Source organism: Agelaius tricolor, unplaced genomic scaffold, assembly GCF_023055355.1.
Source record: "Agelaius tricolor isolate 1412-34295 unplaced genomic scaffold, bAgeTri1.0.p SCAF_8, whole genome shotgun sequence".
NCBI classification, from domain to species: domain Eukaryota; kingdom Metazoa; phylum Chordata; class Aves; order Passeriformes; family Icteridae; genus Agelaius; species Agelaius tricolor.
In genome coordinates, this window is record NW_027269268.1 from 16,948,018 (window position 1) to 17,498,462 (window position 550,445).

Below are 550,445 nucleotides of genomic sequence, written 5' to 3' on the forward strand. Positions count from 1 at the left end.
CATTGCTGTAATAGAAGGAATCTTAGCAGGGGTTACACAAACATTTTGAGAATCTGACTGTCAACCAGCAAGTGACCTCCTGAAGTCCTTTCAGGGCTGTACTGGTCTGACAGGGTTAACAAATTCTGTGGTTAAAGTTGTTCTTCCTTCGTTGTTACCCATGTTTTCCCTTCCTTGTAACCCATACTCTGTCCTACACAAAGTACTTCTGAGAAATGATTGCATGACAGCAAAATATTTCAGATATCTGGACAAGCAGTTGATTTGTCTTTTCATTCTCAGTGCTCTTTGAGAGGGTGTGTAACTGCTTTCTTGTACTACAACTATATTTTGTGACAGCATGCAGCACATATGAATCTGTGTTTTGACAAAGGTTTTTCCTTTCCAAAGTCTCATTTCTCTAACCCCTAGTACTGTGAAACCATAAATATATCCTATATCACAATCTTTGAAAATTACACATCAATTTAGGATCAAGCAGAAGTAGTTAGAGATCATTGTGCTAAAAGCAAGAGGAGGCAACTGGGAATTTTCCCATTTTTTGAATGCTTTTACAAAACCTTTTACACGGCTTGATCAATTCTTTTCTACAAACAACAATGACACTGTGGTTAAACCATTATTTCCTAGGAAATCCAGATGAGTTGGCAGCCAGAGCACAATCCCCTAATGGAAATTCACCATAAAATCAAACCCATTAATTTTGTTTTCCTCATTCATAATGAATCTGAAAGCATTAGCAAGAAATGAGTATTCATGTCTGCTTTTTATGCTACCATGCAACAAATAACTGTGGAGCTGTGTCACTAGGCCATTGCTTCCACCTAGTCTAGCAACAAGCTTATTATAGGAGTAATAAATTCTTTGGCCAGTCGATGAGACTTGATTACTAACAGAGATATTTTGACCTTTGTTGGACACAAAAAAGTCCCTCTGCCATTTGGGTTTGCAGAACAAATGTGAAAGTGCATCTTGTTACCCCTAACCTGGTAAATGAGGCATTAAATTTCCAAACCTAGAAAAAAAAGGTAATTTTTATGTGGAGGAAAACCTAGGAAAATCATTATAAACTGAGTGAGAAATAATTTTGAACTTTAGCATAACTAAGCCAAGTTTCTTCTGCTTTGTCACACGCTTCAGAAGGAGAACGACAAAATTAGGTGCTTTTATAACCTCGATCAACAAAATATAGCTGTGGGTCACTCTGTCTTACTAATAAATTTTAAATTATTGTCTTGTATTTCTAACAGGAACTGGACCACTAGGGTAGAAAGTAATAAGGCTTCACATTTCCACAATAAGAGTCTCCAATTGTGTTAATATCATTTTGTTTGTGTAGGTTGCCTCTAGTCACTGCAGTGTGATTGCCTTCCAGAATGAGAGCGGCAAATCCAGACTCTTGATGTCACTGTGAAGTGTGCCTCTGCTTGGGTGACCTCTGCATCTGGCTGACAGATAAATCCCTGCATCCACTGGGTGAGAGCTATGCTATACTTCATTTGCAGCTGGCTAATTAGCAGAAGAGGCCCCAGGGTAGTCATGCTCTGCTTAAAATAAAAATCTTTCAAACTTCTAAAACATACTGGAGTACAAGATATCAGATGTGATGCTGCTCAGTTTTCTTACACATGTACAGATTTACTTTCCATGCAGTTTATTTTATTAATTATCCAGATAACTCCAGAGGAGCTTTGTATCTCAGCAGTGAGAATGTTTGTCTGCCTGAAGCAGTTGGCATGCATTCTGGCTAGGTACACGAGACTGAACTGTGCTTAATTTTTGTGAGGGTTTTTTTTTTCTTTTTCTTTTTTTTTTTTTTCCCCTGGAATATTTATATCTGGAATGAAAAAGGTTCAAAAAAGCAGCAGGATCTACCTGGCTGTGGTTTCACCAGCTCTAACTAAATCTTACATATGCATACTCTTTTTGGACATCGTGTTTCCCAATCACTATACAACTTATAGGATAAAGGGGTCTGTGATTATCAACACAACAGTGGTGACCCAGCTATTTTTGACTACATTGGCATCAACAACAGCCTAATTGTCATCATCTTAGGGTGGCTGTAAATGATGTGAAATAATTATTTATCTCTTTGCTGGACCAAGGCAATGAGCTCTGCTAACTGCTACAGCTGATAGTTGCTGGTGATGGGTGTTGTCTCTGCTCATACTCTAGTCCATAATTTCCACGATACCTTTTCATATCTGGATATATGACATAAGTTCTCACTTAAATTGGTACTCCTGATTGGCAATTGTGCCTGGTAAGCCTCTTGAGTATAGAGTGTAAACAAACATATACGTCTGTATCTAGGCTTGTAATATTCCTGGGTGGTTTCATCAGCAGCAAACTTCAGTCTATGGCAACAGTACTTAGAAATCACCAGGCAAGCTACCACCAGGCAAGCTGCCTCAACTCTATCCTGAGATCTAAATATTTTCATGAAATTATGTTCCAAGGGAAACTCTAGCTGCAAGCTTTCATGTGACCTTGGAGCACAGCTAAACAAAAGCAAGACCGTCTGGGAAATTTCTGCAGCTGATGTGCCACATCCCAGCTGTACAGGCATAGTGATGCTGTGATCCAAACGGGCTGAGTTTAAGCTCATGAAGCCCTTTCAGTTTTCAGCTATCAAAGTTTTATGATTTTCCAGTAATTTTTATAAGGCCTGTAAAACTAATAAACTCCTGAAAGATTTTACTCTCTGGCAGTTTCATATTTTATAGTTTTCCATTAAGAGGGAACAGTGACTCATCTAAACCACTGGAGCTGCCTTCTTCTTCCTGTGGCTCCAGATGTAATACTTGCGCCTAAAGCAAATCTTGCCTTTACTTCTACGAGAGAATTGTGCTCCATATATGGGAACTTGTGTCCAAAAATAGTTTTCCTGGATGTGTACATGTGATCCCCCATGTATCTTTTTTTAATATAATCAGTAAGAAACCAACAGACCCAACTAGAAGACTTAGTTCCTCCTCTGCATTATCTGACTGCACAGGCTTCACTGTTTATGTCCATCACAGGTCCTGAGGAGCTCACATGGTAACAACCTTGGCTTCAAAGGAATTCTCACATGAACGATGGCAATGAGATAGGCTCATGTGAATTGTGGATCAAACCATCCAAAACTAAACTAGAAGATAAATAAATGATTGAAGCACACTTAAAAGTCCCATGCTGAGGATTAGCAGCTTAATGCTGTAAACCTCAAGGACTTTGCAGTAGCACTTCATAAACTCTGGGGTTTTGTGTACATTTGAAACAACATAAAAAGCTGGAATTGTATCTGTCCTTATCTGAAGAGACTGCTGCCCTCTGAAACGAATTGAAAAATTCCTCTCACAATATTTGGCAGTATTTGGGAAGTTCGTCATCCAATTAAATATCATGGACAGAGGCCGACCAAGGCTAGATTCTGCACTGACTGCCTTTGCCCTCTCGTGAGCCCAGCTGGAGGAGGCACATGAAGCTCTGCACTGGTAGCAAAAAACATTGCTCAAAGGCATTACATGAAGTGACATAGTTTTCCTCTACACCACTACCCCATCAAGTACCACTTATTTAAGGTCAGGCTATTTTCATGAGTAGCAGTGCATTGTCTTCAGCCAAGGGAACCTGGAGAGTGATTTTAAAAGTGCAGAAGAATAAATAAATATAATTAATGAAAAACTTACTGATTGAGCCATATAACATTGTATGCATGAAAAAAAACAGCGATGATTAGTTTCATTTTCAAGCACAAGCTAAGTAATAGCATTCATGGAGAAAGACATGTTTACCTATAAACTTTTCAGATGTGTAAACTGCTCATCTGAAAAAATGCTTCTGGGCTTATAGGTGCTCTCTCTGCCTTACCACTTAGTCTTACTTTGAGCTTTTTTGAATGCTGGCTTTTTACTGTTTGTAGCTTGTTCCCAGCTGTCGCCTCCTAATTTAATTTCATTTTTCATAGTGGGTGAAATTCACATTTTATTTTTGTGAAATGACTTCCATTGAAATAAGTGTTGGCATTCTAATTTCAAATCCTCTGAAACAGAGGGAAGTGGGTGAGCACTTCTGTTTAGCACATCTTTTACTAAGACTGCAATATTTTTGACCTCATAACATGAAATTATAAAAGTACCAATAAAAGTCAATTACTTGCTTTCAGTAATAAAGTACTTACACCTAAATATTTTTTCTAACATAGAATGTAAATTTTCATGCAAAAAGATCAACTTACTTTTGGTGTGATGCTTTTGCTTTAAAAAGAAGTGAAAGTAGGTCTCTGCTACCTTATCTTTTTAGAGCAGCTGGTGCTGTGTGGTTTCACTTTGTACGAGAAATACTGCAGATTCAAATCACACCTGCAGGAACCATTTTGTTTACAAAAGAACAAGTAGCACAATTTTTGTGCATTATTTTGTAAGGCAAACTATTTTTCTGTGGATGGTTGCTAGGACTTTTAACAACAAGACATTGCTGCTTCTTAGTCCATGGTGACAAACATGTCCATTTTTCTCCTTCTCTGTCCTCTATCAAGTTGCTCTCATTGTAACTGAGGTCCCAGTTTGGGACTGGCTCTACAAGTAGATGAAAATTTGCTGACAAATTATTTACTTAGCTGCAAACAAGACAGGTCTGGCCTGACAGCACTTAGAAATGTGACTGAATATTTTCAGTTCCAAAAGCACTTTCTTTAGCATTGTGCCTGCTGTGTAATGCAGTATAAGGAAAGGTGATGAAAGGAATGGTAGCATATGAAATGCAACTCAATGGTTCATACTGAGTTCAGATCCCCTCACCTTTTTCTCCCTGATGTCAAAAAACCTTTTTTTGTCATATCAATGTGACTCAAAAGATCTGTTTGTTTCTTTGCATTTTGGCCAAATTATCAGACCAGCCATTTTCTTGAATCCCTTTTAGTATTTAAACAAGTCTGCTTCAGAAATATGTGTCCAATGTTAACCATGTGTCTAAGTGCCCTCTAAATTAAGGATGTTAAGCAAATGTCTGAATATGTACCTGTGTAGTTTCTGAGGACAGAAACCAGAAAATTTTTCTGCCAGAAAAATCAACTGGACAGGCCCCATTCCCTGAGTTTGCTTGTTCCTAAGACTGGAGGATTATGTTTTTAGGAGATAAATTAACCCGGTATGTTCTGAGGTCTGTGAAAGTGGGAGTAATCGCATTTGCCCCTGAGAGTCTGGAGCTGTTCAGGAAGCAGCAAAAAAGAGGGTTTTTTTCTTTCCAGCTCTAGGATAGACTTGAACAGGGCAACTGGGGTTAAACTTAGCTTTCCTGTTCAAAATTTCATGCTGTTAACTTCCAATAGCTTTGACAACTTCTGTTGCTCTTGTAGCACAGTGTTTAGTTTTACACACCAGTGTTGTGTCACAAGAACAAAACCTCTATGTTCATAGGGGTGAAGAAAGCAGAGAAATTGAGGGATATCTTTACCCTACTCCTTAGAGACCCATCAGCAGCTGAGAAACTGTGCTCAAAGATTTTATTTTACTATTCCTGAAGTAAACACATTCATGAAGAGATCTGGTCAAGCTCTGTGTGGACCATAAATAAACTGCCCTCTGAGAATAGTTTTTTCATTTCCCAGATGCAGGAGCTGTTACCAACATGGATTTTGGTAGCTCTGGACATGAATCTATCCCCAGGATTTGCATTTAATGTGCTGAGGTCATTAGTTCTTAAGGATTTAAATTACAAAATGTATTGATTTTCAACAAATGGCAGAGAATAATACTAAAATTAGGAAAAAAAATAAAGCTGATAGTTTGTTTTCAGAATTTAAAAGAGAATATGTGGTTTACTGATTTTTTTTCCCTTTCAATTAGCATATAGAATGTCAGAAGTAGTGTACAATATGGCAGGATTACTGACAATCATAAAAGAGGAGAACTGGTAGGATGTCCCAAATTTGAAATAACATTTGAACTGAAGCAACATCACCAGTGAAACTGCTTACTAATTGTATATAAGGGTTTTTATTTGCCTAGTTTGACAGGTTGCACAATACTTCAGAAAAAAAGGATTGCCCTGCAATCTCTGCAGCCACCTCCTTCCACTTCATAAAGACTCCTTGAAGTGGAAGGAGAGAGAAGGAAGAGAGATAATCCTGCTCCCATTTTCCTGCACTGCATTCTTTGGGCTTTAAGGAAAAACAAGAGAACCATTTCAGATTTAGGTTTAGATGGAATTTACTTACCTAGAAGAATACAGTACAGGTGGGGAGACAGGCAGAGAGGATAAAGAGCTTTTGTCACTTTAACATATCAACATTTAACGTTTCTAATTCTTACTTCAGACTGAGGAGACAGTTATTTTCAGGACTTTTTCATTTTTGAATTCTACTTTTTAAGGAGCACCGACAGCCAGTGCTTTTGAAGATTTCATCCCCTTGTTCTTCAAGAGTGCTTAGTCTTTCTGGATGCAATGGAAAAAGCATTTTAGCTGCCTTTTCTACTTTACAGTGAAATCAGTTTACATTTTTCCCCCAACACCCTTCATCTTCTATGTCTTTTTATATCGATCAGTAAAAAAACACCAACAAACCAAACAAACCAAACAAACAAGCAAACTAACTTTTAAATGTAAATGGAGAATGTTTTGAGGTTCACATATTTGGCTCCAATTGTCTGGCCAATGACTTTAAGCTGTGTTGTTCTTCCAGGCTGCAAGACTCTTGAGACAAAGCCTGTGTCTCCCCCCAGGTACTGTAAATGTCAATCACACAGAGAGTGCTCAATAAATGAATAATTATAGTTTTCTTACTGCTGTATGATGTTTCCCTTGCCAGAGATATTACAGTGGAGCCAAGATCAAAACCCATATGGAAAAAAGTACTCTGATTTATCTGTGCAGGAAACCGTGCAAGACTGCACTCCTGCACAATTTCAATGTTACTTCTTTGCTTCTTTTTTGACCTCTGGAGATTGAATGCTTAGTCTGTTTTAATGTTCTTCAGCAGGCTTCAGAGAAAACAATACCAAAGCTCTAAACATTTGCAGATTGGGGTATTGCAAGCATGGATATAATGACCAGGATTAGCAATTACTTCAGTGGGCAAGTATCTTTCCAAATAATTGACTTTGCTTGACTCTGGAAAGTCCCGAAACATGTGCCTGACATTTAATCTTGACTTCAACAGGAGCTAAGAGGGCGTTTAAGCTGCTCTGTATAGTAACTGTCTCTTGAATATGGACTTTTTGGGCTGTGCCCAGCAGTGGCCACAGGGAACGCATGGGTGTCCAGTGGCTCAGAGGATTCCCCCCATCTTGTGAGTGTTGGACACACCGTGCTTGGTTCTGCACTCACTGATGGACCCAGCTCCAGCCTGCTAGCTACAGATTAGAGCTGCAATGTTAACAGCATCTCTAATCTCTCTGCCACTTCTTGTGTACTGAAACCCTATGCATCTCTCTGTCCCATCTACAGAAAGTACCAAAGTATTCCCCCAATCCCTTGTAAATTGTTTACTGTCTGGAAACTACCCTCAGTACTTCTTTAACTTCATGCAGCACTTTTCCCAGATAAAGTGGCAGTACACTCTTCATTATTAACTGCTCAGAAAGCAAGCAGACACCTTTGTCATTTAATCTGTTAAAAGTCAAGAATTCGGTAGTGTTGCACTGGTATAAGTTAGCACAAAATTAGATGAGATAGCAGATTCAAGCCTTGAAGAAACTCTTCCTACAGAGGACCCTTGGACAGGGCTGTTCAGTAAAGCCCACCCTGCCTCTTCCAGCAGAAAGGATTATAACGCTCTCATTGTCAGGTCCTGTAACTCCGGGGAAGCCCACACTTCCACCAAGGTAAATACTGCATTTTATTATGAACACCTGGTTCCAGCTGATTCCTTTTATTGCATAAGCACCCGGAAATGCAGTGAAACGGTGGGAAACAAATTTCCCTCCCTGCTGCCTTTCCCACGCAGCAAAGGCAGGATGGCCACTAGGAGATGCTGCTGCACACAGAATGGGAATGCACCCGGCACCGCGGGAGACAAAAAACCAGGGAAAGAAATACTTCAGTCCAGACTAAGCCACAGCACATTTTTTTTTCCTTTCTTTTTCTTTTTTTTTCTTTTCTTTTTTTTTTTTCTTTTTTTCTTTAAGGCATCTAGAGGGGAAATCTGAGACAGAAATATGTACAAGATTTGTTGTGTTGAATGAAACAGTAGCTCACAGTTTGCAGTAATTTGTGAGGACTACTTTAGCACTTAAAAAAGGTATTGCCTCTTGGTTTGATATAAATTACTAACCCAGGAATTTGCCTCTCTGATCTAGAGTAATGACTGCTGGGATTTGGGTAACAAAAATGTCTGTGTCTCTGTATGTGGAAGACTTTAGCCCACTCGATAATATGACTTCAACATATATTGACAAAAACCTTCCAGGATAAAATGAAATTAAAATTCAGGGATGTAATTAAACAGAGAAATTAGAAATGCACCTGGGATTCAAGTAAGGGGATTTTCTATGTCTAGGAAGAAACCTGATAAGTTTAATGGTAATTCCAGTTCAAAACTAAGGTGTTAGAAAAGCTTTTTACTGAAGCTCTGCTGAAGGTCTTCCAAAATATGAAGAGTAACTGAAAACTCCATTTCTGTGTTTATATTTGCTTGTCACTGTAGCAGAACTCCAGCTGGCATGTGGCTTTATCACCCTGCACAGTGACTGGGGATGCTGTGAATGCTTATGTTGGTCATTTGCCATCAGATAGTATTGTTTTCTGCTGGCTTGTGATGATTGCTGCCATAAAATGAAGAATGTGAAAATTAGTAAAACAAAGTCAAATTTGTATTGTCTTCTGGCAACATAAATGGTTATTCATCTGCAGGGAGCCCACATATCACTAATGATCTTTCTCTGTGCCTTTCTTGACATATTCACTCAACTTTGGGAATTTTTGTGAAGATTTTTTAATCTTTTTTAGTTTTGCTCATGGGTGTTTGAGGGATGGGTGGGAGAAGGGATTTTTTTAGGAGTATTTTGGACATCTAAGTTGCTCTGATTTTCTTGACCCTATTTTATAAAATAAGATTAATGTCTTCATACTTGTGTGTTTATTTTTAGATACCCTGTTTCCATATTTAGTAAATGCAGTTCTCAGTATTGCAGAAAAAGAGGCCGTTTATTTGTGTATCTAAATATATAGAATTATAAGTCCAGAATAGTGTATAAATAAGTATCTCAATTCCCAGGCAGGCTCAACTCTCTGTGCAGTTAGCTCCCCCCTCACCCTCCCTGTGGGTATTCCACATTGTGCTCCTAGACCAAATGTATACAGTGCCATTTTAGGGGACATTCTCCAGTGACTTCCTCCACACAGCTTCCATCACTGCTGCTGCCAGCTCCCACTTGTTGCCTCTGCTGAAGGCAGGCCTGGCAGCTGCATCTGTGGGAAACAGGGCATTGGTCCATGACAAAACTGGCAGCACGAGAGGCAGGGGTGAGATGTGGGGAGTTGGGGTCTGAAGTTCCAGGGAAGATGGAAATCAATTTGGTAAAATCTCATGCTGTGTGACACATTTGGTATTTTTTGCGTGGGTCAGCAGTAATCAGGTGTTACAGCACAACTCCAGGTCAGCTTGTCAATAAGCCAACTGTAATTCTGGGAGGCTTTGCAGGGAGAAGACAGGGAGGTAAATATATACTGAAAGGATAAAGTAACTTTGAATTTAAATGACTAAGCTGAAAAACTTTTTCTTGAGCAGAAAGCTTATGCTGATAAGTCCTAAGCTTCCAGGAAAAGTAGGCCTTGTAGAACAGGGAGCATAATGAAGAATAGTTTATTTTTTGCTATTTCCATTTTATAAGGTTTGCAGATATTCCTTGTGTGAGAATGTACTTGTGAGGCTTCAAAGTGTTCTTATGTGCAATATAAATATTTCCCTTTTTGTTTTTGCCTTAAAAACTGGTTGGAAGCTTGTGCTGTTTTCTTCAGCTGTTCCACTGGCATGACCCTGCTGAAAGGTCTGCCATCAAAATTTCATCCTGGATTATATCAGTTCCTGGTTGCTTTTTGGGAGAAAGGAAAAGGGCTGATCTTAAGATACATATAGACTTTGCAAACAGACTGGGTCCTTCTACAGGCAGCACAAAGTCTACTTTAGGCTCAAGTTGCTGATATTACTTTACCATAAAGTGCAGATGTTATTGGTGAGCAGGAACATTGGAAGCCTTTCAAAGGAAATGTACTTAAGGAGGGATTTGAAGGAGGAAGTGGTGGGAGCTTTTCACGTGAGAGGTTATGATGAAATGTTTATACTTCATCCATAAATGACAGGATGACATTCAGAACTGTGTCACCAAACAAATCACAGGATATTTGATCTGCAAGTGTCAAACCTGAAAAGTCCCCTGGCTGCTTGTGAGAATTTCACAGAGAATTCTTATAGAAGTTAATCTTAAATGTTTGGTCTCTTTTGGAAGAAGGATTAACAGTGCTCCTAGGAGCATCAAAGTAGAAGACCTACTCAGTTGGACAGGAATCTTGATAAACCAGTCTACAGTCACAGAGAGTGAGAAAGAAACTAAAGATGGTGGTTGATGCCAATGCTGATCTTCTTGCAGAGAGGTCATGTATGTTAGATGACCATGTTATATGAAGCCTTTTGTTTGAAATTAATTTCAAAGATACCACTAGGGAGATGAGGACCCCTTTAATGTGAAGATGATAGTATTTCCAATGCTCATCAGAGCAATCAGGAACTTCTTGGAGCTGAGTTTGGACAATTTTCCTTTTCCTTATAGAAGTATGAAAGCACCACTTTAAACTTTCTTAAAAGTGCATGTTTCCCTAGGGATTAATTAGCAAAATAAAAATACACAGCCTGATTGAAGGAATAAAATAAAATGTAAGAGGAAGTAAGGAATTGGAACAGTTAACTGAAGACTCTGGTCAAATCCGTTCTTCCCTACTTTCCCATGTTCCACTGTTTACTTTAACTGTACCCCACCACAATGTTCAGTTCAGTGTGCATAAATTTATAGGGAGTCTCTTCTCTATTTTTAATACACAGATGTATCTAAACAAATTTTCACAGAAGGAGGAATTTGTTCTTACAAACACTTTTAACATTAATAGAAGCCGTACTTCCTTGTCCTTTGATTGTCCTGAGACTCTCCAGATGGGGTCAGATCCTTGTCTCCTATCAGTTTTCTACTGACCACTCAGCCAAGTGAGTTAGTGCAGACTCATGCAAACAACTTTGGGACTGGGCCTTTTGGTTCTCTGCATGTACCCTGCTGTGTTGATGATTAGTCTTTTTAAAATCAGGAGAGATAAGTGCAGTAAGTTCTACTAGCACAGCCAAGTTTTGTATAGACATTGGGTGATCCACTCGTCTTAAATCACTGCCTGATTTTTTCAATTGCTCAGAAGCCAAACCCAGAAATTAACTATCTATAGTTAATTGGCCAAAATATTTTTCTTTCTAAAAAAGTCAAACATATGCAGATTTGTGGCACTTTGTGCTGTTATGATTTTAAGGTGATGTCTTCTGAGCAGCTGCCATTTCTCATTGCTGTCAGAGCAGACCAGTACTTCAGACTGTTGCTGCTGGCACTGTGCCTTGTTGCAGAAATAGTTTATTTGTATAGGTTTTTGATTCTTCATGTGTTGGAGACCTAATGCATTTTATTCATTCTTCTTCTGTCTGAAGGTAGCCAGTTCTCATTCTCCTTTTATAGACTGCATGTAGATAACAGCTACCAACTGCTCTCGTGGAATGAGGACGAGGGTTTGTAGTAATTCTCTGCTCTGTTACTGCAAAGAGCTCTCTGGGTCTGTGCCAGCTTCTTCAGTGCTATCCCACTGTGATCATCCCATCACTTGTGTTTCAGATCCCTCACTTGTCTCTCCTTCGCTGAATAATTCTATGCACTTGCTTTCCAGTGAGCTCTCTCAACAACATGACACCAAGGAGTGAAGCTAACACCCTCCATGCTGGGGATTTTTAGAAAGACTTGAAAGAGCCTCTCCTGCTTTGGCAGACTGGCATCTGAAAAGAGAGAATGTTGGCAGCTTGCTCTTGCTCTGCAGAAAGTAGCTTAATCTCTTAATTTTTATGCCTTTTACAGTCTCACGTGTACGGAGTTTAACTTCCTTTCTTGGTGGAATAGATTAAGAGCTGTTGATTAGGCAGAGACTGCATCACAGCTGGTTGAAAATCCAAGGTCAAGATTTTCAAAACGTTGAGGAAGATGAATAAGCAGTGTACTTCCTTTGTAATTGTCTGAGCTGCTGGAGCACAGAATGTGTGTAATTTGGGCCATTTATTCGCATTCCCAAATATGACCTTTTGAGCTAACTTTAGGTATTTCTGAAAAAAAATCTTGGCCAACTGTCAACAACATAATCAACAAGCAGAGAAGCTACTTCTAAGTAGACCACCCTGAAATAGTTCTGCTTTTGCTGGCAATTTATATTATTCCCCCCTGGATCTCTCCCTTGAGCAGAATATCCGGTTGGATTTATTGTGGCTTCACCACAAATATGGTAGCAAAGTTCCCTCTAAATTTTCTTATGAGGAAGAAATCAGATACAAATGAGAAAATAAGGTGTTAGAGATAGCATACAGCTTGTTTATAACCTTTTTCTTGAAAGAAAACACCTTCCACCATATTTAAGCCTTACTTTTTGGATTCTTTATCCTGCAGGATCAGTAAATCTCTGCTAGGCAAAGCTATTAATAAAGAATCAATAACGTATATTCTGGCCCTGCACAGAGAATTTGGAAAGCGGTGTATCTCAGTTGCAGTGGACAGAAAAAATATTTTTAGAGGATATTTAGACTTCTGTGTTACAGCTGGAAGCTGCTTACCTTCTTATATGAAAGACAGAGGAGCACTGAATTCCTAGCAAACCCACAGGAAACAGTAGAGATGTTTCTGATGCTTTAGAGCAGAGGTGCTCCAATGGGCACTCTGGCATGGGTCAGGATTTTAAGCACAGCTTGCCCAGACCTCACTGAGTCTCAAACTGACACGTGGGAAACTTTTTGGTATTATTGGTATTTATTGCCAGACCTTACAGGTCTCCCAGGGGGCAGCTGCAGTTCACTGGCTCAGCCCCCAGCTGCGGAGGTGACATGTGGTACTTTTTCAGGAACCAATCCTCAGTAAAAGTAACAACTGGCCTTGAGCCTCCCCTGTTTGGGGACCCTTCCTGTGGGTCACAGTTGGGAATGTACCATTATTAGTTTCTCAAGGGTCACGAAGAATTGTACCATTTTGTTAAATGGTGATAGGTTTTGTAGATCAGATCCTAAAATTAAATTTAAACTTTATCTTCCAAAGGTTTAAACCAGCAGTGGACTATTCGCTTTTGGATGAGTATCATGCAGAGGCATTAGTATTAAGTGTTGAGGGGCATTACACAACCTTTTCTTTGCTGCTGGATGGGGAGTCTATATTAAATAAAGCCTGTGATGGAAAAGTTGAGAGTTAAATGGTATTTGGTGCTGACACTGAAGAAATAATTAATGAAAGCAAGCAGGTATGCAAAGAAAACTTTAATAAATCTCATGATAATGAAGTTTAGTATCAACAACATTCATATTCATACATATATACTCTATGAGCCTCTAGTGTTAACCCCCCACAGACAGAAAAGAAATTAACTAATAGAATGTGAGGAATCAGTTTCAGTACTAATCACAATTGCACCTCAGGTGCAAAATACCTTAAAAATAGACATATGTGGGAAAAACAGTGTTATTTGCACTAAATATTTTACAGTAGTGCATGTGAAAAAAATAATTACTTTGTGCTGTAAAGATAGGTGAGTTTAACGAGAAAATCACATAAAATATTGCCTTCAATTAAACTGGTATTCCACATCCATGTACAACTTATTTTGTCAACTGCTTTTTACCTTTCGTCTAGCCTCTGATTAAATAAGAATCCATTTTGGTGTCTTTTGCATCCACAAAGCATCAAATCTGAATTTACTTCACAATTTTGTACTTGTTTATTTTGTACTGATTTACAGCTTAGTTATAAATAGCAGGCCCTTTTTTGTCCCTATTTATTTCAGTTCAAATATTGCGGTGGGTGTTGCAGGTTCCCACCACTCTTGGCACTCTACATGCAGAAAACAGAGAAGGATCTTTGCAGGAATGCATATCCCATGTAGGACACTTCTGCTAATGTGATTCAGGTGCAGGTATCCATAAGACAGAAGTGTAAGAGAAGGGAAGACATTCTCTTGGCTGATGGGCTTTATCAGCTTGGTAGGACCGTGGTGGTTTCCCACCTTGTTAAATTGTTAGCTGGTCTTTGAAAGGAATGCATACTCATCATTCCAGAGGTTGTAGGAGAAAAAGAGGGACCTGGATTGTCTCATAATGAGGAGCAGTGCAGGGATCAGGGTGAACTATTGAGGCACAACTTTGTGTCAAGTCAGCAGACACATTTGGCTGAGGCAGTATTCTAAATTCACAGTTGGCTACAGATTATTTGTGAGCCTTGCTCCAAAGACTGAAAATACCAAAAGGCTCCTGAATAAAACATATCTGGAGAAGAACTGTTCAGGATACTTGTTGCTGTTTGGTTCAAGGACACATTATTAATAGGTCATTGCTTCATTTTCTGGTATAGGCAATGGCTTTCTTGGAGGCATTTCTATTTGCATCCCCTCTAGGACCACAATTTTTCCTTAGAGAATGTTTGCTTAGTTTTAAATCTAAGCAAGAACAAAATACATTGAAATTGTAGACCTGCTAGAAGGAGTCATCTATTTCTTATTTTCAGGGAGTTGGGCTCACTTAGGGCAGGTCTGAATTGGTTTTGTGAATCTAGGAATCAGATGGATTTAGAGATACTTTATTTTGCTTAAGTTCTCCCTACAAGACAGTTTTTACCATCTTTAGATAAGATCTTTGTATGGAATAAATTTCATTCCTACCTAAATTAATTTAGATTTCAATTTGTTAGCATTTTCTTGTATTGAGTATAAATCAGAGAAATTAATTAATCAGTATTAATTTTCTGTTTCCCAGCACCATAGGTAGCTGTAACACAACAGTGGGACAATGAATGGCTAATTCCCTGCAGTTTCTTGAGATGCCAGGGCTACGTTGTAATCTCCTCAAGGTTTAACATGCATTTACTAACAGCCTAAGTTCTAGCCACAGAGGATATGATTAAAAAGTGCTGAAAGAAATGTTGATATTTAATTTCCTTTACATTAGCAGTGGCATTCCAAAAAGAAATAAGAGTTCAGAAATTGAACAAGTGAAAGGGAGAGTTGGGGAAAAGCTTCAGTTTTCTACTGTGAATTTGATTTTACTTAAGAGAACATGATTTACTTATGCATGAGGAGTGAGAAGGCAGTGGTACCTCTCTGCAGGATCCTGGAGGAATTGTGCCCTGTTCCTGGGTATGTCATTGCCAGAAGAGTCAGTGGCAAACTCATTGTATTGTTTTTCTCTGAGATGTCTCCAGTTGTGGTCCGAAGAAAGCTTGGCTAAGCAGTAGGCAACATGATATCCACATATGTTAGCCGAAGCAGTAAAAGCTGATAGGAATGAGTTAATACAGCAGGGGTGGATAATGTAGGTGAAATTGAGGTCTCTGGTTTGTGACCCCTGTCAGAGTTGAGAGTGGCAGCTAAATCCTAGCTGCCCCAGCTGGCTGACCTACCTTTTTTTTTTTAAGGTTGCTGCTCCTGTGGCAGAAGTGATGGAGCTGCTGTACCTGCTCCTCAGAAGCAGTTCACTGCTCAGTATTTTACCATCAACTAAAACCAGTAGTACTTTACATTGATATATTGTGCACTGTGACATCAGTGGAGCTGATGTGTTGCCTGCTATGCTATCTCTGCCATTGGAGTAGCCAGTTTTTGACAAAGGGACAGAGAAGATTTAAGGAGTAGCAAACTTTCTGGATGTTATTGTTATACATGCTGGGAACTGTGTACCATAGTACTAAACTAGGAAAATGTAAACTCTAGGAAGAGGGGAAATATAAATTCCTTATTACTGCCACATTAGAATATTACAGCAGTCTTATATTTTCACAAGGTTGCCTACTGTCTTTGACTTGGAACTGTAGCTTCACAGACTGAAATTTTATAGTGGAATTCCACCTGAATCTTGGTTTCCAAAGGCAACTGGCAAGGCTCTTAATTTATCAGACTCTGCCATTTGCTTGACTTCATCACAGAGTTCACAGTATTTTGCAAGGATACCAAATGCAGGTCCTCGCTCCAAAGGGAGCAATAAACAATCAGACCATGACACACAATTAAATCAAGGGATGGATGCAAGTCTTTTTCAACAGCATGGTAGATAGCTTGCCACAACCGTATTACCAGAATGAGAAATTCTGTGGCTGGAGAGGAGATCAAGCAAGCTCAGGAGGGAATGACCTGACCCTTCCAAACTAGAGATTAACCATTTCAAGAAGACCGTCTGAAGACACGTTGTCTGAGAGATGCAATAAAAAGATGGGACCCCAGGTCAGAGCAGGACAAAAGATCACAGAAAAAATATGACTTGCATTTCTTGTACCTATGTTTCATAAAGCTCTAGGGATCCCAGAAGCTGAAGACTCCACAAGAGAATGAACACTGTTTTCCCTTCACCCTCAGGAAGTAGGACAGAAAGTACCTCCTTGTAATCCTTCCTATGAGAGTGATTCTCCACTTTTGGTCAGTGGAGACCCAGAAGAAAAAGCAAATAAGGTTAGGTAGCAGAGAGGGGATGAGACCCACAGCAGTCACAATGCTCTGAACTGCTGCCTAAGCATGGAAGTTATTTTACATTCCTTGGAGGTGTACAGAGATTTTACCAGTGCTGTTTGCTGCCTTTGAACTTGAGCAAGACTAAACTAAAAGCAGAATATGTGAAATCAGGTCCAATATGCAGAACGACTGGGGTTAGTGTGGGAAAGCTAAATATAGACAGTGCCTCTAATCAGAGTTGGAAGGCCAGGAATGGAGCAGTATGGCACACAAGATGCAGAAAGACATTCAATTAACCTTAATCCAAATGCAAGGTTTCAGTCTGTGCTGCTGTGCTGGCTGAGCGTGTGCGTCAAAGTACCCATGATATTTTGGCGAGGGCATTGCAATCTGTTGAGATTTTCACAGCCCACATCTAAAATCTATTTTTAGACTTCAGCTCTTAAAGGAGAAAAAAATAAGGGCAAGCTAGGATAATTTTCTAAGAAAGTCTTAGAAAAATACTTATTTCAATGCTGACAACCTTAATGGCCAGTAACGGATGAGCTACAAACCCCGGAAAATGGGGCTTGTAATGGAAACTGCAATTCAACCATGTAATGATAGCATTGCAGATGGGATACAGCAACACACAGCCATCCCCTGCCTGACTGAACTGGCTGTCTCAGAGTTCTGAGGAACTTACCCACTCTGTACCCATCCACTCTGAGCTGGAAGGGGATCAGCAAACATCTCCTTACATGATAAGCTTAAAAAATAGCAGCATATTGAGTAATATCATGGCTGCTTTCAGGCCTGGAAATAGGAGAAGGACATTTGGAATAGACTGTAGATAGCTGGCAAACTGAGGAATAGCTTGCTAGGAGAGAGGAGAAAGGAAAGAGTAAAGAAGCATCACTTCAGTGGCTTAAACCATGCCCATAAAAAAAGGGACAGATGTTTCCTATTGGAGCATCCCCTTATAAAACAGCTTCATCCCTGCAAAGCAGCATACTGCAGCTTCTATATATAACTGCAGAGTAACACAGCATGGCTGAGGGTTTACAGAAGCTTGTTTACTTGAAAAACATTAGGGACAAAATCAGATAGCTAGGAGCAGGTGGGATGTCTCCTGATAAGCACCCAATATTTCCATGTACAGCAGCACACTGGTTTTGTCTGCCTTCACAGAAGTGCTGTTACATTCCTGCAGCCAGTGGTGGTTGTCAGTTTGGATTGCTACTTTTTGCATTTCTGTAAAAGCATCCAGAAGGTTGAGCTTTAGGCCATCCAAGGCCAGATAATTGAGGGCTAATGTAGTCTCCATATCCTTAAGTCTGTTTCCATGCACAAGTGCATTATGGTGTTTCATTACCAGATCATATAACAGTGTGATGTGACAATGTGACATACTATTCAGCAAAACAGGAAATGTTGAGAAACCTTTCTGTGTTATTCACATCAGCAGCTTTCAATAAAAAAAGTGGCATGCCCTCCATGATGGAATGAGTACAGATGCATTAGTATTCCTCATAGAGCATCACTCTTGTCATTATGGTAATGACAGATTTTGCATGCTTAACCTATCACTCATAAAAAGAGTATGTTTGTTTCCATAGATCCAGATTGTTCTCCCCCCACATGTACTCAAGTAAGTGAGACAATTCCAGGATTAAGGGTCTCAGTAATGTCAGTAGGATTAAAGCGAACATTTTTCAGAAGTGACTGGGATTTGTTAAAAGCCTCTTTCTTTAAAGTGTTATTTTTGATGCATTCCAACAAGCCCATGTTTTCACCAGGTTCATTACATACTGCAGTGCCTCAGCTGCAGAATCTGGATTCAGATTCATAGCTGGACCAAAATCTCAGGTCTTCTGCCCTTCACAGAAACAAGATAATTTGTTTTATGACAGCCAGACTCCCTAGGAGCAGGACTTAATGTCAGGAGATAAGGACTCCTTTTCCAGATATACTCTCAGGTACATCATTTCACTTGTATTTCAGTTTCACCATTTCTGACAAAGAGGTTAAATAAGCTTTTTTATGTGGTGAAAGAGAATCATATCTGTAGGATACATAAAGCATATTAGCATATAAAGCATATTAGCATATGAAGCATATTAGCATATAAATTCAAAGTGTTATTTGATAATATAAAATATTACAGTTCAGAAAAAAAATTCCTTGAGGACACTCTCCCAACCTTATAAAAAAGTCCGGACTTACTTGTTTCACAAGCATTCCCATTCAACCCTTGTTAACAATTTCTGCCCACGAGGTCGCACAGGCAGCCCAGTCCCAATAGGGCACCAGCATTTGGAAAAGCTTTCCCTGACTGTAGTTGGCTGGAAGTGCCCCTTGCTGGAAAAGCACGGCTGTGCACTCAGCAGGGGCAGGGGATGGTGCTTGCCAGGGTGTGAATTTGCAGCACATTATCTGCTCTCCATTAACTCCCCGAGTAGCAAATGTGTCATTGTGCTCACAGGAGTGTTCTTAGCACAGATTAAGACTATCCACACAGGAGGCTAGTGTGGAGTAACTAGGGCTGTATAAATTCACATCTTAGCTTAGCTGGTACTGTAGACAACCTGCTGTCTACCCACCTACTTATCTTGTGTTCTTGCAATACTACTTTTCTTCAATTGCCTAACTTCTGAATATGATTGTGGACCTATCTTCCTTTTTGTCCTTGAGAGTCATTTGTTGCATGCTGCCCACCAGGCAAACCTTCAGTTCCTGCAGCTGCCCTCACGTGTAGTACCAATGGTCTCTGAGCCCTCAGCGCTAGGATGCCGTAGGCTGAAAGCTCAGCTTAAACCCACTGCCATATTTCCAGCTGCAGCTGGTATTCTCTCTGTGGCCTTCCTCCTCCATCCTCCACAACCAGCTTCATCTTTGTCCTCCTCCTCTGCAGCCCTTTGTAGCTGGCTTGTTTAGAGCTGTTTGAGAAACACAAAGTCTTAATGCAATCTAAGCGTGAACTCACTGATCCCATATTCCTAAAGCAGCATGCTCAGGGGACCACATGGAACTGTGCCTGATCAGAACTGTTATGATTTAGTTGCTCATTTTATAATAAACTCAACAATTCTAAATTGTCCACACTCCTTTGGCTGGATATAAAGCTAATAATTGCAGCCCAGAAATGCTGTAAACTTCCCTTTAGCACCTGCTCTGCCTCACTGCTGGCTTTGATGCTGTTGCTCAGGCTGGTTGCCTGGTGGTTGCATGGTAAGCTGCTTGGGACAGGATTGATGTCCTTTATACTTCATCAGGGGCTGGGAGAATGGGGGACCCCTATCCTGTTACACGGGGCATAGCCGCAGCACAAGTGATGGTGATGGTGATTACAGCTGACAACTGAAATAAACGGTGCTCTGCAGACCTTGTCCACTTCAGCTGCATTACATTGAAGGGCAGAGAACACAGCCAATGCTGAAAGCTAGGATGAAACTGGTAGTGTTACAGTTGTGTTTTCCCCCCCCTTTTCACAACCAGATTACACACTTTATTAAGAACATTTTCCTGCATGCTTCGTGTTATTCCTTTGCCCTCAATGGTGAAGGAATGCAAGTGCAAGCCTTTTCTACACTTTTCTACAGCTTTTCTACACTTTCTGTCTTTCTCTCTTGCTAAAGTGTGTGGGACTCAATGCCTAATCCATACAATTTCTAGGGCATGCTACTTGAAGAGAATACACCATTATTAATAGAGGACATCACCAAAATGCTTGAACAATGCCCCATTGTGAGGGTGGAGAGAGGTTGTTGATGGTTCAGCTCCAAGCCTTGAATTCCCTCTGCTAACCCTGCAACTGACCCTTGGGAACCTTTTCGCCTTTCCTGATTCCCCTGTCTTTTCCTGAAGAGTCTTTGTTGCCTTTCTGTTAATAAAGTTCCTTGGTGCACTCATTTGCATGGTGATTTGCACTTCCAGCTCACAGATAATCAATAGTCAGGAAATTGCTTGAGTTCCAGAAATAATAAATAATAGCCAGGAGACCTTAAATATTGTATTTAAGGATGTGCTTTGCAGAAGAGAAAGAAGACTGTTCCCATCTGCTCCCAGCTTCTGCACTGAACCTCTTTCAAATACAGAGTTATTAATTCAGTAAGTGGGAAATTCTCCTCAAAATCCTCTCTGAAAGCTTGATGAGGTGTATGCCCACTTCCCTGTAACTCAGGCAGGATTCTAACCTTTTATCACAAGGCCATCATAAATAATGGATTTTAGGGTAAGTTGGAATCATTGCTAGGAAGTCTTACTGCTCCCCAACCACAGATGGAAAGCTCTTTCAGATGGACACCTTGTACTGATTTCCTTGCTGAAAACATTCATAAATGTGGATTTTGGCTTCCTACCCAGGGCTTTGAATAAATTGCCCTTATAAAATCTCTCCTCCCCTCACTGAGAGGTTTTTTCCTCTTCCAAAGCTACCAGTGTCTCAATGCAAGTAAGTTTAGCCAGGATGTTCCTCAGAGCATATATTTTGAAGAGGGTGTAGCTACTTCTCACTTTTGACCCTGCAAGCCTGCACTCAGGCACTAAGATTACAAGCTTACTCAAATGCAGCTTTTAAATATCCAAGTGAAAAGTGTGTGTGTGATGATGGTTCCGAGTTTCTGGTTAGGTCGAGTAGGTAAGATTTATGATGGTCTTCAGTTTTCATTTCCATGTTTCAAGTAAACACTTATTACTAGTTTTGTAAACAGTGTGATGAATAAATGTATTTCTGAGCTTCAGCAACTTTAATTTCTTTGATAATATTGGCTTTTAATTTATTTATTTATTTTAAAAATAAGTATAAGCACATTAACTACTGCCAGTGTGAATGTTTGGATTTATTGATTTGACAGTTTAACATTGACCTCCTGTCTTGGTCAATATTTGCCTAGGAGGTTATTAAATCTTAGTATCTTTTAAAAATTTCAGTATATATATGGTAACTAGAACAGAAGAAAATTGCAATGCTAGAAGTTTTATTAACCAATAATAAAAGTTTGGTAAAACTAATTATTTTCAGGTTAAAGTCAAATTAATCAAACCACTGGGCTGCTTTTTTAAGAGTGGTCAAGCATCTTGACCTGCAATTTAGAGATGCTTAGTTTCAATTTATCTGAGTTTAATAAAGGAAAGCATGAGTTGGGGGAAGAAGAAACAACCAAGACATTTGATTTATAGTGGAATAAAACATTTTGTTTAACCACAGATTAATATATTTGTTTGGATGTGGAAGAAAAGCCAACTGAAGGAACAAAAAGAAAACTACAACTCTTTTCCTCTCACTTCAGCTAACAAACAGAAAAAGTAATGCTCTGAGCAGTGCTTGTTATTGCATTTGCTATATTTCACTGGACATATCAGGAAATTTCTTTTCATTATGGCAGTCTAATTTAGATTTTAGGAAAACAGGGGTGAAAAAAGACAGACAAACATTTATCTCCAGGGAGGAAACAACTGATTCAGCTGCAGCCAGCTGTTTCCATACATTTAGCAGAGTACATTCCTCCAGGGCTCCCACTCTGCTGACCTATTAAAGGTGAGTGCAAGTAGCTTCTCAAGGTGTTATCTTTCCAGGCTAGACACAAGACTGTTAACAACATGAAAAAGGGAAATAGTTTCCCTTTTTCTCATTGCTGGAGGACTTGTTTTCCTCCTTCTAACAGGTTTCTCGCAGCTCTGTCACTTAATAATAAAAGGAGATGGCACTGGTCCCCATCAAACATTCTTCCCATTTCTCTGGGCATAGGTATTTAACAAAAAGGAATGTTCCTCTAAAGTTTTGCCCAGCTCTTCTCTGAATTACTGCAGGATGGCTCATGCCATTCCACAGCTGTTGTCTTGTTTACATAGCATGGTTTAAATGGACATTCCCATCATGGGACATATGGAGCATGGATGTTACATACTGCATTCTAGAATAAGGCTAGTTAAATCCCATTTTTATGGCTTGAGTTTTCAAGTCCCTGGGAGACTTTGCGGCAGGAGACTGACAGGAGGGACAGGTGTATCGTGGCTTCAGCCTGGTGACAAGTTTTCACATTCAGCTGCATTCTTCCAGCAGCAAAGGGCCGAGCAGCTGGCAGCCCCCAGGCCTCCTTGCCTCTGCAGGAATGCCTGTGGCAGGGAGAAGAATGTGCTGCTCCCTGCCCCATCATGCAGCCGCATTGCAGGCGGGCACGGCTGCTGATCCTGCTCCTCAGGTGAGGCCTCCCTGGGATGCAGCCTCTGTTACCCTCATTTACCCTGGATGGGGGCCTGGGCTCCTTACCTGGAGAGACGCTGAGCATTTTTAGGCAGTGAGCAGGTCTCATAACAAAGAATATGCAAAAAATAGGGCTTGCTGAAATCAGATCTCTTTTTGCAAACATTTTCAAGTTTGGAAATTGACTGAAAACTAGACATAGTTTATCATGTTTCCTTGTTTGCTTAAATGGAGATTTTATTAGGAATATTAATTAAATTGCACAAGTTTTTGCAGGATACAGTGTGAAAAGGGTTCTTCTGAAGCCCATTCTGCCTGTGAGCAAGGTAAGTCCAGTGGGATTCCTAGATCCTTCCTACCTTAGGAAGCTCTTTTGAGGAACAGGTGTATAACACAAATGAAAAAGCCCAAAAACAAATAAAGAGAGGGCTTCTTTGGTTGCATGGCATCTAAGGGCAACTAGATATGAAACAAAGGGCTAAATTATACTTTGTACTACATGGGTGTGCTATGGAGGAAAGTACATCCTCTCCACTCCCTCTCTCTCCCCCATGTTGCATCCCTCATGGTCTGCAGAAATGTTTCTGAAATGTTCTGAAATTCTGAAATGTTTCAGAAATGTAGCTGGCACTGCTGGCCAGGTTGAGAAGTTTCTGTAGAAGCATAAAGCTGGGGTCAGCAGGCTGGGCATACGTACTGGCTACCCTGGCAGAGGGGGCATGGGGAAGGCTCCCTGCAAGGCTCTTCCCCCATTTTTCACCCAGGCTGTCCCTCCTCCTTCTCTTGTGCACATTTGTGGTGCTATGGCAGTGGGCAGGATGAAGTACTGTTAGGATCCCTATCCTAACTGTTCAGGCTATGAACCCAGCCATTGGAAAAATAGCCCAGAAAAGCAGGAAGCAGTCAGCGTCTTTGGTTGTAAAAGAGGAATGGTGTGAGAATCAGGGTGAAGTTCCAGCCCCACACCCCATCACATCAGCTATAGCCGGCAGGCAAGCACTCTGTGGAGCCTTTCCTTGCAAGATGTGTTACAGGTATTTCTGCATCCAAGCTATTTCCTCTTTTTTGTTTTCGCCTTTGAAGGTCACTGTAAGGGTGAGCTGCGTCATTGCACAGCTCAGGAAAGGCAGGTGCTACAATTGCCTAGTCTAAAAAACCAGGCAAGAGCATTAGCTCTTTTGCAAGGAGAGCAAGCATCTGGAATCTTTCTCCTTTCACAGTAATCCCATTTGCTGTGAAATGATTGAACTCAGATCCCTGACTTTTCCTTGAAGACTATCTACAAGTACCAGCCAGCTGATCTGCAGCAATCTAGGGGGTAGGGGATATAAAAAATCCCTTTCATTTATGGCCACCTTCCTCCTACCCTCCTCCAAAATCATATTCTCTCCCTCCCAGTAGCAGCAGCAGCATCGAGGGATGCATCCAGGCCGTGGCAGGGAGGACAAGGCGGGTGTGGAGCTGCGGTGTTGCCTGGTAACCACCTGCAGGGAGCACGGAGAGCACGGACAGGCGCTGGGGCCGTGGTGCCGCATCTCTCACACAAATGGGTGCCCGTGGTGCCGCATCTCTCACACAAATGGGTGCCCGTGGTGCCGCATCTCTCACACAAATGGGTGCTGCATCTCTCACACAAATGGTGCCTCACAGCTGGCCTGAGCACCAGCAGCGCTCGACGCTCGACGTGGGCCCCTCCTGCGCAGCAGCTTCGCGCTGGTCGCAGCGTTTGAGAAGTTTGGCTCCTTTTCTCGTCTCTGCAATTGATGTTGTGCCCTTCGAGCATGGCTTCAAGTACATAAGCGTGATGCAAGCCTATTCTGCACAGATGGATAAGGATCTGACCCTCAACACCATGGCAGAAGGGCTCAATGGCACAAGAACTCATTTATTTATGAAAACATTCCTATTTGGTTATATTTATAATATAACTTTTTATGATGTTCTGAGAGCCTGTTATGTGATATACTTAAAATACATTTTGGGATTCTGACATATTTGGATTTGGTCAGATGTGGAGCTTGGCTCCAGATCAGAATCTCACTTACATTAAATCTAGTTGTGGTATGAAACCCTAGAACTAGGATTTGTATTCAAACTAAACAATACTAGAATCCTACAAGCAGTTCCTGTAAGAGCTCAGCTATATTTGGTGGCTACCTGAGCAGCTGAGGGTTTAAATAAAGCCTGTACTGCTTCTCAACTTTTACCAGCATGATCAGCAGTCTTGTTAAAAAGAAAAAATAAATGAGGCTTATTTTTGAAACCTAAATGAAGTATAGACTTCTCAAAAAAAAAAAAAAGGAAAATGTTAATTATTCTTTCTCTAATTATTTGTAATTATTCTTTCTAAGACTTTCATTTCCCTATAATTTTCTTAGCAATGTATGAGCCAACAACTTAAGGGGAAGAGAAAAGATGACCAAAGCAACGTGAAATATCATGTATTTGATGGTGTTGAACGCTGATACTAAATTTGTAACTTTGCACATTACTGGCTTAAAACTCAGAAGGAAAATCCAAACCAAAATCAGAATGTAGCAGAACATTTATTTTGGCACACTGAACATGGAGGCACATATTTCAAACAGCTTGCAGAGGAAGAGTCACACCTTTAAAAAACAAAGCCTGTGTTCACACCTCACTTGTGAAAACTGGACCTAAAAGTAATATAATGGTTTCACTACATTAAGCATTCTACAGCACATGGAGCCATCAAGAACTTCCTTAGTTCCTGGAAACTCCTACCTATTTAAGACCTGTTCCTTGCCATGATCCCTGCAAAGATGCAGGTCAGGATCATGGGTGCTCCTGACACAGCACTGGCACTGTACAGGCTTCAGGGGCTTTCTCCCCGGTTTCATACCCAGCCACATCATCCCATTTTGTTCCAGCAAGGAGGCATTCAGCCTTGTGCACCCAGATTGTCACTGGAACATGGTAATGGAAGGTAATCAGGCAATTCACTTGAAAAGCACACTCCTGGTCTGGGCTAGACCATTAATGTCTGCCCAGCCTGGTGGGGCAGCAGCTGCTGAGCACCTCTTATTGTCACTTCTTATTGTAGGCAGGGGTACAGCCCAAAGGTGCCCCTTTCTGTCTGTGCCTCTCTGCTGGTGATCCGCTAACACAGTAAAACCTTAATTGGTTCCTGCCTTCCTGCCTTCCCTCTCTGTGCTCAGTGCCACTGTACATACTGACATGTTGGCAAAGCTCTGCATGTGCCTATGAAGCACAGCAGGCAGCATGGAAATGCTCCGTGCTCTTTTTGACAATTATGTCATTTTATTTAATAGTGCATTGACCAAAGGCTCCCCTGGATGTTGGAGATAATCCCCCAATATTCCAGCCTGGTGAATGAGGAGTCATTTTGTTTTCTCCTGGTGCTGCACCCCACGAGTGTCTTCTTCCCAGTCTGAGCTCCTCACAATGGCCAGTAGGTCAGGCATGACAAGGCTCTGCATAATGTTCAGGCAAACCCAACCCCTCTGCCTCCTGATGTGCAAGAGGTGCCTGCCTGCCTTAGTAAATGTGTTTGTGGTATCAGCAGCAGTGAGAACAGAAGGTAAATCACCTGTTTAGCCAATGGAAAGAATTCAAAAAGCACAAATGTGGCAGGTCTTCATTAAAAAGGGATGAGACTGTCTCTAAATCTTCAAAACACATAAAACTAATTTATTTTCAAATTCACTAATGGTCTGAGACTTCAGTACTCACATTTTCAAACTCTTCTGAGATCTTGACGACAAGAATTCTTTCCCCTCTCTGAAGGAGCTGCCACCCATGGTGCTGTCTTGCAGAAAAGGACCAGAGGAAAGGGTTTCACTCTGAGACATTCCCAGATTTCTGGCTACACAGTCCTGCTCAATAGTGAAGAAAGCACACCCAGAAGAAAAATAAAGACATGAACAAAAGCCTAAAGAGGAAGCCCATGGCATGAGTGATTGTGTATTTTGACTTGAGGAGGAGTAGCAGAGGCCAGGGACAAGTCAGCATGTTGGCATGAGGTGATGGCTCAGAAAGCTGCTTCCAAGGTCAGTTTTTGGTGGGCTGCCACGCTGCGTGGCTGCAGTGCTTGGGTGCTGCTGGGCCCTGCTTGCTGCAGAGGAGCTGCCTGCAGCAGAGAGCCCAGGCAGGGGCAGCCCTGCAGCACAGCCCTGCAGCTGCACAATGTCAGCCAAAGCTCTTACTTTGTTGAGCCACTGCTAACCGGAGAGAGGAAAAATATAAAAAATTAGTAAAAAGCAAACAGTAATGTCGTGATTTTCCTCTCAGCACTGGGACTATTACTGGTGTCCCTGTGTATGGCTCACGCAGCCCCTTTATTTTGTACACCTTTGAAGTGCTGTCTTCAAAGATAGGGTCCATGTTCTCTCTCACCCTCCAGTGTGTAACTTTTCCAGATGGAATGATACTTTATTAAGCAGTCCTTCATTACCCTATCTGCTACTTCTCTCACCTGGGAAATAAAGGTTAATTGGCCATGTGCAATTACTGATTCATATCACAGACACATGAGATAGCTGGGATTAACTAACAATCATTGCAAAAAATGGCAATGACTATGCTAGAAATGCCTTGTAATCCTCACACAAAACTAGAAATTGTGACCAGCATACTACCCAGGTAACTGCAAACTGTTCAGCTATTCAGACATTTCTGGAAGCTAGCTACATGCAACTAAACAAGTCATATATGATAAATTGCAACATCCTCAAAATCTCAAGTGTTAAGTGCCTTCTTTCCAAGATTTCTAAGCTACGTTTCATATATGCCCAGATTGTTTTCCTTTAAAACTAAATTTCATGCAGGTGACCTATCCTCCTCCTCCTCCTGGGTATTCTGTTCCTCTTTGTTAGCAATTAGTACTAGAAAAAAGACATTTTTAGTCCAGAGCAGATTTCCAATTCATTTAACAGTTCATTGTTGGATAATGGAAAAACAATTTAATCAAAGGCTGGAGCTAAATGGTTCATCTGAGTACAGAAATGCTGTTTATTATTTTGGAGCTATGTAGAAATGGCACTTGATGGCTCATGCTACCATTTCAAGAAGGAAACAGAACATGAAACTGGGTATTAACCCCTCATTCTGCCTGCCACAAGCAGCATCCCTGCCCATGGACTGAGACTGAACTTCACAGGAAAACACTTCCTTTCCCAAAAGGACCCACATGAAGCCATCTACTCCAGCAGGGCTGCCCAACCCTACAGCCCACAGCACTTTTCCGTCAATGCTAGAGCTGTAACTTGTGAAGTACTTAAGGATTAAAGACACTGTGGGGAAAAAAAAGGGTTGTATTTTTCAAGCTCAAAGAAGGCTAATAAATAAATGAATCTTTATAGGAGTCTTAGAACATCATATGGCTTCAGGCAAGTACATGTTCCTTTTCAGATCAAAACAGAGGGGAAGCATTTTTGGTCTCTGAATGAAAATGGGTTTGGAGAGGAAGCAAACAGCATCTCTTAAATGAAGTGAAAAAGAAAACAGCACAAAGAGCCATATGCCTGGCATCCTTGAGGGTCCTCAAGAGGAGAGGGAGTGAGTCATGGTAGAAGAGTGAGATGTGGTCTACCCTTGTGTAGACAGGGAAATAAGCAAACAGCTTTAAGATGTAAAAAATGCCAAAGAAATAAAATAGGTATATTAAAACAGGTGTTAAAGAAGATTATCTTCCCTCAACACATTCCCTGAAATCCTATTTAATATTAATGGGACTTGAATATGCAGCTCACGGGGAAAGAACAGTGACCTTTGTGGCCTTAAATAGGATCCTACAAAATTCACATCAGCACAAGAGGTAGACAAGACAAGTTGCTTAAATGCTAAAAAAATGCAGACTTCAGATGCACAGAATAAGCCATTGGGAAAACAAAATGAGATCAATGAAACAGAGGAAATAAAGAGTTGATGTGAGAGTCATACCCTAAATTCAGGTCACTTCTTTGCCTTTGGCAGATCTCATTGGCCTGTGGCAATGCCATTTAGGTATGTGGCCCACAAGGAGCTCCTGCCAACAGATAGCTGTGAACACATCCCTTTGCATCAGCACATCACTGTTTCATACAGCCACTATCACAACAGGTCAAGAGACAGCACTGCAAACGTTTGTACAATCCTTCTCAAAGTGTTCAGGAAGATGTAACAGGTCTGTCTTCAATGGGGGTTTGGCAGTAGAGCTCTGCATAGACCTACAGAGCTTGGATAGGGTGGCATTGCAGCTGCAGCTGGAAAGGGGACAAACTGCTGGGAAGAAGGATGGTGTCTCTGAGCTAAGGGGAAGATGAGACAAGCCTTTCATTGGGGGAGGATCACAGGAGCCACAAGAGAAAACAGTGAAGTTGTGACATAAACACAGAGGGTGATTTTGATGGGTCCCAGCTCCTGACTGTAATAAATCAGTACATGCTAGCATCAAATCTGGAAGAAGCAACATTCGGGCAGACTCCTTTGAAGAGCTGATTGCACCAACGTGCTGTGATTCAAAAGGGTATGAATGGCAGCAGCAGTAGGCCTGCCCACAGCTTATCTGCAAATATGCATTTCTTTGTCAATATATCTTTTCAAATGAGCTTCTAGTGAAAAAAAAACAAGAACAAAAAACAAAACTCAAACAAACCAGCCTTCAGATGAAGGCACTAGGGCAGCATGCAGCTCCCCTGAGAAGCAGAGCAGGAGTTTGATTATGGTTGAGTGTTGAGGAGCAACTAGACTGCAGCACAGCTGCAGCCTAACCCTAACCCTAACCCCAACCCTAACCCTAAGCAAGAAGCTGAAAAGGCCCTTGTACTCTCATATTGGTCCAAGAAACTTTACATCACAGTTGTAGCTCATGAAGTTTTACTGCTGATTTATGGTATGGTTTCAGAACTCTTCACTCTTTTATAAATGCATGGGAATTTCCTAAAAATATGGATTGAGAAGAAGGCTTTGGAGTGCTTTTTACACATTGTAATCACATAGAAGCATGCTATCACTTGCAAAAAACCCAAAAAAAAGTTCCCTCTTTCTATGTGTGTATATATATTTATATATATCCCCCATTTTATTTTAAGCATATGGGCTGGTATTCCTGTGGGTAAACCACCTAAAAATTAGTTCCAGAACAGACACATTAATGGAGACTCAAATAACTAAAATGTAAAGTACAGCTGAGGAAACCTTGGCAGCAAAATATTCGAGCATCGCCAGAAAAAGTAGATTCCTACCTTACAGCCAAATTTCATTACCTTTTGATGACCAATACTACCAGTTTGCTTTGGTCTTAGAAACTTTAATGTTCTGGAGATTAAGGTATCATTGCTTCCAGTTGTAACACGCTGAAGTGTGATGCTGTGAGACTTCACTGGTAGAGCTGGGGTCAGCTGAGCCTGATGCCCGGCTGGGGCATTTCCCAGATGCTCCTGGGTGGTTGCAATGGGTCTGTCAGGAGCAGCACAGCCTGCCAGCACTGCTCCTGTGGGCACTGCTGACATTATGCTGCTTCCAGTCTCCCCATGTGGCACAGGGCTGACAGGTGCTTGCTCACAGCCATTAAAGATTCCAGGAGGCATTTTATAGGTGAGTGAGCTGTGGATGCCTCTTTGCTGGTTTCCTGCAGGAAGCTGCTCTGATGCTGGATTTTATATTCATCACAAAGTTCATTGGAAAAGGTATCTTCACTTCCTTTCTGATCTTTTTGCAAAGCATCTGCTATGTTTCATGCAGGCTACAGCTGATTTCTTTGGAAGGGAGTGATTCCTACATAGGATTTACACATGACAGCAGCAGGCAGAGAGAGCATTGAGAGGCAGGCTTAATCCTCAGCTGTGCTCCAGCTGATATCAAAGAGCTTTTATATTTAATAAGTCTCAAGCACTTAAAATCACAGAGGACAGACAAGTACAGAAAAATACAGCAGAACCAAAGTATCCTCAAGGGCAAGATGAAACAGAAAATTAAGAGTCCACGATTTCTTAAATGAGTCCACATTCAATAAAAATGAAGAATTATATACAGATCATCCTGCTGTTTCAGGAGGATAGTTTATCTAAATATGATGTCAGGCAAAACCCACTGGAGCACTGATGTTGAGTAGGTATGTGTCAGAAAGCAGACATACAAGTAAATACCCTGGGAGAAGACTTCTCCCCAAACCTTTTTTCCCTCTCTTTGATTCAGGAGGCTGAACCCCAAAAATAATAGATATTTCTCCAGAGAGCCTTTCTGTGCTCTGCTACTCTGCTCACCCACCTGGCCTTCCACATCAAGCAGAAAATAGTTCAGTTGCAGTGATCAAAACATTCCCTTTCCTGCCTCACTGGGGGAATGCTACTCCTGAAGCCCACTGGGGTTGTTTCTGTCCCTCTAACACAAGGATGGTTTTCATTTTGGACTTATGCTGTTATTAACCAGAAACATCAGAAAGACATGTTTTTAGAGGTTTTAACCAACTCAGAACAAAGCTCTCAGCTGGAAGACACTCTTTCTTAAGTCCATATAACACTTTCTTGCTACAAGACAATCACAGCCCTGTGTGCAGTGAAATCTCTGCCCACATGTGAGAGGCACCATCTTCATCTTAAGATCTGCTGAGCCCAATCAAGATGTCTTCATCATGTCCTCCAGTTAGCTGGTAAAACACAAGCTTTAAAGTTACTATATCTGCTCACAGTCCCTGTATATATGAATATCAAGTCTTTTATGCCCCTCTGCTTTTTCATCCATCTATCCCCCCCCATCAAAGCCTGTCCATTCTCTTCTCTCGGTCCTACTTCTGCTCCATCACGAAACAGCCTTTAGGAGCATTGTCCTTAACACTAAAAGGTTGTAGTAAATTTTGTTTCTTCATATTTTCCTCATTGTTGCTTTCTACAATGCTAATGTAGGGTTACCACTCTCCCCCAGCTTTCTCCTCTATCAGCCCTCACCAATACTCACATTTGCTGTTGATCTCATATGAGCAGTTGCCAATATATTCCTGCTCACCTATGAAGGCAGGGTCTCAGAACTCCCTGAGAGACTGAGACAGAGAGAGAATTTAACTTACATGTAACTTTCAGTTGACTGCTTTTGACAGTGCAATCTTGGAAAGTTAGAGGAGCAGGAAAGTTGGTGTGACATCTAAACAGACATCTATAATGCAGCAGTGCAACATTCTGGAAAGTGTACATGTGGAGGGCTCTGGGTGAGAAAGAAGTATAGCAGGGCTGTGGAAAATGGGAGCCCTGCAGAAGAGCTCCAGGACTGAGGAGCATGAGTTATACCTAGGATGGTAAATTGAGACATTACCTAATAGTCCCTCTCTCCCTTATGACTAGGTTAGACCTCCATAGCCAGAATTATCATCAAAGACTTAAATTTTCTTACAGGCACAGAAAATAGGGAAGACAAAGTAGTTTTACTTTACCTTTGGCATAAAAATAATACAAGTAGTGTAAAGAATATGACAGCTACAAGAAGTCTATGACAGCAATTTGAGGAATCTATGCCCCTGAACGATTCAGTAAAGGCTCTGGCAGCTGGGGGCCTGATGGAGCTGAGATGATGCAGACACAAGGCTGGGACCTGTAATCCCAAGCAGCCGGGCGATTTTATTGTGCTTATTCTTGTGAAATCTACAGGAGATCTATGGATTCTTTAGCTGATAGTATCTCCTGACTGGCCTCCTTTATCTCTCTACTCACAGCAAGGAAAAATGTCCTAAATGTTTGTGATAAGACACTTTCAGACACTTTTCTAACCATCAGCTTAATTGTTTAGCTCTGCAGCTCTCAGAGGCTGTGCTCAGATATCCCAGATCTGTAATTTTCATAATAACTTAAATTTTGTCTAGGTATTGCAGCTATCTTATCCCAACCTCCTTCTCTGATCATTTCACATGGAAGAGATCACAGTGCTGTTGATAGATGGAAAGACATGACAAAGAGACCTCTAACACTGATTTTTGGAATCAGCCTCAATGGTTGACCATCCTGTTCCCTACAAAACACCCTTTAAAGTCTTTTACCATTTTGTAGCCTTCAAGGAATTGAGATTTTTCCCCCCCTCCTTTCTCTCTGTAGAGAGGAAGAGAAGCCTAGAGAGTCACCAAGCCAGGAGCTCTGGAAAGCCTGCTGACCATCTCCTTGTGCTCCCACTCTGCAGAGTGGCAGATTGAAGCTCATTGCAAGGAGAGGGAAAGTGGGTGATCTGGCAGCTGGCAGTTTGGAGGTGATAAAAGGTGTGAAAAAACCAGGATGTCACCTCAAAACCTCTGAAAAAGAAGTGAAATCCATGATAGACACTTCTTTTACACCTCATAGTAGTAACCCTGTTGTGTAGGTTTTGTCATGCATTTCCAGGCATCTTTAGATTTATTTCGTTCTGATCCAGAGAAGATAAGCAGTTATTTTGCAGATGTTAATAAGCCTTTAAGATAAGGATTTTCTGTTTGTTTGTTTGTTTGCTTGTTTGCTTGTTGGTTTTGTGTTTGGGTTTTTTCCCCCCATGATGCAGTTGGGCTTTTTTTTCTTACCAGGAAAGGAGATACTATATACAAATGATCTCAGCATGATCAGGAAAGAAAGGTTTTTTGTTTGGCCATTTTGCATGGGTAAGCAACAATTTCCCAGCAAACTTTATGTCCTTCAAAAGTGCATTAAAATTTTCAGCAGATAATGGCAGAGCATTTTGAAAATGTACTTGGATAACTGTGGAGGGGACCACCACTGTTGAATTTGTCGAATTAGGGATTAGCTCTGAAAAAAGTAACAAAATTGTGATTTATGTTGATCCAAGTTTGATCTGTTTGAATTTTTTGTATTTTGTCCAGAATCTATCTTCTGACTGAATTCTGTTTGTCCTCAGAAGAGCAGGATAAATTTGCCTAAGTCATCCTTTATTTAAAAAGTTATATCAACATTGAATTCTGTAACACATGAAACCAAATCTCAAATTAAAATTAGTTTTCAGACTTCCCTTTTATCATACAACAGCTCTGAGAGTTATGACAGAGAATTTGTGCTTAGAGCACTGACTTTTTCACAATTTGCTGAATGATATGGTGCTTTTTTCCTGTGACGTGACTGTCTGGGGAGGTAATAGTGAGCATGTAGACATCTGTTCCCAGATCTCACTGAAATAATGAGAGATTCAACAACCAATTAGAAAAGACAAATCTTCTGAGCCCACCACTGCCTTCTTCAGGTCTAGCAACATAAAACAGAAACCTCCAGAAGTGTCATGGACATCCTAGTAGGGATTTTCATTTGATAGCATCATAGTAATTTGGTTAAAGAGAAAGAAACACACAGCCCTGAGCAGAATTGTGAATGACAATGTAAAATGATGCACTGATCGTCAGATATGCAGTTCTTATAAGAAGGAATTTTATTCCAGGTAAATTATTCATAATATACTAATTCCAAATTGTATGGGGAGGGGAGGGGGAAATCACCAGACTTTATCTGTCTTTAAGTCACTTGGAAGACACCATTCACTGAACAAAGGAAGATTTCCTGCTGCAACAACCTCCTTCACCCTCTTAAAATTCCTTTAGAGATTTTAATTCTGTTTGCTTCCTGACACCTTCCTTTTAATTTGGCAATCAGACCTTCCTCTTTCTGTTTTCTGCCTTTTCTTATTCCTACTTGCTTGTTCCACAAGAATCTTGTCCATCTTTGACCCAAGTCTGTAGATTTTAGAAGCTGTCTGTAGAAGCTTCCACCTGTTTCAAGCATATAAATCATTGACAGGACTTATAGAAATGTTAGTTTATCTGCATTATAATGGTTCTATCTTTGCCAGTATCCTGCAGGAACTTTACATTTCTTGTAGCTGTGTTGGGACATAAAAATATGCTCAGAGTTACTGCTGCCTTATTCAGAGGTGGCTTCCACTGGGATCTCTCAGCAGTTTACTCATTATTGTAATGATTTCTTGGAGAAAAAAACCTCAACAAGCTCTTCTTAAATGTAACTGCTTCTGCAGACAAGAAATTTGGAATTAACAAGGTGAAGAGAATTTCTCTGCTGCATAATTCGCTTTTTGTGTTGGATTCATCTTGTCCCTTGTGTTGGCATTTTTACACCCTCCAAATACTCCAGCACATGTGAAAGTTTACTTCCATGACTAATCCTATTGATTTGGATCAGACTACAGACATGAGTGAAGTTATGTGTTAATATAGGACTTTGCAGGCTCAGAAACTCTTAGTACAAACTTTGTCCTCCCAGCCTTTCACCACAACCCAGGAATTCCAGTGGTGTTCATTCATACACAAACAGATCGGGGAACCAAGGGATATTAATTGGCCTGGAGCCAGGGCAAGGAGGTTTTTTTTTTTTTTTTTTTTGTCTGTCTGAGGTTCTCAGGTCTGGTCTCCTTGTCCCAGTTTCTGATGATGGCTCTCCATTCAGTAAAATTCTTGCCAGAGCTTCCCAAGAATCAGCTGCATTTTAAAGCAAGTTTTTGAATCTATGAAAAATGTAAGACAGTTGATTTATCTGTTATGAAGTGTTTTCTAACACATTCACGTTAATTTTAGTAAAGAATGACATACAGGGTTTGAATTTTGTCTTGAATCAGTTTGTAGGTCTAGGAGAGCTGGTTTCATCATGTTGAAAAAGGAAATGCTGTGAAATATATTAAAATCCAGATGTAAGGTTTTGGGGGTTTTTTCTTATTTTTTTATTTTTAATATCAGGTTTGCCAAAATACCATTAAGGTTATGAAACTAATAAACTAAATCCTATGCTCATGTGACTCAATTGCCTCTAGTCAGAAGATAAGTCAGACTTAAAAATCCAAATATATGAAGTGTTTGTACAGTAGATGTGAAATGAGTATATCTAAGTATTAAATCACGAGCAAGTGTTATCCATCTGCTAAGTATATTAATGTACTGCATCATGTATACTGTAATGTGCTTATATTAAATTTAAAGTGACAGAAGACAATCAATTTGGATATTTGAAAGCAAAAGGCTTTTCCAACTTTCTTCCCAAAACAGTGAAGTAAGTTGTTTTTCTGGTGATTCTGAGCTATCTTGGCAGATATTATGAGCAGGTCGATGAGAAATACCATACTACCTAACCTTACAGAGAGCTAAGAAGTGTTGGATTCTGCCTCCACCTTGCATTTTCCTTATATAAGTATACAAAAGTTGAGTTAAATCTCATTTAGGGTGCAAGATGCGCTCCAATTTGAAGGCAGGAGAGAGCAGGAGAGAGATGAATGGAGGAAGAAGCAGAATGCAGATACAATTTGGCTCCACATAGAATGAATAATATATAAGCTCTGTTTGAAAGTGGGAACCTTTGCAGAAGAAGGGTTTGCATAACCATTATTAACCATTTGAGTGTTTATCTTTGTGTGTGTTGCCTCAGCTCTAACTCCAGGTCCTAGACTCCAGTCCCTATTCCTATTTACTCCCTGCCTTCTGCCTTTCCTGATCATATGTGCAATATATATCACAAATTGAACATGGCTTGTTGTTTCAGCAGATGAATGCTTGTTTTTCACACATCTGTTTTAGTCACAAGTTTATGTTGTATCTGGTAAAGAAATCCAGTAATGGACTGTGGATTGGTCAGCCAGAAGACATCATGCTGTAGACATAAAAATATGGAAAGAACTCCAGACACTAGTCCTGCCTGGTGGAAAACTGTTATCTGCAAACACCATCCACATCTTCAAACACGGACCCATGAAATGCAAACAGTAGCATCTCGTGTCAATACCTTTGGCCTGGTCATATACAAGATCTGCTGAAATGTGGCCTTTAGAGATTTGAATCTTCAAAGCCAGAGCACTTCTCTCTTGATGGGAAATGTGGCTGCCTTAGGTCTTTGTGCATGAGCTCTTCAAGCAGACCTTACTTAAAATTCTCCTCCTTTTGCTACTGTTTGAGTTGGAGTGCTGCAGATTTGCCATTTCTTACACTCCACCTGTATGTGTCAATGGCCAGCTCAAAATACCTGGTGTACAGGTAATATTTCAAGCTGCTGTATTCTGGCTGTCAGATACAAAATAGGTTTTTAAAGCATTTAAAGTTTTTTGTAACCTAAACTTGCATGTTATGTCTTAAATGTGACCAGCAACATCTGAGATAAGGTTCCTGGCAGCAAGCAGTTAAATTACTGCTTGTCCATATGAAGCACTGTCTGATTTACTCCTGAAATAGAAGTTTAACTCGTTAAACCAAGTTACTCCCTCTAATTCAAGACCTATAAATCTTCACCAATAAAAAAGCTTAAAAATATAGTGGCTTTTTTTAAGATAGAGAGGGAAAAAAAAAAGAAACCCTGTTCTTTCATTGCATGGATAGCATTCTCAAAAGTGCTACAGCAATCTGGTTTTAATCTTAGTTATGATCCTAAGTAGATGCCTTCTTGACTCTGGCATCATCATGGCTGCAAAATAAGAAGCAGGCTCACTGGCACTGAGCATATGCATGTCCTGGATTTGCTCTGCCTCCCGCTTGTGGAAAGCTGGCAAAAGCAGCAAACGCTGTGCCTTAACACTTTTTTCCTCTGGTTGATTGTGTTTAGATGGGACAAGCATACTGCAAAGCTGCTGCTTGTCCACTTGATGGTATCAAGTAACTGAGCATGGGAGGGTATGGCTGCTTTAATGCTCTCAACTCAGGCAGACGTGATCAGAGATTTTTATAACAGGTAAAACATCTGTGTTATGTTCTTCGCCTACACAAACAACTCCTGTGCTAGATTTAATCAGACTGTGCATAATATAGCTTGCTGCTTGGATTCTGCAGTCCAGTCCAGTCTGTTCTGGACCAACCTTGCCGTGAAGTGGATAAATAATGACTCTGTCGGGAAAATCACCATGGTTTTGCTGCAAGCAGATGACACTGCTAATTTGCATTTTCAAAAACTCTTTTCTCTATTTCTAGGTGAAAACACATCAGGGAAAAAGCTATGGGAAATAATTTGTTCTCTAACTCTCCCATTATCAAGTAATTTCTAAGCATTTAAACAAACTTTTAGCTGACATCTTTCCGAGAACCAAGCTTTAGCAAAAAGAAAAATGTAACTTTAAGCTGGGGCAAGGAGGAAGACCTGACACTGGTCTTTCTCCTCTTGCTCTTCTTCATCATTTTTCCCCTTGTCTCAGGATATGTTTGAGCAGACCCATGTACACATGAGCATGAGCCTCATCTCTTTTCAGAGCTGAGACCAGGCAGGGCTAGCTTTTCTCCCACTTGTATAGAACTATAGCTAGCCATTGTGAGAAAATGCATGGAAACAATTTCTTGGATATTTTTGAGTTCTGCTTTCCCATCTTGGACTTTGATTCTAGTTTGGCAGATTTTTCTATTTGTCCCTGACAGAAAAAAGACAGGTTTCCCATCATACCCTTTCAGAATAAAAAACATCTAGCATGGGATTGCTATTCAGTAGGAAAATGGCTTTGCACTGTGACCCGTAGAATCATGGTGATCTGGCTCATTTGGCAACCTTTTTGATGGCAAGTACGTGCAAATCTAATGTAACAAGGGGACTTTCTGTGTCAGGCTATTAAATTTCAGATGTAGAATATGCCTTGCCTGAAAAGAACGGATGGCATGATGCTGGGACAGAAAGATGCTTGGGCAGAAAGATTGCATCATTTGGCCAAGCAAAACACTGAGCCACGTCACACTGACCTATGGGTACGTGGTTGTCTGTGCCCCATGTGGAGGATATCTGTACCTGCCCTGAAATAAGAATAGCTGATGCCAGGAGGAGATGTCACCCTGGCCCCGATGATCAGCACCCAGTTGCACACCACAAGTGAGGCAGCGCAGCTGTGAGGCAGCAGCGGGCTGCGGGCAGCCATCCTGCTCCCCGCGGTGCCTCGCTAACCCCCTGCAGAAAATGGCAATCATATCCTGAGGGTTTGCAGGGTTACTTTGCTGGATGTCACCACGAGCAGGGGTGAGTAATGGTGCTGGCTACTAACAACAGGGGGTAATGTGAAGCGCTGGAGCTGGCGCCAATGGCTCCCAGCACCTCGTGTGCTGCCAGCCACTCTGGTATGAGCCTGGGCACTGCTCAGACCATACTCGGGGAGCCCATGCTGAGCGCCAAATAAGAGCATGTCGCTATTACTTATTTTCTGCTGTCAGTTTATTAATTCCAAATACTATTTCAACTTCTTATTGCTGACAGATAGTCTGTGAGCAAGTCCTTGTTTTGAAAAGTGCAGTTGTTATTCCCAAGTCTTGACCATAAGGTATGTGCTGCTTGGTGGAATTTGTTTGTAAACTCTCCCTTGCAACCCTCAACTGCTTATTGTGAAGAAACTATCACCTAGGGCTATGTAATCATGGTTTCTTCTCTCTCACTAGAGTACACAAAACTTTTTGTTTAGAAAGAAGAGAAAAATGATGAAGAATAAATGACTAGCTATGAACTTCTGGTACACTTCATTAAAAGTCTAAGTAATTAGACTGAAACCCACAGAGCTTTTTGGATACATGTTTTCATGGCAGTTGTGACTGCTTGAATACTTGGGAAACAATAGGTAATAAAACTGCACAAATATGATTCCATAAGGAAATTTGATCCACAGTGTAAACCAACACTTGGTCGTGTCTGAGAAGTGCCATAGTTGGACAAATCTCTTTTTCATCACATATCTTGTAAGTAGTCAGTATTCACATAAATAAACGCCAAACTGGGTGAGCTATGTGTTCTTTCAACATCTGGTCCCGCTTTAAGAAGTTTCTCTGGTTCAAAAAGTGCACCCAATACAAGAAATGTCAGACAAAAGTGCCTTATAGGAGATGTACTGCAGTAATGCCAAGGTGAGAACCAAACTACAGCAGGTCAATGCAGCATTTGGGCAGTAAGAGGCAGAGAGGAAAGGACCAGAAACCACCAAGCTTCCCATCAGTTCTTTGGATGTTGATGCTCCTTTTCTAGTCTACCAAAGCAGGCACAATGAAAACTTCACAGTGTGCATGGAATAGTGAAGAAGTAACTTGATAAATAAACAAGCAGAAAGAAAACTGGCTAAAATTAAACCTTCATACAATAGGAAGTTAGTGCAGGCTGCTTCTTTGGAAGTGAGCCCTCACGTCGCCTGCCTGCGACGGTGAGTTACACACGTTTATCCTCCGCACTCTAAAAAAAGCACGGGACAACGGAGCGCTCCCGTGCTTTATGCCCGCACCGTGGGCATGACAGCCCAGCCATAAACCGCCGTAAATTCACTCGGTGTTCCGGAGCTGCCCCGGCGCGGCCAGCCGCCCCTTGCAGCCCCCTCCTCGGTACCATCCGGCGTGGGAGCCCGTCCTGAGGCCCCTGCGACCCTCGCCCTCCTAATTTGTGAGTCTGATGTCCAGCACGCCGTGCATGCATTATTCAAAGAGAGCCCCCGCGGCCCGCAGGCCGCCCCTCCGCCTAGGTGAATAAATTATGCCGATGAGGGCGGGGATGCGGGGCGGCGGCTCCGCGGCTGACAGCGGGGCAGTGCGGGCTGCCTGCCGCCTGCGGGCTTCCCCGCCTGGCGCGGCGCGGCTGCTGGGCGCCGGCAGGCAGGTGGAGCGGGAGCAACAAGTCCTCCGGCAGCGGGGAGGGGAGCGGGAGGCGGAGGGGGGGGCGCTTCCCGCCCCGCGCCTGAAAATCTCTCTGACAAGTGGCAAAGCGCTCGCAGAGCACGCTGCTCCCTCCGAAGGGCGGCTGGAAGCCGCGGGGGCACGCCTCGCACCCAGCCCTGCTGCCGGCTTGTGGCTCGCCGCCCCCGCCTCCCGCCGCCGCCTCTGCCGCGGGGTGGGTCGCGACCCGCTGCCGGCGGTGCGCGGTGCGGTGCGGGCTGCGGAGCGCCGCCGCTTCGCCTTCAAAGTGTGTCAGCCGGCTGCGGGCTTTGCTTCTACTTGCCGCGGTTTTTTTTTTCTTCTTCTTTTAAATAACTGTTTTGCCGTTTCGTTATTTATTTTTCCCCTACTTCGTTGCTGTTATTTTTGTTATCGTTGTTTGTAAACTAATTGCCTCCATGGGGGGCGGAGGAAAGGAAATCAAAGCTGCCGCAGCTGAAGGGTGTGCGAGCACGCTGGGGAAGAGCCGAGGAGCCGCAGGACAGGATGGCAGCGGGAAGCCCGGCCTCGGGAAGCCCGGCTGCGGCGGGGACCGCTGCCCGCGGCGGGCCGGGCCGGTCGGCTCCGCGCTGGCCGCGCTCCTCTCGGCGCTGGCCGCGGCCTCCTGCGTCTACCTGGGGGTGCGGACCAGCGACCTCCAGGCCAGGGTCGCGGCTATCGAAGGCGCCCGAGGGGGCTTCTCTGCCGCCGCCCCGCTCCCGCCGCTGCCCGGCTTTTCCTTGGAGCAGCTGAACGCGATGATGCAGGAGAAAGTGGAGCGACTTCTCGCCCAGGTGTGCGGGACGGGGGTGGCCGCTGCGTGCGGTGTGCGTGTGGGGGGCATGGGGGATGCTTGGGGCGGGGAGCGGCCGAGGCCATAGAAGGGTGCCCGGGGCGAGCTGCTCGGGTGGGAGGGTGAAGCGGGAAAGTGAGCCCGGAACCCCGGGGGGCGGCGGGGCCGGAGGGGGAGCGGGCCGGGGGCGCCCCGGGCTGCTGGAGCGGCGGGCTGGGGATCGGGGGGAGCCCTGCTGAGGCGCTTTGCTCATGGGTGACTTGCGGCCGTCCCTGCGCCTCTGCACCGCGCGTGTGGAGCCGGCGGAAAGAGCGGGGTCACTTGGGCGGCCGTGCGAGAGCCCCCAGGTGTCGGGCTTGGCGTTGTCCCTGTGGGGTGCTGAGGTCACTGAGACACCTTAGGCCGGGTCCAAGCCCAGGAGCCGCCGCTGGTTGCGCAGCCCCTGGCATAGCGGTAAATTCCAGAGTGCGGCCGCGGTCGGGAACGCTGCCTGTGGCGGGCGAGCTCCTTGCCAAGTGCCCGCCCTCACGTTGCTTCTCTCGCCCCCAGAAATCCTACGAGCACTTGGCAAAAATACGAGTAGCGAGAGAAGCGGCTCCAGAGTGCAACTGCCCACCAGGTAACAGACACAGCTCGGGAATCTCCTCTCGGAGGCTTGTAACTCTGGGCTGTTTGGTATCCCACGTTTTTGAAATACACCTAAATCAGGTCCAGGGATGCCTCTTCAATCAACAGCTGTTCCTTGGGTGCAAAAGATGTAATTGCAGTGAAACCAGAAAATGACTGGTTGTCGCTGTGGCCCTAGATTGGAATTAATGCTAATGAAAACCACTCATTAGGCTGGATGTTGCCAAACAAGAACACTTATGAAGACGTTAATGATCCACTCTAACAGCTGAAATATATTCTGTCTTAAATGGGCTAGTACTGAATCAAGGCACTGTGTACTCAACTTGAGAGGTGGAGCAAAAGCCCCCAGCAAAAATATTGAACGATTTATAACATGGATTGAAATAGGTGAAGGGTCTGTTGCAAGTTAGCAGTAATATATACATGAGCCTTTTACAGTGTTGTTTTTCTGTAGTCTTAGTGGAAAGCAGTTTCCCTAGGAAGGAATTGCAGGTTTTTCCTACTGAAGGTTCAAAACTATGTGTGTTTGTGCAGGGATATCACTTGACTTTGGAAATGGGCCCTTCTAATACTGCACAGTTGTTTGTACATTCACACTGCAATATTTCTGTGGTTTTTGTGCTCCTTTGTGGTAGTCTGATAACTGTCAGTGTTGTTTCAGCTTTATGAACTTCTTCTAAACTTATATCCAAGTTCATCTAGCATCTTAGAAGTTAAGAAAATAATGCCAATAATGTGTTTCACAAGGGAATGTAGGAGTTTGAGCATCCTCTGTGATGAGGTACACTAGATGCAGCGGATGCTTTGCATGTCCTCTCACTCTGTTTGAAAACCCATCTCCTTTACAGGTGGAATAGCGACTGTCAACAGGACTTAAGCTGATAATGCTTGCCAGCAGGATGTGTGATAGTACTGGTATATAAGGAAGGAGCTTTCCTAGTTTAGGATTCAATTTCTGCCAAACTGATCAGTCTGAAGGGACTGCTGAATCTCAGTGTTAAAGCTGCCTACAGTGGTTGGTACTCTATTTTTGTGATGATACAGCTGAGAACAGATTACTTGCTTGCTGGTATTGGAGTTGCCACAGCTATCATGGGAAGGGCAATATATGTGACCAGGACTGTTTTAAAAGAGTGCATAGAATTACTCAACTCCCAGTTAGTTTTGGTAAGGAACACTGGTTTCCTGCTGTAGTATATATGTACATATATATATTTCTCTAAGGCTAACATAAGCAAACTGATCTTATTTTTTCTGTTGCTTAACTGCAGTGAATTACAAGATGCAAGTTTGTGTGCAGAAAAGAGAGTTACTCATCATGTTTGCAGTGGTGCATTCTGTGAGCCTGAAATTATGTTTAATTTGATGCTAAGCTCTTTCCCTCTTTCTTCTTCCTTGTTTAAATCCATCTGTTATCATATTTTCACTTACTGTTTTCCTACTAAAGGTCAATATCTACTTTTCATGATTGGTGTTACATGCTGCTTTACTTGTTCACTACCACTAGAGCTCCACATTATACCAATTTTTATCTGACCTTTTTTTTCTTAAGTACGTGTTTTCAAATAGATAATGAGCAACAGAATATTTCTCACATGCATTGTAAAAATCCTTGCTACATGAGAGTCAAAGCGATTTGGGGAACTTATACAAGGGAGCAAGTTTTATAAGACCAAGAAAACTTACATGAATCATTACAAAGTAAAAAAAAAAAAAAAAGTTGCAGAGAGGAGGGATTAGAAATGTGATATGGAGCTTTTCACCTCTTGGTAGCTGTTTCAATTTGGAAGCAAGTTTTGTAGTGACTGAAACATGTTGCCATGTGGTAGCCTCATTTTGCAGTTGATGCTCTCATACTTGTTGCCAGTGGACAGGTGTCTACCTCAAAATGGAATCATCTTGGGAGCCTTGTCTGAGAGAGCAGGGGCTGAGTGGCACCACCACCTGAGGACACTGCCTTCCTAACTGCAGGCATTAGGCAGAGCAGGAGGGGATAGAGGAAATAAATTGTTGCTTCTTCATTTGGTTCCCTCTGTGAGAACTCCTTTTTGGCTGCACAGAATGGGCTTTTGTTTTAATCCTTAATGTTGCTGTTACAAACAGTTATGTTCAAAAAGGTATTTGGTTTAATAGGAAAAGTGTCATGGTACATCAGTGGTTTTTCTGTTGCCTGTTATTTGCAAAGCCAAAGAGTCCATTGCTTCTTTCTCACATGGTTCCCTTTTGCTTCTGTATTTTGCTCAACTTCTTTGTTTCTTTCTTGTGTATCTGTAATAATAGAATACATGTCTGTTAGAGATGACTTTGGAAGGCCTTCATGGTAGAGAGGTGATTTTTTAAATGTCTCTGTGCTGTTGGAGAAGGTCACCACTGAATGGCCACCAGGACAGTTTCCCTCATCCTTCTCTTCAAAGAGGAATAAAGATTATTTAAAAGTAGGTTACATTGTTCTCTGCCAAAAGAAGAGAAGGAAGCTCAATCTGCAGACAGGAGGGTGAGAATGTGGCCTCTGGTTCAGGATTAAAGTTATGCAACTGGCATAGATGTGATTAGCTTGAGATTTTCATCCCCTTTTGCCTCTCTGTGGTTGGAACCTGCACATTCAAAGTGGGTTTGAATGGCTCAGTTACCTATTGGAAGCCAGATTCACAAGTTCACAGCTTGCAGGGCAGTCTACATGTGGCTCTTTTTAATTCAGTGGTAGCCTTCAATTTCATCTAGTGTGAAGAGTGATCACATTTCTCTTTGAAAACTTTATTTTCACTAAATGTGATGTTCCTTGTTCTTTAGTTCTATTTTCTTATGAAAGAAACAAGATGTGGGGTGATGTTAGAGTTTTGGTTTTAACTCTGTGCGACTAAAACCAGATACCAAAGATTTTGTAAATATTTTAAGAATTACAATAGCAAGCATTCTTTCTCTTCTTAAAGCAGAGTAATAAAGTTTGAAAAGTAAATTTGTGCTGACATTCCTCTTAAATTACCTCAGCTCTAATAAGAGTGCCAGTGTAAATCTTGTGCTTTTAGCTGGTGCTGCAGTCACTGCTGGTAGTTGGCCTTTTGCACATAGGACTGGGAGGCAGATTGAGTGGCTGAAATAATTTTAAGCATAATAAATTAATTCTCATTTGCCAGGTGTATTTTTTATTTTAAGTTGATGTTTTTCTACTTTAAAAGATGAAGAGAAAATGTAGGTGTGTAGATATTTATTTCATACTTCTAAATCTTCCTCTAAGTGGCTGTGGGAGCATAATCAGCTCTTATGAGGAACAGTCCAGCACCATGCTGGGTACTTCTTACTAAGTGCCAAGAATTACACAGTTGTGGGAAGAGTAACACATACAGAAAGCACAGGGATACTCCTCATTCAACAGAATTTAAAGAATTTTTTTTTTTGCAGATTCTTTCAGATTTTCCTCATCCCAATGTCATTCACATGTGAATGTACCTGTAGACTTTAACAGAAATGGACATATGCTTATATGTTTTAATGATCTGATCCTTTATATATTGGAAGTGTCAAGTTCTGACACTTGCAGTTCTGTGCCATGATGTCTCATTGTGTAAGTGGTCCTCAGAGCCTGCTCTGGAGCCACATAAAATTGACAGGAGTAGGAATCAAATCTGGTAGTACAAGAAGTTCAAACTTTCTCAACAGGAAGGCTGGCAGGTGATTATATATGTCCCTTTTGACCAGGGACCAGTTTTAGGAAGCAATTACCTTTTTTTTTTTCCATCTTCTATTTTTAGGTAGACCTTTATAGTGAATTTATTCCTTAAAAGAACACGTTTCTTTAGTTCTGCATTGACAAAGTATAAGCTACATAGGAGATGTATTTGACTGTATAGCTATACAACACAGGATGTATGAATGTTCACTATAACGTGCATATAAAGTTACGGGGTCTGTAGGTTTTGAGATTTGTTTTGGGGTTTTTTTTCCTTCCCCAGAACATTAGCTGAACTTCAGTGTTGGATACTTGCCAAAGTTGACTGGAAATTTGCTTTTGTTTTTCTTCAGTTCCACAGGTAATGTTTCTTTGTTCTTTCTCTTGTATATTTCCCATCAGGAAACATACAATTTTCTTCCTCTTGTGACTTCAGGGCCTTCATGGACTCTTTCCCTTTCTGTAGCTTCAAACTCTTTCCACAGATGCTCTGGTCATTCTTTCTTAGCCAGTCATTCTTTCTTCTATTTTGTGCTGTTTTTGTGATCATGCCATCTTGGTTCTCTGTTCCAGTCCTAGAGAGCTTTATGGTTTGGCATGTGAAGTACCTCCAATTTCCCAATGCAATTATTTGCTGCCATCAGGTTTGTTTCAGTGTAGTTGCATGTGTATAAGCCTGTTCATTCAGGATGAAATGCCGTAAGCAAGGGTGGTTTTTTTGAGGGAATATAGAATACCAGTTGGTCTTTTTCTTGATTATGGTAGTTCCAGTGCAAAAACTGTGTCCTACAGCTACAGTTCTTCAGTGGATGATGAATCTGCTATATATATATTTTGATAGCAGCATGGATAGCAAAAATCAGTGTATTTTCTTAGAGTCCCAGTGCTATTTTTGTTGTCTTAAGCATCTAATCTTTGTTTTGACATGCAATGCAAGTACAATTTAGGTGCTCTTTCTTATTTCCACAAGGACTGTTCCCTGGAGCATTTCAATTAGTGAGACTGAAAGAATGGAGGAGAAAGCAATTTTCAGGATTAAAAGAATCACGAAATAGGTATCAGCAGGATATTACTCTTTTAAATTTTTTTTTTATTATGCTTACAGTGAAGCAGTCCTGGAAAGAAAGACTGAAGAGGTAAAGAAAGAAAAGAGGAGCTGACTTATGTGTTTACCAGTAGCGAGACCCAAGAGAAAATGTAGATATATATAAAAAGTATCCAAAGTGATTTTTTTCCTGTTACTGAAAATTTCAGAGTGTGCTGTCTTAACCTAGCTCCCAGCACTACTTACTTCTGCCATCTCTGTATCATCTATTTGCTGAATGCAGTGCTCAGCTCTAATTTTGTAATTTTTCTGACAGGTCTCTGAGTCTCCCTTTCATACCTTCAGTGGTTTGATATTTTTCATTTCAGTTTCTAGATCAAGATGCTTATTGATGTGCAGCAGCATGCGACCTTCTGGGTAGTCTATCTTCTTTGGATGACTGCTTAAAGAGAGTTTCCTCCCCACAAAATAGCTAAATATATATTTTATTGGCTAAGGGGTGACCTTTTAATTCCCTTCCCTCTGGGCAAGGAAGTAGGGTGTGCAGCATGATGAATGAAACACAGTGTGGCTCAGAAGGGAACTGATTGACAGCAGACTGCACCAGATTTCTCTCCTTTGTAATATTATTGATCTCAGGATCTCAGCAGTGCTGTAGCAAAGGTTGGTTTGATTGCAAAAGTGTTATTAACAAAAGGTTTTTCTATGACTTGAGTTGAATAAATTCAGACTTGTAGAGTTATGTCAAACTAGGCACATTAGTGCAGATAAACAAGCCTTCCTTCTAACTGTTCTTACAATGTATGAAGTTAATATTATATATTAATATATATAATATTAATATATATTCTTATATGTGTTATATAAAATATATATTAATATATATTATATATAACACATATAAGAATATATAATATATATTATATATATAATATTAATATATATATTCTTATATGTGTTCTTATGCTTCCTTATTTGTGGCACTGGTCCATCTCAAACTGCTGAGGTGTCAAAACACTTGAAGTACTGTGAGTGTTGTAGTGGGAGAAGTGGCTGTTAAGCCCATTTCTGGAATAACGCTTGTATAGTGTATAGCTTTAATAGTGTCTGTGGTAATTAGGTTTTGGTTTTTCTTGTTGTCTTTCTTAAATTGGGAAATATATGCATCTGTTTCCTTAAAGGGTCTCTAAAGCTTGTATAACTGAGTTCTGTTTAGCTATACCTACCCCCTGTCCTTTTCCTTAAAGGTTAGTGGGTTCTTGGAAGTGTACTTTCAGAACAGCACTGATAAACCTGCATTCCAGCACTCATCTTCCTTCTCACTCCCTTCTAAATTTACTGGCTGCAGCTTACCTGCCTGTTTGTCTATTCTTAGCACAGGAAAAAAACAGCTAAATCTGAAAACAGCATGACTGACAGAAGCTGTTTTTATAGGGCCTTTTAGGTTACCAAATAAAATCATGTAACTAATGTGTTCAAGTTAGCCACCTGGTGAAATCATCCATCACACTTTAATGCACACCGACCTTGAGTCATGTTGCTAACTGCAGCCTCTTCAGGGAAGGCTGGTCGACAAAGAGCACCTTTCCCCTTCATCATTTCAGTTGATTTCCTAAGTCAACCACAAAAAAGGAAATCTGTCTGCTTACTTAAACTACAAATAGGAAGTAAGAAGGCATAGAATAACAGGCTGAGAGAAACACTTCTCTCTCAATGCAACTAAAGCTGCAGCTAGAAGATACACACACACAGAGCAGTGAACATGATGCTGAAGGCTCGTTGTTTGGAAACTTGTGGACTCTCATGTTTTTACAGGTTAGACTTACAGTAGAACAGGGCCTGCTTAAATTTGTCTGCTTGGGACTTTTAATGAGATTAAGTTAAGCAGAACCAGCTGTTTGTAAGAGCTTAATCAAAATAAATGTCAGGACAAATTTTCAGAACAGAGTGTCCAACTTGAACGTGCAAGTTTTTTTATATCCCTTTCATGTAAATACTGGCTTTTTTTGCCCCTGTAGATTTGAGCAGCTTCAGAAGTGCTGGTCAGGTTGATACTCCAGGAGATCATCTGATGCACGCTACTGGTCTCTGAAGGAGATGTATCTAGGCCATCATTGTCAAGTGTTTCCTTCCAGGTGGTTCACAACTCAAGTGTGTAGTCATTCATGACTCAACAAGTTGTTTGATCTGCCTTAATTTTGTAAATAAGTGCTGCAGCCTCATGTAAACAGTCTCCTTAGCTAAAAATAAGTTCTGCTCTGTAAATAGGTGAACATAGAGTGCAAGGAATTGCTAGTGCATAGGTGTGCCTTAGCTAAAATAATCTAGTATTGAAATATTTCCATAGATTACCTAGTTTTTAGCAGGCAGACTACAATTTCCTTGTTTGTGAAGCAAACCACTTGTTCCATCTGTTGTGCTGATGAAGAAAACCTGATCATTGTGCTCTCCTTAGAACAGCTATCAAAATATGTTAGAAGACAGTCTTGTCTGTGATGTACCCTGTAAAGCTTACTGTGTCTGATCCTCCCCTGCTCTTTTTTTAGTGGGGTTGGAGTTGTACTAAAACTGTTTCTTGTTTATCTGTGCAGATGTATGTTTATAGAAGGAGGCATTTACATGTAGTTGTGAGTTTTGCATGCATGTTTGCATGTAACTGTTTCTTCTTGTGCTGTGAAAGCTTTGAAACAGATGATGATGGTAATGCCTTTTAACTTCTTTGAAGAATTAGGAAGTTACTACACAGCTATCTAAATTTTTTTGCTAGACAGAAATATATGTTCTTATAATTACCAAAGATAGCAAGACAGCCATTTGTAAGGCAAAGAAACAATAAATGGAATGAAGAAAGAGTGTAATAACAGAGGTGATAAAACTGGGATATTAGTTTCTATTTTAGAATCTTTGAAAATTAGTTCAGTTTTTTCAGTGACTTCTGCTTAGACATGCTCAACCAAGAAGCAATGCAAATTTTAAGTAATAATATTTTAATCTGCACTGTCTTAAAATTTGTCAGGCAGTTGACAAATATGAAGCAAGTATAGATTTTGTTTTGTAAGGTCATAGATGAAGTGCATTTAGTTCAGTTTAGGTTAGTTAGCCATTAGAATTATTTTAGTTTGGTTACGCATGAATATAATCTTGTAATTAATATATTGGGTAAGTATATTAGAAAACTTTGAATGATTTGTGTATTTTAGGTGCTTAGGAATTAAAGTTGGGGTTTCGGGAATATGACTTGCAATTTTTTTTCATAGATGTTTACCTTTGGTGATGTATTTTGGTTGGGGTTATAGAGGAGGGTGGATCACAGATTAACAGGTTCTTGGGAGGCTGTAAAGAAGACTGTACATGAAATAATGATGGACTCTTAATGAGTCTCTCTAAGTAGCTTCCCCTCCCCTTCTGTGGCTCTTCTACAAGCTCAGCTGAGGAAGTATTGAGGAGAAGGATGTCAAATGATCTTTCTCTTTGAACCCTGGTCCTCCTTTTAATGCAGTACACAGGACTGTATACCAGTGCATATATTTAGCAGTATGATGGTTTTGGTAGTTTGTCACGCTCTGTCCTATCTTGGACACACAGCGGGCTGCCTGCTAAGTCACGGTGCCACAGTGTACAGCACAGCTCGCCTCAGCAAGGAAAACCTGCATAAAACCAGGTGGTTGATCCACTGCTTTCTGCTGGCTGAAGTAACAGACTCGTGCCAGGTACGGCTTCAGTCTCTCGGTACCTGGGATGTGCTTCCCTGATCAGCAAAGATTTGTGAGAGCCGAGTGTTTTCCTTGTCTCCTTTTCTTTGTGTTTTTGTTTTGTTCTTAAACAAGAAGTTCATGAACTTGGCCCTCTCTACCCTTTTAAATAGTTTTAGTACTCTTAGGAGTAAAAGCTGTAAAGTAAAAGCTGTAAATATAATGGAAGAAAGACTGCAGAAAATAAGACTTAAAACTTTGTTATTCTACTATTTGCAGTTTATGCAAGAATAAGAATACCCCCCCCCATTTATTTTCCTCCCATTGGAGTATTTTTAATATTCCTTCTCCGAATATAAAAGCACAGAAAAAAATCATACAACAAGTATATGTTAAAGATTTAGGTTATGAATTAGGTTTCTTAGATGAGTGTAGTCTCTTTCTCAGCACACTGTGCTTAAGATTGTGCTGGAAAACTGCTATTTAAAAAATCTTTATAAAATTGGGTGTGGGGAGAAGTGAGGCCTGTGTTTGAGGAACACAGAAGAAATTTTGAAAGCAGGAAATTATATTGAAAATTGGAGACCAAAATACCTTATCAGAGGTGTGGCTGCCATTGCAGCGGTGACAGATTTGTGTATCTGAAAGCAGAACAGCGTCCTGTAACTTGGAGGACACTAACTGAACACTCTAAAAAGATATTTATGGTTAAGGTCATAGCGGGCTACAAAGGTCCTGCTTGTGCTGGTAGTACTAGTTTTGTTGCTAGGAAATCATGTGGGGTTTCTTATGTATTGGTGCCTCAGCTGGATGATGGTAGGGTCCTTGCAGAGGACTGCAGTGCTGAGAGTCAAAGTGTATGCCTCTTAAGTTGAGGAGGTATTTCCTTCAGCTGGAACCTCCAATAATCTCTTAAGAATATGAGAACCAGCTGCTTGAAGGCACTTCTCCTCTTCCTCCCCACCCTGTGCCCTTAGTCTCTGAGTAAGCTCCTGTTCAGATTCCCTTGATCTTAGAGGAAGCCTTGATACCTGAGCATAGGGGTATGGCCACAAGGGATTAAAAGGATAAACTCCATAGCCTGTGTATTAATATTTTCTTCTCCAGTCACAGAGCTTACATCCAGATGGTGCCCACTGGCATTGCTGTGACAAATACTGTTCAGTGTTGGCTGGAGAGTCTCTGTACTGTCAGCTCTTCTGGTGCTTTTTATCTAATGCTCCTTCAGTGTTTTCAGTGCCACTGCTGATCTGCAGGTTACTGCCAATTGAGGGGAGACACGTGTTGAGAGCTATCACTTCAGCTTGACATAGAGGTGATTAATGTACTATTTCTTTAATTCCCTTCACCTTTCAGACAGGATAGCCTTCTCAGTAAAAATACTTTCTGGGTACTAATTTGGTCCTTGTAGCAGGAAATGTGCTGTGTGCACACAGACTCAAGTGTAGACCGAAGTGGGGTCATTGTTAAGGTGATCTTTATGGCAGTGGTGAGCTTGAACTCAGGTTTTATTTGTTCTCTGTCCTGGTGGATGCTTGGTAGTTGTTTGTGTCAGCTAATAATAAGCTGCTCAGGAAATGACTTTAGTTGGCAGTGTTAAAAATGGCTGCTCAGGAAATGGCTTTAGTTGGCACTTAAAAATGCAGTGTTATCACAGAAATGGATCATGGCGTGTGCTGTAGCTATCTATGTGTGTTTATGAAGACATTTCTGTTCAGTGAGGATCATCTTGAATATGTTTCCCAAGTGGTTCCTAGGAGTAGACACACTGAATACTGATGAATCAGAGAGAGTGAAAAATGCAGTGGTATGGCATCAGTTTCAAAGGAACCGGTGCTTGGACAGGCATTGTCAATACTTACTTAGAGTTGGTGTCTTTGTAATGATGACAGCCATGTTTGTTGAAGGCTGGAAAGGTTTCTCTGTGTGAAGATGAAGTGTTTTTCCAATGCAGCAAGGATGTAAGTGCACTGTATTTCTTTAATGTAGGGAGACTAATCTTAAGGGAGATTAATATTTAAGTCTGACCGTTGTCGATTTCACTTTAGGACAGGTCTGTGTAATTCCTTAGTTTGAATTCTATACTGAGCCATATCCTAATGTGTGGTAGAAAGACTTTTTTATCACATTCAATTAAGAGGCTGCACATAAGCCATTACAGTGGCCAATTAAAAGAAGTGTGAGCCTTGAAAACTGAACCACCAACAATAACAGAAATAGAGCAAGACTGAAATCCTCACCTTTTTTATCTCTTAAAATTGGTTTGCTGCTACAAGGTGGTATTTTTATGTATTTCAAGCAATTAAAGTCCACTTTAGGATAAAAAGGAGAAATTAATCTGTTTTCAATGTGTAGTGTAAGAACTGAAACATTCTGGAAAAAAGCTCTCACACAACAAGTTTAAAGCAATGCACCTTAGAGGAAATAGTGTGCTTAGTGAATTAGAGCAGGGAAAACGAAGTAGTTGTTCTGTATTATGACTATATTCCTGTACAGGACTGTTAGGGTGGGATAGAAGTCTTCATATTTGAGAGTTCTTGCATCTGTAAAGTATGATGGATGTAAATACAATAACAAAAGTGTGCAAATGACATAGTATTCATAATTTTGAATAAAGTTACTGTCTACAGGAGTAGAGGTTTGGTTCCAATACATTGCTTGCCTCTGCTTTCTGATTTTTGTAACCAGCTACTCTGCTCCATTTTGATCCATATGACAGGACATAATCTGGAGTCATCAAATGAACATAGTTGTAAAAACAAACTTGTGACTATAGAAACCTTCTAGGGACTTTCTTAGAGAATGTCTACCTGTTCAATTAAAGAGAATCTGCAGGGATGGGTTAGTTTGAAATAAAAACAATGTCAGCTCAAATCACCTATATATAGAAGTAACTGCTTCTGCTACCACAATTTCTGATATCCAAACAGCATTTTACTTTTATCTGAAGGTTGGTGAAAAGAGGCTTTTAACTAATACTCTGACAGTAATCAGACCTGATATGGACATGTACATTGCTTCAGGCACATTAATAATCCCAAAGATTTTAACTGTAATCATTAATTACTCTGGAATCTGAGAGCAAAGTGTGGCCTCAGTGTTGTTTTTTGGTTGGGTTTTTTTTTTTTTTGGGTGTTATTTTTTTGTTTGGTTTGTTTGTTTGTGTTTTTGTTTTGTTTTTGTTTTTTAATTTTTTTTTTTTTGCCTTTGGTTTTTTGGGAATGCCTGTTTATGTATGCAGCCATTGCCATCGACTTTAGCTTTGATATATAGTTATTTTCCATGATACAAATAGTATTTTTTATTCATTTGCCATTCAGTTTATTGTTTAGTCTTTTCAGTCTCTGAGCAAGAACATTATGTCTGTATCTATTTCTAGGAATACTGAACTAGTTTTGTAATACTGTAAGAATTCTGGCTGCACTTGGAGACAATCTGAATAGCAAAATTTATTAAACTTAGTTATTTGCATGGAGAAATTACATATTCTTGCATCTTAATTCATAGTTCACAGACCAAGGAGTGTTGTTCTGAAGATTGTTTATTGCTTGAAGTGATTAGATAAAACCACTAAAAATTGTACAGAAGTGTTCAGAATTTCAGTTCTGAGGGATAGGAAAGAAAGACCACTATATACAGCTGGACCTTCATTTTAGTTTCTTTACCAACATGACTGAAGTCTGCATATGCATATGTGTTTCTACTCAAATAGATTTTCATACTTGGGTGAGGGGTGGTTCAAGGCAGTCTGTTCTTTTAACTCAGTGAGCTAGATCTCCCATTCTCCACTTTACTGATGCTATGCTTGAAAAATCATTATTTGCTTAACGCAAATGTTCCCTTTTTTTTAAGCTGAACAATCTAAGTGGCACCAGCATCTCCTTATAAAGCTTACCCTTGAGACTTCTCACTATTCTGTCCTCTGGACACTCAGATAGTCTGATGTCCTGTTGAGGTGCCCCAGGCTGCAGACATCCCTGTGGTGAGGCCACAGCAGTGCAGTGTTGAGTGAGGCAGTTGGTAGTGAGGTACCTGGTTTGTTTATAGAGATAATGAAGAAGAATTAAGAACCGACACAATCAAAAGAGAAGAAATAGTAAAAAAATCATCTAATGTTTTTTCTGTGTAATTTTTCTCTGTAGCATCTGGGAGGGGTTAACTTAGGGTGCGTTTTGGTGTTCTAGAGGTCATCTCGGTCTCATCCCAGGTCACCGCTCACTCAGTCTGAGCAGTGGATAACAGCTGGGTATGTTGGAGTGTAATCTGCTAAAAGGGCTCCTCAAAACTGAGCAAATGCAAGTTCTGTCAAGAAGGAATAAAAAGGGACATATCTGTGGGGTGTCTTGTCCAAATCACATCTAAGATGTGTACTTCTCTATGATGTCCAGATGTAGTGGCTTAAGGGACAGATCACCTGGGGACTTAAACAGTGGCATGAGATGGGTAAATGTCCTTTATTTATGGGTTACTCCTAGATGATGCATCTAGTCATGGCATATTGTCAGCTTCTGGGAAGTGGTGAGCAGGCAGAGGGCATAGCCTGGATGTTGCCCTGAGAGAGGGTGCTGACAGGCTGTGTGGTGCTGACAAGGGATTTGCAGGAAGATGAAGGCTGGTGGGAACTAGCAGTAAGGTATTCTCTAAGCAAGGCACTGCTTGTAACTCCAATTCTGCATCACTCTCTTATGGTCTGGCAGCAGGACTACAGGGGCAGGAGCATGGAAATAGTGCATGTGCTGGTTTCCTCTGTGGTGAGAGCAGTGTTCCCTGAAACCCATAGGAACTATCACACTCTGTGTTACCTCTGTTGAAACATGTTAGGTTGTCAAGACCTATGCTCTGTAGTAGAAGTTAATGTTGAGGTCCTAAAGGTTCACAGATGGACTTGAATAATTTCAAAAGCTGTTAATCACCCCTCCTTGCTTGATCATGTCACTGTGAGTGCTTTCTCTCTTTAATTTCCTGCTTGGTGTAGAGCAGGAAGGACAGCAACAAGGGCTTGAGCTCTGATGCCTCCTATGGATTGCTCTTTAGCTAGAAGCAAAATTTAATTATAGTCCCAGTTTTTTCTTTCCCAGACATGTAGTTTGTGTTTGTCTTAGTAACCTGGTGGCCAGATATTGACATGAGTAATTTTCCTAAAAATGCTGCGAAGTACAACTAATTACTGATGTACTGACCAGCAGCAGGCAGTTCATGTTAATTTGCATTCATTAAATATGCTTCATCTTCTGTGTTTGTCTTGTAAAATGTGGGACTTGACAGAAACAGAGGGGTGGGTATGATATTATTATGTTGCTATTAATCATGCTTGGACATGAACTGTAATTGTTTAACTTGGGCAGTTATCAATAATAGCACTTGGACAGGGACTAATGCAGCCAAAATTTTTCTGACCCTTTCTGAAAATTCCTGCAGGTTCTAAAGAACCTTTACCTTTCAAGAGAAGACAGCTGTCCCCTCAAATAGGCATCTCCAGCAATATGGTTTAAGGGCCATTGAAGGCAGGAAAAGAGAGATTCCTTGGGCATCTGGAAAAGATGGCACAGAGGGGATACAGCTCTGTATTGCACTGTGTTCAGACACACTAATCTTTTTGTTAGTTTGTGGTTTGTCAGCTCAGTCTAAACCCTATGAAACTGCTGAGTAAAAAGTAGAACTTTTACTTTTAGAACTTTTACTTTTAGAACTTTTACTTTTTAGAACTTTTACCTAGAACTTTTTTAGGCTCAAGTAGAACTTTGGTGACAGGGAGCCATTGGTTTGAAGTTTACAAGGAATCTGTCATGACCTGTGAGGAGAGGTTCATGGGGGCGCTTTTATGAATGATGAATTTTCAAAATATTTCCAGCCTTAGCTGTATCGGTCTCCCTTTCTCTCAATGTGTACTACAAAACAGTCACAATTTAGGATTTGGAAAGATTAGGCCAAATTAAAATTTAGTGCCAAGTTTCTTTTTCCTTTTGTCTTGTGTCAGGGGAGCTATAACAAATAGCAGCTACCAACTGTAAAGACCCAGATATTGCACCCAGCAAAGCTACAAGGGCTGTAGCAAAGCTGCAGGTTTTCTCCACCCATTGAGGTCGTGCAGATTGTACCAGAGCAGCAGCAGCGCTTGCGTGCACACTGAGTGGGGTGGCAGGGCTGCTTCATGATGGGAGCATACGCTTTCCATAGGCACTAGGAAGGGGGCATTTACGTGTTGCTACTTTGCTTTCAGCTGCTTTGCTGAGAGAATGACTGCTCTTTTGTGAAGTGAAATAGGGTTCTTGATGAAACAATGATTTCATGAAGAATGATGTTGTATGAATATATACCTTCTAAATAACTGGCCCCCATTTTCTTTCTGAAACGCAACCAGAAGGAAAACTAGAACCAGTAGTCCCAGATTCCAGATCTTTGTCTTTTGGTAAAATACAATTTTTAAAAAAATTCTGCTGTCAAATGATTGAACGGAATAAAATGGAATATTTTTTTTTCCACAGAGAAAGTTATTTACATACTCTTTGATTAGCACAGAAGGGATATAAATTCATTTTCCTAAACATGCTGCAAAATACAACTACTAATGGACTGACCAGCAGCAGGCAGCTCATATTTATTTGCATTCATTATATATGCTGCATTTTACCTTTCAATTATTTTTCAGTTGTGTACAAAATATGACCTTATGACATTGGTCTTTCCAGAGTCTAAAAATGCTTCTTGACTAACTGTAGGGAGACAGAATTGATTACTTATTCTACTGTCAGTTGAGAGCAGTTTCAAAACAATGAGATGGGAGTCAGTAGTATTTATGCCAACAGGACATACAAGGTAGTATGAATTTTTTCTTTAGCACAAGTGGAACATCTGTTATGGGGGTCAATGACAATATTTTTTACTAATAACGCATTAATATCACTTCTTATTTTCCCATTTAATATGTGCATCAGGAGTAAGTGTAAATAAAAATCTTACTGGTTTATTTGGTTTTCAACAGCTGAACACATTTAATAAAATTAATATTAAAAAAGTCGTCCCAAGGGATTAACTATATACTTGAAAGTGTTTATAGATAAAATCTCTTTCTAACCTGTATTCCTATTTTCTGTATTTTTTCATTGATTATTTTTAAAAAACTTGGAATTTGGGTAAGGGTATATGATTGTATATTATGGATAAACCAATTGTTTTTCTTAAAAAAATATCACTGAACAGACTATCAGTGGTAATTTTTTAAACAGAAGAAGAACTAGGAAAATTCTTATCTTTGGAAGTTACAGAACTCATAAAAACTTTGGACCCTGAAAAATCTTAGAACCTTACTTGCCAAGTGAGGTGATTGAAAACCACAGAAAATTTGTCTGTGAGCAAATACCTCTCCTGACATGAAACTTTAAGAAAAGCTTAAACAACCCAAAACCAAAAAAGCCTCCATTTTTACTAGAAAGCTTTTCATTAAAAATTTGATAAATGGCTGAGTGAAACAGGAGATTTGCTATAGGCAAAAAAGCATCCCCCAGTGCTGTACAGCATTCCTAGATGCTTGTGGTCTTACAGGATATCAAGGGAGTGGAGGCATGGGGTGCTCAGAGTTTTATTACTGTTTTCTTCTAGCCTTTTTACAGGAGCTGTTGACCTTCTTACCCAAGTGTGTCCTCTTATGTTGCAAGGAAAACCAGTTCCTTGCAGCTAATTTTGTGAAATTTTATCTTATTTATGGAATCAAAAGTGATTTTTCTCTGGAGGCTTGATCTCTTATTCCTTGATTTGGTAGAAATATTTTAATTTTATTGAATGAGAACTCGATAAAGTTTCAGTACTTCATATGGTGAAGTAATTTACAGGGTTCTTGGAATATACTGCGGTCTTTGAAAAGTACTGGCCTTTATTTATTGGTGTCTTTTGCTTTTTGTTGTTGGGCTGATGAATCCAGCGTTAAGGCATTGCAGATTTAGTGGTTGGTGATGGAGTACTACACATACTGAAATACTTAATTTTCAAGGGTTACAAATCTGCTTTGCACAGTGTACAAGTTCAGGGTTGTTACTGGGTTGGATTTACAGTACACTGCACTCACTCTAAACCCTTTCTACTACTACTGCATTTAACAAATAGCTCTGTGCCTTGTTCTTCCTGATAGACCTGTGGTACTGCGGGTTCCATGGCACTACTTAATTGACTGATCTTAATTTTGAATTAGAAAGTGTGTTTGCTTAAGGCAATGTAGTTAAGATATATGGGAAAAAGGCGACTTTGAGAAAGTGAATTCTCTGTCTTCCATACATGTGTTTTGTTTGCAGGTGAGAGAGGTTCTTTTCCCTCTACTTGGCAGTGTTGCAGCTCATGCTAACAAGTGGAAAACAAATCTGTATTCAATGTAGTTCCCTTCTCCCTGTCTCCCACCAGGAATCACTTTCAGTAATAACACTTCTGAGGTAGTTCTGATGAACCAGGAGGCGGAACAAGCCATTTGCACTTCTGCTGTTTATTTGGTTTCTAGGGGGATTCTTCTTTGCATGTAGAGATGGCTGTTGAGATGTAAGGATATGTAGACAGGAGAGAAAGCCTTGGTTAATAAAGTGAGACATTTCTAAGTTACTTTCTTGTTTTCCATTAAAATAATGACTGGGCTGCAGTTTCTAAGATGAAGGTGCAAGTTCCCCAAAGAGATGCGTATTGCTGTTGGCTGGATGTGTTAATAGGGTAGGTATTACATATATATGAGGTGTTAGATGCTTAGCTACTTACTTGCCTGTGCAGCCATACAAATATACTGGCACACTCCTGTCCATGCATATATCATATATGCTTATAGCCCTTTTTTTTCCATTTTGGGTTCAAGAATTTAGATTAGCACTTAAATCTCCAGTTGTTGCATGCAAATTTCTGGGGTTTATAGTCAACCCCAAGGTAAGCATAAGTTAAGTGTTCTCCTATTCTGAGAAATGACAGACAGCATGCATGTATATTAAGACAGGCTATCTGTGTGAAATGGTTCTTTCTCTCAGTGATGTATCATTTGTAGAATTTTGTCCCATTCTGGGAAGCATTTAAATGCAAACATGGCTCCAATGAAGACAGTCCAAGCACAGCTACGCCAGCCATCAGAAGAAAGCTTGTAGGTAGAAAGGGACCTTCTGGAGTGGTTTAGATTAGAATGGATACAAGTGTACGAGTGTGGGGAGGAGTAAGGTTTCAAACACTTAAAAAGGAACTAAAAAAAAAAAAAAAAAAAAGGGGGAAGCTAAGTGGTGTGCTTATTTCTTGTTCCCTCTGCTGAAGGCGGTTCCACTGTAAGCACTGGAACTGATTTTATTTGATGGATATAGCATCTCTATCACAAGATGTCTTCAAGACTTGTAAAGATCTGTCAGGAGTGGTGTCAGTAACTTTTGCCCTTACTTTATGGTGACAGTCTAGTTGATCTTTGGAAACTACTTCCAGTTTCGCTTCTCAGTTTTTCAGCTCTAGAGCACTCTGTAATTTAACTATGGTTTCATTGTTTCTGGTAGATAACATTGCTTCACTGGTTCTTTTTCATAGATGCTGATTTTTAGATCCCCAGGATTTTTTCACTACCATCTTTGCACTTGAATTCAGTTTAAAAGACAGGCTGCCTGTTGATGTAGATGATATAACAAATATATATTCCCCCCCACCCCCATTCAGAAAGGAGAGAGAAAACTCAAAAGCCAGAGCCAAGTACGGCTTGTCTGTGAGAGGAAGGTTCCAAGGAGGCAAGAGATTGGCAACACTTTCATTTCCAGTTCTCTCTTGTTCCATAGAATGGTAATATTGAAACATTTCAGTCAGATGATTTTATTTCAAGAAATTCACAGCCTTTAAAGTTGAGGGGTAATTTTCTAAATCACCAAGATAAAAAAAAACTCTGCTGCTAACTCAGTTTGGGGGAGAGAGGAGTGCTTTTCGAGCATATATTTGTTTCAGTAGCATTGAAATTAAAGTTTTATATACCTGCTTGCCAGTGTTGGGTTTCTTTCTATTTGGCCTGTATGTGGGATTTTTTGGGTAAGAATTTTTACTTTGGTTTCAGTGGAGCTATGTGGCTCTTCAGTGATATTTTTACATGTAAGTCGAGCAAGTAAGTACTTGGTTGGTGGACAGTCGAGTTAGAAAAACAAGCATGCCACAGGAGATAGGACAGCAAGTTAATTTTCATCGTGTTTCCTCTACTGTGCTCTTGCTGACTCAATATGCCACAGTGGTGTTTAGAGCAGTTGCATAAAGTTTTGGGGATTTTTTGTTTTTGTTTTTGTTTTTTGTGAGATGCATGTTGAAATCGTGGTCACTGATACAGCAGATGAAGTTCGGCTTCTAAAATAACCTGTGAAGTATATTAATGAGAGTTAGGATGGAAAATACCTCTCTAAACTCTCTCTAAACTCTCAGTACTTCTGAAAACATTAGGGGAGCACTTGGGTGAGCCATCCTTTTTACATATATATAGAACCTGGAATGGTTGTGCTTCCTGTATTCCTTTAGTCTTCTTTCCACACAAACCTTCACCTGTTTCCTTCTTCACAAATTATTTTACTTCAGTGGGAAGTTTCCTGCAAGATTTAACAGGCTCTGAGTCTGATGTGTTTTTCCTCATTTCCCCCCATGTCTTCCTTACACCTTTAAAAAGTTGGCATGGCTAGCAAGCTACCAGAGTGGTGGATGAATGCTCCTTAGGTTCAGCAAAACCAAGGGCCTCACAGCAAGGGGAGCCTCTATTTAGTTTGAGTCACAGTTTGATCAAACTTGGTGCTTTCAGTGCTTTTTAAGAAAAAAAGCTTGCAGTCAAAAACATGGTACTGTTGGCACCATTTCTGTATATATGAGGTGGCAGCAGTGATTAAACAAACATGACTTTAAAGCGTGGCTGGATTCTGAAAACCTACTTGTAAATTAACGCCTTCACTGACTGTTTGCTCCGTATGTGCACAAAGACATGAAGTATAATAGACAGAAGAGACAAAAACGCGATTATTCCTGGTCCTGTCAGCAGTAGAGTAAACTGGCTACTATTTCTCCCTTAGCCTCATCAGAATTGTTGACTTACAAGGCTAATGATTCTTACCCGTGCTAACCCTCATGAACTCGTGTAGCAGAAGGCTCTGCTAATTAAAGGACTGATATGTTTGGACTTACACAAGCTTTGTGACAGCAGTGTGCATGGAAATGAGAATGATCTTCTCTGGTGTTGTGGATTTTCATTTCAAATAGGCTATAGACTATTTTTTTACTTCTTAATAACATCTGTACATTTACTGCCATATCTTTTAGACAGTAGCAGATCTGCAGAAAGACAGAGAGTGGATACAAATATGTTTATGTGTAAATCAGAAACATGAAATGGAAAACATCCCTGTTGGCTGTATACACACAGTAAATTTTCCACAAAACAAACTTGCAACCTCCAATAATTTTATTTTTGGAGCGAGGTAGAGGTGATTTCTTTTGGGGCAGGCACTTACATTTTAGCATCTAAACTAGTATCTAAAATCATGTTTTAAAAAACTTTCACCTGAAATAAGCAGTTTAGAGGTGGTTGCTGACTGCTAAAACTTATTTTTCAATCAGCCAGCACACAGGAGAAATTGTACTTATATTGCTGCTGCAAATTCTAGGGATCAGGATATCTACTATGTGCATATATGAAATACAGCATCAAGACCAGTGTCTTAACAGTTGTTTTGTTTCAGACCTGGGAAATATGTTTAGGGATTTCATTAAAAATCTGGAATTTTAAAGCTAGATGCCAGTGTGTAAACTGGCCTTTCTAGTTTGAGAGACTGGTAAGAATGATAGCAATTCTTGCTGAAGTTTGATTCTTTGCTGTTGCTAATGATTATGCCATTGTTATTTATGCCTGTTTTAAAGATGAAAAGAGATGAAGCTTCGAGGCAGCTTCTGGGACTCCATCCTCAGTGGAGTAAATCCAAGACTGGGGGCGGGTCCATGCAGGACCCTGCTGTTCCTCTCACGAGTTTCTCTCTCAATTGGTTTGCTTTTCAAAGGAGACAACTGTATATATTACACTAATTAATATATTTTAACAAGAGGAACAGTATTCCCACTAGTTCCTCTGAATTAAAGCCCTTCATGGTAACCTTGGACAAAAGAAGTGCTGTAGATGTTTTTATTACAAGTGATTTTGTACAGATTTTGTGTGATTCTCTTTACCTCCCTTTCTCTTAAAAGTGAGATTAACATTTCTGCAAGAGAAGGCCTCCATTTGGCCTCATTAAGTTTGCTTTTTGCCCTTGGTAGCCCTGTGGTGATGGGAAACTTGTCTGTAGTCTTTGGGGGATTTGTTAGTGTGAAGGGGGAAAGAGGAAATGCCTTTGTGATCTAGATTCATTCAAATGGGAGGGTCTTCTATGAAAGTGCAAAGGCGCATAAAAATTGCTTGAATGTGTCAGTTAGGGGGCTGATTTTTGTAACCAGTGGATTATAGCCTACGTTAAGATTTAAGCAATTTAACTTCTTAAACACATTCTATGAAGGCATATCTTAGAGCAGCACTTGTTATTTTATATGGTCTTAGACATGTGAGTCTAAAATAAGAAAATTCTTAATTATGTTTTGAAAAAGTAATTATTTTCATTAAATTGCTTTGAGAGAGTTTTGTAAGTGTCAGCAGTTTTCGTGTGGTTTCAGTGTTGGTTTTGTTTTTCTTTTAATATAGAGAGCAGAATGTTGATGATATTTAATGAATTCTAAAGAATTCAGCAGTTGCTTATCACTGAAAAGCGAAACAGCTTCTCACATCATAGCTGTGCACTGCATAGGAAACTTCCATATATCATCAGTAAATTTTTGGGTTTAGGAGAGCTTGGTGGGTGTCTCTAAACCATCTCCTAATCCCAGTGAGTATAATTGGCACCAAGCTGCTGCTCAGAGAAGTTTTGAAGGTACAGTCCTAACTGCTTGGAAAGGTAGGAATGCCTTAGTAGAGAGGTGGTGTATTTCCAAACACAATACTGAATTCTGTTACCATTTCAAATTCAGTTGAGGTTGCTAGGCAGTTCTTAGGTGCTATTTCCTATGTAGGAGAGACCACAACAGTGATTCATAAATGATACATTGCTATAGTCCAATGTAAAGTGTATTTATTCCTTTGAGTAGTATCACAGTGCTTAGGAACCCTGCTAAAGATCAAGATTTTGCTGCCCCGAGTATTGCACAAAGAAAATGGAAAGGTGGGTGAAAGGAAAGGCAGTTTCTGTTCCTGACAGTTTACAGTCTGTGTGAAGAGAAAAAAGTTATGTTCAGTGCAAGCTCGTAGGGACATCAAGAAAGATAATGAGGAAGCTTTGCTGTTCTTTGTAAATGTCCTACAAAATGGCAAGGACAGGATGAAGGAAGCTCTTTTAAGAGGTACTGTTTTGAAAACTAGAAATAGTAAAAGCAGGCAGACACTGCTGTTTGCTGTTTTGGCATCAAGACTGATGTTTTGGAGATGAGATTATTTGGAATGTAGAACTTCATTGGTAAGCATTGATCTGTTAGAGAAAGGAGCCCCAACAGAGATATGGAAAGACAGGACACTTAGGGATAGAATTCCATACAGGTCCTCACATCTGCCTTGAATCCAAGATGATGTCCAGCCTATGTTCCTGAGTCACCAAGAATTTATACACTGCTTATGGATTGAGAGACATAGAGAGAAGTCTTGTGAGAGAAGGATCATTCTCCTGTGAGAGAATGTCACAGCATTATCTGCCTATTTATATTCTGAGTTGAGAAATAAGAGATATCTAGGCATATGCTGCATATTATCCCTGGACACTGGTATGACTTCACTATGGAATTCTCCATCTTAGTCATACTATTGAACTGGAAAAGTTGGAGACAACTTAGAGAATATTCATGGGCTAGAAATAGTAAGAACTGAAGAAAGGAAACAGAGGCTTCCTCAGCTAGCATGATTTAAGGTGATAAAAATCTTTGAGCATCCTTTGAAGTGAACCTTGTTCTTGGAAATTGTCTGTCTGTAATAGATGGGTGCTTTACCCAATTTCGTGGGTTTGGTTTTACAAGCTCTTGTGTTTTCCTATAGGTATTTTAACTGGTTTTGATAAAATTACTACTTTCTGTATAGTTTCTCATTCTTCTGAAATGTTGCTTGGCCAAGCATTCTAATGAAAGTAGGAGAACTGAAATTTTAAGTACCAAGAGAAGGTTGGATTTCTGAAGCTGTTTTGTAGCCTGCTTCTCACTGACTTAATTGAAAAGGGCAGTAGGTACTGAAATCAAAGGCAGAAATCAACGTAAGTGCAAGTCCCTGCTATGATTATATGTGTCAAACATTTGCCTTATGAATACACACACTTCAAAAGTTTGTAAATCCGGGGCCAATATGTAAGAGACAATTATCTATTTTTTTCGCCAAATACATGAAAAACACACTCACAGTTACCCTTAACAGTCTCATGCATGGCTGAAAATTGCTGTTCCATTGGCAATGATACTTTGCCTGTAGCACAGCCCAGTCGTACCAGACTTAATGACAGAATCATCAAGCCAAGAGCATCTAGTCTAGACTCTTGAGTACTTTGGACTCTTTCACTTCCAAAATATTAGATTGGTCAGTGGTCTGTGAAGACAAACGAAAAATAGCTGCACAGATACAACATGTTAGGAATTAAAATTCTGGCTGTTTCAATCAGGTACTATCATGTAAGCAAGCTCTGCTGAAATGAGTAAATCTCAGACCTGTCCATCCTGGTGATGTTGTTCAAATTGAAAATGTCACAGCTGTCACCATCTGAGCATAATGCATGAACATAGTGCTTTAATTACATTTCTTAAAAAATGAGTTTACAAATTATCAGATATGCTTGGAATTGCAATGAAGTCCTATTGCTGTTCAAGACCAAAATGTAACATCAGTTTCTTTGCTGAGTATTCACACATCCTTTATGCAACAAACAGCATGATTTGCTCTGAAGCAACAGAAGACATTTATAATTTGAAGATAGAATGCACTTTAGAGTCTGAGACACAGGCATAGGCACATGACTTTGAACTAGTATTTTAAGGCTGGATTCTGTAGAGCAGTTGCAGAAGGAGAAAGATTTGAGTTTGGGGCTTTTTCTGTTTTTTTTTAGGGGGTACAAATATAGCTGAGCTTTGCCATGGAACTGCAGTACACTTACTTTTTGAATTTGAGCTGTAGAGTTCTCAGAGTGGGTGGAACAAGAGGAATTGAGAAAACACCCCCTGCAGACCTCAGATCCTGCATTTATCGCATGCAGTATTAGAAGCTTCTAAAAAGCACTTTTTGTATGAGAATGAAGTTGCTGTAAGACCTTTTGTGAAGATGCATGTCAGCATGTTGGGTTTTTTTTCCTGTCTAGAAACTCTCTGACAGTTTAAACTTACAAACCTTATCTAAATCTAAGTTTAGCAAACATTCTTTGGTGAAGAATACGATTTGATTTCTGAGGTGAGTTTGTGAGAATTTGAGCCAGTGTGTATTTGCAGCATAATATGGTATTTGCAGCTGAGCTTTTTTGTTTTTTTCAAGCTGAAGTTTCAATCCAGACTCTGTGATTGGACCCTGGCAAATTAACAATTAACTCACCCCAGTCTGAAACAAATGAGCACAATTACATTATTAAAAACAAAACCACCCAAAATGAACACAGAGTTTCTAGAAAGTGCTACTGGCATTTCATTACACCTAAAGTATGTGGTAGCTTCTGATATTACTTTAGGATAATTTTTTTTCTGAATTTGCTTTACAAGAATGTTTTCATCTTCCTCAGAAAAGTCTGTCTAAGAGTTATTTTCATTCTGTGAGGTGAGAAGTTGATGTTAGCAGTAGGGGTAGTAGGAGATGCTGTTGTAAATACAGTCTAACAAATGGAGAGAAGCTAAAGGAGGAAGGATTGTGACAATGACTTGTCTCATGATTTGTGAATGTTCAAGTTCATTCTGCTTCTTCACATTCAGAATCAATCCTGATAGCAAGCAAGTTTATGATGCTTTTATATTTCTGAATTTTTACTTGTTTTCCTACGTGTAGTGGTAATTCCAGTGAAAGGGTCATCATGTATTTCTCGTCTCTTGAAATGTCTCAGCAAATCAGGTGTCTTTGAACAGATTCCTCCACATGTTCCTCCAACTTGTGTGTTTGCTTTAAAACGTATAAAACGTATCGTAGGAAAAGCCTTTTTATTTCTCTCTGGTGAAAGTGAAGGAAGGTGCTGTGGAAGTACCCAACTACAAGCAGCCAAAACCTCCCTCAGCCAAGGCAGTTACCTTAAAACTCAATGATGCACTTGCAGCAGTGTTGCAGTGATCCAGGCATATTCCATGGAGCACAATTTCACTGGTCCCAGTTCTGGAGCTGCTCTTTTTCAAAAGTAAGACGAGTTAATGAGAAATCAGGGTATGTGTGTGTTTTCTCTGATACGGTTGCTAAACTTGAAACTGTTCATAGATAAGTGTGCTGCTTGTGAATAGAAAGGAAAACTTGTATTCCTATCTGTAGTTCCAGATTAAACTCACCGGCTGTAAAGCATACCAACAAGCAGGGATTCTGCACACCTGACCTGCTGTCATCGCTGCCTGATGCACTAGTTTGTGCCTCATGGAATATTAATTCCAGTGTTAACTCAGGGACATGGATTTCACAGGCATATATTGCTTTTTCCAGTCTGAGGGTTGTTTTTCTGAGAGATGATGAAAAGTGGGTAAGTGTGCCTCTGTTCAGCCAAATTTATCCATAGTCTGTTGGCTGGAATGGAAAATAAAATCAAATCTTGTACACAATGGGTGTGATTGGGTATTAAAATGAGGACACTTAAAATTAAGAAGGGGGAGGATGCAATGATACTACTTGCACCAAAGGGAAAATAATCTAAACTAAATCTGTTTTTTTTTCCATCTGCACATAACTGCTCCTTACCCTTGGCCCTAGTGCTGCTGCTGAATGAAATGATTGCAGAAGGTCACTAAGTGATCTGATTTTTCAGAAATGCCCAAAAATCAAGACATATACCTTTTCTGTCTGTGTATGCTAGCAAAGAATAGTTTGTTATTCCTCCAAAATTTATTCCTCCAAAATTATGTGAACTTTGGAGGGGAAAAGAAGTCCATTATTGGCACTATTTTTGTGGAGCAGCCTGTCTGTACTGTAAGTGGATTTGCTGTGATTCTTATTGCCCACACTAATGTGATAGCTTTTCTACTGGTTCCAGATGTCTAAAACACAATATGGGGTGGGAGGAGGAAAAACTATAATGAAAAACTTCTGGATTTCCATATCATAGACAATTGCTGTAATTTTGCAGAGAAAGCTTGTGGAAGTTCATATGATATTTAATGGAAATGCAGTTATTTGATTAGATCTCCTCAAGGAATACAGGGGGGAAAAAAGATAATTCTGGATCCTCCAGATGGCCCATATAAGTGCTACTAGATAGTCTGCCCATAAAAGCAACTTGCTTCATATATGGGAAGGAAGAGATTGTAGGCCAGAAATTTTAATGCAGGTGGAAATGTGTCTGAAAGAATTCCTGAACTATGAAACCATAGAGAAAGCTGGTGGCAGGTGTCTTCCTTCCCTCCATGCCCCATTCTCCTTGTGAAACCAGAGCTCTCTGGACTCTGCTCTAATACATTGATAAATTAATAATTATCTTAGTTCTTATCTGATTGCAGGTAACAGCTAATTGTCCTTGCTGCACAGAAAGGTGCAGCCATTTCTGCTGTTGTCTCTGTATCTCTAACTTTGTGTTATTGCCATGTGTGTCACAGCATTCATCTGATAATTTACTAGAGTCTAAAGATTTAGCCAGATACACACACTTCAGGAATACTGTTGGTCAGTAGTTTAAATATTTAGATTAATCTGTGCCTCCTTGTAAAACAAGACAAACTCATCAGTTTCCACACAGGTCAGGTTAATGTCAAGAAAATTCAAAGGTACATTTCCCTAAATAAAAGCTGACCTGAATAGAAGCAGCTGTAACACTCCATCAGCCACGTGGAGAGCTAGAAAAAAAAAAAGTTTTTTCAAAATCTTATGATCCCTGAGATCCATGTGCTTCCTTTCCTAGTCTTTGAAGAGAGATCTATGTTGGTTTTAGGTTAAGTTTTAATAAAAGATGTAGATACACAAAATATCTTTATGAACCTCAACTTGTTTATTCCTGTAAAATCATAACAATATAGTCAAGTTAGCCACTGCTTGTATGTTTTATTTTGTGGATTAACATTTCATATTAATTGAGGAATGGGGTTGAAAGTGCCTTTTTGATCTGTATAACTGCAGGTGCATGTTAATAGCTTTAAAATGCTAAACTTGGACTTGAAAGTGTTCTTAATGATAAGTTGATTTCCTTTTTAATTGCTTTTCAGACAGAGGGCAAAAGTTTGTCTTTGAATTTAATTGTGAGACAGCTTTCAAATTTAGTTTAAAAAAAAGGTCACTCTTGAAATGACAGATGACAGGACCCTTTCTCATCATTTAGGCAAATGAGACTGACTTAGTGACTCAAATCTTTATATTGTAGAGGGGTATAGTGCATAAAGCTTTTCCTAATATTTTTATATATAAAAAGGATGTAGAGGGGATAGTGCATAAAAAACCCCAAACGCAAGTGGTGCTATGAAAAAAATTATGGTAAGGGGTACAAAGCTACAAAAGTTACTTACTTAGAAAATAATTTGCCTATAAATGAGATGCTTTTTTATCTTGAAATATGTGTGTCCTCAGATGCCTCAATGATCAAACAGAATTTCAAAATACTTTATCCTGGCAAATGAAGGAGGTGGATAGAGAATGCCTCTCAGATCAGTTTTGGTAACATGGTTCCTACCTTTACTTTGACAAATAAGAGGGGCTTTTCAGAGGTAATCTTTCATCACTTTAGGCACATTATTATTCTAACCATCTCAGATAGTTTGTGTGCTCCTAAAACTGAGTCTTTGGAAATAATACGTCGTTTTAATAAATTTTTAATGATGTAACATAGAGTAAAACAACCATAGTTTGTCTTCATTAGCATTCTGTGTGTTAAGCATGAATTTTCACTGTATTGACTAACATGACTCCAGGGAATTTCCTTTATGCTTGTTGGTTTTACACTTCAAAAGTGATGGGAATCCCAAAACTGTTTCAGAAAGCAAGTTGACTGTCAGCATCCTCTCCACAGTGGAGAAATTAGACTCCTTCTTGTAAGAGATGTGAGGATGCAGAGGATAGGGGAGACAAAACAAAACAAAAAAAGAAATTATGTCTTAATGGTTTAATGGTTTTTCTCTGAGTTTTTGTAGAAAAAAACTTTAGGTATGCGGTTAAAGAAGATTATGTTGGTATGGTTGGGTCCTTTATTTTGCAAATGTGAAATTTTAACTCTTAAAATGAAAAAAAAAATCCACCTACAAAAAAAGACACCTACTGTAGTAATTAACAAACATATGCTTACTTTTTCAAAAATTTAAGTTCACTTTATTAACTCTCTTTCGCTTTCTTTCTGTAAGCTTTGTGGGAGACGGGAAAGAAGGGTTACTGCTGTAGCTTGTTGCATAAGCTTTTCATGAAAAACCATTTTTAGATCAGGTTCCTGGCCCTTACAGAAAAATCTGCTACTGAGAAAAACAGAGACTTCAAATGTTGAAAGGAAATGGGAAGCCTGTACCATGAAGGAATGAAGCTGTTCAAGTCCTCAAAGGACATGCTCTAAATCACCAGCAAAACAAAGTCATTCTTTGGATCTTGTGGCTTGTGGGATTCTGAATTTCAGGTATAACTGCTCAGGGTCTCAAGTGGGAAACTGACTGCTTCTAAGAAATGAGAAAAAATTCAAATTTATTCTGTTATTAGACATCAAGGATTGAATGAATCCCTTTAATAAAAGGGATTCCATGAAAAAACAGTAGCTAGTGATTGTGTATATTTGGTGATTCCAGAAGCCCAAAGTATGCTTTATACCACATTATTAATAAATCAATTTGCATCAGGTTAAAGAGCACCAAACAGAGCAATGTAGACAGTAGTATATTTATTCTGACATTGTTTAAGAGCACCACCTCGTAATTTTTTTTCATAGGAAGGAGGATTGAGGAGAAAATAGTTAACTGGGACTGTCATTCTCAAAGCTATCCTCTGATTTATGCTGATTTATCAAACATGTCAATATTTGAGGTCACATCTCCCCTTTCAGAGAGTAAAAGCATCCAAAAGTCCAGTAAATTTTGGAAAGATAAATGAGTAGAAGTAGTTTATTTTAGATGTTTAATTGGAAATTTTTTAATTGGGGTAATTGATCAAAAAATATAAAAAATATTAGGAAAAGCTGGACTGAAGACTAAATAATGTTTTTCATGCAAATGCATGCAAGGGAGTAGTTTGTTGCTGAGCTTTGCAAGACAGTTACTGAGATGGAGAGACTAAAGAACTCCTGTGGTACTGGGTAATGGCTGCCAGTATGTTTATTTCCATGCTCCAGAAGTGCCATAAATTTATTGCAGGCTTAATGGAGTTTTGTGTGGCCGTTTCTTGACTTCTGTAGCAGGAAGGACTTGGAGGTTTTTCTTAAATGTATGGATGTGGGTTCTCCTTTTCTTCAGCCTTTTCTCTTTCACCTTTTTCTCTCTAATCTTCTCTTTGCACACCCATTTTTATGTAATTGAATTGTAGAAACAATTGCTACAGAAGCATATTACTTGATGTACTTTTTTTAAGTGATTCTCAAAAAAATACTGATAAATATAAAAATATTTATCAAATTTTTATTTTTATCAAATCTCAGAATACTGATGCTCTGCTCTTTTGGGTGAAGCAGAATTACAGAGCAGGAGAATGAGTTAGGAGAGGAAAGTTTAAGTGAGAGTGTGAGAATGCATATACAGGTTTGTGTATTGTGTATTGGTATTTTTCATTCAAGTCCTTTTGATGGAGTTTTTTCCAGTTCTTTCCAAGAATCCAGGCAAAGCAGCTGTTCTATGGTTTGTATTTAGGATAGGTTATTAAACCAGTCAAGCTGGTTCCTTGTTTCATGCACAGCCAGACATCTGCCATGTCTCCCTTGAGAGTGTATTATGGAAAGCATTTTCCAAGGGGACCTAGCTCTTTGGGCTCCCTGAAGCAACTCAATAGTCTTTTTGGTAACAATGAGCAAACCTGTGGTCATCTTTGGTGAGGATGTGAGGATTTCCCTGTGGATGTATGCAAACCTGCCTTTCATGTTAACACGTCGCTTTAATAATAATTGGAGTGAGTGATTGTGTGTATAGGCATCAGAGAAACCTCCATTGTTGCAAAAAATTCTTGGTTTTGGCTTTGGTCATAAGCTATTAATAGATTGGTGGCTGTTGTTGTGCAAAAGTCAAGCACCTGCTGGTAAAAATACTGGCTAGAAATGAAGGTGAAGACCAGCATAGAGCCCTAGAGGGCTTATGGGTTGATTGTGCTTTATGTTAGTGAGCTGTACACATGGCACTCCTCTTTGGCTGTTGTCTTACAGGCAAAGCAGACTGATGGGGTGCATGAGAAGTGTGTTGCAAAGACATATGGTATCCCACCTAGGTGCACTGGAGCAGTGATGTTGTTTTCACAAAATGTGATATGCTTCAGAGAAAAAGCAGGACTGTGTTAGTAACACTCAAGAGGAAGCTTGTTGCCTGTGTTTGTTACTCTGTTTGCAGAACTGGAACAGCTCAAAGGAGGGCGGTGCAAGGATTGGAAGGAATAAATGCTACTTTGTGATGATGCATTTTATGTAAAAATCTGTTTTGGGGGGATGTAAAGGTACTGTGGAAGCAAAGTAGAATTGTTACAGTAAAGAAGACTTAGGAGCCCACCAGGAGCTTAAGAAGATAAATTACTGATACGGATGTACCTGTGTGGAGGTGAGATCTGAGTTCTTGGGGTTTCACTTGCACTACTTCAACAACAGTTGCAAAATATCTCCTTTACTGTAAATTAGACAAGAATTGACTTGAATTATGACTGTCTGGGAACATAAAGGGGACTGAAATTTTGGGACCACATCAAGGTGCAAGCTATATTTTGGTAAATTCATATATTTATAGCAGTTTGTTTTCAAGGAAGGAACTGTCTCCAAAGCAGCATGATAAACAGAATGAAATAATTACATTTTATTTTGCAATCAGGTTTTTGCTCTTTGTGGTTTTTTTTTTTTCATTTTATAGTATTAGAAAAGGTGAATTAGAGAGAATTTAGAAAAGGCAATTTGACTGTATTTGGGGAGAGTATTGCTTAAATGTGAATATTTCCTTTACATGGTGAGTAATTGAAATTTAGATTTTGTCTTGAGCAGTCTACTATACTAAGTAGTATCAATGCCTGCACTTCAAAGCCCATAAGATTACAAAATTAATTTTGGTTAATTTTGGTAATTAATGTTGAACCAAAGGTAGTGATCAATTTTTGTGTGCTTCTAGATGGCAAGATAAAAGTGATGCTTCACTTGACATGGAATGGTTTGTCTGACTAGAAGCCAAATACTTCATTTTGGACCCTCTGTGTCCAAGTGAATAAAAATGGAGATTTGAACTGCTGAGAAGGCATCTCCTTTCACCTGATAGCTTGGGCTTTGTTTTAACTGCCCTGGAAGTGCTAGGTGGAGCCCAGGTTTCCCACGTATCCACAGTACTCTGACTGAGGTATTGGGTAAGGAGGGAACAATTCCAGCCTCTGATGGGGGTTTTGTGACACTAGCTCTTAGTTTATTTTTTCCCAGATGAAGTTAGTCAGTGAAATTGACCTGGATTCTTTAATCCTTTCAAGCTGGCTGAAACCACATTTATTGAAGCAAAGCCTGCCTGCTTGAGCCAAATGCCCTTGTCTTGATTGCAAATGGAGAAAAAGTAAGAATGGCTCTGTAAAATATTCAGATTTGTAAGATCAGCTTCAGCACTGCTGCCATCCTGTTAGGAGGGGGAATAGAATTGAACAGCCTTTTACCTAAATTTCCCACAGTGATTCTCTGGTGTAGCACATGGTATATCTAACGCTGAAAGCACTGTACTGTTGAGAGCTAATTTTCTTTATTTAGATTTAATAGTTTGCTTATCCTGCTACAGCTGATAAAGTTATATACAGAGACTTGAGGTTTGATAAGCAGAACAAGGAAGTATTTTAAATCCTGTGGATATGGGAATGACAGTATTGCTCTGTTTTGTGTTAGTTGAGTAACAGAATTTACTGTGTTTTTGGAGTAAGTACACACTGACTTTGCAGTTGTAATCCGTGGAGTTGTGTCAGTGTGCACAGGTGCCTGTGTGTATGGCATAAACATTATTCCCCTTTTTCACATACTGTATGCTAGGATCAGATTTTCAGCTAAGAACAACTGAGATGTGTCCCACTTCAGTAATACTGTAATGATTGCAGTCAGCTGAACTCTCTCCTAAATCACTGGCTATTTAGCTCATGTTCCCCTAATATGTAGTTGAAGGTTATTTTTTGATTAATGCTGCCAGAAGATTGTCAGTGGCACCTGGATGTTTTTAGGTGTCAGTACCATGGGTAGGCACTTACAGGAGCTGCTGTGCAGATGTTTGTTTTCTGTGAATGCCTGCAGCAGGGGTGTGTGTGCCCCTGGAGCCATATAGAAATGCGAGTCTTTCCGTGGTAAGGAGAGAGGCTGACCTCCTCATTGCATCACAGAGCCAGACACATTGGTGATGTAATGCCTTATTCCTTTCAGTGCTGTGAAGATCATATGTGTTTCTGTTCTTCTACCTTCATCTGAAATTAATTTACAGACTTTCCAAGCCTTTTATCTATAGTGTAGTGCATATTCTCTTCTGCTAGTTCAGTGTGAATCCAGGCTAACTTCAGGGAATTCTGTGGCAGAGCTAGGAGCAGATGACTGTTTTTTCTCTGGAACTGCAGTATATCATCACCTCACCTAAGAATGGGGACAGATGTTGCAATTATGAGAGAGAGTCCTACAAGAAAGAAAGATGGAGCACCAGAAAAATCCCATAACTGTCAGTAGACAGAATTCCCACTGTCTTTCAGTAGGAACAGAATGGCTTTACTCTTGTGACAGTGCCTGGCTGTATTTTTAGGTGGAAAATTCTGTAATGTTTACACCTTGTCACAGACCACTTCTGTGGCTCTATTACAAGAGTAAGGATGTAGATAAACTTTTCACCTTGAGCACCTAACACGAAGCAGCCACTCTGTATTTGGACACTTGCGTAAGCAGTGAATTTCAAAGTGTTCCTACTGACTTCAAAGGAAAAATGTGTCTTTTGATGTGTATTTAGATGCCTAAGCGTAAAAGCTTTGGCATCCAAAGTTTTTAAAGAACTACATTGTCAATGTCAGTGTAGCATATATATTTATAATGTGTTTATATGTATATAGAAACAAATAAGTCCTACCTTCCAGAACATACCTAAACAGATTGAAGGTTGAAGTCAGAGTAGTTGAGTGTGGGAAGATAAAGCCCTAGATTCTTTTATGAGCATTGTAATCTCTTACAGGGACATGAGAAAGTTCCTTTTCATGGGAGGAGTGAAAAGAAAAGGCAGGCATTTTTGATGTTGAAAGCCTGCTTGTGTGTTTCATGTTGACCTCTTTCAAGAACAGTGTATCCATACATAAAGGAATGCAGTGCTGACAAGTTTTAGTAAAGTTTGTCTGAAGTGGTTGGAGAGGAAAAAGTTAAGATGCAGGATCTACATTTTCCTTCACAAACGCCTTTCTGAAATTTTCTTTTCTGTCTGCCATTGGATATCAGTGAATGTGATTCCCCACCCCCCTCTTATTTAATTTGACTGCATGACACTTGTGCAGTAAATTCTGTTGCAGTGAATTCCATTTGACCCAGCCCTGGGAAATGCTTGTATTAGGTGTTCTCTGGATGCTACCCTGATTAAATTTAATAAATCAGTTCCTCTGCTGTAGCTAAAAACTGAGACATCTATGGAGGATGATGTCTGAAAGGTCCTTTTATTTTTCAATCCTATTCAATGTGGCAGTACAGTGTTGTTGTAGCTTTTTTCATCTGTTATACAGAATGTATTTTTATCTGATATCTCTCAACTGTTCAAAAATTGAATTGAATAGAAAATGTAGATGTTAGGTAAAGACATGCAATTGCAGCATAGAAGTGTATCACAAAATGCATGTTCCATAAAACCACATGGAGAAAGTTGAATTCTTCTGTTTTAATCTTTTTAAAAAAGCTTTTAATGCTTATTTATGGTGGAAGGGTTCAGTACTAGTAATAGTTCAAGATTACTGCTACACTCTGCAATCTGAAACTCCTTTGGAAAAAATATTCTGATACATTATATATATATATGTGCTTTTGCACTTGTATTCGTTCCTGATATGAAATGGAAAATGGACTTCAATTCACACGTGAAAAACATCTAGATTTGATATAGCAATATGTGCAGAAGATATTTTATTCTTAAACAAATGATTTCATTTGGAAGAGACCTCCTATGACCATCTAATTTAACTGCCTGACCACTTCAGGGCTCCTGACAGGAGATGCCTTCCAGCCCTTTCACCAGCTTTGGTGCCCTTCTCTGGATGCATTTGAATATCTTCACATATTTCTTAAATTGTGGGTCCCAGAAATGCACACAGTGCTGATGTTTAGTGGGATGCTCACCTCTCCTGGCTGGCTGGTGGTGCTGTGTTTGATGCACACAGGATGGGGTTTGCTCTCTGGGCTTTCAGGGCACATTGTTGACTCCTGTTGGCCCTGCTGTCAGCCAGCACCCCCAAGATCCCTTTCCACAGGACTGTTCTCCAGTCACTCCTCTCCCAGTTTATACTTGTGCCTGGCATTACTCTGTCCTAGCTGCAGAATCAGGCTTTTTTTTTTCTTTTTCAATTTTATGCCATTTATGCCATTTAATTCTACAATTTTAGGTCCCTCTGCAAGGGATCTAAGGGATCTCTCCCTCAAAAGAGCCAAGAGCAGATCCCAGTGTGGTATGATTAGCAAACTAACTAATGGTGCCTTTAACTCCCATGTCCAGATCTTTGATAAAAATATTGAACAGAACTGGTCCTTGGAATTTTTCCCTTTTGAGTACTGCTGGTGACTGGTCACCAGCCAGATGTTAGCTCCAAATATCAGGTGTTGATATAACTACATGTTTAATGAGAAACTATTTGTCAAACTATTTTTGATCCATGCAGCCCAGTACCTCTGCTCGTCTGTTCAGTCATATACTCTGTATTGATTGCTAAGGAAGTCTTTTGCAGTGGACTTTCTCATTTGCACTTTTTACAAGGGCTGGCATTGGCCAAAAGCATGATGGAAAGGCATCATTTAGCTCATGTTCCCCTAAAGATTGTCTGAAAGTCCTTTTCCTACCGTGCTCTGTTTCCTCTCCTATTCCAGAAACTATTATCTCCTGACGGAGGCTAGCTGTTCAAAAGAAGTGATCCTTCTGGGGTTGGTAGGAAGGGCACTTGCCTCATATTGTGCTTAATGGAGCATAGGAAAAAAGTCAGGAAAGATGAGGGGGAGCAGTTGGCCTGAGTTTGCTTTTAGAGAAGGGTGGAAGTATTTTTCCTGATATTTAACCAAAATCGAATTTGTTCAGTATGTATAGCCATGGTGACAGCAGCAGCAGTGCTGATAATGGTAATTGTAAATATGCAAAGCCTGAATCACTGTGTGTTTCAGAATGCTTTATAAAATATATGCATTTCTTTACTTAAATGAGCCAACCTTTTTCTGTGTTTTTACATGTATGTATAAGGAGAAAGAGAGAGAGAGAGATAAGCTCAATGTACCAGAATTAATTAAAAGCATTTCTGTGATGAGGGTATCTTCTCATGGTAGTGCAGACTGGGCTGTGGGTGAGGTGCAGTGCCTCTCTTGAGGAATTGGGTGAATCCCTGGTGGGTGAGGTGACCTGGGAAAGGCAAGGGAATTTTGGAGTGGGGAGGAGTAGGAAACCAGGCTTTCTGGAGGTATGCTTTAAGGAGTTTTGGGTATGAGTATGGGGATTTGGCACAGTGTATCCACCTCTCCTCTTGGATTCACTGGGTCATGGAGCTGCTTTGCACTTTTCAAGCCATGGAATCACAGGTTCTTTGCTCTGCCCATAGACACTGGCCTGCCTCCCCCCTGAAGTCCTCACAGAAAGCATCATGCACTCAACCTACCTCTTGGGCTGCTGGCAAGGAAAAGGGATGGGGGAAGAAGAGGCCAGAGCCATAGCTGAGTTCTCCTTTCACGGGAACAGGAGGGAATCAGGTAGAAAGGGAGGGTCTGGTGCAGGGAGCTAGTAAGCTGTGTCCAGAGAAGGGAGTTTCTGTTCCTGAGATTGCTTGGAGGAGAGTAAAGATGGCAGTCCTGCTGTGGGGAAAAAAAAAATAAATGAAAGAAAATAACATTGAAGTTTAAAAAAAAAAATGTCTTCAAATCTGGAGCTGTGGATATTTTCAATTGCACCTAAATTCCTACATGACAAATGGCAACCTTACCATCTGTACAATTTGTCTAGAGGCCATGCTGCAGAATAGTAGTAAGAACTGTGAATTATCAGTATTAGCACTTGTAGCTCTCTGGCTACTTTGAGTAAGTAATAACCCAGAGGAACTGTATGTGAGGTTTCAGGAAATCCTAGCATCTCAGTCTGCAGCCTAGGTCTTTCATGTAAGGAAAGATCTTGTTCTTTTTCTTTTATTTTTTTTTTTTAACTCCTACACTGGTAAGAAGATGCATTTTCTTTTCTAAGATAATGGGAGCCTTTGAAATAAAGAACACAATACAAATTTTTCAATGGCTTGTTTTCCTAATGTACTGGCAGAAGTGCTTTGATGTATGGTTCATCCTTAATTCAGAAATTATTTGTTGCAATGTGTCCATCTAGTTTTTATGTTGTAGTGACGCTTGTCCAAATAGTCACCTTCAGTAAACCGGAATTCTTATCTCTCCAAGAACTTAATAATATTTTAAGTATTTTTTTAATATGTACAACCATCTGGTTATCAATTCAAGGAACAGAGGTATTTTTTACATAAAACAGAACACAATCTAAGTTGTTCTCTTTTTGTGACTGGCATAGATCATACCGATTGAAGTTTTTTAAGGCAGATGTGTTTTCCAGAATGATGAGGGTGCATGGGTCCTATGGTAAAGAAACTTCACAGTTTCTTTTTTCTGGCCCTCAATTTGCAAGGACCTGAAACAACGTCAAGTTTCTTTTCCCCATAGTGAAAATGCGTAACTGTAAGAGCTTGCAACACTCTTAGCATTCATTCACCTCGGTGCTGTCTGATAGTTGAATTGGGAATGACAGGAGCGAACTAAATGCTTTTTAATTCTTTCCTGGGACTGAGGATGTTGAACAGGAAGAATATTAAATGTCAGATTATCACTTCACACAAATTGGAGTGATATCACTGAAATCAAAGCACCGATTTCCGCCTGCTGAGTGTATTTCCATAGTGTCTGTACTTTGAATAAGGGCACCAGTTTCTCCACTACCTGCTACTAGTTCTTACAATAAATTTGGATCTGCAGTTCTCAGGAAGGAAAGTTCCTGCCTGACAATAAACTAATTCTCATAAGCTGTAACTTACTTTAAACAGTCTTTCCATTGTCAAGAAAATTGTGATAATTTGGGAGTAATCTCTGGAGCCTTTGATTAATCGAGTTTTAATGCAATTTAAGTGAAGAGTTTCATAGGATGTGTACTAGTTATTAGTAACCTTTAACTTTCTGAATATATGAAATATACAGGTCCAGTGGGCAGTGATGACTGTTGGCAGAGGCTTTTAAAAACATCTGAGAAATTACAGCTCTACTGGGAGTCTTAAATCTCAGTTAAAAGTGCCCTTCCAGCCTCAATTTTTTGGCAGTTAGAGGAATACAGATCTCTTCTTGAAAGAAAATTGGTTTTATATGTCTCTTATGTAACATATTTGAGCACTGCACTAAACCATTTTTTTGTCAATAGCAAAAAATTTTTCCAGTTACATATATGCATCAGGTATCACTCTGACAAGATGAAAAGCGGGTGCCATGCCAAGAGTTCTGAGTCTTTGAAAAGACTAATCCCATTTTGAGTGTGCATTCATAGCACATACAGGCAATTTTAACTTATTATTCTACAATGACACCCTTTCTTTTGAAATGTAAACTGTTCAAGAACTTAAACGGAGAGTAGAGTAATAGCTTTTAGATGACTGAAAAATAGCAGGTTGGTAGCGTTATTAGCTCATGTCAAATGGAAAACCTTGACTTTTTATTTAGACTTTAAACTATGACTGCAGCTGGAGTGTGCTTTTTGCCACGTGCCTGTGGTGAGAGGGCAGCGCACAGGGGAAGGTCCAGAGGCACAGCAATGTCCCAGAGGCACAGCCTGTCCTTGGTGCCGCTACTGCTCCGAGTCACGTCGTAAAAATGTGCGGGGGACTTCGTGTTGATGTGGGTTTCTGTGCTGCAACTATGCAAAGCAGTGCACTCTTTCTCCAAGCAGACACACACACATCATTTTATGGGAGCCAGGTCTCGAGGGAGGCCCTGCTACAAAATTCTGGTGTTCAGGTGAATCAGCAAGGTTGACAAGGCATGCAGAAAAGGGCTGAAGCGATATTCTGCTTTCATAGAACAGCCAGAAGACCATATCAGGAATATGCCGTACTTTCTGACATGTTGCCAAACACAAGGCTAATTCAGGTTCTGGTTTCTGTTGTCTACCCTCTGTGTTTAAAATCTTTTATCTCTTGGAAGATCCCAGTGTTTTAGTTTGTTCTTATGTAGCTGTCATGGTCTAACCTTGGATGGTGACTCAGCCTCACACAGCTGCTCGTTCTCTCCCCTGATGGGATGGGGCAGGACTCTGAAAGGAAAGTTGAGGAAACTTGTGGGTTGAGATGAAGACAGTTTATTTCAAAAAGAGGTAAAACTAAAACCACGCAGACAAGCAAAGCCAAACAAGGAATTCAATCACCACTTTCTACGGGCAGGCAGCTGTTCGGCCATGTCCAGGAAAGCAGGACCCCATCATGCCTGGTGGTTATTTGGGAAGACAAACACCATCATTCCAAATATCCTTCCCTTCCTTCTCTTCTGAGCTCTATATTCTGAGCACAATGACTTGGGTATGGAATATCCCTTGGGTTAATTGTGCAGATCTCCTGGCTTTGTCCTCTCACAACGTCCTGTATACCCCCAGCCCTCTCCTTGGTGGGATGGTGTGAGAGGCAGGAAAAGCCCTGACACCGTAAGCCCTGCTCAGCAGGAATGAGAACATCCCTGTTTTATTGACGTTTTTTCCAGCACAAATACAAAATATAGCCCATGCCAGCTGATGTGAAGAAAATTTAACCCTATCCCAGCCAAAAGCAGCACAGCAGCATGTACACTCAATCCCACCCTCATACTGGTGTAATTAATGAAGGATGGATCTACAGTGTACTTGGAAATGGGAATTGCAGTTGTATGAAACACCCTGGCTATCTGGGGGGTAACAGTGAAGTGGGGAACAAAGCTAGGTGATGTCTGTGTACCTTGGGAAGATTCTGCTGCTGATTGTTGTGGTTCCTGTTATTATCAGTCTAGCCTGTTTCAAAATAGGTTATGGACATGAGACAGCTGCATCAGAGAGTGGAGTTAGTGGTGTCATTAGTTGTCAGATAGATGCTGCAGTGTCCAGAGTCGAGAAGAATGTAAGGCTCTACTTGAGAGGCATTTCTTAGCCAACCTGACAGCTAATATGGCCTGAGGAGTTGACATTAGTAACTTCTGTTTTTCTGCATTACGGAAGTCATAAATTTTTTCTGCAATACGGAAGTCAAAATCCATATGCTTAATAAGCCTTAGAAACCCCTTAAAAATTGTTTTTTACATTGATACTGAACAGTCTGTTGTACATACCTGATGCATGAACGTGTTCTGTTCAGACTTCATAAAGTTCTGGGCATAGTGTGTGTTAGATACTTCTTACCCCACAAGAAAGCAGGAAGTTATGCGAGGCCTGAGAAACCAGTGCCCAAAGTCTGCTGTATATTTGGAGAGAGCTGGAAGACAAGTAATGGTGTGCTGAGACAAGAAAAAGCTGTCATTTAGAGATGAAAACAACTGTTTCCTGCTTTAGCACATCAAGATAATTAGTTACCTGAAGCTAGAAGCATAAATGCAAAGATGCAAATATCTCCCTGTTGTGCATCCTATTTTCACCCTTTTCACTTTTGTGCTGAACTTTTCAATCCAAGTGTGTTCTGGAGTACACCCAAAAGAGATGGTAGTTGGGGACTGGGCTTTGGGAAGCTACAACTACAAAAGTTCTGCATCTGGAGGTTCTGTTAAAGCCTGTAGAATTGTGAGCCTTCAGGTTCTTTTTGTCTGGACCTCTGTTAAGTGTTAGCAAGTCTGTGACATTGGCAGTGTCCAGGAAGCAGAGGCATGTCTGTCTGCAGTTGGACGGAGCCATATCCTCTCTCACTCCAGCAGTCTATTACTTCCTCTTTCTCACTTAAGACTGCAATTAGCACTTTCTTATGTCTTTGAAATATTAGAGGGGGAAACTGTGATGGATAGCAATGCAGATGCTTGAACTTTTGAGGAACATTCTTTTCACGTGATGGTGGTGTCAGCTGCTTCCTTGGCTCTGTCTGGTTAACATTTCTTCTCTTGGTGGATTTTAAAAATGAGTGCACTCTGAAACTAAGACATCAAGGTTATTTTAGGGCTAACCTCAGTAGAATAACTGGGTGACTTAAAGTGCTTAAAATGCTTTGTTCTTCAGCAATGGATAGCAGTTTCAAGGCTTACCTCTCAGTAATCATTACCCAACAAGATAACTAAATACCCTATCGAATATAATATGTAGCAGTAGTACATATGCTGTGGCCATGAACTCTTGAATCAAAACCCATTCTAACTGTGAGCAATTAAGAGAATCTTCTCTGTGGTGTTTTCATGAAGAATGTGGTTCCCTCAGCTCTAGCTTTGTCAAGTTAGCAGTTCTTGATGATCTTTTTAATTGAGTGTCTGCCACCTTGGTTCACAGTGCATAATATGCCATCTATACATGTTCTAATAAAAGCATGAGACTTACTGAAATTTTTTTTTCAGTCGCATAAAATTGTAAATTTCTTTCCAGTATGTTAAATAATACTGACTTTTAAAAAGATAAATTTTTTTAAAATAAAATGAAAAATTTTGGATTTTAAAATCAGACTTGCAGGTAACAGAAACTAGCTCAATGTGCGGGCGAGATGGTCAACTACTGTAGGCTTCTAATAAGGTGCTTAGGGCTGTGATTATGTATTTTTTTTGAAAATTATGTATTTTGAAAATTGCACTATGGGAACTTGTACTGCAGAGATGTTTTTAATGTTTGGGGAACAAAACTTGGATAAGGTGGTATAGAAATAATAAAACTTTCATGAGGAGCAGGGCAGAGGTGTTTCAAAGGCTCAGGGTGAGGGGGTGATGAGAAAACTAGCTAGCAGTGTCTTTAATCGGCTGTTCTGGATGCTAATAATATTAAAAGACATGAAAAAGCATCAGATTATTTTGTATTTAAAAAAAGCTGAATAACAGTCACCTTTTGTTGATTTAATTGTGAAAGCCATATCTAATTTTCAAACAAGCCCTGTTAAAGTGACTTAGAATGTGAAAATGTTGTTTTGACATGGGAGGTGTGAAAATAAGTTTTTGCAGGGGATCTGCTCTCCCTAATGTCAATGCAGCATTGTCAAGGGCACTGACATTGTAGCATAGTCCTGCACTGGTGCTGGGTGAAGGTTGAGTCAGGTTCATTCTACTGATCTGTGAAAGCAGCAGCCATAGCTGCAGAAAAATGCACTCCTTCAGTTCAGTCCTATCCACATTAACTGTGTGGAAATATTCCTACAGAATATCGAAGCTTAGATTGACACTGGGCTATTTCACATGCAGAAAAAGGAGCTCCTGTAAATTTTACTGGGCTTGGATATCAATGAGATCTCATTACTGTCCCTAACAGCAGTGCATGTTAGTCTGATGGTTAAAGAAAGAGGATCCCAAGCTACCAGGACAGTAAATCATCATAGCTTAATATTGAAGATGTCAGTGAAGATCCAAGTTTAGGAAGAGTAAAAAAATCATGTCCTAATAGTCTGTCTATGTGGAATTGAATCATTTTGCTACATCACTGCTTTTGGAAAATCTACATTATTTGAAAAGTGCCAGACTGGTAAATATTAATAATAATGATAAAGATACATTTTTGTCTGAAGGGAATAAATGTGTTGGAGAAAGCTTTGTTGATGTGGAATCAATCTAAGTACTGGTTTTGGTTGGGTGGTGGGTTTTTTGGTTTTGGGTGGTTTTTTTTTTGGTTATTTTTTTTTTTTATTTATTATAAAGCTCAGTAAGATTAGCTGTCACATAAGGTTGGTTTCTTTTTAAATATAGCCTCTGCTGCACTTGTTTTCATGGTAACTTCTGTTACTGTTCTAACATGGATGAATCATGTGGAAAGTAAGAGAAAACACATTTGTAGTGTCATGGTATCATTCCTTGGTGCATGTGTAGTCCGGGTCCCCTGTCTCAAAAAGGATGAGGTAGAACTAGAAAGGTCACAGGAAGGGGTGAAAGGCTGGCCAAAGCTGTGGAGCTGGTTCTGTGCAGGGAAAGGCAAAGCCTGGGTTGAATAAGGAGTGTGCAGCATCTCTATTGATCCAGAGAACATAAATAGGTAGTGACAGTGCACTTGTTTCCCTCATGCAAGGTCAGAAGTGCCTGGCTCACAGGAAGCAGAGGTGAATGACTTCTGTGCAGTGCAGGCTCAGCTGTGGAAGTCCTTGCTGCAGATGATGGATGCTGATGGTATGCATGGATTCAGAAAGGATCTTTATGAATTCATAAAATAAATGTTTATGCCTGTTAGGCATAAACCCTTGCCTCAGAAAATGCCTGAGCTGCAGTGTTGCTGAGATGGTTTTCTGAGAAAACATCATTATGTGCTACTGTCCTGTAACAACTATCCCCAAACATCCTTCTGAGGTCTGATAAACAAATTCTCTAATGGCTTGAAAGTAGTGAAGAATCTTCAGAATTGCATGGCACATATAAACTTCTCCAAAAGTTTAGAAAATACATCTGTACCACCAAAAAAGGTACACAGTCAAATTTAGAAAGCTGCATTCTACAAATTAGTTGATTAATTTCCACTTTATATGGTGCTTTTCTTGCCTGGGCTTTCAAGAGCACTGCAAAAATTGGTGAGCAGTGTTAACTCTGGCTGCACATGGAGTTTCCAAAGAGCAAAGGATCAAATTATATTTCTTCCTTTCCCATGTATTGGCACAGATCACATAAAGTTTACTCTATAATACAGAGGTTGAACATGTCTTCATTTTCTGTTTTTTACACCAGTTGTGTAGGTGTCTGTCTTTGCTAGGGCCTGGTTTGGTCAGAAACAATGCATTAACAAAGCTGTTGAAGGAAACAAAAATTATAATTTCTAGTTATGCCTCTGATTTTTTTTTATTTCTAGAAGTGGTTGTCATTTAAGAATAGGACAGCAGTCCCACTTGTCTTCCATGCAGACAAACTAAGTACCTGCATTAGTTCTGCTTGAGTTGTGTCTCTGAATAATTTTGTACATCTTGAGATAAGTGTTGTGACAGAATCCACACAGAAAAATTCTCTGTGGTGAATTAGAGAAATGTTGAATTTGTAAGTTTCCTGTTTGAACTTAATGTTGGAAAATGTGTGAGCCTGTGTTAAGCAGCAGGTTTCTCTAGACACAGTGGTTCCAACTCTGAGAATATGAATTGATCTCCGTAAATTAAATTCTAGATGATGGACTTCTATTTTCTGAATATAAATGGTTTTGGTGCTTAGTGAGGTGCAGCAATTAGAAGATTAAAACTTTAGTACTAGGCAGTTCTTTAACACTCAAAAATTCAGTGCTTGTTCTCAGTGTGTAAATTAAATTCGAATTTTGCTTTCAGAAGCACTGTCTTCTAGGGCTGTACAAAAAAAAATACTTTTTAAAAAAAATAATGCCATTTACAATGTACAGAACTACAGAATAAGGGTTAGGTGATCTTTTATGAAAAAAAATCTATTAGATACCCTAATAGGCAAATAATGATTTTATATAATATTTTTATTCAGGTGTACTGCTCCTCTATTGCAACAGTATATATTTTTTTTCTATATTTGAGTGAGGGAATGAACCTAAAATCCATCGAAGTCCCCAAAACCTACTCCCAACCTCTCACCTCTCCTACACTTTTAGGCTTTTGCAAATAACTCTACTAACTGGTTATTCCCTCTAATTTAAACGAACAGTTAAAAAAAATTATAAATTAAAAGCAAGGCTGTCCTTAGGTATCACCAAAATAATTTGAAGAATCTTGATCTTTGAGGTCTTAACACAGTATGGGAAGTGAGATACGATTGTATTTAAGTAAGAATTGCCAATGATCCAAAGCCAGAAAGCATTAAATCTGCAAATGTTTCTTTTATTTTTGTGTGACTGGGGTACTGTTGAGGAGTTACACGACTCTAGAGTTTCTAATTTTTAATTCAGTCATGCTAGGTAGTAAATAGGAAAACTACATGGTGGATAAATGTGTCATTACTACCATCAGAATGTCATTGAGGAAAATTGTTTAGGTTTTTTTTCCACCCTCATCTAAGCATTAGTAGATTTTAAAATCTTGATTAGATGTTTTGGATTCTTTTTAGGAAGGAAAACCCAATCTGAGCTGTTACATCACTTTGATTCTTTTCTTCCTTAGAAATTACACCATATGTTGAGGATTTTTTTTATTCTTTTAATTTTCTTCTGTTAAAGGAGAGATTTAAAACAGAATAGTATCAATTAAAAACTGGAATGTATCTTTTGATTCAGTGGATTTTCCAGCACTTGATACAAAATAAGTATCTTGATTGAAGATCAAATGACTTTCTGAAAGATGTGCTTTATCTCCACTAGAAATTATGGAGCTGTTCAAAGCATCAGCTGGTGAAATTCAAGAGGTCTAATTAGATGGTTAATCATAACACTTTCTTCTAGGTTTCAGTATCTGAATTTGTTGAAGTTACTGGGCTCTTTGTCAGCCAGTTCCATCAGATTTCTTGAGAAAGTTCATAGAACAGACAAGAAGCCATCGTAATATCCACAGAAGCATAGTGCTGGGACAGAGCTCCTCCCTGGCAGGCCCCGATTACAGCCTGAATAAGGATTTGCTTTCTGGAGTAAGGCCTAACAAAGTGTGAATTGTGCGGCATAAATGCATTTCCAGTGCAGGGTTCGGCAGGAGGTCAAAGGATGAGTGCCATTCACATAAATATGAGTGTGAAGTAAAGGAATTAATTTCGGGTAACTGTGCACAGAGGAATCAATGGAATTGTTAATCCCAGCAAGCTATTCATTGCTATTTGCTCTGGCAAGAGCTATACATTTTTTTTTTAATTGAAAGGAGAAATAATTCCAACTAATTAAAATCTGGAGGATTTTTTTTCAGAGCATTTCTTGAGTCATACCTTTGGAAGTGTTGGACTTCAGTTTGCTAAAAAGATAAGGCTTCTGGTATGCCATGTTCAGAAAGTAAATGGGAGAGATCTTGAAAGTAGAGTTTATTTACTTGAATAGGTGAACTGGTGTTGTTCTAGGAACCTGCTTCACTCTCAACCCCAGCTGCGAAGTTGATGCATGATTTAAATTTACATCACTGATTCTTTTCATAGCAGGCTATTGTACACTAAACGAGTCCTGAAGGACAGTTCTGTGTCATACCTGTGTGAGATCCCTCTGCTTCTCTGTCACATTTTGGTAGATCTGCTTCTATAGCTGACCTTTGTGCAGCTCTCTGAAGCACTGGTCTACCCTTTAGTAGGCTGTTAAGGTGAATTTAAAATGTGGGGGTTTTTGTCTTTAGAATGGTGCCTGGATTTAGGAATGGCTCCCTTGATTTAACCCTGAGTGAGCTGGGGCATCTGAATGAGAGAGTACATCAGGACTTTGTACATGCACGTCTTGCCTGGCAGTAATCAACTGCATAAAGAGTTTGGCATTTCAGCTGACCTATAGCTGAAAAAAAAGTACTTGGCAATGTGTAGCAGTTTGCTGAATTAGCTGGGGCAGCTCAGTCCACAAGGAACTGAATTCAGGTGTGTAATTTTACCTTGAAGGTACCATGATTTCATTATGTGTAGCTTACTGGACTTTACTGCAGATCATGATGATGCCTTGTTATAACTGGCCATACTGTAACCTGATGTAATTAGGCCAACAAAGTGTTGAAAAAACTCAGAGTTAAATAATGCTGCATGCTTGCCCTACAAAAGGGAAAATTAGTTCCATCTGCTCAAATTAAATGTTGATTTAGACCTCATTTTCTGAAATGGAAACCGTGCTTTTGAAAGGATTACTTGGTAAATACTTTTGGTTTTATTATATGGATTTAGAAATAAATTGAAGAGAACTTCAGGTCTGCTTGTCTTCCTCTGGAAAAGGTTTCATTCAATTGAGCAATGTATTTCGATGTAAGTAAATACAAAACAGCCCCTTTTGTCAGCTCAGCACTTTGTATACCTGATTAAGGGCTATTAAACTCAAATTTGATGCACTGGCAGAGTTAGGCGAGTCTTGTTTAACGTAATTAAAATTCTGTGGTCAACTTTTTTCCCCCTGCATTCCACAGCCAAAAAAAAGCCAATGTGTGCTGCATGAATGGCCTTTGTAGACAATCTGTTTGTCTCTACTGAACTGCTTTGTTTTTAGTAGATGTCTTCTGTATGGTCATTTTTGAATGCCTCTTCAGTGTGAGTTAAACTGCTAATACAAGTACCTAGAATGATCTGGAGGTCTGTTCAATCTCAAGGAGCCTTAAGGTTCAAACAAGGGTCTACTGAAGAGCAAATCAGTTAATGGTTACGACAAAATATAGTGAGCCAAATAAAGAAACCAGAGTTCACATAGCTGACATCATCCTATAATATCTCCCAGACAACACTGGGCTTTCTAATGTGTTCGATCCATTTTTTTCCTTTGGTAGACACAAAGATTTCAATTGACTTGAGTACTCCAGAGTCCACCAAATTCTCAAAGGTATTTGAGTACTTAAAGATATGCATAGAAATTTCTTGGGTTTAAAAAATAATGCATAAGCACTTAATGCCTATTTGGGATTTTAGGGGCACTAAAATTTGCATTTCTAGATACTGTAATACTTTAGAAGCCCAGTAGACAAGAAGGTTTTCCATTTTTCTGTATGGTCTCTCATGCACCCATTTGCCTGCTACACAAAACATCAGTGTGGAAAGAGGTGAGAAGAGAGTGGAAGCTGAAGAGGTGATGTTACTGAGCTGATGTTACTGTTACCACACTCATCAATCCATTTGACACGTTTGGGGCTTGTTTATGGAGATGTGATGTGCGGGTGGAGAAGCTGTGACTGTCTGATGTTTAAAACATGACTGAACGCTTGATCTTTGACATTCTTAGTGTTTATGTTGACAGCCAGCATATAGACACAAGTCTCAGACATTGCCTTGTAGCACAGCCTCCTCTTGGATACTGAAATTACTTATGAGGCTTTTATGAGCTCTTTTCTTGGGCAGCATAGATGGGCTGTCATTTTTTGCAGAACTACTCTGTTCTCCTGAATGGTGGTGACATACTTTTCAGTCAGTGTGCTCCTGCTGGTATTTTTTTTTTTTTTTTTTTTTTTTTGGTAGGATGGATTGCACTCCTTGAAGAGAAAATGCTCTGAAAAGGCAGTGTGGCAGAGTTTATTTCCCAGTAGCCTGAATATACTTAACTCAGAAACGCCTTTTTTTTTTTTTTTAAGGTAGGAAAACTCACTGTTTGTCTAGCTGCTTCCTCTGTGTTTCCCAGACTGGGTGTTCATGTTTGTACTGACAGTGGCTGATTTTCCATCACTGGAGAAGTTGTGCTGCACAGAAGTGTTAGCCTTGGAGAGACCTGCTGATTGAGCAGAGTCCTGCCAGTGTGTCTGAAGAGTTCTTGTGTCCCCACAAATCACCTTATTTTGTATAAGGCAGGAGTCCTGATATATGTAGTGCTATAGGTACCAAAAATGTGATCAGCTTTTACATTAGCTTTGTTGTGATCTATCATGATGTAGCCTGTCATTTTACCTCCATCATCGTTATAAATGGAATGTGATTTTTAAGCTGGTTACTTTGGCTAATAATGCATCATTATGATTGTAATGGTTAAGTCCATGTCTGTGCAGTGCAGGATGAAGTCCTAGAGCAGTGGTGAGTTATACTGCATACAGCTATCTGGAAAATAGCTTAGGTATCTGCTCTAAATGTTGTAATGGTATGAATATATTTAGAACTGAATTGATATTGATAGCTATTGTTCAGCAATCCATTATGTTTCAGGCTCCTTATTACATGGGTCATATTCTGTGTTATGAGTGCATTTTTAGAGTCCTATAAACTTTTTTCTTGCTTATGTCATTAATAACTGTGATGTAAATGAACATGTAAGGTTTCTGGGTATAATAGAACCTCTGTCAGAAAGTACAGAGTTTCAACGAGACAGGAAAAAGCATCCAGTGGGAGCCTATTTTCAGAATTGTCTTGCTTCTCTAAAAATGAGTAGTTTGCTGGTTTGAAATTGCAGTTGGTGTTGAAGAGAAAGTGCATTTAGGGAAATATGTTTTTTATTACAAGTGGCTTTGCATATGGGAAATTGGAAAATATTGTTTTCACTGATTTCTCACAATAAATCTACATGCTGTGGGGAAAAAACCAGATGAGCTATCAGTTTGGCATTCCTGTAGCAAATCTGAACGGAAAGTTCAAGTCACCAACACAACTGTGGAGCTTACCAAAACCCAAAGGGTGATGAAAGCATTTCAGTAGTATTTTACTCTTAGTCCTATTGTGCTTAGGTGTGGGGAATAATATCTAGGGAGAAGAGAAAGAATATACCAGGATATGTGGTCAACTTCAGTGACTTGTATAGGAATGCTTGAATAATAAACACAATGAAGTTAATTAATTCAGTCTTTGTGTCCCCTGAGGTAGTGCTATAATAGTAGATTGTAAGGACTGCCTCCTGCTATGGTCAATGCAGAGATTTTATGGTTTTGCTTGGAAAGGCATCAGTAAGGATTGAGATTCTGTAGCGTTAAGTCCTGTCCAGCAAGAGAGAAGTTGCTGCTGCTTTAAATATAAATGAATGAATGTGCTGTACATTGCCACTTTTGTTGCTCTGCTGGCTAAACTTGGTCTGTTTCTTACCTCATGATCATTACAGACAGTCAAGTCTCTCTTCATCTATGGGTGAAGATAAAAAATACAAGGTGTGGATGAATGTAGAAATTGTCTTCTAAAGATCAGTTCATGTCCACAGCTATTGCTAGCTCAGATAAAATGCTGTTGCTTCTGCAACAGCATTTTATCTGAGCTAGCAATACTCTACTATAACTTGCTAAAAACTGCTAGCTTTTATCTGAGCTAGCAATACTCTACTAAAACTGGTATTATGGACCTCAGTCATTGGGGTGTGCATATTGCATTCTTCAAATGGAAATTACGCATCTAGAATTTATTTATTTATTTATTCTGAGGACAGAATTTATTCACATATTCAAATATAGCTTAGACTCACCAGTAGATGGGATAGTGTATGGACATCAGCATAGGTATTCCTACCCTGAGAATTTGTTGATGTGTTCCGTCTGTTGGAGGATAATGCCATTGGATGTAGTTTTGAGCAGTTTAAAAGTATTGTTCTCTTTACTTCAATGGCAGTTTTAAATTTAGGATGGAGACATTGAGATTCCTGAGCTTCCTGAAACTTAGCTTTTGTGTATTCCCTGTGGGTCTGGAGAGTGTTGCAGGGGAAGCAGTATGGGAATGTCTGCTCTTTGCTTCATTAGCTGTATTCGAACTGTAGCAGCTGTTTGTAGAAATGAGAAGGGTAGGTAGGATTCTGGTTGGTTGAACAGCCTTGATTTCTTCCCTGAATGGTACTGAAAGCTGTGTGACATATGCATAATGTGATGATCAGATCCTATCAGCCTCGTGGAAAAACCAGACATCAGAACTGCAGGCCACTTCCTGAGGAGAGCATGTTAAATAGGGAACTTATCCCATGATGCACTTTGTAAGGCCTTCATTAGCTAGAAAATCCCAGCATATCCTAAACATGACAAGCAGAAACATGAGTGTAGCCTGTGCATACAGACTTGGACTTGGGAGAATTCCTGAGTAAATGGTTCTGTGTGTACCTTCACCTGAGTTATGCCAGGATGCTGCTTTTTCAATTTTGTTCCCCTTATGAAATTTTTCTGCTATTTCCTAATCTATTTACCAGTCAGAAGCAAAAATAACAACAACAACAAGAAGAATAAGGATGTTTAATTTTGACTAACCATGGGAAAGAACACAATAATAATAGTTTTACCATTGCAGTTAGAATACCCTGATGGTTACAGTTTGGCTTTGTACATATAATGATGCCTTTACTGTAAAAGTCAGCCTTTTCTCATATGGACATAAATTTCAGTTTTCATTTCTTATTTGAGCTTAGTTATCTTTCACACTTTCTTTCCTTGTGAAGGGAGACAGAATCAGAATTCAGAAATGAAATTTTAAGGCATGTTAATTTGTAACACCACAGTCCTTGGAAGGAGGCATATGGTAACTTCACATTAAAATGGGAAATGAATGGAAGGATGTATCGGAAATGGAGAGGGAGACACTGTATACTTGGCAGAGACTTGGAAGCATCTTGCAGATGCTGTAGCAGAGCTCAAACATGAGCATGTGTAAGAAAGGGAGTGGCGACTGTTTAATAGTAAGACCTTGAATGTCCCTTCTGCTATTCATGAAGGCATTGATATTATTTACATCTCTATGACCATGCTTTAGGGCTGTGCCAAGATTTTAAGTCTCCCCCCTGCAGCTAATTGATTATCTGATGTGAGCTCCTTTGACTTGGCAGTATCACATATACACAGGGTGAGGTACAGGGGCAGCTGGCATGCTCATTTCTAATTTCAATGTTTGGCAGCTTCCGATATCAGCACGGGGCACACTGAAACACTTGGCACTTCCCCCAAAAGTAATGAAGTCTTTCACTTAACCCAGTGTGAGGGTAAACAGGATGTTAGCCAGAGTTGCTTTGGTGTCAGATATCAGATAAGGGTAAAACATGCAATAATTTATGGACTAAACTAAAAGTTCCTCTTTTACTGTTTCATTTTCTGTTCACATTATTATTAATCCATTTGTGTGTTTTCTTTGTGGTGAAATTTTAAATTATTATCTTTATAGGACTACAAAAATAATTGAAGCATTTCTTTAATATAAAGCTCATTTCTTTCTCCACTTGACAAGTTGAGGAGAGGATACACGTTTTCCCTCATAGAACACATGCTGTAGCTTCAGAATTTTTGCCTAACCTTGTGTTCCTCAACTTTTTACTTCTGTAGACCCATGCCAGATTTATCTTAGATGAAATGGCAATTTAAAATGAAATTATCAGAGGAACTATGGATGCATGTAATGGCACAGAACAGAATATGGGTTTATCAATTAATGAAGTATTTGCCAGTACTAATAAAAATGATTAAGAAAGTACTGGCAGAGATGATACTTAAAATTGCTCTGTAATAGAATTGTCTTGTCGAAGACAGAAGGTATAATTGGTCTAATGTGGACTTCCAAGAATTTGGTAAGGACCTGAAATATTGCTAATTTAGCTGTAGATGATGCAGTTAGTTCAGGAAGTGTATTTAACAAAGTACACAGGAAGATAACAAGATTTTGCAAAGATGTATACTGTAAATGGGATTTTACTGTTTTCATTCTGTCCTCGATGAAATTTTATTTGATACTTTCATGAATAAAATTAACTCAGAAATACAGCTTTCTGCCTATAGGGAGTTAAAATATAAATATCAATCCAATCAGAAAACTGTAAATAAATTCAGAACTGAATGACCATCAGCACTAGAATAATAAGAGAGATAAAGCAGTGTATTTCAACATGAGAGGTCATGCATTTGGGGACTAACAGTCATCATAATTACAACTGTAAGATGGGGGACCAGCAGGTGGAATCCCTGAGAAAGCAAAAAAACTTGGGTTTTTTTTCAGTGAAGGGCTAAGCTTTCAATGTGGCATCTCTCTATTTAAAAAGTCAAAAAAATTCACTCACTCCCCAAACAAACAAACACAAAAAGCCCCCCAAAATAAGAAAAATCTTGAATACTAGTTCTACTGTGCAGGGTGTTGCCAAAGCCTTATCTGGAGTATTGTACCACCATTTTCAAAAAGGTGAACTCATGCTGGAGCAGGGGCATACAAATCACTGTAGGGAAGAGAGCTTGGCTTATGAGAGGCTATAGAAACTGATTTCTTTGGCCTTGCAAAGTGAATATGAAGAAAAATGCTTCCTGCCTGTAAATGAATTGAACAGGGCTATTCACCAGGGAAGAAAAAGATATTTAAGCTTGGGGATAATGTTGGCACAGGAACAAGGAGGTATAAACTGTTTACAAATGAACTGAAGCAAGAAACCAGGAATCTGTCGGTTCAGAGTTTCTGCATGTTCCTTCACTAGAAACGGGACTAGGAAAATTAGACTAACTGGACTAGGTAGGTAGATCTCATTATGGCAAGGTTCTTGGGAGCCCAGAGAAATTGTAAGTGCTTGACAAAAAGTCATACTGAGCTTACTGAGCTGGATGAGTTCTTTTAAGTGCCATGTTTTTACTGTGAAAGTTCAGGTATCTGTGATCAAGCATAGCTGGATTTCTGTAAGTCTAAACAGATAAATCCCACTCCTCCTGTGTCTGGGATAATTGCTGATAAACAAAACAAATAAACAAAGACTTCTTAGGTTTCCATCTCCTTTCAGTGACAAATGCTTTCTCTGTCTCTGGCCTTTGTACAGTGTCTACTTTTACATGGCCTGCAGCCAGATCTCCTTAGTCTGTGATTTTGTGACCTTGCAAAGTTAGCTTGGTACGATACAGCTGGGAAGTTTCCAGGAAAAACCTAGGTTTTGGTGGGGTATATTGGCACTTCAGTAGGTGGCACTCTTCACTTTGGGTCTTGCCCTAAATCTGATTTTTCCTCAGGGATGAGGAGTTTGCAGTTTTGCCTGTGGCCTTAGATGACTTCTGTTTTGTCAAGTGTTGTTTGATCTCCTGAAATTCCTCTCACTGTATTGTTTCTATGCTCTGAATTTTTTAAAGTGAAATATTAGGAGTAAAGTCATCCTAACACTGGAATTAGACCAGAAAAGGACCCAATAAGTGGGACATAATCAACTTCGTCTTGCACAAAGGTTCATCCTGCAATAGCACAATGGTTTCAGTTAAATTGTTCCAGATGGATTTGGGTAGAGGTGAACTGTAGTTGTCATTACTCCTTGAAAGTATTTTGTATGCTGTCCAGGCTACTGTGAGTGGTGCCACAGTGTTCAACCCATGGTATACCTAAATCTTTGTGTTGGTGGTCTGTAAAGGAGCCAGCCCTGTTTATCTGACATTCCCCTTACACATGGGGTCTTGGTCTAATGTAACTTAACAGGAAGGAAAGTTTGTAGTTAAGCTGCCTTTAGAGCTCCCCAAACACACTGGCTCGACTACACCACTTCCTCAAGCTCTAATGTTCTGGACCATGGTTTCGCAGTTCACCTTTTCAGGAAATGTAGTAAGTAAGAAATATGACTTTGAAAAAACCCCAGAGGAGTTCCAGAGAAGTTTGCTGAAATCTGTACAAATCTTGTCCTATCAAAAGCAAACGGATGCACACCTTCTTCACTCTGTATTTCCTGAGGTTTGGCCTTAATTGAAGTGACTGATCCCTTTGCTTGATTTTCACTTGCCCAAATAATTTCATTTATCTCTCTTAATCATTGGAGATCTCCCTCTGTATTTGGTTCTTTATTAAAGGTGCTTTCCCCTGAAATAGGAGAGGAGGGGTAAAAAAAAGGAAAATATAAAAAAACAGGGCTTCTGTTGACTCTCTTCTTACCTTTGACTTTAAAAAAAAATTAAGATCTTAACTATGTTTCCTCTCTTATGTTTGGAGGATATTCTAAATCTCATTGGCTGCCAATATATAATAATAATAATAAAATCAGATTTCAGTTTGTGATAACACTTAGTCCCTTTTCTGTTTTTAGCACTGTACAATTAATAAGTTAAAGTGTCTCTTCTGTTTGTCTAAACTGTTCTTCTGGTTACAGTCAATGATAAGATCTCCTTAAGCCTTGCACTGTGTATTCAATCCTGAGGCATACAGTAAATAGTGTTATGAGCTGGTGTTGATGAAATAGTCATGTTTTCCAAACATGATCAGTTCTACATGGCTGCCCTGTGTTATGTGTGTATTCCCAAGCAGTTTTTCTAAAGATGAGAGTATGAACTGAGCTGCATTGTGTGAAAGAGAAGACTCAATACTGATGACAGCTGCTGCTAAAGTAGCATTTCCATTACTCTGTAAGCTCTCAAGAACGATATTTATCTTGTTTAGAAGATCTTTCTTCAGAGAGTGTATGACTTGAAATAACTGCACCTTCTGATGTGGTTCTAATGATTTTTGGAGTTCTGTGTCATGTTCTTTCTTGATGGCTTTGCCTGTGTCTGGTCAGTTATGCTGTAACTTCTTTCATCTTCATATCATTCATTTTATGATAGGATTAGGTTAATGACATGAGAGGTCAAAATTGTTTAATCTTCTCCCTCCCTCCCTCAAGTTTTGCCTTTATTTTTAGAAAAGTTTCTCAGACATCTATGCACTCTCACCATTGATTAAAGCAACACAAAACGTGTTGCTTGGTGTGGGGTACAAATTTTGCCATAGCAGTGGAAGTTTCTCCTTGATGTGCCTTTTACTGTAGCACAGTGACAGTGGAATTTAAACTGTATCCTTGTAGCCATCAACTTCCAAACAGAGATTTGTATTGCAGCTCTCTTGTGACTGATAGCTATTGTAGCATGCACTGAAAACACGCTGACCTTTAGCAATTCCCCCTCCGACAAAACAAAGGGGATGTCTGTTAGCTCCAGTCTGCTTAAATTCTGCATCTGTTTTTAAGCTGCTTCTGTGTATAAGTGTAGATTTAAAAGCCTAGAACATGTTTTTAAGAATTGACAAAAAAGAACTGAGTTGCTAGGACAAGAATATCTACGGAACATCTGCATTTTTTAATTCTTCTATGGCAGTGTTCATGTAATAACATGGTTGTGTGAGAGCTCCTTTAATGGTGTCAAAACATTTTGACTCTCATCACTCTTGAACATGTGACTTGTGCACAACAAAGATATGCTTGCTGGAAAAGTTTAGGTATAGTGCCCTTTGTAAATGCTTGCCCAGATCTTTTAGCAGTAAGCAGGCAGCTCCCCAAAAGTACAGTGTCAACACTGTGACATTCGTATCCTCCTTAAATGACAATTTTGTAATTCTTGCCTTTCTAAACCCGTTCTGTGCTTTACAGAAGTTGCTTCTGTCTTTAGTGGTGTATCTTTCTTTAGGTTTTGTATCTTCTCTCTGTGTGTAACCTTCTTGGAGAACTGAATTATAGCTAGCATTTCCTTCAAATCCTGCAGAATCTCACTGGAATCTCTCTTGCTGGACTGTGCTTTTCAGTGGGTTGACGTATAATCAGGTAGGTTTGAGGTTAATTTTGGGTTATAGATATCTGAAGGAGTATGAGTTGCTTCTAGATTGTCTTTAAATGGACACAATTAGGCTGCAAATTAGAAAAAAATTTTTCATCATTAAATCAAAGGTCGGCAGTGGTCTTCTCATTAGAGTGTTTGCATAAGAAATCCCAAAGAATTTTGAAATGGAGTTTGTTAGGTATTAGTGGTAATGGTTCAGCACTGAACTTGATGACCTGAGAGTGCTCCCGTATTTTTGTGTTCCTAAATACATCCTGTTGTGGCCTGAAAGTACAACTTGACCTAGTTATAAAAGTAAACTGTTAACTGGAAGGGATGGAGTAATTCCATTTCCCAAGTTTTAATTGTGTGTCTGAACTGTGGGGAGCTGTGCTGGCTTACTCACTGAAGAGCTTTTCTGGTGCTTTGTAAATGACCAGGAAATTGTGCACATCTTCACAGCTGCAATAAAACAACTGGAAGCAAACTTAGAAAAGTAGAACACGATGTATGGAAATACAAAATATTCTTTTAAAAAGCCTAAATACTTCAAGTAGCAAAATGTTCTTGCATTGATTTTGTATGGAAACAAAATGCAATTTGAGATAATAAGTAAATGCTGTTGAATATAGCTCTCTATATATTGCATTAATAAATAGCTGTTCCCCTGAGGATTTTGACTAGGCAGGGAAATCCGACAGTGGTGCTTTATGATTTTGTCAGATTCAGCGGTGGGAGGAGGTGGAGGTTGCCTTTGCCAAGGGCTGTATATCTACATTGTAACCATGCAGGCTTGTTAGTTCCCTGGAGATAAAGTGACTCTTTTGGCACTTTCTATATCACGTTTTTTGGGTAGAAAGAGAGTTTTCCCAAAATTTCATCACAAGGCTGGATGTGTGCCCTTAGAAGATTTAGCTGTCTTGCAGTGATGTCCTGGAATACTGGCCAGAAACGCGCTTTCAGTAGGTATCAAGTTCCAGTTGTATGTTCCCAAATGTGGATCCGCTCCTGCACAGCTGAAGATTTTTTTTAGATAAATCAGAAATAGTTTCTAGAAGTAACTTATATATGTACAGATGTACACACAGTTGTGTTGACATATTCACTTAGTCTGCTTTTGCACTCATAGAAACTTCATAGTTAATAAACTTTAATACTATGTGAATAATGAATACAAATTTGCTAGGGAATAATTGCATGTCGGCAATTGTCAGCAATTAGATTTTGTAGCACAATGCACAAATGTTTGCTAGACAGGGATGTGAATAATCAGGTGGCATTTAATGAAGGAATTAGATGAATGATTCATCGTGCTAACAACACAGAAATAGACTGGCAATTTTTGTGTTTTAATAACTTGTTGATATTTTAAGTAGTAGTTCATATTACTGGACAAAGAAATCAAATCTAGTATTAAAATCTCTGTTCAGACTTTGACATTAGAGTGCAGATTTTGAAAGGTGACTCAGATTAATCATATTTGTGCCTAAACTGTGCTTAGTTTAGTACCAAAAAATAAAAACCTCACAGTTTTATTAATCTGCTTTGTTTATACCATTATTTTGACTATGCTTAGATATACTGTTTGGTGGGAGGAATGTGCTGCACAGAAAAAATTAATTTCACATCCTCTTTCTTCCTTAACCTTTCTGTGCTGAGCATGGGAGAGCTGTCTAAACAGTTTTGTTTTATACACATGCTTCTCAGACACAAGGTGCATGCATCAACTTCCCCATTTGTGCAAGTGGAATGCTCTGAGACAGTAAATTGTATAAAGGCTTCCCTTTACTCACTGAGGGAAGCTTAACTTGCTGGAGTTGGTGGCACTTCAGTCAGCTGCTAATAAATAAATAAGTGTGGGTGTGTATTCTTCCAGAAGGTATGTATTTACTGTACATACGGTATCTATACAGCATATGATTTTGAGTAAATCAGATTTCTCCCTTCAGAGTAAACTTTTGGGTGACAGCCAAGATGTACAGTCATCTTTATGTTGCTGATTTAACCTCGTTAAGGGGAAAGGGAAAGCTGCCTGCCTGTGCTGCTGTCAGTTTTCCTCTGCTGTTGTGTATGCATGCCAGGGTCTCCAAGTCCAGCTTCATGTCTTGTTGATCCAATATGTGTACAGCATGTGTTCTGTCTACTGTACACATTAATTTATCTGCCCATGGGTACATCACTGTCAGAGTAGCACCCTCAACTGGCTTTGAATGGGTGACTCTTCTGTACCATCTGCTTTGAGTGGGAGTGAGCGTACACCAAGAAGGAAGACGGACTGGCTACAAAGATGGGCACTAGTCCCCCTGCCCCCCCCAAGCTTAATAATAAAAAGAATATGGACTGAATCCAAGTATATTTTGCACCAAATTCACTTCCTCTCCAGAATACAGTTAAATGAAAAACATCTGGAGTAGCTTGTTGAGTTGATTTTGTTCTGTGCTTTGTCCTGGTAATGGATTTGTATTCAGAACTGAGCATTCTGCATATTTCTTGGTGGATGCTAGTAGGCTTGGAAATATTGCAGCATGTGGAGCCCAGTAAAACATGAATTCCATTTGTTTGCCTTGGCTTCTGTGTGTCGTGATGTGTTCAAGATGATAGGGCCTGGAAAACTGTAAATTTTTGTTCGGTCTCAAGTATGAATCCTCAGCCTTTTCTTTGTGTTGCAGAGGAAGTCTGATCGTTGGAGGCAGGCTGTTCACTCTGTTCCTGAGGGTGTGCTGTGCAGCCTATGGTTTGTTTACATTAGAGGTATGCTGACAAAGCTGCTGGCTCTAATACTGGACTTAATAGTTTTGTTTGGGTTCCCAGCTGTGTCTCACTGGCCTTTCACTCTCTCTGCCTGCAACTCTTCACAGAATTATATACTGCAGCAGCAAATCCCACTCCAGTAGTGCTGCTGAGGCCAGGATTCTGGTGAATTTCTGTGTTGTCCACAGAGTTTGCCAGGCAGGTTGAAAAGATGGAGATAAGTGGATGGGCATCTGTGTGCTCTCATTGTTTTGTGACCATTTAAGGAGCTGTGAGCTGAAATGAGCCTTGTGACTGTTTTTCCTTCAGCCTTGTTCTTGAGAAATTAGGGCTGGAGGGGTGAAGATGGGGTTCCTTTACCTTGTTCAGCTCAGATATACAGTTCAGGAAAACAAAAAACAAGAAGAAAAAATAAAATTTAAGATCTTGGGAGGTGAAGTTTTCCTAATGGGTATGTAATATAAACCCCTGAAATATGTGACCTCATGTCTTAAAAGATATGTTAAAAATTCAAACACTAGTTACTAGTATTCTAAGACTTGTATTCTAAGAAAGGCTGCAGTAGAAAGGGATTGAGGGATTGTGTTCCTATTGCTGCCATGGAACCAAATCTGTGGCCTGTGCAGTGTAGAGTGCTGCTCTTTAGGATCTTGCTTGTGCAAAGCATGGCATCTGTGGGGACTTTTTGAAAGGCAAGGTTTTAAAAAGATAGGCTAATGTCAGAGGGATAAGAAAAATTGCTAGAGAGAGAGGACTACTGGCTTTTAAGATACTGATGCACATATCTTTGAAGGAAGTCATCCTTCAAATTTTATTTGAATGAAGAGCAATTAATGGAGGATTTCTGTGTCACTTCTCTCTTTAGTAGCCTCTTATTTAGCTAAGTAAGTGCTGTTAAGTAGGGTAAAAATGTTGGTCCATCAGCCTTTTCTGTGAGTCATTTGATACTACTCGAATATGAAAATTTAGTGGTCTAGCCAGCAGGTCAGATAAAAGCACAGATATTTCCAATCTATTCACAAGGACCTTAGTGAAACTCTGACTGAGGTTACAGGTGAGGTATGGAAGTCTGTATCCTTAACTGGTGGTCACAAGTCACTACTTAGAGTTCCCTATTTTGGAGTGTATAGGATTTCCCAACATCCAAGTACATAGGAATTTGATATTACAGGGAATAGGGCATTGGTGTTGCCAGTGAAACTACACTATGAGGAGCTTTCACTTAACCAGCTCTTGGTTTCCTTCTACTGCTCTAATTCCTGGAACTTTGAGTAAGGTATTTTATCCAGCTCATCCTGATTGATTGGCTGCTTGGGGTGGTCTTTCTACACTGATCACAAAGGAAAAACAGATTTAAAAGTTTGGGCACTGGAGGAACTTCAGAGCCTGCTTGTTAATTGGTGAGAATTTGGTCTCTTCAGAACAGCAGCTTAAGTTCATCTCACTTCTCTCTGTTTCTTTTTGGGTGATAAATGAAATCTTTTTGGGGGGACAGAGACAGAGAGAATGAAGAGATATTGGGGTTCACAACCTCTGCTGTTGAAATTTAGCACCTAAATCTGATAACTGGGATTCTCTTCTGAGTTTCCCATGGGGTGTTCTTCTGCCAGCCTACAAGGTCATATGTATAACTGGCTATTGCAGTTAACTGTGGTCTAAATCTGCTCTGGTCATGTGAAGCGTAATCTGAAACATGACTTCTACTCAGTCTGGCAAGTCTGTCAACCTCCATTGAGACTGAGCTCTTCAACACTTCTCCAGGTTTCATTGCCTCACTTCTACACAGCACAGGCAGGGTAGTTGAAGGTTGGCTTTCCCGTGTGATGGCTGCTGTCTCTGCAGGCAGCTAAAAGGCCCAGAACCACAGTTCTTCAGCTGGATGTTGCAACCAGAATGGTTTGGCTGGCTGATTATAATGGTAGATGGTAGGACAATGGCACAGGTCCTTCTTGCTTCCTGGCACAAATGACATTGGTTCTGATCTTCTGTATCATGAGGAGTCTACCTGTCCTCAATACTGTCCCCTTCTCCACCCCTGCCTGGGTACAGCCCTCATTCTTCATTGCCCACCCCACAGGCTCTACTAAAGCATACCTGAATGCAGGCTGTACAAAAGCCCTGTGAGGCCTGAGGTCTGCAGTCTGCAATGCCTTCTAGGTTTACTTTTCTATCCTGCTATGACTGCATTAGCTGCAGTTACCACTTAAAGATGATTGTAGTGCAAAGATGTCACTACATTTTAATGGCCACTCAGCTGGCATTCCTTGGAAAAACCCCAGTGCTGAAGTGAGATGGCACCAATTTGCACCAAGTGTGGATTTGGCCACTATGCTTACCCTGGCTTTGATCTGGAAGTGGTATGAAGTGTGTTTTCTGCAGATGGCAAAGTGTGGCATTTCTCTGTATCATTAAGCTTAGTAGGACTAGTGGGTAGAGCTCTGTTTACAGTAGCTGGAAATTCATGTGGAGAAGATGGGTTCAAAAGGTCTGCAAATATCATAGTAGAGCTTGAGTAATGGCCCCTTGTGGTTTTCCTCTGTAATGGCACTATGTTTTTCCAGGCATTTAACTTATGGGGAAAAACAGAAGTCAGGCTTCCCTTCAGATAACATTTTAAAATTTCTATCAAGCATAAATGTTGAGTTTGTTCAGCAAAAATCCAGTTATTTTTCAGAAGCTTAGGTTTTGGAAAATGCTTGCATAATATATGCTGTAGAAATACAATTTCAAAATGTAATGGTAATAAAGTATGCCTTATTTCTTGGACTTCAATAGACATTTATCTACTTCCTTGAATTTTATATGCCAACTTTTTGCTCCACAAGGAGCCTCTCTTAATGTGACTAAGGGTTAATATTGGTTAATACTGTCTTATCAAGCTTCAGTAATTACCTGCTTTGACAACTAATGCAGCAGCTTTGGATGGGTGCTTAATCACACTGCTAACCATAAGTCCATAGTAAATCCCACTGCTGTTACTGAGGTTTGTACCACCTGTGAACATCACCTTGTATTATTTGCAGTTATGAAGTTCTTGTACTTCTGCATATGCTTTTCGGAGACTGGGTGTTGCCTCTTCAGACTGCACATTACTGTTTTGACATGAGGAATTTTGTAAAAGCACAAGATATTAAGCACAAGATGAATACTCTGAAGGAGGAAGATTTTTTTTTCTCCCTTGTAGTTCAATAATGTTTCCTGTAATGAATCTGTTTACCTGGCTGTTAAAGAAATGATATGTGCTGCGACTCACGACTTATTTTTGGCACATGTACAGAATGGTTATGGGCCCTGGCCACACACTGACATGTGAATTGGCATTCTGGCACCCTTTGGCTGTTTTTGCAGCTGCAGTGAGACCTAAATTTTATCCCAGAAGGGGCAGTTAGACTGACTGGATTTGTAAGGGAGCCCTGTTGCATGCTTCCAGACAGATTGAAGTCTCCTTCCTCCATGTAGCTTCAAGGTAGGAGTAACAGACAGGAGGGCAAGCCATCAGCAGTATCATAGAACATGCTGAGTTGGAAGGGACCCATCAGGACCATCAAGTCCCACTCCTGGTCCAGCATGGGATGGCCCAAGAATCACACCCTGTGCCTGAGAACATTGTTCAAACACTTCTTGAACTCAGGCAGGCTTGGTGCTTTGGCCACTTCCCTGTGGAGCCTGTTCTGGTGCCCAACCACCCTCTGGATGACAAAAACCTTTTCCTAATATCTGACCTAAACTTTCCCTGACTTATCTTCAAGCTGTTTCATTGAGTCCTGTCGCTGGTCACCACAGAGGAGGGGTCAATCCCTGCCCCTCCTCCTTCCCCTCACGAGGAAGTTGTAAGTGCAATGAGGTGTTCCCTCAGTCTCCTCCAGGCTCAACAGACCAAGTGACCTCAGCCACTCCTCACACAGCTTCCCCTCAAGGCTCTTCACCATCCTCGTAGCTCTTCTTTGGACACTTGCAGCCAGACACAGTTTAGTATCTTTTTCAGACTCTGGTGCCCAAAACTGCGCACAGGATTTGAGGTTCCCAGTCTGTACACATCTATACATCCAGAGTTGCCTCGTCCCAGGTTGCAGAGTCCAGGACCTGCCCTTGTTAAACTTCAAGCTGTTGGTGATTTCCCATCTCTCTAATTTGTTGCAGGTTTCTCTGCCCTTGAGTTGTGCCTGTTTAAAGTTTGCAACAGCATGCTATTCTAACCTACCCTAACTCTGTCTTTAGTGTTTTGGGCATGCTGGTGCAACAGAGTGTTTTCAAGAATTCAGAGGCCTAACTGGCTATTGCACCCCTTGATGCGATCTAGATAAGGCAGACAACTTTAAGCACTTAAAGTACTTGCTCCCAAGAGTATACAGATTTCAGTATTAAAGGAGGGTAGAAACTTGCCTTTTTGCTTGTGGCTTCGTGGTAACATCTAATTCTGGTAAGCAAACAAAAAAAAAAAGCCCAATGTTTTACAGGAGCGTGAGAATGCTGGTTCTGTTGATCTTTCTTGGTATCTTTGTATCAGCAACCTTCTCTTCCTTTGTTTTCCCTTAGTACAAAAATCATCTGGCTTGGTATTAGCATAAAATTCTTAATTTATGAACACTCACTAATTAGTCAAAAAGTTTGACAGCTTTTTTTATTTCGTTTTAAATAGACCATGCATTTCCTTATCTCTGTAATAGAATTCTCATGCTGAAATAACCAGACACATAAAATGAGTCAGAAAATGAAGTGAAGCCTACTTCTGCCTTTCTTTCATAAAAAGGAAGTTATTTTAATGAAGAATGTGACAAACTCCATCCAAGCATAGGAAGGGCAAGGGAGGCTATAGGTCCTGTAATTAGCTCAGAACTGTTGGTAGGCTCCCCAAAGGTGGTTGGTGGAGCAGAGGCTAGCACCCAACATGCAAGATAAGATTTTGAAATCTTGAAATGCTTGCAAAAGCAGCAATCCAACATTCTGTCTTAAATGTGACCCTTGCCCTTCTATACTTGCACCTTTGCTAAGGAGGTGGAAGCAAAGCAGAAGAAATAGATGTAATCATTAGGATTTTTTTAAAGTTGTTTTTAGATTTTCAGTAGATAGGACACCTAAATAGCAGGTCAGTTCTTACGTAATAGAGCACCAGAGACTGATACTAAAAGGGGTTCTAGTATGAAGGTGTACATGGAATTTTTAAACAGGATTTAGCTTCTGAAGTCCCAAGAAGATGTAGAAAATTTTTGGGGATTGTGGCTATCTCTCACTGGTTTTGGATGCCCATAGTACAACCAGGACAAGACCAGCATGTGTGGTTTAACAGAACAGGGCTTTGAAATCTGCAGTGCTGGCTGGAGCTGTCCAAACAGTCGTGGTGTCAGGTGCAGCTGGGGCCAGTCATGGCAGTGGAAGGCAGTCTGTGAGGTGCTGCAAGATGTACTTTTGCCATTTTGGAGGAATTTCCAAATAGCTGTCCAACCCATGAAGCTGGGAGGGTGCAGATGGTGGTCACAGCCTGACAAATGCTGACTTGGAGCCCACAGAAAGTGCTAACAAGGTATGGGGAGTGACAAGCATGTGCTTGTAGGAGGGTGGCAGAACACGTTCCTAGTTTGTAAAAGAAGAAATTTTCTCTTGTGAATTAAATAAATCTCTAATGGTGGAACAAGTTAATCATGCTGCAGCATATTTAAGAAAAAGTCCAAACAGTTATCAAAATTAAGACATAGGAACAAAGGCCAGTTCATAATTTGTGGAGCTCTGAACACACAGCCAGTTGTCAAAGCACAGCATGGAGTGGAAGAGACAAAACAGACCCCAAACACTTGAATGTGTGTATTTTCTTCTTTTAATAGAATGGTCACTCAGTGACCATTTTTGCTGTTCCAACTGAACTTTTATTACACTACCTATTCTGTATACTGTGCCAGTCTTCTGTGGTATATGGAAAGATGGGAGTAGTTACAAAAGTGAACAATTATCTGTCCGTCTCTATTAAATTGTCTAATAAATTGCAAGGCTTTCTATGCCTGAGTTACAGTCGTTAATGGAGGTGTGTCAGACTGATGCTATTTTAAAAAAAATTAGTATAAAGATGCCAAGAGTGTACCTACATCCCTAACTTAGTGTTTTACCAGGGATTTGCATCAGCTCTGAAGCACCTAAATACAGTTTTCTGCTCTTCAGAGCTGCTGTTTAATCTGTTTTTTAACTTAGCAATTCTTCTGTAAGTGCCAGCTGTTGTGAAGAATAAGGCTGGTTTTATTCAAGCCTGGCAAAGTCTCTTTCATTACAAATTGTATAAGTTCAGTGTATTAAATATTAAAGATAAAAAGAAATAAACCACAAAGCACACACACAAAACCACATTAAAAAAATACAATCCCAAACTTGCTCTTAGGTTAAAAACTCATTTTAAACTGAAAAAAATGTGATATCATGATTGGATTTTCAGCAGATTTTGGGATCAAGAGACTTCAGCTCTTGCAGTTAAGAATGGATTTATCAAAAATACTCATTTGTAGAAAGGTAGCTAATGGCAGTATTTTCCAAGTTAACTAGTCTAACTAGTGTTAAGGACTTGCAGTAAAGGCAGAGTGTGGCATGATGGGACCTATCACCAAAGACAGTGTCCTAAATATTTATTTCTTTGTTTCGAAGCACCTCTTTGATTCACTTTTGTCTTGCTGAATGGATGGTGTTGGTGATACACTTCCACAGGCAAGCTAAAAGGAAAATAAGGATAAGTATTTTCTTTGAAAAATTTCAGGGCATAAATTTAGTCAGCAGTGCCCTTTATCTTTGAAAGAAAGCAAAGCATTCACACAAATACGTGAAGCCTCAAAATCAAGAATATGGGAAATGTATATAGCTTGTGTCATCAGCCTTGCTGATGCCGTTGAAAGCAAAGTTTTAAGTTGGCTTTGCTTCTTTTTCCTTTTGCATTATTTATAAAGTTAGGTCTGATGATGCTTTTGCAGTCTGTGTTTGTAGTAGATGCCTGTACATTCTGCTGGCACCGTCATTAAACAATGAATTGTATTATCTGGCACACCAAGCTCTGAAGTTTTAAATTATTCAAAAATGTTTTTGTTGTGAGCTGGCACATTCTCATTAGCATGTATCTGGTCAGCCAGGCTGAATCAGTCATGCAGGGAAAATTTGCGAACTGGCAGGCTTGTCACCTTCTGTTAACTCAGGAAAGAAGCTTGGCCTGAAACAAGTCTTGACTGGGAATTGTGGGGACAGTATTGACAGCAGATGGTACCCACTTCCTTATCTCTGAAGGAACTCAGCTGCACATTGATGGGCCAGGCTGAAGGGCAGGGACGTGCACAGGACATGATTTGGTTACTCATTTGAATATGCAGAGGTAGAGAAGGAAGAACTTACTGCCTTGAATTGCTGAAGAATAACTGTCCAAACTTCAGTGATGTAGGCACTGTCACCGACTGGTTGAGTGCAGTACTACTGTGGAGAAGTTATGGGCACTGCTGGGACCCATGCACCTCCTTAAAATAATTTCCTGGAATTTAAGGGAATATTGCCTAGTGTTTTTATTGCTTTAAATATGAAAAAAAAATCACTTTTATTCCCATAACTTCTATCTAAAGCAAGTATTACCATGTTTGTTTTTGGCAAGGAAACAAGAGCTCAGTAGCCAAGTCTAACTTTAATTTGCATGAAAATTGAAGGCATCACAAATAGGAAACAAACAGCAAAGCTCTTCTTCTTTGGTGCTGGCTTTCATGATGTATAGGGATACTGATATATTTGGTATACAGGATGAAATTTTGGTTATTTTGAAATGAAAGAGTTTTTTTACAATGATTTAGAGATAGGAGGAAATCAGAATTTCATCCCAGAGATTACTGTCCCAAAGACTTCCAGGATTTTCAACTAAAATGTGTTGTAATGATGATAGAGAATGGTGTTTGTGTAAGACATGTAATAATAATAGGACAGAATTGTGCTTTTGCATGGTATTTTGGTCTGCTCTGAGGGAAATGGTGAAGATGAGATTTTTTTTTTTTTGTATACCACATCCTTTTTTTTCCTGTTTCAGACTTTACTTGGTAAGGCTACACCTGCAAATAACTGATACTTAATGCAAGTTTGATGGCTGGCTCTGACAGAGCTTGATGTTTTATCAGCAAATTGAAGCATGAAATATAATCTGTATTTTCCTTCAGCAAATAATATTTCTGCATTGCAGAGTTGTGGCAGCTGCCCACAAATGAATCTTTGGTCTGTTGTCTAGACTTTGCTTAAGCTTTCTTTCAGGTTACATGGGGAGCAGTTAAATGCCTTTTTTCTACAGCAGTATCAGGGGCTGTAGTAATTTTTTTCAGGACCCTGATTAGTATCACAGGAGACTGAAAGCTATTTCAAATAAGCCAAGAAATTTTTTAGGGGTGGTCTCTGTGGGTAGGAGGTCAGGTCAGTGGTTCAGAGGTGATGGAAAATCCATGGAAGGCAAAGTGGAAGGACTAAGGACTGTATATGCATGAGAGGGAATGGCTTTGCAATTGGCAAAGAATGGAAACCCAGCTTGAATTTCTCACCCAAGATACTTGCTTCTGCTGCTTATTCATTGAGTGTACTACTGTAAATGAACTGAACAGTACCAAATAAACAGCCAACCTAATAGTTATGCACTTTTCTGTACATTTGGTATGACCCTGTGGTATTTCAGGCTTTGACTAATTTCGTGGCTCAACTAGCAGTTTTGTGTATATTAGTAAACATATTACTTTTAAAAAAGAATTTCTTTTAAAAAAGAATTCATGTTATTTTGCTGATCAACCTTAGGTGCTTTTCTTTTTCTGTACCCGGAATAGAGAAGTCATGGCTTCCCAGACACTGCAAATGATTGCTAGAGAGTATTTCAGATGGCAATCTTCCTGAATCAAAAGAAGAATAAAATTCCATAATGGTGATTTGGCAGTCTGAGGTAGCCTCAAGTCTCAGCTGCCAAACTGAAATGGGTTTTTAATAGGAAGAGAAAAATTGAAGGCAGAAAACTTGTATTGTTAGGTGTCCACACCAAAAAATGTGACCTTGATGATTGTAACTGGATTTGAAAGTAAGCAATTATTGCTACCCTGACAGACAATACTCATAAATGGGATAATATCAATATTGTTTCAGTCACTCCAGCCACTCATTAATGTAATGGTGCACTTATTTAAAGCCATGGATCTGTGTTGTATGCCACTGTTAAATATCTGACCAACATTGTCTGTCTGTCTTGTAGTGATTTTACAGAATCCTGAGAAACTGATCACCTGTACAGCTCCATTGCCTTTAAATTAAATCAATGCTGCCAGATGAACTAGCAAAGGATGTAAAAAAAAATCACACAGGTCCTTTCATTTTTATCGTCCTGCTTTCTGCCTTGCTCCAAAGCTCTAGGAGCAGAATCATGAACTGTCTCAAGGCTGCATGCAAGTGGCTGCTCAGCTGGTGGGTGGAGAGAGTGCTGTTCCCAGTCTGTCTCAGGATACAATTCATTAGTGTTTTTCTAGAGCAGAATGAGATGTTTTTCTGGAACATGTCAGTAACTTCACATGCAGTAAACACTGTCAGGCTTTCTGCAGCTCTGCAGAATGCTTCCATAGCATCTGGACATTGAGGAAAGTTTCTGAGAGCTAAAAAGCCATGTTCAGGATTGATTCCAAGGGGTTTTAAGTCATAATCTGTAAGAAGTTTTGGGTGCATTTGTTTTATTGTACATATGATTACTGGTAACATCTAGTGCTGATTCTTTCAGAGAAGCATGAAATTTGTAAAATAGGTGTATGAGTACTAATACCGGGGTAAGGATTAGGCTAAAAATCAATATTGTGGTTGAACTAAGTAGTTCAAGTACTTAAAAAATGAGGCATGTTACCATTATGAAAATGTCATGGATAGCTAAATCTTTATTGGATATGGGAGTACATAAATCAGAAGGCTCCTTTGACCTTTAGTTTGGTTTTAGACCTTTTTGTTATATTAAGAATAAATATATTAATGATATGGAGAGTGTAAAGAAGAGAGAACACATTTTGGTACATAAAATAACATGACTTTTTCATTTAAACATCAGTCATTCTCAGTGCATTAACTAGATTTTATCAGATTGTTTGACCTTTGCTGTCAAGGGAGTAAATGTAATTTTACTTCTCCGTAATGAAAATAACATCAGGAAATATATGCAAGAATGCTTGTTTAATTTCCTTCTCCCTGCATTCTTTCTCTGGAAAACTATGAACTGTTGTCTCAGTCCTATCAAGCATATTTTGCTTGGTCTTGACTTTAAAATATGAACACATTTGGTTTTACTTCAGGATAAAAAAAATAAGTTGGTTTAAATGGGGTAAACAAATTTGTGACTTTCACTGTTCAGGGAGTGGAGCTAAACCACTGGTTAGTCTTATGATTAGTATTTATAGATTTATGTGTATGTCTGCTGTCTGTATATGCATTTTATCTTTAAAATATTAACATGAGCAAGAGAAACTAATTTACATCATGGTAAATTTAACTAAATGATGAATCTGTGTTCTAGAACTAAGTTACTGTTCCTGCAGAGGAATAGATCTAAGAGAACCTGAGAGCAGTCTGAGAAAAGGTGATAGTATTTGTCTTGGAGCAATTGAGTGAATCCTAAAATAAAGCTATAATTAAAACAAAAGAGGAGAATCCTGGAACAGTTTCAAGCTCTTCAGAGAAGTGAAACAGGAAATCTGGAAGAGGAGAAACTTTTGAAGCAGACATACAGTTAATACTAAACCTAGCTGATGATAGTGAGAAGCAAACGTGTTACCAAGTCCTGATGGTGTATGGCCCATCAAGAGTGGAAGCAGTGAGGATGATCTACTACCCCTTTCCACCCAAATGCCTTCTTGGAGAGTGGCACATGCCACATAGGCCCAGTACCACCCAATTACCAGGGAAGGCAAAATGTCTGTTCATTAAACACGTTGCAGATGTATACTGGTGTTATCAGCTAAATGAAAAGTACAGAGAGAACAATTCAGATGTTGAGAGAATGTTTTGCTCTGAAGTAAAATGAGCATGTTGTAAATAGATGTTTGACATGGTGATTTAGTATTAGTTGGCAAATACATGGTGCAGAGAAGACTTAACAGCTGCTTAATGGGCAAATGTAATGTATCCAACAGATAGTATGACTAAGGAAAACATAGGAAAATGAAAAATGTTGAATGAACAATTAATATTCTCTCAAATGCATTAAGAGATCAAATAATCCCAGTAAAACCATAGAAGTTGTATAATTAATTGTGGTGAGTTGTGAAATTCCCACATAGCCACACTCTCCACGCCTCAGTTGGATGGGAAAACCAGGAAAAAAACAGAAATCAGAAAACTTGTGATTCAAGATAAAGGCTGGAGGGGTTTCTTACTGATTACCTTTGCGGGCAAAAAAGGACTTGCCTTGGGGATAATTACTGGATGCTAATTAAATTTGATTGGGGTAGTAAGACCCAAACAAATATTAACCATTTCCTCCTGTTCCCCTATTCAAACAACTTCAATCCTTCACTCCACACTCCTGTGCCTGCCCAAGTGGCAGAAGTGGGATTTAGGAGGGGAAACAATCACGACAAAACAGTTCTTTCTCTCTTGTACCTTCCCTCTCACCTTTCAACAGTTCCAGCATGGGTCCTCTAAAGAGGCTGTTTCCTTCAGGACATTTCCATGTGCTCTGGGCATGGGGCTCTTTTATGGACTGCTGTGTAGACATCTTCTCTGATGCCTGGAGCACCTCCTCCTCTTACCTCTGGCCTATGCTCAATTCTGTGTAATTGCCTTAGTCCATTGTGTTTGGACTCGGTGATCTCAGAGGTCTTTTCCAACCTAATAAGTTCTGTGAAATTGTCTCTTGGAAAACTGGAAGGAAATAGGCAGTAGGGAATAGAGTTGTCTTCAGTGCTTTTTTTGGTATTGTTAATGTACACCTATTATGTGGGCAAGTCATAGAGGGTAAAGGAAGAGGGTTTTGTGTCAGTTTTGTTATTGTACATGTATTATAAAGTAAGTGGTTTTGGCACTCCTAGCTTTACTGTTTTACTGATGACAGAAGGATTCATAACTCAAGAAAAGCATTTCACCTTAAGAAAGTTATGTGGTCTTACAGACCCTCATGCATGAACAGACAAGAGTGAAAACACTGACTTGCAGGCACTCACTATTTCATTCTGCTTGGCACTCAAGATTCAAATGCTCCACACACTCCACAAAACTTTAAGAAATATTATTGTCATTTTGAGGATCACGCCACTTGTCTTCTAAGCTGCCCTTTGCAGACAAATTTGCTGTGCAGAATGATTGCTCGTGTGGCAGCATGTTTCTGAAAAAGCTCTGATTTATGGACTTTGTTTTTACTTTTCTGTAGATGCCAAGCTGGAGGCAACATGTAGCTGGTCTGACTTTGGAAGATGCAGGAAGTGTTTATTGTTGTCCTGATCTCTCTTACCCCAGTAGGGTACAACCTTTATAGACGAGGAACCTGCCAGGTAGAAAGATCCCCAGGCAGGGTGCTGAACTTTCCAGGGCTCATTCTTGCTTCTTCATGTCCACAAACTAAAAGGTTATAACACACTATGATCTCAGCCAGCTTTCCTGAGCCTCATTATTCTATAGGCATGCATGTCCTCTCTACATCTGTACACTTTAATGGCTCCAAGAGAAGAGAGAATGAGAAGGATTGCATAGTGAGACACAAAAAGCTGTTCAACAAGAGCTTCAGAGAGAGTATTTAGTTGTATATAATTTGTTGTAGTTGAATTCACAATGGAATAATTACATTTGTAGTTCTGGATGAGTGTCTGTTAAGCCTCTATATGATGTAATGGAATTATATGTGTTTAATAGATGTTACAAAACCTCCCAGCATTTCCTGGATATTTTTTGATACTCTGAAGATGGGAATAGGACTGTTTTTTGGCTATAATTTATAAATTAATTGAAGAAATGGCACAGAAATCTTTACATAGTTCTCTGGACTAAAGGTTCCTCAGGACTTGAGACTCTTGGTGTTTCTATACAGATTAAAATCCTGGACAGTTTATGGTCCATGAACAGTGACCCATGTCTCAAGAAGCTACAGATTGTAACCAACCTCTCTTCTGCTGTGGAGATAGATTTTTTTTTTTTTTCAGACAGAGAAAACACTGTTTTCCTTATAATCCTGCAGAAGTAGTTAATGTAGACTCTTTTTTTTGTGAAATGTGGATATAGCAAAGGACAGTGTTCTGCCAGGAGAGTATTTGTGGCTGGAGCTTTATCATCCCTGTTTTCAGGATTAATTTAGACCTAAAAGTTTTTCCAACAGAAGTAGAATATGTTCAGTAAATTGAGTCTTTGATGTTTGTCTCTGCCTGGAAGATGGTTTGTATTCCTTAGTCAGCATGAGGTTGGTAACTCCAGGGGCCAAGGAGTAAACTGATAATAAATCAGTGCAGTCTGTTGTCTGGTGTACATTGAGAAGAAATTACTGAATGTGAAAGATCACTGTACCAATTTCCCCTCCCCTTTGCTCACAAGTTCTGCTCTGAACTGTGAGCAGAACTTGTGAGCAAAGGGGAGGGGAAATTAGATAGCTGCTTTTGTCCCTGCTGTGGTACAACCAAAAAAAGCTCAAATAAGTTTAAGAGGACAAGCATATTGGTAATCTAGATCTTAGTAAGTCAGTTGAGAGAAAGAAACAGAAAGGATAACAGAATTACCGTGAGCATACTTATGATGCTCTAATTTTACTGGCTTTAGAGTAAAAGACCAAGACACAAAAATTGTCTATCGTTCACTGAGAAAGCTGTGTCTGTGTAGGAACTAAAGAAATACATTGCAACAAGACTGGTAAAAAGAAGCTAATGAGTAACAGCTGTATCCAAAAGAAAATCTTTCAGGTTTTGAAAATCAGCTAGTGATGGATGGATGGAGGCTGTGGCAATTGACATGGGGTGGTGCCAAGTGAAACACATTTGTTACCAACAGGGAATAAAATATATGCTACTGAAACTCTTTAGCACAGCTTGGTACTTAATATAAATAAAGTGTATTTTAGAATTATGCCAGCAGTCACTCCCAAGAAACAATTTCCCTCTCTTTGATTATTTTTCGCCTCTTCCTTCTGCATCAATTTGTGCATACATACGTTTTTGTACTGTATTTTAATGAAGAATTATGGTCAGATTTACTATACTGCATCCAGGGATATGTCAGACACACAGGCTCTCTTGAAGTGTAAAAAGTCTCCATCCAGTTGGTTCTGAATAATCATTAGTAGTCAAAAATTTTTTTATTTGGTGGTGCAGAAGTGCCTAGAACCTGTAGTTATAGGTGGCAGAATTCTTGTCAGTCGTGGTATGAACATGTCACAAGAAAATGGTAGTTGTCCTATCCTAGGGAGTTCACCTGTTGTATTCTTCTTGTTAGATTTTACTTTTATTTATTATATTTTGCAGAGTTCTTCTCCCCCCTGCCCCTCACAGTTAGAACAGGATTAAAATAGTGCTGTCAGACATTATATTTCATCACTGTTTCACCCAAATTTGAATTTTGCTCCTCGTTGGTGCACTGTGATTTGAAAAGATGGGTATAGCAGGCTTAAATCAATAAGGTAACATGCACAGTCTCCAGGGTTTTGGAGGGGGAGAATAGTAGACAGAAAGGAAGAAAAATTCTTTTTTTCCCTCCTGTATTACTTTATTGCTCTTTTTAGAGAAAAAAAATATATGTAATTGAAGGAGTAAAATAGCTGAAATCTGACTTCAACTCTTTAATAATACATTGAATTTTTAAAATGCTGTTAAAATTCAGGTTGTGTCCAGTATTTGCAGTGAAAATGTAAAAATCAGGACCAGAAGCAGAGCAGTGATTATGGCAGTTTCAGAAGCTTTTAAAATTTTATTCCATGGTTGGACTCCATGTGCCCAGCAGCTGAGACTGCTCTCTGTTGGTAAACATGTCAAATTTGAATGGATTGATAAAACTCATGATTAATTGCTGCTCTGCCATCCAGCAAGTAAAGTTTCATGTGGAATGCTGTCAAAACTGTTTACTGAAGGCTGTTAAAATAGTACCAATGTATTTTCTCCAACAAATCCCTTAGCATTATGAATGGGTCTTATGCTCAATACACATTAAAGCAAATCTCTAATAGATAGATTGAAACCTTTGAAGAGATATGACTGAGCCTATTCTGCAATGAATCTTTATATTACTTAGGCTTTACTTTTGCTTTCAAGAGGCTTATTTACTGATTAGAGCTTTGGATTGCTCATTTGCATCTGTGAAAGTACTGCATAGAATATTGATTGCTGTAATAATACAAATGATCTCATTTTTTTCTAGAATTTATTTTATCAGGCAAATATAAAGTGATATCCTCTTTTAAACAAACATATCAGATAACTATGTGAACATAGAACTGGATAATGTGTTGGTTCTAGATTGCTGCAGGCCTAACACATTCAGCCTATTGGAGCTGTCTAATGGAAATGAGCTTGAAGTAATTACAGTATTAAAAATGAGATCTCAGTGCTTGGAAGAGATGCAGAGAATGATGGTGAGTGTCAGTAGTGTGATTAAACAAATACATCTTTCATAAGCTTTATATGAAGTTATGGAGCCGCAATAATTTGTATTGCTGTGACTGTGAACACTCTTGGAAGATTGGAAGTATTTAAGAACTTGAAGAATTCTGATTTAAGATGCTATTTCTACTATTCTAAAAGTAAAAATGTAAAAGGGTGAAGGTGCTTTTAGCCAGATGCCAGCTTAGATGGGTGAAAGCTCTTAGCAGTGTCTGCATATCAGCAGTTCATGGAATGCTTTGTACCTAAAACTTGGTGGGGGTTGGGAAGGAAGTTTGTGATACAGGGAAGAACAAAGGATTTACAGCCATACTCTGCCAGTGTTTGTCCTTCATAGCAATAGTTAAATGTATCTGCTGCCATATTTATTGAACTAAGCTGATGGACAAGATGAGCCATAAATGCTCCAACTCAGAAGAATTAGAGGGGGAAGAAGAATAAACATCATGTAATGCAATGTTTTATGAAAAATGAGGACTAGCTGATGGTGCTAGTGAAAGTAGAGCAAGATGTGTTTTCTGCTACCTCCAGTCCTTCTGTTGTGGCCCGAGGAGAAAAATTTAGAAGTCTTTAGGACTTTGAAACAGGGAGCAGAAACTCAATCCACCAAAACAAAGCAACCAGGTGACTGAAAAATGATACTGAGTAATGACTCATAGCAGTTGAAAACAATTCTGACATTCTTTTTCACTCAGAAGCCAGTTTTTATGGATAAATTTCAACCCAAAATGCAGGCCAATTCATATAGATAGGTTTGGAACTGCACATGCAGAAAAGAAGCAGAAAATGTCAGGAGTTTAAACTTTTATAAAGGCTGACAAGATAGAGAAGAGAGAGCAGTTGATAAAGGCAGCAATTTTAAAGAGGAACCTTATAAGAAAAGATTGCCTGAAGACAGTGCAGAGATAAAAAGCTGATTTTTAAGAAAAAATCATATAATGAATAAATCTTTCTAAAAGGAAAGAAATGGCTATTTTAAACTGCATGTAAGAGCAAGTAAACATTTGCATTTTAATATTTTCATTTTCAGTTTGAGTGACTATGCATAAAGATTCTACAATTGCATTAGCATTTTATGGGTTCAGTTTTCTAAATGTCACTTTCTTTTCCAAAGAACTTCTTTGTTATTACTTACTTTTAGTTAGAAGACTGTAAGATGTGTCTCCTGACATTACCTCTAAGTACCACTCAAGATTAAATAAAACTATAAAAAGAATATGGATAAACTATTTTTTATAGTACATAGCCTTGTCAACCTTTGTCCCAGCCAGGTCAGTCCTAACTGAGTGATCAGTTAACCTTTTCTTTTGTAGACTGCTTAGCATTTTTCTGTGAGACTTTAATCACTGGCCTCATAGGAAATGAAGTACTGAATTCCTGGACTGAATGCAATATTTTGCGATTCCATGTTCTCACTTTTGCAGTGTATGGATTCTCCATTAAACCCTCCTGGTAACCTTTTTTAAATTAAGTTGTGCAATTGCTAACTCAGTTATCTCCATGGATATATGCAGAAGGGTATTACTTGTGGCCTCTCTGGCTTAAAAAAAAAAAAAAAGGTGGAAAAAAAATTTGACTGTTAGGTAAGTGAATAGCAGATGCCCAATCATAGTAATTTCTCCAGCAGTTCCTGAGATTTTCTGCCTAGTACTTCTAGAATTCTTAACAGATTTTTTTGTTGTTGTTCTCTGCAGGTATATTCCCGAGATAGTTGCATATGGTCATTAAGTTGACTGTGGGACTCTTTTTTTATAGGATATGCTTTATGACAACAGTTACATTGTTCCATAAATGGCAGAATCCCTGACCTTATCCTAGGTTAATATGCAATCATCCTGCGAGCCAGTGTTTCCCCTGAAGGCTGACAGGTGCTCTGCTCACCCTCCTTGCTGAAAAAGATGCTGAAGTAACTGAACAGAAATGTATCAGACGTGATTCTGATGTCAGTTGCACTGAGATGCAGCAGATGAGAAGTACAGCCCCACATGCAAATTTAATACCCCATGGTTTTGGATTTAGGAGTTGAGTGTCTTCTAGTCCCTATCAAATTACATCACTTCTACAATTAATTGCAGTTATCTGTGATGTTAACTTTTGGTGACCAGGAAAAACAGATGCTTTACTGGGATATTTGGGTCTTTATCTCTTTTTAAGTTTGCCATCCCTTTGCAGACTAGAGGAGTTATGAAAGGGAATAGGGTGGTTTTCCCAGCGAATTGTCACATAATGGTGACATCTGCAACGTCCTGTTAAGAAGTTAGCGACTTGGGTTGTAAACTTGTGAACAACAATATATATAAACTCTGCCTGTGTTGTCCTAGAATAAAGGTTGATAATTCATAATGCTGAATTGCTCAATTTTTGGCACGGCATACATTTTGGGCTGACAGAACAGATTGCTAATGACTTCAAAACAATAAGAGGCAATTGTCTCACTTGACAACAACTTGAGAAAGCATGCTTAATTTTCTAAGGATTACAGCTTGGTAATTATCTCTTTTTCTGAATCATCTTCCCTGGAATTCAAGGTTTTGGAAGCAATACTGGGATGCTACAAGCAAAGCTCACTAGCTGAAACCCAAAGTTCAGAATAACAGAGAGTTGTGAAAGTCACCTTTGCTTTGCAAGTGGATTGTATTTTAATTAAGTATTTTAATTATGTATACTTTCATCCAAAAAGTTTAATTTGAATTCCTAAAATACAATGAGAAATTTTTCCATGTAATTCCCTGTTAGAACAAAGAGGATTAGAAGTTGAAAAGATATCTCATATCTACCGGTAATAAAGCTAAGTATTTGGGGCCTGAGGGCCTTTTGATCGAGCAGTTACTCGTTTGGCCTTCCCTGAGAAAACCATTAATCATAATGACCATTTTACAGTGTCCCCTTTTCTTTTTGGGCTGGACTGCAGAGGTCATCACCTTGTCATTCAGGTCAGTGGAAAGGTCACATGTCTCCTCTTGGTTCACTACTGGCCCAGAGTGCAAGCTGACACTGGGTTAACAAATGACCACTCTTCTCCTAATTATAGGAAATGTGGCCAGATTGTGCCAATGGACGGGGTTCAGACTTATGGGAACATAGAGATCGTGGCAGGACCTGTGGTTAAAAGCTCAAACAGCAGTGTAAGCTGAATGAGTTTCACTCTCACCTGATCCAACCTAGAGTTTCTTAAATTATTCTGAAATATTCTCCGGCAGTTGCTTCATGTTTGGTATTAATATGGTGTGGAGAGAAAGTACCCATAATTCAAACTGCTTATAATTTTGGTTTTTAATTTTTTTTTAGGACTCTGACTCCTTGAAGGTTTAAATATAATTATAAATAAACTTTGCTAAATCATGCTGTTAACAACACTTGGTTTTACACGTTTATACTATCTGTGTAATCAAATGTGGTCTATTCATCCTTATATCTCTATGGCAATGTTTGGTTCCAGTAATCGACTTTAAAAGAGAATATTAGCCACACAATATTGTTGAACATTCAAAGACTAAATAGTATATTGTAAGTGTAATTTGAAAGAAAGAAGTGTGAGTACCACTTGTTTATGCGCTTGTATCTGAGATGTGTAAGTTCATATTGGTTTTGTTTAAGCTTCTGACTGATGGAAACATATGGTGGGAGGAAAAAGAAGCTCAAGATTTTGGGTCATCTTCCCGAGGTTGATTAGATGATCCCTAATCCCTAATTCCCTGTATCATATGTGCGCCTATCATCATGATTTAGGAACGTAGCTTTCCAACAAATATTCATCGTTTGAAAGGTCAAATTGTGAGCACACTAATGTGGGAGCTCTCAACAGCAGTGTTAGAAATGTGTTTGTAAAGCTGTATGGGACTGGCCCGTGTGAAGTGTGCAGAGGTGGCCGTGCAGGGGCAGCAGGAGCTGGCGCACAGGTGGGTGGCAGTGCTGTCAGCGTGGGTGGGAGCACAAATCCTGTCTCTGATTGCCAGTGCACAGTCATATGGCCAACCCCCGACAGGACTCGCTTTGGACCTGGAGTGAGAGCTGGCTGTGTGCTCCCAGTGCTGGTGCACCATATGCTGCTGGGTCTGATCCTGCAATTCCCCTCTTGTGTGCAGTTTTACTTTTACTTGGCTTGTCCTTTTATTCCCTTTGCAGCACTTGGCTGATAGTTAAACTGAATTGCAGTTTAACTTATTATGCTCTTTGGGGAGCTAATACAGTATGCTGTCACCTGTAAATTGCCTCAGCGTGATGCAGGTTGTCATTTCAAATGGGAATTTTCCTATCTGAAAGGAGCTGTGTGGATTAAGATTTCTTTCATTACCTTGAGAAATTTACAAAGTCTTTTTTCCGTAGTCTCCTTGCCAGGCTCTGCAAGGAGGAAATACATGTGCAGGAAAACAGGCTGCAGACAATGTGTGGTATCAGGTGCTTTGGCAAATCTATTTTTATGCCTCAGGGTGTATCTATGTGTACGTATATCAGTGTGTCTGTGTGTTTATGTGCCTGTGATTCAATCAGTGTATTTTCATATTTAATAATCCTGCAGTCTTACTTTTGAATTAAAATCTGTCTCTTACCTCTAATTTTTAGAGATACTCATATAATTCAGTGAGTTTACAAGCTGGCCTGGCGGGCTTTCACCTCACATCTGTTTGTGGCTCTGACAAGACCAAATCAGTACTATTTTTACTTCAGTGAAGCCAGCAGAAGGACAGTGTAATGAGAGTGATTTTTTGCAAAGACTTATCATGCAAGCTTTATGGAGATAGCTTAGACCCAGGCTCCCCTGCAATAGCTAGCAATTTTTAATCTGTGCTTTACAGAAAAGATAACAATTTTGCACAATGAATATGCAAGTTTCTCCCACTGTGTCTGCCTCAAGTTACAGAGAATCTCTGGAGTTATGCTTAAATGGGTCAGAATACACATCAATTGTTTGGGGTTTTTTTTAGTCCAAGTAAAATCCCTGTGATTTAGAGTAGTTGTTAACATTCATGGGTCACTATAAATGTAAAGGATATTTAAAGAATCAAGGAGGTGAGCCTACAGTTTTTTACACAGACTAATTCATTGCTTTGTGGTTAATGTCTAACTGAAAACTTTTCCTCTGAGCAATCCCATAACTTCCTTTTGCAGGTGGTGTGCCTCATTGAAATCTCCAAGTCTTAGACTCAAGTTGCTGCTGTTTTAATGTCTTCCATAAGAAGTAGTTCTGATAGTAATTTTCTATCCCCAGCATATCCAAATTCAATGGCTGCTGCTTTTTTTCTTCTGTACATTGTGTATTATGTATGGTGTTGAAGAATATTGAGAGCAAATGAATCCTCAAACACTGGGATGCATGAGTTGCTCTCTGCATGCAGGAAGTCTGTGTGGGTTTGGGGATTTTTTTGTGGGGGCTTTGTTTTGTGATCTTTGGTTTTATTGCTCTCCCATCTGCTGCTGTCTGCTGCATATTGCTTCTCCTCTGCTGCTGTTTTTCTTGTAGATTGTTCTTAGGCCTGCCTCACCACATTCACTTTTTGGTCAACTCAGAACACTTCCAAAGACCCGTATGTTCATGCAATTCTGCCATCTAAATTGTAGTTTTCTGTATTTACCATAATGGTTTTGCTTCTGTTCTCTTCTAGACTTAAAATCAGACTTGAAGTCTCCTCTTTTCCTTTGTTCCAGAGCTACCCAAGTTAGAGTGCAGCCAGAACACTTTGCACAAGGCTTAGGTTTTATCTAGGCTTCACAAAAGATGATCAAGCTAACTTAAAATCTAGCAAGCTGAATAGAGTGGTCTGTGCTGTGCCTGTATGAAACTTAAGTCATAAATAGATAGATAGATAGATAGATAGATAAATAAATATACCCTAAACATTTAGACCTTCACTACTAGTGCAAAGTTGCTTGTATTTCCCAGTATTCTCTTCTGGTTTTCCTTTTCCACCCTTCTACAGTAAACAGTCATCCTACAGAGTGCAGCTGCCATGTTTCTTTTACTGCAGAAATCATGGGAACAGGGCTATCACTCCAGGCTTGTTAAATGTTACAGCTTCTTTCAGTTCCTGTGTTTCTTAAGCCATGTCTTTGCTCTCCTGGTCAACTTTTTCCTAGCTTTTACAGGTAGTTAGTCTTTTGGTTCTGCATATTTAATGAAAATCATCTGCTAATACTTATTAGTCAATCCCATTTCCTCCAAGAGCTCAGAACTGCTGAATTTACCTCCATTCTACTTAAATACCTTCTTCTGTAGTGGTACTCATATATGCAAAGGAATTGTAAATACCATTCTGTTCTAGGAAGAGATTTTAAAGACTTACACATTATTATTACATATATGGTGAGCCAGCTAGCTAGTCAAGAAATACCCTCTTTCATTATAATGCAAACAAATACAATTAAATCCACAATTAGAAAGAGCAAAGTTCCTAGATACACCTGCATCTCGCTGAAATGAGGCCATTTGTTAAAACTGAGATATTTGAGATTAGAATGCAATTAAAAAGGTTGAGTTTTTTAAATGTGGATTCGTAATTGGATATACAGTCTTCCACTCCTGGGTCACCAGTTCAAATCTATCCCAGGTCAGTAGTCACTGAATCCTGGTACCATCTAACAGCTGGTGGTTTATGTGAAATGAGTAGCCTGTCTTACTTCAGTTTGTACTGAACAGGTGTCCACATTGCAAAAAAGTTACTACAATTGTTAGCTTAGCTAGCAGTCTTTGTATGGGAGCAAAAATCTGTGTTGTAGACTAAAATTGCAGCCCTTAAAAATGATTTATCCAAACTGGCATTGAAATCTATTGGGCAAAATTATACAGTTTATAAGTCTCATATTCTTTTCTTAAAATATAAATTATGGGAGCTAGAACACTTTCTGTGGTTATCAAGATGTCTCTGTCAGAAACTGTAGTTTTCTAAGAAGAGAACAGCCTCATCTAAGTATCTAAAGATCAGAACTCATCTATTACCAATAAAAATGGGTTTTTTTATGCTCTGCAGCATTACTTTTAAAACTTTAAAAAAAACAATGAATTAAAATTCAAGGGGTTTTCTTGAAACTGTGTCCTGTTCTGTGTTGTAGTTATCGTCTGATATTGTCTTCCTAATCCTTTTTGACAATCCCAGTCTTCTATTAGAACAAAGCTACAGTGATATTTGAGCTTACCGAAAAGCAGAAAACATTAAAGCATGATATTTTCAAGATATACACACTGCCTGTAGGTGAGAGAGACTTTGACAGATGAGAATCTGAAAAAAATACCAACTAAGAGAGTCACAGAGCTGAATAATGTAATAGTTTTGTCTTGATCACTCAACTTAAGAACGTGAAACATGGACTGTGAATCTTTTTACAATCTTCTTTTCCAGTAAAGTCCCTGTGAGAGTCAGGAGCCTTTTTCTGCCCCTATCATTTTGTCCCATTGGAGCAGAGAGGAGATCCAGCACTGGGGGTTGGCAGGACCTGTGCGTGCCCTGGCTGAGTGAGGCAATGTGCTGCTTGAGCCAAGGCCACTGCAGGGTGCCAGCAAACATCACCCAGCTCTGCCCAGCCCTGAGCACACGCCATGGTGAGTCACACACCAGGGCTGCTGTGCTGGGGAACAGCAAAAATGTCAGGAGGACATGCAGTGAAAGGTGGCCTCACAAGGGTACAATGTTACTCAGTTTTTCTTCAGCCTAACAGGTGGCTTGTCAACATAACTGTAATTTTATATAGAGGTATTCAGAAGCTTTAGAGACATAGACTATGGCATTTCAGTTATGTCCATGCCTTTGATACTGGCGCTGCAGCGTTGGGAATGGTATGGCACTATTTAAACTCGGTGTGTGTCAGTGTTGGCTACATGGTTGTGTGCCTGGTGCCAGCTCAATTCTTTCTTGTGTCAATGACTGCTCATGCTGTGCATGTAAGAGGCAGCTGGAGTAGTAAAGCTTGGGTTTCGCAGATTTGTTGATAATATGGATGAACACCGTGTTACAAACATCACAGTAAAAAAAGCCCCTTGCTAATGCATGACGTTCCATCAGCTGAACAGAGGAGTTTAATAAGTGGAGAGATAATCACACATGGTTTAAAGTATCACCTTTGTTAATGGTTCTGGTCCCTGTGGGCTCTGAGTGTGTGTGTGTTCTATTTTTGTTGTCTCTCAAGAGGATCAATATTGCATTCTCTGAAATCTTTAGGAAGAAATAACACTTTTTTGATTTGACAAGTGGGTTAAGGAGTAGTTTAAATCCCCGGACTATAACAAGCCAAGTAACTTGAAATCTATTAGATTTTTTTCAAATTTGTAAATGGTATTATGTTTCTTCAATTTTTATTCTGACAGAATTTCTTTCTCATCTTATTTAGATTGAGTATCTCTACTGACTTTGTTAATTCCTATCAAAATGCATGAAGGGAGAACATGATCACAAGAACTTTTACTTCTGCCACATTTTTGTTCCTGTGAACAAGCACCAAGGATCCTTAATGTGTTTAAAGTCTGATTTCATCTCTGTAAAAGGAATTGATTAGCAGTGAGCCTGATGCTGTTTCCTTTACAGTGAAGAGAGGACTTTTTTTTTGCTGGTGATATTAGAGATACTTGGTGCAGGCTATCCTGCTGTGCCTTTTTTGTGAAGAGATACTGTGAGATTTATATTCATGACACTCTGCCCATCAGCCTGAAATAAAATCATGTCCATTTCTGATTTCTGTCAGTAGATGTAAATGGAAGTGGAAAAAAGCTCTTCTAACTGCTCATCAGGATTTCTGTGGCAAAAATGGTTACTTGTCTGCTTTAGCCTGAAATTTTTCATTTTGATCTGAACTGTGAATTTCCTTGTTAAGGTGAAGGTCCCCCAATAGCATTAATTAAACTTACTTTTTTCCCACTTTATGGCTGTTATGGCCTTAAAATCACACGACAGAGGAGATACCCTTCTACAGTAACATCTAACTGTAATTACATTAGATTGCTAATTTGTAGCCACTGAAATAAAAAGTAATCAGTTCTAATGCTTAATTTTTTAATTCATTTGCTCTCAAATTTTGCTTGGTGGGTTGCTGGTCGTCTTCTGTGTATTCTGGAGTTGTTTCTCCCTTTTCACTTGCAGCTTCTTTGTTTGATGCCTTGGAAGCTGTAAATTAAAGAAAGAGGAGTGGTTGCTTAAATCTACCCTAGTAGTGCTTGCAGGTCTTAGAGCAGGGAAGTGGCATGAGAAACACCACCCCTTTGAAATGGAATAAAACCCAAACACCTACTTGTTACCAGGTTTAGAGCTTCAGAGAGGAAAAGACTGAGCTTTCTTTGGATACACTAAAATCAGAACAGATGAAGGAAAAAGAGCAGTGTGAGGGTACATGAATATAGAGAGAAAAGTCAATCATCCTCACTGATCAGGACGACATCATGTTTCTTCTTGCCTGTTTAAAGCACCCTATTAAGGAGCAGGAATGCCAAGAGGGAAGATAAATGAGCACTCTAAGCCTGTGTAGAGGTGCAGTGCTCAGTGCTGTCTTCTTACTCTCTTTGCCATGCTGCAACTCAGCACTGTGAAGAGGAGGATGCTGAAGTTGTGCCCCTGCCAGTGGATATTCCCTTCCCACTGTGTGGAGTGGCCTGAGTGCCCAAAGATGAGAATCAAAACTGTTGAGCAGGAGACAGGATAAAAGACAGTCACTCCTTTTGACCCTTATGATACATGCCAGGGTGCTGACAAGTCCTAGGTAACCCTTTTTCTTTCACACTGAGGGGTTGGACACTTTGTCCAGTGTTTGCAGTACAATGTGCAGGATTGCTCATTGCAGTGCCAGTCAGACTTCTTTTTATCCAAAGTCTAGGCCTGTTGTTTCTCACCATAGCTACTGGATCCTGAACCTTTAAGTCAGCAGAGACCAATGTTAATTTAAGAGATAAAATAGTATGTCATTTAACTAATTTGGGTGTTACTGGAACAGAATCATAATTTCTTATTTTGGTGCATATTATAGCAGCCCTTAAAATGGAATAGATATGATTTCATAGGTGGTCACATCTGAGATTACTGATAATGTTAAGGAATAAAAAGCTGGAGAAGTATGAGTTTTTCAGGTAAGAGTGGAGAATGAATGATCTATTGAAGCTTTTGTTCCTAACTGATCAAACTATTACTTTCCTTCATAAAAGAGAAAGTTGTCTCTGCATGTTTGCCTTGTGCTTGCCCAGGGTATAATATTTGAAGGCCACTTCAGCTTTAGTGAAAGAAAACATCTGCCATAGCAAAGAGCTGGAACTTTAGGATTCAAACCCCCTGAATTATTGACATTCTGGTACAGCAGCTTCTAGAGAAAAAGAGACTGGTCAGGAGCTAAGAACAGATAGAGGATTCAGATAGATGATTTATCTGGGAATTGGCAAAATATTGATTTCTTTGTACAACTGTAGTGTGTAGCACTAATGCAGCAAATAATTTATTATTATTAGAGCAATCAGGAAAGTTGGAAAAAGGAAAAAGTGCAGTCCATAAGATCAGTCATTGAGTTCTTCAGAATTTCAGTGATTGCCTAAGATGTTGATGTAATAGGCTTGTTTTCAAACCTAGCCTGTTCACTGCACTGTTCACCTAAAAAGGTAAACATGGTTAAAGGAAGTATTTTATATATTTTATTGATAGGTTGGTTTTTTTTGTTTGGTTGGTTGTTGTTGTTGTAAGGACAAGAAGCAATATGGACAAGTCTTGATTATTGTCTGTTTAAAGGAATAAAGACAGTTACCTATCTAATCTCAGACCCTTTAGAAAAACCTTTAGGGACTGTTTGTCTGAGGTGCTAGATTTCTGAAGATGCCTTCAGAAAGAATGTCTCAGTCTGCTTACAAGTCCCACCTGAACATGTGAAGAACCTTTTTACTGTGCAGGTGGCCAAGCACTGGAACACAGTGCCCAGAGAGGCTGTAGAGTCTCTGTAAAAGGAGATACTCAAGAGCCATCTGGATGCAATCCTGTGCCATGTGCTCTGGGATGACCCTGCTTGAACAGGGAGGTTGGATCCGATGAGCCACTGTGGGCCATTCCAGCCTGGCTGATTGTGGGATTCTGTAGTGCCCTTTATTCAGTCAAAAGCAGCTCCCTGTATGCACCAAATCTATTCAGTCAAAAGCAGCTCCCTGTGTGCACCAAATCTATCGTGTGAAGGGTTATCACAGAAAGAGCTTGATTCCTGGGATAGTAAAATAATAAACAGCAAGCTAAGGAGTGAGTCTGTATTCCCACTGGTTTTCTGCCCAACAGATAGTGATAAACCCTTACGTAACTCTTTGGTAATGGTTAAAAGGATGGTAATACCCAATGTTTGTGGGTGCCATCCAGCTCCTCCACCTTCAACAGTCCTTTCAGCTTAGCATCTTCTTAGTGAAGGCAGGAAAGGGGATTGGCACTTATTTATCCATTTTATGTATTGGGCACATTATCGCCTTTTTTGTGAATTCAGCATTCATATAGACTGCCTTATTTAGGACTGTACCTCAATCTGTATTAATCACATGCACAGTTCTCCATTGGGTTTGTTAGAGGATTACTCTGCCATAAATCTCCTGTAGCAAGTGTTTCATGCATAATCACTGGTAGCAAGTACATCCTGTACAACTGTTGAAATAAAAATAGGTCTTGTCATAATCCATTCAGCAGAAAAGGGATACTATTAAGATTCTTTCATTTTAGTATTTTGAAAGAAGACAAAAGTCTACATTAAAAACTTTGAAAATTATTTATATGTTATTTTAAAGGTAAAGGAAATATTAGGGAAATGTGTAATGTAAATGTGTGTGAATGTTTTGTTTACCCTAAATGAAAACAAAGGTTCACAATTCCTTGTGCAATTATTAGTATGCACTACTACCATACATTGAATATTATATGGGTGAAAAGTGATGGTGTGGAGGGACAGAAGAGACAATGGCTGTCATCACAGCTCTTGGCATCTGATGAATTCACCTTTTAATGCATTGTCTACAAATCCATGCGTTTTAGTGAGAATGGAGAGAACATGGGTGGGTGGCTAACTTTCACTTCACCTCAGGAGGCTATTGAAATTTAATTTATTTTCTCATATTGGTGACCTAATTAATAAAATTTTCGTTGTGTGTGACTATATAGTTTTCACAGACTTCTTGGTATTGCTTGCTTCTGAAAAACTAGGAGTTTTTGATGTTGGATTTATCAGTGTTAGCCTTTGACAAAGAGGATTTTGTAAACAAAGCTGTACTTAAATCCCTGCGGCAAACATAAATGAATGCTTGAAGTGGGGGTTTGGCTGGAAGGTCATGAAGACATTTTTTGACTGCTGAACTGCATCAAGTAATCTGTGTAGGTTTTTGAAAGATGTCATTTGTACAATTCTTTCATCTGGTAATCATATTAATAGTAATAATATTGCTGGAAATAATTCAAAACCAGAAACAGAAAATATTTTGAAAAAAGGAAAATTAGGACTAAGAATAATGATGAAAACTTCTTTAAGATGTTTTTTACTGTGTGTCTGCCAGGTGTGTATCAATTCTTGCTTCAAGAGCTGTGTCCAGGTGAGACCATAGTGAATTACTTTTCCTTTAGTTAAGAAACAGAATAACCAGTTTCATCTTCCTTTTACCTGCTACCTTCCTGTTACCTGAAAATTGATGTAGTAATGCTCATGTCAATTGGAACTGGGATATTGCCTTAGCTGATAATCTAAGATCTCTGATTTTCTGGTAATGTCATGTCAAACTACTCTCATTGGAACAGTTTGTCTGTCATGGCTCAGATAAAAAGGTGTATAACTGAAATTTTATACACTTCTTTTTCTCTTTTACCTCTTTATAGTCTGGAGTCTACAGTTCAGTCATTTGGATACTGTGCAAAATCCTGTCTTGTCTTTCATGGGCCAACTTTGTACGTCTGTATGAATTGATTATTGGTGTGGCATTGCTGGGGAGATGCTGTTTCAGAAAAAGGAGTTGAACCAATGCTTATGTCTAAAGCTGTCTGTGCTGCTGTAATACTTCACATTAGAATATGAATGTGATAAAAAATACAGCTTCAAGGTGCTTGGAGATGGATCACAGATGCATCAAGATGCCTAACTGCATTGTTCCTCAGTTACTTGATCTTTAAATACTTACAGGTCAGAGGAAATGAAGATATGTTTTAGTCTTGTCTGTGTTTGAGTCCTGGGAAGCCCACTTCAAAAGCTGGGTCTTAAAAGGTCTTTGCTTTTATCTGGAACACACAAACCCCTTTAGAAACTTTCTTTATCTTTTTGTTTCACTTGACACCTACACATCAGCAGAGATGTTTAAATCTTTCCTTTTATGTGTTTCTAATTGTACTTTTTTTTTCAGAAGGGTCAAATTAGAACTGGTACACTGAGCTGTGACAGTGACAGCTGACAGGAGTGGTGCAGTTCTGCCTCTTCAGGTGGATAGTTGGAAAAACATCTTGTTACCCTTACCAAATTTCTGACTCTGAAAGTGAATCTGCTTGACAAATTTATGTTTACTTTCCCATGGACTGTTTTCTTCCCTCAAATATAAGGGATTTTGTCCATTTGGTGGGATCATATAAAGTTAGTGCCTTTTAAATAAAATTTGTGTGGGTGAATATGGGCGTGTCTATGTATGAGAGAACCAAACAGAGAATGAAAGGAGTGGAAAATGGATAGCTCCCTGAAATTTGTAAATGGTTTATTTTAACCTCATATAGAAGAATACTTTCTTATTTTACCTATTTTCCTACTCTACTATTCCTATTCAAAGCAGAATTGCTTCAGAGTATTATGAATGCATTCAAAAGCAATAGCATACTGTGAAATTAGACTAATGTATCTCAGTTGAACAGATCTGCATTTTCAGAGTTTGGATTTTCATTATTATGAAGTTTTAGGATCACTTAGTCAAAAACTAGTGGAGTTGCTCTGAGTGTGGAAAGGGAGAACTAAGAATAGAACTTAAATCTGGAATTCATATCTATATAGTGTTTTTGTACTTCATCATTAGTTTGAAAATACCTTCATGAAACTAGAGTGACTCAAAAAGGGCAGGCAGGGTCAATGAAATGCTTTGTTTAGGCATATTTTGTTCGTCCATACAATGCTATTTATGTAGGGTCAAACTTTGCTACCAAATACTGCTTCACTTTTTTTTGCAGCCAGGGCACTTCACTTATGAATTACAGCTGTTGAAACCAACTCTTATAATAACCAAATTTGGTGGGGTGGTGGATGTTTAAAATTGATAGCTAAGCCTGAATAAACTTTCTGGAGCTCTAAAATTTTTACTGGATTATAACCTGTTGTTTTATAGCATGAAAAGTAATTTATGGTGGTTAAAATAAGTGATAAATGGGAGTTTGGAATGTGGTGCTCCTGGTAGGCTAAGGGTTAGATGTGGAGGTCAGACAAGCTGTACAGGCAACGTTGCCATTTCTGTAGAATGCCTCAGTGCTTCCAGTTTGAAACAAGCCAAAAATCCAAATAGGCCAGTTGACTCAGAACAATTTAAGAAATTGCTTCAAGGTTCTTCTATTTTTTTTCCTAGTGTAAATTTTAATTTTACAACCATTACTGCCTTCTGTTGTGAATTTCCCAGCCTGTTGCCTGTGGTACCATCATCAAAACAAATTATGGGCTTAGGTTTTATTAAATGCCGTCCTAGTACATTAGTTACTGTTTGGGAATGGTAGGGAAAAAAGGCTGTAAGAGCAAGTTCATCCTGTGTGCTGCCTTTCACAGGTGGGATGGTGCTTTACATATGTGCTGTCCAGTCTTGTTTGAATCAATTTAAGTGCTACTAAGCTTTTTCCCTTTTCATTAGTTATGAAAATCCATTCTGTCGCTTTTTCCTTGTTTGCCTGTATCCAGCAGTCTTTGTGGATTCAGCCCTTAGTGATAGGTGTTAGAGAAGAGCCTCAGACAGACAGACTGGAGCAGTCCCTTGTACTGACAGAGGATGGCTAGATGAGCTTGCAGTGGAGGATGGGTAGCCAGCCTTGCATCCTGCCTTTCCATGATGGAACTCATCATGAAGTAGCTGGTGCAGGCTACAGGCTCTTGAGTTAAGGTCTGTACATGGCAGAGTGTCACATCCAGTGGTACCATCACCAAACTGCTGAAAGATCATTTCAAGTCTGTTCTCATTTTACTCTAGAAGAAGTGGCAATTAGTCAGTTTTCAGTCTGTAATAAAGCGTGCTGATTATTTCTTCAAATACAAGTATTTCTGCTTCAAAAAAACCCTTGATGGATGCTGCATTTTTCTGGGTGATCTTTCATTTTTTGTAAGCCAGATGGGCATTAAGTACCCAGGCACCATTGTTCTCAGTGCATAGATTCTTCAGAAAGAAGATGTTGATAAATATCTAGATAAATATATTTATACTTATTAGGGCATTAAAATAATATTTCAGGTGATGTAGTTGACTCAGTTTTATTTGTATTCATTTTTGAAGCAGTCATGTAATTTAATTCCTTTATTGTGATTAAATGTTTAAATTCTGGAATTTGTGTTCTTTAAAATACTGATACTGGGAGATACAGTATGAGGTGAAAATACTCTATTTGAGAATTAAATGATTCACTAAATTACAGAGTTTAACTATTGAAACTAGTAGTTTCAATATTTTAAAAGAAGCATTCATTGGTGGGGTAGCAATTATTTCAAAATGGTATTTGGTCTGCTCTCCTATGTATTTTTTACATTATTAATTCCTGTACTACTGAAGCTAGTGGAACTCTTTGTTCTGCTCTTAAGTGCATAGTGTGAAGTCCAAGGAGTCCTAACTAATTTAACTTTTATCCCAGTGGAACATCATCTCTAGGATATTAACAAAATAAACATTGATGCTAATGAATTTTCTCCTAAGTTCATTATTAAAACAATTTCTTAATTGCAAGTAATCGTTATGCAGCCAGTTTTACCTATATAGTAATTATGCTTTTTAATGAACTTTTTATAGATTATGAAACAAACATGCTTCAAAGCATGGACATTATCTCTAAATGCTAAGTGGAGACAAGCGCCATACATGGAAAAAAGTAGCTTACCCTATAAAATATTTTAAATTAAATGCTGAATAACTTAATTGCTTAACAAATGTGAGCTGAATATGACTTAGTTCTGAGTTAAGACTGTTCTCCAAATACAGTATTGACCATCAGCAATATCTGGTCTTGAGTCATAGATCCTCTAATACTGTATCTGCCAATATTTCTATTAGGGGGCTTGCAGTCACAGCAAAACATCATCTCTTTCCATGGCTCCTAAAATAAAGATCCTGAAGACCCTATTCATCAGCTTGTCACTGTCTTTGTTTTAAAAAAAGTGAATTAATGAAGGTGTGGGACCTGCACATAGCATTAGGAGCCAGTGGCAGTTCTAGGTTTGCTGTCCAAAATGGTCCTGACAGTGAAAGTTAACAGGCTGTGGGTTTTCTGAGCAGATGTGACTATTACTAAGGTGGGTGCCCTCTGAGAACATTTCCCTCTAGCTGTTCATACCCCATGTCTTTGGCTTTACTGGAATTGAGTTAAGAAGAGATATGATAGGACCTGGACACCTGTCCTGAAGTCAACAGTTGTTTGCCTTCTGTTTGTGTGGTTCCTTGAGCAAAGCTGCCTTCATGGGGTTTTTTTAATCACCTCTACTGAATAGGAATGTTCATTGGCAGGACAGGTTTAGTGCAGGCAGCTTCTGCCAATGTGCCTCAGCTGCATTGCAGAATGACAGGTTTCCAGGATTCTGAGGGCAATTCATTCCTCATGCTGGTCATTGGCCTCCCTGCTCAGACTGCCAATAAACTCCAAATTATGATGGTGGTTTTTGTGTGGCTGACAGATGTTCCTGAGGAATTAGACCACCAAACCATTTTACACAGTAAGGGACAGAAAAGAGTGAGTATTGCTGTATGTGCAAATGTATTGCTAAGCATATTTAGTGTTTATACACCATATTATGAGTTTGCAGAGAATGTTTTAACTTGACACAATAAAAACATTGCAGTTGGTTCTATATTACGTGTGGAAAACTATAAGGCTGAAGTTGTGTGACAGGTACTTCCTATGAAACTTATTACTACAGTGTATTAAATGGGTATCTCCCCATTTAATACACTGTAGGAATAAGTTTCATACCAGGAATGCACAATTGTCATGAAAGGCCATTTTGTAGCAACCTACCTGTTTCCTCTTGTGGATTTCCCTGGTGCATACCATCCCTAGAAATGAAGGCCAGTGCATGTGGACCACCCAAAGAGATGTTTCTGTGAGGTTTTGGCAAAGGGAGAGGCAGTGCAGTGCTGGCTGCCTTCTTCCCTCAGATTCCTCCATCTTGCCCAAGCATGGGATGGGGGACGGACTGTCTTGTGGTTTAGGACAGACTCAGAGAATACATGGCCTTGGCCCTTGGTGGTGTAAACCAGTTCACATCTGATAGCACAGTGTTCTAGTGTTTGTTTAATTTTATCACTTCATTGCTGTGGCATTTTGAATGTGTTCCTAATTGCTCTTGCAGCCCTCTCGTGGGCTAAGGTTATCACTGTGTGTTTACATCAGCCAAATGAACTGCAGGCATGAGTCAGAAAAAGTGCCTTGAATATTCTTGTCACACTTGCAGTAATAAAGGTAGAGGGAGCTGGAGGAGTCCTGGTTTGGGCTTCAGAGATTTGTGCAGTTTATGTCTAAGTCAAGGTTGGCCATATGAAGCATGTTGTAGGAATGAAGGATTGAAATGCTTGCTTTCGTAAAACCTTCCCTGAACTTCTAGGCAGAAAGATTTCACAGCCTGACAGAATTTCATTTAAAATCTCAGTTAATTGATGAGTAAGTTGCTATGAACCGCTTTGGGTCCCATTATTTCATAGCTGTCTGATAGGAAAATGGCAAAGTATTTTGAATGATGCTGGATTATGTGACAGTGAAGTCATTTAAATGTGAAACTGATGATACCTGTTTAGAAGTTGTGCAATGTGTGGCATAGAAAATAGCAATTATTAGTTCTTTTTTTGGCCTTTCCAAATCTACTCATTTGGTTCAAGGGAGTTTGCCCACTGCTGTCCTTAACGTGGCAAACACTTGTTTTCAGAATGTGAGACCATAGTGAATTACTTTTCCTTAGTTAAGAAATAGAAAAACCAGTTTCATCTTCCTTTTACCTACACTGAAATTGGTGTAGTAATGCTCATGTCATATGGAACTGGGATATTGCCTTAGCTGATAATGTTCTTCGAGATCTCTGGGTTTAATATCTAGTGCATTCATGGGATATGGTTTCTAGTGAATATTAATATAAGGATTTATATATTGTCTGTGACTTCAGCATGCTGTGAAGTTTGTTCCTTGGAGGTTCAGAGTAGACTTAGAGAAGTTATTTCCTTTTTTAGCATGTAATTACATTTCCCCTGCTCATTCTCTTTTTGAACTGAACTATTTCTGATGCATGCTGTTAAAATAAATTAGAAAGTTGCAAAGATGTTTCTTCAAGTAGATATATTTATCTTTTTGCCAAACAAAGTGCTGTTTCATAGATTCACTCCTGAGTCCTATCCCATGCATAAGGTCTGAGTCATAATTCCTTGAGTACATCAAAAATGGGATTTTTAGATGTCTCAGAAGAACTCTTAGGAGGTATTAGTTGATTAACTGAGTTGAAAAGGCCTGCCAGACTTTTGAAATTCAAGAAGCCTATTATTTTAAATTATTTTTAGAACTGCACTGAGGTTAGCCGATTTTCAAAGTGTTTGCAACAAGGCTGATCTTGAATTATGTAGTTATATTATCTTGATGGTCTATGAATGAACTTTTGTTTTTTCCAAGCTTTATGTATTAGACTCTATTTTTTTAGATGACCAGGGGTTATATTTCATCTTTCCCATCAGAATTCATCTGTAAATGAGGTTGCAATTTATAATCTGGTATAATATATATTTAAGTGGAGGTGATTTAATGATACCTTTATCACCTTGTAGACCAGTTAAATGTTTTTGGTCATGCTTTACTTTTTTTTTCCCTCCCCTTCCTTTTTCTGGTTGTGCGTCTTGCCAGGAGGCTGAATGTAGAATTTGACTGAAAGAGATGCAATTTAAGTGTTGTAGTGCAAACCTTTAGTCTCATGTCTCAGAGTACATTTCAGATTTCTTTATATATAGCACAGCTTTATGTGTTAGGTATGATTGCTAGGCAGTGGTTTGTTATCCACATGCCTCTGTGAGGTTTAATAAGGGAAGGAATGTTTTGACTGGACTATGCAGCAAGAGTGCTTAATTTTATGCTCTGTGTTACAAATCAGAAAATCTCTTTGGTCACACAAGCTGCATGTGCTAGAAAACAGCAGGTTCCCTTGCTGGAGAAGACTTCAGTGGGGAAATGATCTAGGCCTAGTGCTGTTGAGGTACCTTTTTTTGACTTTTAAGTCCATGCCAATTTAGCTGTGTGAAGTTTAATGGTACATGGAGGTGATTAGGAAACATAGCACTCATGTGTGGGTCCTGGTATTCCTTTTTCTGCACCATCTACCACCAGAAATGCCATTTCTTACTATCTCTCTCAAACCCAGTTCAGCTACCCAAGCTGTACAGTGTAAGTTAGACTATGTTAGACTGAATTTCCCTCTATTGCAGCCTTCCTCAAATGTTGTCTTCTATTTACACCACAAAATAGTTGCACAGACAGCATGAAGCCCAAAAATAGACCTGTTCAGGGCAATCTATCCCATATTATTCACACAGTATTTGTCAGGGAAGTATCTCCTTGTGGGGCTTTTTAATAGATTTTGAATTTTTTTTCCCCAAAACTAGAGACTTTAGCCAGAAATGACTGAGCAAGAGAAGAAGCTGTTTAAATAGTCAATATAATGGACATGGCAGTTGCAGGAGAAATTTAAGGGCTAACAGTTAAGTTAAAAATCACAAATGCACAACGTTTTAAATTTTTATGTCTTTCAAAATAATACACTTTTTCTTTCCCTTGGGGTCCATTGTGGCAATGTGATGTTCTGACCTCAGGGCCCTGATACCTCAAAAGGCAGTTTGATCTGTGTGCTATTAGATCCTTCTCTTCATTATTCTCACATAATGAACTGTTGCAGGAAGTACTGGACTCTCTTTAGATTAAACTGCTGATCTGAAAGGTGACGGGAAAATCTTCTGTAAATCAGTAAAAGGAGAAAAAGAAATACCTTCCTTTAAGCAAATAATTGTGTTGGCTTTTGTTAAAAGAGTATATGCATAGAGACAAAAATATTTTAAAAAACATTTTTTCAGTATTTAGCATTTATTTTATCATAAGTTTATAAAAACTGCAGAGACATCTTAACTCTAGCTTTATTGTACCTTGTTTTAGTATTTACATATCTTCTTAAAAACCAAATATATGGCAGACTTTCATAACAATACAATACCTTGTTACCTAAGAAAATGCCTTTTGTTTTTTTGATTGTTTCAGATAGTTTTTAAATAGTCCATGATATGAGCATCACTCTTACACATTGCTGTTCATCTCTGTATCTGTACTTGGCCTTGCATGCACACATTTCAAATGAACTTCTGAAAAGTGAAACAGTTTTCATTTTTTTTGGTCAGCGTTCTAATTCTCAGGACAGCATGTAGCACAGTTCACACATGGTCTTGTTTTTGAAGCTGTAAATCTCTCTGGAGTGATCTGGTCTCTGTGGCTTTCACTGGCTGAATGGAACCTTGTTTCTTTTGAGCACTCTTTTGTGTTGGTTGTATCATTATGTGCCTCTTACTTGTTACAGGCTTCTAGAACACAAAAGATGAATTTTGTCTGTGGGACTGTTCCATATGTCAGAAATCATTGATGAGAAATCTTAAGGTTTGGAAAAGCGTGCATATATTTTAAGGGAAGCAAAATGAAGGAAATGGTTAAGGGAAACCTGAGGCAGAGCAAGCACATGGAGAACTCTCTGTGTATTTAAGGGCATCTGTTGTGTCGGGCCATGGTATGCATCACTGCTGCCTCTTGACAGGTTCACCGTGGAGAGACACAAATTAAATTCTTTCAGTTGCAGTTTTGAAGCTAAAAGTGTTTGACTGGTTCAGCCCCTGAATGGTGTTTAAGGAATAAAGGGAAAAAGAGCAGGAAGTTCTAATTGGCAAATTACTTCTTGTCATTTAGTTTGGCTTCCAAATTGGAAATTACGATAATGAGGAGCTTTGTAGGCCTTGCCCTTGAAGAGGACCAGGCAGCTTTTTGTTCAATTCCCATTTAATGTGAAGATATTCAAGGAACATATTGTAGCATTTAAGCCATCACTTTCTATTAAACAAGTATTGTAAAGTAATGATTTTTAAATCCCTCTCTGTGGATGGTTTTTGTGATTTTAAGATGTCTAAGTGACGTGTAGATTGCAAACAAGATCTAAAAGGATTTTCTTGTTATGTAATATTTAGCAAAGTGACTTTCCATATATTTCTCAAGATGTAATAGAGAATGCAGTGTCATATGCAACGACAGGAGGACTTTGCATGAACATTAATCCTCAGTAACTTGAATATATAAATTATATATGTAACTTTCTGTAATTCTAATTTTTATTTTGTTTACAATTTCTTAACAACAAGTGCTATAGTTGAGTTAGGTCAAGGTCACTGAGAAAGATCTGATCCTGGAAATACATTAAATGTTAAATTGCCATTAATATGTGAATTTTACCTTGCAGATCAAGGTTTGAAATGTGAACTGTTTGGTGTTACATATATTCATTAACACAAGGAAAAAAGTCTGAAAATAACAAAAAAGGAGATGTGAAAACTTAGATCTCTGAGAGAATAAAGTGAGAGTTATTTTTTTAAACATGCTAATACTAATAGGTTTGTGGATATTTCTCTGTTTGAGGAACAGTCAAAATCCAGTTTATGGGTCCACAGACACTGGACTGGGATTGTATTCTGTGACATTCTTTCATTCTTCCTCTTTGGTGCTTTCTTAGTGCAAATGACTAATTTCATTTTTTATCTTTGAAATCTTGTCTACTTTTTTTGGTCTATGGACCAGGCAGCATACCTACTTGGTAAAAATATCAAGATTTGTACCTGCTGAGCAAGGAAATGTTGTAGACAAATCCATTACCAAGTTCTGTTCGAAATCTAAAGGCAGAAAGTATTTAGTGATGATGCTTTTAATGGACCACTAAATAATTTTATGCTATCAAGAACTATTTCACACATGCACATATTTTCTTGCTTATGGTTCTGTAATTGACCTTCTTGTTAAGTTGCAAGCTCAGAATAAACAATCTTAACTAGCTGACTTTTCACTTTTCAATGTTCACATTAATTAAAATGGTTAAGTAGAATACTGGAAGGGAGTTAATTTGTTCAGCATGTTTCCCTCTGAATTGGTTCCTTTCAACCCCAAATTTAGCCTAAAGCAAGTGCACTTACTGCCATTTTTAAAAACCTCTTAAAACAGAGGCATGGGATAGGAACACAATTCCTGAACTCTGCAATGATGCTGGATGCAATTCTCGCACTGTCTGTTATTGTTTTGGTCTGAGTAGATGATCAGTGGATGATTCACAGTCTTACCCTCCTGTCCAGCACAGAGAGCTGCTTGAGAGCAAACCCACAGGCAATTTACTCCATGGTTTTTCTTTGGTTTAAGCTGCTTCAGGAACAAGAAAGCCAATTCATTAAAAAAAAAAAAAGTTTGTTGTGTATGCTGTTTAATTACACTTCTATGTTAATTCATGTGAGCGTACAACTGTGGATCAATGTATATACAAATTCATATGTACATTCATATATTCAAGGAAACAACAGCAGCTTACAGAAGGAAATTATTTAATTTTCTGCTATGTGGACAAAAATACTATTTGGAATTAGGCCTTTTAGAAAAATATGATAGTTAATATCCCCCCTTAAAAAATATGGTAGTTAAAATCAAAGTTTCATAGTCAGGCCACGAAGAGGCTTCTTGATAACCTATGCTGACCTCTTCCTGTATATCATAGGCAGTACCAGAGAGCATAATGAAAATATATTATTCTGTTGGAAACTGTATGGTGTGAGCAGTAAGCAAGAGCAGCAAATGCATTGGTAAACATCTGAGCTTTCTGTATTGTTCAGGTTGAAAAGAATATATCCCAGTGCCCCAAGGAAAGCCTTTATTCTGTTCTGGAGGAGGGAATAAGGAAATAAGCCAAAGGCCTTGCTCTTCTCAAACAGGGGGAGGCTTTTCATATTGGAATGGTCTGACAATCAGCAATGCCTTGGACGTGTGAACTGGTCCCACACCAGCCAGGTATCTCAAAGGCGGATTCCTGCTGCAGTTTTTGAACAGTGGGGCACTTCATCTTGTCTGCTTTGAACCTGTGCCGGGACTCTGATGGTCCTTGGGAAGGCCTGCCCAAGTAGAGGGAACTGACCTCACCAACATCTGGCTGAAGCCCTGGAGCATGAGATTCGGCCACACTGAATGTCACAAAGTGTTACAAGCATGTGGAGGTCAAAACGGCCAGTTTTATTCTCCCCTTTTGGCACTTGCTAGATGGAGATAGGCAGGGAGTGTCATAGATCATGAAGTATCAAAGCTAAAAGGACATGCAGCAGGGCCCCTCACAAATAGGCCATTGTTTGGGTTTGGTATTTTTTTTTCCTCCCAGGAAGTAGAGGATAAAAATGTCTTAGATATTATAGTTTTTCTCAGAAGATTCCTTTTAAGGTCTTACCGAGTTTAAGATACACGCAGATAAAAGTAAGGACGAGTTTAAGTCAACCTTGTTTTAACATACATAAGATACTTGAGAGACATTGTGTGGGGAATTGCCAATTTAGTTTATCTTGGCAATTCTCACTACCAGATCTTAGTACAGCCTTGAGTATGAATGTGTCCTGCTGTGGAGCACAGCCATGATTAATTAATGACACTGAGGATAGAACATAAAAGTACTGCTCGATTCATCCATCTCAGACATTACTGGATCAACTTCCTGGTGATATGGCCTTTCTAATTTTTTTTTCTAATTGATAAGAATAGTTTCTATTTCAACAAAAAGCAGCCTCAAAATAACAGGGGTATGCATGTGTGGGTTTCTAAGCATAATGGGTTTAGACATTTTGGATGGTGTCTGGAAGACCATACAATCAGTGACTATATTGAAATATCTTTCTGTGCTCTCAGATATCCTTGTGACTTTTGCTAAAGGAAGAAGATGGAGCTTATTAAAACAAAAATAATAATTCTTAGTTTTTGAAGAAAGTATATTATGCACCAGCTGCCTTTTTTTGTAGACATGAATGGAAGAACAAAGACTTAATATCAAAGAAAGCTAGAAGCATAAAAAAAGAGGCTTAAATATTGGAGCTTAAGTCTTTAAAGAGAAGTGGTGTCTCTCTATTTCAATTGACATCTTTTCATGACTGAATGCCTGTCAGGAAAATGCCTTACAGTGAAACTTGGGCCCAGTACACCGGAAGTTCATGCCAAAGTTGTCCAAATATGAGTAATACAAAACAACTCCCTAGCTTTAGCACTTTAGAAACACAGTATGCAGAGTTATTTGTACTGTGCTGTTTTCCATTGTAACCCAAGACATGATTATAATATATCTTGACAGTATAATAGAAACGATAGAAAGTTGTTATTTTAATCCTCTGTTTAAGAGTCACTTATGCTACATGTAACTTTGGTTCTTGGTCTTTCTTCAGAAGTAATGCATGAAGAAGGTGGAATATTTCATGTTTCTGCTGAAACAAAGGTGAAGCAGTTAGATAATTGTCATCCTGGTAGAAGATTTCATGTCTCTTTTGCATAATTCTGAGATCCGAATGCAAAATAGAGTAAGCAAATGATCAGCTGTCATTATGGTATCTTTGAGAGGCTAAAAAAAGTTAGTACCCTTGATTCATTTATATATCTTTGTCCTATGACTCTTATAAATGAAGATGGTTAATTCTTCTGTCAGTAATCCTACTGCAACTCCAAAAGCAGAAGCACTGCAAACACTGTAAATGGAATTTCACAGGGGCAGCGAGGCAACAGCACAATGTCTCACACAACAAGCCTCTTGGTAAAGTGAAAGAGCTGTCACTTGTAATTTATTGCGTGAAGCACACCACAGTTTTGGAGCCAAGAGGATATTTTTTTAATATAGTTTAAATGATGCTGTATCATCCTTCATAAAACCCTGTCATTTACAGTGTGCCACGTAAGCTTCTGGCAGGGAGGGAAGGTGCAGAGGAAAGGTAACACAATTTGTGCCTCCTATACTGCGTAGTGTATTTCTTGTATTACTTATTTTACTGTTGTTTTTCATTATCTGTATTATTTTTATTTGCTGTGCCACTGAGAGTAAATTCCCCTTTCCTTTTGTCGTGCATCTTTATTGATTTTATTTGTCTAGTAATGACACATGAATACAGCCATAAATTATGGAGAAACAAGGTTTTAAATAATGAAGTCACTAAAGATTAAAGTCTGTCTACCTATGGTTCTTACACTCTGAATATATATTTCAAATGAAAATATATGCTAACCACATTCCAAAAAAGCAACACTCAGGTTTTCTATCTTAAGTCCTAAAAAGTTGTGTGGCTTAGTCAGATAGCTTGGTAGATGGAAGAAAGAGAAAGGAGTATTGTCATCCAGGAAAAGCTCAATGAATCACCTCCTCTCTATCTTTTGGGGAGATTATTATATATCTATGTAAAAGAGGAAGAGAAGAGCACAGAGAACTGCAAAAATTGTAAATCCCCTTGGGAATGGGCTTATCCATATTTCCATATTTATTCATATTTCCTGGAGGCATGTGGGAACAAAAGACAGTCATGAAACTGAAGCAGATGCAGGAGCCAAGCACAATACAAAGCCCAAAATAACGTGGTATATACCCTGTGGAAGGGTTTAATTACAGGCACATTCCACCCAAAAAATACGTCACAGATGTAGAATGCCTCCGTGTTATCACCAGGTGAATTTTCATCAGCTTCTGCTGGCCTTTATGTCACCAGCATTGCCCAGTTCCTCATGAACACCAAAATCCTCCTCCTCATTATACTTTTCTCATGAACCATAATTAGTTGAGTAAATTCCTTACAGTAGGATAGTCCTTTAGCTCTTCTCAGTCCTGATGGTCCTAACTCAACCCTGCATTGTCTGTATCTATAAACCTAAAGACACAATACAATGTTATTTCTCCTGTGCGTTTTTTAACTTCTTGCTCTTAAAGACATGTACATTGTGTTGTAGTTATTCCTTGGATTGAATTGTTGAAGAGCACAGCATTTCTATTCCATCATTTTTTGTCTCTTAAGCCTGCCATCTGACTCTCTTCCTCACTTTCAGGTTCAACAGACTTATCAGGAAAACTCAGTTTTAACCTTTCAGTTGCAGTGTAATGCTCTGTGGAATTTTCATTGTTTGAAAATAAAAGTAAAGGAAATACTGACTGCCATACACAAATACAAAAATGATATTTTATCAGACATGATTAAGAATATTCTATGCATTAAATTATCATCATTTTTACAGTATCCTCAATGTTGATGATGGTGATTATTATAATTATTAACAACAATAATAATAATAATAATATCATAATAATAAAAAACATGTATTCTAAAGAGACGAACAAGGCCATGCAGGATAACACGGTTCAGAACATCTCTCCTGAACTGTTTTTTTTCCATAGGAATTAGATCAAAAGCAATTACATTGTTTTTTAAATGCATTATGCTATTTTTTGCATTCTGATATCCTCTTTGGCAGTTGTTCTGAGTAGGGATTGAGAGTTCAAAGCAAGACAGAGCTATTTTGTCAAAGCAGATATTAGTGATGCAGAAGAATTTAAGAGTGAAATAGTTTTTCTTGCTGCTGTGCTAGTAAAGGTATACAACGAAACTGTAGCATGAAGCAGTCACACAGCTTTATGTTACCCTGTGATCTTTGTGTTAAACTAATACTGGCAAGGGAAAGAAGAGGTGCCACAGCTATTTAATGTTATGGATTTTACTGCTCTCATTTTATATCTTGGTTAAATTGTTCTTCAGGACAGACTTTTATAGTGAGCAAAGTTTGTAAACTCTGCAAAACTGTTTAAGACTGCTGAGGGTGTATGTGTGCGTGTACAGACAGGTTTGCTTATTTACGTTTGTGTGTCAGTACTTCAAAGTGGAATTGATTTTAGGCAGAATATAAATGAGATAATGGAGTTGCCTTCTTTTTCTGACATCTCCTTACTGGTGTGTAATTGCCCAATACTTTGTGTTGATCAATTTGCAGCCTGAAGTGAAAATTCCACTCTAATGTGAAGGCTGTGTAAGTTCTCAGGTGGTAAGGACAGTTCTTTTTGTCTGATAACAAGCCATATAATTTCATCTGGTAAATATATATTTAGACAATGCTTGATGGATAACTGCACCAGTGTACCAAAAAAAAAAAGTCTTAGCCATAACGGTTAATTCATCTCACTTAAACATTTATACTTTCACCTTTTTCCCAGCCCTTGGTTCTTTCCATGCATTTATCTGCTGGGGTAAATGGCTCTCTAATCTGAGGAGTCTGTTCATGTGTAGCTACTTATAAACCATAATCAGGTCACATCTTAACCTTCTCTTTGATAAAATAAATAGATTAAGTGCTTAAGCTTTTCATTCTGAGGCACATTTCCAAGCCTTGACTAATACTATTTAGCTGTTCTCTGAACTGTTTCCAAATAGTCAGGTTCACATTATAAAATTGATACTGCTACTGACCTCTTAATTTCAGTAAGAATCTAACTAATATTGTGTGAAGTACAAGCATTACCTCAGTATATGTGTAAGCTAGAATGGCTTCAGCTGCAGCATCTGCAGATGCTCCTCTTGTTTGGGTAATTAACCACAATCATGGCAGCCTCTTCCAATTCATAGCTGTCTCTGATAAGGTTACCCTGCCATAACTCTGCCCCTCATGCTTTGCCTGTGAAGATGTGGCTTTGCATTTGGCAGTGGTCCAGATTTTTCTCAGAAAAAAATGTCTGTATACAGTAGTTGATTTCAATCCATATTCTCTTAGTACCTGGGAGCTAAAACCATGCCATAACAGTAGAGGCACTCTAGTGGCTGGGTAGTATTAGCAAATTGATTCCTTTAACTCTGAAGTGCTGGAAAGTTCTGTGTGTGATCTAAGCAAGTAGGGTCCAAGAGAAGCCCTGCTAATGATCAGGTTTGGGAGATAGCTGAAGCCTTTTTAATATTTAAAGCAAACTGGAATACACAGCTAATCTCCACAATGCAAAGTTCTCATTCCTAACTGAAATGGTTTTGTAGCTTGCTAAGTAGCAATTCTTCTTGAAGTTCAGCAACAGCAGCAGAAGTTTGCAGATACCTGAATATTCAGAAGCTGAATTGACCTGATTCATTGACCTCATTCTGCTCCCAGTGAGTTTGTGCTCAGCTTTAGAGAAGCTCGTGGTGGTCAATGGCAAAGGCAGTTCATCAGGCTCACATGGAACACCCACACCTGATGATTTACCCTGCTGAGAAGCACATCTTCAGTCTTACACCTTCAGTAGATTCACTCTGAGCCAGCTCCTGTATCTCTGCCATGCACATTGGACCCTTGGGCTCTTCTGAAGATCCAACCTGAGCTGTAATTGGAGAATAAGAAGTTTCACCTGATATCTATGCAGTGTCAAGTCCTTTAAAACCTATTTTAAAATGTTCAGTGATTATTAAAAGTAGTATTTTTGAATATTTAATCTTGATGCAGGGTGGGAAAATAGGCATCTATATGTATGTTCACAGGCAAATATTTCCATGTATAAATACACCTGTGCATGCAGTGCAACTTCTGCAAAAGTAACTGCTTTTATATCAGGCTTCACTGATCCATCATAATGCCAGTGAGTTGCATGGACAGCCTTTTGTGGGGCTGTTGTTGTCATAGCACTGTGATTATGCTGTATTTGATATTCTTGGTGTGGGCAGAGGTGACAATGACTTTGAAGTAAACAGTTAATGGTGTTTAGTCAGCTGTGTGTTAAATGTTATGTATCATCATACCTTACTGCTTGGAGATTTACATTCTTGCCAGTACTAACATGCAGTGGCTTGGCTTTAAATGAAGATACACGTAAACAAAGCATGTTTTGGACCAAAGGTGGAATGTGTATGTGAAATGTTTGATTTTCATTTGTGGGAGTAGGAGAAAGTTTAGCAATTACAGTAGACTCTCATTAATAGGTAACAACATGAATCTGTTGATATGTGACTGGGATGGAGCTAAATTTATTCATTTGTTCAAAATGAATCAGCTTGCAGAATTGAGGTATAGGACTTTCTCTCCTTGTTTATAGGGTTCAAACTAGAGCCAGCAGAGTTCCTCATCATCTTTATTGAAGGATTTGTTTGTGTTGTAGTGGAATTCCCCTAGTTTTTCCTCAACTAGAATGAAGCATCAACAAGAGTATCAACAAAATTTAAATACAGAAAGAGTGATCTATGCATCATCTCAATTTGGATGGAAGACATGATATTTTAAAAAAATTAATAATGACTGTACTAAATGTGTGTGAAAGACTGATTTTCTGAACTATAATGTGACTGTCTTTTTTAGTCTCTTACTGAAAACTTAATCCCCTCTCAGGGAATCTAGCATGATGTGGCTAAGTCAAACGCTGAAATTTTGATTAAAAAGATCTATTTTCTGTGTTGATTAGCTGAAAGCATAAGATTTTACGAATTTCTGCCAGTTAGCCCTGGAGCCAGGCTGTGGCTTCCTTTGTGTGTGGCTTTTGAAAGTGGGTGATTGCTGCATTTAGACCCAGATTTTGGACCAGACCAAACTGCATGTGGATAGAGAAGGGCCAGATGAATCTGCAAGTAACATTTTCTGCAGTGTTTTGAAAGAGGATATGTTTTATATGCAATTTTTTTGAGCTGTAGTAACTTTGGGTTTAATTTTGCCAGACCGGTAAGAATTTGGATTTAAAAATATGTATTTGTTGCTTCTGGATGAGTTGATCTGTCTCTGCAGAAGAGATACACCCCCTTTATGACACCAGCTTCTATAATTTTTTGAGTTTTGTGCCCTTGAAGTGATACTAGTGAGGGGAGAACTGCTGGAAAGTTCACAAATACAAGGAGTGTTTGAAGCTGTAGGCTCGGCTTCATTTGTATTTCTGTTTTGGCTGATGAACTGAGTCTCCTCAAGAAAATTTGGCATCTTTCACTTCTGAGGTGTGTTGGCTTTTGGAGTAAAGACTAAGATGGCCAAAGACACTCTGTCCTCGTCCCTCTCTCACAAAATTATGTTGTATGTGAGTGAAAAAGGAAATACTGCCTTTCAAACACAGCAAAATTGACAGAAACGGAAAATAAAACCCCAAACTGTTTCTACTTGGGAAACTAAGCTATAATGCAAGTATATATAGTCAAGGATAAGCTTCTGAATAATATGTCTAAGACAGACATGCTTTCAAAACTATTGTACAGTCCTGCAAACCCCCTTTTCCATGGCAGCATAGGAATACACGTCCAGGAAAATGTGTACCAGGTATTAACACTTTGTTTTGATCCTCAGCTCTGTACCACATTTCTTCTGACAGAGGTTTCTGTTGCAGTATTGCATCCTCAAGGAATGTGCTCTCTTCCACTGAGGATAAGGTAGGTGTTAAATAGATGATAAAGTACACAGGAGTAGATTTTTATCACTGTGTTCATTATCCATGCAGACACATCAAAGTCTTTCCCCAATGGACAGCAGTCTGGTTTCTTTAGGTTTACAAAACTCTTGGATATACCTTATGGAAAAAAACCAACTATTTTCATCAACTGTACTTACGCTCTTCTCAGAAAGTATGATCAGTTTTTTTTCCATCACTTCCTTGTTCTTAGCACGACACCTTTTGCTTACTTTATCCTAAATATAGACTGAACTGTAATCATTGAACTATTTGTTCTGAGCAGCAGTACTGGAGAGAATAATAAGGCTGATTTGCACACAGATTTCTTGCTCTTTTTCTACAGTTCTGACAATTTACTTCATGGACTGCCTTTGAAATGTAAGCTTTCATAGGGTCCTTTATGAACCTCCTGAACCTCTGGATTTGCTAAAAAAGAATTCCACTCTTCCACAGCAAATTTTCTTCCTATGCTTAGTGGTAGACAAGTGTATATGAAATACTTGAATAATACCCTGTTATGCAAATTATAAACAACAATCTCTTACATAAATACCTTTTCTAGAAGAGAAAGGGCATTTTGAAATTTAAAAATGTGTGAAGTAAAAGAATCATCCACTAAGTCTACCAGCTTTTGGTTAAGTGTTGCTTGCTTTACATAGGTTTCTCTGTTAAGTACCCTAGTACCCTTCCCTTTTGGTAGTCATGCTCATAATAGTGATATTTTATAATTTTACTGATAAAAACGATAGGGCTTTTTTTTTTTTTTTTTTTTTTTTAATATGGAATCCAAGGCTAGTGTCCTTGGACTACTACATGCCCATAATAGTAGCAGTAGTACTTTGCATGATGATGGCAGCTCTGAAGGTTATCAGGTGCTTCAGTAATATAGAGAAGAAATGGTGAACTATCTCTTTTCCTTTGTGCTATGACATATTGCTGCCAAGTTTTAGCACACTGTTCCTGAATACTGTTTTCATTCTTATTTTGAAACATTAAGATCTGTAGAACCAAGTAAGTGTAGTAACAGTAAGAATATTTAGAAAATTTTATTCAGATTTTATTTGGCTTTTGGCACAAGACAAAACATGCTTTGGCGTGAAAGGTGTTCGTATGTACTCTTAATTATTATAAATTTTTTTTCATCATTCAAGGGGATTCATAGCACATGATGTTTAACCATAGAGGTCTTACTCTAGAACTTTATTCTCTATTGAATTACTTAGGCCTTTTCCACATGCTCTCTTCTAGAAATCAGGGAGCTGAGTAGTGCACTGTCCTGAGAATAATCCCTTATCCAAACCACAAATGCTGTTCTGCTTCTCTCACTAAAAGGAGAGGAGGCAGTGGACAGGTTGTAGAGATCTGCAGGTGAGACTGCCTTGTGTTTGCTTGATGCTGTTGGGTGTTCCTGCAGAGAAGTGGAGCCATGGTGGTACCACGGTTTGCCTGGCCATACCAACTGGCACACAGGGCAGGTAGGACCACGTCAGGCTCACCTGCTTCTGCTCACACTGCAAAGAGCCAAGGCAGAACCATTTCATGGCACCTTGAGTTACAGCTGTGGCTCTGCCTCATCCTTTCCCCCTTCTCTTTTCCCCTATCTTTTCTCACTGAGCAATTTTGATTGTTCTTAAGTAAGTCTAACACTACAGCTGAAGACTTAAATATCACTAGTTTTATTTGCTATTATCCCAGCATATCTTTATTGGAATTGAGAGTTATGTTTTCATAGTCTCTGCTGTCTGTAGTTGCATGGTGGCAAGGATCCAGGATGATAATCATCATTTTCCCGGGTACACAGTAGGGTTTGTTAGTGAGTGGTGCTGTTATGGTGTGGTGAAAGTTGAGAAACACTGAAAAATCATTGCTTTCTGAAGGATAAAGTATCACTTCTTAAGTTGACAGGAGTTCATTGATAGTCATCTACTTATTTATTAACCAGAAGATCAGCAGTTACATGATCCACCTAAGAACAGACATAGAAGAAAGGAGGTTTGAATTTGAATTTGTCAATATCCAGGGCTCCAGGCTGTGGCTTAATATGAATTATGTTCTCATTGTGATGTGCTAGAACCAAATACTGCAGAAGTACAAAAGTCATTATCAGAATCTGTTTTTCTGCAATGCTTCAATAAAATGTGTCAATCCATGCAACCTGTGAGTATCTTTCTGAGGACAGAATATGGTCCTGAGACTAAGTATGCATCTTGGGTTTAGATGTCACAAACTATTTGAGTTTCTGATTACACTGGGTGTAATCATATCCTCTTGATGTGTGTGCATGTTGACATACAGTTTACCTGTACTGGGGAGCAGAGTATGCTCTCCTTGCTGCACACATTTGATTGTTGGTATGTTAATGGAAGCCTTTGTATAAATTGAGTGGAAATTATGAGTCATAGTTTCCTTTCTTTCCCTCTATATACCTTTTACAATAGTAAGGAAGACATGTTACTTTAGTATAGAGTGCTCTTCAGAATCGACATTCACTAGCATATAGCTTCTTCCTGTCCTTGCTGCAGTGTAAAACAAAAGGGTGAAGGAAAGCTCTCTGCCCTTGTAAAATGCTTTATTATTTAGTTTCAGCTGACTTCTATACCACACGTGTATATATATATATATATATATATATATATATATATATATATATATATATATCTTGTAGGTTTCAAAGTGTATTTCAGACATGTATTAGCATTTGTACTCATGACCTAGGGACTCTTCTTTCTTTATCAGCTGACAGGTGGTAATAGAGCACATACAAATTACCTTAATATGGCTCCCAATGAGTATGTAAAGAAGCAAAGAACAAAAAATATCCTTGAAAAAACATTATTCAAATTACTCCTTTTATGACTAAACCAAATCCTTCTTCCAGCTCTGTGCATCAGGATGAATTCCAATCTGTATGGAAAACCATGGCAGGAGTTGAGCAGAGCCTGAAGCACCTGTAGCTCAGACTCACTGTCTTTGATGCTCAACTTCTGGCAGAACAAATCAGTCAAAAATACTGCTTTCTATGCTAATGAAAAATATTTTACAATGCATCTGGAGAAGATCTGCTAGAGACTTTCTCCTCAGCCTGTTACTTAGAATTGAAATCATCATTAACATCTTAGGAAACATAATATATTTTTCCTGAGGAAGGCATAACTTGAGGTAGAACAAATATGGTTTCTGAGGCAGTCTCATCTTCCAGTTCTCACAGGCAAGAAGTTTGAAGATAGGGCCAAAGCCAAAGTGATCTTTTTCTACTACAAACTTTACATGAATGAAGAGGCTTCCTGTGTATCTGTGGTTTCATTCCTCATTTTCATTTAGAAAACTACTATCTATTAAATCACAAAAGAATGTAACTGATACATTGATACTTCCATCTGAATCAATCAGCTGGACAGAGGTGTCTGTGATGGAGTTTTCTGCATACAGAGAATCTTTTTTTGGTGATGACAAGGCCATAGAAAGAGCAAAAACCACAAAGGAACTTATTTTTCCACCTTCTGTGCTTTGCTTGTCACTGGGATAAGTGCAGCTTTCATCTGCTGTTGGCATTCTGGTGAATGCTAAAGTTGTTCTTATTCTCCCTCTCATTTCTGTCTTGAAACTTGCTTACTGAAGGGGAAACAAGAACCAACCCAAAAAAGCCTGTACAAATGCATACAGAATGCAGACATAAAAAATATGTAATGTAAGTAAACAAAACGTGATTGAGGGGGGGTTGATGATGTAGCAGTTGGGCTACAATTATTCTTTCACTATTTTTACTGTTCATACATAAACTTTATTATTAATTGGAAATGCTTTTTAGACATAATTAATTTTAAACCAGATTGTAAGCTCTTTATTCTTAGTGTTGAATAGGAAGTCATTCAGTTGAGTGATTTTATTGAATGTGCTTTTGAGAAGTAGAGGCTTAGAAACAGACTTGAGAAAACAGTAACAGACATAAAATAAATAATAATTTTCATCGTGTAATATTGATGGTTTTCAAAGAAGTTTATTTAGAAACTGAACATGTGTTCTTTTAAATCAGCATCTCTGCACTTTTTGTTTCTTTTTCTATTCTTTTTTTATGGCTAAAGAATTCTACTGAAAACCAGATAGGCAATGTTTAGAGGTTGGGTAGGGAGTTTTGCCAACAGTAAAGGACACTTCAAGGTATAGATGCTTCCCATAAAAGAAAAAACCTTTGTATCACCAAGGAACATGCCAAGGAGAAATAAACCTGTGATGGTAGAAACTGCTGTGCTGTAGTTCTGTGTAGTATCTAGCAGGAGAGATCTGTTTTGCACATTCATGGCAAATCCCCCCTAAGAGCTACAAAAAAACTTGGTTCTTTCATCAGGGGGTTAAAGTAGGACTTGCCTTCCTGTTCTGGTAAGAAAAGTTTTATCCACCCTTCGTTGTTCAGGGAAATACATCACAGGAAAGAGATTATTCACAGTTGTCCAATACTTCTATTACATTTCCTTTTAAAAATGTGTCTTTTTATTTTCTCTGTTCATCCAGTGTTAAGAAAATATGGAACTTCAAGTGTCATCTTGTGGACTCCTTTATTTTTCCTGTCTTTCTGAGCCATTTTTTATTCATAAGTAAACTTGTGAAATCATTTGACTGAAAGAAATGGAGCATTTTTCAATTAATGTGGTCATCAGACAGGAAACAAAGTTCATTGTGTGTCATGACTAAATGCTGTAATCTCTAGAGTTCTGACTTATTTTAGATGTATGGTTATCTTAATGCATAGCCTGACTAAAGGATGTTTGTGGAAAGTGCTGTCTGACATTTTGGGTATGCCTTCAGTAATTGATGATTCAACATAGAGAAGATTGTTCTCCACAAGAGTGTTTGACAGTTGATAAAGCAGAAATTTAGGAGAAGAAATTTTTAGTAATTTATGGATGTCCTTTACTGCATTGATTGCCATTTCCTTTAAAAAAAAAAAGAAAAAAAAAGGTGGAAAATTATAATTTATTTTCAGGTATGGTGCTCCACACTTTCAGAGGTAAATTCTTACAGGGAGCAGGAGTAATTCCTTACAGAAATTAAGATTGAAGGCAATAATACTTACCTAACAATTCAGAGAAACTGTTTACTGTTGCAGTGAGCTGAGAAATGAACTGTATTTCTTTTTGTTAAAAAAGTGCTGGTTCTCTTTTCAGACTAGGATCAAGTAAGACAAGGGAAGTAGGAAAGGTGAGAGTGGATACTGGTAGTTGAATGGGGCCAGCAGTTGCTCAAATGGAAGTGTGAATGAATCCTTTTTGCCACCAGTATTTTATTTTAGAAAAATGCTTCTGGCCTAGCAGTTACCATGAGAGCTGTACAGCTTTATGTATGCATAGCCTTTGATGGAATTGAGAAAATGAGCACTCATACCTTTGGAGAGATTTTATAATCACTATGAATGATTGTTATTTAAAAGATTCTATATTACGAGAATTTTTATTGCTGTCTGTTTCTTCTCACAGAACCTGAAGTGAATCTAAGTATATTTTATTCTAATATACATTGTGAATTTTAATAGATGATATTTGATTTTTCCACCCTTTTATTTTTATTTAGAAATATTAAACACACAACTATTAAGAAACCAGAAAAGTAGGTAAATTAAAAGCTTGAAGTGATGGTTGATTTGAGAACTTAAATAATTCTTTGTTCCACTTTGTTTTGGCTTTTTTTCTCTGACTGACATGATATATGGATTCAAGTGAACTTTTCTTGCTTTGATAGCTTGAGTATGGTTTTACTGATCCAGTGCAACAGTGATAAAGCCCCCTCTACAAAAAACAAAAAAAACCAAAAAAAAAACCAAAAAACCCCAAGACACACATATACACAAGACCCCAACACCCCCCACCCCCAAAATCAATCAATCCAACAGAATCCCTACAACACAGAAATCATCAGGAGAAAACCCCAAACCCCGAGCTGTCTGCAGTGGCCCTCTGTATAGCACTGTCTTTCCTGGTGTAAGAGGTGGGGTCTGGTGAAGGGGGTGGCTTGGCACTGGAAGAGCAGCACAGAGATCCTCCTGGGCTGTCACTTGGCATTCAGCTGAGCTCTCCTGCGCTGCACGGATCTGCTGGGAGTGGGCAGGATGCCTGCCTTTCCACTGGCTGCCAGGCCTGTGTTATAGTAGCAGGAGAGCCCTCCTGCCTGGGGCTGCTCTCACCAGTGGTGGGAGGGTCGGTCTCTGCCATCCCTGCCCTGGGCTGGCAGTTTTTGGTGTCCAAAAGAGAAAGAGGAAAGTACAATTCATGTTCTGCTGAAGGTGATGGTGATCATTGTTGCTTCTCTCTTTAGCCTGCTGTTTGCCAAGCTGCCTGGACCCAATCCAGTGTTTAATGAGCTGTAATGGGATGGAGCTTCTTAGTCTGGGCTTTTCCTTTTGTAGCTTTTTGAAGTGTTTACCTGGCAAACTATCTGCTCAGACAAAGTCTTTAGATCAGCAAGGGTCAACAGGCAACTGTTGAGGCCAGCTCTAGAGCCTTGTGGGGTGCTACTCTCAAGCTGTCTAGCTTCCCTTGACCATAAAATTCGAGAGATGAAGAGCTTGTTCAAAGAGAAACACATATCACTGCTCAGTGGCAATTGTATCTGAAGGTCTGTGCTTTTCTGCAGTGGCTCAGGCTTGCACAGTGTCAAAAAATCTGTGCAATGAAACATAGAGCTATTGAAGCAACAGGTTAATTATTTCCAGCAGCCAGATGACAAATTATCTCAGCTGCATACTCTTTTTGACTGCATTCCCTTTGCAGTGGATGAACGTACAAAAAGGAATTGCAATAATCACTAAACCACCCATTCTCTCTGAAGAGAATGGTTAGAGGGATGGTATTTGGGAAGAGTACGGGGAAATAAAAGGTGATAGGAGATTATGACCAAGAAATGTGGAACAAAGTTTTGTTAATACCTGGCTATCCAGGCCTTTTGGTGTGGTTGGAAGGTTATGAAGCTACAGGTACTTCCCTCCAGTTCACCTTGTGACAAAGCTGGAAAATAATTGGGAATCTGCAGCTAGTTCCCTGTATTAGTTTTGAAGGTGTACTTAACAGCCATAGCCAGTGTTGTGACAACTTAAGATATTGGAGTAGCACATCTGACAAAAGATTGGTGTTGAATGACAGTCTTTGATGCCCAGATATGAATGTAAGTAAGGACTGGAATGAAAGAGCTGTCTCTTTTTGCCAGAGAAGTATTCTGTGCATCTTGAAAAATTGCATTTGTAGCATATTCACAGCATTTGCTCCTTAAAAATCTTATTTTTAAATTAATCTCTTTTAACCTATAATTTGATGTTCCAGTTAGTCTTTAAGTAACCTTTCAGTTCCTGGTTATTGTAATCTACAGGAAAACATAAAATAAACTGAAATCTTGTAGATAACACTGTCTGGAAAACAGAAAACTGTCTCATACAGCATCTGGAATGATCCGTTCCCTCAAATTTATATGTGGAACAGAGTATAAATCAAAGCTATACAGAATTTTTCAGCAGAGCCAAACCAAAAAGCCTGTGACAGAAAAGCTACCTGAATTCATCATGGGGTGCTAAAATTAAAGAAAGGTTTTATGGAAGAATTCTTTGTGAAAAAATCGAGAGTTAAGTATCAAAACTCTGCAAAACTTGAGTGTTTTCTTCAGCCTAATTAGGTTGCAGTTTCAGTGACTGAGCTATAATTTCTTGTTTAATGGAATGGCATAAGAAAGGAAGAGGATCATGAATACAAGTTGAAAATCTCTTTTCAGTAACGTTATTGCCCTGTCAAGCAGCAAGACTGTATTTATAACACTTTCTCCTTAGAAATATTATCTGGGTGCTGAAAGGTACTGACTTAAAATTTTGCAGAAACAGACTTGACTAGCATTCTAATTAGGATGAATTGTGGCAATTCTTGTGAATAGGGAGAATTACTAAAAAAAATTTCCAACTGGAAATTAATTTTCTAAAGAATATAATTATTTCTTTGATGCTTGTTTTTATTTTGTAGAGGAGAAGCTTTTTGATACATTTGCTAGTTCATTTTGTTGACTTATATTGTTAGCAACTCTACCATCTGAGTGTGGCGTGGTATTTGTGGCTTTTCTTTGTTTTTCAAAAAGTAAGCAAGGAAAGGAATGCAGATAGATAGGTTTTGCTTTTTTTACTCTTTGTTGCAGGAGCAAGTTTTTATTAGCTAATGGAAACATTTTGAGCATTTTTTTTTTGGCAATTTAGTAAACATTTAGAGTTCTCATCCCACTAGAAATTGAAAGACATTAATGAAATGTAATGTGACAGCTTAATGAGGCAATATCTACTTCACCTGCTAGTCATTTCTTTCCCCATAAAAAAACATTGGTAAGTCTCAGACTCGATTCAGTTTTTGACAGCAAGCTTTATTCACATGTTTATTCCATTGGCAGTATTTGCTTCAAAATATCAGAGAAAAGAAAGAATTGAGTATTATTTATGCTATGTACTAGCAAAGATTTTAAGGAAAAATACTTGGCATAAGGCTTTGCTTTTTAAAAAAGTTTTGAAGCTCTTCACTAACAGAGTTTGAGCATCTGAAGGACAAGATTTTTTTGTGTCTTTCACATGAAGTCTGGAACAGGAATTAATTCCTGACTTTTATTACCTTTGAGGTGGACCTGTGTTGATATAAATTCTGGATTATTTCCTTTTTTTTTTTGATGGGTAATGTAATCAAAAGTCTGTAAAGTAGAGTTTATGGTTTCTAAATTACATGATTATTTCTTCACTCTGCAGCAAAAAAAAACATTAGTTCTCAAGCATGTTCCATAATGTTATCAGTTGTGGGACTCTCTGTCTGTTGATAAAGCCTGAGGTTTTGTTTGGTTTCCAGATACATAATGCTTAGTTGGAATGTAGCACACTGTAGGCAGCAAACAAAGCATATGTTCCTGTACCTTTCCTGCACAATATGACTTCTGCAATGTCTGGAGGTGATTAAGAATATGGAAAACAAGTTTTCATGGATATGACCACATCTGTCTTTTTAACGAAGTTCTCCTATGGGGTTTGAAATTCCAGCATTCTGAGCTCCTTTGAAACCCTTTCAGTAACTGAAGGATTTTTCAGAGCAATATTTAATGGGTTGTATTTAAAGAAAACATCATGTATTGTGGCCAAACAGAAGGGAAATAGTGTCTCAGTCATCAACTACAGGAGCAATTTGTGGTTCCTTCCTCAATAAAATCATTGGTGATTTTAACTGCAATTTTCCTTTAAGCAGATAAAACCAATTGCTTGATATTTTATTTCATTTTATTTTATTTTGATATTTTATTTTGATATTTTTTGCTTAATTTTTTTTCCCAAAGGCCTAAGATTAAATATTTTTAAGTCCAAGTTATCTTCATTTGTCTAGTGTATCTTAATCTGTGACACTTGGGTCAAGTGGAAGGTTAGCTTCTTTCAGGGAATTAATTAGACTATGATTAAATACTGCTGTAGGTTCCTTCTCTTCCTGCTCTGGAGTATGTGTGCAAAATAAAGCTCTGCTTTACTTTAGTATTTTTATTTTCTTGTAGTCATAAGAGCTCCTAAATGGATGGATGTGCTGCAAATACAAGGAGTTTACATGATGTCAGTCCTGAGTGGCCAGATACTCTCTTGATGCTGCTCACAGAGGAAAACAACAGCTTGTTTGTCATGGGTTATGTACTCTGGTAGCTCTGACTTGGAAGGCCAGTTCTGCAGTGCCACAAAACTGGCAGTCAAGTTCCAACAGGGAATTCTGCTGTTTTCTACCAGTTTTCTGCTCTTAATGTTACCTATGTTTCTGAGTTTTCAGTGAAAATTAGCTAGTCAACCTTATATTAGATTGGAAATGGAAACAAAAACCAGCCCCTTGAGATATTGTGGGTTTTCTCTGTGAATCCAGCTCAAGCATTTCACTGAGTGACAGAACACATTGTCCCACAAGGAACCCCTTACAGTGGGGAAGAGATTAAGGTACAATTTCTGTGATTCTTCTGAATACCAAGATCTTGGTATAAATGCAAGACCAAGCTACATTCTTCTTGTGGTAGAATTTAATGCTAGTAACATTAAATGGATTATTTTGAATTTATTTTCTTAGACTGGGATGTAAAGGAGACCTATGTGAGACTGCATATCTGTCAGACTTTTTCACAAGGGCGTGGATGTGGCCTGATTCTTCTTAAATATAAGTGAGATTGGAGCTTCTGAGACTATTATTGGCCTTCACTGGTATTTGATAACAGTACTTCCTAAGAGTTTGTTGAAGGAAACAATACATATTTTATACTATTTAATAGTACAAAAGGTTAAGTTTCATGACATTTATTTGAAAAAATGGTAGCAACTTCAGCATACATTTCCAATAAGGTGAGACACAAAGAACTCCTGCCTATAAATTTTTCACTAGGGAGAGAAAAGAAAACTCTATCGGTAGCTCAGTCAGCCTGGTGTGTATCCAGGGAAGGCCCAGGAGATGCAGAAAGAGACAGCCAGATGTCAGCTTGGTGGGGAAATTTTTATCCATTTCTCTTTAGGTTATGGGCTGTTTCATGAGAGAATGAATGGTAAACATATGGAATAAGTTACAGGGAAGTTATTTTGAAGTAAAAAGCATAAATGAAGTCAAATGACACCTAGACTTCTTTCTAGAGAAAGGCAGTATTGAGGGATGTTGTGAGAACACAGGATGGATGAATTAAGCGCCATCCCAAAGTAAGGAGATATTGAGGGCCAGGTGGCATTTTAATCCTAATGTTTCTGTGTCTTTTTATTTTTTTCTTAATTCCTTGAATACTTGTGTTCTGAAGTATCCATCTCCAGCCTGGTTCCAGGGAAGTGAAGTTAAAAGATGGGTCTTGTAGTGTTGTTGGTTTGGTAACAACTGTATTGCTATGGACAATAGAGTAGAGAACATTTTGCCCCTAGTTCACGTTTTTATGGTCTGTTGAGATGTCATGAGCTGTGATATTACTTTCAAAATATGATAAAACTGACAAGTTAACTGAGATTAAGGTTATTGTCCTTAGGCAACTGGAAGGAATTGCCCTTCACAAGTAGAGTACCATTCCACATTAGGCACAGTGTTACAGGGAAGACTCTGCTGTATGGCATGGTTAACAAGAATGCTCAGTCGGGTGATCAATTTATTACTCAAGGCAACAGTAGGGAACCATTTAAAAAAGCTGTTCCGTGTGTTATTTTGGTCCATTTGGAAGACTACCTGTTTACATATTCCATCTCTTTCTTTGTCATCTTCACATAAATTGCTATTTTGTTCTGATCTTACTTCGTTGAATATAACTAAAAATAAACTCTCCTATCAATGTAATTTGCTCCTGTCTGAGATCATCTAGGACTTATGTCTTAAGTGTGCTGTGTTGTAAATGTGATACGGTACAAATGAGGCAAAATGAAATATTCTCCTTTCCTGATTGGGGACCATCTCTCCATGGTGCTATAAGTTTCATGACTTAATTTTCAATAAAATTTTAGGGGGCTTAGTTTGGAATTGATACCCTCACAGTCCTGTGCTTACTGCAGAATCAAAGAATTGATTTAGGTGTAGCTAAGTAAAAGAAGCTTCTTCATGTTAACTGTGTTACAGTTTTACAGTGTTCTGTATCATGGATCTCACATAAAAATTGTAGAAAAAAAATGTTGTTTTGAATTAGTGCAAGGGTTATTGAAATCTGAACAGTTCATTATTGCTCCAATGTCTCTGGTTTTATTTTGTTTTCTACCAGAAGCCTTTCTTGAACTGTAGTATTTATGTTCAGAGCCTTTGCTCACAAAGGAAGACTCCCCGTAGTAGTTGATCCTATCCTTGTGTGATTGTGCTTTTATACTGAAAAGTATGAACTAAAAGCCTTAGTACAAACAGTACAAATAAATACACTTGTGTGCATTGTAAAATTGGGAAATTTATGTTTATACTTAAGTGCTAAAAGATCTCACTGTATAATTGTTTTGAAACAGAGTGAAGAAAACTTTTGTTCATGTGGACTACTGTATCTAGCCTCTTCTCCCATCTGGCCTTCCCTCCTTCAGCCTCATGCCCTCCAAGGGCCTTGCACGGTTGCTTTCCTTGCATGTAATCTGGCCCTTGAGCTTTGTTGTTCTAAATTTTTCTTCACTTACATAAGTCAAAATCTGGAATTCCACTTCCAGATGTTTTAGATCAAGAACGAGAGAGAGGAATAACTTCCTAAAATTTAAGGGTGATTTTGTGAGATCTGAAAAGAGAGATCAGTGTTAGTGGAAAAAAGCCAGCATCACACTGCTTTGTGAGCTGAAGCATCTAATTGTAACTGGAGGGAAAAAGTGAGTTAGGTGTCAAAATGTGTTTAGTATTTCTTTTTGTTGGTACTAAGGCAGCAATAAAAGATGTAGTATTACATGATGGTGGGAGTCAGGAGTAGTATTTGGTGTTTGTTGACTAAAGAAAACAGGATTTTAATGTAAATATCTCCCCAGAAGGAGATACTAATTATATGGCTCTTTGGAAGAGGAGTTTGGAAAAGCTTTGTTAATTGTTTCAATGCTGTTCGTGGCAGAATCTACCATTTAAGCCATTATTACCTTTCCCTCAATGGTAAGGCACTCCAAAACTCCTGATGAAATTACTCATTTACTGAAGATGCTTAGAGGCTTCCTGTAGCCTGCTGAGGTCATTTATGCAGCTGATGGTGGCATCATGTTTAGGGACGCTGAAGGCACATAATGTTATCATAGACAGTGGGAGGATCAGATTCCCTCTCTTTCCCCGGAGGAGTTGGCCAAAGGTCCGGCTGATTGGCTTCTCAACCCACGGCAATAAAGTGTGCCGGCGGGAAGGTGAGTCTGTAGGAGAGAGTGAATGGAGGGCAGGAACAGCTGGTTCCTGCCAAGCCTGCTCAGCCAGTGGACCTGGGATCTGCTGCTCCAAGGCCATGGGGCTTCAGAGTGTGAGCACGAGGCAGCTGCTGAGGAGAGCACGGGCACAGCAGTGCTGACAGTGGCACTGAGGCACGGCTCTGTCCAGCAGAGCTTGGACACTGCTCAACTGCACCGCCTCCAAAATGGCAAGTTAGCCACCCTCCAGGGGAACTTCCTCTTAGCTTCATGATGGTTTAAGTTCAAAATATCCTCCCTCTGCAGGTTTGGCCTTGGGAGAAGGAAGAGGTTGAGGTTGCATATAGTTATTGCGGTTCCTGTGAACTGAGCTCTTATTCTGTTCAGCACCAGAGCAAGTAACAGTCCCAACCTCAATCAATTAATTCACTTTATATTTGTTTTCCTGTAAAATAAACCAGGTGGCTTGATTCCCAGTTGCTTGGCTTTGATCATTAAACTATATGCCTTCTTAGACATATGAGTCTGAGTACCCTGTGATAGGCAAGCCAAGTGGATCAATGGAGCTGTGTGTTTTCTTGAAGTTTTTGTTAAGTTGTGGAATAAAACACAGCTTATTTTGAATTGAGACAAAAATTACATTTCTCCTTCACAGTGATGTGGAGAATTGGTTGAGCATGGGTTTTCCTTCCAAAAGCACTCCTGCAGTACTTCATACTTTCACCAGTTTCACGTGGAACTTCCTGAATTTCTCTCTCACTACATGTATAATGTAATATATGTGTGGTATTGAAATGTGGCTAGAGTATTATCTTTACTAAAGACTAGTATGTCTGCTTCCACAAAATGTTTGTAATACACTTGCTTTGCATGAAAAGCTTTTTCTTGTTCCATTAATGGTTATGTAAGCAGCACTAAAATATTGCCTCTCCCTGTTTAGACATCAAAATATTGGATTTGGAAAGCTCATGCTAACACAGTTTTAGAACAAGCTCAACACTTGCTACCCAATAAGTTGGTAGCCTCTTTTTTTTGATAGATTTACCTCTCCCAGCCAGGGAGTAAGATCCTTTGAGCTCAAAGTGAAACTGCTTTCCTACTGCCTGTCTGCCTTCCCCTAGAAAGGGAAAGTATTGCCAGTAGAGCAGCCCTTACATAATACCCTGTAGACAAAATAGTGGAGGCGGCACATTGTTCAGTAATCTGATGTGTTCCTTTGCCAAACAGTGATTTCCATGAAAAAACTTGTTGGCATAAGGAACTTGATGCATCGTGCCACTTTATCCTTGTCTCTCCTTCCCCGTAGGTATTAAATTTCTTACAAACAGGTGAAGTGATCTGAGTGAGATTAGCCAGTGTTCCAAGTTGGCTAAACAAAGAACTGGAAACAGCAGGAGTGCTTTCAAATGATGGTGATGACGGCTGGTGTAAATTTGGGATCAAAGCTAGTCTCATATGAAAAAAAAAAAAGTTTAATTATTATTCTGAAAGAAAGAGAAATGGAAAAGGATACCTATTCTGGCATGCCCAAGATAATTAAATTAGATTCAAGAATACTTGCTTGCACATTAGGAAATATTTCCCTAGCTTAGAGCACAGCAGGTGGGTCCTCGTGTCTTCTAAGTCACTTCCTTTGTATGTGTGGGCTTTGACAATGTATTTTTAGAGACAAAAGGTAATACAATTCAGCAGCAGCTAGGTCTCTGAAAATTGCAGGCATTCCAATGCCCCTTTTATTTCCTATGGTCTTCTGTGTTCAACCAGCCCACTGCACTTCAGCTACCAAGTGCCACTTTCTCTGTGGACAGACATACTCAGCTGCTTGTGTCTTCCGAAGCAAGTGCCAGCTTTGAGCAATGTAACAGCACTGCATCTGCTTTAATAAAAGCAGCATGCTGTAAGTCCAGGATTTTTTTCAGGAAGCATGTGATCTTGATGGAAGACTATAAATTATTGCCCAAAGCAAAGAAGGCCTTAGTGAGCACTCCTGATAGAGTGATACACAAGGACTGCATGGAGGAGGTCTTTGGAAAGTCGATAAAACCTCTGTCCCTCTGCGGATGTTGTTTCCTCATTGTTTCAAATGAATTTCATTCGCTGCTCTAAGAATGGCCTTTCTTATTTACTTAGGATAATGCCATATCTATTTAGGAGGCTTGCATGCCAGCAGCAGCCCTGTGATCAGAAACAGCTCCTTGCTGTGAAGTATTGCTGCAGTGGTGGTAAACTCCTGTGCAGACCCGCCAATAAAAGGAATAGAAGTGAATATCTTATGTAAAGCCTTAGAACACCTAGGAATGAGGTGACAGCATAACTCATCAGTAAGGCATTTTCCCTAGATACTGTTTGAAGTCAAATGATAGAATTTCTGTTTCAAGTAATGAGATCAGGAAAACAAGTGCTTGTCCTCAGGAAAGAAATCAGTTGAGAGACTCCTGAAGAGAAATGCAAATCTTGTTTGCACCTTGGCCTTTTGTCTTACCACACAACAACCCCTGTGTCCATTAGATTTACCCATCAGTCGCTCTAAACTTTTTGATGTCAAAATCTGATGCAGTTTTTTGTATTTTCCTTTTAGGTGTTGAGCCCTTACCAGTCAAGTGTTCTTAGGTAGTACTTTGGCTTCCTTCATTAGGGAGTCATTCTCCATGAGGAGCTGGATGACCTTTCTCAGGCTTCAGCTGTGTGAAGACTGCAGGTCCCACCTTTCCACCTTGGTCTCTTCATTGCTTTGCTATGCTCAAAAACCCATGTGTCATATGATATTTACCTTGAGCCCAGGGTCTGTTCTTAACCAGGTCAAAGGATTTTATTACGGTTAACTTAAAAAAGTAGTACATACAAGATTCCTCTTTCTAGAGATCATTTTGTGGGAGTTACTTCTTTTCATGAGCCCTTGCCTAAAGTAAAGTTGCCTCAGAAATTCTCCAAGTTATGAGTAGACAAAAGCTGCAGAGACTAGAATTAAAATATTGTTAAATTTTTTTTATTGTTTTATGTGATTATCTATATGTGGCCAATACAAAATCAAGCTAAGTGGTATTTATTTATCTTTTCCTCCAAAGTTCTTGAACTGTAAACAGTATCTCATAGTTTTAAGTTAGCTCTTGGTTTTGTCTAGTTTGCTCACCTGAGCTTACAGATGATCCACCAAATAATTTTGGTTTATTTTTTGTTGTAAGTTGAATTAATACTTCAAAGCTTGCTTTCCCTTGTGGCTTATTGGGAAATGAAGTATCACAATATGCATTCAAAGTAAGAATTAGTAATTCTGTTTGACTAATCTCTGAGCTCTCAAAACTTTCCAAACAGATGGCATGAAATGCATTGCCAAAGCCCCTGCATTACTGCTGAGTGATGTAAATTATTTAATTGAACTCTGACAGCTTCCTAACCAAACCATAAACCTTATGTTGTGCACTAGGTACACATATGGATTAAGATAAACTCTTCTGTAAGTAAAAATAAATGAAGAAGGATTCCCACATATGTTGCAGGAAGAGTGGTAAAAACATGCTGCTAATATTGTTTATAAACAAGACAATCAGTTGCTATTAGAGTACCATACTGAATATAAGTGGACAGCCTCAGGCAACCTGCTTAGTGCATGAGGGAAAGACTGGACTTTGGCACTGTTTCTCACAGCATTCCCCTGAAGAAGCTGGCAGCCCACGGCTTGGACACAGGAGCACTCTTCACTGCACCAAGAAATGCTTAGGAAGGCCAGGCACAGAGAGTGGTGGTGAATGGCACTGCATCCAGCTGGCAGCCAGACACCAGTGGTGTCTCCCAGGAATCTGTGTTGGGCCCAGTCCTCTTTGACACCTTTATTGATGATGTGGATGAGGGGATTGAATTCGCCATTAGCCAATCTACAGATGACACAACGTTGGGGGAGAGCAGTCATCTGAGAGGAGCTGGAGGATAGGAGGGCTCTGCAGAGGGACCTGGATGGGCTGGATCCATGGGCCAAATCCAACAGTATGAGATTTAACAAGACCAAGTGCCAGGTTCTGCACTTGGTCCTCAGAAAGCCCCTGCAGCGCTGCAGGCTGGGGACGGAGTGGCTGGACAGCAGCCAGGCAGAAAGGGACCCGGGGGGTGCTGACTGATGGCAGCTGAACATCAGCCAGGGTGTGCCCAGGTGGCCAAGGAGGCCAATGGCACCCTGGCCTGTGTCAGGGATAGTGTGTCCAGCAGGACAAGGGAGGTCATTCTTCCCTGTACTTGGGACACCTTGAGTGCTGTGTCCAGTTCTGGGGCCCCCAAATTAGGAGGGATGTTGAGATGCTGGATAGTGTCCAGAAAGAGGCAATAAAGGCTGGCAAAGGTCTGGAACACATGAGTAGCAGCTGAGGGAGCCAGGGGGGGTTTATCCTGGAGAAAGGAGGCTCAGGGGAGACTTTTTCACTCTCTACAATTCCCTGGAAGGAGGTTGTAGCCTGGTGGGGGTCAGTCTCTTCTCCCAGGCAACCAGCAACAGGACAAGAAGACACAGCTTTAAGCTGTGCCAGGGGAGGTTTAGGTTGGACATTAGGAAGAAATTCCTCACAGAAGGGATGACTGGTCATTGGAATGGGCTGCCCAGGGAGGTGGTGGAGTCACTGTCCCTGGAGGTGTTTAGTGAAAGACTGGATGTGGCACTCAGTGCCATGGTCTGGTTGACATGGTGGTGTTCAGTCATAGGCTGGACTCTGCGATCTCAAAAGTCTTTTCCAACCTAGTTCTTAGGTCTTGTGATTCTGATGAGGAATGGCTGAGGGAGCTGAAGGTGTTTAGCCTGGAGCAAAGGAGGCTCAGGGGTGACCTTACTGATCTCTACAGCTACCTCACAGGAGGTTGTAGCAAGGTTGGGGTCAGGCTCCTTTCAGAGAATCACAGAATGGTTGGAGTTGGAAGGGACTTCTTATGATCATCTAATCCAAGCCTGCTGCTAAAGGAGGTTCACCTAGAGCAGGCTGCACAGGATTGTGTCCAGGTGGATTTTGAATATTAATGAAGAAGGAGAGTCTAAAACCCCTCTTCTTTGATCTCTTAATTCTACTTTTCCCAAGCAACAAGAAGTAGGATGAGAGGAAGTGGACTGAAGCCACACAGAGAGGGTTAGATTAGATACTAGAAAAAACATATTCTCTAAAAAGGTTGTCAGGCATTGGAGCAGGCTGCCCAGGGAGGTGGTTCAGTTGCCACCTGTGAAGGTGTAAACGTGGCATTTAGGGACATGATTTAGTGGTGGACTTGGCAGTGCTGGGTTAATGGCTAGACTTGATCTCAAAGGTTTTTTCCAACCTAAATGGCTCTATTATTCTAAGTTCATGTTATTTCAGTAGTGACCTCTTTTTTTTCCTAAGGTCTTTAAGTGAGATATAATAATGTCCCTCACTTATGTAACCTGGTTTGTATTTATGTATTAAATAGATAAAAGTACAATAAGAATCTGTTCCTGTAGGGGAGAAGATAGCTGTGCTGGCTTGTTACATAACTGAGCCTATAGTAACTACAATGACCAGTTCAGAAAAGGTGGTGAATATAAGTTATAGAAAGGTGGTGAATATAAGTTATAGGGTGCCTCTGTTACGGCAAGGCACAGGTTTTGTGCATTGAGTGAGCAGTTGCTGAACATACAGACTTAAGCTTGGCTGCTGAGCAGTTTGGTAGAAATAGCTGTTTCTTTGCTTCTTAACAGGTAAGGAAATAAAACCTGAGAACAATATATATGAATCCTGCTATGAGGTATAATAAATGGAGAATTGGAGCTGGACTTTTTGTAACCTTTGGATAATTGCTTTCAAAACCAGAAAAATTTTTAATTCATACTACTTAGTGAAGACTAATGTTGCAAACGTCTATCCTTTATTGGAGTTTGGTATTAGATACTGTGGATTACCTTTACACAGAGGTGTTATTTGTTCAGAACATTCTTCTCTTTCTATAGCTACAGTGCTTTGTTTCTAAATGTGCTGTTCTGCCTTCTTTTCCAACAGTGCAACCTCATAATGTTTTCAGCTCAATACCTGACTTCAGCTATCCTAGCAGATAACTAGAAGGCTGCATTTGATAAAGGAGAAATAGCAATCACAGTCCTGACACAAAGTAAACGAAGGACACAGTTTTCTAGAAAATGGAGTAATGCAATAGCAAGAGAATTAGAAAACAATGGGATATCCAGTCTGCAGAGCTCCCCGGAGACTTTCTCCTAAAACTACTTGGAGAAATGTGCACTTGCTTCCAAGCATATTCAAGAAGATTTTGCTTAAAATGCAAATATGGAGGGAATTAATCTGAAAACATAAACAGTTTGTGAAATATAAAATAGAAGAATAAAATGCAGATTCAAAAAAGAACCTGCTAGAATCACTCAGATACAGGTCAGGCTATCTCTAAAGCATTTCTTTAAGGTCAGATTTGACTTATATTTTCTCTTTTTGTCCTTGACTGAAGGATATTTATATCTCACAAAGCATTTAAAAGATAAACAGAACAAATGCACGAAAATAGTTTTTTAAATCCATCCGTAATGTGTTCTCACGCTTTCGGATGAAAGAGGATAAAATTTAGATTCTACCAGGCTTTTTGACTGTGCAGCTTTGTTCCAACAAAATAGTCTTAGAGAAAGATATTTCAAAGCATAAAATAGGCATATGCTCCCTAGTCTTTTTATTGAAACTCTTCTTTAGTTAGTGGATCAAAAAGCCTGTTACAGATTTTCTGAAGATTGAGCATTAAAATGCAAATTGTTTTTTAAAACTATTTTTAATTGCTTGATATTTCTCTGTAATGTTGTTTTTAAGGAACAACAAACGTTGTATACAGTTCCAGAATTGGCACCTCAGAGAATCTGATGTATACAGTGCTGAAGCTAAACTAGGTTTAGTGGAGAAATGATTCTGATGCCTTAGTAAGTCTCCAAATCAATAACATATGCATGGCTACCACTGGATGCTGTCACAGGACAGTCAGGAAGGGCTGTTGTCTCTGAACAAGAAGTCACCCAAAATAGAGAGTGCCTTTGGTTGCTGACCTTCTTCCCAAGCTTTTTTGGTGGGTTTTTGGATTTTTTTTTTCTCTTTTATTTAGCTTCTGTTGCTGTGTCACTATAAGTAAATCATTCCTTACAGAGGAAGACAGAGAGAGCCTTGTAACAGAGGCCAGAGTCAATTCCTCTTAAATGCAGTATAAAGTATATTCTGAAGAATTTTTTTGTGTTATTGTGAAGCTTCTAGAACTCATAAAATAGCTCTAATAGCTCTGGGTTCCCAAAATAGCTCTACTGTGAGACTGCAAGGTATTTGTTTGTTTTGTGGGCTAGGTGCCAGATTATTTCTGCATAGAAATGCGTTTGGAGAACAACTTCACAGGCTTTCTTAGCCCTGACAGGACATTCTGTGCATGACTGCAATCTGCTCTCTCTCCAAATTTGTTAAAATGCTTTTTATTGACAGCGAATTTACCTGCTGAATTTAGCAGAAATAATTTGCTTTTGGTAAAAAGAAATGATCCTGTGTGTCTCAAAAGACAAGCCCATCCATGTGCCTAGAGAGCCGTCACTTTCCACCACTTGAAATGCCATCTTTTCCCAATAATGGCACTTGAGGAGTTCTGCCCCCCTGTTCCAGGGAGACATGTTAATCCAGTGTTGTACAGACGCCTGACTGCCCCTCCTTGAAGCTTTGGTTTGGCTCTTTGGCTCGAAGGTTGTAGGTAGCCTGTTGGCTGAGTTATTTGCGAATTGTGTAAAACCAGGATCACATTCACTTGTGGTGTTGGTTGACACTGGTCTGTGGGACTGCCCAAGCACCAGGAAGCACAGATGTCACTCACCAGCAAAGAGTTGGGTGGCACTTAGGTTTTATTGTGGGGAAGGGGGGGAGAAGCTTGCCAAGGCTTTAGTTTTGAGGGGATACTTCTGAGTAACATATGGAAAGTTGTGTGTCATGAAGGCTTTGATTTAATCTGTAATGTAATGCCGATTGCAGTTCTTCCCATTTTTCAGTGCTAGTCATCTCTGGCCCACCTCTAGAGATTGGCACTTTTTAAATGCAAATTATCTCTCAGGAAAGATAAAATTGCCTATATTAAAAACCTTTTTTCAGAATCAGTGTTTTCCTGTTCTGGTAGAAGTCCACTTTGTCAGGTTTTGGAGCTTTTTATCAGATGGGGAAATCTTGTTAATGCTGAAGAAATGTTTGTAATAAAGAGAAAAATCTGAAAAGAGTGAAAACTTTTCTCAGGAGGGCATAGCCTTTATCACCAGAAAGCCAGTGTTTGGTGGATCCTTTGCTGGCTGTAGAGCTGTTTCTGAAAGCTTCCCTCCTTCTGGGGACTGACTGTCAGGTGCAGCAAAGCGTTGAAAAGGAAACCTCTCAAAGTGAGGAGGCAGCATAAGTAGTGGATTAAGTGGTGTTTAATTGCCCTAATGCAAGTAAGGAGGGTATTTGGTATTTTATGAGGTCTCTGTACCTTCACATTTGCATCAGAAGTACCTTTTCCTGCAGTGGCCTTTGTCCATGCTGTGCATATGATAGTGACTGGTACTTAATGCAGTTATAGAAAGATTGATGTAGTTGAAGAGAATACAGAGTCAGGAGTTGCTGAGGGTGAGTTGAGTTGTGAAATGGAGGTTTTTTATCAAAAAACCATCATGTGCTGTGTTTTTGTGCTTCATGGAAAGACTCTAGTACTTCAGTACTTTGTGTCTTTGTTTTCATCTATTCAGCAGGCTGATAGATAAATCACATATTTTATATGATTAGTTTCTGGGAGATGTATCAGCTGTGACTGTAAAAAGTTTTCTGTAATGATATTGTGAAAGAAAAAATTGGTGAAAGGATGGGATGATATCAAAACAGGGTTTTTTAAAGTAGTAGAAGAAATAATGAGATGCAAAGATGTGATGAAGGGGATTCAGTGAAAGTTGACCAGCTGAATTGGGAAAGTCCAATCCTGCTTTTATAAATTTGACTAGTTGCCCTAAATGGCCAAGTTCACCTCTCCATAAGTGTTTGTGTTGAACTATAATGAAGTATATAATTGACCTTATTTCATGCAGTCATCAAATTCTCCATTCCATCAAATTCGGTGAAAAACAGTGTTGTGGAAATTGCACTGTACATTTTCTAAAGAAGTGTTTTTCATAAACTGAAAATATCTGGAACCAATTTGGGTATCTGGATTATCTTATTACTAAAAAAAACCCCAAAACTTAAGAACTTCGCATATAATGATATGCAATATGAGATTTGAAACATAAAATGAAAAAGCCTCTTTTCATAAAATGTAGTACTTTGTTCTGTGTATTTAAAAAATTCTCTAGGTATGGTAGTTTTGAGTTTTTGTGCTTTCATCCTAGTATAAGCCTAAGCCACCCTCTGATCAAGTAGTTTGCCAAATATAGTTATGTTTCCATAATATTCTGGATGTGTGCCTAATCTCTTCTTCACATATGATTCCTGATTTTTACAGAGCTTGACATCAAGAGGTGTTTCTGAAGTACAGAAATGTAACTGATACCCAGATTGCCCCTTCACATGCTGTTGACATCCAGGTGAAGGGTCTATTTCAGTAATATACCAAGACATTAGGTTCTTCTGCCTGTATTTGGACATCTAGATAAATACCATGGAACTCAGTACCATCAGGTGTTCATTAACTTTCAGTGTTTCTGTTAGCAGGGGTTCAGATTTCAGGCTCATTTCTGATCTAAGTATTCAACAGCAGACTGTTGTCCTTGGAAAATCTTCTACTCAGCTTGCTACGTGCAAGTCTGGTGACAGACCACTCATATATGTTGAAATGCATCAGCCTGTTTGAGATGGTAACTAATTAAACTTAATCAATTTCTAAAGTGTGAAATTGGTTAAATGACTGGTTTAGCTACAGAACTGTCATTTGTTGCAAAAGGTGAATGGAGTATTTTGCTACCCATTATACTTAGGCTGTGAAAAGCTGACCCAGCTGACCCTACAGTAATTTGGTGACCTCAGAAATTAAAAGAAAGTTCTTCATGTCTTTCTAAAGCTCTTACAGATACATGCTGCAATTTAGTACGTTTCCCCCCCCCAACACTAAAAAATTAGGAAATTATTCTACATACTGGCCACTGCAGTTATAAAAGGTATTTTTAGTCTTTAGAGGTTTTTTTTGGCTAATATGTGTGTTTAACCTTACAAAGGATTCTTCAGGAATACCATAAGCATTGTTTTCCTGATCTTGGAAAGTCCTCTTCTGTGTCTGTCTGCTTCCTTTTGCCTTCATCACCCAGTGCCTCATTCTCAACCCAAAATAATCAGTCATTTGAGTGATGTTAGTTTTAAAAGCTCAGATGATGTTGATTGAGAAAATAAACTTTCAAGTATAATTTCAATCTAGCATATTATTCTAGAAATTCAAACTGAAGTGTTTGTATTTCAATTGAAAGTGACAGGGAAAGTATTCTTTGTACCACTTATGAATAAATTACCACAATGGTAACACAAAAAACTAGAGATGAAGGAAAGTGTTCATTTACATTTCAGTAGTTAGAAGGGCAGTATTTTCGTGGTTGCCTCATGTGCCAGAAATGTTCCTTTTAATTTACTCTTAAGTAAACACAGATGAGTGGGATTTTTTTTCACCACTAGTTTTCACAAATTTCTGAGGAGCATGGTTAAGTTTGAATGATGGACTTGTTACTTGCTGGGCTAATCAGTGCACAAAATCACTTCCAAAACGAAAGAGTAATTATGTGGGGTAGGATATGGAAGGGAAATAAAGTAGTAAAATAAAGTTAGGAAGCTCTTTGAAGATTAAAGCTGCAGATTAAACATTCATGAATAAATTATCAAAGACTTTATCTAATGGCTAAACCTTGGAAAAAGCTTGACAACACTCCTATGTCTGTTTTTCTTGTTTGTCTAAAATGCTTACTTTATATAACTGTAGAAAGACTTTTTTGTTCAAGAGAAATCATTTAGTTTAAAAACATTCTGACTTTCTCCACAAGTGATTTCTGTCATTTAAAGGAAAATTTTGTTTGTAAGAGCATACATCTGGCAAGTTTTCAAATGTGAGGCACAGGGCTCTGCATTTTTTTTCTGAGATTTTTTGTTGTTAGCTTTTCCAAAAGAGAACATGAAGTTTGTATGTTACACTGCAGAGTTCATCTGCCTGAGTTTTTATGTGATAATTTAAATACCATTTTTTTTTCTCCTGGTTTCTTGGTTCTTCTAAGAACAGTTATGGAGGGGTTCTGAGTCCTTATGTTATTATATGTAATTCACTGAGTTGCTAGACATTGAAGTAGTCATGGGAGGTCAGTGAGGTACCCGCTGGGAGGGAATCTCACCCAGTGTTGACATATAAGCTATAATATACTTATTTGGCAGGGCAGATCCAGTAGGTGCAGCGATTCCTATTCTACAGAAAGGTCTGTATCACAAATTAGAGCTTCAGTCGTACACCTCAGACCTGTGCTGTGGCAGGGGAATGGGATACTCACTCAGCAGTGTGCGGATCACAGCTCAGTACCACACGTAGCAGTTGTTCTCCTCAGACTGCAGATCCTACAAGGTATCTGAATTCCAGGCATTGCATTTCTCCCCTCTGACCACTCGGTGGGCCCTGGGACTATTGTCTTAATTTTTTATTGCTCTCTACATTAGATCATTGATACAGTCATGTAGCCCCGGGCCAATCTCTCTGACTTCCTCCTTCCTTGGGCTAATTAGTAGTTGCTGCTGTGGTTTCTGTCACCCTCTGGCTGCCTGCCTGTATGTGACATAAGAAACATTGCCTTTGTTATCCAGCACAGGCTGCGTTCATCTAGTCAGTTTGAGCCACACAGGTTTGGTTAAGTCTCATTTATTTAGGTGGTGCCTTGGGTACATTAACATCAGCTGTTGTGTATTGTGTAAATCAGAATTCTGGGCAGAATATTAACTAGAGAGGCTAATGGTAGCACCACAGGAAAGTTGTGCAGGTGCCTGCTGGTTTGAATATTGTAATAAAGGGAGTATTCTGCACTACCCACCTGTGGTTCTGCTCTCCCCATCCTATCCATGCCAACTTCTGTGTTCTCATGTGGAACGGAGCCACAGAGCTTAAGTAGTTGAGTGGTTAAAAATTGGATTTTCAAAGGTATTTTGTAGAAGCTTTTTTCTTCTCAAATGTCTTTGCCTGAAATACAGTACTTCCTCAGTAACTGAGTTTTGGCAAGATGGAAGGGTGCCTAAACCAATATTCTTTTATTTTAAGACTGACACTGAAAGGTGGTTTTGTGTTTTTTATTGAGGGATATTTTTTTTAGTGATTTTTAATTTATTCTTTTTAGGTAGGCAGCGACTGTAAATTGGCTGAAGAACCTGCAGAACATCAGAGAAGTAGCTACTAATTCAGTGGCACTTGGCTGAAATCCTTTTCTAGAAAGCAAGACAGTATCTTTCAGTGCTGAGTATGTCTGTACTTCCAGCTTATAAAGTCACTTTCTCAGGGACCTTCTTGCTTGTAGGCTGATACTTAATTCATTCTAAGTGTGTAATAATGATCTGAACACCACAGTATGCCTATCTTTTTCCTAACCTCTAAAGGTAGCATATATAATTCCTCAATACATATGGAACTATATGATTCTGTGGTAAAGAATCCTTTGGACATATTTCTACTAATCCTCAGGTTTTTGAGATTTAAGATGGTTTAGGAAAGAGGTGTAGAGTTGTTAGACCTTTTTTGAAGAATGTACCAATGCAGTAAGTACCAGAAATCTTGCAGATCATATTCAAGGAAACATATCTTCAAATTGATGGAAACTTTCCTAGAATAGAGCTGACTTTTTTTTGAGACAGAAATGCTGATTCAGATTCAGAGGGGAACTCTCAAAATCATTATTAGAAATATTTTTTCCTCCTGTACAGTAATATCTTAAGGAAAGAGAGAAAATTCAGACTTTTGATTTTAGTGGGGCTCTGTATCCAGCTCCTGTAATCCTTGTCTGTAGGCCTGTATAAATGTTTTCCTTTGCTTGCTTTGAGATGCTGAGAAAGCAAAGTGCAGAAGAGGGCCTCCAGGTCCTGACCATACATCCTGTACATGACAAATGAGCACTTGGGTTATTTCCATTTTGTCAGGAGGTCTGTCCTGCACCTGTGCAAATGATGGCTCGGGAGGTGGATCTGGAGTAATGCACTGGGTCAGCATGTGGCAGTGGATCAGGCTGGTATTAACTGAGGCAGCATGCCTGGATGTTTTGCAACACTTTTGTCCGCACTGATGGTTCCATTTAGAGATATCAGTTCAAATTCTTTTCGGTGCTGAAAAGCTTTAAAAGTGATGAAAGTTTTGAGTAGTCCTGAGGGACCATATTGACTCCATGTATGGGACTCACACACCGAAAGGTTTCACAGAATTCAGGAATAATACCCACAGCATGAATCACTAATGCCATTGCTGAGTTGCTGGGATCCAGCCATGATTCCTGCATTTCTTGAATGTCGCCACTGCATCAGCTTCTCGGGACATTTTGTCCAAACACCAGGAGGTTGACAGGCAGGTCCATGTTTGGCCTGCATCATTACTTACACTCTGGTGCTGTCAGTGATGAAACTGTATAGCATGGACTCAGAGCTGACTGTAGGTGACAGCAGGTGTTCCATTACTCACTGTCTGATAACCCTTTTCTTGCCTCAACCCCTGCTGACCAGCACAATGCAGCATACCATTCCACTGGACCTCTGACTGAATCTGTTTGTGGCACTCAGATAATGCTCTCTAGGTGCCGGAAGAATGCTGGTGGGGCTTTTTACTGGCTCCTTGAAAGATCCATGAAGGTACTGTGATTTCTGTTTTACTAAAACTGGATTCCCAAGCATGGAGCAGCAGCTGATGATGAACTAGCCCTAGTTTGCTCTTTGGCAGTATGTTGATCAAATATCTCAAGCTGCTTTGCTCACATCATATTTACCAGCATGATCCAGAGTCTGCGATGATTGTGCCTGGGGCCTGGAAAGATTTAACAAGCAGCCTATAATCACAAAGAAAAAATCAATTAAGAATCTGGAATTGTCTCCTTCCATGATATTCTGGCCTCAGTGTGTGCTAACAGCACATCACATGGATGGTCTGCAATGAAGACTTCATAAAGGTAGTCCAGTTCGAAATTTTTAGGGCTTGTTGGTGCTGCACTCTGCAGACCTTTACAAAGACAGAGGAAGCAGCTTCTTGTCTCATTGTGAGCATCTCTCAGGTGATTTTTAGTGCTTGATAGTGTGACCCCTCTGAGCAGGATCTGTAGTGGAAATTTATCCCTTTATGGTATTTAAAATATTTGCAGCTTATATGTGTGCTTACCTTTGGGATAGGTGTCTGTAGTTGGTTCTATTTGTAGAAACATATATATTTATTTCTAAAAAGATGTTAATATAATTTTCGTGGGTTTTTTTATATGGCTGCACATATTTTTTTCCTATGAAATGTGCATCTGGTATGGTCTCAATATTTATGATCTTTTCTATAGTGAATCATGTTTAAATAGTGGATTTTGGTTGGAGTGGGAGGCATAGAGTGAATTATTTCTTATTCTTTATCCAGGACTGTTTTCTAAACTACTCCATATTGGTTATTTTTCTCATTTTGTGAACCAGACAATGCTGAATGAAGATGCTGTATGTTTCATGGAATAGTAGAATCATTTTGGCTGAAAGAGAACTCCTAAGGCCATCTGGTTGAACACCCCTGCCATGTGCAGGGGTATCTTGCAAGAGCAAGGGACCTTGCACTTTGGCCCTTTGGAACCTCATGAGGTTCCCAAGAACCAGCTTCACAAGTTGGTCCAGGTTCCTCTGAGTGGCATCCAGTCCCTCAGGCATCTCAGTTCCACTGTCTGTGTTTGTGATGAAGACATTGCAACCAGCTGCTTAATGTTCACAGTCCTTTTGTCCATTGTACAGAGCATTACAAACCTTATTCAGAGGCTGTAGGTTCAAGTATGTAAATGGGCAGTTGTATTTTATTTGTGGTACCACAGATACTGTATTTTATTTGTTGCATTAATAAGAGTAAGCCTTGGGAAAACATCTTAGACCACACTGCATTCTGTGGTAGCTGAGTAATAAAAAGATATTTGGAAGCCAAAAGACTTACTTCTAGTTGTGAATACAACCGGGAGCTATTGCTGTGAATGACTTTCGTTTACTGTTTCAAATTTTGAAGATCTTTTGCCCTAGTGGATGTAATGTGTGATCTTTGATCTAATAAATGAAGTGGGATCCTATTGAGGGCCTGTTAAATGTAATGTGCCATTCTACTTGCATGCTCCTATTGCTGTTTTGTTAAGAGGGTTGGCTGTTCATATCTTGATTTTCTCAAATATATTGCACCGTAATAGTCTGTAAGTTTGTTTAGCACCTGTTCAGGATAAAGAGCTGGCAGGGTGCACAATAGAAATTGCTTTATAATGTGACCTATGAAAAGTGCTTTGAAATTGGCACAGTCTTGTGCCATTCCCGCTTGCTTCCAAGAAAAAAATACCATTAACTCTGGCAAGATAATGTGCCCAGATATGAAATCCATCACCTTAAACAATGAGAAGCTGACATAGCATTGTAATTGTACCAGTGTGGGCATTGTGCCCAGCTGCAGATGTCTTTAGAGTTCATTGCTTTAGACAGGAATAAAATCCCAGTCTGCACGTTTGCATGTGGCTGTTGTGGAGTTGGCATGAGCTCCTGAAGAACAGAGCTGGCTAATGAGAAAATAGTTATGCCTCCTATAGTGAAAATGTTAAGTCACTGATGTGAAAACATGCTTATCTATCTGGGCTGATGCAAACTATTACTCTGGAGCAGGTGATGTGTAGATGTGGCCTTTTAAAGTTCTTGCAGTGCTTGGTAAATGATCCCTCTTATTAGCACTAGTGAATTTTGAGAAGTAGATCTTGACATTGAAATATCTGAACAATTTATTTTTAAAAAGATTTTAATGTTGAAAAAAGAAAGCCTGCACATACTGGTTGGTTTTTTTTGTTTGTTTGATTGGCTGGTTTTTGTTAACTTTGAGGGTTTTGTTTCGATTCATTAAATACCAGTACATATTTCTTAATCCTGTTGCTGTAAGGTTTGAATTGAAACACATACTAAAGACTGTTGTGATGAGGTAGAAACTTTACATTTTAATTTCAGAAATACCCACAATATGGTGAGAAGATTAAATATTTTCAGGCTTGAAATGTGGAGTAGTGTATTAATACTATGAGCATTCTAGATAATAGGTGTTGACCTTGCACTGACAGAAACAGTAATAAACAGTGTAATGTAATATTATTCTCATACATAATAATCCTATTAAATAAACCTTCCAGATTCAGCTCATTATGATTTGTGAATATGAACCACTTAATCTCTTCCCTAATGTAGTAGTTTGGATAGTGGGGGAAGTAGGGACAATCCACAGTGGAAAACAGAAGGTAGGTTAGATGCTTTTAATGTTCTTGACTATGATTTTGCAGTAGGTGGCTGATCTAAGAACTGGTAGTAAATCTCCTATCTCCACGTGAAAAGCATAGGAATTGTAAATACTGAGTGATGCATGTTCTAATTTGAGCTTTTAGCTTCTATATTTTTCCAATTCATATGTTGATGACATGATCCTGAGAGCCAAAATGAGTGACTCCTGATAGAAGGAAAATAAAAAATTACTGCAAAGATGTTAGGGGTACTGAAAAGTTTCATAATATTCACATATGCAGCAGGATTCTAATTTAGATACCATTTTCAGTCTCAGTTTCTTTAGGCTGTGAAACTGAGTTTTTGTCTTGACTAAGAAGGTAGTTTGAACTCTTGTAAGAATTTTTGGTATAGTCCTCAGAATGCTTTTTTGCTGTGCTGATGTGAAGATAACAAAGTAACAGTTGTGTGCTTGTCAGATTTTCATTACTTTAATTAAAAAACCTCAACAAGGAGCTACTAATTTCAAACACTACATATTGTATCCTTTAATCAAAAATTGTCATTCTTCTGTACTGAAGGAAGTTTTCAACATATGGTTTGGCAATTGGGAAGACAAATTGACAGTTGCTTGTGATGCTGTACAAAATGTGAACATGGTTTAAGAAGGATTGCAACCTTCAATCTGACTTTTTTTGGTAATTTACTTATGTGACAGCATCTTGAGTTTGAAAAATTAATTATCTAGAAAAGGTGTGATGTCTATGCACTTCACTGGTATGGGATGTCTTGACAATCTCATGCAAGGGAAAAATATTGAGATAACTTTGGTCAACTGGCTAGCATTTTCATTGTGCAAGTGTGCTGTGAAGACTGCCCAGATGCCCTTAGGTCTCATGGGAAGCAAAGAAGTATCTGGAAGATGATTCTATACCGACTAGCAAGCAAATATGAGGTAGTCCAGAAAAATGAGATTGATCCTTACTTATGAGTGGGTGCTGGCTGCAGGAGGCTGTGATGACTCTTTGGATTTCAGGCAGAGGGTGGAACAGAAACATCCTTGCACCTTTACTGTAATGAAAGAGCACTTTGCCCTCCTGTATGCTATTTTCTACCCTGTTTTGTCTATATGGTGCAAATCTTCTTAGTGGAGGAATGATACTTTTGTAGTCATGGCTGAAGTTTTCAGCTCTCTATGATGTTTTAAAAACATAGTGATAAGATTTTGCATTGCATGCTGAGCATATTACTTGGGTACCAGTGCTAATTCAGTGCATCTTGATTTTCTGTATGATAAATTCACTGTGTGGGAGAACTGCACAACAGCATTGAACAGACTCTTTGAGTTGTTTATGCAATTTAGAAAACTCTGGAAGGTAATTTCATTAATCCCCTACTGATCCTGCTCCAAAAAATCTGTAATAGCCAGAGGATATAAATACATGAAGATTTACACAAGCTCCACATACCTGCAATTTTACTGGTGCTAAGACACTGTTTTCCATATTCAATCTGTTTCTTCAAGCAGAATTAATGACCTTGTTTTCCTCAAGTATTTACATAGATTGCATACTTTAGCATAAAAAAATTGGAATGCACACTTCCTGATTATGAAGAAGAAATAATGACTTAATAACCTTAACATCTATAGCAAAATGCTTCAGAGGAAATAAGTTTTTGCTATGCATGGCAGTCTGATAAATGAGGCAGCTACTTATGAATTTGTTGTCTCAGTGGTTTTTTTTTTTTAGATCAAAGGTATCTATTTTTACCTTATCTCTTTTTTTTCATCTTTTGAATGCTGAAAAATTATGTTACTGTGCTTCTGTGCTTCAGAACATGAAATCAGTCTTATTTAAAATGGACAGTGTACCAGTGACACTGCTAGCAATGGTGCCAACAGCAACTGGGTTTTACTTAAGCATTTTGTTCTCTACATCTCTAGTGCTTTATAGAGGAAATTGTAATAGCCTGTGTGCTAAACACATATTTTTGTCTTTGTTGGGTTTTATCTTTAGAGGAAAGTTTGCTTACATCTTGCTATGCTTCAGAAGAAAGGTACTAAGAAACTACATATTGCAAGCCTGAATAATCAGAATCAGGGTTTGATCATAGAGTGCTAGTTGCATTTACTGATTGTTCCATAAGTGAAGAAACAATCTGTTTCATTGGCTATTGTGATAATGGGATCCCAAAAGACATAAAGCTTCTCTCCCTCCTACCTTTCCTGACCAAATGCTTGATTTTAATAGGTAACAGCCTATTAAACACCCAGACTCAGTATCTGGGTGTCAAAGTACTCTTCGTGGGGAATTCAGCAAGAGTTTCAAGAGCTTTAGAATAATAGGCCACCCCTATTGAACTCTGATTGAGCTTCTGAGTGACCCTGTTTCAGACTTCTGTCTTCTCATCTCTCCTCATCCAAAAGCAATTTTAATGGTACTTGTCTGATATCACACCAGTAGCTGAGTGGATGTTCTTTTCCACAGGAACTAATACAATTAATACAATCTTTCAAAAGGATAGATGAATAGTTAAAGGTCTGCTTTTAAATTGTTCATACATTTGTTGCCTTTAAGATTTCTCATGACAGTTTCTGAATCTGTCATCTAATTCAATTAAGCTTGTTTGGACTAGAGACTCATATTCACTAATCATTAAATTTGTGGGGGATTTTATTGTGTGGACCACAGGAAGGGGCTGCCTCCCCTGGCTCTGCCAAACCTTGCTTCCTTTGCCATGTGTGTGTGCTTATGCACTGTGGCACTGTCTGCTTTGTGGCTGTATTTGAAAGGCCACAGCAAACAGGTGGCTTCCCAGTGCCTTTTCACATGGGTAGGCTTTTGCTGATTGCATTCACTATCACTTTAACTAGGGTAGATATTTTAGTCTTAATTCGGCACTGATGTTTGGGCTTTGATATTCAGCAGATGGTCATGACCTTGTAGTAACGTCTGAGAAATATTGCCAGACCCCCTAGCATGCTTGCTCGTGAGTGGCATCGAGGAGTTAGTCTGTCTCTTTATCCAAGAGAAATTATTCAAATTGCTGTCTGGCTTGCCAAGTAGGTTTATATGCAAACTATAACATGTTCCAAACATCATGGCCAAGTTAGTGTTTTGTTCAGGAACATATGAGTTCATGTCACTGATTCTGGGATCTAAGTAAAACTGCAGCCTATTTTTTCTTTCCCTGCCTGAGAGCTCTGCTCAGATGTTTTCCCAAGAGGAAGACTGGACACTTTTAGCAGGTCTGTGGCCTTTGCTAGGACATAGCTGTGCCTGTAAGGGGGTATGAGGATGACTCACTTCCCGACTCAGTCCTAAAGTTTAAACTTTGAAAAGAAGATTCTTTGATTACTGCTTAACCTTGACAGGGGTTACAAGTACAACTTCCCATTATATGATGAATATAGCATTTTCCTGCCTCTAGTAAAATGCAACACTTAGTCATAGCAAAGTGCTAATGTTTAACTTCTAAGTTCTACTCTCAGGACGTTTAGGTACAGCACCATATAAATTTATTAACTCTGGACAGCATTTAAGATGTAATGCAGAGAGCCTAGTGCTTTTCAACATCCCCTTCTTTTAAGACTGTGTTAAGTCATGCTGTCCATTTCACTAAGAAAGATGTTTGTAAAAAGTAGTTTATTCCTTTTGTGACACATTGCATATGTCACATCTGGGCAGGTTAAGACTGTAACTCTTGCTCAAACATCTGTACAAGGAACAGCCTTCCATTATGATCATCTCCCTGAAGGTTCAGTTGTGATGCTGAGAGCCAGATTTTCAATAGTTTTGCACATGTCAGACTTGTTGCAGCTTGACTTGTAGGTAAAAAGCCATGATCTCATTGTTTCCAAGCTTGCTATGTGTTATTGTCATTTCACTCCCAATGTTACTGCAACTAGCTGCTGGTGGAAAGCTGCAGTTGTGTTTTGTAGATAGAAGACCAAGAGCAGATTGCCCCGTTTTACAGTGAGAGATGTTTCCAACTGGCTTATGCTCATCCCCACTGATGCATGGATGCAATTTAGAAAAGTATGCTGCTATCTATAATTTGATTAACTTTATTGGCTTCAGTTCCAACTGATACTCCATGCTAGTAGTAGGTACGTAAAAACTTTGTTAATGTCTTTCTTTTACTTTCTGAAAATACTGTGAGTAAATTTTGCACCTAATCTTCCTGCATAAATAGTGAGTTATGTGTAACTGGTGTGTTATTTATCATCTTATTTGCAGAGCAGCATATGTAAACTATTACATGTTAGAGGACAGTTAGTTTTTCAATATATTATGAAGAATATCCATGACATACTTTTTGCTTGAAACTCTGCCAAATCTCAAGATGCTTCTTTCAAATTCAGCACTTGTCCAAGTAAAAGCCCCACAGCTTCAGGGGAAGATTTGCCTCAGTCAAAGCTGATAAGGCCCTCTGGAATTGCCTATAAAGTAGAAAGCTCCTCTGTGTGTGTGCTAGACTCTGAGTGTATATTTGTGTGTCTGGCAGTCTAAAATGATAGCTCAACTCCATTTGCTTTGCTTGAGATGGAATTTTTTTGCTTATTTCTGCTGCTAGTTCATTTTCTTTGTATGGGTAAAGGATGAGCAATATAAATTAATATGGACAGTCATTCGATTTTTGGTGTTTCTTATTATGTCACGGGAAGGATCTTGGTAAAAGAAAGGGCACAGGTTCCACCTGTGAAAAGGCAATAATAGAGTGGATTAAGTTCTTTAAGTTCAACATGGGGTTACAGTTGGCTGACAAAGTTACAGCATTGGATGGTTTCCAAGCTACCGTAGATACAGCTGGTCACAGAGAAGCAGCTGAGAGCATCCATTCTCTTGTGCTCCTTTCTGCAAGTTCTCCATATGTGGGATGTGTACTAAGATTTACATTTGTATCAGAACATCTTTGAAACTTAAAAACCATTGGAAGAATGTAATGAAATAAGTCACTGCAGTGGTATGAAAGACTTTTATGCATTAATTCTTTAATCTTTACTCTGAGCCGGACGTAGTACAACTTCCCTTGGTTATTCTCTTAAATTATGAAAGAGACCTGCACAGCAAGAATAATCCAAGTTCTGGTTGTTTTGGCATCTGCTGGAGTCTTCTTTTATTGTCATTATGCACTGCACTCACATCTCAACCTGAAGTAATGTCCAGTGGATGAAAGACAAGCTGCTATATTTCATGAATGCTGTCTCATGAGAGTGTTTAAAGCATGGGATATTGCCCTTTCTCAGAAGGTTTTTTTGGGGGTAAGTTTGCTATTGGAAATAATCAAGACTAAGAAGCAGGATGTAGCCCAGGATAATAAAAATATTATACTGGTGTCTGTCAGGTTGAATAATCTCCTTGGAAACCAAAGCCTGTATCACTGCTAAAGTTCACAGGCAGCTGTAAGATGTAGACCAAAGTAAATATATTGCTTCCTCTTTATAATTTTTCGTCTTTTTCAATTGTGTACCTCCTGTATTAATTCAGGCAAAATATTTGGAAGCATTTGTCTGCAGTTTGTTATTTTCCCTTTCCATAGGTGAATGGTGCATCAAAAAAGGGAATTTTTTTAGATTATACCGGAGAAACTGACATTTGTAGCTTAGGAGTAAGGCAATCCTAGCACAATTTTTATTTATGTCTTTACTTTTGCTTGTAAGCAATAATTGTGCTGCTTTGCTGCTGTTATGCAATAGAGACTTATTGAACCTTTTAAAACCACTTATTATTTTTTGTAATTAGAACTAACTTGTGCAGCTGTCACTAAGCTCCTCGTCAGATGATATATTTATTATGTTAGAAACAGGAGGAGGCACGTGAGTAAGACTTTGAAAGGAATATGCAGTGCTCAGGATAGGGTTTTATGTTTAAATGGGTGATCAGCATGTGTGTGAGACCAAGATGATTGCAGTACCAGTGCCTGGCTAGTTATGTGCTGCCTTTAATCCTGTGATATTGTGTTTCATTGTCTCCCAGTACACTACTGTCACAACTGAAATAAAAACCCTCTGAATTCAATGAACACTTTAATCTGTCATCATAATCACGAACTCTTGTCAATCATGGCTTAAAAGTTAAGCATGCGGATCAAATCTGCAGTAAGAGGAGACACCTGGACTCCACATTGCAAGTGGAGATAGTCCAGGATGCTAAAAATTGGTTTCATTTGTGTTGTACAGTTTTAACTGAATACAGTGTTGATGTTGTTGTTCTTAATTTTTAAAAAACCTGGAAAGGTTACTCAGTGACTTTGCAGGAGAAACTTTTTAGAATAATATGAAACTGATATGGCAAATTATGTGATGGGAATTTTACTTGTTTGTGGTAATACTTTGGATTTTAGGTGTGCTCTTGAGCTGAGAAGAAAAATCAGAATACATAGAAAAGTTGGATACCTTATAAAAATATCCTGAGTTTTACAAATGCACTAAAACTGAAAGAGACCTCAGTCGCTTCAAAGCACTTTTATTAATTAAAATCTGTACTTGTTGAAAACTCCTGTTCTATGGTGAGCATTCAGAGTAATCTGAATTGTGATGCTTAGATAATTTTATTCTCATTACTGCCAGTGAAAGTAACATCAGCAATTGTGATCAGGGTTGTGAGGACCTGACATGTTGCTAGCATTGCCTCTTCCCTGTCGTTGTGAGACTGGGTTTTCAGTGGCTTACTTTTTTGCCAAAAAGCAACTGCAGTCTGTTGTTTTTTCTTTGCAAGCAGGACCAGATGTTTAAGAATGAAAGCTAAAGGAAACATATTCTGGCTTTACCTCTTCTTTGTCAATTAAGTCTCACATAGCTGTAATTTGGAGTGAAAGACTGGGATTTAACCTTGGCTGATATCAGGTCTGTGTGACCTTCTTCTGTTGCCACGTGTGGTTAAAAGATGGCAACTCAACTTCCACAAAGTTAGAAGCCTTGGAAAAATCATTCTTTTCATATGCTAAACATATCCCATGTTTGCACTGAGGTGAGCTATCCCAACTGTTCCAAAGCAAAACTAGCAGCCTGTGTTTCATCTACCAAGAGTACCAAGAGTGTTTCTAATCCTGGTGTGGGTGCTTAAGCAGCACTTTTGTCCAGCTGTTGCACCTAGCTTGCTGCTGTACTGGGCCTGGCAGCTGAGATCCACATGGCCAGCAAGGACAAAGAATGCAAAAAAAAGAGCAAAACAAGCAAACAAAATCAGATGGATGAAATGTGAAGGGAAAAGGACATGAGGAATGTGGTGGGAAGTTACAGCAGAAGGAATAAATTTGTGTAAGACTTGTGAGGAAATAGGAAAAGCCTTTTTAAGTCTACCATGGTGTGGGGGCTTCAAGTCTTGTGTGGTCCACACATCTAAGCCTATGACCATACTGCTGGATGTGGGAGAGGTGTTCTTTTTCCATGAGGAGAGAAGAGATGTGCACATTTAGTTGGTTGGGGAAGCTTTGAGGCCATGGATTTCCTCAGGTTAGAATGTGCCTTCAGAGAAGGGAATGACCAAAGTCTCCCATGCACTTGCAAGGCCATGAAAGGCTTAGATGAAAAATCACTCAGGCACACAAGTAGCATTGAAGCCACAGCCAGGATGGATGGCTGCTCCCTGCTACTGCATGGAAAGGTATGTGCCATTCACTGGGGTTGAGGGACGTACTGACTACCATGGAGAAGTCCTCATTTCACAGCTACACGACCTGGAATGCTGCAGTCCTTCTCTGTCCTTACCTGCAGCTGGTGTCACTCTGGAAATAGTAGGGAAAGAATGACTTGGGGATAATAATTTGACTCTCTACTTGAGCCCTATTGCTTCCAAAGCACTGCATTTGAGAAGGATAATATACTTTGCATCATTGTTTTGTTCTAATTATTTGTTATTATTTGTTCTAGTTATTTTCCTGATGGCAGAACTTTGACACTGAGATATAACATGACTTCCTGAAAGGTGGATGGAAGATTAGCTTTTAAAGACTTCTCATTCTGAGGATTTTGCTTTTATATGACTGCAATTGTACCGTGTAGTTACTTTACCATCTGGCTGGCTGTGTGTCTTCAAAAAGCGTCTGAATTTCTTTCTAAAGTTAATTCAAATTCTGTTGAGGCTGAAGAGTAATTTAATTCTGACACTTGATTTCTTATTTCATCCATGTTATTATCTGAAAAATTTAAATGAAGCTTAAATAGTTTTTCTCAATATGACATATGCTTTTTGCATCATAGGGCCAACTATTGATATGGCATGATAATAATACAATGGAATGGCCAGTTGAAATGATAATACTGTCATGCCTTGCTAGTATAGAATAGCTATCCCTACACGGTTCAGCTGTCCCTCAGCAATATTTGTCAGCCAGGTGATAGCAGCTATTTCTGTGTTTGCAAGATGACCATGTGTGCTTGGAGTGTTACATGTTCATTAAAATAGTTTAACAGCCTTACCAATAAAATTTAGTCTGAACCATCAAACTGTTCCAGCTCAGGCTACTACTGGGATCTATTTCAGACTACTTAGGCAAAATAGATCATAATTATATCTGGACACAATTGCTGGGATCTGACATGCATAATTTCATTGGTTGCCTTATAAATGTGAATCTTCACTTCTGACAGTATTTTAATTATCATTAGTTACTTGTGTTCTGCCACAGCTCTGTGGTGATGCAGTAACCTGTAAAAAATGCAAAGTTCAAGAACCTATTCTTTCTGCATTGTTAATTCTTCCTAAAATGAGCTTATGAAAGCAGCAGTGTTTCTTACCCCACTCCTTCTACTATTGAACAAAAAAGAAAGAGAGAAAATGTCATTATGATTGAATTTTGTGACTGTAACACACTGTGAGACTTCTCTGATTCAGAAAGTTTTGATGTATGTATGATTAAGTCAGTGAAGGCATTCCTAAAACTACAGGGGTCGCCAAGGACATGGCCAAAGTGTTGGCATACATAAGGATAAAGTTAAATGCAAAATATGCTGTAACTCTGTTAGGGAAACCAGTGGCTCCACTTTTGCTGTCCCTATAGAACATGAAAATCACAATAACATAAAAATGCAGAGAAAAAATGGTAGGGGGAGGATCTGTAGAAAGAACAACTTGCTCTCACACCTCTTACCTGTGTTAATAAGGTCACGTGTGGTATCTGTATAAAGCAGATAACCCGCCTTATAATATGGCTTTAAGAGAGGGTACATGCACCTGATATTTTATGTAGTGTTTAATGAACTCAGGCTTCAGGTTGGGATGGGAACTGGTAGCCAGCAGAGCATCTAAAGGGGAATATCCATTAAAACTCAAGCATCTAGCCCCAAGGAGCAGTACCAGAAGCATTCACAAAGTTTCCAGGCAGCTTCAACCCAAAGAATCATCTGAGGGGTTGGCAGGGAAATCATTACTTCAGACACTCCAGAGCCTGAATATGAAAAAAAACAATCAGGTGTAATACATTCATGCCAGAAAACTGTAGCTGTGAGGAGTGCAGCTGGAGGGAGAGAGAAGTGGAAGTTGTGTGGTGTTTAGGGAGTGCTCAAAACCCAGGATTACTGTGAACCATCGACTGTAGCTGTTATAGAGGGAAAGCATCCTTGGATTTACAGGTGGGATGGAAAACAGCTGGTGACAAGTGGTGTCCCTCACAGCTCCTTCTTGGAACTGGTGCTCTTTAATATCTCTGTCAGTGAGATATGACAGAGATATTAAGCAAGATGGAGAGCAAGATGGAGAGCACCCTCAGGGAGTTTGTAGATGACACGAACTGAGCAGTGCAGCAGACACAACAGAAGGACAGGATGCCATCCAGGGGGACATGGACAAGCTGTAGAAGGGGGCCCATGAGAACCACATGGGGTTCAACAAGTCCAAGGGCAGAATGCTGTACCTGGGCCAGGGCAATCCCAGACATAAGCTGAGACCAGGAGAAGAACTCATTGAAAGTAGCCCTGTGGAGAAGGACTTGGGGATTCTGGTGGATGACAAGCTGGACATGAACTAACACTGTGCACTCACAGCCCAGAAAGCCAACTGCATCCTAGGCTGCATCATGAGAAGCAAGGCCAGCAGAGTATGCTGTGGCCAGCACAGAGCTCCTTAGCATAAGGATATGGATCTCTTGGGGTGAGTCCAGAAGAGGCCACCAAGATGGTCAGAGGGCTGGAAACCCTCTCCTGAGAGGACAGGCTGAGAAAAGTGGGATTATCCAGCCTGGAGAAGACTCTGGGTGGAACAGATTACCCAGAGAAGCTGCAGATGCTACTTCTCTTACAGTGTTCAAGACCAGGTTGGATGAGGCCCTGAGCACCTGATTTAGAGGGTGGCATTCCTGCCCATGCCAGTAGTGTTGAAACCAGATGATCTTTAAGGTTCCTTTCAAGCCCAACCTTTCTATGATTCTGTGAAAATATATGTATATATGTGTGTGTGTGTGTGTGTGTGTGGGCAGGCAGGTCTGGCTATTTTGCAGGTGACAATAATGGGATTCTTCCTCAGTGGCATCTGGTACTGGTGAAATTATGTTATGCTAGATGTCTCTAATCAGGTGGTATTTAGCATGTACAGAAATGGTACAAATCTGACTTAGGACAGTCAGATTGCTTTGCTGTGAGGATCAGACAGACTCAGTTTTGACATTTCCTCTGCCAAGTTGCATAGTAGTTTCTGACATGTATCCAAGCCATGCAATGCAGTGATACTTCACGGTGAGCCAAATAGATGATGTACTGTGTGTGAAACAATGGATGTTATTTATCCAGCCAGGACTCCAAATGGGGTAGGTAATTTTATGAGGTAGGAAGTTCAGGCAGGCTGTTACAGAGAGTCTGAGGTACAAAGAAGACTGACATGTCAGGTGGAGTGGTTATGCAGAGTGTGAGGAAAGAGGAGTCCCAAGTTTTACATGAGTTAAAAAAGCTGAGAAAAGAAGGGAGAGCAGAAAAGGCTGATAAAGTAGCCTGGAATAGATGCATGCAGAGTTTATATGAAAATGCTCAGCCTTGGAGATAGAAATCTTCCCATTGATGGCAATGGTGTGAGAAGGGACCACAGGTGTGTCTGTTGAATCTCAGGTTGCCCAGACAGACATCCACTGGGTGTGTGCTCAGCCCACTGAGATGTTTCAGTGCTGCTTGCTGGAGGTGGTGACCATCCAGGCAGGTGGAGGCTGGCAGGATGGGGCACTCAGACAGTGTTACCTGGAGCCACCACACTGCTCGTGGCATGTGTATTTCACAGGGGGAGGTGTCAGGCTCAGCAGCTGCCACTCTGCTCCCCACCTGCAGAGCTGGTGCTCCCACAGCTCTGAGGCAGGGGTGCCAGTTTGCTGGGGAGACTCTCTCCCAATGAGCAGTGAGGGGTTGGCTCCCTTCAGTGCCCTGCTCCTTCCTGAGTCACTTTGACAGGCAGAAACGTGAAGTGGGATAAAATGATGACAGCTGGGTTGTACTTTGGAAGCGGAAAGAGTTGGATCCATTTACAGCTTGGAGTGATGGAGCTTGAAATGCAACTGGTAGCAGTTATTTTACCAGTGTTAGAGTTGAGTCAGAAAGGATGGTTTGGTTGGTATAGTTCAGTTGATTGCTGGATATTTTAATCCAGATGATTTCAGCATGGCTGACAGTTTCATGACTGACGATACTGAAGTAATTCTACTACTTTCAGCAAAGTTGCTCAGGATTTATTCTGAGAATGTAGTTGTATTAATTCATTTTTCTGACTTGACAGGCAAAAATCCGGTGTTGCTGTGATCTTCATTTGAAGTGGGATGTCCTTTGAAATAGCCAGGAAAATATTATTCTTCTCATGTGCACGTGGAATACTTGTTACCTTTAACAGTAGCTGTGTGTGTGTGTGGAACCACATATGAATGATGGGCATCAGTAAAAGAGGGAACAGGGCTCTGAACTCTTGTGTTATTCTTAGGCTGGTTTGGTGTAGCTCTTACTTGCAGTGACAATGCAAGTAGGAGCTTAATTAAGCTTCTGGAGATTGTAATAACCAAAGATGTTTCTTTTGATTTGATAATGCCACTATAATTCTTTCCAAAATTAGGAGAAACTTGACATTCTAGATCAGCTGGTGACCAAATGGCCAAGCATTTGATGTTCCTGGTAGGTGCTGATAGAGGAACTCTTATGTTTCACCCACCAAATGTGGTGGGTTTTCAGTTGTTTTATTTTTTTTTTCTGTCTGCTGTTTCTGAAATCTGGAAATTTTTTGCTGTAGTTATATCAATAAATTTAAAGAGTACAGGTGGTTTTGTCCATTTTGTGCAGTGTGGGAGGGTTTTTTTATTTGTGGTGTTTTTTTGGATTTTTGACAGAGTCTTGTGATAGGTAAAAGCTACTTTTTGAGTGGCTGACTCAAAAAGTGTTTGGCTTGAGAAGATAAATTTAGACAAAAAATTGACTTTTAGTTTCAATTAGCTTTTAGTTTCTTTCAATTCCAAAATTTTCATCATAAATATGGAATAGCAGTGGCATTTTTTTTTTATTTAATAGAAAAAAATTCTTTCTAAATTTTCTGTTGATAAGAATTAGTTTCATAAATTATTTTGGAAGAATAAAATAATTTCAGATTTTTTTCAGATAGAATAATATAATTTCAGATATAATTCAACTAAATTAGGGTGAAAATAAAAACCAGGTGGTCTGGCCTTTTATTCTAACTCCCTACAGGTAAGTAAATGTAGTGATCCTGGAAAAACAGTGTTTAGCCAAAGTTGGCTACTATAAACAAGCTTTTGCTTATTGCTCAGTATCATTAGTATTTAGTAACCCAACTCACTCCACTGAGATTCAAATTACAATTTTTCTTCCTAATACTTACATTTTTAATATGAAAATATATTTTAAGACAAAATACCCTTAAAGTAATCTGGAATAAATTCAGTTCAGCATAGACATTTCTGATAGTCTCGAAAAGACTTTTTTACCCCAGGCAGGAAAGTTCAGAGTAGTTATGTCATGTTGAGTGTTTTGTGCAAGTTGTAAAAATCTGTGGACTTGATGTAAGCTGACATTGTCCATAATACAGCTTTATTCACTTCTCCTTCTGCTGTGATGAGTCTCCATCAAATCCTCCAATTAGTACAAAGTTATAAAATTATAGACAGATGGAAAATTAGTATTTATAGAAAAATGCCCACGGTTTTGATAGCTTGAAACTCTTGCAGCTACAGATGATGTGTTAGCAGTTGAGATTTAGAGAAAGCAGCCTGTTCAGGAAAACATGAAAGCTTGTGTACTTTCTGAAGCAGTAGGTCATCTAGCGATGACCATAAATTTCAGAGTTAGTTTTCTGTGAATTGAAACCATCTGTGGTAAACAGTTTAAAATTAGTTCGTTTGTATTGGTAAAAAGTAAGTAAATAGATAAATATACAGCAATTATTTTCTCAAATGATCATCAAAATCAAAAAAAGTTTCAAGATCCATTTCTCGTCTCACAATAAATTAAAGTTTTGCAAATGCCACCACCTTGACAGACTTGAATAGTGCACAGATCAAAAAAGTTTTAATGTGAGAAGAGATACCTGTCACTCAGTGGCCCAGAAATACTGCTGGTCTGATGGTCAGGGGCAGTAGTATGGTTTCATTAATATTGGTCTAAGTCCAGGGTAAGTTTCCTAACCTCAGCAGTGTGGTTACTTTGGAAACATAATAATAGTAACAGTAATTTTTCTGATGATTCACACATTTAAATCTAATAATCTTAGAATAACATCTTAGAATGGATCAGCGTTTGATGACAAAGGAAAGAGCTGAACTGGAGCTGGTTTTTTGCTGTCCCTGTATACAGCTGAACTAGCAACAGAGTGCTCTATGAAATTCTGGTTTCCTGGACAGATTTCATTCCTTCCTAAAATTCATAGCTTGAAGTGACCTTCAGGATTTTCTCTTAGTGACTTTAATGTGTTTTGCTGGTGTGTAGCCAACATTTTTAGTTTCCAAGTTCTGTTCCTTTCTCAAAAGCAAACCTGGTAGTAGACTTGTTTGTGTGTGTGTGCACACTTATAGCACAGTTGAATTTTAATAAAAAGAAATATCACCACCCTGTTTAGGAGAATATTATTGCTATATGCACAATGACATGTCATTACCTGGAGAAGAACATTCTAAGTTTCTCCTGCACATCCATGTTTGTGTTGAGTCCAAGTTGCTCTACATCTGTGTTGTGAGCTTGGGTACAACCCAGGAAATCTCCACAGCGGGCCTCTGCAGGGCTATGTGCATGCAGGGGGAATCTGAGAAGTTTTGGTGTTTGTGGGGGGAGGAAAAAGGAGGTGCAATATAGAAACTTACAGTGTCTGTAACATTCTATTCCCTGTGTAAGAAGTTTCTCTAGGTATCCCTTGCAGGAGAAGTTGCAAGATTCTCCCATACTTAAATGACACTTTTACTGTTTTTCATGAAGCCAAAATATTCATGCTACTGATTCTGAATATCCCATGCTATTCTTGCCTTGTATGATATTGTCTTAAACTTCTATTGCATGATGCCACTACTTTAATTATTGGAACAGGCAAGAAGGATTTTAGTCAAATTTGTGATGCTCTGATAGGAGTAAACCTCTCTGCATTCAAGACTAGAGCTACTTTTCTATTTTCTCGCTCCTCCTTTCTCCTCCTTCTTTTCCTCCCTTCTCCCTTCTCTTCTCTTCTCCCCTCTTCCTCTTTAAAGAAAGCAATAGTATTTTATTCACCTGGAGAACTAAGGCTGTTTCATATGTGTCTTGAAATTGTTTCACTAATGCTGCTTTTCAGCATCTTAGTCTGCTAAGCCAGACTGCTGCAAATATATAATTCAAAGCTATTTAAAAGCTATGGCATGATGCTTCAGATGTTTTGTAAAGTTTAAAGTAGCAGGCCATTTGCACAAAGCCACCTGTGCATCTCATATCCATTACAAACGGTGAGATCCAGCCCCAGCAGAGGTACTTGTGCTCCTGCACGCCTCGCTGCTTCTGGAATTCCACCCGTGCACTCGCCTCTCTTCTGCAGCTCTGAGAGTCCCACCTGTGGCTCTCTGTTCAGAGCAGCCCAGTTTCAGGACTTGTGTCACCAGCACAGCTGCTGCTTCTCCTCCAAGCTGTACATGGAGAAGTGCAAGTGTGCTTTCCTGGCACCTTCAGGAACAGTATGTCAGGGTTACCAAGTAGAGGGGGGAAAGTGTCTGCAGTCTGACATCTGAGATCTGCAGGAAAAAGATATTGAAGGCAGAAATGAAGGACAAAAAGGATTTTTCCTTTTTTTAATTTTTTTTCTTTTTTTTTTTATTTTTTTTATTTCAGAGGTGTCAGCAGAAGCAGGTTATATTATGTATTTGTGGAGAAAGGACAATGAGAAGTAAAAACTTCTCAGCAAAAAAGCATGCAGTGACTAAGCCATTGTCTTGTCTGATAAATAAGCAAATATAACCTGGAGGCAAAGCACCGTACACTGGGTCTGGCAACACATACATTGTTGTAAAATGTTTGGGGGATGGCAAGCCAGGTGTTGATTTCTTCATTTATTGCATGTTTTCAGATAGAGGCTGAAAGCAAATTCCTGAGGATTTACTCTTACAAATAAATACTAATCTTTTAGCTTAATACAGGAATAATTTAATAAAACTTAATGTTCCACAATCTATTTGGTTTAGGATGACTGAAGGAAGGGTGCAGCAATTCTGAGGAATACAAAGACATTTTTGAGAGAAGAAAAGCAACAATTTCTTCTATGGGGTTCATGGTGGAAAGCACAAGAATTGATGGGCTTCAGTGCAGCGAGTTGGTCATAAAGAAAAATATTCCATTCATCAGAACAGTGATATATTGGGGGATAAAAAAAGCCTGTGGAAGTTGCAAAAAAAAATTTAGATGTGGTTAACTTTTTCCTTGAAAAAGAAGGATGAACAGGATGACCTTTAAAGTTTCTCCCAGCCTTTTTTCAGGGAGCCTGTAGTGAGTACCGTAGCTGCCAATTTATTCCAAACTTCCTAAATCTTGTTTGGATTATCTTTTACCCCTGCTCAGCCAAAGTCTCTGAACATCATGTAGTAGATCAGTCTAATGCCCTTACATCCAAACAAATTATATTCTACATGTAATTTCAAGGGAAAAGTTACTATCCACCATCTTCTTTTTAGGTCCTCCAGGGAAAAGAGGTAAGCGGGGAAGAAGAGGAGAGACTGGTAAGTTTTTAATTTCATAAGATCTGTTGTCATTTGATGTCTGTTTTTGTGAGGATGCATACCCAGCATGCCTTGATTTTTAGTTGTACTGCATGTGTGTTCTGAAAAAGAAGTCTGAAACTTCTCTGGTAAAAATGTTGTGACCCTTGGCATGTATCTGGTGGCCTTCCAGATATTTCTCTGGTCTTGGGCACCCCTAATTTGCAGGCACACTTCATAATGCTCAACACGGTGCCTATGGTAACAGGTCTGTAAGTGTCAAACCCTTCAGGGGTGTTCTCACACATGCACAAGTTAGAATAACTCCACATAAGTCAGTAGTTGGAATACTGTGTTAGTGTTACATCAGGCCCCTTTGGCTGCAGGAGAACAATTTTATAAGGAAATAAAATTTCTTGTGTCGAGAATGTTGATAATCAGGGACATAATGTGATAAGTAGACTACTCTGTATGAGAGAAGTTGTTTTATAGAAATGAGCAGTTAAGTTCTAACAGAAATAAGAAAAAACATTTGTTGGTTCGTTACCCTGTACCAGGGAGGTTGCTGTTGATAGAAACCTGCTGCTGGTGTGTTGCCTGAAATTTAATTTGAGGCAAAGTTATGAGATGCTGAGCACCTCTTGCTGTTGACATTCAGAGGAATTGAATCAATTACCTTGTGGGATTGAGTTTTTCATCAAGGTGAACTTTCTGGAGGCAATGCAGTAGAAAATGAGCATTTCTATTCTCCTTGGCTGTCTTGTCTAATCTGCCAGCTAGATTAGACAAGATCTTTCCAACCAACTTGATCTCTGTAAATCTTCTGTAGCCTTTCTTATTTATGTAAATGATAATTTATCTGGCTCTTAAAAAACTAGTTGCATATCTTCCTGAATCACAAAACTAAAACCAAGCCTTGCCAAAAGTTGATACAAATCACCTTCGTGTTTCCATTCAGTGCTGTCTTGGTACCTACTTCAGAGAAAGAGGCTATGATACAGAGGGAAATTCTGTGGTTGGAGATTGAATTACAAATGATCCTGGAAATTACTTTGCGGGATGCTCATTGATTCATTTTAAATCTCAAATAAACACATGGTAAACTATTAATAAAGGAAACGGATCTCTCATTTAAAAACAGACCTGCACCTTAAAATGCTGTTTAAGAATGTTTGCCAGAATAAAGAAATTACCTTAGTTGCTGGACAATAAAAGTTGCATTGTTAAAACCAAAAGGCTGTCAGTATTAAAAGCAATCTCAAAGTACAGCTGCTGCTGTTTTATACTCCTTTTGCACTTCACTTTATTCAGAAATTAGAGAGAGGCATAAAAGCTTAATGAAATGCCATTGATTTGGGAGCTGCAGCTGCTCACCTTATATAAGACTGAAATAGTAGATTTGATTTGTGGCCCTTTGATAATGTTTCCAAGAACTGCTACACAAAAGTCTTTGAGGTCTAAATAATTGAAAAAATGTGCAAATATCACTTCACAAAGTGTGACATTTTAATGGGGAGCATTTTATATGTGTGCCTTGAGAGAGGAAGGTGATGAAAATAAAGTTCAGCACTGTCAGGTGGCCACTGAAACCTCTCCTCACAGGCAAAGTTGGAAGTCTGGAAGATGCTGGTACATGTATTCTTGACAAGATGCCCAGGTTAAATGCCAAGGGTACTTTGTGCAATTCTGCAGCCAAGCTCTGATCCAGTGCTCACTGTGTGGTTAGCTGAAACTGGTGGTGTGGTTACATGTGCTTTATGTGGAGCCTGACAAAATTAATTGTATCCATGGCTGGTATTTTTGGACTGGCATGAAATTGCATGGAAATAAATGGAGAAGCAACTTTCATAAGCTTGCATGACTGTAATTGAAGATTTGTTAAGGTAAGTGCATGCATTTAGACAGTAGTCATATTTACAAATTTCAGAGCACTACCAAAGCACAAGATTACTTAAGTGGGAGAATGTGTGCCCTGTATTACCAGTGCTGCTCACTCACAATCCCAAGGCCTTGTGCTTGACTGTGTGTGTCTTTCTTCAGTAACTTCGAAAGCTTACGTGTTCTTTTTTCTCTTTTTTTTACCCTTTTTCCCCCTCTCCCCCACCCCACAGGACCTCCTGTAAGTACAGTGATACATTATTGGTTCTTCCAGAATCAGGCAGAAGTCTGTTAGATCCTTTTAAGTTATCAGCGTGATAAAATGATCATGTATACTCAAGAGGGAATTTTGATATTTATACACACACAGTATCTTGGAGCTGAATAATTTAATCAGAAAGTTCGTTAAGAAAAGAGTCTCTAAACCAATAAAGCTTTATGTTCAGCGCTCCAGATTGCCATTTGGATTCACAACTCCATGTAAGTATGTTATGTTCATTTTGCCTGTGACTTCATAACAGATATTTTACTGAAGTATAAAAATGTGTGAGTATCCTATCTTAAGCCCAGACCTGGCCAGTTTTGCTGGGTAGTAACTTCCTCTGCATTTATCACAAAGTTTTGGGGTACAAGCTCCCTGTTCTTTAGAGGCATGGAGGCTTTCCAGCTCATTTCACTGTAATTGCTACTGAAGCAAATAAATGCTTGTGTAAAATTATTATTAAATAGTGCCATTCCATTTAGTAAGTCGATTGAATCTTGTGCTAATTCTTGCTGTGAGAAAGCACTTTCTCTCTTCTGAGGATTTGAGGTTGTTTTGGTTTTGCTTGGGATTTTTTGGATGTCTTTTGTTTACTTATTTATATATTCCCAGAGTAAGTGAAAAGTCTGTCTTGAAGGACAGGACTAAACATATGTGTCTCAAACCTTTGTATTTGTTATGCCATCCATGTGCATCATAGGATGTAGGAATGTGACTGTTAAAATAGTATTTCTTTTACAGTTAGAAGGCTTCTATGTTTTTTTCCTTAATAGATGTAATATTTCTACAATATTTTCAAGTCCCTATCATCTGTCTATTCCAGGATACATGCATGTTTAAGAATATTTAATTAATGTGTTGAATTCCTGCTATGACCTAAAGATTTTACTGTAAAATGCATATATTGAATCATGATATTACTTCCTTTTTAAGACTTTGACCATATGCTCAGCAATTTATAGTGACAAATTCATTTAACAAGCCATTAATGAAAAGCCAGGCTTAAACCATAAAGGTGCTGTTTATTTGAAAGAAACACTGTTTTCCCCGATTTCTTTTGCAGTACTCCTGTGAAACACAAAGAGCAAATATAAATAATGATACAAGCTATTTTCCTGTACCAAGGCAATGTGGCAAGAGTTCACTATATGCCTCATTAAGAATGTCTCTGACTTTAGCTCCCCACTGTTTCAGTATAGGTACATTAAAAAAACCCAAACAAGCAAACAATCCCCCCAAAATAAGTTGTAATCTTGGCAATATTAGCACAAACCTGAAATAAGTTCCAAAATGGAATAATTTTGAGATGTAGTGACTTCAAATTCCAAGTTTCATACTTGAAACCTACCAAACTCCATCTTGCTGACAGGCAGCAATGGTTTAGGTTGTTACAAGGCATAAAAAAGTGTAGTTTCCCTTCCTAATTAATTTATATTTGCATAGACACTGGCTAGGGGAAATTGTTATGAACTTAAGTATTGTTTTCATCTGGGAGACTGTGGTAGTAGTTTTCATTTAAAATATCTAATATTTGCATATCCCTCATTAAACTGGAGAATTAGGTGTATGTTGTACTTTCAAAGGCTGCCACAGCTGCTCTGTTTATTTTCCTTGTACATGACTACTGAGTGGCGCATGTAATAGCAGTCAGAGGCTGGGGATTTTGAATATTTTTATTATCTTTTACAGCAATCTCAGATTTCTTCTTTGCCATCTATGTTCTAGTGGAAAGTGGAATCTAATACGTTATTGCCTAAGCACTAAACCTTTTTTTTTTTTAATTAACTACATATTGCCCATCAGTTTACATGGATAATTCTCTTCAAAAAAAAACCAGAATTTCACTGGGCATCAGAAGTAGCCAGTAGCTTTTTAATCAGAGGGTTTATATAAGTTGAAACACATAATTTCCATTGCCAAAGCCTCGTTTCTTCACTGTGTAGTACCCAACTCATATTTCTTGGTTTGAAATATCATCACATGCAAAAAAGTCAAGCAATACACAAATTATACTCTCCTGGTAATGTACTCTGCATGTTTGTTATGTCATATGTCATGACTGTGTTGTTAATGTGTCATACCATTTCATCTCATTCAACCAGGGTCCACCAGGGCGAAATGGCTATCCGGTAACTCATCATATTATTATGATAGCAATTTATGGTTACTCTGAAATCCTGTTGGTATATTTTGGTTTCTCTTTATTACTGTCAAAAGGACCCTTATTTATTTTTTTTTTGTTTGTTTCTCAGATGTATGGAAAATGCAGGATTTCCCTTTAAAAACAAAGCAAAAGAGACTGTGACAAGTTTCCAAAAAGAACCAGACTATTTACAATGCATAAATGAGATGCACTGATTGTTTGATGTTGTACATATTTTGTATTGAGTTTCTTTGTTCTTGCATACAAAATTCATAATTAATTAATTAAAAAACTTGCTAAGATACTGCATCTCAATTTTCTGTATTAGAAAGCTGTAGTGTTGCCATATGGAATCTCTGAGTCCTTATGGAACCTCTGAGTCCTTTCTTTTAATTCTCTCCTGTTTCACTTGACTGCGTTGTTCAATGCATTTTGAGCAAGGTAAAGTGTTATGACAGGGGTCCTAGCAATTGGCTGCAGTGCCTATCACAGAGTAATTTTTGATAATGGGTACAATTCATTTTTCTGTCAGTTTCATTCATATCTTTAGGATTTATTACCTGAAATATATATATATATATATATATGAAATAATGCATCTTTCTAAAATCTATTAATAATACATTTTGTTTGAGTAGTCAGGCAAACTGTTTGCAGTGTCCCATTCATTGAAAGAAGTATATGCCTGCTGTCATGTGGGTATTAGAAACCAAGTGAGGAAATGTGATAATATATGTGCACAGCATAGTGACTGTTGAAGTATAGTAATGATCTTTTTTATCGTACTTGATAGTGTATCTTAAAGGGCCCTCCCAGATTGATTTGCCTATGTTTTTCAGACAAAATACACGTAATTTTTCAGTGTGTTTTAAAAATTTTTCCATAGGTAAAATATAAATTGTATGCCTTGAGCACATGCAATTAGAGGAGAATTCTGTAGAATCACAGACTCTCAAAATGGTTTGGGTGAGAAAGGAAATTATTGGATCATTTCGCTCCAGTCGCTCTGCCATGGGCAGGGACACCTTCCACTAGACCAGATTGCTCAAACCCATCCAGCCTGGCCTTGAACACTTAGAGGGATTGGGAACACCTATAGGGATGAGTCATCCATAGCTTCTCTGGACAATCTGTTCCAGTATTCCACCACTTTCATAATTTAAAAGTTTATTCTTATATCCAATATAAACTTTCTTTTAGTTTAAAGTCATTACCCCTTGTTCTGTCACTACAGACCTTGGTAAAAAAAAGTATATTTCTCCACACCTTTTTTCAGGGCTCCTTTCAGTATTGAAAGGCTGCAGTAAAATCTTTCTGGAGCCTTTTCTGAGCAACCCCAACTTTCTCAGCCTGTCTATGTAGAAGAGCTGCTCCATCCCTTTCATCATCTCTGTGGTCCCCTGGACTTGCTTCAATAGGTCCATGTGTTTTCTGACACTGTAGGCCCCAGAGGTGGACACAGTAGTCCAGATGGGGTCTCACAAAAGTGGAGCAGAGAGGGAAAATCACCTCCCTTGACCTGCTGACAACACTTCATTTGATGCCATCTATTCCAATGCTTTTACCTGGACAGACTCTGGAATTCCAGAGTGGTGTCACCCATGGATCATCATCCAGTGTCCATCTTTACAATTACAAGTAGTTGGAAGTCAGCTGGTGAGGAACTGATCATCAGTATCAAGAAACCTGCTTGGATGTACTAAAACCATTATCAGGTTTCCGAGTTCACATTCCAATTTCTCTTAGAGTGATTGATCTGTCTAGATGAGTAGAAGTTGTTTTCTTGAAGAGATTTGTTGTGGGATCTGAAAACAATGAAGGTACTTCAGAGCCACGGTATTGAAATTGCTGTGTCTAATGGTGTTGTTATGGGCAAACTTAGTCTGAATGCATTTCTCCTCATGTGTGATGTGAGCTGTCAGTAGTGCTTAGCACTTCACTGAGTGCTGCTTCTTCCTGCTTGAAAATGACTGGGTATAAAATTTGGCTTTGCTTTCTGAAAGTTGTTGTGTGGCTGAATGTTTCAATCTTTTCAGTCACAGTCATACCCTCCTGTTTTGAATGGGAAATATGTAACTGCAAGTGCCATGTACTTTAGGAGTACTTTTACAGCCCTGTAGAGGTCTATTAGAAGGCTATTAGTGTTCTAAGTTATTTCTCCAGAGTCTTATTTAGCTCCTGTAGAAGCCTTTTTGCTTAAATCTGTATTGGATTTTATGGGATAGTCTGTGAGGATAGTGAGGTGTATCTGCCACGTGTAACCTAAACCTGGTATGGCTCTCACAAAAGCAAGTGGCTGCTTTCTCCAAGGCTTACATTTTCTTTGAATGTGTTCATTCTAGTTCTTAAAGCTATTTCAGAATAGTTAAAACAGTGAAAGGAATTGCGGTCAGAAATCCAAGTTCCCAGGAAGATACAGCATCAAAAATCAATAAAATAAGGGGTTTACTGCTAATGAGTAACACAGTTATTAAGGGGTTTATAAAACCACAATTAACTGGTTATTATTTAAGGCACTAGTAATACTAAAGAAGTGTACACTGGTACAACTCCTTTTTTTTCCTCATAACAAGTTCTGTATAACAGACAGTGACCAAATTCAGAGTTGTGACTCTTCCAGCTTGAGTTTAAAATTAAAATAGCCTATCACATCTACTCAAATAAAAGAGGAAAAGGAGTGCACAATCATTGGAGAATGAGACGACAGGCAGCTTTTGCAGGCATTTTGTATGACAATGTTGCTTTGTAAATAGTGCTAGAACTTGGAAAAAAGTACACACACACACACACACATCCCCTAAAGAAAACCCACACCAAACCCTCTACCCCAAAATTACCAAGCCACTAAAAAAAATCATCTTGTGAATGCAGTGAGGAGGCCAAATAAACTGTGGGGTTTTGTACATTTCTAGGTTGAATAGGTAGCAGATTTTTACTGTTTTCCATTGAAAAATTGAAGCAAACAGAATTTTTTTCCCTACCATTTTTCCCAAGCTGGGCAAGATCAAGCTCAATATCCAAGCAAACCATCCTGGAAGTTGCCATGTGTGTGGTGGTAAAGCTTCACTTCTTCAGAATTAAGTTTTAGAATATGGAAATACCCACAGAGCATTTCTCCATAAACAGAGAAATGTGGAAATTTCTTCTTCATTTCTCTATGACAGTCAGTCTGTAGAGCACTCTATGCATTTACAAAACTTTCAGGAGCCATGGAGGGTCATGACTGCTCCAGGTGACCATGTGCCTTGATTACATCCCATTTCTTCTAACATCCTTGTTTCATCTACAAGAAATATAGACAGATTCCTCTCCTGAAGGAAAAAAAGTGTCTAAATTGGAGATTATTCTTCTGTAAGTGTCAAATATCATCACTTGATAAAACCTGAAATGTACATCTTTGAAATTTCACCTGTCAATTAATTTTAAATTTTCCTAGCTCTCAAAAGACTTGCCTCAAGATAACAAAGGGGCAAAGCTTAGGACTGCAGGTAGAAAATTTCAATTATTCCTTAGTCTGATATAATTCCTTCTAGATTACAAAATGTCTTTGTCATCACACTTCTGATTTTTGCACCCATAAAAGCTTTCACCAGTATACCATAAGAAAAGCTGTTATCCTGATCTGTAAGGAATTTCAGGTTGCTGTTATGTCTCTCATTTTTCCTCACCTCATTTTCTGTTCCTATATCACAAAAGGCAAAGAGAATTCCAGGTAGAGCAGTGAAGGGAATTTTAGTTGAAGAAATAGGCCTGGTAGGGCCTATTGGAAACCACCCTTGTGAGAAATTGGTAAAAGACTATTTTTATCCTGCTGTGTTGCTTTGTCTTTGATGGTGCGCCATATTTTGTTTTCTTCTGTGTCTCCAGTTAGAGATTGAGGCTTCCTAGGCAAATGTGTAATAAGTAGCAATGTCTCTGGATATACATAAAATTAATCTCATGCAAGTGCAAGTTTTTCAACCTCAGATAAAATGGCAACTCAGTTGCTATAAAACAAATGGAATTGGAATAATCAAAAGAGAAGAAATGAGCAAAGATTGTGCATTTTTCATCTGTGATTAAACATAGCCTGTGGCAATATTAAGCATTTTTGCAACAGTTGTTGTATTCTAATAGCTGGTCAGATCTCCTCTTTTTCAGAATTGTTCAAAAATATAAATGTCTAAGCTCAAGGAGCAGCTATCTCAATTCCTGACCTTACCCTGAGCATTTGGCTTGGTGATCCTGTAGAAATTTTCCACTTCAGAGCAGTTTTTTTCTTTCTCAACAGGTGTCTTCACAGACCACCTTTCATTTCTGGCATTTGCCCAAAGTAACTCTTAGGCGTATGGCAACAAAACTTTTGCAATAAATTTCAGGTTTGGTAGTGAAACACTGATAGCTATTTCAGGTTTTACTTTTTTTTTTTCCCTTTCAAATGAACAGAAAACTTAAAACATACAGATTCTCAACAGCTTCTTTGTACTGTGATTTTAGTATGTGTTTTCTCAGTTTATATGCTTTATCCTTGCACTCAGTCACAACAGAGGCGATTGCCTTAGGAGACATGAGGTTTTCAGTTGATCCATTTGCCTGACTCCTTGCTTCCTTGCTTGTTCTTAGGGAGTGGAAAGAAACATGAGTGGTCAGCTGTCCATCTTAAAAGATACCTGGGTTTACAGATTTCTTTGTTTGGAACCACATAGAATAACAATATCCTCAACAAACCTCAACACTGTTCCCAAATTGATGCTTCAGGCTAAACAAGTGCAGTGTTAAACTTGCTGCTGTGCAGGTTAACTTTGTAATATTTCTGTGCCATGAGAAGCAGAGGAAGGTCATAAAAATGTGGTAAGTTTTGTAAGCATAGTGTAGCTGAGGACACATGATACTATTCAGAAAATAAACTTCCAGTTCTTCCTAGAAATTGTGGGAGGGTCTCTAAATCTGCATGGCTAAGTGCTAACTGTGGTCTTTGTAATCACATCAGTCACATTCATACAGTAATGGGGTTTTATGACCTTTGGTTCTATAAATAATATATATTGCAACTTGTGAGTTTAATTTTTCTGTATGCCAATATTTTCACAGTGATTGAAGGTAATTATAAAAGATGATTCTAACAGAAAATTTTGAGACCTCTTAAAATGACAGTTGCTGTTAATTCTGTGTCACGGAATTGAAGCTACACATCAGACCACATTTATTAGCCACTTACAAGGCAGTTTCCATTTTGAAAGAACTGTGGGCTAAATCCTCTCATTCGTTACATTTGTGTAATGCTGACTGCAGAAATAAGAGCAGGCAGTGTTTATTTCTGCAACTCCCTGGAGAAAACTCAGAGAACCCCAAGCTATTTCTTTTCTGTGACTATGATAGCGAAGGAACAACGTCTCATCTGCAAAAGTCAGCAATATAAAAAGATATCTCTACCCATTTCTTCACTGAAAATTATAAAAATAAATTTCCAGAGATAAGCTAAAGGAGAAAGTCCACATGGAGATATAAGAAAATTTTTTGTGCTGCAGTAAATGCCTGCCTACATAGTGTGTCCTGCTTTTAATGCATTAAACTTCCTAAATGATTCGACTCCATTTCATTCATAGCACTACAAATAAAGGTGTAGAAAACCAATAGAAAAATGAAACAACATTATAATAAATAACCTCAGTGAATGAATAGTAATACAGACAATTGTTGCCATATGCTGGATCCACCAAGACCCTCTTTGAACTGGCAAGTTCCATCTCAGATGCACGGACTCTGGTACTATAAAAATCCACATCTCTGCATGGGACTTTCTAGATGTCAGTGTGTGATTAAAAACTGAGCACAAACTGCTAGGATACTGAAGGCTAGTGTGAGTCAGTACAGTTTTGATTCACAGCTGACGTCAATTCTAAATGACACAAACCCATATATCTATCAGATAAATAAAGATTTATAGCTGATGGTAGATAGATAGGGGGTAGGTGTAATTTAAGAATTAAATGTGTTTTTTCAGTGCTTTCCTCTGCAGACTTAGAAATTTCCCTCTTTTACAATAAAGCATGTGTAGGTAGAGAAAGAAATTAAGCTGGTTTGTCATTTTTTTGACAGCATACATACATTTCTGGTCTCTCTGGCCTACTCCACTGAGTTCAGCTTGGCAGCTTAGCAGGTGCCATGCAGAAGGCTGTGGTTAACATCTTCACATTTATGCTTTGATAGGCTTAATTAGTGCTTGAACTGTACCTGTGATCATTCATACTTGCTTTTCGTCAGGCCTGCCACTTGAAATTTTCCAGTCATTTCCTCCCAGTGCACGATGTAGCTCTCTGGTATAACAGAACAAGCTTTTTTTATGAGATAAACTACCATGTAGCAAAATTTTGTGTTCCAAATGATTTTTAATTCTATGTCTCATTTTTCTATTTGTGTTTGACAGTTGCATGTGGATGTAGAGTGATTAACCAGTGGTGGTTAAAAATGCCTCTTGGAATTGTCTGAACTGTCACTTTCTCACAAGAAATTCAAAGACAAGGTTAAATCAATTACAGTAGTAATCCTGTATTTAATTACTTAATGGTTGGGCTTGATGATCTTAAAGGTCTTTTCCAACCTAAATCATGCTATGATTCAGATTACATCTGTTATAAATGTGAAGGAAAATCCAAACTACCCTTTAAGAATTCTTAAGTCATCAGTTCCTTCCCTGGAAGGGGAGGTTACACAGATGATTCTGCGATTTTCTTTCATTCTGGATTTTTAATTTTGATTTATGATACTCTGAATGATGTGTAAAACTGTATTACCCATACAGCTCCCAGGTGACTAATCCTATGTGGGAGTTTAAGTGCATTGTTAATCCTAGCTGAGGTCAAGAGGTGTAAAATTTCATTGTAGAAACTTGTTCCTGAATTACTAGAGTAGGTGGTTGGAGTCTGTGATTTCCAGAAAGTGCAGGGGAAATTTTTCCTTGAAGCACTTCTGCTTCCCTCTGCAGTCAGTGTTCAGATTCCATTTAAGAGAGAGGTGATCTGAGGAGAGGAACATCTGGAGCAGGCAGTCACCTGAACTGGCTCTTCTTTACAAAGCTGAGTGAGGAACTACTTCCCTACTGGGAATCAAATCATTCTCTGATACACCTCTACTGGGCCCCACAGTGGACAGCATCATTCAGTAATCACACAAAAATTATTTGGCTAGTGTTTGTCAAGTTTTAATAGGGGTCTCAGCTCTGTGGATTCCTTTTTCAAGGCCAGGAGTTAGCTAGTAGATCAATGCCTTTAAGTACTTTTTCCTCCATTGGAGATGGGCATATTTAGGGTGTAACTTTGCTTCTTGAACCACAGGGAAAATTCTAGGCTGTTTCTTGGACTATTCTTACTTTCATTTTTTCATCTTTCTAGCTGTACCTATTGAAATCAAGATTAGTTAAAGACATTTCTAAAAGCAAACGTAGTTGTTTGGAAGGAAGGATGTGCAAGCAGTATGGAATGTCAGTTGGAAGGTTTTTCCATGACTGTATAGGATACAGATCATAAATCACCCTCAGAAAATGGTTTTGAGATATTTTTTGTTGTTGTTTTTATTTTGTTGGTTCCCTCTCCCTGCCCACCCAGTTTACCTTTAGGTAAAGCAGTTAAGATTCATTATTTTTGCTAGTATTGAGAAAGTACTATAAAGTACTGTCAATCTAACAGAGAACTATTGAGTTAAAAATTCTTTTTGGATTATTTTGTACATTTTCATGATGGCTGCTCCCAGTGTAAATGAGAGGAATTTAGCTCTTTGCTGCTTTGACTCATGAAAAACTGTCATGTGCATGAGCACTCATGAGTTTGATGTAGAAATCAGTTTCTTTCTGCAGCATGATATTCTAATGAAAATAAACTGCTGTTGGAAGACTGAAATTCTAGCAAGTGAATAAGTCTAGGGAAAATTTGGAAATTTTCAGAAGTTACATTATTTATCTGTAACAATTGCAGTGCTTTCCTGTATAGATCAATTACAGCTAAGAAAAGCCAAATTTTAAGGGTAGATTCTTCTCAGTACACAGACTTCTGTGAAACAGGAGTTGTATCACTATACTGGACTTAAGTTTACATTCAATTTAATGTTTTACTTCAGCAGTATTAGGTATGTACACTGAGATTGTGGATTCCAGCAACTGGAATGATCTTAGTTTGCTACCTTAGTTTCACAGGTTCATATTAATAATGGTACAGTTTTTTTATGGGTGAGAGGGAACATTGAAAGAAAGTACTCCAAAAGAACGAAGAGTAGCATACAGCAGTTCAGTAACTTTTGTTATGCACAATGTAGTACTTGCATTCCTAGTCATTGAGAAAGTGCAACTGTAGCTTCCTTTTTTAATAGGAAAAAGGCAGGAGTTGGGCCTGTGGTTTTCATTCAGGTACTCTGACTGATTAGCCAGTCTCCAAAGAGAAAATTACCTCAACATTTCCACTTCCAGCTGTGTGGATCAATTATCCTGATTTTTTCTAATCCACTCTGAATACTAGGTCTCTGCCCTTAGGGCATGTTGAGTATAATCTGGTATTGCCATCACATCCAAATTTTTTAATTTTTTTCTCCCTAGATGGGAATGTGAAGAACCTTTTTTTTTTTTTTTTTTTAAACGCTGTCACCAGCTTCTTCCAAAATCCTTTTATAGTCTTGAAAACCAGTTATGTCAGAAGAAAATAAGGAATTTAAATGAACTAATGAGTTTGGTAAATGCTTGGAGATTTTAAGGTGTTACACTGAGCTACATTCTGCCTTTGGATTCACCTGTTCAGCTCTGGTGGGCTTCATTTTAACTTGCATAATTTGACTGAAACTAGGAAATAGCTGAGAGGAGTGTATGGTTTGCTGGAGTATGTCTCAGAAAGGCACAGGTATAACACACTTGGATTTTAAAGTTTTCTTGGCTGGGGGGTAGCCCATGTTCTATCGTAGGTCAGATTCCCGGAACTTTTGCTTCCCTAGTGAAATGTTTTGTTGGTTGAATTTGCTTGTTTCTGTGCAGCACTTGTCAAGGAAGGAAGAGAGATTTCTCTTTGTGCAATGAGGCTGTACTTGGAGTTTAAAGGGAGTTTAGAATCCAAGTAGTCCAGTGTTTTGTGTGACAGGCCATTAGGACTGAGGTCTTAGATTGATGGCACAGAGTATTAAGATGGTGAGGTACTGTGCAGCTCCCCAGTTAATATATCTAATAAAAGCACAGACTTGGAAATAAAGCTGCTGTATGCCTGTCTGAGCACTTCACAGGCTTAATGATTTTCTTTCAAAGTCACAGTAACAGAAGTTCCTTATGGAAACTGATGGTGATTTGTGTGAAATTTCTTTTTACAAGAACCAGACATAATCTTTTCTTGCAACACAAATTCTTTTCTTTGCTACATCCCTCTTTCCTTGTTAAACCGGGGAAATAGAACAGGTGGTGCATCATTAAAAAATATATAGGGAATTGTTTCGGAAGAAAGAGTGAAAAAAATCTGTATTGCATCCCTGAATTCTGCTTTATTTCTGTGATTGGAATAATCTTTATAAGTTTGCTTCCTATGTTTTTTTCCATGATGCTTTATGCTTTTTGAGAATTTACTGATTCCAAGTAATTTTGGAGGTGGCATAGTTGTATACAGCACCAACCATTAACAAGTGATTTAGGAATAATGTAATTAGAACAACTGGAGTGTCTTTACATTAGCTGCATGAATATTTGTGCTTTTTAAATCTCATAGGCAAATGCCAGAAGTATCTGAACAGACTTGTATGTAGGGAATTTTGTTTTCCAGTATTTGACCACATACGGTCAAATGAAAGCTGAAAGCACCTGCTTTGCAGTTTTAAGTTTTATTGTAGTGTGTCTGCACAAGCTTTTTTTCCTTATCCTGGAATTCTTCAAACAAATCTTTCTTCAGCCTCATGATAGTTGAAAGAGATTGGGGTTTTATCTTTGGTGAATTTATTTCAATTTCACATGCTTCAGTACCTTGGCTATTATTTTTGTTCTCTTTTAAACCCTTTGTTGTAACTGCTCTCTTTTATGGAGATGTATCCACTCGAGTTGATGTTCTTCATTGCAACTCAAATGACAAGTATCTATAGCAGCTGTATTTTTTCTTAATTCCCTGGGGGACTAATTCAGAATATTTGCCTCTATAGGCAGATAAAAGGAGCGTGATGGTAGGATTCTTTGGTCCTAATGGAGCAAAAATTGTTTTATGTTCCTGCTCCTGAGTTTGTCAGTCTTCAAAAGCTGATATTTCCACTGAGGCAAGGTGAAAAAATTGGTCTCTGAAGGTTACATCCATATGATGCTGTGTTATGTACCCACTATATTTTTATTTTTCCTTAATGGACCTTATTTCCCCTAAAAAAAAATATATGTAGGAGCCAAAAAACAGGTTGACTGAAAGAAGTGAAAGGGATTTTTTTCCCCACATTCTCTAAAGCCATCAAAACACAGGTAATAAGAAAGATTGTTATTTAAGAGGGTCTCAGTAAGCAAGTGAATTTGCTTCCATGGTGGTGTGAGGAGACACATTCTTCAGAATTATTCCAGAAGAGCAAAAATCTAATTCATCAAAGTCATCATGCCACAGCTGTTACAACAATCTATCTCCTACTGAAGGCTAGCCAGCTAATTTTTGAGAAGTGACATTTTTCACAGTTTGTTGTTTTCTCATCAACATGGCACCAGCCACATCAAATACAATCCCCCCGTGATGTTGGCATTGATGAATTAGCCATGTGCTTTCTATTTACAATACAGGAGTTTCAATTTCTTTGGGTGAAAAGAGAAGTTTTAGGTAGAATGTAGGAGTTTTCTCTCCGGTCTGTGTGAATGTTTTCCACGTTCAAGTACTTGTTAAGATGTGCTGGAATTCAGTAGCATAACAGTATTTTTTACAGAAACACATAGTTCTGCAAAACTTCACTAGACTGTTGCAATGGATTATGGATGGGTGAAGCATTTTGGCTCCATTCTTTACCATGACTTGAACTATGTCACTCTTTCTGGGGTCAACAGTAGTTTCCCTCTGCAGTAATTTGTCATACAGATCTGACTGTACAAATGTAGTAGATGCTGGTAAGAGGCTTATGCTACAAGGAGGAAAACTGTCTGGAAATAATCTTCTTGCTAGTCTGATGTATGAAGACAACAGAGGTACTCCACCGTTGGGATTCACACTCAAATAGGGCCCCTTCTTTAATATATATTTCCAACAGATACAGTGTTGGCCATGATAAACAGAAGCATGTCCACCCACAGTGTTTGAGGAGAGAAAGTTCCTTCCAGCTTGGATCTGTCCAGCTCTTTCTCATGATTCTTTTACATACGAATTTCAGCAGCAAGAGCAGCCATAGTGCTGAGATACTCAAAAAATGCATCTGCACCATAAGAAACTGCCTTTCAGATCTCCTGCATAAACTATAAAAATAAAAAGTATCTTGGCAATTATTTTTCATCTGTGAAACATGCTTTTGTAAAGCTGTGGCTATAATTTTTCTTGCACAGAACTCTTTGTGCTCCCTTATTATTACCATATGCGGAGCGTTTTTGCAGTTCAGCCACTCCCTGAATAGCCAAACTCTGAACAATTTCTTTTGTTCTTTAACTTGCTTACTTCTAGACATAGACAGTCTATCTTATAATTGCCAAGGAGCTAATAAGAGTATTCAGACTGCAGGTAGGGCTCTCAGCTGAGAGTCTTGCAATGTAGAGTTATGTTGCCTCAAGAAGTTTTGGAAATGGTACCTGGCACTTCTGGTTTACTTTGGAATATTTAAAACCATTCCTCATCTTTCATCTTACTCCATTATTGATAATTTTCATCACCTAATTTAGGCTAATATGGACACTAGAACCACTTAATGAAATTCATGGCTTCAGGTCACATGTTCATTTGTTTCTTTAAATTCAAAGTACCTAAAAAATATGGAAAAAGCAAACATTTTCTTTCACATCACAAGATCAGCAAAATATGTGTTAGCTGCCACTTTTCCTCAGCAGGTAACTATTAACATTGGCATATTGCTTTCCATGTGCATGCTGCACATTTCTCTGCACTAAAGGCCCTGGACTTAACAGGTGGATTAAAATGTAAATTTGAATAACTTCTGTTTATGTTCAGGAATTGAAGTCTAATACTTAGAACCTAGTTTCAGCATGGTGTAACTTTCCTGGTTAATGAAGCCTTAGTCGTGGTGCTGCAATTCATCACTCTCCCAGTTTTATCAGGATGTGGCTTCCAGGACTCTTCTGTGCTTCCATGGTATGCTTAGAGAAACTTCTTGGTTTGATAAAGGTGATCTTGCAGAAGTTTTTTACATGAGAGAGTTGATACATGGCTTGCAAACAAGTGAGAGATGGGTGGGATTGCAGGATAATTCTATCAAGGTATTAAGAAAGCCTTTCCATGAGAATGAAATCAGTGAGGTGTTTTCAGGAGGGTTTGTAGTTCAGATCTTGGATGATTAATTTTGCACCAGTGTTTTGAATGAGTCTAGGAAAAACAAGGTGTTTCTGAAGGCTGAAGGTGATCAAGCCTCTAGTAGTTAAGATGGAGATACATAAATTTCTGGTCAAGAAAATCAAGCAGCACTGTTGATTTTGTTTTTAAAGAAACTCACTTCATTTAGACCTCTACATCTCTACCTCAGAACACAGTTATACTTTGCAATCTCCAGGTGATGATCCATCTAGCTGAATTTTATGTCTCAGGTAATAACTGATACAAACTGCTTGAGGGAAGAATTCTGGAAACTCTGAAATTGGCTTTGTTGAAAGAGCCTTGTAGTGCTTCATTTGTCATTGTCAGTATTTTTTCTTTTTGCAGTAAAGGGGTTTTAGAGAGGTTCAGCTCATCTTTCTTGTACTCTTTTAGTCTGTTCTTTTTACACTAAATTTTTCTCCTGCCCAAATTATCTGGATTTTTTTTTTTTTGTTTGGGTTGGAATTTTTTTCAGTAATTACCTGACTGCTGGGCAGAGAGACTTGTTGCAGGATGATTTAGTGCACTTTTCTTTTCCCACACGTGGAGCAAGTGACTTCTGTACTTGGGCTGTTGTGTCCCACTGATCTTAACAGTAATTATTTTCAGTCATTGAAAAAGAAGCAATAATGTTTCATCAATAGAAGAGATTTAGCTTGTTGATGATCTTAACTGTGCTCATTGTTCACATAGCTCTAAAGCAAAATTTCACTAAAGAGGAGTTTCATCAGATTTGCTAGGAATTATATATATCCTTCCTAGGAATACTGTATTAAATCTAGTAAAGTCATCCTTGGTAAGCTTGTAATTAAACAAAGGGGAAAAAACAAAGAAATACATCCTTTAAAGAAAGAAAGAAATGAATCATTTTAATAGTATCCCATGATGAGGAAACCTGACAGTTGTGGGGTTTTTTTGACTTCTATCTAAAACTGAAATGGGTGTTTTGAAAAGGCAATGAGTCATATTTCACCTCCACAGAGCTTAGATGGGATGATGTGCAAACCTGCAGCCTGGGACAGATTCTCTTTTTTTTTCCCTGCCACACAGGTATTTTTAAGCTCAGTCTGACATAGTAACTGGCATGCAGTTCATAAAGCTGCTGTGAAGCTGATGTGTGCTTTCTCCTGAATCTCCATTTGTGTGCATACTAACATGTGAGATTTTCAGGCACCTGCAAGTAACAATCTAACAATTGCATTTATACTAGATAATTTAAAAATGTGAAAAAATTTAGTCTCATAATTTTGTCAGGATATGAGTTTCTGATATCTGAATAAACCAAATCAAAACAAACAAAAGATCAAACAAAAATACGCCTGTATATAGGGTGTGGTTTTTTAGCTTATAAAGAAGGAATCATATCTGTTTTCTGCATATTATTTGTCCTGACTCACAAATCAGTGTTCTGATGAGTATTCCTTAATTGAAAAAGATCACTGAAGTATGAGTGGAGAAGTTAAGAGTAAGAAGATAATCCATACCTTCTTCTTTTTCTTTGCTTGGAGGATTCTTTTATTGCACAGTAAATTTCAACATCTGATATATTTTCTTACCTTTTCAGTGAGAAATTTCTGAAGAAATTATTATCACATTAAATCTGCTTTAAGTAATAACATTTGCCATCTATTTGACAGAAACTCTCCAAAGGTTTCTGATGCCCTTTCTTATAGTCACTTTCTAACAAAAACCCCAAAATCCTTAAAATTTTTACCTGCAGAGTAACAAAAAGGCAAAAAGATATTGCTTAAATGGAAAACAGCTGATGTAGTGAAGCACTAAACATATTTTTCTTTGAGAGACATCCTATTTTCAGTATTCTTGAGGAGTGGAAGCTACTTTGTGCAAAAGCAGCCTGAAATGCCACTCATATTCTCCTACCTCTCATGTGTTGTCTTTGTCCATAATTGGGTTACTAGACAGGTAGTTGAGTGCTGAGTAAATACTTGGGTACTACTTGGAAAAAAAGAAATCTACTGTACAAACAACTTTTGAGGGTTCTGGGGGGAAAAAAAGATGCATGTAAGAGTGTAAGTAAATAGTGCCATGGTTTAAACCCTGGCTGGCAACTCAGCACCCACACAGCCACTCAAACTCCCCTGGTGGGATGGGGGAGAGATTTGGAAGAATAAAAGTGAGAAAACCTGTAGGTTGAGGCAAGGACAATTTAACAGTTAAAGCAAAAGGTGTGCACACAAGCCAAGCAAAACAAGGAGTTAACTCACTGCTTCCCATGGGCAGCAGGCATTCTGTTATCTCTGGGACAGCACAGGTCCATCACACCTAGTGGTTATCTGGGGAGACAAAGGCCATCACTGTGAGTGTAAGCTTTCTTCCTTTTTGTGCCTCCTTCTCTACCTTCTGCCTCCAGCTTCATACTCTGAGCATGATGCACTATGGTGTGGAATATCCCTTGGATCAGTTGGGATCAGCTGTCCCAGCTGTGTCTCCTCTCAACTCCTTGTGCACCCCCAGTCCCCTCTCTGCTGGGGTGGGCTGAGAGGCTGAAAAGGCCTTGATGCTGCATGAGCACTGCTCAGCACTCACTGACACATCTCTGGATTATCAACGCCATTTTCAGCAGAAGTACAAAACACAGCCCCACATGAGCTGCTGCAAAGAAATTTAACTCTGTTCCAGCAAAACCTGCTGCATCCAGCCCTAGCATACATTTAAAAGTGGTAGTGGAAAGCTAGAGGGGAAGTGCACAGTCCAGAAGAAACACTTTTAGTACCATCTGTACTATCTGCAGTAAGTGAAAAAATATTTAGTGTACATGTGTTGTCTAAACCTACTCATCCAGTTCTTCACGATTCATTGTCTTGTCTAATTTTTTAAACTGCACTACAGGGATTGTGTTAGGGAAGACCATGTATTTGGTACTTCTTGACAAAAATTACTTGCTAATCTGTAGTGGCAGTTATGTAATAGAAAGTAGTTTGATCTACATAGCATGGCTCTGAAGACATTCAGGTTTAAGTCAAAGACAGACTTTGACTTGAATTCTTTCTCTAAAAATTAATGAAAAAATTAAATTTTCCTTATCTCAAGAAAATTACTTGGAATTCCAGTGCAATCTTGTAATGAATTTCAATAAATATTGTCATATATAGGGTTTTTCTCAGTGCAATCCTGAAGCAACATCATGTACTATTTCAGCTCATCTTTGTCATCGAGCCTGTATTTTTTGTGTATTCTAATCTTTTATATTTTTTAAAAAATGCTTTCTCTCTCTTTCTAACACTAGAAAGAAGTAATTGAGGAAAGAAGGAAATTGTTAAAGAGTCAGTATTTTTATAATGAAGGAATAGTATTCTGTTTCACAGTATTTTTTTCTTCTGGAAGGCAGTGTGTCTCAAGACAGTTTTGCTTTCTTCCTGTATTCTACAAAGCAAATCCCAGAAGACATTTTGAGATGTCAGACCAAATAGCCCTGGTAAAAATGGAGTCATGGGAGAAATACCTATTATTTTCCATTCCTGTAGAGAAGCAGATGCTTCTCTGCAGTCTGCTGGGAATTTCTGAATCTTCTTTCAGAGACTCTTCGAGATACTACATACAGTCCTTTAATTCAAATACAGGAGCTGTGTAGCATGGATGAAGAGCAGGCAAAAATCCAGTAGTACTTTTAAAATACCTGTCATTGTAAAGAAGCCCAAATAATATTTTTTTTCCTATGATAAAGAAACATTGCCTAAAAACAGTGCTTATATTGACAATGCAAGCACTAATACAGGTGCAAGAATGGTCCCTGTAAGCCAGTTTAACCCACTAATCTTCTTCTACAAATACTTGCATAATCATTTTTCTGCATTCATTCATCATAAGAATAATTACATCTTTTGGGCTAAGCTTGCAGTGGACCTAAGAGTTAAACTTACCTGCTATCCCACAAAGCCCTGAGAGGAGCTTTGTATGCTTACCACAACCTTGCTGTTGTGTGTTTTATCTGGCAATATCTCTAGCTTGTTTTCGAGAAGTTAAGTTATTCTTAGCCAGAGTTTACCTCACTCTTTGTTTCTGTACCTGCAGCAGACTGTGTGTGTAAATATTACTAGGTAAATATCTTGTAGTACTCAGTGCTAGAAAAAATCTGGGATAACTAATAACTTGGAAATGCGTTAATTTTTGGGGTGTGTAGAACCATATTTAGAAATTTGCTAAATAATTACGAGAAAATTAGTAAGTGTTACATGTGTGCTGCATGTGTGGAATCAAGAGGCACAGAGGAAACATAATAATAAAAGCTCTACCATTTTAATCCACTGGATAGTGTTGCTTTCTTCTTCCTTGCTACCAGGGAAGGACTGTTCAGAGATAACATCTGAAAGATAGCGTAGGTTGTCCCAGCAGTCGCGAACTTCCCTGGGATGTCAGCACATACATAAGGCAGTGGTCATGCAGACAGCCAGGAGAGTGATGACCTGTTTTACACTCTCAGCATGTCACCCACTCATGATGTGACAGGAAACCACAGCGAGGGCTGGCGGGAAAGTGAGGTAGGGCATTTTGTTCCCACAGGGCTTCCCAGACCCAGTAACTTATTATTGGATCTGACAGGTAGGTTGGTGCATGGCCTTCTTACAAAGCCAATACTGTACCAAAAATAATGAGCTTGAAAATGTGTGCATCCAGCTGATGGCCCTGTTCTTGTTAAGTATGTCTGGAATTTTTGGCATAGTCCAGGATCTAGGGTGGGAGAAGACAGATACTTAGGGAATTCACTAGATGATATGGCAGCAGTTTTTCATAGTGGTTATTGTTTTCTTGATAGCTCGTGGAACTAGCTCTATATATGCCTACCTACATGTAGTACACATCATTATTTATTAGTCATAGTGCAGAAGGTATGAATATGCACTCCTGGATGAAGTAGTCACCAGAACCCCTGCAGACCTGATTTAGACTAAACTTTTACACTGGTTGTTAGCTCACAAGCCAAAGTAGTGCTTAGGAAGGGGGCTAAATGCATCAAGGATAAAATAGATCAACATAAACCCAGCAAATATGTTATGTGCTCTTCTCAGCAGCAGTGATCCAAATCTGGCAGTGTGAGCAGTCAGCCCTGAGGGGCTGTATGTTTAGGGGGGGCAGACTGGAGAGGGGTGCCTGTGAAGCTCCGGGGGGAAAGTCTGAATGCATTTAAGAGAAAGTTTCTCTTCAGCAGACACAAAGTATTGTCCCATTTGCATAGGGCAAACACCTAAGAGCTCATGATTTCAGCTTAAAACATTAATTTAAGGGCAGAAAAAACTGCCATTCTTTGCCTGCTCTTATTCCATTGCCAGTGAAAGTTAACCTGACTGCTCATTGTCAGAAGACACAGCAAATAAACATCACATTTAAAATGAATCCAAGTTTCTTTAGTCCTCTATCTTCTGATCACCTAAACAGGCAGTTGATACAAGACCAATTACTCAGTTATAGCAGTATACATCTACTTTAAATCCTTTGTATAATTTGCATTCATAGAACTGCAACCAACTTCTGACTCTTAAAAAAATAAGTAACTTGTGAATTCCTACTCATTCCATGTTTCCCAAGGGAAAAGAAGAGAAAGTGGGGTAAGGTACAGGACTTCTCAGAGAAGGTGTATGTGGAAATCTTTAGTATCCCTGCAGATGGTGTGAGCTAAAGTTTCTTATTAACAATAATTTCTATAATATTAATTTAAATACAGAGTAGTTATGAGATTTAATGTTGCAACCACATAAATAAATAGGCAAAGTAAGTAGCTGTTTTCTGTTATTTAAAGAAATAACAGAAATAAAATAATAAAGCAAGATGCATTATTTCATATGTTTGGTTATATTGGACCACTGTGATTTGCCAGACTAACAATTCCTTCATTGCATGTTGAACCTGTCTTTTGTTAAACATCAGCTATTGCCTCCTACTTCCCACCATGCTGTTTTTATTAATCCTGTCTTAGATCTGCTTCTTTTGTTGTTTCTTTTCTGTGCCTTCATTCTCAAAATGTATTGCATTTAGCTGCTGACACAGTTACTCATCTTCTAAAGTCCACAGTATTCCCCAAGTCTGTTTTTTTTCCCCCTCAACTTCAGTGTTACTCTGATTTAACTGTTCCATTTTGTTTTGACTTTTGATTATCCCAGGGTCCGATTGGTATGGATGGAAAGCTGGTAGGTGATTTGTTCAAAACCAGTGTAATTTAGGTCTCTCACATATTCCCCTCTTTGCTTTTTATAATTTCTTATGCTGAAATGTATATTAGTCAAATACTGGCTTCCTTCAGCATAACTTAGCATAGCAGTAGCAATCCAGTAGCATGGATTTTTAACAGGCTGCTGAAAAGCCACTTCAGTCTTTTATGCCTATGCAAGGAAATGGAGGTCAGCCCTGCTTCTCCTCTTCACTGACCCTTTTCTGTCTGAATTAGATTGGAAGGCAGATGTTCCTCCTTGGGTGCTCTGTCCAAGGGTAGTTTGGTGGTACCTTTCAAACAGCAGGACATCACTTCTGACTACATTTCTGTGACTCCTCCTTCTTTCACAAATTCTTATGTTTTAATTTCTGTGCCTGGATTATGTTGGCTGATTCAATCCAAACAGCCTCATGTACCATAATAAATGCATTTGTATGATATTCCAGATATTCATTAGGGGTGTGCTGCTTGAATTAAGTTAGAAATAACATTTAATTTTATACAGTGCATTTGTTAATGCATTCGTACTTGTATGTATATTTGTATAGCTCTATGTTTAGATGTACAAGCCTGAAGTTTATGTTCCCAGCTCTTTAAAGATTAGCACCATGGCAAAGGTGTGAAAATCCAATTTTGGCACTTTCTCTTGCTGTTCTTTCACTCCCTCTTTTTTCTCCCTTCCCAGGGCACCCCTTTTCACTGATACCCTGGATACCTATTTTCTTTTCTATCCTTTTACTTACTACAAGCTCCATTTCCTTTGCAAGCTCAAATTGTTAACTTGCAGTATCAGCTTTCATTTTCTCCTCTTTCTTTACTCTTTGAGGTTTCTTTCTCCTTTAAGTAACTTGTCTGTAAAAGTAACTTATTTGCAAATGCTGTCAATAATCTTTTTCTTTAATCTCTTTTAGGGGAGTGATAATTTGCCTGTTGACTTTAGTTACACCATGGATTTTTTTCTTTTTGCTTTAATATAATTTATATATCAGCAGCTAATATTGGTTTCAATTTCTAGGAAGGGATTAACTGACAACAGTAGAAGACTTTCCATCATGGCAATTAGAATAGGTTACCAAATCCCTTTTTTTGCCTCCAAGTAGTGTATTAAGCCAGTAAATAGGAATACAGAAGGGAAAATGGTTCTGGAGATTTTACTGAAACCATGAGATATTATGCAGCTATACCCACTGCAGTAATTTAGATTAAAATTAAAAAATAAAAAGCATTCAGTTGGGATAATCAAGTATATGAGCAAGAGTCTGGGGTTCAAAGCAGCAGCCACCAAAATGCACCCAACCAGTCAGTGGTGGTGGGACTGATCCCTAAATGCCTGCAAAGACTGCAATTAGTTGGTAGCTAGAATCAATGAATCAATTTTAGAGTATGTAACAGATTTGAATAAAGAGATATTCATTAGACAAAAATCAGAGTAATGCTGACTTTTCAATCTTGAACAGTGTTTTCTCTCCATTGTTTATCTAAAAGTTAGAGAAAGACTTACAGCTAAAACATTTTAGTCCACAAGGGACGTGAACTGGGGGTGATTTATGCAGCAGTGAACCAGACTGATATCATTCAACAGTTCTGAGGCCATTTTGGGAACACAAGCAGATAAATTGAGATTGAGCTTGCTCCAATGAGTTATGATATCAGATTGAATTCATGTTAGAGGGTTCTTTAATGAACACCAAAGTAACTCAAGGAGCTTTATTCCTGACCCTTTCACAACATACAAAAAGGAGAGATGGCAAAATTAGCAGCCTTTTTTTTGTGTCCCGCTTTTTGAATTGCTGTTGTGTGACAATAACCCTTTACTATTAAAAATGTCAGCGTTGTGATGCTTTTCTACCCATACCTTTGTAAGAAGAGCTGATGAGTTCCATAATTCAGTGCTTGTTGCACCCTCTGGGTAGTGTCATTTACTGGATCACTTTTGAGAAGGGAAAATTCTACTGTAACTGCAGTGGATAGTAGGGCAAGGAGTAGATAAGACTACTCAAAAATATTGAAGGGTTAGGAACCATTGTAAAAAGCAGAAAATAATTACCTTCACTAGTGCAAATTTCCTTCCATGCTGAAGGAGCTAATAGCCAGGGGGTTAAAATCATCCTGCTTTTGAGTACTTTTGTATTCAGCATCTGCATTTATAGCTAAATGCAGGATAATTGTAATATTGGCAGCATATATAAACTAAGAGTAATGCAGTGATTTTAGTCCCCAATATCTCATAGAGTTTTCTGTCTGCTTGAAAAAATGTTGTCCTATAAAAATTCATTTTCCAGCTTTTTCTGTATTGGAGACTTGAAATAAGATAATTAGAAATGCTCAGTACCAGGAAGGCAAAGTAGTGATTCTGTTGAAAGTAGAAAACACTTTTGTGGCAGCATGACTGCAACCCTCACCTCATATTCAATTCAGGATATGTTTGTGTTATGTGTGTATGTGTCTTGTATCATACATATAGCATGTACCATGTGGACCCTTAGCAGCCTCTATGTCTTAGATGAAGGAAAAAAAGTAAATTTTCATATCTCATTGTTGAAATAAATATGCATATATTTGGTTTATTTGCTTTCTACGGCTTTAAATCAACTCTTTGTTGAAACATTTTGGTAATTTCAGACCTTCATTTAAGTTTGGGCTTTTTTAATATATATATATGTTGGGACAGCCTTTAATGATTTGGTCAAAATATATTGCAACTTTAGATACTGTTGTGAGCAAATGTGTTCTGAATTCTATGTATAAAGTTTGCAGGCACAGACCTCAGTTTAGGTAATTTATACGATTTTATTGTACTGGCTGCCCAGTACTGATATATAAGCAATTCCTGATGATTTTAAGATCAGGTATAACATAGAATAGCTTAAAACCTGCTGTGAGGGGAAGATTGAGGTAATATATGAGTGCTGAGGAGTCTCAATCATATTCATTAACCCAGCATGATGTGTAATTTCATCGAGCTCACCAACTCAGAAAGTTTTAGCTAATACTTGAACTGCCAACCTCAGCCAGTAAGTTTGGGTTTTTTATATTCTCTATGGTGCAGTTTTGTTCTAAAGAATGAATAGAAAACTGCAGCATCCCCAACAAGGAATACTTTATGCTGCATTCAGTGTAAAGATTAGATAGCCACAATAATTCTGTATTTTACCATTATTTCTCTGTAATGTGACTCCATATATTTAAAAAAATATTTTAAAACCTTGGTGTGAATTTAAATACCATTTTATTGTGTGGCACAAGAAGTTTCATTAGTTACTATAAAAAGCATTTCTTCATTTGCTTTTTGTGTTGATAATGGTTCCCATTTGAAATGCTTCTCCCTCCCACCCCATCTAAAATTGCCCAGAATCACAGGATGGTTGAAGTTGAGTTGGAAGGGACCTCTGGAGGTCATCTGGTGTAACCTCTCTGCTCAAGTAGAGCTGTCTTGAGCAGTTTGCCCAGGATCATGTCTAGATGGTTTTTGAGTGTCTTCACGAATGGAAACTCCACAATCTCCCATGGTCCCATGCTTGGTTAACAGTAAAAAAGTATTTCCTGAGGTTCAGGCAGAAAAGTTTCAGCTCTCTGTAAAAGTACCTTCCAGCTGAAGTGCTTTTATATGATTTAAAAGAAGTCTCCACGCTCAGTTTCTGTCAACAAAAGGAAACATAGTCTCAGTTTAACTGAAGTATTATTTTAGTTGTCATAAAACACCAGAGGCTAAGGTAGCCCTAGGCGTTTAAAGGAATTCTCTAAGGAGAAATATGTAATTATTTTTCTCTGTCTTACATTCTCTGGGTCATGTTGTTTATAGTCCCAGCTACTGTACTGTTTGCTAAAATAATTCTGCTTCATGCAAGTAATTTCTGTTAAGGGCACTAAAATAATTCATGAATTTCATTGGCTTTTCATATTTAGGGAAATGAGGGATAGGAATTCTGGTTTGTATGGGCTTGCAGCAAGAAGAAATACTCAGTGGGCAAAGGGTGCCTCTCCACTTGTCCAGGAGTGATCTAAAGGGGATGTTGATAAATAAGGGAGAGGAAATGTATCAGCTGTCTTCTTGGATTGACTGACAAAAGCTCATCTCAGAACTTCCACAGTTGCTGGTTTAAATACTGATTTATACTTGCTTAAAATGATGGTGCCTGTAGCAACGGCAAAAAGATTGCTGTTTGTCCAGCAGTGTGTTCCTCCAGTTTTGAGACTTTGTTCATTCAACAAGCAGTAATATTAAATAATTAGCATCTCCTTGAAGTATGGAGGGGAGTCATAATAAAGAAATGAAAGAGCAAAAAACCCATATTACCTGCTCTGAATCAACTCAGCACCTCTGACTTCTTTCTCACTTAAGAACTGCTAATTAAGTCCTCCTATCATTTCCAAATTGTTAATGATATCTAAAATAAGAAGTTTCTCAAATGCAGTTTTGATATGTTATTGTAATTTATTTCTAGAATCAGTTAGTTGCAAGAAAGTTCATCAGTTTGAATTAAAACACTCAAATTCCATATCAGCTTAAGAGTCCAAAATCTGACTTCAATGCAGTCACTGTATATTTCGTTAGCTCCTTATTAGAAAGAACTGTAACTATTTTCTACTATTTAAAGAGTTCATCTTTGTCATAACTTTCCATAATCTTATGTTTTTCTTGTTTTTTTTCAGGGTCAGCCTGGTCCTCAAGTAAGTGCCATCTTATTTTCTTACATAAGTAACAGTTAAATACAAGGCCCACTGAGCTCAGGTTGTCTACAAAGTATTTTACTTTATTTTTTGATCCTACTGTAGTAAGATAGAAACTGATAACCATTGCATAATTCTGTAAGAAAAATATTTCCCAAGAGAGAAATATGCCCCCCACATATGGTTAAGTTCCCTCAGCTGTCTGACCAGATGGTGGGGTTAACAACATAATACTGAATAGAGCAAATCTCCTAACTATGGCTTGAAACTTTGCCACCAAACTTTAAAGCAAGATAAAATAACTTAGCAAATGTGTAGCAAATGTAATACTTCAACTGCTTATTAATCACATGCTAATAATGTTGCTATAATCCAGGCAGCCCTCAGTTATTTTAAATATTGCACTGCTAGCTGTTTTGATTAATTAGATACACTGCTTTGAATTAGTTCTGCTTTATTTAAGAATAGTAGAACTTTGTCTTGTGAGCTGTAATTGAAGACGTGGAAATCTAGGGACCTAACTTCAGTTCTAAGGAAGAAATAGACCAGCAGAAAGGAAACATTACATATCGCAAAAATGAAATGTGAATTATTTGAGTGCTATAAAAATATGGAAGAGCAAGGAAATATGAAAAACAAATAAATTACCAAGCCAGTACCAATGCCATACTTAGTGAAATCAGTTGAGAAACTCAGGCTTTTTGTATGCTCCATATGCTTTGTGGGAAGTAAGCTTTGGTCTGTGGAACTGTCTTAGCACAATTTAGTTGCCCAAACCAGGATTTCTATGAGGGTCTTTTATTTTTCAGCATCATAATTGAAAGTTAGAGCTTTACCACCATATTGACTGGCAATTTTTTTAAGATTTTCCTTATGAGACGCAAGCATTTATTTTAGATTTTTTAGTTTCTAAACATCATTTTCTTTTGAAAGACATATTGATTTACAAGCCCTTAAACCACTTGGCCTGAATGCACAGTATCCTTGCAGTGCCAGGCTCCATTTAACAGAACTGTGTAAGAAATCCATATGATACTGGAGATGACCACTGCCCATGGCACTTATATTTCACAATAGGCTCTTGATGTATGAACTATACAGAGAGGTATCTTCAGGCTCTGTGCTGATGAAGAGAGAGACTGTAATTCTGTGTGGCACTGCAGCTCTGAACAAGCTCTGTTGAGGACCTGAGGCTGATTCTTGAGCCTGTGGGCTGCCCTCCAGTTGATGTTAACTTGTGCTGCCACCCGTGTCCTTTCCTTCTGGGTTTGGACTCTCACCTCCCACATTTCAGTTGCTTAGAGAGTGTCTCTTGCCTAATGCTTGTAAACAGCTGCTCAGTCTTTGGAGCTCACATCTCTACATGAAATGCCCTGGGATAGCTGTAGGCAAGGAACCACATGGAGATGGCAGCGTTCAGCACTGTTTCAAGGGCAGAAAGGCAGAGAAATCTCATCAGGGTGTAAGAGAAGTGAGGTGCAAACCAAAGCCCTCTAAAAAGAAAAAACCCTCTAAAAATATTCCCCATATTTTGAGAGAGAATTCTTACATATGAAGTTCAGTAATTCCTTCCAGTGGAAATGCTCACCTCTGGGTCATCGCCATTGTTCTCAGTAATAAATATCATTATTCTTAATAATGCCTTTTCCTCCTTTTCAGCTGAAGATACTCTTACTGTGTCAGGAGGATATGTGTGTACTCAGCCATTTCAACTGGCTGATTGAGTCCAGGAATAATTCTTTTGGGAGCAGTGGTAGGGAAGACATAAGGGCATGAAACAGAGTCGTGTTCAGCTTTACATTAAGATGCCTAAACTCAGAAGCTTGTGTTGTGTAGGTGTAGACCTAGGAGGTGTCTGAGCCCTCCTGGCAGTCAGTGAAGGTTAAATCAATACTCAGTGCACCTAGAAACCTGTTCAGCTCATGGCAGACTCCTTGGGCTCAGTTACATTGTCTGCATTCAGGCATTTGCTGCTGTGTGAATTGATCCAGTGTCTCTGGCCTCAGCCACTGGCTGTTTTATGGACGGGCTGGAGTCTGTGCTGGGCTGTGGTTGTAGCTGTCAGTCACAGGCAGCTGTCTTGGATACCTAGGCAATCTCTCACATGACACTAGCTGTGCACATTTGTACCTCCTAATTCCAGATTCTGACTGTAGGCAGCTACTGAACCAGATAACCCTGCTGCTGAATTGCTTTCTAGCCAGTGTTGACATCTGCGAGTCTCGGGCAATTACTGGCAGGCTGTAGATTTAGAAGTTTATCTCCTTAAATTGAAACTCAGATCCAGATAACTTGGTGAAACAGCATTTTTAAAATATTAAAAGTGGAGTTTTTAAAATATTGGAAGCTGTGGTTGAAAATCTCGAGACTTAAAAATCAAAAGTAAACAGAAAACAGAATTCGTTCCCATACAGATAAAATAAATCAAAACCCCTTGGCATGTCATTAAGTAATGCAGAAATTCCAGCTTATTATGATTGTCTGCAATTTCCCTGGTCTTAACTGCGTTCCTGAGAAACTCAAAATTTAAAGTATTGATCAGCTCGGTTACTAAGTAAAGTCTTCATGGCTTCAAAGAACAAAATTGTCATGCTGATTGGAGAAGCACTTAGGAAGTTTCTGGTGTCCTAGCCATGCAAGTCTATGCTAAGGTCAGGGATAAATTCTAATCATTTCTATACTCACTGTTTTATTAACCCCTATTCTTTTTTACTATGGTTTTATAAAGTACACACTATATTCACCTAACATGCACCTAATTATTTGGCACATCCTCCTATCATTTTAATTTTTTTACTGCTTATTTTCTTCAAGATAAAGATAATTTTTCAGAATATAATTTTGCTTCACATTTTCCCATTTTAAGTAACAACAAGCTTTATTACAAGTTACAGGCAGCTTTTTTGTTTTTCCTTCCTTATGGTTATGGTTTTGTTGCATCTCTGAAAAGTAAAGACCATGATAAAAAACTAAAGAATTCCTAGCCTAATCTTTAAAAAAATAAAGTCTCTTCTTACAATTTTAGTTTTCTGTTAAAAAGAAAGCTACTTTAAATACAATGTAAGCTGTGTTTTTCTTTAGAAGAGCAAGTAATAAAATCTTTAATATTTTTGCTGAAATTAAATTCTGACTCTTGAGTGACCCAAAAAAACTCTGCCTTTTCTTATCTGGAATATAAATATGTATTTAGATTAGCTTGAACCATAAAGGGTTCTTCTCACAGTAAATCTATACAACCAAATTCTGCCCATACTTGCTCTTTTTTAAATAATAGAAGTATTCCTGTTTGTCAGAGAACAAAGTTTAGCTTCTAGTCTAATGTTAATTCTGTAAGACATGTGCTATCTGGGTAAAGAGAGAAGGCTGGCTATTTTAAACTTTTTTTTGTTGTTTAGAGGTAAGATTCATGTAAATACTAGAAGCCATGCTTTAAATATCATGGTGAAGGAAGACAAAACAATCCTTTAAAAAAATTTTGCTGAACTAAAACTATTAAAGACTGTAAGTGTGGGGTAGGGTGGTGTTTTGCTTGACTTGGCCTCAGCCAGCCAACTGTTTCCTTCTTTGGGGCAGTATCCTCTCCCTGGCCCATCTCTAGCCCAACATACTTTGTCTCTCATGTCAGCACACATGAGCACTCTCTGTGTGGGACTTTGACACACAGCAGCCTCACAGATGCTTCTCCTTTCTCTTTGGCAGCTGTCCAAGTCTGCATTAAAAATGGACAAAGTGTTAATGATTGATACTCGTTTTCATGAGATTCTTGTTTTCCTTTGTGTGGCACGTCCATGGACGTGATGTAGTAACAGCCTGAAATTTCCCAGTGCCTGGTACATGATAAAGGTTTCCATAGCAATTCCAGTGACAAATGTATGTGTGTCTTGTTTTTCACCATCAAGCATCAGGGTATGTGACTGCAGTATTTTTAATTTCTGATGACAGAGATTCTGATTCATGGTTAAACTGGCTGTTACTGGCTTGTGCTGTCAACAGTGTTGGTGGGAACCATTTTAACTTTTAGTTTTCTGGGTTTTGTCAAGGGCAGAGAATCACAGCAGGCCACAGACCCTAGTTTTGAGTGGATTTGGAAGGCAGCAGTCTAGGGAAGATATTTATCACTTCCTAGAGAGCACTGTGATGGTAAGAACACTCCTAGATCTTAGAAAAGAGTATCTGACAGTAGGAAGGATGGGAAAGGGGGTGTATACACAAAATGTGTTTTAATTCCTGTTGAGCTTCCTTTTCAGTTTTGGTAGTTTTGGATAGCCATCTTCATTCCACAACCTGTCCAATATTGCTCTCAGTGCTTTCCATTCAGTAGTGGGGCAGTTGATAACATCAAGTGATCATGTGTGTTTTTATAGCTTTTTAAGCTATGGGCAAGGTACATAATGGCCTATTGACCATTGCTGTAGAGTGGCCTCTGCCTGTCAGATTGTTAGAGTTGGACATGTTTATTTTGTTCTGATCACCATAAATTGAGGTGTTAACTCCACATTCCTTTTTTTCTAGCAGTTTCCTCTCATGAATGTCTCAAGACTCTTTACTTGCATGGAGAGTAGGGGAAGGAGGCAGGAAATACACTTATGAAAGATAAAATCAGCCAAAGACTGAAAAATAGTTCACTTTCAGGTACACAGTGCAGAGAAGTTACTGCTCCTGGGAGAATCCCAGGTGAAACATGCTGTTTCACCAACAGGCCATCAGCTGTTCTCACTGTGGAGAATGATCTTGTGGGGTATTTCTCCTAGAAACTCATACCCTGTGCTCCTTTTTAAACCTCTGATCCAGCTGAAGAATTTTATGATTCAGTTTGATTATACAAATGCTGATCTGCTTTTGAGTTACAAGTTGCAGGTCAGATTTTGCTGTCAAACTTAAAGAATTAGTTTATTAATATTAAGTAGCTTGTAAAAGTCTTTTTCTTACTTTTTTTGTACAAATAATAAAGATAAATCTTTGATGCCTTTCCTGCTAATAACAATTTACTGTAAATTATGAGATCAAAAATCTGAGGGCATCACATAAATAAACCGTTTCATATGTGTTTAAGCAGGCAGAGCTTGAGTTTAGTTGGCATTCTCCTTTCTTAAATGGTAATAGCATTTGTGAGCACCATTGTAATTGTGAGACCTTTTTAGGAAACAGCCCATATTGATTTGTGAACAAGAAGAAACAAATGCCATTTTCATGGCTTTTCATTTTATGTTAGTTGCTAAAAGCAACCACATCAGAGAATGTTAAGAGGAGAAATCATGCTCAAAACTTCATTTACTGTATACATAAGTGTTTATGACACAAAAGAAGCCAGAAATGTGTCTTCTCAGAAGGAGATTGTGCATTTAATTGTTTTTAAGTGTGATGCTTTCTCAGCTTCATATGTCATAAAATAGAAGTTAATTTTGTTAAAAGGCATTTACAACAACAATGAGCACTTTCAAATATAAAACACTTCAGTTTGCCTTGGTAGACTAGGGGCACATGTGTAAACCAGAAGAGCAGTGAATATTAAATGGTTTTCTTGGCTATGCAGACAGTACTAGTGCAAGTAAGAGGATTCTTTGGTTAGTAAAGAAGAGAGCACAGAATTGGAGATTTAGGGGAAAATTGTTCTGAACTGTCTGTTGTACCAACACTAAAGAAGCACTACACATAATTTAAAAAGGCAGAGGAGAGTAAAACTTCCAATCCTCAACAAAAACCTTCTTTTAAAATTTGATACTATGCTCTGCTTTCAACATATTTTTTTATTTGTCTTTTCCCACCCTTTTGTCAGGAATTGCAAAGGAGCCTCTAATGGCAGATTGATGACTTCCCTACAGTCCCCTGCTAAGTGAACTAAGTTGGAGATAATTTGACTTTTTAGAGCTCTGCTCATCAGGCTCTGTCAGACACCAGGAGGAGGCCAGACTCCTACCCCAACCGTGCTACTGTGTTCTTTCACTTGCTCTTTTTGAGTTACAATTTCAGTAACTATCTGGTGCTGAAATGGCAAGATATTCAGATGTTCCACAGCATTTTCTGAAACAGATAATTTATTTCTTATTTTCTTGGTTGATTCAGAAAGTATCAGACTTGAATTTTGTTAATTTTACAATTACAATTCAGTCTAGGTTTTGATTTTCTACAAACAGAAAAAATAAGGATATTAATTCTACAAAATTCTGTGAAAAGGGCTCCTCATGCAACATAATTATCAGCTCTGGATGAGCTTGTAAAATAAATTCTGCTCCTTTGAAGGTGGCTTCTTTTTCTGAATCTGCAGATCTCCTTTGGCAGTAGCTGTATGCAAAAGATAAAGAAAGCTTGGAAGATGGGCTTAGAAAACAGTTTGATGCAAAACTTTTAGAAGTTGATCTCCTTATTTCATAGTTCACATAGCAACAATTTATGATACTATTAGTCTGAAAAAACAAGCCCTAAAATTAGACGATACATAAAACTAATATTTAAAACTCTAAAAGAAAATATGCATGAGAGCTTTCTATTTTTAGGATGTTACCAACTTTTCTTCATCGTAGTGTCATTAATTTTTTAAAAGAATTGGGTTTGTTTTCATAAAATAATCATGAAGATCTGATTCACTGGTTACATATGCCAGTATAAATGTGATGGGGAATCACACATTAGCATTCCATCTATTCATCTAGAAGTTCCAGCTGTCACCAGGGCATAGTAGATCTTCTAACAGAAAGTGAGAAACTGTGAAGCAAAAATTACTTGCAAGCCTTAATTTGGTAAACCTTTGCTTAGCTTAACAGAGTACATATGAGTACAAAAAAGCAATTACAAACTTAGTATTGTGGTTCCATTATGACATTACAAAGGGTTGTCAAAATATAATTAAGGACTCTGAAATATTTCTTGTATTCCTAAATAATTTCTTTATCAAATGACATTCATATTTTCTTCCTTATTCTACATATGGCAGAAATACACTCATGTGTTCTGTGTTCTATTAGGGAGCATGTCAAAGCAACATATTGAACTGTGTTCAGGAATATTATATAGTATTTTACTATCCTGCTGCACATGTTTTTAATTTGATATTAAACTCATGCTGGCTTATTATTTTTAGTGATCTTCATGCTGTATTTTAGCTTTGAAATCCAGCTCAATTTGTTGCAGATCCCAGTAGTTTCACTAGCTTTAATAAAAAAAATTAGGAGGTATAAAAACGTGTATTTCATCAAGTTTATTGTGACTTGAAGATAATGCTGTGATGTCTAAGACATGAGTCTTCTGCAAGGTTTTCAAAATATCAGAGTCCTTTGAAAGCCATTATAATTTCAGAGGCTGTTGAGGCTTTGTGCTAGATGCTTGAAAGTCCTGTAAACTTCAGCAGACCTGGGAGATTTGGATCTCAGGCTGGTAGAGGAAACCTTCAAAATTTATATTTCCTTTTTAAAGTGACACTCCTGTGAGCTGAAATTTTACTTGAAGCAAATTGATGGGTTAGTAGAAATGCTTTAGGTTTTTTTATATTGAATTGATGCTGGCAATAAGAGCTGTGCTGATATGTTACTCTTTCCTATAAGTATGGGTCAAGTTTCAAGAAGGAAGAAAAAGGCAGAAAATGCAGAAGTTACTTTCATTGGAGTATTTTGTGTATTGCCAGTAGTGTTACTATTGAGCACGGCATGGAAGTGTCCATTCTGTTTGTGGGCTTAGATCCAGATTGCCAATTTCAAAAATGCTTTGTCTGTCCCTACAACACTGTAGGATTTCCTAATATAGTTTTTTACTGAGATCCATGAGTAATATTGAAGAGCTGTGAGCTGCTGAGAAATATGTAAGGGAATCACGTATTTTCAGTATTACAATCCAGCTATATTGCCCAATATGTCTGCCAGTGATCATTTGCCAAAAAGAATGAATATCCATTTAAGTATAAATATACATATGTGTTTAATTTCCCCTGAAGATGTTCTGAATTTTGTAGTCCATACTCTTAGTCTTCAGGAGAAAACAGTTTTGTTTTTAATAAACTTTATGTTGTCTTAAATTCCTTCCTGTATAAAGATGTTTCCAGCCTTATAGGTTACAAAAATATATTCAGTCATCTCACTTTTACATATGTCTGCATATAAAAGTATGTGTATGTTTGGAGTTGATTAAAAATTCATCTGCATTTATCTGGTGTTCCATCTCGAACTTCACAAATCTGAACAGTTCTCAAAATAGCTCTATGAAATACATCATTGTAGTTTTCCCCTTTGCAGATAAGGGAATTGGTGACAATAGATGAAAGATTTGGTTATTGTGTTTATCTTTAGTTCTGGTGTTTATCTTACTGTAACATAAATATACTGTTTTATATGCTTTTTTTGTGCTTTTCTTTCTGTACACTATTTGACATTAAATAAGTTAATTTGACTAAGGATTGACACATCCCCGTCAAGATTAGAGTTATGACTTAGAGTGTCAAGCTTTGCCTCTTTCAGCAATGCCTTGTACCTGGAATAGTTCAGAAACATTTTTGGTAACCTAATACTTGGAGGTCGCTTCAGGTGGGTTTGTGCAATGTAGTTTTTATCATTACATTTGTCAGACAGTTCTTGTGAAATGGAGCCCAGGCACCATTCTTGTGAAATGGAGCCCGTGCACAGGAACAATTTAAGGGACTACAGAACTTGGAAGGGGTCATAGGAAAGAAAGAAGAATAAGATTCTCAGAGGAATGTGTAGTATTTTTCTAAAATAGATTCTTCCCAAGCATTAGCATACCCTGAAGTTTAAAAAGTTACCTGGTTTCTGAAATAATCCCATTGTTCTTAATCTGTGGATGCCTCAGAAGCCTTTCTACCCCTGGTGCTATTTTTTACATGGCTGTGGCTATATACTACTATTTTACTGCCATTTTCTTTTAACCATTCATGATTTAAGTAATCTAACACACATCTTTCACAGTAGCATTTTACAGTAGCATTTGCAGACAACACCAAAGGAATATCTAAATCTTTCTTTGACATTCTACTACCCTGAATGATAAAATAGCTCCTGTACTGAATAACAACATTTGGAAAGGAAAAAAACAGTGTATAGACAGTATGCCTTGCCTTTGAAATACTGAGTGAAACTCAAAGCATTGCTACTGCAACTGGTGTGGAGTCATCATAGTAAATGGACAAATGGAATTGGCCTTCCCTATTTCAAAGTCTGTGTTAGAATCCTCTGGCTGAAAATAGGTTTAGTGTTAAAAATACAGCAAATACATGTTATCTGTAAAACCTTGTTCATATGTGAGCTGTTCACATGTGAGCTGTTAACATAATTTCAACCTTTATTACTTTATAAATTTGCCTTGATATGATAGCAGGTACAGGCCAAAATTCTTCAAAAACCCACCTGGTTTTAAACTAGCCCTGATTTCAGATAGGTGAACAGAGAGGGTTTTTTTTTTTTATTTCAATCATCTGTTTCTGTGTAGTTACTACTTTTTGTAGAGCTGGACCGTGTGCAGCATCTGTTAATGAAGTACATAAATCTCCTAGGCTCAGCTGCTGGTCAAAGAAGGATCTGCCTGGTAAATTCTTGGATGCTATTTCATCACAGAGTAGTAATGCAGACAGCAAAGTTGAAATATCCAAAAGGCTAGGGAGCTTGGAAGATGTATTTTGATGAGCATGGGTACTTCTCCTGTAGGTAGTGAGTGGCAGTGGTGAATCTCCATTGCTCTGGAACTCCCCCCTTCACTTGCTTTCGTCCTTTGTCTGTTTCCTTCAAAATAGCTGAAGTTCAGCCTGCCATTCTCATCAAAGAGGTTCTTTTAAGTAAAAAAGAAAAAAAATATATATATATATATTAAATGAGCAAAGGGCACTGTCATTTCACCTGAATGATCTACCAGGCTAGTAAAAAATCAGGGAAACACCAGAGGTGATTGAATTACAAAAGCCACCATCCAAGTTTTAGGGTAAAAATAGCTGAAACACTGGAATATGAACTACTGTTTCTGGAAATAAAAGAAATTGTTAACTCCCAGTGAGGAGCTTTTTCTTACTAAACTTTTAGGAATAAATGAGAGAACTGGCCTGTCAATAAAAATCTACTAAAGGAAGTGTAAAAAGTACTTATTTAATGGTCAAGTTGGAGTGGCTCCTGCTCATTGCAGTGGGGATGGACTAAATGACCTTGAAACCCTTCCAACCCAAACTGTTTGCTGATTCTAAGACAGCATATGATGCTTCTTCAAGTCTTAGGTGGACATTCTAATGAGACAGGGATCTGCTGGAGGATGGGTGGAAGAGTAGGAAGCCTCAACCAATCTGTATCAAAAATGTCTCATTTTTGAAATGTTTTATAAACAAAATATTGAACACTGAAGCTGATACTATGTTGTAATTAAAAATATTGTTAAAAATCATAGATTGAACTTCAAAACATCCTGAGACTGCAGCGGAAATAGCAAATATAATAGTAGTTATAATAGAAAAAAGGCTTCCTGTTCAGTCTGCTTTCTGAATTTTGGTTCTGTAGGGCCCAAATCAGTTGTGTTTTATTATGTCTTCCTGCAGTTCTGAGTTCCATCCAAAAATTTTTGTGTTTCTGTGATTTTGAAGTAACAAAGATTGTGTTTGTATTTTCCTCACAATCTTCCTTCTTTCCTGTTATTGAAATCAGAAGGTCTGGTTGTTTTTTTAATAACATGATAGATACAGCAATATTAGGTTTTTTCATCTGTACTTTTTTGTCCTGTTTTACCACTTTACAAGAATGGCATTTCCTTTGTGGTGTGGATTTTTTTGGTTAGTTTTTTTTTGTTGTTGTTGTTGTTGTTTTGGGTTTTTTTTTTTTACAGTATTGCATCAATTGTCTAACATTATTAGTGAAGTTTTGTTTATCTGAAAAGTAGGAGAACTGGAAGGTGCATTGTGGACAAGGGAACGAGGGCCAAGATTCAGGAAATACATGTATTACAGTGCACTGAGCAGTAAGTGAAAGTCAGAAGGCTTTTGACTTTACCAGAAGCCATTTTCTTTTCTTTAGGAATGTGCCAGTTTTTTCTGCCACCATATAACTGGTCTTACTGTCATATACAGCAGCTGCTTGACTCACAAGAAACTTAAAAGATTTGAATCATAATGTTTACTTAAATTAATTTGTGGAAATAGTAAAACTGATCCTTGTTTCTTCATGCTCAGGCAATGGGTACATAGTCAGATACCCTCTGTACCATAGAATCTCTGTAGGGCTGTTGGTGCTGCTTTGTAGGCTTTCAAAGAAAAATGTTGTATTTGTCTGTAGAAGGAAGGGTGAGGAGAAGATGACAGTCTTGCTGATTAATCAAAGAAAGAATATCAGAGAAAGGAAGAGGAGATCCCCTTTAGTGTCCTTTTGCCTGGGACACTGTGCCTTGTGCTTTTTCCTGGGTACTGGATTAGTGAGTTAGCAGTGACTCTAGTGCAGCTTCTAATGTGAGCTGGTGGTTTTTGTGAGCTGTATTATAAGTTTCAAAAAAAAGCACCCTATCCCAACCTCAGCTAGGGCACTGCATGAGAAATGAATGTCTAAATGAATGTCTAAATGGTTTCTTGACACATTTTGGGTAGACTGTATTCTCCTGCCTGTAGTTTATAAACTTGTCTGATTTATATATGGCTATAAATCACTGACTTTTGAATACAGTTGTCTGAATTCACAACAGGAGTCATTTATAATTTGCTTGTTGTGAATGTTAATGGAGCTGTTTATCTAGATTGCTATATAAATCAGTTTTATGTTTCTCAGCTTAAATCATTTACATAATGTGGTTTAAGGCAGTCGCCCTTATTATGCCAAAAATTCAGGTTTCTTTTTCTCTGCCTTAGGATTTTTAACAAAAACTTTGGAATATAAGGGAAAAAATGAGATATTATTAAGAGTCTTTTGAGAGGTGGTTGGTTGATGTTTTCAGCATAAGTCAGTCATGTTACAGAAGGAGAATAAAACATGTAAAAAGGAAGGCACTTCAGCAGTAGAAACTGTTCAGATTCACTGAAAATTCTTCAGAGCACTTGTAAAATTGTTGCAAGGTGAAATGTTGGCATTGTAAACTAGCATATGTAAACACATGGCCAAGCTCAGCAGATGCCAAAACCACATTGACTCAGTATTTCAGGGTTTGCATAGTGGACATGAGACTGAAATGAGTGTAGGAACTTTGGAATGGTTATGATACACAGCAGTGTTTCATAATGCTCTGTGTAACCTCCTGTGATTCAGCATATCTGATCCTAGTATTTTGCAGCGATTACAGGATAAGCTGGGGATTGTTGTTCCAGTCAGATTCTTGTAATTTATCGAAATCACGAGCCAAGTTTCAAAGAAAGAAAGTTCAGCTTTTGTATCTGATTATTTTATTGTTACATGCTACAGCCACCTTTTACCCTTAAAGTAATCTGCAATATTGAAGTAACTTTGGCAATGTATGGCATGCTGTTTAGTTGTGAAAACGTGGTTAAACTAAGCTGGGAAATTGATTCCCTTTTTGGATTTGTCTCGGTGACATTGGAGTAGCTGGTTCACTTTTGTGTTCCTTTCTGCAAGGCTGCTGTTGCCTTAGGCTGCCAGTCACACTGTGGCTGCTGGTAGGGATGACTGCCCTGCACACTCCTCAGTCCCAAATGAAAATGAAGGCTGAACCTTGCAAACTACACTCATTCCTCCAGCTGCCAGCTTGCCTTAGCTTGTGGCTGTTGTGGTGGGAATGTAGGAAGGCAGTGACTGTGTCTGAAAGGTTATTATCACCTGTGTCTTCTGTGGGAGCTCTGTCTGATGGGAGCTGTCAAATTTGGCATGTCGTATTCCTTAGGAGCTGTGAGGGTGGATGATCCCAGTGGGAGCTGGGACTGTCACAGTCCAGCTCATTCTGTTGGCTGGTTGGTTGGCTGTCACCAGCTTGTGCTGGGGACTGGCTGGTCCTTTTTACAGAGGTATCGTATGGCCTGTCTGAGTCAGGAGAAATCTGCACTCCTCTCTACTGACTGCAGAGCTTTGTACAGAACCTTCAACATTGCTTTGTACTCTGTACTAAGAATCCCTTACTGTTTTCAGTTCTGCTGTCCCATCAGTGCTTGGAGCCTTTTGGGTGAGTTTGCAGCAGAACTTCCTGTATTGTGGCTAAAGGCAGATCTGTAGCAATAGGTATGTGGAGAGAATGTGCACTGTAATACAATAGCTGTAAGAGAATTTTGATAATTATGAATGTTTGTAAAACCAATATAAGTCAACTACTGGCTTTTTAAGAGGTCTCTGGGTGTAACTTTTGCAAAACCATATAGGTGGCAATGGCCTCAAGGGTGGAATTCAAAGTTAGCATCTTTCAGGGAATGAATTACAAAATTTCATCTGTGTGGAAAAAATCATGCTGATCACACTCAATTAATTATAAGGAAATGTTGCTTGATGAAGACTGCAAGGATCAGTCTCCTGTTTTCTAGTATTGCATTTTCTTGACTTTCTATTCCTGTTTATTGCATTCTCTTGACTTTCTATTCCTATTTATAATAATGTAAAATTTCTTCAGAGTATGGAAATGGGATTTTGATAGCAAAAAAAATAAAGGTGGGGGGTCACCTGTCAGCAATCCTGAATATGGCTGGTTTTTGGATTTGACCCTGATTTCAGCTCTCTTCTTAGCTGGCAGGTACCTGGAGGCCTTTCAGTCTGCTGTAGGAGAACTTGGTTTAAAAACAGTAGTATTTTTTGCCTAATTATGAATGCAGATTTTGCATGTGTTTGAGATTTACAAGGCCTTGCTTATGTGAAACAGGCTATAAACTCTCCTTGGAAATGTATAGTAGTCTGGAGTAGATAATTACACTTTGAGAAAAGAGCCTCTGTTTCCAGTGAAAACACTGTGAAGTTATTTCAGAAATGCTCTGACCTCAGACGTTTCATATAACTTACACAAAATGCTTTCACATTTGTTCGGCAGCTTGTGGCTTGATCTCTGCCATCTCATAAACCAAAGCACAGAAGTCTCCCTGGGAAAAAAAAGCAGCAAGTCCATGCTGTGGCCTACAAAACTAGTGTTATTTTACTCACTCTGTGCTTTGTGTCTGTACCCTTAAACAGAAGAAACCTTGCCCTCCTTTAAACAAATCTGTCTCCTAATTACACCCCACCCCCACAAACCCAACTTTCCCTCAGATTTTTCTTCCTCCCTGCCTCCACTCAGTGTACCCACACTAATAAACTCTGCAGTAAAAACCTTGGGAGAATTTCTCAACACAAATGGAAAGAAGATGTCAAAGGCTGAGGATAGGAATTTTCTGTTTAAAGTTGCGAAAACAATAGAGGACAATTGAAACAGTGGGGGAAAAGCCAGAGATGGATGAACAAGCCATGAAAGTATTCCATTAATTTTTATTTTGGTGAAACCCCACTGGTTCTCTTCACTTGCATCTAAAAGAACCATTTTTATTTGCATTTATTTGTTTGTTTTTCAAGACTTGCAGAAAGCAAAAGCATTGCAAATACAAGTGAAGAGACTTGTGAGAATGTTCACACCAGAAGTGTTTTTGTGGGCTTTTGAAAAGCTGTTTTTCAGCCCTGGTAAAATAAAATTTTCAGATGTTTATGAAGACTTTTATGAAAAATTTGTGTGCTGGAAGGGTGACGTGTTAGAGATGATGGTGTCTGGCACTCAGGGAGAGAAAACACCAAGCAATAAAAAACAAAGCAAAATCTGATTATGGTTTCAGAATTGTTTTCAGAAAATCCTGCACAGAAGAAGGAGGAAAAAAAAAGATATATGATTCAGTCTTATTAAAAAGCATGTTTGGGTATACGTTGTACTTTCAGAGAACTCTCAGCAGAGGAAAATATGCAGGGTAGAGGAAGGGGCCAGTTGTGCACTGGTGATGGCTGAGCATAATTGCCAGCAGTCGTGCCAGGGAGACAGTGCAGTAGCCCTGCAGATCTGGTGGCTGAGCCCCTCATGTCAGCTCTACCTTGTTTCTGTTCCAGTGAGCCAGCTTGGTCTAGGCAGCTGATGTGATCTCTCCTGTTGTAGTTTCTACCAGCAGGCAGAGCTGTGGCAAGCATGCTTCAGAGAAGTTATGAGCCAAAACCCATCAGAAGCAGAGCAGAGCCACTCTTGGGTGTAAGAGCGGCACTGAGCATCTAAATGAAGGCAGCAACAGCTCCCACAGGACAACATCTGTTTACAGTCTCAGTCGTGTCAGGTTACCTATCATTTCATGCCTAAGGCCTGAGAAATAGGATTCTGAATGTAGCAGATAAGGGTCATGCTATTTGCACTTTGCAGGCAGTGAGATATTCAGAGCCAGCAATGCCTTGGTGATTCAAGGAGGCAGAACACGTGAGCACAGCCCTTCGCTTGTGCTTCGCGTTCGCTGTGGAGCAGACAGCAACAGCCTGCACTGACTGATTTTAGTTCCTCCCAGTACTGTGTTACTGATGGTATGAGTTCACAAATTCACAGGCTCAGTGGCATGTATGTAAGCTTTAGAGCAGACCTGCTCTACTGTGATGTCATGTCACAGTACATGTATAGGGAGACTGTAGCTAAAAGTTGACAGTGCTGCATTTAGTTTTCAGTATGTATTTATGTGAACTGGGAAAGGACAGTAGGGCTTAATGCTTAAAAATAATATATGGAGAGACCTTAAAGGTGCAGCCAGGTTGTATCTATTAATTAAATTATTTTGTTTCATGTGTTTTTAAAGAGGCCAAGTGCTTGCAGGGCAATGCAAAGTGGGCCAGGGTCATAGTTAATTGAGCAGAGAGTTTCCACTCAGCTCGCAGTGAGCACTGTGCTCCCTGAAGGAGACCTGGGGACATCAGGAGGCAAACTTGTTTCTATGTCCTCTGCAGCAGACAGAAGAGATGGCAGGCCATGCAAGGAATGGCATATGCTTTAATTCCTTTGATTCAGCAGCAGATGCTCTCCTCTGGCATGTATCAGAAGCCCTTAAAACTAAGCAGAAAATTGGCTACAACAGGGATTCTCAAAGACTTGCCTGTGGTTGATCACGTCTTTAATACACAGCAGACTGACCTCCATTCCACTGCACTTATTTGAACCACATGAATTTTTTACTCGTGTTGTTAGTGACAATCTTTTCTTGTTCTGCAAACCTCACAATAAACCCTCACAAACACACACACACACTGCCATGCTCTCTTTGTGTTATCACAGTGAACCATGCTGGCTTGAATGGCTCCTTCTCTGTTTACAGCTGCTTTCATATGTATCTCAGATCCTTCTTTGTAATGAAACACCTGCATATCTTTCAGAAAGCTGGAGGTAGAGTCTGCACTGTGTAAGCAGACAGTTTTTTGCAGACTGATAGCATTTTTATTCACAAGATACTAACCTGAAAAACTAGTGGTTTAGAAACCTGCTGCTACCTTTCTGAAAAGTGCTTAATAAAAATGGAATAGGAAAGGACTTCCTATTTGTGATTCTGTCACCTTACTGTTTGTTGGGTGGTAAGTAACAAAAAGTAATACTCCTGCAAAATCATGTTATACAAAGTGCTCATTTTGCCTAAAAAGTCTGCTTGAGACTAAGCATCAGTATTGCCAAAGAAAGGAATGAAAACCCTCCTTTTAGAATTTCAAATCCATTTTTCTTTGGCAATCTGATACAAGGAGGGTGCCAAAATACATGACAGATTTATATGTATTTGAATTTATTAAGTGCTCTTGCAAAGAACTTTTACAGTCTAAGAAAACTTTTTTAAATCTGATAGGAAATAAACTATTGTCCCTAAGTGAAATCTGTAGATATTTTGCCATTTCAGGCATAGTTTTGCTTGTTTGAGTAAACTGATTGAACGCACATTAGCAAACTATTCAAGAAATAGTGTGCAATCCCTATTATTAGTACAGAAACCAGCTCTGGAAAAGCACTGGCATTCCAGAGTTAAAAATTATAAGCAAATATATTGTTGGGAAGAAATTGCAGATTGACACAGACCTGTTTCTTGCTGTATCCCAGGACTTCATCAGCATCAGTAAATAATCTTTGCCTTTGTTCCTTTGTTTCTTTCAGGGCCCTCCTGGTCCAAAAGGCGAGAAGGTGAGTTGGTGTTCGGGTGATTCTTACAAGATGACTGGAAAGCCCTCCCAGCATGAACTCAAGAGACTGTTTGTATTGATGCAGTGAAATGTTAGATTATGTAAGAGAGCTGGGTAGCACACAGATGCTGTGTTAAACCTATCATCTCATCTTTCCACTTTGCAGGGAGATCAAGGTGATCAGGGCCCTCGGGTAAGCATCTTAAAAAAATGTTCCACTTCCCCTTCGCTGAGTAGGCAATTAGTCTTTAGTGCAAAACTAAATTAAAATACACTGTTTGAGCTAATTATGCTTATTAGCTGCATTTACCCTGCATGTTGAAGTGTCTGCAGGACAGTAACGTGAGCAGGAGGTGTCTGGGAAGATTTGGGTGATTCCAAAGTGTAAAGTTTCCATTGTGGGTGGAAGCAGGTTCCACAGTGATTTTGCTCTGCTGTGTAAAACTGGCTTTCCTAACCACACCATTCAGTTTCCCCAGCAATGTGTTCATGCCATGCATGGGCTTCCACAATGCAGAGGGCCAGAGGGTTTCTAATAAATATACTTCTAGATTTCATGTAAAATGTAGCTAATATTTAGTGAATTATAAACAAATATAATGTATGCATGTATTAGCTTTTTTCCTGACATATATGTATTTAATATTTTTAATAATGATAATATTATCACCTTGTAGTTACAATCCGGACAGAACATGGTTTAATTGAGGAAATGAGAAGGTTCTTTTAATTTCTAAATGTCATGTTTATTTTAACAGAGAAGTAGAGGAATACAGGAGTGAAAGTTCGAATGGATTGGCTGTGCTAATGCACTCTTCTTTACATCTGTGCTTCATTAGAAAACGCTTGGTTACATTGTTCAGATGATATAAGAACTCTCTTTGGTTACATGTTTATAATTTTTCCCATAACAGTATGTTCCATGGATTACTTTCTTCTGTTAACTTTGCTAAATATTTTGAATTTGCAGCTTTATTTCATTCTACTGTTTTGTTTCATATAATTTGATTTAATTGGATTTTACTTTTTTTTTTCAGCAATAAGATTATCTAAAGTCACAACATGCTTTTACAGCTGATTTTGATGTTCTGTTAACTGCCAGGGTGCCCTGTTATGCTTGGTGCTAGGGCTGCACATCATAAAGTCACCAGCCTGAGAGTGAACAGCTTTAAATATTATTTCAGTTGAAACTCAGTAGGAGTTGGAAAACTACTTAAATAAATAGAAAAGAAAGTAGAGAGTAACAATGACAGCTTTTTTTCTAGGTAACTAATATACAAACTAAAGATTCTGAATAATGTAAAAATTTCCTTTTAACTTCTAAGCAAATTTAGTGTCTCTCTCATACTGGGCTATGTATTTTGTCTGGTTCTGTGCTATAGAGCTTTGCAGGGAATGTGAGGAGAGAGGAATGCAGGGGAGGAGAGCAGTGCAGTGCCTGTGACTTAGGAGAGGATGCTCAATTCAGGTGGCATAAGACAGGCTCGAGTGCAAGTGCTCACACTAAGTGTCCTTACATGCAGAAGAATGCATGTTCTTACATTCACATTCACAGGCTTTAGATTCAAAAAACAGGAGGTCAAATTTGATGGCAGTATCAGAGAGGGTGCAATAACAAATATGGAAGAGCAGTGTTGTGAAGAGCATTACATAGCTGAGGATAAGAATCTGGAATTATGACTATCAGAGAAGTTTCCAGGGAAAGCCCCAGAGGCCTGAACACTGGAGAACGAATGAAGTGGTATCAACACAAGGGAATGATGATGCAGAAATCTTGGCAAAATGTTGAAGAGATGTAGATGTAAGAACTGTTAAGTGGTTAAGCATATGTGGCTTTCAGTTCCTGGTGTGGAGGTGTTGGCAATGCCCAAGAAGAAGATGCAGGTTTGGTCAGTGTTACTGCAATGGGACCTCTGCTACACAGAGCTTGTTGAGTCCTACTTTGCCAAGACATACTCCATATACAGGAAGGCAGTAGCGTCCTTACTGAGCCATACAAATCATGGTTATGACTATTTGTGGGTTTGGTAAATCAAGTGCAGATAAAAAGCAGAAAATATCCAACCTGAGGAATTCTTATACAAGGACATCATGAAGCTGTATCTGCAGCAGCAGCTGGCACTTGAGACTGAATTCTGTATCTGATTACAGAAAAGGAATTCAATAAGGTCAGCAGTGGGGAGGAAGAGGTGATGATTAGCATCTTCTGGACAAGCTGAAACTTTACCAACTCCTTAGTCAATGCAGGTTGTAGTGACATACCTCCTTTTTAAGTATATGGATTGAACTTGGGAAATTTGCCCAGTGTTGTTGGTTTTCCCTTAATCTATTCTGAATGTGTTCTACAGCCTCTTCTCCTTTATTCCCCTCCATATTTCACAAGTAATAAGTACCATGAAGCCTCTGACCATTTAATGTTTCATGGTACAGCAGTTATCTCTTCTGATAACTGTCTTCAGGGTGAGTCTGCTCAACCTGCTGTGCCAGGGGATTTACAATATAATTAATAGAATTTTTATGTGTAAGCCACTCATGCACCAAATGAAACTAAACCCATTTAGTCCTGGTTGGTTACCTTTGCACACAGTTTTCCATCACTGCGTGTGTAAAATAAATGGGTTTGGAGGTAATGTCATACAATATTATTTTTGAGAAATATTGTACCTGAAAGTAACTGGGGCATGGCATTAACACTTGGATGTGACAAGTTTGCAGACAGATTGAATATAATATCTAAGAGCAGTGAACGTTTTAGTGCTAATTCATCTTTTACAGGTATGGAACCTGAAGTTTCTTTGGGTTTATATTTTTACATACTGGCTTGAAACAAGCGATTAACTTAGCAAAAACTTCTAGTGTTCCACGCTATGACTGAAATTTCAAAATGACACTTTTTCTTTAGAAAAGCTGCTTTCTTTCCTCTAGGCATTTTTGTAAAAGAAATCAAAATAAAATGTAAAGACTGTCCAAATCAAGATGAGACCTTAAACTTCCAAAGATCTGCTGATCAGAAAATAGAAGGATATTTGTGAAAACGTTTTGCAAGAGGAAAATATATTGTTTTCTGTCCCACCCACGTTTTTTCACCATGAGATTTTTTTGAGGGATTGTTCTTTCTGAAATAATTTCAAAACCATAAAAATAGTAATCAGTTATCTCAAAATGTTCACAGTCACTGGACAAGTAGGCTATATACTGAACTGCTTTGTAGTTCAGGTTTTTTTGAAAATTCCTTCAGTAGAGTCATACACTAAGAACTCAGCCATGCAAATACCAGCCAGAGGTCAAGCACTTGCTTGTATTTTTAGAATAATGTGGCTGGTTTTTGAGTGGGTTTTTCATTTTTTTTTTTTCCAAGAATCTGATAAGTTTTCTTAAGTGTTCAGAAGTAGTCTGTGGATCAGTATCCTTCATTGAGCAGAGATGGCCTAAGGGTTCTAGTTTGTAATGCCATGTGGCTTGATCTACCAATGTCCATATTGTGTAGAAAATACGAGCCAAAACACATTCTAGTAGTGTGAGTGGTACAGAAATTCATACCCTGAGTGTGAGTTTGAGCAGCAAGTTAATATAGCTTTTAAACATGAGACTACCAATAAGGTAGTGATGGTGTATCCTGATCTTATTTGGAAAAATTATTTTTTTATCTCTTTATGTATTTTTATATCAGATCTCTTAATTACTCTAAAGTTCTGGTTGGCTAAGCATTTAGGTCAAATGCAGAACTAGATTTCCTTGATACCAGTGTAAGAAATGGTAATAATATATCTTTTGGATGCTCTTCTTTTTGCAGAGGGCATGGCTTCATGAAATGTCCATGGAGATTTGCTTTACTGTCCTGAGCCATGAGAAAATTAAAAATGATGGAGTTTAGCCTGTGGACTGTTAGAATAAATGGTGATATGAGGCTGCTCAGTTACAGTTGTTGAGCTCTAGTCCAATTTAAAAAAAAGCCTTTGAAAATTTCATGATGGTAGGATTTCAAAGGATGTATTGTCCAAGTAGAGACTGCATCTTGAAAATGGAAACAGGTCTACAGAGGTGAATGTTTGGGATCCGAACAGCTAGTATGGAATGGCTTAGTGGATGTGGAGGGAAACTTTGTAATCAAGGCTGAGGAAAAGGCTGAGGTACTTAATGCCTTCTTTGCCTCAGTCTTCAACAGAAAGACTGGTTGTCCCAAGGGCAACCAGCCCGCTGATCTGGCCGACAGGGATTGGGATCTGAAGAGACCCCCTACAATCCAGGAGGAAGCAGTTATTCCTGCTGTGCCACTCAGAAGCTCACAAGCCTCTGGGGTCAGATGGGGTTCACATGAAGGTGCTGAGGGAGCTGGTGGAAGAGCTGGCCAGGCCACTCTCCATCATTTATCATCAGTCCTGGCCACCTGTGGGGGTCCCAGATGACTGGAGGTTGCCCAGGTGACACCCAGCTACAAGAAGAATGGTTAGAGGAGGATGGAGAGAACTACAGGCCTGTCAGTCTGACCTCAGTGCCAGGAAAAGTTATGGAAGAGATCATGTTGGATAAGATCATGCAGCATGTACAGGACATCCAGGGGATGAGGCCCAGCTGGCATGGATTCAGGAAAAGCAGGCCCTGCTTGGCAAACCTGATATTCTTTCATGACCAGGTGACCTGCCTAGTGGATGAGGGTGGTGTTCAGTTGGAAGTTGGGCTTGATGATCTTGGAGGTATTTTCCAACTCTAGTGACTCTATGATTCTTAGTCTTTTCTCAGCCATCTCTAAATGACATAATAAATATCTTCTGTCCTTTATCTCAGATACATGAGAGATTTCTTGCTTACCAGGGCTAGAAATAATTAGCTAGAAGCGGGTTTTAAAATTGGTTTTGGGCTAGGTGAAATAGGATACCACCCAGAAGCCATACTTAAGTATTTCCACAAAATAATTTTCTACTTTAGTTATGTTTAAATAAATTTTCCCGTTGGCTGGGATGGCACAGAACTGATAATATCTCTTAAATATCTTAAGCAGGAAAGATGAAGTTCTAGAAAAGATAGGAACTCAGAAGTTTATTTTATTTTGTTAACCTTTATTGACTTCAAGATTAAAAACATTCCTTGAGTCTTGTTAAAACAGTTAGGTTGAGATGGAGGTATAATGTTCTTTTCTAGTTAACCCTTCTCCCTGTTTACTACTCCCTGTTAATATATTTGCTACTTATTTGCTGCCTGGTATAGAGAAATCGTTGCTTTGCAACTTCTACTCTTCTATGCTGACAGACTACTTCAAAATTACCTAATATTGACAAAAGAAGTCCTGGAAGCAGTCTGTTTACTGAAATAACTAAATACAAATGTGTGCTTATATATAAACATGAGCTCTCTTTTCAAATTGAAGTATTGCTTCACTTGTTCTATTATAGACACAACCTTTATAAACTATGCCATAGTGAAGGGAAATTAAAGGTGTGCAAGCAGTAAATTTTGACCTGATTTTTTTAAATGAAAATTTTAAAAAGCCTTCTTTAAATATATGTGCATTATTATTAGTTAATATGTATCTTGGAAATATCTAATAAGTATTTTGAGCCTTTTCCTGCTCCTAGTGACAATGCATGGAAAACCTCTATTCATCTCCTTAGAATCAGCACCTCAATCATAAATTAGAAAATGCTCATTACTTAATGATGATTAAACCATGACCATTAACTTTTCAACCCTCTTTAAAGCCGTTCTATTTTGGGGGGTTTTGGTTTTGGTTTGATTGCTGTTGTTGGGGGCTTTTTTAAGAAAGGAACAGATTTGCCTCACAAAATAAATAGTAGTATATAAACTAATCTGATTTCTTGCCTTCCCTAAAAGCAAAACTCAGTTTTTTGGAGCGAGGTCAGGTTGACATTGCGAACTGTAGTTAATGTAGGTAAATCAGTTACGTTACAGGAAGATTTGTTTCCAAATGTTTCATGCTGGTAATTTTGATCCTCATTCCACATCTTGTCAAAGCAAAAATGCATAGTATTAGAGTGAAAGTATTATGTTAATTAAATACAATTTTGCATAATTTAAATTCCATTTAATGCTATGAATTTTTTCTGCACTTGATGATTCTTATGTCTAAAAGCATATTTTCTCTTTTATTGTATGTTGCATCAAGCATATAGCAGACACAGAGTGCTGCTTTAATTTCATACTTTAGCAGTGTGATTACACTCATGGTTGTTTTTTCTGTTGTTAATTGACCTGTTTAAATCAAATTGTAGATCAAGTTATATAAGCTATATCTAGCTACTGTTTCAAACTGCGCTCTTAGTGGGCCACAATAAGAACATTAAAAAAGCATTAGTGATTCCTTCTGTTAACACAACTTTCACTGAAGCAGAATCATTGAGAAAACCGCTGGACATCCGGTTTAATGCCAATTTGTCTGTGAGCAGTTAATTTAATTCCTAAGACTTTGTTTCCTTATCTGCCAGAAGGCGACAGGGGTATTTACCTACTCCATTCCTGGGATTAATTATCTGCACTTCACTGGCGCTGGGCCGTTGTGGCTCCCCTGTTTTCCATTAAGGCGAAACTAGGGTAACAAATTGGAGCAAGGTAACTTTGCTCTGTAACTAGGAGAGGTTAGGAAAGAACTCAGATGGTGCTGGCTGCCAACTTTGTCTAAAGCATTGGGACACTCAGACTCGAGACTCAGAGTTCACAGGAGTGCCCTTTTGGCTGTGAATGACTCTCTGGGGCCAAGCTATGCCTTTGATGTTCAGCTCCTGAAGTTCCCCTGGGGAATGCAGAACAGCTGTGACACTCCAGAGAAAGTGCCACATACCTGCTCCCGAGAGGAGGATGTTGTCATTCCTGTCCTAAGAGCTGGGCAGTGCGTGTCTTTACTCTCCACCACTTGGTTTGCATCTTGCCCCTTTTTAGTAATGCCAGAGGAATGGTGAGGAAGGAAGTCTCTGTACATCCTGTTCCTTTTTCTACAGCCCTGTCCTCTGGCTGAAAATACATCATGTAGTAGTTGTATCTCGAACTACAGCTGTCACGCAGAAGTGCTGCAACACTGAACATTTGAATTAGACAAATCTGATTGAAAACAGCTCTTAAAATAATTAATCCAGTCCTAATAAACATCAGAGAAGAAGCTTGAACGACTTACCTGAATGACATAACTGCAGCAGGTGAAAAAATTGAAGATAAACAAAAGCTAGGAGAGAAGATTTTTATTTTGAGAACCAACTTGGTTATGGACCAGCCCATCTTGCAGTTAGCTGGCTGCCTACCACCACTTTCAGTGAGAGTAGCAGGTTTGCCTTCAAGAAGGATATTTTATGGAGGTCAGGTGTGTGATCATTCATCAGAACACATAATTGAGTTGTGTAGAAAGGACATTTTGCGTCACTGAAAATTCATCTAATAATAGGACAAAAATAGAGAAGTGTTGGCTTTATCCTGTTTCATTCAGTTTGAATGCAGTGTCAGGTAGATTTCACAGAGGTCATTATAGGAAATAATGCTCTACAGTGATCTGTATATGCTAGATCTTAAACACTGCACTTTTACTATTTTTTCGCAAAGTCTGGATCATTATATAATGTATTCAAATCAGAACTCTTTGCTGAACATTTACCTAAATGAAAAGAAATTTCTGGATTCTTGTCTTGTTGTGGTGTACTGTTTTTGTTAGCAGATTTGCTGCTGGAGAAAGGAGCAGTTATGATAAAAGGGATTATATAAGAGAGCTCCTGCTGAGAGTCCGTGACACTGTACAGGGTGATACCAAACACTATTCCCCAGGGCAGGTACAATAATTAGCCACAGGACTGGCACTCAGTCTGAGGGATTAATTAGAACTGGAGGTGGTGTTGGGGAGAGGCAGAGCAGCCATAAAGAGTGTCAGGATCGCTCTGGCCTGAAGCCTGTGTGATTTGATGTGAAATAGCAGCAGCTGGCTGTAACCTTAGGAAGTGCAAGAGAACAGCAGGTGGTAATTCCTGTCTCATTTACCATGTCTTCACAGGAACATGCAAGCTTGTGCAGCTTGGGTTTATTGGCAGGTCAGAAGGAAAATCCTAGAGAGGATTGTGACATTTACTATACTGAGCAAATGCAGTAGTCAAACTGGAGTGTGTGGAGCACAGTGTATAAAACCAGTAACACTGCTGCCTAATGTTATCATACTTGCCTCTGACAAGGTTAGGATGACCTTACAATATTGACCTCATGTGGACCAATGGACAAAGCTGAGCATACTGTGCAAAATCCAGGACAGCTAGTGGGAATTACATCCTTCAAGGCTTTGATGAATGTAACAGGAGAACTATTTCATCCAAGTAAAAAAATCAGCCAGGGGAATGTTATGATGTTCTGGCATCCCTGGATTTTCTCAATAGCCATTGTATGGGGCAAGTAGGTTTTACCTGCACTTTCAGGTGGGTAATGTTGGGCCATGGCTGTTGGCTTCCATCAGGCATTGTGTTTTGCTTGGCATTTGGGCAAAAATGGCAGTGAGGCATGCAACAACTGTGCTAATTTAGAAATTGTAACCAGCTAGCATTTCAGGGTGAGCTTGAGTAGCTGTCAGCAGAGGAATTTAGTAGACCAGTGGTTGCTGTTGATGACTGTAGTGTTTTGTATTCTGTTAGGGCCTCCCAGGGTGTAGAACAAGAACCCTTCCTATGTGCAGTTCAAGAATCAAACCAAATAAAGAGAAAATTGAGTAACTTTGAATCCTTTGTTCAGAACAGCCTTCGATAGGGAAAAATAAAACAGATCCAGGGGATATTTGTGGCTATATTTATAGCAGAGTGACAGGAAAGGAAGAGAACTCATTTTGTGGGAAGGATAGCTCTTTTTATGCCCTTTTAGAAGCTCATCGTGTGCCAGCATTATCTTTCATGGATGCCAGAGGGTGCAAAGCCCAAAGCCTCCCACACATGCAAAAACTATGGCCCTATTGTAGTGTCTTTGCTGGGTTCCATTTAGCGTTCCCGTGTTTCTGGCACTCTCCAGAGAGACATGTTACTCATGGAGAGATGATCCAGGTCCAAACTGGCATTTCATGTGTCTGACTGTTAGGTCTAAGATTATGACCACTTTGGGCAAAGGAAGGAAAGCTTTATCCTACTTGGGAACAAACTGGAAGTAACTAAGCTGCAGATGGAAGAATGGGAAGGACCCTTTTCTCATGTGTTGTTTATGTAGGCAAAAAACTGCAGTACTGACAGCTAATCTTGAACTTGCCTGTGTGGTGTTGGGAAGCTTTGGGAATGCTGGGGCTGGACTGTGCAGTGCTGAATGTAAATAGTTCTGTGTACAGCTACACAAATCTTTCCAATGTCTTTCATTTCTTCTCAAGGAGAAAGAAAATCTTTCATGACAAACCACTGTATTTTCTGAATAAGTGCCTTTCTTAATTAGTTCTCGGTTCTCCTTCATGTTGAAAATGAAATAAATCAAAATTAATATGAGTTTAAAACATCAAATTGCTAATATGCTAATTTAGAGGTAACTGAAAATTACTGTGCTGTAATTCTAAAGGCTGATGAGTAAAAATGAAGTTGTTTAAAAATTTTATGTTTATCCATTTTTTCAATAAATGTCATTTATTGCTTGCTATTCAGATTTATCTTCTTATGTAGGTTTCTTGTTTGTGCTCATTTTCATTATATGGGGGTTGTAGTTTTATCTAGAGGAGAAATGGATCATGTGCACAGCAGGGCTAATGAGTCACAGATGTAAAGATTCTGACACATTACTCTCTAATAACTTCTTTAACTTACTCCATAATAAGATAAATGCATATTCCATAATAAGATAAATGACAACTTGATACATCTGTTTCCTAAACGATGTATCATTCCAGTCTTATCAGTGTCTCAGGAGTCAGTCCCTTTATATGTTGTGAGTTTTAGCCTTTTTTGGTTTTGTTTTCTGTTTATTTGTTTCTAAAGAGGAGATTTCAGGTCACTGAGCAATGCAGTTAGGCACACTGTGGTTCATCCCAATGAAGTGGGAAAGCTGCATTTAGCCACTGGCTTTATAGGATCAACTTACAGATTCTCAGCTTCATCTCATGGATGTAGAGCAGGAATAAAAGTGCTAAATGCAACTCCAAGATGCTAGTGAAGACATGTATGCATCAAAAAGTAACTCTCCCTTTTTTGTAAAGACTGGTGCAGTCTTTGTGATCCACAGGCTCTCTGGTGTGATGAACAGAGCAAGTATTTGCCACATTAAAAAAAATCTACTGCAGCTGAGAGACCTGGCAGGCTGCCCTGGCCTGTTGGTGCTCCCCAGCAGGCCAGCTGGGCTGCAAAGAGCTCATGTGCTACAGCAACATGGGCTGCACCAGCAGAGCCTTCACACAGGACTCCTCAGAAGGGCCCTTGCCTGGCAGGCAGTCGGGCACAGCCTTCCTTTTAGGAGGTGCTAGGCTGGCATGGTGCAGCTCTTTGCTCCAGGAGGAGCCCCCAGAGGGGCTGTGTTGCCAACTCTACCTCATAAAGGAGGTCTGTGGGCATATAGGGGACTTAGAGCTCCCTGGATGTATTTTATTGAATTTTCCTCTGCCATTGAACAAATCTTTCCTTCTAACAGTGTGTGCTATGCTAAAGGCAAGGAGAGGACTTAGGGATTTCCTTCTCTTTAGGAATTCACTGCTCAACTGCATAAGGTTTTGGCTTTATCAGAAGGTTTAATTCACACCCTACAAGGCAGCTCAAGAAAGGTGTTGGACTGAAAGCAAAATTCACCCCCTTATAGTGTGACAGCAGGCCACAATCACCACACCCTTCCCTTGTTGTGCCAGTACAGTACAAATTCTGCACATCTCGGTAGAGCAGAATATGAGAAGCCATATGTGGCACATAGCAGCTGAGGGGGTAAAAATGGATAGGAAAATACTGCTGTGTGTGTCTGGAAAACTTTGACCATTATGGACTACCCAAGATCTAGCAGTAGATTTATGTTCAGTGTTCCTAGTTGTTTATGTGCTACCAATTTATGTGCTGAATGTCATATGTTAAACAGAATGTGAGGAGCAGGATATTAATTATGCAAAGCTCTTCAGAGCATACTGTCATTGCTGTCAGCTTCTGCAGCAATCCAGAGTCAAGGCTTTCCACATAGATCTAGAAGTGCTGTAGTACATTTCCATTGAAAATGGCTCAACCATCTGGTGGCTGATAGTCTTAACAATTTTCAAATGATCATAACAATTTATCGTAACTTTAAGGAGAGACACCTTTATGGGATTGCTCCTTCTAAAATCTCTTGATACTCTCATTGAGAAGTTTCAGCTTGCGTCTGCAGTGCAGTGCAGACCTCACTCTGTTTCCCATATGACAGAGAGGCCATTTCCTGTCTGTTGGCAGTGTGGGGTGTACTAAACGTGGTGTTTGTTCTGTTTATGTGTCAGTAAATGGTCTCTGTGATGTTTGTGTTGTGCTGTTCTCGTACCATGTTGTGCTGTGTCCCTAGGGTCTGCCAGGCTTCCCCACAGTTGCTGCTCTGCACAGTAATCAGATCCTCACCGTCAAGGTTTGTGGCTGACATGTACCTGTTCAGTCAGGTCTCTCTGTATCAGCATACAAGTGCACATGAAAAATTGTTTTTAGCATGGAATACCAATGATTTCTTATGGTGGATCTAAGCCACTGCCTTTGCATTGATCTAAGTACTTCTGATGCAGAGCGTGGAATCAAATCTATAACTGTGTACCCCTGGAAATGCCTACATTCCCCATGATCTTGGTCAGGATTTTATTTTCAGATTAATTTTTCCTGTTGTTCTGCTTCCCTGAGGCATACATGAGTGTGGAAAATGTCAGTGAACTCTCTACTGGTTACATGTAGAGTCAGATATTTGTGTTAGATATCAGAGGTTTAATCTGTATATCCAGAGTTTTTTAAAGTGGATTTGCAAATTAAACAGGAAACAATCTGGTCAAGCTGGACCTTCAGACCTTATAAAAATGACACCATTCTTCATGGCACACTATGCTGGTTAGAAAATCTGACTGAAAGTTGAACTGGTGCTTTGTCTCTAGAAGCTTTGCTGAAAGAACAATATATAAAAATACTGATTTTTAGAGCCTGGGTAATGAAAAAAAACTAATACAAAGGCAGAATTCTCATGCAAAATCTGGGGAGAAAACAGTTATGCATTTATGTCACATTTAAGACATATTGCTAAATCATAGCAGTATGTCCTGTACAATAGAGGTAATCTTTTTCCAAAATAAAATGCACAGTTTCTTTCAGGCAGAAGCACCAGTTCATATTATAACAGCTATTACAAATCTAATGAATATGTCTTTATTTCTTTCTCGGGCCTTCTGATGTCTATTCTTCAATTCTCTCATCTCTGATCTTCAACCTTTGACCTCACCTGCCTGATCAGATGGTGTTTCCTAAAATCAATCATGGGTTTCTCTCTGCTGATCAGCAGCTCATTAAACGCCGCCTCATTAAGGTAGTGCTTCATCTCACTGGAGTCTGGTTCTTTACATTCAGTTTACTCTTTGCTGTACCTTTTTGTCAGATGCCTTCTTATAGCAGGTTGTTCACTTGAAAATGCTTTGAAATGAAGCTGCTGTTAATGGTATTAACAGTTAAAAGACTATGGGTGGCTTTGCTAAGTGAGCCACGTTTGAGATGCCGGCAGCTTTTTTCCAGCGGTTTGCAGTGATGTGCTGGAAATAACTAAAGCACCATTTTGGGGTGTCTTTTCTTTTTTAGAGGGGAAGGTAATATGTTTTGACAACTCTCTTGAAAATTGACTTTAACAAATTAATAGGTAAAAATGAAGAGAGCTAGCTAATTGTCATTATAAAACAGCCTCCCAAAACAGATGGGAAATTATGTACAACTCCATCAAGAAGCAGTTATTTTCCATGCTCAGTTTTGTAATCTATCCATGTATCATTCATGGGCTTGGAAAATTGCTGTGCAAATCTGTATATTCTCAGATGCAACTTTTCTTTCTCGCCTCAGCTTTGGTATGATTATGCAAATCATGAAGCAAACAGATGCTTATCAAAAACAGTCACTTGCTCTGGAGAACTAGATGAGTAAAATATTTCAAGACCATCCCAAATTTTGGCATATGTGCTGTGGTAAAACAAGCAGTTTAGAATCTGAACCTTCTGCTCTGTGGCTGATTGCATTGGACCTATACAAACTGTTGATCTTCAAGGCAAAGTGCTGTTTCTGCCATAAGCAGTGAAGAAGCCACTGTCCAGTTCAGGGCAGCTTCTTCCAACCTGTCTTGCACTCTTTATAGGTGAATTGATGTGTTTTTTATGTGGTTGATGCCTCTAAAGCCAATTTTGTGATGAGTTTTTTATTGGTTTAGGGGGACCAAGGACAAGCTGGACCTCCTGGACCTCCAGGGCCACCAGGACCCAGAGGTCCCCCAGGAGACACCGGCAAAGATGGTCCTCGTGGGATGCCTGGCTTAACGGTGAGTTACTCTGCTGCTGCTTTGGTGTGCACATTTCTCTCAAGTGTTTGCCAGCAGAGTGTCAAAGACATTTTCTGAGGTCAGATTGGCAAGTAAGACAGGAAGCTGAACCACAGGCAAGTTTCAAGGTGTACCTGAAGTCCCACATACACAGAACAAGTGTATAGAAGGGCCAGAAGTAATGCCAAGGTTCCTTGCCTCCCACCCCTGGCAGTTTCCCTACACTTTCTAAGGTTTCTCAGTCACTCACTGATGTTTAATAGCTGTGTGAGGAGAGTCTGCCCCTTTCCACGAGTAATAAATGTTTCTATTCAAACTGCAAGATAAAACTGAATTTGAGGCCTCCTAGCATAGCTTGACTTCTCACTTCTTAATGGTTTTACCTCAAAAGTCATGGAATAAAGTAATAAACTGCTAAAGCTGCCCAGGGTACAATGAAGTTGGGAGTTAGATTCTGCCATTTTTAAACAAGAAGAACAGTACCATTTTCTTTGGCTCAACCACCATATTTCATTAGGACAAGCAGCAGAATCCAGTATATTGTGTATTGGTTTTTTTAGGCATGGGATGAATCCCACACTTTTTGAACAGATGTCTAAACACATGATTTTTATGAAAAGTATGTGTTTGTTTTTAGTTTCATATTTTGTGGCGTCCTTAATTTTTATTCCTTTGAAAGAAGTATCTCTTTTCACCATGAATGGCACTGTGTTATCAGTGTGGAAATGGAATCACAGGCAGGAGAGAGACATGAAAAATAAAATGGCACATGTGTGGATGTATACACATGTTCGCATCCACGAAAAGTGAAGATTGTGGCCAGGAAGGCACATGGGGAACCAGCAAAGTGAGGACCAGCACTGGAAACAGAAACTAGTTTCTTGAAGAAAAAGCATCACTTGTTACATGAGACCAGGACAGCATAAATTTTTCCTGCAGGGCCTTTTTTGGCTAAAACTGAGAAAGAAAATACCTATACTCCTGTTCTAACCCTGTTCAGGTATTAGCTGTCTAAATGTAATATAGCATGATAATAGTAAGATGCTGTTAAAATTTTCTTGAAAATCCAGCAAAGCTGGCCAGTTGAGACATCTAGGACTCTAGAGCTGCTGCTGCTGTTGTTGTTTTGGCTTGGCTTTTTTACCACTCCTGCCCTCATAAGTTCTAGCTCAAGGTTATGAAATGACATTAGAAGTCTGTAGTTCCCATGATGCTTTACTTGGGCAACCTTCCCATTTCTTGTTAGACCTATGGCACATCAGGCTCTGGGCCTCTTCTAGGTCTCCCTTGCGTTCATTTATTGTGGTTAAATGGACTGTAGTCAGCAGAGTTGGTGCTGGTTTGATCTAGTAAGGGAAAGACTGAAACCAGAATCCATTTCTGACTGCAGTGATAGTGTTGTAATAATTCACATACATAGATGGGGCTGGTAGAATCAGCTGGCCTTGCTAGTTACAGTGTGGCTGCGTGTGGCTTTGTGCTTTTAGCAAAGGGGTCAGTAGTGTTTCTCATAACAGAAAAACCATGCATTTTATGCAATGAGGTAATTTCATTTTATAATAGTTCTGTAATGATTTTGACTTTAGATGGCAAGAGAGAGTTTCTTTTATAGTTTTTAAGCTGTGGATATCTTAAGCCCTATAACATTATGGAAAATCACTTCATAATACTGCTTTAGAATCAGATACAAACAAGCACTCAGGTGAAATCATCCAGTTTGCTGCCCCTTGCTACTGTTCTGTACCCTCAGGTTAATGTTCCTGGTCTCAGAATGCTTGTTCCTCCATGGCTGTGTGAAACACACTCAAATAGGAGAGCAGTAAAGGGAGAACTTAGCTGAGAGGGAAGGACAGCTTTGTCTTTGAGGTAAAGACTTGTGTGGACCTGGTGAGCTGAAAACAGCAGCTGCACTGTTCTGTGACCTGGGGGCTTGCAGCGTCACACAGCTATAGGAGGGTGTCCTTAGAGTGACCAGTGACCATTAGGCAGGCATTGCCTCTTTTGCAGGGTTAGACAAAGCAGGGCTTCTCTTGCAGCCTCTCCTTCTCAAGCAAGAAGGTTTACAGTTGTCCTTCTGTAAGATGGTGTTTTGGGGCAGTGACTGGCCAGGAACGTGTGCCTCCATGGCTTCTTTCTCCCAGCTGTCCTTGATGTGCTTGCAGATGCTGCCTGTTTGCTTCTGAGCGCAGTACATGCATAGCCAGAAAAGCAGCTCTGATTCTTTTCAGTTGCCAGGAAAAACGACATCAGAACAGCTCTCATCAATTTTATGGCAGGCTTTCTTTTATGACAAAGCTGCTAAAGAAGACCCTGCAGCTGTGCTGATACGGTAGTGCATGGACTGCCCTGTGCTCAGTTGGGTTTTCAAGGGAGTGATGTATAAACCAGACCACTAAAATGATAGGAGCTCTGGGTTTTTTGGATGGGTATTTTTAGCCCATATTGTATGACTGATATGTTTTACTGTATATGTGTTCATATGGGAACAAAGGGGAGAAGATAAATTCTGACTGTATGTAGAGTTGTGCCCACAGAAAGAGAATACATTGGGGAAATGATGGGTTACCATTTTGAAAGCCAGTCCAGGTATTTAACAGCTGAGTAATTGTTTCATGGCTTCAGAATACCAATATGCATGGTTTTATGGAACATGGTAATTGACAACATTAAGTTCTGCCTGCTGACTGAGGTGATGATACAGACCAGTAATCTTGGAATATATAAACTGTGGGATATAGCACATATGTGAAAATAACCTTTCTATTGTCCTTTAGCACAGTGGAATGGAATACTATGTTTGGAACCAAGGACAGAGTCAGAACACCAGTACTTATCTCTTGACTTGAGAACTATATCATTACATGATTGTGAAGTAGTACTTCTTAAGATGTCTATGATTTGGACTATCAGGTTAAAAAGCAAAAAATAAATATGTTTAATGTGTAGTTAGCTGCCATACCTGTTTTAAGATTGAAATTTTAAAGATATTTTATTACTAGATAGAAAACTGGATTCAAGATGTGTTGAAATAATTGACTCTTTTTTTATTTGAAGGGTGAGCCAGGAAAACCAGGAGAACAAGGATTGACAGTAAGTGTCCTTCCAGTTTTCTAAGAAAGTACAACATGACATACACCTTTTAAAATGAGAAATTCCAAAAAGCTTTATGGCTGTGTATTTCCTGATCTTCCTATGTCACTGGCTATTTGGGACCTTATTTGTGAAGAAAACACAAGAAAGAAAATGTCCTCTGTTTAAATACAGTCCCATATGGCCAACTTCTTTAAGCTTGGAGAAGCAGAAGGAAATAAACCAGCTAAGGTCACAGTAAAACAAAAAAGAACCAAGCCAGGGTTTCCCAATTCCTGGCCCCCTCTTCACACTGGCTCTGAAGCTGAGCTGTTTATACCTTGAGACCATTGAGCAGCACAGGAACCATCTGCATGTTTTACAGGCCAAACTTCAGGCAGTCTCTGTGGCAAGAGCTCTGGACCTTTGCCTGACAGAACAGTGAAGAGACAGCACTGAAACTGTCAGAAAGTTCTTCTGTTCTGAGGTTTCATTTTTTTCCTCTGTGTGTGTCAAATACTTCCGATTCATTTGGAATTAAATTGAAGCTCCACTGGTTGTAAATCAGCTTTAGCCACAGGTTATGGCATCATAAGTTTTTACCTGTCACATATTCCCAGAGTGGTGGAACATACAGTGCTTCTTCTCCCTTAAGATCTCTCTTTAACACGGTCGTTTTTATTTTTATGAGAGATGACAGATTGTAGCTTGGGGCATGTGGTTTTGATTCCTGAGTGCTTCTGAGGAGGAGGATTATCAGTAATAATCAGCTCAACAATCAGTGCAGATATGATTGCTGTCTGAATTTGTGAAGATTTAAATAGGTGTGATGATACTTTACCTTGACAAATTGCAAAATATTTTCAATTGACAAAAGCCAGTATCTTTTGAAAGAAAAAAAAAATGAAGATTCTGAGACTTGGAACTGTCTGCTGTGATCAGGTAGTTGAAGTCCTGTACTTTTTCATTTTGCAGTAATGATTTATTAATTTTAAAATCAAAGCCTCCCAAAGGTACTACCTCATGTTTCAGCCTGCTGCTGGGCTCTTTCTTTTTTACTCTGTTTTTTCAGTTTCTGAGTGCCTCTGAAGAATAGATACAATAGCTAAGAATGCAACTTTTTGGTTTGTTTCCTTGTATTTGGAACATTCTCCAATTTGACCACTGGACAGAACTCACTCAGCTTCTGCAAAAGTGTCCTTCTATTGAACACCAGATCTGCAGAGTCTCAGGATCCTTGATAGCTTTTAATCCATCACCTTTTAGTCCTCATGTTCAGAGCATTCCCACTGCTTTAACTTAACCATCTGTGTGTAAGAACTAAAAAATACTACTACTATGTTTCTCTAAATGCAGGTATGTTTAGATAGGAAGAAAAAGTGTTTAAAAATAAAATCAGCACATTTGAGTTGGAGAAAGATTCCAGATAACATGAATTTCCAGCTCCAAATGTCTGCTTCAAAAGTCAGTCTGACAGTTTAAATGTTAGGTTATGTATAGATCACGTTAAAAGCATCAGTGTCAGGAAGGTAATTAGTTTCTTTTTATTCTTCTTGGTGCTTCTGACATCCTCTTTATGCCAGTACAGATTTGCAGACTTCTCTGCCCTGTGGAAAATGTTACAATTATTCAGGGACTGTTCAGCTGTTTCTGACAACTTCCGTCATACATTTCATGTATTTCCATATTGGAAATTCAGATACTGCTCCAGGAATGGATGATTTCCCAACAGGTATGTTAAAAGATTGCATTGCTAGAAAAAATAGTATATTATGTGGTGAGAAGCACAGGCTTTTTCCTGCCTGAGTTTCTTTTTGTGCATTTTTCACCTATTAACTTTTCAAATTAAAGGAAAACAGGGATCTCTGCCCAGAGGAGCTTCTATGTTATTTCTGCAGGAATTCTTTTGTAAGGACTTGCCTTTGTTTCACCCCAAGAGTCTCCAGTCTGAGTTAGCTTTCTGTTTTAATTCTTAATGAAACTGAAACTTGGAATTCAATGAGTTCCAAAAAGTACTACCAGTCCTGTCTCCCAAAATTCCATTTGTTGGAGTGTGCTGTGGTTTCCTGCTTGCCCACCTGTCCAAGGCCCTTTCCAGCAAGAAGCAAGTACTATGGCATATATTCTGATTCTTCCTCCAAGACAGAGGTGGGATGCTGCCAAGAAGGGCACTAAATGCTGGAAGGGGATCCATACAGTTTGGGTGACATGCTGAAGGTTGTGGAAGATACAGGCTATTTATGGCCCATAGGGTCACACTCTCTGAGGCTTTAAATCCCATGCTGCTGTTCAAGTTAAGGATAGCAGCAAGCCTGGCCTCTGGATTATAATGATGGGGACAGAACATTTTTCTCTCCAGAAGCATTTTTTACACCTGTATTTGGTAGCATGCCTTGGTATTTCTAGATGAATGTACATGGCATTGAAGAGCTGGAAATTTTTGTGTGAACCTGTGAACCAACGAAGGAATAGCTTGAAATTACTTAGTTTTCTATTTTCCCATGAAAGAAGCGGAATAAATTTCTTCAAAAGTACAGGATATGGCCACAGAAATAGGTAGCAGTGTTTTCCAGCTTGTTCCTCAGGATGTACCACGAGCCTGTGACACACACTGAGTAATGAGTGACCTACTGTATGAATCAATACTTAGAGGTAACCAGGGCAACCAGGAAGCCTCAGCTGAAATGCAAAGAGCAGATTTATTTCATCACCTTGCTGACAACACCAGGCAGTGGAGACACAGAGACCCAGCTCTGTTAGGCACAGTTTCTCCTAGTGCACAGAAAGGATGGGGTGGGGCTGCTGCTGGCCCCAGTATATCAAAGATTTCCTGCAGGAGCAGTGTATCACAAGGCTGTGCTTCTATGCTTATTCCTTCTCCCAGCAGAAAGAGGGCTCAGGCATGTCTGTGACAGAGTGTTGCCTCCACACAGGAATTCTGCTTCTCAAAACTGGCAGAGGATGAACAACAGCAGACATAATAACTGGAGTTTCCCCACACCAAAATTCTTAGTGTTCCCAGCTGCAAGGTCGTTTAGAGTGAAATTATTTCCTCCTTAAAAATTTTGTGGGTTTAACCCTTTCCTCCCAACACCTGCAACAATGTGTACCTTGATTTACAGAAAGTTGAAATTATTTTAATGCATTTGGAATTCTGGCAATGTTCATGTTCTTCTTTCAATGAAATAGAAAACCAAGTGACTCTTGTGAAAAGATGACAATTTGCTGCAACTGAGAATCTGGTGCCGTGTTTTTTCATATTTAATGAAGTTCTGTGTCAGTAAATAAAAAAGAAAATGATGTTTTGAGGTGATGTTTTGAGAGAGGGCAGTAATAACTTTTCTCCCTCTCAGACAGGAGAGTTTTGCTTAGACCATACACAGAGAATGGCAGTATTTCAGTTCTCTGACATGAGTTCTGCTTTGGCTCGAGAGAGTTCATCTTTGAGATGAGGCCATAAGGAATGGCCTTATTTTTTCCTATTTCCATTGGGAAAAAAAAAAAAAAAGTGTGGGTTATGGCATAGTGGTGGGACAATTTAGCATGTGGGAGATTCTGTTGTTTCTTACAGGAATCTCTGTTAAAAATCATTCCAGATTGTTCTTGTGCCAGCATGCTTCTTTTGCTGGTCTGTCCTTGCAGTTGAGATGTTTGGGAGAACTCTTTGCAAGGGTTTTTTGACTCTGTATGTTGCTGTGTCAGGAAGAATATGTTTGCTCTTTGAGCCAAGAAATTTCAGTTTCTTTTTAGGTGAGATGGAGGTTTGGGTTATAAAGATGTGACTGCATGCCTCTCTAATGTTAGAAGAGAATGAAAGAATGACTTGCAGTTGAAATTTTTGTCTGGTTTCCATGACATTGGAAAGCCCTGCAGATGTACTTTCTTCAAGAGTTGAAGGTATCATTGCTCTGTGCAGAAAGGATTAAGAGAATTCAGGGGGAGGCCAAGCAGTGGGGTGACCAAAGGGATTAGGTTTTGAAATATTATGTGGAACTAGAAAAATGTGTGCTACTCAAGAGAGAAGGGCAGTAGTTTCTGAAGCTTTTCAACCTTTTCATTTAAACTTGTGTCCTGCCTCTCATAATTCATCCTGCTTTTCCTGCCATTTGTCTGCAGTTCTTGGTGATAAGGACTCTTAAGTACCATGGAAGAGTTTTTCCAGTTTATTTTCTCGTTTTCAGAGTGAATAATAGATGGATTTGTGATTCCTTTCTACCCAAGAGTTAGGATTTCTGGTTGCAGACTATTCATGAGAAGTTAGAGTCAGTGATGGAAAATATTAAAGGCTGACACTGGCAGATAGACATGTTCAGATTCATAAACTGCAGTGGAATAGAAGGCATGCATGGGATGATTTTGTTCCTAATTTCCATTTAGGGGATCTTTTTTGTGCTTTTATGTGTAAAGTATTTTAAACTAGTTCATATTAATAAAAATCTGGAATATTAAAATATGCTATGTTTTCAGCTCCTTTTTTCAAAAGTAAATTTAAGCATGTTTAGTGTACAACCACATTTGTCAGTGAAAGAAAACCTCAGTGTATTATTTTCTTCCCCAAAATGGGCCTTAAAGACATATAAGTAATTTTGCATATGTTTTACATGAACAGAACACTCTAGAATAACCAGAGAACTCAGATAAAGGTGCCTCTTTGCAAAACAAATCTACACTATGATTATTAACCCAAATGCAAAATCCCTCTGCTTTAAGATACATTGTTTTCCAAAGTAGTACTTTTGTGCTTACACAGACTTGCTGGGCATCTGTTAAAGAAAGTAAAACATAATGTTATTGCTTTCACTGGTTATTCAGAAAAAGGAGGATGTTCTTCCAAAGGACATAGCCATATTTGTGAAAGACAGTGGAAAAGTGTAACCTTGCAGTTAAGTCTGTAGAATGTCACAGCTTTAAAATGAATTAATACTATTTTTCATCTTAGGTAAAAATGAACTCTCAGGGACCAGGCAGAATTGTCTGGGAAGTTCTGCTGGTTTCAATCCAGCCTTTCAGGCCAATGGTCAAGGCCAGATTCTCAGCTGCTGGGAATCTTCATAGCTCCTCTGGGAAGCTACTAATTGTGATTTTGTTTTCAATGGCCAGAGTTCTGTAGGCGCCTTCTTTGTTTTATTCTGGTAGCATGTTCATAGTAAATTTTATAAGGTGTTGTTCTTAAGCTGTTTAGCTGCAAAAGTTTATGAGAACTAGCAGATGAAATGGAAATTCTCAGCCTGTGTTTTTCACTGCAACTATTCCTTTTTTTTCACCAGTACAGTTGCACTTGGGCTTAACTTGCTGGAGATCTCAGGGAAAAGTGTCAGGCATTTTGTAACCTCTGCACTTTGGTGATGGCTGCCACAACAACAAGTAGAAGAATGAAGATAAGAAGCTCTTCTTGAGCACTAAGTAACTGCAGCACTTTCCATCAATTAAGGCAGATAGCATGGGAGGGGGTCACTCCTTTTTAAGAAGTGATAAGAAATTTTTCATCATAGTTAATCTCTTTTCTTAACTGATCATTCTTATATCTAGGTGATGCATCAATATTACAGTACTGAAAATTTCAATACTAGCATTCTAGGAACTGTAATCTTTATGAAACACTCCTCAACCATGCAGGTACATATTTTCAGAGTTTTACACAAAGGAAATGGGATCCAGACAAAGGCTCCACTGAAGTGCAGATTAATGCTTTGTATGAAACATGTGCTTTGTCTTCATGTATATTTGTAGTTCTGGTTTCCATTTTCAGTTCTTTATGCCATTAGACTGGTGAGAAATTGGTGTGTGGGGAAAAAGGAAGGGATCATCCCCCTCTACTTGGCACTGGTGAGGCCATACCCAGAGTGCTGTGTCCAGTTCTGGCCAGTCACTCCAGGGAGGACACTGAGGCACTGTAGAGTGTTCAGAGAAGGGCAGTGGAGCTGCTGAAGGGTCTGGAGCACAGGTCCTGTGAGGAGCAGCTGAAGGAGCTGGGGCTGTTTAGCCTGGAGAAAAGGAGGCTTACTGGGGGACAACCTTCTTGTTGTCTTCAGCTACCTGAAAAGGAGGCTGCAGCCAGCTGGGGTTTGATCTCTTCTCCCAAGTAACAGGTGATAGGACAAGAGGAAAGTGCCTCAAGTTGCATTAGTGGAGATTTAGGTTGGCTATTACAAAAACTTTCTTCATGGAAAGAGTTGTCAAGCATTGGACCAGGCTGCCCAGGGAAGTGGTTGAATCACCACCCCTGGAGTTATTTAGGATGTGCACAGATGTGGCAGTCAGGGACATGGCTTTGTGGTGGACTTGGCAGTGTTAGGTGAACACTTGGGCTCAATGATCTCATACATATTTTCCAATCAAAACGATTCCATGATTCTGTTCTAAGTGTTTAATGATTCTTACAGGCAGCAAAGGGAAAATCTCTGTTCTCAGGAACAGTCCTGGAACTTCTTTTGTTTCATAGAAATACAGACACAGTACTTCCCAGAGGTATTCTGGTTACAAAGAGCTTTTACTTTCATAGAAGGTATAGAAGTAAAAAAAAATCTTCTGGTTGTTTTGTTGCTCTTTAGTTCTGGTTTTTGGGGTTTTCTTGTTTGCAAGGCTTTGGAATAAGAGAGTTTTTGTATGACAGTGTATTGCACCATTGTGACCTATTTTGCTGTATAACTTAGTGTACAAAACCACTCATGTTTTCATTATGTTTTTGTTAGGCATTTTCATTTGGTGTTTTTGCTCATTGTCTGTGAACTCTAGCACCTTGTAAAACAAATCATTATTCCTGCCCCAGACCTGCAAATTGAAAATGCCCCAACTTTTTAATTCATACATTTCTTTAAACATTAAGCAACGGAGTCTCCAGAAATTGAATACAAAAGGTTGCTAATGTATCACACCCTGAATTACTCTCTCTCTCTCCTTGAAACTGCAGCTTTAACCTTTACAGGGCAGAATTTTCTTATTTTCCATCTTGCTAAAACACAGGGAACATATGAAGTGTTGAAAGAAAATATAACTCTAACATTAGAAAGGAGATGTAGTAAGAATGCTGGACCCCAAACTTTGTTTTACTACACTTAGGTAAATCTTTTCAGTTGGGTTTGATTTTAGGAGGGGTGAGGGTGGGTTGGGGTTTGTTTGCTTGTTTGTCAGGGTTTTTGTTAGTTTTTGGTGTATTTTGTTTTGTGGGGGTTTTTTTGTTTTAATTTATTCTGAATAGTTACTTGTTAAGGACCAACTGAAATGTCCAACTTCATTCAATTATTTCTATAATGCAAAGACTTGACATGCTACAATATCTGGAGCTTTGGTTTGATTTCCAAAAACAGTGATTTAAGAATGGCAGGTCACAATGGAAATATTTTACCTTTTAAAAAAACACAATTGCATAGAAGACTTTTGTATACATTTATGTTTATCCTTAGTTATCCAGTTTTCCAAGTGTTTAGGTATTATCAATAATTCTCCTTCTCCAGAGAAGCACAAAGGGCAGTTGAATTTCTTTGGAGCAGCATACTTTATTTTTCATCCTCCTACTGTGGAGTTACTTGAACAAGAACCAAATTCAGTGAAGTCCTGCAATGGGTTGTCACAGCTGCCTAGCTGGTTTACTCAATTGGACATGATGGCAAAGGGCTCTTCTGAAATGTTCATGATGGCTGAAAGAGCAAGAACTATATTTTATTTTCATTATTTTTAGTTATCTTCCTATTCTGGGCTATTCAAGACTTCTTGCAACCAAAATTTTCAGCCTTCTCAATTGAGGTTCCTCTGTGAATATGTGTCAATTTGAGGAAATGTGGCATAATCCTAGAAAACACTGAGCAGTCGCTTCATCTGAACAGTTTTCACAAGGTTTCTTTGGAATTCTTGAAGCCTAAATACTCTTTATAAAAAGAGCTTTTTGACATCAGTTGCCAGTGTTTTAGGAGTTGATTCTAAGCATCCCATTGTGGAAACTGGGAGCTTTCAATGATGCAGGCAAAAGTCAAATATTTGCTATCAACATAATCTGTCATTGATCAATGACAGGTATCATATATATGTATATGCAGTTAGGAGGTGAAAGAATTCTGTACTTCTGGGATTGTTTTGTTTTCTTGATCAGCCAATGGTTTTAAAGAGTTGTGTGGTTCTGTTTTGCCTCCTTCATACACCAGATATGTTGGTGGCAGAGGGGCAGTATGTTACATGTGCTGGAGATGGAGCCTGCAGCTGGTGGGGATTCCAGCAGGTTCTGTGTGTGTGTGTGGGGTCAGTGCAGAGCCAAGGCTTTGGGCTTGGGGGGAATGAGGTGGGGACTGTGGCAGCAGCTCTGCACTGCCTGCCAACACCAGGGGCAGAATATCTGTCCAGGGGGAAGCTTAGCTGAGCCTGCAATTGCAAAGCATCCCTTTGGATGTGCTGGAGCAAACAGCAGGGCTGGGATATTGCTGCAGCTGTTACAGAGCACAGAGCAGCTGAAGGAAAACAGTGAAAAACTTCAAAACAAATATCCTGAGGAATTGTTTGGAAGCTTTCACATATTTTTTGTCTTCTGCTCCTGTCTCCAGACCTACATAGAGATTCTGATTGCTGGTCTTACTGTCTGTTCATCAAGTGGGTACCACAGGATGCTCCCCAGTTCAGTAGAATCATATGGGGGAAAAATCCACATGTTCAGATGGAATTTTCTACATTCATTATTCTAAATGCTGTCACTGATTTCTCAGGAAATAAGCAAAAGCACCTTGTTGGTTTGGGATTTTTTGGTGTGATTTTTTTTGGTTTTGTTTTGTTTTTTGGTTTGGTTTTCTGTTTTGTTTTGGTCTTTTGTTTTATTTTTTTTTTATTTTGTATTTTTTTCTTTTTACCATATTTGATTTACCTGCTTGTTTCTGTTTCTCCAGTGTCATTCTGTGCCTTGGTCAGAGATTTTAGGTAATTCTAGAAAAATAAGCACCATTCTGAGGAGTTCTGCAGGTGTTTTTTGTTTGTTTTTTTTTTAAGAAGTTTTCTGTTAGTAACCTAATTTCACATTTTCAGTTAAATGGCTGCTGGCTTATGTGGGGGAGGGACGAGAGCTGTCAGTGAATGAGCTGTTAAGTTTCCAATGACTTTGAGCTTCTTTCCCAATGCTAGAGAGCAGTGCTTTAAAGAAAAACTGTTTCTATTCAGGTTTTGCAGTCACAACATTCTAAGGATAAGAAGGACTTATTATTCTATGTAAATTGTGAAATGTATCAATTTAGATAAGCTTTTATTTGAAATTGTTTTTTCAGTCAATACCATACAATTTCTGAAGGTATCTGTGCTGTTGGGGACTGTTCATGTCATCCAGTGGCTCAGTGACTGTGAAATACCAGAGCTACTTCCAGTCTGAGTAAAGGCTTAAGTACCAGAAATGGAAAGCTTCTAATTGCATAAGATATTTATTGATAAGTAACTGCTGCATCTTTTCTCTGAATTATTCATTTTAAAGTCACCATAAGAGCAAGACTATGCTACTATGTAAATATTTTCATATTCAGTAACTCATCTGGAGAAGCTGGGATGATGTCAGGGATGAAGAGGAAATTCTGGGAAAAAGAAATATTTTCTGCAATGTCTTGAATTATATCCATCCCTGACAGCTGACAGCTGCAAGCACCAGGAAGAAAGTCCTCAACAGAGAGTACGTTTAACAGGTTGCTTTGGGGGCTAATATTAGTAAGTGAATTATCATTTTTCCTTCATACAGTGGTATTGTATTCAGGGCTCCCAAATGGTAATTTAATATAGCTGAGGGTCTTTAGAAGGTTTTAATACCTTCTTAAGTAGCTAGAAACTGATATATCCATCCCTTGGACATAAAAATAGCTGGTATGAGCTATGATGGAGGTCTTCAGTTGTTCTTTGGCCTACTGATGGAGGGATTTTTCCCAAGACCTGAAATAACCCTGAAATGTAGCAGGTTAGTTTGCAACAGGACAACAGGATGTAGACATTTGGAGCTTTTTTTTGATACTGTTGCTGTAGGGAAAGCATTAGTTTGAGCATTAATTTCTTGGTGTTTTTAAAATGCTGGACTTGTGTCTTTCTTACAAAAGAAAAGGATGGTGTCAGGCACTCGAAGAAAGGGAAGAGCACTGTTTGTGGACTTGTTCTATTTGTGCTTCCTTACCCAGCAAATCACTCACTCTCAGGCACTTACTTCAAAAGAAGGCTTGATTTAAACAGCAGGTTTTGTGAAGCACTGTGAGCTGGGGACATTTTTCTCCATCTGAAAAAGCAGATGCTCACTATATTCATTGCTCTGATCATCACCAGTGCTGAGTGCTTAGGTACTTCTGCTTTCTTTTGAAGGCAGGGGAGTAAAGGTGGGTTTCCTTTATCAGAATCTGTCTCTGCAGTCTGAAGAAGATGCTCACAATACCTTTCTTCTGTTAAAACAATCAGGCCAAACTTTGAAGAAGCAGCATTGATCTATGCTTTTGCAAGACTTGATACCAAACCTTAGACACACCAATCCCCATTTAAAACTGCAAGGCTTTCATCCACATCAGTGGATGCAGCACTCAGAATTACCACCAGTGGAGCTTTTCCTTGTTAGCAGTTTAAAGTTGCATCAGAGCAGTGTTCCAACAAGCAGTGTTCCATCTACTGACAGTGGTGAATTCTGCCTAACTTCACACTAATTTAAGAATAAAATCAGCGTCACATTTTGAGGCGAAAATCCTTTTGTTTTCCTAAATAATTGCAGTTCTGGTATCAATCGGTTCTTTTATTCTTTCTCACATCAGAAGGATTTGAATTCTGCAGTTTTTGTGTTGGGTTTTGCACCTTCATGGACTATGAATTCACTTTGCTTGGTACACCACCAGCACCCACAGTTTGCACCAGTGCCCATAGTAGGAACCTGGGGACAAATGTACATAGAGCTGTGGTGGACATGGTCTGTCTGTCACCAAAACAGACTGCCAAAGTGTCCTGGATGTGGCTGGTTGATCTACTTTCTCTCTGTTCCCCCTCTCCACTGTGGCCACCTGGGTACTTCAGAGACACCAGATGAGAAATGGGTCCTCTTAATATCAACAAGACTTTGACTCCTGCATGACATTAAGGAAAGTTAAGCTTTCCTGAGCTGAGATATCTCTTCCTGCCTTCTCAGGTCATGGGGACAAAATGGTGGCTTTTTGTTTTCCAAGAGCATTCTTAACAATTTCTGAAGTTAAAGATTTTTCTCTTAACTTGCAAATGATGGCACACATGACAAGTTGGGTATAACACAGTCATGTGTGCTGATACTTAGAGGGTGAGATTTTGAGGTTTATGCTTCTCTCCATTGCAAAAATGGTTGTTTGCATAAACCTTGTTTTTATGCTGACAAGCTGATATATTACTGTGGACGCAGAACTGGCTGTTGGCTGATATAAGAGAGAAAAACCACAGTCATCTTAATGCTGGGAGATTTGTCAGTATTAGAAGAAACAGATGGCTTGGAAGAGAAAAGATTAGAAGGGGGAAAATTTGAGTATTCTGGGTAGCAGTTAGATCAGTTCCAAAAGTGAAGAGGAAGGATTCATTGTGCATTTTGAGCATAAACTCCTACTTTTCTTTGATTTATAAAACATCAGCTGGTTTCAGTCCAGTGTCAGAGTGCTTACACAATAAGACAGTCTTAGTTAGTAATTTCAGTTTAAATTGGCTGGAGTTTTGATGTTAATTGAATTGTTTTCCCTTTGCAGGGACCTCAGGGGCCTCCAGGACAAAAGGTATAGTATAAACAACAATGCTGTGAAAGTGATTATTCCTCCCGTGCCAAATTGCATGCAGAAAAGGTGAATGGAATAAGCTACTGTACGCTGCATTGAATCAATTAGCTTAGGTTCTGAATTTTGCTTTTACAAAATGGAGCCATATAATGTGAGACACAAGATTTCTCATTTCCCCCATCATATGAAGTTCAAGCAATGGAGAGCAGACTGTTTTTAATCTATCTGCTTAACTTTCAGGTGAAAAGGTCACTATAATTTTCTCATTCATAGACTGGTACGATTAGGAAGCCAAAGTTCAAGCGTTGTGAAAGGTGGGGAGATAAAGTTTCTGATTAAATGCATGTCTCTACTCAAGTAGATCAGTGCCATATGACTAAAGAATTGACCAGCAGAAACAAAGGGTGTAGGTGTTGCTGATAAATAGTGCTTGGTCGGTGCTGTTCAGGTGGTCTGCCGGTGTCTTCCTGTTCCTCCGGTAACCCGAGACCTGCCTTCCTGGGAATGCCTTCAGCCTTATTTACACTCATTAAAGCTGACTGCCTCAGTTTGATTGAGTGAGTTTAGGATTTATGGAATTACACCATTAAAACAGTCCTCAGAATATGAGCAGTAACAGCTAGTGAGTGGTATTTTTCCGGCATCTGACTCACATACCACCAAGCTGAGTAATTTTCTAGCTGATTTGAAAAGATCGAAAAGTTGTATGAAAGATATTTAATAAAACAGCTATAATTTATATAAAGAAAAAAAAAAAAAGAAGGAATAAGTAGTATTGACATATGTGAGAAGGATGCCTGCTTTCCTTCTTCTCAGATTATGTTCTTTAGAGTGAAGCATCTGTTAAAATAAACTTTTTTACAAAAGAAAGAAAACCTGTGATGTGTAAAAAACGTAATCCCAAAGTACTCAAATTGTTGGAATTTTGGCAGCTGTGGGCTGTATGGAGTTTGCAGGCTGAAGGAGAGGACTACCCTTTGTGTTTGGCAATGCAGGAATGTGGCTCACATCTAAGTTGCCCTTACAAAGCTATACCCTGAGAATTGTGGAGGAGGATACTTTGTGTGTATGACATCAGCAAAACCCATGTGCTGATGGGCTTTTGAATATCTGATAAACATTTACTTATCACAGTAGAATCAGCTTCATTTGACACTTTCTAACATCCTGTGTTTTGTAAGAAAAATAATCAGCTGCCACTGAGAGGAGGAACTGTTATACAAAGGATAGTTTATTGAGGCTGATGGCTTAATGCCCTCCTGAGCTTTGCCTTCTAATTTTCTGGAAAAATTATACAGAGATGTGGAAGTGTTCACTCAGACCCCTTTGCAGTAGCTTAAAGCCATGACCATGCATTCAGCAAAAAGAGACAAGAAGGATGCCAAAGTGGAAGCCTTGGGAGAAAGGGGAGAGCATTGTGAGTCAAAGAGATAAGCTGGGATGCGGTGTATTATTTCTTACTGATTCAAAGCTCTGTTACTAGCTCTTGGAGGGTTCTTAAGACCCTCATGCGTTGGTTCCTTTTCCTGTTTCACAGGATTTTCCAACTCTATTAATTGACAAATGTCTGCATCCATTTTGAACACATTTCCTTTGGGTGTTGGTGATAATTTTAGTGACACCTCTAGGCAAAATAGAGGGGGAATTGCCGTGCAGCAATTCTTTCAGTTCCCTTATTAAGCAGCACCATCTTTATAAAATAAGAGGAGAATGCTGTACAAGCCTATGCACCTTTCCTGCTTTCCTCATGTTTTGTGTTTTCTCTGAACTTCCATAGCAAGTTGCACAAGGACCTTCAAAAATTATCTATCACATAGAAATTTACAGTATGAGAGCTTTATAAAAAGATCTCTCAATGTTAGAAGTCATTGTTAATTTTTTTTTTCTTCTTTGTCACTTGTGGTTGGCCTGTATTGACCTTTTAATTCTGATTGCACTAATACTGGTGCAGTTTCAAAGTGTATCTGTAATTTGTACTGTCAGACTGAATCACTGAATATTATCTCTTAAAAGCCTTGAGATTGATTGGTGCTACAAGTTACTGAGCTTGAATGATCCTTCTAAAAGCATTAATAGTTTTGTTCAGGTGCTATATTTGATTGCATGGCATCAGTCTCAAAACTTAATGAGAGCATTAAATGGAATAGCATTTTAATTCTAACATTTATTGTGAAGCACCCACAACATTACAAAACATGAGCTTGAAGCTTGTTTCTGGAAAAGGCCATACAGTCCTTAAAATGTACAACATGAGAACATGTCTAATTAGTATAAAATCTCAGCTGAAAGGAGAGCTCAGCTTGGATAAAAATGAGTTCTTGAAAAATTTATTGCAATTCCAATAAGCAAACATTCACCATTATTTCTAAACACTGTATCATGAGATGAAAGGTTTCATGACGTGTTTAATTTGCTAAACACTGGCGTCTGGTTCCCTCCAGGGTTCTGTTGGAGTGCCTGGTGTTCCAGGGAGAGATGGACAAGTGGTGAGTTTTCTGACTTTTTCAGCGCTGCCATTATTTATGTAGTGGATTAAAGCAATTTTGGGCTTGTTCACGTGAACAATATGCAACCTTATATCCAGAACTGTGGTTTCAAATTGGCTTCATGAAAAAGGCCATGTATAATATAGCATAATGTGCTTTGTGCTCTGAAGTAATTTTTTTCTAGTTTTACCTGAACAAGCAGCAAATGTAATTAATTAAGCTGAAAGTCTAGTGTTCAAATTTGGTGATGACTGATAGTTTGTAGAAAGAAATGTATATTAACAGTGTGTTACTTGAGTCAGCATATTAACAAACAAAGGGTTTTTTACTTTTTGTTAACTCAGTCTCATAATGCAAACACTTACATTGATACTGGGTACTGATGTGGTGCCAATACATTGTTAATACAACCTATAAATAGAGAAATAAAAAGAAATGGAAGTGCAGCTGGAGGATAATTTCAAATTGAATTTTGGGGGGAATAAATCAAACAAATATTTTTGTATACAGCCAAGAGGAAATACTAATTTAGACAAGTCACTGTCGGAGTTCAGAATGGCCCTCCATAAGGAGAGGTCACAATAAAGCAGCAGGGCTGTGTTACAGCATTGCTAAGGTTTCTTGGCAAATCTGGGTGATGAAGTTTGAATAGTATACCTCCTTGACTGTAAAGAGTACTATCCATCTGTTGTTCTCACAAGCCCTAGCATTCCTAGAGCACTTCAAAAGCACTGGCAAGGGATCCCAAAAAGAAAATGTATGATGTATATTCACCAGGTTCAAGCAGCAGCAGATGGTAGTGAATAAGGGTTGTAATAGACAATCCTCTCTTCTGCTTCCCTCACCAAGAGCCCTAGGAATAAGTGTTGTTTCAAATAATTTACTTTTAGTTCTTCTTTCCTAAAAAAGAAAAAAAATAATGTATTGTTACTAATAGCATAATACATAATATTAGACCTGCATTTTCAGAGTGGTTATAGGAAATAATGTAATAATCGTATATTTCACCTTAGTGATAGTGATAGGAATTTATTTTAAACTATTCTGAGTATTACAATTAATGTGAAACAACAAAATAAGAAATATTTAGAATTAAATATATACACACACACACACACACACACATATATATATTTAATACCAGAATTTATAAGAAAATAATATGAAACAAATTTTCAGTAAGTCCTCAGATTTTTTCCTTCATATTTTATAAGTGAAGTCACTTGCAACAGGAATAGTAGACAGTGCTTACCAACTGAGATGCTCTTGCTGTACATGATTCAAGTAATTTTTGTGGTCTGACTGAAATGCCAGTGAAAATTTACTTTGTGGCATATCTGTAGGAATATGTAAGAACACTGGATAGGTGAAGTTGGAAACTGCTCTGAATAGAACAGAACTGATGATTCATATTTTATTCAAGAACTTTATTTTTAATAGTAATCATGCAAACTCCAGCAAGAAAAATTCACTCAAATGAGCAGAAAAAATTGATATTAATGAAATGTGTCAAATGTGTGATTAATGTGTCATTTTGGGAGACAGGGAATTTTTTTAAGCTCTTTGGCAAGGTTGTTGCATGTCTATTTTTAGGAGACCACATAGACTTATCTGCTGTCATTTTTCAGGGGGCATAAAAGAAATATGCAGTTGAACATTATGGGAAGATGAAAACACATCTTTAAGTGTTGATTATTAATTTTAAATAGTGCTTTTAAAAAACTCCAAAATTTTCAATTTATGGGTGTCTTATTTATTTGATTTACTTCGTCATTCATCACATCTATAACTTCGCAGACATTTTAAAATTATTACCACTTTATTAAAGATGTCAGTGTGTTTTTAGTGTAGCTGGACTGCTTTACTTTTGACCTTTTAAAAAAAAAAACCCTGAATTACTAAAGTGAAACAGAGGGAGCGGGACAAAAGTCACACAGATAAAAATAAATTGTTCTTGCATTCTTTAATTTGATTTCTTAACTGTTGGTCGATATTGACTCGAAACCACTTCCTTATTTGCAAAAAATATATTATTTTCATCATACTAGGCAGATGAAAGTTGAATGTTGCTATCTCTTTAATAAATAGATTAAAAAATTCTGTTAGCTTGGAAACAGTGGTAGAAATGAAGTTTAAACTGAAGCAGTGTTTGTCTAAAGTTAGAGAGTATAATGCAGCCTAGCAATCCCATGTTAATATTTTGCTATCAAAAGGTCAGTTCTTCCAGTTTCTATGAAAAACCAGATTCTCAGTGCAGTGCAGCACCGCGAGATGTTGATGAGGACCAGAGTGGTGATTTTAAGAGTTGGGCTGTACTGTGAGCCAGCTGCTGGCACTTCTGGCTTTACTCATTCAGATTCAGGGTGACTTGCAGAATAGTTGGGTTCAACTTGCATGTGTGATGTGAGTCATCCCCTTTTTAGAAGTGACATAGTTAAAGGACTTTACAAAAGCCTTACTGTCTCGATTGCCTTTTGGCCAGTGAGCTCGCTCTGTCAGACAGCAGCATGTGCAATGCACTAAGTTCCAAGTTAATATTTTTCCTTGGTTTAAAAGGCAGTGAGTGTTAAGCACATGCTTATAATTAAGTGTGCAAATGCTTTTCTCGTTTGGACAATGAAGTATTTTTCAGCCGATGAATGTCAGCCATGAATTAGCTTTGCTCTGTCCTCAAGCAGTTGAACAAAACAGAGTTAGGTCATCTCCATCATCTACGTGCCTCTGTAATTTTCCTTTTTCTTTGTTTCACCTCTTCTTTAATTGAAATACTGAGCTATGGGAAATGATTGACAAGTCTGACCATAGGTCTGGGAATGAGATCATAAATTTTGAGTGCACTTAGAACAGTCTTTTAATCCCTTAACATATGAACCACTTGTCTTAGACAGTCTCTAGATATTAGAGGAAGTGTAATTTTACACAACCCACATGTTTTTGCAGGACTGTTAACTAGTAGATTTTTTTTGTATTTAGAGTAGCAAAATCACTGCCATAAAACCTTCACACATTAGGCCAAATCCAGTGAAACATTACAGGTAGTCTTGCAAGGACATTTGCAGTCTTCATTTGTTCTACATTTGAGAAACTGCAGCAAGTTTATCTTGAGAACACTAACTGGAAAGGAACTGCTTAATAGTACCTGCAGCTGGAAATAGTGTTGTTTTTGGGATGGATCAAAACCTGCTGAAATAAGGAATCTTTCTGAGTGCTCCTTTTCCTTTGCAGACTGTTGTGCAAGCCACGGGTTCCTTTCTGTCATGATGCAATAAACTTCCCTTTCTCCATCCCTGGCAGAAGTTCCTCAGGCACTTGAAAAGTACAGAAAAGCATTAATTCTGCATGGAGCTAGGAGGTTGCAGTGATCTGAGGATATCACATCCGTACATTAATCATGTTGAAATGGCCACAAAGGGCTTCTTGGAAAGTTAAACTCTGCAAGTATAGAATGTATATTCTGGTATTTGTTAAGTGCTGCTGATTTGATAAGGGCTGTCAATGACTGCAGCAGCACACAAAGAGAAAAGCAGAGATTCCTTAAGTGTTAAGATGGTATATGGCTGAAGGAACCCAGTTTCTGTAGTTTGTGCAAATAACCGTCTTTGTTATAAATAAGAGTTTGTCTGGAGTGCATAAACCCCTCACTCTAAACTTCCATAAATCTTTTCTTACGTAGTACTTGATATTTTGGTGGGTTTTTTGGTAAGGGTATATTGAAAACAGAATGAATGGTCAGGATAGATTCCTTAATTTCAAATTCCTCTGGTAGATTTGCAATAGCAATATGATAAACCTCAAACAATTTTCCTTCATATCAGTAGATTCAGAGTCTGGGTATGCACATTTCTTACTGCTTTCTTCATGCTTTTTGTTTCTCTAATTTACATGTATTTCCTTATTACTGTGTACAGTGCTGTGTAGGAATAGATTTTGAAGGTGGCAGTATCAAATTTGTTCAGCGAAATGAGGAAGGGTATGCATGTACTAACATTTTTTCAAATAAAGGGAGGAAACATCATAAATATGGTTCACAAATTCCCAGACAGGTTCCCAGGTTTGCAGGCCAGCTGAGTCTTGTTGAAGAGACTTTCCTCTTAATTTCAGTTGGTGAGTGGGCCAGGAGAGATTTCTAGTTCTTAAACAAACAATTTTAAGTTACTTTTGAGGGGCGCAAAAAGCCAGTTGAAAGGAATTGAATTCCACCCTGGTTTGAAATGGAAATCATAATAACATATCTGAAAAACCTCTTTTTTACCCTCTGTCCTCATCTATGTATTTTAGAGTAAAATTAGAGTGGATTAGGTCTGGGGCCTCTTGTGTTTCCTTATCCTTAAATTGATTACATTCTAGTGACTGAAAAATATAGCAATACTGACAGCCTTTCTTTCAGGGTGAGGTGGATATCAACCAGCTGGTGTAGAGAGTTATTGCATCTCACCAAAACAAAACCTATTTCAGAACTGCAGCCTCTGGGCTGTTTTGCTGTTACAAAGAAGAAAAGCTGGGGCCTCCAGCCATGTTATTTTTAGCTGATTAATTCTGGATATGAAGGTATATGCCTCAGGGGCAGAAAGCACTCCGGTAAGGAGAAGCATGCTTTCAACTGCCTCAACTCCTTTAATATGGACTCTGGTGGGTAATACATTTTCAGACCTGTTATGAAGTAGATTTTATTAGTTCATATTGACAGATTTCTTTCTCATATTACCAGCAGAGCCCAAGCAATGCTCTATACACCTGAGTACTCACCAAATTCAGATTCACTTCAGTCTAAGCGTTAAGACTGCCCCTGCCACAAGAGTATCTGAAGAAGCTGCTACACCTATTTATTGAGCAGAGTGCTGAAAGTTGTTCTTTGCCTGAATACAGGAAAGAGTTAGGGGCTTGGTCAAGTTACACAAAGGCAAGATAAAAATAACTTCATATGAAAAAGAAGTCAGGGGTTACCTAAACAGTATTTCTAATACAATATTTGTGTGTTTACCAATGTGGGACATGACGTTTGTGCGTCTGGTAGTTTTGTTGCTGCTTTGGTGCAGCAGAACCTTGATAGAGAGGATGTTCAGATAAGATGGTGCTGGTACCCCAGCATCCCATGGAGCTCTTGCTCTTTCCATCATGGTGTCAGGTGCATCATAAGCTGCACATTGCTGAGGTAGCCTTTGGAAATCATAGCCCACCTCAGTGCCAGGAGGGAGAATTTTATTTTTATTTTGGTGTATCATGGTAGTTCTACACAGTGCTCATTGCACAGGACAGCTTCTGCAGTACGGTTTAGCTGAGAATAAGAATGCAGAACGGCAGAAAGAGCAAATAACAATTGATTTAAATTGAGTACTAAGACACTTCACACCTCACTACAGTATCTTCCCCACTGTCCATCCCTTTTAGGGATAAGTTCCAAGGGGATGTTCTGAGGGTACCTTCACACAATTTTTCTGGGTCTTGTATCTTTTTCTTATGTGACGGTGTAGTTTAGCCCTCATAAATTCTCTGACTGGGATCATGGGTTGGGTTTTATAGGCACTAGAAAGTTTTAGAATGATTGCCATCACTCTGTTACTGAGCAGTAATTTCTCAGGGGTTCATGACTGGAGAAAGGTGAGCTGTGAGCTAAAGTTAGATGTACTATAGAAAAAAATTACTTTTTAAATTGGAAAAAAACACTGTCAAGGCTACTCTTGGAGTACTGTGTCCAGTTGTGGGCTCCTCACTACAAGAAAGACATGAACATACTGGGTAGAATCCAAGGTCCTCAAAGGTGATCTCCAGAGGTGCCTTCTGAGTTCAAGCATTCTGTGATTCTGTGAAAGAAAAAATAAATAAAAATAGGCTGCCTTGGTTTGAAACCTAGCTGATGTACTCAAGACAATTGTTTCTGCAACCTAACTCCTTTGCTGTCAATGCAATTAAAGAGAGACTACAATAGCAGTCAGGAAAGACATTAGCCATGGCCTGGTGAATGTAAAAAACATGTGACATTGGGGATTTAGCTTTATAGCTTCTTCCATTTTATCAGGTTGAAAAGCAGTCTGATTTAAATTGTTGCATCGAATGGCATCGTTGAGTGTCTGGTGTTCCCTTGCATGCATCACTCCTTGAATAGCAGGGTCACCTTCTTCAGCCTCTTAAAAATCAGCTGTGCTTTTTTGCTCATCTCCAAAACACTAACCTGTGGGGATGAAGTGTACTTGTACAGCATTTTACACTCCAACTTTACTCTTAGAGCATTTTGCGCTCTGGTTTTAACACATGCTTTTAGTAATAAATAGATAAATAAATAGAAGTAACTAAACAGAAGAAAAATAACTAACTATACGTCCTAAGAGAAATATTTTAAATTATTTTCAGGCCCAAGAATCAAAATCATTTTTTGGGATGAACACATCTAAAATGACACAGTATCTGAGTAGGGAAGAGCTATCAATCTACTTGTCTGCAAAAGTTAACAGCTCTTTGCTTCATAACTACTTTGAGCAAAGCATTTTTAGTTTTGTTTTGTTGTTTGGTTTTTCTTGTTTATTTTGGGGGGTTTATGTTAAGGCTTACTGGAATTGTAAAAATATCTGCACATAAAGCCAGACTGCCATACCTACAAGACATGCAGAGTGACAAAGGGAGGCTCCCTGGCACAGAGCTTGCTTAGCTCTGCACTGGGAATTTTCATCAGGGCTAGGACACAGAACGTCTTATGGGCTGTACATGTTCACCTTTTTTCACTGATTCTATGTATAGACAAGAAAATAAAGGTCTAACGTAGGAAAAAGAATCTTTTCCCTGCTCTTCTGAACATTAGCAAGAGAATGATAATCACTTCAAAAACATAAAGGCACAAGGTCATTACTGTGTTATCCTTCTGGGTTTGCCTTCAATCTTTCCCATTCCCGGGGCTAGTTTCTGCACTTCAAGTATCTCTGCCTTGTACTTTCATTACTGTAAGTGTAGTGCTGAGCATAGCAGTTGCCCATAGGTCAGAAATGCAATTACTGGTATGAATGGGGATTTACTATGACTGGGTGACAGGCTGAGGTTTTCACTTTTTCCAAAGAAAATAATTTTTTTGTTCTATTTTTGCAATCTCCTTTTTGTCACAGCAGTGGCCCTCTGCATCCATAGCACTGATATGTAAACCTGGGAGGAAAGTGCAAGCTTGGGACTTCAACCTTTTGATTAGAGATTTAAAGCATCAGCTTTAAAGCATCGGCCGACAGCAGCTGTTTGAAAATGAAGGGAACAGAAGCAAGCGTGTTTGGGGTGTGGGGATGAGGAGAAACAAGTGTATATTCATAGGTCCCTTCTGCTTCATTTTGTCAACTGGCAATTTTCTTCAAGAGCCTTTTAGGTCAATCCTTTAGGACACTCACACCTAATCTCCAACAGCTTCAAATCCTGAGCACTCAAATATCAAATGCCTGTGCCACTTTATCAGCCTCACAGCTACTGTAGTACAAAGGGGCCTTGAGAAGGGGCTGATACAAGTGACTATTTCATTCCCTGAGGGTTTAATGGTACCTATTTTTTGCTCTGGCTTGGAAAATGCCTCACTAGAGGTGTGCTAGAACCTTGATGGTTTTGGTTTGTTTTTTGAAACAGTGCAAGTCTTGAGGAAATTAAAATGTAATTAATGATTCCGTTACCTAATTTAGAAAAACAATGGAACTTGCTTTCACAGACAATCAGAGTTAATACATCTATGATTAAATCTGCCTGCAGAAGTAAGAAAGAGATAAGTTCTTAGTAGGAGACTTTTATGGAGGAATAGAAAATATGTCTTGTTGTGTTTAGAAAAGCCTTTATCTTAATGCTCTGTAACTTTTGAGTAGAGGATTGGTTCATGATGTGTACTAAATTTGAACACTGTGTGAAAATTGTTCACTGACTTACTGATGCAAATTACTGTTCCAAATTTGATTGCTATGTTAGCTATTCGATTTAACTTTACCACATTTTTCTAGACTCAAATAGCAAAGGGCTTTTAGAAGGACCAAGCTGCAGACTTTTAAAAATCTTTTTTTGGCTTTTATTTTAACGTGCTTTGCCATGTTGGAGGTGTGATGCAGTTCTCTATGTGAGGGTTATCAAAGGTATTTCTTGTGAAACTGAGATATACATCTGCAGAAGCTTTTACACATTAAGCCATGAGCTCTAGTTATTTTACAATAGGTCTAACCATTACATTACTTTATCTAAAATTAATATCTGTCATTTTCCCATAAATGTGGGATATAAAAGCTAAAAAATATTTTTGGAGGGTTTTTTGTTTGACTTGGATTTTTTTCTCATTGGCTTATTTTCTTCAGTTTTAAAATTGAAGATGGGAAAGAAGATTGAAAATAAGTGTTATTTGCTGATTGACTCATGAAAATTTATGACTCCTTAAACTGTAGGAGAGTAATATGCTACTCATTGAACATACCCAAAATTTGGAGCATTGATGTAATGCTGACAGTTTTTAAATCTTTTAAAACCACTTTTCAACCACTGGTATAAAAAATGGATAAGCAAAGTACATTTAAAAAATTGAAAAGCTCTCTGCTTTTCCAAATTCTTCCATTTCTGAAACTGGCCCTTCTCATTTTTTTTCATTATCTCTTTTCCATCTGAGACCAGAAACACAAATGTCAAAATAAATTAAGACAAGCTTTTCTTGCAGCATTTCTAAGTTGTAGAGAAGAGGAAAGCATTGGCAGTCTTTCTGGGAAGACTGTGCTTTTAAGGCTAACTGGACAGATTTTAAGAATCAGGAGTCTCTGGTCTCCTTCCTGTTTAGTGAGACATCTGTGTGTTTCCACCTTTTTCAGAAGAATAATTTCTTACCTTACATGTGTTACAGTTAATCCACCCTAACTGACAAAATAACTCATTTTAGTGCCCAGCTGTGGACTACATCTTTTCAGAGTCTTTTAAAATTGTGTTTATCATGACCCATTATGAGAAGGTTCATATATTTCATCATGTCTTTCTTAACTTTATCTTTCTTTTTCTTTGCCTTTAGGGTGAACCTGGTTTGCCTGGCATAGCAGGAGAGAAGGGAGAAGCAGGGCTCAAGGTCAGTATTGAAAATGAATTAAAAACAGAAGCACAGAGCATGTGAGTGCATATGTAAATGACAGTTGTGCTTTCCAACTTGGGTTTATATTCTGACTGACTTTTAATGATCTGCTCCCTCCAGTGATCAGTGCTGTAAGAGGCTTTACACATCTCACCATGAAGAAGTGTTTTCTTCCGCTGTGCATGTATAATTCCAGTCGGGGGCACTGATTCATAGGCATCCACTGCCAGCTGAATGCAATATGCCTGCAAGTGTTTGGGAATCTGGGGACCTTTTCAGAAAGGCTTTGTTTATGCCCCTTACAATGTGTTTCAGGCTTCTTTTCAAGAACTTCTGTGGTCACTTCTTTCACAAATGTCAGGGTGAAGTCTTGAGGGCTGATCCTGCTATTATGGAAGTTTGCAACAAGCCTCATTAGGAGCATGTCTCAGCCTGTATTTGTTACATCAGAATGACTCTTTGCACTTTATTGTTCTGTAGTTTGTTCTGCTGTTTTAATATTGAACAAGTGAAATAGAACATACAGCTTATGATGATAACTTCATTTAAAAGAAAACTCGACATGTCCAAGATGATGGGACCTGTGGGGCTCTTGGAGGGGGTAATGCTAATTTCTAATCCCATCAGCTGCGAGTGAGCGTCCCTGGTGCACATGTGCTCCTCAGCTGATTCTGTGCATCATGCTGCTGCTGACAGACATGCAAGGCAGCCTCTTTACATTTACTGACTGGCTGCTTGTCCATCAGGAATGAAAACAAACCATTTGGGAGCATGACCTTTTCTTACTTTGTATAGAGAAGAAGCCAAATTATGGCAGTTGATGCTTCATTCGTATTCACAGCTGTAGTCCCTGAGTTGCCTAGCGACTGCCAGCCATCAGAAGGGGCAAAGATGAGCCAGAGTGCAGCTCTGAGTCACAAATGCAGAGATGAGTTGTCAGGGTCAGGCTGGTGTGCAAAAGTGCTTTTGCAGTTTCTCAAGCACGTTTTAATTTTGAAAACAGTAATGGCTATAAGCCATCTTTTTGTTATAGAGATTGTTACAAAGAGTAGAGAGAGCACTGAAGGCTCTTTACTCTGGAACAGTCATGAATTTGTTCAAGACACTTAAGGCATTTTCTCTCTCTTGAGGAACCTTCTGAGCTGTTGACAGAATCATAAGACTTCCCCTTCACATCCAGACTTTTTGTTTCTTTTGTTTGTTCCCAAAACAAGGAGAACCACATGTAGGAGCCACCTAGCTCCCTGCAGGCTGCTTCTCAAAGACATATGCCTGTTTGTGAGGGTCTAGGACAAAATAGAGAGAGGTCTTCACATGCAAACCATTGAAGCTTTAAAAAAAAAAAAAAAAGTTGAAGTTGTACTGCCATTGAAATCTATTAAATTTACATATTTTATTGTTCATTGGAGATTTTCTTGTTGTATCATCTGAGATGTTGTCATCAGTAGTGACATAATTATTAGTAAGGATAGTAATACTAATATTAGTAATAACTAATGATAGTAAAGCTAACACTCAGATTTCTGCCTGTGTTAGTAACTTATGACTTCTTTGCTCCAATTATTTTCCTTAGGGTGACCCTGGAGAAAGAGGAGAGAAGGTGAGATGTTCAACTTCCTTTGTTGTCTTTCTGTTTTGAGGAACTTGCTTGGAGTGTACTGATCCTGAGTTTAAAAATAAAAATCCACAGCTCCTACCTGGAAGTAATGTGACACAGTGCAGCCTTCCCAAGGGTCAGATAATACCTGCTAATGGAAGTTATTGATCTGTGGTTACTGCAGTGGGATTAGTCACAGAGTGCAGTGATTGTGTGTTAAAGGCTGCACAGATGAGCAATCAGGCAACTAATCCTAACTGTGGTGAGTCTCAGAAAATGATAAGCCTGTCTGAATAAATTAGAGATCCACACATTTCTCAAAACCAAGTTATGACGCTCTGACACCTGTGTGGAATAAAGCAATTAGGTAACAGAATGGTAAAACTACATAGATTCTAAGTGATACCTGGATAACAAGCGTACTAAAATAAAAATGGAAATGGAATAAAAAATAAAAATGGAATAAAGAAAAAATTGAATGCTCCATTTGTGTTTGTGTCAGTTTAAGTAAAAGCAAGGGAGTCTGCCCCCGTGATCTCCAGTGACGCTGTCTGGAGAGGCACACTGATGGGGGCTCTCACTTGCTGTGAGTTAGCAAGAAATTGCTTCTCTGATGTCCAGTCATACCAAGGCAAGACAAGGGGGTGGAACAAGCTCCATGCTGGAAAAGGGGAGTATAATTCTGTTCCCCCAGGCATAGTGGCGGGTAGGAGCACAGTGAGTTTAGAGCTAAGCTTCCTCACGTGCTCACTGGGGCAGTTTGAGAAATAGCATGAGCCTTATTTTGAGTAGGAATCCATGCACAGCCTCATCTTCTGCAAGTATACTGACCTTATATTTAAAAAATAAGTTGTTTGTACTGAGATGCAATTTGCTCTTGATAAATGTTTACCTGTGTCTTTGCAGCTACAACCGAATTTCACTTCCAGATCCATGTAAATCTGTGTAATAGCAGCTGGAAGCATGCATTGCCAAGGCTATCAATTTCACATTTTCAAAAGCACACCATAAAAATAATCTAGGGAAATCTTAAAAGTCTGTACCCCACATGGAGAACTATGTAATCATGAAATATGCATAATGAAATAATTTATTCTGTTAAAATGATATTTTTAAAGTACTTCAGTAGTCCTTAGTTTGTTTTCAGACATAAAAGGAATGACTTTGAATTTTAAAATGTGGTGAATTTTTGTCACTTAAAACCATTTTATTTTTCCATAATTATCCTTTGTCTTTTTCTAAAATGTGTGGTTACAGATCCCCTCAATAAGTTTATCATGTTAATTGAACTTGAGTAACATTCCTCACTGTTACTCTTCCATGTTTCATGTATGTTTCTTTAGTTAAAGTGCTGCTAGATTGTTAGCTGGTTCCCATTGTATCAGTGGCTGTGATGTATAAATTTCTAAGTCTTCTCCAAAAGGATTTCACATTAAGGTTTTCAGAACAATCTGATACTGAATAATGTTATTAGAACAGTACTACTGGTTATCAGACCAAGGCCAGAAATGTGTTTTCAGTCTACTTAGGCTTTGTTTTTATCTATAATTTTTGAATTTTAATACTTACTGTGCTTTAAACGACCCTCAAGTCCCACAGAAATTTTTCTTAACATAAAACAACATACAGCCTATTTGATGTAGTCTGGACTTCTTATATGGTTACATGACTGAGTGGAAATTTGGTCTTTTTATAGATAAATATTGTGAAATTATTCTTTTAAAATTTTGGGCATTTTTTTGAGTAGAAAATGTCTACTCAGACATTAAAATGTTATCTGAATATCACTTTTTAAACAAAAACAGTGCATAGAATTTATGTAGAGATAAAGTCATTTGGTAGCTCCTTGGAGGAGTGACATTTAGTGAATTTTTTTTTAGTTTGTAAATCATTCATGAAGGACTTCAGACTCAGAGAGTGTATGCTATAAATTACTTGAGAATCTCAATAAAAACTACTGGGATTGTCTAACTGTCAATAGATACATCGAGGTGAATGTGTCTGTGTTGGGAAGAAAAATGTATTTCTAATTTAAAGTGCTGAATCATCATGGAATCATTAAATCATTCCTTCCTTGCTAAACTACAGTGAACTGAGAAAGATGGTAGATTATGCCAGCAGGTATTTTGATGCTTTCTGGTGGGATTTTTTTACAGATCTGTGAAAGGGATTGCAGTTATACTGAAGTCTGTGTAAGCCATAGCCACTTCCTGACCATGTCACAGAGACTGACTATCTGATGAACAAAATGAACTTCCACTGTTAATCATGTTAGAATGCTGACTCTTTTCTGCATACTGTGTTCTTACAGAAAATCATTACAATGTGTGTTTCAATTGTAGGGGGATGCTGGTGAGAATGGACTGAAGGGTGACACAGGAGAAAAGGTAACAGCACTTCTTAGCAGAGAAGAAAATGTGTGCCTTAGGCATGCTTATAATATAACCAAATAATGGAAATAGTAATTTTTTCAAAAGAAAAATGCATTTTGAGATGGTTTTTTTTAAAGGTGAGTGATTTGGTTAAATTCCTTTTTATGAACAGCAGAAAAATTTTCACTATTCTGTCAAACTGAGCATAAGATTTCTTACTTCATACAGCAGTAGCCCTAGTACATAATATATCAGCATGGTTCTAGCTAGCACTCCTCTGTTGAAGTTTGCATCATACAGAAGCTTTGGTCACAACCTGCGGGTTGGAGTTGCCCCTTTGAATTACAGCAATGTTCTCTAATATACCCTTTATCTTTTCCCCTTCTGTGTTTTCATCAAAGAGTGGGACCAAAACAATATGGGACAAAAACTATGGTATTGTGATAGGCAACTTCCCTCCCAAATTGGCAGCTGGAAAATCAAGATTTGATGATAAACATACTTTACATCTTTATTCCAACTGAAATCAACAATAACCTCACTTAATAACTTCTTAGTTCATTGTTGCAGAGTATGAAGGTGTTGTAGAAATCACCAAAAAATAGATTTTGTCAAAATTTTTGTTTTCCTGAATTTTTTTCTATGTGAGACGTGCACTCAGAAAATCGAACTGGAATTTTCAGTGTGGTTTCCTTACAAAAGCCAGTCTTTAGCCAGCAGGGTAAAGGCTGTGTTGCACATGAGAAAGGTTCAGGCATATTGATCTCTTCTGGCCATCATTTTTGAACTGATATGCTTCTAAAAAACGTTTATTGTAATGACTAGGCTTGGGCAGACACATAAACACTTCTTCTTGTACTCCTGCATGTGTGATGCTTAACCAACTTACAGCATTTCAGTTCAAGGAGAAATTTAGGACGGATTTATCAAGCTGGTAAGGAGTGCATGCAAATCCCTCAGGAGGTATCATTTGGGTACAGTAAATCTGAACTTTGAAGAGCACAAGGATTTTAAGACATATTCTAAAATCAGCCATTAAAAATAGACTTTAGATTTAAGAACAGACAAGTTACATGATTTTTAGAGTTAATTTAAATAATAATTTGTCTGCAGTCATGCTTATTAATAGAGATGAAAGTCTTAAGAACCTTATTTACTTTGTTACATGATGTATGCTGGTAACATAATCTTGATCCACTCTTACATGATTTAAGAATATAATTTGCTACAAGTATAAATTGAGATTGTGGTTCAGATAGATAGCTTTACAACAAGGAAATGGTAAGGTTATAATCTCTCTGGGAAGCCTAGTGCAGTTTCACCTGTTGCTTTTCTGCATCATTAGCCTTGAGGGTGAGCTTGCATGCACAAGGATGCCCATATTGCCCTGTGATCAGCAGTGTGCACATCCCTCCATTTGGGATCATTTTGAGCAAAGAAAAAAGTTCTCTTCTTTCAGTGGGAGATCCTTTCTGCTCAAGTATAAAGTTTTAAATACTGCTGTGTGAACTCTCAGCAGTTAGGCAGTCGAGTTGGGATCAACTTGTGGAAAGTAGAGGTTCTCAGGAGACTTCTTATATTGCTGTATCTGAAGAAATTTCAAGATACCTCCTCAACTTCATAATGCAGAAGTCTCCCATTTCTTCTGGGTTTCATATTATTTTCAGAGGTGGGATGGTGACATAGGAGTATATTCTGTTTGTCTGGCATGCACTACTTTAGCCATAATGGGTTAGAGTCCTCTGCATTCATTTTTGCCAGATTTTCCAGAGCTGCGACTTCATTGAGTTTCAATATTTTTCTTCTTTTCCCTGCCTACAAGACAACTTGCCACCCAGAAAAAAAAAGAGAGTTCTTAGAGGAGAGCTGCAGCTTAAAGTTTCTGATAGGTAGCTTTGCAAACAGCACTTCCTAGAGAGCTTATGAGGGTGGTTTTTGACAGATAATTCAGGAGTAAGCATTAAACTTGGTGTCATTACTTTACACTTGAGCAACTTAACAGGGTTTGTATTCTTTCCTAATCTTCAGCATAGATGGAAGTTTTTGCTTAGGAGTTTTAATCCATAAAACTTAAATGCGTTTCTTTGAAAGCTTGAGTAGAGTTTCTGTGAGAGAAAAAATAATTTTTTATTCATGTGGTGGGAGAGTGAGATACCACATGACAACAGATCCAGACTTGGTTTAGGAGCAGGTTCCTGTTTGTGCAAAAATATGTAGCTTTGTTTACTGAACTGTTGTACCTAGTGACACTCAAAAATAAGGACTCGGGTCCTTAATTCTTGACCTGAGACTTTAGAATTAAAATGTTGAATTGTTGAAGACAGTCAATGCCAAGCTTGAGTTCTTGCTTCTGTTATTCCACTGTAGCCTTGGTCCCTAGAAAAAACCAAGGATCTTCCTTCTTTGTACATGTTCCGCGCTAAAGTTTCTTCATTTGCAAACTGTCTTGACTCAGCAGTGAATTGTGAGCATACTGTACCGTAATTTTTTCTTTGATCTAACTTTTATTCTTGCATGAAGGTGGATTATAAATATTTTGTGTCTTATCTTCTCCATATCCATCATTGCCCTTTGAAATATTTAACCATTTAATGTGTCTTAATAGTTGATTTGGCCATTTATAGCTATAAAAGGCTTGAGGCTTTTAGTTGCACATGCTTGTAAGGGATATTAGCAGTGTCACTCATGCATATCTATTAAAATTAGGCAGTTCAGGGTTCTGTGCATGTATCAATATCATGATACTGATTTTTGTGTTTTCTTCATTCAAGAGCAACCTGTAGTCACTGTGTATTCCTATTCTTCAGAGGCCAGTGAGCATGTTAACAGTACTATTTAATTTTATAAGACCATACCAGAAAGATGCCATGTCCAAACCAGCTATGGCATTCACAGAAACATCGGGAATGGGTACCCCCTATTTGTATTTTGTACAAAGAATATTAAACCTTTATACCCTGCTTATATATCTCTGCTTCTGTCTTACCTATGTAAATCATTGGCAGGCTGCTCAGAGCTCTCAGAGCTTGAAGTTGCTGCTATGTAAAACTTGCTGCTTTCAGTGAACAATGTACATTTATTCTGCATAATGAATAATGAAACAGTTTTTCAAATAGAAGCACACTAGTCATTTTCAGTAGTATATAGCCTAACTAGCAAACTTTTCAGTAGGTTTTTTTTTCTTTTTTCCTTGGCATATTGTTCAAGAAAAAAAAACAACTGATCCTCTGTCCTGTGCATACCAGTGCCTATGAAATCCAGTCAGCCCAGCAAAATATAGGCAAATCTTTTTGAGTGCTAGATGTCCGCTCAGAACAGAGACCTTCCCTGAATATGTAAATTACCACAGCTGTCTCATCATGTAAAGTATAGTCCTTCATGCATTAATTTATCCATTTAAATACCCTGGAGTGTTGAGGAAATAAAACTATGACCTGTCCTGATGGAGATAAACTCATAGGTCAATGGGGTTTTTTTTCAATGTGAATCTTCATTAGCACAAAAAATGTTGTTAGTTGAGTCTTGACACTGGCCATCTATAAAATAGGTCAAATGGTCGCTCATATTCTTTGTAAATAATAGTGAATTATTTTTAATGTAGGTCAGCAATTTAGAGATGTCAAAGTATGTCCCGTATTCTGGCTGTGTGAAGTACATTTGAACAACATCTGCAATTATTAGATCTACATTATTAGTTGTGAAATTTGAAGTTAACTATAATAGGTGTTCGGGTGAGTGAAGCTAAATCTCTCTCTACGTGGTCTTGAAAACAACGCTGCTCCTTTTCTGAATCACACTGATTAATTAATTAGTTAAATGCCTATGTAGTAGCACAGAAAACAGACAGTCTTACTATGCAGTTATTTTGCTCTATAATGTTGCTGTACTCTTACATGATTTATGTGTTTCCTGGAAAATAGTATATGTAGTAAGAGTGATTATTTCTTGTGGATTTTGTATCAGGGTGACCCTGGCTCTTCTGCGGCTGGAATTAAGGTAATGGAGTTCTAAAAAAGTTGTGCAGGGAGAAGAGGGGTGGTTGGTCCATGTTACTTCCCAGTGTCACAGACATTTTGAGTATCATTAATGTTACAGTTTTCCACAGCTCCATCTTTAACTCATTTCTCAGATCTCATGTCTTTCATCTGTTTTCTTTTAGGGTGAACCCGGTGAATCTGGGCGGCCTGGACAAAAGGTACTGCTTGGAAATGTTCAATTTTCCTTCTCTGCTGGATTTGGGATAAATGATGTTACATCTGTGTTACCAGTGCACCTACCTGGGATGAGTCTGAGGCAGTATGATTTAGCAGCCCAAGGCTGTACACATTTGGTCTATGTTTATTTTGTATTTTAGAAAGGCACAGGAATGATGATACTAATTAACATGAAGAGCAATTTTGACTAACCCACCTTCCCTTCTAGCCCCAGCATACTTCTTGCATTGAAAGCTTACCCCTTTGCAGCTAGTGAGACTAACAAAGAATGGCTCTGCTCCTTGGGTCATCACAAGCTAACCCTGCATGTCTGACTAATAATCTTCAAACTGTGGTACACTGGTAGATCTTATCAGGAAGGAGATAAATATTGGTTAGAATCCCTTTCACATACACCTGTGAGGGGAATCAAACTATCAGTGGCACACAGTGTGTTTGGAAAGACACAGACCAGGTAATGCTGCTCTGTTCTTCCTTCCAGTGTAAGAAATTCCCCTGGGTGCTGTGTGGCTGAGGCTGCTTCTGCAAGGAAAGGTCCTGCAGGAGTTACAATAGCTGTACTGCACGAGGCCCTGTGAAGCTGGGGAATGTGCTCTGTGAATGCACAGTACATCAAACACAGCAAATGCTGTGCCTTCAGCTGCCTTTCCTGAGACTAGGGGGCAGGTCCTGCAGGGAGAGCAAAGAGACAATAAGAGCTGGATTTGTGCATTGCAACATTTGGTTTCCCTCTGGAGCCATTGGCACTGTTCTTGCCTCTTAAAACATTGAAAATTTTCCACTGCACACTGCTGCCAGTGTCGAACAGAATCTTTCCGCCAGTTGAGATATTCCAGACAGATAGTCAAGAGCTAAAATTCTATATTGTGGATGGAAAGACAACCATTTTCTAATATTCAAGATACTTTGGTGACTAAGCAAAACCCCAAGCCACATATAAATAAGAAATAAATAAGAAATTAGGTATTTTTATTTAAGAAATTATAACTCTCATCAGAGACTAAATAAGACTATTATGGTTGAAAATGCAGTTCCTTAGTAAAGTGCAGTTTTAATTAGGAAAGGTAATCAAAGTCGTGTAAAGCTATCTAATCCACAGAATCATTCAGTGTGTGCATTCTGCAGCGTGTGCTTTGCTTGGCTAATAAACTAGAAAATGCACTTAAGTGCCTGTGGAGATTCAGACTCTCATTAAGTGGCTGCCATGAAGCAAAACTAGCAGTGATTTATCAGCAGGCTCCTGGTTCTTAATCTCAGGCACTCAGATTTGATCTAATTCAAGCAACATGGATGAGTGAGAGGTATGCAGTTCAGACTTTCTATATTCTCACCTTCTTTTATAGACACCAGAGGGGGGCTTAGTGTCTTCCTTCCATTCACCCCATGATTTCCTAGCGTGTCACAACTCCTGTCCCAGCCCCAACCATCAGCTCCCATAACATGCCCAGTCAGTGTGCCTCCTCCAGCCAGGTGCCCCATGTCTGCTGCACTGCACCCCTGCTCAGCAGGGACTTTTTCACACCACCAGAGGTTGTGGGAGGCTCTTTTTCCAGTTGGAGGCATGCCTCTGCCATCTACATCATCTCAATGCTTTTCTCCCTCTCTGTGTTCCATTCATATTTCCTGCCTCTGTCTTCTTTTCTTTCTTATATTTTCCCTTTTATCTTCTTCTAGTTGTCCCTTATCCATCTTCTAAGGACAAATATGTGTTGAGCTGCCCACCCAAACACTATTTGCATGAAATGAAATGTGACAATATTTCAGCAGTCTGACAAGGCTGTTTGGGCCGCGTTGTGTGCTGAGGTGACAGAATGACCTGCTCTGCCATTATGTAATAGAGTTCATATACAGCCTTGGTTTCTTTAAAAATCATTCTTCTCATAAATCATGCTCAGAATCTTATATTAGGAAAGGTCCAAAAAAGTAAATACTCTGCATTCATCTATAATGCTAGCTGTAATTAAGAAATAGTGATTGATTTCATTGTTTTTCACATTGATGCATCTTTTAGGGGCATTTTAATTGTTTTAGATTACTGTGGCTCTGAACTGGCTTTGGTGGATCCTTTCTGCTTATTATGTGTGAGTTTATGGGGGTTAACTCTGTCCCAAGAGTAAAGAGTAACCTACTGCAGCAACACTAATATAATATAAATTATAAATATTCCAGTTCTGTGCTTGCAAGTGAAATTTAGTGCTTCCACAATTAGGTGGGTAAAGTTGATGGGTCATAGTGCTGTATGTATAGCTGCTCATGCAAAAAGTGGAAAGGCAGAGTAGGGGTTTGGAGTTAAAATTTTGTTAGTGCAGTGGAGCATTATTCTTTTGCAAGAGTAATAACCCATTTTCTGCTTTAGAAAGTGATAGTCACCATTCCAAAAAGTGTCTATTGAAAATGGCTTCCTAGCCTTTATTCTTTCATCTGATTTGATAGTTACTACTTTGAGACTGGAATCTTTCCTGTGCTTTTAGGCAATTTGAACAGTTAGAACTTTGGAGAAACTAAAACAGATGAAGAAGCTTTTATCAGATCCTTCTATATCACTTAAAAATCGTTCCATTTGGTGAAGTGATTTGCAGCCCTTCTATTGTGTTTTTCATTTTGTCCAGAGTGGTGTAATTTTGTTTTGAGTGTTCAAAGTCTGTGTAATATCTCTGCCTCAAAGAAGTGTCTGTGGGTAGTGCAGTTGGATGGACACCTGCATTATGTGTAGGTGTGTTTATATTTTTGTGTGTATACACGAGTGTGTGTGGGTGTATGGGTGTGTGTAAGCCTGGGTGTACACAGGCACACAAAATATTTTAATAGCACAACCTGTAGGTATCAGCCCAAACCACAGAGTTGAAGTCTGGATTTCTGTAAAGCTCATGAGTGTAAAAAAATCTGGAATATAGTTCAGTTCATTATAAAGGTAAAAGTTGGCTTCAGAGTTCAAACCTGAGCTTCCAGAAAGTTCAGGGAATATTCAGATCCAAGGTGCTGGTTAGAATCCATCTCTGTGTTAAAATAAAATCCCCAGCTTTTAAAATAATGTTTTATTCACATGTTATTGCTTTTTTTTTTTCTGTTCACCATCTTTATTTCCCTAGACAACATCATTTCATTTAGCTGATACCTCAAAATGACCATTTGTGACAATGTTGTCATTCTTGTTTTAGACTATTTCCAAAGTTAATGCATTCAGTTTTCAATGCTTGTTACAAAATTACCTTGCAAATAGAGTTCTATAGGTCTTTCCATTGCAATTTTAAATAAGCAAGGTTTTTCTGGGTAAAGCAGTAAAAGGTTACATTCCCACTATCCTTCATGACAGTGTGTATGCTCACAGATAAAGAACAAGCTCTGAAATGATGCCAAGGATAGCTCTATAAAACTGATGGCCCAGTTATAATTAGGCAGTCCTGCTTGAATTGTGCAATTTAAACCATGCTCTTCTGAATGGCTTTGTAGGTAAATCAGAGAGTCACACAGCACAGTATCTAGCTCAGAGCTGAAAATGGAACAGAATTAGACATCTGTCAAAAGTATGGAACTTAAATGGCAGTAAAATGAACCAGTGCTGCTTGTTTTCTTCTCTTTTGCTGAAGTCTAATGTGAATTCATATTTGGCTTTCCTGACATGGATTTTCAGCCCTGTGTGTCATCTTCACATTGAAGGTTCCCAGAAGATATCTAAGTCCTTAACATGACTCTTACTAATTGTACATTTAAGTCACTCATTTTGAAAAAAAACAATCTTGCTGGAGCTGACTAGCAATCATTCATGCTCTTTTATCTTCCTGCAGAATTTACAGGGCTGTTCAATGGATAGTGATCCTAACTGAATAATGTCTGTAATGTTATGTAATTTTCCTATGTAGGGTGAACCAGGCCTTCCTGGGCTTCCTGGACTCCCTGGAATAAAGGTAAATACTGTAGTACCTCTTGTACTGGGTGGGAATACCACAAAGAGGGGGGGAATGCAAGAATGTGGCACAAATGGACTTACTGTATTGTGTTATATCCTTTTCTGTGTCTCTGGTATTAAACTGGGGTTTTTTACAGCAAGTTCTCACATGAAAAATTGGTTAAGTGTCTATGAGTAGGCAAACAGTATATCTTACATTAAAATGTGAGGCAGAACATTCTAGTTATTTCTTTTAAACAATAATAGGAGAGGTTTGGGTTTTTTTTCCTTTAATGGAAAAGGAAAAAAATCATCATCAAAGTTTTAGTTGGTTTCCACTTCTGTGTGTGCTTTCCAGTAGCAATATTCTCCTGAATTAACCAAACCTCCAGCCAGAGAACTACATTAATTATACACAGGCAGAGCAGACCTGGCTCTATTGACAAAAATACTCTGTGCTCCATTACACAGGCACTGACAAGTCAAAATGTTTTAATAATACTCTGTTCAGTACTACCTACAGTCCCTGACACAATACCTGGTTTAGTCCCTGGCTTCCAGTTTGTCTGGAGTCTTTAGGTAAGTTGATACAAAAGACACATAGCTGGTTTAGTTCTAGCATAAGTGGTTGCCTTAGGATCTGCAGACACTTACTCAGTTTGAGGTGTAACTGTGTAATTCTGCACAGAGTGAGCAGATGCACATATCCTGAGTGAGTGCAGATCAGAATGGCCACTTTTCCTTTGTGTCAAAGACTGTCCTTTCAGAAAACAAAATCTCTTGGAAACCTTTTCTTTGCATTCCAGCACAGCCCTGTGTATGTCTCAGGGAGAAAGTTTATAGGATTTCCCCCTAACAAGGAGGATAATTCAGAGGCCAAACTCTTGTCCATTGTGGTAGGATTCAGGATTTATCTCATGGAATGTAACATTTGCAGTGATTTTCTCAAGGGACCTGTGAATTGCCACAGTATTGAAGCATAATGTCCTTTCTGTGTTACTAGTGAACTATGGGAAAAAATTGAATGTGCATATTAAATTTTGTGTGTTGTAGCAGCTTAAAATATAGTTCCTGGGGAGGTTGTTCATTTTCTGCAGAACAAACTCTACTGAGTAGTGAAGATCATGCAGGAGAAGTCTTGTGTGATTGAACTATTTTTATTAGGGCTTTGGCAGCAATCCCTATTCTGTTTACTTTAACAGTGAGCAAAGAGGTAGCTCAGATGGAGGTCAGTGGGGCACTTGCCTGAGGCACTCATCCCAGGGACACCTGCCAAAAGCAACTGGAGCTGTGGCTGGGCCTTGGGGTTCCCATGTTCATGCAGACCACATGTCCATGCATATAACCAGTAAATAAAAAAAATCTACATCTGAGTGGCTGCTCTGGGAAAATTATTTGTTGGCAGTAAGAACGGCTCAGAAGTGCAGCTTCCAGAATCACCTGAAAGATAAAATGTGAAGTGAAAAACGAATGAAGTGTGGGAGTTTTGCCCAGTGAAAATTTGTTTCCAAATTCAGTGGATACAGTGGAAAAACAGTACAGTTGCCTGCAGAGGAAAATGGAATAATTTGGTCAAATATTAATCATTTAGGAAAATACTTTCTCCTGTTTAAAATCCAGTCCAGAGGGAGACTGGTGGTGTTTCAATGAAGAAATTCAATCCAGTGCAATTCTGCATTGTCCTGAAACCTGGATGGTGACAAGGAAGCAGGATGTGCACAGGAGAGAGCAAAGCATATCTGGTCACATCAGGCTTGCAGGATGGTGGCTGTTCATTTCAAGGCATTTGTAAGCTCTCTTTTATTAAGCAATCTGTAGTAAAAAAAAAACCCTAGATTCTTCTGAGTGCCTGAGACTATGTCTGTGGCATGAGAAGTGGCAGCAGAATGGCTGGAGTTATGAATATGGGCACTCATCAGCAAAGGTAAAGTAGGAGTTTCCCCCCTTTTCTCACCCTCCCTTTTAGCAAAGATTTATGCACCACCATGGTAAGATCATTACGTGGATTTCCAAAAACAACAACATTGTTATCTCATGGAGAAGCAAATTTCCAGTGATCTGGTGTTGATCAAAAGCTACTTTGAAATAGCAGTGACAGGATGAGAAACTTGAGCACGGAGGAAACTCAATTGTCTGGACTTGGAATCAGTTGGTGCTGTCATCTTGTACAAAACCAAGAGGAATCTTCCTTGAAGCAGTGGCTTCTTTGTTCCTTTTGTTTTTTTGGGTTTTTTGCTTCCTTCTGGAATGATGCTTATTGTTTGTACGATTCTTTTCTGGGATTTTGGGTTCTGTTCTCACGTGGACTTTATAAAACTAAGTGATACGCAGTAGTAGTATAACATCAAAGACCTAGCAGAAACCTCTCACAGTATCATTGCAACATCTAAGAACTTGTAACAAAATTTAAGTTTCCATAAGGAAAATTTTTCCTAACAAACAGATTAGTGTTCTAAATGCACTCTCATTCTCATGCATTTGCATGCCAGCCCAGTAGCTGTTGGCAGAGATTTTTCAGGCTTTTTCCAAACTTTGTGAGAGGTAAGAAAATTATCAAGATACAGATTTATTGTACACATTGAAAATTCCTGTATGTAATTCTTAAATATTAAATATTGTCTTGTTTTCCTTAAATCTGTTAGTTGAACTTAAAATTGCTTCCTTGTGCATGTTTCTCTACAGTGGCAGGCTGTGTTATGAAATGTTTTAGGTAATTGTGCACATGCCCAGCACTCTTCACAAAAGCTAAACCAACCTGTGCTAACACAAGTGCTGTGCCAGGCAGTCTGTCCAGCTACAACTCATCTTTCTTCCCATGGTTGAACAAGCTTCCCAAGACATTCAGTCCTCTGTACTTCAGCATACATAAAGGATTAAGGAACACTAATCACCGAGAAACTTTCAGCTTCTTATAATGCCATTTCAGTTAATTAATCAAGGTTCCTGGGAGCCTGTAAGGACTTGGCTGAATGTGATACTGCGGTCTGAATGAGTGGCAACATTGGACAGACATGCAAGTATCACATCTGAATTCAGGGTATACAGCAGGGTCTTTTATTAGTTACTTTTCTAGACCCATTCACCAGGCACACATGGATGTTTTGGGAGTATTTCCTGCTCCTTTTCGTTCTCTCCTCCTTTGTCAGTTGGTGCCACAGAGGGAACACAAGTGCAGTCAGTTATTTCCAAGACAGTGTAGAGGCTGTCTATGACATGCTGGAGAAACGTTTCTCAAGCACCTGTTGCTGTTTAGGAATGGCTGGAAACTTAATGAGCCCTGAATGTGTTCCACCTAAACTCAGAATATTAACTCATCACTCTACTATCCCCCAACTGATGCCAAACAGACTAAGAAGCCTGTCTGTGAAACACAAACTTCATGTATCTGTTTTACCTCATAACTTCTGCAGGAAGATACTTACAAAGCAGCACTTGCTTACTGTGATGGAAATCATGCATGCTCTCATTCACTGTAATGTCAGACCTCTGAAATCTGTTGCACTGCATTTTCTGGAATTGGGCCTGTACAGTCCTCAATTTCTTCACCGCAGTGAGAAGCCTTCTCAAAACACAAGCCTCTTCTCAGTAACAGCACCTTTTGCAGGATCTAGATTTTCTATGGTATTTCTGGCATTTGTCCCTCAGATGGTAAAGCAAATGCTGAACCGAAGCTTATGAGCACATATAATTTTTTTTTTTTTTGTCGTGTTGAAGAAAACTGAACCTTTGAGTGGTTTGACATGAGAAGAGAAAAGAGAAAGGCTGCTTAGCCCTTCTGCTTTTGGGAAGTATGGAAAGCTTTCTGTGTTTTGAAATTCAGTGGAAGTGGCTGATTCAATAGACTTGCCAGTATGCGGTGTCTTGCATCTTTCTGTACAATTATTTTGGATTGACTTTCCTGGGACTGTGCCTGAGCAAGGTTTCAGAAAAACCTGGATAAAGATGTGGGAATTTCAATCAATTTTGTATCCTTTTATTTTTCTTTTTATGAATGCAAAAGTGGTTCTCATTTTTTCTGTGTCTAAATTTCTTATTTATCTATACCTACTCAGAGATCTTATCCTCTAAAGACTAAACAACTCTCTGCTCCACAGAATGTATTTTTTTAAGGTCTAAAAGACTTGATACTACTTTCACCCAGTTAGTTCTCTTAGAAAAGAGAAATTTCGGAGGAAATGAGAGAGAATTTTCCAGCTGGATGCATAGAAGTTAGTCTCCTATTTAAACTCTTGTAGAAAAGAGAGCAACTGTTGTTGAAGCTTATGTGTTTAAGTGCTGCTCTTACCAGCTGGCAGCAAAATGAAAGGAAATCTGAAGTGAATGGTAGTTCTAAGCATTTTGGTTTGGAGACAATGCCCTTTACTGCCTACAGGAAAGTTTGGTAAATTCTCCTTTTCCCCCAGGAGTTCTTAGGAAAGATTTTCTTTTTCTAATTTTCCTAATTAATTTTTCCTTTTCTGTATTTCCACTCTTCTTCCTGTTTTTATTCATTGATAGCGTGAACAGTAAACCTGCAGGGACTCTCTGTCTCTCTCTCTTCCCCTCTCTGCAGGTTCTGGGTGTAAATGGGAACTGATCTAAAAAATAGGACTTAGTACCCACCTTTGGTGGGCTGGGTTTCAGAAGTGTCTCTGTGCATTGGTAGGTGAAATACATTACACAACTGTGCAATTGAGTATTCGCTTTCCATAACGGTAGTAGGTATAGAAACATATATCTGTATATTACACTTTCTTCATTGATTCCTGGCTGTCTGCTTTCTATATATTATGGCAGTAATCAGTTGCATAGGGTGGACATTGAATTTCCAGGAACTGATTTTGATGATCAAGGCCAGAGAACGAAATCATCGTTAACATTGGATGGCATGCATGTGTCAGGGGTGCTTACTTGGGTGTAAAATCTAGATAAATTCTTCAAGTTCTTATTGATTTCTCACAAATTATATCCTCCAAATCTCTTATTTTCTGTTCTGGAAAAAACTAAAACATAAGGAACTGAAATACAGAATGTTGTTTCCTCTAAAGCTATTAATAGTTGGAAGACTGAGTTTATAAGAACTGCTTCACAGCATATGTTTTATAACATAGCTTAATTTCTCATTGTACAAAAAAAAGTGCCAATCAAAAATTTTGGAAACAGTTTAATGAAGTCAGAATCCAACACCCTGCAGTATTCAGAAATCAAGTATCTTTTCAGCCACAAAGAAGACTTGACATCAGTAATCTGAAATTATTTCTCAAATACAAATTTTTATAAGGTCAGAAATAAGGCATGCAATAAAGCTCCTTAGCTTTCAGAAAAGCAACAAAATTCCTTAGATTTGTCATGTAAGTCTTTTTTAACAGAAACAATTTGGGGCCAAACTCTTCATCATTTAGCAGTTTGGTCATAGAAAAGAATTAAAAATTAGGTGCTCATTACAACAAGTGTTTTTATTCTATCCTTAAAAATAGTTACCATGCTGACTTGGACTATAATTAGCCTAAAGTAAGAAGTCCCTTATATGATTAATGAATGCAGGATTAATCAGAATCATTACTGGTTCTGATAGCACTCTCCCAAAGCAACATACTTTCTAGGGAGACAGGACTTAAAAGCAAGAAGAAAATTAGGCTCACTAAAAAGCAATATATGTCATACAAAATGAGGCTTGTTGTAAAACCTCAGGGTTTCAGCCAGGTTGTTTAGCCAGGTTTTACTTCCCTAACTCCAAATGAATCATAAAGTCTAAATATGCTTTTGGAAATTCTAAACCACGATTGTTTTTCTAAGTTTAAAGAACGATTAGGGAGTAAAGATATTGTTTCAAATGAGATGAGTGAGCCAGACAACCTGTTTTAACTGGCAATTTCTGGAGCTAATTCTAAAGTGATATGAAAAGCCTTAAGAAAGACGTTATGAAATGGGGTTAGGGTTACTTTTTTAAATCAGATTTCCTTGTACCTTGTTCATTTCCTTCTTAGGAGCTGAATACTGTAGGCATCCTGAGAGGAAAATTCCCATGGACGTCAGGCTATATATATAAAGTCCCCCTAATGCCCTTCACAGTGACAAAGTACTCTCTGACTTGTATAGTCTAAGGCCAGCTGAGTTTCTGAGAAATTGCTTCACTGGAGCTAAGTGCTGCACACAGAGGGAGGGCATGAGCAAGTGCAGCTCCATAGACCACCATGGATTGCTGTGCTACAGGATCCTGAGAATTTGGCCCTCACTCCTCTCCAGAGTGGAGGAGTTGCAGTGTTCTGGTTAGATAGCAACCTCAAAACCAAAGTCTTTTTGGACAGCAGATGGCAACTTACGGAAAATCGGCATAGGTAGCCATGAACCAAATCCCATTTATTACAGCTTCATAGCTGTTCTTCAAATTATCTTGCATCTGGCTTCTGGGTCTTTTTTGATAGCTCTTCTATATATAGATATCCCCACCTTTGCAGGATTCTTTTGGTAGTGTTAGGCAAGGAAAGGGTATCATACTGTTTTTGTTTTAAATATGCTCATCAGTGAGCCAGGGTAACACTGAAGACAGTCACTGGTCTCTTGATGTTATTAAAATGAGGACCCTTCCACATCAGAAAGGAACTTTGGGTCCCCCAAATTTTGTGACTCTTGAAGAATTTGAATGCTGGCCCATGCTAGACAGGAATTCTAGAGGTCCACTAGACTTGCAGAGAGGAGTTTGGAATCTCCAAGCCTGTCCAAAGCTGTGTGTTTAAGCATGATTGTGGTTTTCCTCCAGCCTACACTGCTAGGTTTTCTGTTAATGGAAAAGGTGGGGTGCATCCCCCTTTCTGGAGTCCTCCACAGAAATTCAGGATGCTTTGGCGTGGTTTGCCAACTCAGAGGTGTGCACACAGGAGTCTTGACCTTGGTACGTTTGGATTTCCAAGAGAATGCCAGGGAAAGGTGTTTGTGTGTGTCCTGCCTCTTGGCAGGACCTGCCAGTCAGCCCAGGAGGCACAGAACGTCCATGGTACTGGCAATGGGACCAACATTGAACAAAGTAATTTAGGACCAGTGAACAATGTAATAAAGGTCAGTCAGAGTAAGACATTTCAATTTCTCTGGCTAGTTCTAGTGCATAGCACTAGATAAAAATAAGGCTTGAAATTACATTCTCCTTTCAAATTCATGGTCTAAGGGTTGGTTTAGTCACATTCCTGTAGCATAGAGAAAATACAGTAATAATCTGATGTAGCTGGAATATAGTAAGGGTAACCATGGCACTTACAAGTAGGATGGTAATTTCAGAAATGGAAGAGAATTTATTTCATTGTTAGAGGAAAGTTGTGGTTTGGATGTCTTCCTGCAGCATAGGTTTCTTTTTTAGGAATTCATTGATCTGGATGTGAAAATGTGTTGTATAGTCATTAGGAAAGTGATTAAAGGAGTAAGAAACTTCTGTGGGAAAACAGTGTACCCAACAACTGCTGTTCTCTGCTGATTGCTTGCATCAGCATAAAGCTGTGTATTTCAGGCACTGGGAGAGGAATAGGTGTGTCTGTGAGAACAAAGTTTCAAATAATGATGGTGATGTGTGTCCCAGCTGTGCAATGAAGGCTAATTCTGACCAAATATGGTAGTAGAACTACACTGTTAATAAACATTTGTCAAATTAGTGATGTTTAAAACAGAAACCAGCAGTGAAAATGTTATTTCAACTGCTGTACCTTTTTTAAGCAAAAGTCCAAATTTTAGGCAATCATGGGTTCTGTAAAACTTAACAGTGAGAGTGAACTAAAGTAGTTCTTAGGGTTAACCTCTAGTATCAAAGCTAGCCTCTGCTTCAGCCCATGAAAGCTTTGATCATCATGAAAACCAGTTCTAATTATGTCTAGATAATAACCCTCATAAAAATCTGACTATCCTCTGAAGTAAATAACAAGGTGACTTTTTAATATTAAATTCTGATTGCGCTCACATTGCACCAGGTTTATGGCATTTTAGGGCCCTTTCTGCTTCAGACTGTTATAAGAGGTGAAAATGAACATTAACAATATTTGTAAATGGTAGTATATAATTTGTTATCTGACCCTCTAGTATTTCCAAAGTCAGCAAATACTTGAGAATGAAAATGAGCATGCATGGGGGTAGTCTGTTAAAATATTAACACATAAAGACACTAAAAATTATTCTTAATATCATAACACATCAGTTCTGTAGACTGGAAGAAATTCACAAGCTTGTTGCTTGTTTTCTTTTTTAACCAAGTTTCCCATGTTGTGATTAATACAAATTGCTCCAAGTCTAACGGTGGATGAAGTTTGAATGCTGAAATATGCCTTGTTGACATCTTGTGCAATGTGGTGCTTTCTAAGCAGTGATTTCATAACTATACCAAAGGGTTTAACTAAAAATTAAAATGTGTGACAGAGCCATCATTTGCTGATGGCTTTCTATACAGCTGCCAAACTGTACTTCAGATTACAGTATCACAGATTTTGTGTTGCCTGTCCCAGCTTTAGCAGGCAAAGAAGATTGCTGTACATTCTAACTGGATAAAACCTTGATTTTATTATAACAAGTTGTAGTGAGATGTTTGGAAAAGTATTACAAGTCTTGGTGACTCTGATCCTTTGCGTTCCTCTCAGCCTTTCACAGCAGCTAGAACAAATACTGAGTTCATTTAAAGAAGAGACTCATGAACAGGAGGTGCTTCAGTGAACACCAGAGCTGCAGTGTTGTCAAACCACAGTGCCCTCCCAAGCCAGCCTTTACCCTTGCTTTCCTGCTGCTATGTGCTAGCTAAATCAAATATGTCATATATTTGCAAAAAAACGCTAAAGCCTTTAATTCTTAATTTTCTGACCACATTCCTGTACAGCTCTGGAATCTTTTTTGTGTCATGGACTAATCACAAAGGTCTTTCCCTTGCCTTTGCATAACTGGGACACCAGCATGCTTTACTGAGAGGAAACTTTTCTTTACATTTCACGCATCACTCGCAGTCCCAATTTTGATAGGTTCATTTTTTGTTTGGTTGGTTTTTTGCTATTTGAGTGGCATAAAAGATAGCATAAAGCACAAAATCATCAATTCTGTGGCAGTATACTGAAGTATACCGATGAACATTTTACTTAATGCCTTATGCTGTGGCATAAGAAGGACACTCAAGAGATTTGAAATATTAGAGAAGACATGGCTTAGTTTCAAACCATTCAAACACGTTGTCTTTTTACTTAGAAGCTTAGTTCAGATGGCAAATCAGATCTGGTTTTTAATCTACTTATCCTCTCTAGCACTGGATAGAGGGGGAATTGCATGTTTTTCTTTATGTAGCCAGGTTTTAACTACTGCAGTTTGTTTCATGTGTGATAAGAATACCCTGTTGGATCACGTTCAGCTTGGCATCCCCCATAACTGCTGCATCTTTCCCAGCAGGGCTGCTGCTCACCCAGTCAGTTCCTTCTTTCTCTCTGCTGACACACCACTTCTTCCACTCCACATTTCAAAACATTTTAAAGCTCTGTGCCATATAAGGCCTGTATTCTACTTATGCTAATTAAGCTGCCAACCTATACCATTATCAATTCCACTAGCTTTTGCAAAGCATCTCTCTTTAGAGATTTTGGGGGAAGGTGGGGCTGCTTCTTGGACTTTGGCCAGAAATTTTCTTGTAGTGTGCAACTGGTATAGTCCTGAGCAAAGAAAAGAATTTGACTCAAAAACTGCATCAACCTTTGAGTGACACTTCTAAGCCTTACCACTGAAAAGAATCATGTAGTCACTGCGTATTTTTTCTGCCTGAAGTCATAATAAGCTGCCCAAAAAATTAGCCCGGGCAAATTCAGTATTAAAACAACACGGGGCTGTTGAGTACCCTCTCATTCTAAAATAAATGATTGAAGCTGCATTGTTCTTCATTTACTGAAATTAAAATGCTTCCATCTGCAGTGACAACCTTATGTTACTCTTGCTGCTGTGTACTAATATAAAGACTTACATAAACTCCGAGGTTTTTTTCTTACGAGAGCAAAAAGAAAACCCCATTTGCTTCTCTGTGACATTTTTGTCTCAGTTTATTTCTTTACCATATTTTGAATCACAGCCAGCTGGAACTTCATGTGAGAAAGCTCATTATTACTTGTATTTTTTTATAAGCTAAATGGGGGTCTCTGGGAGCTTGCTGTCATCCTTGATATAACCACAGGGAAGATTTCTTTGGCTTTGAGCTGTTAATGATGGATTGCTGATGAGAGCACAGATGAATGTGGAAGAATACTTCCCAATTTGCTCTCCAGGGGAAGAGATGAAGAGAAGTATTATTCAACTGCTCAAATTCACTGTCTCTGTATATTGTCAGTAATGATATCACTACAGGATTATGTTCTATCTGTCTTTTAGCTATTTTAAGAGGCACTTGATGGCTAATTTTTAGTCATTAAGTTCAGGGATATTGCAAAAAGGCTAATTAAATAAATATTGATTGGGTTACATAACTGATTTTAAAATTTGCAATAGCTTGTGGATGTATCTTCTTGGTTCAAATATATCTGAAAAAAAAATGCAAGATTAAATAGCAGGAAGGCTTATTCAGGGGAATTTGTGAAGGAAAGTATATGACTTATTAATCTTGCATTGTCTCTCTTCAGACATGGAGATGGGTAACAAAATAATGGCCTTACTCTTCTGCTCAGTGCTGCTTCTGCTGCAACTCTGCTTGATTCTTGCTATTTGTCTGTCCTCTTTGTACAATTGAATGGGAAGGAAGGGGGCAGAACAGAGAGGGAATGAGGAGAGCTGTGGCTCATTCCCAGATGTTCACAGACCAATAAATTGTCTGGGTGCCGAGAACTGAGGTATTTTACTGTCAGAATGAGATGGGAAAGTACCATGGTACTGCAAGTTTCTGACTTGAAAGGAGACACAACATATCACAACAATGCCATCTCCATTTGTCACTGCTTTGTCACACAGTATTCCTGCCCATCTATTCACATGCTGCAGTAGGAAACCACCTCAAAACACATCACTGAACTTAACTATCCCTTTTCAAATTTAGGAACACTCAGATCTCTCCTCCTGCCTTCAGACTTGCTTGGATAAGTTTGATGTGTTACATTACAGACCAGGTTGCATATTAACAGTCCTTAACCTCATAAACCCCATGTTTGACACCTTCTGCTTCATTTGCATCTCATCTGCTGCGTGGTGGCTTGCTGCAGGAATTTGTGCTGATGAAAGTAACTCATGACAAAAAGTACTTCTGTGTAACTGTTGCATCACAGCTGAAGAACTGTAAGCTGTACAGGGGAAAATACCACCCAAAATAAACTTGTGTTACTATACTTGTGTACTGCTAAATAAGTAACCCTCTCATATTGTGTTTTTAAAGGGTGAACCAGGTTTCATTGGTCCACAAGGAGAACCTGGGTTGCCAGGGCTACCAGGAACAAAGGTAAGGGTAATGGGGCAGTGCTCTGGTGTGAAGCCCCTTGAGCTGATGTCAAATTCAACTTTCCTCAGCAAGTATCAGAGACTGAGGCTACTATTGGAGAAAATGTGAAAAGTCATGGACCAGTGCTATGAGATAGATATATAGATATTCATGTAGGTGTCCTCAAAGAATGTGAAGGCAGATTTTACGTCATAACTTTAATTAATGTCGTCTTTTTTCATGTTAGAATCCCCAAATTTAGTTCTTCAAGAGGCAAAATAGGCATGATTGAAGAAACTATATTTTCATAAACATGGGTTTTTTTAGGAAGATTACTTGAAACTTTGTGCAGGAAGCAGAATTTTGATACTACGCACCAGATTCTGAAAATACAGATAGACTAAACCACTGTTTCTGCTGTTTGCTTGGTTTCTTTGATCCTGCTGAGTTGGTGGTGTGCTAAAGGCTGCCCAGTATTTTGTGATATTTGTGTGTCTGTTGCAATAGGGTGACAGAGGAGAGGCAGGCCCTGTTGGGAAGGGTGAGCGAGGTGAACCTGGAATCCCTGGACCAAAGGTCAGTCTGATTTTTACATTGGAAATGTTTTGTTAGTTTTGCACCTATGAACACATCTTTGCCTGCTGAAAAGTAGAACAAAACTTGGTGAGTGAACTTTTAAATGAAAATGCTGTCAAATGCTCTACTTCAATGGCAGTTTTGTGTTCACAGCTGTGAAACTGCAGTCTGAATGGACTTTTATTTGGTCTGCAAAGTAAAGATACTACCTACAGACACTGTCATGGAATTGGCCTAATTCATTCCAGCTGAAGTACTGACCTCTAGGTCCCTAACTTTCAGCATTGAAGTTTGAACTCTTTGACCACTGTAGCAACTGAATGCAGAGAAAATCCATTTTGCATGCTGTTTTCTAACTCTCTAAGAAAGAGATCAGTCTAACTACTTTTAGCATTGTCTTAATATTTCCCCTGGTGTTGACACTGTCAAGTTTTTCTTTCCTGATGGATTTTGAAAACAATAAGGTTAATTTTGTGATCCTTGGCCAGTTAGTTTGTATTCACCTGAACTGTTAGGAAAAAAACACTTTATTTTATTCTCCTTCTGTTAGAATATTTAACTATCTTCTCTATCTCTTGGCTATCATTTCTCAGGAGCAATGGAATGACATTGCTCATTCCTGGAAACCAGTGATAATGATGCCTATCTTTACTAATACCAATGCTACTTTTCCTTTGGAAGAGTGGAATCTGTGACCATTGCACTCTGGTGTTAAAGAATATATTGATCTGGGTGCTATTAAAATAAACGCCTTAAAAATTCATTATCTTGGTAATATAAATATAAGGTATTTCTGCTGTTCCAAACTGTGGTTAGTGATTAATAATTTCTTTTTCTCTGCACTCCCATTTCTCTACCATTTTTCTCCTATCTTCCTTCAAACAGGGTAAAACAGGTGAACCTGGATCTAGAGGGCCCAAAGGGTCAAAGGTTAGTAGTAAGGAAACTGTCTTTAGGGGACTAATTAACATTTTTAGGATCAATTATTTGTAACATTTCTCTTTAAAAGAACCTGTAATAGTCTGCAGTGTTCTTTATAAGTGAAACCTTCTGACCTTCAATTTTAGATAAAAAATTTAGTTATGTCACATGGGTTTTGAACATTGTGATTCTAATCCTTTTTCTGTTATAACATGCATTCCACTCTGCTGCTGTTTTCCTCATGCAACTTGGTTTCTCTCTGTGTAACTGATGTGTGTTAGTCCTCCCACATGCCAAGTCCCAATGCCTGACTGTGCTGTTATTTAGTTTGCAATAATTTAATGGATCCAAAGTCTGATGAGCTAGGAATCAGAGGTATTCCAAGTACTGCAGGCTGAGATATGATGGTCAGAAGTCTGACAAAGGCAAGAGTTGTTGATTGTGTTGCTGTTTTACCTGTTTTAAAAAGATGGTTTTGATTATATCTTTCCACCCATTTATATTTCTATAAATATAGTTGGTTCACATATATGGAGAGATAAAATGTGTGGGTTTTCTCTTACTTTATCTGCTGTGCAAATACTGTTCCCACTGGATTCCTTCATGTTGTATGAGAGATGAAAATGTACTTGTGTAGGTGGTTATTGACAGGTCTGCTGTCAGAATAAGGGTGACAGGACAATGTAGGCTGGTGTGATACTGTTTGCAGTACTTGTAAGGTCCTTGAAGAGGGGCCTTAAGGGCTTAAAGATGTGATTAAACAAGTGCCATTTAACTTCATTCATTCCCACCAGAAAGAAGTGTTTGAAGGCAAGGGAACTGATGAGGGAATTAAAGTATCAGAGTGAGAGCAGAAAAGTAAATCAGCCTCTCATTTGACTACAGTACCTGGGCACCTCCCACACGCACCAAAATTATAAAGATATCCCCTTTAATTCCCTTTTTATCTAGAAAGGATATATGATTTTCATTTTACCTGCACACCTGTCATGAAAATCTGGCCCACAGAAGTCAGTCTAGTGGCAGGGAACTTCATTTTTTAGCAGTTCAAATGTTCACTAGCTTCTGCCAGAGCGGCACTGAAGCAAAAGGTAGATGGCACAACCTTGATTATGCCCTGCCACCAGCCTGCTCTCCATTTGCTTTCATTAGCTCCATGAAAGTTTTCTGGTTTCTATTACCAGAAAGTTTTCTGTTCTGTTACCAGTGGTGAATTAATCATTCTTCTGACTTTTACCAAAGTTCTCTAGATGTCTACAGGACCAAAATTTGCAGTTCTTACCCGTATTAATTTTGAGTAATATTAAAATATAAGACCTTGGTATGAAAGTGACTGTGAAATGAATTGTGGCAGCTGGGGTATGAATGCATACATGTTTGAAATTCCCTCCATCATTTGAAGCATATTACTAATAGCCAGGAGTAAAAAGCTGTGTGTAATCTGGTAATGATCTTAAGCCTGTCACAGAAAGGGCGTCAAGAAACTCTAAATCTGATAGTACAGTTGTATTTGTAGGGGAGGCAGTGACACAGACCAGGGAAGTTCAGAAGGTTGGTGGAGGCATGATCACAGAAAGAAAAGTTTATATATTTTGAAACACATTTGAGGAAGTTTTTGACTGGTTTCAGACTGAGTAATTTCATTTCTCCAGTATTCTCTTCAAGCTTTTGATAGTAATGTCATTAAGAATGGGAATGTTGCACAAATAATCTGCTTTTGGTTCTTTGCAATTTTTTATTGCAGACCAATACAATACTCTAATATTCACACGGAACCAAATGCGTCATGCTCGATTCTACCAGTACACAGATTTTGAAGGACTTTTTCCTTTCATTAAATAAGATTCACATTCTGTTTAGGATGAGAGGCCCTGTAAACCAGTTCATGTAAGAAAACATATTAAAAAGGAAAGAACTCTGTAATATATTGTCAAATGGCATATCTTTTTTTTTTTCATGTATCATTTTTACATAGGGTGATACAGGTGAGAGAGGTGACACAGGATCTGCAGGTCCACGGGTAAGTCTATATCTCATCTCAGCTCTTTGTTTTGTACCCTTAGATTCAGTCTGTGTGAACTGAAATTGTAGCAGTAATTCTAGTTAGAACTCTGGGTGAAATTGGTCACTTGACACTGTTGGAATATGGTTGCTAACTGGACATTAATATGAATAACACCACTTGCCACTATTTGGAGCAGTCTGCAATCCACACTTTGTGGGCAGGATGTTACAAACCAGGTGTTCTGACATTGTTCACTGCCAATACAGAACTAGAGTGTAGGAACATCCTTAAATGTCTTCCCTCAGACGTTTTATATATTTCCTTTCCACTGCAGCACAAGTCACTTTATACTGACTTGCTTATTTATCTTTATTAAAAAAAATTGTTTTCCTTCAAATTCTGTGTTTTGTAGTAGTATATTGCAAATACAGTTAGAGTCTAACACCCCACAATCAAGTCAAAGCATGTGTCAGTAGTTAAGAGTCTAAAATAGTCTTCAGCAGTTGTCTCAAAATTCTAATGGAAAATGTATTACAGGGACCACCTGGACAGAAGGGTGATCAAGGTGCAACAGAGATAATTGATTATAATGGCAATATCCATGAAGCTCTGCAGGTATGCAAACCTAACAAGGCTAAATTCGCTTTGTCCAGTCTGGGGAAAAGTCATTTAACAGCATTGTATTTCTCTTTTGCCTAGAGCTTGAAAACATTTTGTGTGCAAAATTGTTGAGCTTATTAATCAGGTATCACTTTCTATATTTGGAAGCCAGGTTTTCTGTGCTAGAAAAACTGTTTCCCTGATACAAACTAGCTGACTGAATTAGTTTCATGTTCCCTGGAGAGTACTGACATCACCTAATCAGGACGAAACTAATTCATTGTTGGCTTTGGTGTTTAATGCTGAATTAATGTAATAAACCACATACACAGGTTCAACAGAAGTGTCTGCTTTTCAATTCATATACTATAATATTGACATTTCTTTTTTTTCTTTTTCCTCCTCCTCTTCCTGTAAAATGCAAAGAGCAGAATATTTGAGATTTGGAAACCATTGTAACATGGTTCCATTAGCAAGCTGTGGATTCAATCAGCAACTTGAGTACATTAAGTAGACCAAGCACCAGTCTTCTCACTTATTCATTTCTGGAAAACCTATTTTGACTGGTGTGCAGAAAAGTGTGGAGGATTAAAGTGGGGTTACAAAAAGAATGAATGAGTGTTTGCATAAAAGCAAAGGACCAAGATGACATATGTCATTGCAGTCAAGGTGATTTACATTGCAGCATACTCAGATGCAAATTCTGTGCAGTATAACTCCACCAAAGAGAATGGCTTGCTTATGTGAAACTGAAGACTAGATTTGGCTCATTGTGCATCCGATCACTTTCTCACTGAAGCCACTGAACTTTTTTCTTACATTTATGCAGTGGGAGTGGGTAAAAGTCTGACCAGTCATTTGGTTTCCAAGATGCTTTCAAAAAATAAAAAAACCTCACTGCCTTTACTAAAATCTAAAAGCCTTGTATGTCACTAAGGCTGAGTCTGTTCTTTCATTGTGTCTGTGGGGAGGTCTGCATAGACATGTTGTGAGGCTCTGCATTATGTTTGCCTCATTTGCTCTGCTTGTAAGGGACTTCAGACACGCAGCTTTCAGTCATCTAAATCCCTCTCTGAGTTACGTGCCTAAAGTAGCCTGAAATTCATGTTGTGTGTTACCAGACAGAGATTTAGCAGGGGCTTTAGCCCCTGTATCTCCTATATTCTGTCTTGGTATTGTAAGTCTGGCATCAGTGTTAGTTTCAAGCTTCCTCAGAAAAGCTGCAGCACATAAAGCAACCTTAAAAGTGGACTAAAGCCTTCTGCAGTGGTTGAAACATTCTAGAAAGCCTTTATCCCATTGCAAATCGTTCCAAATGTCATCACCTTCTAATCCAGGGCAACAAATGATTGATATTAATGGGAATGGCTGTGCAAGGAGGGTGTAAGCAAGATTATATAGGATCAGTCAAAAATATCCTTGCCAAATCCAGCTCAGTCCTTTCAGATGGCAAACACCCATTCCTTAGTCTCCTGGTGCCACATTCTTAGGGGCTCTGAGATTTGCAGTTCTCTCACAAAAGCACATAAGAACTTCAGTGCTCAGCACTGAACTGTGAACTTGCACAGAATTTGGCCTGCAGATTTAAGAAGTTGACAAGAATTTGCAAGATATGGACTGCTTGTCTCTTGCTAGAATTCAGTAATAAATCATGAAGCAATCTAGCAATTTAGTTACTTTGCCTTGTGCCTCCTATTCAATCTCATGTGCAATCTTAAAATTGTCATTCTGGTTTGAGCAAGACCCCTGCTGAGAGTATGTGGCTTTCACCTGGAGGATCAAATGCAAAATTAATCTCTGTCAAAATTGCTCTTCACACCTATTCTGCAGAATTTCCCAGGGCAAAAAGCACTAGTTTCAAAAGTTTAACCTTTGTAGAACTACAGCATTAGATATTAAAATATCTGCCACTGTAAAGGGATATGTGACTGTGAACATGTAAACAGTTCTTTGCAATAGCTGTTTTAGGTTTTCATACCTGAACTTTTCAGTATTTTTAAAGTTCTGGATATATTTCCATTAATATGTTGAAATACAAAGAATATGAGTATATTAAAGCCCATGTGTTAGAAAACAACTTTTTTCGGGTACTTTGTGTTGAGTAGGTTCCAGACCTGTGCCAACAGTATGTATTTTTGCACTGACATGCAGAGATTTTTTTACAGCTTAAAACAGAAGATCTGCAAACTTTTATTTGCCCATTGGATAATAATTACAAAAGCAAGATATTTCTTGTTCCATGTAGGCCAGTAAGTTCTTCACATGCAAAAGGAAAGCATGTGTGAGCTGCAATATATGGGAGTTCTACTCTGTTTAAAATATAGACAAGCATTTAAATCCCATTTTAATACTTTTCCACTTGCTTTTAGATTTTTTGGTAAAAAAAAACCCGTGACAGGTCAAGGTATTTTGCCTCCTTCCATGACGAAAATATCTTTTGTCTTTCCAAGAATTCAAAGTAGAACTGTATAAGAAAAGTGTACATGTCTGGGTTATAGACTGGCAGTTTTGGATTTTGAACTGCATTTTTATATGAAAATTGATGTTACAGCTCCACTCCAGGAGTTGTGTTTATTAGTTAAACGTTGGTGCAAATCCCACAGACATTACAAAACATAGGGCTAGTCTTTTGGTCAACTACAGACACCAACCAATTACGTTTTCTTACCTTTTTGAAGCACTCTGCTTAGATTTTGCTATTTAGTCATTGTTTATTTGATCTCTTGCATTGTACAAAAGTACTGCCTTCATCTAATTCCCACAGAAACCAAACAGCTAATACAATATCAAGATTTAAAAATAACAAGGGTTTTATTGGTGCTTTTGAAGGCATAGTGTCTACCATGTGCAGCAGAGGTTCTGTGGAGATTACAACTGTAGGAAACAGAATTATTTATGTCATTGTTTAATTCTGCTACTGACAACTCTTGTTAATACCTTTTGCCAACAGAGGATTGCCACCCTGACTGTCACGGTAATTCATTACTGTTGCATGACTTACTGTGCGCCCTAGAACTTCTTTGTGCTGCAGCATGTTCATAATTCTGCTAGCTCTGGACATGTCTTCATTGGATGTCAACCTGGTTCATCATAACATGTGTGGACTTCTTTGCTTGGTGTTCCCATAGCAGAGAACCCATTGTTGAAAGCCAACAATTCTGCTCCTTCTGAATTAATGGCAGAACTTCGGTTCATTCAAGTATGAGACTGGGAAAGCACATTCTTTTTTGTTTCAAGTTCTTCTCTGCAAGATAGCTGTTAGTCGTATTTTCCCAACTAGACATACCCTTTCTTGTGTTAATGCAGGGGATTTTTAAATGTTGTTGTGGGGTCTTTTTGAAGCATCCCCACTATGCACCATCCAGACCAGTGTTTGATACATGACACTGTGTCCACAGCCTGAGGTAGAAATGAAAGAAATGGTTACAGTTTATTCCATGGAAATTTCATGAAGCACTGAGTATCCCTAGATGCACTTAGCATCTTTCAGCAGAATCCTCTTTACAACTGGTTGGGGATTTCTCGTGGTCTCAGATTGTTTTGGATCGGGCAGTGAGGGCTGGCAAATATGACTGGGTTTTGGTCGCCCTTCCATTAGAGGAAGCAGTGCCATTTCATCAATAGGAGCAGAGGATTTTATTATAAAATATGAGGTTTTTACTGTTATTTTAACACTGTTTTTTGTGGTAGTGTTGTGGTTGTTGAGAGCTGTCATAGGTTAACAACTTGTTCATAACTAGTCTTGGTTTCCCTTGTGTTAAAAATCTAACCCATTTTGTTACAGTAGCTGTATTAACATTCACCCTGTGCTTACATGACATGTTCTTCAGGAGTTTATTTAAAAGCTGAGAAGTTTGTGTGTTTCTGTTTAGGGACCACCAGGACCACCAGGACCCCAAGGGCTGCAAGGGTCAAAGGTGATCTTCCTTACTTTACTCATTATATCCTAAGGGTGGAGTATTTTCTGGGTTTTTTTAAATGATGTATGTGTACAGGTAGATGGAGTTTTCCAGCACAGTTGTTTAACTGTAAACCTAACAAATATGGCATGTTTCCAACTTCATATCCCAGATTCTTGAGATGTAGCTTTCCAGAATAGCTGCCTTGTTTAGTTGCCACACAGAGATGACTAACTAAGGACCAGCAAAATTAATTAGTACTGAAAGAGTGTAGAAGCATCTCACTCAGGGATTGGCACTGAGGTTGCTCCCAAGGGCTTTGCAAAACAGCCACACAACCAGGCAGTGGCTCCCATGCCTCACTTCTGGCTGAGTGGGAGTGAGGTGGGCAAAACTGTGTGCCAGACCACTGGCCACCATGTGAGTGCATGTGAATGCAGCTTTTCTGTCACGGGGCACCCACCCAAATAAGTGCAGTATTGTCTAATGTCAGTAAAAATTACAGTGTGCACATGTGGGCAGGAGCCTGGCTGGAAACCCAAGCCTGCCAATTCCACCTGGCTGGTGCTTAGAAGCAGTACAGAAGGGTTAGTGAGCAGCCCACACAGAGACAATGAGTACCATATGCTGCACTCTTCTATAAAATTTAAATAATAAATTTCCCTATACTCAAAGAAGAAATGTTGAAGTCTGTGGACTCTCCTAAATGCTTTTAAACTAGTTGAGATGTTTCTCCTATTTCTTAAATACTAGATACTGCATCTTCTCCCAGTGTCTCTATGCTATTTCAAGAGCAAACATGTGCATTTTCAATAACAATACTAGACATGTCAATTTTAGACTTTATCCAGTATTTCATATGGAAATACATCACAATACACATGTACGTTGTTTTGAGAAATTGTGAGAAACAAGGTTCATTCTGTGTGAAAATTGATAGTAGAGTATACAGTTGAGTGTGCAGAAATTGCTTTTTGCATTATCATCTGCCCAGCAATTCTGCAACATGGAGTATGTAGTAAAACAGAGAAGCTGGAGTGTGGAAGAAGTTGTGTTCCTTTTTTATAGGTGAGTGTTCTCATTCAAAATCTACAATGTAAAGCAGAATTCAGCATCACAGGATCTTGTTTCTAATGTCATTGACTCCATCCATCACCATAACTTGCTCCCTTGGAGAATGGTACCCAGGAACTGGTCATAAGACAATGTGATAAATGTGAGCTCCTTCACTGGGTGATTTCTAATAGGGAAAAGCAACGTGAAGTCTCTCTCTACCTTCCATAAATCGGGAGGCACGAGTCTGTATTTATTCTGGTAGCAGGCAGAGTTTCCATTGGATTGCAGTCCTTTCACTCCTTGGATTTTGACTTCTTTTTCTTTTCTTTTTTGCACTTTGTCTGGCCTTTATACCACGGAAAGTTTGTATATAGTCATAATCAGGTGGGCTGTTTATTTAATATAGATAATAAATATATGCTTTTGACAGAATATTCTCTAGCTTTGTTGTTGTTAATTATGGGAATTTCTCTGGCTCTTTCCTCTAGTGTCTGGGGCAGTTGGGATAATCCAGTTCTGTCTTATCTCTTGCAGGGTGAACCAGGATCCCCAGGAGCTCCAGGAGTTGATGGAGAGCAGGTACATTTTGTGTAAATCATATAGTGAAGAACATGTGGGCAACTATAGGCTGTTTTAAGAGATTATTTCCATGGTTCCAGGTTGTAACTTAGTTTTCATAATCTAAGTATTATGATTATAATGATTAATAAAGATCATTATAGTGCTGCTGCATACTTCGTGGCCTAATAGTGTCTGCATTTCTGCATTCTACTAGCAAAGATATAACATGCACATGACTTTCCTTGTTAGGATCAAAGCTAGAATTCTGTTGATGTCTCTAGTTTTTTACTTGACTTGCTGAATAAGTCTATATTTTAGGGTCCTAAGGGCTCAAAAGGAGACACAGGTGATCCTGGAATGCCCGGAGAAAAGGGAGGAATTGGACTGCCTGGCCTACCAGTGAGTATGAAAAGTTAATTAATTAATTTTAGCAAAAAGTATCTTATTTTTTTCTCTCTTCCATTATCAGGAATTTCCAACAGTGCTGATAAATTACAAATGGGACAGAAAGCACTGGGGAGAAAACTCTGAGATTGTTTCACAGCAAATCTAGGAGGAGGTGTAAGATTGTCAGAACTTTTCATTCCACTTACAGTGAAACAAAATTACTGTGTCAGGTAGAAAGATTAGTTGGCAGGCTGACCAAAGTTATACCTCTCTTGTAATATATAGGACAACTTGGACAAGGAGAAAGGAGCTATGATTAGAATGGAAATTTTAGGTGACTTAGATTGAGGAGAGGGAAAAAAACCATGAATATTTATGGGATGCATTCTTCTATTTTGTGTGTATATATATGTATGTATAGATTTATATACATACACATGAAATTTCTCAGCAAAAATAGAAACAATTTCAAAATTGTATCCATAGTACAATATCATTAATGGAATGCCAGTTTAAAGAATTGTCATAAATATCATGCCACATATGATAGCTATTGATATAAAAGCATATGTTTATATTAGTTTAAAATTATTTTTAAAGTACTGCCAGAGTTTTTTAAAGGATTTCCTTTACATGTGCGCTGTGTTATTCTTTTTTAAAAAGATAATTATTTGCCAATAAATATTATCATTTCTAGATTGGTTGCTAGTAAGATTAAAGCTGTTTATAAATGCTGTTTTGTAATGATTTTTAGGGAGCCAATGGCATGAAAGGCGAAAAAGGAGACGTTGGTTTGCCTGGTGCCCAAGGTCCTTCAGTAAGTCTTAGTGTGGCATTGCAATGAACACAGGAGTCCAGCAGTGGCTCTCCAGCTTCTGATTCTGAGCAATACTTAATATTCATGACTGATCTTTCTGAGAATAAACAGACTTCTGGTCATAGAGCTAAATACAGTTTAAGAAATTTTAAATATGTAATTCATGTTCTGCTCTGTTCTCTGACTATGAACAAGTCCTACCTGCTTCAGCCAAAGCCTTCTGGCTCTGTAACGAATCAAAAGATAAATGGGGAAGAAAGGAAAAAAACCCAAACAAACCATAATCTCTCTCTCAACACCTTATACTCTGGGAATTTCAGATAGTCCAGTGAGAACCAGACTAGACTGACTTCAGGTGTGTGACCCAGGGTAGTGAGCTAGTTGTATGAGACCAGACATTCTCCTGATTCTTTTTTCAAAGCATTGTAAAGGCATTAAAAACAAACAAACAAATGCAAAAGCCCAAACAAACTGCTACATAATGCCTTTCTGGTGTGGGTGACTTTCATTATCAGAGCACAGTAAGAAGAGAGACCTCAGAGCAGAGGTTATGGTGACAGAAGCCATAGCTCTGAAAAGTCAAAGAGGCTGCCCTGTGCCATTACAGGACACAGGAGGCACCCCACATCTGTGACTTTCTTACTATGAGAAGATTAGTTTGTTAGAAATTAATTCACTAATTCATTCATCCTGTTCTGCTTGCTTTCACTTGAAGGAAGACTTACAGTTTTCAGGAGATTTCACAGGTGGTGGAGTCTGTCTTACATTTCAAAGTGCTCCTTGTTGCTGCTCTTGCTGCCACCGACAGCTGCTGCAGCAGTGCATGAGTCTGGAGACCTGAATTAGCATCCTGCTGCCACTCTGCAGGTTAGGGCAGCAACCCATTGGGAGTAGGTCCAGGAAGAGAGGGGATATTAAACTGGATGTATCATCATGAAATTCTTTCCATGGATTTGTTAGGAACATGGAAAAACAGTGCAGAATATGCATGCACTAAATGCTGAGCAACCTGATTACCTATTTCAATGACCTCAGAGAATTTTTGGTAGAAGTGAGCTAAAAGAAATAAAAGGAGAGACAAAGGGCAATTTTGAAATTACTCCAAAGCCCAGCTTGAATTTAGTATCTTTTCCAGTCGTCAGTGTTGAGGGGGAATAAAATAACACATCATCACCTTCTAGCTCTGTAGAATAAGTAGTACAAGAGAGAACTACAGAGCACATACCATAAAATATTAAAAGTTCAAGTATCCCGTCTCAGTATTGTTTGTTTTACAGGGATTTATTACTTTTCCCCCATAGTGTCTTCAAGTGTATCATAGACCCTAGGAATAAGAATCTGGAGGCAGGCACACTGCCATATGGCACAGGCAGATCTGCACTTTGGGTACCCTGTCTTTCAAATCAAAATAATTCCCATTCCTGAAGCCCTGTCTAGATGCGCTGTCAATGTTCACTGCTGCATAGCTGTTTTTGGAAGTGCTTGCCAACAAGGGTCAGCCTGACTTCTGGTATTTCTGTGGGAGTTCTGTGAAATGCATGATTTAATACCATTGTTTTTTATCTGTAGATGATAGGACCACCTGGACCACCAGGGCCACATGGTCCTCCAGGCCCCATGGTAAGCTTGGGAGGAACAGAGGGGCTAGAAATGGTCTGTGCCCTCTTGCCACTTTATTGCCTGCTTACTAAAAGTGTTATCAGAATATGTAGCCGTTGAAGAGAGGATCTAATTTGTAAATCTTTGGTGCATGTCCTGAAATTCTTTGGAGGTGGAGAAACAAATTGCACATTTCTGTTACTGTTAACATGCTAGTGGTCTGGTTCCTCCTCAGAATCAGGTGTTTACTGTTGCTTTATTGACAGCTGCATTTCTTTTGAGAGTAAAGAAATACAGGGGTAATTTGTATCCCTACAAAGCAAAAAGTCCAAAAAATTGTAGTGTATTTTCGTAATGAAAGATGTTACTTTTATTTTCAGGGACCTCATGGACTGCCTGGCCCGAAGGTAAGTTAATAGCTGTCTTGAATAGATGAGCTCTTTATGCCTGCAAAGTGTCATGTTTTGCTCTTGAATGCATGGAGCTGTGTTTTGTCATACCTCATTTAATAAACATTTCTGATATTCTTAAACCTTAAAGCAGATTTTCATATTAGCAGCTTAAAAGCTTTTTAAATTGTCTGGGATTGTTTCTGAGTAGTATTTCTCCTCAGCATCAGCTGAGTCCATTTTTTGTATGAATATGAGGAATGTGGCACTAAATTATTTGCCTTCCTGTTTATGGGCAAGCTACCATTGCCCTTGGAATTACTTTGGAATACAGAAGCATGTTACAGGCTTGGGAAATGAAGTCAGATAAACTTGACTTCATTTATGCTCTCCTGTATCTCCTGCTTCTTCCAGTCTCCATGGCCTTTGTTAGGTGACAGGGATTTTGCTAACCAGTTCCTTCACATGCTATGCTGGTTCATCACAAACTGATGTGTGCATTTTTGTGTTTTCCAAACTGGATTCATGATCAGACAGGTCTGCAATACAATTTGAACATCTTCCATAGCATAGATATTCTTTAGGGACTCTCCTAGCCCATCAGAACAGCTCAGGAGATCAGAAGTGCATTTTGGCAGAGCTGGAATATTTTAATTTGTGCTTTAAATCAGTAGTCACCAGTAAGCTAAAATTCAGCATGACACTGTATTCATTAAGACCAGTGGGCTTGTCAGACATGATCATTTAAATGACTATGGGTCTCTAATCACACCTTTCTCAAAAAGTAAGGAAGAGGAGGAAAGGGTGTTTTTTTTCAGTTTGGGGATTTATTTTGGGTTTTTAAAGCTGCAAGACAGAAAATCACGGGTTTGACCCCTTATGAGACTGTGTTACCTTGGCTCAAGAAACCTAAGTCATAAATCATTTTTTGAAATCAAGTATGTTCCATTTTAGCACCAGCCCTGCTTTACCTCAGGCTTTTGGCTTGAGACTCAGGCTTTTGCGGGATTTCTCAGGTCTGTTTCCAAAACTTCAGCCTTTCCAGTGCTACTGGTCTGAAAGTCACATCGAGTCAAATAGAATAAGAATGAAGAAATGGCTACTTAGGGTGCAAAGCAGGCAGATGATGTCTGGAGTTACTTAAAGGAGCAGACTGGGTTCTACTGAGATTTTTTTTTTCAAATATGAATATAATATAAGGTAACATAATACATCAAAGGGAAATCTAGCAATGAGGCCATGGGGAGCAGTCTGGATGAAATACCCATGTATTTCTGTTTCCCAAAAGAGGCAGGTGTGGTCAATACTCTCTTTGACTGAGCAGCCCTCATGCTGATGTAGTTTTTCATTATGAGAGAATGATTTATTGGCAACTCTCAGCCCAGTATTGTCATTTCAGTGATGTTTATTGTAATAGCCTTTGCATAATTTAATAATCACAACAAGTGCCATTTCTTACATTGTTAAAATTTCTCTGTATGAACACAGAAACTGTGGACCTCCCAAATGGCTTGGCATTGTGTAACCTGTACTGTTTCTTTTAACTTGTTACTGTTTATTATGTATGCTTAAAGGTTTAAAATATCCTTATGTAAGATTTTGCTGCAAATTCCAGTTTACTGTAAGGAAAAGTATTGCTTCCTTCCAAATGTACTTTTCAGGGGATCTCACTGTAGAAACTTAGAGTTTTGAGGCTCACTTTTATGAACATTTTCTTTCAGTTTGAATTATCTGCATAGGGTGGTTTATGGGATTTGAAGAATTTCCAAAACCCCCTGAAACTCATGCTTAATTCAAACCATCTAACTGTAGTGATAATTATTAGGAAAATATTAAAAAAGTCTGTTACCCATAAGTTTCCTGTAGTTTTTTTTACACAGAATTTAAATCTCGAGCAGACACCTCCCAGGTACTTTTGCCCACTATTAAATCAGTATGTAAATTGCTAGTAAGCTGAGAAGGTTGAATTTGTTTCAAACTGGAATTTGCAGCTACTTCTGAGACTGGCTTCTTCTATCCCAGCTTAAACACCCATTATAGCACCAAAAATTTGGCATTTATACTTTTACGTTTAGGGTGAACCAGGGTTAAATGGTCTTAAAGGATTGAAGGGTGAACCAGGTCAAAAGGGTGACAGAGGGCCCCTTGGTCTTCCAGTAAGTAAAAAACCCCCAACTATTCAATTTCAGTGCAAATCACAAACATCTCTTTCTACTCCTCATGAACAACTCTGATTTACTCAATAGCATACACAGAATATACCATGTTGGAGCAGAGCATCAGTCTTGTTTTGTTTTGTCCCAAATCTGTGCTATCATCCCAAGTAATGTCCTGTAAAACCCAGTGCTGTCAGGTTTTTTTTTTTGTTGCTGTTGTTGTTGTTGTGTGTCAGTTGAGAGTGTTCAGTGTCACAAGGATGTCATCACCCCCATTGCATTAGTCATGCTGTTGTTATTCAAGTGTTCTATGGTGTTTCCATTAAAAAAGGAGTCTTCCCTTTCCCCCATCTTCTCAGTTATTCTTCCTCCTATTGCACTTCTGCAGTTCAAATTGAGAGTCTAATTGAGGAAAACTAAAAACTGATTTAGGGAATTTAGTTGCATTTTTTTAGGGTTTTTTTTTTTTCCCCTGGATTCTTATTTTTGCCTTGTTCTTTAGAAATTTGCCATTCTGAGTGTTTGGCATGAATTTTGTCTTACAAGTGAAGAACCTTAAAAATATGGAGACATCAGAGTTCTTAAAATTTAGGTTGATAAAGTAGAAAATACTTTATGTGTTTGAAAGCATGCTGAAAAGGCAGCTTTATTTTTTTTCTCAGAAAAAGAGTTAATTTTTCCTGTTTGCTGTTGTTATTGTATGAGGATTGCTCCCAGAGATGACATTGTTAACAGTAAAATGGGAAAAAAAGACTTAGCTGACCCAAAGGAGCACAAAACTCTCTGATTAATATTTTCAAGAATTATGTGCAGGACCTATGGACAAGGTCAGCATCACTGAGAATTTTGATTTAATTTATTTTGAGAAAAATAAAACTCATTTTCACATTGACAGTTACATCTCTGCAGAGAGTGAGCTTTGGAGGCCTGAGCATATGTTCTGGAGATGGCTGTAAAGAAGAGACTTCAGAACAAAAATTGCTACTACGTTTTTCAAATTTACACAGATCTTGTCTTGCTCCTGCTTGCTACTTCTAAATGTCATTTTCAGGAGCCAAGTCCTAGAGCTTGACGTTCCGAAAACCGTCTCGTTTTATTGCATTGGCTGGAGATTTGGGGTTTGTTTGAGGGTCGGTTTGGTTGGCTGTTTTAGGAGGGAGGTGTTCCCCGGACGCTTCCCGGTGTCCCGCGTGGCGCTGTGCCCCGTGTCCCCGGCCTCCGCTCTGTTGTTATTCGCACGGAGCCCACGAGGGGTCCCCCCGGCCCCAGGGATGCTCAGGCTCACATCGCTCACCGCAGCCCGTGCCTGGGAGCGTAGCGGGAAAACAGGAAATGGGATTGTCTCTCGGGCCCTTGGAAATGAATGAGCCCATTGTGGTCAGGATCCAGATTTTGTTGGCTGCATAATGCAGTATTCTTGCACTTAAATATTTCCTATCGCAGTTAACACACATTTTTCTTCCTTTGTGTATACTATTCAGTATTGTCGCTATTTACAAATCAGAAAGCATGCGGGTAAATGACAAAGTAAATATTTGTGTGTTCAGGCTCAAAAACACCCTAACATCTGGTGTTTGTAGCGCTCCTACAGCCTGACAATATTCTGCTCTAATATACTTCATGTGAGGGCAGGGGTGGGTCGGTGATGTTACACTGAAGTGAGAGCAGAGTCAGGCTCTTGGTGTTTCATGTGAATTTTTAACTAACATGCTGTAGTAATGTGGTACCCACTCCAGAACCCTGTCACAGCGTGTACTGTACGTTTGAATTGTGTTTATTCATCAGCACCACTTACTAATCTCACCTTCTTGTCATTCGTGTCGTGCCCATCATCCATGCTTCCACCTCACCACACAGGGAGCATCTGGCTTAGACGGGAAGCCAGGAGCCCGGGTGAGTCCCTTGTCTTTGTGTCCCCCTTTGTGACCCAGTCCCTGTGCTTCCCAGGGCTCTGCCAGCCAAGCTCCTCTCTGCACACAGGAAGGAAGGCTCAATGCTGCAGGCATTTTCCATGCTGCTGAGGAGGGGGCTTCAAGCAGGTTCTTAGGGCAATGTGTGTGGGAAAGAAAATGTAATTCTCTGTAGAAGGAGCTCTGAACCTTAAAAAGGCAGGTTAGCTTTGATTTTTGGTTGGACAACTGCCTTGGTTGGGTTGCTGGGCTTCCTGAGTAAGGTTAGAGATTTAGCTTGCAGGAGAACAGAGCTGTTCAGTGCTAATATGGAATCAGTGAAGAAGATGCAGATGTGCTGGGGTTCATCTACACACGTTGCTGTGTTACACACCAGAGATGTTAAATCTTTTTCTTTCTTGAATGATAAAGAAATCTATGCAGTGAAAGAGTTATATCTTGGAAGTAAGATTCTCACTGATCCCTGCAATAGCTAAGTCCATCTTACAGGTGGACATTTCAATTTAAAGAAAAATCGATTTTAAAAATAAAACAATAATTAAAATCTTTTTTTTGACCCTTCCATCTTCTTCCAATCAGTTTAAGATCTTTGTAATTCTGATTGCTTCCATGGATGTAGTAACGCCAGTAGAACGCTCTGCCTTGGAACAGGAGAGGTTATAGGTGGAGTTTTGAAAGCCAAATAGGTTGCATCACAATTAAATCCAAATTTTCAACCAGTGAAGACTGATTCCATGTTAGTTCTTGTGTACAAGCCAGCTATTAAAACTAAAGAGTTGTAAGAACAAGACCTCTCTCTTACCCTCTTTGTTCCTTTTTGTAGGGCATAGATGGCCCAGTTGGTCCCCATGGCCCTGCAGGTCCCAAAGGAGAGAGAGTAAGTATATGTTCCATGTGCTCCTCCCTGCAAAGTGACTGCCTCAGTGGAAAAATGTCACATGGGGATACAGTGTGTGCCTAGATGTTACAGAACAGAACAGTATCTCACCTGTAGAGGAGCAGCCCAGAACTGGATATGTGCTCTACTCACACACACATTTATCTGTTTGAGATTGACATTGTAACTCATTAACTTCAGGGGAGTTTGTATTTTGAAATGACTAATCAGTAAGGAATTGGCTGGACTTTCTAGTTCACAGTGTCACAAACAGAACATGATTTTCATTGGCTTCATTATGTTGTGCAAATTGAGAACAAGCTGGTACAAAAGGAGATAGTGTGATCTGATTATATAAGAATGCAATGACAAAAAAAAAGGGAGTATTTCTCTCCTCTATTCACTTAAATGTTTTTATCCGGGAAAAATATCTCCAGCCTCTGTAAAATTTAAGCTTTTCTTTTTTTTTTTTTTTTAAGCTTAGAAGATAGGAGCCCTGCTATTTAATTTTGAATTTTGAAATATTCACAGTAAATTTTCTCCATTGGAAATAGGATAGGAACTCTAATCTTTAACTATAATCCTGTCACCCTTAACAATACAACCATCAATTTTTACAACAAACCAGAAGATGATATCCTAAAACCTCTGAGGAGTTACCAGTCCACAACTTTGTCTCTTTGACTTCCTCAAACAAAACAACAAAACAAACAGATTTAACAAAACACTGTGCTAAATCAACTTCAGACTAGCTGTAAAAGGGACACAGCCATGTGGCCATGGTCCAGTTAGCTTCATCTGAGAAAGGTAAGATTCATTTTTACAGAGCAGTGTATTGAGGGATAGATACAAAACATGCAGCACAGTCCAAATTAAACTGTACAGTGGGCTGCAGTTACCTCTTAAGGCTAGTTAAGTGAAGAACTTGAGTATTTTTTGTTTTTCTAGGGGATTACTGATTCAATTAATTTTTTTCCTTCAATTAGGACAATATATATCTTCTCTCAACTCTGTGCAAAGATAGTTGAACATCCTCTAAACTTAAGTAAAAAATTTAGATGAGATACACATGTAGAAGTATACAATGTACTACAAGTTGAAATGTCTTTGACAATTAAATATAATATAAAATATTATTTTTGTCTGTGGAAGACAGCTACTAATGTTTTTTTCTTGTGAGGGTATTCAAGGTCATAAGAAGTCATACAGCTGGATCTGGAATAAGCCCCACTGTACCTGTTGAGAGGCAGTAGCTGAAAAGGGGATAGGAATTGCTGTGATGTAAATCAGTAATTGCATGAGCACAGAAGGAGAACTTCACAAAAATAGAGAGACCAAGGTGTGCAGAAAATTCCTACACACCCACCATTTTCTGTGGAGCTAAATGAATGGGAGGAAGTTCACAAGACAGATGGAAGGGTTTTTCCCAAGCAGGCAACCAGGAGGATTGTTGCTGTAATTGTTAATTTAATTATTCAATACCATTTGGGAGGAGTTGTTTGTAGCACAGTTATGTAACAGGTGCACAGTGTTGATATATGTCTCATTATTTAAATAACAAATCATGTATTTTTAATGCTGTTTTACAACTTGCATTCGCAACTGTTGAACTTGTTTATGTGAAAGCAGCAGGGAAATGTTTTAGTCTGCAGACTTCAGACTTTACTTTTTAATTAAAAACAGTGCATAGGGCCAGTGTTCACTGTCACTGGATAGGGCCCTATTTTGTCTGTATTGATAAGAAAAATCTTGGGCCAGTATAAATCTGAGAGGGCATTGGGGCTGTTTAACAGAATAATCATGAATTCATTGTTGCACAGGCTGCATTCGAGGTGATGCTCAGTTACTACTCTGAGGTAGAGCAAACTGTTGTGCAAATTAGGGTGGGTTGTTGATTTTCAATTAACTATTAAAACAGAAAATGTCAGATCATTTTTATACAAAGTCTGTTTAGATGGTGACAAGGTAGAATCAGAAAATCATGACACTATAATGTGGTTTTATGCGTTTTTAGTAGAATTAATAATAATTCTATTAATAATTATAATAATATTATTAATATTCTAATAACACTATTAATAATAATTATACTACTAATAATAATTATTATTAATAATAATAAATAATGTGAAAATACAATTTATGAAGACAGTGTCTATTAATTCTTACTAATTTTCAGCTATTGGAATTACATTTTACCAAGTGCTTAGAGAGATTTTACTGAGACCATCTTTATTAAATGGAGGAGTAGGTCATAATAGGCCTCTGAATCTGACTCTGTACCTATTATTTTCACTTATATACTGTCTTGAGTGAAAGTAGAGAACACTGGAAAACAGACATCTTCAGCTAATACTGATGAAAGGGGACATGTAAGCCTGAAGGGTGATGACAGGCATGATGTATATCCAGCTTCTTGACCAGCTAAAGGAATCTGAGAGCTGGAAATAAACATTTTCTTTTTTTTTTTTCATTGGTGACAAAGGCCTGGTTTTGAACTTGATTTTAGCTTTTAGATGTGTAGCCTGTGCAGCACTGTCATCATTACACACAGTTATTTCTCTTTAATTTGGTTAAAATATTTCTCACCATAACAATGTTATGAAATCTCCCTGTCTATCCTAATGGAGACACAGATTATTCAGCTTTATTCATTCAAATTGTAACTCATATTTGTCCATGATTCAGGAGACTGAAGTGAAATAGGAGGCAAAAACATACATTATGGTTTCTATTCTTTGGACACTGATGGATTGTCTCACAAATAAATTTAAAACAAAATCTTGAAGGTTGCTAATATCTGCTGCCCTGAAGGAAATTGTGATGGTTGAGGGCAGTATACTCATGACAGTCCATTAATCTCATATAATCCATGAACATTCAGGACCTCATCTGATATTCCAAACATGTTTCAGCATGTGCTTTGTATTGGACACAAAAAATTCTGAGATGCAGTTCTCCAAATATATTCTTACATAACAGATGTGATTATTTCCTAGACTGATACATTCAGTATTTTTATGTCTGCCATATGTTTAGCAATGTTATAAGCCTATCTTGAGAAGACTTTGTACAGTCATCTTGCTGTTGAAGATTAAAAAAAAAAAAAAAGATGCTTAACTGGTCTTGACATATTTCAAGTTCTGATCAAAGATTTCTGTAGCTCTTACCTACATAGGTCAGCACATTAGTTTCTTCTTAGCAGAAAGCCTTAAAGCTGCAAGGGATTTATTGTTTTTAAAATCAGGTGTTAGTTCCCAATACCTCCTATTGTCCTGCCAGGGCATCCAGCCCAAAAGCTGCTCAGAAATTAGCAGGGGAGTAGCAGAATCCAGAAAAAAAAGACCTAACATTGCACATCTCATTACCTCTAGACTAAAGCAAGTGCCCACCTAAGTAAAAATATAAAGTATTTAAAACAGATCAAATGTCAGTTACTCTGACAAACTCCTTATTGCTGGGATTATTCAACCACAGGTTAAGGTCCCGTTGGTGCTGGTGCCTGCCTTTTTGTATAATTCAGTCAATGAAATTTAGACATAGCAGCCCATTTTCAGAGCTGTGCCAAGTGCTTGGCTGTGCCAGTAATCACCACTATTAATTAGGTACACATCTACATCTCTGTCTTGTGCTTTTAATGACAGAGTCATTAATGAGGTAATAGTAAGTAGTAAATAACCCAGAGGGTGCTGTACAGAGAATTCTCTCACGAGCATAAGTGCAGCAAATGCCAGGATGAGCCACAGTCCCTGTGCACACCAAGAGCCTTGCAGGAAGCCCTGTGTTAGGGTGTGCTCACCAAAGGGGCTGACAAAGGGATCCAAGTCACCCTGCATGACAAATCCAGAGTAGGAGCTTTGAAAACTACAGGTGGTCAGGATTTTCTTCTTCCATTTCAACATCAACATTTCGAGCCGTTCAGTTCTCTCCAGAGAGAAATGCTTTTCTGTTGGATTTCATTCAGAAGAAAGAACAGTCTGAAATAAGACTGCTTTCCACACCTTCTTCCCAGCCCTGACTCCCTACCAAGCTCACAGGGACCTGTGCTTGCAGTTATACAGGCTAGTCCTGGCTGGTTTGGGAAGCTTAACTTCATATCAATCTTGATAAAAATTAGAGAGCAAAGGTGATTATTACTGTCAGCCTGAAATTCATCGCCTTGAAATTCCATTCCGTTTGCAAAAGTTTACCCTGTATTAAGCTTGCAAAATGACTTTGGCAGCACCCCTCTGGAAACTGGTAATTTTTCCATGGATTTTAGTGCAGAATGAGATCAGACTTCTGGAGAATTCTCTGTACTTGTTTGTCTTGCATATTATTACAGTTGTTTTGATTTTAATAAACCAGGGTATTTACATAACTTATCTAGAATCCAGTAGAGGATTTAGCAACACAGCACAGTGCATAGGATAATCTTCACAATGTCACTGTTAATAGCATTGCCTACTTAAATCAAGCTTTGACTGACACTTTATTTTTGCCTGTCACTCTGTTGCATCTCAGCTGCTGTGTGTATATACAGCTTGATGCTGTATATCCTCAGTTTTCATTACAACTTTGGATTTTTACTGGGAGCAACATTAAGCTGTCAGAAGCTTAAACTTGACACTGGTGCGTGTTCAGTTGAAACATATTTTCAGCTACTAATGTATTTAGAAATGAATGTGATATCATATGCCTAAAAAGTCATTCTTCCTAGAAAGAATGGTAATGCCTTCTCTTTCTCCCTTAAACATTTAATGAAAATAAATGAGCTTGGATATTTTTCACTCAAAATACTTAGGAATGCATAAACTTTAACCTAAAGCACTTGGCAGAGATAATTTCTAAGATAGCCAATGTTTTTGTTTGCTTGTTCTGTAATCTTTTCTTAGGGTGAGAAGGGAGCTGTAGGTGACCCTGGACCCAGAGGACCATATGGCTTGCCTGTAAGTTGCACAGAGTTTGTACACACTGCACTTTTTCATCCCTCCCTGATTAAACTTTGTGTGCTTTATGGCTGATTTTCACCTAGCAGTAGAATTAGTTGGAAAAGGCAGAGATTGATAATAAACCCTGACAGTGCAAGGTCAGTGTTCTGTGTCACACTCTTGGGTTTCTACCCATGCACATAAAAAACCAGACCTGACATGAACCAGCAGGAGAGAGGAGATGCAGAATGCAGGTGCTCCTGGTTCAGCAGCCTTTGGCCATCAGCTGCCTGGGGACAATGTGAGAGTGCCAGGAGTCCAGGAACTGTGGAAAGCTGAGAATTTCTTCATGTCAGTTTGCTGCTTGGATTTCCATTCTGCAAGGTTTCTTCGCCATTATGTTTTTGTTTTTTTTGTTGCTTCAGAGACCTCTTTTGTTTTCATTTCTGTGCCATCTACTCAGAAGTTACGTGAGAATTTCATTGTTGCTCACTCATAGGTGAAATTATTTGTTTTAAATCAATCATTTTAATTATGTTATCCATTTCTAAAATATGAGGGAGAACTTCCTTTGGCCTGACAACGATATCCCCAATAAAATCAGTTGACTTTCCCTGTTTACACTGCTAATGACTGGATCAGGTGTGTACATATACACAAGTCTGTTCTGTACTTTGACGCAAGGAAAGTCATGTAAATGTGCTTGGCCAGGCACAACCAGCCTTTCCAGGAGACTTTTAGTGTTTCCATACCCTCTCCAGTCTAATTCGTTTGATTAATTAATTTAAGCTGGAATACAGACCTGTGGTTTAATTGGATCCATTTAATTGGATCAGGAGTCAGTGGCTGGGGACAGTTTTCAGGCTCCATGGAGTGTTAAATTAGCTTGCTACGCATTTTTATGTGAGGGTCACCTTTGTGAGTTAATTTTTTTTTTTTAAATCCTATTTCTGTTTCCCATTCCTGTGAACTAAAAATAAAATTTTATAGGTTTTTAGCTGGTTTTGTATTTTTTGCTTGCTCTTGGAATCTGCCTGCAAACGAAATTCTACAGTCAAGCAAAATTTTGCAGCCAAGTTATCAGTTCCTGGAAATGTTAAGCATGGCAGCAGTGTCCTTGTCTGAGGGAAGCTAATGCAGTTCCTGTGGTTCTTTGGCAGGGCAAAGATGGCGAGCCTGGCCTCGATGTAAGTAATGTGTGTGACCAGGGCACCCTCAGGGGTTGGTAAGAGTCTGCCAAGAATCCCTTGCGGAGCACAACACCTTTGCTGCCCTTTAGCGTGCATGCAGGACCTGCAGAGGGTGTGCTGAGTGCTGTGTTTGCTCTTTCTCTGCGCTAAAGAGGACAAAGATTGTGCAATGTACAGCCCTTATCGACAGACACCCCCAGATAGTGGTGCTCAGCAATACCAGCACTTGGTCCTTTCGATGTCAGTAGGCTGAAAAAATGCTTACTCAGAAAATATTCAGATGACTCATTTGTAGAAGAACAGGGCTCACTTAGCACTTGGTTAACTAAATTTATTCTAATTAAAGAGAATAATTTCATAGCCTGTAAGGGATATGTTTCAAAACATAGGCTCTTTCCTTTGCATGCTAAAAAGACTTAGTGAAAGTCCTCTTCTGTAGTCCTACACTGAAATCCCTAAGTTGGAGGAGTCTTTTTAAGAATGCACATAAGCTGTGTAGCATGGATGATTGCTAGTTTGGATGTAGCATGGATGATTGCTAGTTTGAGTGGTAGGATTTCTTTCTGTAGCTGCCAAAATGTCTTTACCAACCTCTGTGGCTTACTTGTTTCACATGCTCTTGTGTCTGTGCATGTGTCCACACATAATATATGTACAGAGCATGTAGTGAAATCATCTTTTTAGGTTTTCCAGGAGTATTTGAGAACCTAATCTGCATGTTAATAAAAGTCAACCTATCTTTGTCCACTTTGTTTTTATAGGGTTTCCCTGGTCCTCGAGGAGAAAAGGGTGATATAGGAGAAAAGGGAGAAAAGGTGACCATAGTGTTGATAACTGTTGCTTGATTCCTCAGCTAACCACTTCTGCTGTCTTTGCACTATAAATTGTCCCATTATAACTTACCTTTGTTTTTACTGTGTGCCAAAAGTCACAGATACACACTAGAGCAAAATCATGAAAAGCCACAAAAAGTGTGTATAGGACTAGAAATACCAACGTGTCCCAAAGCACAGCCTTTTTTTTTAGGCTTGTTTTCTCCAATCCATCCTGCACTTGTTGAAAGTCCTGAAATATTTAATGCAGACACTAGTTGTTGTGGTAGTGATTTTATACTGAAGAGCTCAGCTCTGTTCCCTGGCAGTATTTGCACACTAATGGTTGATCCTGGTGTAGCATGCCTGTACATGCTACCTGTTACACACCAAGTGTCTAAGACAAGAACTGTCTGAATTTTTATTTTTGATAATGTTTTATTTGCAGTTAAGGACTTTGTGATACTTGTGGATTTAAATTGAATCATATATTCTACCATTCTGGTAAACCCACTAGACAGTGAAGTTAACAGAAACAGCTGACTTCATTTTCCGTGTCCAGATACAGTGACTTGGAAATCTGTTCAGTAAAAAGCAATGCAGGATTTAATGTATGTGTAGAGAAACTTCATGAGTGAATCTCTTCCATTTCTATCCAGCACAAAGCCCAGCTGCTAAAATTGCTGAATTAGAACTCACACCAAGCCACTTAATGTAAAAGTCCATACATGCAACAGATGATTTTTCTAGCTCAGACCAATGTTCTTGTCAAGCTGACATATGCAGGGTTAGGCTGGATTAATTTCTCATTATGGTGTCCTGAACAAGAAGCAGGGCTAAAAAGTCACCATGAGTGTTAGAGTTCATCTCCATTTCTTAATCTGGTTAGACAAAACACTTCCCAAGAATGCATTGAAAAGGGTATGATGAAATTCATCCTTCCCTTTGTCCCTTGCTATGTGGCTCTTTCTTTTGAGCTCAGAGATCACTGATAAGGTACTGATTTTGCAGAACAGCAGTTGTTTAAGCAGGTGCTCCATGAATGTTATAAAGGCAGTGTTTGACCTGGCAGAGTAATCACAATGAATGGTGAGCCCTTGCTTGCTGCCAGAGTACAGGTCTGTCTGCCACCAGTGAACAGCTTTTCTCCTGGAGAGCAGCTGTCAGTCTAAAGGTGCAACTGATAACAGCCAGCTCAGAGAGGTGATGGTCAAAATGCTCTTTGTGCTAAGTGGGAGTTACAGCTGGTGCCAAATTGAGTGAACTTAACAGTGTGTTCTCACCCTGGGATACATTCAAAGAGTTGTGTCCAGAAGATAAAAATAAGTAATTATGCCTCTCTAATCAGTTCCAGTGAGGTTGCTTGAATACTGCAGATAGTCTTTTGAGCCTCACAGTTCAAGAAAAAATTGGAGAGTGAGAAGGTTACCAAGCTGGCAGGGGTCTGGGGCAAACACAACCAGTGGCAGAGGCTGGAGGAGGGAGACTGGCTTAGTCTGACAAATGGGATCGCCAAACTACTCAAAAGGGGAGATAAAAAATGATAGAGCAAAACTCTTCTGGGTAATTGCAAATGGGGAAAGACAGGACCACAAGGTGCTCCTGAGAGGTTCTGAGCCATTGTTCACAAGGAGGACAGCACAGCACTGGGACAGGGAGTCCAGAGAGGGGCCTGGACCCCTGCCCAAGGAGCTCTGCAGACCCTGGGCTGGTCTGAGCTGACCTAGGGTCAGGAATCATCCTGATCACAATGGGGATCTTAGGCAACCTCCAGAACTCCCTTTCAGCCAAACTTTGAGTCTGTGTTTCCATGTACAGCTAGAGCAGATAGCCACCAGAGCTCCAGAAGATTTCTGGAAGAAAAGATGGAAAGCTGGTAAATTGTTTGCTTATACAAATACAATGTGAAAATGAAACAGATGAGGTTCAGTACTCAGGATGTAAGAATGTTTTAATGTTCCAGAGTCCAGTGTGCTACTTTTGGATATTAGACTTGATTCCCAGGGACTGACTAGATAAGTCAAACGTGGGACTTCCAGCTGCAAGGGAGTGAGGGAATTTTATGTGGGAATGGTGTCCAAACCCTTTTTGGAGTTCAGTTGTGATTTAGCCTGCCTGTGGAGACTTGCTCTCTTGGACTGCAAGACATATCTCCTAAGAACTCTGGTTCTCCATCCCCTTAAAAATTCGTGAAAAGGCAAACCCTGTCTCCTGAGGAGAATGCATGGGATAAAGTAGTTAGCAAGTCTGTTACATGTTTAAAAAATGTGCTGTTGTGTGGACTTTTAGAAAGAGGATTGAAAGGAAGTATGTAGGGCAGAAATGGAGATGGAATACCTACCTTAAAAATTCCCAGAATTTTTAAGGAAACCTAGGAGGCAAAGGAAGGCCTTTCCCAGTGAAAAGTCAGGGAAGATATAGCTGAGACCTCTGTGGAAGACACTTCCATTGCACAGCTTGAACTAATTTTTCCCAGAAATTAGGGAATATTTACATCATGTAAGCAAACATTTCATCAAAATTACTTGAGCTGCATCAAGTAGAAAGCTGACTCTCAAAAGATGCAAAGTAGCTCAATAAATCCAAGTTCTCATTATAACAAGTCTTCTGTGTTCTACATAAGGTTTTCCTTATGTAAATTACTAATTATCTATGGCCAAATTGGTGTAACAGCACCCATTTCAACAGATAAGCCATTTTTGTAATAACAAATAAACAATTTGACAATCTAGTTTATGAGTTCTTGGTTTTTAAATATTTATTAATATTTAAAGAAATATTTTTTCTACAATATTGGCTATTGGTCTGACATGACACAAATTGAGATTAGTGAGTTTCCAGTTAAGAAACTTAAATTGCACTGCAAAAATACATATCGTTATGAACATTCTAAAGAGAACCAATGACACTTTTTTCATAGACATGCAGGGAATAAATCTTTACTTCTTAAGTTTGCTGATCTGTATTTTAGCCCATCAGTAGTTCTGCTACTGTGAAAGCAAGTCAGTGTCTGCATTATGTCTTCTTAACATGGCTGTAAAAATATTTTTCAAGTGTTCTAGCTGTAATTACTCATATAAAATTATAGTCCAGGAGCACTCATCCCAAAAAAGGTTTGTATTTTCAAGTTGTATGAATAGGAAAAAAAAAATTCTTTCAGAAACGAATAAGCTTTAACCAAAGTTAGAGATTGTGTTGTGGGGAAGGGAGGAAAGTGGCCCGCGGTCCCAGATGCACAGTTGTGACTGTGTTATGTATTTGGCAGAGGAGTATGGTGTGTCTGAACAGAGGATGAAAAGGCATTATCCTTTTCCCCTGCACTCTACATTGATGAAAATCTGTGCATATGAGGATTGCAGATTGTTCCAACCATAATGGTGTTGCAGAAGTGCCACAATTTTTTATTTCTCTAGGCACTGAGGAAGGACAGAAAGGAATTTTTTTTTATCCTCATCACATGTAGAATCCCCATAACTCCTGTGAGTTTCTGTAGTTCAGGATAAGGAGTAAAGATCAAAGATTAAAAAGAAGGTACTCAGAGTTGATGGAAAAAGTAGTAAAGTACCCAGGAAATTCAGAATTTTTCTATACAGGTAACTGTTGCATTGGTTTGAGAAAGATCATAGATCTGCCTGCAAAACTGGAAGTTGAAAATAGTTACCTGCTGGCTTGTAAAACAAAAAGTTAAAAAAACAAAAAATCAAAAAAAAAAAAAAAAAAAGCATAGTCAGAAACCAAACTGTACTGTTCATTCTCAGAATCCTTTTTGGAGTATGTCCATGCTTTGTGCTTGCATACACTCATTGCAAATATATTGGTCCTACATTGAGCACAAATAGCACAAAATTTGACCCTAAGCTGTTGGGTTTCTCTGCTACATTGTCATCTTGGTAGGTTTAATATGGAAATGTAGCCAATTTATTGTTCTTGTCTTGTGAGGATTTTTTTACACACAGTCTTATCATTTGGTAGGGACTGGCAATGTTTCAGTTGCTGTTTTTCCAAATATTATCCTGTGACTTTTTGGCACACAGAAAAGATAGACAAGTAACTTTGCTTCTATTGTGACATGAATGCAGTATGTTCTGTCAATGGAACATTTCTTTTTATTTGAATGTGTCAAGTATGCTGTTATATGAAATGATGAATGTGCTTTCCATCCTTTTTAAAATATTATTTATATAAAGTTTTTTTAAGTATAAAATTATGTTTCTCTCTTGTTAATGGATTAAGCCTTTCTGTACTGGTGTGGAACAAGTTAAATGTCTATTTAATATGCTTCACCAAAATCCGTCTGTCTTTCCAAAGGGGCATTCCTTCTTTCTCCTTCTACCCTCATTCCTTACAATTCCTCTGTCTTTTTTACCCTTTTCCTCACAAATTAAATCCTCCCAATAGCCACAACCTCACTTGCTGGTTCTCCAATGTTATACTAATTTTCCTATGACTATTTTCCCACTTCTTTGTGATATCCTGATTTACTCATCCTTCCTATCCCATTTTTTACAATCCTAGTCCAATTTGTTATTTTTTTAAGTGATGCCTTTTTGATTTTTGTGAAATTGAGAGCAACCTGAAACTCATTTACCATTGTGATCAACTGGTGTGAAATCAATTATAAAATGAACTCTCTAAACCTCTTACACTGCTTGAAGGTGAGGTCATCTTTGCAGGTAGGTTTGTTGAGGGGAATCAACTAATTGCCCTGAGAATGAAAGTATTGGAAGTTTCACATTTAAAAAGAAAACTCTGTGTGAAAGGATTGAATTTTTGTAAAACAAATAGATGAATCATTGCCTTCAGCAGACAGAATGTTTGAATGTTGAAATGCTTAAATAAATAATCTAATTACCCCTTCTGATTACTTTATGATACCAAGGCAATATGAAATTGTTGGAAGTGTCATAGCACCTCTCCATCAAGCAGTTTGAGTGTTTTGATTCCTGTAACAGGGTTTGAAATGGTTGTGTTGTATTTGGAGTGACAGCAGTGCACCCTCAGTTATGTCCATGGGTTTCTATGGACACCACAGAGAACAGGATTTGTTCCAAACTCTTACCAGAGTGCAGAGGGTCAGTTAGTAAAGGATGCTCCTGGCCAGGTTCACCCCTGATGTGACACCCTGGAAGCTGATGGAATTGAGTCAGTCATCCTTGTGAAGCATCTGTGCCACAGGTCTTTTATCAAAACATTCTGCTGATGGATTCTGCTCTCCCAAACTTACTTCTGACTAGTGGCAAATCCTCTGGGAAGCTGACAAGTTCAGCTTAGTGAGCATGTACCCTTCGGTGCTATCACTTATCAAAACAGGAGACCTCTTATTTTGGACTGCAGATTGGGGGGATTTGCAGATTTGCCTCTGTCCCAAGAAATCAATGATATCAAGCCCTGTTCTAGGTTTCAAAACATTCTTAATACCACCACAAACTAATAGAGACTGATTGCAGTTCTTGCTTGTGATCATATAATTTATTTTTCCACATAATGCACCATCCAAACCTGAACACAGTGGTAAGTGTCCTTTCAGCTCTCCATTGGCTTAAAAAGAAAAACCCAAACTTTAAACCCAATCTTTCCTTATTTTTTTTTTTTTTCAAAAGAATGAAACTTGTTTTATCCAAACCATTGTATCCACAGGGGGAAAAGGGAAAGAAAGGCAAAAAAGGGCCTAAAGGGGAGAAAGGAGAACAGGGTGCTCCTGGATTAGATGCACCTTGCCCATTGGTACGTCTTGTTTGTGTATTGGAAGATCAGTCATCCTGCTGTAAACTGATGGAATAAGAGATGAGGGGAGAGGAACAAGCACCAGCTACTGTGTAGCCTGTTGCCCTTTGTTAACACAGCTTCATCTCAAGTGCAAATTCTGGAGCAGATTTTGTTTGTAAACCTCTTAATTGGGGTTAAAGCACCAGACTTAAGAACTTTGGGCTATGTTTGTGGGGTGTTGATAGTGGGGTCTTTTGGGGTTTTTTTTTTTCATTTTTTCTGCAAAATACATTGGAAAGGGCCAAATTTGGAATGTGCCAGAATCAATACTCCACAGGTTTAAATCATAAGCAGTCAGCTTGTTCCTCTTGCCTCCCTGTTGTTTTTTGTTCACTCCATTTAAGTCAATACTGAAGGCATTTCTTTGACAGTAACATTGCAAGTTAATCTTTACAAACAGGGATTCCGTGGAATTAAGGGGGAAAAAGGGGAGCCAGGCCAGCCTGGCCTGGATGGGCTGGATGCCCCTTGCCAATTGGTACAGTATTTCTCTTTCCTACCAACCCTGCATGCAGTTCCTTTGTTTGTAGTCAGCCATTCTCAATGTAAAGTAATGTTTTTCTGAGATGACTTTACATTTTTCATGTAACACATGCATGTGCATGAACAAACCAGCTGCTTCAAGTGATCATAACTGCAGTGAGAGAACACAAGTTTTTGTTGCCACCTTAAGCCTAACTCTCAGCAATTTGCTCCCACATCACCTGGTAATTTATAAGTTTGTGCCCTTCCTACATTTTCGCTGAGAATCATTGGTTTGTTACTTTCCTCGCACAATACCCATTGCCTCACTCACCCTGAACCCAAAATTGTAGAAATCTAGCACAATGTTCACCTCTAATCAAGTCTGATGACTTCTGTCTGCACTGGCTCAGTTCCACACCCTGGTCTGTCCCATAGCTACTCTGCACCCTGGCCTTCCTCCCAAATCCTTGCCATCTTAGGGGCATGTTTTCACAATTTAGCCAAAATGAGAGTCACAAACAGAGGGATGTAAATACCATTTCTAAAAATCAAGGTTTCCAGTAAGCCAAGCTGGAGCTTGGCTTCCAGACCCATCCACAAGTGATGTTTGTGGTGTCTGGCCTGTTCATCAGAGTATTCAAACACGTCTGGAAATAAAAAGCTTACCTGATGTTTGTAAGAATATAACGGTCTGCAGCCCAAACCCTCATTGTCTTTGTTATTTAACGTCCTCAATTTAATGGTCTTACCCTTGGAACTTACCCTCCTGGAATACACACAACACTCCCCACCCTATGCTAGCATGAATTCAAGTTCCCACCTATACTAAAATGCTACTTCTTGACCCTCTCCCTTGTACCAATCTGGCAACAATGATTTTTATTTAGTAGTAAAGTAAGTTGGAACTCTTTTCCATTTAAGAAAGAAAACTCCAAATGAATAGTACATACACATTTCTTAAAGATACAAGGAGGATTTTCTTTTTAATTGTTCATAGTAAAATTCGATCTGCATGTTCTGATATCGTTTGGTGGTTAAGCACGGTTCTCTGAGATGAATGTTAAATTTAAGTAGGTTTTATTTTGACTATAGCACTTCTATTTGAAGTCAATTGCTTTTTAATTGTAAATACATAGTCCATTAAGATTATTCCATAGTCCATGTTGTTTGCTTCCAATTAATGGTAACCATATCTCATATTTTGTTGGGGATAATCAAGCATGCTTTTGGAATTTAAAAATGTTTCTCTGTCTCTGTATTATCATCTATATCTGAAGATTCACTAACAATCGTTGATGGATCAAAAATAATCTGTTTGTGGATAATTGCTAGAATAAGCTGTTTAGCATGCAGCACTGTCTCTTGTTTAGGCAGCAAGTAATTCACACCAGACCACATGCAAGTATATTCAAAAATTCATATTAACCATTATCTTCACATGTAGATTAACATTAAGTATTGGTATTCTAAATTCTAATAAATCTAAAGGCCTGATTTTTTTCTGCTTATGCATAGTCTAGTGACATTGTATGTTCTCCTAATTCTGAGCATATAACTCCCTGAATAAACCCTGGGCAGCCATGTAAATCAGAATTAGATCCATGAAAACCAGTATGACTCTGGTCAAAAGCTGGCCCTGATCTTACTGGATGCATGGAGAAACATGAAGGTAGAAATTATACAAGAAAAGGAGTGACTCTTACTAACATGAGAAGAAATTAGATGGCCATATTGTCTAAGCACTGAAATAATCAGTGGTGCTGTGCTGCCCTGCTCCCACTGCTGATGTTTTCTTCCACTGTGGCACTCAAGGTATGTGCAGGCCTCAGGATTTGGCTGCTTCATTCAAAAACTGATAATAAAAGTGAAAAGAAAAGATCCTACTCCCATTTGAGTCCTGCTGTCTTATCACAGGGTGACCTTTGAATGAGGGGCCCATAAAACATAATACTCTCCAGATAAAAGTCATAGTATTTTTTTTTCTCACTGATCTTGTACATTCAGATACAGATTATTGTGAATAAAACAGATTATATTTAAAATAACATGTAACCTGTGCTCTAGTAGCAATAAGAAACTGATGAAGTTCTAATGATCTAGAAAAAAACACAAATCTTTATGGCAGAGAAGTGCATGTATGTATTTACAGTGTAAACTTTCCTGCCTTTGGCTTTTCCTTCACTTTGGGAATAAGAGAGGAAATAAGTTAACTAGGAGCTACTTCTTAGATAGAAAGTCAAAGCTGCTTCAGCTGTTCTAACAGATGTTGATGAAATATCTATCCTGTCAAACTTACTTATACTCTTTTTTTTTTTTTTTCATCCTTTTACTCCCCTTGAAACAGGGTCCTGATGGATTACCAATGCCTGGCTGTTGGCAAAAGGTAGGATGGACAGAGATTTTTCTTTTCAGGACCTGTATGTCCTTAGAACGCAGAAATGCCTGTCACAATCATACTGAACAGTATCAAGATATACTTCAGAGCCTCCTAGACAGACATATCAATACAATGATCAGGAATGCAAGATCAGACCTCTCCATGACAGCAGTTGATGTGATATGTTGTAATTCATGTAGGATAATTCATCAAGGCAGTACTGTAGAAATAGTTGGCATTCCTTTCATGAAAAGTCCAAGACTTTTCTTTTTTCACATGAAGACTCACACATCCTTTGGTTTCTGCAGATGATCAGTGCTTCCTATTCATTATAAAAGCTCATGGATGTGGCATTTTTATCAAATCTATCTGTTGATCTATTATTATATTGGCTTTCTGGGATACTGAGAAAGACAGTGTATCCTGACCTTTTCTTTGCCTTTCTTCTCTATTCAGTAAATCCTCCTGTTTTGGGTTTTGTGTTTTATGGCAATATTAACTGGTGACATTATTTTAGTAAGATTTAACCTAGAAAGTGCTTGATTTAAAAACACAGCATTCAGAATAATGTAGTTGGAGGGATACTGGCATATAATATATCAGAAAAGATGAAGCATAAGTGAAATCCTGGTTGCATTTATCTCTGAAGAATAGTTGGTGCTGAGAAAATAACTATCCATATTTGTAACTCTGCCATATCTATGTATTTGTAATAGATGTCTGAAATATTTTGATTTCTTACTAATTTGATTAATCTGTATCTCTTTTTGTCTCTGCAGTGATTAATCTAACCTTACAAGCATGAAGTTGTGTATATAGTGCTCCACTTTTTTATTTATAGATGAGAACTGAAAATTTGATTTTACAAGTCTGAGATATGTTTACATGTAGCTGCTTCTACTTGTTTGCCATAGTCCATACATACATCTGTTTTTCACCTACTTCTGCAGTTAGATAATACAAAAACTGCAGGATAAACCTGCAAAAATTGTCTCTCTAATGGGAGAGATCTCTAAACAATGATCAAAAATAGAAATTAATATTTCTGTAAATTCCTATATTTTGGCTTGTGGATGTGCATGGACAATGAGTGCCATGAACTAGTTTACAAGAAATTGTGACCAAATAAGAGCAAAATGCTATGAAATGTACTGTACCCGCTGCTGTTGGAGTTTACTGACTTGGCTTCCATGTCCATCTTAAGCACGTCAGTGATCCATGACACCACATCTGCTCGTGTGCACTAAAAGCATGAGTGTGTGTGCCAGACCTGCCTGCTGTGTGATCATGAGTGGCTGCTGACAGTGGCCTTTGATTCCAGCTTCTGAGTCATTTCCTTTTGTCATCTCAAGGGAGTCACACCATGGCTCATTGCTAAAAAGAGATAAACCAGAGGAGCATAGAGAGAGGCCTTGAATTTTTGGGGAATAGCATTCCAGCTGCAGGTGGATGGCTTCCATTCTTGCGGGATACTTGGCCCCTTGGATCAGAGAGGGCCCCACCTGTTGATCAGCGTCGGTTTGCCTTGCACTGCTCACAGCCGTGAAGACATTCACGATAGGCCCTGTTGAGTCCTTCATCAGGGGGGACAGAAGTTTGAAGAAGAAACCAGACTTCTCTGTGGGTTGTTTGAAAAGGTTACAGAGGTGCTGCAGGGATCATTTGATGGCAGACACCGCCTGAGACCAGATGCTTCTCAACCTCACTCGAGGACGGACAGAGTGTAGGCACTCTGCATGTTGTATTTTGGGACTGCTGGAGGAGAAAGCACTCTTGAGGTGGGGATGAATCCGATCATCCTCCAGAGGAGGATAACAATGGAACTGATCAGAGATGTATGTATCATGGTGTGGTTTTCAGGTTATTCACTTTAAATTACACATAACTGGCTGAACTTCTCTACAGGAATTTGGAAGCAATGCTTGGTTTTGTTTCCTTTTCCTGTTTCTGTTGCCATAAAGAATGCATTTCAATAATCTATTCAACATTTGTGATGACGGCATTGAAGAAAATACTTTCAAGCCACATATTCGTCTTGTTTCAGTATTAACAGTTTTTATTCCAGAGTCTTTGAAGCCTTTAAGTCTAGAAAAGAAAGAGTTTATTTTTATGTTTCACAGAATGATGTATTCATCTTGCTCCTTTTATGTTGTTACGGTGATTTTAGTGGACATTATTGCTCAAAAACCATTGGAGAGAAACAGTTCTGTGTGATTATCACTGCATGCTTGTCACCATGCTCCACTGTTAAAAGTGTTGATTTTTCTCCCTTTCTGTTCAGATGGCTTTCTAGAGAAACATTTCCTTCTCCACTTTTTTTTTATTGCTAGAAATACGTAATTTGTGCACATTTGTAGTTTTGCCACGAGGTATTTTTTACAATTTTGAGTCTTCATATGGTGCACTGAAGTTAGTTTGAGAGTATAATTTATGAGAAATGGTGCCATATTTGGCAGATGGAAATTCTTTTTATATCACTTCTGTCCCTAATGTATATAGCAGAATCATCCCATTTATAGGAGGGGTTTTTTTGAGGAGTTGTCTTTCATATGTAGACCAAAACTAAGTTGAAGAAGACAGCTTGTCTCCATTCATATGAGGGCACCTTATGCCCTTCTTGGAACGCACATTTTTCCTGGCTCCATCATTTCTAAATCATGTGAAGATGGGGTCACATCTTCTTTTTGTATTGCTTCACAATCTCAAATCAATGGAAATGCCACTATAATTGAATATTTCTCTTTGATGAATCTTTATTTTCATTTTGGTATATTGGAGTCAAACCCAGCTTTTCATTGAGGAAAACACAGATTTTTACAGCAAAAAGTCAATTTAGTGGCCTCCAGTTAGTATTATCTTACTAATAAAAACAAAAATCTCGCACTATACACTGAATAATGTGTATTTTTACGGCTCAATCCCCTCTTTCCAATAGGAAGAAATAAGTGTTCACAGAAATAAGGAAGTATGTTTTGCTTTCCCTAAATTTTCAGAGATGCAAGTATCAACCTGTTAGAACAGTGATGATTACAACAGTGGGAACCTTCAGGAGGCACAGACAGAATATAAAACCTTACCAGAGAGTTACAGCAATAACACCACTGAGGGCCTTTCAGAAGGAGGACAGGAGCAGCACCCTGTGAGCCTCTGAGTTGCCCCTTTCAGTCTGCTTGTTGAGGCAGCAGTGTCTCAAAGAACCAGCAGGCTGGGCGAGGAGTAAATTCACCAGAAAAGAGTCGCTCATGCCTTGTCCTGACTCGGCACATTTGGCTGGGTGGATGGTACATGTGGAGACCAGAAGCTGGATGTTTGTTAAGATATCAAATACTGGCAATCAATACAGTAAGATGAAATATTTTTTAAAGATCCTTCAGAGTATTTACATGCAAAATCAAGTAGGATGTTTATTATCTGGCTAGATGATTTAGCAACTCCACATTGAGACTGTCCACAAACACAACTCATTTAAGAAATAGCAACAAGATAAATAATGCTGATAAATAATTAGCACTTTCTTTTTCTTTTTTTTTTTTAATTTGTGTACTTATATTTTTTAACTGCCCTCCTAGCATCCATTTCTATATGCACCAATAATGCTAGCAGAGCTTTGGCCCATGGTTTTGTCATTCAGGAAATCATTATAGATGCTACTGTTAAATGTTAGTCAAAACTCAGTTCTCCTTTAACTTCCTGACACTGAGACCCTACTGAAGAAATACTTCAGCACCTTCATTTGCTTTCTTTTCTGTCTTGTAAATTAATTTCTTTCTTAAACTTCCAGCAGGCAGGAATACTTTTCAAATAATCTTACTTGGCTTTTTTAGCCTTTGTGTTGTTCAGTATCATGGAATGTTCATTCCTTTTAAATAACCATGAGTGAGCAGTAGATAAACAATTTCATTTGAATGGTTAAACTACATACATAGATTTGGCATTAATACTTGCATCTCAGATTGAATTGAAATGAAACTTAAAAATATCTAGAAAAGTTGCATGGTCAGTACAAGAAAAAAAAAAGAATTTGTTTCAATATTTCATCAAGAAAAGCACCCTGTGAAGACTTGCAACGTGTTTGTTTTGTTCAAGAAGCAACTATTTCTGGTGCTAGTATATCTTTTTCCTTTTGATGGCAAAGCTACAGTTTGAACTGCCAGTGTGTTGTTGTATCTTTTAGTGGCATTCCTCCAGATAGATATGATTTGTTTTGTTTAGTTTGTGACAGGAACAGTAGTTCCTCTACCAGTCTTTTCAGTTGTAGAAATGTGTAGTGGTATTAGTCTACACAGTTTCTATATCCCTGACTTTTCAGGTATGATTAATCCTTGTTTCTTTGAGAGTTTTCAGTATTTGTTTCATATGAAGTTTTGTAATTACCTGTTACTCCAGTGCATAAAAGCCACATTGTGCAGAAGTCCTGCTACAGAGGCCGCAAATCTTTTAAGCACTGTATGGAATATGTCTGACATACGTGGTCTTTGTCTTCATATTCATGGACTAACTGTGGGAAAGCTTTCTTTCAGGATGCTTTGGAAAACTTTATTTTTTCCTGAGGTAAAGCATGAGATGTTAAATCACAGAACAATGATACAATGTATTTTTGATTTCTATTTTTATTTATTGCTGGTCGTGATGTCATATTCTGATAGTGTAGCAAAGCAGAATGATACTCTTCATCCAGCTGTTTGTATATTCTTTCAGTCTATGGTGTAAGTAGTATGAAAGCGTTTCAGAACAATCAGATCCATTTATCTGCACATGTGTAAAGTATGGAGTTGGAAAAGGAATAATTCTTAAGGTTGATGTATGGTGTGGACAGTTAGCTTTGGCCCCAGTGAGCGTCGCACCCATGGACGGGGTGCGTGTGCAACCCCAAGTGAGATCAGCAGGCCTTTGGTGGAGGGTGGTGTTTGCAGGGCTGGGGCTGTGCCAGGATACGTGGCTGGGATCCTGGATCCCCATGGGGTGTGGAGGGAGGTGTCCCACTGACTGCCCCAGAACTGGGATGGCAATCCCGGCTCAGCCGTGCAGGGCTCCTCCCCTGGCTGTGCCTCCCCAGCCCCAGCAAGGGCAGGGGACAGGGATGAGCCCTCTCCTTGCAAAGCTCTTTGAGACACGCAGGAGGAAGCACCCAGCTGTTACACTTTGTAATGAGGGGGATATTACCACCTTCAGCAGTGGGGTTTTGCTTAAATCGGGGCTACTTCAGTAAGAACTGCAGAGATATTGTCAGCCTATTTATTGGAAGTGATGGAAAGGTTCAAGGCATGCAGGGGTTGACCCCTTCCCTTCAAATTTCCTGATCTCTGCTTCTTGACCATCTTATATTACATTTTTAAATCTCTGTATTTTACCTAATGAGATTCCTAAATTTTCACACTAAAGACTCACACAAAACACATTTGCAAAGATAGTGGTCAAAAGAAAGTCTGATTTGTAGTCATTGTAAAAATTCTGTTTCAGTGACTGGAATTAAAACTAACACTGATTTTTTTTTTCTTTTCTGCCATTTGTTTTTATGGGTGTCAATGTTGCTGTAATGTACAAATGAAGGTTTTCTTGCACCCTCTGTTATTAAAGTATTTTACTTGGTGGTTGGATTCATTAAATGCAGTTAGAAACAAGTGCCTGCCACCATCATTTCTGAAAAAGATACTCTACAGAACAAGTGAAGTTTGTATTTTAAAAGAGATTTGGAGTGTTGTTTTTGTTTCATTTTGTTTTTAAATGCATCCAATTATCAATGCTGCTTGGAAATTGAATTTTCTTTGAAAGCAGGGGGCCTTAACTTAACCTGGGACCGTTAGTGTTTTACTTGTTTCTATTTTAAAAAGAAATTGTATTAATTTCCCAGATCCCATTGGTACTTGCACACTTCCCTGAAGTATTATGGAGAGTTGGGTTGGTGGAAGAATGTTTTACATATTGTTAACATATATGTGGATATTCTTATATTATTGTACATGTTTGGAAAAATATCACACAACTTTAAAAATGTTGCTAAGATGTATGTATCTGACTTTTTCCTTTGGAAAATATTATATATTTTTATTTGTATTTTTTACTTTTTTAAGTTCATCTATATGTGCCGTTATTTTTGTATTGCAAATGGTCTCATAAATGAAGTAGAAGAGATAAAAATACAAAGAAAAGTAATTTGGCAAGGATTTCAGTGTTTGGGGGGAAAAAATACATGGGTCAGCATCATATTATCAATACTAGAAATATTTTGAGTGTCTTAGCACTGTAAATATGTCACAAGACCTCTTTTGATGAGTAGTGTAAAGAATTGCAAGGTTTTAATCACCCATTTTAATTTGTTATTATTTACCACTTTCTTGTGGCCACTGGTCTGGACTTAATTGAACCCAATCAAACAGCATGCTTTTGTTTTTATTATTAAAATTTCTCCTTGTTTTTCAGTTGAATATTGTTTTGTTTTCTTTCAGTTTTGTACTTCAGGTTTTGTTTCTTGCTTGTGAGAAGTTGATCTTCAGAATTATTTTTACACTATTTATGATTTATTTTCATAATGTAAAAAGTGTGTAATTATTAAAATATTAATCCAACCATTGGTGCTGATTTTGAATAGCTATAAAGTTCTTAATGTTGATGCAAAAAACTGTCCTAGTCTGTCTGGATTGGAAAACGTGTGTGCTGCTTTGTGCCAACCTGAAGTTTGAAGTCTAGACCAAGTTGTGTCAGACATTCACACAAAAACCAGGGCCTCTGCCACGTGTGCAGTAGGAAAACTCACCTTCCTCTTCGTGTTCTCAATGTGTCTTTCCCCTTCAAAGCAGTGTCTCTTCATTATCTGTTCTAAACAGGCAGCACAGGCTGTGGGCATCCACAAATTATCTAAGGAAGAAGCTTTACTGCAGAGCTTGGAGCCCTTCCTCACTCTGGGAAAGTTGCAAGGATCTGTGTATTCACCACAAGTTGAAACTATTGCTTAGCCAAGTTCAGAGGCCCCCTGGGATCTAAAGAAATAAAGCTGAAAATCACCAGTCTCCCTTTTCTGTAATTCTGAAGGTGAAAAATAAACCTGAACTGCTGAGAAATAAAGATGTGCGCAGGCAGTGTCACAAGTACCAGTGCAAGCTAGAAAATGTGAGGATCTCTTTTCCTCAGATACAGCTTGTTTTGTAATATTTATTATGTTAATAATTGTTAAAAATTTGTATATTTTTAAGCACCCTGGTTTAAGGAGACATACATTTGCAGGAGTCTTCCTGAACAAAATATTTAAAAGGCAAAAAACCACTGAGGAGCAGCAGTAATTTCTTGAACACTTTATTTAAATGTTTGGATTTTCTAAATCCCAAAATATTTCAGACAAACAGAACACTCCACATTGTTTCCCTTTCCATCACCTCAAAAATGCAGTCACTGCAGGTGGAGGGAATTGTAGGTGGAGAGGTTTGGCCTCTCCTATTAACTCTTGCTAATCCCCATAAATGTCCATTAATCTTGTCTGGCTCTGTTTTAGACTCTTGGAAGGACTAAAACTATCTTTGTTCCCTTTCCAGGATGGGGTGCATCCAGCTTAACGTGCTCTGCTCTGCCAGGCTGAGCACATGGCCCCGAGGGCTGCGAGTGCTGCTGTCACCCCAGCTGGGCAGCCTGACCCAGCTGATGTCCTGGCTTCAGCTGGGGCCACTCTTGCCCTTTTCTTGCTTTTGTCTTTCTTCTGCTTTTGTAGAGAAATGCAGTTCTAGATGTCCTGCCAAAGCACAAATGTGTGTTCTGAGCTGCTGCCAGAGCCAGCACCCTGTGGGCTTCCCATTCCGTGCTTTGTTATTTTTCACTTTTCTGTTCCCTTTAGATGCTTCAGGGCCAAACCTCAGGTAACCAATATCCTACAGCCTTCACATCCTCCTGCAGCCATGGGACATGACTTTTCCTCTGGCACTGCCCCCCATTCACATGCCTCCTGCATAATTTTGTGATGTGCCAGAGCACATGCAGGACTGCATGTGAAATGCCTGCCAGTTCTGCCTCTTTTTTTTTTTTTTTTTTTAATAGAGCTTTAATTAAATACTTAAAGGTTATTATGCAGCTCTGCCTTGTGGACCTACTAAACCTGCTAATCCCTACCCAAATAAAAAATAATGCAACAGAAGTGGCTTTTTATGTCCTCTTCTCACACAGCTTCACCTTGTGGTTCCATTATAATAACCCATAAATGTTAAAAAACAAACAAAAAAACCAAAACAAACTGAACAGCTGACAAAGCATTTCATGTTTCAGCAAGTAGTAATGACTGCACCCAAATAAATATTAAAAGAAAACAAGGGAATGCCAAAACATGTCATGTTGCTGCAGGGCTCTGTCTTCCCAGGGTTACTAATTTGTCTTCTCTTCCATTGGCTTTTGGAAGGCATTCTACTTTTCCATCTCCTAGATGTACTAAAAAAATAAATTGGTTTGCTGCATATATACATATCTATATATTTGTGTGTGTGTATATATATATATATATATATGTCTATCTATATTAATGTCTTCAGGTGTCTACTTGAACATATAAAAATGTATATATATATACAAATATATGACCAGTAGAGTTCAGAAAATATTGTACACAAACCTCTTCAGAGAGATCTGTCTGCTAGTATAGTTTTACTCAAGCTGCTTTAGTTTGTGGACATGCTCCTGTCACATAACCAGAATGCAGGGGTTAATTTCATGTGCTTACACCAAGACAGAATGTTCAATAGCTAATAAATATCCTGATTGTTTTTTCACGTGCAGGTTACAGCTTGACTGAGTTTCCAAAGTGCCCACACCTAAGTGGAGCTGTCACGAGGTCTTTCTGACATCACCTTTGGCTGCTCCCTCCTGGAGCTAACAAGTATCTGGGAACTTTTTTGCCAGCTCTTAGGATCTCTCTTCTATTTGGTATATTAAAATCGTTTTGAGGTAATTGATTCTGGTTGAGATGAAGCTGATAAAAACAAATGTTGCCAACACACCCTGTGCTTCACTGACTGGGGGCCCTGCTGGACCGGTCACTGCCTGAACTCGCAGGCAAGTCCATTCCCCTTCCAGAGCAAATGCCAAGCAGCTGCCTGTCCCTGAGAAGGTGCAGACAGCCATGGTTTGTCCATCTTTAAATTTCTGCACTGAAACAGATCTTTGGTGCAGATAAATTTCCACAGCAAGTCCATCTGCAGTGGGTTTACATCTCAGGATTCACCAGCAATATATTGTTTTTCAGAGGAGCTCCTTCACAGTTATATAGGTAGCCAGAGGCACCTTACTTGGATACTTTGGGTAACTGTTAGAAATATTTACTCCTTTTCATCCTTCATACAGGAAGCCAGGCTGCTGGTTTCTGGTACCATGCCAGGACAAAGCCCATTAACAAGCATGGAAGAAAGAAAATTAAAATGTTCATAAAGCAAACAGAGCAGGATGGAGTAAATGGCATGATTTGGTTTGTATTTTTGGCTTTTTACTAAAACACAAGTATTTTGGAAAAGGAAAAAAAAAGAAAAGAAGCTATTTTAATCCTACTATATATCATGAAGAGATAGCTGCCAGTATTTGCTGCTCAGCATTATGAGGGCAAGTGGTGCTGCAAAGGTCTGTGTCTGGGTCGGGGTCTCTGCTGATCTTGGGAGAGACCCCACACAAGAGACTTGGCAGGCTTGCTCCTGCTCATGGTATCAAAGTTTTCACATGGTATGTGAAAACTATGAGCCAAGAGGGAGGGATATTTCCTTGATTGTTAAGACCCTTTCCGTGGCTTTAAAGGAACAGAGAAACAATCTCCCCCTTCTACTTCACCTGCCACTTCAAGGTTTCCTGGTGAGGTTTGCTGTTGTTACAAGTTAGCTGTGGGCAGACTTGCTTTTGCTAAACCTGAAACAAAAGCCCTGATACCAGGCTGTCAGTGCATGCTTCTAAAGTAGCAGCACAATATTTTGCATATACCTTAAATCCGTGGTTTACCCTGGGTTTGTGGCCCAGGGTTTCCACATGGGCAAGACAAGGCACATCAGCATAAACAGCCGAGATTTTCTAGTGTTGGCATCGGCAGCAGCCCTGGAGGAAGGGACAAGGCTGTGCTCAGCACCGACAGAGGGCAGGCAGCAGCCCCGTGTGGGAAAACCATCTCTCCTGAAATGCTTGTTGGATGCTGCCTGGCCCCAGCCCTCCTGTGCACTGCTGGTACCAGGGATTGCTGCTAAGTCAGTATGTAAGGGGTAGTACAACTCGAACTGCATCTACCCTATGCTGAATATCATTGCCCAGTTTTCAGAGGTGCAGGCAAAAGGGAAAAGCATTGCAGAGAGCGTTCCTGACAGACTCTAGCCTTGGCTCTGTTTGGATATTAGCAGATCTAAATGCCTATTCTCCTCTTGAGGACCCATCAATGAATTTCCTCATTGCCTGTACAATACTGCCCTAGCTGACAGTTTTGGCAATTCCTTCATGTCTTTTTATGTCTTTCTGCCTGGACAAGGCACTGAAGACAGGCAGCAGCTGTCTCTGCCGGGATATAGAGGTGGAGCTGCTATGACTTCTGCTACTGTTGGCTGGTGAGGCAAGGTTTCCAATGGAGCAGGAGTATAGAATGTCAAAGCTTCAAATTTAACACTGAGGAAGCTCAAATAAATGACTGGATGGAAAGAAGTGCTGTCTAGAGAAGCAGAAAGGTGGCTTGCTGGCAGAGATATTAAAAAAAAAGTAAAAATCAGGAAGTGGGTTTCTTCAATATGCAGAATTTAGGATGACTTGCTGGATACTGATTAAGAAAAAGGAAGTATCATCAGCACAGGAAATTGTGTGGCTTTACATATGCTCTCTGAAAACTCTTCCAAACACAGTGCTGCAGGTGGCACAGACGAGCTACAGATGGGGTGGCAGGGCCGTGGGCGAGTGTTCGTGCTGTCTGCTCACGCAGCCTCCAGAGGAGACGGTGCGTGCTTGGCAGGGAGAAGGTAAATCCGAGGTGCTCCACCAGCAGTTTCTTCGCTGTTTTGAAATGTGATGTCTCTTGATGGGAGTTCTGTCCTCCTTCCCCCACCTCCCGTCTTATTCTCCCCTCTTTTTCCTGTGGGCTTTGATGTCCAGCGAAGTGGTTATCAATGTAACCATGAAGAAATGCCTCATTCGAGCAAGTCGCTTCTTTTTTGCTTCTGTGGCTACAAAGTGATCAAGGACTAGGTATATTTAGATATTGCCTGGACCTAAGAGGGAATCCACATATTTGGGCACCACGGCTCTTTAGGTACGCGTACAAAACCTGGCAAGCTGTAGATCTTATCATTTGCCTCACTTTTTAAGAAATGCGGAAATAGTGATAGTGGCTTTGATGGCCATACACTTACAAACAGATTTGGGGACATAAGAGGCAGAGAGGAACATTGAATTATGACCCTGATTTTTATTAAATAACCCGCTTTGTGTTCCTCACCCCGCTCCCGAATGTTTGTGGCAGTGGCGCTGCGGCCACCAGGATGACCGAGGACTGGCAGGAATGGCAGGATCGCGCGTGGGAGCCGAGACCGCCCCACGCACCGAGCCGGTTGTTCCGCCAATTTGTGCCACTCGGCACCCCTAGGAAAAAACAGAAACAAAACCAAAAAGCCAACACAGCTCCAAGGCACAGGACTCACCCGCGGCTGGCCCGCCTCAGCTCGAGAGGAAACACGAGTCCCCCCGAAAGGAAAGCCCAGGGGGATGGGGATGGGGGAGCGGTCGGGACGGGACGTCCCGTCCTGCCCCGTCCCGTCCCGTCCCGGCGGGGCAGGCGGGAGCGAGGGAGGGAGGCGGGAGGAGGGGTTTGGCCGGGGCCGGCGCCGGGATAAGAGGCGGGGAACCCTTCGGCGGCTCGGACGGACGGTGCTCTCCGGTGCCGTGCCGTGCCGTGCCGTGCCGTGCCGTGCCGTGCCGTGCCTGCCTGCCGGCGGGATGGAGGAGCTCTACAGCAAGGCGGAGACCCTCGCCCTTCGGAGGAAGCACATCGGGTAGGGGCGGCGGCGGGGCCGGGAGCGGGGCAGAGGGGAGGAAGAGGAGGAGGAGGAAGGTCTGTCCATGGTGACAGCGCCCGTCCGGACGCGCTCGGCGCTGCCCGGGGGCTGCCAGCGCTGGGCAGCCCCTCCGGACCCAGCGTGGAGGAGGACATGGGCACACACAGGAGCTGTCATCCCTCCGGATTGCCAGGGCTCGGGGCCACCCGGAATTCCCTAGGCGGGCGGAGGGATGCCGTTATTAGAGCACTGTCCATCAAACGCATCATTCACTTTTCCAGCAGATCAAAGCAAGCGGCCAGAATGTGGTACCCAGGTGTAGGTCTGAAATGAGGCTGCGCAGGGTTGGGGTGTTTTTGTGCATGCACCTGCAAAACAGCCGTGTCCGCTGAATGAACCTGTTGCTGTTCCTTAAGCTGAGTTTAACTGAGGGACGTGCAGGAGGGAGGGCTGCCAGAGGTTGTGACCGATACTGATCAAGAAAAAGAATGTATCAGTAGCACAGGAAATTGTGTGGCTTTGCAGCACGGCTAGAAGCTGTGAGAAAGAAAGCAAACTACTTCACTATGCAGGAGTCACATTTACAAGTTCATAACCTCAGTATACCCAACAATAACTCTCAGACTTACCTGGAAACAACTGTGTTTATCCAAGTTCATATAAACACTGCTAAATGTTCAGAAGACTTTCCTTCTGCTCAGTAATATCATTCAACATAATTACATAGCTGGCACATTCTCCAAGAACAGGGGGGCGCAGGGGGGGCGCAGGGGGGGCACAGGGGGGGCGGGTGGGAAGAAAAATAGAGTGTTTAAAGAGTACTTTGGTTAATTTTATAAGGAGCTTGAATTTTGCTGGAAGTCAGTACGATTGAGATGCTTATAAAATGCTGCTTTTGAAGATTTTTATCCAAAGCAGACAGGGTGAGAGTGTGAGGGTTTTAGGACCTGCTCAGCACCTCTGAAAATAAAGCCTGCAAGGCATTAGTGTTTTGTTCTTGACTGTGACCTCTATATGCTACAGCCATCCATTGCGTAAGGATTTTTTGGCTATAGTATAGAGCAGTTCTTAACAGCTTCCTTTAGTCCCAGAGAGTGATTTGGCCATGGATGTCTGTGAGGCATGTAAACAAGCAGAGCTGCAGCCCAGGAACACGGCAGGACATATAAGGACCTGGAACGACGTGCAGACACTGTTCTCCCGTGAAATCAATTGCAGGCAGAGTCAAGCACACCCTTATTAAAGACCAGCTTCTGTTCCCACTGTGCCTGGGGAAGTGCATGGGTTTTCACTGTGAGCAGGAGCCCCTGCTTGACCACCACCTGAGTGACTCACAAACTTTTAGCTTTTTGTGCAGAAGGATGCAATTGTCTCCAGAGCTGCAAAAAAATCAACCTCCTCAACGCTCAAAGGAGGAAGAAAAAGTGAGAAAATTAAAATGGTATTATGTTTATTATGTTTTAGGCCTTCCTGCAAAGTTTTCTATGCCAAGGACCCTCTGAAGATAGTCCGTGCTCAGGGCCAATATATGTTTGATGAGAAAGGAGAAAAATACTTAGACTGCATCAACAATGTTGCACATGGTAAGCAGTTTGACTTGTGAGACTGCTTCTATTCCTCAATTTCCAGTAGGGATCAGGACACATTTCTGCCAAGTGGTGATGTTCACAGTGCTTCTCTGAACGTCCTTGTGTGGTTCAGTAATTGACTGAACTGGCTTGATAGTAATAACTAATAATTTTCTTCTTTAGTGGGCCACAGCCATCCATATGTGATAAAGGCTGCAACAAAACAGATGGAGCTGCTCAATACAAACTCTCGCTTCCTGCATGACAACCTTGTTCAGTATGCACAGCGACTCACAGCCACCCTGCCTGAGAAACTCTCTGTTTGCTATTTTGTTAACTCTGGGTAGGTCTGAGTTGTGCTTTTTTATATGACTGTTCTTTATGACTATTTTGCTCCTGTTTGAGACAGACACTCAGGACAGCTTGGTCTAAATCTTATGAAGTAGGACTTGGTAACATGCAACAAAAATATATCCAGCACTGATCAAAACTTATTTCCTATTTGCAGCCATCATAATTAGAGTGATGGCTCCAAGCAAGAGAGCCAAAACATGAAACTGGCCTGCTGAATTCTATGCAAAATAAAAAAAAAAAGTGGAGGGAAAAAAGCAAGAAGAGGAAATTAATTCTGCAAATTGGTGAATGTTATGTATAGACTGATGAATACCTTCTGTAAATTGACATATAACCTTGGAAACAAGTTAGTCCTCCTTAGGCAGATTGGTAGTCTGTGATCACTTACATGTCCAAAACAGACAGCCTGTGAGCAAAGGAGCTGTGACAGATCAGGCTGGAAGCTTGAGTCTTCTTCCAGGGTGCAGATTTGTGATGGTGCAAGCACTGGGGAGAAAGGAGTTGTGGACTGTGGGAGATGGGGCATTGCTTTTTGAGGGTTAGTGACTGCACTGTGTTCTCAGCTGCAAATTGGCCTCCTTTGTACCAAGGGGAGGTAAATATCTACAGGCAAACTGGGGGAGGGAAAGAAAGCATCTCTTTGTTTGCTGTTTATACAAAGGGCTGTTTTATCTTTGCCCCCTTACATAGCACTTATAGTCTCAAACTTAGCAATGTAATCTGTACAGTAACAGAGTCTGCCATGTTGACTTCTTATATCCATGAGTCCCATGCCTTGCCTTCTGTTGGAATACCCTTTTTATTGGAAGTGCTCCTTCACTGCTTTGCTGCTGTATCTGTTTCCATGCAGGTCTGAAGCAAATGATCTTGCTCTGCGACTGGCTCGGCAGTACCGTGGGCACCAAGATGTGATCACCCTGGAAAAGTAAGGACGCAGGGCAGCTTATGTGAGCACAGCCAGCAGCTCCTGCCTTTACTTCAAAAGCAGCTTTGCAGCAACCCCCTGCTGTTTGTACTCCACTGTCTGCTGAAAGAAAAGCTTTGTTGCTTTTGTGTTAGAACAGATCGGGAAATCCCTTTTTCACATTTGGATAAACACAAGTTTTGAAGATCTCTGAAAAATAGGCTTGTCAGTCACCCCAGAAGGTCAGGCACCTGTTAGAGGGCATTTCCCACAGACTCCCAGTGCAATTCATGCCAGAGACTAAAATGTTGGTTTCAAAAGCAGTGGTCTGGCTACTGGGCTGCTCTGGAAAAATGCTTTCTCTTCATCACACATTGCTGGACACATTTCATTTTGCACAAATAAATATTCAGTGGTCAAGAAGAAAGATCCTGTAGTTCTGCTGCAGTGCTGCAATGATGCTCAGCTCTCCTTCAGTGAACACAAGTATGCACACAAAACCAAGGGACTGCAAAATCAGGAGGTGCTGAAAGGGCTGCCAGCCACAGGGTAGGTGGCTGACATTTCAGGGTTTTCCTATCCTAGATGCAGCTGTAGGTTTGGTGATGTTGCTGTAGTGCTGGATTTTCTTCTCAGGTTGTGATTAGAAAGTCCAGCCAGAGCAAATGCAAGGGCACGTCTATCTGAGCAGCACAAACCTTGTTTCACTCAACTAGATTCAGATCCCTGTTAGCAATATACTAACCTATGTGTGTTCTACTAAGAAATAATGACATGTCTTTGGTTTGAGGTTTGATTCACTTCAAGTTTATGGCTGAACAAAAGTGTTTACTATTCCCTGAATGCTACATGCTTTAGGCTCAAAAGGCTCCAGTCCCTCATTTCTAAATCAGTTGGCTTCAATAGTAACCAGCTTTAGCATACTCTGCAGTATAAAACACTTAAATTCCAACAAACTCCTTTTCTGACAGTGGCTTCTGCCAAACCCTCTCACCTGCAATGCCTTCAGGGCAGATAGTGATGGGCAGCTGCTGCATAAGGTCCCCACTTCTCCATGCAATGCACACTCCTGAGAGTTTTCACAATGGTGATGGGGTCTAGCTTGCAAAGCTTGGGCTGGCCAGAGTGGGGCCCATGGGCTGGAAATGAAGCAGCTGGACCCACCTTTCAGCTCTAGGTAAATCAGTGCAGTCCAGACATCATCTTGGTCTGTCCCCATGTTGGCACTTGATTTTATTCTGTTTCCAGTCTTGCTAGTGAATTAAAGTCAACAGCAATTTCATATTGTCTTTGAGGGAAAGACAGAAAATTAAATCAAGATCCCTTCACAAACAATGATGCTGTGATGCAGATATGGTTGCTATTCTGGATGATGTATAGGCACAGTTGTAAATTTGGTTCTTCTATACATTTGGTGAAAAGTGACTTGAATATTTAACACTCACACAGTGCTTACCATGGCCATGTTACGTCTCTGATTGACATCAGCCCCTATAAATTTAATCAGCTGGGAAAGGACAGCAAGAAGGAGTATGTGCATGTGGTAAGTATGGTTTTTGGGTTTTTTGGGGGGTTTTTGTGGTTTTGTTTTGTTGTTGGAATTTTGTTTGTTTGCTTGTTTGTTTTGTTTTGTTTTCAGTTGTTTTGTTTTTGGTAATTGTGCCTGTTCTGCAGCATATTGTATTACCCACTTCTGGTGTAAATATATTTTCATTCTGTGTTGCTGATGCTAGTGTACATATGCTCGGCTGATTTCAGTGGAATAAGTACAACAAAATTGTTTGCTTTTGGATTTCTAAGAAGGTGTTCCGCTGTGGAGCTGAACACTTCCTTCATTGTGCTACAGGTTTTCTTAGTCACTGCATTGTATAGTTACACAGTTTGATGAAATTAGCCAATATCCATTGCACTGGTTTGGTTAAAGATGTGCAGGACTTTGAGTCTAGTTCCAAAACTGGAAATGCAGATTGTACAAGTTTGCACAGTTTGGGGTATAGGACTCCTGAGTGTCTAAGGGAGTGTTATTTTCCACATAAACTTGTGCATCTTAAAAAGACAAAAATTTTTCTCAGTCTAGAAATGTGCACCAAGCAGGCCTTTCCTGTCTAGACCTCCTTGCCTTAACCACACTGCCAAAGTAGCATCCACCTTTCTGCACCACTTTTAGTTACTGAGTCTTTTAGTTACTGAGACAGTAACTAACACCATTTGTAGAGGCTCCTAACACCATTTGTAGAAGCTGGAATGACTCACAGATTTGTACTATGACTAAAATGCCAGGAGGGAAGTGACAGACTGGAGAACCCTACTGTCCAGTTGCAGAAAGGGATCTTCTGTGAGAATCTGAAATAAGGTGGTGGATGGGTACTCATTATTGTGTCTTGAGGAGGAGGAAGGACAGTCTTGAAAGGTGGATGAGGTAGATGATGGTTCTTACAATAGCTGTGTTCAGTAATATTGGATTGGGCATGACAGGCCCAGATTGAGTTTAAGCTCCGGTAAGCATTTTTGCCATTCAAAAGAAACATTCAGGCTGTACTAACTCTTATAAGCTATTTGTGTGAAAAGCCAATAAAGTGGAACAATAGAAAAGAAAGTAAAAGTTTCATAGAAGCCTTCATAAAAACAAATAAATAAATTGGTCTTTTCAGGCTCCTTCTCCAGATATCTACAGAGGTAAATACAGGGAAGACCACCCAGATCCAGCAAGTGCTTATGCTGAAGAGGTGAAAAAGATTATTGAAGAAACACAGAAGAATGGACGCAAGGTGTGTGTTTTGTGCTCTGGAAATGCTGAGGCTTCACCTATTTATTTTGGCATGGGGGTGCATAACAGGCAACTAAGGACTTGTTTCTTTCCCAATTTCATGTGCTTCCCTCTCCCATCATTTTTCTATCATGGATTCTGCTTAAAATGCTTAAAAATTGCATTTTTCTATCATGGTTCTCTGCCATTTTTCTATCTGATGCTTTATGATAATTTTTCTTGGCATCAATGAAAGGATCAATAATACAGTTGTATATAAGCAGATGCAATCAAAGCTGTTAAATTTCTTATTTTATGCATTGAATTGGTGGATTGTTAATATCGTAGGGAAAGGTTTGAGGCTAGCTGAGAAACTACATCACAAATTCTAGCAAAGACATAAAAAATCTAAGACATGGAGAAAATCTATTGGAAAAAATCCCAATACTACATTTCTGAGCCAGTTTGGTTAACATGACTTTGAAGTCATATAAAAAGGTGAAATTTTCACTCATACACACTATGACCTTGATAAAAACAGACAGGTGTACCTAAAATGTGTGTTAATCTTTTATATGATGGCATTAGTGTGTTGAGACTTGTAGGGCTTGATCCAGAACCCACTGAAGTCCCAGAAGACTTCAGTGGAGACTGGAGCATGTTCCCTTCTAGTCCAACAGGATTACATCACCCCTCTTTTAGTTTCTTCATCAACTTTTTTTTTTTTTTTTTAATTCTCTACTAACGGATAGTTTTGTTTTTTCTTCCCTTGTTTCCTTTCTCTTGCACATTTCTTAGGTTTTGGTGGCATAGACCTGTGGCAGGACAAGTTGTGCTAAAGGCTAAGCCTCACGTGCAGTGGGAAGCCGCGTACTCTTTGGCCGTGTGCTCACGCGTAGCGTGCGGTTCTTTACACGTTACTGCCCGGCCTTGTTTCCAGGAAGACTGCACCAGCACAGAGACCTCTTGATGCTCAGGGAGGGGTTCACAAGTGGTGTGGGGATGCAACCCCTTAAATAGCAGACTTATGCTGAGACCTTGGGGTAATATTGTATCTCTGCTGCATAGACCTCTGCTGTTGACGAGAAACGAATTTTGATGTTCCAGTGTGTCTGATCTGCTGTTCTTACCCTTCCTGACTTGAAATAACTTTCTTTTTCATTCCTAGCAACTGGAATTACTTCATCTGTAGAATTTTTCTCTTCTTTTGTCAAGTGCCTCGTGCTGACATGTTATTTGTGTAGTTATGTGCATTAGGCAGGGGTGCCCAAAGGCTAGCCACAGGTCATCTTACAGGTCAGCTGCCACCCACCTCTACCTGGTGTTCAGGATTAAACAAAAACCCACATATACCTGCAAGCTTTATTAATCTCTTAGGGAAGATGGTACACACTGTTGTGTGTGTCCTGTAAAGTGGCATTTTAAAATAAATTTATGTAGCTCCCAGGAGCTAATCCAGCATCCACTGACACCAGGAAATGTCATCCAGTTAAACACAAGGGCTTATTGGAGATCCTTGCATTCCCATCAGGCTGCAAAGGTGGCCCTGGCTACTGCAAATTTGGGCACTCTGATTACAAAATTAATAAATCCTTTAGCCATAGCTGTTTTCAAGAGCTCTCAGTTGTCCAGCCTATTGCGTGATTAAATTAAGGCCCACATTTAAACATTTATTTCTAGACTGTTAGATGTCTCTGCCGAGGCCAAGTAGATGAACACAGCTCTCACATGAGTTTGTCTCTTGTAGATTGCTGCCTTCATAGCTGAATCCATGCAGAGCTGTGGAGGCCAAGTAATTCCACCTGTGGGCTATTTCCAGAAAGTGGCAGAGTACGTACAGCACTTCAGATGGGCATAATGGGGAAATTAAACAAAGAAATAGCTTTTTTTACTACAGATTTATCTAATCAATTCAGCTATTAACCTCTCCTGTTCTTGCCTATCTGTGGCTCATTTCTGCTTATTGAAGAGTATGATTTCAGTTCAATTTTTTATGGAATATCAGCTAATTTTTAGCTAGATAATTGCTATTCTTTTCCTGTCTTTAATTCTCAGCCATAAGTTTGATGGAAGATGAAGTTAAACCAGTTATGATCCTACAGTACCATTACAGTACTCCTATTTGACATTAAAATGTAATTTTTCTTTTCTTATCAAGTAGCATACTAAAAATTTCATAGCTATAAAATAGCTGTAACTGTATTCTTTCTTTTTTTCCTAACTTGGTCTCACACTGCAGAATTTCTGTGATGCAGACTGCCTTGTCCTTGATTGCCTACCAATGTTCTGCAGCACTAGACTCTCAAGGTATTGTGTTTGTTTTCAGGTATGTGCGTGCAGCAGGTGGAGTGTTCATAGCTGATGAGGTCCAGGTTGGCTTTGGCAGAGTTGGGAAGCATTTTTGGGCATTCCAGCTGCAAGGTGAAGACTTTGTGCCCGACATTGTCACCATGGGAAAGCCCATTGGCAATGGACACCCCATGTCTTGTGTGGTCACAACAAGGGAGATTGCTGAAGGTTTTGGTGCTTCTGGACTGGAGTATTTCAATACAGTAAGTTCATAGGTGAAGCTTTGCCCTTTTTATTTTTCTTTTGGTCTGCATTTACCAGTCAGAAGTTCTCCAGGTGACCCAGGTAACATCTGCAGCCATCACTGCATCACATTACTAAGAGCTTGAGCCAACCACAGTCTAGTATCTAAAAACAAGTGGAGAAGCTTTGAAATATGCTCTGTATCAAGTGTTACATCATCATATGGACCAGCACAAGCTCTCTGGCAGGCCATGCATCTCAGCTCACATCCATACAGATAAATTCTTCCTTATGTCTCTTTCCCTCTTCCCACTCTGAAATGGTGATTATGTAAAATTCCATTTTCTAGGATAGGCTCCATGCTGGTGGAGCTCATGACCTGGCAGACCTTGCTCTGCAACTGACACCTAACAAAACAATGACCCTTTACCAGAAAATAATTCATCTGTGTGCATGCCACAGAGGTTCAGTCTTCTTGTTTACTGAGCCTGATTTCTGCTCCTGTGACTCAGCCTTCTTCCCAGCTACCATGAATTCCACTGTTTTAAATGGAGTTTATACTCTCTGGATCAAAAGATATCAAATCTACCACCCACTGCTCTTCCCAGGAGCATTTTGCCTGCAAATGCAATCAGCTGAATTCTTCATTCCTGAGTATTTCAAATTACTGCTACCTGGAGCAGAGGAAGAGGGGGCCCTTCCCTTGCCCAAATGTAGGGGATGGTGTTCCACTGCCTGAATGCCACAAAATCCCCACCTTTCTGAGCTTTCCTCATGAACATGCCAAGCAGGAGAGGGCGAAAACAACATGGATAGCCACAGGTGAATCTTTTATTTTGGTAGGTATTGATTTTGATGACATGTTTTGTTTTGTCTTTGCTTTCAGTTTGGAGGCAATCCAGTGTCTTGTGCCATTGGCTTGGCTGTACTGGATGTAATAGAGAAAGAAGATCTCCAAGGGAATGCCACACGTGTAGGAAATTATCTCCTGGAGTTGCTGGCTGAGCAAAAGGAGAAGCATCCCTTAGTGGGAGATATCAGGTGGGTGCATTACAGCAGTGTCAGAGAAGAAAAAGCAGCAAACTTGGTGTGAGTGGAACACAGAAACATGCCATGATTTTGCTACACCTCTCTTTTAAAATGGACTGCCCACAACTGGTATTGAAGGACAATACATATATTTTTTTTTTAAGTTGTCCATCTGTCTGCTTAATTACTTACAAGCATAGCCACTAAAAAGTTCTGGGAGAGCAGGAGAAAGAGCCATCCACATGCAATAACCAAGATGTCAGCACTCCATTGTAATCATGCAGACCTTGTTAAAATCTCTGGGATTTCCTTGAGAGATGTTACTATGGATTTTCCTCATCTCATGTTACTACCATTGATAATTGTCTTCAGGCTTTTTGGGGGGAAGAGGTTGGGTTGCAGGGGTTTTTTGCTTTTTTTTTTTTTGTCTCCCTGGCTTGTGATTTTCAGGATAAGCAAGAAAGAAAATTATTCTGTCATTCTTATCTGGCCACATAGCATTAATGAGCCAGGTAAATTTATTTGTCCATAAATACCTGTTATCCCATTTTATTGTGTGAAGTTGCCAAAAGGTGACCAAAGACAAAGTCTCCCCTCCCATTCTCCTTCCCCCATTTGCGCCCCAGGGAAGGGAATTCCAGTTGTTAGAAACAGTTATTGCATTTGCAGCAGAAGGTTTGGGCTACTGACACTGGATTTCACTTGTCTGTACTTTTCTTTTCTACTCCAGGGGTGTTGGATTGTTTGTTGGAGTGGATCTGGTGAAAGATAAGCAGAAGAGAACACCAGCCACGGCTGAAGCCCTTCATCTTATTTACAAGTAAGTAGTTCTTAAAGAACATAACTATGTGCAGTGATCAAACCCTCCTAACATTTTCCAGCAGTTAGTCATTAATTTTATTTTCAGTTTGTGTAGTTTTTTGTGACATAATACTAAAAAAAGAAAACTTTCAAAATCTGTCTTAGCTTGAAGGAAGTGACAGGACACAGTTTTATACCTGTATCTAACACAGGTGTTTCCTCTTTCCACAGACTCAAAGAGCATCAAATCCTTCTTAGTGCAGATGGACCCTACAGGAATATTTTAAAATTTAAACCACCAATGTGTTTCACAATGGAAGATGCAAAACATGCAGTGGAGACTCTTGATGCACTTCTTACAGGTATGTGTGCTCTAGGGCTGAAAGAAATCTCTTCTTTGTTTATTTCCCAATGAAACACCATCACAGCCTAGGCCATTACATGCAAGGGAAAGTAATCAACTGCATTTTTTACCATTCATCAAACTGCTATTCTTAATGCCAATTATTATAAATATATACAATTCCCCCCATATGTATTTCATCTAAACTTTTAGACAAAATCCTGCTCTTGAGCCTTTCTCTTACAGGCTCAATGTTATTACTCATTTCTGGTCACATGTGCTGTTTGTTAAGGAGTGAATATATTAATTCAGCACAGGCCTGAAAGACATTGCAGATACACTGGTGTAACTTTCCATAATGTGCTCTACCTCTTCTTTTTTTCTTTTTGTTTATTTTTTAACTAGAGTACTGTAACGTGATTGTCTCACTCAAATTGAGCCTGAAGGTTGTCAGGCTCTATTTTTTTTTACCTGAGGACCAACCCAGGGGAAAATAATATCAGTTATACTGTTAGCAGGAGGGCTCTTGGAGCCTGTTATACATTAAATGCTCCCATCTTCTGAGAATATAACAACTAAAGTTAGACTTCCATTAACCTGCTGGAAAAAGGCAGAATTCCACTCTGAAAGGTTTCTCTGATACCCCGTGCTACAGTCAAGCTGCTAATTTTATTATTTTCTCTAAATAGCCCCCAGCTAGACAGTCCTGACAGATTAATCACATTGCCTCAAAAATGTTTTAGGAAGTACTCATCACTCTTCAATTATTCTTTTGTGTGATAAAAACCCAGAGGAATAGCTGATTTTTTTAACTTCAGGCAGCTACTAAATTGATGGTATGCTTACTTCCCCCCACTTCTTTTTAATTTAATTATTTTATTACTTTATTTTTCAGAACTGGAAGAGGCCACTGGAATGAAGACAGAAAATAATGCATCTACAAATGTGCAGTGTAAAAGAAAAGTATGTTTTAACTTTTTTAACTCTTTTTTTCAGATAGGTGTTTGGCAAAGCAAGTATAAATTACTTTGGTAGAGCATGCCTTCATTTTTGTTAGTGTGAGTGGCTCTGTGCCTTGAAACTGAGCCCGGAGAGTAACTCGCTGCTAGAACCTGAGAGATTTACCCTTTCTCACTGGGGTAAATCTAAAAAGAGCTGAGTAATCCAGACCAACAACGTGTTATAGACAAGCCACCTGCCTTATCTGCTTGTGTGCAAACACCAACCAGACTTTGGGCTGCACAAAGTCATGAGCACAGCAGTCAGCAACTATTGGTTCTTGGTATTACATGCTACTGAAAGATATTTGGCTTTCTAAGCAAGCCTGCAGCCTGGAAGGTGTCCAGGTTTTCAGAGAGTTCCAAGGATTTTGTTTCCACCATAGCTCTTTGGGTATGAATGGCTGACACACACCCAAATTAGGACTTCTTAGGTTGTAGCCCCAGCTCTGGATGAATCTCATATGATTTCTCACAGCCTTAAAAACATGTCACCCTCTCTACAGGAAAGTCTGCTGAACTGTCCTTTGGAGAGATTTCCACTGGTGCTATGGGGATGGGAATGCAATAGCTCAGCTGCCGTGGGGTGTGAAAGTTAAGCAGAGATCCGATGAGTAATTTCCCATATATCTAGATTTTACTAGGTTTGGAGTGCAAGCCTACTCTTACAGACATTTTTATACAGTCAGTTCAATTTCTTTCAGAACTAAGAAGTTGTGGCAGTAACAGAGAGTCAGGCAGAGCTGCCTAATGGGAACCAGGTCCAGCGGGTGGAAGACACACACGTGCCTCCACTGACATCCCCTTTCTGTTTCAGACAACTGAAGAGAGTTCTCAGCCAGAAGGTGCCAGTGAAAGCATTGGCCACATGAATGGAGCTGCCTGCCGACAAGAAAATGGGATTTATTCAAAAAAACGCTCAGTGCCAAGTAAAAGGATAAGAACATGAAGAGGGACAGTTTCTTCACTCAGTTTGAATTTGTGTCCATCTTGCTTTTGAGATGAAGAGTGCAATAGTCTGAGTCCTAGGATCTGTTTGAAGCCTAGTCATGCCTTTCATAAACTGGCTGGATTCCTATTAGCTTCAGTAGGTTTAAAATACCTTTTCAGATACATGAGAACTGAAATCTAGATGTGACAGAATGGACAAGTGATACAAAAATACCTTGGTGCTGATGGCAGGTGTGACGTAGGTACACAAACTTGGTGAAAACTGCAGATTTATCCATATTATGCAGAATCTGATTTGCTTAACTTCCATAAAGCAAATGCCAATCCTATTAAGTTTAAACATATATGCTTAACGTGCTATTTTTACAATATTTTAAATTTCAATATGTAATATTGAGATGTTAATTAGTTCCCATGTTTTAATGGCTGAATTCACTAAACAATGCTTGAGAAAGAAATCATTATTATCTTCTAGTGTAACTTAGGTCCTATGGACCATATTCCCAGCTGATGTAAATTGGAGTAGCTTTGCTAATGTCAGCAATGCTCTACTAAGAGTCTACAACTCTATGTGTAGAGACACAATGTCTGTGCAGGGTACTCTCACTATAAATTCAAGGAAAATAAAGAATCTAATTTTCTATGAATAAAGCAACTTTTATAAATATTTATATAGAATAAGATTTTAATTTTTTTTCCCTAGAGCTTATAGATTGGATCCTATCAGTCTATAAAATATGCAAGTAAAGTATATATAATTTCAGACACACTGATTGATTGAATTTAACCTGAAGGTGTCTAAAAATGAGGTTCCCAGGGACAGCCCAGCTTGCATTCCCATGGATTTGAGTTGTTTAGAGTGTCATGGGAATTACTGCCTGATCCTGTCAAAGCAGTGCTGGTACTTTTTGTCAGTGGTGATGAAGAGTTGCACACCAGCTCCATGGGATTCTGACACATAAATTGTAACACTGGAGAGGTTACTGAAAGGAGAGGACCACTGCATAAACCATGCATACAACCAGTGCTGCAGATACTTCAGGCTGACTTTCCTCACTGTCAGTGTTAAATTTCAGTGACAGCACACAAGCCCTGCTTCTCTTTCTTAGTACATGCACAGCTCCATGCTATGGAGGACACTAAGGGCTTTCCAAGTAGTTTGTACTTCAGAAAAAAATATAAAGTGTATTTATTTCCTCGTCAATCTTAATACCCTAAATTCTGCTGTTTCCTAGTTGCTGCTAATTATCCTACTGATACATGACTGAAAATTGAGCACTTTATCTAATTTCATGTTTTCCACAATTTGCTACATTTATGTCTATGTTTCTGGTGTAACTCTTTCCAACATCCTCAAGCTGGCTTATTTTCTGTTTCATGATCCTTGAATAATTCTTCCATAAAAATAAATCTCTTATTTGTAATTATGATGTCCCACACAAAGAGGGGTTTTTTTTTATTTGTTTGGTTTTTTTAAATTTTATTCTGCAGTAACACCTATTTGGTGAGGGAAGTGACTTCAGTTTTAGCTGGAGGTTGTCCCCATGCCAAGGCAGAACTGACTAGGCTGTGTTTCCCTGAGGCACTCAGCTGTTGGCAGCTCACCCTTCAAGCCAAATGTTGCCTCAGCTGCCACAGTTCATTCCCTGCTAACTCTGCACCAGGAAGGACAGGTCTTTTCCAAAATGAAACTACACAAAGAACTAAGTTAACTTAATTTGGTATGTCTAAAGGCACAGTTTAAGTCACTCCCTGTATGGAGTGCCACTACTTATATTTCACCTCATCCCCTGTGTGCAGCAACAAGCAAGCAAATACTTGTGTGATTTATTAGAAGGCTTAAGCCCAAAGGCACAGAGCCCAGCACCAGTCTGTACTATGACACCTGCTGTTGTGGCAAGTCATTAATATTTAATTTTCAAAAGTATGTCAAAGAACAAGACTTTAAAAATCTGATTAGCCTAAAATCTAAGGTGGGGTGCTTTGAAGATTGCCACCTCATAAACACAAGAGGCCTGTGCTCTCTGCTTCTCCCTGTACCTGTGCCTTGGTTCTGCACATTCTCAAAATATTTGGAACAACCATTGCTTCAATCCACTTGTGGTTTTCACCCAGCTTCTGCTTCACAAGTCAGGAAGTTCTCTACCTGTTTATTCTGCTCATTTTGTAAAGTGCAGGTTACCTAGAAAAGCTAAGTGTTCTATTTCCTTTAAACAAGAGAGGTTATTACTCCTATGTGGGAACTCAGCACATCGCTCCCGATGTCCAGAGTTGCCAGGAGAACCCTTGGGGGTCTCGGAAATCCTGGAATGTTGCCAAGAGTGTTTGGTGGCTTGATTTTGATCCATCCACAGAAGTGACAGCAGTTTGAGGACATGAGAATCACTTTAGAGTGAAGGGTGTAAAAGGGACACATTTATAGGGTGAAATATAAACTTTAAGGTTTTTGGTACAGGGGGGTTATGGAGACAAGATGGAGGGATCAGGGCGTGTCTCGTCCTTCTTCTTTCTTCTTGTCCTCCATCTCCTGTGGTGATGTTGGCACTTGGGGATTGGTTTATGGTGAAGGTGCACTTGCCAACATGGGTGAAAAGTATTGGAAAGTAAAAGTAAATATCATGTACGTAGATTTTAGTATAAAAAGACATGACCGCCCCATGAGTGGTCACGAGTGCCCTTGGCTGCCTTGCAGATCAGACCTCTGTTGGGCAGACAGAAAATTCTGTAGATAAGAAACAATAAACAATCTGAAGACCGAAAAGCTGAAGAGTCCAGACTCGTCCTTTGAAATGCATGCCACCCAAGAACCACCCTACCCGTGTCGGGGCAGAGACAGACAGCCGGACCCGACACTCCTATGATGCACACTAAAAAGAGCCACAATCATTTAAATGGAGGAAACAATCCAACAGCTACCAAGATTTGAGCTGAACCTACTGAACTGACTGCTACTGCATCGATATCTCACAATATCCCACAGTATCCCAGAGTCCACCCGCACGATTATGCACATTCCCTGCTGTGAAGGCCTTTCTAATTAGAGGAGCCTGACTAAAGGATGAGAGAGTGGAAGAAGAAATAATTAAGGTTAAACACAGGGACCACAATTCCAGTCAGATGAACTGATCAAATATATTCCCTCCACTAAACAGGCAAAGATTTTTCCCCCTATCTAATTCCATCTCCCTTTTTCATCCTTCTACCTCTCCTGTTCTGGCTGTCCTTGTTTTAGCCATTTATTTCAACCTCCACCCAGCCCTTCCAATCATTGGACAACTCTATAAGCCAGTTCCACTCACTAACCTTGTAGAATAAATATAAGACCACACCCTTTCCCCCCAAGTTTTCTGGAAGGCTAAGGAACAGGTTTGTGAAGGAATAAGAGACGGTGGAGTGAGGGAAAGGCAGGAATCCATCCCAAGTGGGCATCACACAGGAGTTAGTCACTTGTACCTTCACTCTAGCTCATCATCCTACTGGAATCCCAATCAAGATAATTTTATTGAATTCTCATAGTTTGCCACTTTTTCCATCACTTTTATATTGCACATTTATACATCTCAACAAACAGAGCAGTTAGAACAAGGGAACAAGGAAGGGCAGTGCTTGCTGCAAACACCGACGAAGATGTGATGCTGAGAGTCTGAACCCACTGCCAGTTCTGCTGCATGAAAGAAAGCAGGACTGAAACCCTGTGGAGGCAGGAAGCTGTGCCTTAGACAGAACTGCTCAGGAGAGAAGAATCAGCATCCAAAGTTGCCATGTCAGCACAACACTGCAGAACTGCCAGGGAAACAGGGTATGATGCCACTTGTCCTCATCTGGGGAGAAAAGCCTCAGCCTTACCTCTGTAAAACATTGCACTGAATAGAAGAATTATTCAAGGGTATTAAATTTTGTCTGTTGCTTTTTAAATGAATGGGGTTTAGACATACAACAGCCTCTTCTCAGTTAATACATTTATAATCTTCACAACTGTTAAGCTTGGTGGCTGGGAAATAACAGACAGCCCGAACACAGCAAAGTCCAGAAAAGTCCCCCCACACACAACCAGAAGCAACCAGTTCTGATTATAGCTGATAAAATAAGGGAGGTAAATGAAGGGGACCAAGGGACAAGCCTGAAAAACTTATTTTACATGTGTCATTGCAATGCACAAGGCACTTATGTTAAAAAATTTCTTAAAAAAAGTAAAACAGAGAGAAAACCTCTTTTTTAATATGGTAAAATTGTCTAACTGGGGCAATATTTCAACAATTTCAGCACCAAAATGAAAAAAATCACACCTAAAAAAGTCCTCAAAACCCATCATAAAAATATAACTAAGTGGATGCTCTTGCAAAATGAATTTGTACAGGTATTTCTTGGAGAGTAAGCCCCCAGTGCTGCAGCTACTCTAAGCTAAGAGCTGAAAAAGACAGAATGTGTCAAAGAAGAGGCAATTGGTAATATATTAGAGAAGACCAAATAAAGCACTGGGATGTATAGTTATGCACTGGGCACACACACTGAAGCCTGTTGTAGCTGTGTCTTTGACCAGCCACTATGGACATACTTGTAAGCAGGGCAAATTAGCTCATAGCAGTAGAAAGATTGGTTTCATTTTCCAGGTTTCTCAGTGATGACTTGAGCAGGTGTTCTAGTAGTGCCTCTTTTCAGCCTGGACCTGGCCTGTGCTGCTGCCAGCCAAGCTCTGCCAGAAGGATTATGCAAGGGAACACAAGGCCAAATGACTGTGATGGGATTTCCCTATCTCTGCTATCCACACACATTTGTATTTTCCTACCTGGAACATTTGATTTTGTTGGTGCCTGTGGTTCAGCAGAAAAGCTGAAATAGAAGAGGCAAGTTATAGCTTTGCATTTCCCACTGACTTGTATGCCTGGATTGTGTTGTGTCCAGGAGAGACAGCTCTGCAGAGGAGGGCTCTTCATGCCAATATTTCAAAAGGAAAAACATTTGGGCTGAAATGAAAGCCCAAGGTACAAAGCACCAAAGGTTTAGAGCCCTCACTGAGCTTTGCAGCTCAAGACCAATGTGCACTAAGCAAAACAGGTTTCAGTCTCTCCACCTCTGCTCACAGCCATTCATGTGTCTTAGGTAAACACTGCTCCAATATCACAATGACACACATTTACAACAATATGGAATTAAAAACTAAATTAAAGGAAGGGGAAGGGGAAGAATGTGAAAAAAAATGTTTTGGCACAGCACTGAAGATTGCTAAAATTCTTAAATAATTGACAAGGTGGAAAGTCCTGGGATCACAAGAAAACCTGGAAAGGATTCCTGGCTTCACCCTACTATTGATCCATTACATGGCTCATATAGTGACTTAACATCTTTATGTCTCTATTTACTTCCACATGTGAGAGCAGCTGTAATAACCTTTATTATGGTTTGCCATGGTTAATCACCTTATCAGGAACAATACTGATGATACAGGACTGCCAGACCCAAAGTATACTTAGGTGAATTTACTTATTTGCAGTTATCTCATTTTATTCCTTACTTGCCTGTGATTTTGTCAGGGAGTAAACCCCTATGATGGGCAGAACATATTCAGAGACTGATTATGTGAAATATCAGGAAGAAATGAAAAGACACAACCACAGAACCATGACACAAGCAGTCTGGCTAGCATCTCCCAGGGAGCTCCAAGGTCTGTAAATATATTTTCAGTTGCCAAAAGATACTTCAAACAAATAGAAGGCTTTTGGTACCCATTGCTTATTTTCTTCATTCTAGTCACAAAATAAGGCATGAAAGGAGTTCATCTGGAAAATGTGCAGCTAACACGCTCCAGTGGCTGGCTCTTGAGAACAAAGGTTTCTGTTCACAGTACTTATAAGCAGCTCTCAATTAAGTTGGCTTTCTTCTATTGTCTATTAGGCAAGACACAGAGCTTATCAATCATAAATAAACAAGACTATAAGGACAGACTATATTTTGCACATTCACCTTTGAAGAACAGAATTTGAATGCAGATGAGACCTACAAGTCTCTGAGACGGAACCAGATTCCCTTCCAAATTATGCCTCTATGCAAAAATAATCACAGCACTTAATGTTGCTTTCTAAATTCACAATTAAATGAGGACACACTTTTTTTGTCCAAATGGCAGTGAAATTACTTCCAGAATAAGCTAGATTTGGTCCAAGAGAGTTTTTTTCTGACATATTGATGTGTAAATATAACAAATACCTACTGGTAAGGAGTGCATCTACATTCCTTTGTCTAAAGTGCCTTAAACTATTTCCCAATTAATGGGAAAGGTTGGAGAGTTACTTACAAGCATGGTAGGAAAATATTTGCCCAGAAATGCAAAAGCCTTCATATAAAATTCAGAAGACTTTTTCTTCATGCCTATTTTCTTATTTGCTTCATCCCAATGAGAATCCTCTTCTCTTTTTACTACACTAGCCCTACTCTGTAAATCTTTTCCCAGTTTGTATTTGAGAGCAGGGGGATGGGACACACTGGAAAGCATGCTAAGAGAGCACTTCATATTGGAAACATTCCCTCCTCCCACAGTACAGTCAAAGCAACAAAAACCTTCAGGTGCTTGCTGCTGGTACCCATCTCCAGGTATATTTTTTCCTCACTTTATTTTGCTTCCAGCATTGTAAAGTTGCCAAACATCTTCTTCCTCCTTGCCACTCAAAAATTTTCTGGCCACTAACAATACTGTCTTCTGTATAAACTTGTTATTTTACATTCCAGAAGAACAGTCTAGAGGAACAAATAACAGCTCTTTATACTAGCATTTCTTCTGGAAATAATATGTGTCCTTGAATGTTATATATCTATGAGTAGGTTTCTGTATATATATATACACATATTTGCACAAAAGCATACAGAAACGGGTATACAGATGTGTTCCAAAGCAATTTATCTGTGAGGCAACCTCTTTATACTTGATAAATGTAATATGAAACAGAGGGAACTTTCATTGGACATATTTTTGAGATGAAAAAAAAATTTATGAAGGGAGGGGGGCTTCAGAGAAAAATACTAGCAGGAGAACCCTTTAAGAATACTTCATCATCCTGCTGTCATGGGAAAAGTTGTTTCCATGGATGGCAAAGAAAAGGAAAAGACAGTAAGATATCTGAGATATCTGTAGGCCAGTGCTGGAAAAGAAGGAACTTCCATCTAAGTACAAATCCTGAAAAACAGATACTTAAAAGTGGGGTTGGCGAATTAGACTACATTAACACAATGAACCCCCCATTTAAGAATCCAGGTCTTGATTGCATGCCATTCTTCAAACTAAGAAGTTTTTACACCAAAACATATTATATGGATTAACCTGGTTTACCTAGAAGTTTAATACTGTCAGAAATGGGTTTTTGTGGAAAACCTCGCAGCTAAAAAGTGCATAAGAGAGCCTTGAAACATTAAATGCCTATAGAATGCCTGTAAACAAAAATAGCAAGGGTTCTACACACAGGAAAACTGCTGGAAGCTACAACCACTTTGCAAACTTACCTGCAGTTTTTGTGGCAGAGTTTATCTTCCCTGCTAAAACTGGCAACATGGTGTCTTAGGCATCAGACTTCATGGTCCTGAGCTTTCCTAAGCTAGAGGGACTCTGCTTTGGGAGTGAGTGTGGGGCTGTAAATCTCTGCACCTGCAATGATGCTACAGGCTGCAGAGCACTGCTCAAGTGTCTGTGACCAATGCTCCACATGGATTACTTAGCTCTTTGGAAACAAAATTCTTTTTCAACATGTAAAACTACAGTACCCACAGGAATATTTACCAGAAGACCCAGGATCTTCAAAATTGCCTAGAGGAAAATCTCTATTGTAGAGAAAATTTCTATTGTAGAAAATTTCTACTTGCTTTTCCTCTCACTCCCTCACCACCTCCCCCAAAAAAATGTGTCTGGAAAGAAACAAGCACAGCTAACTTTCTGCATCTCCCTTCTCTAAGGCCATTCATTGACTGCCCTCCCTCCTGCCTTGTTTCAAGGCAGGCTTCTAGGCCAATTGCTAGGGAGCTGAAAGTCAAAAGATGGCAGCTTTGGCATGTCCAATCCCCCATGCTTGCTGAATGGTGAATTACCTCCAGACAGTCCGTTCTTTCTTTCCTGTTTTTCCAGACTGGTTTCTATTCAATTAACTGCTCTGTACTTGCACAATAAACAGCTCCACGGCCTGCCCAAATACCGCGCTCACTTCTGCAATAACATTCATCAGTCACACCTGCATTTTCTACCACTGTGCTTTTGCCTTCTCTGCATGAATAGCACTTCATTTGCAGCATCTCCTTGCAGAGCAAGCATGGCTTTTGGCTCGTTTTGGCCAATCATGACTTGCAGCAGGCTGCTCAAGTCAGAAGGTTCGTGGCAGCTGAGCCGTAGGCACAAAGAGCAGATCACATGGGGAGAAAGTGGTGACACGTTCCAGTCCACGGGCAATGGGTTGTCTTAAGCAAGAGGCAAACAAGAAATAACAACAAGGAAGCAGAGAGTCCTACAATACAAGCACCTTCTAAGTGCACAACAGAAGGACAGATGGGAGAAATCTCTGCCAGCCAATGGAGCATGTAGCAGTGCCAGTATATTTCCATACCATGCAAATGTCAGTGTGGAGATTGACACAATGCAGCTCCCAGTACGGACTTGCTGAGGGCCTTAGAGCAGCAGCATTGGCTCATTTCGCACCCAAGAATCTCTCCCAGTGAGGATGCAATGATGGCTTTCTTGAACTGGTTTAAGTTTTTTGACAATACACAAGCGTTGCCTCCATAAAAGCCATGCAGCTCCTAATGGTGCATGATGTTTGCCTCACCCCTACTGCTACTGAACAAAAAACATGCAGCAGCCCTTCGGCGCCTGAGTTCTCCAGAAGATGATCAGTAGACCATGGGAAGAGGTGCACCAGTTAGTTTACAAGACCTAATTCCATTGGTCTGAAAAAAATTCCTGTTTCTCACAGCAGTAGGAAATTTAATTTTACTCTGCCTATCTTCCAGAAATTTTTAAGTCTCATAAATTGTACAATAGCAGTGGAAAAAATAGTCTCATGACTCTGTTATCAGACCATTTTATGTAACATGTTTGCAGTGAATGATTAAACAAAAAGATTATTGCTTAGTAAGTTTTGAGTAGTTGCCCAGAAATCATGCATGCAGAGCCAAATACTACCGCTGATGTTGAAGCACTTTTAAAAGGATTAACTCGAGCAGACAGTGCCAAAATTCATCCTTTGAATAGGGAGGTGTGCTTGCCATTGAAATGTCAGCAACAAAGTCAACATTGATTTGAAACTTGACACAAAATGCACCAAGAACGTCATTCCCCTGCTGCTTTAGAGATCAGTGCTGGTGTACACTGAAGGACAAATATGTGGCAGTGAAGGTGGCAATGGCCACGGTTCGGGAAAATGGGAGTGTGTAAGTTCATACCTTTGACAGTTCTCTTTGTGTTCCCTGTATGAAAATCGTAAACATTCTGGAATAATTTACCTCTGTAATGCTATGAGTGCTGTCAACAGAGATTTCATTATTTAAGTTTGAAATGGTCCCTGAGTTGCTGATTCCTTATCAATTTTCAGATCAACAGTTCTGTTATAAATACTTGGGCATACACTATCAATCACTGAAGAATAGACAAGGTTCTCTATTATTTAAAAAATATGGGGGGGTTAGTGCCAGCTCACAAAATGTTGTGAAAAGCAAAACCAAAATGAACTAAAAATGCCACTGCGGATTTTATAACTAATTATCTTTATTAAATGTTTTTGCAATTCTCTCAAGTCTAATGGAGTGACTTGTCTGTACTTGTAAGTTAATTCTGACCAGGACAGAGTAAACATGCTTTGAAATAACTGTTGCAGAATAACTCATGTGTGAAAACTTGTTCTGGAATGAGTCTGCCTTGTTCCATTTTAGATTAATTCAGTCACTCTGAAAGGAAGAATTTGGGATCTGATGCATATCAGAGTTGAGATCTCTTTTCCAGATGTACTTGAGTTTGATATTTTCTCTCGCTGTTCTTCTTTTTTCAGTAGGCTTTTTGATATACATTTAATTTAGCTCTGCAGTGAGGATAAAGGGAATAATAAAAGAGAAGAGAGTTCTTCTGGAGAACCTCTTATTGATTAATTCCTGCTGACATCCTTGAATTCTACAGCAGATATTGTAACTAATGTTCTTAGGGCATCTGTACCTTTAGGTTCAGAACTTCAGGACCACAGTACCCAAGACCTTTTGTGTTTTGCATAGCAGACTCTGTCTCAGTAACTCTGAAAGGAGTAGGGAGAGGACCAGCTTGTACACTACAGCTGCACAATGACCACGACATCCAATAACATTATTTTTAGGAATATCCATAATTTTGCTCAAAATTTTAGTTGCCATAGTCTTCTAGAGACTCTGAACACAGCAATGATGACACTGGGAATCAGAATCAGTGGCTCTTTAGACTGTTTTTTTGCCTGCAAGAGAGATTAGAAATTATTTGATGTTCATTTCCAGCACCATCTAGCAGGCCAGAACTGCTTACTCAATAACTTTTAACTCCTGTAGAATGGGATGGTCAGCCTCCTCCAATGGGGGTCATAAAGTCAAAAAGGAAATATTCCTCTGTGTATGCAGCCACTCTTTCTATTGGGAATGTTTGAACAAAAAACATATATAAAAAGGGAACACAATAAAAATCCAAAGTAGTGTCAGTAAATGACTTCAGATCATTCAAGGCAACCAGAAATTCTTTTCCTTGGCTCTAGTTCTGACAGTGCTAAAAGATGGTGCTCTGAACAAAATGGGTGATTGCATCCTAGCCCTGGATTAGCCAGGCAGGAAGCCCATTTTTCAATACTGTGTTCTTGACCACAAAGCATACACCTGGGGTGAGGATTTGATGTGACAATTTTAGGCTGGTTACTACCAGATCAAAACCAATGTGGCCACAAACCACCCTGAGCTGATTCAGTACATAAACAGCTTACTAAATTTTGGGGACAGAGAGAGTGAAAGTTTATTTTGACAAATATTATGCTGGATGAGGCTTATACTGTCCTAGTGCAGATAGCATAGAGTCTATAAACTCTATGTGATGTGTTTTGGTGAATTTGACAGAAATTCACTCATCAAGTGTATTCATCTCATGTCTGTGGGATCATGGCTCCAGAATGCTTCAGAAGTGAGCAGTGGCCTTATCTGGTCCTGGATGATGTGCCCTGAGGCCAGAAGTTAGATCCCAGTCTGACACAGTGCCTAAAAAAGGCATCCAGCTCTCTGGAAAAACTCCAAGTATAAATCACCACACGAGGACTTAGGTGATCCTCAGATTGTGCTGGTGAAGAATGCTGCTGCAGATGATACCCAAAGTATGTTCACTGCTTTGAACATGCCAAGGATGATGATTTTCAGTGTAAGACAATAAAATGAGAAAAAGAAGAGATATAGCATCTCTGGAAGTGTCTCTATATTTCAGCAGCAGTACTGGATGTAAAAAGGCCAGCAGCAAACAGTGCATTTGAAGGCACATAAAATGTCAGTGTGTGACAACAGTTACATTCCTTACCTAGGTATGTTAGCACTTGAAACCCTGCATGGCTTGGGTAGGGAGCCACAGTAAGGAATTTCAAATAACCTGTGCTATCCCGTATTTCACTCAAAAATATCCAGCCAGTGCATGGTACAGACTGAACTCAGGGACATGGAATAACAGCAGGACGTTTTCACTGGTGTTTCACTAATTTGTAATATTCACTAAGTTGCAATACATAGTAGGATAAATCTAAAAGAGATGAGATGTTTCAGATTATGAGAGATTATTGACATTTCTTATGACTTCTGCAGAGAAATGTCTTGCTACCTGTCCTACATTAATCCCTTGCCTTCATGGACTGTTCATTTTTAAAGTGCTGGGAAGTACTTTTCCTCAGAAATCTGAGCATTTCAAAGATCTGGAGCAACCTTGCAGAGTAAGAGGGAGAGGGAAGAGTGTGCATGTCCATCCTGAAACATGCATATAAATATTTGAACCACACAGGGCTTCCCACATGAAAGGATATATCAAACTTCTGCTTGTTCATCAGCTCTATTGAGTAAGTCTCAAATTTGTTAGGGTGTATCATATTCCCAGATGGCATAAATTACTGGGGCATTTCTGGCCTCAGTGAAGTCGTGCAAGTCACAACAGCCTTGGATCAGCATCTCCATTCACAGTCCTTCTTCCCCTGTCCCGTGCATTCAAACAACTGCATGGAACACATAGTGTTTTACACCCAAAGTGCACAGATAGCCTGAAGTACAAACCCACAGTCCATCTGTTTGCAGCAGCTCACACCCTCTCAGGCTATGCTATCTTGTACTAATCTAAAATAAAAATGAAGTATCAACACAATTTTAAAAAATGGTTGAAAGAGTTATCAGTTTGGCTTGCAAACAAGCACTATACTGAATCAACTTTGTTCCTAGCAATAATTTCCTTTGCTGCTCAAAACCTTTAAACAATTCATCTTTTCCCTCCAGTTTTCTCACTGTCAATGTAATACAAGAGAACAATCTCTACTATTCTGTAAAGTCTATTTGATTCATTCTTTGCTAGACACAAATTACCAACAATTATGAGTTGAGATCTCCAAAAATCACCATATTCTCAAAAAAAAAATTGTAATGTATTAGAATATTTACTTGTCATTTACTTTTCAGGTGTGTTCAAAAGCTTTATGTGAAACCGCTTCAGAAATCTTTTTTTCAGAAAAAGTAATCTAGTTCCATGGACATGATCAAAGCAACACATTCTGATGAAACACATTTTCACAGAACCTAATCATATAAACATGTACATTTTAAAATCCGTGTAAAGAACTTCTCCAATGTGTTTTGCTTCATTTGTTAAATTTAGAACTGCTATTCCACATACCTATGATCAACTTGGAAAGCAAAACACACCCTTGAGAGCCATAGCATTAGGCTAAGCCTCACTTCCTAAATCCCCCACACTCCTTGTCAAGCCCACACAGAATCTGCTGTAGGTGTCTGCTGCACTCCATGACATTCCTCCCTCCCAGTGCTGTTCAACGGGATCAAATATTTCTGTGCCCTCTCAGGCACCCTGCCCTCCTTGCATCAGCTCTCTGACAAGCCATCACAATGCCTCACGTGCTCTGGAGCACGTGCCTTGTCAGGCAAAGTCTCACCTGCTCAGTGCTGAAAGCTCTTCATGGTCACACTCAAGAAACCAAAGAGCCACCAGGAGACACTCCTGGCTGCCTATGAGGCCCTCAGGCCAGAGAGACTGTCAGGCTGACAGGGGCAACCTGGAAAAACACAACTGGCTCTGCTCTACAAGAAGCAGAAATTGGTTCACTGGAGTAACTGCTCCCTCCAAAACACCACAGCCTTGCAGGTAGCCACGGGGCCACCAGGCCTGGAGGAGGCCAGGGCACAGATTCTTCCCTATCATGGTCCCAGGACACAGGATATTGTTGTAGGAGCTTCTGCTCTTTGGTGTACCCCAAGTTCCCTCCTGGAAGGCTGATTCTGGTTTGGTTAGGCTGGTAAGGAGAAGAAGCTTCTTCAATGTGAACATCCACATTCACTGTCAGCAGTGCAGGAACAACCTGGCTCTTTTCAGCTGGAAATAAAGGCCACATAACTCTTGGCTCTGTCTATTGTTAGCAGTGCCTGCAAACATTTCTGGATAAAACAATTCAGCTGTCTGTCCTATTAAGTTCTCATGGTGTGTTGCACACATGATGATGGCCCACAGCTTTTTCCAGACTTTCCTGGATAAAACTAGGGAGTTGGTGCAACTAGACCATTCCAAAGTGACAGCTGGATGCACTCATCCTGCTCTTGGAGGTTAACATTGATGTGAGTCATTCTGGGTCACAGGAACTGGTGACAAATTATTAGGACTTTTTATATTTTAGTACAAAACTAGAAGGTCATTTGCACCCTTACATCTTTTACTATTTTCATTTGTTTTGCTTTTAAGATTGAAAACATAAGCCTTAAGTCCTTCTGCAATTGTTGGTCTAACTTTACATGGAAATTTACAAGTTAGCACAGAAACACTTGTTTCTTTAAAATTACTTAAGTGAACCCGAGTCTCAGAACAACGTGGATTTCAAAGGAAATTTTGTTGGTTGAGACCATGTCTAATTTTACTATTAAGTAAATTATGCAACAGGATAACCTGCTTACTGTGTGGGTTGAGTCACCTTCACCCCAGGCTTTCACAGGAGGTGATATAACATCCTTGTAGGCTTACAGAATTAGTGCCTGTGCTTTGATTGTGTGACAGGAACAATGTTGGACTGGAACACAGAGAGGATATCGCCTAAGCTCTGGGTATGTGATTTCTTTTTTCATACTGCAAAGCCCCCAGACACAGGGAAAACAAACATGAAATGATGTGCAAGAAACCTTACACATTCTTTGTATTCCCCAAAATTGTGCAGTAATCAGGATTTTTGGAGCACATATTAGACAGCTACTAGCACCTGAAACAAGCAGTCTAAAATGTCTGGCCTTGCTTTTTTTCCCCTCCTCAGTTCATAAGTTTCTGAACCATCTTGGTACTGCAAAGGTTCAGTGACGCCTGTGCCCTTTGGGAGCAGCAAGCTTTTGACCCCCCTCATGCAAGAATTTAAAGGAATCTGTGGTCACAAAAGCTGGCTCTTCTCTTGGCTTGTGTGTGATTCAGGGTAACCAGAGGGCAGAGGGAGCAGTGGCCAGCAGATAGACCCTGCAGAGGTGGTGGGAGCATGACCCAAACACTATTCCCCATGAGCTATCCTTTAGCTTTTTTGCTTCATTTAGCTGTTGCAAGCGCTTTTGCTTGATGTTTAATTTCTTACTGAACCTTGAGCCACCCGGTAGGACAAATTACATCAACCATGAGTAATCATTTGTTTGTAGCTAGTTACCAGGTAGCTTAGTCAATAATAAAAAAGGCAAAACCGCTCAGTAAATACTCTTCATCTGAATTTAAAGGGTGTCCTTTTTTGTGTCTTTGATGATTGAGGGAATTAATAAGAAGCATGGAAAATGTGAACATTATTGTGGAGCAGAGCTATAAATATATGAATTATTGTGCACCTGGATTTCTATCAGTTATGGTTTGTACCAGTTGCTGGCCTTGCTGCTTTACCCTGTTTTGTCAGACTTACTCCAGAGCTGTCTCAGATCTCGATCTCTCTCTTCCTGCTTTCTTATTTTAGAACAAGTATCTGAATGCAACACTTTTTATGGTGGGTCCTGAGGTACAGAATTACCTTCTGCTGACATACAGTTCGTTTTTCCAATCCCATTTTCCAAACAATATCAACATCATCTATCATTTATCATCTGTCTATCTAATCTATTTATCTATCTATCCATCTATCTAATCTATCTGTCTATCTATCTGTATGTCTCCCTGTCTGTCTGAGCTGTACCACTGTGACCCATGGTAACTCCAATTCCTTTCTCTATTGTTTCTTCAACCTAATTCTACCTATTTCCTATGCCTTTCAAATAAATGCTACAGTTTAGCTGGAGGGTTCAGGCATGAGGTAGGATGGAATGTATTAATAAATCAAATCAGGTAACCATAACTGTATTTTCTGGTCCTTTACCCCTATGAATTTCCTCAAGGTTTTTCAGGATAATATTAAGTGTCTGCATCCCACTATTGAATTGCTTTATTAAGTTTCATTGAAAATCTCTGGGGAACTGTTGTTTTTGTGTTTCATTGTGTAGTACTTGGAACATCAAAATCCTAATCTAGATTTGTGGTTTCTGCAACTGCTACTAAAATACAAAGAGAAATCTCTGTTAAATGCCAGTCTCTGTAGCACACTGGCAAAATCCAATCCAGTTTTGGATACCAAAACAAAAGTAGAAATTGTGGTTTTAGACAAACACCATGGTTTCCTGGGTTATATAACTTGCATAGCATTTCTGCATGTCACTGGGAAGCCCAATTCAGTACTGTTTGCACTGCAGTAGGTTAGATGTAAATTATAAAGAGATAATCAAACTTCAAAGCACTTAAAGAAGAATTACTGTAATTTGGTTCATGTGATCTAAAACAGTTTGCCTGATTTTAGGACAGGGTAGCTACATTCAGTCTTAATTCAGAATCATGGCAAGTCTCCTACAAAATTACCCAGGAGTTTTCCCAGATACCTGAAAACATTGGCAGCACTAGGACACCAGGAACGTAGTTACCAGGAGAGCAAAAGCCCATGTCTTGTCTGAAAAGAGTTAAATAATAGTTCCATAAAGTACAGAGCAGAGGTACATCAACAGCCCTCATGCAGGAAGGACCTGCCAATAAAAATTCTCATCAAAAAAATTCCAAAACCATGCAACCAGTTCCAGACCCCCAGAGGCATGTAGGACTGAAATGCGGTGAGACAGACTCACTACAAAAATCCTGTTCTGTGCAGGAGTCTTTAAATGAGAGAGACCTCCCTGCCTTATTATTATGTTGGAAACTACGACAAGTCTGTTTAAAGAATAGATTTTGCTTCAGAAATTGCTTTGTCAAACCAAACACATTAGTTTGAATTATCAGTTTCAACTTTTTTGACTAGATTTTGCAAGTCCAGTGTACATAAAAGAGATACACTTAAATAGAGAGACTGACCTTTTCACTCTGCAAGCAGAGGTTTCAACAAAGTCACACCTGATTACAAGTTTCAGAAGATTTCAAAAGTTTTGAAAGACTCTGAGGTATTTGTGAAACAGAACCTCCCTTTTTATGGCTTGTTCCAATGTTGAGAACACGCGCTGAGAGGCAAAGCAGGATCTGGCACTCCAGCTAATCCAGCAAGCTGACTCAGAAGCATAGCTGGAGACTAACAGGACTCTGGCTTACACAGACTAACAGTTGGTAGAGTCTTTTGGCCAATCTCCTTACTCTGGTGTCTTCTGTTTTCTTCTCAAATGTAAAGTGAGGCTTTCTAACTAACATTATTACTGCTGTGTTAAGTATCTATGTCTGCATCACTTATTTCCAGTACAATCTGCAATAGCCGTGTAAATATCCCAGTTACAGTCTCTCAGACAACATAAATAAGTTGTTGCCTTGCACAGAATTTTGCAGATCATGTTGAAGAGGAGATACCCATGACTCAAAGATGGCACCAAGGATATTTCACTTTGAATTAACCATGTTTCACTTAGTGGTTCCCTAAAAACAAATACAGATTACTGACCCTCAAAGACCTGCTCCAAATGAAAGGAAATGTGCAGCAGTTTAACCAAAGGGCTGTTCAAATTAATTAAGACTGTATCAGGACAAGAACTTGGCCATTTTTATACACAGTTTTACGTTAATGTAAACTGCTGGAACAATATTGATTCAACACGAGACACTATGAAATACTGCTGTCTAAAGTGAAGCATTCCCAAAATGATCATGAAAGTTCCAGAGTCTCTCCTGCTGCCAAATTAAATTAAATTTACTGCATTAACTTTATTTAAAAATATCTCTTCAGCTGGGGGAGAAGTTTGGAGCCAGCTGCCCTACCTCTCAGCACATGTAAGTGATAATGACAGGTGAATATACACTATACAGTAGCTTCATATTTCTACTGCTAGAATCCATGTCATTTTCTATTTTTGAGAGCTGACTGAGTGTTTACTAGGCTACACTTCGTCCCCCTCCTTCCTCTGTGCCCTAACCTTGTAACCCAAGATGCTGGTGGCCGTGTTGGGCTTGCAGTGCTCTGACCTTTTGTTCCTCGGCTTGGAAGTGCCGGGGTTTATCCAGCAAGGATTCCGGTTGGGTTACACCAACAACCTTTCCTGACATGCCTGGTGAACTTCTCAACAGAAACAGGAAAGGACCATGGCTTACCTCGGTTCACAGAGCAGCAGAGCTGGGTTCCTGTTAGGCTAGGGTGGGGTTAGATGTTTCTGAAATTACCCTGGGTACACATGGGGCTGTGAGGGAATGTCACCAGTCAGCCTTTGGGTGACTGATCCACAGGGGGTGTGGGCACTGAATTCACTTTCTGGGCACCTTTCTCCAGTCTTTATTCAGGCAAAACACTTAGTGAACTTCTTATTTCACCTAGCAAAGACAGATCATGCCACTTGCGAAATCATCACATGTACTTAACGAGAAAAAGGCAATTTCCTAATTATTATGCCACTGTACATCACTCCACATACACAACTGACCCCAAAAAGACATCCAAAGAACGAATTATATGATTAATAGGAGGATAGCTGAACTATTTTGTCATTCCCATCTGGAGAATGACCACCAAAACTGCCTGTGAGTTTTAGCTGTGTGCCAACTAAAGGATAAATCTGGAACTAAAGCACTGACCATCAGTCTTTGGTGGCCTGGTTCACAGAATTGAAAATTGTCGGTGGAAACTGGACAATTGCTGCTATTTTTTAGTAAAACCCTGTCTTTTTAAATTGATTTAAAATCTTTCAGTCTGTCTAAAAGTAAAACAACAGATTTGTACCCTTTCTCCTGATTTCTGATGTGTATCTGAATTCATGTTTCCATATCTCCCTCATTTCAATTCAAAAATGCTTTATTTTCTATTTCAATTTTCTGTGACTATCCTAGTCTGAAATATAAAATGTTGTGTTCTTCTTCATATGCTACAACTCACAGAGGTGAGCACAATACACAGAAAAAAATCAGAAATATTCCTATCAGCAGAAAAAAATCAGAAATGTTCCCATCAACTAGATAAACCCCATTATTTTGAACCTCCTCTTTGCACGATACTTGAGTTAATTTTGGCTTTGCCATACTGTAAAACTGTGCCTTACTGAATGGTTAGTTGCTGCCCAAAACAATTATTCCTCCTCCTCAGACCCCTGGCTGTCTTCCCACCCTTCCCCTTGGCCAGCAGGGTCACCCGTCTGATGCAATGGAGAACCAAGTCAGGAAGCTTAGCTGGCAGAAAATCAATCATTCTTTTTCATGGTCTAGTTTTCTGCTCTTATGGTTGGAACAACTCACTGAGGATTCAGAAAACTGCAGAATCACTCTAAAAAAGGCAGCACACTCTTAGCCTTGTTCAAACATTTTCTGAAGCTTCACTTTTACTATTTGCCAAGAGTAAAGCTTTTTCTGGTATGACTAGAAATACTTCTATCTTGCCACTTTTTCAGGTCTCATACATCACCCCCAGATTTTGACAGGTCTGGAAAGCTCAGTGGACAAGACTCATATTCCTTCTAGCACATATCTCCATCATTTGCTTTCCCTCCGCCTCCAAAACACATTTAATTATTCTCAAGGCAATGCAAAATTTGAAGACTCTTACACATAACTTACTAAAAAACAAAACCAACTTATTTTGCCTTTCAGGTATTTTAATGAATTGCTAATAGTTTTCCCAAGCAAAATTCTTTACTTTTAATCATTACCCTATTTTTAAACTCATCCCTTCTCCAAGCTTTTTCATAAAGCCACAACCTGTCAGTGGTCACTTGAAATACAACCATTTTCTATACAGTACATAGCCATATTTTATAGCAAATGGGGTTTTTTTTTATGGGACACATCAAAGAGTTTTTATTTATTCATAGTGAATTGGCTTTGATCAAGTGTTCCTGAGAGTAACTGCTGATCATTCTAGTATTTCCAGTGACCAGCTGATGGTCTCTCCCAAAATCACCACAAAATAGATGGCAGCAGGGGAAGCACAGTGACAAGGTCTTGTTGAATTATGCTGCCTTTCCAGCTGAGCTGCCATTCCTAGGGTGGCTGTGAGAGGTAATAGACCTTTACATTTGGTTTGCCTGCCTGACCTGCCAGTTAACTGGTGGTTAACAGTTAATGCATTCCCCAACAGGGTTCTGTGATAAAGGAACATGCTCATGGTTTCATAATGCATATTTCATTGCCATTGCTGTCTTCCTCAGTTAAGAGTCTGTCTTTTCCTATTTACAATAGGGTTATAATCTTCACTGATTTTCATGATCTGGAAAACAGTAGCTAATAAATAGCACAAATTGCAAGCCTTTTACCCATGTATGTGGCTGCTTTAGAGCTCAAAGTATCATCCTTGATAATGATGAGAAATGCTGGCCTGGCTTTTACATGTCTGATAAGTGTGCACAAAACAGCTGAGTGAATTAACAAACCAGGGACAAAAGGCAAAGATCATGCATGGGATTTAGATAGACAACAATCCTCCCTGAAACATGGTACTTGATAATTTGATTTTGAAAAGCACAATGACTTTGAAGCTCTAGCAGAATTTTCCATAGGGCTGAAAAGTAAAGATGACAGATGTTCTGCTTGCTCACTATCTACTGTCACAGCAAATACAGTTTTCTTGTCACCACCTACAAATCCCAGGATACAGCTGCCTTTCCTCCCCCCCTCCCATTTATCCCTCCCTAACTCCACATTTCCTCACCACACCTGTTCTGCCAGAGCTCTCATCAGCTTCCCTCAGGATCACTGCCCCCAGTTCCTGATGAGCAGCAAGAGTTTCCTGGGCTCATCTCCAAAGTCCCCATCCTTCTCCTAATGGCTTATTATTGTCTTGCTGCTAACTGCAAGAAACTGAACACATATTTTTATACAATAAAAGACGGAAAGAATTAATTTCTTGGATAAATCTGGAAATGAATGGTGTTGCAGGGAAAACTTGTATTTGGTAAGGATTTCACTGATGTGCTGCTGGTTTTTATTGGTATCAGTGGGAATCTGCATAAGGATCTAAGTTCTCCTGTAAAGCTTAAAACAGGGCAAGGAGATAACAACAACTAAATGATGTTCATAAAAAAAGACAAGAAAATTATTACAACACTGGCAGAGATCATTTTGCGAACAGCCAACTTATTTTGATTTTAGACTGATTTGATTTTGTTTCCTACTGCTCTGGCTTGGAAGACTTTTCATTCAGATATGCTACATCTGGTCTGAAACTATTCTCCAGACTTCAGCAATGATGTTCTTGCTTTCCCCCTGTCAGGCTCCTCAAGACCTTAAGGCACAATTTTCCAGGACTCCATCACAGTCCACAGATGTTCTTGCTAAAACTCCACCTTCCTACTCCCTTACAATCGATTTGTCAAATGGAAATTCTCAACCTCAGCTGCTTTACTCACAGATTAAATGAAATAGGCTATGCTACAGAGCACAGCTAAGATCTAGGTATCACCAAGTGAGTCATTTTCAGTTCTTGGAGCAGCACAGTACAGTGAACATTAGCACCCAATACTAAACAAGTTTTTTATCTCTATGGCACCAAGCTGACGCAGCTGTGCTGCTTCCAGCACTCCTGCAAGCATCCCTGCATGGCCCTGTCTTGTGGCATGTGGATAATTCCTGCCAGCATCCACCTTGTAGCTCTGCACCACCTGAGATATACCTACCCTGGCTGCTCTGTGCATCTGAAACACGAGTGCAGGACTCCAGCTCAGCTGCCTAAACCCTCCTCAGCGACTTTTGCATCTTCCACAGCAACAAAAGGTGCACTTCTCTTCAAGCATCACCTCTAGTTATGGAGCTCCCTTGCTGCAAAGAACTCCCTTTTTAAGGAGTAGGAGGTAAAGACCTGTGTCTCCTCCTGCCCTTCCCCTGAGGTTTTATCATTCTCCTCTCTTCTCTCTTGGTTACAGCAGATAAGATGGATTCAGCCAGTCAACAGACTCTGCTGCTCATGAAGCTGTGTAGTTCTGCTTTTGCCCTGTACTGGATGTCCTCTTTTCAACTCAGGAAAAAAATTTGTTTTATAGTGTCAGAACTGGCTGACTAAACATTTTAGTAATAAGGTTAAGTATAGTCTGCCTTCCTGCACATCTCTAATCCTGGTGGGGCTACGTTAACCCTTTACACTTACAATACCAGCAGTCACATGGACACATGACATATGTACAGAAGCCATTCCAAACAACCCACATCCTCTGCTATCCTGGTGGTCACTCTGTGGTGAATGGAAACCATATGACAGATTTTTGATCAAGATAGCACATTTCCCACATCTTTCTTTTCATCATCAAAAAAAGTACTGCATTAATAACAAAAGTCAAAAGTCATCAAATAACATAATGCAATTATATTTCTCAGACTGTTTGGCTTTAAAAGAAGTCTGTGTTCACAGGCTGCAAAACATCCAGCTTTCACAGGCATAAATACCCACAGTCCACCCAGAGGCAATTCCCACCAGGGAATTTTTCCACGTGTCCCTAGAGGACAATGTATCTAAGTACAATGTAGAGCAGTGAGGTTCCATCCAAAAATCAGCAAAGGAGAAGTCCTCCCAAAAAGCAAAACCAGGTAAGAATTAAAGCTTAGCAGACTCTTTCCAAGGATGTATGTCAAATGTATGGTGAAAGTGCTTCCTGAAATGTGTCAGAAACAACATTCTGGCAGATACCAAAAAGTTTCAATTCCATGGTGTATGCAAGTCCTTCAGGTTGGAGGGATGGAGCAGGTAGTACCTCTAGAGGAGGAGTTCTCTAATCACCAGACTCCTCTTGCCTCCCTACCCACAGAGATATAAAAACTTGCCTCAGCAGTGCCATCCCAGGGCTTGCATAACTGAAGCAGTGAAACCCAATGGGATCTTGCTCCTCTAAGCATTGCCACAGAAAAAGCATTGACCATGTATTTTTAATAATGGTAACCTCAAAAAAGAATACTTGGTAATCAATAAGAAAATACAGATGTGAAATGGGAATTGTCACAGGCCACTACTATCAGAGGTTGTGTGGAGGGCAAATAGCATGGGGCTTAAAGCTTGTGTGGGAGCCCAGAGCACTCCACAGGACCCAAGGATGTTTCCTGCAGTGCAGGTATATCACAAAGCTGACTAGAATAAGTCCCATCCAAGTCCCCAGTACAAAACAGGAAAATATGTACAGGGCAAGGGAGTGTCAGTGACAAAAGGTCTCTAATAATATCTTTTAAAGTCATGTTATGGTGAAGTAGGTACATCTTACAGCAACTTCCCTTTGTCCACTGGTACTTAATTCATGTGCAAGTCATGTGCTCATTTCATAAATGAGCACAAGAGAATACAGGAGACTATTCAGGCAGAAATAATTTGTTCTGAATTTATTAGGGCAACACAGCAACTCAAAGATCAGCACCTAAAATTCAGAGAACAAATGTGGTTCCACTGTGTGCACTGAGGAAGTCTATTGACACTTGTCCATGTGAGAGAAAAGCCTTAAATGACATCTCCAAACAGGGTACCCCTGTGATGTATTTCTGGATACCAATCACAGCAGGGCCATGACTGGACCAAACCAAAACCACGGACTCATGTGTACCCACACCATAAAGTAGTTTCTACCTCAGGTCAGGAACAAAGCTTTGGACTGTACTCCAAGATTATCCTCAATGGATGACTGGTCTTTCTAACCCTGTGGGACGCTTTTTATTTAGGGACACTTTCCTCAGTGTAGGAAGTGAAAAAAAAAAATCAACAATAACTGAATATCCTGCCTCCCCTGTGGTTAAGTACTAAATCATTATATTCCTACAATTTTTCCTTCTCCTCACCATTTCTGATGGGACAGTCACTCAGACAGAATACACCTGAGTCCAGCTGCACTGCAGCTGCTGCAGCTTCGTTGCCATGTGGCTGTTTGCCCTGCTCTGTGCAGAACTTGCCTCTGCCCTTGGTGCCAGCTTGAACTGCAACAAAAAGTAACATGCTTTGTCTCCCAGACTACCTACCCACGTTATTACAGCAAGACCTGTCCAGCTGAGGAGAGCACTCTCTTCCTCAGGGAGAGGATGTGACTACGTGGGGACAGTGAGCAAGGTTATCCCAGGACAGGCAGCAGACCAAAAAAACAAATTGCGTCAGCATGGAAAAGGATTGGGCAGGAGTGGAGGGTGTGTCAGGGCACGCTCCCAGGCACAGAAAAGCTCAGAATAAACAGGGAGAAAGTCGCTGGCCCGGGTTTGAATAAAGGCCTTGGAAATGCAAAGAAATGGGCCGCACTAATGAGGGCACCAGCATTTCCCTGCGAGCAGAAAGCTGGGGAGGAGGGTGGAGGAGAAGGAAAGGAAAGCCGGATGTGGAAAACTGTGGAAAAGTGGTGAAGACAGCTTTAGAAAGAAAGTAATCTGAAACCTCAGTCAGACAGAAATGAACAGTACAGTTGGTCAGGAATTTAGTGATAGGGTTCTGTGTGATAAAATTTAATTAATGCAAAATCTACTCTGGGTGTAACCAAAAGGCTGAGGAGTCCTTAACTTGGACAAGGTGTGGCAGAAACAGAGGCTGCCCTTGTCCCAAGGAGTTTACAAATTGCCCTTGGGCCATTTGCAAGCAGATGGGCAACAGGGTGAGACGGAGGGGCACCATCGGGCTGGTCTCAGCACCCGAGCTGAATCCAGTCCTCTGATTTTGAAGGTACCACAGGATCAGAGGCAGGTTCAAAGTGAGTTGTGCTTGGAAAAGAATAATATGATATTTCAGCAGAAGTATACGGGGCACAAGCAAAAAGGCTAACAGAAGTGAAAATCTGACAGAGCTCCTTTCAAAATTTATCAAGGGAGAAATTTTAGCACAATGAACTAATTGGAGAGAGCTGGAGTAACCATTTCAGTAATATATGAGTTGTGAAGGAGGGTGAAGGAATGATCTCGCAGTCTACATTTCAGGAAACAGAAGAGACAGAGCTTGCCAACAAACCAGTAAGCAGGACATACTGTGCTTAAACTTTCAACAAAATGTTGCTGCAAATTTTTTTTCTACAGAAAGTGTCCTTTGACAAAAGCATTTAAAAAGCCATTATTACCCTGCAATTATCTAGAATTTTAAAAAAAAACTAAAAACTTTGGTGAATGCTTACTGCTGACAGTCCCTAGTGCTGTTAGTACTATGCAGAGTTGACAATCAGATCTTAATTTTATTCCTAGCATGGTGATTAAACTGCCACATAACTTTAAGCTAGTCACTTTACCATTTGAACATGACATCTCTAAAAGTTGCACAAAACCAGCCACCTGTGTGACAGTAGTGTTTTGAAATGCTCAGGGTGTTTTCTACAGGCACTGATAAGCAAACATTCTCCTTCCTATTTTCATTTATCTCCCTTTCACTTTTAAAGAGACCTATACAGGACTTAGCTGTAATAAGCTGTTACATAAATTTCTATCCAAGTGAAACAGCAGACTCTTATTGCCTTAAAATATACTAGGGTGAAAACCTTTCCACCTAGGGAAGTGCATCTTGGAGACTGAAGTATTTTATGGGGCCTCTATCAATTCTTTTTCACCTTTTGCTTCCAGACAGATGCCAGCAGAGACAGCCCCAGGTTTTGGCAGGAATTTTTCTAAAACCATATACACAGAAACCCTGGCAAAGTCCATGTGGTTTCCTCTATCTCTGCAATCAAGGCCTTGACTTGTAATTTAAAAACATCAGTCATAATTTCAGTACTATGTGGTTCTAATCTATATACTTACTGTGTTTTAAATAATCTGTTCCTTTTAGCCATTGAACTCCATGCCCACCATCAGATGTACTGTGGATGTTGAATCAAAACACTGAAGCCTTATTTTTTTATCTTTCTAGGTAAGCACTCTAGTTCTGTGTAATTCATATGACTTTTTAAAACTCCATATTTTTTCCCTTTTATGAGCTATGCATAAAATCCACGTGTATACTCACACACACATACACACAGACAGACACACACACACACACACATTGGCTTTTAAATTGACCTAGTCTATGTGAAATGCTTGGAAATTTTTGGCTGGATTGATCCAAAGAAGTGTTACCCTCTTGCATGGTTTTAAGCCCTGAAGTCTCAATTGGAAAATTAATTTGAGTAAAAAACACGTACAGAAAAATCCTTCACACACTTATACTGTAGCAACAAGAAAAAAGAATGCAAATATACTCACAGCTGTAATATTTCGTGTATGTATTCATCTACAATGATCTACATTCATCTACAATCATCTACAAAGCAGTTTGAGATTCAGCTCGCTGCTTTAAAGCTGGACTTTCCTTCCCAGAACGAATAACATTGCAGGGACTGCCATCCAGTGGGGAGCAACAGCTTAACAGGGGATTGGAGCTGCAGAAAGGGAACATTTAAAGGTGTCAAGGTTGAAGAAGATTGAGTAGTAGCTAATGACAATGCTGGAAGTAGTAATGATGGAAGGAATTCCTTAGTCAGCTTCAGATATTTTTGACAGCGTTTAAGTACAAGTCATTTCTTTTCCAAATGTAGGTGCACAAAGGCAGTACCTTGTACTGACCATGCAAAGCAGGTAAAATTGGGCTTGTTCAGAAACAGCCTAGTGAACAAGCAGTGGCTAAACACAATCCTTAGACACATCCAAAATACTACAAGCATTATTTCCCTCTTTGCATGGGTCTGTCTCCATTGATTTCAGTGAAGTGTAGCCTGGGTTTACCTAGGTGTTAGATGAGACTAAAAAATATTTAAGGTAACTGTGTTTCTACTGCCTTTTAAAACACTAGAGGAAAAAAACTTCCTCATACATCTGAAATTATTCCTCCTTAGGCTATGAAACCAAACTATTATTCAAATATAGCTTGTTAATAATTTTGTTATTTAGCTGTGGCTTTAAGCATTGTGTACCTTTAAAGAAAGTCTGATGGAATGTTCCATTTCCCTGGTTTTATGACCTTTCATATTTATTGCCTTGTCTACTACATATATGAATCTTGATAATTGTGACAGATTTTTCTTAGTTTGTTCTATTGTGTACAGACCATATGTTGTCTATGCTCATAAAACACTCAGTAACTGTATGTGCAGAAAAACATTTTTTTCATGTTACTTGCTAAGAAACTTAAGAACCTGCAGGTCATCCCTGCAGAGGTGTTTTTAAATCCAGCCCCAGGAAACAACTGCCTCCTTTCCTTAGAGTTGTGATGAAGCTTTGGCAGGATTCTCAGATGTATTTGGCAGTTAGCTTACACTGATTTAAACAAAAATTATGTACCTGAATTCCATGAGGATCCTGGCTTGCCTGCTGTTGATGTAGGTTTTGGCGTGCCTTCGTTGGCTCCCCGGTGCAATGACTGGGAATGCAGGAGGATTTTTATTGTTTTCAGGATGAGTCATGCAGGCAGCAGCACAACAGATGGTGTAGAGTGTAGAACAATAAAGACAAAGATATGAGACAGCTAAGAGAAAACTGGAACAGACAAAGAAACAACCAGAGGATGAGAGAGGCTGAAAGCAGGAGAGAAGCCAGAAGGTTAAGCTTTGCCACAGATAGCAGGAGCTAATGAAGTGTGGAGTCAGTGCAGGGTAAAGTAGCTCAAACAATGACCAGCAGGGAAAACTGAAGGACCTGTAGTGAGAGTAGAAGGACCAGAGGTAGGAATACTAAGAGGAGCAAGGCTCATAGAGAGCCAGGTGGCTGCTGGGGCTAAGTGATGGATTTCAGTGTGATAAAAAAGCAAGTACCAGTGAGGAGGAATAAGGAAGTGGAAAAGCTGAGGAGACTGATAAATAATACCCTTTGAAGGTAGAAATACCACAGCAGTTAGAAAGACAGCAATCAAAACCACCAGTGGCATCCTGAAACTCAGAATTCTGGAATGACAGCAAAGAAACAAGGAATGGCAGCTGCTGAAAGACAATAGGATAAATACCTTGAATAAGCTCAGACCAGCATCAGGCAAGCTGAAGGAGATGAAACACAGCATTCAGAGCTGGTTTAACAACCAGCTGTAGCAGAGAGAGGTAGACACACTTGGGGAAAATGCAAAAGAAGTTAAATTCCATAGGTCAGTGAAGCACAGTTGCTGAAAGGAGGTGTCTGGAGAAGTTGGTGTAATTGAGAAATGTGTCAGTATCTTGCTGCTGCTCCAGCTCAAAGAGGGGGAAAACAGAGAAAAAGCTCCATCAGCAAAATATTTCCTAGAAGTATCACAGGCTCCTTCCTCCCACTCATCACCATGTTCTAATACAGCAACTATACTGACAGCTGTCTAATTATAACACATTTTAGGTGAGGGACTAAGATGAAAATTTGAAAAGAAAAAGGCTTTAAACATTCCTCCATACACTTCTACTTTCCTTACCCCAACAGGTAATTCCTTTTCCTGGCAGTAGGCAGTTAATGGAGCTACTTTCTACTGTCATGTCTAGCTCATATAACCACTTGATTTTTCAGACTGAACCAAGGCCAGCAGGATTCTGTCCTACAACTGCACTGCAGGGATATTTTTAAAGGACAGATTTAGCTATTTACAAAATAGTTCAACAACTATTTTTAAAGACACAGAGCCTTGTTGTTTGGAAGGTGAAATGTTTTGTTTTCAGCCATGGAATAATAAAGACGGGCAGTTGCTGAAAGACACCTCAAGAAACCAGTCACTCATCCCAAAACAAGCCAAAGGTATCTACAAATTTAACAGGCATTTGCCAAGCCTGTTCTTAAAAATGCTGTCATTGGCACAGACTATCTAGTCCAGTGGCAAATTATTTTACCCTTATATTCTTCTAGTATTACCCCAACTCCTCCTTGCTGCTATTGAAGCTCTATCTACTACTGATGCAGAAACAAAATTCCTTAGTTCATTTTCATGCTTTATTTTATGCCTTCCATACTTGGAAGTGAAAAGTTTTGCCAGTGTCCCCATGTGATGTTGTATTGCTGCACAAAAGGCAATCTGCTCTCCTCTTCAGCTTGTGGTGCAGCAGAGCCCAAGGACTTACTCACATCCCACATTTTGTCAGCTATTTTCCTTGAGTAGCATTGACACTTTGCACTTGTTCCCAGAAGGAATAAATCAGCCTAGTTTTTCAGACCACTCATTGATTTGTTAGGATCACTATGCATCCTAATTCTGTCCCCCCAGCAGTCTTTGAGTTTTATGATGTCTGCTTATTTAGTCAGCACACTCTATTCAATAGAGGTCAGTGGGTGTTGAACAAAACTAGCCACAGGACAGACCTAAAAAGTAAGGCATCTTTCCACTTTGATATAAAGACATCAACTAATCAGCAATCACTCTCTGAAAATGCTTCCCAAAGTACTTTGGAATTCAAGTTATAGCTGTTTTAGCTAAGCCAAGTTTCCAAACCATTCTAGACAGTATCAAAATTTACAGCCCAAACAACTGATTTTCTTCTATCCATGGAACCCGTAACTCTCATATATGCCTTTATCTTCATGTGACTTATTCTTTAAAAATCCAAGTTGGCTACTCATCTTTTTGCCATTTTCTTCCAGGTGCTTAAAATGCTTCCCCCACACCCCAAAACCTCTTCTTCCAACTGCAGTTATGCTTATTTTTTATTATTCCCCATTCCTTACAGTCACCATCGGCATTTAAAGATAAATGATGCACTGTAAATCTGAATGTAGTAAACTTATTATCTATCCTCCAGGATCTGTCAGAAATACCTAAAAATTCTTAAATTATTTAAGCTGTCTACAAAGTAATGAGAAAAAGTTTAACTTCCATAGTTTATTTTAGAATAATACAACTAGTCTGAGTTCTTTCACACTTTTTCTTTCCCTGTTTCCAGCTGAAAGCATAACATTTCCACCAACAACAAAGGGAAACCAGTACCCCCATTCACACTGATCTCTGTAGTGAAAACTGATACCAAAAAGAGAAGGAAATTACAAATATCAGTCTTTCACAAGCATTAGGCAGCAGATGATACCATATTGATCCAATTTACTCAGAGATAAATACTATTTCTTCCTGCCTGCAGGTAGAGCAGTGTAAGAACTTTGACATTTATAGAACCCATACAGGATAGCTACATGATGAAGTGTAACTCCATCCCATGCCTGAAGAACATTAGTAACTAAACTGATATCATCAAACAGGAGCTCAGCAAATTGCCTTATGGACTCAAGACACTGGACAGCAGAATGCAGTGCCCTGCATCTGCATCTCTAATTAAAACACAGCAGAAGTCAGACATGCCTGACTCCCATTACAGTGCCACAGCTGTTGCTCTGAAATGAGCTCATCGTCTCAGTCCAGTTCTTGGCTGACAGGTATCCATGTCAAACAAAAAGGACACCAGCACAAATAGTTTTTACCAAAGAAATCCAATCACCTAAAAACTCCCATATTCCTACTAGCCACTTCCCGTGAAACACTACCCTTTGAAAAGAGTTTGATGCATTAGTTATATTTTTTGTTGTCACTAAAATCCAGATCTCTCCAGAGTTCTCCAAACATTAGTATAGCTGAGAAATCTTAATGTGACTGCAAAGTATTACAAAACATTCTTCTGAGATTTCTACTGTAACTGATCCACTTAATTTCTTCTAATTGTTTCAATCCTCTTTTACCATGTTCTGGAAGAAATATATTCTAAAGAAACTGCAGTGCTGAGAAGTAGCAATTAGAAATTCTGAAAATAGGCCAGTTATTGCTGCAACCCTTTTCAGGAAAATCATCAAGATGCAGGAAAAATACAATAACCACATTCACAAACGTGCAATACCAGGTACACTATCACAGACATTGCTATGCTGTAGAAAAACAGTTTCCATTGCATGCAGGATTTCCATATGTGTCGGGGAAAAAAAAAAGAGAATTGCTGTCTTTCCCATAGGCACATTGGCTCTGTGTACTGAAGGCAGCAGAAGAGATTTAGGGTTGTCTCAGGTTATAAGACTGTATCTCTTAAGAAGTCAAACACATAGTGCTTTCTAATTAATATACTAAGAACGTATATTTAGTCACATTTCTTCAAAATGGTTGAATCATCCTCATTCTTCCACAAATTGTTTCAGTAACACAAATCTTCCAAATATGTATCAGTTCTTGGAGAAGTAAGGAGTGGGGTCCGTGGGACTGCTGCACTGGACTCCCAGAGGGCAGACTTTGGCCTGCTTATGGCCCAGACTGGCAGAGTCTGCTGGGTCACAGAGGAGTCCAGGAAGGCCTGGCATTCCTCAAGAAGGAAATTGTAAAGATGCAGAAGCAGGCCTTCCTGATACGCCTAAAGACAAGACAAGCAGGAAGCAGACTGAACAGAGAGCTTTGGCTGAAAATCACAACAAAAAGGAGAGTTTATGACCTTTGCAAGAAGCAGGGGCAACTCAGAAGGAGTACAAAAATGTCAAGAGGACATGCAGGGAGAAAATTAGAAGGGTCCAAGCCCACTTAGACCTTAAGCTGGCTACTGTTATAAAAGACAACTGAAAATTACAACTAAACATACATTAGCAACAAGACTCTAAGGAGAATATCCATCCTTTACTGAATCTGGAGTGAAACATAGTGACAAAGGATGGGGAGAAGACTGAGGTGATTCACAGCTTCTTCACCTTGGTCTCTAATAACAAGTCATTCTGTGGGTAGCCAGCCCTCTGAGCTGGAAGACAGGGATGGGGGGCAGAACAAAGCCCCCATAATCCAAGGGAAAATGGTCAGCGACCTGCTATAGCACTTGGGCACACACAGATCTACAGGCCTGGGTGGGATCCATCCAAGGATCCTCAGCAGAGGCAATTGGTAGAATTGCTCACTGAGCCACTTACCAGCACCTCTGTATCTAGAGGCATTTAATTTAAAAGACATGGAGATGTGGCACTCAGGGACATGGTTTGGTGGTGGGCTTCGCAATGCTGGGTTGATAGTTGGATTTAATAATCTCATAGGTCTTTTCCAACCTAAATGATTCTATGATTCTGTTACACTCCCACAACATGCAGCAGTCTGGAAAATGCATTGAGGGAAAAAAAAAAAAAGTCAGAATGTCTGTTCTTTTTCATCTAGATATATTTTTCAACTTAACTCGATTAAGTATAAAATCATTTAAGGGTTTATAAATGTATATACTAACTTTCAAAAGCTACACAAGTTATATATGTCTTCCTGACTATACTGACTAGGCATCATCTCTCAGAGATTATACTGAAGCCATGCATTCAGTATTTTCTCCATCAAGACAGCCAGAAAATCAAGACCTCTACACTTCAGCCTGACTCTGTTGCACTTGGAAGCAGGCCAAATTTCTGGTTTTAATCAGCAAAGATGTGTTCCTGCAAGCTCTGCTTTACCTTTACCTTGTTTTTAACCTCTCACCCACGATCCAGTTCAGTTGAATCTTGAAGATATGAACATGAAACACAGATGGATATTGTCACCAGTTAGAGTTTTCTTTCAGTCACTGGAACATTCTTATTACTATTCCAAGCCCCTAACTTAGAGGCCACCTGCTGTTACCTATAAAGAACAGCAGACAATTACAGAAAATACCAGCCTTTCTTTCCTGCAAAGGGGATTCATCTAGCACACTGCAATACTACTTCTTTGCAGTTTATTTGACTCAGTAGAAATTTTACCTTGGGTGACAAGCCTCCAAACCACTTTCAAAATTAACCAATCTCCAGTAGTCCATTCTGCCATCTTCCAACCTACCACGTGCCTCATTTCTGGGTAGTCCGTCTTCTGTTCTGCATTTGTTGTCCTGGTTCTCTGTGTGCCAGACTTGGGCAGATGATCACGCCAGACCTAGCTGGGAGTCTGTGACCAAAAAACTGTGATGTTCCTCCAGCCTTAATTTTTGCAGAGGGAATCACTTAGTTTTACTCTCCCAAAATGATACTCTACCTTGCAATTACGTCTACTTCAATTGCTTCAAGTTACAATTAAAATTTGCAATTACAGTGAATGGCACTTCACAGAGCAAGGCACTGAACTGTGCCTTTGAAATCATGTTCAAGAGCCTGCTCATTTAGAACCACCTGCAAACTCAGGACACTGAAGCTTGAGTGCACTACAACAAGCACTGAGCCAGAAGAGTCTTGATTTTAGTCAGTGAACTTTCTGGTTTGACTTACCTCTCCAAGTATTTAAAAACATGACTTAAGATGCAGTTATTTGCTTACATAATATCAATACTCCCCCCTGAAGGTAAGCATATGTCTCACCAAAACCAGAGTGACCAAAAAATAACTGTGTCAAACAGACTGGAAATTTTGCAGTTATGAGCCTCATAAAACAGCTCAAACTACCTTAGACCTTAATGACAAACATGTAAGGTGAACAGATGCAAAAGTGTCATATCGTTCATAAGGATGTGGCAGTGGAAGTGACATATCCTGAGGGCAGATGATTAACAACTAGCTCAGATATTTGATTAGTATGTGAACAGTAGTGCTTACTTCACAATTACAGGAATAAATAACTTTTCTACTTTATATTATTATACTGATTAAAATAGTGCTTCAAACACATATGGATTGCAAAAAAAGACATTTATGGTGATGCAGATGGGTCTTTCCTTCCCCCAAAATGCAATACATTACTTGAATTAAACATTTCAGCAACACTCAATCTTTTAAAATTAAGACATATTGAACTAAAACTTTGCCTCACACAAAAAAGCAGCAGCTTCAGAAGTAAGTGTTCTTGGCTACTGATAACAGCATGTTGTTTGCATACAGTACAATTTCATGGAAAATGAGGTTTCTTGTCCCTGATACTAAAAAAAAAAAAATCATTATCCAACAATGAAAAACAAAGCTGAAATTACGTGGTCATGGTATGGCACCTCATGTCTGAATGCAGAACAGTCCATACAAACAAGAAAAAGCTTTACAAGTTGCACAAATTTAAAATAATTTTTTAGAAAATAAGTTTTATTTGGCTCCTTTTGTACACTTTTTCTTAAAAAAAATGCACATTCATACAGTTTTCCCTTCCCAGTGCATGTCTGGATTTGCTCACATAGAGCATTAATATCATTAATATCAAGGCCAAAGATGCCTTCACAATAATTTCAGACACATTGTATTCTGGCTGTAAAGCATCCAAAGTTACTAATTTTCTGATTACAACTTGGAAATCAATGTTTTGAGTGTTTCTTCTCTGATTCACATACATAATTGTCCCAAACAGGGAAGAGGAGACAGACCTGCAACAAAGAACCGTCAATGGCGAGTACTCATTTCAGGTAGAGCTAAAGGTAGGTTCTCTACTTCACACTGAGATGGAATATAAAAGAAATACTCAACTATATAACTTTCTCTTTTTCAAAAGCTCTACATCAGAAATGATAAAACATTGCTTGAAAACTACAGATCAGCCACTGGTAGTGCCAGTTTGTTTGCAGAGAAAGCACTCTTTCCCTAGTTGTTTCTCATGGCCAGGTCTCCCTGCTGTTGATAGTGACTATGGAACTCATTTCTTGCTGTTTCTTCTTAGAACACTTCGTGGAGAGGAGGAAATTCAGCTCGAACTTTCACACAGCACAAGAGGTACTAACCCATCAAGTAGCCCCTACAGAAAGAAAATTTATTTAGACAAAAAGTTAGCAAACATAGGCAGCACTCTTCAAAAATCAAGAGACATACAATCTTAAACCAAAATTTAAGACTGCAAAAGCCTCTGCTGATCAAGGCTCTTTGGTCATCTTAACTACAGACTCCTTCCTCAGCTGGTTTTCTTCAATGAACTCTGAAAATGCATTAGCAATGTTCTTGATCCAACTTTGGTAATTGTTTGGAATTTTTGAAGCCCACATTATAACCTAAGAAACGTTCTTTATGTGTCCCCTTTACGCAAACTACAAGTGGTAAGATATTCAATACAACCTGATCTTTTCTGACACCTCACACAAATCTGTTGTCTCTTTCTCTTCCACTTCTCTGAAGCCCTGATCTTTTCATGAATTTCAGAATGAGAACTGTTATACAGACACACATGTACTCAGTGAAGCAAAAAATCCCATACAGCCTCAATGAAGCAAGAAAATATAGGGTAGGTCCCTATCCAGATACCTGCTGCCAGTGAAACCATCACTTGTGTGTTATGAAACAATTTTTTTTTAAGTACTCTGCAGAGGCCAAAAAAAGTATTCAAGAATAGAAGAATGACTGTCACTATTAATTCAACACTTCATGAAGCTATTCCAAAAATTACCTACCAGTAACTCTAAACATCAGTTTTCAGCTATTCTAAATTAAATAGATCAAAAAATACAAAGGGGGGGAAACTGGAAAACCTGCATTTGGATTTTGCACAGCCTGAAAGCTACAGTACTTTGACAGTTCCATATTCCTCAAAGCCCTACTTTGTAGCTACTTACCTGACCAGTACATACAATGAATTTTAAGGTACACTGAGCAAGTCAGACTCACTAATCATATTTTCTAACTGTCACCCTTTTTTAACTACAGCACAATCTTAGAGAAGCTGGCTCCCAAAGCATCCTACCTCACTCAAGGTCGCTTGTTCAAAAAAAAGCAGTGAAAAAGGTAACTTATATTCGAGCTAAATACTTTTTGTTATTCTGAAATTTAACACAGCACACATGAGCCACAAAAGAGAATAAAGACTGAAAGATAGTTAAATCACTTACGGTAATTTCATCCTCATGAAAACTCTGGCCATGAAGAAGCTCAAAAGCACACTAACAAATCCAATAAAGAGCAAAAGAAACCTATTCAACTTGGGGATGTTTGGTGCATTGGATCGATCCAGAATTATGAATCCTAGGCCACCCATTGTGAAGAGGAAACTGGATGCAAGGCCTTCCATAATGTACTGCCCATTTACTCTAAAGGGGAAAAAAAAGTGAAAAGAGTCAGAAAAATATTAAAGAAATTATTTACATTTCAAACCCTATCCACTCAACATGTTATAGCTGTACAAACACACAGGATGATTAACTTTGATGGCGACTTTCTAACTAAAGTAAGTAGGGAAATGTAATAAATGTTATACAATTACATCAAGACATGAATACACAATTAAAGTCCAGAACTGAGAGTCTGCAAGGTGCCCAGTGCAGCACTCAGGAGGATTTATACATACTTGTGCATACCAACAGCTACCACCCAGCTCACTGGATTGCAAAACCACCCAGTCCAAGGAGGTCCCTGGTTATACAGATGATCCCAAGGCACGGCACCACCACCTTCTTATTTCCATCCCCATGGTTTAGGCAGGACTGCCTCAATCCTCCTCTCAGCACAAATTCCACACAAAGCACTACAGCAGCACAGGAAGCACATCTGCTGGTTCCAGCACACATCCTTGCTGAACCTGCACGGATCCATTGCAGCCTGGGGGTGCCCCTTGGGGCTCTCTGTCACACAGCTGGACTTTCTTCTTTCAAGTGGAAAGAGATGGAGAGTGAGGAAGCTGAGATGCAGAAAGAATATTGCAGCTGGATCACAAGTCTCCTGCTTCCCACAGTCACTCAGCCATTTTCCCACCCTCCTAAATAGCTACCTCATAAAACTGGCATTGATGAAACTATGGTGGACGGCCATACAGAAATAAAGATTATCATTACTGCTTCATACCCTGGAAACAAACAAGTTTATCTTCTCTTGTCTTGTTTACACTGACAAATGACAGTGCTAACAACTCCCTGCAGCAACTTGATTCATCAACATTGCAACAATCCAACCCAGTCTGAAGCACACATCTAGTCCAAGCCAAAATCTGTTACATCAACCATGTCACAGACCTCACCGATTCAATCAACGAATTGGTATTTAATAAAAATCATTATTTGTTTCCACATACATAGATCCCCCCCAGTTACAAAAGTAGACTTAACTCTCTTCAGACTAGTTTGGTACTAGGAGTCTCTAGCTCATTTTCAGTAATAGAAGCCAAGGGCACTAGGAAGACCCAGTTGATACACATTTGTAACAATGTTCCCCACCAGAGTCCCAAGTACACTAGAGTTTAAAACGTAGGAAACGAAAGCTTCCCAAACATTACATATTCGGCAACAAAAATTGATCAAATGCATCCAGTATAAAGCTCAACCTGACTAGCAAAAAAAATAAGTACCTCCAGCCCAAAACAGTTTATTTTTACCAGACCTTTCATTTTTAAAAGTTTTAGGACTAAGCTGCTTGATTTCCACTAGTTTCAATGCTGGTTGGGTGGGGTTTCCATAAAAAACAAAAAATAGTTCTTGGCAAACCAAGAACTGATACAAAACAACTCCTGCCTTGCAGAGAAAGAAGGGAAGGGAAGGGAAGGGAAGGGAAGGGAAGGGAAGGGAAGGGAAGGGAAGGGAAGGGAAGGGAAGGGAAGGGAAGGGAAGGGAGCACAGGTCGGCAAGAGGGGTTTATTCCCTTGAGCTTCGGCATTTGCAGCACACCGCTGGTGGGAACAGGGCCCTGCTCTTACCTGTATGCCAAGAAAGCCACCGGCCTCTGATGCCCGTGTTCGTCTGTCATGGACCCCACGCTCGGAGGTTCCACGATCACGTCATAGATGATTCCTGCGGGGAGAAAAGCAAGCACCGACTTTGAGTCGCAGCAGCGAGAGCCGCCCCGACCCCGCGGGCACGCTGGGGGCTGCCCGAGGCTCATGTTTTACGGGCGGTTCGGGCCCGGACACGGGCTCAGCCGCGGCTCTGCCACCGAGGCAGGACCGAGGGAGAGCCGCTCCGTGAGCGGGGCCTCCCCTTCATCCCGCCCGGCCCGGCCTCACCTCCGGTGATGAGGAAGTAGGACACGACCACCAGCGCGTACACGGTCATGGCCGAGGGCATGTGCACCCAGCTCGGCCGCTTCAGCTTGATGTTGGGGCACTCGAGCACAGCGAAGGGCAGGCGGTACAGCGTCTCCATGGCCGCCGTGCGGTCCCGGGGCGGCCGCGGCCCCGCTGCTCGCTGCCGGCACTGTCCGCTCCCTCCGCCGCGGCCGCGCTCCGACACCGACACGAAGGCGGAAACGGAAATGGGCTGCCGCGTCCTGACAGGGGGAAACGGATCCCTTTCTAAAGAGACAAACTAAACAAAGCAGTAGAAACTTGCGACCAGGCTTAAGTGACAGATTCTGATTTTTTTTTTACTACATAAAGACAGTGGAAACGCCGCCAGTCGGCCGGCGAAGGGTCTAATTCGTTTTACTTACCTGCCAGGACCCGGCAGCCCTGACGTGTCGCTGGGTACTGGCTCCGGACCGGGGGCGTGGCCCGGGGCGCGGCCGAGTGCAGGCCCCGCCCCCGGGCTGGGCAGCCACGTGGCCGCCCCGGGCCCCGCGTGCCACCGGCCCTGCCCGCCGGTCACTCGCGACACTGCCCGCCGGCCACTCGCTGGGACACCACTGCCCGCCGGCCACTCGCGGGACGCTCCCGCCGCCCCTGCCATGGGGTCGAGCATCGTTTGGACACTCCTGTGCTGATGCCGTTTTCCGGCGGGGGGAAGGAAAAGCCACGTCCCGCGTGTGAGTTTGCACAGTCGGGCTGGGGAGATGCAGACCCGGCGAGCAGACCAAGTTCCGTAGTAGGCCTTACCCCAGCCCCTGTGTTTGCAGGGGAGCGTGGGGCTGGGGTGCCCCTTGGGTGCACCATGGGATGTGGTGCCCATGATGACCCACAGCCAGAGGCCACCCCGGCAGCTGCACACAGGAAGGAAAAGGCACATCTCAGCAGTCACTGCTGAGAGCAACAGGGTACTACCGTGTGTTACAGCCCATCTCACACGCCCCTGAAAGGGTGCACACACCTCATCAGCCCGGCCCAGCCCAGCCAGGCCCCTGCTGCCTCTGTCCTCAGCTCGCTTCGGAGAGCAGCACGTCAGAAAAACTCCCCCTTTTCAGTGGAAGCCTCTCTAAGGAAAGGGGCAGGGAAGAACACTTCAGGGTACAGGAGCGCGTCCCAAAGCACACGCACCAGCTGAACTCGCCCACCTCGCCATGCTACCCAGCCCACTTCCCACTGCACTGCCCTTCCCCAAATGTCTGCCCCACTCCTACACAGCAGCCAACTGCTCAGTTTTAAAATAATTACGGGCCTTATTAGCATTTCACTGGAACACTGCCTAAGGACTGCTTTGATTTCTACCTGTAGTGGCAATACCACTTCTCTTAACTGCTGCCTCCTGGTGCAATCATGTCATTTACAGCTAGCTGTTTTCAGTCTTACCTTTCCTGCTTGGAAGAATCTCCCTTGCATGCCTGTCAACAGATGTTTATTTCATTTATCCTCATTATTCCAAAATTATTCTTCCTTCATTTCTACTTCTTTCCAAAAGCCTGAAGGAAAACTCTCACAGTCTTTAATGCAAAACAAAGGTAGGTTGCACACACCTGCCCTAGTGGCTTTTTTTTTTTTTTTCCGCAGCATGCTGAAGTACTAAAATTTGCACTGGAACAGTAAGACAACTAAGGAAATGTTAACCTTAAAGTAACTATAGTAACAGCACCCAAAAATGTTAAGAGTAGTAATGTTAGGCTCAAAACCTCCTTTAATGAGCTACAGCCTTTGCACCTGAGCTGAGGAGAAATGGTTCACATACTTCAAGCTACATTTATCCATTTTGAGAATATTGACAATTTTTTAACTGCTTGGGACACTGAAGAAATCCTTGGGGAGGTACAACTCCCTTCATCATGCACAGTATTAAATCACTGATCCTGGAGCAGAGCCACCGCCTGCTGTCCCACTCAGGAGGCAGCTGAGAGCAGCCAGGCTCCTCACCCAAAGCACCAGCTCACTGCCACCAGAAGAGCTTTTCAACTCAGCCTTCTGTCCTCTGTCCCTTGGCTGCCTGTGCAGCTGACAGCTAGGCAGGGTAAAAAGGCAGCATGCACTCAGGAGCAACCTGCACACATCTGAGCCACAGCCTGAACAGACTCCACAACAACCCTAGAAACCCCTTTAAGTGGCTCCCAGTAAGCCTGTGTGCTCAGTTGTTTCCCCTCCTTCCTCATTCTCACGGTAGAACTCACTACTTTGTGAAAAAATAGTTATTGGTTAAAAACAGGTAAAAATAGATGCCTGTCAGATACTAAAAGCAGTTCAAAATTCAGAGTTGGGGCTGAGGAATACCACTCCACAGGCAAAGCAAGAATTATCCTGACTGCATTATAACACTCCTGGACAGCATTAAGAGACACATTTAGAGTTCTCTACAGAATAGAATGAAGCAAAGCCATTTTCACTTTTTACATTACAATTACATCCCTGATGATAAACCAACAAACTTTGGTTCAAATTTCAATACCAGAGGCCCAAATTGCTACTCTAAATCAGAAAGCCTTTACAGGTGTGTCCTAGCTGCACCCTGAGAGCTCTGTTGGTATCGTACCTGTAACTGCTGAGCCAGTAAGACCTAGCAGGATACAGCAGCTGCAGCTTTCTTCCAGAGATTCAGATGTAGCAGTAGGCAACTGTCTGGTGGATACAGCACTGCAGCACTGGCTTTAAGTTGACTATTCTCTCCACCCTCACTTGAGTAATACCACATACAATTAAAAAAAAAAATCTACCTTAAGCTTATACTACCTGTCCTCTTCTGTTTGCAAGTGTTTTTCAAAGTCTTAACTTTCTTCTGAGCCAGGTCTCCAATGACTTCATAAACAGCTGCTGAAAGAAAACCTGCACTGCTGAAAATTATTCCAATCCCTCTACATGACTGAGCCTGAGCTGAGAGTCCTGTTGAACCAGACTTCCTTTCAGCAGCCAGCACTGAACAGAGCATCCTGACCTACAGGTTCTTTTGCAGCAAAACCCAGCTCTGCACTTTACAACCTAGGAGAAGCAGCAGGTCCTACTAGCCTTGAGTCACACATGGAATGACAGGACACAAGAGAAGTGGAGATCTCATTTATTGGGCTGAAACTACAGATAGATTCACTTTGACTTCTGGCTCTGTGCTTGTGCCTTTAATACTTTCACAACGATCTTCTGCTCCTCGATAAGAAAAGCTCGTTTGATCCTGGAAAAGAAAAACCACTTTAGGATATGCATCTATTTACTATATAAACACAAAAATAAGACAAATTACAATTAGTTTTGCCATCTCCCACATTCATTGCACATGTGGTGTTAGCTCCACAGTTACATAAAAAGGGAACCCACTGCTGTTCTTGCCAGCAGCAAAAGAGGGACGGTAGCACTGCATGAATGCAGCAGTTTGGGGATGGCAGCCTACGGTGCCTGCAAATTTATGGTAAGTGGCTTGGAGGCAAGCAAGGTAATACTTGATGGCTGATCATGGGGAAAATTTACCATCCTCACAAACTTCAAAGGCAAAAGCAGAACTCCTAACTGGAGAATTAATTCAATTCTGTTGAAGTCAGAATTGGTGTGACGAGTCGTGGTCAGCTCTCTTCCTCGAACTACAGGAAACTACGTGCATTCAGTTATCAAAACCAGGAATACTTTCCCTGTCAGGATTAAAGCTCCTTGCACATCAACAAGGAAAAACCTAGCAGGTCAAGTCATGCCCAAATATGACTATTTCTAGAAGACATGCAGGGCCACCAGGTAGCTGTGACAGATCTGTGCACCAGCACTCACATTCCATCAGACTATTTGATGGTTCTGAGCTAACAGCACAAGTGTGCCACACACACTCTTCTACCCTTAAACATTAAAATACCTTCTGTCAGTATCTGGTACACATGGCTACTTCTGCAGTACAAACCCATCAAAGATGCCTAAGCAGGTGCAAGAGAAAATGTGACCATTACAGGAAAGGAGGGGGCTGTAATTTCTGGTTTAGGCACAGTAGGAATAAAACATACTCATGCACTAAGAACTACCCACCAAGCTCATCAAGGGTTTGGGAAAACACTCAGAAAAAAACGTGGCTTTCAACACAGAAAAGTTATGCTATGGCTCTGCAGCTGTAACAGCTCATCTTTAGTGGTGCCTAATGTAATTCATCTTCAAACTTACACATGCCAAAATAAAAAAAAAATGCTGGCACTACAGATGAAAAAAACCCTGGCATTAGACTGCTGACCCCAGAGATCTCCTTTGTTTACCATTCACAGAGATGACACACTCATGGTCATGTTTTTCCTCAAACTTGCCAAAGAAGCATAGGATATGCAATTGCTATACAATAAAACCGAGTTCAGTGAGGCCTGGCAAAGGACATTTTAAAGCTTAACCACATAAAGCTGCTAAACACACAACCAAGTAACACCTGTGAATCCCAAAACACTACAAAGAAGTGAAAAATTCAATTAGATCTGCATAAGGCAAAACAGGATAACAGAAAAGAATAATCTTTCATGGGCAGTCAATACAAAAGATAAAAATCCAGCATGAGCAGACTGTTTAGTATCAATGCAACAGTGCACTAAGAAATCCCGAATAACACAAAGTCCCCACAAAGGAGCTCCACACACAGGAACTCCCTCAAATCCAAGGGACAAAAATCAGACACATCATTGCTTGACATGCCCCACACTCACGCTCTCCATCTCCCATCACCAGTGTCAGACAAGAGCCTTCAAAGTTTGGGAGAGATGTAAAAATCTGTAAGAAGCAACCTGAGGAATAAAGCTGGCTTTGTGTGAATTACCTGTCACGGACACACTTGGCACACATGGAGCCACCGTAGGCTCTGCTAACGTGCTTCTTTGTTTTTGACAGCCTCATCAGAACTTTGGGGCGCACAGCACGGACCTACAGACAGCAAAAAGTAAACAAGGGTGTCATGGCACAGCAAAATTTTTTTCTCTGCCACGTAAAAACCAACATCACTTTCATAGTTAAAAAAAAAAAACCAAAACACAAAAAAACCAGCAACACTTGAGGTTTACTATTCAAGATGCTAAAAAGTGACCAAGGTCACAGCTCATTGCATGGGCCATCCTCAGCATTCCTAAGCTGATCTTTTCATTCCACCACAGGGGTTCAACAAGAGGTTCATTAAAAAAATAAAAAAATTGGTTATAAAGAAGACCTTTTTTTAAAGACAGGAACTGATCAAAGATCAACATTACTCAAGCATTCCTGTAACTGTTAAAAGCAATGGTGTTACTTCAAGAAAACCTTCTGAAGAAAAATACATTAATTCCTTTTTTCTAAATACTTTATAAACTTGGCTTACCCTTTTCTTCTGCAAGTCTTATAGGTCTAATTTACGTTTTTAAATCTGCTATAGAATTGCCCTGTCTAGTTTTAAAAATTTCAGACTTTCTAAAACAAGAGTTTATATTTAATAATAATGCAAACCAAAAGCATTAAAAAAAAGTTTGAGCTTCCAGGGCTTATTTTGCCAGTAAACTTTACAACATTTGATTTGCACATTTTAAAGAAAAAGGCTATTTCAACAAGAACTGGTCAATTAACAGGCCCATTGTATACTTGGAAAGGCTCTTTTTTCTGAAGAAACGCTGCGGCACAGCAACACCCTTTGGTGTTTATAATCATACTCACACCACGAAGTCGTCCTGGGCAAATCCCACATGCTGACTTGGGGGCCTTTCCCACTTTCTTGGTGTAAAGGTAAACAATCCTGTTCCCGGGTGTTCGGGATCTAAGCACAGCAAAGAAATACTCAGTTAAAGTAACAATCGGAAGTGAAGCATCACCTATTTACAACAGAAGTTTTCTTACACACGGTCTTACTTACAGTCTGGTCTTGTTGGAAGCTGTGTTGTAGGACAACCTACGGCGGTATGTCAGGCGCTGCACCATTTTTCACTCCTAAAAAAACCAAAACCAAAGGGGCACTAGTTAAGAGCTGGATGTCCACACAGGAATTCACATCTCACAGGATCACCCGTACAGAGCCAGATGTGAATCAGCAGCTGCCGATCCGATATTAATAAAACTAAAGCCTTTCCTGATCAGCGACATCAGCAGAACTGTATTAGAGAACAACAAAACGCCTGACAGCGGGCACGATGCGATCCGCCATGAAAATTCACCCGAACTAACTCGAACACTGTTCAAACATCCCAGTCTTGCCTGGATCATGTCACGCTCTCCTAAGAGACTGCTTAAAGCTTTAGCAGCTCCGTATTTTATGGTCAACAAAGCTCCACTCGCAGCCCCGGGAGACGCGGGCCCTGCTCGGGAGCCCCACCCGCGGAGGCCTCGGCCTCTCTGCCGGGCGGCTCTGACCCCGCTCCAGCCCACGCGCGGGCAGCAGCAGCGCCGCCGGCCCATCCCCGCTGCTCCCCGGGGCCTCGGATCGCTCTCGCCGCCCGCCGGGCCGCGGATGGAGGCGGATGGGCACCCACAGGCTTCGCTCGCCCATCGCCATACCTGGCGCCGCCGGACCCGGAAGAGGAAGCGGAAATGCGCGGGCAACATTGAAATAGCGGCGCGCTGGAGGCCGGAAGAAATAGCGGCGCCTGCGCACTGGGTCCCTCTAACAGGCAGGGCGGCGCGTGGGCAGCGCCATGTTGTACGGCACGGAGGTGCCGGGTGGCGCCATGTTGTACGGCTGGAGCGGGGCGGGGCGCCGCTCGGCGGCGGCATCGGGAGCCGGAGCAATGGGCGCCGTGGGGACTCCGTTTTATTTATTGTATGTTTTACTGAAAAACTCTTTGACTAAAATATCGGCTTCTGTCCTAGGAAAGAAAGGTTTGTGCTTCATTATGGTAATTATGTAGCTGTGGGTCCAGAAGCCATTCCCCATCCTGCTGTTTAAGCTCTCAATTACAAGTCACTCCTACAGGCTTTTCCACGGCACACTGGCTCGTGACACACCTGGGAACCGTGTGTCATATACAATACTTGCACAAGGAAAGGCTGGTCCCACAGAATCCCTCGAAAGCCTTGCCTGGAGCATTGCAGGGCTGCCCTTGCCAGGCTCCGTTCCCCTCGAGATGCCCTCGCTCCTGACCAGCACTGGCCTTCCTGGGCACAGGACCAGGCAGACAGGCTGATCCCAAAACTGCCCCTCTGCCCCATATTTGCCTGACACCTCCTTGTTGTACTCACTGTGTCATGTGCTCACACAGGAGCATGAAGTTATAAACCTTTCTCTGCTGGTCAGATCAAAGGTCCATTAACTCAACCTCCCATTTCCAGGCCACAGACACCTAGGAAAAACAAACGGGAAAAAAAAGACACAGCTAGTGGAACTGTCCCTTAATACATCCTCTCCGTGTTCCTCCATCAGCATCACCCAAGTGTCCTGAGCTGGGTCACATTTCCTGACCTTAGTTTTATCTCAGTTGGTGTGAGCATGGTGCTAACATCACCAAGGTTGTGGGTTCAATCTCTGTATGGGCCTATATTGTCTTAAGAGCTGGACTCAATGATCCTTGTGGGTCCCTTTGAACTCAGAATGTTCTATGAAATGCATTTAATAGCCTCTGGTAGACCCTTGACAAAAGAAGAGAAAGGAAATAGCCAGAGCTAAGGGACTATAGAATGGCTTGTCAGTAGCCAGAAACAGCATTCCAGTGGTGCCAGATCTGCCATATTAAAATCTAAATACACAGAAAGTACCACTGGTAACCCCTTACCTTTTCATTAATAGGAAGGAAAGGAGAAACACTCCCTGAACTACACTTCTTCCAGATGTTTGTTTCAGCTCCCATCCCACACCCCTGGTCCCTGCCAAGCTGAGTAGCATGTCGACCAGCAGAGCTCCCTCTGTGTTGTGAAACCAGCATCTGGCCTCTGCTATCTATATGTGACCTTACTAATGGATCTGGATCCCATCCCACCACCTGGCTCTGACACATGAAAGACCAAGAGGTTTTAAAGCACGTTTTTCCATCACTTCTGCTCCCCAGCCTCTGTTGGCAGTGGTGGTGTTCCCACTGCCACACCAAGTTCTCCTTCTCACGGTGTGTGTGAATGCCTTGTGGCTGCTGCCACAATTGATACTGACTCACACAGTCAAAATCTTCGTGCAGCATCAATGGGAAATCACCATCTACAAGGAGGATGGGGTTGGGCCCACTGTCTGTGAGCCCTCAAATGCTCTTTTGCTTCACTGACCTGAGCACTGTTCCACAGTGACACTCAAGGACCCACACGTTAAGCATGTAGGGTGCTGCTGCTGCCATCGTTAGCGGCTTCAGCTCTGCTTTTGGAGATTAGCAGGTGCTCAGAAAGCTTTGATGTGTGCTCCTGGCCTTATTTATGTAACTCACAGTTTGTTGTACTGCATCCTCCCTGTTTTCAATCTATAATTATTATTTTGGTTAATTATTGACTCTTTTTAAGTGCAAATCATGGACACCAGAATTATTTTTTAATTCATGAAAGGAGAGAAAATATGTATGAACTAGATTTTAGGGTATATTTAAAACAGGAGCATATTTTAGAAGACAAGAAAATTTCAGAGCAATTAGAGTATTTAACATGAACTTTCTAGGCCCAGAACCCTGAGGGGAATAAGAAAGCCAATTAAATTAGATTAAATAATCATGCCTAAATATAAAAGGGTAACAGAATCCAATTGTTAAAGAACAACACTATTAAATTATGATAGAATAGTTTAGATGTTGTCAGTGCAACAGGTAACTATTTGATTATTGACAATAGTATTGATACGCTTTTGAACTTACTCCACTTGGGCTCTAAACTCAACCTGTGTAAGTTTTAGAAACTGCCAATTAAATTCCAGCCATTTGCTTCTGCTGATGTATTGGCCTAGTTTTTCAAGCATTTTCAGTTCTTTTTTTAAGAGGAACAGGGCTATCAGGCAAACGGCTCACCAGAGCATATGGAAATGTTAGCTTAATGACAACTGGTTTAATGCTATCTAATGTGGGGATAAGATTTGAAGCAGAAGCTCACTAAGCCCATTTTGTACAGATTAGTCAAGTGATTCATGTTCTCTGCTACTCCTACCTCTTCACAGGACCAAAACGTCTCTTTTGGGACCAGTCATTTTCCACATCCACCATGTCTCGTTAACTCTTTCTGCGTTTTCTTCTTTCCTTGAAAGCAATGAAGGGAATGCACAGCCCAACAATGTAGAAAAGTAACAGTGGCATCCTATAAAATCAATTTTTTCCCTTCTAGGATGTCAGTAGAAGCATAGCACCTGAGGTTGTGGGCCTTTTCATTGAGAAAACTGGAGGCCGGCTTCCAGGTGTACTTGGTTATCGGCAGCGTAAAACTGTAAACCTCTTTGCCACCACATCCAATTGGAAGGATAATCATCTCTGATGGCAGTTTAGTAATGGAATATATTTTGCACCAGCCAGCAGGCTGTCACCATATTCTGTTTAATGCATCAGAAAACCTCTTTGTTCACAGTTTAAGACCAATTCTTGGTATGTTGACCATCCTTTCTTTTCCACATGGTCCTCTCTTGATCTCTCATTTTACTGAAAGCTCCTATCTATGTGCATGACAATTTGCTTGGTCACATGTAAAGTTCCAACAGAGTAAGAGTGAGAGTTCCCAAAGGCAAAAGGCTTCATAAGCCTGGCTGGATCCCTTGATACTTTCCTCACACTTCTGTACCACTTCCAGGAATCTACCAGGCCCCAGGAGGGATCTACCGCCCCATTAACTTCTCTTCATGGATCCCTCTAGGGCTTTTCTCCACAATAAGCTTCAATTAAAAAATGAGACATGTTTTCACTCATATTCACTTGCTGTTGTACCAGTCCAGACTGGCAAAATCTAAGAGGCATAGGAAGGAAAGCAAGCCTGTGGGCAAGCACATACTGGGTCCTGCAGAGAGGAAAAGATGTGATGGCTGAGAGGTGTGGTGCTCCTGTTAAGTCACAGGCAGGATACCATTTCCATGAACGGTGTATCAGTAGGTGTTTTAGAAATGTCTCACTGAAGTCAGAATCCAGCCTCAGGTGCTGCTTGGATACAGTCAACATGATTTGATACATAAATGTGGAAAGGAAGCAAGACATCTTGGAAAAGTATTAGCAGCTGTTTGAAAGGGTAGAAAGAAGAGGTCCTCGGCTCCACTGTCTCTCCAGAGCTGATTTTTTTTCTTAAAAATCCCATTCCCTTTCCTTGTTAACTATGTGGTGTATGTCACAATCTGATTATACTAATTTCTATCAACATAACCTTCCACAACACAGACCTGTGCAAATTATGTTATGAGAAGCTGTAGTTCATTTCCATTTCAGTGGAGCTTGTTAAACAAGCAAAATTATTTTGTAGCAAAGGGAAAAACAATTTAGTGGAATGCAGTCCTAGCATAGGAAGTACATAATATCGTATTTGGGTTGAAACTTTTTCTGTCAAAAATGTCATAACCCTGTAAGAAAGAGAATTAAAATCCCGTTATTTTAATTTACATCTAGCCACGAGATAAGTAAAGTTATCATTGAAATTCTAATTAAATAGGATGATTGACTAAGGTAGGACATCAAAGAAGAGAAGTGAATATGATAAGTCAAAGTCTTATTAATTAGTCCGCATGGAAGAAATTCCAGGGACGTCAAGCTGAGGCTGCTGCAAGGAGAAAAAAAGCAGACAAGAAAATGTGTGTTTCTTTGAAGTTAGGAACTGAGATAGTGATGGAGGTAATTGTGTCTGACTGGATCCAGTAATGAAGAGCCGTAAATCAGACCTAGGAATCGGAGGAAAGATTCTAGTAACGAATGTGGCTGCCCCCCTGCTGCGAAGAAACAGAATGCAGAGCTGACTAATTGACCCAGTCTATCTCCCAGTAGCTCTCTGTTATTATTTATTAATTTTTAATTTCTGAATTATTTACGTTCTGGGAAATTATTTTTGACAGCCTGTTAGGCGTGCCAAAGTTAATGGAGGATGAAAGGACCGGTACTAGAATTAGCAGGGATGTAGTCACAGGCTACTGAATTTAATGATTTTGGAAGGGAAAATTGATTTCACACAGCGTGTCACTTTATACTACTTTAGGGATACACCAGTTATTTGATTAATTGAGGAATAACCAACTCAAAGTATATTTGAAGTGTAAATGAATCACAGTGCTCAGCTGTTTATTTTTCCCCTTTTCTGATGAGAACACTAAGTTTGCCTAAAGTTGCCGATTAAAACCAATACAGGTAGGTCCCATACTCACACCTGCTTATTTTCTCCTGCCTTAAAGGAAAAAAAAGACTTTCACCATCTGGAGGAGACATGCAATCCTCCATCTCACTTGGGAAAGAGTTCATCCTTCCTATACAACACCTAATTAAACAGGCTTTGTGTGCACTCCCCCTCCCCTGTGGAAAGTGTTTAAGACAGAGGAGGGTACTGAGCCCGTGGGCAGCACAAGCAGCTGAGATGTGAATTCTTCATGGTGACAGCTCACGTTTGCTTTTCATCAGCCCCCAGGCTGAAGTCAGGGTCCCTGGCCTACAACATCCTCTGTGTCAGTTCTCCTGGTGCAGCTGTGATAAGCCATGATAAGAAGGGCTATGCATCTTCCACACAGAGCAATGGAAAAATAAATGGGCTCTGCACAGCTCTTCCAGGCTGTGAAAACTGCATTTCACCCTTTGTGCCAAATAAAGCTAAACCCTGTCTGCTTCTCACATCTAAGCCTTCTGACCATCCAGGCCACAAGGACACAGAGGCAATCTTTCCCCAGCAGTGTGTACTATGCTGTAGGCATCTCACATCTCTGGGAAGACTCACACTGGAAATGTCTCCAGAGCTGCTTGGGATCATCACCTCACACTGCTCCTTCCCTCAAGAGCAGCCACCCAAGGCGAGGGGCACGGCCGAATTTTCCCTGCCTTAGAGGGAGGATGTGCCTGTGCCCAGGATCAAAGGGGAAAAGCATTCTCACTGCCAGTTTCCTGTGGCAGACTTGGGTCAATCACTTAATTAAGGGCAGCGTAATCAGCCATGTGGGCACTGGTGGTGGTGACCATGATTTTGGAGATCTTTAATGTAATGTCTGCAGGTCACTCAGTGTTACCTCCCAAATACCTTAATAATCTAGTTCCCTAAATACTAGCCCTAACTGGTTTAAGTCCAGCCTTCCCTGTTCTAAAAGAAATCTACTGATGTTACTATTTAATAAAATTTTAGGTACTCTGTAAAGAGAATTAAAGTACCGTTCTTTATCTGTGCAAGTTTTGGGAGAGTAGTGTACACCAAATACTAGCTGCCCCTTTCCATGAGAAATTATTCAAAACCATCTGCCATAAATTGACATGGATCCCATGAACAGGTGAGAAAGGTATAGGATAGATTCTATTTCTATCTAAGTCTAATAAACAATAAAACTCATTTGAATTGACTGAGACCAAACCACTGAGTGAGAGGTTAAGCATCAGAGTGATCTGGAATTTTGGACATTTTTCTGTTGCTTTGTTCTTTAAAATAGGAAGGGCTACCTACTATGGCAAATGTTGACTATAAGGGATGAGGGGGAGAGATAAAGAATGAAGAAAGGTCAATAATGCATTAATGTACCTTCTAAAAAAATGATATTTGTCCTAATGATTTAAAGATATATTAACAGTACAGGAAGGTTTTGCTGCTTAAGTTCTCTGAGGAGTTTATAATTCATACAAACATCTCCCAGTTTTTTTTTTTTTTTTCTGAGCATTTCAGGAGTACTAGGAACATTTCTCCATGATGTTTTACCAAGTCAAACATGCAATAGAAGCCTGTTTTTCTCAGTTACCTTTTGGATTATACCAGTGAAAATTAGCTGTGCAAGGAGCATCAACTACAACAGGCTGCTGAAGGAGGTGTGACCTGTGGCCTCTGCTTGGCTCTGGGGATTTGTACTTTATCAATTTTTTCAGCATGTGAGACTGGACTGGCTGCTAGACAACAAAAGCCTGATGCAAAGATTACTTTTTCTGGGTCTCCTGAATCTGTAAGATATCTTTGGGTTTTGGGGCTTTTCTTGTGATTATTGTTAAAACTTCCTAAAGGAGGAACACTGTGTATAGTGTTGATAAAACAATATGAAATTTGATTTTTGATATTGCATGTTTTGTTAGTATCAATGAAAGCACACTCAATGCCATGGAATTCAGAAGAGGTCAACTCACCAGCAGCAGAATTGACTGCCCCAAACTACATAGAAAATGTGACCTAAATACAGTAGCTTAAGGAACAGCAATTCATATCTTCAAATATTAGAGAACAATTAGGCAATTTATGCTACTTGAAGATTTACTTTACAGTTTTAAAATGCTCAATGGAGAAACAAATACCTTACACAGCACATGCAGAAATTAACCCTAAAATATTTACATTCAACAAATGCAGCTTCTTTTGAAGAAGATGATTTAGCGTGCTCTGCTGTTCTATAGTGGAATGAATCCATCATAGAATTGGCTTCTCCCTGTTTCAATATTAAAACAAAAGGGATATGCTGGCAGTGCAGCACCCTGGGAATTCAGCTCAGAAGTCCAATTAACAACAACTAATTCCCCATACTGCCTATTTACCCCTAAGGTTTGGCTAGATATAATAAGTCATGCATTTTGCATTTAAGCTTTTAATGCCCAGAGGATAACAAAAATCTATCCTGATCACTTTTTATTTTCATCATATGAAGAGAGAAGAAAGCATCATTCCTTCCTTCTTCAGTTAAGTGCATCCATATCTTTATGCTAAGTCTATGAATGAGCTGCCTCCTATCTTCTCCCTGTGTCTCCTTTCCCTACTTCTCCATAAATGCCTTCATTCTTCAAGAAGACATGAAGGTAAAAATCCCTTTGGATGTGTGTTCTGAATAGCTAGTTACCTGTAAAATCATTCACCTTCAAACAATGATCTACTGCACATTCACTGGACCAGGTCTCCTGCCCTTTAGACTGTCATGCTGTATTTATTGTATGCAGCCTACACTCCCCTCACACCACATTTCACTGGAGGAGCTATCAAGGCACTGCCCAGCTGTGAACATATTTTAAAAGCTAAAACTGTAATGTACTGTAAATGGTAATGGCGAGGCTATAACATGCTAAAGATTAGGCAAATACTTCCAATAATTAGAATGATCTTCTGCAACTCAATTTTGCTTACAGTGTAAGTCAGATTAAACCAAATTCTCCAAAGGTAAAAGCCCAGAACAATTCTACACACTTTAGATGCAAAAGGGAAAGAAGCAGAGAGAAAGCAAGCAAGTAAATATGTGCACATGGGGCTTTGGATATTCCTTGCTAGGTACAATCTTAACTGTACATTAATAATTAGGGACACATTAAAATATGTATCTGTCCAGATACATTTTTATTGGTATTCAGCAAGAATTAAGGCCTAGAGGTACCCATAAACCTCTGTATTTATGAGGTTTTGTAACACAGAAATAATGCAAATTCACCTCAATTGAAGGAAAATTGGAAGAAAAATTAAATGGCTTGAGAAGCAAACAACGTAGCATATTAAATCATAAAGCATCACACTGACAGAACACAAGATGTGACACTAGGCTGAAAGAAATGCCTGGACCAACATTAGGTAGCCATGCCTGCAGAGCAGCAGCTTACTATACAAAAAGCTGCCTACAAAATATTTCTGCAACACTGTACTTTGCTGTGCATTACAAAAAACCCAGAAGGTATTATTTTTTCATGAAGCTGTGATGAACTTGGCTTATGCTTGGCATCAGACTGGCTGCTCCTTCCGGTGGTTTCCGAGTTGCATATTTGCAGATTTAAGGCCAGACTTTCAGAGGGGCTCACAGCCAGATTTCTAAGCACTTGGCTGCCAAGCTGCAAGCCTGGCTTCTCACAGGTCCAGGAATCAGAATGACTCAATGGAAACCAATCTCCTATGAAAATCCCAGACTAAGTGGCTGATCAGCAGATATGCCTGTGACAGAAGCTGAGACAGCTGAATGCAGTATTTCTGACACAGTTAGATGTGAATTTTAGTACCTGTCTGCACAGAGATGGCAGGTGCCAAGAAGGGCCTGCTCTGAACTTCTGAATCAAAGTGCTGGCTTCATCTTCTTCTTGTGCAGATTTTCTGATTGCTCTGCACCCTCTTCCCTGCGAGCAGCAAAAAGAGCAGAAGTTGAACAGGCTGATCTCAAATAGGGCTCTGTGGAGGGCAACACAACATCCCCGTTTTAGTAACACCCCATGGTCAAACCTCCTGCTTGCTGGGAAGCGGAGGACAGCAGCGCTAATGATTCTCTCCCTTCTAAAGCAGCTAGATTTTAAGTGCTTTGAGGAGATTGAAGACAAGCATTAAATTTTGATTAAAGGGACACTGCCAATTTACATTAATCTTAGAATTTAGGATTTATAACAGGCAGGCAAAGGTGGAGGAGAGTTGGCTGTAAATATTTCTTTGCAGCAGGATGAAGACCTTATCTGCTGAGAACAGAGGGCATCAAAATTAACTGGAATAGAAAACTAACAAGGTACACTTTAGTTTTGCTGCTGAGGGAGAAAGAATGGAGATGGGGAGATACCATGCAGCTTCCCAAATGTAACAGTGCACCAGTTATATTTTGTGTGTGAAAAGCTTGCTTGTTTGTTACTTAATGTGGTTTTCACAGTGATAAAAAGCCACACTAAAGTCCTATTTGAAAGAATTGACAAAAGAGTAGAGTGACAGGAAAGGTTAGTACAGGTGAGCTGGCACATGAACTAAATGCCTTTCATCTGCTTTTCCTTTATAGTGACTGCTTAGAAATGGTGAAACTATCTAGTGTTAAATGTGTGGTTTACTGCAGCTGATGAGAGAGTAGCTAATTACTTTCAACAATCAGAGATATTTTCTGCAAATCATTTTGCCTATAATGAGATCCAAATCTGAACCAAGTTTTTCAAGGGAGTAGCCTAAAAGGCAGCAACTCACTGTAACTTCAATGTACACTAACCTTATAGAAAGAATATTATCCAGAAATGCTCATTCTCAGAGAAACTATGGAAATGTGAATCCAGATCCCCATCTGATAAAAAACAGCTCCCTGGACAGAGATATGTTGATTTATAATAGCCACAGCTCTGACCCCACATCCCAATGGAAATAGCTGCAGCCACAGAAATCTTCTGCAAAAAAGATCAGTTTGGTCTTGTCTCAACCAAAAGCTGGGGGTTTGCTGCAGAGTTCTCTGCTATCTTGGCAATATCCAATTGAACAAGCCTTTAAAAGGAACAGGCAAAATAAATCTGAGGGAGAAGTAACAATGACCCTGATTTTCTTTTAGCTCTTCATAAAGTACAAAAAAACTGAAACAGACCTCAGATAACAGGACTTATGGCTTCAAATGCATTTTGAGTGCAATGACACTACCCTCTCCCAGGGTCCATGCAGCAGATGAGAGGTGATTTCCAAAGCTGTAGCATTAAGTATATAGGAGATGTAAGAGGAAGGATGAAATAAGGCCATGCTACTGCTCTGGAGATGGTAGAGTGCAGAAGAGTGCTTGAACACAAATTGAAAACTACTTGTTAAACAAGGTTAATTTGTTCTCCTTCCCGAGCATAAAATGGCTTCAAACACTTCTAAACTAGGTCATTTGACTGCTCAAGAAATACATGGTGCTAGCAGCTGTCTTTAGCAACAAGTTTATTGGAGAGTTTGATTGCATCCCAAAAGCATGCTAGATATTTCTGACCATATCAAAGAAAACTCAACTATGTTATCAAGGCACACTAATGAGGTGGTTTGTTTAATTGAAATACTTTAAGTTTCCATGTAGTACAGCATGAAAAAATCATTATTTTCATTAGATGAGCTACTCGTTAGCTGAAAATCTAAGTTACAAAATATCACAGTGTGAGATAATAAATATATTGTAAAACACATTAAATCCAGGTTATTAAAAAGAAGTTCTATTTAAAATATAGAGCCATGTAACTTGGGCATGCTTCCTTGTACTAGGAATCAGGTTTGGTTCTTTGAAAAAAATAGCCAAACCCAAAGGACCTCACCACACTTTCACTGAAATCACTGTCAAAACTCTGACCTATTTTAGCCTGGATAAATTACTTCATTATTTTGTGTCACAATTCTGCACTAATGGGGTTTGTGTGCAGCAGCTGGAAGTTCCGAGGCTCATTGAAAGACCCCTCATTTTAGCCATTGCTGCTCTGTTTAATGCAATCATTGATAGTAAGTCTGGAAGCACTTTATAGCTTGAAATTTTAGGGGCAAATATTTACCTAAAAGTCTAAGACATGGAGGATTTGTGAACTTCATGTAAAAACATGCATCTCCATGGGGTATCTCACATGTGTTTTTGGAGCAGGAGTTGAAGAGCTGTACTGGTCTCATCAAGAGGGTGCAATTTGAATCCACCATGATGAGATTGGGGATATAAAGGGGAAAAAATGGCTGGAAGGGTTCTATAGAGCCCATCTAGTCCAATCCCTCTGCTCAAACCTGGGTCAGCTGGAGCACTTTGCAAAAAGCTGCATGGAGGTGGGTTTGGAATACCTCCAGAAATGGTGACTCCACAACTTCTCTGAGCAACCTGTTCCTGTGATTGACCACTCTCATAGTAAATGTGTTTTATTTTAAGTATAAATTGGATTTGCCGTATTTCAGTACTTGTATTTCAGGTTTTGGGTTCTTTATTCTCCCTCACTCAGTATTTCTACAGATTGGGAAGATTCCCCTTGAGCCTTCTCTTCTTAATGAGCTCACGGTCCTACTGAGAGTTCTTCCTCATCACGTGCATTTAAACACTGACTTGAGATGAGGACAAAATTGTACTTTGGTTATCAATTCACAGCTGGGCTTGGTCCATATAAAAACAAGACTAAAGTAAGACTCTGGTTCAACTATTGTTTTATGTAATTCTACAATGGGGTCAAGTTTTATCCTTCGTCCCTGCACACCCCATGCCACCCCCTGTCTTTTCTGTGTCTTAGACTAATGAGGTCATGATGTCCTCAATTCTCAGAGCAATGGTTCCTTCCTAACTTATTGCTACACATTTGCCAAGGGATCTTCTCTCTTATCTTGCTCGTGCTATTCCTCTCTTTCCTCCCCTGCTGAGAGATTAGTCCACCAGCCCTGGGAAAGTGTCCCCACAGCCTTACTCTGTCACTAATCCAGCCAGCACAGGTCACCAGGGCTGTGCAGAGACAGCCACAAGATTTAAAAGCCACATCTTAATTCCCGAGGAGTCCTGGGCATGCATTCAGGCTGCCTCCACATGTTGGCAGCCAGGGATGTTGACACATCTTCACAGCTATTGCTCTCCCTGTCAGCTATAGTCAAGTCAGTGACACTGAATGGTGCCACCAGGAGCACATGGGCATGGAGGAGATACAGCAGGAGTGCTGAAAGATCCCCTTAGCCAGCAAGCCAGCCAGAGATTCAGGAGAGGGTACAGATTACAGATGGCACAGTAATCTCAAAACTGGCCAAATCTGGAGCCTAAGCAATACTTATATGGAGATGAGCATGCATTAAAGGCTGCCAATGTGACAGCAGAGAGGGCCAATATTTCAGCTTGCCCAGGAATGGGCACGCTGCCCTCATAGAGCCACCTGCTGAGATCAGTCATGCCAGAAATGCAAGTAATCCTGGTAAGGCAGGTGCCTGGGGGGATCAAATCCTCAGTCAAAACCAAAGAAAAAAAAAAAAGGGCAAAACCCTGAGCCCCAGGCCACCTTCATACACCTGGCAAGAGCCCCTCTGCAGGCAGCCTGCAGACTGTAAACTCCGGAGGCTGGAGCGCAAAGGATGAGAGCTGCACCTCATGCTCCTGCCTCTTCACTCAGCTATGAAAACAGACCTTTTTCTTCTTCCACAGAAACAAAGTTGCACATTTTAGAGTTATCTCTTGCTCTTCTCATTTTCTGTGGGTTTTGTTAAACATTTTTAGAAGTCTTTCCTTTTTTTACCTGCTGGGGCCAATAGGGATGTGGCTTGCAGATTAGTACAACTGTTAGCTTCCTTTAATAGGGCTTTTCTTATCCCATTTAAGTAGAATAAAGAAGCTTCATTTGTTAGCTTAAAAAAAAATCAAGACCTTAATTCTTGATCATTGCTCCCCAGTGGACCCAGTTGGAATTCTCTCATCATCACTGATCAAGTCTGGACTTTTTTTGTTTGCTATTCAATTTCATTTGCTTTCATCCCTTCAAAGCACTAGCAGGCTTTCAGCCCTGCTGAAACATAGGATGGGGCTTTAAGTACATTGCAGTGAAATCCCTGTAGCAATAGAAAACTGATGCATAGCATTTAGCTATGTACCATCCCTTCCATAAAACCTGGAATTTTTTAATATTAAAAATTATTTAATGTAATTTACATTATATTAAAATTCACCTGCTGACTCCTTTAATCATAAAAATTAATATTCCATTTGTCTCTTCACATTATTTATTTGAAGCAGAGAGACTGCCAGTCAATTCCTCTGATTTCAGACCCAGGAAAATTTTTATCTCACAGCAGCATAAAAATCTTTGTGGTTACTAAGCTGCAGTAGATCACCATCTGGATCCATTGCTATAATAATACACATTGAATGTTTTTCATGTCATGGATAAACTTGCTCTGATGTTTTATAAATGTTGGGGATTTTTTTTTTTTTACAGATACCAAGATGAGTTTGCAAGGAAGATCAGCACAGAGAGCAAGTCTGCAAAACAGTTTTCCAGTTAGGATACAGGCCATCTAAGCCCCTTCTCCAGTTTTTTGTGCCTATCATTTCCTAAGTGAGGAGATGCCACAGCAGTTTTTGAGTAAAATCTTCCTTAGATCTGCTCTGTGAGTGCTCCTTGAGGATGAATGTTGCCAAAGCTGTTAGCCCTTGCACATGGGAAAAGCTGTTTTGATAAACTGATTGAGTGTAAGCCACTGCTGGACCATTCCAGGTAAGACCAATGCAAAGCCTATCTACCTGTTATCATTTTTGTTCTTCAGGGTCCCTATAATTTTCTCTATGGGCAAGTCCCAGTTTCCAGAGAGAGTCTGAGTAAGACAGAAGTGCTCTGTCTGCTCAGCCTCTGATGCTTTGCAGCTTAGTTTTTGTGCTGAGGGTTCTCATCTGTGCTTTTAGGTTTCTCCCAGGTGTTTCAAGACTTATGTGCCCAAAGGAAGTCATCATTAAAGATGTTTACCTGGCAGAAACAATACATGTTCCTTCAACCACAGCTGGCAGAGAGAAGGAGACACTGCTGAAGACTTGCAGGCAGGAGTGTGCCCAGCAGAGAGCCCTTTGCCCAAGAGCAAACAGGCACACTGCTCTGTGTAGTGAGCGTTGGCACATGGCTCCACCTCAGCCCAGCTGATACCACCCAAATGCCCCAGGGTTTCAGTGCTCCAGGTCTGCAGTCAGCCTGTGGTTCCTCCTTGGAGGGCTGGACTGTGGGAAAAGAGCTCCCTTGCACCTTGCCAGAGCATGGGAACAGCTGCAATTCGAAACATATAAATACTTTTTTACCCCAAGCAGTTTCCAATTAATGTGCAGATGGAAACCACATAGATGGTCTGTGGGAGAGAATCCTTGCTTGGCAAAAGATGGATTATTGCTTTTATGAAATGCCATAAGAGCTCTAGGAGCAGAGGGCTTTGTTTTTTAAGATCCCAGCTCCCTATTCAGGGTGCTGAGATTTACACTGAAGGACTAGTGTTTCTGGAATGTAAGCCAGTCATTTTATGGATCTGGGATGCAGAAGATAGTTAAGAAAATACAACTTCTGTAAAAATTACACCATTTTGTGTACAAGGGAGGAAGAAGTAAATTGGGCTGGGGGAAGCCTGTCATAGCTTAGGGTCACTGGCAGAAGAGGACCTTGAAACATCAGTGGGCACCTATCAAAATAGTGGGAAAATGAAGAAAGCCCAGAGAAGTGAATCTTCTCCAACTCTTATCTAGAATCAGCATCCAAAATAGGTGGAATTTTCTTGCAAATTCATCTTCAAATCATCACAGCTTTATCCAGAACACATAATTTTTCACTCTTAAATTCCACAATGAAGATGAAATCACAGTGGGACACTTTCACCTCAAAAAAATGTTAAGTCATGTCATTTACCAATATGAATCCCCTGCCATCCTTTATATAGCTGAAAGTGCTACACACCTGTGGACATTTTTTTGTTTGAAAGGAAAAGAGGAGATGGAGGATTCTAGTTTCAGGCTTTAGACCTAAACAGTTTAGATTTGATTTTTTTTTCCTCAAATTTCCCTTTATGTAAAACAAAACCAAATTTAATCTTTGCTTGTCCGTTCTGCTTTTTCAGATAATTACCTCCACGTAATTACTTTGCTAATATAATAATTTGTAAACAATAATTTGTAAGCCTTTAGAGCTCTTCAGATGATAAAGTGGTAGAAAAATACAGGACATAATAATCTGTTCTGTCTTCTTTTTGCTAGCATCACTGTAACTCATTCTGTTCCTCTACATTTTTCCACAAATACTGCCAAAGAAGGAATGATGTTGCAAAGGAATCACTCTACCAGAGAGTGGTTTTAAAGTCAAGAGGCACATTTTCTTCTGAGTTCTTTTTTTTAGGCAAATGCATCGTCATTCTAGTTTCCAAGCATGACTAGTATAGCTAATGGCCCTTTCATCCCCTGACATTTGAGCTGATTAGGTCAGGGGGAAAGTGAAGGAAGGTGAATTGCCATAATGCATGTGGAACACATTGTACATGGAGCCCTCCAAGCAGCTTCCACCTGGCATCACCATGTCCCAGATGGATTATTTTGGGTTATGGTAACAGGTTGGTTATTAGTTGGGTTATTAATATAACAGGTTCTCCGTAAGCATTTCCCAGGGAAGGATTTTGCCTTCATGTATGGAACCTAAAAATAATGCATTAACAAATACATCAAAAAGCAAAATTATAAGCTTTGTTTGGAACTGAACATATGGGCTTTTAAAAATAGTGATTTTTTGTGGAGATAAAACTCTATGCTGAATTTTGTTGTTATTAACTGCAGTTTAGATTTTTTTCTGCAGATGTATCCATTCTCAATAGAGGGCAGTAAAGGATGAAAATGTAACTCGGCCTATTCGCTTTGTTGTGTTCGGATCAATTCTCTAATATTCTTTTAACTGGCTTTAAAATGGACCCTTTCATCTTGAAAAAGAAGGAAGCAAGAGTGTTGGCCATCTGGGAGACACTTTGCCAACACCCAGATGTTCGCATCCTTCTGTACAATTTACTCAATCAATGCAACATCAAGTTGTGCTGGGTGGATGGGAGAGTGAAAGCATGGGAAGAAGGGAATAGGGCTGTCCTTGTAGGGGAAAGTCACTAGTCCTGTGCCTTCACAAGGGAAAAATCCTGTCATTGCTCCATGCCTGCAGTATATTAGCTCATAGTAACCCTGGGAAACAACGCTGAATCCTCTCAGTGAAAACATGTGAAAAGGTAGAAACTTCCCATGCACATGTCAGTATATAATTATTCTGCCAGAAACAGTAGCAGGCTTAACTACCCAGAGGTTTTCCCTACAGCTGGTGAGCTGGGCTGGCTTCAGCCCCAGCTGTGCAAGCCAGGTACCCCAGCTGGGTGCTGGGAGGAGGTGGCACTGTCCCTCACAAGCAGGGTGGGAGACAGAGTGGCCTTAACAGAGTGGCTGCTGTGCTCAGGGCATGGAGAGAAAGTCTTGAGATGGGGCTGCGAAAGGAAGCCGAAGCCTGATGGAAGGAAGAGCTGGGACATCTAGGAGCTGGGCACAGCCAAGGTGGGAAAGGGCACGGTGAAGCAATAGTAGGGCAGAGTTCTGAGCAGCCCTTTGGATGTCTTGAAGTCTAGACTGAATTACCAAAATGAAGACTCTGCCTTTTGCTTGAATCCACAAGCACCTTTGTGGGGTGTCCTTGGCAGAAGTTTGGCTGTCTTGGAAACATGGCTGGGACGACATATATGCTTAGTTGATTTATGATGCATATCACAATAGCCTAATCTAGTTCCAAGGGTTAAGAATAGCACAGTCCTTTCCACAACATTCACTGTGAAAAGGAATGAGTCTACCTTTTTGCACCTGCCAATCATAGATACGTTTACCATCCCAATGCCCTCTTCTCCATTTCACATCTTGTTCCCTCATATTCATTCCCTGCCTTGCAGAGCCCTTCCCATCACTGCTGTCTCAGATCTGCTGCTTCTCTTAGTTCTGACACATGCAGCTCCAGTGCTGACAGCACATTATCCTCTCTGTACTATCATCATGTCATGCCTGATCTATCACCCCTGACCGCCCACCTCTCCTAGATCCCCATCATCCACACTTCACTTTCCCAGGTCTTTTTAATCAGCAATGGTAATTAAAGCTTGCCAGAGATCAGGTAAATTACTGCATATTATAGCTCTCTGACCATTTTTCTTGTTCCAGTGCAGAACAGCAGACAGTGCCTGAGGTAGCCCACAGTGAGACCACAGTAAAAGCTGTGTATTCAGGTTTATCCTCCTCAGTCTTTACAGAGAAATGTAGCAAGTCTACTCCAGCTGACAGCAAAAAGCAAGAGAAGGACAGGAAAGAGGAGTCTGCTGGGAATTTGAATGGGGCAGTTCAAAGAATTTGAGATTTTGAGGGAAAGGTCTTTTTGGTTCAGAACATGTTACAAAGAAGTCACAAATGTTGGATCAGAACTCAGTTTAGAGGCAGATTGTGAAAACACATAAGAAAGAGAGGGAAAGAGTTGCCTCAAAAGGATGAGGAAGAGGATGCCTGTATAGATGATCTTCCAGTGGAATCTGACAGCAATATAATGTGGGATAGAGAGCAAGTCCAAATCTCTCACAGCAGTAACCAGAGCTGGGCATCTTTCCATAAAAGGCAAACAAACACATAAACAGAAAGGCAAAGCCACAACTCAGTGAATCATTTTGGACAGGTATTTGCTTGCATCAGCCAGAATTCTACTGGTGCTCCTTTTCCATTATATCCTATGTATCAAGCTTAAATGGGCTGCACTTTGAAAGGAGAAAAATGACAATCTTTTCCTAAATAGCTCACTTTCCTGTAAATGCCAATATGAAGATGGCCAGAAGGTTCACTAGAGAGAGAAGCTAGATGCTGCTGTCTTCCCAGTCCCTGGTGGCTGAGCTCCTCTGCCTTATAGCTAGCCTGCTGCAGCAGCTCTGTTCAAAGCTGAAGAAGTCCCACTGGTGATGCTGGCACACTTGGGCCCCAGCGATGGGAGCTGCGGATGCATCAGCACAGCCGGCTCAACAGCACATTTTCCCAGGAGGTGCTGAGACTGCTTGGGACAGTAAATAATTAGCTTTTCTGCCTTTGGCTATAGAAATGATTATGAATTTTTAAGCAATGAGAGTGATTGAAGAAATTTCTGTTTGCTTTCTCTTAGTTGTGTTGCACAGTTTAGCTTCAAGAAGGAAAATACCCTCAGAGGAGCTGACAGACAGGTGGGAAAATATAAAGATGCTAAGAAATCAGAAGAAATTCAGTGAGCATTAAAAGCTGGGGGAGAATGTCCTGATAAAGGGGGATGACATTCATAACAAAGGAATTATCTTTCTTATTCAGTCCTTCCTTTATCTGATAACAGGCTATTCCCTGAGAAAGCTGACTCCTGGGAAGTTAGTTTCAAGCTGAACATGAAAGTTCATTTTTTGGCAGAAGTTACTTTCTCTTTAATTTATTTATTTTTGTAAATTTATCCTAGTCCTCTCTTTTTTTTTTTTTTTTTTAATTAACAGAATGTTGAAAGATACTGTAGAGAGAAGTTGTCTCTTTTAGGACACATAGGATTTAATCTCAGAAGTATACTACCTCCCCCATGGCCTGCTCAAGGCTGCCTGCTTATGCCTCCTCTGTTGATGGCAGTTCTGCCTCCAGGACTCTTGTCCTCTCTGGCAGACTGGCAGTAAGGGGTCCCCTGATGCCACATTTTGCAAGCTTGGCTCTTGATCAACCTACTTGGCATGGCAATGAACCTGGAGGTATTTCATGTTTTGCACACAATGCCTCACACTTGTTATGTCTTGCCTTGTCAAGTGAAATCAATATTGATAATAATAAATCCATTAGCAATTAATTATAAATGAATTATCATTCCCTGAAAAATACAAGGTACAAAACACAGTAAGACATTTTCTAAAGGTTTCCTGTTAACCTCCTCTGCTGCATAAATGTTTTCTAATGGTTTTAAAACCCTTACTAAAGCATTCGGTTTTTTCAGCTGCTCCTCCACCTTGCCCTTGACCCACCAACTAGCTGGGTCAGAAGGCACCTTTCCCCAGCTGATTTTAATCCCACTGTTACTCAGACACAGCAAACACCACATTCCTTCTGTTGTTGCAAAGAGGGCTACAAATCTGACCACACAATGGTGGTTGGTGCACACTGACAAGCCCGATATTATAACACCACAGGAATGTGCATTGAAAACTTCCCCAGGGTGGCACTGAGGGCTCAGAACAATTTGCCTGAGGTGTGATACCTACAACTTGCAACTGTATTATCCCACCATGGCACCATGAACCATTTTCCCTGCTGGAAAGACTGGATTGATTGTGATTGCAGACTGGGGATTTCTTTAAAACCAGTGGGAGAAGCTGAATGAGGCTCCTCCAAATCCTTCAAGCAGGAGACCAAGATGTATTTTACATCTTGTGGAGGAATGTTAAGAGGATGAACAAAGAGGAAAGAATGGGAGCTTCTGCTAAACAGAGTAGCTCTATGGCTTTAAAAAGTCTTCCCAGAAAAGATGACACAGGGAAGACCTAATTTCTTACTGTTGAAATGACACCAGCATGACTGGAGGTACCAGTTAGAAAAAGCAACTACACCCAGCTCAAGTCTTTTCCCTTCAAAGTTCTTCTTCATAAATTTATAAAGCTGGAAGTCTTGGAAAGAATCTCCTGCAGTCATTTTCTCTTATACCTTCCCATGAGTCAGAATAAGGTTTAACCACCTCCTCCCTGTAAGGTGTTGGTCTAATCGGTTCTTGAATCGGCCAATGAAAGGGCTCAATATCCAGACAAAACCTAGTTCCCAAAGCATAGCTTCACTTTTTTTTTCTTGCAAATGATGTTGATGTTTTTTTATCCTTCTCACAGTGGCCATGGAGAACAAATGATGGCTGTTCTCTTTAAAGCAATTGTTTACATATTGAAAAACTCATACGTTTTCAGCCATAGTCTTTTTCCTCTAGACTAAACAAACTCAGTTTCTTTAACATTTCCTCATCACTCATGTTTTATAAAGCTTTTATCATTCCTGTTGCTTTCTTCTGGACAGTCTCCAATTCATCTACATCCTTAACTCTGCTGGGCCCTGCCTGACAATCTGTTGCTAAGAAAAATGCCACACTTCTGAGTGAGATGCTAGAGATCTGTTTCCAGATTTAGCACTTTTCCATGGTAGATGTAAGCATTTTAGTTTCTGTTAGTACTAATAAATATATATATGTACATATATAATAAAACAAACAAAACAACACAAAGTCTCACATTCTTGAAGGCAATTTGTCAGTTTTGCACTTCAGTGGCTACTGTCTTTGTAAAACACTTATATGTGCTCCATGATACTTTCTCCACCCAGCAGCATGGCTCCTGAGCCAGTCAGAGGCCTTGCAGTCAGCAACCCTTGTAGAAGAGCCTCTTACAAGGCAATGTAATTAGAGGCAGCATTCAAAGCGCTTCAAATAACTAAAAAAAACCTACCCACCCCCAAACAGAGGCAAAATCAAAGAGCCTGTCATGGAATGAAACCCAGCAACCCTGAAGGCATGAGCAACCAACCTAAAGAAATTACATGCCAACAGAGGGAAATAAGGGAGGAACTAATGGCATCAACAGTTGAAAACAAACAAATTCAGGAGACTTCAGAAAGGGAGTAACTGGGCTACCAAATTACATGTTTTGTAAGTATTTGGGATAAGGAGGAACATGTGTGGTTAGTGTGTTCAGGCTTTGTTTAATCCTGACCATGGAAAGCATTGGGTGTTTCCTCCTTGGTGTCAGTCATGGCTACCAGCAAACACTTGTGTAGTTTTGAGAGGTCCCACACTCACAGTCAAACCAGAAACATGCTATTGTCTTCTTGCTGAGCTTAGAAAAGGGACTGTGCACTCAAAAGCCCATCTGTTTTGTAGATCACTATGAGCTACAAACCTCATCACATCAACAACCTTAAGATGTTGTAGCTGCTGTCATGGAGCTTGCAACTTTTGCTGGTAGCTTGTTTACTCAAGAGGAGCACACAACTCAAGAGCAGTCTCATTTCCAAAGATTTCTTTTTCTTCTGTGGGCTGACTGAAGTTACACAAAGTTCTCAACAAAATTGTGAAATCAATATTGAGTAGACAACTCATATCTGACTTGAACTCTATCAAAAACATCTCCTTGACTTCCTCTTCCAGGAAAATTCATGGATCCCTGCACATAAATTCAGGGATATGTTCACTAAACTAAGCAACAGTTTTATCACCCATACATTGGCTCCTTCTGTATTTCTAATAACTTTAGAAGAGAAACGCGAATTCCACGTCGTCTACATCACGAAGTTCTTTTAAATGGTAGAACTGGGACCAACTCATCCTAAGGGTGAAACCAACAATAAATAATTTGGTGCAATTAATTTAGCAAGCTTTCAGCCTGATGATGCTTATTTAACCAATGTGGATGAAAGCAAAATTTCCCCACAGCCCCTTCTAAACACCTCAACTAAGAAAATAAGCATAAGTGTGGTAAAGAGCATGTTGATACCCCAAGGGACCAGAGAAAGTGCAACAACAGAGTGCCTTATACAGAAGGGGGAGTGTTAAGCATGTTTAAACCAAACATTTCTTTCCCTTTCCTTTGGGACAAAACTATTTCCCATGGAAACTAAGGCTGTGCCCCTACATGTGTAGCCCGGGGAGAGATGCTTTGATGTGAAAGAGAATCCTGGTAAAGTACCGGATGCAGAAGCCAATGTGGAAATAGGAGGGACTTCCAGAAGCAGGAAAAAGCATTGTCCCAGAGGGGCTTCCATCACCCCCCCACAGGTCATCACTCAGACTGTCTGGCTAGCTTCCTCCTGACGGTCACTTTGCCATAAGGAAAGTCTTGTCTCAGACATGGGGCAAAAGTTTATAACTTTTCCTTTACTTTACACAGCAATGAATGTGAAATTTTACAGCATAATCTAGATATAAAAAACTAAAGTGAAAATGTCACAACTTATAAACCAAACACTACTTTTAAGCGTACCACACAAAACCTTGACAAACCATGAGAACTTTAGAAAAGTAGAAGTGCTGAAAATTTGATTTAGTCTAGGGAAAAGGGAGAGTGATTTAATTCTGTAAAATTTTAGGACTAATACAAAGAAATAAATATGAGAATTAGCATGAAACACAAGTGTGTACACTCATATGCTTTTGGAGCTATATGGTCTACATGAAGGGAACCTGCACACATAGTGTGCAGATGATTTGCTTTAGGTTATTAGTCTCCAAGGCAGATTGTGTGGGGGATCTGCATGTAAACACTTGCCTGGTATTGCAGGACTCACAGCCCAAGAGGAGCATGTTCTAGAGATAAAAAGTTCTATGCTGATTCTCCCATGTAGCTCTTTAAAAGAGACATTGTTCATAACATTATTCTTTGCTTTCTTCAGCTGCCACTGAGTGCTGGTCATGGCCTAAACTCCACCAGTGAGCTTAAACAGAGAACTCTGCTAGTGCTACCACCTGAGATAGAAGGAGCAGAAATCCTTCTGCATGCCCATGAGCAGATTATGGTAACATGTGGAATCTGTTCAGCAGCAGCAAAACAGAGAATGAACCATGGTAACTTGTAATTGTACAGTAAGTCCCTCTTCACCCTCCAAGTTTTCACCATTGTCAAGGTTCTTGTGGGTGCTGGTTGTGAAACAGCTGCTAGGAAATTGAAGTATCATTTCATCAGAAGACCTTATCTAGGCACATGGGCCACATCTAAGCAAATGGCCCTATGATGGCAGTGGTCAAGGTTTGTTCCTGTAAGTATTTCAGCACTCACAGGCAATAAATGTCTTTCTACATCATCATTTCTTTGTATGCTGTGGCTCACACTGACACATCCAGTGCCATTTCTGTGACAAAGACTTTGTCAGTGCTCCCTCCCAGAGTGAAGCCTGGCACCTTGTTTCACATTCAGATCAATGTATTTGTTTTAATTACTTAAATGAATTTGTTTAATAATTTCTTTGGTGACTTGAGAGGACTTCATATTGGTGACCTTTGAGGCTAACAAATTAGGTGTGTTTATTACTAAGTTTGCACTTGGTGCCTACCTCATAAATTAAGTACACTAGCTATCTTCATAAACATCATTTACATTGACTGTCTACTAAATAGATTACTGCTTTACCCCTGTTCTTAAAGATAAATAGAATATTGGCATATGGATCTCTAAGCAACATCTCTGCCTGAAGATATGGCAAGCTGGAAGAGGTCGGAGTTCCCGAAAATTGAGCCACAGGATCAACGTCACAACTAAATCTTTGTGGTCACAGCTAAATCTGATGTCTAGCTGACCACTCAAAGTCCTTTGAAATAAGACCCAGAGCCAGAAGAAACTTCAAGCCCTCCTGTGCAAGGGCTGGTTTCCTCTCTCTTTTTAGTGGGAGTAAGAGTATTTTACTCTTACATAGGGAGCCCTGAGGTGTATTTAATTAATGCTCATTATGAACTCTGAGAGGAGGTTGAGACATAAACATTATTATAGCTTCAAAGCCTGTGGGGATCACTCAGGTTTTACTCAGGTCTCTTATGCTGGCAGAGTTCTTACTGACCTCCGAACAATCCAAATATGTGGAACAAAGTGTTTAGACTTTGGTCCATAATGTTCCTGTCTCTCTCCTGGGCTGGACTTGGCTCTAATCCATCCTACATTCTTTCAGTCTCATTTATTCATTGACTAAAGCACCAAGGGCCTTCAGAGATGTTGCTCCACAAGCAATGGATCTCATTCAAACATTGCTCACTATCAAACAGTCTAACCCTATTAATAATAACTTTAAAGAGAACAGAGAAAGAGGAGACAAGAAGTAGATTCAGTTAAACAAGATTTTTCTTTCACCCAAGTTTTATGTTCCTTTCTTTTATCTTTTTATCAAGGCAACTGTATTCTGGAAAGCCTGAGGGTACAATAAACAACAGAAGGTGATGCAATGGCTGCTCATTATTGCTTGATGGGTGAATCATCCTACTGGCTGTTATCTGCCTTATTGGAACAGATCACTCGAGGGCTGCACTGAACATGGGCCACAAAATGTAACTCTGCACTAATATCAGGATATGATATCAGGGCTGACACATCAGTCTCTTTATTTCTAGATGCGTTTCCTTTCAATTGCACATTGATAAAATCAAAAGAAAGAGTGCCCATGGGATATATTAAAAATTATACCTGGGCCTTATTTTTAACAAAGCTCAGTTGGTACTGACTGGCCAAATCCAGCAACCTGTGCTCACACCAGTGAGCAGCTGTTCATGCAAAAATTTCCATTGTTTCATCAGGGCATCTCAAGCAAGCAACTGCTCCTTTTTCAGAATTAGTACAGGGTTTTTTCCTACCCCACCCTGCTGTTTTACATAAAATGCCACATCCTACTTAATTTTTATGGTATACTAGGGTGCTTTTTTTTCTCCCTGGGTTTTATGAACATTGTACTGCTGGGACTAAACCGAGAATGGAATGTTTCCACAAAAGATCTGTGGGTTTAAAAAATGCCAATATAAACATATTTTAGCAAAACAAAAATTACTTCTTTTATCTTTCTCACACATGATACCTAACCAACATGAAGACCTCCATAATTAAGATTCTAAGACCTGCCTTCCCTGGCAGAAGAGGCTGTTCTGTGTGTTTGTACCTGAGGTCATCTAACCAAATGACACTTTTGATGTAAAAATACTAACTTTTGATGTTAACTATACAATTTAGCAGCTATGATATGATTTTGGTTTGGGTATTCAATTATAAGACCTATTGTCTTACATCTGGAGTCCATGAAAACACTTCAGGTCCTTCAGGAAACAGGCACAGAGGCAGCAAAGAAAATTTGTGACTTTAGGAAGTGCCTCTGCCAAGCTGTCTCTAGTCAGCCTCTGCAAACCAGATCTTGTTTACTCCACAGAATTTTGTGGTATTTTTTTCCCTTTGTTTCTTGCAAGTCTTTGTGTGCCTTTTCCCAAACCAAAGCTTTCAGGGCTTGAACTAATAGCTGCAGTACCATCAGCTGTCCCCTGGGAGGGGGATGTGGTACTGCATGGCTGTAATCAGACCACAGAGTGCCTAGAGCAGAAAGAGAGGCTTACACTTCTTGCTGAGCTATCGGTGAGGAATGAGAAATCAGGACAGCATGGACTTAATGAACTTATGCTATTGCTTAGAGACAAGACCCACTGCACTGTCCAGTACTCACATAAGGACATTTTCCCTCTACACCAGGGAAGAGATTTGTAACAGCAAAGGTGTCTAAAAGGCTTCCTTGGTCATGTCACCAATGAAGGGAATTAAGATGACACTCACAGTTCCTGGCCTGAAGTAGCCATGCCGTGGTAGAGCAAGGCAGGGCCACAGCACTAGGGCTGTAGCCACCTAAGGCAGTCCAGCAGCCCACAGCTAAATGGCATGGCTGTCCCAGCTCTGTCAGGTCTGCCCCTGCAGGGGCTAGCAGCTGCAGAAAGGCCCAGGATCGGGTTAGGACTGGTTTCCTGAAGCTCGGTTGGCCAGCCCTTCCCTCCCTGGGAATAACACATCCCTAAAGGAGCAGCACAAAGTCATGTGCTGCATACCATCATTTCATTTGGAAGAGACCTTTAAGATCATCACCATTAACCCAGCACTGCCAAATACACTACTAAACTGTGATCCCATGTCTTTAAAATCCCTCCAGGAATGGTGACTCCACCACTTCTCTGGGCAGCCTGTTCCAATGTTTCCTTACTCTGCCTACAAGAAATATGCAAGTTATCATCAAGGCTAATGATTCCCCTGTTTCTGTTGCTAAACTCAGCACTATATTTCCATGGCTGCTTGGATTTTGATGCAGAAGGCATTGTCCACCAGCCCCCCAGCCTCCTTACTGCTCCCCTTCTCATACCACTGAGAACTCAGAACCACAGCTAACAGGACCAACACATATTTCACTTGCTGCCAAGGGCAACTTAGGCTCCCTTACAGTTTATTTTTACCAGATTAAATGAACGCAAAGTGGTGGGACTGAACACATGCCTCAAATCATCCAGGAGAAATTCACCACTCCAGAAATCACTCTCTATTAAGCTGACCCCACCACAAGAGATAAAATGTCCCACATTCCTCTTGTGCCTTTGCCCAGCCTGAGGCAGAGCTGAGGACTCAGGCAGGGACCTGCCCTTCCCCACAGAGCTCTGGTCCCACAGCACCGTGCACCCAAACAGGCCATGGCCATCAAGGAAAGGACAGAAACAAGGCCAGAGTGAAGCTCTGTCATGATACAGTGATCATCTTCATCTGGATGGTACAACATGAACTATATTTGGATGCCAGAATGTGGCTGTGTGTGCCTGCCTACTGCCAGAGTTCCTTTCAGCTGCATGTTTTGAAGACCAATTTGCCTTTTACATTTTGTTTTGATGTCCAGTGGAGAAATAAACTTCTCAAAATAAGCCCTTTCTCCCTTCTGTGATTAACATTTCTCACTCTCTTTTGCTCTAAAAGATTTACAACGGTGGCAATGAATGCTTAAGCATTAGAAACATTAGAGGCAAGCCACTAATTTTTTACAAAAAAACCCAGACAGAGATATTGTGATTTTTTAAGCTACATTTTCTCTATGAAGAAGTGTGTCCAAGAGGAAAGAAGTAACTGTTATTGTAAGGTATTCTCCATTTTGAATCCAGAAAGTACAGGAAGCTGAGCAGTCTCTTTGTTCATCCAGCTACTGCTGCTGATGGAGACAAAGCGAGTCACCCATCAACATAGTCTTATGTTGATTTTGCTTTTCTTAGACAAAAGCTTTTCTAATGGGTGGGGTCAGTCAACAAGGATGAAGGAAGAGGGATTTGCAGTTACTGCAAAGCTGAACTGCCTTCTGTATGCCCTTGGTCAGCTTTCATCTACTTCATTGCTGTGTACATTAGGCCATGGCAAAATCAGTCCAGAGAGAGAGAGGGAAGGAAATCCCAGAATAATGCCAACACCCTGGGAGAAACTTTGCCCATGAAGATAGGGAGCAGCAAAGAACCCCTGACATGATCCACCATCCAGCCTCTCCAGCTGCAGGGTGTTTGGTGTTAGTTAAGTACAAAAAGAGATATTGGTGGTTGTTCCCCTTTCGTCTCCATTTTGATGAAATTTCATATGGAAATTCCAAAACTGTTGACCAGCTCTGTGACCGGGAAAAATATTTTTGTAAGTGGGCCAAAGGTTTTTCCCTTGCTAATTTTCAAGAGTTCAAAGCTTAATCAAGATATCAACCTATGATAATTTTCAGTCAATTCAAAGGAATCACTGGTTGAAAATCTTCTGGAGGAAAACATGAAAAAGAAGACTTGGAGGCAATTTGAGAAAATTAGTGGATTTCACTTACTCAGAACAGTCGTGCTACAGAGGTCTTTTCCTGCACTTCAGCATTTTTTACATCTACTTGAAAAATACAGTAGAACAAATTTTACAAATTATATTGTATTTACATGAAATAGATGTTGTGTGGTAGGCAGAAATAACAATAATAAAAAAGCCAAAATAGGAATGAGGCAAGTTAATTGCATGACAAGAAAAGACAGGAAAGTCCCCTGAAAACAGAAGCAATGCAGTGCTGTCCCTGCACTCTCTGACCTGAGTCCGAAGACATGTGTTAACAGCACACACCGCAGCCTGAGGCAGAAAAATGTGATGTGGTTGACAAAACTGTGGCATGACTAAAGACAGAGCATGTGAATTGTATTTATGTACTAGTCTCTGAAGTGGAGAGCATATTGTCGAGCAGCCTGAGGGAGCTGTATCATATGTAGCTCCGTGTGCAGCATGGTATAGCTGTATCCCATTAAGATGCTAGTAATGGAATATATTAAATATCCTCTTCAAGGCTAAGAGTCCAATCCTCCTGCACTGAAATCAATACAATTTTTGCAATTTATTTTTGATGGGAAGAGAATCAAACCCTTTCAGCTGCTACTCTTCTGAAGGATTCACACGCACACACAACAACCAGTAAAACTAACAGAGAGCTGTGTGTTTTGCACTCCCAAAAATGCCCATCCATGGTCACATCACAGTGACTAAGGGTAGGCTTGTCTGGTGACAGATCTGTGACTGCTCTGCCTGGATCCCACCCAAAAGCCCAGAGACCCATTCACAAAGCAAAAGCTGTCAAATGCTCTCTTTCAGAGGAAGTAGACCAGCCCAGAGCACAGAAATTTGTTTTCTGATTGTAATACACACCTAGATGTATCCTAAAAGATAGTAGCATTTTATAGTCTGATGTTACAAAAGCCATCATGTGCTATCTTCATCTACTCCCTCCACAATATTTTTTCTTTTTCTTTTTTTTTTATCATCTTCATAGCTCACCTCCAGCTAAATAACTTGTGTATATGATTCTGATTCAAGATCTCTCAGGAAATACACAGAGCCAGAGAAATAATCAGAGTTTAGCACGCTGGCTTCCTGCTCTGTTTCTTCAGGAGAACAGGCTGGGTCCTGTTCTGCCTTTCCCTGGGGAAACAGAGAGGACTGCTGATGTTGGTAGATCTAAATGGAGGTAAAACCTCAAAACTCAAGAAAAAGTGATTCAGAGGGGATTCTGGGCTAAAAATATGGGTCACATTTTAAAAAAGCCAGCTGTTGGCTTACAGAAAAGTTTCCTTTAAGCACAATACACAGTTAAGTTTTCCATTTGAAATGAATTGAAAATAAAACTCAGTGCATCCTGAAGGCTCGGAAGTCCTGTTGGCACATTTTAAAAATGCCATTAAGATAAAGACAATCCCACAATGTGTGTATGTGTGGTGGCTCAGAGCCAGGTGCTGGAGGTGGACAAGAGTGGTCCTCTCCACTGATGGTGCTGTCCTACATGATAGCTCTGTTTCAAAAGAGAGGGTCTGGAAGGAGCCAGCTCTGGGTCCTGCAGGATTGAGACCTCAGTGTCCCCCTGGGAGAGTGCTGCAGCAGAGCTCACTGCTTCTGGCCACAGCACTGCGGGCAGGGCTGTGCTGCTCTGTCAACGGGAGGGCTGGTGGAGTTAGGACCTGGCTCAGGGGGGCTGAGTCAGAGCAGACCCTGGCTGGGCACAGTGTGAGTACTGCAGTTCCTTAGAGCCCACCTCCAGACCTGCTCAGAGCTGTTGCTGTTACTGGCAAGAGGCATTTCCTGAGTATTTGTGGCCTGGCTCTTCAGCCTTTATAAAGAACAACGGACTGCTCCATTTTTGCTAAGCAGGGATAGTGAACAACCTCATTCTTCCACAACTAGTTCCACAGACTTGGAGCTCCACTGCAAGATCTCAGACAGGGTCATACTTCTGTGACCTGGATGTCTTGGTCTTACTGACACCCACACTTTTGGGGTACTTTCTAAGAGGTAGATATATATTCCCTGTAATTCAAGCAGGTACAAAACCTGTAGCATGATAAAGAGATCGCAGGAAGAAATGTAGCACAGAAGGGTTTCAAGGTTTTGAACTTCCCTCTGTGAAGCATCAAAGGAAAAAATCTAGAACCTGAAATCAGAAATAGTGTGGGTTTACCAAGACAGTAAAGAGAATGGCTGACCTGAGAGCCTGCAGTGTCATGGGAAGTCCTCAAATAGTCCAAACATTAGAAAGGGATCACATATACACAAAAAGCTGACCAATGGCATTACATAACATGGAGAGATGCTCTACATTCACCAAAAGAGCAGGGTGGCCAAACCTGCAGACTGTAAATGCCCACATTCAGACTTCCTGCTTGGAGTGAAAAGTGTTTTTCACCTACTAGTGGTTTCACCCAAATATTGTCTGAATACTCCCACATGAAAGTAAAAAAAAAATTCTAAGCCTTTTCACCTTTTCTGTATTATTAAAAATACTTTTAAATGTATCCACAATAAGCTAATTCCAAAGAGATAAAATCATTCCTGAGTTATTTCTACCAGAAATGTTTATTCTAGAAACAATCCCTTTTCACCTGTAATTCTTAAATTTCTAATGTCTAAGTTATACAGATTGTGAACTTCCTCAATTTAGTTGTTTTGGGTTTTTTTATACATGTCTCAATTTTTTTTTCTATTTTGTTTGAATAATTTTACTTGCAGGTATTTTCTTTAGAAAAACAGGAGAATTCTCTTTTCCAAATGTTAAGTTCTGACTTTTGGGCATCTGACGAAATGTTTCTCCTCAGTTGTCAATTACAATTTTTACTTCCTTTTAAAATTTCTTTCCTTCAACTGATTTGGCCCATAACTTTTTGAGAGAGCCATCATCTGTCCTCTCTCAGCACTACCACCAGGGCTGGAAATACCCATGGGAAGCTTGGATTTGTCATGCTGCACTAAGATAAGCAATGTTCTCCAGACCACCAGGGCCTGGTGGGTCCTCAGTCAGCAGGAGTTTCAACAGGTCTTTGAATGGTGACAGAGAGGCCACCATTTTAAGAACATTTCATGTGGCTTCCTATACATATTACCTTTATCAGTGTATCAAGAGAATAGATAACTCCATCAGGCTACAAATATTTAATAAACAGCATTTCTGTCCACTACACTTGTGGCAGTAAAAAAAATCAGCACGCATTCCTCATTTTTTGCCTCAAAACACTGACTGTGATCTTGATGTTTGACTTTGTGGAAAGCTGTTTGAGCTAGGACTGAGAACAGGGGGCAGGTTTCAATTTGTTAGGCTCACATATAAGGAAACTGCTCCTACCACATCAGATCTCTGGCAGCAGAGACAGTACCATACATCTAAGTAGGGGAACAGAGGGTGAGTCGGACTTTGGTGCTGCAAATGGAGCTGTACAGATGGCACAGTGCTTACAAAGAGGCAGGAATATTGTCTTTTGATCTCAGTAGGAGGGTGGGGGCAAGGAGGGGGAAATCTGATATTACTCACAAGCTGGGGAAAGTTTCAAATCTCTCGCTCAAACAGGCAAAGTATTTGTTGCTGGGTTTCTGCTTTTATCCTTCTCGTCACCAATATTCTTCTGATGCCTCCTTGGTTTTTTTCCTCAGTGGATTTGCAGTAATCTACAAAACAAGGTTTAAGATACATTGGAAATGAGTGAATTCCATTCTTAAATTATAAACCCTATTAGAAAAAGAACAACTTCTAAAAGCATTAGCTACTAAAACGTATTTTACTAATATTAATTGCTCCTTTCCATGAATAACGATTTTAAAAATCCTAGAGCGGAGCAACATTTCTTATAGGATAACTGGGAGATCTGTTTGGGCTTGGCCAAAAATTTATGAATCAGCAAAGCTGATTTAATTAGTGAAAGCAATAGATATAAGATATGTATTTGATAAAGCATCTGTTGCAAGAAGAATATGCCTTCTCCTTTCAGTTTAACCACAATATCAAATAGCTGTGCTGAAGTCAGTAATATTGCACAGAAAATTACTACAAGAATGACAGGATCATTCTATGCAGTTTTGTAATCAGTTGAAAGGAACATCCTGAAACAGTCAGATTAATAAATAAACAAGCAAACAAAGTAGTCTCAATGTGGACAGATGCTTTTAAATGAAAAATACTGCTTCTATATATTTTTATGTTTTTTTGAAAACCTGAAAACAATTTTAAGCACAAAATATCATTATTCTTACAAGTTTTAAAAACCTTGAAATTCTCCAAAGAAATCTTAGGAATTTTTGCTTTCATTTCTTGTCAAACATTGTAGAGAAAACATCTTCTACAATAAATCCTAGTAGTTTAAAAGAGCAGTTTGTTTACATGTGTGTGTGTGCATCTCAGAGAAAGAAGGAAGAGCCTTCTGAGAGCAATGCCAATTACTCAGCAGATGAGCAATTCCCACTAACATAACAGCAAAATAAGATGACTTGTGCTTGGCCCCACAGCAAGGTAGACAGGTGTTACACTCTTATTTATTAAATATTTTCAGTCCTACCAGCTGAATCTTCATTGTCATGGAAGATAATACAATATGTTTTTCTCCTAACTTATACTGCAAAAGATGGATGAAAACTTAAAAGCAACCTTGCTTGATTTATAGGGTCTCAAACCTTTTGGCTACATTTGTCACTTAAGAAAAAATTCATTTAACTTCTGTGGAAAGTTACATGTTAGAAAGAGAGAGGGAAAGAGGGTTTTCACATGGCATAACTGTTTACATTTAAAGCAGAAGAAAGCCTCATCAATATTCAAAATTTCTTCTGTGTGTACTGAAAACAGGCTGATATTTATATGCCAAATCAGCAGAAGAGGTGGAAAAAGCAGAAGAACAGTGTGTGAAATGGTTACCAGAAATCCCATTCATACAGATAAAATAGCATGGATGAGCTGACTTTGAGGGGCTCTTGCATTAATTGGGTGTGACACTAGATATAAGGCTCAGTTGTAGAGACTGGTGTTGACTCTCCTAAAAGTTTGAATATTTAATGCAAATTCTCAAAAGAGAAAGCTTTATACATGACCTGGACTTAGAACACGTGAAAAATTCTGCATGCAAGCTTCTCTGGTTCATGAATACTTTTTTAAAGGCTTTTTTCAGTAAGTGAGAAACTAAGTGAAAGATGCATGAAAGCGCTAAAAAAATGCAGAACCTGCAAGTTGTATTTATGGTGGAGGATTTCTAGTTCTTCATGGAAAATAATAAGCCAATTTTCATCTCTTGGGCTAGAACTACTATCTGGAGATGATTCTTTCTCTTCACTGACTACAGAGGGAGCCAAGTTTCCTCAGTTAGGTTGTTTAGGTAGGTATCTCACCTCTTGTAGCTTAAATTCTCTAAAATTGTTGATGTACAGAACATAAGCAAACTAAAAGTTTGATTTTCTTCAATTTTACAACAATTTTGGTGATACAATCTTTCTGTGTGGAAGTGAAATCTTCAGTCTATTTCTTCTCTAATGTGTTTCAATGTTTACAGCTCAGAAGTCTGTGTACTTTTTGGATGCCAAATAAAGAGCAATAACAAAGACAGGATCCTAAAGTAGCTAGCACCAGCAGCAACACAAAAAAGTCATTACAAAGAGTGAATATAGTAAATTAAAAGCAATAGAAGTGTCAGCTACAGTTGATTTAAATCTATGAAATCTAAAAATCTATGGAAGTAGTAGATCTGTGTGCAGCTGGGGAATCAGTTACTGAATGTTTTGTGCTTGCTTTTCTCCGTGCTTACAACTTCCAGAAGAAACTGGATGATACTCTGCATGCAGGAAGCCATTTCTGAAGGAAAACATAATGACCACAGTGGTGGCAAACACCCAAGGCTGCAATGTCCCACATCTCCACAGAAGGCTCTGCTAGAGGAGGCCTGCACTGAGAAACAATTGCCAAGCCCTGTATGAGCTGCCAGTCACTCACATCCTGGTGAGGAAAGACAAATGGGTCAGCCCCAGACACCCAGAGGGTCCCAACTCCCCAGACACACAGGCTGCAAGTGTTACAAGACCAAATGCTCCAGATCCCTTGGGATATGATGAAAGATGAATACCTCATCTGCCTGTTCCTATTAGCACTTTGAACACATGCACTAGGGTGAGACCATGTTAGAGGAAACTGCAAAAGGTGGCACAGTGAGTGCTTTGCTCCAAGGAAGGAAGACATTTGGTGGACTATTAACTATTTACTTCACTTTGCTGCAAATGGGAAAAATCACAGGCTGATCCTATTTGTGTGACTTCTTCCCAGATTTCCTGAATGTAACAACTTGGCCACTCAGTTCCTTTAGATTTTACAATATTTTTTGGTGCTACAAGAGTTTTGATAGAAGAAAGGCTTTTTAAGAGCAAATAATCTTCTGAGATGTGAGACACCTTTTCAATAAAAAGCACAATCAAATCTTAGCACACTTCCACAGATATTTCAGTCCTGGCTCTGAATATGAATGACAACAGTTTGTCACTAATTTGTGAGCTGCTGTGGGCTAGTAAGTTTGACTCTGCATAAATAGTGGAAGTGTCTACCACTGAGTTCAAACCAATGTGACATGAAAAAAAAAAGAAGCAATAATATGCTTTATACCAACTTTGACATCATGATTATGTCAGAAAAGTAATGTGTCACAGACAACAAAAGCTGTAGGAGACAAAGAGCACGTGCCTGGGATGGCCTCTGAAGACAGATTGCTAGACACATTCCTATCAAACCTTACTCCATCATTTTGTTAAGAATGAAAACTAAAAATTACATTTAACCTTCTGTGATGTGGGAATTAACCAGAAGAAATGTTGGGTCAAAATCCATGCTTATGAAACAGAGTTGAGTGTCCGCCTGTTCTAGTCAGGCACCACTCCTCTACTCACACTGTCTTGCCTGGAATTTGAAACACTGTGTATTTGGGAAAAGAGATTAATTTCATTTCACTTAATGAAAAACTCTAGGAACAGTGACATCAGCTGAGTGCCTGCTCTTCTGTGCCTTCAGTACCAGGGGTTTCACCTTGCTGCAGCTGTAGACCTTTAACGATCTTCCTTTTGTCTAGACTTCCTCATAAAGGTAGAGCAAAGTTTCCCACAGCCAAAAGCAAGCAATTCCAGGTCATGCTGTTACATATGGCTGCATCAGACCTCTTTTCATTTGATTAGTGCTTCTGGCATTGCAAAAAGTAACACAGGAAATCCCTGCTTTGAGGTAACTCAGAACTAGAGATAAGTGACTCTGTAGAAAAACCTGAGGCTGGTGAAGTGAATTTGGGTTAAGACCACAACCAGAATGCTTTTGGTGCTGTTCTTTTTCACACAGATGAAAACATGCACACAGGTGTACCATAATTATGCTTGACATATGCTTATTATTTTGATCTTTGCACCTGTATGTGCACCTCTGCAGACATTAGCAATTACACTCCTCACTACAGAGATAAACCAACCAATGTGGGAGTGCATAAAGGGGTAACTGATAGCATCTTTTCTGATACTGTAAGGGTTCAGAGGATGAAGGGAAAAAAAAAAACAACAAACATCTTGATGCTCAGGGAGATGTAACATTCCTGTAGACAGAGGACAGCCCACCTAACACAAAAGGGAGCTGTTGCAATTGCAAGCCCACAACAGCATGGGGCTCTGCTGGTGGCAGGTCTGAGCACTTATTCCTGATGTTGACATGAGACTGAAGAATTTCAAATGCATTCCAGTTCACAGACCTTGGGAAGAAGAAAGGGTAACATTTGATCATTCTTCTACTAATATTTCTTTCTCCACTCAGGTCTGTGATTTATTTTTAAGGTAACATAAAGGGACAAATTTTTAAGCTAATCATGGATTTAATGCCCAGTGAAGGCAATTTTTCCCTAAATCACTCTTTCAATCTACAGTTACATTTCCTTGGATAAGGACAACACAGTTCTGAAGAAGGAGGTCATACAGAAATTGGGAAGCCCAAAAGCACAGGGAGAGAGGGAACATTCCAGTCATTACACAATTACTGGGGATTCAAAAGGGACTGCATCTAATTCCCCTGAAGGGTAGCAGATGGGGTGTGGGTAATCAAACAACTAGCAGAGTGAATGAAAGAAAAGATTTCCATTGATTTCAAAAGTTTCCACCAGGTCTGTGGTAGAAAGGCACATTGCCTCAAATGCAGTTGAAGAAGCAGAGAAGACACCCTCACAAAATCCCTAGAGCAGGAGAGGACCTGAAAAGGGAAAGTGCTTTGGGAACAAAGTGACAGCAAGCTGGCAGAAAGGGAGATGCAGGGGGAGGTGCTGTTCAAAGAGGAAGGCTTTCACCCCTTTCATAACTTGGAATAAAATCTTCTGATTCAGATAGATGTATTTCAATAATTCTGACTCATCTGGAGGCAAATAAGCCTCCATGGCAACTCCCTAAACCTTGCTAAACACCCGAGGAATATGTTTGGAAATGCTGTTAACTTAGTAACATCCAGCTCAGATCTTAATGCACTGGAGCCCACTTAAACAAGGATCTTTCCTCTTGAAATAAGCAACCTCTTCAAAGAATTCATTTCTTTTTGCTCTAGAATATACATAGGAAATGCAGTGGAACTGCAGAAAAAATGAAATCCCTTCTGAAGAAATAAACTAATTAAGAGAAAGAGAAGACTGAAGTGATTCTCCTAGCATGATCTGATCAAGCAGGAGTTTTTATAAAAATAATGAAGGCCAGTTGCTCACTACTCTGTGTGAATCTACTGTAAACAGCCTCTGGAGAAAAATATAATTATATAAGGCAAGAAAGCATGCTTCTGAGCCTTCACTCAGAGAGTCCCAGCATAACTTCTGTGCCCTGGGAAGTCATGCAAAGAGGAACAGCATCTGCTGACCCTTCCAGAGCTCAACTGGCTTGGGTAATCTTGAAGTGGGAGGGAGGGAGGCCCTCTACCTTTCTACCTCTTTTAGACACTTGGAAAATGAAGTAGATCCTGTCCAGTTCTATTGCTGAGATCATGCAACACACTGCCTCCCTGAACATTCCCACTGGGCTGGGATCTTCCAGTCTCACTCACCTTCAGCAGGACATGGATGCAGACCTCATGGAGCAAATTAGCCATGTGCTTCCACCTCACATGCCCTGCTATTTTTGTTATGCCTTTGCCCCATTTGGTGCCTTGCCTATTCAGATTTCACAGGTCTGTACCAGTAGACCAGAAAAAAAATAGTCTTTAAAACCAAAGTAGCTTCACTAAGAGCCAATGGGTTTTCACTGGGTTTGTAGTGCTATAATTCAAAGCAGTACAATTCTGTGCATGTATGCAGTATTTCTTCTGTCTCTAAACTCTTGTTCCCTGTATCTCACTGCATATCACATATAAAAATGTTTTCCACAGAAAGGCATGAAAAAAGCAAAGAAGTTCCTATCTCATACTTCTTTTCTGCAAAGCTAAATTGATGAATTTCAAATTCAATTGATGAATGAATGAATTATGAATGCCTTTCAGTTCAGCTTTAAAAATATGAGGACCCAATTCCCTTCAATAATGTCAATTAATATGGAACATGTATTTGTTCATTAGAAAACATAGCTCATCAAGATAGAGAGATAATACTGTGATTTCTGCATTTAAGTAATAAAGTAATGTTTCATTTGAAAGCAGAATGGGCCTCTACCAGGACAGCTAACATGGGAGAGAATATGAAATATTATGCAAAACTAAAGAAACACCTATACTGCACAACCCTTCCTCTTGTTTGTAGGGCATGGTGATGGGTTGATGCTATTTTTCTTTGTGGATTACACAGGTCACCAAGTTTTTACACTGTCTGAAACATGATAAACATAACAACGCTCTTTCTAATACCAACACCTTTGACTATAGAGTTAATCAAACAGGACGAGGGACTTTTTATGGCCTAACCACACCACATAGCACTTGCCAGAGTCTTTCATAGGCTCCACAGATGCCCTGAAGTCTAACACATAATTACTATTTTTCATCCATTTATTTCAGTTCAAAGTGTGTGCATAATGTGTTGCAGCTTCCGAGATTTCATAGCGAGATGCTGAGGTTATACCTTGCGTGCCCTGGGGCAGGTAGGCAGGCACCAGGGGGCCTCCCAAGGGTGCAAAGCCTGGGAGGATGGTGTCATGGATGGAGTTAAGCAAACCACAGAAGCTGGAAGGAGCCAGACAGTGTAGCATTCAATGTACCACACAGCTGGGAATAGACCTCGTGTACGCTGTTCCCTGGTTTGTGTAAGGAGTGTGCTAATAATTAGGAAGCAAAGGCAATGTGCAGTCCAGCTTGCTCCCTGGGCCTGTTTTATTTAGCTGCCTAGATGCACATATGATTTCGTTGATACAGCACTCACAGAGACAAGAATCAGACCCTGCCTGGGAAGACCCTGCTGATAAAGGCTGGAGATGCATTCCCTCCTGGATCAAGATTAAAGAGATCCTTAGGGAGCTGGTTATAAATTCCTGACTCTCAGGTTGCTGCTATTTCCTGAACTGAGCTAGGGGAGCACAGTCCTAGCTGGCTGTGGGTAAGGAGATATTTTGCATTACATATGGATTGGTGAAACTGGTGATGAGCGTACCTTCTCAACACTCCCATACATCCCTTGATCCCCTTATTCTGGTGTTGGGTGAAATGGATCAGGCATTACTGCACTGGCCACCTTTCCCTAGAATACAAATATCAACTGAGCAGGTGTTGCTCCAGTTTCCATCTGTTGTATTATGAAGGGGCATAGAACTGGAGCAAGCAAATATGATGTTTCTCTAGATATGCTGGTTTCGATTGTTGATGCAGTTTTTAGAACAGTCTTAATCATGCAGTGTTCTGTGATTTTAGTGCTTTTGGGTATTAACATTTCTGAGATCTCAGTGTGAGACTCAATTATTGAAATGGCCAAGATTCTGGCAAGAAACCACAGGGAAGAAATCAGTTCTGTGAGGAAGATGCCAGGAGGCAAACATTATTTACATAGAGTACGGAACTACAGAAATATAACAGTATGTAAATTTTTTGACAGATGCCCTGTTTGGCAGCTGCTCAGAAGCAAATTTCATTCTCAGCCAGATCTGCAAAAACACAGATCAGTAATCCAGGGTAGAAGTGATTTGGTAGAAATTTTGGATGACAACTTACAACTCCCCAAACTACTACTGAATTAACAAAGAAAAAACAGATCAGGGAACTGATAATCTTTCTGGGCCTGAATCAGGCAAGGTCTCAAAACATGAGAAACCTCAGTGAAGTTGTCTGTAACCTACCAAAAGATTGTTTGCCTGATTCTCTAATCTAACACAAGCACTGAAGAAGTCAGTGCTTGCTGGGTTGCCCTGTTAAACCAGGCACAAATCTGAGAACTACTTAAGACCCAATTCTGTTGTAAAACTAAGATCAAACTTTAGTTTATCGTGTCTGTTTGGTGCCCTCCAAAATATTAATCTGCATAGGTGTGCATCTCACGTGGCAGCTGATGCTACCAGGCACCTTTGCTGCCAATAGAGCAGACACCCAGTGTGAACCATGACTGAGATGACAGATGAGAGCTAAGGGGGGACTTTGACTTGTTCACAATCATATCTGTTCCATTGGTAAACTTAAGCCTTTGTTTCTAATAGTATGCACTGAAATCTGAACTTTTATGCGATTTAAAAGAAAATTCTGAATTGTTATCCCGTTCTTCAGGAAATGCAGGAGAGAGAGGTGGTGGAGTTACAGCTTAAGATGGTGAGGGTTTACAAGTTTTTAATCATATCCTGAGGGCCTTTGAGTATATTTAACCCAGGATACAGCTATATCCAGTCTATTAGTAGGCATCCTTATGTTATTAACAGGCTGATATGGTTCACTGGGAAGGTCTCTCTGAGCTATAACTAAACGTTCAACACACCAGTTGATTGGCAAGGGCTGCTTGCATTTGGGGAAAAGACATTTCTATTTTTGCTTGCCAGAAGGTCTCTGAGCTCTGCCTTATGCAAATACACAGTGACTACAATATTTCTGTGAAACCAGCAGCTTCCTGCAGTGGAACATCAGCATGAAAATTGTGTGCACTCCTATCCTGGGACAGCCTGTGTAAGGAATCCCCATGGAGGCTACAGGGCAGTCTTGCCCCCTGCCCAGGTCAAGAAAAACTAAAGCAACATCAGGGCAAATCTGTCAGGTTTTATTCTACAATGTATGTCAGGCAACACTGCCCTTCAGTTAAGGTAACTGCTTCAGTTTTCAGACAGTTTTTGCTTTGAAGCATCTCTATTCCTGCAGCCATAGCCCTGGGCATACTCCTGGCACATGTGCCCTGTCCTGCCACCCTATCCCAGGTGAGCTTCTCCCTCTTCAGGCAACCTATTTACTCCGCTATGGAACCATCCTGCCCCAGTCTGTTTCCCTCATTATCCCTTCCCACCGGCCAAATGTTACTTTTTAACTCTAAATAAACGCTCTCTGCTCTGGCCAGGGCACATGCAGCACAGCTGCCCTAGGATGCAGGCACGGCATTTGCCTTGGTGTGCGGTGAGCAGGATGGTAAAGCCACACCAAAAGCTGAGAGCAAATCAGGCGATAAGTAGCAAAACTGTATTATCAGCAGATCTGAGTTCAGGATTTCGTGGTCATTTGCCTTTATTTATGCCTCCTATTAACCTTAGTCAACCATGACATGTGTTACACAGATGGGAAAGCCAAAGCAAAAATAGGCACAGCGGTTTTCCCAGCTCGTGCAGAGCAGCAGCAAGAGCCGAGCGGGAGCACCGGCCAGCCCTGGTGTCCAGCGGTGTCCGCGGGCAAGCGGGTCAGGAACCAACCCAGCCTGGGAAAATTACAGCCACAAGGAGAGAGAAGTATCCACGCTCATGAATGAGACCACCGGAGCATTCCCCTGAATCTCCAGCCCCCGGCACCCACGGGGGTCCCGCTAGATGGTGCTGGAGGGACGGACAGACCGCGGCGGGGACAGAGGGAGAGAGGGAGGGAGCATCCCCCGCTCCCCTCCCTGGCTGCGGCTCCCAAAGTGTTTCCTCCGGAATGCCTGCCTGATGATAACAGGATCCCTTTCATATATATTAGGCAAACACGGGTCCAAGGTGGGTAAACATCATGAGCAGACTCATCTTTCTGCTCGACGCCGCGACGGTGAAAGCCCGGTTGCACAAAATAACAAGCTGCTGAGCTTTTTTTTTCAGGCCACGTCTCCAACAACAAAGCAGCTTTTGAATCACACGGATTACACATTTAAAAAAGAAATAATTACGAGCCAGTCATCTGAACCGTCCTTCTGCACGAAATATAAGACTTGGTATCACCCATAAAATCAATGTCCTGCATATGCAAACCTGAATATTTAGATGCGAAAAACCATGTCAATTATGTAAGGCTAAGGAATTGTGCACATGCATGAATAGTCTCTTGTAAAAATAAATAATAAAAAAGGCTCTGTCAAGATATTAAATTAATTTTCCTTTTCGCTTAGGAACCTTGTATTTAGTTCTGTAAAAGTCCTCTTGGCAGCCTGAAATGTATCCTGTTTAAACAGGAGCTTGTACTCAAACACACTTTTTTTTTTTCCTGAATACTATTCCCACTTAAGCCCTGCACAAAAAGCATTGAGAAAGCAGAAAATGGGAATAAAGTCATCTTTGTTTCAACTTTTCCTGTCCCTTTTTACTTGAAGGGAAAACTAAGTATCTGATGAATGAGCAATCCTTATGTTACAGGGGAAAAGAGGTGAGTGACCTATAGACTTGAGGACTCTTAGCTGTTTTGTCCTTCTTCTAAAGGCTGGATGATAAAGTCACATAGAGTTACTGAAACAACTTTTTTGAAAAAGGGAAATACTTTATATGTTTTCCATAAAGATCATTATTTTGTTAAACCACTAATTTATGCAGAGATTCATGACACTAAGCTCAAGTCCATTGGAAATGTTCTTCTTTCTGAAAGCCCAAGCCAATTTATCGTTCGAGGGATGCTCTTCTTACCACTCCAGCCAGGAGTGAAACCCAGACATGGAGAAGCAAGTGCTGCACTCTTTTTTCCACAGTGGCAGTCACTATGTCAGGACCTCAGTGGCAGGATGCACCTCAGTGCAGGAGGTGTTAGGGAAAGGAGAGAATACATGGAACAATTATGATGAAAAAGGAACAAGCTGCAGATGGAGAAGGTAGCTGTTCATGTAGTGGGGGTTATAGAGCTTCTCTCTGAGTGGAAGGCTTAGAACAAAAGATGTTTAAGGAGGCAAGAAAATTGTACATGTCTGCATAGCACATGGGAGAGAGTGGGGCTGAGAATAGTGTGGAAGGGAACATGCTGAGCCGTGTCTGAGCATTTCATTCAAACTGCTATATTGTTAAGACTCTTGAGCAATAAAGCAAATTTTCATTCCAATTAAAGATTCAAGGGTTTTAGAACAATCACCAGAAGAAAGAGAGAAAAAAGGCATATCCTCAGAGGACTTGGTAATGAATAACAAAAACAGTTCTTGTGCATTGTCCAAAATGAATGGTATTCAGTGTAACTGCAGAGAGAGGATTTGATGCTACAATCACTGTGGTGCTCTCTGTGAGTAGATGTGGGTTGGCCCATGATTGACAGAAATACTCAGCCCAGGTCAGTATCTTCTGGTCAATGTGTAACACAGGTCATTCTTGGCGTCGCCGCCTTATTGTTGCTGCTGGGGTGGCAAACACTGGAAGGGGCAGAGCCTGAGGGAAATTACCAATTGCTTAAAGCTGCTGGGATGAGTTCGCTCACACAACATGAATCATTTTGCCCATGCATGTGCTTCTCTGTGGATATGTGTAGCAGTCTATCAGCCAAGCCTGCAAAGCCACTGCAACAGAGCAAAGGAACTACAGCCTGAGGAGAAAAAGAGGATCAGGTTGGAAGCTCAAGGATGAAGCACATGTTGTTGGAGGAGGAGGAAAAGATATGTACACTTCATAACTTGTAGTCATTGATGAGCTAAAGCTGCCCTACATTCATACATAAGCCAGGATAGAAAAAGTGATTCAGAGCACCGAAGCAAAATTTACTGTTTTTACTAACTGCATATTAAACTCTTCTAGGGGTAGAGCTACAAGACAGAAAGACTGTATTACAACTCATCCCCAGCTGTTTCCTGGCCCACAGTCCTATGTCTCCTTTCTGTGGGTATCCCCTTACCTTTTATTGGTTTATAAAGCCAGAACACGGCTGGGGCACCAACCATGTCCCAGACCTCTGGCTGAGAAGATGCCATTCAAAAGGGCAGCAGATAGGAAACCTTGGGAAAACTCTAAAGGCTGAATAGAATAGCTCTGTGCATTCCACCACTTTACTAGCAGGAGCAAAGAGGGACACCTCAGTGCTAACTCCGCTGTCCTGCAGCTGGGAGCCTGCTCTGGCCAGCCTGTGCCAGCAGTGGGCTGCTGCCTTCCCATGCTGACTCTGCTGAAAGTGCTCTCACACTCAGAGAGTTCAAGAGCTCAGATTAGCTATCTTTCCTGTAGCAGACAAAATTCTGGATTAGGACTCTAGAGGCTTAAATTCATTTGTCAGGTTAAGTACAGACTTTGTGTGTAACCATCAGCAAGGTCTTTAATCTGCCTGAGTGTCGATATCCTTTGGAAAGGGGCAATAATTCTTCCCTAATTCCTGAGGGCTTGGGGAATAAAATTGGTAAATAACAGAGCAGTGCTCCACTACTGAGAGGAGGCTGGCACAGCTCTCCTGGCTGTACTGAGTTCCCTTGCTAACTACCCAGCATATGTGCTGCAGATCTGGGGCACTCGCAGTTAGTATTTTCATGAAACAGAATATAAAATCAGAAGGAAGCAGCAGCTACAGGGAAATTGCACGTCTTCTGACTAGCACACCTTTAAGCACCCTTCACTGTTTTGAAGCATTCACTGGGGAGCCATGCTCCCCAATTATATCTGATGCCTAAACTCAGTCAGATACCTTAGGTGCTGCCAGCTTGGGTACAGTCGTTCTCTCCACAGACACACGTGGAAACTGTGATAAGGATGTAGAAAATATCAATACCAGAGCAAGGCTGCTTTAGTGGCATTTCCCAGAAACAAACTAAAAACTGAAGTGGGTCTCTCTTTCACCAGGTTTAGGTTGCCTATTCCTTCTCTTTAAACTTTGCCTGCTCCCTTTTTAATATTTCCCTTTCAGACATTTTCTGCATGCAGGTCTGCAGGGTTTTTTTCCTGCGGAGTTACAAACTCACTCCTGCTTTATTCCTCTACTTGGCACCTCCCTGCCTTGGCTCAGAGCACGTAGGCTTCATCCCCTTGACGATCAGCTGAGGAGCAAATGGAGGATCAGAGGAGCAGGATAGCTGCTTTATGAGGTGTACCCATGGCAGCATTCATGGAAACAACCAACAAATGACCATGAGCCAGGATTTCAAATGCTGCAATATCTGAAGCTGAAGTGCAGGAGAAGTCATAGTCAAAGTCATAGTACCCAGGGATCCTGCAGTTTTGGATTTTTCTCAGTTTTCATTTAAAGCAAAGTTTCTAGTGTTCATATTCTCAAATGAAAGCTTGGAAATGGGAAGCCTTGAACATCAAAGAAAATAGAAAATAAAAGAATCCAGAACTGATTTTTTTTTTTTTTTTAAAATCTCATGATTTTGCCATCAACCTCACATTATGTTGGAGAGTAACTCGGGATTTTTGAGCATGAAAGTCTGGCAGGACTACAGATGCCTCAAAATCATAATGAATTGAGGCCACAGTCAGCTTTTGAAAAGGCTTCTCCCTTGCAGCTAAGACAATACCAGGGTTTTGCAGAACAGTTTGGTCCTCCCCACACAACCTCCCACTGGTGAGCTATCACCAGCCATCACAGACATGGATATTTTATTCTTTATTATCCCAGTTAAAGAGGAAAGGTATATTTTAGGTTCAAAGTGGCTGCCACACCAGTACTCAAAGGTGAAGACTGAAGGCTCATGCAGATGCCATAAGGATCTCTCCCAGGCTTGCCTACAGGGCCATCACAGCTTCTTGAAGGGACAGGAGTCCTGCATAGCTGCAGCCATATGTTGAATATAGTGAAGGCATATGGAGCTAATTATGTAAATAAACATCTCGGTCCATGATGATTCTAAATAATGCAAAACATAAAGAGGCAAAACACTAATGTTCTAACTAATGAAAATAGATTCTTAGGGTGATTAATTTACAATAAAGAGATGCTGCATATGTCAAAAATGGTGCGTCATCGTATGATTTAATATAATCAAGCACAGCTGCATTGCTCTTGATGTTGGCAAACAATGATCTTGTTCACCTCCTCCTGCATCTGTATCACAGTATTAAAAGAGAAGAAAACTGCACAGCAGAGCCAGCAAACACTTGTGAGAAAAATATTTTTAAAGCATCTTGATAAATATTTACCAACCTTCGGGATGTTTGAATGCTGGAGGTTGTGTCAGGAAAAAAAGCATGGGCTGATATCCTCATAAAACAACACAAGTGGTCAACAGCCTCTGTACAAAAGGGACTTGCTCAATACAATAGGCCACTGTTGCTGTGACTCTCAGTATTGTTTACCTCTCACAGAGCTTCTAAGCACAAAGCACTTCAAACAAACTACACTAAGACTTTAAACTGAATCCACCCATCAGGTTAATAAAACAAATATTGATTGGGTTTGAGAGTCATTACAGAAAACAAACCCTTTTGGATTGAAAGAGTTTCTTTGTTCAAGCAGTATTGTCCAGAGCCTTCAAGCAACATATTACAATCTTAGCTTAAATCCTGAGGCAATATTCTACAGCGTTTGCCCTCAAATCTACTTTTATTTGTAGTATATGTATAAATACATGAAAAGATAGGGGCAGGCATTTCATGCACACAAAGGAAAGAAATCATACACACCTCAAAAATATGCTGGAAATTCTAATAATGAAGAGCAAAGGTAAATTTTTTTCAAGTGCATATATTGATTTTTACACCTAAATCGTATTCCAAAAACCACAACTTGTAGAGGCTTTTACCTTGACCTCTCTAGAAACCCAGCCTCTGCAATGCAGAAGAAAATCACGTGAGCCTGCAAATGCCCTTTCACAAGATGTCCTGCAAGATCTAATGGACTAGGAAAGCATCTTTACATGATCCAACACAGAAAGACAACCCAGATGCTTGAGAGCAAGTGCAGAAACAGCAAGAAAGCAGCACACAGAAAAGATTTGCAGAGAATTATTGCCTTGGGTACAGGCTGATCTGGATTTTTCAGAATTTGTTGCCTGATTACTAGACAGGGAACAAAGACATCTAAATGATTTTAGGTCGTCACCCCACTTTCAAAACCAGTTTGGGTTCTAAGAAACTTTTGTCAGGAGATTATGTAAAATGAAAGGAGTGACCAGGAGCTTCAGCCCTGTCACCTTGTGCAAGTGCTTCAAGATGTGAATTGAGAACATCAATCCTCTAGCAGAGATTTAGACAATGTGTTCAAAAAGGAATAGTTTTCCACATAGTTTTGAGACCAAATTTATCCCTACTAGTAACAATACAGGCTACAAATTCAGAAGTAACCAACCGAGTGTATTTTCTTGCTCTCCTGCAAAACTTACTTCATTCTCTAAACACAAAGGACACTTTAGAAATATAAGCACAAAAAGAGGGACCAGTTTGTCACTAACATGTTTTAGTAATGATATTTTAGCCTCGTAATGTCAAATCAGGAATGGTTCATACTTGTCAGAGTAGTGTGAAAATCCAAGTCAAGAATGAAAATAAATAAATAAATAAATAAAAATTAAGAGAAAAAATTAAAATAGTCTCAGAAGTTAACTAAGGTATTCAATACTCCCATACAAATGGATTAAGCTCAGTAGTGCTGACAGTTCCTGTTAACTCAATTCTGCCAATGGACCAGGCTCAAAGTTCCTTTGGGTCAATAAGGTACTACAGAGAGAAATAGCAAAAAGACAGGTAAACATCTCAAGAGGAGGATTCTCCAGACATTTTAGCAAGCCATGGCATGGGAGCTTTAAGTAGCATTCACTGCTACTCAATAACACCATAAACACATCAGTTAAATAATAATTTATTCTCTGTTCCTGGCCATGTAAAGCAAGCTCTGCTGAGTAGATCAGCCCAGAGTAGACACCTGGCCACCGCACACAAACCTTTGTGCACTCTGAATTTCTTCTTTGGCATTCAAACAGGCCCTGTCTGGCTCTTTCTCACCAATTCACAACATTCAGGTAATTCTTGATAGAGAATTCTCAACAGAGCCCAGTCAGCAGTGGAGACGGGTGTGATACTACAGCTGGATTCCTCTAACACAAGGCACAGTTTCTAAGTAACAGAGAAGGTATTAAGAAATTACACCATCACTGAATGAAAGTGCAACATATACCTCAGACATACAACATATAGCTCAGCATCTACCTTAGCTAAAGGGCACAGCATTCTGCAAATCTTGTAAAATCAGGTGGTTGATCTGATAAGACACTCTGCATCACTGGGGCTCTCCCTATCTGAGGACAGAATCAAACCCCATGAGCTTTGCTCAGAGTATCTCACTCGCAGCTAGACTTCTTTGCTGGAAGAGTTATACAATCTTAGTTTACATCTTATCACCAGCACTGCAACAGTCAGACTTGAGGGTTTGTTGTCTTGCAGGCACCCACTTTATTCTCATTGCTGGGGAGCAGCATTAGAAACACAGCCTCAGAGTAAAAGAACAACAGGGAGGGAATGAGTGATAAGGAGCAGAAAGAGCTTGCAGAGTTAGCACCTGCACAGCAGACGTAGCTGAAGCTCACTTCATTGATGTGGGGCACTTCTTGCATCTGGAGCGTAATGATTAAGAGAATAAAATACATGTTCTACCACACTGAATGCCAGAAGTAACTGTCATGTTCACTCACATTGCTCAACTTAGGGATAATACAGGCTGTTAGGCTTGATTAGGAAAAAACACATAAGAGATCACTCAAAGGACTAATGAAATGCAGAAAACAAATTTCTAAAATGGAAAATAATATTACATATCCTTAATAAGTGAGAGGTTCAAGTAAGTGCTCTACCTTTTTACAATCAAGACAGGACCTTCTTTAACAAGTATCTATGTCCAAACAGCAACACATACACTGAGGCTTTTGCAGACTTTTGCATTCAAACTCCCTGAAGCTGTGAATTTTCTGTTAACATTCTCAGTTCTCATCATGCTGAACAAAACACATTGAGTTTCTGAACCATTCCCTGCCTTCCTTGATGACCAGAAATAGCTAAAACCGCCTTAGGTGAGAAGAGGGAACTCCCCCCTTACCTTGCCCCATACCATTCCCAAATAAGTGACCTGTTGAAGGTGGTAAAGCAGTGACCTCCTCTGCTCTTACTCAAAGTTCTGGAAGTCCTTGATGTTGTCTCTGCCCGTAGCTGAAACTGTGGGTGCAGCTGTACCACAATTCATGGCCAAAGTTTTAGAAAAGACTACAGTAGTTTGAAAACAGAAACACATTTGCATAACCAGAACAGTACTAGGGAATCAGTTCTGTCTGCTGCTGTGCATATGCTTGCCCTTCCAATTTCCAGCTCTGGTTCCAGTGGGGGTTGCCCTGGGTCAATCTAAAGTAGGGACTTTCTAATGGAATTGAGCTTTATGGTCCCATTTTCCCCCAAACCATGTCAAACCAGCAAAAAACAATGAACAAACACAAATCTAGACCCATGCATAGCCATGAGAAACTCAGAGTCAGAGGAACAGAAAAGCTTCAGAATAAAATATGAGGCTGCATGTCAATAACAGAAAACAATGTACTGCAGACAAATTTGGGATTTCTTTTCTTTTCTTAGACACAGGAAAAAACTAAATCTTTATTTTGATCAGATATGGAAATAAAGGGATTAAAAGAATCAGACTAGTGATTTGTAATTGGTCTCCAGACTGCACCTCTTCCTCTAGTAAAGTGCATGCAAGTGGATAAAACTGCATGGATGGACTTTATTAGCTACAGCTTTCCTTCCTCACTCTGGGATTAGAGGAATACTTTAACCTTGACACATTCATCTTATACTCACAAAGCTTCACTTTTAACAGTCACTTCTTTCCTCTTCACTTGTCTGGTTCTGGCACATAGTTTTCTAAATTAGAAGAGGCTACTGTTCTGTCTTAAAAAGCAAGGGAATTCTCACCTATCTTTGTTAGCAAGAGCATGGAGAAATTCTAGACGATTACTATATCCTAGAATTCTACTGCAGAGGACAGAAATATGGCAAAAGCAGACGTTTGTATAAATAAGGTTCTTGGGAGGCTGTCCTTTAAATACACTAAAGGAAAAATATCAGTAGCATGGTTTTATTTATCAGATAATAATGTAAAACAAAGTATACAAATTCATATTACTTATATATGTTAGTGAGAAACCTCATTTTTTTTAAAGCTTCCTTTATGCTAAAGAAGTTTGCAATTGGATTTTCAAAAGCACTCAGCACTGCCCCAGCTCTGCACTGAGCAGCATGTACAAATACTGCTCCTGCTGCTTCTGCTCCTCCCCACAAAGGCAAAACTGGGCCATTACAGGGCATCCATAAAAAGCCCAGAGCTAGGGGGGAAACTGCCAGGCAGCACTACTGGCACACACCTATCACTCACAGACAGGAGGAAATGTGTCTGTGGAAATGAATGCTTATTCAGAGGACTGGGGAATATGAGAATTCAAGGAAGTTTTTTTTTATGTGTGCATGGAAGAGGGTGTTATTAAGCAAAACACTTGAAAGTTAATTGCAGAATAAAAGAATATACCTCAAGGGTACACACTTTCTCAGTACACTGATTTATTATAATTACGGAGTTTACCCTCACCTTTTTTCTTTATCCAGCCACATATTTGAGTTGCTTTAGATTAAAGTGTACGTCTTGTTAATTATGGCATTTAGTTCTCAAATTGTAATTGGTGCCTGGTGCTAAGCTCCTATAACTCTTCTTGTCACTGTTTCAAGGGGGCCTGTTTAATTTGCCGGAGGTAAACTAAAATGGAAAGTACCGTCTTATTTGAGTAATATGAGATATTTCTTGTGGCTTTAATGACCAAATATTTTACTGTTTATGGGGGGGCTCAATTAGGTGAGGGTGTCTGTGTGACAATGGGCAGTCCTGCTTGCCAAAAGCTAATCAGCTAAGATGGATGCTGCCATAATAGTTTTTAGGGATTTTATTACGTCCTTTAAGCAGATGAAAGTAATACCACTTAGAATAAACAAACACCTTTAGACATTGGATAAAAATCACTACAGTGAGCTACTAGGAATTTTCCTGCCATGTGCTCCTTTAAAAATATCTTGGAAGAGTGTAGGAGACTGAAACTCTTATCCTGCCTAATTTTCTCCAACCGTTTGGGAAATGCATCAGGGACAAAAGCTAGAGAAGGAACTTAGTGGGTATTTGGGAGAAGAGCATCTGACGACTTTTGTAAACACACACGACCCAAAACGAATGCATTCTGTGTTCCTCAAGGCTTTCCTTCAGGAGCTTTAGGTATTGTGTGATAATTCTTCATTCAGATCAAGGTAAATGGGTATCTTCAAGTTAGATTCCAAGGCTGTATTTCAGCATCAGCCAGATTTGCAAGGCGCTTAAGAATTTTCTAAATTTGTTCTCCCAGTGGCAATTTACCTCAATAAGCGTTTTCTCCCACAATTTCCCATTAAATTAAACAATTAGCCTGTTTTGTAGCTTTGAGGGCCTACTCTTTCTGCATAAATAAAGTGTGTGCTTTTTTTGCTTCTATTTCCTCTGTCAGCATCATCCCCCACACATTTTCTGTGCACCAACTTATCAGTACAGAGAGATGGTTAGACAATCTAGATAGCAAGTAAAGTCACTCCTGTGGTTTTTTCCCAAGAAACACATACTAGGCAGGAACCAAACCTCTCCACCTCACATTTACATGAACAAGTTTTCCTGCTTTTGCTTCATCACAGTTTTGCAGCTGAAAGGAAATCACAAAAGTCCAAGGTAAGTTCCTCTTTTGTTCACGGAAACACTGATCTTGGCAGTTCCCTCTTCTCCTTTCTCTCCTTTGCACTTCCCTCTGGAAGGCAAGAGGTTAAAATATCTCTCTTTCTGCTTTGGCTCTTGAATGTGTGTAGCAATGTGACAAATTATCTCTAAATGTTTCTAGTCAGAAATAGGTTTCCAACAGGTATTTTAAGCAGGCTCACACTTGAATTGCTCTAGTTTCAAAGCAGCAATAATCAATTCTTTGGTTCACAGTCTTTCCATATTCCCTTCAGGTAATATATGCATCATTTTAAGAGCACCTCAATTTTATGGAGCATTAATGCCTATCTATCTGAGGTGCTCTATTTCTTGTTTATTCCAAAGGATAAAAAATCATATTGTATTCTGTTCCTTCTCCTCTTTCTTCATCCAGCAACAGACAAAGGAATCAGGGCAGCCATTCACTGCTGTACTTCATAGTGCTGTCAGTGAAAAAGTTACATTTGCTTGGTGCTTCAAGTCTCTGCAATCTTTCCCATAAATAAGCTGTCAAATTTCCATTAATCAGGAGTGGGTTCTGCTAAGGAATAGGAACAAGCAGCAAGACTTCTGGAGCCACTGAGAAGTGAAAGAAGGCTTTCAACCAGGAAGCCCTTGCACTAAAAGCTTTGCCACTGCGGGATACAAACAAATGGGCTCTCCTACAATTTGAGATGACAACTCTGGGATGGACTGAGGAATTCCAGAGGTATCATGAGATTCTTATGCATGACTTTTGCACCACCTTGAAGCCAACAAGATAGACAGTCCGAATCAGAAACGGGCTATTCCCTTTGTAGTTGTTTGGAACTAAGACATTTGTCATCATCATGTTTCTCATAGTTCTCACTTTGCCTCACATGGAGAGAAACAGCAGAGCTGTAGTCTTGCTGAAGGCACAATTGTTGCCTACTACATCATTAGTCACTGGCCACAGATTTCAATTTCACAAGCAGAACAAGAAAGCTATTGTGACTGTTGTTAGCTGGGTTGCCTATCGTACTGCATCATATATCTGAACAATGAAACTTTGGTAGCTTGGTGAGAAATTGTCTCTTCTGGAGATGATAAGGTGGAGTGGGATTTTTGAATCTAGTAAAAGGTGTCCCTGCCCTTGGCATGGGGATTGGAACTAGATTATTTTTACGGTTCTTTCCAACATTTTGTGATTCTATGATTTACTTCACTGACACCCAGGAAAAGGTCTTTTTCACTGAATGAATGCAAATATATAGAAAGAAAATTTATATTTTGGAAAACCCTACAAGCACATTTTGTCATCACAGTTGTCATTGAGAAACCCACTGGAACTTTGGGAACTCAGCCACACCAGTATCATCTGCCAAGAGCAAACACCCAAGTCCCTGCTGAGGCAGGGGACAACATCTGTAATAGTCTTTATTTAGCAAGACACTCATTCCAAGACACTGAGAATCATTTCTGGAAAGGAGAAGAACCATGGAAAATACAGAAGTCTGCTGATCCAAACACAACAATTGTTCTTTTTTTATTCAGCAAGAAATGAAGAGACTTTTACTCCATGTCCTTAGAAGTGACTTGTACAGGCTAATGAAAGAGGCTGTATAAAGGAAGTGAGATCCAGTTTGAGAGGTGTCAATTGCCAATGGAGACACCTTTTTTTCCATCAGCCTGTTTAGTAGGGTCAATACCACTCTGTCCTATCTCTGACACTACAGGAGTCATGATAGTGATACCTTTGGAAGTTACAAGGTTAAGTTTTTGCTATAGCTCTGTTCAAACAGTAATTCCTTCATTAATAATGTCCTTGCAGTCAAGAACCCCCAAGAAATCACTCTTTTTCCCACAAGTACTTTCTGCAAATAGGAATGTATCTTGCCTTTGCTGGTCCATATAGAACATCTCCTCCCCTTCACCCAAAACCTGAAAAAGAGCTTGAGCCCCTCATTGGCAAAGAAGCCCCAAAGCAATCCCCACAAAGAAACACGCTACACCAATTGCACCAAGTCAGAAGTCAGTTGGTATAATGCAGCATGTGGTAGTCATAAGTGCCCTAACACCAATCTCAACACACACTTCATATCAGCATCTGCTGTAAATTGGCCATACAATATTACTGCTGAGGGAAAACCTGTCATGAAATTAGACCCACTCAAGCATATAAAAAGCAGATCATTGGCAAGGGCACTGCAGGACGTGAAGTGATGCTATTTAGGGAGACCACTTTCTCTGGTCTCTTTCCCTCTTATCTGTTCAGGAACTGCAGTGGTGTTAGTGCTAGAGGCTATATACTCCCTTGCCTGTTCCTTTTAATATCTCTTTATAGATTTCTTATCTGTGAATCTGTCTAATCATCTTTTGAACCTGCTGACACCATGCCTGCAAAATATCCTGGGTAAGAAAGTCCAGAAGTTCGTTACCTGCCTTATCATGGATTATTTTGTCTTTTAAATTATCTCCTACTAGTTTCCCAAAAAGCTTCTTAGCTTTAGTGTTACAAGATGTACTAGCAGTTTGTCATTTAGTTTAGACATCACTTTCATACCCCAATATACATCTCAATCATATACCACTTCAGCCTTTTTCTTTCCAATCTGAAGAGTCTTTGTATTTTTAATCTCTCCTTGGAAGACCCTTGCTTTCCTGTGTCAATCATTTTAGCTATCCTCTTCTGGGCATTTTCCAGCTCCACTATTTTATTATTCAGGTGCAGAGACTGGAACTGTGCCCAACACTCAAGATGCAGACACATCAGTTTTACACAGGAGCAAAATGTTCACAGTATCATTGCTTCTGATGTCCACAACTTCATTGGCTTTTTATCAGATTCAGTATATTAAGCCAAGAATTTCAGGGAATCCCTGGTAATGACTTTAAAATTTCTTTTATGGAAGTGATAACATACAGTTTAAAGTCCAACACAATGTAGCCTGGTTAAGGTCACTTTTTCCTAAATAATGAAATGAATTTCCTCTTATTTACCTGAAGTGAAGTGTATCCACCAGCTTTTTGCTCATTCAGTTTTATGATGTTCATTAAATGTCCTTCACCATTGGTTTAGCATTTGATTTACTCAAAATGCTTATCCAAAAATTACAGATTTAACTTTTCACTCTCAGTTTTGTCATTGATGATGTTCCAGAATCAAAATGGGCCCAGCAGTGATCTCAAAAGGATGCTACTGCCGACTTTTCTCCATTGTGAAAAGTGGCCACTAAGTGATTCTTAGCTTCCTCATTTTAATCAGCTCAGTTTGAAAATGAGCCTTTCCTTTAACCCTACAACAATCTTATATTGCTAAAATATTCTCTTGTGGAACATAAACACTGATCTTCTGAACATCCCAGCATAACATGTTGGCTGGATCCCTTTTATCTGCAGACTTACTGAAACTCCACAGAATGCTATCAGACTTCCCCTCACAGTGGCCACACTGGTACTTTTTCAGTGGATCATATTTATCCATGTACTGTTATGAATGTGACCACATTTCTTAGAGGACTGACTCTACTAGAGTCAGTGGAGACTACTAGAGTTGGTGGAGAGTCAGGCATCTGCAATCTGAAATTTCTGCTGCATCAGAAATTTTGCAATGAATTGTGAGTATTCTGCTTTCCAGATATTCTTCAGCAAAGTTTCTGCCTGATGTTGTGCATTCATGTGTTTGCCTGTTGCATGCTTCTGAGCAACTTTAGAAATTATTAAGGAACCGAGTATCCAAGTTATAAAGAGAAAATATGAAATTGGTGGGGTTAGTGCCCTCCTTCTTAGACTGCTGCATCATTCCAGCTGGCATCACTTTCAGATACTGGTAGGAACAATCCAGTAAGCCTCTGTGCCAAAATCCAGACAGGCATACTTTGGATAGCTCAGCTTCTACCACAGAAAAAGGACTGAAGTGCTGATCTTCATGGCCTTTTCTCCATGGGATTTTCATGGCAATAGACTTGCTAGTACATAGAGGCTTTTAAATTATTTGACAAGTCATGTTCAACTCAGTGGTAATTCTGAGTTAATTGTGAGAAGCTATATTAATGCCTTGATATACATCAGTCTAGAAATGAAGTCCCCAATGCTTCAATCAAGGTATTTAATAGGTAAAATAGCACATGACTGACAGAGAAGCATTTCCTACCCTTACAGGAATCAAATACAGTTGTCCATGTTACGTTTGTGAAAGCCACAGGTCACTCCTGTGATTCTCTTAAAATACTCCTCATTAAACCCATATGAATTACAGAAGTGAAATATTTTGCTAGATCTTATAATGTTTTTAAGCCAGTAAGAACTCCAAACACAAATGTTCCCAGCAACCTGCAGCTGCAGATGTGGTCCCAGACTGTGCTGCTTCATTGTCACTGCAAGCTGGAATATTTCCTCTCTTTGTCTGTTCATGCTGACCGTTCAGCCAGCAAGACTGACTGTCAAATAATCAACACTGCTCTGTGGTTCCCACCGGCATTAGGGAATAGCCAGCCAAGAAATTGTCCAAGAAGTTCACTTCATTTTTAACATGACAAAAAAAGTTAGCTGCTCATAATGCATGGGGACACTATCTTATTCCCAAGCAAACTAGTTGACACTTTTGTTATCTTATTATACGGTCTCCAAGACAACATTGTCATGAAAGTATTGGCCTGATATTGTGCATGAGACCAGCTGAAAAAGTCCTAAAGGAGTTAATTACTTACCAGGATCCTTGGCATAAACAAAAACTCCAATATTATTTCTTTTGAAAATGCCCAAGAAATCCTGATTCAAATCCCATACTGTAACGCAACTGATTTATTGGAAATCAATTTAAAATTTTATCTAGAGAAGGCTTGAGGTGATTTTGTTCTCCTCACAAACAGCCAGTGTAACCCTCTCTGCTCTTTATCAACTATGAAACTTTACAGACTCTTGGATACTGTCACATCTGACCGTAGGATCTCCTTTTAACTCTGGTGATTTTAAGAACTTCACCAAAAGCACACTAATTTGAGCTGTCACTATCATGCTGTGCTGTCTCTAGGCACATGGTCTGGTTGAATATAAGGTGCAACCAGCCAAAGATTTAATCCTTTCAAGCTGTTATTCAGGGAGACTGGCTGATGAGGCTTGCGGGGTTCCTCATTGTTCTGCATGTCACTCCTCATCTGACTTGCACACAGCCCCTGAAGCTGTCCCATTGGACAAGTTATCAAACCATGCCTCACCCGTCGCAGTCCCAATCTAGCTGAAGGATTGCAATGCAAGCAGGAACAGGTTTTGGATTCATCTCTGACATCATCTACCTGGCATCCCTTTGCAGTGTATACGAGAGTGTATTTGCTCAAAGCTACGGAGCCGTGCCAAAGGCAGTCCCTTCTGCTATCAAGGCCACTGCACTTGACTCATTCAAAGTGCAGATTGCCAAATGATAAGTTGGAGCTGCTGTGTCAAGTGGTTGACAAGACACCTGTCTTTCAGCTCTTCACGGGCCTCTCTCCAGAGTCTGGGACTGCCATTGCATTCACAACCTGATAGTCCAAGCTTAGCAAAGTTCGCAGACTCAAATGTGTAATACTTCTTTCTTGTTGAGGGTTCATAATGAGTCACAGACCTCACCACTCTTAAGAGAAAAAAGTGTAAGTGAGAGAGAAGCTAAATTTGTTTCCTTTGGATGGAGAGTTACCACCTATAACAAGAGGCTTCAAGATTTGAAGCTGTCTGAAACACCTACCAGCAGTTGTTGTGTTGTATGTGGGGGATACTGTTCCTTGTTTGTGCAAGCACAACTCCTGCCATGACCTGTTTCTCTACTTCTCCATTCAAGCAGAACCCAGAAAGATGGGGGCAGGGTAGGGGGAAGAAGGGGAAAGTTGTTTGTGGGGGTATTTTGCTTGTGCTGAGGAGAAGTTACATGCACATACACAGGGTGCCCCTAGTCTGTGTGTTCTGCTCCACAAGCACAACAGTGTACATGCAGGAATCCACTGGCTCAAATATATGCAGAAAGCTGTTTTAGGGACAGCTTCTCTTTGCTTTACCCATGAATGACTTCTTAGTGGGATTATTCCACATGAATAAGGAAGGGTTATCTGGTCTGTAAGACCTGCTTTCTTTTGAGTCTTGCAAGGGAAACAGTGGAAACTCTATTGTTGAGTCACATAAAACTGGAACAGACAAGTTGCGACGGACACAGCTGTGTCATTTAGACTCAACCCTCTGGTGGGAGTCATGTAGAAGGCCCTCTTGTTATAGGCATTTTCCCTTCCATGGCCTCACAGTTACTAATTCTGGTAAAAGATTGTCTCTGTGTCTCCACGCTGCTGGCCAAACTGGGACAAGACAGCCTGCTAGTGGCTTTTCACTTTATTTCATTCAGAGTGCTGAATTCACTGTGAGGAGTGGGCAGGAAATACACCCTTCCTATGTCAAAAGGAAAAGGCAGCATTGCAAGGGGAAGACATTTTTGTTCATCCCTATCCCTTCCAGATAGCCATGTCTAGGAGAGGGAGATGTGAACCCCAAGAAAAGCATGGAAAAAAGCCCCAGGCTCCTGAAGAAGGGATGAAAGTGAAGTGGCATACGGGGCCATTGTTTTCCCAACTGTGACAGAAACATCATCAGCTTTGGTCAGCTGTCTAACACTCTAACCCTCCCAGCTTTAATTCTGCCCCCTTGCCCCTCTCACAGACCTCTGTGGTTGCCAAGAGCAGCTTTTTGGGCACTATCTATTTGTTTCTGGATGTGTCACTATATTCTTCAGCTAACCACCTCAGTTTCAAGGATCAGTCACACAGCCACCATACATAAGGCAGACTCTGCCTTTTTGATGACTAATCTCAGGCAGCACAGCCCTGAACACTGACACCAGGATCATTTGGAGAATAGTTACACACAGAATTGTGCAATACACTTGTCCATGCACTGGTGCAAACTTTTCCCTGGGTTTATGGTAATTTGTACTATGATGGTTTAAACAGCAAGGAACAGGCCTGCTGTCCTTAGTAGCTTGGTAGACCTGGTGGCCAATCTGCTGGGAACTTAGAACACTTTAAAGCAGCAGCTACAACAAGGAGTTAAACCTCATTAAGCTCATTCCAAAAACCTAGCTGAAGGGCTGGTGCACTGTTTGGGTTTGAATTAGTCACTTGACCTCTGTTTGTTTTATTCATCCCAGCCAGAGAACTGGTCATAAAAACACCCTTGCCACAAATCTATAGCAGATTAAAAGAGGGAAAACAGAGCACACTAAGAGAAAGAACAAAATCCACTTCACGGTATTTTCATCAGTGCAACAGCTGTGGGCTTCAGGTACCTAACTCCCTCTGAGTTAGGTACCAAATATTTCACCCTAGACTTGCCTCACACTGCATTCAAACCTGAATCCCAACCATATTAATGAAGGTCCAGAGGCACCATGCTCTAAGATGTTAGGACAAAATGTATGGCTCTGCTGGATACACACCCTTCTTTTCATCGCGGAAATCTTGTTGAGGTAGAATTTCAGAACTCTGGAGATTTGTCTGGGGTTTCTAGATCTACAGACCCCTCAGAGCAACTCATCTCCTTCAGCACCTTTTGGATACATGTACTGCCACTGCAGAGCCCTTGTTGGAGCATACCAGCTCTTTCTAGACCAAAATGTGCTGTTGTGAATACCCAAGGCTTGTTAGTAAATTCAGTTAAATCTGTTTTACTGTGTGCACAACTCCACATACTTCAGTGGTGATACACATGAGCCAGAGACCCTTCTCTCAGGAGATCTGAAGAATCAGTTCAGGGTAAATACTCATAACTAGAGTAAAACATGACCTACAGGGCCAGAATTGGTCACACTGCATTGTGCACTGTCCTGCTGCCTGTTAGCTCATACCAAGTCATCTGGAGCATCTCTGCACCTAAGAACATGTACAACCCTATGGACAAATGGGCGCTTCCAAAACTCACTTGAAAGTTGTAGAAATCTCTCTTCTCTGCCTGCTGATGTTTGGATAGCTAAAATAAGATCCCAAATCCTTTCTAGACAGTCAGCTTCCTCTGAAGCAAGGTTTTAAGAGATTCATTTTGAATTCTAGAAAGCTAATGAGTTGATGAACATGAACAGCATAAGAACATAAGCAATACACAATGTACTGAAAGACAGCTGGAAAAACTCCATTTAGAAGCAAGAAGCAATTATATAAGGGAGGATTATTTTGCACAATATAGTCTATATTCACTTTCCACTTTTTCAAGGATGTGAGTTTACCCTTGCTTTACTACCATCTCTCCATTTGCCAGCACATGCACCCACTTGCCTGTCTGCATATAAAACTCCAGAAGCTTTCTCAAGTTTTACAAGGACACGCACATCCAAACAACCTCCTCTGGGGATTTATTTTTGTTCAAATGGATGGGATTAATCCAAGTAAACAAATAAATAAATAAGATTATGAAGAAAATATTTTCTGCAACTGTTACTGGGACATGGCATTACACGTAGTTCTAAATAAACTGAGTGATCTCAGGATCTCTTTGAAGTCGGTAACACATGGTCACTGCTGACAACTGAACACTTGCTAGTCCTCAAGAAGTAAAATCTGTCTTTGTGCAATGGATGAGTTCATTCAGGTTCCTACTGAAACCTACCCAGAAGGCTGTCATGGAATTCAGCCAAAGCTGACGCCCTGTACCAGGTACAGTGCCATGACCCATGCTACCCATAACAAAGACAGATAAAACCAAACTGACAGACAGAGAATGGATTTTTCTACATGTTTCTTTTGCACCAACATACAATGCTCTAGTCCTGGCAAGCATCACATGGTGATATTAGCAACAACATCAAATCCCTTTGTCTAAGAAAAAAACAAGAATGGAAATCTTACTCACATGCACACAATAAAATTTTAAAGCTATAGCATAATAAAATTATTGCAAGTTCTAACTTTTGAAACCCACCTTTTATATTTAATACAAAATAATTTTCTTATTACGTATGATGAAATTCAGGTAATCTGAGAAACCCAGAAAGGGATTCTTGAACTTCTCTCCCTCAGGCTACTCATAAACAAAATGATGTACAACTTTGGAAAGTTTATTTCAAAATCATTATAGACCCTCATTTTTAAGAGCTATTCAGAAGCAAATTCCAGCTGAGGACCTAGAAGCACTTCATGCAAAATTTGTTTCAGGAACTCTTGTCCTTCTAGCACAGTTTTAGCCATCCAATATATGCCAATCTGCCAGGCATTGACTTTACCAGGTTTATTCACCCCTTTTGACAATTTACTCTGTGAGAAGATGGAAATAGAGCAAGACTATTTTGAGTAGTGCATGAAGGACACATCTTTCAAGGAGCTTGCACTTCCTGCAGACGGGTGATGGTGACCACAGAATGGCACACCAGCACATGCAATTTTAGTGACTCTGCATGCAAATATGTGCATTCTGTTATTGGATTTTACATATGCAAATGTCCATTTTCATAGATTTATCCACTAATGCCATACCAACAAATTTATCCTCAAAATGGCTAGGGGGGGAAATGAAAATCAATATATTTTTTCCAAATTTTGCTTTTAAATCTTTATATTCAGAAGAATGGATAATACTGCAACTCCAGAATAGAAGTAACCTATTCCATGATGCTTAATTACACATGACTTCTGTGAAGTTGAATGGTATCATTAGACAGAGGCTACTTAGAGCTTTGTCTTCCCATATTCAGCAGAAACAGACTCCAACATGTAGACAAGTCTAGTTTTGAATCTGTCTGCTGAGGGACCAATAAATGCTAGTTGGAAATCAGACTCCAGACCACTATGACTGAATAACTCAATAATAACTACTCAAAACAATAGTTCTTTCTTCTCTTTCCCCCTTTATTACATACATATTTCACTGACAAGTGAAATGCCCAACCAGGTTACCACCCTCAGATGCTGGTCCCATTCTGTACAGGGTGTGTGTAGCTCAGGAATCAGTTTCCAAAATCCTACAGTTTTCATCACAAGGGAAGAAGTGTGATCTGAACATGGCGGTCACTGGGAATTCCTCATCAGAACTGCTAATTTCAACAGTTCTGGCACTCATTCAGGAGCAGAACAAGACTGAGAAGGACAGATAGCTGGGGTCAGTAGCAACACCTGTTCCATGGTCTGAATTGTCTCCATCAACCTATCACTTCCTTGGGATTCATAAGCTATTCAACTTTCCCTCAAACCTACATACTTCTAATGTAATCCTTTTCTCACATCAGCTAAATTAGATTAGCATGCACTAAGGGCACAAAAAACCAAGACCTGATGACAAGCAAAACAAAGTGTATTTGCAGCTGTGTTAGTGTAAATGGCAGGAATCTCTTCCCCATCTTCTTTCATGGCAGCTTTACCGTAGTGCAAGTCCTTAAAGCCACGACAAAGAGTCTTAACACATCTATCTCCAAAGCTGGGGCTTTTTAAACATAATGATTTTCCAAAACTCCAATCAACCATTAAAAATTACAAGCAAATATAAACAAAATATATATGGCCCTGGATTTCCTCCAGAGGCCTGTGGTACACTGCAGGCAGAGGATAATGTAATTAAATATGGGCAGTCTGCCGACTACTCACTGTCGGTTTTGGCCGGATGTGAGCTGAACAAGTTTGCCCTATTGCAAACATTTGTTTTACAGTGCTACAACTTAATTGAGCTTGGAAAGCTTCTGCAGGCATTAACAATGGCTTACCTCACTAATGAATAGGGATAATACGACCACTTTGACTTGGTGGGCAAAATCGTCCCTCATATTCATTTTGTAAACTCACAAGTAAAGTAGGCACTTATGGATATGTGTGCTTAGGGAAAAAATGAGAGTGATAAAATAAGCTTAAAATGGTTCTCTGCATTGAAAATGTACTGCTGTGAAGATGATCTTGGCTGCATGATAAATTGAATTTACAGGTACAATTTGCCAAAAAGTCAACAGGGAACTTCCTCTATACTGCTGCTGCTCACCTCCTTTCTGAAGTTGCTTAGTCACCTACATCCGAAAAGATTTAGCCCAGGGAATCACAAAAGGGCTATTGAAATATGCTTCTGCAACAGACCAGGTTGCACTCAGTGAGAAGAACTGCCTCTCGTTTTCTGACGTCTCTCTGGGTGCCATATTGACCTAGGCAAACCAAGCACTCTGGCTCCAACATACTCAAGCAACTTCCAAAAACTTCCAAAAATTTTCAGCAGTTTCTTTTCTGGGTGGTGCTGTTTCTTTCCTTGATTGGGTTATGAAGCAGCATTTATTTTGAATGGAAAAACAAAGTAGTACATCACCCAAACCCCTCCTTCTCCCCTGGGAAGACAGAAATTCTAGCCACAAGCTTTATCCCAGACTAAGTCTGGAAGTCTCTTGAGGGAGTCCCTTGTTAAAAATATTGGCAGTTACCACAAAAATGGAATTATGGTGCTCTGTCTCTCTGAATTTCATATTGTACAATCTAGTTTGAAATACGCTGCCTAGAATGGCTGCAAAATACAGGACAGATAAGAGCGATCTCTCTGCTACTGTAAGCCAGATGAGACTGAATAGTTGCTTATCTGTTCTATAAAATGGGATCAAAAGGTTTTTCTTTAAAAGTCCCATGAAAGATAGCAGTTCCAGAGAGTGACTGAAGCTCTCTGAAGTATGACATTTTGCCAGATTGTGGCTCGGTTTTGAAAAAAGACCCCGCATGTTTGTCTCTCAGAAGGTCTTTTCACAATGTTCAGTCTTATATTTGAACACACACAAAGAAGGCAGGAACAGGAAGGAGACTTGGCTTGAGCTCAGGATTCCCCAGTGGTTGGGACTTCACTGTAATTTTCATTCTGTCTGACTTGTATACTGTAATTGTACTGGGGCTGCAGATGACAACTTATATTTACTGCTATTTACAGGTATTTGTTTGGATTCAGGGTGTGATTTTTTTGCACATAGGGATATGTCAAGCATTTGTGAACTTTTCATTTCAGAAGATAACATTAGGCAATGCACCTGGGAGATGACATAGCCTGCAGCACACTGCCTGCAAGGAGAAACTTCTAGAAAGCCATGTCTGTATTATGTATAGATTATGGCATAACGTTCACACAAAACGCATCCTTAACAATACTGCCAAGACATATTTGGAATGAACAGAGCAGACAGTTCAAAGTCAACTTGCTCTCCAGCATCATTCAAGGAGAATCTCCTTCTGTTTATATTTGTACCTAAGAGATACCAAAACCAGATAGTGTCTGCACCTGGCTTGCTTCTGACTTTCCCAAATGACTTCCCACATGACTCACCTGCGGAGTGGAGTGGAGAATGGCAAGCAAACCACTAAGTGAGATCCCCGTCAGCAGGCACAAAAACAAACAGCAGCCTTTTTACTATTGGGCATGAAAGGCAACCCACGTACAACTTTTACCTTGAATAACTGAAACAGGAACATTTGACTTTGTTTAGCCTTTTGTAGGCAAAGAAGGTATGCTCCCGGCTCAGGCCAGGCCTGGGGCCCTCTTGAGACCTCTTTGAAGAAGCAATATCATGGGTGAGTAGAGTACCAAGGTAAACTTACACACTGAGTACCAGAGTGAAAGCCATACCTGGCAGAGGGCCTTGGAGCAGGCAGCTCCAGATCAGAAACCAAGCATTATTCCTGTTCCATATTGAGCTCTAGAAGAAGCCCTTGACAAGTTACCCTACATGCATCTACCATTTATGCACATACATATACACACATAAGAACAGCCATAAACATCTGACTAGTCGCCTGACTTTGACAGTGGCCAACATCATCAGATACTTCAACAATACTACAGCTACCCAGCAAGTGCAGCTGACACTTTTCTGGAATATGTACCTAAACTCTGATGTTTAGGAACACAACTAGCTAAACACTGACTTCAAGAAACTACAATTATTTGACACATTTCTCAGTCACTCTTCCAGCCTAGGATATGTGATGCAGAAGACCAAAACGTTGCAGCAGCAAGGGACATACAGAACACGAGCAAAAGGCATCCTTGTTGTTGGTGTAATTGGACACAAATTTGCTTTGAGACAAGAAAAGATGTGGCATAAAGCTCACTGTTTTCCATTATCTTCCAAACATATACACATCCTACATTAAGTGTAACTCAGTGAAATGGAGCATTAATCTTTTTAAAGTATTCCTCTCCCTGAGGAATAATACTTTGAAAAACAATTTAATTCAGTAGCTGAGGTACTGTTAGTAAATGAATGTTGCTGAGCTCCTGGACACCTGCATCTATCTAAGCAAACAAGAGTACAGACAGACATATCTATAGTATAGATACAGAAAAACAAAGACAAACTTGTTTTCCACATTCTCAAGAAAACATTTGATCTAAATTTTGATGGAAACTCACTTTGGCTTTGCTGTTGGAACATGCTGGTGATAGTGGGTGCTTCTGGCAATAGTGGCAACAACACTTCTTGTGAACAGAGACATATATTTTTCCTTTTAAAAGTGAATTTTTCCAAGTCACACAAAAACAGGAACTGCCCTGCTTACTGTCTTAGAAGCTGATGACAGCTTTGTATTACATACTGATGCTACAGCAGCATATTCTGACCTCAGCTGGACCCTTTGAGCTTAATTACATAGAGAAAAAGAGCAAATGATAGTTCCTGTCTGGCAGAACATCTCAGTATGATCCAGCTATGCCTGCTCCTGAGATGAGGGAAGTGCACAAGATATCACAGGATCTCCTGCTTCTCACAAGTTTTATGTGCAATTTCCACAGATAAGTTGCAGTAACTCATCCTACAGGTGGGAGAGAACACTGTGGGTCACGTGAACAAGAACAACTCCTGGAGTTTATTCCCACTGCTCCCTTTCCCAAAAGCCCCAGTGCACACCTGTGGCTGAGTGAGTTTTTGCGGTCCATTCATAGGTTTGTTCAGCCAGGAAAAGGGAAGGTTTAGGGGTGACCTAATTGCAGCATTCCTGACCTAATTGCAGCATTTCTTACAGGAGACCGTAAGAAAAATGAACAGGAACTTTTTATGCACTATCAGGGCAAGGGGGAATGGCTTCAGACTAAAAGAGGGTAGGTTTAGATTATACAGGTAAAAATACTTCACTATGAAATTTATCAGATGCTGGAACAGGTTGCCCAGAGAAGTTGTGGATGTCCCATCCCTGGAAATGTTCAAGGCCAGGTTGAATGGAGCCCTGAGTGACTTGGTCTAGTGAAAGACCTATAGCAGCAGAGCTGGAACTAAATTATTCTTAAATAAATTATTCTTAAAGTTCCTTCCAACCCAGTCTATTCTATGATTCTATGACTTGTCATGGCACAAAATCTGTAATTTGGGTTCCTTAGTCTCAGGCATCAAGACTGGCAAGAACAGAATTCTGTGCCATGGCAGAGGGAGGGAAGAAAAATAAGTCACTTCAGTAGAGCCTGACAGTACACTTAGTCTACATGGATGAGTATAAATCCAGATAACAGCAGGAGGGAGCTTAACTCAACACCAAACTATTAGGAAAGAGCAATCTCATTTCCCCTCACCATCTTGTCTAATAGTTTATTATTTGCTCATATCAGGGCTACTCACACAGCTTTCCAGGTTAGTAGAATAGGAAGGGAAAAAAAAAAATCTTCCCACATAATATTATTTTTGTTGATGAATGAAGAAAGAGAAAAAACTAAGCCCAAAGTTATGAGTCACCTGAATGCACTTAAGCCAGATGTAGAATTAAGAACAGGCACTGACATGCAGTCATGAGAAAATAAAAAGTTGCTTTAGCCTCTCTCAAAATGAATGCTGCAGGGCAGTAGGACTAAGGGGAGTTTAAAAAATAAAAAGAGAATGGGGGAGGGGGGAGGCTTCTTAACATATAAATCACAGTGTCAAAATCCTTTTATCTTTTGGCACCCAAATCTCTCATCTGCCTCAGAAAATGCTAAACAAGTCACTAGCAATTCTTTGTAAATTTTTAATTGGTGTTTTCACAACCTTATTCTTGATATTTCTAAGAGAAATTAGCAGATGTTCATGAGAGGAGTTTTAGAGAGAGAAATCTCTCAGGGTAGGGGTGAGCCTGAGAAAGAGCTGCATGTCCTCTAACATAACACTGGCTCCAATAAAACCTTCTCACTTTGCTCAGCTTCTGAATATACTCTCCAGGAGTATAAAAAGGTGGGCTGAAATTGCCTACATTTGTGGGAGTGTTAGGTTTTATACATGGAATCTGCAGCACCCAGTCTCTAGTTTGTACATGGTAAGGTCACAGCAAGACAGAAGTTTGAACCTTGGCCCTGGTGACAACACAAAACTGACAGAGGGCCAAGAAAGAAGCAAAAACTTTAGGATATGTAGCAAACAGCCTGCAACACCATTCCAAAAACTTCATTTTCTGATCTCATCTACTGACTTGACAGAAACCTCCTTGAAGAAGAGAATGTTAGGTCTGGTCCTGGAAGTGGTTTATTAGATGGCTTATGAATAGATACTCAAAAGACATATCTCTTAGTAAGTTCCTCAAAAATTGTGTTTTGTTCAAAAGCCAGAGAACAAAACTTGACAAGTTTCACACTTCAAAGATGCTGAACTTTTTTTCAAAATTTTTAAAACAGATTTTTCAATTGTCATTGTGCAATGCCACTTTCATTTAAAGTTTGCCCTATGTAAGAGTAAGAAAGAAAGCTCAATAGTCAAAAACTGAAATAAATCTTTTTGTTTGAAGATGAATGAAATTGTCCACATTTACTCTAACATGAATTTTCTCATATTGCTGCTACACCAATAGAAAGAAAATAAACCATTTTGTTTGGCCTAACCCAATTTTAAGGTAGCCACTGAAACAAAATATCCATTATTGACCCAACTTGGCCAAATGACTAAAACCTCCTGTTGCTGGAACATGTTGGGGGCAAGAATAAGTTTTAAGGAAATGGAAGGGTGTGCAGTCAGTACATTTTTGAGGCTGAGGCTTTGAGTACATTTTTTGAGGTTCCAAATACTGTGTGGCTGAGCAGAAGTGTGAAAGGAGCCATTAAGCTGTTCACAGTGCCAGAGCCAGGGCTGGATTACAGCAGCCAGAAATTCTGTCATTATCTTACTGTTTCTTTTTCCCTGCTTCCCACTTCTGCATCACAGACTTAACCAGCAAGTTCCTCAGGATAGCAAGCAATATTTTATTTTGTGCCTGGGCAGTATCTGCCTGGTCCGTTGTAAAGGCTCTTCGCCACAAACTTGTACTGCCACAGGAAAAACTATTTTTCTCAAATGCAATATTGGTTTTTTTGTTTTCCTAAAATAAATATGACAAGTTGATTGAAACAATTTTATTCCCCCTTCTCACAGTTAAAATATTACTTTTAACAAAAGGAAAATTCTCATTTTCTGCAAGTTGCAGCATCTAGCTCTTTAAAACGGAAGGGGAAGCCCAGGCCTGCACTACTGAATAAAGACACTATTGACCTGAGTCTGGGCTTTTGCTGCACACATCTACTAGTGCTTCATATGAACTCTGGTCTTAGGAGAGGTGGAACTTCAGGTCCTCAGAAAAATAAACTGTGAATTGCACAGGTATAAATCAGCTACATAATTGGACCATTCTCATTTGGATTTGTTAGTTCTAACTGGAATCTCTGAAAGTATGGATATTTCAATGAAAATCTAACCAGATATTGTGATTTTCAACCGGTATGTATCACAGCTGCACCATCAAATCTAGCTGAGAATAATCTGATTCTGGTCCATTTGTATTCCCTAAGTCCATCAGCTTTCCCTCTCCTCACTCTTTATTGTTATCCAAGCTGTGCCTTAAAGGGGCTCAAGAAAACAAAAAAAAAAAAATCCATGTGTTTGTTAAGTTTTCTTTTTCTTCACACCATATTGAGAGAAGGGGAAATAAAGCACCCTGAAATATGAAAGAGCCTCTCTGTTTCTCACACATCTGTAGCTTATTAAGGAGACTATCATAACTGAAGACACTCTGACCAAGCAACTCCAGGTTTCCTCTGGTAGGGCATGACCAGACTGAAGTGTCAGAGGCTGACAGGATGCCAAGAATCACCAGCAAACTTGCAGCAGAGGTAGTAGATAGTGTGGTGTGAAAAGGGTTCTTTGGTGCAAATAGTCCTGGAGGACTGAGAAACTGCCTAAGAACTCTAAGTCATTTGAAGAGATTGTGGCATGTTAGAACCCACAGAAAATTGTTTCTTCAATGCATTATTTATTGCTTTTCTGTATTTATATAATATCCAGCTTCCTGAGAGTAATTTGTTTTGGATTGTGTAACACTGGGCAGAACATCAAACATATGTTAATCAGTGGTAATAAAACACTGAGTTTTATGGTCACTGAGGTATTAAATATTGCTAATAAATTATAGGGCTAGCATTTTAAATGAGCTATAGTTTGGAGAAGAGCAGTAACACCATGTCTGAGAACATTAATTGCCGTTGCCCGACTTCTTAATTACCAACAGTTTCAAATATGTTTTTAAACCAATATATCATTCTGTTATACTTGCAATGAAATACAGCTGAAATTTGAAAAGCTACAATAGTGCTAAGTATTTTACCCCTTCAAAGCACTCTATGGATATGAAAACATGGCACCTCTGTGAAAGAGTTAATTATTACTCTCCCCATTTTATACACTGAGGAAGCAGAAGTGCAGAGAGGTTAAAAGTCTCCACTGAGACCACCCAGCTTGTCAGGGTTTGCATGAAGGGGACACACATACTCTCCAGCCTTACAGCACAACCAGCAGGCAGTGCTCCCCTTCCCCAGATGCAGCCTGACCATGCAGCAACAGCAATCCACTCATAGCAGTGGCATCCTGTCCCCATACTGTGTTTCTTTCTTGTGGAAGGACTGGAAGACTGGAAGAGGGACAAGAAGACAGGCAAGGGACTGGAAGAAGCACAAGGCACTAACCTTCCCCCGGAACAACTCACAGAGGGAAACCATACTGCATACGACAGGCTCTCCTGCTTTCTGCACATTACCTATTAAAAGCAACATTTTTGGTGACCGACTGTCCTAGCCATTTGTCACAAGAGCACATTGTCCCACATGTGCCCATCAGCGGAGACGCCACCACTGGTGTAGCACAAAAGGCACAGGGTGCACATGAACACCACAGCACTGGGGGAGACAAAGTCCAAAAGGATCTGCCAAATGTTCTGCTCTTGGCTTTTCTTAACACAGCAGTGAGCACATTCCATGGGCTGTGGGGCAGGTGTGCTGCTAGAGAAGCAATCCAAGTGCTCCAGAATGGGACTTTCGCCAGGGTCTTGAGGCATTACCCTTACACCAGGTAACAGCCTCCCCAGTGGAATGGTCCTTACTGAAAACTGCACGAGGGTCATGTTTCAAAGCAAGGGGCTTTAGGAAGGCAAGAGCTGGGGAAGCCTGACACATCTTTTCAGAGGAGAGGGCTTATGCTCATCTGAAGAGGACTGGTCAAAAGAGCCACAAATAGACCACACACAATAGGTTTGAGATGCCTGGAAGCATTTAAGGATGAACGCTGTTTGTCCTCTGGCTTCCATTCACCTTGTTTTGAGCACAGTTCCCACTCTGAATGAAAAACAGGAGCCATCTACCTTCTGTAGATGGCCTTCACTGTCCTTTAAATTCTCTCCAAGCATAATCCCAACAATCAGTCTCGTGCTGAAGTGCCTTCATCTGCAACCCTGCCTACCCTGCAGGTACTTTCACAGAATCACAGAATCATTTAGGTTGGAAAAGACCACCAAAATCATTGGGTTCAACCTTTGCCCGATCACCATCGTGTCAACTACACCTGAGCACTACATGCTACAAGCAGTTGTTTCTTTGAACACATCCAGGCATGGTAATTCCATCATGTCTCTGAACAATCCATTCTAAAGTTTAACAACCCTTTCTGTGAAGAAATTCCTCCTGCTATCAAACTTGAACCTCCTCTGGTGCAGCTTGATTCCCGTTGCTCTCATTCTGCCACGGGTTGCCTGGGAGAAGAGGCCAACCCACACCTGGACCCAGCCTCCTCTCAGGTAGTTGTAGAGAACAATAAGGTCTCCCCTGAACCTTCTTTTTGCCAGGCTGAACACTCCCAGCCCCCTCAGCTTCTCAGCTCATGTAAGTTACTCTAAAGCCCCTTCAGCGGCTCCATTGCCCTTCTCTGGACACATTTCAGCACCTCAGTGTCCTTCTCATTGCGGAGGGCCCAGACCTGTACAGAGCGCTCAAGATGTCGCCTCACCAGTGCAAAGTACAGGGGGGCAGTCACTGCCCTGTTCCTGCTGGACACACTGTTCCTGACACAAGCCAGGATGGCCACTGGCCTTCTTGGCCACCTGGGCACAGCTGGGTCATATTCAGCTGCTATCAGCCAGCACTCCCAAGTCCTTTTGCACCAGGCAGCTTTCCAGACACTCTTCCCCAGCCTGTAGCACTGCCTGGGGTTGCTGTGACCAAAGAGCAGGACCCAGCATTTCTGTGTTGAACCTCATACCATTGGCCTTGGTCCATCAGTCCAGCCTCTCCAGATCCCATCCACAGCAGATCAACACTCCCACACAATTTGGTGTCACTGAGATTTCAGACACCTCCAGGCATTTTGCTGCTCACCAGACCTTGTGTTTTGGGGCAAGAGAAAACAAGAACAGCTAGCCCTGACTCACCTATAAGTCACAGGGACCACAACCAAATACAAAATATGACAGCAAGACCGCAGGCCATCAGTGACTCATGGAGCCCAGGAGGGGCTGTGGCTTGCCCAGCATGGCCACATCTGGGTGAGGGTGGGGAGACAGCTCATGCATGGCAGTGTGGCACCGCAGGAGCCACAGGACATGTCTGTTCTGCCGGTCTGCTGCTGCCCCTCTTCCAGCTGCTCCTGCAGCCCTGTTCCCTCCCTTCAAAACATGGAGGTCCTCAGAGCCTGCCTGTACACCCAGGTACCTCCCTGCCCTCCACACGGGGAGAGCGAGCCCTCAACTCCCCCGGGCTGGGCTCTGGGTCCTGGTGCAGTGAGGGCCCACCAGGCCTGGCAGCAAACCTCCTGCTGATGTGGCAGGGCAAGGAAGGGGCTGAATACTGAACCCTTGCTGCAGGGCGTCCGATGAGGCACGCAGAGCATAAGGACACGATATTTGGCGGCAGGAGCCTGCCTTTCTGCTTTGTGGGCTCTTTGCTGGCTGCCTTGCACCTCCTGACGTAGGCACTCTGTGTGTGGCGTAGCCCAGGCTGCCCTGGGGGCACCAAGGGGGCCAGCCGGGCCTGGCATCCCCTCCCTGGCACTGCCGTGAATAGCAGCGCTCCCACTGCTCCCGAGAGGGCCCTACTGCCATCACAGGGTGACCTGTCAGGGAGCCTGGCCTGGGGATATGGCTGGAAAAAACATCTTTACTCCAACAAGGCAGCCGCTTTGCTGCCAAAAAAAGAAAATTATTTAATTTCTCAGGACAAAAGAGAGCTGAAAATCGGGATGAGAAGAAAGACAGAAAAGAAATAATGCAAATCAAAGCACATTCAGACATTTCACAATTGTATAGTGAGAAAGCATGAAGAGCCTTCACAAACAAGCAGTCACAGACATGCTCCAGCTTCAAAATCAAGGATGGCACAAAAATTGCACTTAAGGAAAAAACATTTATCAAATGAGAAGCTAAATTCTGTGAAGGAAGATCCCTAATCTTCCTTCAGAAAATATATGTAAACTCCTAGGATGTTTCCAATTTTTTTATTAACCCTCTTATCTTCCCATTCCTTGCACAGACTTATTAAAGAAAAAACAACCTAGTACACTGGTTTGTAAACTCTAGGGTTTGTAACACTCCTGACACTCATGATCAATGGTGTTGTATGTTGAAAAACCACATTTTTGCCTCTGAAACACATTTAAAGTTATGAATAATTTGCAGTCCATTCTGCCCCTTATCTCCCTGATCTTTTAGTCGCTGACGACCACTGTATACTCTGGCAACCACTTGGAAAAGCCATGCAGGTGTTTCTTGCAAAGCTCTGCTTGAATTCTCTGTGCAGTGAACATGATACGGCCTCAGGTCATACTAACTGGGCTTGGATTCATAATAACAACAAATTTGAGTGCCTTCCCAGGAGGCTGCAGCCTCAGTTGCACTGTGCAGTGCTAGAAGCACATCTGGTCACAAGCAACTTAAAATTGCACACGAGCGATGCTTTGCTATTCATATATCCTGCCAGCATGGGCAAACCCTAAAACCTTTGGGTAGTTGCTTCTGTCTGGTGGTCTGATGCTTGCTCACTTGTGGCTGCTGAATCTGCTGCCAGTGAATTCAAAGAGACTTCATAGGAACAGGATCACAGTGTGGTAGAGTAACAAGATAAAGCCCTGGAACGCTCTGCCTGAATTTCTTCTTGGTGCTGTGCTAACAGTGAGCCCAGTCACAGGAGCAGAAACAGCCCAAGAAGACCAAGTGCATTTGAAGGGCCCTCACAGGCATGACTCTCCTTTAATATTAAAATCCTGAGGAAAATTTTCTCCATAGGCCACCCTAAAACATTTATTTATTAAAGCTGCTTTCGGAAACTACAGAACACAAGTCCCATTACAGACCTACTGCAGAACTACTTCCACATCAAAGGAACCTGACTCTTCCACCATATTTGTAAAGTCTCAAGTCTTAACCCTCCTGAAAACCAAAGCACCACAAATATTTACTTCTCTGTCCAACACACACCTTGGTTCCTGCTTGTGTTACAGGCAACACCACTTCAGTTGTGCAACAGACAGACACCACTTCCTTTTTGCTCCCTCCCCATGCTCTCCCTTTGGTTCCTCTGGCTCCAAATTCAAGCACAGCCATCCATTGCACTTGATGAAACGGTAAGTAAAAACTGTAACTACATTACTTGCTGTAACTGCACTTTCTGAGACTGCACATAAAACTTCTCTTTTGTTCAGTTCAACCTGTTTCTCCTGAGTGGAGTAGGAAGAGCCAATAGATTGGGACTTTAGCAGCACTACTGTTAGTCACCACTGGTGACCTTGCTTCTGATGTTAACTGTCTTTACAGAAAATATGTAAGCAGTAAAAGCATTTTGGTTTGCTGCTCTGCAAGTCCCCTACCAAAAATTGACAGTGCTGTTTTATACTGATTGTCATTACCCTACATCCCTCCTCAGCAGCTGAGGAACTGAATCTTGGATCAAAATTTGAACTGTCCCATAATTCAAAAGGTGCTTCAAAATGTTCAAGTCCAGGTTCCTACTCTTCTGCTATCAAAAGAAAGGGAGGTGGACTTGGGCATCTCTTTTAATTGCCCTTTCTCTTGGTTTTACATGGATTCTTTCAATTCTTGAATGTTTATCTGGGATGATTCTGGACATACTTAATGCAGATTTTTCCCTCCATCCATTTTTTGCTTCCTCACTTAAAAACAGGGTGTCCTCTGCTGGTTCAAATCCTCCTGAAGAACCATGTGTGGAGCTGCATCATTTCACTCTATAATCCAAGGAGAAATAACACACCTGTATATTCCTGTATATTCCTTGCAGTCTAAGGTAAGGCTTGAAAATAGCAAGGCTTTAACCAAATATGCTTAAAAGTGCATACTTCCAAATGGTGGCTATTGGGGATTTAATTTGAACCCTAATAATAAGTTTGGGAAGGGGAATCCCACTTTTCAAAAGCTGGGAGGTGTACTCAAGGATCCTTATGGGTCCCTTCCAACTTGAGATACTCTGTTATGAAGTTATAAGGAAAAATAGACTGTCAAATGGAAGAAGGGAATGTTCTGGGAGTTCTGCAATTTTTTTTGCTGCCAAGAAACCTTTTTGGTGTCCACATGCTCAGATTTTCTGTCCCATCTAGTCCACAATTCTCAGACAGTTCTTCTCCTTGCTATGCCCTAAAGGAGAGAAGTGCCAAACCCCAGCAATATAAAGCATATAAATGCCTGAATAAAAATACTGTAAGGATGAGAAAGCTATATTGGATTAATTTTAGTCTAATTTGCCATGCAGAGAGGTGCAAGGAGGAAAGAAAAACAGCTTTATCTAAAGTACTTATATGATCCCCATTACCGGAGCATCTTAATTCTTTACAATCTCTAATGTATTTATGCTAAAAGCACACTTGTGAGGGAGGGAAATATTATCTTCTGCATTTTACAGATGAGGAACAGGGATTTAGATACTTAAAAAGTATTTATGAGTAAAACTCTCACTGATTTCAACTGAAGCTGGGTCTGTAAGTTCTCCTGAGAAATCAGCCCAGAGCAGGTACAACATGCACAAGTAACCAAATAACAGTTTAAAAAACCTGACGCTTTCTGAGCTCAGCTGCCCAGAGGCACACGAACCATGGAGTACAAGTCCCTCAGTGCACTGCTACCTACCCAGTTCTGTTCTCCCTGTTCCAGCAGCTGTTGCTCCTGGTGCTGAGTTTGTCTTCTTCCTTACCCCTGCTGAAAAACATCCTGCTTCCTCCAGACCATGCTGTCAATTCATCAAGACCATTTAAACTCCAAAGCTCATCTCTGAAGTGTTCACTCTTCTTTTCTGGCTTGCTGTCACTGCAGCAAGGACTCTCTGTACTCCATCATGTAACTGCCTACCATTAGCAATGAAAGCCATCTAGCAGAACAAGACTCATCTCAAATCTCAGCTATGCTTTACTTATTCCTCCGTCTGACAGGGAACTGATCATCATTCTCTGAGCACAGTTTTGCCCCCATTTTTTCATCTTAAGGCAATGACATTTATGCCCTTAAGAATGTCAAACACTTTAGTAAAGGCAAAGTAAGGTTAAATGGTGGTTCCTCTTATGAGGTGTATTTTCTGTACCTGAGAGGAAACCAGATCAATTTGACATGACTTTGAGAGAAAACATGAGTAAACCTACACCATACAACTGCTTATAGACCAGAAGAAAAAATTTTAGGAAGCCTACTTATAAGAATGGAAATCAAGACCTGCTGAACCTAGATGCTTTCCATCTCCTCCTAGAAATATTAAAAAAAGTTTCTGAAGAATATTCATGTTACTGCTTTCTGCCATAGTTGGTTGAGAGATGTTCAGATATACATGATTTCTCTTGTAATTAGGCCCCAGACAAATGCTTTATTTTTATCAATCCAACTAATACCTTTTGGAACTGCTAAGTGAGGCTTTGATTTCTCCATTCACTGTTTACAACGACTTCATAAAAGAGGTCCTGTGAAACTACTTTTATTTTAATAATCATTATCAAATTAAATCATTATTTGGGAGCAAAGTCACTTAAGTATAAGGTGTACCAGAGTCACTAAAATTACTCTTAAGAGAAATTGGTAATGTGCCAATTAATTACTCTGTCTTCCTTCAGTATGTGCCATTGTGTTCAGTCTTTGACAGGCTCAATTCACATCGTGCAGATGTGCTTTTGGAAATGAAATCTTTCCCTTTTCAGTTCATTAAATTAAGGCAAAGTCTTTTCTGCTTTGGTCTTAGACTTTTGCTTTCCTCCAGTGTTCCTGATGGCTCTCACACAGATTGCAGTGGCAAAATTGTCAGCAGTTCATAAGAGGGCCAAATCCTTTCAGATGTTGTGTACAAGTTTTAGGGCTGTTTTCAGATTTACTTCCTTTCTTGTTTCCTTGCAGATATCCCTTTGATCCACAGAGTAGATGTGGACATCAGATATACAATCAGCATGTGAGACAATTTTCCTACAAACTGGCCACATTCACAGTCATGACTAGTCTGTTGGATCTCCAGAGATCAAAATGAAATGTATCCAAAGTCTGCATTGTTTTTCTATGCCCTAGACTGTAATAGAAAAGTAGTCCTGGAGCCAAACTTCCTTAAAGTTGACAGGACACCAGACTTGAGTCATCTGGGCACCAGACTGGATCCAACTCCAGTAGCTGGAGATGAAAACAAATCTTTTTAATTTATCATAGAAGAGATTAAAAGGTGCTGATCAAAGTCTAAGCACTACTGTCTTTGTCTGGGCTACTATGATTATTTCAGTTAAGCTGCCACTCACTGGCACCTCAATATAACTTCTTTTTTAATTCTCTCCAAACATGAAACACAAATCAGCAGAACTTGTACAAGGCTAGAGGGGTTTTTTTTTGTTTATATTGTGTTTCAATTTTTTTTTAAAGATGATAATCAAGAGAGTGGAAATTTACAGTCTGTGTTTCTTACAGTCAATGCACAGGGTCTTCTGGTTTTGCCCCAGTGCCATTTTTTTGTCCCTGCCCGTGCTTGGCAGGTAGGAGGGAGCAGGAGGTGCTCTCCTCTTAAGGCAGTGAGGAGGCTTGGCTCGCTCAAAGAGAAACCACCATGATCTAGGTTGGGACACATCCATCTACAAACCCTCACTGCCCTCCTGGCTGGAGGCAGCAGTGGCAGGGAGAAGGTCTATAGGGTGCAAAGGGAGGGGAAACCCTTTAACCATCCAAACAAGCAGCAGCAAGGGCTACAGGAAGGGCATATCACACCTTTGCTGACTGTAGCTATTATTCATTGGTGATTTGAACAGATGACAAACACCATGAAGTATGGAGCACATACCAGAACAGCAAACTGCTGTCTGAGGTACACATTCCTGCAGGAGACAGGAGCCCCAGGCCTGCAGTCCCTGTTAGGACTCCCACAGGACCATGAAGCCAGGCCAAAGGAAGGACAGGCTGTTCTAGAAGATTTCTTTATGCCAGGTGTAAAACAGAGAAGCAGATGTAGCTGAGCTTTGGGTATGAAGGCTTGAGCTTTCCACAATCTCCTGTACTCTCATAGCTACTTCCAGTGCTCCAAGTTATTGTGCATCAGAAAGAAAAGCAGGTGCAACAACTCGACAGCCAGGGCCACAACTAGAATGGAGCCCCAAAGAGGGAAGAGCTGGACCAGCATCTTCATGAGGAGTGCCCTTGCAAGTGAAAATATTGAATCCTCCTCATTTTTAAACTAGTTTCTCTTAGGTTTTTTAACCATTTTACTAGCTTTAGAGACTTCTTCAATTCCTGGGTTAAGAGGTCAGCAAGATTTGCTCCAGCATTTATTTTTTTTATAATACAGGAGTGTGACCTGAGAAACTGAGCACAAATCTTCTATAATTAAGATAGGGAACCTCCTGAAACTAGTCAAGTTTCAAAAGCAAATATATATATAAGCACAATCACAGTATTCCAGGAAAATTTTAAAAGCTTTAATCATGAGGAGAGGGTAAAGGCACTTTTATTTAAGGCACAGTTCAAGCATCATCCATCTTCCTTCCCCTTCCATAAAGGCAAACGCTCTCAAGTTACAAGTTTTGAAAGATTTTTCCAAGTCTCCATTTTCCTTGGAGTTTAATGCTGTCTTTAATCAAGGCTTACTTGGGGAGCTCTACAGCCTATTCTACAGTCCTTGTAATCAGCATTATTTCTAGCTATTCACTTTTTCAGCTTCAGTAGTAGAAATCAAGAATAATTTTCAAATTTATGATCGCATCAAAAATATAGTTTAATTTAAAATTATTTAATTTTTCACACTAACTCAGCTAAATTTTCCTAGCAAATACTGTAACCAAAGTTCAGCTACTAAGACTCTTTCTAGGAGAAATGCTCTTCCTTTGCTGCAGAGAATTCTGGACAATAATTTTTTTAAGGAAAAATAAAAATTAGCTCCTGAACAAGTTCCAGGTTTAAACTTAAAGACAGCTCTATGGAAAGTGGCAGTCAAAAACCTCAGGGTTCTGAATATATCTAGCAACACATATAAATCTTACACATATTTGTTTAAGAGTACATAAAATGTAATTGATATAAACCCCAGAAAAGGGAGAAAGAAATAGATCATTTAGGTACCTGGTAGAAGTATTTGAGATACAGGAAACTCATCCTAAGTTAATGAAGAAGAGTTTCTACTGTAAAGAGTCAGAGAAGTTGCATCATGACCAATACAGTAGCATAAAGCTGAACTACAAGCAATGCTGACTACAAAGAATGAATGACAAGAGTGTTTGGAGCCATCTGCAGTGAGGATGAGAGGTGGGCCCCCACCCTGCAGCCCTGTGCCAGCCCTGAGCAGTTGTCCTGTTGCAGGGTTACATCTCAGAGGAACTGGACTGAAACACCCTCCTGCCTTCTACCTGTTGCCCCATGCTGCCTGGGCTGCAGCAACAGCTCTCAGAGGTACACAAGTCTCCATTAACCCTTTCCAGACTGCTGCTGGGCTTCTGAATAAACCTATTATGAACAGAGAAAATGGTATGTGCTTCCTGGACTCACTGCTAAGCACTGTTAGCAAATTTGGTAATGTTTCAAGGATATTAAAACAATAACCAACTGGGGACATGATAGACAGTGCTTCCCAACTGTGCCTTCCTTCTTCAGGAATCAGCTGCTGGCAGTATTGATTCACTTGCTAATGTGGAAAAGACAATGTGAAGGCTTTAAAAAATATTTTTGAGCAAAACAGTGCAAAACACATGTCGTGGTTTAACCTCAGCCAACAGCTAAGCCCCACAAAGCCACTTGCTCACTCCTTCACCAGCAGGATGGGGAAGAGAATCAAAAAGTTTAAAAGGTCAAAAACTTGTGGGCTGAGATAAAGACATTTTAATAGGGAAGGTAAAAGCAGTGCACACAAGCAAGGCAGAATAAGGAATTAATTCAGTGGTCCCCATGGGCAGGGAGGTGTTCAGCCTTCCCCAGGAGAGCAGGGCCCCATCAAATGCAACAGTGACTTGGGAAGACAAATGCCATCACTCCAAATGTCACTCCATCCTCCTTCTTCCCTCTACTTTATATTCTAAGCATCATGTCATGACTGGAATATCCCTTTGGTCAGTGGGGGTCACCAGTCCTGGCTGTGTCTCCTCCCAACCTCCAATGCACCCCCACCTTCCTTGCAAACATGGCAGTATGAGAACATCTTGGCTCTGTGTAAGCCCTGCTCAGCAGTAACAAAAACATCTCTATATTATCAAACCTGTGTTCAGCACTAATCAAAAACTTAGCCCATCTTCCCACTGTGCAGAAAGCTAATTCTAGCCCAGTCAAAACCAGCACAGCACAGAAGGTATTTACAGAAATTACAGTTTGGGGTAAATTTAGAGAAAAACCAGTGTGCAATCCCCACCAATAGCAGCTGCATGTGGTCAAGCTGATAGATAAATTACCAAACTGGGGAGACCCTGTTTCCTAGAAAGAGGAAAGTATAGCATCTTTCTTCTGTTCAGACAGCAAGAAAAGAGTTCAGCTCTCTTGTCTGGATGGATCCATGCACTGTTGTATTTTTGTGTTTTTAGCAAGAATATATTACTGAAGTATGAATGAACATACCAAAATACTTGACAGATAATAAAGGGAAGAACAAATCACATGAAGATGTTTAGAGGAACAACATCTTCACCATCAAACAATGTTTGCTATTCCAAATGTTTCTTGTATCAAAACATAAGGAGATTTCAGAAGAAGATCTGAAGGAAAGATAGGTGATAGGGTGACAGGACAGTTTAAGGAAAGTGTTTTCTGAATTTAAGTGATGGCCAGTGACATAGAGGGAAGAAGAAGCAAAACAAATAAGGAAGAAGACAAGCACAGTGTGGTGATAGCTGTTGTCATGAAGCTGGGCTCTGTGGGTTCATGGGGCAGATTTTCTGATAAGGCACTGCAGAAAGAGGGAGGGTCAAGGAAAGACTGAAGTGGAGAGAAGCAATAGCTGAGATGACTTAAGAGAACAGAGAGCAGGGAGAGGATGCCGAGAGTGACAAAAAAGTGACAGACATTAATGGATTTGAGGTCTCAAGAGGGCAGGGTGAGGCAAGGGGCAGAGGGTAAATATGCTTTGTTGAAAGAAGTGAAGAGGTGAGAGAGAAAGCCGTGCTCAAACCGATCAGAGGAGGACCAGTGTTTTGGGAAAACAGAAGCAAGGCTCTTTCAGTGAGTGGGAGTGTTGCTCTGGGCTTGTAAGTCAAGGGGGATGAAGGAAAGAAGACAAGGCGCTAGGAGGTCAAGCAGGATGTCAGCCAAGAAGGCAAAGGCAGCTTCAGATGAGATTGTAAAGGAAAGCAGCAATCATAACAATTAGAGGTGGGATGGGAGAGCAGCCATGATTCAGAGGATGCCTACTCACTAGTACCTCCCTGCCATGGAAGAGGCGGGCCAGGGCTCTTTGACACACACTGCAGGAATAGTGCAGAGCCTTCACAAAATCTGGCAGTCTTTTAAATCCTGGTCTCTTCCCACCCACACTCCACCAAAATGAATAGCTCCATTCATTTGGGCCAGAGTATTGATTTCAGAGTTCTCTCTAACATGGAAATTCATAGAGGCCTCTTTGCCTTTGCTAAACCATTTCCTGAGTGTTTCTCCAAGATCAGAGTGTGCCTCCTCCTGACCCCAGGAAGACAGAATGCTGGCAAGGCTGGTAAAAAAGCCAGTAATGAGCACATCAGCCCTCAACCACAAAGGCCAGCACTGCAGAGTCCTCCCTCCTCTTTCTTGCCAATGTACGAACAAGCCACTATCGTTCCCTCTGTCCCAAGGAGTTTGCCACCAGTTTAGACAGACCAAGGATCTTGAAGCACAGCCTGTGTTGTTAGGGCACAAATGCTCACATTTAAAAGTCCTGGAGGAAAGTGCAGCAGGCTGACACCCGTTTGTGATCAAACACAGCGTGTGACTGTGGCAGGAGCGGTACAACTGCTGCGAGATCATTATCAGGGCACCGCGAGCAGAGCGCCGACGGTTTGACAGCTACCGCATCAGGACCTCTGCCTGCCACCCTACTGCTTGCTTTCTCTCACAACTCTTCCTTCTTCTCAGCCTACACTTTTTTGCTCTTTACTTATAAGTGCTTTTTTAACACTTTAAGACTGTGCTTTTGCTCTTATTTAGGGCACATCTAGTATGACACTGTCTGGCAGGGAGGATGTACAATAACATAATGTAATTGACAGCCCTTCTCCTGAGATGTTAACTACTCCTTATAGCCTGCATGCAAAAGAAACCACAAATGTGCAGTGTTTTTAACTTAAGACACCATAGAATTAGAAGTGCTGAAATAGATGCTCCATACTACAGACAGCTGTTGCCAGCTGTGCCTTTGAGTAGAATTTCTAATAAAACTGGCCTCATGAAAATAAGAGGCTTATTGATATCATCCCAGACAGCAAAAAGAAAATTACTTTGCATTCTGTCATCTTTTTACCTGCTCTTATTTGCTACAGTAATCTTATACAATTTCCAGAGATTCTATAATTTTCATAAATCTTACACAATCCACATCATCATCCAAGAGATTGATAGTTTACTGGATGTAACTTCCATAGGGTGCTTTGAGTCTGAGTGTTTGGCAGTTCAATTCAATAACATCAGCTCTAGAACTGAAAGCAAAGGGTTAAGTGACCTTGGGCAAAGCAATCACGCCAATGAATTAATATTTGTACTAAGAGTCTAAAGAGTCGATGTGTTACAGAAGCACCAACAATACTAGATGTAGATTTTCTTCTTCATAGGCCTTTTGTTTTTAGGGAAGTCAACAGATGACACATTATTCATTTTGAATTTTTGCATGAAACAGCTGTGACTCCTTTCTTGAAGGAACAGGTAGCAACTTTGCCCTCCAAAACCCAACAAAGTTCACACACAGAAGAGCATTGCTTGTATCCTGAGCCTCTCTCTGTTATGCATACACTTACTTTTCACTGTACATAAAATTTTTTTCTCATCAATTTTAAGCAAAGAAAAATGCCAAATGACAGACAGCTCAGGTGCCTAAGCGTGAATGGAGAAAGATTTAAAAAAATTCATGCTGGTATTTTCAGGAGGGGTGTGTTCATCAGACTTTCAACTAATCTCAAGGAAGTTTTAAGTCTTGTCTTAATGAGGCTCACAAGAGGTCTCTTGGTAGTTTTCAGTGTATGCATTACCAGCATCACAGAATTACAAGCCATGAAAGAGCAAGAAAAAGGGACTGCAGGAAGGTAGATAGCAAGAGCTCAAGGATCTTCCATTCAAGCAGTCAGTATGAAAGTTCTTGTAGACAGCAGTCATATTTGTGTTGTATGCTAATCCCATCCAGGTTTTAATGTGTCCAAAGAGACTGAAAACTAAGCGAATTAGACTTCAAGCCAACTTAAAAGTGAGCTACAGGGAGAACACAAACACATGAGTCACAGCATCTGTGGGGGATTGCACAGAGCTGACCTGATTAGCACTGAGGATGAAAGAGCAACCCACAATAACATGCTCCACGCTACAGAGGCTGCAGAAAACCACCTTCAGGGCACACTTGCATTCCCTTGCCATGGCTGGCACGTTTCCTCTTTTAGCAGACACGCTTGCTGTGGTGTCAGACATACTGAATGAGGGCTACCTCACTGGGCTACAGCCATGATCTCCATACACACCACCCAGCCATGCTATATTCCCTTCCTCATTGCCCAGCTCAGGAGTGAGGTATAAATGGCTTTGTAAGGACCTCATGCCCTTCTCTTCATATCATGGAGAAAAGACTTGCAACCTGTGCTGCTCATGTCTTGCTCAGACCAGAAGTGAGTGCATTCACACTGTATGGAAATAACTCTGGAATCTCTGATCTCTGACATCCAACAAATGGTGTGCTCCTGGTATTTCTAGCTAGCTCACTTTTCTGGTACTTGTTACCATGTAGAAATGTATTTTATAATTGAAAGCAGGATTAACTTTTACAGCTATTTGAACACAGAATTTAATAGAATATTATGTTCCATATTTCATTCTACAAATACAGAGTTATATTTAAAGAATCCATTTCAAAGGAGTCCTTTCCCAACAGTAGAGGACCTTTCAGTAAGTCTTTACAGGAATAACAATAGGATTGGACAACAGGACCCCTAGAGGGTACTATATGATCCAGACTAGCACCATATTACAGATGAAATTTTCAGAACGCCTGACCAAGCAGATTGTTAGTTCAGACTTTTCACAGCCTTTATTTCCAAGAATGCTATGAAAATAAAATTACTGAAGCATGTAGAAAGGAGATGAGAGAAGATCTGCGCAAGGCCAAACATTAAATGATGAAATAAACATTATTTTTAGAAACTTCCACATGAGTAAGATCCCTAGAGGAACAGGATTTCCTATCCTCCAACTGTATCCTCCAAGAGACCAAGAGCCAAACACCATTTTTAGAAGAGACCAGAGAGCTTTGTGGCTGACAAGAATCACTACAGCAGGAGTTAAAAATGAAATGTCATTATTACGGTAAACAGATCAGATTGGAGGGAGTACAAATCTGCCAGTTCTTAGGGCATAAGCCAACTTCTAAATGGTAAGATTAGGAAAAAAAGAAAAATCTCTGCTGTCTATTTATCCCACAAATGTCTCTGTAAAGGTGTTTGCCAAAGCTTTCTGGAGGCAGTTCAGTACAGCTGAGCTGAACTGGCTGTTAAAATAACAGGTGGTTCCCAAGGTAGTTGTTAAAACTCCTATTAGACAGACAAGCATCCCTCTAGTTGTGCCCATTCTCCTCCTCATTTCCTCTTTTTCCCATTCTTCAGGCTCAGACCCAGAAGGCTGTGACTCTCCCCTTCATCACAATTCTGCAAGCAAGTGATGGTGTGGCAGAAAAACCTTCCAAACCCAAAACTTCTTTTGGATTTTACATCCCAAGAGGATACAGGACAGGGGGTGGCTGAGTACCACAGCACTTGTGCTCCAGGGTGACTATAGTGGGAAAGCTACCAGGGTGGGCCAAACCAAAGCCATCTCATTTACTCCTGTACACCTTCCAACAAAAAGTGTCACACTTCAGCTAAGAGCACAACCTAAATAGTTAAAAAACAAACAAAACAAACCCCCAAACCAAAATCAAACAATCCAGTAATGAAAAACCCATAAATCTCTTTACCACATAAAAGTTGGGAACATAGAGAAAGTTAGGCAGAATGCCAACTTCCTGCCACTTTGCAGACAAAGCACGTCACACCTTTAGTTTGGACATTCATAAATAGATTCAAACTGTTGATACTTCAGAGACCAGTGAGCAGAAACAAGGAAATTTCTTTTTAAAATCTAATGACCGTATTCAGCTGCAAGACTGCCATGTGGGCAGCAGATGAATAGTAGACTTTGTGAGCCCATGTCTGGCCTCCCACCCAACACTAGTGTCTGCTGTGAGCAGCAGCATATACTGAAAGAGTCATCTCCTTATATCTACATGGATATTGAGGCAAGCTAGGAATGTAACAGCTTCTTAAATGAGCTAACAAATTAGTTAACCCTTTATTTAAAAATTGTCATGAAAATGCACCCTACAATCTAGCATGAAGGCTATTGGCATCCAAGTTTGGAGATATTGAGTGCTAGTGGAAAATATTTAACAGTCTCTTTTGTCTTGAACAAAAGCAAGAACAGCCTTTACTGAGGACAGAAGATTAGGAAAACACAGTTATCAGAAGATGCTTCCCAACCCTTACTCATACTTGTGTTTCTTCTTCTTCAGTTTGTATTCTCTATGACCAATGAGAGTCAGAGATGGGAAGAAAAGTGAGCATTGACATTTGTCAAATGATCCTCAAAAGATGTTGTATGAGATGTTTTCATTAAACCATCATCTCAGTCCCCAGCTAGTCCAAACATTCTCCTGCCTGCCACCTCCAGTAAGCACGTCCTTGTGCACAGACACATCCAGCTGGCTTGGCACACGAATGTTTTACATCACTGTGCTGGGGCAGCCTGGTCTTACACAGCCCAAGCTCTGCATAAACCAGAACAGCTGCTGCCCAAAGGAGACAGCAGGGTCTTGTACACCAGAGACAAGTTCAATTCCCTCTCCCTAACAAGTTACTCCATTAATGCATCCTGCCATTCTCCATCTGAGGAATAACCCTCTTCCTCTGCACTAAGTGTTGAAAGAATAGAGACTGGTAGGAAGTCTGATATTAGAAGAGCAGGAGAAATGTGAATCTCTGAGATGCATTTGCAGGAGCAGAAACAAATCTGTAATGGCTCTGAGAACTGCTCTTGGGTCCCAACAGCTTAGGCTTAACTGCAGCAATTGCCCTTTTTCTATCTTTCAGAACAAGGTTTTCTGTATTTAGTCAAGACTTCAGGGAAGAATTTGGGTTTAATTGAAAGAACATGCCTGCTTAAACCTTGCTTCTGGGTGGAGTAATCAGAGGTGGGTTCAGTTATTTTATTTCTCCCATAAATTATGCGAGTCTAATGTGTCAGTCTTAGAAGTTCTTCCATCTGGAGATGGGACTTGTGCCAATTATGTCATAATTTTTCTTGCCTCAAGTGCCTCATATTTATTGTATAGGAATCAAAATCCTAAGCAGTTCAGGTGGTGAGTAGATTTCCTTGTGACAATGAAGCATATTTTATTTTAGAACTTTAGGCCAGCTTCCTGCCACTACATAACAAAAATATGATTTATCATACATAAAATCCACATTTTGGAATAGAAATAGAAAAAAAATGTCACAATGGCCCAATTTATCTGGGGAAATTTTATTCTATCATTGCTTGACAACATAATTTTATAGAATAAAACACTTTGTACTGAGGGAATTTCACTTGTGTTAAAATAGATTTTTACTGCAAAATAATGTAGGAAAGGCTTGAATTTTAGAAAAGATTAATAGGCTAGATAAGCTCATTCTAAAAGGACATGCCAAGACATTTTTTACAGATGGAATTTAGTATGCATCATCTTATTTTAAATGAAAAACAAATAAATGGATGAATAGACTTTATGCAGGGTTGGGCTGGTTTGGGGTTTTTTGTGAATAGAAAAATACAGAGTTTTATAAATTATAATGAAATCATAGAAATCTGCAGTGAAGGAAATCAGTAAAACATTGTACCATCCAAATACACATGGCAAGTGTGTGAATACATAATTGAAAATACTTTAGACTTGAGGAAGAGATTTTTGCTCAGACATCTCAGAGAGCTTTCTGAAATGGGAAACATCATCTTGCAAGGGAGCAAGGCAGACAGAATCCAGGGAAGTGGCCTTTCAAGTGATCTGCATGGTCAAAAAGTACAGGATATAAAAGAGTTGTCCTCACAGTTTGGTCTCATGCATCAAAAATATACAGCTTACAGCAAATACACAGTACTGAGTGTGTGGAATTTTTCTTGCTAGAGAACACTGATGCATTGCAATATAGGGACTCTTACCCTAGTTTCCAGCTGATACTGCCTTTTCTGGGAATTGAAGCAACTTCATTTTGCTAGAGGAAGACTTCTTATTCACAGGGGAAAAAAAATACACTTTCATGTTAAGGCCAGTTGATTTTTGCACTTAATTTTGAAACTGATTTTGAACATACTGCTTTTCTCGGCACTGACTATTAAGTAGGTCGTCCTCATCCACAGATAATTTTTAGGCGCCCTCCTGAAATATGACAAAGTTTTTCAGTACAGCAGAGATAAAAAAAGTAAAGCTGGAAATGCCACTGGAGTGTTCAAGAAAGGAACTTGACTGTTGTATTCAAACCTTGGGTATAACATACATTTAGTTGCCAATATTACAAAGCATTTCTGCCTGTATGTGCACTAGAAGAACACAACTCTATAAAGAACATAAACAATAAATCCTTGGCTACTTCTCACTGAGAATTTCCTTACATCTTTTACTGGATTGAGAATTTAACAGAATGTTGTTACCGGCCCCTACAGTCCAGTCGTCTCTTGACTCTGCTCATGTTCTCCTGTACAGAGTCCTGGCCACTCTGCAACACTCCTACAGCCAGGAGTGAACTTTCTAAACCTTATTCCTGCCTTTTAATTCCCATACAATATGCTAGTAAAACAATTACAAGAAATAAAGAGTTCTCTAATACAGACAATGCAAGTTGTTCCTTTACGAAGACAGAATAAGCCTTGTGGTGAATGGTCTGGAGTAGACACCAGGACTGAAACAGCCTCGGGTGTCATTAAACACTTCATGGTCAACACTTAAAAAAGGTACTACTGATACTATTTCATATCCAAAGTTAACCTTCTGGTGGGAGCCAGGATGAAATTCTGTTGCCCGAGTTATGTTTTAATAAGTTAATAAGGGTGAATTTGGAAATGCTCTGTAAACTGAAACCAAGCTGAACACTACGATGCTTTGCTGCCAACACAGGCTTCTCCCTTAGCTCCAAATGATCTGATATCACAAGTGTAAATCACAGTTTAATTGTAAATGAGACCAAACCCAAAATGCAATAGGACAGTCTCTTTGAGTGCGAGCACATGCATAGTAGAGTTGTGCTCTCTATGAAGCACATGAAGACTTTGATTTAAAAATACACCATTAGTTTTCACTGTCTTCAGCTGGTCAAGCCAATTGTGGAGTGGAATGTATGTGTATTGAGCTCCTGGTGCCTGGCATTTCTGGGTTGCCAAATAAAACCAAGAAAAAGCAGTTGGAAGAGAGTTACTCAGTAACATTTCTGCAGGGATTTCCATCTGGCAATGGAACAGGTGAACTTGAGTTTAAATGAAGGGTTTAAGTTCAGAAGTACCTCCAAAACCACAAAGTGACTATTTACTTTGTTTGACTGGAAAAAAAAATCCAGATAAAATCTAATGGGTTACAGAATTCTTTTGAAGGTATCAAAACAGTTATGTGAACATTTGGTGTTCGACTTATACCCTTCACATTAGCAGACTCTCTTCTGTCATTTTCTGACTGTATTGAAGAACCTGGCTCTAGCCAATGGGCATAAGGACAATTTTTTTTAATTGTACGAAATCAATATCTGATCATTGTAATTATCACCTGCTATGTACTGTATGACTGCTCTTTTTCTTCTGAGCGGGGGAGGAAGACAAGTCAGGAGGAGGCTTGTTTGAAAAGTAACAAGAAAATAAATTCTTATAGCCTAGGATGCATAGGAAACCCAGTAACTTCAAGATCTTATACTCCTTATAGACCAGTTATAATAAGCAAATGAGAAGGCAGATTGGATTCTCCTGTTTGTCTATTTCCTCTTACATTTGGATTGTGAGATAAAGCTCTGTGTCAGGCCAAAACTATTGCACCCATCACAACATGTCAGCAACTGTGACTCAGAACACATTACACTCAGGAAGAAAAAGATGCAAAGATAAGATATTAGGACTGAAATCAATACAGGATTCTCTTTACATATCCCAACAGTCTCATTAACTTCAAAGTAGCTGATATGAATGTAATTAAGGAGCAGAACAAACAGCAAAAGGGGAAAAGAAACCACAGGGCCCTGTTTCAAGATCCTCACTAAAATGGCATAGCACAAGGCTGTAGTATAAATCACAGGATACACTCTGTCAAGCCTAACAGAATTTTTTTTCAACAAATAATAGTGACATTTTAAACAATGCAAATTGTATAAATGCGGGCCTTGGCAGTTTAAACACAAGTAAGCATTGCCACCAGGGAATAACTTCATACAACAACAAACAAGTTCTGGGTGCTCTAATGTGCTAAACCCAAATCACAGCTGGCTGCTAGAATTAAACCTATATGCTACCCACACAAGACAGTCCTATAAAAAAGGAGAGCCAGGTGCACCATGACAGAGCTGGATACTGGAGGCTTTCCAAGTCAGCTCTGCAGGGTCACAATCAGAAAGCACCACTGAAATGCACACCACTGTTAATAATTAACACTGTTAACCTGTTGGGCTGCTGTCAGGTCCACAGGCTAATGTGCAAACCTAAATGAGAATGCTTCCGTGTGCCACGGGTTATCCAAGTCATGCTTAGAGCAAACATGTCCCTGGGACAGAATTCTAACCTCAAGGGCATTAAATGGCAGCAGTTGTGAAGAGAAGGCTGGGTGGGTGCTTTCCACTTGCAGAGGGCAATGGGCTTGGCTGGGCAGGAGGAGAGAGCCTGTGCTACTATTCCCCCACCACCCCAGCCTCTACAGAAACAGGACAGCTGAGTCCCCAGGCATCAGGAAGGTGGCAGTGACACATTTTTAACAGGCAAAGTGCAGCTACAGGGAAAAGGTGCAAAATACTTCAGGGGAAAAATTTCTTCTAGCATTTTTCATAAGCTCTAAATTCCTAAACCCTCCCCCCCCTCCTGTTCACCCCACAAATGTGAATCAAGGGATCAACAGATCAATGGGATAATTGCATGGAATGTCTTCAATGGAGCATCAGCCCCTGTTTCTTACATACATTACTGAATGCTCCTACAAAGTGCTAAATTAAAATTTACGGTAGTGCTAATTGAAGTCACATTTGTGTGTGTGCTGCGTGCTGTTAGGCAGGAGGAGATCTCTTTTGCTGGAGATTAAAATTTCAGTAATGTCTTTTTGTGCTTGTACCAATTTAATGCAAAAGCAAAACAATTATAGGAGGCTGTTAATGGATTAGATGGCCAGTGTTGCTGTCTAGCTGTGTTCCAGTTTTTCCTCTGTTGGCTCTGTACTGTCTGTTGTCATCTCCTAATTATCTGTTCCTTTTTCAGTTGGCAGCTTTAACATGTTGGGGGTATTATTCAAACCCAAATTAATTTGTGTTTTTCAGGAATTGCTTAAAGAGTAGGAGTTTTATTTGGAGCTTGATATGGCAATAAAATTTTTATCAGATGCAAAGGAGAAATTTTTTTTTTTTTTGGCTGACTTGCACTGCCATGAAACTATTCACATTGATCAGCAAGAGCAGAGAAAATGCTGGTGTTTCAAAATAAAATAAGAACTTCTGAAATTCTTGGCAGATGATTTGTTTCCACATGGCCTATCATCATCGGCTCCCACCTTATGGTAGTTTCTGAGGGCAGAAAGAAATGGCACTTGCCAAAAGCTTGGAGAGTGTGTCTACTCAGGTCTTGACTATCACTTGACTGTTGCTGATGGCAGGCAAGTTCAAGGACATAAGGAAAGAAATCTAGCATTTAAATCCTAGTATTTTCATTCACAGCCAATGTATTAATAAGTAAGAACACATTTTTATAGTGCTAAATATATTTTTTATGTTTCAAATCCTGCTAGGTACTGCACATAGTCAAGTCCCTTTAGAGCATGCAGCATTGAATCCTTGCAGTCATTCTTCCTGAATTGTGCCCTGTTTAGCCACCATCCACAAAAATATACAACAAAAAATACTTGCTTATAGAATTCTAAGGAGTAAATAAGCAATGAATATATTTCCTAATAGATATTGAGAAAACATGGGGTTTGCAAACTCCATATGCACTACCTTCCAGCAGGCTCTGTGTTTACAAGAAGCAGGCTGCACTGAAGAGTTTATTCCAACAGTCCAGTGCCACCTTTTAAACATGAAAACTCCCCTGTATTCTGTCTTGAAAACCATCTCTTGGGAAAACGGAGTAAAGAGAGGGAAATTAAGACAAAATAAACACAAAGAGTTAATCTGAAACTAATCAAACCCCATTTTCTTCCCCTGCCCCAGAAATCCTTTTTATTTCAGTGCTGAATTCATTTTCAAAGACATGCCGATCCTTTTGAGGGGAATTCCACATCTTACAGCTGTGCAATCTGCCCTGCAGTGTACGCCTTTCTCGCCCACCTGCTCACTGCAAAACACCCTGAACTCCCCAGAGCTGAGGCTGAGCCAAAAGGGTTGTGTCACTGACCGCCAACAAAGACTATGCTTAACCCATTATATTGTAAAGTAAAAGCGGTAAAATTCAAAACTGCACAAGGCTAGCAGAGCTCTTGTTACCTTGCTATCTTGTTATGTTATCTTGTTATGTTGTATTATGCATGGTCATCTGTTAATAATGCATGGTTTTATACAGTAGTTAAAAAGCAATTTCATTAAACAGCTTCATTTTAAGAATCATTTGTTAAGAATGCAACTTCTGAAAAAGGCAAAGTTCTTTTCCACATTCAAAATCCAACCCAATTCTGAGAATAAAGGAACAGTCATAATTTAAACATATGACAATTCATGCTTTGAAACATCATGTAAGTCTAGCCTTAACTACCTCCCATTTGATATGTTATTTTTGCCCTCTTTATTATTCTTCTTTATTCATGTTGACTCAAAAGTATATACTAAAATTTTAATTTTATCACTTGCTGTGCATTTTGGTGCCAACAATGAGTTGAACTCTACCTGTTTAAAAGCTCATTTACTGGGGCAAAATGATGCCACTTTCTTCTCATAAGGGCTAATCTAGTTTTGTTATCATGAAAGATTAAAAGACACGACCTTTGGCAAGGAAAAATATTGTGGCAACTCCTACAGCTTCTAACTTGAATACTGTAAAGTATGCTGGCTTTGTAGCAAGCAGAGCACTAGAACATGTACTATATCTGGCAGAGATATTTATTTTCAGCTTTCATCTCACGCATGCATTAACTGCTGAACTGACTATATTGTTGGTGGAACAATGGGTCAAGCCCAGACCTGGTGGAAGCTATCTGATGGGCAGGTGTATCACTGGGAAAGCATTCATTTGAACAAAACCACAGGGCTGGAGTCAGAGGCAGGCCATCCCCTCTGCCTCATTAGTGGAACTCAGCCATTCCCTCTGTGAGGAGTACCAGTGCACAACCAGCTCCAGGAATACAAGCACTGTCACTGAGGAGGAGGAAAACACACTCAGCAGCCTGCCAAAAAGAGGGAAGCAAGATTGCTCTTGTACAGTGCAATCACCCACATGTGCAGAAAAAAAAAAAACATGGCAAGTGGAAAGAAACACAAGGTCTACCTCAGCCTACACTGCCTTTTTTTCCTTTTCTTTTTAACAGAAATCATAGTCATCCCAGGTTCAGCCAACTTCTACAGTGAGAGCAAGCAGCGTGGTCACCCTGCACAGTTTTGTTGTAAACGTTGTGATATTTGATGTCTCCTTTCCACTCCTTCTCCTTAGACCCCCCCTTATTTATGAGACATACTCTTCTTCACTCTAGAACTAAAACAACTTTCTAACCCTTGTGGCCACAGAAGTGACCTCACAAACAGCTCCTGTGGTGACAGTGGTCACCTGACAGCAGTGAGGTTCCTGCTGTGGATGCTCACACCACAGCCCTCCAGACCAGAGTCACCCACTGAATGTCAAAAATTGAATGACAAAATTGAAGATGAAAGCCGACTGCCAATAGAACAGTTCACCAGGCAATACACACTGATAACTGCCAGCTGCACAGCAGGACATGCCCACATCTAATATCAGCCACTGCTACCAGGCAGTTTTGAGTAATCCATGCCAGGGTCACAGAAGTTAAAGCAAGCCCAACCATTCTAATGCAAATGCATGAAACATTTTTTCTGCTGATTTTTCTGCAGGACAGTTGGTCTACTTAGAAGAATCTTTAATTACTTTATGAGTATTTTTAATTTTTTTTTTTTAAATCAACCTTTTCACCTCTGCCTCCCCCATTTGGACGAAAGAGGAACAAGATAATAAGGCAGGGCTAAAAGAAAAAAGTCTCTTTGGATTTCTGATCCAGACTGCATTTTCAAGGCCAGCCTACCAGGAAAAGTATTTGTTTGCATATCAACTCTGAAGGTGCAATAGACTGGAGCACAGAAAACATGGTTCTGGTCTTATGTTCACAACCCCTTTCCAACACATTTTTACAGTTTTCTAAAAGACAATGTACAATCTCTGATTCTATATGCAGACTGCTGGAGAAGTCAGCATGAACTGAGCATTAGAAAATGTGGCTTAAAATACACATTTCAATTCATTTTAGAAGTGTTTACTTTTAAAGAGAGACTATGAAAAGTTTCATCATAAATGAGATTTTAATTTTCACTCAGAAGATTCTAAATTCTTTCGTTTCTAATCTCTATCATATACATCATGTTAACTACTTGCAAAAAAACCTCCTACACTTTGTTGAAATTCTGTTTCCCACCAGAATAAAATAATATTTAAATCTAAAATAATATAAATATAATTAAATAAAGCTAAATATAAATATAATCTAAATAATCTAAAATTATATTTCTTGACCTCTCCCCAAAAATTTCAATGTGCACTTGCTAAACATCTCCCTTAAATACAGTTGCTTTGGAATACAAAGTCCTTCCAGAATAATGTAGGGCAGGATTTTTCAGGTCACTATTTTTCCTCTTTTCTAAATATCAGGATCTCACAATGGCCTACCAACAACAGGCATCAGAAATAACCTTTCATTGTGGCTGAAGATCCAGTGGGAAATGCTGGCCACAGAGAGACACTTAGAGGACATACCTAGACCAAATTTCATGGTTCATTAAAGCCCTATAATAGTTCAATGCTTTGTGGTGGTAAGGCACAAAATATACACAAATGTCAAACTACATGAATTCATTAAATATTTACAGGAATTTTTAAGACAGTAGAAAATTTAGAAAAAGTCCCTTATTTTATATACTTCTGGTCAAGATAAATTAGCTCAGCAGAATAAGCATTCTTGTAAAATTGGAATGGGTCCCCTTTCACAGGCAACAATATTCCCCTTAGTTTTGTTTCCAAAGTAATGGTGCCAATTTATTATTTTTTTTTAAAGGAATTGCATGCTCTGTACCAGTTTCTCAATTAAGAATACATGTTCCCATGTTACCCTCTTGGTTAGAGACCCACACATTTTCACTAGTTAAAACATGTTTTGCTTCAATTTCCAGCAGTTAGATCCAGAACAGTCTATTTCCAAAATTAGTACAACATTAGGTCTTGGCAGACTGACCAAGATAATTCACATTATCTGCCTTTTGGCAAATTATAAAGTGAGTTTCAGCATTCTTATGCACCCTACAGGAGTTTTTCTCCTTGAGCAATCTCATCTTTTCCCTGAATTATCTCCAATTTATCATCAGCTTCTTTGAATTGTTGATGGCAGAACATGACACTGCAGAGAATTCCCAATTAGATCTGCTGTGACATTCTCTGTTTATATTTTACCTTTCCTTGCTCGTGTCTCCAACTATGGTTAACATCTTAGAGAATGTCATGAAGTCACTCTTACACTGCTCTCTGCTAGAAAACTTCCACCACACTCTAAACTCATCACTTCTCAGGGAGTCTCCCGTTCTGCTATCAGAGCTTTAATATTTTTACCTTCATGTTCCATCCTATCTTGATTATATAAACATTCAAATAATTACATTTCCTTTACCTTATCAATTCATAGACAGTAAGGTCTATGTCACAGGCCTCCTTATAATTCTTTTTTTTCCTGCCAATCTCATGTAATTCACAATGGTAATCGGTGTGGATCTGCTGTGCTCCTTTGGGTCATCACTAAATATCTAATTCTAGTTTGGGACAGAAAGGAAACAGTCAGCAACTGAATTTTAACACACATACACAAATCAAAATGTTGCAGAAGACATCATGTAAAGACAAGTACACTCGCTGAATATTTATTATTGCATGTTGGTAGAACAGTAGCACTGATATAAGAAATGTGAAAATGAAGGTCTGGAGTTCTAATTTATAGCCTTTTTATTAGTAACTCACACTTTTTTCCCTGGTCCTCTTTGCATGGGAAGATATTTTACATGCACACTAAATTAATTAGACATGTAAAAGACATTTCACGCTGGCCAACTCAACTGCTTTGGGCAGTATTCCACCAAATTTCCAGACAATTAACAGCTGTAACATCTGGAAATCTCCAGACAAACGGCCACCAACCATGCAAAAACCAACTCCATATCACACAAGGCTCTGCTGCATCCCAGGAGTTCAGAGGCACAAACATCACAGGAGGCAGGCATGCACAGGACACACTGCAGGAGCTGCACAAGCGTGGATCATCTACATGTGCATGTCCACATGCTCATACAGAGATGTTGGATCTGCTCTTCTGAGGAGGACTGGAAGTTATGATGTCTTGACCATTTCATTGCTGAGCTTTTCAACATCACTCAGCTCTGTATCTTCCTATCCTATAGGAAGATAGGAGCACTGATCCTTTTGTTTTGGTGTGAAAGATCAAGTCTAAGGGACTCAAAATCAAAATCTGAATTTGTTCCTGCCCTTTCTTCCATTAATTTCTTCCATTCTATCCTTCTTAGAGGATACAAGGCCCTTTCTAGAGGCCTTGTATCCTCTAAGACACCAGGAACCAAGGCAGTAAATACACTTTGTACCCAGCTGCTTTAACCATTGAAAGGTTAAGTCTGAGTGGAGTTACAAAAATCCCCGTATTTTCTTAGATATTTTCAGAATCCTGGCTGAGGTTTTTGAATCCTGATGGCCCAGAGCCGGGAGGCTAAAATTCCTATGCACACCACCTCATCTAAGTGCTGAACACCCAAAATGTTGTTGCATGACAGTGCCTTTCTCAGTCAATGATAAGTGATTAATAAGAGTCTCCTCAGTACAGAGCCTACAGAGCTGGCTGCTGACTTTCATGCTATAGCACTGCCTGATCCCTGTGCTTTTGTCTCCAGATTGTTCCTGATACCATATCACTACACAAGAACAATGTCCAAGTCCTCAGCAACTCGCCCTCTCAGAGGGAACAGCACTCCTACAACCAATCAATCTGCCAAAAGAAAAAAAAAAGAAAAAATAAGCCAAAAGTCACATCTCTAACTAAAAAGGCTTTCCACTTCAAGGCTTATTCCACAATTCCGTTCAGCTGACAAATGCAGAGATGAGGATTTCTCAACTGTGCAGTTTCCAGTAAGGGATGACCCACCCATATTGTTAGGAGAACTGGGAAAAGACAAGCAAACCCCTAAAAAGGATACAACTTAGAGGGTATCATCAAGACTTTGCTCTGGAAAAAAGTTACCACTACAAGAAGAGAGTCACACCACACAGGATCAGTTCCCAGAGCCAGCGTGCAGGGGCTGAGCGTGGCTGGGGACAGACAGAAAAGGTACAGCTCCTTTGTCCTTACAGACCATGGGAAAAAAGTATATCCAAAATGGCGCATGATTAAATGGGAAGAAATAAGAGTCTTGGATGCCCAAGTTGTGGTGCATTTACACCACAGAGTGTGAGGCAGCTGAGTGGTGTGAGAGAAGACACAAAGGCTGCATGAGATGCTGAAAGTGTAAAGAGAAAACCTTACGGGCATGTGCAGAGTTCTGTCCCATATCCAGACCCAAACAGCCACCACTCTGTTTATCCAATTACCATTTCATTTAGCTGAGCAGTGCTTAACTGAAATTCTTCAAGGTCAGGGCCCCAGGAAGAGCTGCTTTTCTCTGCCAATTCTTTGACTGACTTTACCTCCATCTCTCCAAATACCCTGGATGCCCCCAAACCATTTGGGATAAGCAAACTTGTGCTGAGTTTTCTGTCTGTCTCATTCATTCACTACTTAAGTAGGGAAAAAAAAACCCCAACCTTTGCTTGTTCAGCTAGCTTAATATTGAGGGTAGGCAGTGATGTCCTTCTTCCATGAATATGCTAAAATTAATCCAATTTGCATGGGAACATATAAGCAGCAAATATTTATTCATGATTGGGAGGGAGCTGATCCAAGTATGTATACTAAGGGTAGATATTAAAAAAAAGCATAAACATTGATCACCATAGCTTTCCTACAATTAGCTACCAGGTAGAATTAATTTGTGCTTGCAGTCATATTAAATCACTAACAAGCATAACATGTTTGAAATAAAGAAATAATTCAAGTAAAATGCAATTAGGGAGATCCAGTTATTTCAGTCTGGGCAAAGTGACCCTCACTCTACAGTCTAATAGTTAATGAAGCTGACTTGAAAAGAATTCCTTTTTCTCCCCATGAACATTATCTTTGTCTTTTCCTAAACTTCATACCAAAGCTGCAGAGTTTAATTAAATATGCTACACAGTCTGGAGGAGTAAAAGGTAAGAGATATGTCAGCAACAGAAATGGCAGCCTTCTTGTAAGCAGCTTGCCAGCAAAGGGAGTCATATGCAGGTTATACTTACTGTTATACTTGAAGCAGGAGGAGATTAAAAACCACATAGGCTTGTAATTTTACATACTTTGAGTATTGTGAAAGGTTGTGTTCCTTAGCTGAAACCGTTCCACTGCAGGGGAAAGTAAAATTTCCAGACTGTGTTTTTTTTACTAGAAGTCACACGGACCTTTACTTCTAAAAGAGATCTCTTATTTGTTATTTTAGTTAATTTTTTAAAAAGACTCCTGGCCATGGGCCTAAGACTGTGTTTGATCAAAAACAGCTCAGGAGGATCAGAGTCAGCATCTCACTGTCTTGATGCTTTTCTGCTCAAGCCTTCTAGAAAAGAGAATTGCCATGAACAGGAAGCACAGGAGCACTGCAGTGAAAGCCTGTTGCCCCTTCCACAACCACTCTGAACACTCGTGCACAGATGATCCTAAAGCATTTAGCAGTGACTGAGGACCTGAAAAAACCCTTTCATCATTAAGTAGCCCTTCTTTACTCTGCTGGTGAATTTCTGCTGGAGATTTAGAGACTTTCCATCAGAGCCAGTCCAGAGAGTGGACCGTAGGATCATTCCTTGTCTGCTGTTCAAGCAAAATTCTTTGATGGACAGGAAAGTTGATGGACAGGAAAATCAGCTTTTATCTGATCTTACAGGGTCTCATTTCCACTGACCACCTCAGATTTAGGCAGCCTACAGGCATGCAAGTCATGATGCATGTGTAGGAAAAAGATAAAAAATGAGAGCTTAAGAAAAAAAAGGAGAAAAATAATCTCACTAATTTCTATGCTCATCTAGTACCCTTTTGCCAAAATATTTAAGCACCTAACTAGTTTATTCATCTATCATTCTGTGCACAAAATGCACAGCATTATTCATTCTGTCTGTGGAAAAGTAGAAAAAGGAGAGGAGGAAAGAATTTCAGCATAGCTGCACTCTTGAATAAGCAAATGGCTACGATATTTGTAATTTGGTTCTGAGAAAGAAGAAAATTTTAAAAAAGAACTCCTCAAACAGGTACAGTTTAAAAAAAAACACAAATACTTTTCTTATTATTTCTGCCCTGCTTTAGCAGAGCAGAACCTTACACATAATTTGTAAATAAGTGGGACTCATGCAACGGAGAGGGGATGCCTTTTGCAATCTCAGAAGGAAAGAGTTTCAGAACCAAGCAAGGCAGAGATGGTTGAACAAACACATGTAGAAGGCAAGCAAAACTTGACTGTACTCAAGCACCTCTGCTCCCTGCTATACCCTAGTCCTGAAATGAGGAGTTGAGCTCCATTTTTGAATCCCATACAAGTGATTTTGAAGAGAGACTGGGCAAACAAGCACAAAAAAAGAAATTTCTTCAGCCTATAGGAGCAATAGCTTAAGGAGCCAAGGTAGATGGTTTTCTTAGGCTATGCCAGGACTTTCTCTATGGCTGCTAGACAGGCAATTACCCTAATCCTTACATGAGCTTCACTCTTTCCATTAGTCTACATCAGCCCCATTTCATCTGCATCACCAGTAGGCTTTTGCCCCTCCTTTTAAGGCTTCCTTCCATTCATACAACCTCTTCCTAGCCAAAGCCACCAACAAAAATACCTTTATTAGATTACATTAATTCAGTCAAGATCTATCTGTCAAAACCCAATTTATTTCTCAAAGAACAGGCATTCATTTGCTCCATTGGGTTCCAATGGGTTATGCTCTATCCCACTACCCACACTGGGTCTGGATTTTTTTCACTTGGGTAGCAAATACTATGAACTGCCTTTCCTAAACATCAGTTCAGTATCAAGAATAATAAAAAAAAAAGACCCAAAAAAAACAAACACCCCACAAAACCCAACCAAGCAAATAGAATATTGGGATTTTCTGTAGTTCCTAGCAAAGAACACCATTATATATGTCAATATAATGTATAAATTGAAGGTTTTCTCACACTTTACCTGCTCTGGGTTATGCTATCCTCTCAGTGCAAAAACAAGAGGTTCCACAGCTCAGGCAAAGGTAGCAATGATAAACCCAGGTGAGGAATCAGGGGGATGTCTACCTTGGGGTCAGTGGGGAGGAAACTGGATCTTCCAAGCCTCTGTAACATTTTTCTGAACTTGTTTGCCTTTGACACAGAGCATGAACGTGGCAGGTACCTGCACCAAGCCAAGCATCACAAGTTTACAGTGTCTTTCAAAGCCTTCAGTGGGTATTTCCCCAGCTGTCCCCAAAGCCACAGAGATGCACATGATGCACTCAACCTGAGCACTCAAGCAGGCTGCAGGAGAGTCATAAGGTCTTGACAGCCCACCTGATCTGGGATTTCACTTGTGAGCTGAATGGTGAGAAGTCATTGTGCAGCAGGGAGATTCAGCCTTCGTTTTCTTCAACAAGATTGAACAAAAGAGACTGTGTTGAGAGACAAGCTCAATAAATGCATTACAGAGGTTCTGGCCATTTGCTTGGTTGCATACTTACCCTCAGTGGGCATTTTGCCAGAGCTCCAGTTTGTGCATAAATGAGCATTTAAGCCTTTCAGGTAAAAGAGGGGGCACACAGGAGGAAGCTACAAGGTCATTTACAAGATAATGGTCACTTTTTTCCTGTTTTCAAAAGATTATAATGATATAGATTTATCTTGTTAATACCAGCTTTGGAATAATTATCTACTACTAGTCTTGTGCTGCATAGTACCATTCTCAAACCTTCATTCTATTCTATATACATAGATAGAGATATATATATATATATATATATATGCAAACAGAGACATGATTTTGCTGCCAAACACTCTCCAGGATTCCCACTAGGGAAAAAGCATTACAGCCCCCTTGTATGCAATTGAAAGGACAGCAAAACAGGCTGAGACTTGTCAGCCTGGAGAGGAGACAACCTGAACAGGTAACACATGACAGAGGTCAACAAATTAAAGAGTGTCTTTGAAAAACTGGATAAAAATTAACTGTATGCTGAGTCTTTCAGCTCAAAAACTAAGGGACACAACATGAAATGTGCAAGAACAAGGAAAAACAAAAGACAGCAGTTCTGTCTGTTACAGGACTCCTTGGAAAAGAATATCATGGATGGAAAAAGTTTGTACAGGCTGATAGGGAACCCGTACCAGAAACTTGAAGAAACCAATATTTTAGAGCTATCAAATAATTAAAAAACCACACATCAGGTTAATGAAGTGTCAGGAATTGGGAGTGTACTTGGAGAAAGTACATTTCTTTCCTTACTTTTATTCTTCCCTGTGCACCTTCTTGTAACCACTTGGATAGAGGGCCCAATGAACCCTTAGACAGAGGCAAACAGATGTTCTTAAACTCTTGAATTTTCTGTCTTTCACAGATAACCTATACTGGGCTTCTGTTCGTGTAATGCCCTAACATCTAGTTACAAGGCAACCAGTAGATGAGCAGATATTCTAGAGTCTAGAACTAATATTTTAACCACACCAGAACTTTCCTCTGTGATAGCGAGCACACTGCTGTTCCAAGTCCTTTTCTAGAGGAAAAAGTATCCTGAGATGTGGCTTACAGATCCAACAGTTCACAGATTTACAGTACATTAACTATGGTCATGGGAAAATGTTGGTTTTTTCTTCTATAAAGAGGGTCTTGTGTAATATGTAAATGCCACAAGGGATTAGCACAAGAAATTATTTTTGCAGCGTGTGAAAGTGTGCTGTGCCAATTCTCAGAAGGTCCAGCTCCAGCCAAGCCTCATGACAGACCCAGGGGCAAGTGCACAGCCCTCAATACCACTGCCCTTTAGAGATGGGCAGAACCAGCTGAGAAGTCACAGGCAAAAATAGTAATTCACAATAGCTTCATTGCCCAACCTATCTGAACTAGCCCTGACAGAAAACAGTTCAAGCAGAAAATCCCCTTTCTTTTTTTTTTTGTAACATAATGTTTTACAGATATTTTGTCCTTATAGGAAAGTCCTACAAAATTAAAATGAGAAGAAAGCTCATGAACTAAAAAAAAATAGACTCAATATTTTCCTGCTCATGTTACATAAGCTTCTATATGAAGACAGACGGTGTGAAATTGTGGAGGCTGAGACTGAGTGTAATGAGGTAATTCTACCATGTATGTCAAAATGAAAACCAGTATTTTTTTAAGTATAGGCTTACATGAGGCACCCATTGTGGAAAAAATTCTCTTAATATCTTTTTCACAAATGAGTTCTGCTTGTTGGGGGAAGACCCATACAAAACACGGTCACAATAAGACCATGAGATCTTTGCAAACACATTTTTGAGCTTGGTATGGGTTCTGCACTTTATATAGGAAAGTAATATAAAGGGACTAGAAGATGCATATTGGTTGGGAATGAGATTATTATTACCTATGCACAAATATTCCAGGTTAACCTAAGTATATTTGCAAGGTTTGGATTCTTTCTTGTCAAAATATGGAAGGTGATGGTTTAGACTAGACCGAGAAATCATCAGGATCACCCTTTTTTATTTGCTAGAACAAAGCATTTTAAAGACTGGCTTATGAGAGTTCCAGACTGCCTATTAATTCTCAAAACAATGATGCAGCACTTCAAATTTAATCACCTCCTATCTGTTCATATTCTAAATTGCTTATTTGGGCTATGAAATGGTGTCCTACAGACATATCTCAAACAGCAAAAGTCCTAACCAGAATAGTGAGCTCTTTTGCACATCTGAAGTTACCAATTCATGCTTAAGGCTCCAAATCATTATGAAAGAGACTGGAAAGTCCAGCAGACCACAAATGGCTTGAAAGAAGCTTGCAGCATTAGACACGGTTTCAGTAATATTGTTGAAAACATACAGTAGAGTTTAAATAAAAAGCAAACTCTAATGTGCATAAAAACTTGAACAGGAAGCAGACTGAAAAACAACTGCAAGCGAGGAGGGAAATGAACAAGTCTATTTGATCTTTCCAGCTGACTTAAATACGAACACTAAAAAAAAAAAAAATAGTGACAACTAATTTGTGATGTAAAATTATTCCTGGTTTAATTAAATTAAAATAAATGAATGTAATTAATTATCTAGGTTGGGAGATGTGTCTACCCAGACAGAATTCCTCTCTCAGACCCATTACGGGGAAGCAGGTGGATCAGAATGACCTAAATTTCATCCAGTGTTGGAAATGAAGGGTCAGATTTTCAAAGCTTTTCAAAAGGTTTCAACTACATACTGTATTCCTGGCTTCCTGACTGCACCCTCTGGAGCATTGCAGTGACTTTTCTTCCATCCTCACTATTTTTCCTGCTGCAATAGAGCAGGCAAATCCATAATGTAATTTTATTTAGATTGTCTCCTTTTCCTGTAATCATAAAATACTTTTACAGAATGAGAAATTATAGAAATTACTCTTCTGTTACTCCCCACCACACCACTCTGATTCTACCCTCAGCATCCTTTTGAAAGTTCACGAAATGGGAACAGGACAGCTTTCATTCCTCCTGCACATATTCCCTACCCTGTATCAAAAATTCTGATACCAAGCTGCTGCCCTGGTTATGGAAGAATAGCATTTCTGATATAGTAAACAAAGACAGCAGACTTTCCAAGATTTCTTTTTTTTTTTTTTTTTACATAATCTCCTGGCCGGCCAAGTGGCCCAGCACATGGTGTATACAGATGCACCAGAAGACAGACAACTTTCATACCATAAATTCCTTTGCTACTCTTCTGCTGTGAATGACAACAAAACTCACTGTTCATTTCAGTGGCAATGATTCCAGCCATATCAAAGATTGCCAGGCTAGTTATCCAGGCATAACAGTAGTTTGTATTTTAGAATAAATTTTTCTGACCCTCTTTTTCATTTTAGTTCTTCACTCCCCCCACTGCATTTTTTTTTCAAGAAGCAATTTGCTTTCTACCATTTGCTTTCTCAGCAGGGCTGTTATCAGCACTAGTCACTAAAAGAGGACAGCTGGTAAGGGAGAGGCAAAAGTCAGATCCTTAAGAACATAACCATGGATTTAAACATACGAGCCTGCACTGTAAATTGTTTTGTTACGCAATTTGTATCAAACTCACTCCATAAGTCAGGAGCATAACCTGCAGCATGTAAAGTTCATAGAAAAAGTGAAGTTGGACCAAAAAGCACACATTGGAACAGATAAAGCAAACTAGGAGACCATTTGTTGTAGAGCAGCCTTTGTAATTCTGAGAACTGGTCCCACGTTCTGAAGCGGATAAAGTTGTTTGTAGAAAAAAAGATGAGGCTCACAGCTGGAGGAAACACAGGTGTCAAAGTCTGTTGTTACTGCTTTTGTTGTGGCTCCAAACAGACAGCCATACTTGATATGCAAGAAGAAAAAAAAAAAAAAAAAAAAAAGAGATAATTGAGCAAGTTCAGCCCAGGACTAAATGGGTGCAGCAGCCAGGTGGGTCATGTTTTCCTCAGCTTATCTTTTCCATAATTAAATCTTTCCTGTTGAAGACAACCAGGTCACTCAATTTAAGGCAAAGACCTGCTGGTTTGAGCCCATCTGAGCAGCAGCTTCAGAACTGACTTTAGAAGGAATTGCACTTACACTGGAGCTGAATTTGGCTCACTGCAAGGAAAATTTTTAAATCCTGCTGGTGAAGCTTCCTGGATATCACCCTGTTAGTTTCCTCTGACATATTCAGCAGCAAGGTTTCAAACTGAAGACAGCAGTCTGAAGGGGAGCTAGAGAATGCTGAAATCACTGCCTAAAACTCAGTGTGTCCCCCTTACAAACCATTTGATACCATTACTGATTTTTCCCTTTGGTTCAAACCTGAACTGACTAGCGGACCTTGACAGCTGCCTCTGCTCTTCCCTATTAAAAAGCTCAAACATGGCATTGGTTTTAGAGGAGAAAGTGGCAGGGATTCAGACTCTGCACTGGCATTCCAACAGTTTAATTGAAGATGAACACTTTGTTCAACTCTTGCCCCTTTCCCCGGGGTGGCCAGCACTGCTTCAAACGCCTGCTGTCTTAAACAGAGACAGCTGCAGGACACAGACTCATGTATCACAAGCTGCGTGCAACAGGAGATAGCTGAAGGGCAGAACTTCAAAGCCGTGCGCTGCAACCACCCGGGCTGCACAGGGCTGCTGCCACTGCCAGCTGGGAGCTCCAAGCTCAGACGCGGGGACACGGCCTCGCAAGCAACTTGACATTTGCCGTACCTTGGAGGTGCTGGATATCCACCCCAGAGAGGCCGGAAGGCAGCAGCGAGGAGAGTGCTGATTGCATCAACATTTTTTTCCAGCTAGTCAGGCTTCTCCAAGAACTGACAGCAGTACCTCAGTGTGTGGGGTTTCCTCCCCTTTCAAGGAAAGGGCCACATTTAAAGCGAAGAAGAATTGAGATGATTTTAGCTTTCTTCCTCCAGCACACCAGCTTCAAACATCGTTTTCAAACTGGCATGGAATGAAAAACAACTCAAAAATTATTTCTCGGTACTTGAAGAGCATCTTGCAATTCTTCCACAAGGAATTATCCACACCCTGATCAGCACTAAAAGACTCAGGCAGTATTAGCTGGGGAAGACAGTGGCCCCTAACACTAATTTGAACGCATTATTTTTTTTCAGCCTCGTGCAGGAGAAACTAGCACAGAAGACAATTCCATGAACTCAACTGAGATGGTGTTTCAATACAGGGATGGGTGGGCATAACCTGTGCCTTATTCCTGCTGCCAATATCTGACACAGCATTTGCTGAGCCATTCAGTGTGGCTACACCTTGGAATCAATGGGTCAGTTTTAAACATGCCAAAACTTGGACCCACGTGCTAATAACTTCAGAAAGCACCAGAGCCACTGAAATCCATTTCAGTCAAGCTCTACCAAATGCATGAATGAAGAAAAAGAGGAAAAGACTAAGCAAACCTGGGGCCTTTATCTCTCCCCTTTCACATTAGAATAGACTTGTAACTTAAACTAGATCTAAGAGGGTCTCCAGCAACCAGAAAGAGTGCAAGGCACTGTAGATTACTGCTTGTGTGGCGGCAGCACCAAAAAAGGACAGTAGACTGGCAGATCATGCTCAGAAGATGCCTTCATGGGGCTTGCCCAGATCACTTTACATGTTTCAGTTGTTGTGTACAAGACTCAGCCCCTAATCCACATGCATTTTATGTTTCCAGAAGCTGACACCAAGCCTCTCTCTTGCTCCAGGACCTCTTGTGCCAGCTTCACCTGGAAGGGCCTTGAGAAAGGAGACAATGGTGCTCTGTGAGTAGAAATAGTTGGATGCTGCCTCAAAGGAGATGGGTTGGAAGGGGCACATTCCCTGACTACAGCCTCATGTTCAAATCACCACACCCCAAAACCAAGCTCAGGAAGAATAACACTAAGCAGCCTTCATCCTCACTGCTTCACCCTCACAAAAAGGCTACAGCAGGATGGAGAACAACCATCACAAACACATTTTAACTGGAGACACACAATCTTAGGTTCTTATTTCCTTTACAGCTTCTCTTGCTAGGCTCACACCACCCATAGGTCCCAAATAAGAGCAAATGGAAGGTATGGCTACTAGAGCTGATGGCTCAGTGTTGTTGGATGTTCTGCTTAATTTATTAACTCTCTTTCACTTCCCCTGCTGAAAGGAAAAGGCAAATTCACTCAACTACATTGGGCCTGTAGTGTTGTGGTTCAGATGAAAGAAGTTCTCAGGACTCTTCCACAGACCCATCACCTTGCAAACTGTTTAGGCACAATTTCTTAGGAAATCTTCACACATCTATTTCAGAGGTACTACATAACAACGGGCATACATCAATGCATGTTTTTCTCCAACAGCAACAGGGATGCTCTGGATATGCACCCATATGTTGTAATTTCTGTCATACCACACTTCAACCACTTCTTATCCATGCAACACTGAGAAACTTTGTTTACATATGATATTTAGACTCAGTGAAATACTTCTCAGCAACTGTAGCTGTCATAAAAAATTAATGGATGGTTTACAACAGATCTGTTGATGGAAAAAAAAAATCCTTCCACTGTTTCTGTTTGGACAGGAAGACTTCTTTATTCAGGTAGGAAAGGACTATGATTGAAGCACAGACATGAGGAGTCCCCATTATAAAACCAGCATAAGTGATTTTGCTGACTGACACATTACTAGTGGAGCCTGAAGAATATAGATCTGCTGCTCAGAACAAGGTCCAGCAGACTTAATTTATCTGTTGCGGGGTAAAATTTTGCCTCCAATTACATCCAAAAAATGCTATTGATTTAGACAACAGCTGTTGTTAACTGTTATGGAACAGCCTTATGTTAACTGTTCAGGAACTGTAGAGTGAAAAATCTCAAGGTGTTGAAAGCACCACACATCTCAAGCCATCGACAGGCACTACTCTACTGTAAGAGAAAGGCCTGCAAAGATTTCTCAGGACAAGGCAAGTTATCAGGGAGGAAAACAACCCTGAGCCGCTTCTTTCGCCTTTTTTAAGAAGTTTCCTACTGTCAGCTGTCTGCCAAATTCCTCAAAGCTGGAAACAAGCTGATAACTGCATCACTACCACAACACTTGAGGAAAGACCCCACTCAAAACCTTACTGCGATAAAGGAAATCCATCTACCATTATTGATCACCAGCACACTACTATTCTCAGTGTCAACAGCATAAATTTGAAGGCGTACCAGAAATTCTAATAAATGCTTACTTCCAGTTCACTAACTATGCAATGGGGAATAGTAAAAGAATTACTTTTGTAACTGCAAATATTTCTCTGTCTCTTAAATTTGCCTTTCATTCAACTGATGAGGTGGGTGAAGAGAAATGGCCCAGAAATGAAGTACTATGACACTGGAAATTTTTCTTTTTTCAAAAAGTGAGCATTAGACCCAAATTTCAGGGAGCAAACTACAAAAAAAAAAACAAAAAACAAAAAACAAAAAAAAAAAAAACCACCACAAAAACATCACAAAAAAACCCATCAAAAAAACTTTCAACCATGATTCTAAGGCAACTTATAATTTGGAACAATTGGAGCTGGTCATACTGCAACCTGCTGTAAGTATGTACCATTCTGTATTCAGTCCTCAGGCAGCTGTATCAGTAGGGAGGCACGGTACAGCCTTTATTTATTCTAATCTGCTTTGTTGTTCTCTGTAGCACAGAGATCATTAAGAAGTTTTTCAGATACAGAAAAACATAACCCAAATTTTTAATGACCTCTATCTCAGTTCCCCCCTGCATATGCAGCCAATTATTTTTCAGTTGCACATTTGCTGGGCCTTCCTTTACTCTGGTCAGTCAAGAATACCTAAGAGCTACTAATAAAAGGTGACCACTTCTCTAAATATCCTGGCGCCAGGGGAGAAGACATATTATGAATCCAACATTCTTTTGCTCTCAACCTTTAGAATTTTTGAAGACAGCGGAACAGAGGTGGCACGTCCTCTAAAATCAGAATTTCCTGTTCGAATTCGGATTCCAAATCAAGGCAGGAAGACCAGAAGCAACTGCTCCTGGGATTTCCAAGCTGCACCTGGCTATTTATCTCCTTCGGCATTCATTCCATACACACAAAGGAAGAGGACAGAACATGAGAAAGAGGAGGCTTTTTCAGAGCAGAGGGGAATTTTGCAATGCTTTTGGGGGAGTAAAAGTCACAAGCATTATAACTCTGTCAATAATGCATTATACTTGAAAGGGTCTGGCTATATCTATCACTTAGCAAGTTAGAGTCTCCCTTCTAGGGGAGTTTCTGAACATAAAACCCTTACCTGATTTGATGGACCAGCACTTTCAAGCCAGTCAGCACCTGCTCTCCAACTTGATATACTCTCAAACTGTTTTAAGTGAAGCCAAAGGATCAAAACTTAATTAGCAGCGAAATACTTCTTATACCGATGGGTTTGCACCAGATCTCCTGAGGGACATAGATTTGTCTCTATCTGGAATCCCCACCCCACCCTCAGCTGCTCGTTAGCAGCTTTGTGTTTTGTCACTTGGCAGACGCTCACCTGCCGCACGGCTGGGACGGAAGAGCGCTTCTGGCAGCCGAGGCTGCGTGGCTCTGGGAGCAGGGGAGGCAAGTCCTAGCAGCTTCACCTCTTGTGAGCATGCTGGCTCTGCCAAGCCAAACAAGACAAGGTGACATACTTGTCTTGCTGTTCCTCTGTAGAAAGACTCATGAGTTATTTGTTGGTCCCACGAGAGGGGTTCTATTTCTTTTTCCTGCGGGGATAACAGTCATTCAGGTGTAACTCTTTGATTAAAAGGCTCTCCTCCTCTGAAGCCACAGCAGTGAGAGTCACACCTCTGCTTAGGACATGGGCTTTGCTTCCAGCAGAAGTGCAGAGGTGAAGCAGTGATCCCACCCATCACTGGTGGGATTTTCACAGCGGTGCCAGATGCCCAGTTCAGTCTCTCATGAGGCCTAAGCAAACACTTTAGCAACTCAGGTAATACAAAGGTATAATGAGTTATTGTAAAGGAATTACACTGGCAAGAACTCAGGTCATAAGGGTCTTAACACCTCTGTTGAACAGAGCTGTCACTATCAGAAAGAAGAAAAACTCCATCACAGCCTAGAATAGCTGGGCCTTGATGAGTTCCTCACTTGCTGTGGGAATGACTGGGGTTTTTGGTCACTTACACAACACAAAACTAACCTTGTAATTCCCTTAATTTTTGCAAATCACTGAGCACATCTGTCTAAATATCCATGACCTAGAGGGGAAAAATAATATATTTAAAATACGAAAGTGGTGCCAAATCTAACTCATCAGTCTCTGCTAGGATTCCTGAAAGTCTTGGGAGGTGGGACCTCAAGCAGTTTATTTTGGCATCCTTCTCAGCTAGAGAATCTTTTGATTGCAGTCACTCTGGAAAGGACCTATGCTGTGGAAGAGAGCAGGGTAAGCACTAACATGAGAGCAGAAGAAAGTCTTACAGTGCAACAGCAGGGAAAAAATTATAAAATTGACCTGACTCAATGTTTTTCATTCAAGGAGAACAAGAAGGCAAGAAAAGGAATAAAAAGTTTAAAGTTGCAAGAAAGTCCTTTTCATCTAGATTATCTCTTTGACTACATAGGATTGCTCTTCCCACAATTCAGGTAGTTTGTCCCTCCTTCCCTTCCGACTTCAAGGGGAAGGAAACAGTAACAATTTATTGGTGCTATCACTGAGATATATCTCTGATATTAGCAATGGAAACATTTTTAACCATGCTACTTGCACTGACTCCTCTAGCTATCCCCCAAGATTCAGCCCCAAACACAAGAAACAAGGAAAATAAATACAAGTGTCCTCCTCTAAGTGGAAAGCTCATTTACCTTTTGTCTTCTGCATTAATTTTATAGTCCCAATGTTTTTTTCATACACTGTCTGATCTGAAAAGAAGTCTAGAGTCTTACTGAAGTTCAGTTTTCTTTTCTTAAGCACACAACCAAGCAATCAAGGTAACTATTAATTATCTTTTTCAAGTTGCAGCTGTGACTAGGATGTCAAAAAAAGAACCAAGTTTTTTTGGCTAACTGTGGTTTCTTCTCTTCCCACAGCTATTTTGAACAACAGATCAGTGTTTTTAGCTCTGTCTAGTGAAAATAAAAAAGAGAAATAAAAAGTTGTTGCTACATTTGTAAGTCTTCCAGGGTAGCTGCAGAGCTGTCACCCAGGCACACCTGGGTACCATTTCTCCTTTGCCTGGACAGAGTTTGAGCCACATTCTGCAGGTATTAACCCACCTGCCAGGCTGCCTCTCTGTGCTCACACAGTCACAGTCTCTCCTACTCAATCTGTGTTTCACATAGAATAAAACCCTCTTCAGGGCCCAGTGAGCAAAACAACTTCACCACTAAAAAGTTAGATGAGTCAAGGTGAAAAAGAGCAAAAAGGATTTCAGTCCCTGCTCCAGGAGACATTTACACTCTTAAATTAAGTAGTTGGTGTAATGCAGCCAGGAGCACAGATCTTATTCCTCCCAGGTGAGTGCACTAAGCCCCAAAATTATTCATTCCATGGCCTCAAAAATATTTCAAGTATTTTCCTAATAAAATTACAGCAATAAGAAGAGTTAAGAACTCTCTCCTCCACTTAAATAATGCCCTTATATAAGAGTGATATCAATTCAAATGTCCTCAAGGTGAGGAAAAAATGTAATCCTAGCCTCCCACACACAAAATAAGGGTCCTAATCACCAAGTTCTTGGATGAAAGATTACACTTACTTTGTAATTTCCTCTCCTTAAAAGGGCCATTAAACAAAATGTTACATTTGACACTATTTTGTCCTGAATAAGTAAAATCCATTTACATCCTAGTTGAAAAAAAAATTATTCTGCAGAAGTAAAACTTTTGTTTAAGCTTTCAGTTAACGCGAGCTGAATTTCTTTCCTAATTCTTCCTCATTTAACTGCCAGCTCAACCAGAAATTCACATAGGCAGAGATCAAATTGTTCTTAATCAATGAGATGATTTAACTAAGACCTTCTGTAAACAACCTGTTTGAAAAACTAACACTTTTCTGTGTGGAATATCCAGCCCTCCTTTCTTAGGGAGATCGTTTGAACATGGGAATTGAAAAAAAAAAAAAAAAAAAAAGGGAAGTTATTGAGTGAATCTTGTCTTCTGCAGTCTCAACTTGTAAGGAATTTTGCTTAATTAATTGGCTAGAAATATATAAATACATATCTACATGTTGCTTTAAAAGAGAGATCAGCTAGGAGCCTACCTGCTTTCCCTGCTTCCCATTGCTGGAATCAGACTTTCATTATTGTCCCGTCCCTGTATGGACTGCTTACACTTCTTTCATCAGGGAAGTGGGTTAAAAAACCTCTGCCACCAGCCAACTGGACTTGTACCATTAACTACACCATGTCCAGCAGGAAAGTTCCTTTTTCAAGAGATGTGGGTTACACCCCTTCTCATTTTTTCTCTCATCGTTAGCACTTTCATCAGTCTCATCTCTTCAGAGATGAGGATCTATCTCAATTATCCTCTGCTACTGACCCATCCAGCAAGACATGGAAGCCATAAACTCTTCCAGGCTGGAAAAGGCCTTTAAGATCCAGGGCCTCAGCTCCCACTCCTAGAGTTACCCACTGGAATGGCATCTTCAGAAAGATCATTACTAATTCACAATAAGACCACAGGCTCTTACTGTAGATATTGACATTGTCCACTTCATTGGAAATTTTGTACTTGGATACTGGAAGTTGCTAAAAACATTCCCATTTTATTAAGTCAAGAGGGAATAAGGGCTGGGACAATCAATACCAGTAGAAATATCTGGGGAAATTTGCCTTTTTATGTCTTGTTTTATATTCCCTCTCTCCTCTACTATGGGTAAAGAGAATCTGGAAAGTCTTGAAAAAATTGTGTTCTTTCCCAAAAACAAAAGAGGGTTTCAGAAAGAGGACTGGTATTTTTCTTGCTGTCCTTGGGAAGCCAAAACTAAACTGAGTTATTCAGCATTTAAACAAAACAATTGGCATAGTTCACAACCACTAAAAAGAAAGAACTCAAGCTTGCTGAAAATGGAACTTCCAGTCAAAAACTCTTTTGTATTTTAAATGATGAAAAGAGAAAGAAGAAATTAAAAAGTTTCCTACTCTTTCAGGTTGGTCAGAGTTCCAGCAGGGACCTGACACCACCAGGGGCAAGATGCTGGGAATCTGGGATGCCAGACTGGCAGGAGCAAGCCTTCCTCCCCATCTATCAGTGAACAAAATGGGTTTTTGAATAAGCCAGCTAGCCTGTCCTCACAGCAAAATGTTACATTTGAACATTTGGGCTGAATTGTTGAACCATCCTTGCTTCAAAAATGCAGAGTTCTACATTCCCTCTGTAGCTGGCCCTCATGTTTGGCTCTCATGGCCAAACAAGGCACTACTTGGGACTGGTAGATGCAATTCTGCATGCTACCTGTATCTTACAGTACAAATGTGGCTCCAGAGGATGCAAGGTAGTTCATGCAGAATATTTTTGTGGCAGAAAAAGAATTAGAAATGTTATTGCACACCTAGTCAATATCTTTTCCCGGAAGGAATTATCTTGTATTTGTCTAGAGACCTCAGTCAATATCTGATTCAGGCTGTGCTCAACACAACAAGCAGTGTGTGTGCAAGCAGATTCAGACTTGTTTGTGTGTAAACAGAGCTGCAGCCTCTGCCCCAAAGAGCCTACATTGCTTCAGTGCTTTTAACATCCTTCATCACACCTATCACATAACTCTCCCTCTTAGCATCCTTCTGACCTCTGCCAACTCCCAAGAGCTGGCCTGCTTCTTCATACCTGCATGTTGTGACACTTTGTCCCTCTAGGACTGTGGTGCCAGGCACAGATGAGGATAGCATGCCATGGAGATCAGAAGTGCAAAGACACTGGTGAGCTTGTAGGTTTATCAGAGATCATTGAAACCCAAAGACAAATCTGCCAAGCCACCTTTTTCCAGCCATGTGTTCCTGTGGCCTATGGTTATTCTCCATTTAGGCCCACTCCTCAGTAGAACTAAAATACAGACACAGTAAATCCCACTGCCATCATCTCCACATACAACACACTTTATTATAACAGAATAAGGGGTTATGCTCTGCTGGACCAAATCAAGTTGGTCAGTGTTAAGTATCACATTTTAGATTCAAATCCCTGCTAAACCCTCTGCTTGTGCTCGTGGCTAACATTATTTTTATATCTGTCTTCAGAAATGAAAGACAGCAGCAGCTCACACATAGCAGCAACAGCATCAGCAGCTTTTAAAGGCCAACTCCATAGATTAAAGGGTGATACACTGAGCACCAAAATCCCACCATCCCAGTGTCTACTGATTAGGCTGGGAGAAAAGCTGAGTGACAAACATGTTTCCAATCTGCCTAGCCCATGCAGCGAAATGGAGCAATCTGGCCTGAAAAGGGATTTAGACTTTTGTTGTGCACAAGGGGAGAAAAAGCTGATTTAAATCCATCAACAATGCCCTCCCTCTTGGTGATCTCAGAGATAAGGAACAGAGTCTGGACACAGTTCATATCCTACCTCTCACCAGGCCCCACACTTCCACTCAAAGACAAAAGCTGGCAGATGAGGGCAAACGATGCTGCCTTGCTATTGAGCCGCCTGCTCACGTAAAAACATGTTGTACAATGCATGGAGCCTGACCAGAGCATTTGATCTAGCAAATTTTAAGGAGAGAATAAATCCCCAAGCCTGTAGGAAGAGAAATATACAGTAGTTCATCAAGACCATTGCTATTAATATGTGTTTAGCACTGATGTGTAAAAAGGATATTTACAGACACAAAGGTCTTGCTCTAACCTGTTTACAGCCTGAACCAAGCAGGCATTTACATCAGAGAATAACATCATATAGCTGATACAAGTGGGGTAGGCAAAGAAGAGACAAGGGGAAAAACAAAAAAAGGAAAAGGAAATAAGGTTTCTAAAGGAGAGCTATTAGATCGCCTTACAAGGAGAGCAGATCACATGGTTGCCTTTATCCTGGTTATTTAATATATGCCATCCCTGTGCATTTCACTGTGACTGCCATAAGGAGTGAGTCATTACATTCTCTCTTTATCCCTTGTCATAAGGACTGAGAATGAGGTGATAACCCATTTTTCTGAAACCTTTCCAGACCCTTGGGAGAAAAAAAACCCCAAAATATTTTGCCTTGTTTTATCTGAAAGAGATGAAAATGTAAAAAAACCCCAACAATACTGGTTGCCTATAAGTAAATTTGCTCTTTACACACCTTTTTCTAAAATAAAAGTGAAATGAAACAGCCATGCAGGGGTGCAGGTGGGGAAAGTCAATCTGTGCAAAAAGCAGTCTTGTTTTCATGTGAGGAAAATGTGCCTGACAACAGTTGTGAAGAACACCAAGAAAATGGTTGCTGGAAAACAGCAGCAGCAACAACAGCAGCCATCACCTCCATCACTCTATGGATACCCCTCATGATAGGCATTAGTGCAGAGCTTCCTCCTTTACAATTATTAAAACAGACTTCAGCAAGCCCTTATTGCCACCATCTTTGGAGAGCAGTATTCAGATGCAGATTGCCTTAAATCCCATCAACCCATTCAGGCGTTCGTATGCAAGTGTGTCTGCCCTGAGTGTGTATGTGTGCGAGTGTTTAGATGCATTTATACACACACACACAAAATTCTCCCTCTGCACACTCCTTTTCTCCACCCTCTCATTCACAGGGAAAGAGCTAAAATTGTCAAAGATGAGAATGTGTATTTTCCAGGCTACTTTGTCAGATGTTCATGTGTGCATCTTATAAATATTTCATACCAAATATTTAACATTATTCCTTCCCCAATCGGATCAGCTTTGAAATGCTCCTCAAAGTGAATTCTCCCCTAACAATGGCTTGACGCAAAAGCCTTTTTTCTCTCTTAAGAAGAGAAGGCTGCACATGGTCTGCTACCATAGCAGCATGAATAGTTCTTATTTAATGGAAAATAAAAGATACTTTACATTAATTCAGTGGGGGATGGAAAGCTGGGCACATGCGTACCTTGTGCTTCAAACATGGAGGAGCATCATACCTTGACCTCCCCTCTCCTGGTCCCATGATTATTACCCAGCTTGCATTAGAACCATAATGGGAAGTGACAAGTTTATGTAAATGATCCACACAAGGATTTTGCTCTTGTAAAACAGAGCAGTTACTCTGGGCTTTCTAATTATTTCATGCCTTGTGGTTCTGTGATGGGGCAGAGATGACTATTACTTGAAAAGTATATTGTGATTGACAAGCCACTGTCCCCCTGGAACTCATTAAGGCCTGTGCTTTGCGAGAGCGGGTAAAAAACCCTACCAGGCACACCACACGCACATCCTCACCCCAGCTCTTCCTTCAGATCATTTGTTGGGATTTCTGCACTGATACAGAACAGCACAATCTGCATGTATCTCAAACAAGTACCACCTCCTGGCTACAAATTGACCAATTATCCTCTGCTTTCACTTTTTCAGTTTCAAATCTGTAAGATTAGCAGCAACATACCTGTCAAACATGCAAGGGTGTTTGGATTTCAGCACACTGTATGAAAAAGTGTTTTGCAAGACCCTATCCAACAGAACAGGGAGGAGAGGGGCTGGGACAGGGAATGTCCCTAACAGGGAATGTCCCTTTTTACCCTAAAAGCTGTCACCAGTGCATTTCTGCTGCTCTGATTTGTGCCAGGTACTTTCCAGTATGTATGAAAGGCCATTCTGCTGCCTCTGCATGACCTGTTTGCTTTTTTTTTCTTAATTGATTTTAAACTTGCAAAGAAAAATGACAGTTTGGCAAAATAGAGCCCCTGTCTTTTGAAACATACACTATACTGCAACCATGGAGGGAGGAAGAAGCTTATTCAGGCAGCTGCATTGTTTCCCAGTGTGGCAGTGGGTTTGAATTCTGCTGCTGGTTTGGGATGTAACATAGTTTGGCACAAAATCAATTCATTGTTAACTCCATTGTGGTTGGATCTTATGGGCATGCAGCATTTCTTACTTTTAGTTATGCTTGATTTGTGATTGAAATAAATCCTCTGGAGATACTTATGAAAGGCACTTGGTCCACTTCAATTCCTCCAATAGAGAACATTGGCACTTTGATTACTTCAATCAACCCCAATCTTTGCAAACAATTAACAAAACCAATGACCAATCAACTTTTGAGGGTTTCTGTTTCAATTTGACCACATCAGTACTTCATTCACAATCCTTCCAGTAACCCACCTGACTATGTCTGCAAGTATTCAACATGGGAAAATTATACTTTTAGTGTCATGCTCCATAATAGCATTGCATTGAAGTAACAGTACCCATAATCTGTAATACTTTATCGTGCCTAATTTATCAGTAGATTTCCCCCAAAAACATGAGCCACAGGTATTCAATGAACAAGATAAATCCTCAGGATCCAACTTATCAAGCTTAGGCCAAAAACTGTATGCCATCGATGATCAATCAGCATAATGATAGAAACACATGGAGAGAAGAATAATAAAACCAATAAAACAAGGGGGGGAGGAAGACATAGAAATGCTTCTGTGTTAGCTGCATTTTGGAGCAGTGGAAAGTGAATACACTGGGGACTAAGGAGGATGTTGAAACACACTGAGCATTGATTTGATTTGCCTCACTGAGGGGAGACTCTGTGTAATGAGTCTCATAAGCACAGACATAGGTTAATGTAAGGATTGTTGGGCTTTGCCCTTTGAGTGTGTGCAGTTTGCAGGCAGCTCAAACACTCCCCCAGGCTGAGGATGAATCCTATGTCCAGGGACACCACCAGGCCATCATAAATCCTGTGCCAGTCCAAAATGGCATTTGGAGTGGGCCATTTTGGGAGTGGGAGTCAATGAGCAGGGAGGGCACAGGCCAGTATTGCCAAGTTTCTCTGACATGAGGTTTTATGCCCTCCATTCCTGTTTTTGCAGTGAGAGGTCACAGTCATGACCACCTAGTGAACTTCACCCACTGCTTCCCCTTCCTTGGGTCTCCAAGATACAGGATGGATGGCTCTCAGCCACTTGACAAATTTGGTATGCAGTTCATCAGGAGAGGAAAGTTAATTCATTTTTTTTAAGTGCACTCACCTGGTGCGTATCTCCATTCAGTCAGAGTTCTTGAGAATGACAGGAGTGTCATTTGACATCTGATAGCAGGAAAATGCAATTTTACATGTAAGTTGAGCAAGTGTGAACTGAAGGACTTATTTTATGAAAAGTAAAAAAAAAAAGTCCAATAATTGTTTAGCACCAGCACAGTACTTTTCCTACCTAGCAAATATTATCTTATCATTGCTCAACCCATTCAAGTTAACACCCCAGCAGTATCTCAGCTCTCTCCTTGAGTGTCCTTCAAAGGCAGCCCTGGAGAACTAGTAGTTTTTTATGGAAGCATTTGTATAACAGCTGAGAATCAACTGCTCATGCATCTTCAATAGTAGAAAATACACAGGATGCAGATATGCCTTGTGCTACGATTCCCATCCCAAATTGGGTTGCACTGCAATTCTTGCAAACACCTATTCTGAGTCCCAAACTCCTTGAGGGAAAACTCCTTAAAACTGCATCTTTGTTTCAGGAACTTGGACCCTTCTGGCTCCAGGGCATAAGCAGACACTCATCCAGTTTTATTGAGAATAGTTTGTCACCTCTGTGACCATTAACTTCTGACCACAGAGATATAGAAAGAGTGGTAAGTACCTTCAACAGAAGATGTTTCTGTAGACAAGAGCACTGTGGTCACTTCTAGACACCACCAGAAATTTAATAGGTAGAAAAAGAGCTGAAAAACAATATGAAGAATCACAGAACCAACAAAACATGAGGTGTTGGAAGGGTCCCACAAGGACCATTGACTCCAGCTCCCGGCCCTGCCAGGATCATCTCCAAGAATCATACCATTATCCAAATGAGAGCATTATCCAAATCCATCTTGAGCTCTTTGGTGCTGTGACCACTTCCCTGGGGAGCCTGTTACAGTGCCCAAGCACTCTCTGGGTGAAGAATCTTTTTCTGATATCCAACCTAAACCTTCTCATGCCACAACTTCAGGCCATTCTCCCACAAGAGGTAAAAAAAAACCCTCAACTAAATTCACCAAATTACTTTGAAGAACTGGTGATTTTCACAAAAAGGTCAAAATCTACCAATTATGTTCACATTCATCTGGCCTTTATTTTAACACCCTATTGCCCTAGGAGGTTTTATTATCATTTGGAAGAAATGTTGTGATCATGGAATCCGAGCTCTGGGAGCCCTCGATCATGAGCACACAGCATCAACCACAGCACTAAGTGTGTGGAAAAGGGAACAAAGAAACTAGCAGTTTACTCAGAAAACATCTTGGAGAGCTGTAAAGAGACTCAGAGAGGCTGAAGCATTTCCTTCAGTGCTGGTGGCAATCAGGCCTAGTATGCTACACAGGAGCACTGTTGTCAGTGAAAGGCATGGCATAAGTGCCTACAGCCCAGGGTTTACTGAGTTTATATGATTATCTGTGGAAGAAGTTAAGATGGCTCTGTTCATAAAAGTACACTAGTACAAATATTTATGTAAACTGTGCTTGTAATATCTCAGCTGAAATGCAAGCAATTATACTTCTGGCATGTTTATCTAGTCTCAGTGGAAGTGCCTGACCTTTATGTTGCTTAAAGTGGATAATGCAATCTGCTGCTAATGACATATTTTAAGTTAAATTCTGCTTGTTTTGGAATGGAGCAAACCATATGGTGGAAGTTACATACTACATCTTTTCACACCAGTCAATCCTAAACCCCTGCCTTTTACTAGAAAGCAGCATACTGCTTATTCAGTGCATCTTCATATGCATCTATTTTTATATAATACAACTATTTTTATATATTAAACTTTGCAAGCATAGCTATATATTTTAGAGGTGTTCATGGTTTTGAGACATCGCTAATTTGAGTTATGTAAACTGGATGATCTTCCACAGGTTGTGGAGCTTGGGGGCCTGACTTCTGTTTTTCAATACTTAAGCAAATCCAAGGACTCATTACACAGGGAAAATCTCATTCTCTCAATTCCATAAAACTGGGTTGAAAGCCTCCCCATGCCATCTCAACTTGCATTTTTCTCATGTAGTTTTTCTGCTTTCTGTATTCCAAAAGGAAGAATCAGAGCGTAGGCAAAGAAAAGCTGAAGGGAGCAGAGCAAATTTTGGTTTCAGCTTGGAAGAGCTGCCCCCTCCATAAACCACAGAGAACATGGCAGTGCTGTGAAGCTCATGTGGTCAAAGCCTGTGCCTCTTATGGAAAAACTAAACTTATTCAGAGCTCAGTCCACACAGCACCAGGGAACACAGCCAGAGGAACAGTTTTAAGCTTGAACCATCCAATTAGTTTAAATACATTATTAACAGCAGAGGCCACAGCTAAATGCATCAATAACCTGAACGTTACCTAGACACAACAAGAGAAATGCTGTCAGCTTCAACTGCCGAAGGGTAGATGAATTCAGTATGAGTTACAAGTGCATCCTGAAGGTCTCAGTAAAGAACATCCACAAAATACCAGTCTCAAGCACTTGGAAGCACAACAGAGACTGTCCCATTTCACCACAGAACAAAAATCATGCAAAGTGTCAAACCTAGCTGCAACTAAATAATTTGGATCTAAAATCCATAGCTGTCTTTTCCTTATACATCTCTGGTCTTTACCTTGCCCCCATCCTGCTGTGAAATGTGCCATAATTGCACAGCAGATGACTTTTGTTTTTTAAGAACATGACATGGCCATTATTAATGTGGCCTGGTATTAGTCTGTTTTTCTTTTCATCTTTATCAGACATCTATATCTCTCTGAGAGGTCTTGTTTACATAAAACAGTGCACTTGGATGCATGGTGCTTAATGAGTTTCTGTATAATCAGACAAGAGTGAGTAAAGTACACTACTCTTTCTAATTATGAATCATTTGACTGTGTTAAGAGAAAGAGTACTTCAGCAAATAGTGCCAGAAAGCTTCTTTCCTATTTTTGTTGTTGTTGTTGCTGTAAAGAACAGCCATAAATTGAAATTTAGGATAATGTTGCTTTGGCTCCAAGCAGAAGCAGTAGGAAGAGAAAAACCCCTGGCTGTGCTCATATTTCATGCTCCCTAATCAGTGAGTGGTTCCTTCCTACATTTACAAGTCTCTGCTGAGGATGGTATAATGAAGCCAACCAAACACTGGTCTCAGTGGGTCTGGCTACTCTCAGGGAACCCTAAGAGCACTTCCCACTTCAGATTGACATTTTCCCTTGGATGCTGATGAGCCTCAAGTGCACTGTCCACCTGACACCTCCTGCTTTCTATCAAAAGGAAACCCAGGTGGAGGGCAGTGATGGAGCTGTGGTGGGCCAGTGCTCTGACCAGCACAGAGCTTGCTGGTCTCACACACAGAGGCACCCAGGCAACCTGTGACATTTGAATGGCCCTTGGCAATTTACTGTATATTCCAAATACTGAAGGTTTGGTGTGAGAGCTTGAACTCTCACTGTCATCCACACACCTAGTAAAGCAGCAAAGCTGACTGGCTCTGCATCCTTCAAGAAAAGCAATTTCCACAAAAACCTACATCAGAGGACATGATTTTCAGTCTAAATTTTGTGTAAACTTTGCCAATGTAGGTATAAATGACTGAGTTCTCCCCAGAGGTAAGGCAAGCAGGGCAATGTCTGATAGTGCAGACTCCCTTGCCTGAGCCCTGCACAGCACAGCCACAAGTTGTGCCCATGCAAGCTCCCGTGAAGCCCCAGCACAAACCCATGTCACAGGCTGCAGGGGCAGAAACAAGGCCCACAGAACATGCTCCCAAAGACTCCTCTGGGCCATCCCACTGGGACACAAAGCATCAGGAGATACCAGGAGACTGGCAGGAGCAGCTGGCAAACAGAAGGCATGAATCTCCTTTCAAGACTACCTTTATCACCCTCTACCTGCCTTTCCCTTCCCCTCCCCTGGGCTGCAGCCACAGGAGAGCCAGCCTGGTTCTGCAGGATCTCTGATGGAGTCCAGCACTACTAGGGTGGCCAGGGGCATACTTGTTTAGTATATTTTGCAGTACAGTAAAATGAATGTGTCAGATTAAAATTGGCACCCTCAGCCCAGAAGCCCAAATTGGATTTAACAGTGAATAAGAATAGTGATATCATCCAGTAAATAATGGAAAGGCAACTTGCCTGAACCAGAAAATTATTTCAGAGTATTATGCTGATACTTACTTTGGGGTAACAGAAAGCTGCCATTGCAAATCAGCAATAAACTTTGCTTTTGTCATCAAAATAAAGAAGGAAGTTTCTCACATTTTGAATTTTTACATGACTGGTAGGTAAGATATTCCTTCCAGCAGAATTTCCTGTTGAAAATCAAAGCCTTGGCTAGATGTGAGAACAAGGTAGATAAACTATCCTGAATTCCTACTTAACTTGCAGAGCATTATGCCCTTGTTAGGAGGTCAGACTGTTGGGAATATCATAGGTCATGCTACATCTAAGCACTCTGGAGTAAGAGACATATTAAAAGATGTCAGAACAAATAAGGGTCAATAGCAGAGAAGGAGTTAACTCAGTCATCTGTGAGAGAATTAAAATGCTCAGTGCTTTAGGAAATCTCTTTGGATCTGATTATAAGTGTAATTTGACCAGGACATTGTCATTCCCAGGTTAGAGCTGTATCTTTAATACTAATTGGTTTTGGTTTATTTCTATGTGTACCATCTTTTTCAGATTAAAAAGGTAATTGTTTTCATTTAACAATACCCAAGTTTTTCCCTGTCTGAAAACAGATACTTTTTAAGTATTCAGGATTGCAAGGCATGATAAATTCTTGATAAAATAAGAACATATATGCTTTTTATGTATGTTTCTGTATTATCAAGCAATTTTATCAATCCCAGATAGTCACAAAACATTAAAATTGAACACTATGAATGCATTTTAAAAGACTCATCTTGCCTTGCAACCAAGAGTGTCAGCACAGTGCAGATAATTCTTGAAAGTCTAACTGAGGAAGGAAGACGAAACTGGCAGTTTCCTGTAGAAAAGTGTTTAGAGGGGTTGGAGCTCTCGAAGACATCAGTCCAAAAGCATGGGATAAAAAATGCCTGTAATTGCCACCAAAAATTAGAGCAGATAGAGGAAAAAAAGTTGATGTAGGGAAAAAATCCTGACATAGGAAATAAAGAAGCAAGGCAGCAAAGGGTTCAGAGGAAAAAAGTCTTTCAAAAATCAGAAGACTTTCCAGAAATCAAAATTAGTAAAGGAAACATAATAAATACTAAAAATACACAATAAAATGGTCCAGGTTTTAACCCTACAGAAATAATTATTTTGAGTATGAGCTGATGCTTGTGGGACAGGAGAAGGCAGGGTTTTTATTTAGCTAATGGTTAATTCAAAAGCAACTAGGCGAGAAAATCCAAAAGCAACTAGAAGAGAAAATCCAAGTGTATTAGATGCTTCACATGTTCATTTTAGATTCAAATGCTCCTGAGCAGTGCACTGCCCATTTCAGTACAGAAAAAAAAAACAAACTTAGGCTTTCTCTTCCAATAGGATATTTATTTCTGCAGCACACAGTCTGATTATTACGGATCTGCTCCCACAGGCTTCATGCAACCCTTTCCTTAAGACTATTTCCTATAGCTCCATAATCCACAACGCTGTTCCACATAATAGCAGGCTAATCACTGCCCTACTTTTAGAAATGCAAAGTTTTTGACATGCTGTGTAATGATGTATCCCAAACAGTCAATAAACCTGTCCAGTAGACTCCTCCTCCATTTCCTTGCTTGCTGTTATCTCTCTGAGCACCTTGTATTGTAGAGTTTCATTTAGATTGCAATGTCTTTGGGCCAGAGGCCATGCAAATCACCCATGGCTTCACACAAATACTAAGTAACAGCAAAATCTGACTTTGGAGCCATACAATGCTCTGCAAATTCTGAATCTAAGAAGAAGGCTCAAAGTTTTAGGCATTCCTAGATGGAAAACTGAGAGACAGTATTCCACAGGCTATCAAATAAATGACAGTAAAAGGTGAGGGAAAAGAAAAGTCTTTCACAGCCTTTCTGAGCATTTTTTCCACATTTCCAATTAAGTCTTTGAGCTATAAATGTAACTTTCTGATCATATGTATAGATATCAGTAACTCAGCTCTCAACTCCTTTATGAAACTAAAACTGCAAGTCCTGGTTCTGCAAAAGTCGAAGTTAATTACTGCCAAAGAAGTTCTGTATCTAAGTGACATAGGACACTCACAATGGGTTGCCACCATGAACTCTGTCATTAAAGCTACTAATATCCACACACTGGACTTGGCACCTCTTGGCACCTTCCTTTACATCATTGGGCTCTATAGAATATCCACAATTATCTGATAAAATTATATATTACCTTACAGAAACTACTAAAAGTCCAAATTTTACCAGGGTCTTGAAAGAGTTGTGGCAGGGGAAAATAAACTGAAGCAAGGGATTGTAATCCAAGTACACAAAAAAAGCATGGAGATCCTAAGGAGGAGGAAGCTACAGATCTGCATCGTCATGCGCTACCTCAGTGCCCAATCACATGAAATCAGGTTCAGGTGAAGAGGAAGAGCAAAATAATGTCATTTCATCTTGAACAAAATGTTTGATTGGGGGAAAAAAAATATGCATTCTGCAGTGTCCAGACACCTGTTTTACCCATAATGCAAGAAAAAACTTTCTCTAGTAACTCCAGAGGGCATAACAGCAAAACAAAAATTACAGAAGTTAGTTTTGAGAGATTTGTGGAATGTGCAAATCAAGTTTTCCCTTTGACCAGCTTTATCCAAATTTTTTCCCTGGTGTTAAACAAAGGTGACATTTGGGGATGAGCCTCACTGATCCAGAGCAATATGCAGTGGGGACTGCAGCTGTGGCAGGAGTTGAAGCCCACTGCTCCCTTTGCATCAGCTTAACTGAGCCTCTGAACAGGATTTTGCTCTCTGGGAATGAAATGCCAGGATGAGGTCAGGAGTCCTGCCCCTGGCTTTTCTTTGCTCTTCAGTCACAGGGCATCATCCACCCACACCCCAAACATGAGTCACAGTGCAAGCACAGCCATTGTTCCAAGCTGTCCTAAGGTCTTGAATTGCAAAGTCCAGATTTGGCTCTAAGTACTTTTTCCCAAAACTCAGAGCTGTTCAGAAATGGACTCTAATTTTGTTTGAAGCCTGTGCAGAAGAGCTCAGCCCTGGTACACCACAAAGGCCTCCCATCTCCCTAGGGAGAATCCCACCCTTCAGACTGTAATACCCAGGAAATCAGGAGGAGAGAATTGAGACAAGCCATGCCCTGTGAGGTTGGACATATGCAAACTGCTCAGTCCTTGTTGTGTCTTGAACTGCCTCCATATGGGAGCCCAGTTTTCCCCACATTTTTACTGCCATGCCAAAACCAAGCAGTAGAAGCTGATGTAACAGAAAGAGAACATGGATTGAGTTATTTACATCCTTCTGTTGCAGCACACGTGACTTTATTGATAAAGTGTCTTCTAGGTTCAGCCCTTTGTCTTGGGCAGTTCTGCTTTACACAGTCAGATCACACATAAGCCATTTTTCACCAAAATGCAGTTAGCCTTATCAGCATATGCTGTACAGATACAGATCAAATAACCCTTGTATAACAGGGTGTCCAACTCCTAGATTCCTTGCAGTGAGATGGAAGCTACCTATTGACCCCAAACACATTCAAGTATTCCAGCACAAAGAGTTGTCTTATTACTAGTGAAATATGTGCACTATAGTACCTTGGTAACTTGCTATATACTTGGGGTCTGCACTTTGAGATAACTGACAAATACCTGCTATTTTTCTTCTTAGCTTTCTGAAAGTGTCATGGATATTTGGTTCATTTAATGATGCCCCTTAAAGACAAACAGTGGCCACAGAATTCATCTTGGATACCAGGCCCCTAGAAAGGGGTGCATGTAAATGGTGCTCAGAGAGGCGAGTTCTGACATTCAGCCCCATAACTCTGCAAGTAACTGCAATTTTGATCTGCTCTGAAGAGCTGATACGGTGCCTGGCTGTCTCTTTGTTGTAAGAGGCTGGGAATTTCCTGCAAAGCATGTAATATGCTTGAGGCATCAAGTTTTTACATTTATTTGCCAAAAAAAGGGTGTATTATTTGGCATTTTTCCATGGTGACTTTATTCAAGGGCTATGAACAAAATGGAAATGCAAATGGAAAACACCTTTCAGTTACAAAGTGCCACTTGCACGCACTCTGAATCTTGATAATGTAAACCACAATAAGCACCAAAAGAACCAAGATAAAACACAAAAGAGATTCCTATCTGCATCAGCAGGTAACTAAAAGCATCATTTAGCTAAGCACAGCAGATCCTTGAGTTCAGTAGCCAATGCAACAGGGTCAGAGTGAGGAATAGTGAGGTTTGTCCCCATACTGTGATCCTGAGAGGAACAACACAACTGTGCCTTGTCTCAGCTTCTCTGTCACAGGCAGATGAAATATACCTGCCTTGTTTTGACCACAGAGTGGAATATAATACAATAGTACTGCAAAATTGAATTATCTCAAGTCCTGCACATGAAGTTTCTTACGGCTTTCTCTGAAGTTACAGGAATCTATGAAGGACCTCCCAGCTAAGAAAGGTTTCAGTCCTCCTTTGTTGTAAAGCGTGATGCCATGAGCCTTGAATGTCCGGAGGGCTAGAGAGGTGGCCACATTATCTATGAACTAATCTGATTTAAGAGCTTGACTTGCTTTGAACACAGAGATTACAATACCACATACAGGAGAAGTAGTTTTGAGATCCCTAAATCAAACCAAGTCTTCTAGCTATTTTTTACTTTACCTGTGATTTTTTTTTGTGATAAACTTGAGATACGTGCAAGTATTGAAAAGCACAGCATCTGAGCGTTTAGCTTTTTTTCCCCTTTCAACATCCTGCTTTAAACAGACCCTATAAAAGGAGAGGCATTGTTATTGCTAGCAATTTCAAGAAAAGTCTTGGTCACAACTTCAATTCATGTTTTAACAGGCCTAAACATTGCAAATCCAAATCTTATCTACTAGGATAACATGAAGAATGCTTCCAGTTTGTCAGAGAGTTACCTATCCTCAGTAGGCCAAATACAAAAGACCCTGTTCTTGAAGCCCTTCAAAGCCCCATTTCCTTCACCTTTGTAATTTTACAAGCAGGGGAAGTTCATTTCTCTCCTTAGAAGGGCTAGTTTTCCTAGACTACCCAAAAAATTGCTTTTGATTTTTGTAGCATCCTTGAGGCTGAGATTGAGATATTTCACAGAAGGGTCTGTGAATATGAGCAAGGTAAAGCCAAATAGATAGTGTCCATCTGCAGAGATAAGAGTGCATCACTGTTTGTGAAGTACACCCAAAAAGCAACGTAATGAAAACAGGATGCATCTTCAGGCTCCTGGGACCTGCTGTTTGATCTTTCAACTTCAGCCTTGTTCCTATGCTAACAATCACTGCATGGCCAGAACCACTTACTGGATCTTCATAAAGTAACATTAATGTAAGTAGCTGCATCTACCCAGAAATTTTCTGCTTAGTTTCTTTTTTTAAATCCTGTGCAGTGTAAGGAATAGGGTGGTCTCACAATATTCCTTCCCCCTGGAGAACCTGAACTCTCTTGCCTCTTCCAATCTTGTTTCTCAGATTGGAATTTCCTGCAAGGGATGGTGAAACCTGCTCAAGTCAGCTACATGGTCTGGTGACATTTTTGTAGCCAAATTTTGGTTTTTGAAACCACGCTTTGAGTGTCCTAAGAGAGATACAATGCCAGTGGGGCAGTCAGAAGCAGACAACAATCAAGCTTTTGGAAAGCCAAGATTTATCACATAGTTAATGCCAGAATTTGTTTAAAAGTGATCCTTTAATGCAAATGTTGAGTGCAGATTTCCTTGACATGATGTTAAGAGTTCAAATGTAGCAATAGCTAGACTGATCATGAGACAGCAAAGGAGGGAAGAGCATCCTCTGACTTCCTACAAATTAGTGCTCTTCCAGTTGCTATTTTTGTTGTATTGCCTTCCTATAGGATGTGCTATTGTATCTCATCATACACACAGGTGTTTCAGAACCTTGATCAATATGCAGTTTTGTAGCAAAATACTACAGATTTCTAAGAAAACTATTAAATTGCTGTTGTCATTGTCTTGACTTTTGTTGTCTTGTATTTCATACAGCCAGCTGATGTTCAAATGTGTTTTGTGATTTTAATCTTCTCCCTTAGGCTTTCCCACAAAACTTTACCACATACTTATCCAGCAAATTAACTAAATTATTTCCTTCCCAAAGAAAAGGTTAGATCTGCATGGGGAAGGCTGATGGGTTTCAGCAGAAAAGTCTGGAATTGTAAAGTCACTGACTAACTGCAAATCAGCTACACCTATTGATCAAGGAAGTGTGGATTCAAAGAAGACCATAGCGAGACAAATTCTGATTTTTTTGAATAATCTTTAGCTTCACTGACATAAGCTGAACTACAATCAGACTCCTCTAGTTGCTCATGTCCACAGTACACTTAGCTATACACATGCAACACAGGCTATTTCCACCACAACCAACCCATTAGGCAAACTCCTTTTCTAGCTATAAGAGGTAGAGATTATAAGCAATATACATTTTAAAGAAAACTCGTAACTTCATGCTTCTTTAGAAGCCACTTACAAAACCTCAGCACAAGCACCTATTCAGTCCTCCAGAACTAACATTGACCCACACTCCCCTCAGGCCAAAGGTGCAGAATTTCTCAAGCTAAGACAACCCTTCCCCTGAGGTTCCCCTTTTCCTCAGGGAGCCAACAGCTCTGGGTAGACCCTGTGGGGCTTGATAGGGCCCATCTGACTGAGTGGGGATCACCCTTCTTTTAGCAGTGGCAGGAGGCACTTCCTCACTGCACCTCAATCCATCACAGACAAGCAAGGAAGAGGGAAAGTTGGAGAGCTGGTGTCACAGAGCTCACATGACCCCATTCACTGCTCATCTCAGTGATGTTCCAGGGGCTCTTGGATGCAGGCTTGTTCCTTAAACAAAAATTTCAGTGCCTATTGCTCTTCAATCCTGCACAACTACTGGGTGGCCTTTTAGGCAGATGCTGGAGAACATCCCCCATCACTTATCCCAGTGGAGAGACTGCCTTCCAGGGCAGGCTGTCTGCACCAGTGCCAGGAATGATGATGGAAAGGGTCTCTGTTTTCTTCATTTTTAATGCAGGGATTTGAGTGGGAGCTGAATCCTGTCAAGTGTTTCCTGTCCTGCACACACCCTTGTCAAAGAGCTCTTTGGAGAATACAGAAAGAGGATTAATGCTAATAGCTATCTGCCTGTCATTTGAAAATCTCAAGCAGCACTTGCTGGATTTTCCTCATGAATCTCTAACACACAATACTGCAAGGACACCTGAAAGGAAACTTTGCAGGGAATATTCTCCCACCAAGCAACAAGGTGGACAAATGGCCCTGCAGGGTATGGGTGTGGATCACAGCTCACACACCAGATGTGCAGAAGCCTTTGGAGCAGGAAGGCAGCCTGCATTTGAAGTCATTTTGCCATCAAAGTAGCTTTACCCAACTCATTCCATTCAGTCATGTGCCATAATTCATCCCACTGTGTGTTTTAGACACAGTCCCCAAGGACTGCCCTCATGTAGCATTGTCAGTAACGCTGCTACACAGACAGCCCTCCTCATCCAGCACCACCACTTAGACCTGCAAGGGTACCAGAGAGTAAACTTTTTGGATCAAGCTTCAGTGGTCAGACCCTAATGAAGGATTCAGTCTTTATCCCATAGGAACCCCAACAGGAGTGATTTCTGTGTTTTAATTAAATAAATAAAATAACCAGATCATAGCCTTTGTCACATATTAATTCTCGTGAAAAGGAAGCAGAAGAAAACACAAGGCAAAAAGAATTGTTATGATGACCAAGAGCTCACAGATCCAAAACATAGCCCCACACAATCTTCTACAAAGCCACTTAACTCTAGACCATCCAGGCCCAATAAACATCCTTTTTAACCACAAAAGTAACATTTGCATTATACTAAGAGCAGAGTTCCTCTTCATTTCATTTGGAATTTATTTACTGGGTTTTGAGGAGGGTTTTTGTAATATTGCTTGGAGATTTTTTGTTGTTTGTGGCTTGGGCGTTTTTCAACCTGCAAAACATATGACTTTTTTTTTTCTTTCCCCTTTTTTCATGCTCTTTAAAATCAAGAAAAAGACACGTAAGATATTCTGCTTAACATTCCTTAGGATGTGTGTTTTAAAATAGAGAAGTCACCAGCCACTGAGGTTCAGTGCTATTCCAACGCAATTAAAAATTTCCATGGCTTTTGTTAAAATTCATGCAGGTAAATAAAGCAAAGAAATTAAAAAAGTTTCACAAAATTTTCACCTCAGTGCCAGCCAGACCAAGTGCCAGAAAGAAGCATGTGGATGTATTTCTAGGACACAGCTGAAAGCAAACATTGCACAAAGTAATCAACTGGGTATGAAGTGAAGAAAAGTGTCTGAGCCTTAACTGTGAAAAAAACAGAATATTCCAGCTGTATCTCCGTAAAAACAAATAAAATGGCAGAGAGTGGAGAAACTGGCTGGGCTTATAGCTGTGAAGGCCAGCCTTCCCCACCAGCCCCAGGCCAGCTGGCTTTTACTCTTTAATGGCTCCATGCCCTCTAATTAAGGTCTCCAAATACAATCCCTTTGAACAAATGTTTACATTTGTCTTGCTAATTGCCATTATTTAATAATCAGAGGTCCCTGTAGTTACCTCCACATGGAGAAGATGAACCAAAGACATCATTGTATTGGGGGTGTTGACATTTAAATGCCTGATTTACACAAATGTGAACACTTGCAGGTGTAAAAAATCAGTGAGCAAAACTGACAACACGCTTTTAAACTGCATATAAAAATCTGAAAATACCACTGGTAGGATTGTAAACTCAGGATGACATGGTATTCTCACAACATTGAGTGCTTTCTAGACTATATCTTGTTCAAATTTTTCTTTAAAAACAATGAGTAACACAGAAGAGAAGGAAAGTTGCCTTTTCCTTATAACAGTCATTTGCTGTCTGTGCTGCTGTCCCTTGAGCAGGTCATTGCACCTCACCTGGGCTCTCTTTAGTCAAATAAATGGGTCCATGTCACCAGAGGGCTGTAAAGAAGCAGGCCCTTCAACAGATGTGAGCCAGTCAAACCTGGGTTTAAGGGACTCCAGAAGCACCTGGACAGCTGAGTTAGAGGCAAGAGAGTCAAGCAGATGACAGCCAGGGAAAGAGCTTCTTGTTCTGAATTACTTCTTTCTCTGGAGTGAGCACATAAAGTTGTGCCTCTAAGAAAAAGAGCTGAGAGCTACAGAGAAACACAGGTGTGTGGGAATTGGTAACTCTGGTTTGTTGAATACTTCATTTGTGCCTTCTTGTGATGCTGAGAAACATCATAAAGCAATTCTTGTTTTGCCTACTTTGGAAAAAGAAAACCAAAGTCAAAAACAAACTATAAAAGCAGAGGGAAAAGACAAAAGAAGCTAAAGGGGATGGAAAATGTTTCATGTCATCTCAGGCAAGAGCTGAGGGTACAGCAGCGCAGTGGAGACATGAAATGACTTGGTCAGAGGGCTGTATCACAGCAGATGTGGCAAGCACAGCCCAGCTGAGGGCTAACACACCAAAGCACGCAGGGCACTGCTGCCAGCTGTCCTTCTGTCCAGGACAGCAATTTTGAGCAGCACACCACCCCACCCCCCAGTCACCAGCAAGGTGAAAGACCCTCAGCTTCCCACTCAGGAGAACAAAGGTCCCAGCCCTTCTCAACAGCAGGCACACATTTATTTCCTGTCCACTAGGTAAGGCCAAGCCACGATCTTTTCTTCAAAATCATGATGCCCACTTTTAACTAAACTTGTAATGGGTATTTGCATTTTTCCTTCTTCCTATCTTATACATCACATACCTGCCTAGAGCAAGATTTTATGGACAAATATAAAATTCAGATAATGAAGGTTTCTTGTAAAAATGCTGGCACATTGTTACAAACACGGGACAAGCTGGCGCCACCATAATTGAGCAGACATTTAAATGGGCAGTAGCTTATTCAGAAGGGTGGGCATTTGGGTGTACAACACCTGAGCCATTTCTCAAAACCTCCTTTATCCAGCCACTTCCACAAATTAAGAGCAACAACTGCTTGTTGTAGTAGCAAAAATGAAATACTAGAACTCTCACACTCTGCTCACATGCTCCGTGCCAGGAGCCACATGCTCACCTTTACTAGGAAGAGCCCCACACAATGGCTATCAGTCCTTGAATCACGAAACTTAAGGAGTCCTTCCTCTAACTGAAACTTCTATTGTGACTCTGGGAAGCTAGGCCACCCTCTTCTCTGCTCTTTTTCCAAGGGTCTTGGGTATATCTCTTCAGGGCAATAGTTCTCAATTCTGCTGCTTTCAGCAGTGCCCACACCAGCACAGCTGGGCCAGCTATGACACACTAGCAGTAACACCAAACTACTCCAGATCCAAACACATGGAGATCGAGGTGGGCTGCTGCAGGTCTGTCAAGAAATCCAACTTTTATGTGCACAGCAGGGGCCACAGCCCCTGGGATATCAGGTAGCCAAGCAGCTTGCAGCCCAGTGCTGGCAGCATGGGGAACATGCCTTAATTCTGGTGCACTTGCTGAAAACTGGTGTACTAGCTGAAAACACCCATTAAAGCCTCTGCTCTCATTTACCAGGTCTAGGTCCCTGCTCCTCCATCAAAGTCAGACCACACCTAGCCAGTGATCAGTCTGACAAGTCTTTTTAAAACAAAATCCGTGGTAGCTTTTTGAGGAGGCAGCTTCTAAAGTACTAAACCAACTATTAACAGCTATACAAACTGCTTGTTTGCTAGAAGAACCAAGAGACCTTGCTCTGCATAAATCCCCTTATTTTTATTACTGAAGTGAAAAGCAAAAGCCAAGGAAAAATAAATTTACTTGCCTGAAACAATGTCTGGCTTGACTTACACTTCTTAAGCATTTTGATACAAAATGGCAATGTTTTAAAATGGTCTTAGAAGAAAACATTCTTTTACAAATATTTTTAAACAGCCAAACAAGAGAAAAATAATATTAATTGGCATCATTGAATACCCATTTTAATGCACACTGTGAGCTACACCCAGCCCTGCAGAGCTGATTTGTTCACTGTCTGCCTACATGCTCATTTCCTGCAGACACTAACATAGGCAAGCTCAGTTTGTTCAGACACTGATATTCAGTCTTGATCCAGATAGGTGCTCCAGGGGTTCAAAGAACCAGCCACCTCTCTGTCTTGAGATGCTGAGCTTTTTTACCCCAAATTCCACTCTTGCATTTGCTTGCTTTTTCTTGAGGAGCTCTGCCTCTTTCTTCTTTTGGCATTACCCCTTACTGCATCTTTTTCTACCACCTATTTCTCTCCATCCCCCTGTATTGAATTAAACAATATCATTATGCAGTAAACAGCCCAATAACCCAGGTCAGCATATGGCATTCATAAGTTTTTATTGTGCAGCTCCAAATCTGTGACTGCCTTTGTTGAAATGACCTGAACTTTGCCAAAGTTTGAACCGTGTGATAAAGACAGGACCTCAACAGCAGCAGAAAATCCATCTTGATGGACCTGAATAGCCAGCCAACAGTCAGAGACAAACTGAGGGGCAGGCAGGAAAGGGGATGTCCAGCTTCACTGGGTCTACTCTGTGTGTGTAAATCCAGTCATACCCTGCACACGCTCCCAGTCTGCTCACCCCACACAGAAAGCAGCCACAAAGCACAGCCAGCTTCTGGCTGGCAGGTCAGAGCTCATCAGCCCCCCAGCCAGAACATCTGGGCACAGCTGCTGCAGAGCACCAGGCAAGTGGCACAGCAGCATAACACAGCCTGCACACCAGGATCACTGTGGTCATGGGAGAAATCCTTACTTGTCTCTCTTCACTCACCATTAATGAAGGAGGAATATTCTCAACCCACCCATAAGAATTATGCAAAGCATTTTCTTATTGATCATTAGATGAAAAAAATCCTCTCTTTAACGTGGCCATTGAGTCTGACAGCTAATTTAGTTGTAAACTAGCAGGAAGTGGCAAAAAGAACAAGCAAGAGAAGCGAGGCACAATCAATTCCTGTGTTATGCTCGGTGGTGCTACACAGGTTACACTGGGAGCTGTATTAGCATATGACCTACATTTTAAAATTAATTTTGTTCTCAAGTTAGGTGTTCAGGGTTTTTTACTCCTGCAGGCAATTGGTGTTATTGTATGTGTATTAATATATCAGCTCCACCATGTGTTTCCCCTCCTCTCCAGTGTTTGCAAGGGAGGTTTTAAGTAGCAGGGGGAGGGTCCTCTCCTAATCAAGGTCCAAGCATTGCTGACTCTCCTGTTTTGCACGCTGCAACACTCATGTCAGCAAAGCAGCAGTAACAACGGATGAGTGTTCACTTGGGACCACTCAAAGCTCCAAGGACAAAGAATAATCTGTATTGGAAATAGAGGAGGAGGAAGAAACTAAATGAGAAGGCAGAACCAGTTAAGGTTTGCATGGTGAAAAAAAAAAAAAAAAACAAACAAAAAAACCCAAACTACAAAGAAATCAAAAGGAGTAAAGATGAGAGTTGGAGGAGGGTTAGAAGAAAGGTTTCAGCAAGTCTTTGAAAGAGGTGAAGCACAAATTTTGAGAGTAAGTTGATATGAATAGCTAAAATTATTACCATAATAGATGTCTTTTTGAAACGCTCTAATGAGAAACAAACTTTGCATAAGTGGAAAGTGGTATTTGATTTCTGTTCAGTTATTTTACAGGCAAGGCTACATATGGAAGTGTTAAAAACTAGGGTGACATTTCTTTTCATAAATAAATGGTTTGGGGGATTATGACACAGGGACAATTAGACAACCTCTGAGAAGCACATTAGAAGACCCCTTGGGAAGTACAAAAATATCAGGAAGAAAACACAGATACAATAATTTTAAAACATACAAGAACAAATGATTATAGGAATTGTCACCCAGCAGAGCACTTAAAAATTACTTTAATTTCAGACACTGAGAAAAAAATAACAGGAATTAATACTGGTGACCAATCCTCAGAGAGAACACCATACTCACTGACTCAGTACTTCACAGGACATTAGGGGAGCTAATACAAACTGAAATAGGACTCTTCCACAAGTCTTTTCTCTGAAGAAGAAAGCCCTTCTTTCTCTCTCTGGGAAACTTTGCTCCATCTACTATGCTTCATGGTGCCTTGTGGTACCTCCATTACCTGTAACCAGCTCTAGGACTTTCCAGTTCCTCATGTTAGGGAATTACTACCTCAGGTGTTAAATAGATGTTACAATTTTGTCACTGGCCCACAAGACATCCTTGTCACTAAACTGAAGACACATGGATTTAACAGATGGACCACCCAATGGATAAGAAATTGGCTGTATGGCAGTTGTGATCAATGGCTCAAGGTCCAAGTGGAGAGCAGTGACTAGTGGCATTCCACAGGGGTTGGTTTCTTGCAATGATTTTTAGTTTGCATTTGGAAATTTACACTGTGATTTTTCTCTCCATGGAATAAATAATAAAAATAATTCAGCATTAGCATAAATACTGAATTTAGTGGCAAAGCTATATTCAAAGTGGATAATTTGTTGATACACACTGGCCATCATATTTATGGGGTCTAGAGCAGGACACATCCCTTAGGATGTGATCAGAGGTACTACCCAGTTAGAGATATTCCCTGGGTCCCAATCATTCCCTTGGCAGAGACTGTAAGGACTGTCAAGCAATTCAGATCAGGCAACCTATCACAGAAAAACTTGTTCCATTATATGGCGCCACACAGGCTCCTCATTTGAGCACTGCTGTCATCCTGTTCAAAAAGCAGGAGCAGATCCCCCTGATCATGGGACAGGAAGGGATTTGCACAGTTCTCAAGTTGGGGCAACAGGGAATAGATAAGCATGACCAGGGAACTGCTCAACAGGGAGCTCCAGCAAGTCATACCCACCACCCCACAGGTACCAGGATGATTTTTCCATTCCACACAATATTCTCAATGATGGGATGCCCTCTTGATCTACATGGTAGAATTCTTTATCTGCTTCATTCTTCTCTTGCCTTTTTTTCCCCCCTCCCAATAAAGCTGAATAATCTCTATACATTTTGTGGGAACTATGAGTCCTCTTTAATTTTCTTTTCTCAGTTTCATAACTCCAAGATAAATTTAGCAAGAAACTCCTTCTGTAATACCCTCAGGATAAAAAGAAGAAAAGTGAGATTTAAAAGTAAATGGAAGATGACAGCTAAATCTTTAAAATCATAGAAACCCTAATCCCTGTTAACTACAGCATCTCCAAATCACGTGAGTTCACTGATCAGAGCATATGCTTTGTCCTTCTAGGTAGAGAGATGTATTTTGAAAAGCTCCACTGTGAGCCAGTAGAATTGTACTTAGAGGACATAATTAAAACAACTGTAATCACTACCCAGAAATACTTACAATTTAATTAAGGGCAAGGATTCTTTGTCAGCGTCTAACTACAGCTCTCTATGGATGTGATTTTCAGAAGCACTGAAATTTCAGAGGGAATAAAGTAATTTTGGTCGTCGTCTTTGCAAAACTCCCAATTCACGAGAAACGCTGACTATATACAAGTGTATCTTGTTCTCAGTTGGTTTTTTAGGTCATTAAATCCAGTCCCTTGTTCCAGAAGTCAAACACACAGCTGAACATTTTTCACAGATTTGTACTGTGCCCGCTACAGAGGTGTCCTTCAGCAGCAGCAGCAGAGGAGGTGCCTGCAGCCAGGTGGTGATGCTGGGTCACTCTTGCTCAGCTCTCTGGCACCTAGTGCCACAGAAGTGAGAAGGTGAAGCGTGACTCTGAAAATGCTCCTTGAAAGGCTTAAAACAAATGTCTTTCCCTGCTTTTAAATGTCATGCTCGGCAACACAAACCAAAGCAAGAAACGCTCCTGCACTCGCCCATTATCACAGCTGTTCTTGTCAAAAGATGATCATTATCTTTGTATATGGGAAGCCAAATGAGCATTAAACGAATTCAAGCTTAGGGCTCTCTTTTTTGCAAGATAGCATCAGATATTAGCCACCATTTCTTGCCTCATCACATGCTGATCTACGCAGTAATCAGGATTTTAATTACAGAAATCTGTCTCTGGGTATTTTCTTGCATAACTACTGAAAGGCATGAGCACACTGAACTTGACTAGAGTAGAGATGTGCTAGAGACAAAATCCAAATCTGTATAAGGTTTTCAAACTCTCCAAAGCTCACGTGTGCTGAGATCCATGGGTTTGTATCAAGGTGTTTAAAAATACAGATTTGTGGCTTTCTTTTTACTCTGACCCTGGAAGGTTTGTTAGTAATTGGAGACATATGCATATATCTGCATACATAGACACCCGCCAGCATCATATGAAAGAAGATGTTTATGTTGGCAGTTTGCAAAGTGCTGGCTCTCACCTTGGAAAGCTTGTTGCAGGGAAAGCTAATGAAGGATCTGACCTGTGACCTTCAACTCCTCACAGAACAACTTCCAGCAGTTCAGAAGCCTGCTTACTTCTGATAAATACTCTGCAATTTGATGGCTTAATAACCTCTGTCTGGTGAGCCTTCAGCCTGAACCAGGCAACCCCTTGGGTTAAGGCCTTCTCATAGGTTTCAGCATTTTCCCATTCACACATCCAGTCCCAAAGAGAACCAAAAAGAGCCTGACACTATAAAGACTAGAAACACAGATAAACTCAGTTCTGTTGCAGCTGGGAGCAGAGGCAGTGCTTTAATCCTTGTTCAAGCATAAGAATCTTGCAAATCCCTCTACAGTGTCCATGCTCCTATCTCTCTCCAAGGTATTGGTTTTTACAGTGATACCTGGGCAGCAACTACTTAGTTTTCAGCAGGGTACCCAAAATCTGAGCTTGACTCTTGAGAGATTAAATTATTTACCTGATATTTTAATATCCTTTGTGAGGATGGCTGCCTATATGGAACCACTACTGCTTCCATGCTTCAGCACCAGTTAAAGTTATGCTGCCAAATTTCTTCTTTTTTTCTGTTCCATAAGTAGATGCCATACTAAGTAATTTTCTTTCACATTAAGTAACCTGTTAAATCTGTGCAAAAATTAATGTAAATTAAGTTACAATGGAAAAACTATTAAATAATATTTGCTCAGACTGGAGCCAAAATAGTTTCAGCCCTTGAGCTACATGAGGCTCACTAGCATACCACAGGAGCAGCTGACAGCACCCTAATCTAGGAAAAGCTTGAACAAAGCTAGACTCTGAATGACCCAGTCCAAGAAAACATGATGAGACACAAACATCAAGTCCTTCCCACTGCAGAAAAATCAGTTCAGTTTAACTTCTTCATTAGCCAGCTTTTACTACCAAATACAATATACAGACTAAATTAAGATCTTTAATGAGATGATTAGAAGATAGATCCAAAATAAAAAAGCAGACAGTGATGATTAGTAGACAAATACCCATGGAGGCAACAGAGGAACAGTTTTTGTGACATAGCATAGTGAGTTTGGAAGGCAGAATGTTGTGACAGGGAAAACACAAGTTCCCAAGCTAACTATTCCTTGACATTTGCAATCTTTTACACTTTACTAGCTTCCATTATTTCTCTCAGTGCCAGCTCCCATCTCTTCCAGCAGTTTCACAAACAGGAGTTTTCCAGGTCTTAATGTATTTAGGAGAGTTATTCCAGATGCTGTAATTCAAAACTCAAAATATTTGCAAAAGATAGGCTTCTAGTGTAGACTCTGAGTCTCTCCTTTGAGGAGTCTGTCTCTGCATTCACTACAAGGGAGATTAAGCTTCTAGTCAACACAATTCCAGAGCCTGAAGCCAGATGATGCAAAGCCTCCCTGCTGCAGCACAACTCCTGCTCTCTTTGGTGCATCGTGCGCGCAGAACTCCACATGCCAACTTGGAAGGTCACAAGGAAGACTCTCAGTTCACATCCAAAGACATGACTTGGAGCAATGCTGAGCACTTGCCAGCTTAAATCTCTGAGGGCAAGGCAGAGGGATTGTTGGAGATAATTCAAAGGCATAATTTTAACAGCAATACCTTGCTGCTGCAACTGCATTTTCCAAAGCTGACTGAACGACATCCCCACTTCCATGCTGAGAGAGCCAAGCAGCAAGCAAGGCAGAAAACACAACTCTCATCAAAGCCAATTCCTCTGCAGAACTCAGAGCAGAACTCAGAGAAAAAGTTGTCAGCCTTGGCCTGCTTTTAATTTTTATAGTATACAGCTTGCCCTAGTTCATACATGCTGCAGCATTAGACAATTAGACATGCTGAAGTGTCATTACTCTCCTGACTTGCAACAGGACATCCTCTGTCTGTGCTCCCCTTCCCTCCCTGAGTGTGGACCCTTATCCTCATTTTTGCAACTCTCACAGAATAGCCGCCCCACAATGAAAATTGTTTCACTGTTTGTTTAATAGCTCTGTTTTCTAAATCAATAATGGCACTATTTCTCAACAGTCTTATTTGCAAATTTTTGCCTAGCACATTTCTTTCAATCAGTCTTCTATTTTCCCTCTTTGTAGGGAAAGGAGATACTTGAAGTTACGATTGCCAAATTTTACCTTACGAGCTAAATGTACCATAGAATTATGATGTTTCTTGAAAATTACTAACCTTTTGAAGAAAGTGTCAAAAAACAGAAGAAAAGGGAGCTGGATAAAAATCAACAGCTGCAAATACTTTATAAAGCAATCCTATTATAAGGTTTACAGCTTTTTCCCAAGGCATAGAAACAATGGTTCCCCTGTGACCTTGAGTAAGATTAATATATCAGAAGGATCACAAACCACCAGATACTTGTAAAATGTCTAACTCTTGATAAACTTTGCCAGAAAGACTGGACTTGTAAAACTGCACAATATCTAGCAAAACACTGAAAGGCAGTGCATACAGAATACTTGAGAATAGACCTTGGAAAACCTTTTTCTTTAAATTATTTTAAATTATATGCTACTTGAAGGCAACATGAGTATCCCACAGTCATGCCAATGAATCAGTCCATGTGATCATGTGTTTCTATTTATTTACAGTATCAGATAATGTTGGAGAGACTTTTAAAATTGCTTTGCTGTGACTACTTTTTGTCTAAACCTGCACTGCATTAGTTACCACTAATACTGCTCTGTGGCACCAAATGGCAAGAAAAATAGCCACTTATTTTGAAAAATGCCTAAAAATGATGGTACTTTAACATCCATCATCTTGCTCCTTGAAGCCCTAAGGAGTTCTTAGCCTGCTTTGGGAGGCTTAGAAAAGCTATCACTAATAGCAGATATACCCTATTTTTAGATCTACCTGCTTGTGACATATAGCTTCCTAAAACTAGTTTCAGTTTATCCTTAATTTTTTTTTCTTTTTCAACATCAGGCATTTGTAGTAGAGGGGCAGGTAGGAGAAAGAAGAGATCACTCAGGCTACAATTTCTCAGCTAGATATTTAGGTTCTTTTTCTTAAGATTTTACAGGTAAGTTTTGGAGACTTCATTAATGCAATTGCAAAAGCAAAACAAGTGAAAAGAAACCTAAGTGCAATTTACCACATGAAGTTTATTATGCCAAACACTGGAATCCGTGGAGCATTAAAACAGAGAAATTACTTAGCCTGCAAATTTAGTATCTTTTCCTATACATTAAATAATGCTAACTGGCAACTAGTTAATGAGCAACCCTTGTGCTAGGATGAGCATAATCCTTGTACACCTTTTCTGACATGGCCTAAGCATTAAGGCTCTATCACTTCTGAGGATCAGTATTCCTGAAACTGGACACTCACGTTTCCAAGGTGCCCAGACAGAAAGAGTGAAGAGGAGCTCAGCACACCCAGCCCAGACAACTTCAAGTTCTGCTCAGGGCCCTTGCAATTACTCCAGGACTGGATTAAAGTATGGATTTATCTGGAAGGTTCAGAGCTTTCCTGTCTCAAGGGAGACTAAATAGCTCATGCTCACTGTACAGCTCAAGAAGCAGCATCTGCTCAGGCAAAAGCTGGTGAGTTTGCTGCAGCTGAGCTTAGCATTTCAGAGCCTCCTTATTTCTTTATTCCATCCACCCAGACAAGGCACAGCAGTACTTGGAGTTGAAATCTGCAGGGATTTCTTCTCCAGGTTGAAGAATTGTGTTGCTTTGAATATCTACTGTATTTTTACTCAAATTCGTTCAGTAGAATAATCACATTTGAGCAGAGATATGGTCACAAGGGACCTGTTTTTCTCAAAAAAAACCCATAAAATTTTCAGACCATGGGTTGAAATGGCCAACTTCAGAAAACTGCAGCAATTAGGTAAAAAACAGTCGGGTGCATCACCATTCCAATTACCCACAAAGCATCAGGAGTTACATGGCAATCTCTTGTGTCATTCCCACTTTCTGGAAGCTCAGCACAGTGCTGCCACTTGCAGATTCTGAAGGGTGGGCAGCCCAGCAGGCTGCCCTTGCATCTGTGCTCTTACCTCTCCTGTGTGGACTTCCTGCAGCACAAGGGAACAGGATGTTCATCATTAGTCAGCCACCATCTGCAGCCAAAACATCAGATGGCAATGAAAAAGGATCTTCTCTTCCACCCCTATTTTTTCAACAAGATGGAGGCAATGTTCAAGGCATGAGATAAAAGAAAATGACCATAGCAGAATGAAAATCCTATCTACAGATTCAGGTGGCCAAATGTTACTGAAGATCATAGATGGACAGACTCAGGAATTCTCTACATCCTATTCTTGGACACTCCTTGAAAGTCAAATATCAGAAAAGCTACATTTGACAGCAACAGAAGTCATATTACAATATATTTTGCCTCAAACAATAAGACACATCTCAGAATAAAAATATGCAGACAAGAAAGGCACATTATGCAGGAGAGAAAAAGCCCACTAAACTGCAACACTGTTTGAAAGTCCCATATCCCTGAGGATCATGATTTTACAAAAATAAGCCTGCTCTGAGTCAACTAGTGCAGATATTTTTCCATAAGGGTCTCAGTTCATCAAACTGCCACAGGGGTTTAGTAAGATTTTAACTGAGGGACTGTTTTACAAGAAAACTTGGTTCAAAAGACCAAGACAGAAGAACCTAGAGAACAGAAAATCTGATTTTTTATATGTCACTCACAGCCTTTTTAGAGGATGCAATATGATCAATATAATGTGTGATTGCAATATGACTCAAAATCTCATGTGAACATGCACCAGTATTGATAGAATCCTTCAGCTCCAATATCAGCCTGCAGGCAGATAACCAATATTCAGCAGCTTCAGACCCAAGTTCTTCCAACACCACACAAGTGCTCAAGGAATTTAACATGATTTGTATGAGTACTTTTCCAATCTCTACCTGGTGGATGATAGACCAGCCTTTTTTCCAGGTTCACAGACCTCTGGAGGAGAGCAGCCTTGATGGCCTGTTTACCTGACACCATAACCTACTTCACAGAAATGGACTGGCCCTAATTAGTAAAAGATAATTTAAAAAAATTTTGGAAGAATTACATCAACTCCAGGTTTATACTGGACTGGGCCACAGACAGAAGTGCACTAACAGAGACAAGAGATCTTTGAGTACCTAATTCATTCTTTTACACCTTTCCTATCTCTAAGTGTTATTCTTAGACCAATTTTAGGACTCCCAGACTGCCTCCCGCACTTCTAGAATTTAATCCATCTTATTTAGAGCTAATCTCTAGCCTGTGTCCCCCACACAGCAGTGTAAGCAAACCTGGAGTCCATGGGACTTCTCCATGTTCTTGGGCAGGTAGAAGCAACTTTGGATGCTTTTAGGAATCCTTTTATGAAAGTCATCCCACAAACACAGAGCAAGAGATCAGGAAGTCAATGTAGTGCTCCCAGTTGTGCCATTTGGCTCATATCCCATTTTTTGCCTATATTCTTCAATTAATATTACAGGTTTATCAAGCTTTAAAGGAATAGTTATTAGACTTCCAGTATATTAGAATTCCATGTATATGCAAAAGTACATATTAATGAAACAGAAAAATCAACACTTAGCAGAGACTATACATAGCATCTATAAATATATCACTTCTGAATTGCAATGGAGATTGAGAAAGATAGAGCTTTATACAGTATTTAGTCATGGATAAATAATGCAATTAATCATGTGCATGTGAATTTGCAGAAGAGAGAAAGAATATTATCCCTTCATGTTCTATAACACTGGCAGCCTTAGGTTAAATATAATTTCAAAGTGTTTCCTCGCTGAATCTAGAATTCCACTCTTTTGGGGAAAGTCGTTGGATCACACTTAAAAGACTGATAATCCTGCAAAGAGGAAGACCACACTGCCACAAGCAACTAAGAAACACTCCAACAATCAATTATTAGAAAACATTTACCAGCAGGCCTGGCATGATCTAAAATAATTTAACATTATTTTATAGTAGTTGCAGGATATGTTGCTGTTTAAAACACACACTAAGCATGAGAGAACAGCTCCCAGAAAGAAAAGTCTCCTGAGAGAAGCTCCAAAGCCCTCACCACAAATAAGACATTTCAGAATATGTCCCTTACACTTGACATTATCCTGGCACCCACATTACAGGAATAGCTGATTTTTTGGGTTGGCAACAAAACGGGGGAGCAGGGGAGGGTCTTGACTGCAACCTCTGAAACTTGCATTTTTCTTACAACAGTGAAAGCAAGCCATTGGACACAAAATGTTCTCAGTTTCATTTGCAGTAGCTTGGAGGAGAATCAAGTGAAGAAAAGGGCCAGATGCACAGAGCTGCAGAAGGCATTCCCACTGCATGTTCGACTTCCTTAAAAGTGGATGGAGCACTCAGCCTGTCCCAGACCTTCTCTGTCTGACCATGAATGAATGGATAAATACTCATTATGTACACAGCACTAGGATGGCTTAGAAGCCCTCGGTGCCACCCTGGCACTCCAGGAGATGGACACCCAGGAAGGTGCTGCTGGAGATTACTCACTCTCCAATACAGGGAACAAGTTCATGGAGGCAGAGACCAGCTCTGTCTTAGCAGTCTCACAGTGGTGGGAGTGGCTGCCTCTGGAATTCTTAGCTTGCAGTCTTCCCCAGATTACAAGTTCCACATATAAAATACTTAGAGAGCAGAAGTAATCAGTGGAATCTGATATTTTCCCTCAGTCAGGAGTCAGGACAGCTCCCCCAGAGATAGAAACTCTCAATTCTGGACATCACTACATCTTATTAGCATCAGGAAGGAGGACTGAGGAGAGTGCCCTTGCTTATCTTCTTGACTCCTCCTGTCCACATCTAGCAGGACAGGAGCTGTAGGTTGGCATTTCCACAGCACCATCTCCTACACCAAACAAGATGAACAAAATCAACCCTTTGAGAGCAGCCCTCCCCTTAGCACTTACCGCCACTGCCACCCCAACCACCACTTCCTCCTGCCATACAAACTGTCTACTCAAAAAGTCCATTATAAGCTGGATAACAAACTTTACCTAGGATATCAAAAACTCCTAACCTGGGAAAAATATGGCATTTCCTCTACATTTCCTCCAGTCTGCTTTTGGTGCTCCCTTCTCTGAAGGGGCAGCTAATTTGGAGGCAAACTGAGGGCAGGGGGCCTGCAGGCCTCCTCTGAAGAAGGTGATGCCCACACTTTAACAAGTGAACTGGCTGGGGACTCTCCTGCTTGTGTGGTCATCCCAGCCTCCTGAGGCCTTCTGCTTCTATTCTCTTGGGAGAGGAGAGGGATCAGACTCCCCTTTCTACACTTGGGAGATCAAACCTTAAGGACACACTGTTGTGCTGTATTATTGCATCAAACAGATTCAATAATGATTCAATAATCTTGACAGATCAAACCTTAAAGGACCTAAAGGACAGACTGTTGTGCTGTATTATTGAAAATACCAGCCTTCCAACTCTACCACTGACAACAGCGACTTGTTCCTGCTTTGACATTCCAAAAAGGCTTCTGTGACCCTCCCTCAGCACATTCTGCACCCCAGTACTCTGTCCCCTAATAAGAACAAGCCCTTCCTTTTCCTGGCTGTGGGGTAGGCACTGTGACTCAGCACAAGTTACTGCATAAATAAACACACTGGACCAGGTCTGCACCTTGACACAGACAACCCTTTGGCACCCTTCTGGTGATGCCAGAGAGCACTGATGGGACCTCAAGGGCTCCTTATGCCTGATTAATGGTATTTCTGTGGTTCCAGGGACATGTAAAGTAGCCTCAGAATAAATGAAACCAGGCTGAGCAAGGACGGAAATGCTACCATGGTATTTCTGTGGGAACTTTCCCAAAAGCCATCTCCCACTGAAACTCTACTCTAGGCTGATGCTGGTTCTGCTGGTCACATGTGGCTCCCAGATCTTTTCAGCTCATCAGCCTCTGAACATATGTGATGGCGTCTCTGTGTGGTGGAAAAAAAAAATAAAGGAAAAAAGAAAAAAAGGTGACTCCACTTCCAACTCCACAAAGGATATGAGCAAGCTGTGTATGCTTCTGCAGCCCATGTCAGTCAGGAAAATTAGATCCTTACATCCCCTCCCTTGAAGACAAGTAACTAGCTACACATCAGGCTGTACAGGTCATCTCTCTGAGAGGCACAGTGAGAGAGGCAGGGAAGAAGAATGCTGGCTTGGTTCTGCCCTTGCCAAGGTCTTTCCAACAGCTGGTCATCTTGGAGAGCAGCAGTGAACAGCCTGCATGGGCTCTTTGGAGATATAATGGGCACTTCTCAAATTATTATGGTATAAATAAATACATACATACATATATATATATAAAGAGAGAAAGTGCTTGCTTATAATTATGAATCTAATGAGCTTTTTTCCTAGTAAACCATAGGAATAAAATACCTGCACATTTGTGATTGTTTTAAATTATAGATTTATTTTTGTTTGCTTTTGTTTGTTTTAAGATGAAAGCAAACAGCCCAAGGTTATCCTGAAGAGGATCTAGGCGTGTGAAGCTTTTGTTAATTCCACCTACAGGGAAAAGGTAAACTTCAAACTTTTTAAATGATGTTTCATACCATAATAAATGCAATAGAGCCAACTGACTGATTGCTAGAGAAGGGTCAGATGGGCTAATTTTCCATAGATATGGCCAGTATTGTCTCTGGTGTTTATGCTAAAGATTATATTCACAAGCCTTTTACAGAACTGCTAGCATTCTTTTGCAAATTCTTATGCAAACTGTGTTAGAAATATTTACTGTGTTCTTTTTACCCTGTACCTGTGTCCCCAGTAAGAGGGAAGTCGAGAGAGACCAATGAGCACTTCTAGGGAATATAATCTGAGTAGGCCTCAAAGACTGTGTCAATCTGTACATTTGCTGACCTTTTTTCCCCTTTAAATTAAGTCAAGAACATTCAAGAAAAAACCACAGTAAAAATCCTCCTGAAAGGGTTAATTTTTTCCCTAACAGCTTCTCTAAGCGGAACTTATATTCTTAGTCTGACTTAAGGATATGGAATAGAAAGGCTGCCAACATCTGTTGTGGTCAGAGACAGATGAAAGAGACTAATTCAGAGCTGGAAGAACCCATGTACAGCACTCTGTGCTGCATTACCCTCTCCATAAAAGCACAGGGAGCAGCAGAATGGGAGATGGGTGCTCACCTGAACTTCCTCCCTGCAGAGACCCAGGAGTTCCACGTGTTTATAGGCACCCCCATCATCTCACAGAGAGCACAACATGAAACCTTTAGCTTCCAACTGGACAACACCAGGCTGAGAATACTTCAGAAACACTGAGTACACAAGCACACTGCTACGTGTGAATGAAAGAAAGGAGAGAGACAGGTGATTGATGAGCCTGCCAAGCACTGGAAAAGATAGCATAGAACAGATTCATGTGCTAAGTAACTTTGGATGTGGATTAGCCCAATCTTTATTAAGGTGGCCTGATAAAGAGTATCCTCATAGAGACATGAAGAACAGCTAGTGCAGTTTCATTCACACTCTCAGTTATTAAACACACTTCATGTAGGCAAGCCTACAACTTACTGAGGCCAGCAACTCCTCAGAAAGAAGCCAGCTGCATTATGACATTATGATGGGCACACAGTCAAAGCCAGCTCAAAATCTACAGAGTGCACAACTCCTGTGTCTGTCTTTACTTTTGCCAGAACTGATTTTACTATAGTGAGGGAACATCAGTATCTGAAGTGGATTTCAAACAACAGCTGTTTTACAAAAGGAAGGGAAATTACAGGCAGGTAACTTGATTACATTACAAGTGAGACTGAAGCCCACTGTTTGGTACCTAAATGTTGTTTTGGTGCATGCTCTGCTGTCTTTATTCCAAGGAAGCAGCCAGTAAGGCCAGAAGCAGCTCTGCCCAAGGAAGGGCAGCCACCCCTCCCTCTAGTATCATAAAACAAGATCTATACCTCACCTTTTGTTTGCATCAGTAAGGAAGATTCAGGCATAGAACTGAAATTCCCTGGGGCAAAGGGATGCAACCAGTCAAAACCTCAGCAGCTGAGATAAAGTCTCTTCTAGATACCACCAGCCATTTTAAATTTCCCTTTGCACTTCTTGATCTTAATAGCCTGCAGAACTTCATTGAACATTCATCCTTTGATACAGAAAATTCAGCTGGAATGGCTGTACCACGATCCTCCAGCCCAACTGCCTGACCAAAAGTTAACACACATTAAGAGCATTGTGCAAATGCCCCTTATCACTGACAGGCTTGGGACACAAATCACCTCTCTGGAAAGCCGTGGGACACAAATCACCTCTATGGAAAGCTGATTATAGTGTCTGGCCACCCTCTGAGCTTCCTAATGTTAAGCCTGAAGCCTCCCAACACAGCTTTATCAGATTATAAAGCACTGTTTGCACCCAGCACTGGATCAATAATTAGGAATTCTTAATAAACACCAGTTTCTTCCCATTTACTGTTAATTGTGCATGCCTTTCACTAAACAGGTGTCAATTTAAAGGCTGGCTTTTCTAGCTTATCCACCACATTGTCAAACTTTTTCTTGAACCTAATTTTTTCTTCTATTCAGTAGCACAATTATGTATTAAATACAAAGAATTGTTAAATCATATTTATTGAGGTTTTACCACTGTTGGAGACACATATTTTGCAACATTAAAAGCCTCAAAATATGTTTTAAATTATTTATAAGTATTTGTTTTGTCATATTGTTTGGTTTTGGTTTTTGTTTTTTGCAAATATAAATATGTTTTGAATAACTGATCTTTACTTTAGATGCATGGAAATCAATTATTTAAAACATATTTTGAGGTTTATATAACAGCTATACCATGTCTACCTCTTCCATAATCTCAGCCTGCATGTATTAAGATCAGGATGAATCTGGCACTTAAAGACAACTTGCTACAGCTAAATGAAGTATCTGATCAGCTCTTAGATCCCACTGCCTGCATCCCAGTTAAGCAATAAGCCCAGGAGGCTGATGGCAGCCTCTGTGCAAAAGGTGATCCAGGAGGATTTGGCCATCCCAAACCTGCCAGACTCAGGATCTGTATTTCTGGGACTGCCAAGGCAGCTCCCTGCAAAAAGGCAGGGTCTGAGCAAGAAACAGGAGACCTTAGCACACCACATGAGTTCTTCACGTTCCAGAGTCCAAGCCAGATTTATCTGGAGGCAATTTAGCACATGTAATTTAGAGCAGACCCCCGCTGGAATGATTTGCACCCTTGCAGTGCTTCAGATGTGCATCCAATAGCGAGCTGCCACTCATGGGCGTGTCAGTGCACAGCTCCAAGTACAAAACCCAGCACCCAGAGACACATGGGGCTCTTCAGCTCTGCTTCAGAGAAGCTGAGCCACCAGCTCACATACACATGGATGTGCCAGGAGGTATCTCCCCCACTTCTGACAGGTATAATACAGGTTATTTTCTTCTTTTCAAGATTTGACAGTGTTCTTCAATAAATAATGAGGTCAAATAGTAATAATGAGGTTTTTAGCCTAAGAAATTTGGAGTTTTAACTTTTAACCTGGTCCTTAGAGATGCTGAGCACTGGATCCACGTAATGGAAGAAATGCATGAGGAATATGCAACTTATGAATCTGTGAGACACCAGTAGCCTTTTACAGAGTTAATGGAGTTCAGAGGCACTATCTAATACTCTTATAGGTCTCATGCCCAATCTATAAGTTGCATACCTGAACCTGAGCCACAGGCTGTGAAGCAATAGCATCCACCCAGGAATATCTGCCATATGTGAGGGAGAAGTGCTTTGGAAATCACACACTGAAGGCATGTGCCCAGTGCACCCTGCACTGCAGGGCAGATACCCAGCCTTCAGCAAATCACCTCCCAGAGAAGCAGCCCAGACTAGGCAGCATCAAGCTCAGCAGATGACCTCTCTATCAACATTGGAAGAGACCTAAAATAAGCAGAACTTAGAGAATTTTATTCAAATTACAACATCAGAAGTCCTTAACTAAAAACAAAACAACCTTAAGTAACATTCTTGTTACTTGTTCTCCAGAATGGTAGGAGCAGCTTTTGTTCAACCCAGTGCCAATCTTTCTATATATTAGTATACACAAGGTAGATTATATTTCTCTGCAAGTAGATGTTAGACCTGTAACACCACTGTACTATCAAAAAGCAACATTTAGCAATCTGACACCACCCCTGTATCCTCACTATTTTCAACAGAGAGGCAAAGCCTAACACTGCACAGGCAGGGAGCAGAGTGGTGAACATAAAGCTGCCATGCCCTAGATCACCACCTTAAAGTCTAGAACATCACTTTGGCTTCACCCAGAGGGAAGGAGCTCCCTCACACTGCATGGGCAATAGTTCCTGAGCTGCCAAGCAAGACACCACACCTGCAGGACAACACAAGCCTCACCAAAACTGAAACAAGTAGATATTCATTAGCCAAGTATGCAAATGCATTATGCCAACAACATGTCACGTTCTTAGTTATTCATTTTAATGTGCCCATTCCCCTCTGGGAAAGGGCTAGACACCTTTCCCGGATATTTTTTGCTGAAGTAGAAGAAATTGTTACAGCATCAAGTATAGCATCAGTATTTAATGGTCTCATATTGCAATCCCTCTGCCACACACAGCAGTCTCACCAGCTTTGATATTTATCAGCGATAAGAAAGTTCTTTTAAATCCTCACAGCAGTCAAAACCAGAGAAAGCCTGGAGAATACCAAGGAGAAAGGACAAGGCTGGATTCATTATTACTTTAACAGCAGCCCACTCTTTCAAACTAGTTGATACTTCTGAAGGCTGTTTGAGTGGTGGAACTGTTCCTAGGCTATTAATTTGGTGTAAGTATTTACTCTGAATAATATTTTTGTGATTCAGCTGCCAGATCTCTTTTATCTGCAGCGATTTCCAGTTAGTAGGTGTCATTTGCACATTGCTTTACATATATTTAAGGTTTTATGGATTAGCCGTGTGTTTCCCAGCTTTGTAACAGATTTCCAAGCTTCTTGCAAGAGCTGATTCAGCAACAGAACATCACAGGCTACAATATCATCAAATATATCTTGGGCAACAGATACATATTTTGACTTTATCCCTCACACTGCATCAGAGGTATAAAGTATTAGGAATACCAGCTTTAGGAAAACAGCAGATGGTTTTGCTCCCACAAGACCACATATTAAAATATGAGTTAGTAATGGAGAACATGCCTACAGCTTTCCATGGACTGTCACCATTTTAAGTAGCTAAAATAAAGGAATGACCTTTCATTCTTTAGCCCATGCATCCATGGATTTTATGGCACTTTTTACAGTCTGCCTTTAACACCATCTCTGCTGGGCACCAAGCAGTCACAAGACAAGACAGCAAGACAAGAAGCAAGCCTCAGAAGGTTTACAGTTAAAAACAAACTAAAAAATATACATAGCCTGCAAAGTAATACAGCACAGGCTTTATCCAGGCTGAGGATCTACACAAGTAAGAAAACACAGAACCGACTCAGTTCTTTGAGCAAGCATTTTTAAAAAGCCCCAAACTTCCAGTTATAACAGACAGCAGTTTAGATATCGCTTACCCTCTCCTCCTTTTTCAAAGGCTCAGCTTTCTCCCTTGTGCCTCGAGGAGGGCAGCACTCACCCACAGCAATCCCCACTCACAGCACAGCAGGAAAGAAGGGACCCCACTCCCCCAGCCCCTCAGCCCTTTATAGTTTGTTTTGCCACCTGGTGTGAGACCCAGCTGGGAAGAATCCTCCAGAACTGCTCCACCCAGAACACCAGGCTGTGGAATTCATGCAGCCTCATGGCTGTCAGAGCAGAAAAGGAGGCAATCCATTTCCCACTGCAGCAGTAATTCTGTCTGCTAACCAGGGCAGCAACTTCTGCAGCAGGCCCAGAAGAAAAGTGTTGTGAGTTCCTTGCAAAGTTCCTGCAGAAATCTTTCCAACATTCTTCAGTTAAAAAAGAAAAAAAAAAAAAAAAAAAAAGCTACTCCCTCTCCTCCATGAATAACACCTTCCCAAAGAAATCCTGCTTGCAGTCAAAAGGGCCCTGGCACTTTGTTTGCACAGACCTTTCCCAAAGACCACAAAAAGAGTTGAAACTTGTCAAATTATAGGGAAGCACCAACATTTCCCCATGGAAAAGAAAAGGCTATCAGCAGCAGACTAAAAACAAAAGGGTTGGCTTTTGTTTATGATACTTGACTGTGAGAGCAAACTGGGCCACCCATTCAGAGCTGGATCCTGCTCCCTGACTCTGCAGCTATTTTTAACTTCTTCTGTCTTTTTATACCAGTCTGGCTATGAACTTTGCTACAGCTCCTCATACAAAGAGAATTCACAGACTTTCAGCAAGACTGCCATGTTTTAGATTAGATGGCAATTTCAGCTGAAAAAATGACAAGGAAAAAAGTGGCTTCTCTTACTCAGCAGATCTGTGCCTGTGTGTGTTAGGTTATAATGTTTTCACGCTGGTGACAAAACACAGCCCCCTTGTTCTCAGTCATTCAGCCTGCAGAGCTCAGAGAGAGACCATCCATATCCTATGGCTTTCCAGAGCACATCTGTATGAAACTTGAAGGGTTTGTTGTCCATTTTGGATTTTTTTTTCTAGGGGAGTTGTTTTTGGGGGATTTTTAGGGGAGGTGGTGGTGCTGCTGTTTGTCTGGGTTTTGCTTTTTTTTTTTTTATATATTTCTGTATATAAGAAGCACAGGTGGATCTGCCCTATGGCTGCCTAACCACGCTCTGTGTGTCCAGAATCTTGTCCCATCCAGAACTCTCAAGATCTGTTCAGCTACCAGTAGGCAAAACGTCATGGGACTCACATTTAAGTTAAATTTATGACATTCTCACATAAATCCTCTCCCTCCAACAGCTAGGGCTTTGAACAAAATTTGTGAGATTTATGATGAAAATCACCAGGCATACGAAAACACCACTGAGGTTAAGCAAAAACTTCTCAAGAGGCAGGTCTGCAAAGCAAGGGTGTCTTTTGGCCACAGCACAGCCTCTGTCCTCTGGGCCTGTTCCACAAGAACCAGCAGGGTTCCCTGGCAGGGAAGCCCAGTGCAAGCAAAGATGTCCCAAAAGCCATGGTGTTGACTGCCATATGTATTGCACAGTGCACTGCCTCTAAGAGAACCTGTAAGAGGTGGTGCAATGTCCAGGTCCCTGCAGAAAAAGCAGGAGAGGACAGAGGAGGAGCAGCCCTCCCTGTCCAGGGATGTGTGGGACAGCCTGGTCTTGAAGACAGCAGCACTCCTACAGCCTTTGTTCCATGTGGAATTCCTCAAAGCTGGCCACAACACAGATGCCATAGGTGCAGCTGAAAACTCTGCTCCTTCCCAGTGGCTCCCTCCAGAGTCTAGCTTTTAGCTTCCTGAGCTTTAGGGGAAAGCTTTACTTGGGGGATGGCAAAGGTGTTGATGGCTTGGGGTTTTTTAAATATCTACGTGATTTCATTAGATTCCCTAAGATAGAAAACTTTAGAATTAAAGCAGCCAAATACATAAATAAAAGTAGAGAAAAAAAAAAGAAAAAAAATGATGTCACCCTCAAGCAGTTCCATCAAGGGATGACATTTTAAATCACATCATGTCTCACACCCATTTCTTAGTGCAAAATA

The 550,445-nt window shown here is 39.8% G+C and overlaps 4 protein-coding genes and 1 long non-coding RNA gene across 7 annotated transcripts; 2 read left to right on the plus strand and 3 right to left on the minus strand.

Moving 5' to 3' along the window:
- Window positions 1-40,589: 40,589 nt before the first annotated feature.
- Window positions 40,590-338,710, plus strand: COL25A1 (collagen type XXV alpha 1 chain). Its single transcript, XM_071431776.1, has 37 exons — window positions 40,590-41,203; window positions 41,752-41,821; window positions 191,045-191,089; window positions 193,180-193,187; window positions 218,635-218,652; window positions 235,657-235,683; window positions 235,849-235,875; window positions 248,049-248,120; window positions 249,003-249,110; window positions 252,165-252,200; window positions 263,864-263,890; window positions 266,332-266,376; window positions 275,369-275,422; window positions 276,999-277,025; window positions 279,365-279,409; window positions 283,358-283,390; window positions 283,554-283,589; window positions 287,469-287,513; window positions 298,830-298,892; window positions 299,379-299,447; window positions 300,333-300,377; window positions 302,344-302,388; window positions 302,911-302,988; window positions 305,924-305,947; window positions 306,846-306,890; window positions 308,463-308,507; window positions 308,808-308,888; window positions 309,631-309,693; window positions 311,263-311,313; window positions 311,673-311,699; window positions 316,571-316,624; window positions 321,499-321,552; window positions 322,695-322,721; window positions 323,486-323,539; window positions 329,703-329,780; window positions 332,112-332,150; window positions 332,924-338,710. The coding sequence occupies exons 1-37, from the start codon at window positions 40,829-40,831 to the stop codon at window positions 332,924-332,926; spliced, it is 2,043 nt and encodes a 680-aa protein (XP_071287877.1). The 5' UTR covers window positions 40,590-40,828; the 3' UTR covers window positions 332,927-338,710.
- Window positions 338,711-339,418: 708 nt separating this feature from the next.
- LOC139592220 (uncharacterized) lies at window positions 339,419-343,970 on the minus strand. Its single transcript, XR_011679939.1, has 2 exons — window positions 343,769-343,970; window positions 339,419-340,541 (listed from the first exon to the last, which is right to left on the minus strand). It is a non-coding gene; the product is annotated as an uncharacterized lncRNA (long non-coding RNA).
- Window positions 343,971-343,972: 2 nt separating this feature from the next.
- Window positions 343,973-357,791, plus strand: ETNPPL (ethanolamine-phosphate phospho-lyase). The gene is made up of 13 exons (XM_071431775.1): window positions 343,973-344,119; window positions 345,587-345,705; window positions 345,874-346,033; window positions 346,895-346,969; window positions 348,398-348,491; window positions 349,600-349,716; window positions 351,442-351,524; window positions 352,021-352,246; window positions 353,113-353,267; window positions 353,986-354,075; window positions 354,288-354,418; window positions 355,295-355,362; window positions 356,215-357,791. Exons 1-13 carry the CDS (start codon window positions 344,064-344,066, stop codon window positions 356,344-356,346), a joined length of 1,506 nt encoding a protein of 501 aa, XP_071287876.1. The 5' UTR covers window positions 343,973-344,063; the 3' UTR covers window positions 356,347-357,791.
- A 32,056-nt stretch (window positions 357,792-389,847) lies between these two features.
- On the minus strand, window positions 389,848-394,180 carry OSTC (oligosaccharyltransferase complex non-catalytic subunit). 3 transcript variants are annotated; one of them, XR_011679940.1, is made up of 5 exons: window positions 394,114-394,180; window positions 393,689-393,951; window positions 393,383-393,476; window positions 392,045-392,374; window positions 391,699-391,787 (listed from the first exon to the last, which is right to left on the minus strand). XR_011679940.1 is itself a non-coding variant. In XM_071431783.1 (4 exons), the coding sequence occupies exons 1-4, from the start codon at window positions 393,825-393,827 to the stop codon at window positions 390,490-390,492; spliced, it is 450 nt and encodes a 149-aa protein (XP_071287884.1). In that variant the 5' UTR covers window positions 393,828-393,951; the 3' UTR covers window positions 389,848-390,489. The 3 variants fall into 3 exon arrangements, 1 of the variants encoding a protein (XP_071287884.1); XR_011679941.1 differs by having other exon boundaries at window positions 393,689-393,989; window positions 394,114-394,133; XM_071431783.1 differs by lacking the exons at window positions 392,045-392,374; window positions 394,114-394,180 and adding an exon at window positions 389,848-390,508 and having other exon boundaries at window positions 391,590-391,787.
- A 2,613-nt stretch (window positions 394,181-396,793) lies between these two features.
- Window positions 396,794-400,292, minus strand: RPL34 (ribosomal protein L34). The gene is made up of 5 exons (XM_071431784.1): window positions 400,214-400,292; window positions 399,576-399,649; window positions 399,380-399,479; window positions 398,520-398,623; window positions 396,794-396,920 (listed from the first exon to the last, which is right to left on the minus strand). Exons 2-5 carry the CDS (start codon window positions 399,638-399,640, stop codon window positions 396,836-396,838), a joined length of 354 nt encoding a protein of 117 aa, XP_071287885.1. The 5' UTR covers window positions 399,641-399,649; window positions 400,214-400,292; the 3' UTR covers window positions 396,794-396,835.
- Between the last annotated feature and the right edge of the window lie 150,153 nt (window positions 400,293-550,445).

Bases quoted from the DNA above. Each gene is read 5' to 3' on its own strand.
- COL25A1 (XM_071431776.1), top strand. From the start codon at position 40,829: ATGGGGGGCGGAGGAAAGGAAATCAAAGCTGCCGCAGCTGAAGGGTGT. The intron at 300,378-302,343 runs GTTAGTAGTAAG...ATTTTTACATAG, and splicing joins GAGGGCCCAAAGGGTCAAAG to GGTGATACAGGTGAGAGAGG. The intron at 305,948-306,845 runs GTAATTCATTAC...GTTTCTGTTTAG, and splicing joins TTGCCACCCTGACTGTCACG to GGACCACCAGGACCACCAGG.
- ETNPPL (XM_071431775.1), top strand. From the start codon at position 344,064: ATGGAGGAGCTCTACAGCAAGGCGGAGACCCTCGCCCTTCGGAGGAAG. The intron at 351,525-352,020 runs GTACGTACAGCA...GTTTGTTTTCAG, and splicing joins TATTTCCAGAAAGTGGCAGA to GTATGTGCGTGCAGCAGGTG. The intron at 352,247-353,112 runs GTAAGTTCATAG...CTTTGCTTTCAG, and splicing joins GACTGGAGTATTTCAATACA to TTTGGAGGCAATCCAGTGTC.
- OSTC (XM_071431783.1), bottom strand. From the start codon at position 393,827: ATGGAGACGCTGTACCGCCTGCCCTTCGCTGTGCTCGAGTGCCCCAAC. The intron at 393,477-393,688 runs GTGAGGCCGGGC...TTCTCCCCGCAG, and splicing joins CTACTTCCTCATCACCGGAG to GAATCATCTATGACGTGATC. The intron at 391,788-393,382 runs GTAAGAGCAGGG...TTTCCCCTTTAG, and splicing joins GTGGCTTTCTTGGCATACAG to AGTAAATGGGCAGTACATTA.
- RPL34 (XM_071431784.1), bottom strand. From the start codon at position 399,640: ATGGTGCAGCGCCTGACATACCGCCGTAGGTTGTCCTACAACACAGCT. The intron at 399,480-399,575 runs GTAAGTAAGACC...TGCTGTGCTTAG, and splicing joins GCTTCCAACAAGACCAGACT to ATCCCGAACACCCGGGAACA. The intron at 396,921-398,519 runs GTAATTCACACA...TTTCTTTTCCAG, and splicing joins GCCAAGTGTGTCCGTGACAG to GATCAAACGAGCTTTTCTTA.